At 42.0% G+C, this 532,621-nt stretch overlaps 8 protein-coding genes, 1 long non-coding RNA gene and 1 pseudogene across 24 annotated transcripts; 6 read left to right on the forward strand and 4 right to left on the reverse strand.

Annotated features, from left to right (window-relative positions):
- Positions 1-3,334: 3,334 nt before the first annotated feature.
- On the reverse strand, positions 3,335-14,024 carry LRRC42 (leucine rich repeat containing 42). Of its 2 annotated transcripts, XR_012160477.2 has the most exons (9): positions 13,836-14,024; positions 12,244-12,731; positions 10,630-10,761; positions 9,382-9,500; positions 6,042-6,130; positions 5,836-5,949; positions 5,570-5,721; positions 4,469-4,553; positions 3,735-3,825 (listed from the first exon to the last, which is right to left on the reverse strand). XR_012160477.2 is itself a non-coding variant. In XM_073357629.1 (8 exons), exons 2-8 carry the CDS (start codon positions 12,714-12,716, stop codon positions 3,566-3,568), a joined length of 1,272 nt encoding a protein of 423 aa, XP_073213730.1. In that variant the 5' UTR covers positions 12,717-12,731; positions 13,836-14,014; the 3' UTR covers positions 3,335-3,565. The 2 variants fall into 2 exon arrangements, 1 of the variants encoding a protein (XP_073213730.1); XM_073357629.1 differs by lacking the exon at positions 5,570-5,721 and having other exon boundaries at positions 3,335-3,825; positions 13,836-14,014.
- On the forward strand, positions 13,470-26,661 carry IFT25 (intraflagellar transport 25). Of its 4 annotated transcripts, none has more exons than XM_073357634.2 (6): positions 13,470-13,689; positions 16,786-16,897; positions 18,618-18,724; positions 19,526-19,594; positions 21,963-22,006; positions 22,440-26,661. In XM_073357634.2, exons 2-6 carry the CDS (start codon positions 16,800-16,802, stop codon positions 22,545-22,547), a joined length of 426 nt encoding a protein of 141 aa, XP_073213735.1. In that variant the 5' UTR covers positions 13,470-13,689; positions 16,786-16,799; the 3' UTR covers positions 22,548-26,661. The 4 variants fall into 4 exon arrangements, with proteins under 4 accessions (XP_073213735.1, XP_073213737.1, XP_073213733.1 ...); XM_073357632.1 differs by lacking the exon at positions 13,470-13,689 and adding an exon at positions 13,708-14,031; XM_073357636.1 differs by lacking the exons at positions 13,470-13,689; positions 22,440-26,661 and adding an exon at positions 13,702-14,031 and having other exon boundaries at positions 21,963-22,396.
- On the reverse strand, positions 22,440-36,636 carry DIO1 (iodothyronine deiodinase 1). 2 transcript variants are annotated; one of them, XM_073357630.2, is made up of 4 exons: positions 36,229-36,636; positions 33,924-34,067; positions 25,339-25,538; positions 22,440-24,381 (listed from the first exon to the last, which is right to left on the reverse strand). In XM_073357630.2, the coding sequence occupies exons 1-4, from the start codon at positions 36,557-36,559 to the stop codon at positions 24,316-24,318; spliced, it is 741 nt and encodes a 246-aa protein (XP_073213731.1). In that variant the 5' UTR covers positions 36,560-36,636; the 3' UTR covers positions 22,440-24,315. The 2 variants fall into 2 exon arrangements, with proteins under 2 accessions (XP_073213731.1, XP_073213732.1); XM_073357631.2 differs by lacking the exon at positions 33,924-34,067 and having other exon boundaries at positions 36,229-36,635.
- A 1,272-nt stretch (positions 36,637-37,908) lies between these two features.
- YIPF1 (Yip1 domain family member 1) lies at positions 37,909-48,161 on the forward strand. 6 transcript variants are annotated; one of them, XM_073357649.2, is made up of 11 exons: positions 37,909-38,082; positions 38,983-39,214; positions 41,815-42,207; positions 42,497-42,660; positions 43,206-43,286; positions 43,442-43,529; positions 43,661-43,777; positions 44,668-44,834; positions 45,537-45,674; positions 46,777-46,871; positions 47,899-48,161. In XM_073357649.2, exons 3-10 carry the CDS (start codon positions 42,048-42,050, stop codon positions 46,864-46,866), a joined length of 1,005 nt encoding a protein of 334 aa, XP_073213750.1. In that variant the 5' UTR covers positions 37,909-38,082; positions 38,983-39,214; positions 41,815-42,047; the 3' UTR covers positions 46,867-46,871; positions 47,899-48,161. The 6 variants fall into 6 exon arrangements, with proteins under 6 accessions (XP_073213750.1, XP_073213748.1, XP_073213751.1 ...); XM_073357647.2 differs by having other exon boundaries at positions 37,911-38,082; positions 45,537-45,719; XM_073357650.2 differs by lacking the exon at positions 43,661-43,777 and having other exon boundaries at positions 37,911-38,082; positions 45,537-45,719.
- Positions 48,162-52,439: 4,278 nt separating this feature from the next.
- NDC1 (NDC1 transmembrane nucleoporin) lies at positions 52,440-81,771 on the forward strand. Of its 6 annotated transcripts, none has more exons than XM_073357639.2 (19): positions 52,445-53,267; positions 54,079-54,603; positions 56,034-56,154; positions 61,021-61,122; positions 61,833-62,007; positions 63,810-63,948; positions 65,399-65,507; positions 66,175-66,226; positions 66,608-66,740; positions 70,650-70,742; positions 72,938-73,019; positions 74,360-74,518; positions 75,018-75,281; positions 75,425-75,543; positions 75,867-75,917; positions 77,515-77,578; positions 79,120-79,220; positions 80,178-80,338; positions 81,467-81,771. In XM_073357639.2, the coding sequence occupies exons 2-19, from the start codon at positions 54,475-54,477 to the stop codon at positions 81,528-81,530; spliced, it is 2,118 nt and encodes a 705-aa protein (XP_073213740.1). In that variant the 5' UTR covers positions 52,445-53,267; positions 54,079-54,474; the 3' UTR covers positions 81,531-81,771. The 6 variants fall into 6 exon arrangements, with proteins under 6 accessions (XP_073213745.1, XP_073213740.1, XP_073213743.1 ...); XM_073357638.2 differs by having other exon boundaries at positions 52,448-53,267; positions 75,015-75,281; XM_073357642.2 differs by lacking the exon at positions 70,650-70,742 and having other exon boundaries at positions 52,446-53,267; positions 75,015-75,281.
- A 21,471-nt stretch (positions 81,772-103,242) lies between these two features.
- On the forward strand, positions 103,243-362,384 carry GLIS1 (GLIS family zinc finger 1). The gene is made up of 11 exons (XM_073357637.1): positions 103,243-103,323; positions 104,187-104,576; positions 222,826-223,024; positions 230,813-231,917; positions 311,817-311,978; positions 316,187-316,297; positions 320,143-320,275; positions 331,599-331,749; positions 350,005-350,189; positions 357,795-357,962; positions 361,855-362,384. The coding sequence occupies exons 2-11, from the start codon at positions 104,225-104,227 to the stop codon at positions 361,989-361,991; spliced, it is 2,703 nt and encodes a 900-aa protein (XP_073213738.1). The 5' UTR covers positions 103,243-103,323; positions 104,187-104,224; the 3' UTR covers positions 361,992-362,384.
- Positions 362,385-422,144: 59,760 nt separating this feature from the next.
- On the reverse strand, positions 422,145-429,017 carry LOC140916264 (uncharacterized). Its single transcript, XM_073357645.1, has 3 exons — positions 428,426-429,017; positions 426,500-426,605; positions 422,145-423,467 (listed from the first exon to the last, which is right to left on the reverse strand). The coding sequence occupies exons 1-3, from the start codon at positions 428,690-428,692 to the stop codon at positions 422,710-422,712; spliced, it is 1,131 nt and encodes a 376-aa protein (XP_073213746.1). The 5' UTR covers positions 428,693-429,017; the 3' UTR covers positions 422,145-422,709.
- On the forward strand, positions 428,463-439,866 carry LOC140916266 (uncharacterized). Its single transcript, XR_012160478.2, has 2 exons — positions 428,463-429,035; positions 434,378-439,866. It is a non-coding gene; the product is annotated as an uncharacterized LOC140916266 (long non-coding RNA).
- Positions 439,867-440,086: 220 nt separating this feature from the next.
- On the reverse strand, positions 440,087-447,285 carry DMRTB1 (DMRT like family B with proline rich C-terminal 1). Its single transcript, XM_073358070.2, has 3 exons — positions 446,868-447,285; positions 444,755-444,987; positions 440,087-440,233 (listed from the first exon to the last, which is right to left on the reverse strand). Exons 1-3 carry the CDS (start codon positions 447,283-447,285, stop codon positions 440,087-440,089), a joined length of 798 nt encoding a protein of 265 aa, XP_073214171.1.
- Positions 447,286-462,215: 14,930 nt separating this feature from the next.
- LOC140916599 (solute carrier family 25 member 3 pseudogene) lies at positions 462,216-463,439 on the forward strand (annotated as a pseudogene).
- The last annotated feature ends 69,182 nt before the right edge of the window (positions 463,440-532,621 follow it).

Genomic DNA, 532,621 nt, shown 5'->3' on the forward strand with positions numbered 1-532,621 from the left:
TACAAAGCAGTAAAATCAAGTTTGTACGAAACTTTAGTTTGTACTGACTTCGCTAGTGCTTTTTATGTAGCCTGGTGTAAAACTAGGCAAATATCTAGATGAGTTGATCTACCCCCAGCAGACCTCTGTGTACTCTCAGAGGTACATGTACCCCTGGTTGAGAACCACTGATCTAGAGAATATGGGAAGGTGTGACAATAATAGTACCAGAAATCATTTCAGTCAATGCAGCAGGCAGCTAACTATCACCAAAGAATAACGCACATCAGTATAGAATGTTTCAAGCTCAGAGAATACTCTAACCTCAAACTGACCAGAATTATATATATATAGTTCATTCATTCACTGGTGAAGAGGAGCAGTTTTTTAGCAGTGCAAAACAATTACCCCACAACAGTTTAGAATATGAAATGACCCTAAATATATCATCACACTCATTTAATTCTTCCAAGAATTTGTGCATTAGCAGGATTGGCTTTGGGGGTTTATTTGGGTGGTTTTAGAACAGTGTTTCTCAACCTTTTTGATACCAAGAACCAGCTTGCGGCCTTCCTAAACTATCAGGGAGATCTCAGGGACCTGCACCTGTCCACAGACGGGTTGTTGTGAAACACTGCTTTAGTCCACAAAAGCTGAGGTAATATTAATGCTGTGCTGTGCAGTCATTTTTAAGAGTGAATTTAGCTTTCATGAAGGATATACCAGAATGTAGTTTTGTATAGAGGGATAAGATAGAAGACCAAAAGGCTGAGTAACTTTTCCCAGTGAGAGAACTTAGAACTCCATCACATAGTACTGTCTTCTTATATTCAGGGGGTGTTCACCTAAGCAATAACTACATCGCTTCTCCTCAGTTTCATCAGTAGTTGGCAGTGCACCAGAATTAGTGGGGTATACAGAGGTTCCTTGATGGTCAGATATCAATATCCATAGATCAAACACAGGAGCTGGCATTACACTGTGCTTACATCTGGATGCTTGTTTCCTCAAATATTTTTAACACTGCCTATAAAGAAACCTAAATAACTAGACGTACAAATGTCCCTTAGGATGACTAAATGTGACAGTGAGGACATGTGTGTCAGAATGGGAATTAGTATGTTACCTGCAGGGTCAAACCAAAGAGAGTAGGAGACTAAAGCTTCACTCCTTAAACTACAAGTTGTGTCTACGCTAGCAAACTCCACAAACTTAACTCACCACCCCTGAAAGCCATAGTAGGATTAGATGACATAGTGGTAGAAATGCTTGAACCCCATCTACACTATGATTTCCACTACTGGTGAGTTACAGCCATGACGTCTGTTAGTCCCAAAGAAGAGCAGAAGTGACAGGATGAGAAGAGTTAGTGATCAATATTGAGGCTGGGAACATAAAAAGTGCCTTGAAGCCTTGATTTTTAAAAAGAATTTAACCAACATTATTTTTAAAAACAACCCTGGGGGTTTTTTTGGTCAGACTTTACTCTATATTACCATAACAAATCTAAGTATAAGACTTTCAGTCTGTCTTCCATCTTATCATGCACATAGTTTCATCTGTTAGATCTTTAACCTAAATGCAGGGGGGTGCACAGAATTTGGAGGCTTAGAAGGGGACAAACCCTCCATGTCCAGTACTACCCTGTTCCAGCTTTGCCTATGTAAACAGTTGGGAACAGTCCTTAAAAGGGAGCAAGTAGTCTCAGGGCATTTATAAAAAAGCCCACATTGGCTTTAGGACCCAAGGCCAATTTCATGGGCTGCTTGGTGGTGAAGAATCAGGTGCTTTTGGTGGGTGGTTCCAGCCATTGTCTTTTTGAGAACAAGGCAGGATGGTAAATGTTGTCCAACATGGCATCCACTGTTAGTATCCCTAGTTTCTGGCAACATGTGATGGAGAAAGGCATAGGAGTATAAGTAGTACCTTTGCACAAGATGGAGAGACCTTCTTAGCATACATGCCTCAGGGTGGCACGTGACCAGGATTCATCACTGAATTTGGTCCCCTGGTTGGATCATTAGCTTCCCTGGCTTGGGCTGGGTACTGATGGGGAGTGTGATGGGAACGCTGATCCATACCCTGCAGAGAGACCCTGAGAAAGCCAGATGGTGCTGGGACTCTCTCCTGGATGGCACATGCATGTAAACCTACTTTGTTTTTACAATTGTTTTGCTTTGTAGTGACTTGAGTGCAAATATGTCAGTAGAACAACAAGCAGAGAATGTGGGAATACTGTATATTTCTGTCTTTTTAGCAGGTTGAAATAAAGACCCCCCCCAAACAAAGAAACTCTGCTTACAAATTCCAAGGATGCACTTCTTGAGTGTGTCTGGCTTGAAAACAGCTATTTGAAAGAATTACCAGAGGGATATCTAAGTGCTACTAGAAGAAACAAACTGAAGTAAAATTTTGGCGTTAATAATCATGCCACAATTTTCAGAAGTCATTAGTAATTCTGGGTGCCTCAACTTTTAGGTGCCTAACTTTAAGGTGTTAAGTTAGGCACCCACAATCACTACTGAAATTCTTAGCTTTAGTGTTTGTAGGACAGACAGACCTCAAGGTAACTAGAGTTAGGAGGTTCCACTCGATTTACGTAGAATAATTTAGAACTGTTTTAGATGCAGTAGATCAATTCAACATGTTTTCAACACTTCCCATAGCTACATCAATACTTTTCTATATAAACGTTTCTAGATAGTGATAATTGCATGCTTAAACATGTTTCAATCCACAAAAGTCTCTTAAATGACAAGTGTAAAGTGCCACTGATTGGTTTGTAAAAAGAGAACCTTAACTCTATAAACTCTACCGCTGTAACTCAGAGTAAAATGTAGAGTTTAATCTTGAAATGCACCAAACTGCAATATTTTCCCCATTTCCATGTTACAATTTTGATTCCAAAGTAATTGTCTGCCAGAAATTAGCTGTTACTTAACTTTATATCTCACCCCTCCCATAAATTTATTCTCTTTTCTTTGTTAGGCTCTATCCACAGCATTTTGGGTACAGCTCACAGGGTGAGGTGTATGTGCTACCTAGATAAGGATTTATACAATCAAATGACATTTTACAGACATAGATTAGTCAGACTCATACTTGCTACCATATTGATGACTTCAAACTCTGACGCCCACAATGCTTTCACACTAGCAAAAGGACCTGACTAACTAGAATCTCTCAACCCAAGTAAGTTTCAAGTTCTACAACTGGTGTTATGTAGAGTGCTACTGAGCAGAAGAGAGGCAGTCAGGCTAAGTGATAATGAGTTTCTGCCACTGGGGATGCTGTACGGAGCAAGACTTAAGGGGAACCATTTCCCTCAATGTGTTATGCATGTCACAGGCATTAGTTAAGGATGACAAAATTTATTTGAAAAAATTATTATGTATAGAAAATATACATTAGAATGATCATCTCTCCACCTCTTGGGTCTAGCACTCCCCTCTCCCAACACAAGTAGCTATAATTTGCTGCTATGCTACTGCTGTTTAAAAAATATCTGTCTCCTTTCTCCATACACAAATTCATATTGATACTTCTAACAACTTTACCACCAGGAAAAAAGGGAAATCTTTCTGAATCAATAGGTATTCAACAAGTCCCAATCTTCCATGGTCAGGCACGTGTGTGTCTGCTTTGAAGTTCGTTCTCTCTCTTGTTCAGTTAAACCTTTCTCTTTATTTTTCTTTAATTGGTGGCTAGCTGCAGCCTCCTTTTTCAATAAAGGGAAATGGCAATTTTGTACTTTATCCTTGTAGAACTGCAAGTTTTCAGAAGCTTTTGCTTTAGTCTGCACCAATGTGCTCTTGACTGGTTCTTCTATCCTGCATCTCTTTCCATCTACAAAAAAACCCAAAACACAGAGTTAAGCCTGCTCTCTAATTCAGTATGTGCTTGGCACAAAAGCTAGTCATCATTTGTTAAGCCATGTTTTAATACACCTACAAATCCTTAATATTTAGAAATGAAATCAATTTTTCAATATTTGGTTGTATTTAATCAATACAACACATAAGATTGTTTTATATTACTCATTTTTTGTTGGGAAATGTGCTAATCATATTACAAAGGGAGGATTTTGTGCTTAACTTAATCACTTTGTACAAAGTCAGATGACCAAGCTGAAAATGACCTGAGTCACCAGATTCCAGCTGCCTCAAGAACTAACCCAAAACCCACTGAGGCCAACAGACTCCCATTGGTTTCAACGCACTTGAGCTCAAGCTGTCAGTGAGTTGGATTTACCTAAGTCATATTCCATCACATAAAAAATATATATTCACTAAAAGCAAGGTCCATCACTTTTTAGATATTTTGTAACTTTAAAGATGTTGTATAAGTGAAAAACGCTCAGTTTCACAAGTGGCTGCAGGTGTACATTCAATATGCCACTATTTGGTTTTGTTTTTTTAAATAAGTTTAGTGTAAAAATAATGTACAAATTTAATGAACAAGTTATTCAGAACCTCACACAGTTACGTACAGAAGTGTTGAGCTGCTGTTCTGGACTTCAAGTTTTCCTTGGGCTTGACGGTTTTCATAGCTAACTGCTCCCACTGCAACACTGTCTGAAACATGATTTAAATTATTTTGAATGATTTTCTTAAAGGAAATCATCATCAGAAACAACTCTACACCTTACTCTTTAGCTTTTTTTATGCCTTATTACTCGTCAGAGATGACTTATACAGCAACACTAGTTTTCAGTAAAAACTTTTAGTATTAGCAACCTAAGTAAAATATTCCTTCCTCTAATTCTTACGAATACTATCTTATCAAACAGGAATTCTGATGTATATACGAAGCAAGATGAAGGACCGTGGAGAAACAGAAAAAACACCCGCAGCTAACATGTCCCCTTACAACACTTCCATTACAGTAGGAGTATCTATGGTTGTGATTCTCCTCTTACAAGCTGGAGCTTCTGTATGGGCAGCTTTAAGCTGCATTATAGAACACTGAGCCACGTTTGGATGGTATGGCACGCACACAAGTTGCACCAGTTTAACTAGACTGATTTAAAATCAATTTAATTAAACTAGTGCAACTTTCCTCCCACAGACATGGTATTAGACTTGGTCTACACTTAGAAGTCAGGTCAACATAGCTATCTCAGTCAGGGGTGTGAAAAAACTATACCCCAACAGATGTAGCTATGCCAGCCTAATCCCAGGGTAGACGCAGCTATGTCCATGAATGAATACTTCCATCAACATAGCTACCGTTGTTCAGGGAGGTAATGTTTCTATACCACCGCAAAATCCCTTCAGTTGCTGAAGGCTGTGTCTACGCTGTGCGGTTATGCTGGCATAGTTATCGGGATGTGGCTATGCCAATACAGTCTCTGTAGTATAGATATACCCCAGTCTGTTACAATGAAATCCCTGCAATTGCAATTTCCCTAACAGAAGGGTAAACAAAGTGTGCCATACCATCCAAATGTGGCTCAGAGTTCTATAATGCAGCTGAAAGCTGCCCATACAGAAGCTCCAGCATGCAATGCTTCATTTTGCTTCAAGTGATCTCACTGGGTGCACGCAGAGACTTCCCAGTCTGAGCACATTATTTGACAAAGTGAGAATACCTGCACTCTGCTTTATTCTCTGCAAATGTAGGTTTGATCCTGGCTGTCAGCAAACAGTCAATGCAACCTCTGGATACTTCCTCTGGCATGTAAGAATGCAGAACATGTTCATTCTCTAAGCTCTTTAACATCTGTTTTCTCAGAGTTAAGTACTAAAAAGATATAGAACCTCACTGGGTGAAATGACTTGTGACTGAAAAGGACAAATACTTCGGTTTTGTAGAAATTAAAACAGCAACAAACAAACAAACAAAAAATGAACATACCTGCTCTGCCCATCCCTCTGTTTTGCAGTTACTATGATCAAATTCTTTCAGAGGCACTTTTGAATGAACTAAGCTTATTTGGGTCTGGAGCCTCTGAATGACTGCCTTAACATCCTAGTGGAAAAAGAATATAAAGCAGATTGTGTAGAAAAGCATTTGATCATGCTATATATATGTAACAGACTTGGGTGGAAACTCTGTTTTACCTTGAGACCGGTTTCAGAAATATCCAAATAATTCAGCTTCTTGAAAGAAAAAAGGTACCCAATTCCCATATCAGTGATTTCAGGGTTACCTATAAAATCAAAAAAGATTAGATTAAGTTGCATGACTATAGAAGTGTGTCCTGCAAAATGGATTTTTTTTAAAGTATTAAGATGTAGGCATGGAAAAAAGACAATATAAATGTTATACTAGCAAGCAAGCAATTATTCCTCTGGTAAATATTTTATAAGCTATTCTGGCACATTTATATTAACATGCTCCATGTTTTGAAAGTTATTTGAAACTGATTTTTTTTCCTCTTCAGAGCAAAATTAAGCTTTCATAGATCGCTTCAATTAGGTTAAGCATTATAAATGAATAAGCCATACTTGTGCATATGTAAATACACATTTATTGCACATGAAAACTAATGTTCTTTTAATGTAAGGCTTCAAAGTCAAGCACCAAAAGATAGGAAATGCCAGTGTTGAGGCTGCCTGTGCAACCTTAATCCAGTCCCCTGGGGTGTATGCATTATGATCCAGTGTTTAATTACATGGTTGCATATTTTTCATTCAGCGCATGGAATGGAGGCTGCTCACTTAATGAGCAACTATTCCTAATATTTTCTTTTCTCCTTGTTCAATGTGTGGCCCTATACTTTATTTACTGCATAATATTCAAACCTATTCTGAAGACAGAATTATTTTTCTCATGAGCTTTCCTATGGCACTCATCACAATAGTATGAGTGCTTCACACATTTGTTAATGTTCACAACATCCCTGTGAGAAGAGGGGGAATTATTATCCCCATTTTACAAATGAAGTACTGAGGCACAGAAATTAAGGTCAAAAGTATCCATGCCTTTTGAGTGGCTAATTTGAAACAACTAGGACCTGATTTCTGAAACTATTTAGCATTATATAGCATTTACATAGTCAAAGCTCCCAGTGACTTCCGTTGTAGCTGTGAATGCTCAGCACTTGTGTAAGCCAGTCACAAGGGTCTCAGGTCAGGCACCCAGAGAATGAGGAACATGCAAGCAAGTAGTCACCTGTGAAAAGTCTGACTTTTAAATGACTTGCCCATTATCACACAGGGACAGAATCCAGTTCTCCAGCGCAGTATTCAACTACCTTAACTGAGAGACTGTCCCTTTCTCTTTCTGTAGTCTCCTGCCTCATTCACTACACATCTTCCAACTTTTGCAAATGAAGCAGGAATCTGACAGACATCAGTATCTTTCAAAATACAACCCTGACTCATCCCCAGAGTAGGTCCAGACCATGCACTGAATGAGGCAGGGGTGCTGTGAGGAAAAAAAAATAGTAAGTGCTCATGTAACTAAAGACTATCATACTGCATACTCACAAGGGGGCCAAATTAGGGTTACACAGACAGGAAACATCAGAATTAAGGCTAACTTTTGAGTGCTTGACTTTGCAACCTGAAGTGTTTTTTAAAGTAGCATTTTGTGTGCAATTTTTTTAGGTTTCCGAAAAAAGCAAAATGGAAAAAAAATTGAATCAGACAGCATCCTCCTTCATACTGCCTGGTCCAGTGGGGGACAGCATTGAGACCACAGGGAAGACAGGCTCCCTGATCTCACTTCAGGTGCTTAGACCCAGCATGGCACAAAGCTGCAATTGCAGGGAAGGTTCTACTCAGCTCCAGGTTGAAGCATGCTCAGTGCAGAAGCAATTGTAGGGAATTTAACTGCTAAATCTAAAAAAAGTGTTCAGTGAGCATGTGCACACTGTAATTTTTCAAAGGCTTATAACTTGGCCAAATTTGGGCAGATTTTCACATGGTCAGCAAAAGGCCCATCTCTCACCAAAGGCCCCTATCTTCCAAATTTCAGGTCTCTATCCAGAGCATGGAGGTGATAGAGCTTTTCAAAGCAAAGGCAGCCAGAATTTTTTTAACATGGGCAAAACAACATTTTTCCCTAGCCTTGTTCTTGGAAATGGCTGAATGAATCATTGTCCAGAAGAAATCAGCCTAAATCAGACACCGAGCATAGAATATTTCACCCCAAATGGATAAAGTATGGTAAAGTTATGAGCAACTGAGAACACATGATAGGAAGTGACAGGCAACCTTCATAACAGGGTGGTGCTGTGAGCCCCACCTATAATCAGTACCCTTTTTTAATGTCAAGTCCTGAAAATTTTCTTTTGATGTTGTATTTGAGACTAAGACTGTCACCTTAGTGCATGGCTATGCTTGCAGTTGTAGAGCGCTTTGAGTTAAACCAGCCTTCGGAGAGCACAGTAGGAAAAGCGCTGCAGTCTGTCCACACCGACAGCTTCAAGCGCACTGGTGTGGCCACATTTGCAGCACTTGCAGCATCATTGGGAGCAGTGCATTATGGGCAGCTATCCTAGCATGCAAGTGGCTGCAATGTGCTTTTCAAATGGGGGGGCGGCTGGAGTTAGACAGGGAGTGTGTTGTGTGTATGTGGGGGGAGAGTGGGTTTTTGGGGGTCTGAGAGCATGTCAGCATGCTGTCTTGTAAGTTCAGACAGCAGCAGACCCCCCCTGCCTCTCTCTCTCACACAGCATTCCACACTAATGGCTTGCTTTGTTTCAGAGCAGATAAGCAGCTGGCTGTCAGAAATGGAGCTTTCAAAGTGCATTTCCGCATTTCTACAGCCGATTCCAAACAATGACAAGAGTGGCCACTTGACTTTAGGAGAAGCAACACCTCATTCACACTGGTGCTGCGGCGCTCCAGCGAGGGCGCAACAAATGTTATTCCACTCGCCAAGGTGGAGTACCAGCAGCGCTGTAGCTGCGGAGTCAAAGTGTTCTACGTGCCTTGCCAGTGTGGACAGGTAGTGAGCTAGTGCGCCCGGGACTCCTTTATTGCGCTGTAACTTGCAAGTGTAGCCAAGCCATTAGTCTTGTTCTCCATGTAAAAAGTTTACCTGTCGAATAGTGACCATCCTAGCAGAAAGACTAGACAAAGGTTAGGTTCATGTCATGTAGTAGTAGTAGTAAAATACAAAACTTAGATTACAAATTTAGTACTGAGTCACTCAGCTTGGATATTGACGAGTTTGAGTTCCATTTTGGAATGCATAAATGTTCATTTAAATGCTGTATTTATGCCAATCAAGGGCCTGATTCTGCCTTCACTGACTTCAGTGCAGCAGGATAAGGCTATCGGTGCAACATGTGGCTTCTGGCAAGTTGTCGATGAAGTCCTTGTTTGGACTCCTGATATAGGGGCTAATTTTGAACAATTGTCTGCTTTCAATATTCACTAGGAGGAACCCTAGATGAGAAGTAATCATGTTTTTCTAAATTTAAATTATGAGGCACTTTGACACACTTACAAGACAAATCTAATACAGAGAGATTTTCAAGTCCCCTTTTCATCACTCGAACTGGCGCTGTCATTTTGCGAAGGCCTGCATCTGACAAACAATTATCCTTCAGGAGGAGCCGAGTTACACTAGGATAAGGAATGTAAAGTTAGTTTGTAAAGGAATAATTTCAAAGTTTTTAGTAAAATTATTAGCATTTCATGTGAAAAGTCTACAATCTTCCCCTAACACCTGCTCAATCTACCACTCGCTTGCTGATATTAAAAGGACCAATAAAACAAGAGGCCTCTTTGGTATTTTCCCTGTTGCCTCTGAAGGCTCTGCTGAAGCAATTACCTAACAAACTATTGCCAAAGTTTCACTGACACAGGAAACACTGGAACACAACAGCTTGCTGACACAAGCAATAAGATTCTTTGTAACTAGAAGTTAAGGACAATTAGGCTTGTCAATTTCAAACCCATTCAAAACTGGAGAAAGAAAATCCTTGCTTGACATATAGGAAAGGACAAAATTGGTAGGAGATACAAGGAAGTATTGCAAACAAGAATAAATGAAATCCCCAAAAATTTATAGATACACTTCCACAGCATCCTTTTAAAAACAACCTTGAATCAAACGCATGGAAGTCTTATGTAGTAACAACAGTTATTAATTCATAAACATAATTAACTTATCTAATAAAGTTCCACAATTTTCTACCTTTTAGATCTCTGGTAGCTTGAAAAGACTGTTATATAAACATTTTAGCAAACACATACTGGACAAAATACGTAAATTAGGAATATCTCATGCTGACATACTGATTCAGTTAAAACGATTATTTTGGTAAAGTTTTCTCCCAAAAAATCAATAAGCAAATTTAATAGGGAAAGTCTACAAGAGTTGAAAACTAAGTTTTGCAATATATATGAATATACTATATATTGAGTGTATAATATAAACAGAAAATGAAAAATATGCAAAACAATTGGTCTTTATATTAGATAGTAGAGTACTTTTATTTCAAACTTTCATAATTGTAGATCATGTCTAAAGACTCAATACATGCTTGGTATCATACAATTTGTGTTATTAGTTCTGATGGTTGCTTTTTTCACCTGAAGAAGAGAATTTATAAACAACTAAAAACCCCAATAAAAGTGTCTGTTGCCTGTAAAACTTTCCTTTAAAGAGACAGTGTGATTGTGATTCTGTGAATTTCTTGGTGATGGAAAAGAAAATGCTGGTCAGTTAAACATATAAATAAATTGGTACCTAGACAGAGCTTCTTTGGTGATATGTTCTAGCAATTCATGGTTATCTCCAAGTTTACAACAGGAAAGATCCAAGCAGGTCAGCTCCCTGAAAGACTTAATTTCTTCAAGTTTTTCAGAAATAACCAGATATCTGTAAAGAGCAGAAAGCTATCAACGTTTAGATGCATAAAGGTACAGTCCTAGAAGGTGCCTACTCATACTGGCATAATGCCAGCTGCCATGGGAAAAATGCCCCAAATGAGCATGCTCTCTTCATTATCTACCCAGGCTGCAGCCCATGTGGAACACATGCTCAAGTACTTACTCAGTGTCTTAGACCAACATTGTGGCTCTGATCTGACTCAAAAAATACTTTGCTCCATAACTAGTGACTTCAAATTGCAAAGACAGCTATTACAACTAGATCTCAAGCTATATCAGTCCAATTCTGGCAGCACTGCTTGCCAAATGGTAAAACTGATGTTTCATGGCCAAAAACAAAAGCCTTGACTAGAGAAATAAAGAAGACACAAAGATCCTTCAACAGAAGTCATCTTTCACTCATGAAAAGGGTAGTTCATGAGTAGACTGGCAAGAAATGTGATCATTCTGAGGATGAAGTGACACCTGGATCACCTGATGTTTTTTATTAAACCTTTCCTATATTGCTCATGCCACCTTTGGCATCCAAGCCTATATGCTTTGATTTATACTGATTCATATTTAAAGGACTGAAAAGACCATAAACTGTGTGAATGTACAAAAAAACCCCCAACAAATTGTTATAACATAGGAAGGTACTTCACCAGGGACAAGGTTTTAGAGGGGTATTATCCTATTTTAAGCCTTGTAGGGAAAAACTTTTCTTGTTGAGTTAGAACTTGTCCAGAGAAGAGGGGAGAGGGAGAACTTTCCTGGTCAAGGTGTATTTAATATGGAGGGCATGCAACACCTCTAGATACAAATAGTAATAAACTGTAATACTAGTCTTCTGACTTCAAAACCTGTGATATAATTACAAGGCTATCCTTTTCTCCCCCGTGCCTTAGGGGGTACTGGTACCCTTAAAATAAAATGCAATAGAAGACATGGAATAGCCCCCTAGGACTGCGTGCTGGAAAGTTTTGCTGGCTACACAAGTCCAAATAAATGTTTAAATACTTACAGAGAAGGATTTTTATTAGTTCAGACACAATTTAGTTGTTAACATAACACCCCTGTGAGGTACGTTAAGTTAGACAAGCTTGTCTCTCTCACCAGCAGAAGGTCCAATAAAAGATATTACCTCACCTATCTTGTCTCTCTAATACCTTGGGACTGACATGGCTAAAACTATCCTGCACCATACAAATGCCAAACGTTAGCATGTTAAAAATAAAGCTGCAGGTTTTATCCTTCAATTCCGGTTGTCGAATGTGTTCGTGTGGATTTGGAGGATTAACTGGCAGTATTATGGGTTCTGCATTACACATAAGAATTAAATCAAGCGCTATTTACCAACAATACTTTATGGAGTGAACAAATATAATTTAATAATCCAAATCAAGAAAATGTTTATATTTAAGTAAAAAAATGAAACACTTAAGCAACAACACTGGTGGAGACTCACATTTACATAACTGAATGCACTTACCTATTCTGTAAACATAATGAACAAAGCACCAGACTTCCATAAGCCTCAGTAAATTTTTGTAGTGCTCTAAGTCCTGTAACTGGTTCTGTAAACTTTTGCCTTGCTTCTGCAGCAGAAAAAAGCTTTTCAGCAATCTGCTCTGGAAAGCCAATCAACGAATCAATATGATCAACATTGTCAGAAATGTAACCCAACACTAGACCGAAGAGAGACTTGGCTGAGTACCGGAGATTGCCCTCCTTAGTATAAGTAAAGATGAAATGATCTGTTCTCTCTCTCCTTGCGCTGTCATCTTCTCTGTTCATACAAAGCTCCACAGAGAATCCTTTGGAAAACAGTCTAAAAGGCCTTGGTTTTGGAGTGGCATTTTTTACAGTTCCAGAACCCTGATTTACCATGTACAGGTGCCCATTTTCACGCACATATATTGGGCCTGTATCCAAAAGGCTTTCAGACTTGAGGCAGTAAGACATTCCCCTTGACAGTTTCTGCAAAAACAGAATGAGAGATGGATAAATAATTGAAACAAATGATACTATTTTGGAAAGATATCAATTCCAAGTTAATTTCCTTTGGTGCCCTAGGCAGCACATTATAGTGTACCCATACCGTACAGTGAAAGCTGCGTATGATACATATACACCTCAGCTGCCAGCAAAACAAATATGGGGACTAGAACTCAGGACTTTTGCTTCAGAATGACAGGTCTTTTCCACACACAAGTACTCCTTGATCAACAGTACTAACATGTTTAAGAGTAGCAGCCCGTGTCTGTCTGTATTCACAAAAAGAAAAGGAGTTCTTGTGGCACCTTCCAGACTAACAAATTTATTTGAGCATAAGCTTTTGTGAGCTACAGCTCATTACATTACAACTATTGCACACAAATAGTCCTGTACGTTGCACATGGGGCCTGCTCCTTAAAAGGATGACTGATTAGGACTGAGGCAAAGTGTGAGCGCGCCACAGAAGTTTGCCTCGTGCCCCATCTCCTTGCTCAACGCCGCAGGCCGGGCTGCGGGGTTTTCAGCTGCACTGCCATTACACCGGCTGGGCCTGCAAAGGGGGACACTTTGTCTGCAGGCACCATCGCCCGGCAGCGGCATGCCCAGGGGTCGGCGTCTGCCCCCTTCGGCGGCGCGGAGCAGCAGCAGCGCCTGGCTCTGCCTGACGCCGGGATGGGCTCGGCGCAGCCACCTGGCGGCCGCGGGCGGTCGGCGGCTGTTTTCTGGGATGCAACAGGCGCTGCCCGGCCCCAGTGGGGGCTCCTGCGCGGAACCTTTCCCCAGCCCGGCGTCTGCTGCCCCTCTGCACAGGGCCGTGCCGCAGGGCGCAGAGCCCGGCCCGCGCAGCCCTGGCCGCGCCCGGCTGGGCCCCCTCAGCCGCCCGGTGCCCACATCGGGCGCGGGGGGGCGTTCGGGCCGCTGGCCCCTTCCCCTTGCCGGGGTAGGTTCGTGCCCGCCCGCTCGCTCCTGGCGGGGCAGCGCCCCCTTCCCTGGGCCCGCCCCGCGGGGTCCGTCGCTCCGAGCCCGGGGCTCTCGCGGGCGCTGGGAAAGTTTCCCCGAGCCCCCCAGCCCGAACCCCCGGCCTACCTGCCCCCGCTCGGCGCGGCCGCTCGCAGGGCCGGGGCTCGACACAGGCCAGTCCCGCCCCGGGAGCGCCCCGGGGCCACAAAGGGGAGAGCGGGGACGCGCCGGGGGAGCTGAGCGAGGGGAGCGCGCGCGCGGGCACAGAGAGCCCGCGGGAGCCCCAGGCGGGAGCGCGCGGCGTCTCCGCCCGAGACAAGAGGCGAGTCCCTGGGCCAGGGCGGGGACCCAGGGGAGATAGGGGCTGGGGTGACAGGGTAATGGAGGGGCTGTGGGGAGAGAGCCCGGAGTATGGGGGTGTGGGAGGGGCCCCGGGCATGAAGAGGAGACTCTGGGATTTGGAGGGGATATGGAAAAAAGAAAAGGAGGACTTGTGGCACCTGAGAGACTAACCAATTTATTTGAGCATAAGCTTTTGTGAGCTACAGCTCACTTCATCGGATGCATCGGGGCATTGGGAGGGGGCTTGGATTTGGAGGGGACATGGGGAGGCGCTGAGGGGATGTGGGGCATTGGGAGGGGCTCTGGGATTTGGAGGGGACATGGGGAGGCGCTGAGGGGATGTGGGGTATTGGGAGGGGCTCTGGGATTTGATGGGGACATGGGAAGGCGCTGAGGGGATGTGGGGCATTGGGAGGGGCTCTGGGATTTGATGGGGACATGGGGAGGCGCTGAGGGGATGTGGGGTATTGGGAGGGGTTCTGGGATTTGATGGGGACATGGGGAGGCACTGAGGGGATGTGGGGTATTGGGAGGGGCTCTGGGATTGGGAGGGGACATGGGGAGGCGCTGAGGGGATGTGGGGTATTGGGAGGGGCTCTGGGATTGGGAGGGGACATGGGGAGGCGCTGAGGGGATGTGGGGTATTGGGAGGGGCTCTGGGATTTGGAGGGGACATGGGGAGGCGCTGAGGGGATGTGGGGTATTGGGAGGGGCTCTGGGATTTGATGGGGACATGGGGAGGCGCTGAGGGGATGTGGGGTATTGGGAGGGGCTCTGGGATTTGATGGGGACATGGGGAGGCGCTGAGGGGATGTGGGGCATTGGGAGGGGCTCTGGGATTTGATGGGGACATGGGGAGGCGCTGAGGGGATGTGGGGCATTGGGAGGGGCTCTGGGATTTGATGGGGACATGGGAAGGCGCTGAGGGGATGTGGGGCATTGGGAGGGGTTCTGGGATTTGATGGGGACATGGGAAGGCACTGAGGGGATGTGGGGCATTGGGAGGGGTTCTGGGATTGGGAGGGGACATGGAGAGGGGATGTGGGGTATTGGGAGGGGACATGAGGAGGCGCTGAGGGGATGTGGGGTATTGGGAGGGGGCTCTGGGATTGGGAGGGGACATGAGGAGGCGCTGAGGGGATATGGGGTATTGGGAGTGGGCTTGGATTTGGAGGGGACATGGGGAGGCGCTGAGGGGATGTGGGGCATTAGGAGGGGGCTTGGATTTGGAGGGGACATGGGGAGGCACTGAGTGGATGTGGGGCATTAGGAGGGGACTCTCGGATTTGATGCGGACATGGGGAGGTGCTGAGAGGATGTGGGGTATTGGGAGGGGTTCTGGGATTTGGAGGGGACATGAGGAGGTGCTGAGGGGATGTGAGGTATTGGGAGGGGTCTCTCAGATTTGATGGGGACATGGGGAGGCGCTGAGGGGATGTGGGGTATTGGGAGGTGGCTCTGGCATTTGGAGGGGACATGGGGAGGCGCTGAGGGATGCCAGGAGATGATGGAGGTTAGTATAATTGCCCTGTCCCTCATATTTTCCAAAGCTTGGACTAGTGTAAATTTAAATTAAGTGATGGACATCCCGTCCCATGGGAAATTATTCCAGAGTTGACCTCACCCCTTTAGGAAACCTTTTTTGTGATTCAGCCTAAATTATCATGTGCTCAGTTTCATCCCACTATTCTTAGACTCCTCCATTGACATCCCTAAATGATTCTTCTCCCTCTTTGTTTGTTACCTTTTCCCAACACTTGCAGGCGGTTATCCACCCTAGTCATTGTTCTATTAAATGTTCTTGAATAAGGCCTTCCAGTCTCCTAATTATTGTTGCCATTCCCTGAATTCCTTGCAAACTGTTTATAACTTTTTGGTGTTCAGCTCCCTATAACTGAATCCGTTATTTCTGTTGTCTCAGCAATGCGATATGGAGAAAATCTATCAGTTCTCTGTTCTGTGACATAATGCCTCTGTGTATTCAGCTCAAAATGACATTGACTTTTTTTAGATGTCTTATCACCCTGCCAGCTCACATATAATTCATTGTTCACTCTCATGACAAAGACCCAGGACCTGTACCCACATAGATCTCATTGCAGGATTAGGGTCCAAAATACCTACAATCAGGAAAGAAATAGGAAAACTGAAGAGATACCGAGGAAATAGGGGGAATACCAGAAGGGAAAAGGCATACTTTAACTTATAAAGATATTTATTGCAAGGCTTAACTATTTTTTGTAAAGTTCTCTGGGATTTCTATAGAAAGCACAAAGTACTATAATTATATATTATCATTTATTAGGAGTTTGGTTACTTTGGCAGCACTACAGCAAACACTCATGATTTTAAAAAGTATTTTTACTTAAATCCTTGTCACTATATTTCTTAATTAGAACGTAGGAGTTTTTGACTATGTAAAATGCATTTTCAGTCTTTTAATAAAGAATACAATTAGAAATGCAAGCAGCTACTCTTACTTTAGAACTGGAACTATTTGTGGGCAGCAGTGTGGTGTGAGGGGACTGTTTTGACTGTAACTCAAGAAATATCGGTGGTTGAATCATAGAGATCTTAAAAGAGACAGACTAGACTGTTGCTCATAAAGAGTGTAACATGGTTTCTCTGAATTCCTGTTAGGGACTGAATTTGGCTGCTAGGCAACAAGAGGACAGACACTTCCATTCAGTGATATTCTAAGAACGTTCTTTTGTTTTTTTTTAATCTCATGCAGGCTAACAAGAAAGGATGAAATCAACAGACCTGTGCCTTAGTTCTGCAGGGGCTGAAGTTGTTCTAGCCACATCAAGTGATGAAAAATACCCCCCTGAAAACATCATTGATGGGTAAGATTTGATTTTTGGTTCTTTATGTAAGTCAAGGTTGTTGGAGAAATAAAGTGCTTTGGTGTCATTAACATTCATTTGTTCTTTCACTGGATTTTATGCTATTATGTTTTTATATTACATTACATTAAAAGAACATTAAGGTGGCAAAGTGAAGCACTCAAAAGTGAGGAATTACCAAATTAAGGTTGCCAGTGCAACTTTACTTTGGTCCCTGTATGTATATGTATTATATGATACCGTATGTAATTACGTGACCACAAACTATTTTTCCACAGGACATGTGCCTTAATCAGTGCACAGGATGGACAGTACTCACTTAATGCACAGCTATTCAATATTTGTTTTTATCCCTGTTGTTCAGTTTGTGGCCCTATGCCTAATTTACTGCACATTATTCAAAGCCTCCTCTGAAGACGGAATTATTATGCAGCCCCATGCTCTGGGTGACCCTAAGCCTTAGGCTGCCAGATCCTGGGACTGGGCAACAGGGGATAGATCACTTGTTAATTGCCCTGTTCTGTTCATTGGCTACTGTTAGAAGATAGGCTACTGGGCTAGATGGACCATTGGTCTGACCCGTTATGGCCATTCTTATGTTCTTATTAATTTCCTTATGGATTTTTCTGTGGTGTTCACCACTATAGTATCTGAATGCTTCACAAATAGTCCTTAATTTTCACAACATCCCTGTGAGATGAGGGGGCATTATTATCATCCCCATTTTACAGCTAGGGAATTGAGGCACACAGACAGTAAGGTAAAAAATGTCCAATAATTGCGGGTGCCCAATAGGAGACACATGTGGCTTGATTTTTCAAAGTACTTAATATTTTATTGGACTTTATGTGTTCAAAGCACATCTTCCAGTGATTTCAGTTGCAGCTGTGAGTGCTCAGTCCCAGGATCTAAAGTTGGCACCTAGAAAATGAGGAATCACAGTTGCCATCTGTGAAAAGTTTGGTTTAAGTGACTTGACGAGCATCACCTAGGAAATCTATGACAGAGGTAGGGATAGAATCCGTTTCTCCAGGGCAGCATTCATCTGCCTTAAATATAAGACCATCCTTTCTATTCCTACAGTTTTCCACTGCATTCACTAGACACCTTCAACGTCTGCAACAAATGAAGCAGGGATCCTACAGACAACAGCCTCCTTCACTGCACAATCCTGATTCATTCCCAAAGCACCATCCATCTTGTGCACTGAATGAGGCAGGGGTTCTGCAGAAAAATAGTATGTAGTCATGTAATTAAGACTGTATCATAATGGGTGGGTCAGTCGTGGTGTAATGTGCAGGTATGAATTGTCTTTAACTGCCAGAATTTGTTGTTGTTATTGAGGGAATGGGAAATGCAGCAGAAAGGAGAAGGGAGGGAATGACAATGAAGCTAATCTAAATAGGATCTTTCTAGGTGAGAGTCACTCAAACCCAAATTTTAGACAGGCTGTTGAACTGAGTGGCCAATGAGAAGTCAGATTCAAGAATCTGGGAATATTCTGTGATGAACAGACTTGCAAGTAGTAAAGGAAATAGAGGCTGTTTGTAAGAGAAAGAGAAGATATGGTAAACATTGATATTGTAATGAATCTTCAGATGTATATTGTTCCTTTTCAAAGGAGCCTAAATAGAAATTACTTTGCAGATCTCATTCTTTCACAAATATATCGTACTTAATGTAACAAATAAAAAGTTGTGTTGCTTTTTTTTAACAACAGAAGTTCAGAAACATTTTGGACAACAACAGGAATGTTCCCCCAGGAATTCATTATTAGCTTTCATAAATGTGTAAAAATCAGCAAACTCACAATTCAGTGTTACTTAGGTAAGAACACAATGTATTTTCATGTTTTAATTTTCATAGTAGTATCACATTCTGCAGCTAATAGTTTAAAAAATAATACACAAGAATGTAGCTAAAACAGCAAACCAGTGATCCTTTGAGTCCAGTATGTTGCATGGCCCAATTGGGGAAGCAGGATATGCTGGAGAAAGATGAACATCTTTCCTAATAGTGCATCATATCATTATGATATATTGAGGAAGAGAATTATTTTTCCCGATTTGAGCTAGTGATTTATGCCTTGAAGCATGAGGATAAATTGACCTGATAATTTTAACCTAGCTAATGTAACTTTATTGTACTATTTCTCTTATAAATGATAATTAATAATTTGCTTCAAACACTTCAGTAAATTAATTATGTTTCATCAGAAAGTATATTCTCTTTATCTGTTTTGAATGTGTTGCTTTTTAATTTCATAGTATGAACTTCTATCTCCTTTGTTTACATTTTGTCAAATTTCTGTAATCATGTGAGAAAAGATATTATAAAAAAGAAAAAGAAGTATTGTGAACCCAGGAACTAGGAACTCAAGCTTTAGCTGATTTTGGGCAAATCACTTAAACTTTCTTCTTCAGTTTCCCCACCTGTAAAATGAGGATGATGATAAGATTACCTACATACCCAACAGGATACTGTTAACGAACTAACGTTGGCAAAATTCTTTGAAGATGAAAAGTCATACATGATGTTAAGTACTTTTGTTATTAGTAAAACAGTAACATGAAACTAGGTAGACTTCAGTGCTCAGTCTATGCTGATTTCTTTTTAAATATATTTTAGTGCGGAGTTTGAGGATTGAGAAAAGCTTATCTAAAGATCCAGTAGATTTTGAAGTGTGTACTGAAAAAGGTAAGTAATCAAATGTGGAGCAGCTCTGATTGGGTGGAAATTATGTTGGCCTTTATGTATTTGCTCATTGTCTTAATATTTCTATACCTTTAGAAGAATAAAGTTTATAACATTTGTTTGGTATACTGGAAAGGATTGTGATTGGCTGTTTTTATTACTATGGACATAATCCATAAAAAAATGAATATTCCATTAATGTTACCAGAGTGATATACTGGAAATCCACATTAAAATTATATGTGAAAAAACAGTGCGACTTGAAACAGTATAGCAATAGAACTGCCTTGTTGAGAGAGTTAAAACATTTTCCAGAGCACAACAATCTATATCAGGATAATGTTAAATTGGGTGCTGCTGTGTGCTCAGTAGGTATTTGAGGATAGGGGCAGAGGTTAATCTTTGTTTGCGAACTTTCACTCTTCTGTTAGTTTCTCTCAACCCCGAGTTTTGTAAATTTAGGTTTATATTTGAATGTTCATTATTTAAACTATCAGGAAACCCTGTTTTGTTGTTTAAAAAAAAAAAAGCATAAACTGTTATGCTATGGGCCTAATCCATACAAGTACTTTCCTTATGTGAGTGGTTCCATTGATTTCAATAGGGCCCTACCAAATTCATGGCCATGAAAAACATGTCACGGACCATGAAATATGGTCTCCCACTGTGAAATATGGTCTTTTGTGTGCTTTTTATCCTATATTATACAGATTTCATAGGGGAGACCAGCATTTCTCAAATTGAGGGTCTTGACCCAAAAGAGAGTTGCAGGGGGGTTGCAAGGTTATTTTAGGCGGGTCACAATATTGCCACCCTTACTTCTGCACTGCCTTTAGAGCTGGGCAGCTGGAGAGCAGCGTCTGTTGGTCAGATGCCCAGCTCTGAAGGCAGCACCCCGCCAACAGCAGCGCAGAAGTAAGGGTGGCAATACCATACCATGCCACCCTTATCTCTGCCTGCAGAGTGGGGCAGCCAGAGAGTGGTGGCTGTTGACTGAGGGCTCAGATCTGCAAGGAGCAGTGAAGTAAGGGTGGCAATACTATACCATGCCATCCTTACTTCTACGCTGCTGCTGGCGGCAGCTCTGCCTTTGGAGCTGGGCTCCTGGCCAGCAGCTGCCTCTGTCCAGCTGCCTAGCTCTGTAGGCAGCACCACAGCCACCAGCAGCGCAGAAGTTAAGGGTAGCAGTATCGCAACCCCCTTTACAATAACCTTGCAACCCCACCCCCAACAACTCCTTTTTGGGTCAGGACATCTACAATTACAACACCATGAAATTTCAAATTTAAATAGCTGAAATCATGAAATTTATCATTTTTAAAATCCTATGACCATAAAATTGACCAAAATGGACTGAATTTGGTAGGGCCCTATATATAAATGTTTGCAGGATTGGGCTCTGTGTTGGCTCCTTTGACATCAAGTGAGGATGGTGGCATAATGAAAACTAGAATAGCAGAAAGTTTAAAATGTTAGCTATATTTTATATCACAGAAATTGAGTCATATAGTTTTTGACATTTAATAAACCTTTGTCTAGAAAGACAAAGGCTTTGATCCTGCCAATGCTTATGAGCCCTAAAGTTAAGCATGTGCATAAGTGTTTGCTGGATTGAAGCCTTAGCCAGTCCACAAATAATAAAACACTGAAAGTATGATGATGATGAGCTGTTTAAACTGTGTAACCATATGCCACATGTAAGAAAAATGGAAAAAATTAAATCCTGTGATAAGATTAAGTGTTCATTCCTGTGTCTTTGAATTATATTTAGTGTACTGAGGATGTTACGAAGAACTGTGCCTAACAATATGGGGTCTTGATCTCAGTTTGGCCCTTTATATCCTATTCAAACAGGCATAACTTAATTCTAATCTCAGCTATGTCACTGATTCACTCTGTCACCTGAGGTGGGCTATTTAACCTCGCTCTCTGATTGTCCAGCTATAAAATAGGGCTATTTTATTATTTATGTATTTATTATTTGTATTACCTATATTCCATAAATGACAATTGTGAGGATTAATTGTTTGTACAGTACTTTGAAGATATAAATTACTATATATGTGCTAAAAGTACTACTTGTACATTTTATCTAATACTCAAAAATTAAAAGCATATTTGAGTAGTATAATGCAACACAGTTTTTTATATCTCATAGGAACATTTAAAAAACCAGTTTAATTGTTTGTATATTTAAATTGGAACATTACTAAAATGGTTTGTATTCTTTAATCAGCTTGTTAATAATTTTTGCATACAATGTAAACTCACAATCCTTAACTTCCAGGAACTTTCAAGTCCAGTAGAAACTTATCACAGCATTGTGTATATATATATTAACTCATTGTTTGATATAAAATTTATTTTCTAGATTTACAATACACAGAAGGGGCGCTTCAAACGGAAGAATTTTATGTGAGTACATTCAACATACAGCATTAGTGCCACATGTAATTGGGGTGGATAGACTAGTTAAAAATGCATTCAATTCGCGCAACTCAATACATGTTATTTTAGAGGTTTGGATACATCCCTAGGTCTTGGATATGTGCTTCTACATTATGGTATAAAAATCCATATAGCTAGAGCTCCTAACTTTGCTAAATATCTATCTGAAGAAGTGTGGTAATCTCTCTTGGTCCAGCTGTTGTCTTCAAAGTTTCATGAGTTCCAGGTATTCAAAGGAAAGAGAAGGGCTATTTTGGATTCCTCTAACCCAAGAAAGCTCTGAAAACTGACATGCAGAAATGTCTTGATCCTTCTGTTATATTTTAAATTTCTTTGCAGAAGCTTGTTGAACATTTATATTATTACAATGAAAATAATAAGCTCCTTTTCTCTTCTACAGCTTCCTGAATTCCAAGCTACCTACTTGCGATTCATCATCAAATCTGCCTTTGATCATTTTGTTTCAGTGCACACAGTGATGGCAGAAGGAGTAGCAGAAAATATTTAATATCAAATTTACACAATTGCCTCAAATATTTTGTAATGATATTTGTAGCATAAAGGATATATTTATTATTCAAACATTATATTAAAATGGATTTTTAAAATATGGCTCCAGTATGTTCCCCTCCCCCAGCAATTTAATGTGTAATGCAGTATAACCATTAACTCTGATAATACATTTGTAGTTTTCCAATGTAGAGTACAAATGAACAATTGCTTTTTGCTTAACCACTAACATACGATTGATTCCACTTCTGAATTGCAATATGTTGATATTAAAAGGCTGTTTAAGATACATTGTTTTAAAATGCCATTGAATATTTGTTTCTCTGTAAAATATTTCCCTCACAGAAAAAATAAAAGTGTGAAATATTCAAACTTGAGGTCATTCCCCCAACCCTAAAAGAAGTCCTTCCAAAATTCATTAACATCAGCTGAGGACCCTAGGTAAGAAAAGAGGATGATTATAACTTCTACTGAAATATTTAAATACCAAGCTGAAGCCACTCGAGATGGTTTAATATATTTTAATTGCTCCTATTTAGCTCATTGCCTCTATAAATATTTTCTCAAATCAGGTCACAGCTGCCTTTGCTTTATGCTATGACTGTCATAAACAAATATTAATAGAACCAATGCTGATGTACATTAATACAAATTGTTTCATTCATAAACCTGCTGGGGTGTGTGCAAGTGAACATTTAGAAAAACTGCCTGTAAATAGAAATTTTTTTTTTTAAACAGTGATCAATGTGCAATCATTTGTTTTGTTTGCTAATACACTACTCCAACATTCATCCAAGCCATTTGTATGGCTTTTAATTAGTAATATTTATTTTATAGATTTCAGTTTCAAAAAGTACTTCAGTGACTAGTTATAACACGTTGTACCATTGCTGTCTCAGTGATACTGAACATTATCTGAATCTGTTGGCACCAGGATGCATTACTAGTAAAGTTTCACTGATAAGGCCACGTTTCAAAACTCAAAAGGATTAATCTTGCAGTCCTAAAGCAGGCAAAAAACTCCCATTAATCTCAGTGGGAATTTTACCTTCATCAGAGCTGAAGGATTGGGCACTAAATTAGAGGTGCAGTCAGTGGAATAAAATATATTTTTTCTTGCCACTCACTATTTCATATTTTAATTACAAGAAATCTTGAGCTAATCAAGGTGTAGAGAATATAGACACAAGTTATTTTCTGTTATTTAATATTAAGTTTTATTATATCAGATGCTACCTAAACTAATTAAGAATGGGTGTATGAAAGCCATTACACATTTGGAGTAACATCAGGGATTTTTTTTAGAGACAAGTAATTTCACTATATGAAAAATTTTGGACCAAGGGTGTATGAACAGGGTAGTGATGAAACCTATAAAAGCACTTTTGATTTCTTTACTCCTGTTATTCTCTCTCTGTTTTGTTTTACTTGTATTTCCTGTATGCTGACCTGTAGCTGATGGGTACAGCTATGACTCCATATCTGGGCTAACATTCTTAGAGAGCTTTTCCATTAATTTCAAATGGTGTTGAATCAAGCCATATTGATGTCTGATTCTTGAATAAGGTGTAACTCATACTATATCCTTGTCTACCCATTTTCTTTTTCTCTTGGGTGAGTATATATTCTTTTTAACCTCTGATTTCTATAATTATTTTAAAATAAACAGCAGTAAAAATATATTTTAAAAAAGGCCAGAGCAAGTTGTTCAGTGACCACATTTTCCAGATGGACCACTTTATTTTTGGGGCTTCTGATTTGTTCACCTATTTTAGTTTTTCCAAGATTGCACGTATGTCCTGTGGATGGTAATTCCAAGGTCCCACTCCACCCTGTAAAGTAAATAAAATACAGGATTGTTCAGATATACTCTATGGGGGAGTCTCCAGTGGTGCATAGTTGGCACAGCCATCTCCTGCCACACTCACCCAAAAGCCCTGGTGCAGGAGCAGGAGTGACCTGAGCGTGTTGCATTGCAACTGTGTTCAACTGGTAGATGAACCCTTGAGACCCATTTCTAGCTGTGCATAGGTTAGAGCAGCTTGCAGCAGAGCCAGGTTAGAGCAGCCTGCACCAGAGCCAGCTAGATCATCAGGGAGCCTTAAGTGGCTGCCTAATGGCCACCCTTTCTTCCGCACCAAGCAGAAACGGTACAGTAGAGAGTCTGTCCTAAAGTCTTATGTACAAACTTTTAGATATATATCAGTATAGTAAATTACACAGTAAAATAAGGTTTTAACTAGAAAGTTTAATGCTGAAACTTGAAAGATAATCTAAATTAAATAGAAGTAGATTCTTGTAACAGGCATGGTCTCCAGCTACCAGATAATAATTAGCACTTTATATCTATAAATACTATACAAATATTAACTCAAACTTCAAAACAGCCTTGTGAGCTAGGTAAGTATTATTGTCCTCATTTTATACATGAGTAGACTTTTATGCAGAGGTTCAGGCCAGCCAACAAGTTGGGGAAACAGCTGGAGTTAGAATGTAGGGTTTCTTTGTTTCCAGCCCTATGCTCAGTAGGCTTTCACTTTGTCTCTTTAGGAAGGACAACATAAATACTGAGGCAGAGCCAAGACATACATAAAAAATATACATCAATGCCAAGACTTTTTTGTTGCTAATCATTATTCAATGAACAATGTGCTTAAAGATAACTAACGTTATTAGAAATGGAACACAATGAAAAATGTTAATCACTTGTCCATCAAATATGCTATGGGATATTACAGGGCTATTTTTAAAAGTTAAAACCACACTGTAATGTGTTCAGAGTTCATTACCTTATAGACAACCTTTCCTCCTTGCACCAGATAAAGTCTTTCTGGCAGAGCTGCGTATTTTGAACTGCTCAGGTTTTCCATAGTATCTAAAACCACTGGGCATAAAGGATTCTCTTTCAAAAGAAATTGTGCAGCCTTTTTTCGATCTTGAAGGTTTCGGTGATTTTTAATAACAATGTTGTTTTCAAAAGCCCATCCATCTTCCAAAAAAAAAAAGAGAGGGGAGAGTGATTATATATTGTGTGTGTACATGCCCCAAAAATCAATTTAATAGAACGTTATCAAGGTTGCAAAGTCAAGCACTCAGAAATGAAGAAATGCCAGAATTAGGATTGCCTGTGCAACCTTAATTCAGACCGCTCGAGCATATGTATTATGATACAGTTTTCATTTACATGATCACATACCATTGAGAGCACAGGAGACACCATCCCCCTGCTCTGCTTAGGTGCTCAAACCCAGCATGGGTCTCAGCAGCCCGGAGCTGCATTTGCAGGGAAAGTCTTGCTCAGCCCCAAGCTGGAACATGCCCACTTCAGAAAGGATCTTCAGAAATGTAGCTGCTGAAAATCTAAGAAGTCTCTATTCAGCATGTGCAAACTGTGATTTTTTTTTTTTTTTTTAAGGTTTATAACTTGGCCAAAGTTGGGTGGATTTTCACAGGGATTGCAAAAGGTATATCCCTCACACAAAAGCCACCCTTTGCCAAATTTCAAGTCTCTACTAAATCTGTCTAAAGGAAAGATTGCTGAATTTTTTAATAGGGGCAAAATATATATTTTTTTCCTAGCTTTGTTCTTGGAAACAGCTGAAGCATTTTTCTGAAATTTAAAAAAAACGCCAGCCTGAGAGAAGACACCCAGCATGGAAAATTTCAGCCCAAATAGATAGTTTGGCAAAGTTATGAGCAACTGAAAAATAGTTTATAAGGGGAAGTGTCAGAGAAACTCAACAGGCAGGGCTACTAGCCCTGCCTGTAATATTATGCACACTAATCTATATATGATATAATTCCAATAGCTAAGTTAATAACATGAGTAACCAAAGAAATTGCAAAACGTTTAAACTTACAGGAAGGCAGTTGTAGCAAAGAGGCGTGGCCTCCCTCAGAGACTGACAGCGAGGGAGGGTTACACATGCCTACTGAATGTATCAAGCCCTTCATAAAGGAGATGGTAAGTGGGAAACTTTGAGTTCTCATACCACTCTGCCATTGACTCTGGAGTAAGTCACTTTACCCTATTTTTCATAACTGTCAGCATAATTTTGGGAGGCTTCAATTTTTTGGAGCCCAGCTTGAGACCTACAGAACCAGATATTGATCAGAGCTTGAGCACTGACAACTCCCACTGAGATAAATGGGATTCTGTGAGTGCTCAGGACTTTTGAAAATGAGAGCATAGGGTTGTCAAGTTGGGTACTCAAGATAAGTGGACCCTTCCAAACATGCAGGCCTTCATTTATCTATGCCTCAGTTTCCCCGTCTATAAAATAGGGATGATAATATGCACCTTATATAGATATAGATATAAAAGTGAAACTCTCTCTGTCTCTCTCTCTGTGTATGTATGGTAGGCTTATAATGAAAGGTGGCGTCTGATTATCTTGAAGTTCTAGCTCTGTGAGTATCCGATATAACCACATAGGGATTTGTTAACCAGTGTAAAGTGTTAAATTATAACACCTGTGACAGAGGGAATTAATTTTTTTTCACATAACTTCTGAGTTAAAATAGATTTCAGAAGATTATTGCCCCCGTGACGCTGTAAGTACAATTTGAAATATGGTGTGTATATACAGGTTTCAGAGTAGCAGCCGTGTTAGTCTGTATCCGCAAAAAGAAAAGGAGTACTTGTGGTACCTTAGAGACTAACAAATTTATTTGAGCATAAGCTTTCATGAGCTACAGCTCACTTCATCAGATGCATGCAGTGGAAAATACAGTGGGGAGATTTTATATACACAGAGAACATGAAACAACGGGTGTTACCATACACACTGTAACAAGAGTGATCAGGTAAGGTGAGCTATTACCAGCAGGAGAGTGGTGGTGGTGGGGGGTACCTTTTGTAGTGATAATCAAGGTGGGCCATTTCCAGCAGTTGACAAGAACGTGTGAGGAACAGTGGGTGGGTGGTGGGGGAAATAGTTTTACTTTGTGTAATGACACATCCACTCCCAGTCTTTATTCAAGCCTAAGTTAATTGTATCCGGTTTGCAAATTAATTCCAATTCAGCAGTCTTCTGTTTCTGAAACTACAATTCATCAGTGATCTTCCTGAAAACACCATCCTAGCCACTATGGATGGCCCACCTTGATTATCATACACATTGTAAAGAGAGGGGTCACTTTGGATGGGCTATTACCAGCAGGAGAGTGAGTTTGTGGGGGGGGGGGGCGGAGGGTGAGAAAACCTGGATTTGTGCTGGAAATGGCCCAACTTGATTATCATACTCATTGTAAGGAGAGTGATCACTTTAGATAAGCTATTACCAGCAGGAGAGTGGGGTGGGAGGAGGTATTGTTTCATGGTCTCTGTGTATATAATGTCTTCTGCAGTTTCCACAGTATGCATCCGATGAAGTGAGCTGTAGCTCACGAAAGCTTATGCTCAAATAAATTGGTTAGTCTCTAAGGTGCCACAAGTACTCCTTTTCTTTTTGCGAATACAGACTAACACGGCTGTTACTCTGAAACCTGTCACTATGGATGTAGAAGCCCTCTACACCAACATTCCACACAAAGATGGACTACAAGCCGCCAGGAACAGTATCCCCCATAATGTCACAGCTAACCTCGTGGCTGAACTTTGTGGCTTTGTCCTCACCCATAACTATTTCACATTTGGGGACAATGTATACCTTCACATCAGTGGCACTGCTATGGGTACCCGCATGGCCCCACAGTATGCCAACATTTTTATGGCTGACATAGAACAACACTTCCTCAGCTCTCATCCCCTAACGCCCCTACTCTACTTGCAGTACATTGATGACATCTTCATCTGGACCCATGGAAAAGAAGCCCTTGAGGAATTCCACCATCATTTCAACAATCTCCATCCCACCCTCAACCTCAGCCTGGTCCAGTCCAAACAAGAGATCCACTTCCTGGACATTACGGTGCTAATAAGCGATGGTCACATAAACACCACCCTATACCGGAAACTTACTGACCACTATACTTACCTACATGCCTCCAACTTTCATCCAGACCACACCACACGATCCATTGTCTACAGCCAAGCTCTACGATACAACCGCATTTGCTCTAACCCCTCCGACAGAGACAAACACCTACAAGATCTCTATCAAGCATTCTTACAACTGCAATACCCACTTGCTGAAATGAAGAAACAGATTGACAGAGCCAGAAAAGTATCCAGAAGTTACCTACTACAGGACAGGCCCAACAAAGAAAATAACAGAACGCCACTAGCCGTCACCTTCAGCCCCCAACTAAAACCTCTCCAACGCATTATCAAGGACCTACAACCTATCCTGAAGGATGACCCATCACTCTCACAGATCTTGGGAGACAGGCCAGTCCTTGCTTACAGACAGTCCCCAAACCTGAAGCAAATACTCCCCAGCAACAACTCCCCAGTAACCACACACCACACAACAAAAACACCAACCCAGGAACCTATCCTTACAACAAAGCCCGTTGCCAACTGTGTCCACATATCTATTCAGGGGACACCATCATAGGGCCTAATCACATCAGCTACACTGTCAGAGGCTCATTCACCTGCACATCTACCAATGTGATATATGGCATCATGTGCCAGCAATGCCCCTCTGCCATGTACATTGGCCAAACGGGACAGTCTCTACATAAAAGAATAAATGGACACAAATCAGATGTCAAGAATTATAACATTCAAAAACCAGTTGGAGAACACTTCAATCTCTTTAGTCACTCGATTACAGACCTAAAAGTTGCAATTCTTGAACAAAAAAACTTCAAAAACAGACTCCAAGGAGAGACTGCTGAATTGGAATTAATTTGCAAACTGGATACAATTAACTTAGGCTTGAATAGAGACTGGGAGTGGATGTGTCATTACACAAGGTAAAACTATTTCCCCATGCTTATTTCCCCCCGACTCCCCCACCACTGTTCCTCACACGTTCTTGTCAACTGCTGGAAATGGCTCACCTTGATTATCACTAAAAAAGATTCTCCCCTTCCCCCGCTCTCCTGCTGGTAACAGCTCACCTTACCTGATCACTCTTGTTACAGTATGTATGGTAACACTCATTGTTTCATGTTCTCTGTGTATATAAAATCTCCCCACTGTATTTTCCACTGCATGCATCCAATGAAGTGAGCTGTAGCTCATGAAAGCTTATGCTCAGATAAATTTGTTAATCGGGCCACAAGTACTCCTTTTCTTTTTGGTGTTTATATAGTTTCCAACTGATAGCCATCAGTACACAGGAGTTCTAACAATTCCACTGACTGGCTGCTACTCACTGCTGTTTCTGGTCCTCTAGTAACAGATTTCAGATCTCTGGAAGTGGAGTATGTTACTTAGAAATTTTAAACTGATTTTGAAAATTAGTTAGTCTGTCTTTCTCATTAATATACAAACAATTGCTAACCCACACAAATCATTTTATTCCTTCAAATTGGTATGGTGTAAATACTATTTAAATATTTCAAATGTAAAATGGGTAACATAAGCAAGCTTTTTTAAAAACTAGAGAATAAGTCATTTTCAGCTGTTCCACAACTATTTAATAAGACATAGGAAGGTGGCACATTGTTAGAATGTTGGTAGAGTGGAGAGATTGTGTTCTGCAAGGCCTTCTCTAGCCTGGATAAATGGTATGGTTTTAGCTAAAACTGTAGCGTGGACAAAGCAATACATATTTTTAATTAATATGTGCTAAACTGCTTAAATTAAAGCCTAAAGTCTTCCCTTTCACACATGTTAAAAGCAGTATGCCTTGTCTATGACGGACTTCTAAAAACTAATGTGTTGACTTCCTAGTCTAGACAAGGCCCCAAATGTTTTTTTTAACAGTAATGGGAGATGTCAACGATTTTTCTGTTGACTGGGTATATGTCACCTCAGGACAGGATCCAGAGGTAAAATGTCTAGACATCATAAATGACTGCTTCTTGGAACAGTTTGTTATGGAACCAATAAGAGGAGAGGCCATTCTTCCTTTAGTTCTGAGTGGAGCACAGGATCTGGTCCAAGAGGTGAATACAGCTGAACTGCTTAGTAATAATGACCATAATATAATTAAATTTAACATCCTCACAGGGGGGAAATTGCCAAAGAAACCCATGACAGTAGCATTTAACTTCAAAAAGGGGAACCACACAAAAATTAGGAAGCTAGTTAAATGGAAGTTAAAAGGAACAGTCTCAGGGGGTGAAATGCCTATAAATTGCATGGAAACTATTTAAAAACATCACAAGAGAGGCTCAAACTAAATATAGAGCACTCCCTCCCAAAAGAACAGAGGACCAAAAAAATGCCACTCTGGCTAAACAGCAGAGTAAAAGACGTGGTTAGAGGCAAAAAGGCATCCTTTAAAATTTAGAAGTTAAATCCTACTGATTAAAATAGAAAAGACCATAAACTGGCAAGTCAAATGTAAAAGCATAATTAGGCAGGTCAAGAAAGAATTTGAAGAGCAACTAGCTAAAGACATAATAAAGTAAACAGCAGTAAGGCACCAGGACCAGATGGTAATCACCCAAGAGTTCTGAAAGAACTCAAATATGAAATTGCAGAACCACTAACTGTGGTCTGTACCATATAGCTTAAATCAGCATCTGTACCAGATGACTTGAGGGTAGCTAATGTGATGCTGATTATTAAAAAAGCTCCAGTGGTGATCCTGGCAATTACAGGCCATTAAGCCTAACTTCAGTACCAAGCAAATTGATTTAAACAATAGCAGAGAACAGAATTATCACACAGATAAACACAATATGTTGGGAATGAGTCAACACATTTTTTGTAGAGGGTAATCATGCCTCACTAATCTATTAGAATTCTTTGAGGGTGTTAACTAGCATGTGGACAAGAGTGAGCCAGTGAATATAGTGTACCTGGACTTTCAGAAAGCCTTTGACAAGGTCGCACATCAACGGCTCTTAAGCAAAGTAAGCAGTCCTGGGATAAGAGAGAAGGTCCTCTCATGGATCAATAACTGGTTAAAAGCCAGGAAACAAAGGGTAGGAATAAATGGTCATTTTTCAGGACGTCAACGTAAAGAGCGGAGTCCCCCAAGTATCTGTACAGGGACCAGTGTTGTTCAACATATCCAAAAATAATCTGGAAAAAGGGGTGAGCAGTGAGATAGAAAATTATTCAAGATAGGTAAATCCAAACCTGATTGCGAAGAGTTACAAAGGGATCTCACTAAACTGGATAGCTGGGCAACAAAATGGAAAATGAAATTCAATGTTGATAACTGCAAAATAATGCACATTCAAAAATGTAATTTCAACGACACATACATAATGATGGGATCTAAATTAGCTGTTCCCACTCAAGAAAGAGATCTTGGAGTCATTGTAGGTAGTTCTCTGAAAACAGCTGCTCAAGGTGCAGTGGCAGTCAAAAAAGCTAACAGAATGTTAGGACCATTAGTAAAGGGATAGATAATAAGACAGAAAATATCATAATGCCACTATATAAATCTGTGGTACACCCATACTGAATACTGTGGGCAGTTCTGGTCAAAAAAGATAAAATTGAAAAAGGTACAGAGAAGAGCAACAAAAATTATGAGTATGGAACAACTTCCATAAGAGAAGAGAGTAAAAATTCTGGGACTGTTCATCTTGGGAGAGACGACTAAGGGGGAATATGATAAGAAATCTATAGCATCATGAATGGTGTGGAGAAAGTGAATAAGGAAATGATTTACCTCTTCACATAGCACAAGAACTGGGGGTCATCTGATTAAATTAATATGCAGATGGTTTAAAACAAACACAAAGAAGTACTTCACACAATGCAGTCAACCTGTGCAACTAGTTGCCATTGGATGTTGTGAAAGCCAAAACTAAAACTGAGTTAAAAAAAGCATTAGGTAAGTTTATGGATGATAGGTCCATCAATGGCTATTATCTCATGCTCCAGGTGTCTCTATATTTCCAACTGCCAGAAGCTGGGACTGGACAACGGGATGGCTCACTTGAGATTGCCCTGTTCCCTTCTTTCCCTTTGAAGCATCTGGCACTGGCCACTGTTGGAAGACAGTATACTGGGCTAGATGGACTGCTGCTCTGATCCAGTATGGCTGTTCTGATGTGCTTATATGCAGTGATGAGCTGCCAGAACCTGAAGAACTGGTTCCTTCAGTCACTCCTGGTCTTTGGTGGCATTGAAGGGCCCGAGGCCGAAGTGCCGCCGAAGACCTGGAGTGACTGAAGGACCTGCTGCCGAAATACCACCGAAGGGCCACAGGGCCGCCGGGTGAGTAGAAATTCTCAGGGGAGCCTTCCCAGCTGAGAGCTCAGGCGGGACGGACAGGACAGTCCCACGGGCCGCAGTTTACCGAACCCCTTTAACAACCGGTTCTAAACCAGCTTCAAAATTTAACAACTGGTTCGCATGAACTGGTGCGAACTGGCTCTAGCTCACCACTGCTTATATGCAGACTAAGATCAGGGCCCAAATCTAGAAAAGACTTGCATGTGCTCAACTTTACACATGGGTATCTTCATTTTATTTTCAACTGAACAACTTATGTGTAAAGTTTAAACATGTGCACAAGTGATTGCAGGATAAGGGCCCAAAACTGGTTCTTCACATTGACACTGTTACTTTGAATTTCAGTAGATTTTTTCCATCCTGTCTGCAGTTTCATTCTTCTCTCAAATATACTTTATTATTGAGTCATAGAGTTTAAGGCCAGAAGGAAGGACCAGATCATCTACTCTGACCTCCTGTATATAAGTGGCCACCAACACCACCCAGCACCCGGACACTAAACCCAACAACTGAAATAAGACGAAAAATTTAGAGCCCAGAGGTGACTAAATTATGTGCCACAGGCAGAGAATAGGAGACATGCAAGTGCACCAGTGCCTCAAACCCCTGCAGTGGCTGGGAAATGATTAAGTGATAGATACCTAGATAATCCTGGCAAGTGACCCACACCCACATGTTGCAGAGAAGGCAACCCCTTCCCCCAAGGACACCGCCAGTCTGACCTGGTGGAAAAGTCCTTCCTGACCCCACATAGTGATCATTTAGACCCTGAGCTTGTGAGTAAGAGTTAGCCAGCTAAACCCTGAGAGAGAGAGAGACTGGTCGGTGCCCTGGCCATCCTCATCTAATGTTTCATCTCCAGCTTTGACCATCTCTGATGCTTTAGAGGCAGGAGATTTAAAAAAAAACACAGACTATACTGGGGGAAACATATTCCTTCCTGACCCCTGTGGGTGGCCAGCTGAATCCCTGAAGCATGAACTTTTAGGAATATAAAACATAAACCAGAAGTAAGCTCCAGAGCGGTTGAGCCCTTCCCCCTACCATGATTCGGACAGAAGGATCCATATCTTATGCTTCATCATACATTTAAATGTTTTGCTTTCTATACTGTACCTGTTGCATGAGCTTCTTCAATATAGATTATAAGGAAATCTGCTATGCAGTTAAAATCTTCAACAAGCTTGTTGAACTCGCTGAATTTGAAAAGAAATGAAGGTCAGGTGCAGCTTCCAAAATTCAGGACTAAAGGCCTGTTGTCTGTAACAGACATGAAACGATTTTTAAGTATCATGTTAATTGGGTGATGCGAGAAAGGACAGCGTTAGGGTTAAGGCCTGGGCTCAAATCTGGGCTCCATTCTTAGCCTTTGACACACCTCCTGTATTATCTTGGGCAAAGTCACTGATCACCTGATTTTTCAAAGGTGCTGAGCTCTTCTGAAAATCAGGCCGTTAGTTTCTCTGTACCTCAGTATCAGTATATAAAATAGGCATAGCAATGCTTTCCTTCTCCTACCCCGGCCCTATCCGGTTTATTCAGACCCCAATCCTACAATAAGTTTTATGAAGGCAGACTCCTATACCCACACAAAGTCTTGATGGAGTCAATGGGGCTCCATACAGGTGCAGGCATCTGCCTAAATGGAGTTCATTGCAGGATCCAAGCCTTAAACTGTAAGCATTTTGGGGTGGCGGAACTCTGTTTTACTAAATGTATGTACAGCAACTAGAACAATGGGCTCTCAATCTCAGCTGAGGTCTCTAAATGCTACTGTACAGCAAATTAGTATGAAGGTACTTTAAAATATATTATGCATGTTCCTTAACGAATAAACCCCATGAAGGTCCAAATTTTCAAACCTGAAGGCCTAAATTTAGGTTCTCAAATACATTTGTAGGCACCTAATTACAACTGTCTTGATTTTTCAGAAATGTTGTGATCTCACAGCTCCAGCTGATGTCAGGGGAAGGTAGAGATTCTGAAAATCAGTTCCTTTTTATTTAAATGTCTACATTTTGTTATAGGTGCATAGTTATAGACATCCAGATGGGAAAACTTTAACCATATTTTTGATAATGTATCCCAGGCTTTCATGCTTTTAATGTGATTCAGCAATTTTCTTGTCCAGGCAGAACTCTAATTATTTGTTGTTATTATTTATTAAATAACTTCTGTACAAGCCACAGAAGTAAATGTTTCCTGCCCCAGATTGCTTAGTGCTTAAGGGCCAGATCCCGCAAACACTTATGCATGGACCTAACAAAAAGCTTCTGCACAAATATTTACAAGAACACTTTCTTGTGTTTGCAGGACCTTGATTTAAGAGTGGTTTCAGAGTAGCAGCCATGTTAGTCTGTATTCGCAAAAAGAAAAGGAGTACTTGTGGCACCTTAGAGACTAGCAAATTTATTTGAGCATAAGCTTTCGTGAGCTACAGCTCACTTCATCGATGCATCTGATGAAGTGAGCTGTAACTCACGAAAGCTTATGCTCAAATAAATGTTAGTCTCTAAGGTGCCACAAGTACTCCTTTTGATTTAAGAGTGCTTCCAAGGACTTAAAAACATCTATTTTAGTCCAGAGTCATATAATGTAATCTGAAAGTGTGCATGATCTCCTTATTGGCTGTGCTTAATTTCAAAATCTGATGGTATCCTTTTATCCCACTCTGAAAAGGTCTAATCTTGGACCCACTTCCCAATACATTGCTCATATACCTTTCTGATTTTCAAACCATGCTATATCAATTTTGAAATTGTGTTTTTTGGGGGTTTTAAGCCCTGGTTAATATACTGGATACTAGAGCATGCAGGTTAATGATTAAGAATGTGTGCTACAAAGATCAAAAGTGGAGGACAAAGTACAAACCAAATTTTTCTCCCTCAGCATTATTTTGTAACAAACATCATCCATTTTCTGGACTTTAATCTGATTAATGATGGTGGTGTACAGGCTTTCTCCACTTGTGCATAACAGTATACAAAATATATTAAGTACATGGTTCTGGTTATATTTGCCTCTTCTTTCACCAGGACAAGTTATTGTATTGGTTTTCAGTAAATGCTTCCCCATAACATCCATGACAGCAGGCCACAAATTTAATAGCTGTATGCATTAGAAAACTGTAACAGTGCAGTAGCAAAGACAAACAAAGATTTTCTCTAAAACCACCAGAATGTGTACATGGTTGAGAAACTCCAGTGTTAGAATGTGATATATTCTTTTCTACTTAACAAATCCCTCTGAAGATAGTTACTTTTAATCTAAACTGCCTTGCAGATTCTGTAATTGAACCCTCTAACCATCACTTAGTCTCCCAATCGCCAGACATCATGTCTCAAACAGTTAGAATATAATGGTCTATTTAATTTACCATCCTAACTATGAGGACTCAACTTATTTGGATGATTGTACTGACCTTGCATGAAGTCCAGGATGTGATGCATTTCATCCCTGAAGTCTGCCACGGGGGTGTTGGGAGCATTATATCCTTCAAATGCTTCATCTTCCAGCTTTTTCCACTTCACTTTCAAAACAAAGAGTAAATATTTCAAGCTGAAGAAAGTCGGACCCCAATTCTCATAGCTGAACTTTGGATTGATGCCTATGCTGCTCTTTTGCCCCTGTTTTAGAATATATCTTTTCATCATTTCCGGGAACAATATCATCAGCATTTTACCAACAGCAACACACAGAGATACATACAAAAGAATCAAGGTCTTCTGTATAATGACCCTGATTCTGAACATTTTGTCTGAGGCAGACAGCCTGCTTCCAAAGGGAAACCGTGTAAGCGAGCGGGAGCAAAGGTAATGGAGGAGGGGAAATGAGGCTGCCGCTAAGACAATAGTGGCTGGAAAGTCGTCACGTGTCTGGCCACATTCTACCCTCTCACAGTCCCACACATGTCAGTGCACAGGGTGTGAATGAGAACAGAATATACTCCACTACTACATTGTGTATCTTGAAAATAAATCAGGATGTTAATTGCAATAAAGAATGTTTTATTACTGTTAATTGTATTAATGCACATTTAAGGCTTATTCCCAAATGGATTCATGCATTACAAATGAGAGGACTGACTTACATACTGGATGCTTTTCTGGCAGAATAAAGGTTATAATAACTTGGGACCCAATCCTGAAAATAAGCACTTGCTTTTACTCACATAGGTAATCCCACCGAAGTCACTGGGACTACTTGTGCTTAACGTTAAGTACATGAATAAATTTCCAGGTTTGGGGCCAGCTGCCTTAGCTCTTATAAAACAGTTTTCATTTTCAAAGCACTGTACAAACATTGGCTCATTAATTAATAAAGGCTCTGTATGTTCAGCAAACATTCTCTCATCCCTGATATTGTCATTAAAGACTTAACCCTTTCTTCTACGAACCCTTTCAACATAATTCCTGAAAGAAAGATGTATTTATATATGTCAGTGTGGTATAAAGAATTTATCAACATGAGGTATGCAGTTCACCCCAGTAGATCCTTGCATTCTGGAAACGCTACATAGATTTCCAAAAAAAAACAAAACAAAACTATTTTAAGCACGTTTTGAAGCTTACAAAAACATCAGGACTATTGCTTGAATCTCCCCTGCCCTGTTACTCCTTCCCTCCTGCCCCTACTCACCAAATAAATAAAATCAAATCCTGACTCTCTGACTTTACAAGTGAAGCGATCCCAGAAACATTCCCACCCCACCCCCCGCCTTTTTTTTTTTTTTTATTTTTAATCTGTAACAATTCTTAAAGGAGTTGTACTGCGTGAGCTGTGAAGCAGCAACGGGCTGAGGATTTGTACGTGTATGTAAAGGTGCTGTTGGCATGAGCTGGGGGGGGGAGGGGGCGGTGACTTGCCCAGCTCGTGCTGGTCACAGCTGCCGAGCACGTCATCAGGCACTGCCCGCGTAGCTGGGTGACGCAGGCTGCTCCCACTGATCCCCTCCCCAGGGCCTGCACTACCTCTTTAAGAAGGAGAGCGCGCGGAGAGCTGAGCTCCTGATTGGCCGGCGTTACCAACGGGGCTCAGGCCTGTGTCGGAGGAGAGGGCGGGGGGGGAAGGGAGTAGCTGAGCTCTTGATTGGCTGGCGCAGCCAAGGGGCTCCTGTCGCTGTCACAGGGCGGAGCGAGGGGCAGCCGTCAGTGTCTCGCTTCCGGCAACACAGCTCGGCCGCGGTGGCCTTGGGTCCTTCCGCTGATCTCCTCAACGCCCGGCCGAGCTCCTGGAGGCCGCCGCCGCCGCCTCACGAGCCGCTCGGCCCCGCCAGGTGAGAGCCCTGGCCCGGACCGGCTTCTTGCGGGCCGCGGAGAGCCTCCCCCGGCTGGCGCGTGCAGGGCAGGCCCGGGCCGGGGCGGGGGGGCAAAGGCCGGGCCCCGGGTCGGCGGGCTGGGCTGGGGGTCCAGGTGCTCCTCCCTTTCCCCTGTGCCCGGGTCCTTCCTCGCCTCCCCCGGCGGCTGCATTTCGGGGGGATGCTAGTAGGGGAGCTACCCCCGTCTCCTCCCCCCCCCGCCCTTTGTCTCCCGCACGGAGGAGCCGCTCCCCGGAGATGTTCCGGGATCCTTGCCAGACTCACCCCCACCTGACGTAGAGCGAACGGACAATACGTCCCCCGTGTGTGACGAGCCCAGGAGGGACTATGACCACTCCCGAGCCTCCCGTGGGAGCTGCCTGTCTGTCCCTGCAGCGCTGGCTGCTGCTTGTGGCTTAGGGCCAGCCTGAAGATGCAGGGACCCTTGGGAAGGATGGAAACTGCCCCCTGAGTGTCCCCCTCCAGCTGTTCAATAATTTCTACATTTCTTAGTTGAGCGTCTGCATACTACTCCAGAAATGAATTGCACTCTATAACACTCCTATGAGGTAGCTGAAATATATGTGCCCACCATGGAAATACACCTTTTCTGGGGTGAAACTGACTAACTGTGCACTGGAACATTGTACAACAGGTTAGGACAAGAAATGAAGAATATCACATTAATATTAACTACAGTAGGAGGAAAAGAAAGGAAACTGTAACTAGCCAAAGTGGTATTTGGACAGGATGTTAGGGATAAACCCTTACTCTGTGGTATTGGATCTTCATTACCACAAACATCAGAACTAGTTTTAAATCTCCTTATATGCCTGAATATAATGACATTGTAATATCTAAACTTCTATGTTTTTGCAGGAAATCTTAATACCCTACCTATACTATTCATGCTGAAGAGAGGGGGAAGCTACAAATACCTGTTTCATCAATGTAGTGAGAGAAAAACTGCATTTAAAAAATATTTTCAGTCACTTATTTTTCATTTTAGATGTTTAACTTTTGATCTGCTATTCAGATATTTTAAAGCTCTGAATACTCATTCTAGAGCCTAGTGAATGAATGGCGACTGTGGATGATTTAAAGTTTCAAGGTAAATTGTCAAATTACACTTGGGCCAAAACTTTCATGTTAAGAAAAATGAACAAGTGACAGTAATTGATTCTTTTAAAGTGCTTGCAGCCTTTGCTTTGGTTCCCTGTGAATGTGAGTTTAAGTAACACAAGTTTACACAAATAATGTCTTTAACTGTTTCACTCTTGCATAGCATCTTTTTAGATGAGCATCTCAAAGAACTTAGGCGATTAAATGTTATTTCTATCTTGACTGAAAACATTGGTTATACTCATGTAAATTCGGAGCTGAAGCTGAGCAGAACTGGCTCAGTGGGTGCAGAGATGAGAACGTTCTCACCTATACATAGGATCAGACCTTAAAATGGACATAGTGTCAAACTTATTTTTAAAGATAAAGTTATTTCTAAAGCAGATATCTTTGAGGACTAAGGCTGTCTAATCATAAATCAGTTCTGCACAGGCAGCTGCCTGCACCAGTGCAGGGCCCCACTTGACTGGTTGTGGATATAAAGATCTGTCCAGTGACTCTGACTGAAGGATGGGGAGCTAAGTCTGTGATATATAGTTAGCACACAGAAGGCAGACTAGTTGGAGAGAAGGCAGAGCACTCCATTAACTGAACAAGCACCCAGCTTAACCTGAGCTAGTTGATGCTTTAGGAAACCATTCACACTTGGCATGCCCACGCTAGTAACATGAACCCTAAGGCCTTGTCTACACTACAGAGTTTTGTGGACAAAAGTCAGTTTTCATCGACAAAACAGTGGAGGTTTATACACTACAGTGCTCCTTCCACCAACAAACTCTCTTGCTTTGCCAACAAAATAAAACCACCTCAGCAAGAGGTGTAGAAACAAAGTTGTCTTGACAAAGGCTATGTATACACCGCATATCTTACAATGGTGCGGCTCTGCCACTGCAGCTGCGCTGTTGTAAGGTGCGCTGTGTAGCCGCTTTTTATCTCTGGGAGAGCGCTCTCCCAGCGACAAAATAAAACCATCTGCACCGAGGGGTGATAGCTTTGTCGCCAGGAGCATGGCTCCACTGACGAAGCGCTGTCCACACCAGTGCTTTTCATCGTTAAAACTTTTGTTGTTCGGGGGGACGTGTTTTTTCACACCCCTGAGCGACAAAAGTTTTAACAATAAAATTGTCAGTGTAGTCACTGCGCTTGGTTATGTCACTGTAAATGGCCTCCAGGAGGTGTTCCACAGTGCCCATCCGGACTGCTCTGGTCAGCAGTTCAAACCCCACTGCCTTGTACCCAGATACACAAGTGTCTGCATCTCCCCCTTTAAAGGTCTGGGAATTTTTGAAATTCCACTTCCTGTTTGCTTGTCGTGGAGAGCTCACATCGCATATTCGCAGCTGACCATGGTGGCTCCACGCAGCAAACACTTTCCCGCTTGGAGCACACTTGAGTTGTTGGATCTGCTGGCGCTGTGGGGAGAGGAGGCTGTGCAGTCCCAGCTCCACTCAAGCCATAGGAACTTTGTGGCATGTTGGATAAGGGCTACAAACGAGACACACATCAGTGCCGTGCAAAGATAAAGGAGCTGAGGCAGATGTACCAAAAGGCAAGGGAATCAAACCGTTGCTCAGATGCTGCACTGAAGACCTGCTTCTATAGGGAGCTAGATGCCATCCTCGGCGGCGAACCCACCTGCATCACCAAGAGCCCCATGGACACTTCGGGGGGGCTGGAGACATCAGACTGGATTCAACCCTGAAAATGAAGTGGTGAACAAGGAGGTTGAGTTGGAGGATGAGATGTGAAAGGCGATGGGCTGTCCTGTACAGTGGCAGGCCAGGACCTCTTCTTGACCCAGGAGGGTTCGAGCCAGTCCCACCACTCCATCTCTGGCACACATGATGCAGGAAAGAGGAGCTCTGGTAAGTGATCTTTCTGAGTTGATGCTGCTCAGCTATATGAGGTATAGCTGTCCTTTGCTTTGTTGTATGCTAGAAGTGAGTTAAGGGATAGAAATATACACAACTAGCTGTGTCTGTGTGTGCTTCACATTCCCCTGTGCAGCTACGCAGTAGGGCGGATCCATGTGTTAATGCACACTAAGATTTCATGAGAATCCTCCAGCGAGATCTCTGGGAAACTTTCCTGGAGGTACTCACCAATCCTCTGCTGAAGGTTCCTTGGCAGAGCTGCTTTATTCCTTCCCCCATTGTAAGAAACTTTCCCACTTTAATTGTCAAACAGGCAACCAGCATAGGGACCAGGTCTGAAGCCGCATGCCTGCAGATTTACCCTTGCGTTCTTGCTTGCTTTCAGGAGTGAGATATTGGTTTCAGTGACCCCCCCACTCCTGTAGAAAATGGTGGCAGAATTTACAATTTTGTCCCTAGTCATTTGCAGTGATCCCCTTAAAAAAACACCTAGATCCTTTGCCCTATTTTTTGTCCCCCCTTTCACCCTCGCCCCGGCTGAACTCACCATGTTTAGGGTGTTCCCTTAGCTATGTTCTTGCCAAGGGACAGTGAGAAACTGATTTGTATTTTAAAAGAGGTGTATTTTACTATCATGATATGATGCTGTCATGATTCGATGCTGTGAGTGCACTAACAATCATGCTTCTGTGTATTGTTTCTTGTGCTTCTGTAGACGCCTTCAGGAGAACCCCCTATGCACTGGCAAAGTGGGTGAGGAGGAGCAAGAAAGACCCGTTTTGAGAGGTGCTCCAATCCTTAGACACCGAAAAACAAGAACACAGGGTGTCGAGAGAGACTGTAAATGAAAATTATATAATACGCAGGACAGGAGGGAGAGCCAGGAGCAATTTTAATCGGCCAGAAGTGGATGATAAAAGTGATGGAGGAGCAAACGGAAATGTTGAAATGCCTAATTACTCTGCAGGGGCTGTTGAAAAATGGTGTGAAACGCAATCAGAAGCCCATGGAATGATGGGACAGAAAAAACTGCATCATGGGCTGTTGAGCCCACACCCATGTTGCACTGCAATCCACTCTGTCTTCCCACAACTCCTAGCTGCAGAAGGTAGCGAATAGCACAGTGGGATAGGTACCCACAGTGTACTGCTCTCTCTCGATCTCTCTGTCAGTCCCTAGAGCATCAACTAGGGATGCGCGCCACTGACAGAAGGAGCGTTGTGTGAACATACACAAGCAATGTAATTATAGTGGTTTTGGATTGTTGGTGTAACTTGCATCAACTAAACTTCAGTGTAGACAAGGCCTAAGGATTGATGATATATCAGTCTTAAAATTAAGCTTTTTTTCTTTTTTAACCTTGAAAATCACCTTTGTTGTAATGTGCTTATTTTCAGAATTTGATGATGCAGCTAACTTGCTGGCAGGAAACCCAGATGCCACCACAATAAGTATTGATGAGCCTAGTGAAAACCCCAAGAATCAGTATGGCCTTCTGCAAGACTCTAGGAGAGAGGAGGATGATGAGTTACTGGGGACTGATGACTCAGATAAAACTGAGGTAATAATAACACATTTATAATGCCCCCATCAACATGAAGTATCTAAATACCTTTTACAACAGTCAACACTTTTATCAGGAAGGAGCAGGGAACTTCTTTGGTGGTTCTGTCAGTTCTGATGGAAGTACATACTTTAATTCCCACTTACACCTATTATAAGGTGGCGACTGGAAGAAGCTCAGATGTAGTTGACTTCAAGAGACTTGGTGGTAATACAGCATAAGGGGTGGGGTTGAGGTTTTTAGACTTGAAAGGCTAGTTGAACAAGACACTTAATTATTAATGGAAGTTATATTACTTGTAAACCTCCTAACCAAAAAGGAGGTAGGAATCTCAAAACTATTTGCACATCTAGAATATGCAACCCCATAGAAAATATCTTCTGCTGTTAACAAATACCAGAGAAAGAAAGAGAGAGAATAATGGGAAGTAAGAGAATTATTTCTAACTATGGTGTAAGTAATATTACTGGGCATTAAATGACTTACTAAGTAAATTGGATGATTGTAATAATTTCTATTGAATTATCTTTCCTATTTACAAGTTACTTGCAGGACAGAAGAAAAGTGCCCCCTTCTGGACATTTGAATACTACCAGACTTTCTTTGATGTGGATACATATCAGGTTTGTAATTGTTCTTCATATTAGTTCTTACTTCACACAAAGGGAATTACAGCGGTTTAACAGTTTTAACTGTGGACTAATATTTATAGATGCTTTATAGTTATTTCATAGTGCATTTTCTCGTTTTCAGTAACATGATTGTATTTTTTTCCTAGGTCCTAGATAGAATAAAAGGCTCGGTTTTCCCAATACCAGGAAAAAACTTTGTAAGACTATATATACGCAGCAATCCAGATCTTTATGGTGTGTACCAATTGTAACATTAACCTTATTTAATAGCTACATTACTGAAATTCATTCTTTTGTTAAAATTAGTACAAGGGTGGGGTGCAGTAGAACTACCTTGTTGTTAAATTGATTTGTTTCCATTTAAGGTCCATTTTGGATATGTGCCACATTAGTCTTTGCCATTGCTATTAGTGGTAATCTTTCAAATTTCTTCATCCATCTGGGTAAACCTGCATATCGGTATGTGCCTGAGTTCAGAAAAGGTGTGTAAGTAGTTCTCATTCTTGTTTCCTTATCTCTTAGGGTGTTTTTTTTTTGGTTTTTTTTTAAACAAATCTGTATGTAGAAGTCATAGCTTTGCTTTATCTTAACTTTTTGATAACGGTCTCTTTCCACTTCCAGAGAGATGCAAAAATAATTAAAGTTGTAGGTGTATAGACATCTCTTGATAGATAGTGTTCATGTAAGAAGTTAAATAGAATTTCAGCAGATCATACAGTAATAATCACTCAGTCCACTTAACAAAAGGCTTGAAGTTCCTACTTCATGATGGGATGCAAAATCAGTAAAGAAAGCTTAATCATTATGAGTTGCTCTAATGAAGTTAGAGAGTGGGTAAGCAATTGCCTGTCCTTTGGCTCTCATTTATATTGTGAAAGAGAATGCAATACCTATAAAAGAACACTTGTTTTTAAATGCATGACATATTTAAAGGTATATTGTCAATTTAAAATAAATGAATTAAAAGTAGCTTCAGATATTACACCTCCTGAGCTCTCCTCCCAGTTTTTGTGGTCCTTAATATTCTTTTTCTATTTTTTTAAGTGGGTTTTTCTTTCCATGGTTCCACACAAATGGCAAATTGAGTACCCACAGAAAATACTGAAACTGATGTCATTTTTATATAGTCAAAATAAAAACATTGAAAACAGAAAAAAAACCTTTCCCCTATAATCTTAAGCACTAATTTATAATAGTGGTAGACTTTTTAAAAAGAAAAAGAAGAACAAAAAAAAAAAAGACATAAATGCAAAAGTTGCCATTGTTCCTTAAAGTAATCTTAGTTGTTCCTAGTAGCACTTTAATTTGAAGCAAAAAATTCAATTAATGATGGTGTTTAGTGTTACTAAATCTCTTTAATGTCTCTTTACAGTGTCCATAGCTGCAACAGCTATCTATGCTTATGCTTGGCTGGTTCCTCTGGCTCTCTGGGGATTCCTTATGTGGAGAAATAGCAAAGTTATGAGCATCGTCTCCTACTCGTTTCTTGAGATAGTGTGTGTCTATGGCTATTCACTCTTTATTTATATTCCAACAGCTGTAAGTATGGCCTAAAGAGCATCATCCAATGTATTCTAAACATCTCAAGAATTTTTATTAAATGTTGTCTGAATGGAAAGTTTACGTGGCTATGTTGGCTGGTATATGTTTTTACCTTCCAAATGAAAAGATTGGCTGGAAAGTACATGACATTCATATGTGTATCCTGTGAGACATGAGTACTCTAACTCCTTAAATTATGTAACAGGCTGCCTATTGTGTATTTATGCCATTTATCTCTGTTAGATGGAATACTAGACCGGCTTATCTGTGTAATGTGTTCCTTCAGTGGCTGCAGCCTACAGGACATAGAGTTGGCAACCTAAAAAATGTCAACAGATTTTTACCACTTACACTAGAATTCTTCATTTTAGAGAATATCTCAGGGACTGGTAAATTCTTTCAAACCAGTGGAACTCTTATTGAAGTGCTCTCACTGTAATCTTTAGTTCTTATTTGTTACAGTTATTTCATTGGTTCCAGCTAGTAAACCTTGGTACTGATACAGCTAATGGAGAGTCTCCTCTTAGCTTGGGTGATAGAAGCCTTTATGTTTTGGTGCCAAATGAAGCGTGAATAGTACCTGCTAACAGTTCTGGTGAATGGATGTGATATATGGAGCTGTTATGCTATAAATAGTGACTTAAATAAATATATCTTGATATTTAATAAGGCCTTTTCTCTCTCTTTTTTTTTAAACAGATTTTGTGGATTATTCCACAAAAAGCTGTACGATGGATCTTGGTAATGTTTGCTCTGTGCCTTTCGGGGTCAGTTTTAGTAATGACATTTTGGCCTGCTGTTAGAGACGATAACCGAAGGATTGCACTGGCTACTATGGTGACTGTTGTACTACTTCATGCCCTGCTTGCTATTGGTTGTTTGGTATGATAATGTTCTTTCTTAGCATCTAAGATATATATTATTTGCATTAAATCAATCTGTACAATAACCGCTTTATATTAAAATCAAGGGGGTTTGTGGAGCTTTTTGTTTTAGCAGATCTCTTGATAATTGCAAAGCATAAACATAAGGATGTTGTTCTAAAAAAAACTCAATACATGTGACAAGCATGAATATTCAAACATAGCACAAAATGTTTTGTAGATCTCTCTCCTAGAGTTTCTACATAAAAGTAGCAATGATGGTTACATTTTTAGCATAAATTGTTCCTCATATAGCAGTCTTAAGTATCCCTTGCATTTATGACAGCAACCTTTTAAAGCATTAATCTGTATCATATGCAATTAACATCTAATTCAGGTAAGTATAAAGGTTATTCTTTTAAAGATGATAAAATGTTCAGTGTATATAGTGTTTTCTATTTATGTGTAAGATAAAAACTTGCTATCTCTGTAAACTAACTAGCTCCAGTAGAATAACAGGAAAACCTAGTGCTAAGTGTAATGAAGAGAACATAAACTACTACTAGTTTTGTTCCCCCTTTTGTACAAAGCTGAGGAGGCATCATCCAAACTTCAGGTTTGAAATAGCTAGATTCTTTGCACCACAGGTTCAAACCCAAGAAGGTCTGTTAAACCCTTTAGCCTTCCAAAGTACATAAATTCAGTACAATGCAAATTACAACGTATGGAGGTCATAATCCTGGCTCCAATGAAGTCAATAGGAGTTTTGCCATTGACTTCAGAGGGGCCAGGATTTCACCGGCAATCTCCAGCGGAAGTTCAGTGGGGCTTCTGTGTGGTGGGTATTTTTCTTTTCTTCTCCAACAGTAAAATTACAAGCAACCAAATAAACTGACATCAAGATCCTTCCACAGAAACCCTTTGAATTAACAATGTGTGACTTTTTGAAAAGAGCTAAAATTTGCCTAAATGCTAAAACTGTATCTGCGTAAAATATAACTTGTGAAAATGAACATGTCAAGGTGAAGTTGTGTCTTGTTTCTAACTCTCACTCCTACTCCCATCTAATAATGTAGGCATACTTTTTTGATGCTCCTGACCTGAATGTTCTTATACCTACTGCAGCTGCTCAAAATGGAACAATAGTAGCAACAAAGACTCAGTAAATAAGGTAAGAATCAAATCTAAATTTTCAGCTCTATAGTCACTTTTTTTCAAAAATCTTACCAATATTAGGAAGACAAATGTCTGGGGCCATTTTTGCTGAACTTGTGTTACTGCACATAAGTTGGAAAGAGTCTGTGGGTCTTATTAGAAATGTTGTGCTGATCAGTACACATATACCATTCAGTATTCAATAATTTCCCCTTTTAATATATATTATGGCTATCAAAATAACTCTTCCTTAGATGCTTTACCTTTTCTTGATGTTTACCCTCAGTAAACAAATATTACCAAAAAAAAATTCTACTTAATAAATATTTATTTCTGCTAAGAGTTTTAAGTTGGGGAAAAACTTTGTACTTGCTGAAGGGCTAATAGAGGTTATTTAAAAGTAAATACATATTGTGCAAACCAAATTATTTAAAAAAAAATAAAAAAATAAAAATTAAGGGATAATAAATTGTACCTTTGTTTCATTATCATTCAAATCAGAAGATAGGGGAATGTCTAACCTAACTTCTACATGATAGTTTTCACAGCACCAGCTTCTGTATATAGGGAGATTGATGTTCTTTCTGAACATGTTTCTCTTGGTATCTGAGGCATATGGACTGAATTCCTTGTGTGGGATGGTGTGAATTCTTGCTTCCTGATAGCCAGGGATACTGCCGATGCCATAGGAGCTGGTCCACGGAAGGCTGAAGACCAAAGGGGGCTGGGGGTGTGTGTGTGAAAATTAGTAGAGCATTATTAGTACTTATTGATTAGCCACTTGTTCTTAGACTTCTTTTCAGTGTAACCAGTTAATCCTAGCAAAGATCAGGCGCAATCTAATTACCCTTACTTACCATGATTATCGATAATGAATAAACTGAAGATTTTACGTTCCTCCAAAAAGTAATTTATCCCAGTGGCTAATTGAATTCTGCAATGGTACGGCAGAACCCTTTTTAGACACAAATGCATGTACACTCTTTAATCTCTTATCTGTGGAGAATTTTCATATTGATTGGTCCTACTTCTCTGTTTTTCAGATTACAATGCCTGTATTCCCCATCTGTACAGTAATTTTATTTTAGATATTTTTTCACTGAAGAAAATGGAAATTGCAAAAACTGAAAAAGGAAGAGCCAGTACAGTTACATGACTCATGGACATCTAAATGCTCATCAGAATGCTACTAGACTTCTAATACTGTTGATCTTATTCCTTGTACAGGGATTTTCTTTTTTCTTAATTTCTGCATACCTTGCACTCATTGCAGTGTATATCTCAGAATAAAATGCTCCTGAGGGTGGTCTTGAATTTTAGTTCTTTCACAGGTGAGAGATGTTTGTTAATGAACTTTTTTCTGAAGAGCTTGTACAATTTCACTTCTGTCAGTCTATTGGGATTTTTCATATTTCAGATAATTTCATTTTACAAGACTAAATTACAAACCAGGATGGAGGAGAGAATTTTGCTGAGTTAGTTTTAAATCACACTTTTTAAAAATGTACTTTGTTTTAAAAGATCATTTTAAGGTTGCACATCAAGCGTTTACTGCCAGACTTAAGGTTTCCCATGCAACCTTTATTTGGCCCCCTTGTGTGTATGCATTGATAGTATGTGATTGTGTAATTAGTGACAATTTTCCACAGGACCTCTGCCTCATTCAGTGAACTCGGCAAACGGTTACTTTCACTATTTATTTTTATCCCTCACATTTCATTATTTAATGCACACAATCCAAGCCCCACGTTGAATATAAAATTAATAATTTCATCATGGGGGTTTCTCTCACCATAGTGGGTATAGCTGTCTTTTGAGACTGAGGTGAAACTTCTGGTTTGAGGAGATATACCCATGATAAAAATAAGAATGTAGTTGCCGTGGCTCGAGGAGTTAGACACACCTGCAGGTGGCTATCATCTTGGAGGGGTAGCCGCTCATGCCACCGTGGCTGTATTTCTGTTCATAGTATACTAGCTTGATGAGAGCTGGCATCGGTATGTCTCTCAAGATGGAAATTATACCTCCAGATTGAAGTAGAGACATACCCACAGAATGCCTTGTATGCCTCTCTGAGATTAAGTGGTAATATTGTCCCTATTTTACAGATGCAGAGTTGAGCCAGATGCAGATGCAGAGTTGAGCCAGAGTATAAAGCCAGAATTGTCAAGTGTTCCCTATCTTCAGGTTCCCAATTTAAAACACCTAAGCTCTAATTTTTTCCTGAATACTTATTTTTATAGCAGTTCATGTGTTCAAAACACGTTTCTTGACTTCAGTTGCAATTATGAGCATTAAGCACTTCAGTAAATTTGGAACCAGGTAACTCAGGTTAGGCACTCAGATTTTTGAAGGTTTACAGCTTGGCCAAGTTTGGGAACTTTCACAACGACTGCAAAAAGCACACTTCTGGCATCAGCATGACCTCCCTTCCAAATTTCAAGTACCTGCTCTAAGGCATTAAAGTGTTTTAAACTTAAAGGGGAGGGGGCGCCCATACTCAACGTGAGAAACTTGAGTCTAAACAGTTTGGTAAGTTATAAGCTAGAGCTAGCTCAGATCTGTTCAGCAAATAGTGAATGTGCCAAAACACGTAGTTTCTAGGCAATCCAATTTATTTGTGAATTCAGCAATTATTTTTGACTGAATTTAAAAAAGAGAGGGAGGATGGAGACTTTTAAAAAGTTGAGTAGAAGTGACATTTCTTTCCAAAATGTCAATTCAAGTCAATCTGAATGAAATTTTCAGTTGTTGGTGAGGAAAAAAATGAAAACTCAGATTGAAACTTTTTGTTTTTCAGTTCAGCTACCACACTGAAAAATCCATTATAAACAACTACCAACGCTCGTAAATGGGTAATGGCAGGCAGCCTTGCCTATAGGTGACGCTACCAGCTTCACCTATAACGAACTCCAGAGGTTATTTAAAATGAGGGCTGTCAATTGCAATTAACTCACACTATTTAAATCAAAAAATTAATTGTGATTAAAAAAAATTAATCGCACTTAATAGAATACCCTTTATTTAAATATGTTTGGATGTTTTTCTACATTTTCAAATATATTGATATCTATTACAACACAGAATACGTGTACAGTACTCTATATTTTTATTACAAATATTTGCACTGTAAAAATGATAAACAAAAGAAATACTATTTTTCAACTCACCTCATACAAGTACTGTAGTGCAATCTATTGTGAAAGTGTAACTTACAAATGTAGATTTTGTGTTTTTTGTTGCATAACTGGACTCAAAAACAAAACAATGTAAAACTTTAGAGCCTGCAAGTCCACTCAGTCCTACTTCTTGTTCAGCCAATCACTAAGACAAAACAAGTTTATTTACATTTATGGGAGATACTGCTGCCTGCTTCTTATTTACAGTGTCACCTGAAAGTGAGAATAGGCATTCGCATTGCACTTTTGTAGCTGGTGTTGCAAGGTATTTACGTGCCAGATATGCTAAACATTCAGCCACTGTTCCAGAGGACATGCTTCCATGCTGAAGATGCTCGTTTAAAAAAAAAAAAAAAAGTGTTAATTAAATTTGTGACTGAACTCCTTGGGAGAGAATTGTATGTCTCCTATTCTGTTTTACCCGCATTCTGCCATATATTTCGTGTTATAGCAGTCTCAGATGATGACCTAGCACATGTGAAAGTGTTCTTAAAACAAACAGCAGATTTAGAATCATAGAATATCAGGGTTGGAAGGGACCCTAGAAGGTCATCTAGTCCAACCCCCTGCTCAAAGCAGGACCAATTCCCAGTTAAATCATCCCAGCCAGGGCTTTGTCAAGCCTGACCTTAAAAACCTCTAAGGAAGGAGATTCTACCACCTCCCTAGGTAACGCATTCCAGTGTTTCACCACCCTCTTAGTGAAAAAGTTTTTCCTAATATCCAATCTAAACCTCCCCCACTGCAACTTGAGACCATTACTCCTCGTTCTGTCATCTGCTACCATTGAGAACAGTCTAGAGCCATCCTCTTTGGAACCCCCTTTCAGGTAGTTGAAAGCAGCTATCAAATCCCCCCTCATTCTTCTCTTCTGCAGGCTAAACAATCCCAGCTCCCTCAGCCTCTCCTCATAACTCGTGTTCCAGTCCCCTAATCATCTTTGTTGCCCTTCGCTGGACTCTCTCCAATTTATCCACATCCTTCTTGAAGTGTGGGGCCCAAAACTGGACACAGTACTCCAGATGAGGCCTCACCAATGTCGAATAGAGGGGAACGATCACGTCCCTCGATCTGCTGGCTATGCCCCTACTTATACATCCCAAAATGCCATTGGCCTTCTTGGCAACAAGGGCACACTGCTGACTCATATCCAGCTTCTCATCCACTGTCACCCCTAGGTCCTTTTCCACAGAACTGCTGCCTAGCCATTCGGTCCCTAGTCTGTAGCTGTGCATTGGGTTCTTCCGTCCTAAGTGCAGGACCCTGCACTTATCCTTATTGAACCTCATCAGATTTCTTTTGGCCCAATCCTCCAATTTGTCTAGGTCTTTCTGTATCCTATCCCTCCCCTCCAGCGTATCTACCACTCCTCCCAGTTTAGTATCATCCGCAAATTTGCTGAGAGTACAATCCACACCATCCTCCAGATCATTTATGAAGATATTGAACAAAACCGGCCCCAGGACCGACCCTTGGGGTACTCCACTTGATACCGGCTGCCAACTAGATATGGAGCCATTGATCACTACCCGTTGAGCCCGACAATCTAGCCAGCTTTCTACCCACCTTGTAGTGCATTCATCCAGCCCATACTTCCTTAACTTGCTGACAAGAATACTGTGGGAGACCGTGTCAAAAGCTTTGCTAAAGTCAAGAAACAAAAGGCAAAGGAGGTACCAATGTGACATTTCTAAAAATAGTTACAGCACTCCACTTAAGGTTTAAGAATCTGAAGTGCTGTCCCAGATCTGAGAGGGAAGAGTGGAACATGCTTTCAGAAGTCTTTAAAAGAGCAATACTCTGATGGGGAAATTACAGAACCCAAACCACCAAAAAATAAAATCAACCTTCTGCTGGTGGCATCTGCCTCAGATGATGAAAATGAACATGTGTTGGTCCGCTCTGCTTTGGATCGTTATCAAGCAGAACCTGTCATCAGCTTGGACGCATGTCCTCTGGAATGGTGGTTGAAGCATGAAGGGACACATGAATCTTTAGCACATCTGGCACATAAATCTCTTGCGATGCTGGCTACAACAGTGCCATGCGAGTGCCTGTTCTCACTTTCAGGTGACATTGTAAACAAGAAGCGGGCAGTATTATCTCTTGCAAATTGTAACCAAACTTGTTTGTCTGAGTGATTGGCTGAAGATGGACTGAGTAGACATGTAGGCTCTAAAGTTTTACATTGTTTTATTTTTGAATGCAGTTAATTTTTTTACATCATTCTACATTTGTAAGTTCAACTTTCATGATAAAAAGATTGCACTACAGTACTTGTATTAGGTGAATTGAAAAATACTATTTTTTTTACAGTGCAAATATTTGTAATAAAAAATAAAGTGAGCACTGTACACTTTGTATTCTGTATTATAACTGAAATCAATGTATTTGAAAATGTAGAAAACATTCTAAATATATATAAATAAATAGTATTCTATTAGCAACAGTGCGATTAATCATGATTAGTTTTTTTTAATCGGTAGACAGCCGTATTTGAAATCTAATAATCCCATGTGTGTGGTAGCTTTATTATGTTTTGTCAACAACAGTATGGGTTAACCGACTAAGGACCAATTAAGGAGTTAAGAACCTCTGTTCTAACATCACCTCCTGTCAGTGTGGCCTTTGACAAAGGAAGATTTCTTATTCCTATATATACATTACAAGGATTTCTGTGTCTCAGTCTTTGTTTGGTTTTCCCCATTTCTGAAATGAGGCAGGTGTTCCGAGGAAGAATTAATATTAAAGTTGGTAAAGTGCTAAGTATTGCTCTAGATAAATTGTACCACTCCTTGTGTAATTCACATACTGCAATGTAAACACTTCCTCTTCTAATCATTAAATAGATACCCCTACAGCCTTAATTTAAATACTGTTGGATTTAAATTTGCAGTATTTTAAGTATAAGATACTGCTAGAATGATAGTTGCTTTCCTCATTGCATACATGCACTGGAATTAGCCATTAACTACAGAGGAAAAAATGGGCTCTCATAAAGTCATTCAAAAGTAATAGGTGCAGAATTGTTCAGATTTTTCTCTTTAAATTAAAAAAAAAACACGCCTTACCCATAATCTGTGATTAGATGTATGATGGGCCATAGGGGGCCCTGGCTTTCAGTGTTCCTTTTCCTTTACAGTGTTGTTTGATGCACACTTGAACAGAAAGATGCTCTGCTTACGTATTAGACTACAAAAATGCAAGTTGATGGGTGTTAGAAAAAGCAACAGGTGTGTAATGTACATTAAATGTTAATATAAAGCATCAGTTCACAACAGATAAATCTTGTTGGAAGAAGCCCCCCTACTCTGTTTTCCTAGAACAAAATACTGATTGCAAGTGTTGTGGTGTCCTCCATTTCCTTTACTAGTTTTGATTTTTAACAAGGTACAGGGGAAAAAATTAAAATGTTTCCAGGTAATAGTCTCTGCTTATTCTAAGAAAAGTATGTGCGCATGGGGAATTGGCTCCTAAATTCTGGGGTCTGCTACAGTTCCTTAGAATAACTCTACTGATTTCACTGAAGTTGCTTTAGATTTATGCTAGTCTGAGAAAAAAATCTGTCCCAAATGGTTTGTTCTGGATGTTTGATGAATACATCATTTATGCAACAAGATGTTTGTTCATATTATCAAGTTTAATGTCCAGCTGAAACTCCTAAGAGTCAAAACCACCTTGCCTAACAAGAGGTATTATGTTGGAGCTTAAATAACAACGTTAAATATAATTGGCATGTTGAAGCCACTGTCCTACTGTTGTTTGTGACAATTATGGGACGAGATCTCATTATGGGCGATCACAAGTCAGTTTCTGTGCTGTGTGAGCTTGAGATTTCATTTTTACTGAAGTGTTAGTGTTGTATATGTGCGGGTTTTTTTAAACAGCCGGCCCCTGTGGTTCCTCTTTCCGCTTCCCTCTGTCTTCACAAGTTTTGTTGTTGTTTTTTTTAAACCACAGCAGTGCAGTGCCTTCAAACGGCTCTGGTTGCTTAGGGTCATCCCATTACTCTTCTCACAACGTAGCCTCTTGTGTCCCCTTCAGCTGTGGAAAGAGCCCAGGGCGACGGTCAGTTCCTCGCCACACGAGCAGTATTGAGGAAGCGCCAGGGGCAGGAGTGAGTAATGAGCGCTGTGTGTGAGAACACACGGGCTAAAAGAAAGCTCTGCAGCCCGGGACTGCGCCAGGGCCCCCCACCCAAGTCACAGCCGGACTGGACTCGGTCTGGCGACCCGCGCTAACGCGGGTCACTCAGCGGGAGCTGGGCGCGAGGCACGCCGGGAGGCCCGGGACGGGTCGTGCCCGTACAGCGCAAGCTCGGCCGTTGCCCGATTCAGAGGCTGTAGTTTCAGCTCCCTTGCCCTCGTCACTTCCGGTTGTGGGGGCCCTGCGGGGGCTGGCCTTCGCAGCGCCTGATGGGTGGCTCCAACAGGCAGCGAGATGAGCAGCCCCGGAGGAGGAGGAAGTGGGGGCCTGAACGCTGGCGGCTTTGAATGGCGGCGGCAGCGGGGCTCGTGCTGCAGGGACTATGAGGGCAGGCGGCGGTGGGGAGCAGCAAGCGCTGCTCAGGCAGGTGAGGGCCGCGCCCCGCGCCGTTCTCAGGCCCCCGCCCTGCGGCAGCGTAGGGGCCCCAGGCCCGGTTGTCGGGGCAACCGCCTCAGGCCTCGCCCCTAGGAAGCGGAGTAGCGGTCCTGGGTCCCCTAGGCCGAGCGACGGTCCCCCCCGGGCTGTTCTGCGGGGTTGATCCTACGGGAGCTGGGTGGACCGTGGCCTGGCCTGATCCCGCGCGTCAGGGCCCCTACCCGGGGCTTGGCCGCCTGGGGCTGGTGCCCTGGACTGCACCGGGTGTGTGGAGCCCGCCCTGCGCACAGCGGGGACCTCCGGCCAGTGGCGGGTCTGGCCGAAAGCATCGCAGTGCCCGCCGCCTGCCTGGGTCGGTAGGGGGCGGCGGGACTCGATGCCGGTGCCCGGCTGGGTAATGCGGGCCTCGTAGGCGGCGGGGGGGTGCGCAGTGACTGGCCGCCCTTGGGCGGCGGGATCCGGAACGTGACTGAACCCCTGGGAGCTGCAATTCTGCAGGTGCCAAAGGGAGTTAAATGCCTGAATCCTGTTGCGTTTCAATGGCTCTTAAGCGCCAAACTCGGGTTCTTGGAGATCCCAGCCTGAAAATTAACTTCAGGACATAATGGGGACAATCAAAAGAGATCTTGCTTCAGGAACAATGAATCATGGGTCCTCATTCTTTTTTGCCATTTGCCACAAATGTTCGCTTTCACGTGTGCAGCAGGTCACAAGCAGCATTACCAGTTCTTGCCATTTTACTACAAACTTTGCTGGAGTTGACTGATTATGTGAGACTCTCATGGTATGTTATGCTACAAGTTGCACAGCTGCAGCACTGCAGTTATGCCACTGTAATGTAGGCATTTGCAGTAGAAATATAAGGGATTTTTTCATTACTGGAGTGTGTCCACCCCCACGAGCAGTGGTAGCTAGGTGGACAAAAGAATTCATGTATTGACCTAACTGCCTCTATAGAGGGGGTTAGTTTGATGTTATTACGTCATGAGGGTGCAATTTTTTTCCCAGCCCTGAGTGACATAGTTAGGTTGACCAAAGTTTTAGGTATAGACCAATCCTTGGTTTTCCTTTTTAAAAAAATCAAACTTGTATGTTTCTAACTCTCATGGTTGCAGGGAAAAGCTTGAAAACACGATGCAGTTGCCATAATAAAACACAATAAAAGTTCACAAACCAGAAGTCAACTAAAAAGAACCCCAATTTTATTATCTCTAAAATCTCATGAATTTTAGGTTAATCTCATGGTTTATTGGGACCAGCTGCATGCTTTTTGAATGCTTGGTGTGGACAATATTGCACAAGTATCTGACTTCTCTGATAAATTGGGTTATGTGGTGGTTTGGCTGGTATTTGGTTTACAGAGACAGTATTTAAGATTTGTACTGTACTCCTACTCATGTTTTCCTTTGTCTTTTTAGGTTTTGGGTTGGAGAGTGGCTGCTAGTATTGCCTGGTCAATACTACTACTACCTCTGTGTACGGCAGTCTTCATAAGTATTAGCAGCATTGACTTGTTTCATCCTGTACAATGGATTTCAAGTAGGTGTCCTTCCCTGCACGTGAAATGTTTAACCCTCTGTGCAATTGTTAAAGTATTCTATTTCTGCTTGCTGCTTATGCTCTGATTAAATTAAAAATAACTATATTGGCAACGGCACTGTGCTGAAAACTGAGTTTTGGAGGGCTTGCGTAGCCTGGGAATCACTTTATTTCAAGACTGAATCAAGTCCTTAATTTTTAAATTCACCACTCTTACTGAACTCTGTTTTCCAACTATTTTTCCCTGTGGAATCCTTTGTAAGTGAAAGTTCATCTCATAAATCACCCTCCACTGTCTGGTTTTCAAAGTGTTTAATTCTTTGAGTTATGTTGAGGTGCTCTGTAGAACCACTGGTGAACCAGAGTTTTGAGAATCAGTGCTCTAGGGATACTGGTTTACCTGCATTTGAGACCTTTCTAAATTTGTGGGAACTGATATGTAAATATGCTTTCCAATATATAACTTAACTCGGTGCTTAAATGATAAAGGCTGATACTTATCTTTATCAAAGGTTCAATGGTTTGTTAAAGTGTCTGAGGAAGGAGATAAATATATGCTACATATTAAATAGAGTGCAAAAGGAAAACGTATGTTTACAGGAGTGGTGTTGATGGTCTCTAGTAAACACCAACTGGAAATCCTAGTAGTTGTGACATTCAGGCTTTCAGGGAGCTGTCATCTTCTCCTACCCTTCCGAAAAAGGAATAAACAAACAAAAAGTAATTACCAAATAACTAATATTGTAAGCCTCTCTACACGACAAAAGTTTTGCCAACACAAGTTTTGGCATACACCCTTCACAGTTAGTATATTGCGTGTGTGTGTGCGCATACTTGACTCCTTGGGTTGGCGATGCAGGCACCCACTAGGAGTGCTTGTGTTGATGCACAGTGCAGTGCTGTATGGGTAGGTATCCCAGTATATAACCTGCCACTGTTCAGTGCACTGTCTTTTGGGTGGTTTTGGCAATGCATGGTGGGGCAGAATGGAGTCTCACAAGGGTGACTGGGAGAAATGTGGTCAAATACCCATAATTCAGTGTTATCCATCCCATAATATCTCTATCCTATAATTTTAGCATCTATTTTCAATTTCCTATGAACCTGCATGGCACTTGTCACTGTCGGCCATCTCTGACAGAAGCATGGAGCCTGCACAGCTCTGCACTATGGTCATGACCATTGCAAGCATAGGATGCATGATACTCCAGTATTTGCAGAGTGGCAAGAAGAACTGCGGGGAGCCTGATGATTTCCATGTGGTCAGTTTGCCTTGAGACATAGCAAGAACCAACTCAAGGTTCTTGGTAGCGTTCACCGAGCAGCTGCGGATGAGGAAGTGCCACTTCTGGGCCTGAGAAATAAGGACTGACTGGTGGGATTGGATTGCAGTGCAGGTCTGGGACATGAGCAGTGGCTGTAGAACTTTTGGATGCAAAAGGCCACGTGCCTGGATCTGTGTGCTGAGCTCTCCCCTCCACCCCGTCGTCCAACGCATGGACACCAAACTGGGAACTGCACGGATAGTGGAGAAGCGAGTAATGCTCACACTGTCAACTTGCAATGCTTTGGATTGCTACCAATCAGTGGGAAGTAATTCTGGAGTAGAAAAATCCACAGTGGGGGGCTATTGTCATGCAGAGCTACAGCATTCACAGAGCTACAAACAGGGACCTTCTCTTCTGTCCAGCAGATTACCGTTGGCAATGTTGAAATGGCAGTAGGCATAGGATCCAGCCTATCCCTGACTCATGAAGCCATTCACTGGCCACCTTGACAGCACCAAGGAAAGATTCAACTACAGGCTCAGCACATGCAGAATAAGAATTGAATGTGCTTTTGGTAGATTGAAAGGGTGCTGGCATTGTTTCCTCACCAGATTGGATTTCAGTGTGAAAAATATCCCAGTGGTTATAGCTGCCTGTTCTGTCCTGCATGATATTTGTGAAGCAAAGGCAGGAGCCGGGGGGGGATTATTGCATAGGTAGAAGGTTGAGGTGAACTGGCTGTCTGAGTTTGAACAGTCAGACGCAAGGGCTGTTAAATGAGCTCAGTGAGGAGCTGGGTAGCATAAGGCGGCTTTGAAAGACCGCTTCAGCAGCTAGCCATTGTAATGTGCTGTGGTGTACTGTGCTCAACCTGGTGCTGCAGCTTGGGGATCTGTCAGGATTTGTGCTTGCTGCACATCTGTGCATATATCACTGACAGTGCAGTTAATAATGTTGTGGTGTTTGCTGTACATTTTATGATGACAGGTCATTTATGATGACGACTGGCACTGATCCTATGGGTTGTGAGTATACAACAGCACTACTCTCACTGCCAGCAGGCATTATCCACCCTATGTTTTTAACTAATAAACATGAATAATTTTCAAAACAAGAGAGTTGTATTCAGTTACAAAAACAGCTACAAACAAAAAATCTGAAGAATTTAAAAGTAAATACATTTTAACGTAAAATCATTTAGAATCTCAATAAACAAACAAGAGCAGGGAACACTGTCAGTTGTAGCTACCCATACATCAACCATGGCTCTCCCAGGTCAGTGTATATGAAGCTGTGGTTGTCGATGCTTTTCCCCCAGTGTGGAGTGGTAGGGGTAGGCAGGCAGGCCTTGAGGCCATGGCGGGGAGGCATTGTGCTGCAGTTCTCCACTGACTGAAATGGCAGTTGAGCCTGGGATTGTTAAACTTGGAGACTGTACCTCTCAAGGCCTCAACAGCTACATCACCACGTAAAACACATAGAGGTACCATTGTCCGTATAGTAGGAATGGAAAATGAAACTTAGGATTCAGAATTCCCCCCTTCTTTTGCTCCCCTAGGTGTTTAAGTAAGACCTGCTTATTGGCACTCTTTTTTCGGAGTGCTTGTTCATGGCACCAGTCATGGTGAATATGACTCGCCAGGGGTGAGGGAAATAAGGAGGGAACTGCTTGGTTGCATGAAACTGAGTACAGAGCACTGGCACCCTTTTCCACAGGTGGTGGTGGTTGTTTTAGCTGATATCTCAGTCCTGAGGATAACAAAAGCAGAGAACACAACTGCTATTGGCATCCCGAAGCTTCCCAGGCCTGTATGCTGCTAGCCTCTTTATGGCAATGACTCTTGCTGAAGTCCTCACCAAATGGCATGGGAAAGTGTTCTACCACAGAGGAAGAAATAAGACTGCCAGCCCTAGAAACCTTTAGGAGAGGACTGCAGAGTACCTCCATGCAAGTTTCAATGAGAGCTCTCAGGAGATTCAAGGGACCTTCGTCTGTATGTAAACAAACTGCTCTGCATGGCCACCTTTGTCTCAGTCTGGAGGGGAATGAGAAGCAGATATCAGCTCTACGTCTTTGTTGTACCACTACCTTTTATAGTACAGGTAAATTAATGCAATGGTTTTCACCTTTTTTCACTTGTGGACCCTTAAAAAAAATTCCAAATGAAAGTATGGACCACTATGGAAATCTTAGACATAGTCTCACCCCACATTGAAAACCACTGAATTAATGAAAAGTCAGTAGCTGTGTCTTGCTAAGTTGGGGGTGCTATCAGTGTAATTGGAAAAAATTTTTCATGCTTATCTGAGGTTCCTTCCCCTGCTTTGTGCATGCCTGTGCTCAACTGCGGGGACTGGCTGGACTGCGGTGGAGTCAAAAACAGGACCTGACTCATGACACAGCCTGACCCCCCTGTTTGCCTTTCTCTCATATTCCTCATTCACCACCTCCTTCTCTCTGTTCATGGTAGAGGCCTGTGACTCTGGCGCCTTAGAGGCATCCATGGTGATGGTCAGGATAGTGTTGGGCTTTCTCCCAATGATGGTATGCAGCTCTTTGTAAAAGCAGCAGGTCTGCAGCTTCGCACTGGATCAATTGTTGACCTCCCTGGCCTTCTGGTATGCCCGCTCCAGTTCCTTGGCTTTCACGAGGCACTGTTGCTGGTCCTTGTCATACCCCTTTACCTGCCTCCCCCAAGCAATCTGCTTATAGATGTTGACATTTCTACAGCTGGATCAGAGCTGTGCCTACACATCCTCTTCTCCCTACAGACCCAGGAGATCGAATGTCTGCTGTCTACTCCAGGTCAGAGCACATCTGGAGCGTGTAGCCAGCATGGCTAGCGGGGCAGTTGTGCACAACAACGGAGAGCAGATAGGAGTGCTCACCAAGCTGGACAACCAGGGAAAAGGCATTTCAGGAATTCTCTGGGGTTTTAAAGGGAGGGCTGGGGGAGCTTTCAGTCTGTGACCCGTGGGCAGTGGAATTCACAGTTGTGGCTGGAGTGGTCTGTTGGGCATTGTGGGACAGCTGCTGGAGGATTGTTAGGGTCAACAGGTAATGCAGTGTGTACACTGATGGTATATTGAACCCAGTACATTGACCACGGCTCAACACCACTCGGGGGCTGGTGTTATGTCAGCACTTACATTTGTGGGAGATGGATTTAAGTACAGACACGTGTGCAACTAGGTCCATGTAAGCTGCCTTGCACCGACCTAACTTTGTGGTATAGACCAGGCCTTAATTTTCATAGTAAGGTTTGTCTAGGTATGGGTGCTATTGCTGAAAGGGGAATTTCTTCAGCTATGTTAGAAATACATGCATGTGTCCAAATTAAATTGCAAGATTCTGTATTTTCATGTATGACCAATCCAATTACTAAGATACACAACATGCTTCATTGAAGTATGATTGTTTATCTAGAACCACTGTGCAGCTGCACATTACAAAATACTACATTCTTAATGAAATAAGAACCTATTGATTGTGATTATGCATTATGTACCTAGATGCTCAGTATTAAACATTTGCTAGTATCATAGCTTTATACTGTACTATTGCACCTTATGAACAGTGTCTTCTCTTTCATTTTAGATTCATTCAATGATTGGTATACTTCCTATGTCATCTTTTGTATCCTTCTTATGTCATTGGTGATACTGATAATAAGCATCTTCAATGTTGAATTTTATGCAGGTGAGTTATGAAAATTGCTGTCAACAAGATATTTAACCTTTAGCTAAATGAGAGGACTGTCTTGAAGGATTTTGTTTTTATACTTTATGTATTGGCTTTATACAGTGCTGTATGGATTGATTGAAAGTGGAATGCCTTAAAGCTTATTTTAATTAGGTATCTAATGGTGGCATCAGTGTTAGACACTTCCTAATAGTCAAATTGACTTGCTCTGGTCAGAAACACTGAATAAAAAAACCCCTGATCCTCTTTAAAATAACTATTTTAATTTCAGGTTCTTCCATAAAATTTGGATTCTGTATGTAGCCTCAACAATCCACTTGCATTTGGGAAGTTAGATCACCAGCGGTGAATGTAGTAACGGAGCAGTGTCCCCTGGACAGGCTCCTCTTCCAATTCAAAATTCTGTACAAGCTTGTTCCAGTGCTATATATTTCCATGTATTCACCAGCCATTTTGCTCTGCCCCACTAATATAACTGCACTTTGGAGTAGGAAGGGGATCTGCTGTTATCCTTGTGCTACTTCATACGCCTGAAACTCTCCTCTGTGCCGCCGAGTTACTTTTCTCTATTTATATCAGCTTATGGTTGATTATAACTAAAGTGTTCTGTGGTGTCAAAGGTATCACATGCAAATGAAACGCAAACTATGAGTTTTATTTAGCAGTAGATGATAATCCTCCATGGTTTTTTTTTTTTTTATTTGCAGTTGTGCCTTCTATTCCCTGCTCTCGATTAGCACTGTTAGGAAAGATTATTCACCCACGGCAAGTTATCCATTCGGTTGTTCATGCTATAATGGGAATGCTGATGGCATGGTGTGCTGCAGTTATGACTAAGGGGAAGTTCCAGTTCCTTGCTTTACCCTGCACAGCTTCAGAAAGGTGACTTTTTTTGTTAATAGTGGAACCAAGTATTGTGCAAGTAGTACCGTTTTGTACTAAAATGAGTTCACTGGACGTTTCCTAGAGGAAATAACCCTTTAACTTCTAGCAAAAGATGAGCAATTGTGTGTCTGTTCTTAAACTTGCTTTAGTATGAGTACTGGAAGGAGAAGAGTACTTCAGTGAAGAATGACAAGTGATTAGTTTACAAACACTGCTGTGGATAATTTTTTTTTTTTTTAAAGTTTGACCAGAAGCCCTGACCCTCTAAGTTACTATGATTATTAATAGAAATGGACTATAGAATCATAAAAATGTAGGACTAGAAGGGATCTCAATCTTCTAGTCAGCCCCCTACGCTGGGGCTGGACCAGGAATACTTAGACATTCCCTGATGTGGCTTGTCTAACAGGTTCTTAAAAACCTCCAGTGAGGGGGATTCCACAACCTTAATTGGTATACATTACACAAAAGAGACACAGTAGTGTGAATTCATTGTTTCATTTACTATAGTACTATATATTCATATTTAAACGGTACGATGGGATTTGTGCAAGCCTGGGAGGGAGGGGGGAGAAGCGGAGCGGCATCAGAGGAGGAGGCGGAGCGGAGGTGAGCTGGGGGTGGGGGGGGGCAGCAGCAAGTAACCGGGGTGGGGGGGGGGGCAGAGGAACTGCTACCTACCCCAGTTCACCTCTGCTCCGCTTCTCCTCCCCCGAGCTCTCCGCTTCTCCCTCTCTCCCAGGCTTGCTGTGAATCAGCTGTTTGGCGCGGTGGGGGGGGCGGGAGAAGCGGAGCGGTGGCATGCTCCGAGGCAGAGGTGAGCTGAGGCGGGGAGCTGCCGGGGGGTGCTCTGCATCCACCAATTTTTCTCCATTGGTGCTCCAGCCCTGGAGCACTCAGAGTCGGCACCTATGGCGGCAGCATGTCTGGCTCCGACACTCTGCTCTGAGCAGCGTGTTAAGGGGACCGGGCCAGGGGGTTGGATAAGGGGCAGAGGGTCTCAGGGGGGCAGTTGGGACAGGGAGCCGGGGGGAGGGGGTTGGGGGTTGGATGGGTCGGGGTTCTGAGGGGCCAGTCAGGGGGTGGGAAGTAGGTGGGGGTTGGATAGGGGGCGGGGCCAGGCTGTTTGGGGAGGCACAGTCTTCCCTACCCAGCCCTCTATAGCAGGTTTGATATAATGAGGTTTCACATGTAACGCGGTAAGATTTTTTTGGCTCCCGAGGACCGTGTTACATCGGGGTAGAGGTGTATATAAAAAAATTTCACAGTAAAATGACCAAGTATTATTTTATCAGCTACAATTGGTTAATAATGTAGTAAAAACATCCTGGTCAGTTAATAACTTAGGTTAATAATTAAATCAGTGTTTTAATATCGTGCATTGCAAAGAGCTGCAGGAGACACATAAAGAGCTACTTGTGGCTCACAAGCCTCAGTCTGAGTGTCCGTGATCTAACCTAAATCTCCCTTGCTGCAGGTTCAATGCTGAAAAGGTCAAATGACCCTTCAGCTGTAAAATGACCTAAGAACCTGTCTCCTGTTCTATATGGCATCTTCAGAAGATCTTAGTCCCCCCCACCCCATGATAGACAAGTAGCAAGAACAGATAATAGGACTAGCAGCTCGGATAAAACTTGCTCTGGTATACATCCCTCGCTGATACTTGGGAATATTTTTCATTTACACCAATCAGATGAATAAAATCAAAGCTCTGCTTAACTAAAGTTAGAAGCTAAAATGAAGTCTAGAATAGTAATTTACAGTATTATATGTTGTTATAAATCATTTCTTTACTTTAGCCTAGATGGTGCTGTTCAACACATGTGCCTAAATGAGTATCACGTCTTCCTCCTGCTGTCTGGAGCTTTCATGGGCTACAATTATAGTCTCTTGTACCTTGTTAACAATATGAACTATTTGCCATTTCCAATCATACAGGTAAGAGGCTAAAAATCTTTGTAAAGATAAATATCTAATCAGCTCAAATGACAAAGGGTAAACTTGGAGGGTTGTTTATTTTTTTTGGTCTACTTCCAGTATCAAAACATATGTGGGTGCCAGTGGCCAAGCACTTGCATTCTTTTATTAAACCAAACAAGGCTTTTAGCTTAAATCCTAGCAATCCCTCCCCAGATCCCATAAAATCCTAATGTTAAAATAAACCAAAAATCTTACTGTTACAACCAAGTAAAATTTACACAGCCCTGAAGCATGGTAAATTCTGGCTCAGGTGGACCACTGTGGTAGTGAATTCCAGATGTGAGAATGCCCTGCCATTGAGTTTAACTCCAGGAACTTGCATCAGGAGTGGCCTGTGTATTCTAAGCCTCATGATGTAGGGGAAAAACAAGCTTTCAATGAATAGGTTACTAAACTAATTCAAACATAAATCATAACCGCTTGAATCACACTCAAGCAAAAAGTCAGCCATCAATCACTACGGTTACATGTGTATAGTGCTTGTGGGCTGCTGTATTCTGCACTAGCTGAAGCTACTGGGTGCTTTTGAAGGGTACCTGAAGAGGTAGACTCTTGCTACTGCTACTACCTCAGAATCTAGGAGCAGTAATGGATCCCAGTTGATTTCTAGACCAACGCTTGGTCTAAACACAGGTGTACTGGTTTAACTGAAGGTGTCTTAAACAGATTTAGTTAAACTAAACTGATACATGCCAGGTTTAAACTAAATTAAGAGTATCAACACCATGTTTTGTGCTGGTTTGTCAGTAAATTTACATGTGCTTCCTATAATAAAATCTGATATAGTTTTAGAAGCTTGCAGTTTCATATTGGCAACTCTCCTTTTCTGAGACTGTTTATCTAAATGAGAAGGTAAATCTTGCATACATTTTATTGGTGAGACTCTTTTCAGTTTCCAAAGGAAATATGTAATATGACTATCTGCCTCTATTTCATGGTTTTGAAGGATTGTCATAAACTTAAAAATCCTACTGTTGTCTGAATATTTTCCTGCTTTTTAGAATAGAACACCTGAGGCTCTGATTAAGAGAATAGAGAAGAAACATACTTTCCTCCATTCGCAATTTACTTTGTGCATTTGGCACAAATTAATTGTGTTTGTGTGTATGTATAGTCAATTTCCCTGTTTCTTCTGTGTGGTAAATTTTTTCTACTTGTGTTCCCCCCCCCCCCCCCCACAGAAACAGGGGAGGGAAAAAGACTGTACAATCACATTTTCTTTCTGATTTCAATTGCAGAAACTACAACCGGGGGACTCAGGAGTTATGGGCAACATCCGAAACTACTTCTAATTAATCTTTTAAAATTGACTAGACTTCAGGTTGATTGCATTTGTTTGAGGACTTTATCATACTTGATTTCCTTTGAATGCAGAGTGCTTCAACTAATCTATCTTTTTTTTTTTTAGCAATACAAGTACTTACGTTTCAGAAGATCTTTGCCCCTGCTGGTTAAACGTAGTTGTGTGGAATCACTGTACTTGGTTAGAAACATCTGTGTTGCATATTATTTTTTTGGTAAGAGTTCTGACACTTTTTTTTTCTTGTCCCTATATACTAAGAGAATTATTTAACCAATTAATATTTATTATTCAGCCCTAAACATAACTTGTCCAGGGTGCTTAGGTTTTTTTATTAGGTAAGTAAAATAAGCATTTTTCACCATTATGGTAAAGTGTAGATGAATGGCTTACTGGCTCAGCCACACAATCATGGCCATTTTGTATTCTAAGCCTAAAGGATATTGAAGTATTCCTCTTCCACTTGCCATATTTATATTCTATAGGTAATGACGGTACTTTGGAAATGCAAAGTATTCTAGATCATTTTCCACTGAAGATTCCAAAGTCTTGTACTGACATTTATCTTTGTAACAGCCCTGTGAAGTAGATGTGCATTAGCCCTGTTACAGAAGTCACTTGTATGAGACCCTTAGAGAAGCCATTAATAGACTGAGGGGTAGAGTCCACGTCTCCTGATTTAGTCAGGGGCTTTAATCCTAAAAGACATCCATTCTTTTTGTAGTCAGTCTCTGAAAAATATCACCTTTTTCCACTATACACATGTTGCCAGTCTTCATTTGTGTATAATCTACCTTCATTCTGACATGAAATTTCTTACTAGCCTTTTTTTGTACACTTCAAAGTTTGAGATCTATTTTACATGTCATTCTGTTACTGCTTAGGTTACATTCCAAGAGCATGGATAAGTACCACAATGGACCTTCATACAGATAGGTAAGTAGTACAAATGACTGCCTTTTAGAATACAAGAAGGGAATATTTTTCCCTCACATCACATACATGTATTCCGTATATATTCTCCTCCCAGTCTTTGTAGAATCTCTTTACTTATGACAATTCCTTGTTTAAAATGGCAAATGTTGGGAGTTTAACATCACTGTTAGTTGACTGAAGAGTTTTGGATCTTACAGAGCTATCAGTGCTAACAAGTAAAAAGAACTAAATGGGTTTTTGATAAAATGTTTGTCCAAGTAACTAAATTTCTCATAGTAAGCTTTAATCCTTAAATATTTTGTGTTGCAGTAGTCAATTATAAGCATTTTCCAATACTAAATGTGTTTGGAGAGATATATCCAAATTTTTTTTTACCCCCAGTAAACTTCATCCTCTTGACACACTTACTGGTCTTCTGGATCTATCCTTGCTCTACCATACCTGGTTATGTGGTATATTTCTTCTGATTACTTGGCACATTGCATGGCTACTCTTCAAAATCTATGCTACAGAGGTTAGTATTGGGTGACTGTTATATGGGGAAGACATCAATGTTGTGGGGGAAAAAATGCTTATGTTTAAAAGCAATATTCACTTAGAATAGTTTAAACCAGTGGTTCTCAAACATTACAGAGCAGGGCCCATGCTTTAATGCAGAGACTAGCTGATGGATATCTCCCATCCCCTCTTTGATTGTTTAAACCATTTTCCTTCCCCTTTCCAATAGCATAGAAAGGTTGTGGCGTCTATAGACAACTACAGTTTAAATGGAAAACTAATATTTGGAGAATATCTGTTTTTTATTGCAGTAGCTCAACTTGAAATGAGAGAGCATCATGTGCTCAGCCAACATTTGGTGAACTGTACCTTTTTAGAAACTTCAAACAAAGTCCCCAAAGTACATAACTCTGTAATGCAAACAATTTTGGTTTAACAGAATACAGGCTGAGCTATTGAAAGAGATTTCAAAGCATCTTGGGAATTAATAAATTTTTCTTCTCTTTTACTTAATTGTTAAGCATCAAATTAATATGGCTAAAAAGATTTATTTTAATATGACTCATAATGTATTTAAAGCTGAGACCATGATTCAATAAAAGAAACAGTGGAGTCCCAATGGTAAAGAATTGGAGTCTTATTCCTCATTGTCTAGTTTAGATATTTTTTTTGTAAGACAGCAGAGAATAAAAATCCCTCCCATCCCCCCATAACATTATTTTTTTTCGTAGACTTTGCTGAGCTGCAGCTTAGCAGGAAAAAAAAGGGCTGAGGTTTTAAAACCTAAAGCAATGTTTTCTTAAAATATGGGGCAGGCATCTCAGTTGTTCAGAGTGTCAGCTTTCATTCAAAATCTCTAGCTGGTATGAAGATGGAGAAAACCTTCAAAATGTGAGTCAACTATAACTGATGCAGTGATGGCTACCTCAATTTTCAGAGATCCTGGAACGATAGCTTTGAGGTTTGAACTGCCCTATTTCAATAGGTGCTAGCTCAAATGCTAATGATTAAATATCTACATTAATCATTTTACTAGTCATAAAATCATGTAAGACGAGAGGAGGTGTTGTTGTATTGTGAAAATGTAAAATATGAGCAGGCCTTTGACAACTTATGGCAGGGCTGAAAGGGGTTGCAGTTGGTTTCATGTTCCTGAATGGTAGTGTGACTTCCAAAAGTTTGGGAAATACTGACCTACAAACAAATTCAGAATGCAATGAAGTTTTTCTACAAACATGGGCAGGAAGTTTTAGCAATATCAGAGGAGATATGTACTCCCCTTTACTTTGAGAACACTGGGAGAATTTGGTCTTTATTTTTCAAAATATAAGTAACTTTTCTGTGATTAGAAGACTGTGCCAGGGTAATATCAGTAAGGCAAGCATGACAAAAATTGAAAGCCAAAGCAGTTTATTTTAATAAAAACAACTTCAGAGACTCAAATAGGAGGATTAAAGTTTATTAATGAAATACAAAGATTCAAATGAATTTATAGAAGTCCTCCCTCTCAAGTCCTTCAGGAAATCCAGGGATATGATTACTTCAGCTTTTAGTATAATTTAAAAATAATTACATTTTCCTATGCACCTTTGTAGAATCCTTAAGAATTCCACATAATTTATTGCTGCCCTGTTGAGAGTCTAAAACTGGCATTTTTAGTTTCTCTATTGGTCTGTTTTAAGTCCACCTTAATTTCCAAATTGGAACTTTCTGAAGAAAGTGTCCCATTTATTAAAGGCCTCAAAACTTGCCTCTAGACCCTGAGGTTTCCTTATAAAATATTTTTTGGCTATTCAACAGAAGAGATCACAGGGAAAGTTTGTTTACCCATAGAAGGTGATGTGGTGGGGTTTTTTTTAGGTTGTTCAGCTCACCAAAAGTAGTTGAATGTGGTGTAAGCTGGTAGGTCTCCTAGAGCAATTCGTATTCTGCTTGAAGTCATTTTATTAGCTGTTTGTTTTTTTAATGTGATAGAACTTAAAGTTTCTATTTAGAAATGGAGGGAAGAAAAAAAATGGTTTCAAGGATAGTCTGCTTTAAATCTGAAACTGCTCGGGAGTCTACGCCCAAACTGTACATCATATCATTTTAACTAAATGTAATGTGACTAGAAGTACATTGATGGATACTTGTAATGGAATTAAATCAGCTTTGTGTTGGGATTTAAACATTTCCCTTCAACGTTTGCAGTCTAAATGTTGTAGCATGAGAACCAGAAAGCCGGAAGTATCAAATGTGAGCATCAGAATGACAGCTAAATTAGATGATTTAAAACAAATAATTTTAACCTAAGGAGTTATAGAAATGTTAAAACTGACTGTGCCCCTTTAATGACCTTGACTCCTTAGGACACAGCTAACTATGTCTAACTTTGAGCTTGCTATTTGACCAATACAGTTTAGGTTGATCTGCCCTTCTGGTAATCGGTTGTGCATCACTTTGTGTTATGTTGTGGCTTTTTCGTAAGACATAGTAAAATATGGGATGGTGTCCCTAATGTTTAACCACAAGGATTATTTGAAGGGTATTAAGATAAATTGAGTGACTTGTCTGATTCTTGTCAGTTTAAAAATAGATATTGAAGTCCGTTTTTGCTGCATTAAAAACCACGGCTTGTTTAACAAGATGTCAAAGCTTTTGGGTATATAGTTTTGTAGCTTGTCAGGTTGGCAAATGACAAAAATTAACTTGACTGTGGTCTCTCACTAATGGTTTATTTCAGCGTTTGTTCTGCATAATATAACTAGTGATTTAGCAAAGCTTTTGACACGGTCTCCCACAGTGTTCTTGTCAGCAAGTTAAGGAAGTATGGGCTGGATGAATGCACTATAAGGTGGGTAGAAAGCTGGCTAGATTGTCGGGCTCAACGGGTAGTGATCAATGGCTCCATGTCTAGTTGGCAGCCGGTATCAAGTGGAGTGCCCCAAGGGTCGGTCCTGGGGCCGGTTTTGTTCAATATCTTCCTAAATGATCTGGAGGATGGTGTGGATTGCACTCTCAGCAAATTTGCGGATGATACTAAACTGGGAGGAGTGGTAGATACGCTGGAGGGGAGGGATAGGATACAGAAGGACCTAGAGAAATTGGAGGATTGGGCCAAAAGAAATCTGATGAGGTTCAATAAGGATAAGTGCAGGGTCCTGCACTTAGGATGGAAGAATCCAATGCACCGCTACAGACTAGGGACCGAATGGGTAGGCAGCAGTTCTGCGGAAAAGGACCTAGGGGTGACAGTGGACGAGAAGCTGGATCTGAGTCAGCAGTGTGCCCTTGTTGCCAAGAAGGCCAATGGCATTTTGGGATGTATAAGTAGGGGCATAGCGAGCAGATCGAGGGACGTGATCGTTCCCCTCTATTCGACATTGGTGAGGCCTCATCTGGAGTACTGTGTCCAGTTTTGGGCCCCACACTTCAAGAAGGATGTGGATAAATTGGAGAGAGTCCAGTGAAGGGCAACAAAAATTATTAGGGGTCTAGAACACATGACTTATGAGGAGAGGCTGAGGGAGCTGGGATTGTTTAGCCTGCAGAAGAGAAGAATGAGGGGGGATTTGATAGCTGCTTTCAACTACCTGAAAGGGGGTTCCAAAGAGGATGGCTCTAGACTGTTCTCAATGGTAGCAGATGACAGAACGAGGAGTAATGGTCTCAAGTTGCAGTGGGGGAGGTTTAGATTGTATATTAGGAAAAACTTTTTCACTAAGAGGGTGGTGAAACACTGGAATGCGTTACCTAGGGAGGTGGTAGAATCTCCTTCCTTAGAGGTTTTTAAGGTCAGGCTTGACAAAGCCCTGGCTGGGATGATTTAACTGGGAATTGGTCCTGCTTCGAGCAGGGGGTTGGACTAGATGACCTTCAGGGGTCCCTTCCAACCCTGATATTCTATGATTCTATGAACAAATTTAGTTGTTTTCTCTAATTTCAGGCACATCATTTTCCTGTTCAACCAACTTTTGCTGAGGAAACAGACCAATGCCTGCCTAAAATCTTAAACAGCAACCCTCCCCTTATTATAAAGGTATCTGAACTGCCACGTTGATATTATATGTGTATTCGCTAAGCCCTGGTCTATGCTACAGAATTAGGTTGACGTAAGCTGCCTTGCATTGACCTAACTCTGTAAGTATCTACACTAAAATGTAGCTCCCGCCGAGGTAACTCACCCACAATGCCAACTTAACTCCACTTCCACGAGAGGCATAGTTCTTAGGTCGATGCAATGTCAGCGTAAACATTGCATGGCTTACATCGACTGTTGCTGGCCTTCATAAGCCATCCCACAATGCCACACACTGACGGTTCAATCAGCGCAAGCGCTCCTTGTGAAGATGCACACCACTGACGCAATGACCGTAGTGTGGACGCATAAAAGTGATTGAATTACTGTGGTGGCTGTATGTCAACGTAACTTAGGTCAATATAGTTTTGTAATGTAGACATACCCTAAGACTCCCTGACTGCAGATAATGGGAGACTTAAGTATAATAATTTTGACTGCAGCAAATGTTCCTTTAAAAAATCAGCCTAATTCAGAACAGTCAGAAACATTGTGCAGTGCTTAAACTTCTGTCTGTAGATTTCATAGTGATACCTTATGTTTGTTTGCGGTACAGGATCAGTGTTTAAGCTGAAGGAAGATTAATTTAGGTAGAAGGAAGCAGTTTCTGGTATTTTATATCATGTAGTCAATTGTGTGTGTACAATACTGAACACTTCTGTTAAAACAGAGCATATATGAAATTCCATTCACTTTTTGTTAACTGCTTTTCAAGCTTGTATCTTTGTCAGGTGAATAGGCACTGTTCAGAATTACATGTATGAGATTAAATATATGCACATTTTTGTGTACTCAATGCTTCTGATGCTGCTGCATATCTCCTATTGTTTATCCCTGTTTCCTATCTTCAAGACCCAACATTTCCTTGGATTTCCTGTCCTCAGTAAAAATATATATTTCTTAAAAGGCAATAACACAAAATTAACATTATTCACAAATTGTAGTGGCAAACGTCCTGTGAATTTAACCACGATAAATGTAGAACTTTGCGTTCTGAAGTGACAAATATAGTGCTTGAACCAATTTGCTAAATTGGTTGCTTTTATTTTGAGGTGTGAAGTCTCAAATTGGTGTTTTACAAATGATCTAGCTGAGAATATTTCCTTGCACAGGCAAGTGCTGTAGTTAATGATTTCAGAGACTTATAGCTTATTTTAACACTACCGCTGAGATGCATTACAACTCCCAGTGTTTCCAGTTCTATTACATTTTGGAAGAGGGCTTGCAGAAGAGAAGTGACCATCAACAGAATTTAACATGTGCAAACCCTAGTTTGTAATGATTCCTGAAATTGTAATCTCATCTTTATTAAAAGTGTAATTTATAACTGCATTTTGTTTATATCTGCAGGATTTGAGAAATCACACCAGTGATATTCAGGCTTGGGAGCTGCAAGTGGCTCCTTAGTGTGTCTCCTGCTGCTTTTTGGAGCACATGATATTAAATCACTGTGTGATATAATTATTAATCAATCAGGATGCTTATGTAGTACGAATATAGAGTATTATAGTAAATGAAACAATGAATTCACACTACTGAGGCTCTTTTGGGTAATGTTGATTGCTAATTTGGCTCCTGAACCATTGAGGTCTGTGCATCACTGAATCACAATATTTTGGGGCATCTATTTGGTCCTTGATAAATGTTCAGAAAAGCACTGACACAATTTTTAAATAGCGTGACTAACTTGTTATGTAGCCGTGGCAGGCAATGAGAGAGAGAACGTACCTTAAAATGATGCTTTCGTTTCAATGTAAATTCCATGATTTCTGTCTTGTGTTTAACCACTAGAGCCAGAAATTGGTACTTTAGACTACTCAATGACAAATGAAAGGGCATAAAGTCTGCAGAGTTTCCTACAAAGTTCTGATTCACTCAACAGCCCCACTATGAAACTAATCTTTTTTCAGTGGTCAAAGTGAGGGAATCATTCTCCCATTGTTCAGCCTGATTTAAATGTTTTTTCAGTCATGTGGCTGAGTTTTGCCCACAGTTATGGTATCTGTGCACAAATCCCATTGACTTCATTAGGGATAGCATTTTTAGGAAGAATTCTGTGCTGAAATCCAAAAACAAAACCAGTAGATTTTGACTGAAGTGATTATAAATGGTCAACTTGTTTTTATAACTTATTAAAACATTTTCCTCCTTTGTAGTTCTTGGCCTTACAGGACTTGATGTTACTTTCCCAGTATTCTCCTGTGCGACGACAAGAGGTCTTCAGCCTCAGTCAGCCAGGTATTGGTAAAATTAATTCTCCATGGTTATAAACTTTTAAGAATTGTTCTAATCATAAGATTTTTTTTTAAATAATCTACTAATTTGAAGCATGCTTCATAAACCACGGGGACTTATATATAAAAAGACCCTGGCATCATTTTGAGGAGCCTTGATAGTGTTGTGTCCTCTACTAAACTCGCCAAATACTAGTGCCTGCTGTTTGTTTGTTAAATGATAACTGTGAGGTGGGTCCTAGAGCAGGGGTGGCCAACCTGAGCCTGAGATGGAGCCAGAATTTACCAATGTACATTGCCAAAGAGCCACAGTAATACGTCAGCAGCTCCCCACCCTGCTCCCAGCGCCTCCCACCTACTGGCAGCCCTGCCAATCAGCGCCTCCCCCTCCCTTCCCACACCTCTGTCAGCTGTTTTGTGGCATGCAGGAGGCTCGGGGGGACGGGGAGGAGTGAGGGCATGGCAGGCTCAGGAGGTGAGGCGGGAAGGGGTGGAATGGGGACAGGGTCTGTGGCAGAGCCAGGGGTTGAGCAGCGAGCACCCCCCAGCACATTGGAAAGTTGGCACTGATAGCTCCAGCCCCAGAGTCAGTGCCTGTACAAGGAGCCATGTATTAACTTCTGAAGAGCCGCATGGGGCTCTGGAGCCACAGGTTGGCCACCCCGACCTACAGTATCAAAAGCAGAGTGGTATTGGCATAACAGATCATAAGTTTAAACCAAATGATAGTATAACAGATGTGCATAAAAGCCTACTGTGAGGATGTAAGTGAGATGGAACCAAGCATAACAAATGAATCAACCCTGCAGCTGTGAAAGCAAACAGTTGCTGTGATATAAAATAAAGTGTATGAGACTCCTAACATACTAAGAGATGCTGTAGGAGGTCAATAAAAACTGTCTTGAGTCCATTGGGGAACTTTTGTTGCACCTCATCAGGCATTCTGGTGTTATGGACTAGCTTCAAATCTCTTTATTACCATAACTGACATCACTTTTTTGGTTGTCTTAAGTCTCAAACCTACTAAGCAACTAATGGGCCCAAATTCAGCCCTCCAACCTGCCCATGAAACTCTCATTGAGATTACTGGGAGCAGCAAGTGTGACTTGAAGGTAGAATTTGGGCAACTGTCTGTCGCGTATCTGGTCACTAAAAGCTCTCTCAGGGTGAAAATGCAGCATGGCTTTCCTAGGAATGTCATGTTTCAGATAATTCTCTAAGCTTGTACTAAAAGTAAAAGCAGAACATAAACACAACTATCAAAACAGGCTTGGTGGTACCTGTGACTTGAGTAGAGAGAGAACATCTGTTGTGCCTTCAAATAATTTTTCTGTGTTCTGGTAGGTGGGCATCCTCACAACTGGACAGCAATATCAAAAGAGTGCTTGAATCTTTTGAGTGACTTGACGCAGAAGCTGATTATGCAGCAGGAAGCTGCAGCTACAAATGGGAGAGTGAAACAGCCATCTACAGGAGAAGTAGGAAGATCTCTGAGATCTTCAGGTATCTTTGTATGGGAGAAGATTCACAATAGCTGTTGTGATGAGGTTTAAACCTGCATACCCCCAAAAGACATGCTGTTATGATTCAGCTAGTGTTGGTGTAGGAATGTGCAAATAACACTTTAAGGAGAGGCTAGACATGCTGTTTACCAAATTGTCTCAGAATAAGAACTGGAAGCACAAATATTGTATAGAAAATGTCAATCTGTATTGGTGTGTATTAAAAAAATATATATATATCCATGAAGGTCCCCCTTAGCTTTACAATTCTTAAATCCATAGATGAGATTGAATATAGACTAAAAAGTAAGGGTTCTGAATGTAATGGTGGTAATAGACTTCCAATGGAAACCGTATATCTTGCATTAAGAACTCTCACCAGAAATTGAGTGCTGAAATAGCTATGGGAATAGTAACCTTGGGGGAGACACTAGTAGAAAAATGGGTTGACATATGCCAGCTTGTATGTCTCCATGCAATGTGTTCTTTATCACCAGAAGCAGCTGTTACAGAAGAAATGGCCTTCCAGACACAGAGGTCTAATGTCGTTTCTAGAGCCCACGTGCCTTCCCTGGTTAAATCATCCCTCTTGCCTCTAAAGGCATCATCTACATCTGATCTTGGAAGCTCTTTTGGTTCACCTTTCAGTTCTCCTGCTCTAAATCGCAAGGCTGGAATTCTGGATTTAAACTCTCCTTGGCATGGATCAGTCCAAAGTCCTCATGTTATGAGAAGAGGACCAAAGCTGTGGACATCAAGTTCAGGTGGGGATCTTCGGTTTCAATCCTCTCTGTAGGTATAATTGAAATATTGTCTTGACTGCACAAATCCTTATCTTTGGAGTTAAATGATCGGTCTATGGGGAGGGTAGCTATTTTTCTCAAACTCGACTGGATTTCTCTTGTAGATCTGCAAATGACTGGCTCTCCTCAAGCGTCCTTCCCTGTGATCTCTGTTGCAAGAGTTGGTAATGAAGCAATTCAACCAAGCTTTATTTATACATGGCTCCAGAACAAGCAAGAGCAGGTGGAGTAAAAATTGCGTTACAAAAACAGAAGCTGGTTTTAACTGGTTTGTATGTAGCATGTAAGATTGGGGTTTTTTGGTTTGTTTTTTTTAAAGGGAAACTTCATCTTATTGTATGACCTTTCTCCTCAGATTATCTGACCTAATCTTAATTTTTTAAAAATTTTTTTAAAAACCATCCTAATTCTTCAAAACACTCTTCTCTGTGTAGAAAGTTTAGGGACTATAAGGTTGTGGAAGGGTTAAATTGCATATCAGAAAGGTTGCCTGTGTGTGTGTGTATATTTATTTTTTAATCTTCATTTTTTCGCTCTTTTACACAGGTTAGGAGTTTCTTGTCAAAACGAGTGCTGATAATGTATTTCTTCAGCAAGGTAAGGATGAATGTATGTTTTGTGACAGCATTTGATTGGGTACACCAGAAACACATAGGCAGAAGTGGGTTCTAATCCTGTATTAAGTGAACCCTCTAAATTTGGTAGTAACATTTCTAGAACATCTTTTATTCCAAGGTCTTACTGCATTTTACATACTGTTGTACTGAAGCCTCCAATATTGGAATCATGTGTGAAAGAACAGTAATGCTTCTATACAGGTAAACTGAGGTGCATAAATTGCAATTTCCCCAAAGTCCCACATAGCATCAGGGCCAAAATTAGAATTTAGGAATCCTGACTTCATATCACTACACTAACTGCTAGATAACAGTCTCTTGTTATACCACTTAAAACCAGACTTCTCAGGGGGTTGGTTCTTGTGATGTGGACAAACAACGGGAACTTTCCATAAATCCTTTCGTCAGATGGTCAACCTGCTAGAAACTTTTTTTTAAAATCTTAATATTGGCACAAAAGATTAAATAAAATAGATAGATAGAGCTCAGTATTTTTTAAACTGTAGATTTAGTTTAATTGACATACGTGATCCAATAATGTGATAAAATTATTCAAAGGATTTCCCTTAATTCTGATTTTAATCTTTCATAGACTTAAATGAGCATTACCATTGGGTCAGGTCATGTCCCCCCATGTCTCTGCACAGAGGGACCCTCTGCAAGCAGATCTCCTCTGCCTAGGATCAAGGGAGGGGTTCAGCTGCCTCATGGCAATTTTTATGCCTCCCAGTTCTGGCCCCACAGAGACCTCTTTGAAGTCTGGGGTAGAGACTGGGCTATATTGGGCCAGTCAGTGGAGCTATGGCATGTACATTGTCCCTCAAGCACAGGGCTTAATTTGTGCCAGGGCTGAGCCCCGGCATCTCTAGGGTTGGCAGTTCATAGCCCCGGCACCTCTGGGCTTGCTGTGTCTGTTAGGAAAGTAAAAAAACTGCTTCAGCCCCAGCACCTCTTTCATTACAAATTAAGCACTGCTCATGCCCCATTGAAGTTAGTCAGAACAGATTATATAGCCCTATTTTTTGTGAAGTCCCCACTCATGGTTTTCGTGGGCAACTGCAATCAGGAAACTGGGGGTACCACTCGGGAGGCAGAGCTAATGTGCCTGTACAGGGCTTTTAAATGGCCCTGGCCTCCCATGCATCTTCTGAGGGCTGCCTGTTTTACAGGTGGGTCCTGCAGCCTTTTCTGTCAGGGTGGAAGGAGGTACATAAATACAAGTAGCTTGCCAGATCCTGGGTTAGGTCTGCCCCGCATTTTGAAGCGTGGTTATTTTGTGCAGGCATGCAGATCCCATGGTGGACATCATCTGCAATGGAGATGAGCGCGGTATAACTATTTAGAGAAGGCAAGTCCCAGTTAAATGGTTCGGTATCTACAGTAGACGCCAATAAAACTCTATAGCAAATCTTTTTCGATGGGGACTACACTGTATAACTGTGTATACTGGGCATGCATTTATAGTCTTGTTAAAGAATGTATGGGGTTGTATTTGAAACAAACAACTTTGGCTGGGTGACTGGGGGGGGGGGGGGGGGACCTATATGCTTTTCTGAAATCTTATGCTTTCTCCTCAGCATCCAGAGGCCTTGATCCAGGCTGTCTTTTCTGATGCCCAAATGCACATTTGGGCATTAGAAGGTAAGCAACTTCCATTTGAATTTGTATTCGTTATTCTGGGTTTGTGGTACAATAGCAGTGGACATCATGAAAGGGCCCCAATTCCAGACTTGCTGTATCCATTACTATGTAAATGGATTTAAATAAAGCTCTTCTATTGTAAGTATAACCCACACTCACACCATGTGGCTGTTTGTCCACCTCTAGTGGCTGGACTATATAGATCGGACTCTGCTAGCTCAAAGCCAATAGCAGACTTGGATCTTTTAGCTCAAGCAGTCGATGTTCATGGTTTTAGATCCAAAAATCCTGGGTTTAATCCCCACAGTTGATACCCCTCTGGGGCAATAAGTTACTTCTGTTTTAGTGAAGCGTATGCAACATTGAACTTGTACTATAAGACCACAAAAGGAAACCCATTTTCAATTAAGGCGCACGCTGTCAGTACTTTTCCCTGTTCAGCACAGAAGCCAGCACTATACTGGTTCCCTGTTGGATAATCTCAGAGCAGTGTGAGATGCTGTGATACTAAACAATAACGTAATCTTAAGAACACAAGCATTCTCTATACAAACATCAGAAGACTGTGCCTGCCCCAAGAAATTACATTCTGAGTTAAGACAAACAATAGGTGGAAGTAATAGAGGGAGGTGGAGTGGAGAGAACAAAGGTAACAGCGATGAAAACGCATGGTTGCATCAGATAGCTATTTGCCCAGTTTGGAGAGTTTTTTAAATAGACACATGAGCAATAGATATTATAGCAATAATTCCTGCTGGCAATCTGCCTAGTCATGACCAACATAATTGACTGATTATTTATATTATGTTAGTACCTAGAAACCCCATTGTGCTAGGCTAGGCACTGTACAGCAAACTAAACACTGCAATCCCTGTGCTAGAAAACTGGCAATTTACATAAGACAGAATTCAAAAGACAAAGGGGACAAGGGTGAGTTCAGGGGGATAAGAACTATAAATTAAACATAGTTTGGCAGAAAAACAGATGTGACAGCTTGCCATTTACCTACCAGTGCCAGATGGAAGTGACTTGTGGGTATCCTGGCAGAGGTAAGTTTTGAGAAGGGATTTAAAAAAATAAAGTGGAAGTTTTACCAATATGTGGAGGAAGTATTGCCCATACAAAATGGGCAGTGTGGGTTAACTAACTGTTAATGGTTCCTAACGGGATAATGCTTAGTTAGAGCTATGGAGCTAGTTCTGGTGATCTCTAAGTGTAAGACTTGCAAGGTGATGGGGAAGGCAGCAAAGGTAGATGGGCAGCTAAGGCAACAAATCTGGGGATAGTTTATACCATGGAGCAAGTTAGAGCAGCCTCAGGACAGCTGTAACCTGCACCTGGCTGCACTATACTTCGAGGGATCTCCCCCACACTAGTGGAATCTTCAGATTGCAGATGCTGTAAGCTGCAGTGGGGGCCAGGATCTGGCCCATTAAATCCCTAGAATTGCAGCATGTTTGTTCCGTTTTTGGAGGCTAAATTAAGATTAGTTAGGTCTTAGTTATATTAGACTTAATATTAACTTCTTTCTTTGCTTGGAGGTCTATCTCGTTTGGTAGCAGCCTCATTTACTGAAGACAGATTTGGAGTTGTCCAAACTACACTGCCAGCTATTCTGAATACCTTACTGACTCTTCAGGAGGTGAGGATCCTTGACATCTCCTTAGTGCAACATTAGTTCAAGGGGGAAGTTTTCCTGTTCATTTTCCTGTGTCTCACTGTGGCACTGCTGACTGACTTTAAAATGAAACACTTCTGTCACCACTTAAAATGGCTTATCGTAATCTTCAGTTAAGCTAAACAAAGCACCAGAGTCCTTTTTTAGACTGAATAAATACCTCATTAGATCCTTCTTAACTGACATTGCACTTGGAAAGTTTTTTAAATAAATTATACAAAATGCTCAATTATAAACATTGTCTCATGGAAGTAACTATTATTATAGTGTCAACATAAGCGTTTAGGATTTAATCTTCAGCTTGATCACAGACATCCCTCACATGTAATGTACAGCATTTCAATTTCAGAGCCAGCAAATTTCAGGAGATCAAACCTGTTCCATGTTTCTCAGCAAATATTAAAGCATTACTCTAGAAGCAATTATCGTATCAGTACATGATGTATTTGGGAGTGTGTTAATCACACAGATGTCTCCAAGGTAATGTTATGTGCCATTTATTGTAATCACTGTTCTGTCTTAATGGCAGATTCTCAGAATTTTAGAGAGAATTAAAATTAGTCAGCCTAAGACATTCCAAAAACATGCAATGGAACTGCTTCCTTATTTCTAAAAGATTAGTCATGGCAAAGTTGGGAATTCTTCCTTTTACTTCATTGTTTGTACTATGTTCAGCATTCAAAGAATATAAAATGAGATTCTCCATTTATGGAAAGTCTGCTCCTGTATTTCCATTGGCCAAGATGCAGAAGGAATGCTGGGTCAAGCTGTCTCCAATCTTTTTTTACTCGTCAGTGGTGAAACTTCTGAATTTGCTATTTGTTAGTCTCTTCGCTTTACTTGGCACAACCACCTGTGCTGCTAGAGTTTGTTTGAAATGGATTCGGCAGAACAGTTCTTCTCATTCACTTGTCAATCCAGGTTGTAGATAAGCATTTCAAGCTGCCCCATGCTTCCAGCAAACCACCCAGGATTTCAGGAAGTCTGATGGATACCTCCTACAAAACGCTACGATTTGCGCTTAGAGCATCCCTGAAAACGGCGATATACCGGGTCACTACTACTTTTGGAGAACATCTAAAGTAAGGCCTTTGGTATTGGCAGCTTCCTGCTTGGTTCTGTTTAAATGAATGTATAACAGAGGCCATGTCTACACTAGCACTTACGTCGGCAAAACTTTTGTTGCTCGGGGGTGTGAAAAAACCACCCCCGAGCGACAAAAGTTTTGCCGTCCTAAGCACTCGCGTGCACAGTGCTGTGTTGGCAGGAGATGCTTTTCCACTGCCATAGCTTTCGCTGCTCATTGAGCTGGTTTTATTATGTCAACAGGAGAGCTCTCTCCCGTTAGCATAACATGGCTCCCCGAGAGCTCGTACAGCAGCACGCGGGTAGCAGTACAGCTGTGCTGCTCTAAGCTTGTAAGGGTAGGCATGGCCCAAGTGTACCTATGGAAAGGCAAGTCCCACCAATAGGGGGACCGTCACAGGACATCAAGTAACAATTTCAGCTGTTGAAAACACAAAGGGAATTTTCCGATTTCCCCCTCCTAATGGCGATGAATGTGTAGTATTCACATGGATAATCATCTGTAGAGTCCTGATAGCCCCCAAACATGGGGCTTTGACTGTCGGGCTCTGGCTGGCTGTGCTGTTCTTGTAAAACCAATAGGCAGCCTCATTCCTAATTTGTGGACATGCGAGTCGATGGAAGTTACATGAACTATGAGATCATCGTTCTTCTGTTGGCATTTGGCCACCGTGCTATTAACTTTGAAAGTAACACTAACACATGAGCAACAACTACTTTATAAGGGATTTTTCCTTTGCAGACTCCAGAGAGATCTATTTAAAATAGATTGTTTACATTGGGAGAAGAGTTGCATGAATTTGTTAAATACTTATAAGTGAATTACTGTTTAGGATCTTGTTTAAAAGAACAAATACCTTTCAGTAATAAAAACTATTTAATACTTTCATACATGAGAGCAGGTTTAAAAAGTATCTAACTCCAAATCTGAACTTGCTTGTCTTTGCCCTTAATATTTGAATGTAGGTTTTTATTATATAACACAGCTGGGTTTTCTAGATTTCTAATGGACTCCCAACTATTGATTTCAGCTTGTACTTAAAATGTTTTGACATGAGGCTTTGCTCTACAGTTGATGTAACATGTTAATGTACAATTAATTTTATGCTTGTATTTTGTTCTAGTGAAGTTCAAGTGTCTGCAGAGCATAAGAAAAGACTTCAGCAGTTCCTGGAGTTCAAAGAATAGTTAAGTAAATTAAATAGGTTACGTTGCTGATACTGCTACAGATGGACAGTACATGTTTAGCATTCTTGAACTGGAAGAAAGTGGGACTTATTAATCAGTCTTCCTGTCTTGTTTGGCGGCCTTTTCAAAAAGTGTATTTTAAATGTAAATCATGGAATTCAACTGTTAGCAGAATTACAAAAATCTTCTGTTTGGATCACTTTACTTGATCTTTTGTATAATAAAGCTCTTTTTTTAAAAATGTCTTTGTTTAAATATTCTTGGCAATTGAAGAAACCTCAGTTCTCATCTTGAGATTAGTACCCGCTTTTGAGGCGAACAGGGTTAATCTGTCACTTGTTTTACCAGGTATGTTTTGCCTGGAAGCTCATATTAAAGAATGAGGGGCAGATTTGCAAAGGTGCTTAGGCACTTAAAGATGCAGATATGCCCCTTGTAACACTTACACTAGGCACCTATGTGCATCTTTAGGCACCTGAATACCTTTGTAGATCTGGCCCTTAGCATTCTTTAGTGCAAGGAGTTAGTGCATTAAGTGATTCAAAAGTATGAACGTTGTGCTATAGGATATAGCTATTGTCTGATGGCAAAATAGCTGCAAAACAAAATGGTGTGCAGAAAGCCATATCTAAAGAACACAAGCAAGTACTGTTTACTTTATAAACTATATAGTTTGAGAAACGAGCAGCTTGGATATTAGTTTCAAGAGGGTGCAGAATTGTTACTGATGAGTGGTTTTTAAATTAAATTGGTCTACATAAAGACATGTAGAAAACATTAAAGTTAGTAAAGCTTGCCTAGTGAATTTCCAAATAGCAATTCTAAGGCTCTGTTGGATCATATTAAAGAAGTTCTGTATTAAAATCACAAATGAGTTTGATTCCCCATAGTTTAAATTCCAGGGTATTACTAATTAGGAGGTCTCCTGGTTTTTGGTGCTGTTTCTCTCCCTCTGTGTGAAACTTGCAAGCTGCTAATTGTGTTAGTACATTCTAAGACAGAGTCTGTTCTCAAAAAGAAAAGGAGTACTTATAGCACCTTAGAGACTAACCAATTTATTTGAGCATAAGCTTTCGTGAGCTACAGCTCGCTTCATCGGATGCATTCAGTGGCCACTTGATGACAGGTAGCAAGTAGTTCATTCTGCAGTGACCCATTAGGGTTTTATATTTAAAAAACGAACAGACTTGAGACATCTATGGTGCTCTTGGCATTTACTATAAACTGATAACCTCAGTTTAAGGACTTGATGTTTAAATCCCACGTAATTTAAGGTTTCCACTGAATTTAAGGTCTGCCTGGCATTTGGGCAGGATTTTTGTTGTTGCCTGTTTGGCTTTTTTGTAATTTGACTTACTCATTTTTCATTATTACACTGTACACCTCGGCCAAAATATGGTCTGGTAACTCAATGAGTTACATCTTAGTACTGACTTGTTCAAATGGTTTTGTTAAAAGTTTCAAACACTTAAAAAATCTGCACCTGTTGTCTTAGCAGTACAGTAGGAAGGTGCACATGAGGAAGAACTCCTGTGTACTATGAGTTGTAACCAGTTGTATTATGGCTGATACCAGGAGTCTTGAAATGCACACTTCTGTCTGAAACTAAATGTTTGAGGTTGGTCCCCCTTGTTTTGCAATGGAGATTTACACATCTTCCCCCAACTACTATTGAGTAGGATTTGCTGAATCCTGTGTGAACTAGCTGGAGAGGTACTTTACAAGGCAAGAACTGATTACTGTGTGATTTCTTTAAAAAGCTACAGCTCTCTGCTCAAAAGGATGGCTATTAAAAGTCACAGAAGAGTCCATGTCTCTCTTTTCATAGCTTTACCCTTGGTGGCATTGCCCTTCTTATAGGGTGACCAGATGTCCTGATTCTTATAAGGACAGTCCCGATTTTGGGGGCTTTTTCTTATATAGACACCTATTACCCCCTACCCGCGGTCCCGATTGTTCACACTTGCCCTCTGGTCACCCTACCTTCTTAAGCACATTCTTGATAGGGTTATGAGCATGAGATACTGTTAAGTGAGCTGTAGCTCACGAAAGCTTATGCTCAAATAAATTGGTTAGTCTCTACGGTGCCTCAAGTACTTCTTTTCTTTTTGCGAATACAGACTAACACGGCTGCTCCTCTGAAACCTGTTAAATACAGCGTTAGTTTTGTTTGTTTTGCTTTATCTCTAAATGGTATAAAATCCATATGCCTACTCTGTAACAAACGGAAGAGGGGACTACTATACAGCCCAAATGGACGTGGGGGAGACCAGATTTGCTTTAATGTTTGTTTTTTTTTTACTGCCTGATAATTACTACTTCCCTCAGAGCCTAATAGATCAACACTTACAGCCTTTTTACATACAATTGCCTCTAAATAAAAATAGCCTTTATTTGCAACCTGTGTCTGAAATGAAATTGGGATTCTTTGTCCTGTCCATCACTGCAGCCTCAGTCTGCAGTGTGGTTAGTGGAGGAGAAATTGCAAAACATTTCTACAGTTGGGTCTCAGCATTAGTTCAATTCATATAAGGCAAACTGCATTCAGCAAGTGGCAAGACCTGCTTCACTAAGCTGAGCTGTTGCTGTTTACTATGTTGTCTGTTGAAAGTGAAAGTAAATCCAACCAAGTGGGGTTGGTTGTGGTGAGAATTTTATGAACCCGTCACCTTTCTAAAAAAAGTTAACGGTAGCAGAATGTCTGAAATGAGCTGGGTGCAGCTTTAACTAGCTGCTGTTGAAGTGCACAGTTTTCTTTTAAAATAAAGGTTGAAGTTCTGGGCCTATTATAAGTAATCATTGAAGTGGGATTGTAAAATTAACTTTGCTATTTACAAACCTATGGACCTCTTACTTTCCAAAAAGAAAAGGAGGACTTGTGGCACCTTAGAGACTAACCAATTTATTTGAGCATGAGCTTTCGTGAGCTACAGCTCACTTAAACTTTGAAAAGGATCTGAATGAACAAAGTATCCACAGGGGATTAGTAGGCAAAGGTAGCTAAACTTTGAGATTTAGCCGGTTGGCCTGCCACTTTTCTCTCTGGAAAGCTGGTGCATGATTTCTCAACCTCTGCTCAAAGCCTAAATACATCCCTGAAATGAAGCGGTCTCGGCCTTCAGAGTAGTGTTCTTGGACAGAGACTGCATTGAGCAAGGCACAATGTCTGTAACCTACAAATAGCTTTTTGTGGAGCAGCCAGCTCCCAGCCGCTGAGAGGCATGCCTGGCTTCTAGGTCAGTGCCTCCTTCCATGATTAGCCCCTCAGACACAAACAGCTGCAGAGGCTATCAGCTGTCTTTCCCCTTCTGCCCTCTATTTTTCTCTACTTTTGATGTTTGTCTCTTTTTTTTTAACTTTTCAAGTCTCAACCTCTGACCAATGAATTTGTTTTTTCTTCCCCAGTTTATCAACAATTGTAAACTTCCCTAAAGTAACAGAGTATGCTGAGCAAAAGTGATGGGTCATACAACAACTTATATACAGCTCCCACAAGGTGTCAAAATGTCATTCATCACATCTATTATTTGCACAGTCTAATGGTTCTTAAGCACCATTCACTGGCTAATGTATTTGGTACATGGTGGTAATTCTGGGGAGAACTCAGTAGGATTTGGGGAGTTTATATAGCACCTTTCAAGCTGAAGGCAGTCAAAGGATGATGCAAATTATATCTAAGGATCACTTTCCACTGTAATTCAGCCATGCATAGGATAGCCAATGCTAAGCTAGCACAGTGTAATTTTATGGGGGTGTTTTGGAGAAGGTTAGCTTAATTTAATGGTCTGTGTACTTGGTGAACAGGACAGCAGATAACTCTTTTCAAATCTTTTTGTTTGCCAGCAGAGGTCACTGCTCCAAACATATTTAGGAAAATAGCTAGATTGCAGGCTGATCTGCTTTTTAGTGGTGCTAGGAAAGGACATACTGAAAACTATCATGCCAAGCTTTTTTTAAGGCCCCCATGCTGCAATGAGAATTGTGTAGGTGCATTCTTACAGCTGTGTAGAGCCCCATAGACTTCAGTAGGGCTGTTAGGGGCTTATTCCTTCACCCGCTTACTTCCCTGGTCCTTCTCGCATGAACAGAGAGCAACAATACCCGAAGTCCAAAGGTGCAAACAATTCAATGTTTATTGGGGTGAACTTCCAGCAAGCATGATTCCAGTTTCCTTCCTTAGTGTCCCCCTTCCCAGCTCTGACATTACAGAGCCTTACCTATGTCCATGTTCCCATTCCCACCCCCACCCTTAGCAAAACATGATTCCAATTCCACACCCCCACTCCCTGTTCCCAGACTATATAGTAAAACTTGAGTTCTGCTTAGCTATACCTTAACCAATCATTTTCCTGAAATTTAACTAACCAATCCTAACATGCTGTAACATGATTATTTAACCAATTATATCCCACCACCTTAATTAGTTTACACCCAGCAAAATTAATTATACAGCAGACAGAAACAATCACAGAACGAGACAGATTATACAGACAAACAATAGGGAAATCGGGACTACAGTGATAGGTTACCTTGCATAATGTTGTTCTATTTCCCCTTGTTTTTTCCAAACCCCCCCCCCCCCCACACACACACACAGACATTCTTGTTAAACCCTGGACTTGTGCTGGAAATGGCCCACCTTGATTATCATACACATTGTAAAGAGAGTGGTCACTTTAGATAAGCTATTACCAGCAGGAGAGTGGGGTGGGAGGAGGTATTTTTTCATGCTTTGTGTGTGTATAAAAAGATCTTCTACACTTTTCACAGTATGCATCTGATGAAGTGAGCTGTAGCTCACGAAAGCTTATGCTCAAATAAATTGGTTAGTCTCTAAGGTGCCACAAGTACTCCTTTTCTTTTTGCGAATACAGACTAACACGCTGTTACTCTGAAAGAAATGAGGATTTCACATCCCAGCTATTGATAAGTGAGTTCTTGCCAGACAAGATGCTATCAAACTAAGTTTCCTTTTACATCTTCTAGGCACTTCCCTTTCTCTGGAGGTGATAGGCATTATCAGGACAGGATTGTATTCCTAACAGCCTAATAGCACCGGATTTCAATGTGACTAGTTTGGAATGTTTGAGTAGCAGCCGTGTTAGTCTGTATTCGCAAAAAGAAAAGGAGTACTTGTGGCACCTTAGAGATTAACCAATTTATTTGAGCATAAGCTTTCGTGAGCTACAGCTCACTTCATCGGATGCATACTGTGGAAAGTGTAGAAGATTTTTTATATACACACAAAGCATGAAAAAATACCTCCTCCCACTCTCCTGCTGGTAATAGCTTATCTAAAGTGATCACTCTCCTTACAATGTGTATGATGATCAAGGTGGGCCATTTCCAGCACAAATCCAGGGTTTAACAAGAACGTTTGAGGGGGGGGGTAGGAAAAAACAAGGGGAAATAGGTTACCTTGCATAATGACTTAGCCAGTCTCTATTCAAGCCTAAGTTAATTGTATCCAATTTGCAAATGAATTCCAATTCAACAGTTTCTCGCTGGAGTCTGGATTTGAAGTTTTTTTTGTTGTAATATAGCAACTTCCATGTCTGTAATTGCGTGACCAGAGAGATTTCTGACTGGTTTATGAATGTGTTAATTCTTGACATCTGATTTGTGTCCATTTATTCTTTTACATAGAGACTGTCCAGTTTGACCAATGTACATGGCGGGGGCATTGCTGGCATATGATGGCATATATCACTTTGGTGGATGTGCAGGTGAACGAGCCTCTGATAGTGTGGCTGATGTTATTAGGTCCTGTGATGGTGTCCCCTGAATAGATATGTGGGCACAGTTGGCAACGGGCTTTGTTGCAAGGATAGGTTCCTGGGTTAGTGGTTCTGTTGTGTGGTATGTGGTTGCTGGTGAGTATTTGCTTCAGGTTGGGGGGCTGTCTGTAGGCAAGGACTGGCCTGTCTCCCAAGATTTGTGAGAGTGTTGGGTCATCCTTCAGGATAGGTTGTAGATCCTTAATAATGCGTTGGAGGGGTTTTAGTTGGGGGCTGAAGGTGACGGCTAGTGGCGTTCTGTTGTTTTCTTTGTTAGGCCTGTCCTGTAGTAGGTGACTTCTGGGAACTCTTCTGGCTCTATCAATCTGTTTCTTCACTTCTTCAGGTGGGTATTGTAGTTGTAAGAATGCTTGATAGAGATCTTGTAGGTGTTTGTCTCTGTCTGAGGGGTTGGAGCAAATGCAGTTGTATTGCAGAGCTTGGCTGCAGACGATGGATCGTGTGGTGTGGTCAGGGTGAAAGCTGGAGGCATGTAGGTAGGCATAGCGGTCAGTTGGTTTCCGGTATAAGGTAGTGTTTATGTGACCATCGTTTATTAGCACTGTAGTGTCCAGGAAGTGGATCTGTTGTGTGGACTGGACCAGGCTGAGGTTGAGGGTGGGATGGAAATTGTTGAAATCATGGCGGAATTCCTCAAGGGCTTCTTTTCCATGGGTCCAGATGATGAAGATGTCATCAATATAGCGCAAGTAGAGTAGGGGCTTTAGGGGACGAGAGCTGAGGAAGCGTTGTTCTAAGTAAGCCATAAAAATGTTGGCATACTGTGGGGCCATGCGGGTACCCAGAGCAGTGCTGCTGATCTGAAGGTATACATTGTCCCCAAATGTAAAATAGTTATGGGTAAGGACAAAGTCACAAAGTTCAGCCACCAGGTTAGCTGTGACATTATCGGGGATAGTGTTCTTGATGGCTTATAGTCCATCTTTGTGTGGAATGTTGGTGTAGAGGGCTTCTACATCCATAGTGGCCAGGATGGTGTTATCAGGAAGATCACCGATGGATTGTAGTTTCCTCAGGAAGTCAGTGGTGTCTCGAAGGTAGCTGGGAGTGCTAGTAGCGTAGGGCCTGAGGAGGGACAGGCCTAACAAAGACAATAACAGAACGCCACTAGCTGTCACCTTCAGCCCCCAACTAAAACCCCTCCAACGCATTATTAAGGATCTACAACCTATCCTGAAGGATGACCCAACACTCTCACAAATCTTGGGAGACAGGCCAGTCCTTGCCTACAGACAGCCCCCCAACCTGAAGCAAATACTCACCAGCAACCACATACCACACAACAGAACCACTAACCCAGGAACCTATCCTTGCAACAAAGCCCGTTGCCAACTGTGCCCACATATCTATTCAGGGGACACCATCACAGGACCTAATAACATCAGCCACACTATCAGAGGCTCGTTCACCTGCACATCCACCAAAGTGATATATGCCATCATATGCCAGCAATGCCCCCGCCATGTACATTGGTCAAACTGGACAGTCTCTATGTAAAAGAATAAATGGACACAAATCAGATGTCAAGAATTAACACATTCATAAACCAGTCAAATCTCTCTGGTCACGCAATTACAGACATGGAAGTTGCTATATTACAACAAAAAAAACTTCAAATCCAGACTCCAGCGAGAAACTGTTGAATTGGAATTCATTTGCAAATTGGATACAATTAACTTAGCCACTCCCAGTCTCTATTCAAGCCTATTTCCCCTTGTTTTTTCCTTACCCCCTCCCCCCCCAGACGTTCTTGTTAAACCCTGGATTTGTGCTGGAAATGGCCCACCTTGATTATCATACACATTGTAAGGAGAGTGATCACTTTAGATAAGCTATTACCAGCAGGAGAGTGGGAGGAGGTATTTTTTCATGCTTTGTGTGTATATAAAAAATCTTCTACACTTTCCACAGTATGCATCCGATGAAGTGAGCTGTAGCTCACAAAAGCTTATGCTCAAATAAATTGGTTAGTCTCTAAGTTGCCACAAGTACTCCTTTTCTTTTTAAGGTGCCACTAGTACTCCTTTAGTTTGGAATGTGAGGAAGTGACCATTTGCTTCCCAGTTTATGGGTGCTTCTGCTGCTTAGCCAAAGGCCTTAGCCTAAGAACAGGGCCTCAGACTGTCACAGTGAGAGAAGGCCCTTACACCGGCAGGCAGTGATTTTGATTCTTTCTTTTATACCTCTGTAATTAGCGAAGTGATCAGAATACACCTAAATTAGAGTACAGGTCTTTACAGACAGGCCTGAATATCTATATCCTAACAAGGGCTCGGAATAGGTGCAGGAGCATGCATACAAGAAATTATAGACCAATGAGTCTAACTTGGTTCTGTGTCTTTCCAGGTATCAAATTATTAAACCATCAGTTTGTAAGAACCTAAAGAATAATAGGCTTATAGGAAATAGCCAGCATGGTTTTGTCAAAAGTCAATCATGCCAAGCCAGCCTAACTTCCTATATGACAGGATTATTGGCTGGATAGATCACATTTACAGCTTCCTCCCCATCTGTCTTGATTTTAGTAAGGCTTTTGACATAGTCCCATGTGACATTCTCATAGGCAAACTAGGAATAGGTTGTCTAGATGAAATTACTATAAAATGCCTGCACAACTGGTTGAAAAACTGTACTCAAAGAGTAGTTATCAATGGCTTGCTGTCAAACTGGGGGGATGTTTTTGAAGTGGGCCTATAGGGGCATGTCCTGGGTCTGATACCATTTTAATATTAATTACTTGGACACTGGAATAGCGAGTACACTTATAAAATGTGCAGATGACGCCAAGTTGTGAGATTTTGCTAACCCTTTGGAGGACAGGATTAGTGTTCAGTGACCTTGACAGACTGGAGAATTGGTCTGAATTAAATAAGGTAAAATTCAATAAAGACAAGTGCAATGTACTTCACTTAGGAAGGAAAAATCAAATACACAATGAGGAATAACTGTTAGGCAGTAGGAAGTACTGCTAAGAGGATCTCATGCCATGAGTGGATCACAAATTGAATACCAGCCAACAAAGTGGTGCAGTTGCAAAAAATGCTAATGTTTTTGGTGGTATTAGCAGGAGTGTTGTGTGTAAGACACAGGAGGAAATTCTCCTGCTTTCATGAGCACTTCTGAAGCCTCAGTTGGTGTGTCCGTTTCTGAGCATCACACTTTAAGATAGATATGGACAAGCTGGAGAAAGTCCAGAAGAAAGTAATAAAAATAAGTTTAGAAAATCTGACCTATATTTAGTCTTGGGAAAAGACGATTGAGGGGGAACATAAGTCTTCATAGACGTTAAGGACTGTTTATAAAGAGGACTGTGATCACTTGTTCTCCATGTCCATTGATGGTAGGATAAGAAGTAATCAGCTTTATATGCCACAAAGGAGGTTTAGGTTCGATATAAGGAAAAATTTTCTAACAGGATAATGAAGTACTGGAATAGGTTTTTAAGGAAGGTTGTCATTTTAAGAACAGTTTGGACAGACACCTGTCAGGGATGGTCTAGGTTTACTTTGTCCTGCCTCAGCATAGTGAGCTGGACTAGATGACCTCATGAGGTCCCTTCCAACCCTTCGTTTCTGTGATTCTAGGATCTCGTTGCAGGATTGGGACCTGAGTCCATATCTTTACATGCACATAAGTGAACAAACTTCAACCCTGTTTGCCACACCACCTTTATATTAACAAGGTCGTTCTAGGAAGATCTGGCAGTGCTGCCTATGGTTAAAGTTACCTAACGCTTTTCCCAGTATAGGGCCCCATTTTTAGTTGGTTGTAACTTTGCCATACTAGAAGTTTGGGTTGAAGAGACCAGGTGGGTGAGGTAATACCCTTTATTGGACCAACTTTTGTTGGTGACCGAGACAAGCTTTTGAGCTTATACAGAGCTCTTCAGGTCTGGGAAATGTACTCAGTCTGTCTCTGGGAAATACCAGGTGGAACAGATTTAGCATAAGTAGTTAACACATTTCAAGGGACCATTCAAAATGAAGAGGCTCGTTAACAGCCCTCCAGTCATAGGGCGGAAAGGAAGTGGGGAAGAAGTAGTTGTGGGGGTAGTGAGTTACAGATTAGACACATGGATTTATGTCTTATTACAATATTCAGTCCATGATTTTTAGTGTCTAGCAAAGTTATGAAAAGTTCCCAGACTTGTCTTTTGTGCAGACTGTTGTGCAGGTTTTCTTTAAGGGCCCTGACTGATAGGTCAGCTATAGAGTGATTGAAGGTCATAGGGTAAAAATTGGGTAACCGGAAGGGGACACCAAGCAGAAAGCCCCCAACAACGTCCACTACTCCTCAAAGACGTTTAGGGAGTCAGTGGATGCTGTCCGAGGGCAATCTGCTCAGAGGTATGATTGGACAAGGGAACAGAAATGGGCCCCACAGTTGCAGAACATCTGTCCAACATCCTCCTCCTGATATGATGGGTGGCCATCTTGGCCAGTGCTAGGAGGAGGTTGATGGGAAGGTCCCATGATGTGATGGACCAATGGATGGGGTGTGCCCGGATCAGGAGGTGCAGGGAAAAGTGCAGCCGGAACCTCAGTCAGAGGTTCTGAAGGAGCCGGAAGAAGAGCTGCAACCTGACACGCTCTACATAGATGTGTGCCAGGGTCTCCCTCTTGCCACAAAAGGGGCAGGTGTCGGGAGTTTGTGAACCACGCTGGGTACATGCCCATGCTTGCAGTTCCATGAAGGAGCTGCCAACTAATGTCCCCAGTGGGCCATGGAACCTGGATGCATTAGAAGGTGTGGAGTGAATGAGGTTGGGAACTGCAGAAGGAGAAAAGGTGGACTTGTGGTTCAGGCAGTTGAATGGTGCCCTGGAGAACTGGATTCTATTCCTGTCTCTGCTGCAGAGTTTCTGTGTGATGCTGGGCAGCTCCCATAAACCAAACTTTTCACAGGTGGCCACTGTGTGTGCCTTGCAATTTAAAAGCTGGTGTCTGATCTGCAGAAGTGCTGAGTGCTCACAGCTGCACCCGAAGTCAGCGGGGGCTGTGCTTTGAACATGTTAAGTGCTGTACAGTACTAAGGCCGTGTCTACACTTACAATGGCATAGCTACGCTGTTGTAAGACATGCAGCGTAGCCACTCTGTCACCAGGAGAGAGCTCTTCTGATGACAAAATAAAACCAACCCCAACAAGGGACAGTAGCTTTGTCAGCGGGAGAGCGTCTCCCGCCCATGAAGCACCGTTCACACTGGTGCTTTTCGTTGTTAGAACTTCTGTCATCTGGGGGGGGGGGGGGGGAGGTGTGTTCACATCCCTGAGCGACAAGTTTTAACAAAAGTGCAGTATAGACATAGCCTTAGTATGCTGAAAACTCAGGTGCAATGTCTCAAGTTTTGCCCCTTAAACTTAGGGGACACCTTTGACAATTTTTGCTTTAATCTCTGTGCCTCAGGTCCCCATCTGTAAAATGGGGATACTGCTACCCCTCACCTCACAGGGGGTATTGTGAAGATAGATTAACTCACATTCGTGAAGCACTCTGATGGTATGGTGATGAGCGCCACAGAAATGCCCAGGAGGGGATTAACAATTCTGCATTTCCTGCATGCCATCCACACCCTGCACTGAATATGCTCAGTGTGTGGCCCTCATGCCAATGAGGAGAAAACAAAATATTAGAGTCACCCATTCGGTGAGCATCATTCATCCTGTCCACTGCATGAGGCAGACGTCCTGTGGAAAAATATGCTATTATTTAATTATGCAACCTTAATTCTAGCATTTCCTAACTTTTGAGGGTTTAACTATTTGCAGCTTCAATTTTCTTTTAAAGTAGGTAGTTGGTTTCGTTTTGCTTTTTTGTATGCATGATGGATCTACTGTGTGAAATGAATCTATAACTGCTTCCGAAATAACTAACACAGTTTTTGCATCCAAAGTACAGTAACCCTAAGTGAGTGTGTTAGGTAGAATAGTCCTATTTATCTGGAATCCTGTACAGTTATCTGCCAAATTTCCCATAAAAAGGACCGAAGGAATCGCACTGAGCCTTTGATCTTGGGAACCTGGCCACCTATTATGTTTTTGGTATCTAAAGTGGATTGGAGATTTTTCTTTTGTTTTTCCAAGTCCAGGATATACTGGCTACTAGTTCCATTTGAAAAGAGATTTGTTTTTTGTAAGATAAAAATCACACTGATCTGGGGGACTTCTTTCTTTCTTTATTAAACAAATCTGTAAATTATGAAGGAACGGCTGAGCACACCACTAGTTAATGGGTGGTCAGTTTGACCTTGCTGTCTTAATTTAGGAGGTCATTTGAAAACCATTATAAGAAAGGACTCATGGTTTTTGTGCTGCCTTAAAGGGACATTATCAGTCTTTAAAAATGAACCCATCTCCTCAGATATCCCCTTTGGTTAAGAATTTGTCTGGCTTTGTTTTTTGTACTATTTGTGTTTCAGTAAATTTAAAATAAAAACAAGCCTGGATTTGTGCATGACATTGTAAATTAATTTGTGTGTGTGAATTAATAGCACATTTGAAAACTGGGTTATTTATAACAGGGGTTTTCATCTCTCCTGCAAGGAATGTTTTTTTATTTTAAATAGAATCCTGATGGTAACATCTATCCACTGTAACAACTGTTAAAGCAGGGGGCGTTCTATGGCGTTTCAATCTCAAGCATATCCCTTTTAAAAATTCCAAAACCAACCTGCTGTTTTTCCTTACAGAAGCAAAAGCAGAGCTTTCAGTATGGAAACCAGTGAATAAATCATATCTGTGTGTTCGCTCTTCAGAGTCTATTTTAAAGGTGACTGTTTGTTTTAGTTCTCCTCCTCCAGAGAAAACCTACACGGAGACCTCAGAGCATGGCTCGCATCTAAATAGAGTATCTTGTGGAGATCCCCTGTTCTGTTTGCCTCAGACAACATCCCTGTGGCTACCATAGCAGTTGATTACTAGTGAAGGTGGTAATATAAGGAGAGTATTTTGGAGACAGTATTTTATCTGTTGATTCCAGTGGACTCCTGTGGATTTCAGGGATCAGATCCTAATAGGGCTGTCCATTGTGGGGTGGAGGGGAAAAATTAATTGCATCATCCCCTTTTCATCTTCATTTAATGTCCTTCCTCATCTATTTTTGTTGTTCCCTGTTCCTCTGCCCCCTTTCTGGTTCTTTCCCCTGCAGATGCTTCCTTGTTCCCTTCTCACATATTCTGATCTCAAGGAGCAGCTCCTGTTCCCTCCTAGAACAGCAGCTTGTATCAGAGACTGCTGTATTCCATCCTCCATTTTTACAGCTGCCCGTACAGGTGTTGAGGCTCTTCATTGCAAAGAAGAACCTGGATGCCTGTAGAACAGTGTTCTCAAACTGGGGGTTGGGACCCCTCAGGGGGTCACGAGGTTATCACATGGTGGGTTGTGAGCTGTCAGCATCCACCCCAAACCTTGCTTTGCCTCCAGCATTTATAATGGTGTTAAATATATTAAAAAGTGCTTTTCATTTATAAGGGAGGTTCGCACACAGAGGCTTGGTATGTGAAAGGGCACCAGTACAAAAGTCTGAGAATCACTGCTGTAGAAGCACCTGGAACCAGCATCATGGCATTGACCAGTGAGCCACAGAACAGTAACAGAACAGTTGCAGTAACCAAACTTGTTCGAACATCAATCTTTCTTCCCACCCCCATGAACGTTTTTTGTGTTGGGATCTGTGCTTTTCTATTGCCCTGGTCTACAGTGAAAGCATGATCAGCTAGCTGCACGCATATCACGGTTGTTGCAAGCATAGCTTCCCTGGTCAATGGGGTCAGGGATTTGTTTTTGGTCTCAGAACCAAGTTACATCACTGCCATGTTAAGAGCATGCAGACTTCTGAAATGCATCATAATGAAAGGATTTAATTGTTTGGTCTCGATCTAATCTGAATAGGAGCAGGGTTACTCACAATCTAGCCCTAAGGGAGTAGAGAGACAGCCCTGAGCAAGGGGTCATGCCTTTATTGCACCAACCCAGAAACAGATTCAGCAGGCTTTCTGGCAAACACCCCTCTGCATCACTCTTCCCTCTCTCTTTCCTTGTTGCTGCTGAGAGGTGCTAGTTTACTATTATAATAGCCAGTTACTACCTACCAGTAGCTGAACGCCTGTGCTGTGACACCAATGCTCAGGTGATGGGTCACTTGATCCATCTCCCTAATACAATCAATGAAACTGTTACATGCAAATTACCTGCAGAGTAAGGGCAGTGATTGGTTTAATTACCTCTGATCACAGTGGTCGAGGGTTCTTGGCATGACGTAGATACATGCCTTACTGTAGCAGCGTTCCAGATGGGTGTGATTTGTAAAGTCCAAATGGCTGAGAACTTAAAAATTGGACAGTAACAGACCACAAAACCCAGTGCTGATTCAACCGGGTGATATTCTAACAAAAAGAGCTCTCACCCATGCTAGTAGCGGCTTCCAGCGTGTCACAGTGACGTTTTAGGCTTCAGAGTGAGTCACAGACTGACAATCCTGCGAATTTATTAGAGAGGGTCCAAGCTGGGTCAGCTACTCTGCCACTGAGTAGGGGAGGCAAGGTTCTGTTCATTCCCCATCCCCATCCTCCCCCTTGGCCTCGGAAGGGAATAAGCAGACAAACAGCCCTACTCCTATGTGCCTGCACCTAAGAACCAGGTCACCCACACAGAGAGGTTTTTACCCCTTTCTGTGGCCACTTAGTCCAAATCACATTCTCGCTCCTACCAACTTAACTAAAGAGTTTTGGAAAGTAAAACTCAAATTCTATGCCAGACAGGGCCACACAGAACTTTACTGGGGGTTGGGGCAAACTCTGAAACTGAGTACCCCCCTCCATCCAGAAATATTACCACTGAGGTGAGGTCCCGGGAGGCAAATAGAGCAAGCCTGCCCTGTAGTCACATCACAGTGGGAGCTCCTATCCAGGGGGCTGAGCCTGCCTACTATGGGGTCACAGCACCACTCAGAGTTGGTCCAGCCGCCCCTCCATCATGAGGAAATCTGAGCACGTGGCATTGCAACCTGCCTGGAGCAAACTACCCCTTCCCCCCGACTTCTAGGCAGTTCTGACTATGGGCCAGCATTGCCTGTACTCTCAGGGAAAGGATGTCCTTCCCTTCTCTGCCACTCCAGGGACAATAATGGTGACTCCATCAGAGGTGGAGAGGAGGCAGAGAGGACAGGCCTGAGCCTGCAACCTTCATAAACGAGTAGCCAGTCACACTGAACTCAGCCCTTAGCGTCCAGACATGTGAACCCAAATGGCTGGTGGAAAAATCATCACTGAAATAACGGAGAGTGACAAGTGAGAGGGCCCAATGATTATCTTTCTTGAGGTGTATGAGGATGGGATTTGATGATCCAGATCAGGGACAGAGTGACAGTGTTGGGGTGAGAAAGCATTCACAACACAAGCCTTGCATCCAGCAAAGACATGGTGAACTAGTGCAGGAAAGAGTCTTACCAGTAGTAAATGCACTTGCTGCCCTTGCACTCCAGACCTAAAATATATTGTAATGTGCTTTTTGAAGCAGCCACTGGAGGATACTTGCACACTGTCTATAACATGCAGGTGAACTGGAGTTCTCTGCACAGGCCCTGATTACTTTATGGAGTGTGGTGAGAGCAGGTGTGAACAGGCCTTTGTCATGGCAGCCATTGGTGTTTGCACTTTGGGTCTGACTCTCCTCTCAGTCATGCTGGCCTCAGTGAAATTACTCTTGATTTACACCAGTGAGAGATCAGAATCAGGCCCAGCATCTGCAGGTTAGAGATCCCATCCTTATCCTTAAGGTGTCAGGCATTTCCTGCAGTGGCCCCTAGGTATGGGACTTGCTTTCCCCTTGAATCCAGCCAAGTCCATATCACACCTCTCTGGTAGAAAGAAGGGTCCTTTTAGACTGACATGTTGGCCCTATATTTATTACTTCTCTCCCCCGCCCCCCCCCTTTTTGCACTACATTTCCTCAGTTACTTTCACTGAAATGTTTTACTCTAGGGCACAGCTCAAGGAGCTCTGTGGGTTGAGGTAAGGGGTCCTTTAATTGATAATTACATTACTAAGTATGTGGCGGCCTCTGCTGGTATTTTATTAGTCATTTCACACTTTGCATAAGCCAGTTCACGCCACTGACTTTAGTGAAGTTGCATCCGCTTACACCAGGGCTGAATTTGGCCCAGTGACGTGCAATGTCATCACTGAACTGTCGAGAGAAAACAGTCTGACTACAAGAACAAATATGCTTAAACCACACAACGGCTGGATGTAAGTGGCCCAAAGCAGGAAATTCACAATGAGGTCAGTACTGTAGCAGCCTAAATGTTATATTTCCTTCTTTTCTTAGTTTAAAAAGATTCTTAACATCTAAAAAGAAAAATCAACATGAAAAGTTATAAAACATATCTGATGTTACCTGTGTTCCAGGAAAAAACAGAGAAACAAGGTGCATGAGGCAATATCTGTTATTGGACCAATTTTGGTTGGTGAGAAAACTCCCAGGAAAAATACATCGTTGGTCTGGACCTTAGCTAGTGTGAATTGGTGTAGCTATACCAATTTATACCAGCTGAGGATCTGACCCTGTGTATTTAAGCTTAACGTAAACATTAGGCCTTTCCTTTTCTAAGATCCAATATGATTTCCCGTTACGTTGTAGTATGACTGACTGGCATAGCGTTTCGTGCCACTAAGAACCTATTGAATTGGTGGCTGAGTGGTTGAACCTGCTATGTAGCTGTAAGCACAGAATACTAACATGTCTATCCCTGGAATGGATGGGTGCATGTGCGTGTGTACACACCCGTGTGAGATTGTGTGGCCCTTCGTGCACATGTATGTAAAGGTGCATACGTGCACTTGTATGTCACTCTGTGCCAGTACGGGTGTGTGGTGTGTAAGGGTGTGTGGTGTGCATGGGTGTGGTGTGTGCCAGTCCGGATGTGTGGTGTGTGGTGTGCATGGGTGTGGTGTGTGCCAGTCCGGGTGTGCGGTGTGCACGGGGGCAGTGTGTGCCAGTCCGAGTGTGCGGTGAGCACGGGGGCAGTGTGTGCCAGTCCGAGTGTGCGGTGCGCACAGGGGCAGGGTGTGCCAGTCCGGGTGTGTGGTGTGCGGTGTGCACGGGGACAGGGTGTGCCAGTCTGAGTGTGCGGTGTGCACGGGGGCAGGTGTGCCAGTCCGGGTGTGCGTGTGCACGGGGGCAGGGTGCGCCAGTCCGGGTGTGCAGTGTGCGGTGCGCACGGGGGCAGGGTGTGCCAGTCCGGGTGTGCCGTGAGCACGGGGGTAGTGTGTGCCAGTCCAGGTGTGCGGTGTGCACGGGGGCAGGGTGTGCCTGTCCGGGTGTGCGGTGTGCACGGGGGCAGGGTGTGCCAGTCCAGGTGTGTGGTGTGCACGGGGGCAGGGTGTGCCAGTCCGGGTGCGCGGAGTGCAAGGGGGCAGTGTGTGCCAGTCCGGGTGTGCGGTGTGCTCAGGGGCAGGGTGTGCCAGTCCGGGTGTGCGGTGTGCATGGGGGCAGTGTGTGCCAGTCCAGGTGTGCGGTGTGCACGGGGGCAGGGTGTGCCTGTCCGGGTGTGCGGTGTGCACGGGGGCAGGGTGTGCCAGTCCAGGTGTGTGGTGTGCACGGGGGCAGGGTGTGCCAGTCCGGGTGCGCGGAGTGCAAGGGGGCAGTGTGTGCCAGTCCGGGTGTGCGGTGTGCTCGGGGGCAGGGTGTGCCAGTCTGGGTGTGCGGTGTGCACGGGGGCAGTGTGTGCCAGTCCAGGTGTGCGGTGTGCACGGGGGCAGGGTGTGCCTGTCCGGGTGTGCAGTGTGCGGTGTGCACGGCGGCAGGGTGTGCCAGTCCGGGTGTGCGGTGTGCACGGGGGCAGGGTGTGCCAGTCCATGTGTGCGGTGTGCACGGGGGCAGTGTGTGCCAGTCCGGGTGTGCGGTGTGCTCGGGGGCAGAGTGTGCCAGTCCGGGTGTGTGGTGTGCAAGGGGCAGGGTGTGCCAGTCCGGGTGTGCGGTGTGCACGGGGGCAGTGTGTACCTGTCCGGGTGTGCGGTGCACACGGGGGCAGGGTGTGCCAGTCCGGGTGTGTGGTGTGCGGTGTGCATGGGGGCAGGGTGTGCCAGTCCGGGTGTGCGGTGTGCACAGGGGCAGGGTGTGCCAGTCCGGGTGTGCGGTGTCTGGTGTGCACGGGGGCAGTGTGTGCCTGTCCGGGTGTGCGGTGTGCACGGGGGCAGGGTGTGCAGTGGGCACGGGAGCAGGGTGTGCCAGTCCGGGTGTGCGGTGTGCACGGGGGCAGGGTGTGCCAGTCCGGGTGTGCGGTGTGCACAGGGGCAGGGTGTGCCAGTCAGGGTGTGCGGTGTCTGGTGTGCACGGGGGCAGTGTGTGCCTGTCCGGGTGTGCAGTGTGCACGGGGGCAGGGTGTGCGGTGTGCACGGGGGCAGGGTGTGCCAGTCCGGGTGTGCGGTGTGCACGGGGGCAGGGTGTGCCAGTCCGGGTGTGCGGTGTGCACGGGGGCAGGGTGTGCCAGTCCGGGTGTGCGGTGTCTGGTGTGCACGGGGGCAGTGTGTGCCTGTCCGGGTGTGCGGTGTGCACGGGGGCAGGGTGTGCCAGTCCGGGTGTGCGGTGTGCACAGGGGCAGGGTGTGCCAGTCCAGGTGTGCGGTGTCTGGTGTGCACGGGGGCAGTGTGTGCCTGTCCGGGTGTGCAGTGTGCACGGGGGCAGGGTGTGCGGTGTGCATGGGGGCAGGGTGTGCCAGTCCGGGTGTGCAGTGTGCACGGGGGCAGGGTGTGCCAGTCCGGGTGTGCGGTGTGCACGGGGGCAGGGTGTGCGGTGTGCACGGGGGCAGGGTGTGCCAGTCCGGGTGTGCGGTGTCTGGTGTGCATGGGGGCAGTGTGTGCCTGTCCAGGTGTGCGGTGTGCAGTGTGCACGGGGGCAGGGTGTGCGGTGTGCACGGGGGAGGGTGCGCCAGTGCGGGTGTGCGGTGTGCGGTGTGCACGGGGGCAGGGAGTGCGGTGTGCACGGGGGAGGGTGTGCGCTGTGCGGTGTGCACGGGGGCAGGGTGTGCCAGTCCGGGTGTGCGGTGTGCGGTGTGCACGGGGGCAGGGCGTGCCAGTCTGGGTGTGCGGTGTGCACGGGGCAGGGTGTGCGGTGTGCACGGGGGAGGGTGTGCGGTGTGCGGTGTGCACGGAGGCAGGGTGTGCCAGTCCGGGTGTGCGGTGTGCGGTGTGCACAGGGGCAGGGTGTGCCAGTCTGGGTGTGCGGTGTGCACGGGGGCAGGGTGTGCCAGTGTGGGTGTGCGGTGTGCGGTGTGCACGGGGGCAGGGTGTGCGGTGTGCACGGGGGCAGGGTGTGCCAGTCCGGGTGTGCGGTGTGCGGTGTGCACGGGGGCAGGGTGTGCCAGTCCAGGTGTGCGGTGTGCGGTGTGCACGGGGGCAGGGTGTGCCAGTCCGGGTGTGCGGTGTCTGGTGTGCATGGGGGCAGTGTGTGCCTGTCCGGGTGTGCGGTGTGCAGTGTGCACGGGGGCAGGGTGTGCGGTGTGCACGGGGGAGGGTGTGCCAGTGCGGGTGTGCGGTGTGCACGGGGGCAGGGAGTGCGGTGCGCACGGGGGAGGGTGTGCGGTGTGCGGTGTGCACGGGGGCAGGGTGTGCCAGTCCGGGTGTGCGGTGTGCGGTGTGCACGGGGGCAGGGTGTGCCAGTCTGGGTGTGCGGTGTGCACGGGGCAGGGTGTGCGGTGTGCACGGGGGAGGGTGTGCGGTGTGCGGTGTGCACGGGGGCGGGGTGTGCCAGTCTGGGTGTGCGGTGTGCACGGGGGCAGGGTGTGCGGTGTGCACGGGGGAGGGTGTGCGGTGTGCACGGGGGCAGGGTGTGCCAGTGTGGGTGTGCGGTGTGCACGGGGGCAGGGTGTGCGGTGTGCACGGGGGCAGGGTGTGCCAGTCCGGGTGTGCGGTGTGCACGGGGGCAGGGTGTGCCAGTCCGGGTGTGCGGTGGGCACGGGGGCAGGGTGTGCGGTGTGCGGTGGGCACGGGGGCAGGGTGTGCGGTGTGCGGTGTGCACGGGGGCAGGGTGTGCGGTGTGCGGTGGGCACGGGGGAGGGTGTGCGGTGTGCACGGGGGCAGGGTGTGCCAGTCCGGGTGTGCGGTGTGCGGTGTGCACGGGGGCAGGGTGTGCCAGTCCGGGTGTGCGGTGTGCGGTGTGCACGGGAGCAGGGTGTGCGGTGTGCGGTGTGCACGGCGGAGGGTGTGCGGTGTGCACGGGGGCAGGGTGTGCCAGTCCGGGTGTGCGGTGTGCGGTGTGCACGGGGGCAGGGTGTGCCAGTCCGGGTGTGCGGTGTGCACGGGGGCAGGGTGTGCGGTGTGCGGTGGGCACGGGGGAGGGTGTGCGGTGTGCACGGGGGCAGGGTGTGCCAGTCCGGGTGTGCGGTGTGCACGGGGGCAGGGTGTGCCAGTCCGGGTGTGCGGTGGGCACGGGGGAGGGTGTGCGGTGTGCACGGGGGCAGGGTGTGCCAGTCCAGGTGTGCGGTGTGCATGGGGGCAGGGTGTGCGGTGTGCGGTGTGCACGGGGGCAGGGTGTGCCAGTCCGGGTGTGCGGTGTGCGGTGTGCACGGGGGCAGGGTGTGCCAGTCCGGGTGTGCGGTGTGCGGTGTGCACGGGGGCAGGGTGTGCGGTGTGCGGTGGGCACGGGGGAGGGTGTGCGGTGTGCACGGGGGCAGGGTGTGCCAGTCCGGGTGTGCGGTGTGCGGTGTGCACGGGGGCAGGGTGTGCCAGTCCGGGTGTGCGGTGTGCGGTGTGCACGGGAGCTCGGTGTGCGGTGTGCGGTGTGCACGGCGGAGGGTGTGCGGTGTGCACGGGGGCAGGGTGTGCCAGTCCGGGTGTGCGGTGTGCACGGGGGCAGGGTGTGCCAGTCCGGGTGTGCGGTGGGCACGGGGGAGGGTGTGCGGTGTGCGGTGGGCACGGGGGAGGGTGTGCGGTGTGCACGGGGGCAGGGTGTGCCAGTCCGGGTGTGCGGTGTGCACGGGGGCAGGGTGTGCCAGTCCGGGTGTGCGGTGGGCACGGGGGAGGGTGTGCCAGTCCGGGTGTGCGGTGGGCACGGGGGAGGGTGTGCGGTGTGCGGTGGGCACGGGGGAGGGTGTGCGGTGTGCATGGGGGCAGGGTGTGCGGTGTGCGGTGGGCACGGGGGAGGGTGTGCGGTGTGCATGGGGGCAGGGTGTGCGGTGTGCGGTGGGCACGGGGGAGGGTGTGCGGTGTGCGGTGGGCACGGGGGAGGGTGTGCGGTGTGCACGGGGGCAGGGTGTGCCAGTCCGGGTGTGCGGTGTGCACGGGGGCAGGGTGTGCCAGTCCGGGTGTGCGGTGGGCACGGGGGAGGGTGTGCCAGTCCGGGTGTGCGGTGTGCACGGGGGCAGGGTGTGCCAGTCCGGGTGTGCGGTGTGCATGGGGGCAGGGTGTGCGGTGTGCGGTGGGCACGGGGGAGGGTGTGCCAGTCCGGGTGTGCGGTGGGCACGGGGGAGGGTGTGCCAGTCCGGGTGTGCGGTGTGCACGGGGGCAGGGTGTGCCAGTCCGGGTGTGCGGTGGGCACGGGGGAGGGTGTGCCAGTCCGGGTGTGCGGTGGGCACGGGGGCCCCGGTACCCCTGCGATACGTGTCCCGCTACCCACGGCCGGGGGGGGGGGCTGCGCCGCACGTGCCGGTACCTGCGCGCCCCGCCCACACCCGCGGGGCCGCCCCCGGGCCCCGGCCGCCGCCCCCGGGCTCACGCCGGCTCTCCAGCCTGTCAAGCCCCGAGCGCGGGGGGGCGGCCCAGCCCGCCCCCTCCCCGCCCTGACTGGCTCGGGGGCCGGGCGGGCTCCGGCGCGGCGGCAGGCCAATGGCCCGGGCTGCCGTCCGTCAGCCCGCCGGCCCCGGAGGGGCGGGGGCTCGGGCTCGGCGGCGCGGCGCGGGCGGCGCGGCGGGACCGGGCGAGCGGCGCGGTGGCGGCGGCAGTGGCAGCGGCGGCCGGGTGGAGGGAGCCCGCCGGCCCGTCCGCCCGTGTCCCCAGGCCAGGTAGGCGGGCGGGCGGGCGAGCGCGGGGGCCGCCGGAGGTGTGAGGGGCTGGGCGGTGTCGGGCGCACGCTGCCCGGGCAGGTCGCTGCTGTCCAGTGACATCCGCCTCTGCAGCTCCTGGCTCCCGGGCCGGGCCGGGCTGGGCCGGGGGAGCCGGGCGGGTGCCAGCCCCGCCGCGGCTCGGGCTCGCCTGGCCCCCCGGCGGGCTCCGCCTGGCCCAGGCGCTGAGGCAGCGCGTCCCCTCGGCAGCGGATTAGCACGTCGTGAAAGTCAAGGGCTCAGGAACACGCTGCCTCAACAGCCGCCTCGGGCTTATTGGCGCCCGCACGGCAGCTCTTGCGGTTGTCGGGGCGGTTGCTGTTTGAACGGTTCAGCTGGACGGAACCGGCCTGAACAAATCATTCAGAGTTTGGCTTTCCCTTTCCCTGAAACGACTGAAAGGACCAGCGGTGTCCCTGGGGAAATAAAACAACCAACCCGCCAAACCTACCGTCAGTTTTAAAAGCTAAACTCCCCGCTCTCTCCCAAACAGCCCCGGAGCCTTGAAAAGTGCCTTCCCATCCCTGTATATATGATTCTGCATGGGGAGAAAGGGCTGGCTTACCTGCCTTTTACAATAACTCAGGATTTGTTTGACTCGACACCAGGAAAGATCTCACTGAGATTGTATTCATTAACCCTTTAGGGTTTCCAGGTTTGTAGTAGCCTCTTCTTTTAAATGACCCACTGGCTAGAATATATGAAGGTACCTGGTGTTAGACCATAAGTTTGTAGGGTGTTTTTACCTGTTGTTTCCATTGCTTTAAGAGTTAAAGAGGGGCAGCTTCCATGCCATTTGACACTCCTTGTGCTGTTTTATGTAGGAGATAAGCAAGGACCCTTCCAGCAGAGGGACACAAATATGCACTATGGGGTTGCAGAGTTTCAGAAACCCAGTACCAGTGCAGCCTTCTTTGAAGCGATTGATAAATGCCAAGTAGTGCCTATGAAGGAACTGCCACAAGTGACTTGTTCGAACACTGGTAAAACATTTTTGAATTCTCAGATGTCCTTTAAAATAACTGTCAACAACAGCAGCGACAATACAGAACCACAGCAAAGTCCCCATGAAATGTCAGTACCTCTGTTAGATCTCATCCCCAAAAGACCAAGCATATTTGAGAGGCTTCCAATCCTTCAGCGGACACAGGAGTTCCGATGTCCTAAAAGCTCCAAAGAGTATTTCCAGCAACAGAAACATCAAAGCATGAAGGGTGAGTTATAAAATGCGTGAACGAAACAAACAAAACCCAACACCAATTCATCTGTATCAACCTTTTTCTTTCTGGTCTTCAGGATATTTTCTGAAATGTTTATATAATGCTGCAAATTTATTTTCTTTCCACCTTCTAAATGCGAGATAATGTAAACCAGACTTTGTCTGCAGATGGAGTACACAGAGTTCTTGATATGTTTCAAGAAAATCTTGAGACCAGCATCCTCTTTAATTTCCTTGAGCAGCCTCTCCGCAGTTTTGGAAAACACACAAGGGATGGTCATTTAAGCTGGGTCTGCTCACTGGGGTGAACTGGGATAGGTCGTCTTATTTCACCCTGTTCTTGTGGCTTAAGGTAAATGCCTAGTCTTATTAAATTGTTTGTTTGAATTTGTATGTTAGACACTGAGAAGGTGTGATTAACATGTGTGTAAGCAGTGAGTCCTCAGACCCAGGATTCCTGATGTCTGAGAGGGATTGTATAAAATCAATTTTTTTTTTTAGTTTAGAAATGCATCTTTTCATCCATCGTTCTTAAAGAAGTTAATAACTAATGACATTATATTTGGTTGGAAGTTGGTTATTTAAACCTGTCCACCTTTTGCTATTTGATTGTGTTAGCTTATCAAAGTTCAATTTTAAAATATTCCACTCTCTAGATAATCACTTGAGATACATATCTGGTTTCTGAGAGAGTACAAGCATCTCATCCATGTTATAATACACTTACCCAGACAGATGTGCACAGATTATTAGGGCAAAGGCAGTCTTTTCGATGATGTTCACAAGTTGATTTCTCTTTGTATAAAAACCTATGGAAATGTCCTCTATCTGGCTGGTGTAAGATACTTCCCACTAGGAATTGCATCTATTTCTTTCCTTTCTATTGAAAAGTAAAGTAGACTGTTCATACGTGGACTAGAAATGTTCTCTTTTGTGAGCTTTTACGTAGGGTAATGGGGCTGGCCACTATATTATTATTCTGAAGTGTCACTGACTCCAGTGAGCCTTAGTAGGGTGTCCATTTCTTCTAGCCTAAGGATGCATTCATTCATCTCAGTCTAATGCAAACTGGAGCAACAGATTATAAATAACCTTTATGTTCTCTAGAGCTTCGGCATTCCCCTTCTGATTAAAGATTTTCCCAAGTTCAGCAAGGGTGAAATTTGTGTCTACTGCACACAGCCCAAATGCATGGGATTTGCAACTTGGGGGGAGTGCACATGGGGGGAACGCACAGAGCTTTAGCACAGCTATGCTGAAGTTTCTACTACAGGCTGTGGAAAGGACTGCATCCTGCCAGTCCCTCCCCCCCCCATTTGGGGTGCCACCAGGAACACCTTTGCTGCTTTCTCAGCTTGCCTAAAAGCCCACCCATTTGTTGCCCCACAGCAAGCTGATGTGGAACTCCCCTCTGAGGGGCTCTCAGTCCCCATATGGTTTCCCTACACCCCCCTATCCCCATGTTGAATAGCAAAAGTTCCACTGTATGTTGGCTTCCCTGCAGCAGAAAGAAGTGGGTCTGGGGAGAGGGACACACATTCATCTTAACTGATCACACTATCTTCCCTTTCCTCTCCATTCATCACTGGAGTTTATTCCTGTTTGTAAAGCATCCAGTTTCTCCATTTAGGGTCCAAGCCTAAACATGCTTAAGCATGCAAGTAACCTGTACTACCCACGTGAGCAAAATTATCCACATACAGGATTGGGATTGGGCTCTTTGCCATGTCCACCTGGTGCATAATGCTGGCATATTGGATTTTTCCCATCTGAGTGGTTCAGCTATGCTGTTGGTTAAGACTTTTTAACACAGACCAGAAGCTGGGGACAGGGGAAATGAAATGTTGGGGTAGATTCTCATTGTTTTGAAGTGTCACTGACTCCAGTGAGCCTTAGTAGAGTGTCTATTTCTTCCGACAAACTACAGTGTGCATTCATTCATCTCAGTCAAATAGAAACTGAAGCAACAGATTATAAATAGTCTTCATGTTCTCTAAAGCTGCAGCGTTGTCCTTCTGATTAAAGATGCGCAGCTTGTGAAGTGACAGCAACTGCACACACACAGTTGTGCATTTTTCAAGTTCTCTTGCTGTGAGCCTCGTGCTCTTCCAGTAATAATATTGACATTTCTAAAGCACCCACCGGACACTCCATAAGCAGGGAGATTGCAGTGCTGCTGCACCAACAATTGACTGCTAATAACAAGAGCCACCTTATAAAATTAAATAATAGAATAATCAAATAATATACTAAATTGCCATCATTTGGCTTTTTTTAAAATTGCAATCTGTAAGCATCCAGACTTTGCCAATAGCCCTGCAAATAGGCTAACGGTTATAGGAAAAGACAGGTGTATGCGGACATGATGTAAGAAACAACCAAGAAATCAGAAGGGGGGGAAAAGGTCAAATGTACCCTGCAAAGGTTTTCAAGGGAGGAACTGGTGACAGTTTGATTTCAGACCATCGCACAGCGGGTCTTCTGCACTTCAGTACTGCATATGGAATAACTCCCTCTTCAGTCTGGGTTAGATTACAGAATACGCCTCCTGGTTTAGGTTTATCCCTTTTTGAAGGGTGGGAGCAGGGGGGAAGGACCCTCTTACCGTGAGCGTAAACCATTTTTATAGTTGTCTGTAAACATTTTGCCAAACATGGCTTTAATTTTTTTGTTTAAAATTTTTTTTTAAAAAAGATACTGCCCCATTAACAAAAAGCACAGCTTTAAGGCAATTGTAATGAGAAGGAGCAGCCTGCTGTTGCAATGTGCTCTCTGTTATTCCTCTGCTGTTGCGTGGTATTAAGTCTTGATCCTGCAAACACTTCCATACCTGGACAACTAGTCTAACTGAACTCAGAGCAACTGGCCATGTGCGTAAAGTTACTCAGGTGTGTAAGTGTTTGCAGCCTGGGGCTGTCTATATTTCAGCAAAAATACAGACTTTTTAAAAAGGGAGCTTCAAATTTGTCCCTTTCTGGCAATGATTTTTATTTTAAATGTGACATTTTGCCCAACCTCTCATTCGGTGTGATTGGCTGTGCTACGCACTAAGCCCTCCTTGTTTTACCTCTGATCTCAGTGGATTGCAAGCTGTAGTGTTTGCACCCAAACATTGTTCCCTTAGAGGCACTTGTGGTCCACTGGGCATAGAATAACTGTAATAAAAGGTATGACTAACTTTACAATATTTTCCCAGGGTTATGTGGTTTTGCTGTATTTAATTTTCTTTAATGCTATAATATGTGATTTGCAGGGTAGCACAGGGCAAAATAATAATCAGTTACACAAAAAATACTTGAGGTTCAGGTAGGGAAGAAAAATTGCGACAGAATACATCAGAATCCTGTCCAATATGTGTTTAAAAAAACCCAATTAAAAGCAGTTTTGATCATTACAATGAAATGCTCTTTTTTGCAGGTTCATGTGATATGTTGGATTCATGAGTCATCTGTGTTAACTCATGAAACGATACTTGTCCTGTCCTTTGTGCCGTTAGGGAAAATACTCCCAACTGCACAAACCTTTTCAGGAGCTACTTCAAACAGTTATTTAAATTAAGAGACAGTAAAGTAGTTTTAGCCTTCAGTATTTGGTCACTTCCTTGATGAGGGTCATAATTATATGATTATTTAAGTAAAGCCACAGATTAACATAATGCTCTATACTAGCAAACTTGCACATAAAAAAGAAAACAAGGGGCCAGGTCTTGCAATACCTTACTCATGTAAGTAAACTGATGACTACAGTGGGCTATCTTTCCTGGATAATTAAAGATTTGCAGGACTGGGACAAAAGGCATAAGATGGTGCAATATAACTAACCCAGTTATTATACAATATATTAGATATACTGACTGTTCTTATTGGGCCTGATCCTGTAACCCTCCCTCACATGAATGGTCATCATTTACCCAAATAGTTCCATTGAAGAGAATGAGATTACTTGCATGATTGAGAATTACTCATTTCAGTTTGGTGGGTTGCAGTTTTGGTCCCATTTTGAATGACAATCTCCATATTTACTCAGTTTCATATGTAGTACACAGGGTGTTCTTTCTCACCTCATTCTGATTCCCATACAAACCCAGCCCACTTCACATTTTGGGAGCATCGTAGTTTTGAATAATCTCTTACAATTAAATCTTATAAATCAAATAAATCTTTTTTTTTGTTTTGGGGTTTATGTGAATAATGTATAAAAAACATAACTTTCCTAATTTTATTTTATTTTTATTTTATTTTATTTTTCCCCCTTCTTCCTGGAATAAAGGGGAGAAACTGCAGCTGAAATCACATCTGCTTTAGGTCATTTTAGGTAAATCTTTTTTTTTTCTTAAATTAGCTAAAACTGTTACACATTTCCAAAAGAGAAAAATAAGTTTTCAGTTATTTTCTGCAGAAGGAAATTCCTTTGTGGTTTGTTTTTTGAGATTGGAAGTCACTGAATCGAATGTGCCCCTCTCATAGATTTCTAAATGCTATTGCACAGTTTAAAAGAAAAAAAAAGTGGATCTAATTGCATCCGGTATTTAGGATTGCATTTTTTATCTAGGGATGCTTAATGAAACACAGAATAATTGGCAAATAAATAACAAAAGAACCAACTACCAATATGTTACGTAAAGGCATATACAGCAACTATAATGTAAAAGTATAGAGCTTTCTGGTTTAGAAATAAATGAGCTGTTAGAAAGATGATAGTAGTAGATATCATTTAGCAATTATATATGATAATGAGCTGTAATTATTTCAGTCAGAAAAAAATGAGCCTGTTAATTAAAATGATACATTTTATAACCTCTTGTGTTCTACTTGAAGGAGCGGATTTAAATGATTAATAGTTACTTATTATGGCTTTAAAATTTTATATTGACACATGGAATGAAAACTAGGTTTACAATGTATTTTGTTAAATGGGGTGAGAGGATTGTATTTTATGGTAAACTAAAAGACAGTTAATTTAGGACTTCAGTTCTGCAGGTATGAGTTACTTTGCTCTTATGAGTCATCCTATTGACCTAATATTCAAACTGTTCTAAATTACTCAATTCTTAAATAGATCTGAATGGCTTTTCCCATTTTAGGGTCCAATCCTGCAAACACCTACACATGAGGTGTGTGCTGAATGATTTTTAGTAGATTTAAGACCATGTTATAGAACTGTTGAAAGATTATGTTTGTAAAACTGCTGAATTTAGAAAGAAATGTGCATGCAGATGTCTTTTGCAAGAATGCACAAGCTGTCCTGTCTTTACGCGTATTCAGTCGTAAACTCTGACAGTTATTCCATAGGCTGTGAGAATACTTAAAACGATTAAATGCACCCCTCTTTGACAAATTCAAATGGGAAATAAAGTGTAAATTTAAGAATGTGGGTAATTAACCATTGGAACAATTTACCCAGGGTTATGGTGGATTCTCTGTCACTTACAATTTTTAAATCAAGATTGGATGTTTTTGTAGAAGTTATGCTGTAGGAATTATTTTGGGAACGCTATGGCCTGTGTTATAAAGGAGGTCAGGCTAGATGATCACAATGGTGCCTTCTGGCCTTGGAAATTATGAATAGTACTTTTCTTCTACAGAAAGATTCACTTCCTTAACAATGAGCAAAGATGTGCAGTAGGTTGCTATTTAATTGTATAGGGTGAAATCCTGGCACCATTGAAGTCAATGGAAGGTTTGTTATTGACTTTGATGGGGGCGGGAGGGGGGGGTCAGTATTTCAGCCATAATAGTATTGTAGATATACCCTATGCTGTCAGGCGTGTTGAACAAGTATCAGCCCTTGCATTAAATATGTCGGTAAACTTGGAAGTGAAATAATCAGGGGAATGTGTCTGTCTGTGGCAGATTTAGGATATTGTAGGTTAACTTCCATATTTGATCAATATTACGATTACAAAATATTGTAGAAATGTGAATATACCTCTGTTTTAGAGCTTTTTTGAAACACACTTAAAGATGCTGACTGGGCAATTAGAGAGGGATTAGAGATGCAAACTGCTGCATTTCATACTCCACGTTTCTATCAGTACATGTCAACAGACCAGAGAAGTCACACAATCCGGCAGTCGTTTCACAGTGTACGGTAACTTCTTTTAATATAGGGCTGGTTTGTTTACTTTATTTGTCAGCCTCAAAACTTTATTTTCCAGCACACTGATGCAACTTATAAATAAAAAAAAAAAAAATTGGATCAAAAGCAGGGGTGGTGTTTGCTAATTCTCATACAGTGCAATCTTACCCTAGAAATCTGAAAACAAGAGCAAAGATGTGTTTCTGAATATGACACAGCTGTTACCTTGTATCCCGAAAATCCTGAACATTGGAATAAAGTGAACAAAATGACTGGTTGAAGCACTAAAATGGCAGGAGTCATTTTCAATGTGGCAAGTTAAAATCAAAGATCATGTCATCTAAATTCAAGTCCAATTCTACCTTTCAGTTTCAACTTTGAAGAATAGTTGCCAAGATTTTTTTTTCTTCACTGTACTTTAAAGCATTCAGTATGTGAAACCCCAGAGGGTATCTCCTGCTTTCTGTTTGCAGAATCCATGCTTCACTGGTAACCTGGCACAAGGCTTTTTTTTCTTTACTATGGTTAATTTAGGTTTATGAAATGATTATTCATCACTGATGATTATTGGGAAAAGTGATCTGCTATAGGAAATAGACCCACATTCTGACTTTTAGCTTTTCAAATTCTGCCTTTTAGAAGTTGGGAATTGCAAGAACTTGTATATTCAGATCGTCAAAAGTCATGAACTCGTTGTGTCTCTCCTTTAGATCATTGTATTTGTGTAAATATAATAATGTGAAGTATGTTTGGCCTTTTGTTTCACAGTGCCCGAATATTTTTTTTGGTGCTTTACACAATTAACTAATAAAAAGTATTGTAATAGAATAAATCTCATCGGCTTTGTCTTAAGGGTGAGCTAATGCAAAGCGTTTCAAATAGCATTGGACTCTCTTGTATTCAAGCTTTTCCAGTGAAGCAGGAGGAAGAATTTGTGAGTATGAGAATACATTAATCTTTCTGGAATAAGTAGAAAGCAAATATATTTTTTGTGTGGTGGTTTGCTTTTTTTGTGCACATTTAACCAGAGGAAAAAATGGTTTTAAGTAGACATAATCAGATACTGTAAAACACTTTTTAATACAGATCTCAATTGTTATTTTAAGCTTTTAAGGGGCTGAAGATTTAGTTTATTTTGGAACATTGCTGAACTGTGTGAAATGTGTCTCTGGGGGACCAGGTATTTTAATACCTAGTAGAAGTTTGCATAACAGTAGATGATGTATTTAGCCTGCCTTCCAATGCTGTAAATAAATTACACATGCTGCTTTAGACAGAGAGCATCCAATGTGTAAATCAAAGGCTAATTTTTTTAAATTAAGTAATATTTCGTAACTGAGATTTTTTTAAAAGATAAGAGTTAGATTATATGTGACAATACTCAAGCCAAGTAACTTCTCAGCACAACATGGAAGGCCTAAGATTATTTTAAATATGTGCCAGTGATTCATTGCTTTTTGATAATTTGATGTGGTTAAGTAGCTTAAATACTGAAGTCAACAACCCCTGAGGCAAAGAAAGATAATACACTTAGAATTCTATCTTAAAAATGAAATTTGATAGCTTTCACTTTCTAAGCCTGTCCAACTCTCAGTGCAGTAAAAGGAAAATAGCAGTAAACGTATTAATTTAGTTATGTACTTTTTCTTATTTACATGTATAACATAACATGCACTTTAGATAAGAAACAAAATAGTTTGAAACAAAAGAAACAAAATGCTGTTAAATACTTCATGCTTAACACAACCCCAATTCCCTTATAATAAGTTTAAATATTAATTCTGTGGAATGTCAGATGCCTAAAGCTAGACATTAGTGATCTGCAGTTTCAAATATCTAGGAGTGGGTTTATGAAACAGGATATTTAACTGGGAGAGATGACTAGCACATTTCAGAGTTATCAGAACACAGACAACAGCGCATGATGACTTTTTAAAAAAAAATCATAAAATAAAGAAAATTGTTTTAGGTGCACAGGGTTTGAAAAACTTAGATTTAATTATTACTGTGGACGAATAGCAGTGGTTTCTTACGCATTTAATTTCTAGATCTGCATGTTTTGATTTCTTCTCCTGCCGCTCTCCAGAGCAGCTGGCTTTGATTTAACCTGAATCCTACACTGAGGGCAAATGATCAGTCACTCACTTACAATTACTGTATGTAGAGCTCTTCACTGGAACATCTTCGAAGTGGAGCACTACACGAAAAAGAGTACCAAATGGGACTGGAATAATGTTTGAGGAAGGCAGCGCTCTGGGTTCAAAAGGCCTCAGTTCACCACAAAACAGATATCTCCACTTACACTTCTTTGTGCAAATCCTGCTCTTTCCCCATCTGTATCTGGTAAGGTGGGGCGGGGCGGGGCGTGGGGAATGTTTTCTGTGGATAAAAAGGAAATTGCCATTTTTATTTCCCAGTGTTTTCCTGAAAGGATTTCCAGCATGGGATTTTCGTAAACACTCAGGCCTGGTCTACACTACAGAGTTAGGTCAATGTAAACTTACATTGACCTAACTCTGTAAGCATCTATACTAAAATGTAACTCTCACCGGTGTAACTCACCCACTACACTGATTTAATAACTCCACCTCCGCAAGAGGCTTAGCGCATAGGTCCATGTAGTTAGGTTAAGGCAGTGTCCATGCAGACACTTCGTTGGTTACATCGACTGTTACTGGCTTTCAGAAGCTATCCCACAATGCCTCACAGTGACAGTTAAATTGGTGCAAGCACTGCTGGTGAGAATGCACACAGCTGACACAAGGAACGTAGTGTGGACATGCAAAAGCGATTTTAATTACGGCGGTGGCTGTACATCAACGTAACTTAGGTCAACTTAATTTTGTAGCGTAGACTTGCCCTCCATGCTGGCCTAACTGCTCCCACTGAAATCAAAGGCAATTCTACCATTGACTTCAATGGGAGCAGAGTTGGGCCAGCACTGAGTGCTTTTGAAAATTCCTCCCATATTCTCTTGAGAAACAGAGAGCATAATATACGGCCTGGTCCTGCTCCTATGTCCACTTTAGTGGCAACAGAAGCAGGCCTATATTGGGACTCTGGGGTAAGGCAATCAGCAACTCCATGTTAAACATTTTATTTCCTGGTTGGGCCTCACATGGTCCTCTCAGGCCTTTTCATCTGTGGATTGCAGGCTGCTAGAAGAGCCTATGCACATACATTCAATCTGCAGTCAATACCTGGACCTGGTGAGACCCAGAGCCAGGGAAGTCAGTGAAGGGGGAGAATGGGACAAGGGTCATGGCAGATGAAGTCAACTAGGCCAGAGTAAATAGATACCATAGTAGAGGAGTTTTAAGGGGTCCTGGGTTCTATCCGAGGCTCTGTCACTGAGTTGCTGGGGGACTTTGGGCAAGTCTATGTACACCTACCCTAGTTTCTCCATCCTGTAAGATGGGGTTAATGGCACTTGCCCTATTTGGTAGAGTGCTTTGAGTTCTAGATGAAAAATGCTATGTGAGTGCAAAAGGTTATCTACTATCATTATCCAAAATGTTTCCAGGAGGGCAAGAGCTCCTGGTCAGACACCCCCCCCTTGTGTTTCCTGTTACCATCCATCCAGCTCACTGCAGGAAGGAAGCTGAGGGGTAAAGGACATTCCTCATGTCTACTTCAATACCCAGTAGTTCAAGTTGTTAGAAATGGAGTTATAAAAGAATTATTGCAAAGTGGATTTAAAATGGATGGAGATGGCCACTGGAGTATTCTTCTTGTGTAGGGGAATTCTGCCCTCAGAGAAAGCTGGCAGCATTGACTCCACTCCACCGTCCCCTCTCTTCTAAAGGCTCAGGGGAGATCCAGCACACCTCAGCTCTGCTGGTGTAAGCTTCCCGAAGGACGGTATGCATGTGGTGTAATTCAGAGCTACCCCTCTGCAGCTCTAACTTGCACTGAAGTTGGACAGTTTGGGATGAGAGAGCTGCTATCAGTTCCCTGATGACCCCATTGCTTAGTCTGAGGAAGGTTTGAATGCAGCTGAGAATCTGTTCGACTTGTTTCCTAAATAAAACACAGCACTAATCATCTCTTTACCTAGATTCTTATACAACCTTGATTGCTGTAGTGTCAGTCTTCAGACTTGATTTACATTTAGTCAACAACTCAGAGGGACTAGTTCCACTTTTCCTGACTTTGGTGTAAATCTTGCATAATTCCATTGATATCATGTAGTTACTCCAGATTTACATCAGAAGTCAGTGAAATTAGTCGTGTAAATGATCAAGCCCAGACGATCTAATCTGCAAACATTCTTTTTGTGAATATAGAATGAAATTAGCTTGAACTGAGCAAATGATTTGCAGCATATAACTTATTTGAGAATGTTACCTTTTATTTTCCTTCTGCAAACTGTCAACAAGCAGCTCATGGGTTTGTCTTGAAAGTGAGTTACTTGAAAATAATTGCTGAATGGAGCTGTCATAGAACAAATTCTGAAATTCAGGTTATGTTGGTTGGTTTTGATTGAACACATTAATCACGTGATTCTTCGTCTCTTTAGTGCATGCTATCAGGGAGCTCTTAGACTGAGGTTACTTGTGTGAGATTGCTAGTTCAGAAATCATTCTTTCTGGATATTTACTTAAAATGTGCTGTTTCCACAAATATTTTTGCTAGTGTCCATTTTCGCTAGATGAGTCACAGAAAGCAAACACAAAGGGGCACAAACCTGGAAAGCCGATCCAAAGCTATTCATGAACAGTGTTTTGAAACATTAATTCAGCTCTAAAATAAGACTAAAGATGCAGCCACAAGCATTGTAATCCCAGCACTCCGAAGGCTCAGCGATGCCTCTCTGCAGATTAAGAGCCTTACTTTGGGAAAGTCAAGCTAAGAAAGTCTTGGGAATGTATTAGAACAGGATTTTGCAGACATTCACATATAAGGAAATGTGACCTACTGCTTCACTGTAACCCTACATGACTGTCTCAGGATAGGAGTAATGGTCTTTAGGGATCTTTACTTTCTGGAGGTGGGGAGTGTTAATTTTTATAGCAGTGTTCTGTACCAACTGCTGGAGGAGTTGCCGGGGGACCCACAAACCAAGAACACAAGTAGTTCAGCCATCACTGGAAGCAATAAAGGTGATTTTATATATAGTGTAGAGGCTTCACAGTAGGCAGATTGTCCTGAGAGGTCAGGGAGATGGCTTCACAATCTAAATAATATGAGACTCGAGAAAATTTGCCATGAAAAATAACTCCCAGTTTATAATCAGGTTGGATTCAGGGAAAACTGAATCATGGTACCAACTACAAGTGCTTAATTTGTGCCATGGCTGAGCCCTGACACTTCTAGGCTTGGCAGTGCATAGCCCCGGCATCTCTGGGCTTGCTGCGTCAGTCATGAATGTAAAAAATTGCTTGAGCCCCAGTACCTCTTTCCTAACAAATTAAGCACTGCCAACTACCATCAAAGAAAACCAACAAGAGAGGTTAGATGAGACCTCCACCGTTTTGATCAACCTACAAATGCAGTTTTAGCTTGTTGAGTAAACTAGTTGTACTTTAAAGCTAGACACTAGAAGGACTGTCATGTGAGCCGCCAAAGTGTTTCAGGCTCTGCAGCTCAAAGAAATACTATGTACATGGAGTAGCCACAAATTCTTCTGATGCACTATACCTCTGCTGCTATCAATCTAGGCTTCCTACTGCACCCATCACTGTGGAGCATGACAATGGATTTTCTATGCCGGTATTGTATATTTTAGTAAATGAGCCAGATTTCCAGTGCCCTGCTCTTCTCCCTGCTGGCTCCCCCTAAAGAAACACTTTCCCCATTGCCATCTTCCTGCCATTCCCTTTCTCCTCTGGTCTGCTACCTCATGGTATTATGAGGAGCCCTCAAAACCTTTCAGCATCCCAGTCTCCTACTATCTGACTCACTTAACAAACATCAGTGGCACCTCTTTCTCCCTCTTAAATGCAGTGTATGCACAAGGACATTGGAGGACGTGACCATATCTCTTTGTCAAGAAAACTCTGAGAAGGCCCACAATAGAAAACAGACAAACAAAAGTGACAGGAAAGTAGGAATGGGAGAGCCAGCAATGAACAGTTGGGCATAGGGATTATTGATCTTATGTACAAAACAGTTGGGATCTGTTTTATGGCATTCTGTAGACAAGCCTTTGTTAACCCAGGATTGCCTCTTGAGGATAGAAAATGCCAGCCATTGTTCTGAAGAAGGCAACAGCCTCACTGATATTTAATTAGGCTAGGACTGGAATTATTATTCTTTCTCAGAGCGTTCCATCTTCCAAATATTAAGAGGCACTGGAGGCACAGAAGCCTTCTAGCACCACTGCCCTGTGTGTCTTATTTGTGTCTCTGAGCTCCTAGATGAAACACAGACAGCGCCTGGTGAAGGTAAATCACACAGAAGCTTTACATCAGTGAAACCACTGAAGAAGATTTTGTAGCAGAATAGTCAAGATTTAACAAGGCAGCTATTTGCCAATGTGTAGAAGAATCGAAAGGATGATGTGAGCGGCTCTTAAACCTCAATAAGAAGGAAGGACTCTAAAAATCAAGCAGTGTATGATTAAGAAAAGGAAGTGAATGTGTGCATGGGTGCAGGAAGTATAGAATGTGGTGCATGAGTGATGAATCCAAGTGTGAATTGCTTTAGTAATATGCTACATTGAGAGAATTAGGGTGATTCAGAAAAGGTGGATGGTAAAAGCAACATTCATTCAGCAGTGTCGCCAACACTCTCTTTTGGGACCTGATGTTGGCCAGAGACCACCATCAGCTTGTCCCACCAGAAGGTGCATAAACTGCTGCTGCAGTAGATCTCCAGCAAACGCAGCACCTCATCCGGTCTCTGTCAAGGAGAAGCAGCACTGCTATCTAAGGCCATTTCTTGCAACTTTTCACGAGGCTTCCCCCGGTACAGGAGACTGTGCCATGGCCATTCCTATATCAACTTCTCTGGGACTGCCCAAAACCAGCACTCTGCAACAGCTCTTTGTTTACATTCTACAAGCCCTGATAACTTCCCACCACATCTCACAGCTTTTCTCTCCCTGTCTGTTGTTGTTGAGGGCCTCTTCCCACAGTCACCGCAAGAGGCTCTTTTCTGAGATGAGTCACAGCTCCTCCATGTCTCACTGCTGTCTCCATTACAGTGAGCCATACCCTGTATCACGCATTCAGGCAAAACTTCAGTGAGATTCTGTCAGCAAAGAGTTAAAGGATGGAAATGGAGTCAGTCCCAATCAACATTTGTGCCATGCAAAATAGATCTAATCAAACAGAACTGATATAGTTTTTTAACAAGATCACAGGAGTCGTAGATAAGGATAATTGTGCTGATATGTTCTATTTGGACATCTGTAAGGTATTTGGCGTAGTGCCACATGACATTCTGGCATTATACAAAATCAATATGGCACATATTGAGTGGATTAAAAGCTGACTAATAAATATCAAGACCTAGATGTTAATCGGGAATTATCAAGCAGCTGTGGTGTTTCTTGTGGGATTCTGCAGGGATCAGTTCTTGCTTGGCCCAAGGCCATTCAGTATTTTTATCAATGACATGGCAGAAAGTAGAAAATCATAGCTGATAAAGTTTGCACGTGACCCCACAATTAGTGGAATGGTAAATAATAATGAGAAAAGACCACTGATACAATGTGATCTGGATCACTTGCTTAGCTGGGAGCAGTCAAACAATGTGCATGTTCTTTGATTAGGAGGGAGAATGCAGGCCGTACTTGCTGGATGGGAGACTGTGTTCTGGAAAGCAGCGACTCTGAAAAGGACTCAAGGATCATTGTAGATAACCAGCTGACCGTGAATTCCCAGTATGATGTTGTGGAGGAAAGGAGTACCGTGATACTTGGATGTATTAATGGGAATAAGGAAACGATGTTAGCTCTGTATGCAGCATTGGTGAGACTTCTGCTGGAATACTGTGTCCAGGTCTGGTGTTTACACTTTAAAAAGAATTTTAAAAATTGGAGAAGGTTCTGAGAAGAGCTACAAGAACAATTTGTGGTCAAAGAAACCTGCCTTACAATGAGAGATTCAAGGAGCTAGTTTGTAAAGAAGGTTAAGGGGCAGTTTAATCACTGTCTGGAAGTGAGTATCCAGGAAGAAGATATCTGATACTTGAGGGCTCTTTCATTTATCAAAGGCATAACTAGATCCAATGGCTAGAAAATGAAGCCCGCAAAGTCCAAACTGGAAATGAGACACATTTTTGACTGTAAAGGAACTAACCACTGGCACAGATTACCAAAGGATGTGGTAAATTTGCCATCATTTACAGACTTTAAATAAAGATTGGATGTCTTTCTCAAAGATGCTATCTAGTTCAACCACAAATTATTTTGTTCAATGCAGGAATCACAAGGTAAAATGCTGTGTTACGCAGGAGGCCAGACTAGGTGGTCATAATGGTCCCTTCTGGATAATCTAGGATGTGTTGCAGGATTTGACCAATTAAGATGCCCCAGCACAAGGGTTGTAGACCTGGCTTGACATGGGTAACTGAGGATGGGTGAGGCTTTATTTTTTTGGAGGCAGGATTAGGGAGGTAAATAAATCAGCAGGCTGGAAACAGAATGTCCGCAGTAACTAAGATAAGGGGGAGTGCCAGGGAACCATTTACCATGGACAAAATAAGCCTGGCACGTAGGATGAAGTAGAGGTGATTGTGCAAGCACAGTGTGTGGACAGAGCATGCTGTACATGGATTGGTTCCTGCAGCGTTACCAAGCCAATCCAGAAACGTGTGATGCAGTACATAGTTAAGAATGCCTGTCTTGTTAGTGTTGGTAAAAATGTAAATAAAGTAAAGTTCTGCTGTGTAACTTCGGATGTGTAATGTGCCTTATACCCACCCCCTACTCTTCCGTCTGATCACCTTAATGTAGCTTTGCTGTATGACAGATAAAGGAACCTAAGTGATGACTGGGACTGCCTACAATGGCATGTGGCCCATCTGCGACTACTAGGAGCAAAAATCTTCAACAGCCAGAGGCGGGACACTGGATGGAGAGGGCTCTGAGTTACTACAGAGAATTCTTTGCCAGGTATCTGCCTGGTGGATCTTGCTCACATGCTCAGAGTCTAACTGATCACCATATTTGGGGCCAAGAAGGAATTTCCCCCCGGGTCAGATTGGCAGAAACCTTAGGGGTTTTTCCACCTTCCCCTGCAGCATACTTGCAGGTTTAAACTAGTGTGAATGTGAATTCTCTGTAACTTCAAGTCTTTTAAAACCATGATTTCAGGACTTCAGTAACTCAGCTTGAGGTTAAGGGGCTATTACAGGAGTGGGTGGGTGAGGTTCTTTGGCCTGCAGTGTGCAGGGGGTCAGACTAGATGATCACGAGGGTCCCTTCTGATCTTAAAGTCTGTGAGTCTATGACTTTGGAGTTGAACTGATTTCTTGGGTGCCAGAGAACTAGATAAAGTGTTCTCCCAGAACTGGATGAACTGTTCTAAATAAACTCATAGTTACTTTCATTTTGCAGAGCAAGCACTCTTGTAAGAGGGATCATCTCATGGGTCCTTCCCCTCTGCTTTCTCTGGCCAAACTCACTTCTGAAGTCAAAGGGGCTCTGCACATATTCAGGGCTTTGCCCGTGTGAATACAGTTGCAGATTCAGGGTCTAATTTTAGATATGAGGTGATGAATGATGGTGACGAAGTGTAGGGCAAGGATGGGCTCAGGAAAGTGGGGTTTCAGCACTAAGATCACACCGTTGCTCAGTATAGGAATGTGTGCATCTTGACGATTCTGTTAGTAATTAATTTGTAATTATTCTATTTTGCTACATAAATGTTTCTAACTATAACTGTGTAATCTGTCCTCCAAGGTGCCTTCTTTTATGAGTGACTGAGCCTCCATGCTGGTTTCTTGCTGGGCTTCTCTCTTATGCAGACGCCACCAGGAATCCCTACCAGCGCCGGATTTTGTGCAATCGTTTTGTGATGTGTCCCACTGTCCACCAGAGGCTGAGCTGAGACGAATTAAAACCTCATGCTGGGCTCGAAGCATGGACATATTGGAGAAAGCCACAGTTTTATCCTCTCATTGCCCCCTCTGACCAGAATATTGATACTTTTCATCTGTCTCTTCCCTTTCTTTGCTTTCAGAAACTAACACACAAGCCCTTCTTCCCAACCCAGAGATGGTGACATACTAACACAGTTATTACAGCAAACGTGGCCCTTTCTCTGGTATGATGTTTTCTTTCTGTGGGGAGACTGAAATACTAACTCACAAATAATATCTTTAGAAGTCTTATTAGTCACACATTTTTAAGACATTCCAAAATCATACCGCACTCCTTCTGAGCTTGTCTGTTGCTACCAATGATTCAAAGTTTGAAAACTCTCCTTTAGGTTTGATTTACATTTTGGTCGTAGGCACTTGTTATTCCTGGCACATGCAAATTCAGTTTCATTACAGAAAAATCTGTTTTACAGCCACGCGACTCAGATCTGCTGCGCTTCTAATAATTGATGGCTGGTTTCCTTATTTCCTGCATTGTAGAAAAATAAGGACCTTGTTAGGCCCAAATAAGCCTGTATAAAGTCACAGTGTGAAACAGTGGATTGAGGTTGTGCGGGACAGTTGTGGGCAGACTTTACAACGTCAAGTCACAGTCGATGGAGGCAGCCAAGGGAACGAACTGACACAAATTCAACTCAAATTTGGGTGAGCTCTTAGCTCCCTGGTCTTAGATTTATATCAGTGACACCTTTTCTTCCTGCTGGTGCCTAGGCCAGGAACAGATCTGTTTCTGTCCAGGTAATTAGCTGCTCTGAGTGCTCTGCGGTGTGGCTGTTGTGCCCCCTCATTTGCTGTTATGCTACCTAACGTTTATATTTACTATGTCTGCTCTCTTGCTCCAACAGGCCAAGTGTGTGCTTTGGAATAAAGGGCCTGCCATTGGGAGTGCTATAGACTGAGAGTAAATACTTACAGAGTATCTACAAGCGGACAAATTAATATCAGTCTGAACTGTCATCACGGGGTTTTTTGGGTGGTATCCGTGATTTATATTTTTGTGCTGGGCAAATGGCTGGCCTTTGATGCCTGCCACGAGGGTCTTTGGGATGTGCAACTTGGTTTGTAGACTGGGGTCTGTCTTTCATGGCAGAATCTGTGCTTGTATTTTTAGAAGGTCGCCAGTGAAATCGGATAATACCCACATTCATTGAAAACAATCCATCACTTTTAGCGAGTTGTAATGATGTTCAGGTAGGTGTCACCAGAAGGGGTAGCCCAACAAATGCCCACGGCCCCATCATCAGCACCATTCAGCAGGCCTTCTGACTTAGGTGTAATTCTGGGTTAGAGAGCTACTAGGTTAAAAAAAAATAATTAAAACAGCAGCATCATAAAGAAGGTTGGTTCTGAATATTTTGCCCATTTGGTCAGAACCCTACTTGAACTGCATTTCTTTTAGACAAAGTAGCTGAGTGAAGTAATTTAAAGACTTGATTCTCAACAGTGCTAAGCAGTTGAAGTCAGTGGGAACTACAGCACCTCTGAAAGTTAGGCCTTTAAATTCTCTCAACTGAATCCTGTGGCATTTAATGGTGCATAGTTTAGGCTTTTTGTGATCCTCTTTTTATGGCACACAACGTAGAGTTTACCTGTGGAACTCTTTGTCAGAGGATGTTGTGAAGGCCAAGACTATAACAGGATTCAAAAAAGAACTAGATAAATTCATGGAGGATAGGTCCATCAATGGCTATTAGCCAGGATGGGCAGGGATGGTGTCCCTAGCCTCTGTTTGCCAGAAGCTGGAAATGGGCGATAGGGGATGGATCACTTATTACCTGTTCTGTTCATTGCTTCTGGGGCACTTGGCATTGGCCACTGTCAGAAGACAGGATACTGGGCTAGATGGACCTTCGGTCTGACCCAGTATGGCCGGTCTTACGGCATTGTGTGTGTGCGTGTTGCAATGTTATTATTTAATTCCTTCCACCCTGAGCTGCAGCATACAATGCAACTCCTTTCCAGGCAGACGGTTGCTTAGAACACTATGCTGGGTCATAATCCGCTGCTCCACCAAGGAGTCAGTACCTCTCAGAGTAAAGTTAGGACTGGGGTGGGGGAGTTGCCCAAAGAAAATGCACCATGTTTATTAATTCTACACTTTCAAGGCCTGAAACTCTCACACACGGACTTCCCCAGAGGGGGAACAAAAATGACCTACTCTCTCTGAAAATCCGGCAAAACTGGGATGTTTTGTCAGTTTCCCTAGCTTTCCCACAGCTTTAGTAGTGGAGCTCCATTGGCTCCATTCCAGCTGATAGCAGCAGAGTCAGCATAAGATGTGTTAGATAGAGGGTCTAGGGGACTTAGGAATACTATAGCTCTACAGTCATGCAGTACTGATGAGTGGAGTTTTCTGGGGAAGAATAGCATCTTAAACTCTTGAAGCTAGAAAGTGAAGTGTGATATTTACGGGGTCTAGATGCAGCTGTGATTATCAATCACAGTTGTTAAAAATGATTTACCCCTCCATACAACAGGACCAGGTTGCTGGTCTTTAGCGAGGTTTGGTCTGTGGTATCTGAACATGGAGCTCAGAACTCTGGAATTCTCCCTGAAATGGACCCTCTGCACAGCATTGGTCAGCTATGTGACCTCTCGACTACAGTTTTCTCATTATATAAAATGTGGGTAATAAGACCTGCCTCATGGAGGGATGAAGTGCAGGACAGCATCTCAGCATTATTGTGGAAGACATTAGGCTGTGGAAATTGAGTTAAACTGCCTCACTGAGTGACCCCAATGCTAGCGTAGTTACAGTGGGGGAATCTCCAGGTAAGGAGAGACTTTGGCACTGTTGCTTCCTTTTGGCATTGTTGGCACCAGAGGCGGGCCCAGCAGTGAAGAAGCATGATGCCCTAGGGAAGAGTTTTGTAAAGCGTGTGGCAGTAGTGAGGGAGGGGACACTCGCTGAGACACGGGGTAGCTCTTCTTCCGCCACTCCCCAGGAGTGTCTGGCATTCATTGGCTGGCTGGGGGGAGAGGTACTGATTGATCAGCAGTCCTCAGTTCCCTGGATTTAACCTGCAGTGGGGGTCATGTGGAGTCTTTCGGCTCCGTTCCAGCATCCCATCCCTACCCACCCAAACTAGAGATGAGAAGCCAGCCTGACAGATGCCGCGGGTCTAGCTGATAGCCTGTTTGGAGGCCAGGAAGGATTTTTTTCTTCCATGGGCCAATTAGTGGAAGACTAGGGAGGGTTTTTTTTGTTTTTTTGCCTTCCTTGCAGCACCTTCAAACCACAATGGGTTAAGTAGGAATGTGCAGCCCTTGTAGGAACACGCTCGCAAGGGAGTGAGTGAAAGGAGAGCGCTACACCCATAGGCATAATGGGACATCATGGGTGCACGTGCCACACCCTTGCCCAAGTTGGTGGCTGAAGCTGTAGGGTGGAATTGGTGTGACTGGGGTGGGGAGAGGGAGTGTTGGGAACCTTCGGGTGGAGAAAGGGGAGTAGGAATTGGAGAAAGCAGCACCCCCTAGACACCATGCATTTCCACCAGGAATATGCAAGACCTCACTATCTGTACAAAGAGGTGAAAGAGGATATAGAGGAAAAATTAGAGAAATATTTGTTTAAGGGGGAAAAGTAAAAGCATTTTATTTTCTTCGCAAAACTTAACCCATTCAGAGTAGTTTCCCTGCCACCTCCTTCAATATTAATAACAATAACACCTTGTATTTCTACAGCATCTCTGTCAATGTGAAGAATCCTAAAGCACTGTATATACTTTATATAGGTTTGATGCTTCAACACCTGTCCAGAGATGCTGAGCAGTTCTCAACTGCTGCTAATATCAGTGGGAGCTGGGGAACTTTCAGGATTGAGCCTAAGTGCCAAACTCCCTTCAGTCCCTGCTGAAAGGCAGATGGTGCCAGAGGGCACCGACAGCACGTGGCTCAGCGAGGTGGGAGAGGATATCCTCAGTTGGTACAAACTCCTGATCTTATCTTTGACAAGTAGACAGGATTTTGAGAGCCTGATGCTAAGCGTCTAAAATCACTGTCTGTCTTCCCATTGACTTCAGTGGGCTTGGGATCAGGCCTTTGGTTTTCATGAGCCCTGAACCAAGACCCCAGATCCAAACACTCCTGAAGTCTGGAGAAGTTTGACTCTGGAATGAACTTTGTAATTTGATTTGCTTTAGCTTTTGAGGTCTTGCCCCAAAAATCCTGCACCATAAACAGCAAAGCACACAGCTTATATACATGGGAAGGAGGAGGGGCTGGACTGGCTTGCTGGAATTCAGAGCTGTGCTGGCAGAGTCTCCATATGCCAGCCTGATGCTCAGATCCACTAAACTATTCAGTGGCGGTGCTGGATACTAAAATTCAAAAACCTCTTGCATGGTATTGGGACTTGTTAGCAGTCAGCAGCAGCAGCAATCCCAGCCAGTGTACAAGTCAAGGTGGTTAATTTCCCCCCCTCTTTTAATAACAAAACATAACGGCTTCTCTGGGTTATGAGGGGTTTTTATAGCAGAGTTCCATGGTGGAGGAAACTGGTTTTCATTGTGCAGTTCGTGATATTGGTTTAAATCCAGGAACAGTGATGTTATTTAACAGGTGCCTTAAAGGCATAGTGCTTGTTTAATTACCATCTACATATCAACATTATGTAAATTGGAATTGCTTAGGTACGCAATTAATTGTGAACATTTTAAACATTTTTGAAGACATAAGACAATACCTAAGTTCCCATTTTAAGACTATCCAGGTCAAAGGACACACATGTTTTTATTTTCTTATTTGAGGTATAATGTGTTCAAGGCAGATTTATGGCACAACCTTTGTTTATTGACTTGTACTTTTCCACATGAAACTAATGGAACATGACAGATGATATTTATGAGGCATGTGTTTCTGATTAAATCATGTTGGACATTACAACCTGATAAAAGAGCAAATTTTAGAGGGCAGATTAATAGAAAAGGAGGCAGCATTGATTCGGAAGTTTGCACAGAACAAGACACAGTGGTCTTAGACTGAATATTTATAGGGAAAATATGTGGTTATAAAACTCTAGAAGCTGAATAGAAAAGGGCTAATAAGCTTTTGCTGTGTGAAAAGTTTGATTTTGTTTTTCCTCACTTTCCTTGCAATAGGCCATGACATGCCATTGGTTTTCAAGCAGAGCTCCTCAATGGGAAAATGCTAAAAACTGGTGGCCTGGTATGTTCCGATAGTTTGACAAGTGTCTATTGCTATGAATGTGTTCTGTATCATTCAAGATACCCAACTATCTAGTACATGCAAGCAGTATTTTAAGCAGCAAAAGACAGTAAAGAAAACATTCTAAATTCTGTGTACACTGATGCGGCTTGACGTATTCTCACCTCACTGGACAGGGCTTTGTGCAGGATTGCCCCGTTAGCATTAATGGGAATCACTCGGTGTAATATCACGTGCATCAGGATTGTAGTGTGCCCCATAGCATTTCCTGCACAGGTCAATTAAAGTATTTTGGAAATATAAGAAGTGGAAACAGCATTGAGTTGGTTTTAGTAGTATTGAATATTAAGCCTAAAGGGAAAGCAGATATCCACATTCTGCTTTCAGTTATGCTGGTGTAAATCTGGAATAATTTGATTGATTTCAGTCAAACTGGTGTAACTGAGAACAGAATTTGGCTTGGGGCTGCATTGCAGCATTTACACTGCTGACCTTTGGGCGCTTGTGGCTGAATCTGCAGAAGCCTGGATCCTTCAGAACTCTGCATCTTAAGTGATCTGGAAATGTGACTGCATAAGCATAGTGAGATGACTTTCAGTTCACCGCATGGTTTTTATTTTTTTAACCTCTGATCAGTTTAGCTGCTTTGTATCAGCACGTACTGTAAGTATAAGAAAAAGGTTAAATACACTATTTTCAATGACTAAATGCAGTCCTGTGCTGATGCATAGACTTCCCTTCCAGTTACCTTTTCATCTTAAATACGTGGGTTGTGTCACAGTAGAGGCTCTGCTTTTTTTCTGCCGTGGATGCAGCATCCATTCTGCATGTTAAAGCCAGAATAGTAAGTGTGTTTTAAAGTGAATACACATGTAATGTGAATATAGGTTTAAAATATCTGAATGAATGTAATGCTTAAATATCCTCTACCTATAGAAGATACACAAATTCCATGCTGACTCATGAGATGGTGTCACTTAGAAGACTGATGTTAGTGGATCAAGAAATGGATGTGAAGGGACAAAATAGTCCAAGGACATGACTACGCTAAGAAAATAGGGTGTTTTAAAAATAGTGTTATCTAATGTGATTTGATTTTTAACCAGACTTTTCACCTAGTGTAACCATGGCAAGTTGTGTTTAAAAATGTATTAGCTGGTCATGGTCAAACCCTAGGATTCCCCTTAACCCAAACGAATTATTTTTAAGAGAAATTCTTCCTATAATTAATCTCCTTTGAGTGGGCCACAGTGTTAGTGGAAAGTGCCATTGCACCTTTGGGTTATGCCAGAACACCCAGGTGAAGAGCCAGAACCTCAGCTGGAGGATACATCAGCTAAAGATAGGGCGCTCAAAATTCAAAGATGTCACAGGCCACATGTAGCCCAAGGGCCTTCTCCTGCTCCCATTGAAATCAATAGCAAAAATCTCTGGGTCAGGCTCCAGTTGAAGATTAACATCAGCCATTGATGACCAAACTTCAAATACTGTGAATGGCTGCTCTTACAAATAGCCATCTCCCCAGTGGCCAATAGGTTCTCACCTGTGGAATTTGGAACACTGCAGTTCCATGAGTCCAAACCAGGGAATGGGCCTGATCCCAAGTCCACTGAAGTCAATGGAAAGATTCCTAGTGGATTCACTGGGCTTTGGATCAGGCCCCTCGTAGAAAACATGTGGACATTAGTTTAGGGAATGGGGTTGTTGTGGGGTTGGTTTGTTTTTAATGTCCTCTGTCCTGCTATTCTGCATTATGACTTTCAGGACATCGTTCTTCAGCAGGAATTAAATTGGGGGTAGGGAATCTGAAGCAGGAATAGTCTTCCAAGTTCCACCCACAAACCAAGCCCTACCCACTTGAAATACCAAAATGAGACATTGCTCATGTTAGATTGGCAGCTCTTCGTAATACAATCATCAGCTCTGCTCTTGTGGCTTCACTCAGCATAGGATTCGTAATACAATCATCCCTGTAACAACTCAGGAAACAAGCCATTGCAGAGTTCTGTGAAAATCTCTGCTCAATGTGCTGTAGTGGCCAGAACAGCAAACAAGATATTAGGGAGTATAAAAATGGAATAGAAAATAGTACTGGAAATATTCTAATGCCATTGCATAAATCAGTGGTATGCCTGTACCTGGGATAACTGTGTTCAGCTCTGGTCTCCCCATCTCAAAAGGATTTAGCAGAAATGAGAAGGGCTTCAAAGCATGGTGCTAAAATTGATCAGAGGCATAGAAAGAAGTAAGCAGAGACAGAAAAGAATGGGACGATTTAGTTTACCAATTAAACAAAAGTAAGGGGTCATGACAGAGGTATATAAAACAATAAATGGCAGAGAGAAAGTAAGGAGCAGAGATCTGGACAATGCAACCCAGTGTAAAACTCAGGGTGGGATTGTTTCCAAACAACGGACTCAACTCTGAATTCTAAGGCTACGACCAGGTGAAATGATGTCTGTGCTTTGTTGTTGCACATGTTTTAGTGTTGATGCTGTAGTGGTTACAACTTTGGATCATCTTGGCAGGATTTTTCAGCAGTTTTTTTGCATAGACCCAACGAGGCCTGCGGCACATTTGGTTGTTGAGGAAGCACCACCCTTGGTCCCCACCAGCCCCTACCCTGGCCCTCTAGACCTTGTCATCGGCCTCCTGCTCTGTGAGCCCCCCCACCCTCAGTTGCCCCCTCTGCAGCCCTGGAGCTGGCTGTGTGACCTGCAGCCGGCTTGCCTCTGAACTGCGCCTAGGAAACAACTGTACATGCTTGTGCTCTATACCCCTCATTTCCTCACCCTCATGTCCCGCCCCAACACCAAGTGGCAGGACCTCCTATCACATGTGGAGGGTGAGGAGCCTCTGTGGGCCAGTCTGTATTCCACGCTGGTCCCCCAGCTCGCCGGGGATATTGGTTGGCGGCTCCTTCATGGAGCTTTGAGCACAGGGATGTACCTGGCATGGTTCACCTCCCTTCCCAACACTTGCCTCTTTTGTGGCATGAGGGAGACGTGGTGTCTCGAGTGCACCAGGTTGCAGCCCCCTTTCCGGCTCCTCCAGAACCTTCTCCTTAGATTCTGGCTGCACTTTTCCCCACACCTCCTGATGTCTGCACACTCTACCCATGGCCCCAAGAAGTTGCAAGACCTCCTTGTCAACCTCCTCCTGGCATTGACCAAGGTGGCAGTCCACCAAATCAGAAGGAGGATGCTGGACAGGGAGGTGCTCTGCGATTGTGAGGCATATTTTCGCTCCTCTTTCAGATCATGTATCTCTGTAGAGTTCCTCTGGGCTGCATCTGCTGACTCCCTGGATGCCTTTGAGTAGCAGAGGGCGCTGTCTGGGGTTCTCTGCTCAGTGTCCCCCTCTGGTTCCCTGGTTTTGACCCTGTGACCTCACTCCCATTCCTGTTTATCATTTGTTGCCCCCTGAACTCTTTTGACGTCTGGGTCCAGTGACTTTTCCCCTTAGGCTGTGTGTGTGTGGGGGCTTTATATGTGGGTACGTTTGTGCCCATCTGTCCCTGGTGGTTTAATAGGTGCACCGAGGACAGCCTCAGGAGTGGGGAGGGAAGGCAGCTGGCTTTAAAGGAGGTGCCTGCTCCTTTACCCACAGTGACAGGAACGTATATGGTGGGTGGATTGGACAGGACCAGTCTGGAGCAGGCTGCTTTTCCCATCTCCACCACACCTCTGCCTGAGCCTCCCCTCAGTCCTGTCTAGCACCATCCCATTGAGGACCTGACCCAAGTTTGGGTCCCCCTGCCTTAGTCTGACCTAGATGTGCCCTTGACACAGAATAATCAGAGCTCTGAATAGCGGTTTCTTCCTTTCTTTTTTTGCGTATGATTCCCATCCAGTCCCTCCTGACTAATTGCTCGGTCCTAGCACTAGAAGTGGCTGCTGCCATCACAGTAAGCAGGCTGCATATCATCTACTGCTGAGGGAAGCAAGATGGGCTGGGAAGGTCTCTGTTAATGACATGTAGTGACCCTGGGATGGAAGGAGTACTACTCCCTGAAGAGATCATTTAGGAAACCAGTGTAAGTGTTTTGAACTATTCACAACCACTTCAAAGACAAAGGCCAAAGTCCAGGGAGTCCCAGAAGGTGAGGGGGGAAGACCTCTGTGAGTAGATTTGTGAATTGAGGATACTCAGGTGTTATGCAAAAAGAAAAGGAGTACTTGTGGCACCTTAGAGACTAACCAATTTATTTGAGCATGAGCTTTCGTGCTCACGAAAGCTCATGCTCAAATAAATTGGTTAGTCTCTCAGGTGCCACAAGTACTCCTTTTCTTTCAGGTGTTATGGACAGGTTTCATTGCTGTAAGCCCACTTACACAGGGAAGTTTGTTTGACTTCAAAGCTAATTCAGAGCCTGCTCTTGTGGCTTCACTCAGCATAGGATCAGGCTACTGGATTGTAAGATCCTTGGGGCAGGAGCCCTGCTTTTTCCTTGTCTGTAATGTACTTATGGTGTGATACATAATGAATGGCAATTTTCAAGCCTTTGTTCTTGAGCAGAGTTGAAGTGTCACATAAAAATCAGCTGTCTGTGATGTTGTTGTAAACCGGAAACATCCCCAGTCCCCACCTCTCAGTGTTATTTGATCAAAGAAAAGCTGTGAGACCCATGAAATCCAAAGTTTTGTAGGAAGCTTGCGTTTAATCTACACTTCCAACATAAATAGCAAAACAAACACGTATCAGCTAACACTGATTAATTTTATGCCTGTGCTGGTGGCCAAGCACGAAAAGAACATCATGCCATATACAGTATTTAAAACACAGCCTTTTTATGAATCAAAGAGGGAAGCCATCCAAGCTCTTTTAGCAAGCTGGTGAGAAAATTGGCTATTTTTTCAGATTTAGAAGCCAGCTGGAAAAATTTAGCCAAAATTATCTGCCTCATAGTCCCAAGACAAATCATTTTCCTACTCATACAATTGTTCCTCATTAAACTAGTCAGGTTATGGGAGATTAAGCCATGAAGTTATAGCTCAGGGTTTTATAGAACATCTCACAGATTTAGTTCTGGCGATTGGTTTGACACTGACACAAGCTCCAAGTAGGGAGAATGACAGGAGGTCGTCAGAAATACAGTTTCACGGGGTGGAAAAGTGACCAAACACCATAAAATAAAACCAGACAAAAGTGTCTATATATTTTTCAAGACATTCTCCAGTCTGACAAATGTTTCCCCTAAGCAGGTCACTGTGTTCTGTACAATAATTTTTTGTAGAGGGGAGAAAGAAAAAGACGTCCTACATACCTTAGCATCTGTTACAGTAACCAGTAAAAGTTTTGAAACGAAGAAACAAACAATTCCCTTTCAGGAAGCAGCTCTGTTTTGTTCCGAGTCTCTGCTTTGTGTTCACTAGTGGACTCTGTGAGGGGAATAAAAAGAACAATGTTCACTTTTCTTTAATTGGAAAGAAGTTAATGAACCTGGACACTTCATAAGTGGCTGCGTAATTAGATGGATGTAAAATGTTCTCATGGCTTAAGTATTTGAAAATAATATTTTCCAGTGCTGGCTTTATTTTTAGAAAATATTCAGGAAAGAAGTGATTTCAGCTCTGGAATTGAAGGGCTTGAGCATGCAAACTCTTATTAAAGTGAGTAGTCTTTACATACCTGAACACTGACTTCAAAGGGACTACTCATCTGAGTATGCACTGTTTGTTAATAAGGGCTTAAAAACCAGGCCCGGAAGTATATTAGGAAACACAGATTAGGATTTTTGGGCCTATTAAGGGCCAAATTTGTGTATCTTTGCTCACATGAGTAGTGCTTACTCATGCAAGTAGACTGATTGGGTCAGATCTTTGGCAGATATAAATCAGTGTAGCTTCATTAATTTACACCAGTTAATTTAAGCAGTTCACGTGAGTGTGAAAAACCAGATCCCAGTTTAGCATTCGTATGTTGCTAGCCAGAATGATGTGTTTTGCCTCCTAACTCTAGTCAAATCTATTACAAATATCCTGTCTATAACATGGGTAGAATTTGTGAAAGGAGGCAAATGTCGTTTAGTGCATGGCTGGGTGTTTGATATGGGTTCTAGGTCTGATTCGGCCACTGACTCACTGTGCAATCTTGAGCAAGTCACTGGATGGATCTCTCTGTGCCTTGGTCTCCCCGTCTATGAAATGAGGATAGTAATCCTTTTCCACTTTTGTAAAGTGCTTTGAGATGGATGGAGGAACACATGGTCCATAAATATTGTAACCCACAAATCCTTGGAGCTCAGTTTTCTAGAAGAGCTGCAGAAAGCATGATTATACTTAGTGTGGAACTGATGAAGCTTTTAATTCAACAGCTTTGTAGTGAGACCAAAAGTATGTGCAGAAAATAAAAAAATGCTGGTGCCCAGGTTTGTTCATTCCTAACACTACCAATTCCTCCCCCACCTCCTCCTGCCCTTTGTTGTTGTTCTCCTTGGAATGAGATTTCTGAATGGACAGAATTGCTCTATGTCCACTGCAAGCTCATAGCAGGCAGAGTTAAGAGCCACAATAATTAGCATTGCCAGGATATGCATTTTTACAGAGGATGATAATTGTGGGGTGGACGGGTAGGTAATTGTTAGTAATAGGAAGTCATACCAGTCCAAGGACCTTTCTAAAGCAAAGCTAAGCTGGTAAACCCCCCTCCCTTCCCCACACACACGATTCAGGGAAATACTTTTAAAGTCTGCCAACACTAAAAATCTCCTTTTTTTCATTAACTTGCAGCCCTAGGGTCTGTATACTAACGCAATTCTTCTGCAACTGGGAGATGGGACTCGGTTTATAGTCTTTCATAACTGAGTAGTTAAACGTGCTCTAGAAAGGGTACGATGTCAAGTTTAAATAAAAGAAACATAGAACAAAGATGTTGATGATTCCCCCATTGACATAAAAAGGCCTTTACCATGTCAGAGAACCAGCTGTGCTAAATTAATTCAACAGTCTTTTTATTTATTTATTTGTTAAAGAAACAAATGTCTTGGGCAGATCCTGCCAGTCTTTGAATTCAGTGTGAGTTTTGCCTGAATAAAGGTGACAGGATTGGGTTCCTGTTTGGATTAGTTTGGTCTTAGTTTTTCCCTTGCCATCAGACTGCTAAGCAGAACCTAAAGACATTCGCAAGTACCCTCCTGTCTATTTCACAGGCAAATGCCCTCAAGATTTCTTCCATATTACTACTTGTACCCTTCTTGAACTGAGCTGAAGGTAGCTATCCTGTCATTCTTCCAATCCCTGCTCAAGACCCACAGCTGCCATGTCATCTGCACAAAATCCACCAACCACTGGTGACTAGTTTGGGGTTAAAAGAAAAAAAGGACATTTGCACCTACAAATCGTACATATTTTGGTGTTTGGTGTTTCCCTCTCCCCCTTCATTTGTAAATCTGTCTTAAATCCCAATCTTGCAAGTGCTTGTGCCTGTGAGTAACTTTACATATGTGAGTCATCACTATTACATTCAGTGAGATAACTTTTATGCATAAAGCATACTCACATGGTAATGCTAGTAGGATCAAGGCCTTAGATTGGAAGCTCTCTGGGGCAGGAGCCATATCTACCTCTGTGTTTATACAGCCCCTAACACATGGGGAACTGATCCTGATTGGGTTCCCTGTCTTCCAGCATAACATAAGTAACTAAAATAATGGGGAGTTCTGCTTTTAAAAAATGATGGCACAATATGGCCCCAGATCATTGTTAAAAGGGCTGTTTCATGGCTATTTTACCCCTTCCACATACATAGTTTGTGATCTGATTAGGAATCTGATTTTTATTTATTTTTTATGTATATATAATTTAAATATATAAATTTTTAAACAGTTGCAGATTCTTTAAGAATCTTTAAGGTGAGGTGAGGAATATGAACATCTTTGCAGAAGACTAAAGAGCTTGTTGGAGGGGAGGAATAAATACAAATAAACCAACATTAAAGGACTATTGCAAAATATTACAGGAATCTCCAGAACTGCTTACTTTGCAGTACTTACTGGGTGACGGGTACGGTGCTACTCAAATGATGAGCTGTGCCATACACTTTTCAAAGCCAAACTACTTATTAAAACAATGTTGAATTGGAACAATAGTGCAGTAAATGCAGCATACAAATAAAAGGTTAGCAGAAAGGTAACTTGATATATGAAACTGTAAAAGAGATTTCAGAATTAACGAGGGAGACAATATTTCTCCTGTAGAGACTTTAAGATTTTGGTTTAAGCAGTGCAACAGCAACATATTATTTATTTCTCATGTAGCTTTATTCTTAGGCCCATGGGACTGGACAGGAAGGAATTAGAGAGCCCTATATTACAATTTAATTGCTTGAAGGAAAATATTATTTTTTATTGTTAACCATTAGCTGCTTCTAGTTTTATTAAACTCACATATGTCCCTGCTGTAAGACCGATGTTTGCAACAGGCAATCTCGGCTCAGAAAAGTGTTCAATCTATATAAACCTGGCATAATGTTAAAAAGCAGAGTGCTGGGCCTATCCCTGTGGCAGTCCAGGTGTTGAAAGTTTAAGAGCAGAGCATTTTCTTCCCTTTAGACTAGAGCGCTGCAAAACTACCCCAATCTTTCCCTGGAGAAGAATTCATGTGCTAAAATCAATATTTTCACTGATTTGATGCAGGCTTAAGTTTCTCCCAAGCCACCAGGGAATGCTCCCTTTTATGTCGTTACAAGGGCAAGTTTCCAATATCTACGTAAAATCATGACTGTACCTAGACAGATATATCCCTATTTTCACCGACAAGGATTGCTATATTTGATGCAGGAACAACTTTTCAGGGGGAAGCGAGATACTTCAACTGGCAAAACTGTCTTTCATTTCTGAAAACTTAAAATTGAGGCAAAATCATAAGATGTGATGTGTGTCCATGAATTTAGTGCACAGGGAAGCTCTGCACTGACAGCACTGTAGACAAGTCATCCGTGTATGTTGAATAAGTCCGTTGTGGGCTGTGCAACCATTTCCCGCTCTTCTTTGCCAATACACATCAACACTGAGCTGGTGCTCTCACTGGTAGATGTGAGAAGATGGTTCAGATGCCACGGCCTATTCCATTTTTAGCTTTTCTGCTGAGACTGAAAACTAGATTAATGACTTTGTGTGATATGGCCACCGAGAATTGGACCAAGTCCATTGAACTCATTTCACAAAGGTCATCAAATAGCTATCAGGTGGGAGCAGCTATTCATGGATTTGTGGACCATTATGATTATCTAGTCTGACCTCCTGCATAACACAGGCTATCAAACTGCACCAAGTGATTTCTGCTTCAAGCCCATATTGGTCTCTGAACCAGCTGTTAGTCAAACTGCAGATCTAGGGGAAGAAGGCTCTATGGTCCACATAACCCCCCAGGCAACCTCGTTCCCCGAGGAGGGGCGGAAGTGTTTGCTTTCTTGGGCATCCGGTAAATGTGACTTCCCTCCACCCTCCCCACCACTGGTTTTGCCAACATTGAGAATTCTTTCACACAGTTGTAACTGAGACATAACATGGAAGAATGTGTATGTACCACAGAGGTGACGATTATGCTGTAGCTCAAAGGTGAAACAAGGTAGTCTTATAGCGGCTTTTGCCACGGTATGCATCCGATGAAGTGAGCTGTAGCTCACGAAAGCTCATGCTCAAATAAATTGGTTAGTCTCTAAGGTGCCACAAGTACTCCTTTTCTTTTTGCGAATACAGACTAACACGGTTGTTACTCTGAAACCTGTCATTTTGCTAACCTGTAATTAACTGGAGTCTCTTTAGACAAGGGACAATCTAATTTTACTTTCTGAAAGACCAAACAAATTAAGGGCCAGTTTATATTCCAGCACAAAGAGGAATACATACAATATATACAGTGAATGGAAAGACTCAGTGACTTCAGTGGAAGATGAATTAGGCTCATCATCCTATATATACTTGCATATAAATTGGCCCTTTAATTTTACCATCTGAAAGACAGCAAAAAAAGATTCTCCCTTGTATAAGCTGACTCCAGTTAATTAACTGACCTGTAGATAAACTGGCCGATTCATTGACAGTTAGCAACAGCTACATACAATTTCAGCAGTGAAATACTCACACACTCAAATGCAACTCACACTTAGAGTTGGGGTTAGAGTTATTTCAGCATCTGACTCGTTCTGGCAGCCCACCCTCTCTGTGGGCTCCTTGGCCCCTCATCTGTTGTTGCAGCCTGTGTGTTGCTGCATTTGGACCTTTTCATAAGTCAGGTGATTTGAAAATTTAGACTAGATCGTCACAGCTTATATATGGGTATATACAGCACTCAGGGTTTCGCTCCACCTAGGCAGCTTGCCTAGGTGAGAACTGATTATGAAGTTGTTTTGGAAATGCAATTCAAATGGGATTGGTCTTGTGGGGATACAAATATATGATCAGCCTTGAAAATGATTAGGGCTACAAGTGTGTATTTTTCTAAGATATACCTAACATGTCAATGCCAGGGCCAGCTCTGCTTTTCTGTGCTCTTGCAAATGTTCTGCATTGAAGGTGAAGTGGTTCCTATGAATGCTTCCATTGTTTCTCATGGACTCTGGGCAGTAAGTTTACTGGGAAAGTTTCCCACCATTTGATGCACTTTTTTTTTTTAAAGCCGGCTCCACTCTATTTTGAATGTAATTTTTAATCGAGTTTCCCCTTTTAACTTGTAATATAACGAGTCTTTAAATGTGTTACTATCCATCAAAGAGGGGTTTTTGGCAGGTTTTCCCAAAAAATGATCCTGCCAAAGCTACTCTTAATGGATGAAGCAACAATTACTTGTGGTGCTGTGAAAATACAAGTCTATACTGTATATGTTGTGGGGTGGGAGACCATGGTGTCTGTATCATAAGGGTCTGGAGGTTTTGAATAATGAATAGATCCATCGATACTGACTCTTCAGAACCAAATTTCTGGTCTTTGCTCCAATTTTGCATGCAACTGATTGAGCCTACAAACATGAGGGTTTGCTTTTCAGGAAGGATGGGCTTGTGGCTAATGCACTGGACTGGGAATTGGGGCACTGGGGTTCAATTTCCATCTCTGCCACAGACTTCCTCTGTGACTCTGGGCATATTACTTGAACTCCATGTGCTTTAGTTCCACACCTGTAAAATGGGGATGGTAATTCTTCCTTTCCTCTGTCTTGTCTATTTAGACTGTAAGCTCTTTTGGGGTAGGAACTGTCTCTTACTGTGCGTATGTACGTTGCCTAGCACAGTGGGGACTGATCTCAGTAGGGGCCATGAGGTGATACTGTAATAGAAATAACCATCATAATTTTTGGACATGCAAAGTGCCATTTACACATGCATATTGGGCGGGCTGGCTTTCAGCGTGTTGATCTGTGCATGCAAGTGGCTGATTGCACATCCACCTTTGTGTGCATAGTCTGTTGTATGGGCAAAATTAGGCCAGTAGAAATGGCAGCCATTAAAATGGTGTAGTTTGTTTTGGCCATTGTGAATATTTGCAGTAGGGAAAAGAGCAGCAGCAGCAGCAATCAGTAATTTGGAAGCAATGTGACACTTTGACGCAAGCTTGCTGTCAGACAAAATGAATGAGAAAATACTTTTCTTAAGGACCAGATTCTCCAATCCTTATTCAGATTGAGTAGTGCCTTCCTTTACAAGTACCCCTGCTGAATGCCTTTTAGCGGCTGTGGGTATGACTTTTGTTTACCTATGTATGGTTTGTAAGGCATATTGGGACGTGAGTGAAAGGCACTATGAGAAGCCAAGAAGTACCCCTTGATCTCCAGTGCTCTTTCCTACATCTTAAAAATCAAGGACATCTAAAATTTAGGGACTGGCTTGCTCTGGGCACAGGTCTGGGAACTCTACTCCTGCTTCTGACTCCCTCTGTACCCTTGGTCAAGTCACTTAACCTCTGGGCTGCCATTTTTCCCATCTGAAAAATGAGGTTAATATTTAACCTACTGTCTCACAGGGGGTTTGTGAAGATTGAGTAATGTGTATAGAGCACATTGAAGATGAAAAGTGCTAAGGATGTGCTGACTATTATTAATAACCACCTGCAATATCTCCTTGTTGTGTATGATTTTTTCTGCAAAGAGCTTTGGGTATATTAAAATAAACTCACAGCAAAATACGTATTCGATTCAAACATAGCAGGTAATGACAATATAGGTCCTGCTCCTACAGCGAACTCTGTAGAAAAGAGCACTATTTATTCTTGCAAATGAAAATGGGTTTGCAATATCATCTTAGACCTGGGTGGACATTTGTCAACATCACAGAATCATCAACTAACTCAACACAAATGAACAGTTCTGCTCCGTTGAGGCCTAGTGCTCAAATAGGAGAGGGCACTGGAGATGGGGTCAGGATTGAAGTGCATTGGCAGAAGGGTCTGAGTAACTCAAGAAGTGGGATAGCGGGTCAAGACAGAAAGGTGTCAGCAGAGCTGTTTTCAGAGTGAGCTCACAGAAACTTACACTCTTGCTCTGTCTAGCCAGTATAGCTATTCCTTCACTTCCACAAGCACTAAAATTCATGCGAAAACTTTAGAGGAAAAGAAAAAAGGGACAGTGAGAGGCACAGTTCCTCCCACTGTCCTGAGTGTACTTAATGATAAGCAATTCCATTCCCAGGTGACCTTCCCTGAATGAACCCCAGGTTTAAGTTACCAAAGTGAGAGGTCTGGATTTACACCAATAGCTACCGGGTTGCTGAGATGCCTCTGAAAACTGTCCTCTTCCTGCAAGAAGTATATCAAACATTACAGTCTAACAGAGAAAAGAAAAGGAGTACTAGTTGCACCTTGGAGACTATGCATCCAATGAAATGCATCTGATGAAGTGAGCTGTAGCTCACAAAAGCTTATGCCCAAATAAATTGGTTCGTCTCTAAGGTGCCACTAGTACTCCTTTTCTTTTTGCGAATACAGACTAACACGGTTGCTACTCTGAAACCAGTCTAATAGAGAGACGCTTCCACTCTGAGCGTAGATGACTTATGACAACCAGGTTCTTTAACGTCATTGAGGCTGCACCAGTGCTTGTGGAATCAAGGGATCATTTAGTCAACATTCAGGTGGCGGTAATAATTGCTCCTTTGGTTACAAAAACAAGGCTTGGAGTGTTTGAACACTTCTTTGCTCTGCCAGCCAATGGAGGGGCAGGGTAGAAGGTTGTCCTTTGTCTTCATCCACAGAAGGTTTTGTCCCTAGAGCGAGGCCTAACTGATTCAGATATAGGGAGTAGTTGCTAGCCTATAAGTAGGATGGGGAGTGCAGAATTTATGCACAATCTACCCTCCACAATTGCAGAAGAGTTGGGTAATTCATGTGACCATAGGGCAGCTTTCATTTTTGCTCAAGAGTTTGGCTACTAGGCTAAATTCTGTATGCTTGGAAGACAGCCATTTGACATCATGCTGACAGAGACACCTATGAAGAAGGAGATTAAACTTCTCTCAGTTATATTCATAAAAGAAGAGCCCGCCCCCCCTTTTTTTTTAAACAATGGATAATAAGATCTCTAGTTATGACTTCAGTCTCTGGCAATCTGAATGAGCAGCACAACAGTGTCCATTCATGAAAATCATATGAAAGTGTTTAACAAAAAAACCCAACAATCTTAAACCAGGCCTGCTGTGTAAACAGAAATTATACAGTGCCGGAGCGAGTTTTATTTACCTAACACAAGAAAGACCTTTTTAATCTACTGATGGAGCTTTGTCGCTCCTCAATTATCAGCTCAGCCCTTGTCTCTGGAATTCAAAGTGATCTCATGTTCAAACCCATTGGGTATCTTCTCCTCCTCTTCCTCCTGCTTTATAGTATGGTATGTGAGGAGCCAGCCCATAAGTTCACACGCTCCTGTAATGCAGGGGGTTGGAGATTAAAAACAACAACAACATTTTTCTGGACTGTTGCTTGATAATTTTATTCAGTGCTTAGGTACCAAAGTGATAGGTGTCTATATATAATCAGTTTAAATATCTAAGAATGATAGATGCACACATCAAACTTGGGAGAAACAAGCAGGCAATTTGTTTGTTAGGATTTCTTTCCACAGATAGAGCTTATGTCGATGGAAAGAACTCTTCTTTGTCTTTTTCATCCTATATCTCCCCCACGTAACTGACCCACTGTAATATGCATTACCTGCTTCCCCCCAAAATTGCAGATGAATATTTTTAGGTTATTCTTATTAAGGGGAAAAAATTAAAGCTGGCATTTTGAAAGTACATTTTTGGTATGGTCTTTTTAAGGGACATAGAAATTGCAGACTCCAAATCTAACTTAAAAGTGTGTATTTTCTTCTAGGAAATGACTTCGAGATTCCAGAACAGATAAGGTTTTTTTTAAAGCTTAAATTGAGCTATGATCAGCTAGGATCTACCTGACCCATAGACTCTAAACAAGAATGCTAACAGTTGCTTGCTAGTGAGGAAAGAGATTGTGAAATTGCAAGAGCACTTAAAAGCGTGGTGTAACTTTCAGGCCACGTAATGCCTTTGTTCAGTACTGACACCAGTGGGAATCCCATGCATGGCCCTGCGCCAGGTAAACGTGTGAAAGGCAAACTGAGGTGTTGTGTAATGTTTGTCATGAATACAGCAGAAAACTGATCTCATTGAGTTTCTTTCAGCGATGAGAGCATTTACCAGTGCATATAAAATAAACTAGTTTACTGATAGAAACCCAGGCCAAGACTGGTGCCAAGCAAATAGAGCATACAAGAACCTGAGTTGGATACATATGAAGCAAATACTGATTTACACCAGCTGAGGATCTGGTTCATTATGTGTTTTAATGAATTATTGATGATTTTTCATAGCGTGTGACATGCTATTGTATCCTCTTTACTGAACCACACTGAGTTACAAAGTCATTGGTATGTTATGGCAAGATTGCAACCAGAGCAAGTAACTTGAGAGCTAATTTTCTAACTTTCAAACCATGAGAAGCCCAGGTCTGAGTGTAACTTTCTATCCCATTTAGTCATGTAAGTATCCTGATTGCAAATGCAATCCTGACTGGTTTAAGGCCTAATTGGCCTTTTTTGCCCACAAATACCCAATTTGGGTTTGTAGTCGCCCACTCAAATGAGTAGGTGTCCAGGTGCACTTGCATTTTTGCGCACGGCCTTGGCTTTAATGTATTTTGAAAACCAGGCCTTGAATGTGATCTTGCTAGAGAAAGAGAGAGAGAGAGAGACTCATAAAGCAAGCATTATATAAGGAGGATTCTGATTGGCTGATAAGTGGTTCCTCTGTGCAGGCTCTGGCTCTGAAGGTGTCTGGTGTAATAACCACATGGGTCAGATCTCAGAAGTCAAATGGTACAGAAATAAAATGCAGTCGAAACATTTTGTAAAGCCGTAACACAAGTGTGATTACTCTGGATATGCAGCCTCTTGGGAGGGTGAAAGCACCTGACTTTGTACCCTGGATCGCACCTGATCTAGCTACATTCTTTACTGTAGGTTATTGTATACTCTCCAATTATGGTTAGGTATGTATAGACTGTGTCATTTGAGGCAGTTGTCTAACTTTTGTCTGCAGTATGTAATGACTTATATTATTTAAGACACACACAGGTTGTCTTACCCTGAATTATCTTGAGTTCATTTCCTTTGGAAAATAAGAAAAATCAGGGAGATGGGAGGATGATTTAAAGAAGACCAAGATCCTGTGAAATCATTTGAGCATGAAATGTTGAGTTTAAACAATGAAGTAGCTTCTTTTACTGTTCTATTTATCACTTTAATTGCTTAAAACATATTTCTTAGAAATAGTCAAAATACAGACTCAGACATATTTATATTTTATGCATCCCCACTGCTACATTTTTGGATGTAAAATGGATTGGCAAAACCCATGGTGATGTTTATATAGAAAACATAATATAATGAAAGTCTTACTGTGAATTCTATGTTGATACCATTTGTAATATATCAGAGGAGTCAATTACTTTATTCTGCTCTGTGCACAGTAACTGCTGTCATATTGCATGAAAACATTACTTATCTGTGCACTGTAAAGATGCCAACTATCTCTGGATTAAACTGTGCTGAGCTATGAAGTCAGACTCCTCATAAGGAGGAGGACTTGCAAATCTCAGGAATATATGTGTTGGTGATAAAACCAAAGGTTTCTGACAAGCTAATTTACAAAGTTTTTATTTATTTATGTATTTATTTATTTTATTTTTGCATTCTGAAATGGTGAACAGAACCAAAATCAGATCCTTAAGTTGTTAACGCTGAAGTTGCTCCTAGGGACACAAAGGGATCAGATACTATAGATCTCGAATATTTATTGTTTGGCAAACTGCAAAGGAATCAGTCTATCAGGATGTTATGAACTCTAGTTCTAGGGAGAGAAATATACTGTGTAGGTCACACACATTCTTATTTCTAAGAGTCTGGTCTTCTCTCAATACCTCCATTGGTGTTAGGAAACATTTGCTAAACAGGGCAGGGGACATTGGCTTGAGCCAGTTTTCAAATATGGATGCCTTTGGAGGATATCAAAATCCTAACTTTGGATACTCAAATTGGCTCTTAAATCAGAAATGTATGTTTCTACCTCCCGAGCATCCATATGCAGGATTTAGACAGTCTAGTAATAATGACAGGTTTCAGAGTAGCAGCCGCGTTAGTCTGTATTCGCAAAAAGAAAAGGAGGTCTTGTGGCACCTTAGAGACTAACAAATTTATTTGAGCATAAGCTTTTGTGAGCTACAGCTCACTGGCTAAGTCATTATGCAAGGTAGCCTATTTCCTCTTGTTTTTTCCTACCCCCCCCCCCAGATGCTCTGGTTTAACTTGGATTTAAACTTGGAGAGTGGTCAGTTTGGATGAGCTATTACCAGCAGGAGAGTGAGTTTGTGTGTGTATGGGGGTGGGGGGGATGTGAGAAAACCTGGATTTGTGCTGGAAATGGCCCACCTTAATTATGCACATTGTAGGGAGAATGGTCACTTTGGATGAGCTATTACCAGCAGGATAGTGAGTTTGTGTGTGTGGTTTTTGGGAGGGGGGTGAGGGGGTGAGAGAACCTGGATTTGTGCAGGAAATGGCCCAACTTTATTATCATGCATATTGTGTAAAGAGTTGTCACTTTGGATGGGCTATCACCAGCAGGAGAGTGAATTTGTGTGGTGGGGTGGAGGGTGAGAAAACCTGGATTTGTGCTGGAAATGGCCCACCTGATGATCACTTTAGATAAGCTATTACCAGCAGGACAGTGGGGTGGGAGGAGGTATTTTTTCAGATTCTCTGTGTATTAATAAAGTCTGCTGCAGTTTCCACGGCATGCATCCGATGAAGTGAGCTGTAGCTCACGAAAGCTCATGCTCAAATAAATTGGTTAGTCCCTAAGGTGCCACAAGTACTCCTTTTCTTTTTGCGAATACAGACTAACACGGCTGTTACTCTGAAACCTTTAAATGAATTCTTCTGCAACCTCTGTAAGCTGTAAGTCATCAATGTTGTCCATATGTACATCTAATATCCCAGCTGATCTGTGATTGTTCGATAGTGGATTGAAACCATGTTTCAATATGGCATAGAGCACTGAAACTATGCTTGCTTATAGCATTGGTAGCTGGTATCAATAAAATCACTTTTATCAGCTTCACCACTTTGGAAAACAGCTGATGTTCGGTTTGGCTAAATGAACTGAGATATTTTTGAACGGACTTCAAGGATCTTTCTTTAAGCTGATAGTTGGCTTGCAGCAGATGAAGCTGAGTAATCAGTCAATCATGGTTGATATCAGAACCATTCACCTGAAGCATATCTTGAACTTGCATTTCTAGTACATATGGAGTTATTACGAGAGTTTCAAAGCTTTTTGAATTATTTTGTAGCCATTCTGTTCAAATCTTGACTGAATTCTGGACACTGTAAAATCAATTACTTCAAAGTAGATGTAGTTATTAAATTCCTTTCCTGAATTTGGATAGGGGAGGTTAATGTGTACTTCATTTTTGTACCTAGTCAAAAGTAGTTTGCACTGTACAACAGTAGAGACAAAGGGTCTCCCTATGCTACTGCTGGAAACATGCCTTCCAGCTTGGGTAAATAGACATGTATTCTCTCCACTTGAGCTAGTACACTAAAAATGGCAGTGTGGACCCTACAGAATGGGCAGTGGCTTAGGCTAGCCCCCCACGCTTGGACCCAGGGTGTTGGTTGGGTCCAAGCTTAGGTGGTAAGCCTGCATCGCTGCCTGTGCCACAATGTCCATGCCGCTATTTTTAGCGCACTAGCTCGAACAGCACTAGGGCATGTCTGTGTGAGCTGGGAGGCCCGCTCCCACCTGTAGGGTAGACATACCCAATGTACACTGTTACTAGCTTCAGAATAATGGAGCCACTGACAATAGTCAAAACTGAATGAGCAGAAAGAATGGCCTTGTTATGCAGTGGGAAAGACTTATGTTGTGGTTGATGAAGTGTCTCTGAAATGCAAACAGTATCAGATAACTAGCACGTGGTTCCTGTTGCAGGGGGAAAGGAGTACTTGTGGCACCTTAGAGACTAACCAATTTATTTGAGCATGAGCTTTCGTGAGACTAACCAATTTATTTGAGCATGCTACTGCTCACGAAAGCTCATGCTCAAATAAATTGGTTAGTCTCTAAGGTGCCACAAGTACTCCTTTTCTTTTTGCGAATACAGACTAACACGGCTGTTACTCTGAAACCTGTTGCAGGGGATGGCAGAGATGGCTCAGTATTACAATCAGCAGAAGTTGATCTGCTTTTGTTGGAAGTGTGGTTGCCTCCCTCTAATCATCCATGTTTTAAGTGATTTCATTTTAGCACCTTGAAAATATATATTCTGTGTTTGTACTTCACTCAGTCACTGCTGACTTTGTGAAAATGACATAGGGTTGCTGAATTAAAAACCACACACAATACTCCCTGGCAAAGTGAAATGTGCAGCCGACCTCTTGTTTGTATATAGTCACTGCATTCTTTGTAGAAGTCTAGAATATGGCCGACTGAAGAAAGTTAACAGCCTACACCTGATCAGTTGATTACATTGGAAACGAATTGCTTTTATATTTTGCTATAATGGAACCCCAAGGTTCCTCTCTCGCTCAGAGAGTTTGACAAGGAAAAGACTACAAATAATATGGCATCTGGAGGCCCGTGGATTCTCAAGCATGATGGGAGTGAGATCAGACGATGTAAAGACAGCCAAAGAGTCATGGCCTCCAATGATGTCTGGATTTCTTGCTCCCTTTGTTAAAAGAGCACATAGAACTGGTGCAGGAGGCAGGGGAGAAGAAGAGAAGAGCCAGTCAGGAGACTCTGGGAGAGGCAGATGTCTGCACCTATTCCAAATCTCCAGAGGAAAAGAGGGGATCAGAAGTCCTTGTGCACAGAAAGAAAGAGGATCAGTAGCCTTTGTGGGGGAAGGAGGGAAACATCCAGCCTGGCTGCAGAAGGAGTGGGAGAAGCATGTAGGTGACCTTCTCCCGGGCCCACAGCATTCCTTTCACAAGGTGACCCTGCTTGTTGAGCTATTTCACACCCTAAGACTCCCAAATGGTGCATGCTAATCATAGATTCATAGACTTTAAGATCAGAAGGGACCATCATGGTCATCTAGTTTGACCTGCACATGGCAGGCCACAGAACCTCATCCACCCACCCCTGTAATAGACTCATAACCTCTGCCTGAGGTACTGAAGTCCTCAAATCATGGTTTAAATACTTACACTTATACTTATACTTATATAAGTATATATTTAAGTATAAGTATATACTTATACTTAAGTACTTAAAAGTTACAGAGAATCCACCATTTAATACTAGTTTAAACCTGCAACTGACCTGTGCCCCAAGCTGCAGAGGAAGGTGAATCTACCAATCTGACTGGGGGGGAAAATTCCTTCCTGACCTCAAATATGGTGATCAGTAAGACCCTGATCATGTGGGCAAGACCTACCAGGCAGACACCTGGGAAAGAATTCTCTGTAGTAACGTAGAGCCCTCCCCCTCTAGTGTCCTGTCTCCAGCAGTTGGGGATTTTTGCTACTGGCAGTTGCCAGTGGGCTACATGCCATCATAGTCCCCTCACACCTTCCCCTGCATAAACTTATCAAGCTCAGTCTTGAAACCAATTAGGTTTTTTGCCCCCACTGTTCCCCTTGGAAGGTTGTTACAGAACTTCACTCCTCTGTTGATTAGAAATCTTTGCCCAATTTTGAGCTTAAACTTGTTGGTGGCCAGTTTATATCCATTTGTTCTTGTGTCCACACTGGCACTTAATTTAAATAACTCCTCTTCCTCCCTCGTATTTATCCCTCTGGTGTATTTATAGAGAGCAATCATATCTCCCCTCAGCTGTCTTTTGGTTAGGCTAAAGAAGCCAAGCTCTTTGAGTCTCTCTTCATAAGGTAGGTTTTTCCATTCTTCGGATCATCCTAGTAGCTCTTCTCTGCACCTGTTCCAGTTTGAATTAATCTTTTTTAAACATGGGAGACCAGAACTGCACACAGTTTTCCAGATGAAGTCCCACCAGTGCTTGTATAATGCTAACACTTCCCTGTGTCTACTGGAAATTCCTCACCAGATGCATCCTAGGACTGCAATAGCCTTTTTCACAACCACATCACGTTGACGGCTCATAGTCATCCTGTGATCAGCCACTACACCCAGGTTGTTTCTCCTTCTCTGCACTTCCAACTGATAAGTCCCCAGCTTAAAGCAAAAATTCTGGTTGTTAGTCCCTAAATGCCATGACCTTGCACTTTGTACTATTAAATTTCATTGCATTTCTATTAAGAGTTAGCTCTTAATATCAGAGACCCTTGTGGCAGATCTATTTTTGTTTATCCTTTAATCCCTGCTCTTAGGAAATAATCAAAGAAACATTAGCATGAAATAACAAGCACAGTATCTAGAACCGTTAAAAGCTTGTGGGTTCAGTCATATTAATTTAAAAGGAAAATGAAATAATTTCAAAATCAGAATTTTAAAAAAATGTTATATTAATATAAAACCGTGAGCTTAAAAAAAAGGGTAGTGAGATTATGTTGTTCCCATACAGAACAGACAAAAGCAGCCAGAGTAGGTTAAGCTTGATTAAATATAACAATATATTGCTTAAGACTGTTATCTTAGAGTGTACGCAGCCTTAACAGCTATGTAAAAAAATGAAATATAATGTCTCTGAGGCAAAAGAGCAGACACTACGTAATTTCAAGGAGCACATGAGAAAGAAGTGGAGGACATGAAATGCTGCATAGCTCTCTAGTCGTACAGTAACTCAGACATATGGCACAAAATAAAGAGATCGCATTGTATTTTGCAAACACTTATTTCCCCCTCCCCACCACCCATAAAGGAATGCAAAGACGATGAGGAGACTATGTTAACCAGGGGTGTTGGAACAATTTGTATAGTGGGGGTGCTGAGAGCCATTGAACCAAACTGTAAACCCTTTGTGTAATGGAAACCACTTCAAGACAGGGGGTATGGCCGCACCTCTAGTTCCAGCACCTATGATATTAACTGTACTCTGTCATATCTGGGGCAAGCGATAGCAGCTCCCAGTATCTGTGCAGATCCATCCTTGATTCATGAGATGTCAGAAATGATAATGAGGAAAAGGGCAGGTATTCCAGTCATATTGGTCCAAGTCCTGCTCCTATTGACTTCAATGACCAGACTTTCCATTGAGTTTGACGGGGCTAGGACTTGGTTCAGTGTATCTGGGGGAAACTGGGAACAAATGGAAGGCATCCCATGAGACAGATGCAATGCATTTTACTTATAACTCCAGCTGGCAATAGAGCATGGAGAGTTGCCATGGAAATGCAGAAATTCTAAAGCTGAGAGACTGAGAGCCAAAGGAAAAGCACACCCTTGCTAAGTTTGTGTACCTGGGCCAATTTCTTTGCTATTAAAGGAAATGGGGGTTGAAGTTAATGGACTGGTATCAAGAGAGAATTTGGCCACGTAGACTAAGTATGAGTCCACTGGGACCTGTGCCATTGTCTTCAACATGAATAGGACTGGGTCCCATTGCAAAGCAATGATGGGTTGGATTAGAGTAGGCAACTGGGAGCCAGGGCACTGGTGCCTCAAATAACCCTTTATCAAAACAGGATTGCAAATGTCCTTGCTAACTAGTTGAATCATGTCCATATCACAGAAGGGGAAACTGAGGTATGGAGAAGTTAAGTGACTTGCTGAACATCACCCAAAGAATTAAGGGCCATTTGTATCTAAATAAAGACTACCAGCGGTCACACAGTGGCCTCGATTTCTATGCCCATCTCTACCACTCATTGAAAACAAGTAATTTACCACTCCATCTCTAATAGAGATGAAATAATTAGAGCAACTCTGAAAAATTTTTCTGCAGAAAAATCAAAACCCACAATATTTCAGTTTTGAAATGCTGCCATGATGCCTCCTGGCAGTTGTGGTTTGGTAGCTCATGCTCCCCTTCTTCCCTATAGGCCAGTTTCCTTGGTCAGACTGTACCTCCCATGATGCATCACAATCTCCCCTCTTGGTGAGAGAAGGGGGTGCACCATAGAAAGCTTATGCCCATGGTGAATCATGGAAGATGAAGTCCTGCTGGGGAGACGGGCCCTGAAAGGAAAATGAGGACATGAGGTAACTGACCTACAACTCCCATGAGACACTGGCAATATAGTCAAATCAAAATATTTAGGTTTTCCATGGAAAACTTCATTTCTCAGGTGTTTGTGTTTTTGACAAAAAATTGAACGTTTCTGTGGAAAGCAGATGCTTCTTGTGAAAAATTTAATTTAGTTGAAAACCCAGTTTTCTTTTGAAAAACAGTTTTGATAAGAAATTTTTCACCAGGCCCTAGTAATAATACTGTATGGAATGTTATGCAAATTAATTTAGCAACTAGTGTATTGAGATCCCTGAGTGAATGATGCTATGCAAAAAGCCATTATCACTTTTACATGTTGAAAGTAGCCTCAACCCCAATAAACCTTGCTCTAATTCTGGACATTGTCTGAAACAAATCAATGGAATGGAGCATGGGGTTAAAATTTTCAAAAGCGGGTAAGCCCCATTTTCAAAAGTGATTTAGGAGTCTAACTCTTATTGAATGGGACATTCCACTGACTTTCAATTAAATGTAAACTCCTAAGTGCCTGTCACTTTTGAAAATGGGACTTGAGCTCCTGAGTCACTTAGGTGCTTTCGAAAATTTTACCCATAGACTTTTGAAAATGTTACCCTTGAATACTACTCTGTAAAGAGGCATTAGGTCAGCCAGGACATTGGAAACAATTTCCAAAGTTTGATTTTCATGTAATAACACAGGGTCATTTGGGGGGGGTGGGGAAAAAAGAAAGCATCTGCATGGAGGAGGGAAGGAAAGTGACTAAGACACCTTGGCACATCCCTAATTCTGGATCATGCTGGGGCTGTTACTCGGTCATAATAGCTCCAGCAATGCCTGCTCCCTCTCTGTAAATCTCTGTAGTAATATTAAAGAAGACAATTTCCTGCCTTTCCAATATTTGGTTTGTTACCATTGCAGTGTTTTAATAATGCTTTCCCCCCATTCTAATAATTTGGCTGTGTTTTTAGCAGGCTAACAATGTTGTACAGTATTTGGAACCTTAAATTGATTTTAACTTTTTTTTAACTTGGAAATCTCTCTCTCTCTCTCTGACTTTCTGTTATCTTCCTTTCTCTCTTATAGATATGGAGGTGGTTAAGTGTGAATTCTAGAGACGATCACGAGCTACTTAGCAGCTTTATTTAGACATGTGGCAGTTCCTTTCTGTACTCACTTTAAAAAAGGCCTAAAATCTACATATGACATTTATCTAACAATATATCTAGATAGATCAAATACATTTTTTAGGTCTTTTTTTTATTGTGGCATAAAGAGAGTGTATAAAAGAGGTGCCATATGTATGGTAACTAAAGCCAAGTCTGCCACATTTTCTCTTCTACAATGTCAGTCTTTGTGATGTGCTGTGAAAAGGACTCCATGATGTTGTTACAAGGTTTGATTTTCTTGTTACATCCAAAACAAAGATGAGCCTAAACCAAAATACTATATCCAAACCTTCTGGACTTTCCAGGAGTTCAGGTCTGGATCCAGATTTGGATCTAAACTTGATGGCTCAAGTACATCTCTGATCCAAAGCAAATCCTCTCTACCATAGAAGCAAACCATAGAATGATTTGGGACTTGGGCAATGGTGGTCTGTGTTGTGGCTGGTAACTGAAGCAAGTTTCATGGCATGGCCCAAAGTCCACACACTGCACTGCAGGTATTTACAGGCTCGTTGCACAGTATTTGAAGATAGGCTAGGAAGTAGAGCAGGGGTGGGCAAATTACAGCCCGTGGGCCGCATCCGGCCCTTCATTTGTTTTAATCTGGCCCTTGAGCTCCTGATGGTGAGCGGGATCTGGAGCTTGCCCTGCGTAGGGCAGCCAGGGGACTCCGGACGCTGCCCCACCCCAAGCGCCACCACTGCAGCTCCCATTGGCTGGGAAACATGAGCATTCATGGCCCACCATACAATTTCCATACCCAGATGTGGCCCTCGGGCCAAAACATTTTCCCAGCCCTGAAGTAGAGTCTGGGGCACAATTCATTTTTTCCAGGTTCTTTAGCAAACATAAACTTAAAACATGACCTTTATGATAGAATGAGATAATTTTGAAAGGATTTCTAGTTTCTTAATGAGAAGCCAAGGTTTGATGGGAAAGGGGGGAATCATTAAAAACATAAGCAGTAAATAGCATTGGTTTTGTTCTGTGTTTGGTCCAGATATTTGTCCTAACATCTGGTTTCTCTATCACGTTTATCTTAAGTCTAAACGGGATTCTCTCAGTAAACAAATAGCAAATTCATCAGTATGACCTTCTTTAAAAGCCTTATAAGTTATTTTAAAGATCTTTTTGGAGTTTTATTTTAACTGAACAATAAGCTTCCATTCATAACTGAGGATGTCTGCCCGGGGTGTCAGTGACAGTGTTTTCCTTCAAGATTTCAATTTTCTTCTGTGAAATTGACCACAAAACAAAGGAAAAAAGCTTGAACACCTCTCAAATTAGATACACCAATAGGGATCGATCTAGAAAGTAAAAATAGATTATTGAAATTTTTTTCAGGTATTTCATACAGCTGTAAATACATCTTGATTCAATTTGTGCCAAGTGGTCGAAAAGCACTTTTGAATGGTTTGAAAATGTTTAATAGTCTTATGATGTGCAGTTGATTTACAGCCAAGCTATGCTGAACTTCAGCGGTGTGTCTGAAAGATTGAAGGTATGATATGGAAAAATATTGTCTTCCTTGTTACTCTGAGAAATCACTCCCTAATGGACTCTTCCAATATTTAGACTATTTTATTGCTTTGCCTTAAAGTAACCTTTAGCTGATGCCTATAATATGAGTACAGGTCCTGCACTAGCTCCTGGGGGGATCTTGTATATACATTGCATGCTCCCTAGTCTCTACAAACCCAGTGCTCTTCACTCTTGGTGAGCTTTGAATATGCTCTTATCATAAAGTTTAACACGAATTAACACATAGAAAATATAATAAAAATGGAAAGCAGAGGCCCATTGTTATATGAATGATAACTTACAATAATAGTAACATTGGAATTCTCCCAGACTGGATCAGACCAATGGTCCATTTTGTCCAGTATCCTTTCTCCAATACTATGTTATCAAATGCTTCAGAGGAAGAAACCCTGCAGTAGTCAGTAATGGGATAGTTTCCTTCTAACCACTAGTAGTTAGAGTTTGGTTTGCTCCCTGAATCTTGAGGTTTTATATCCCTCTCAACACTCTCATTTGTTTTTTAATATGTGCTGTTATGCTTCTGGATAGTCTTTTATAAATCTTGCTAAGCTCGTGGCTTCAGTGATATCTCATCAATGAGTTCCACAGGCTTTTTGTATGTCACGTGAAACAAGTATTTTGTTTTATCAGCTTTTAGTTTGCCACGTCTCAGTTTCATTAAACATCCCTTTGTTCTTTTTGTGAGTCAGGGTGAGCAGAAGTTCCCATTCTACCTTCTCTAGACCATTCAGTAGTTTATAGGCTTTGACCAGGTCCCCCTTATTTGGCCTCTCTAAGGTAAACAATCTCAGTCTCTTCAACCTCTTTTCATATGAGGTGTTTTCCAGGCCTCTAATCATTCTTGTCACCTGTCTCTGACCCCCTATCTTTTTTTATATGGGTGCCCAGAATTAACACACTGTTCTAAGTGAGGGCAAGCCATACATTTATGTGATAGAAGCTCTGTTATTTCCGTTTCTGTTCAGTTTTCTCTAGTGACCCTCTACTGAGCCGGTGGCATGGATGCATATTATCTGAGTGGACTACCTTTATCTATCAACAGGGGTGACTTTAGGGCCTCAACAAACCTGTGCCTAAGGGGCCAGTGACAGCTGTCAGGACAGGCAAGATAGTGTCTGCACTGTCAGAGGATGTGCAGAGATCATGCATGGATGTTACAAGGAGCAATTGTTCAAGGCTTAATACAAGTAACATGCAAAGATCATGCTTAGCTAAGGAGACTCTGTCATGTTTATTGCATGCATCCTTATTGCATCATCTGTGATTGCTGCATGAAACCATCTGAGGTGGAGGCTGTGGAAGAAGAGGGGAAAATATTATGTTATTCAGATATGAAAATCATCACATCTGTGGTCAGTTATTCATAACACAAATGTCAAACAGAAAGAAATTCAGATAAAACTAGGCACTTAAATCCATATTGAAGAATTTGAAAAAGAGCCTGGATTTTTTCAAAGGTGTTGAGATGTGTTGAAGTCAATGGGAGCCATGGATTCTAAGCACCACTGAAAATCAGGCATCATATTTAGGAGCCTAAATATGGATTTAGGTGCCAAACTTTAGGCACTCAACTCTGAAAATGTTGGTCTAGTTTTTATCTTTGTTGGCACTCACGCAGCATCCAATTTAGTTAGAGAAGAAAATCAAATGATTAAGGAGCAGCTATCAGCCGCTGACTTCCTTTTAAAAGAATTCTCTGGGACCCCTGCTATGCAGAGACAAGTCACAACAGGCCATTTTATAATTATTTTTAAGGATAGAGTTCTGACTTCCGAAGCTCTACATACAACCTGCTGCTCTCCACGGTCCACAGGCTTTTTGTGATAGAAAATACTCTCCCCATAGAGGATTTACTGGTATGAACATGAAATGTTCCACCAGCATTTCCCACTTTGGCTGCTCCTTACTGCTGCCATCTTTTCATCAGATGTGATAGACCTTCGTAGTGCACGAATTGAGAAGAGGTGAGCTGTCAAAGGTAGGATCCTCCAATAAGGCCCATTGAAGTAAATGGGTAGTCACCCATTCATTTCAGTGGACAGTGATCAGCACCATAGACTCTAGTTTCTTTTGAGAAGATTATTTTCTGCTCCAAAGCTCTTAGGATATGTCTACACTACAAAATTAAGTCAACCTAACTTACATTGGCATACAACCACCTCAGTAATTACATTGCTTGTGAGTGTCTACTTTTTACTCCATTTGTCAGCAGTGTATGCATCCTTATCAGGAGTGCTTGCACTGACTGAACTGTCAGTGTGGGTCATTGTGGGATGGCGTCTGAAAACTAGCTACAGTTGATGTAAGCAGAGTCTACACCGACACGGCGACGACCTAATTACATTGCCGTTGACTCTACACTGCTCACAGAGGTGGAGTTTTTAAGTTGATGTAGTGAGTGAGTTACATCGGCAGGAGCAAAATTTGAGTGTAGAAGCTTACAGAGTCGGTCGAAATAAGTTGCCTTGCATTGACCTGACTCTGTAGTGTAGACCAGGGCTTTGTTTGTTATACTGTGGTTAACCTGAAAGCAAACAAACAGAATTGTAATCCATCTGGGACTCCAACTCAATGACTCATAACATATGCCAGTAGCTTGTGCACCATGGACAGCTGCATCGCCCTGCAGATAGAGGTGCCATAGCAGTGAGACCGTGGATGTCTTCCCCTGGTCAGGGTAAAGGGCCTGTTGGTTTACTAGGTATGCAGGCGATGCCAGGAGTTGGTGTAGTCCAGTGGCACAGTCACCAGCCTTGGAGTTGGGAGAGTTGGGTTCTCTTCTTGGCTCTGTCGTTGACACTGGGGAAAAAGCATGTCACTTCAATCTGTCCCCATCTGTAAAATGGGGATGATAATATTTCCCTTCCGTTGTAAAAGCATTTTGAGATCTATGGATGAAAAGCATAATATAAAAGCTAAGTGTTATCATTGGCATCTAGGTGTCTTAAAAACATGGGGCATGTTTGGAATAGGAAATAAAAGCTTTGCTGTGTCGTAGATGGGAGCTGCCTCAGGATTCCTGTACCACACAATGGTTGCGTAAGTATTCCAGGGAGGCCCCATGCTTCCTTTCTGGTAGAGAAAGAGCCAATCTGCTCTGTGTGTGCTCCCTGCTGGCTCAGCAATGACGATGGTTGTGGAATATTCTGTTCACCTTCCTTCCCTTCTGGAAGAATAAAATGCTAGGCCTCTAATTCCTCTGCAGCAGGGTGTGAGTAACTTCCAGAGGCTTTGATGCAAGTTACTTGTATCCTGTGGCAGGAGAATAGGTCCCCATGGAGAATAGTTAGTTGCTGTGAAGGAGCTGGATGGGGCCCCGAGAGAAAATGGTGGTGAGGGATGAGGCTTTGGAAGCTATGAAATCTGAAAGCAGGGAAGGATAGAGTGAGGGTGAGAGGTGGATTGCATGGGCCTGTAGTAGGGGAGAAAGAGCAATGTACTTTTGGAGCATAGAGATGCAAGCTGAGCCTGAGAACCAGGAAGGGAAGCTGAAGCCAAAGAGCATCGCTGAGTGATCCAAACCCTGGGAGACCTGTCTACTCAGAGGAGCAGCAAGTCTGAAATGCATTGTATTTATTTATTTTCACGTCACAATCCATTTAAATAAAATAAAAGCGCGTTCTGATTACACTCTAAACAAGGATAGCTTCCCCTTCATTTTTGAGCTTGTTTTTGTCTGTGGTGCCAAGCAGAATTCTGGGAGACATTTTAGGGCAGTATGGAAATGAGCCTAGTTGGAGGATTTTCCCTCTTTGCTCATTCTCCCCCGCTTGCGGAAAGTGAGATTCAAGGAAAGGAGAGAATATTTGGATCCTTTGTAGCGGTTTATAATTTATGAAGCAGTTATGGTATATGGCACAGTACATTCAAGCCAGAGGCACTGAAATGGCCTACAGAATGTACTCTGAAGGAAACTGTGATGCCTGCAGAGGAGACTTTGTAGTATGGATGGAGTTAACTAAAGAGCAAAGATACTAGATAAGATAGCTCTTGGGAAGATGAGACTGTGAGCTGAGCTGAGTTGCAATGCATCTGACATCTCAACACAATACGAAGTGCTTTGGGTCGTAAAGTTCTTGAATCTGATTATAAGATGCCGGTACAATAAGAAACTAAGGATTTGTTCTTGTTTGCACTGGAGTCAGTGGGCGTAGGAAAAGAGCCTATATTTCTAGGTCAGGGCTAGTAGGGAAGCTTGCATTGTTGCTATTTCTGCTGTATTTGGTCTGTGGATGAACCGTCTTCAGACAAGTTAGTTAGTTACTAGGACCTGTCAGTCTCCAGGGTTCTGAATCCAGCACCTCTGAGCAGCAACAATTCGCACAACTGCCCTCCCTCTCTGATAAAATGTCTTAGACAGAGGACCTCAGTCACTGATCAGTGTGAAGTCTAAGAAACAAGAAGGAAAGGCAAGAATTTATGCTGTGAAAATGAGATGGATGCTATAGTTTTGTTGCATAAGGGCTGAGTAAATGTTTTATGATTAAGAGGCCAAGTGACAAGGACTGTATGTTCCCGGGGAGGTTGCTGTTCTTTATCCTCCGCAAAGATACAGCACAAGCAAGTGCACTCTTGCTTTTTAATTAGTGGCTTTTATTTTACCATTGCATCTTAACACCACTAGAGGGATTTTTCACTCATGAAGCTCATTCAGCGCTGGTCTTCATTTCTCCAAAGGCTGCTGTTAGCTGTAGCTGATGTACAGGAGGTTCGTTTAGACATGTGGCTCATGTAACCTGCTTCTTTTTTGCATGACTGTATAGTAATTTAACCTATAGTAATATGAAAACAAATTAGGGCCAACATTTTCAAAGGTGGATGCCTAAAGTTAGGCTCCTAAATCCATAGTTAGGCAAAATAAATGGCCTGATTTTCAAAGGGCTCAGCATCTTGGAAAATGAATTTACTTTTGTAGGCTCCTAAATGTGAATTTAGATGTCTGATTTCAGGCACCCATGTTTGAAAATTGTGACCTGTATTATTACACACACAAATACAAAGGACTTAAAGGCAAAAGGACTGGTCGGAGCCAAAGAAGCAGAAAGGCAACTACATTGTAAGTTTCTGCAAATGCCAGGGCAACTCGCTTGTGATCTTCAGTCTAGGTGAGTGCTAGAGTTATGTTATATTGTGCTGAATTAAATAATGGGTGTTGATCCACCATCCAAAGGGGCGGAGTAGAGTTAATCCAGCATCTTTTGCATTTACTCTATATATATATTAATTATATAAAGCAAAAATATACAGCGAGGAGTCAAAGCAAAGAAGTAAAGATGAAGAGGCTGAGTCAGGGAGAGCAGGAAATGAGAAAACATGCCAGAGTGACTGTCCACACCTGGGATGAGGCCACGGTGGCAGACGTTTTTTCAGAGATAAATTTCTTAACATGTGCTTGGGAAATCTCTCCCTAAGAGATTTAGGAGAACAAGTTCTGTTGATTGGCAGTGCAAATCAGTGGCGTGAGAGCAGAATTTGGCCATCTAAATGTACTATGAAACAGTGTTCCCTAGTTCAAGTTAATAAAAAAAAAAAAAAAAACCCCTACTGATTTCACCCATATTAAATTGTTTTTTTCTTTTTCTCCTTTGGAGGAAAATGAAGCGTGGGCGGGGGGAGGCAGAATCATCCGCTTGTTCAGAGTCAAAGTGAGCCCTTTTTTAAGATGGTCGCTGTGATTAGAAAAGAAAATTATTTTCCTTATCTGAAATCTCAAAAAAATTCCAGAATTTCATCCTGCAGCCTTTTTGAATCCCTTCTGTAACCCAATGTCCCCTGTAGGCAGAAAGATTGTGGTATTAGTAGAAAGCTTTGCTGTAAGACATCCCTGAGCATGCCAGCATGGAGTGTAATGCACACCAAGCCGCCTCGCTCGTGAAGAAAAACATGTTTACAGAAACTGAAATGACTTCTTTGCTGTTTACTTCTAAGGAGAATGGCCTTGGGAATGCTACGAAGGGATTCCAGCTTTCGAGCAGTGACTGAAAGAGAAGGGCACCACAGAGAGAGTAGAAAAAAAATCATTCTTCTTTTGAGACTCTGAGATGCCACATCAGGCAGAATGCCTGCTATATATAGAGGAATAGCCATGATCACTTAAACACAAGCTCATTCTTTAGGCTCAGAGAATGATACTGCTCATGGCATCATTCGAGCAAGAGGAAGACTTAGCAATGGGTACTTCATGCCTTGAGACAGTTGCAGTAAAACAATCTTTGGTTTCTGTGGCTCTAAGTGTTTCATAACTGAGTGGAAACTATGGAAAGATCTACAGGGCAGGAAAGACATGGAAAATGGCAGCCCCACCTCTGTATTGGCCCAGACTAGATTCCTCTGGTAGCAATGTTGGGTGAGTTTGGATTGTTTTGGGTTAAATCTCTTCCAAAGGTGATGTTTAGGTTAAAAATGCCTTGCAGCCATCGCCAGGGTTGGTCAACTGTGGGCCAGCAATTTGTAAGAAGTCTTCATGGAACAAGTGCCCAAATTCAGGACTTGGGATGAATAATATCTAGTTACAAAAGAGACGTTAGGTCACCGTTTGACTGACATTGTGTAGATAAGAGATATCCAGCGTGTTGGGGGGGGAGGGGCACTTAAGGACCATCCGGCTCTATATTGTGGTCCATGAGGTAACTGTGTTGACATTGTGACATTGTGTAGATCAGAGATATCCAGCGTGTTGGGGGGGGAGGGGCACTTAAGGACCATCCGGCTCTATATTGTGGTCCATGAGGTAACTGTGTTGAGAAGAAAACGTGCATTTTCTTATGAAGTGAAAATGTGTTTCCTGAGTTGCTCCCTATGATTTTTAAATGGAAATGTTTGAATTAGCCCTATTGCTATGGAGAGGAGGTGGGCAACTACCTCCCACTGGTTTGCCTGCAGCCACAGGAGTAGCTCTGAGGTGAGCCTCTATTCCTTGCTTGCTGCATGTATGTTTCACAGCTACCTCCACTGGCTGCAGCAGATGGAGGAGAGTGTAGGTCTGGCTGCCCATTGCCTGATTCCTTGCAGGAGCCCCAGGGAGAGCAAGACAGGTGCTTGCTTCGCTTTCCGTGAGCCTAGGGAAATAAAGCAGCGATTGTGGCCCCTTGGCTTTTATGAAATATTATTTATTTGTGTGGCGGTATCACCTCAGGGCTCTAGTCATGGACCAGGATGCCACTGTGGTAGGTGCTGTACAGACATGTATGTTCAGCCCTTAGGCTAAAAAGAGGGGGGGTCCTGATGTAGCTGATGTCTGTTCCATCCAGCGAGCTATCCTGCTGCTGGCTAATAATCCCAGAAGGCTCTCCAGGAACAGAGGATATGGCCAAATATATTATTCAGCATTACTGTGCGAGTCAGAAATTTGCTGTCACCTTTATATTTACATCCCCTTGGTCTGCTTAGTGGTATTTGGGGCTTGGTTCTCCTCTCACTTCGACTGGTTTTACACCAGTGTAACTCAATTGATTTCGGTGGCATTACTTCAGATTTAGACCAGCGTACATGAGATCAGAATGAGACCTTCCAACGTTGGTTGTGTCAGCTCTGTCTCTGCTAGCACTGGGAAATGGTGTGCACAGCACTGTCCAGGTAGCTCAGATGCTCTACAATACGTTGCAGAAGAGGTCGCATTTATTTATACTGATGTAGAGGCTAGGGCTGGTTGTTACAGGCGATATAGCCTCTGGTTGCAGGGGGAATAAGAGGAAATCAGCCATTCTTCTGTTGATTTATATTTCGGGAATCTGTTTTGGGGAGTTTATTGATTTCATTTTTCAGGGTTTATTTTAAAGATATGTGTAGATGTCCAAAACTCAGGGTTTTCGGGAGCTTTCTCTTTGACACTGTAACAAGATTTTTTTCATGTTCTTCCCACATTCTTGTCTGTTTCAAACTGCACTACGTAAAAGTGCAGTAGGGAACCTTTAGAGTATGTCTGCAGTGCAATTAAAAACCAATGGCTGGCCCGTGTCAGCTGACTCAAGGTCATGGGGCTTGGGCTAACAGGCTGTTGAATTGTTCCAGCCTGAGCCCGAGCATTTACACCAGAGTTATTCCCCACTTAGTAGTTCTGAATTCAATCTTTCCTTCCTCACTAAAGTACTTCGCACTTATCTTTGTTGAATTTAATCGTATTTCACACCAATTCTCCAATTTGTCAAGATCATTTTGAATTCTAATCCAGTCCTCCAAAATTCTTGCAACCCCTCTTGGCTTGGTGTCATCTGCAAATTTTATAAACATACTCTTCACTCCATTTTTCAAGTCATTAATGAAAATAGAGAATAGTACCAGACCCCCGTAGATGCACCCTCTCAATTTGACAGCAAACCATTGGTATGTACTCTTTGAGTTTAGTCTTTCAACCAGTTGTGCACCCACCTCATAATAATTTCTGCTGGACCACATTTCCCTAGTTTTCTTATGAGAATGTCATGTGGGACTGTGTCAAAAGCCTTACTAAAATCAAGCTATATCACATCTACTGCTTCCCCATATCCACTAGGCCAGGCTGAGTTGTTTGTCTTTGACCCCTACATCTTTTGCAGTCATTGCTTTCTAGGATTCTGTAGGAATTTGTCCCAATATGCATGATCTTGCAATATTGAAATACATATTGCTTGCACATAGCATATCAACCAATCCACATCATTCTGTATGACTATCTCCCTCATCATCATTTACCAATTTACTTTACCAATCTTTGTGTGATCGGAAAACTTTATCAGTTATGATTTTGTTTTCTTCCAGGCCATTATTAATAAAACAATATTAACAAGTATAGGGCCAAGAACCGAATCCTGCAGAAACCCACTAGAAACATACCTGCCTTGTGGTGATTACCTCTTTTACAATTTTATTTTTTACTTTTGATACCTATCAGTTATCCAGTTAATCAATTTAATGGGTGCTAAGTGCCATATTGATTTTGTATCCTTCTAATTCCTTAGTCAAAAAATATCATGGGGTAACAAGTCAAATGTCTTAGCAAAATCCATGTGTTTTACATCAATACTTTAACCTTCATCAATTAAAATTATAATCTGATCAAAAATTATATCAAGTTAGTTCGATAAGATCTATTTTCCACAAACCCATGCTAATTGATATTAATAATATTACCCTATTTTATTCTTTATTAATTGAGTCTTGTATCAGCCATTATTATTTTACCCAGAATCGATGTAAGGCTGACAGGCCTGTAATAACCAAAGTCATTCCATTTAACGCATTAAAATATTAGAATAGCATTAGCTTTCTTCTAGTCCTCTTGAATTTCCCCAGTATTCCAAGATTTATTTAAAAACAACATTCTCAGCCAGCTCTTTTAAAACTCTTGGATGTGTGTTATCTGGATCTGCTGATTTTAAAAATGTTTAACTTTAATAGCTGCTGTTTAACGTCCTCCTTAGTTACTGTTGGAATGGAAAGTATTTCATCATCATTGTGTGATTTGAATTCATCATCTGGGATTTTCCCAATGTAGTACAGAAATATTTATTGAATATTTCTGCCTTTTCTTGATTATTATCCACAACTCCACTATTTCCATCTAGTAATAGACTAATACTATTGTTAGGGTTCCTTTTGCTCCCAAGATACTTAAAAAACTCCTTCTAAATGTCCTTAATCCTGTTGGCCATAGATTTCTCCTTGTGTCTTTGCTTCCTTTAGCAATTTTCTTCAGTTTCTAGATTCTACTTCATATTCATTGCTATAAACTTAATATTTTTTCTTTTTGTTGATATATATACACTTTTATTGCTGCTTTCACTTCTCCTCTAAGGAGGCTGGTTTTTTATTTTTGTTTTTTACCAGTGTAGCCTTCTGTCTTGATTGCTGCTTTTGGGGCATCTAGTAAAATGTTCGTAAAGAGTTCCTTTATTATCATGATCATTTTTCTGTTTAAATTCTTCCTCCTAATTGTCTGGGCTCATAACTATTTTCAGCTTTGTGAAATTTGCCCTTTTAAAACACCATGTATATACATTTCTAGTTGTGACATCATTCTGTTTGCATATAACAGATGTAATCAAGTCATGATCGTTGCACTTAAACAGTCAGACTTTTTGTTCTGTGAACAATTCCTTTTTACCAGACAGGATATGGTCTAATAGATATTTCCACCATGTTGGATGCAACACTTTTTGAGTTAGGAAATTGTCATCTATAATTTTTAGAAATTTGGAGGATGTTTTAGTTCTTGCAGCATGAGTGCCCCAGCATATGTCACTCAAACTGAAGTCTACAATGATAATACAGTTTTTCCTCTACACATTACAGACAGGTGCATAAGGAGCTGGTCATCCTGTTCTCTGGTGTAATTTGGTGGTCTGTAGCAGACACCAACAAATAGCCCATCTTGTGCTGTGTCTGTTAGGACGTTGATCCATAAGTATTGGGATTCTTGTGTGGTGGTGGTCAAAATTCTAAGAAACAAAGTAGTGCTACATTGCAGCCTTACAGCAAGAGTATTGTGTGTTTTTTATCTAACTTCTCTCTCTGTGTGCTGTGAACATACGAGACAAACATTACAGACAAAATGAAGAACTGACTGGGGAGGATTCTAAGCAGAACTCACAACTTTATCTTCCTAGCTGATGGTGAAATAATTGCCCCTACAAGGCTTCTAGCAAGATGCCAGAGGAGAAGGTGCCCTGTCAAGCAATAGTAATGGAATGTGTTTGTGTTGTGAATGTCCAGTCAGAACTGAGTAAGTGTATTTTGATTAGGAGTCTAGCACACAAAATATGTATTTTTTTTACCAAGAATAAAAAAGAAGGTATGATTCATAAGAATATTAGACACCACTTACTGTAAGTATGTTTCCTTAAGGAGCTTACTCAAGGGAGTGTGCAGACTCCGTAGCTCTCTTTGTATTTGTTGGTAATATAGTTTAATTCAAATTTTTCTTCTTTCTGCATCTGCATAGCACTCAGTATATTTCCCCATTCAAAAATAAATAATAAAATTCTTCACATTTACAGCATTTTCCATCCAAAGCTCTCAAAGCGCTTATTAAGAATTCCTGAATTTTGCTTCACCCCTGTGAAGTAGGCAGGGAAACTAAGGCACAGAGAATCTAAGTGACTTGCCCAAGGCAACCCAGTGAGCAAGTGGCAGAGCCAGAAATAGCATCCAGATCTTTTGACTTCTATTCGTTAACCACAAAGGCTCAGGATGTGGTATATAGAAAGCTGTTGTATGGTGATCTCTGGCTGTACATTTTAACTTGGGTGAACAAGCAGCTTTTGAAAAAAACAACCTGGGCTTGTGACCTTATTGTGACCAAGTATAGATAGTGTTTTAGGTGGTTAACTAGGAGATTTACAATCTGAACTTTTGGGTGATCGTGAGAAAGACACTTAACCTCTGTGGGCCTCAGTTTTCCCCATCTGTAGTAATGAGGATAGCAATACCTAATAACACCAAGTTATGCTGAGGCCATATCATTTGGTTTTTAAAACCTTCCATTATCTTTTATAGATTATACTATATTTTAAATTGTTTAGCCAGTACCATAAGTGTCCTGGGGGTGTGAGGGTACTTTTAAAATGTAATTATGATTTATGGTTTAATATTACATTTTATTCAATATTTTGCAAATTGCTTTGAGATCCATATACAAAAGGTGCTACATCAATGCCAAGTATTATTAACAATGCAGTAGCAACTTAACATTCAAGTTGGCATGCACCTAAGAGCCATGTATAGTGGAAAAATACCTGGGCCAGATCTCCAGCTACACAGATTTACTCCAGCAGAGGATTTGACCCTTACTGCTTATTGTAGTAAAAGTAACCAAAAACTCCTGGAAATTGTTACTCTGCGGGACGGAAGCAAGTAAGGGAAAATAGTAATTTATCTGGTCATTGCTCTGCAATTGTAAGTGAAGCAAGTGAATGTATTTAAGGGTGGACTGAAAAGCTTGTCTTTTAAAGTATAGGTAGACTCAGCAATTTAAAGGCTGTATTCTGCTCCTGGTTACACAAGTGTAAAGCTAGGGAAAATCTGCTTAAGTCAATAACTTTACCTTTCCACTCATGCAACTGGGTGCATATGATTGCTCCAGGGCCTAAAATTCTTATGTAATCCAGAAATGGCTTGCAGAACTGCACCAGAGTTGGGGAGATACACACAGAGATGGGAAGTGTGTGTGTGTGGAGGGGGAGCAGGGGGAATCCTTCCCCAACTCCCCGGCAGTGGAGTAACTGTAGAACCATTAACTGGCTTCTGCTCAACCCTAATGACCGAAGTACTCCTACTCATGGCCCTGATGCAGCTTCACATGGAGGATGGGATTGTGGCAGGATCTGGGCCGTGGCAGATCTCTCGACTTAGCCTTGCCCCTCTCCCTCCCACATCCTCTGCATTTCTGCACATGGGGTGCACCTGGTTCACCCCCAACATCCAGACACCTTTCTACTCCTCACACAGAGGATTCACTCTGGTTCCCCTGCACAGGGACCCTCTACAGCTCTGCGTGGGAAGGTGCTGGATTTGTCTCTTTAGGATCTGTGGGTGAATGTGAAAATTGTAAATAAATAGTTGTTACAATAGAATAACTGAAAATCAATCAAGATTAGGAAGCCAGAGTAGCTCTACTGACTTCAACAGAGTGCCCAGCGCCAATCAGGATTGGGTCCTTCCTTCTTCACTAATCTGTCTATATGTTTAGAGTTCTTCATTTCCAGTTCCAGATGATGTCACTATCACCCAATATAGGCAGGGACTGTAGCTTAGTGCTCTTGCTGTATGCGTTAGAGTTTCAGCAGGGAAAATGCAAACCCTTGACTCAGCCTTTGGTTGGAAAGTGAGTTACGGTATCTTTTTAAAAGCATATGCAGGAGGAGTGTGTTTTCTTCTGAATAAAGCGAGTGATAGGAGATATTAATGCCACCTGACTTTGCAGAGCATCTTCCCCACAAGCTTTATCCCCAAATACTTTATAGGGTTATGTTACAGAGCTAGATTTTAAATAACAGCAGAGGCAGAGAGCGTAGTTAATTTGCAAATCTAGAGATAGAAAAGACCTAGTAGACCTTCCAGTCTTCTCCATGCCAATGCAGGATTGTTCCCTAGTGCAGATTTACTAGTGATTGACCCAGTTGAAGTTAATATGGGAGTGGTGGAGTTTCCACCACTTCCCTTAGGGAGACTATTCTGCAGCCAGATAGATTTCATTATCATCCTTTGCTTTCTTGTGTTCAGCCTAAATTCTCCCTTTCTTAATTTCATCCTGTTACACGGTTATAACCTCCCCCCTTCCTTAGAATTGCTGCTGTCCAGTGTTCTGCCTCCCATTGACTATCTGTGTCTCCCATGATTGCTCCCCAGGTCTATTAGCTTCCATGTTTCCGAGCTGAATCTCATTTAATTGTTTTCAGCCAGTTTTTCTAAGCTCTCTAAGCCCATTTGCTATTATTTCTCAGCCTTCCTGAAATAATTTTTCTTCCTGTATCCATTCTGAGGACAGGGCTGTCTGAGCCTCAGACTGCTTCAGTGATAGGAGGTGAGTGACTGGGTGACCAAGCCACAGAAACCTGTTCTGAATATTTCCCCAAAGAGTCACTGGGGGTGAGGGAGAGGGGAGAGAGTTAAAGATGAGAGAAAACTGGGACAAAGAGTGTGGGAGACAGATACACAGAGAAGAGAGGAGAGGAGAGGGGGAGTCATCTGGGGTCAAAAGTACAGCACACCAGTGTGTCACAGCAATGGCAACCTACTTCATGCTCAGAGGCCAGAGCTCTTTGTGGTAAGCAGATGTGTGACTCATGGGCTGTTCTGACTATCACAAAGTCTGCATTAGGCTCAGGCTGTCCCAGTGGGCTCTTTGGGAGTCCATCATATTGACACACAGCTGCAGGGCATCTGGGTGGAGGGGTGAGCTTCATCCCTCATTCCTGTGCCAGTGTGAGCTGTGGAGGCAGCGCTCTGGGACCTTGGGTCAGGGGAGGGCTGGGCAGAGAGTGCCTGCCATGGCTCTCAAGTGACTCCCATCAGCCAACCCAAAAGCAGAATGGAGTGTCACTGGAGGGAGCTGCAGTTGGAGGGATGGGTTATGGCTCTTCTGGGCCATGGAGGAGAATAGGGAGAAATGGAACTCCCCTAAGGATTCTCCAATCCTCCCAAAACATCTCAAGTTTGATTTTTCTGTTTGTGCTTGAAGGGCAATGACCATCAGTTTCTGAAAAGCCTCTCAACAGTTATAGCTCCACTTCTCTTTATCATAGGTACCAATGTATAAGAGGCAGCATGGTCCAGTGAAGAGAGCACTAGACTGGGAATCAGGAGATCTGGACCCTGTTTCTAATTCCGCCACTGACCTGCTTTGTGACCTTGGGCAAGTCACTTTCCTTCTCTGTGCTTCCATTTCCTCTCCCACCATCTGTCTTATCTAGTTAGATGGCAAGCTCTTCAGGGAAGGGATTGTCTCTCCTTAGGTGTCTGTACTGCACCTACCAAACTGGCTCTGATTGCAGTTTGGGCCATTAGGCTGTACTGTAATGTAATGTGTAAGCCAAATCATGCAATTGTTGAATGATTCCATTGCAGAACCAAACAACACAACATGTTTGGGGGTATAAATTGCTTTCCCACTACTTCTACCTACTATTCACAGCATGGCAATAAAAGGGTGAAAGAGTACTGACATTGTGCCAATATTCAATATGGGCAAGCAGTGATGACTGAGTAATTCTAGGCCGTTAGCCTGACATCAACCCCAGGCAAAATAATGGAAAAACTGATACAAGATTCAGTTAATTAAGAATTAAAGGATGGAAATATACTTAATGCCAGACAGTATGGTTTTATGGAACTTTGGTCTTGTCAAACAAACCAGATTTCATTGTTTGAAATTACAAGTTTTGTAAAAGGTAATTATAGATTAATATGCTTCAACATTTGTAAGGTGTTTGACTTAGTACCATATGACATTCTCATTAAAAAATTAGCACTATGCAATATCAGTAAAGCACACATTAAATGGTTTGAAGTCTGACTGACAGATCTCAAAGTGCAATTGTTAATGGGAGTGTTTCTAGTGGGATTCTGCAAGAATTGGTACCCAGATCTGATGCTATTCAACATTTTTAAAATATAAAATTACTGCTGATCATAGAATCATAGAACTGGAAGGGAACTAGAGTGGTCATCTAGTCCAGTCCCCTGCACTCAAGGCAGGACTAAGTATTATCTAGACCATCCCTGACAGGTGTTTGTCTAACCTGCTCTTAAAAATCTCCAGTGATGAAGATTCCACAACCGCCCTAGACAATTTATTCTAGTGCTTAACCACCCTGACAGTTAGGAAGTTTTTCCTAATGTCCAACCTAACCCTCCCTTGCTGCAATTTTAGCCCATTGCTTCTTGTCCTATCCTCAGAGGTTAAGAAAAACAATTTTTTTTCCTCCTCCTTGCAACAACCTTTTACATACTTGAAAACTGTTATCATGTCCCCTCTCAGTCTTCTCTTTTCCAGACTAAACAAACCCAATTTTTTCAGTTTTCCCTCATAGGTCATGTTTTCTAGATCTTTAATCATTTTTTTCTCTGGACTCTCTCCAATTTGTCCAAATCCTGCCTGAAATGTGGCTCCCAGATCTGGACACAATACTAGTAGAGCAGAAGAATTACTTCTCGCGTCCTGCTTACAACACTCCTGCTAATACATCCCAGAAGGATGTTCGCTTTTTTTGCAACAGCGTTACACTGTTGACTCATATTTAGCTTGTGGTCCACTATGACCCCCAGATCCCTTTCTGCAGTACTCTTTCCTAGGCAGTCATTTCCCATTTTGTATGTGTGCAACTGATTGTCCCTTCCTAAGTGAAGTACTCTGCATTTTTCCTTATTGAATTTCATCCTATTTACTTCAGACCATTTCTCCAGTTTGTCCAGATCATTTTGAATTTTAATCCTATCCTCCAAAGCACTTGCAACCCCTCCCAGCTTGGTATCGTCCTCAAACTTTATAAGTGTACTCTGTAGGCCATTTTCTAAATCGTTGATGAAGATCTTGAACAGAACCAGACCCAGAACTGATCCCGGATGGACCCTACTCGTTATGCCCTTTCACCTTGACTGTGAACCACTGATAACTACTCTCTGAGAATGGTTTTTCCAACCAGTTTTGCACCCACTTTATAGTAGCTCTATCGAGGTTGCATTTCCCTCATTTGTTTATGAGAACGTCATGCGAGACCATATCAGAAGCTTTACTTAAATCAAGATATACCATGTCTACCGCTTCCCCCCATCCACAAGGCTTGTTACCCTGTCAGAGAAAGCTATCAGGTTGGTTTGACACTATTTGTTTTTAACAAATCCATGCTGACTGTTACATATCACCTTATTATCTTCTAGATGTTTGCAAATTGATTGCTTAATTATTTGCTCCATTATCTTTCCAGGTACAGAAGTTATGCTGTCTGGTCTGTAATTCCTCGGGTTGTCCTTATTTCCTTTTTTATAGATGGGCACTATATTTGCCCTCTTCCAGTCTTCTGGAATCTCTCCCGTCTTCCATGACTTCTCAAAGATAATAGTTAATGGCTCAGATATCTCCTCAGTCAGCTCCTTGAGTATTCCAGAATGCATTTCATCAGGCTCTGGTGACTTGAAGACTTCTAATTTGTCCATGTAATTTTCAACTTGTTCTTTCCCTATTTCTGCCTCTTCTGTTCCTACCTTATTTTCACTGACATTCACTACGTTAGACATCCAATCACCACCAACCTTCTTGGAGAAAACCGAAACAAAGAAGTCATTAAGCACCTCTGCCATTTCCACATTTTATGTTGTTATTTCCCCCTCCCTCTCCCCCATTGAGTAAAGGGCCTATCCTGTACTTGGTCTTCCTCTTGCTTCTAATGTATTTGTGGAATGTTTCCTTGTTACCCTTTATGTCTCTAGCTATCAAATGTGCAACTGTGAAGCACAGATTGGTTGGTGGTGAATCACGATGAGGGTGGGGCAATGACAGAGAGTGATCTGGATTGCCTGGGTGCTTGGGCCCATTCAAGCAAAATGCATTTCAATAGAGCCAAATGCAAGGTCATACATCTAGGAACAAGAAATGCAGACCTATAGAATGGGGTACTCTACTGCAGAAGCAGTGTGTCACTCTGAAAAAGATTTAGGGGGTATAATGGACCAGCAACTCAAAATAAGCTGCCAGTGTGATGCTGTGGCAAAAAGGTTAATGTGATCCTTAGATGCATAAACAGAGGAGTGGTGAATAGGAGTAGGGGAGTGATTTGACTTCTGCATGCTGCATTAGTACACAGATACTGGAATACTGTGTTCAGTTCTAGTGCCCGTGTTTTTAAAAGGATGTTGAAAAATTGAAGAGGGTGCAGAAAAGTGCCATGAAAATGATTTGAGGACTGGAGAAAATGCCTGACAGTGAGAGCCTTAAAGAGCGCAGTCCATTTAGTTTATCAAAAAGAAGACTTAGAGGTGACTTGGATTATAGCGTACAAGGGTAACTGGGTAGAAATGTAATGACCTGCGATATACAAGAGGTCAGACCTTCTGTCCTTAAAGTATATGCAGTACTTACAGCAGTACATAAAGTTGTCATCTCCGAGTCGGAACCAGAATGATCTAGCAAGGATAAAAGACAGATATTAAGTTCCATTCCCGGTATCTTCATAACATCCACCGTCAGGCCTGTAAAAGCTGTAGCTTTCTGTATCATCTTCCAAAGGGCTTCATCCACGTTGCATTGAAGTCAGTGTGAGTTTTTCCATTGACTTATGTAGAAAAGAGATCGGGTCCACATGACATTGTTTTTGCTCACAGAACAATGCCCTTTAGATATCACGCTCTAGAACATTCACCTCTAGGGACCAAAATTGATTTGCATTAAGTGAATCGTCGCCTTTGTCATACACAAGCAAACCCTACAAGTATCATTTCAGATCAAGTACCCACCTTTCTCTGCTTGATTTTAGAATTACTGCTTGATTCTGATCTCATGCTGGTGTACCTCAGGAACCACTACAGTGAATCTCATGGAGCACCACCTGTGTAAATCTAAAGGGGAGGTCAGAATTGGACCCCTATTATTTTCTACATCCTAGCCATCACAAACATATTTTAATTGCTTCCTCATATTTTTGGATGTCAGTTTCTTCATTGACTTTCAGGGAGTTCTCCCTGGACTTTGAGCTTGAAGAATTGCGGGGAGGAGGGAGGGAGGAAGCTTGTCTGCCAGGCAGATTCCCCCCCCCCCCCCAAGCTCTCTTAGCTCTATTAAAAAATATCTGGAGATAAATAAAAAGAAGTATTCCTAGCCTGAGCACATGAGTTACGGTTACTCATAAAAATGCAAAAATCTGGTGCCTAACTTAGCTAAAGCTGACTTTGGGCAGTCTTCATTGAAGCACCATACTAGTCATTTACATAACCTCTGAGCTGCATTGTATCTCTCTCTTTGCTTAAAGAAAGTCTGCTAACTCCTCTCTGTATGCAGGATCTGAACCATCTGTGCTGCCACCTACTTCCCAATGACTCGTGGAAGAAGATACCGGATTTTGAAGGAGATTTATGTATTTGTTTGGCGAAAATTCTTTGTAGCCTTGAAATCATCAGGGTGTTTGTTTCTCCTGTGATGCACACATAACTCTTGTGAATGGCAATGGGATTTACAGGTGTACAGCGGCGTAGGAATGGGGCAGCCCTAGAGGGTCAGTACAGCATTTAAAGTGATTACCAAATTTCTGTTGGTTAGCACATTGCTATGTGCACAACACACATAATAGCCGGAGGGAGACAGACAGTACAACAAAGGCTAATGTGAATTACTCTACCTTTTTATATTGCTTTAACAGAAATGGGGTGTGTATACAATATGAAAGAGACAGAATAATTTGCTTGTAGAATCATAATCCATTATGATTACACATTTTAAGGAGATTTCTTCCCCATTCCCCATAGAATCCAACCTAGATTAGGCCAAAATCAGTTGTACCAGAGACACATTTGGCCTATTTTATTTTCCAGAGCGTATGGGCACACAAGAGAAAGGAGGAGGAGGATGGTCCATAGTTTAGGGCACTAGCCTATGACATGGGAGAGCAAAGTACCTAATATAGACAGAGAACACTGGGAGAGGTTGTTTGACTCTGTGTAGGAGAGGCAGCATACATCTGGACAAACCATTCATAGTGAACCTTGCAGCTGGACAGGTTAGCCCTTTTTTCTCTTGATGAATTGTCCATGACCAGGCTTTGATTGTTACTGCTTCATCTGAATTTCTTCTATAAGCGTTTTATGGGATCATATTTCAGTCTGTGGAGCTTGTTTGCAAACTAATTGGTTCAACTGTGTCTTCCACTACTTACTAGTCTTGGTAAGTCATGTGATACCATTTCTGATTCTTGACTGATTAGCAGAAACTTCATAAATGGGGGGGGCAAGTACCTCCCAGCTGACTAGCAAATAACCATCTTGGCCTTGCCCCCACAAGAATCTGTGTATCCACACTGAGAGAACTTGAAAAGCAATTCAGAGCTTCCTCTTCACCCAGCTCTAAGGCAGAGTGAGGGGCGGTGGGATACCTATCTGATCTACTTCTATGACACTCTGCTGGCCTGTCTGCCTGATGGCACATGAAGGCTCTCTGACTGCATCCTGTCATTTGAACTTTATGTTGGATGTTCAGCAAAGTGGCAACTGCTCATACTTTAGTGAATCAGGCTCCAAGTTACTCCAGCTGTGAACACATAGTCACTCATTTCAGAGTGAAGGGCTGATTCCTTTCGGCACTATCCATGTGGCAGTTTGGAGTGAGTCTCCATGAGATGCCAAAACTCCATCTGCATGTACCATGTGGTTACTTCCTTTTCTGATTGAGGCGTTCAGATCATACCCTGGCTTCCACAGCTGCTAAAGCACGGGAAGACTGGCACTCTGACCATGTGAAAATAAGAAAATTACAAGAATACTGATTGTATCTTTCACATCTGGCTTTCTGATACCATAAAATAATTATCACAGCAGCCTTGTTAATAACAGCAAACAAATTAATGCATGGTCAACTCCATTGCTAAATCGCACTAGCCATGAACTTACCATCCACCTAGAAGGGCATTTCTCCAATGTCAGAACCATCTATGGATTCCTTTAACCTATTTTTTAACCACATAAGGTTTAATTGTTGCAAATGGAATACTTGTTCTACAGAAGTCTCATAAATCTGCAGTCTGTCTTCCTGGTAATCAATCACAGACTGTGAATTGCATGAGGAAAAATCTATAAGATATGTTCTTCATGTCTAGTACGTTGGGTTATTTTCATGTCTTGTGGTTTGAATTTGGCCACTGTCATTTTAGAGGAATTTCCTGCCATCTGCGTTCAATTGAATTTTCTCACAGATTTGGGCTTGCTTGTAAATACTGGGATCTGGCAAAAGGAGAATCTTTGTTCTTCAGGGGCATTTTCAGAAACCGTTAACATGGTGTTGGCAATGTGCTCAGTTAGGAAAGAGGCAGAAGATGGAAAATGGTATAAATCCCCCCTCCCATCAATAGCTGATGATTTCTCTAGTGAGTGAAAGAACACCTAATACTTCCGTTAGTGATAGAGTTGTCTTTTCCCCTCTCCCCTAAGTTGGAGCTATCATGCTATTTTATATTTCACTCATTAGCCAGGTGTTGGTCTTGTATATGTGTGATGCAGTATTTGGGCAACAAACTGAACAGCCCAAGTGTTGCAACTAATTCCTAGGGGGGATGTCATTGTAATGTACCAAACAGGTCAGGAGTCTATTTACTACCATCTGTAATTTTGTGTATTGCCTGCTGGGTTTGCATTGCAAGTTAATATCCTAACAGTGAACATTAGTGCTAGTGGATTTGTGGAATCAGATGTTCCTTGAGAAACACTGGGGTTTTATTTCATTCTCAGTAGAAGGCGTTACCTAGCATTTCATAATGTTTTGCTCTAATCTCATCATCCTAACTGAATAGTGGAGGGCTCTGCATTTCTTTCTGAGAAAAGTGTATATAATCAAATTAAAAACAAAACTATGCAGCGCTGAGGATCAGGTTTAAACCAACAAAAGCAAAACAGTTCCAAGTGGAGGTTATTTACAGAGTCTTTAATTCATCTTAAAAAAAGGAAAGGAATACTTGTGGCACCTTAGAGACTAACAAATTTATTTGAGCCTAAGCTTTCGTGAGCTACAGCTCACTTCATCAGATGCATGCAGTGGAAAATACAGTGGGGCAATTTTATATACACAGAGAACATGAAACAATGGATGTTACCATACACACTGTGTAAGGAGAGTGATCAGGTAAGGTGAGCTATTACCAGCAGGAGAGAGAAAAAACCTTTTGTAATGATAATCAAGGGGTGGGCCATTTCCAGCAGTTGACAAGAACATGTGAGGAACAGTGGGGGGGGGGGAATAAACATGGGGAAATAGTTTTACTTTGTGTAATGACACATCCACTCCCAGTCTTTATTCAAGCCTAATTTAATTGTGTCCAGTTTGCAAATTAATTTCAATTCAGCAGTCTCTCATTGGAGTCTGTTTTTTGAAGTTTTTTTGTTGAAGAATTGCAACTTTTAGGTCTCTCGTTACAGTGTGTATGGTAACACCCATTGTTTCATGTTCTCGGTGTATATAAAATCTCCCCGCTGTATTTTCCACTGCATGCATCCGATGAAGTGAGCTGTAGCTCATGAAAGCTCATGCTCAAATAAATTTGTTAGTCTCTAAGGTGCCACAAGTACTCCTTTTCTTTTTGCAGATACAGTCTAACACGGCTGCTACTCTGAAACCTTTAATTCATCTGTTACTAGTCATTGCAGGCTTGGATGGGTTTGCCTGTGTGCTAAGCTATTGTGCCTCAACTCTGGGTATTCCTTTTGTTTTAATTCATTTTTTGGGAAGATTTTAATCTTGAGAGTTGTATACTGTTTGGATGTAAATCAGGTTAAAGTCTGAAAAGTAGCTCCATAAAAGTGGTCTTGTGCGTTCTAGATTTATTGTCTCTGATTCCATAACAGTTTGTTCATTTTACAGGTAGAAAGGTGTATTTTAATTGCCAGCTCCTCAAATTCGCTCTGAGCATTACACAGAATTCTTTCCATCTCCTACATCATTGCCAGGAGTGATGGTTTTGCAGGCCAAATTATGCCCTTGGTGACAGGTATACAGCTCCAGTGCCTTCCATACATTTCCACTGATACTGCTGATTGGAATTTAACCAAGGGTTCTGTTAATGATGCAGGAGGAGTAGAATTCTGCTTGTTCTCCTTTAATTCTGCAGATCTGAGAGGACTGAAAATTCCATCAAAACGTTGTTATGGTCAGTAAAGCTAGTAGATGCTCCTACTATTTAGTAAATGTCTCCACCCACAATGTGCAAGGAACTTTCCAGACATAAAAGAAGGCAGTCTGTACCCCAAAGAGCTCCCCACCTAAGCGCTGACTCTGAATTCATCCAGGGATCAGGTTTGTTGTATAAGAAGGGGCCATTTTTACATAGTCCCTCTTTGGAGTAGAACCACACTAGGAACTGTAATGTTAGCTTTCCATAGAAAATGTGACTGTTAAAGTATGTACTGGATGTGGTTTGGAAATGGTCCATTTGTGCAAGCTTTGCCTCCATTTGTCCTGAGAGAAGGACCTTGCAATAGCAACACACAACATTGTGGCCACATGGCTTGATTACTGTCACTTCCTCTCAGCAGGGCTTCCAGTAAGATCTCTCCGGCTGGTTCAGAATGCACCAGCACGTTCTCAAACTGGTTTGAGCCACTTGCATTCCTGAGCCTGGCTGCAGATAGAACGGTAGATGGAATTTAATTTGGCATAGTCAGTTTTTAAAGTTGTAGACAGTGTAAGGCCTGTGTGTAGGGCCACTGGCCTGTGTCCCCAGCCCAGGAAGGGTGAACGATGCACCCGAAATGCATTCAGGCCGTTTGTTCAAGGCAGTTTCATTCTTCAAATACAAAAGTCACAAAGTAACACAAACAAAGCTATTCCCCTAACCGACACAGGCTGCAGGAGCCCAGAAGCTTTTTCCCTTGCATCTCCTACCCTTCCTCCCCTATTTGCTTCAGGGCCTGCCACAGGACCTCACCACCTCCTTGAATCTTCTCCTTATCTGAGCTCTCTCTGCCCTTTACAGGAGTCACCTGGCCCCTTCCCAGATGGGTCCAATAATCAAATAGGACGGACTAGCCTCAGTCCCCTTGGCAGACCATGCTGTTACATCTAGGTTATATTGGAAATCTCTTCCGTGAACCTACTCCTGATTGGTATCTGCACATCACTGGAGTCCCACCAAAGCCAATTTACACCAGCTTGGGATCTAGCCTAGACTTTTTCCGGATCCCATTGTTATATCCCAGGTTGTCAGGCAACCGTGCGTCTGCTGTGGTGGAACTTCTGGTGTGGAATATACCCCTAATCCCCAACACATGTCTCTGCTCATCTCTCCCGAGTTTTCAAAAACATCCTGAGACTATTGTTTAAAGGATTTTGATTCTGACCGCTTTTGGTCCTACATTTATTATCTTTCCTCTTATGACTTCCCCCCTCATTCTTTATATATATTAGTTCTCCCCTCACCACATTTGTATTAGGTGTTTGACTTTTAATTTTAATTTATTTTTATTATGTTGTGCTGCATTACGAGTGTCTTGGCTGGGGGCTGGCTTTATAAATTGATGATTATTCCTTTCTTTTATGTTTAGTAGGGAATGACTGTCTCAGCAAGAATTACGTCCTTGATATTGTCAGCCTGTCCCATGATAAAACATCTGGAAACACACCTTCCAAAGCATTTCAAGCCATAATTTGCAAAGAGAGGCTCTTTTATTTAAGTAACGCTTCCAAGATTCTCTGGACCACCAGTTTAATTTGCTTGTTTACCAAACAAAGAGTTGCATTTTACACAAGCCAAATGAGCCTGGCACTGCAAATAGAAAACAGATTACATTCACTGCCATTAGTCACTCCCTCTTAAAGGGCAGCTTCTCCTGGAAAAGTGATTCTGTAAAAATGGCTTTGTGGGTTTCCATGTATATTCTCTCTCAGCGACTCCAAATCAAACGTACTGAATCTACAACTAAAAAGATGCTTTTTTTTTTTAAATAGCTGCCAATCCTGCAAGCTCAACCTGGGATCTGAAAACCAAGCTGGGTTCTTTCCTTTATGTGCTCACTTGCCCCTAATAAAGGCTTTGCAGGCCAAATTAGGCCTTCAGTTGTCTCCAGATTATGTCCTTAATTACATGTGTGCAAGACAATGGTCTCTGGTGTATGCTGTCAGGAAGATATGGAGCACTGTGTTCTTCACTGGGTTTGTCCAGATGTAAATGACAAGAACTTAGTAAGCAACTGTGCAGTCAGATCATATTCCTTCCCTATAGATCTGACCACATCACTATCCTCTTTGAATCCCTCCCTGGCTAACCCATATTTACCACATTAAGTTCAAGAGCTCCTTGCCCTTGTCTTCAAGATTGTCCATAACTCTGCCTGTCTCTACTTATCTGACTATATCTCTCATTATATTGTCCCCCCACTCCCTCCACCCTACCCCACCTCACCCCACCATATACTCCATTTGTATGCTTCATTTGCATGCTTCACTCTTTCTTCCTACACAGGCAATGTCCTCCTTGAGCTCATCTGCATGACCATTACATTTCTTGAATCCAAACCTCTCCTTCAGGCTCACAAAGCCAAGGGAAAAATTCATAGATTCCAAGGCCAGAAGGGACCATTGTGATCGAGTCTGACCTCCTGTATAGCTCAGGCCATGGAATTTCCCCAAAATAATTCCAATTGCCAGTGATAGAGAATCCCGCATGATCCTTGGTAAATTGTTCCAATGGTTAATTACCCTTACTGTTAAAAGTTTATGCCTTATTTCCAGTCTGAATTTGTCTAGCTTCAACTTTCAGCCGTTGGCTCTTGTTATACCTTTCTCTGCTACACTGAAAAGCCCATTGTTAAATATCTGTTCCCCATGTACATACTTATAGATCAAGTCACCCCTTTGTTAAGCTCTTTTAGTCTGTCACCGCAAGGCATGTTTTCTGATCCTTTATTCATTCTCATCGCTCTTCTCAGAACCCTCTCCATTTTTATCAACATTCTTCTTTAACTGTGGACACCAGGACTGGATGCAGTATGCCAACAGTGGTTGTACTAGTGTCAAACATAAAGGTAAAATAACCTCTTTACTCCTGCTTGAGATTCCCCTTTTTGTGCATCCGAGGATTGGATTAGCTCTTTTGGCCATAGCCTCGTACTGGGAGCTCATGTGTAGCTGATTATCCATCACAACCCCTCCAATCTTTTTTCAGAGTTACTGCTTCCCAAGATAAAGTCCCCCATCTTGTAAGAGTGACCTAACATTCTTTGACCAACTTAACCAAGACAATTATTTATTTTATTTCTTCAAAGAACAAACAAAAAGAATGCTCCTTTACATCACCCTTCTCCATTCTATCTCTCCCCAAGTAGCTGCATTGTCTTAATGATGTTACCCTCCTCCATCCTTCTCCACTTCCCTCCCTAATTTCTTGTTAGCCTCTCAGTGTGCAATGACTTCCATTAGCATGCAAGCTCCATGGGGCAGAGGATCATATCTCTTCATGTAAAGTGAGGCACCTAGCAGACTTACTATGGTAAGAAATAAATAATGATGACAATACACAAGGAGGAATAGATTCCAGTGCGCTCTCCTTTGACTGTAAAAATAAGTATTTGTCATTAAAATCAGCAGATCTGACTATGAATACACATGGAAAATGTGTGTTTGTGTGTTTGGAAAAAACCTGCAAATAAACAACTTCATGAGACAACTTTCTTCTTCTTTGACAGAGAGATGGTATAGTACTTTCCAGCACAGAAATTTATTACGCAGAGGTGATAGATGCTTCATAATTAAGGTTACAAGCAGGTTCCATGATAAAGCTCTATTTTAGCATGCCTGTAACCAGAGCTTGGAAATTTTTGCTTTGGCCTCAAAATTACTACATTAGAAGAATGTTTCTGCAAAGTTTAAGGAAAAATCATCAAATTATTTTTGAGGTACAGGTCATTGCAACACAACAACCTTATCTCTGACTCACAACGAATGCTGATATTCCAGATCTAACGTTATGTTGTGATGATGCATGATATGAGACTTGGTAAGAATAATGTATTTGTTTTGTGAGCAATGAAAGATTTACAAAGTCCATAACAATACATTTCCTGCTTTTATGTGCTTGAGGTTTGTTAATGATATGATAAATTAGTACATTGTTATTGCTTAGCAACCTTAATTGGTGCTTTATTTTTGGTTTTGGAGTGTGAGTGAATATCCATGTATGTACAATAGATACATATTCTATCTATGTATCTATGAGTATATTTATCTCTGTGTGTATCTGTGTGCCCACATAATATATCTATGTATCTATCTGCATGAGTGTATATTATCTTAGTACGTGAATGTGCAGATGTGCTACTGTTGCTTTTCTCCAAGGAGAAGCTCTTGAGGCCATGGACAAGCTGTTCACAGTGGAGTTACTGCCATTAGAGGTCAGACTGACCAAGTGGCTTGCCTCAACTTTCCACTAGAAACTTTATCATTATAGATACTGATGTGCTCCTATATATTATTCAGGAGTTACGTAAGGGAACAGTCAAGCTGGGTGCAGGTGTTTACACTGATTTATGGCCACATTTGTTTAAACCTCTGTGAAGTTTGTCCTATACATTTCTTTAATAAATAAAATATACTTATATAAAAAAGTATAGTAAATATCTTTAAATATGAAACAACAATCTACATGTTTAATTAAATTAATGTACCTCACACAAAAGCAGAGATTTCTTAGCTATGCTAATGCCCTCCACATGTGAAGCATGTAACTGTGAACTAAGACTAAAACTGCCTCTGGACATCTTCAAAGATTCCCATTAAAAACTAGGGGCTGGTTCCTCAGCTGGTGTAAATCAGCATTGCTGCATTGAGGTATGCCAGCTAAGATTGTAGTCCAAGGTACACAGGTTATGAGCCGGTATGCATGCGCTTACCCTTCACATCATTCACAGACCCCAAGCAAGTGACTAGTTGAGGACATCATAAAACGTACACTGCCCAGAAAATAAATATTGATGCATTGGGCAGGATCCTTAGCTAGTATAAAGCAGCATTGCTCCATTTAATCAATTTAAGCACTGCTCCATTTATGTCAATAGAAAATGTACACAAGCTGAAGATCTGGTACAGTATCCCCAACATAGAATGCAAAGAAATGCATGTTTCTTCACAATTCAAAAACCCTAATTTTGAAGCTAGCATATAACTCCTAGATATGAGGGAAAGCCTGAGGCTCTAGTCACAAGAGTGAAAAGGGCCTGTACTACTGTGCGTATCAGCAGTGCAGGATCACTGACTTTGGTCTTATCATTCCCTTTGAGATGTAACTTTTATGAAAAATTATAAACATGTCTTTGGAAGTGCATAGAATACAGAAGTTTCTGAACTTCTATGAAGCATCATTAAAAACATATGAGTGACATTTCATAATGAGATATATATAGCCTCCTATTTGTGGCTATTCCCTCACTATGTGGCTCTTGGTAAACAATTAGCTTAATTTAAACAGAAGACTTCTCCCCAAGTGGATCATATGTATAACCCATCATTTGTGGCATTATGCAGTCACTTTGGGGATATTATGAACACTGTTATGGCAGGTACCACTTGGTATCAGTATTAGAATAAGGAGAAGGTTTGGGGATAGAAAGAGGAGGGCTGCCTTCTTAAAACAATATAATAGCTTATAAGACAGCAGTTGTGCTTTTAGAAACCAGAGTTATAATGCAGAAAGTCAGGTTTGCACCACGGGCTCTCGTTAGGCTGGAAAAGGAAGGTGCCCATTTCATCTTTCCTAGTTAGGATCTAAGGCCCAGATTCAGGAAAGCACGTAAATTTGGGACTTCAGTGGGACTTAAGCGTGTGCTTAACATTTAGTATGTGATAAAGCTTTCCTGAATAGGGCCAATTTCAATCTTGAGCCAGATTGCATCAAATCTTAAGCAGCTGCGTGAAAGGGGATGTTGAAGGTGCAAGGAGTTTTCCCCCGGCTTGTGCAGGGGCTAGTCACTATCTCAAGCCTCGTCTACAATGGGGATTTGCCCCAATTTCAGCAGCAGTGGCCAGTCCCTGGAGTAGCTGCATTCATGCAAACCGCTAGGGTAGATGGGGTAAAACAACACAGGCCATGCTTTATAATGTTGTAGCCTGACCCCTGCTTGTCTCCAACCACCAATGACTGAAATTGTGGCAAATGCCCCATGTAGCCAAGCCCTCAGTCCTCGCGCCCATTAAGCACAAGGGCTGCTCCACGCTAATGCTGCTGGTGGTGCTAGGTCCCCAAAGGCAGGGAGAAGAGAGAGAGGAGCCACAGCCCCTACCACAACAGTTGATCCAGCATGGTTTTGGGGGAGCTTATCAGGCACTCTCTCAAAGGGAGTAGGAGGGACCACTCTGGCTCATATTCCACTGGTGCCTGCAGGAAAATATTGTGTGGGAGTCAGATACCCCCTCAGGTGGTGAACTTTACCATGTGGCAGTGGCTCACATGCATGCAGAAGATCTGCTTGGGAATGATGTGGTTAACAAAGTATTTGTTTAAGGGACAAGGGGGGGAAAACGAACATTAGTATTGTGGGGAGAGGGATTATATAAATTCCCAAAGCATTCACAGTCAGCTACTTAATCGTTTTCAGTGAATTAATTTCAAAATGGGAACCTTGTTTCCTTTATTTAATAGAACAAAACGACTTCCATATTCTTGCCTGTAACTAGCAAGGTTATATAGCATTCCGCAAACAGAGTAGGCATTAAAGTCCCCTCTCCTTATATGTGGAATGAATAATTTTGTGCAAAGTATTTATTATAAGCACACTATGCACTTAGATGTTTTACTATCGTGCTGACAGATCCAGCACAGAACTGGATTGTTAAGTAGTGAACACACCACACTTTTATACTGTGTAAAGATTTACCAACGTTTTGAAATGCTATAGGGTTCAAAGGAAAATGTTAGCTCATTTGGCTAAATTGTGGGTTCTACTTAAAATGTCTCTGGCTTTTAGTGTTTAAAGCAGAGTTGGAAGGTTATGGTGTGATTAAATGGATTGTTACAGTAATTAATAAAGGTGAACTGAAAAGTTTGGGGCTGGTGCATCCAAATGGCGGGGCAGTGTGGGGAGGCTGGTCACCTGCCAGCTCCTGGTATCTTACTACTGGCACCGTCTGGCTGTCACTGGGTCAGGTAATATAGTTCAAAATATTCTTGGGAGCCATGTCTGGAAAACTTTAAGCCTTCCCTGTTACTTGGGAGATACTGGGCCAAACTCAAAGGTGACATATAAGATGGTGTGAGACTCCCTCCCACTCACTGCAGCTCTCTTGGACCTGCCTCTACCCTGGAGTCAGTTGTTGTAATTTGCACCTGAAGGAGCCATACGATGGTGTAAATTAAAGTATCCCCTAGCCTACTTTAAATTATACTTGTTTATTCCTTCCTGTTAATTGTTGGGGTTTTTTTGCTTCACACCTCTTCTCAGTCCTGCATGGTGCTGAGCAGTCTGGCCCCAATTCAGCAAAGCACTTAAGCACATGCTTAACTTTAAGCATGAGAAGTCTCATTGCTTTTATGTGTTATATCAACTTAGTCTCCTGGAGACTCCCTTACACTCATTTAGACTTGCAGGCCAAATTCAGAGGTGATTTGTATGGAGTGGCAGGGAGTGTAAGTACCAGTTATAAATGGATGTGAGTCTAAAGAAGTCTAAGTCCAGAGGGAGTCTAAGTGAATGTGACATGCACATTGAGGGGTGCTGGAGAAGATTTAAGTTACACCAACAAAGACTTCCTATAGTCTCCCTTAGACTCACCTCAGAATTTGGCCCACTCTCATGCTGATGTGATCGCTGTAGAATGTTTTGGGCTTGGCAGTGCAGGCAGCTTGTTTCAGTTTGTATCTCATTGTGCTGGTGGTGGTGGTGACGGGAAAGGAAAGCCAAGTTTAATTTAGAAGAATTTAAAAGTACATTTCCAGTGTTTTCTAGCAGCTTAGATACCAGACTCCTTTCTGTTCATCACCCCCACTGTACTGGTTGATCCAGTGCAAACAGCCTGCCACCTATGCCTTCAAATCCGATTACAAGATTCATTTCTTCTCCCTGTAAGCTTCCCCTAATCCAATTTTCCTCCATCCCAGCTTCTCCCTAAAACTCTGTCCTCCTCCATCCCCACCATGTCACATCTACATCCTGTAAGCAGCAACTGTAAAAGTGTGAATGCATGTTGCAGGACATCCTGGTTATTCTGATCAAATCTGTACCAGTTTAGTTGATGGTGGTACAAGTGGATGGTCTAGATACTTGTCAGTGTGGGAGCCAAAGTATAAAAAGATACTGAAGAAAAAAGAAATCATGATATGAGACCAACATACGGCATGTTTATTGGTATGTTGGTAAGATTACTGAGAGTTCTTTGTGCATTCTCTTCTTCTAGGTGAAGCTGTGTGTCATTGAGAGAAGTTCATCTAGGGGAAAATGCCTGTGACTTTTCCTTTTGGGTTTGACCTGTTGCTGGAAAATATCTTCTAGTTTTGCTATGGGACAATTACATCTCTAGTCCTTAGCCAGACACTAAGGATCATGTTTTGTCTTCACTTACACCCATGCAACCTAATGAAGTCATTGCACAGGTGTAAATGAGGACAGAATTTGGCCTTCCTAATGGATTCAAAGTGTGTTTCCAGCTTGCTCTGAATAAAAGAATTTCCCTTTGCTCCCCTTCCTCACTAACTGCACTAATTTTGCATTCTCTTTCAAAGCTAGCCCCTGATTTTGCTTCTTTGTCATCACTGTGTACATAATATAGGGACAAAACAAGACAAAGCTTAGGTGTGCAGCCAAAACTTCTCTGAGCCCCACAGAGGTCTGTAAATGTGCAGCCAAAGCCTGGGAAGTGCTGAGCATCTGTGGCTCCCTTAGCCTTTGTTTTACAGGATGAGGCCTCTGGGCTAGAAGTCTCTTGAGACCAGGTCTTCTTATGAGACTTCTAGTGCTTCCTGGTTCTGGAGCTACTCTGACAAATGCTGGGAGTCAAGCTAATTAAAGGGAGGACAGCCAGCACCTCCTTGCAGGCAGCACTCAGCACTTTGAAATATTGGGCTCTTGGTCAGATTGGAAGTATTGTTTAGAGATGTCAGTGCTTCTGCTTCTCACCCCAGTCAGCAACCAAGGACCAGATCCCTAGCTGGTGTAAATGGATGTAGCTCCATTGACTGCGAGACTCATCCTATAAGGACAGAGGCATGGTAAAATTAGAGGGGGAAAGTAGGGGGAAAATAATCAATCTTTATGAGCCATAAGCAAAGGATCACTGAAGATGTCTGGTTGGTTGGGGGGGGTTTGGTGGCGAGTTGGGGGTTGGCCTTATACCCTAGCTCTTCCATCCATCCCTAAAAATTAGGGACCTACACAGGTATTAGGTATACACAGAAATATTTTTGAATATTTCAAAATGATAAAAATAAAATTCTCTGGCCCAGAACAGCCTGTTTTATTTTTTAGAAACTGACATAAACTGCAGATTACAGGCAGCCAATATGCACATCTGTTCTTATGTTGCACTGTAGGTTTATTTACCATCATACTTTGAATTGTTTACAGTTCATGAGAACAACAACAGTGCCATTTAATTGGATGTGTGGGTTTCCTTGTGCAGTCATGTTGTTTTTGATATTACAGGGGGCAAAAATCTGTAAAACATTGTTCAAATGGTGGATGGTGATTTTCAGCTTATTTTGAGTCATACACCTGATCTAACTTTAACTAAGTTTTAAATTTACAATACTTATGTCAAGAAGAAACTTGAAAATAAATCATGGTTTATGGTCTCAATAATATAGTCTCTGTTCCAACTGATATTTTATTTCTTCAACCCTTTGATTCTTTCCATCTGAAGGCAACAAAAATTTCCATCAGGACTATGCGGTTGTTTCTTTTCTTAGAACTTGAATACCTTCAGCCTGGCTTGAGTAACCAAGTCCTTGAAATTTACATAAATAAATCAAACCTATACTGTATGTCTTGTGATGTTCAGTGTCTTTATTATTTGATGATTAAAGATATTGCAATTTACTAATGAAGAGATGCATTTTGAAGAGCAAAGGTCAGGGCCAGATTTGAGGACTTCCATTGCCTGAAATGTCAAAAATAATTATAATCAAAGAATTTCACTTGCCATCATCAAAGCACTGTTCCTTTCATGATTCGAAAGAGCCATACTGCTGATGTTTATAATTATGGTACACCACCATCAAAATCTTTGCTCATCAAACTTCATTACAGTGATTTATTTGACATGCAGTAATACTTGTAATGCAGAACAGAAATGGAACTATTGATTTACCAGCAAATTCATTAAAATTGTGTAAGTATTATTGCTAATAGATACACCAGGAACATAAATTATTTTATTTCACTCATTGACTTTATAGTTTGTTTCGGTCTAACAATTCCATATAAAACAGTGCAGAAAGCTAACATTTCCCCCACATTAGAAAATACTGCTGAAACAACTTTATACTGACTTCAACAGCTTGAGCTGTTGCATTTCACTTATGGAAGTATTTTTGGTGGGTGCAGTCTTCACTTAGAGACATTTTTCTTTCCTGCAATGAAGTTCATAATATGGTGAGTGAAATAACAATATTGTATAATGGATATTTAATGGGTATTTTATAATATCAATAGGAAAAGACATTTTTCTGTCCTTCTTAGTCACTAATTTGATTGGATTGATCCAGAGAGAGCTGTGTGTTTGGACCATTTTTTTGATGTAAGAACTTCTTTAACTGCTTTTCTATTTTTCTTCTTCTTACTATTAGTACGGTATTATGGTAGCATCCAGAGGCCAAATATGGGTCCCATTGTGTCAGGCACAGTGCAAAAAGACAGTAAATGACAGTCGCTGCCCACAAATAGATGTTCATTCATTGTGTTTTCATTCTCCATCCCCTGCCTTTTGGTCTGTCGTGTCTTTTAGATTGTGAACCCTCTGTTGTCTGTTATGTATGTTTGTACAGCACCCAAGACAATGGTCCCCGCTCCCAGTTAGGGCTTCTGAGTGGTACCATAAGATAAATGTTTGCTCCTGCTAATCATAATGGGAAAGCTGTAAATTATGTGGATTTACTGTTATATTTAAGCTATAGATTTGAATCCAAATCCTCCTATCAGGTATGTTGGTGCAGCTCCAGTGACTTGAATGGACCTGCCCCAGTGTATCTGATGTAAGAATTTGGCCCCCAGAATTAAATAGTATTTTGGGAGCTGCCCAAATTGACTAGGTTCCTTTGTTTGGAAAACTGTGTAGAGTTTTTAGACAGGGCTTCCCATTGAGTATCTTGCTGCTTTCCTTGATTTTACTTTTCTGTTTCCTATAAGACAGCTCCATTTGATGCTTATTGTGGTGCTCCCAGATGCTGGGCTGATCTCAGGCCACACAGAATCTACTGCTGCCTGGGTTCTGTTGTTTGGTTTTCCTTGCCTAGCCTAGAGCATGATTTGTTTTTTACTTACTAAGTTTTTGTTGTTGTTCTTTCCTTTGGACTCTATTCAAGCAGCTATGAGTGATGTCCAAATGCCTATGACAGGTTCTCTGTGTAAACAAAAATTGCTTCTGTCCCCAGGGTCCACCCTCTATGATTGTATATCATTAAACATTGGCTGTTCTTATAAGGTATGTTGAAGAAAATGGACAATGATGTCTTGGAACATGAAGAGCTTATGTTTCTTTGTAGGCTTGGGTAAGCAGACTTCTCCTTTCCTCTATAAAACCTCTGAGTAATGGGCTTAACTTCTGGGGATTGATAGCATATGCCTTTTTGCTTCAGTCTATACCTGTAGAACAGCTACGAATCTCACTGAAACCATAGAATGAGAGTAGCCCAGGGTCATTTGAGACAATAACGCGAGTAGATAGAAATCATGAGCTGAATTACTAATTGGTCCTAAAACTGAACTTTTTTCCAAAAGAAACTGGAGTCAATTAGTGGGAGAGGAATTAGGAATACCAAAAGCTTCCTCCCCCCACCCCCAACTTCAAATCTGTTTTTTGTCAAGGGCTTTGAAAACAAATATCAAAAGAATCCTTTTCCATGTGCTTTACTTCTTATGGAAAATCCATGCCAGTAAGACATGCCCAGTGTCAGGTGTTTGCAATGCTGTTGTAGCCATGTTGGTTCCAGGATATGTGAGAGACAAGGTAGCTGAGATAATATCTTTTAATGGACCAACTTCTGTTCGTGGAAGAGACAGAGCCAAACTTTCATGTAGCACAGAGCTGTTCTTCATCTCTAGAGGCCATGAGTACACTACAAAGTTAAGTCAACTTATATTATGTCGACAATCCTCCACTGCTGTAATTAAACTGCTTTTGCGTGTCCACACAATGCTCCTTGTGATGGCAGACATGTCCATAATTGGTGCTCTTGCATCGACAGAGAGCCGTGCACCATGGGTACCTATGCCACTGTGCAACTTGCCACCATCTGCCACTGGGCATTCTGGGAAGAGTTCGCAGTGCCTCGTGGGGTGGGCTCAGCGTCGAATGATGTAGTGTTATCCATCCCATCATTCCATAGGCTCCCAACTACTTTGCACCACTTTTCAATACCCCTTGTACACTGTGCGCCCACCAGCTCTGTCTCAAACCATGGATTCTGCACTGCTCTCCAGTATTGTGATGAGCATTATGAGCACAACGTGGCTGATCCTGCAGCATTTCATGAGTTGCAAACCTGATAATAAATCTGTGGGGTCTTAACTGCTGTGTGCCATGGAAAGAAACAATTCAGGATTGCTTTTGGCATTCACAGAGCAGATACACATGGTGGACCATTGGTTCTGGGCGCGGGAAGCAAGCACTGAGTGGTGGGATCGCATCGTTATGCAGGTATGGGATGATGAGCAGTGGCTTTAGAACTTCCTGGAAAGCCACCTTCCTGGAACAGTATGTGGAGCTCACCTCTGCCCTCCAATGAGAGGACACCAGAATGAGAGCTGCTTAATGGTGGAGAAGCGAGTGGCGATCGCTGTGTGGAAGCTGATAACTCCAGACTGCCACCAATCAGTCTTGAATTAGTTTGGAGTTGGAAATTCCTTTGTGGGGGATGTAATGATACCAGTATGCAGGGCTATTAATCACCTCCTGCGACTAAGGACTGTGATTCTGGGCAATGTACAGGAAATAGTGGATGGCTTTGCAGCAATGGGATTCCCAAACTGCGGCAGGGCAATAGATGGCATGCATATCCCCATTTTGGCCCCAGACCACCTTGCAATTAAGTACCTCGACTGAAAGGGCTATTTTTCTATGGTCTTGCAAGCTTTGGTGGGTCACTGAAGTCGTTTCATTGACATCAACGTGGAGTGGTCAGGGAAGGTACAAGACACACTCATCTTAGGGAACACTGGGCTGTACAGAAAGCTGCAAGCAGAGACATTTGTTCCAGACCAGAACATTCCAATTGGGGATGTGGAGATGAAAATAGTGATCCTGGGAGATCCAGCCTACCCCTTGGTCCCATGGCTCGTGAAGTCCTACACTGGAAACCTTGACATCGGCAAGGGGCGCTTCCACAGGCTCAGCAGGTGCAGAATGACTGTCAAATGTGCATTTGGCTGATTAAATGGCAGCTGGCACTGCTTTTTTGGCAGGTTAGACCTCAGTGAGGAAAGTATTCCCAAGGTCATGACAGCCTGCTGTGCTCTGCATAACGTTTGTTAAGCTAAGGGGCAGAAGTTTCTACAGCGATGGAGTGTTGAGATGAATCGTCTGGCTGCTGATTTTAAGCTGTTAGAGAGGCTCGATGTGGGGCTATTCAAATCAGGGAGGCTTTGAAGGAGCATTTTGACAATGAGCCCCAATAATGTCTGTCGTGCATTTAGCCAGGCATTGTTTTCTTGGACCGTAGTATGAATGATTGCTGTGTGTGCATTAATTTTACAACGCAAATGCACCAATTGTCACTGTGTATGAATTTCAGTGGCAATCACCATTTGTAGGAGACAAGTAAAAATTCCTTATCTTTCTATAAGTATGTTTTTATTCAACAGTGATACAAACATGACTGTATTCTGCAAGGGACATGAAAATGAAGAGCACGTTTTCAAATGAGGCTCTCACAGTTTGGTATCTGTCCAGCTGACATTGTGATACATGTTCTTCAGGGTGGAGTGCTTAGGGTACTGAGACAGCCCGGGAACATGTGAGGAATGTGGGAGGGATTGTACAGAGGGCATGCCAGGCAGCTCTGTATGGGCTGCAGTGGGGGAATGAGCATCAATGTGTTCTGTCTGAAGTTCAGTCAGGGACTTAGCATGTCTGTTTGGTTCTGTAGCAGCTGTATCATCTGCTCCTGCCCCTGTTTCCTCTCCTGGCTATCCATACACAGTTTCTCATTGATAGCCTCTCTCTATGTTCTCTACTCGCAACTGGAAGCATCAGAAGATTGCAGCACCTCCTGAAACATGTCTTCCTTACTCCTCCTGTTTGGTCTCCTTATCTGACAGAGCTACTCAGCTGGTGTGCAAGAGGAGACCCTCGAGGGCACATCTGCAGAAGCTAAAGAAACAATAAACAGAGGCACTGTTGTGAGTGCACTCACCGCCTTGATTCAAAAAAGCTAGAAACACCACTGCTGGTTTTATGTCTCTTTACAACAATCTGTAACCCACTAACCCTTCTTTGTCTTATGACTGCAGAGGTGTCCAGTGACTTCATTTTGAATGGTTCCTTGCAACATGTGTTAACTCCTTAGTTTAACCATCGTTCCAGCTTTTATTTAGCAGTTGCACTCTGATTACCTTTCCCAGACATGAAGAAGAGCTCTGTGTAGCTCGAAAGCTTGTCTCTGTCTCTTCCATGAACAAAAGTCAGTCCATTAAAAGATATCATCTCACCCATCGTGTCTCTCTCCATGTTGGATGGGCACAGAGACCCAAACTCACATCTTGCTCCAGGTAAAGTTAAAGGAACTATGGGAGCCATTTCCCTGTCTGATGCTAGATCAGAACTTTGCCAATATACTTGGGCTGTGACAATTACAAGTAAGTATTACACTGGAATTTTGTTGAACGGATTCTGGAAGGCATGTAAAGCATCATGGATCAGGACGTTAACCAATCTCCACCTGAGCGAGCTAGGAAGAATCTTTCCCTAGGGGCAGGTTATTTTATAATTTCCCACTTCAGGATTTCAATGGGCAAAAATCATACCATACCTGACTGACCCCCCCGTCCCCCCCACTCTGCAGCTAACCTCCGCTGCTTACATTTAGACATCTCCATTCATATCCTCATCCAGACGCTGTCCTGGTTTCACCCAACTGCCCAGGCACCATAATGCAAGAGAGCCTGGCTTAAGGATGTAGGTAAGTGGGGTACTTCTGATCAGCTCCCACTCCTTTATAGTTCATTTGAAGAAACTAGATGTTCTTGAACTCACAACTGTTAAGCAGTTACACTTATGTAACTTAAATTTAACATTTTGAGAAGTTCCTGATCTGTACCTTTGCAAAATTTTCTGTCTTTCCTAGATTTCAGTTATCCTTTAGCTAAGAAACAAATGGGAATCTTCTCCCAGTGGGCTTCCCCTTGCTTCTGTAAAGCCAGGTATATCGGGAAATGAGTTTCCTGCAGCCTCCTGTGTTTGGAAACTGAAGAATTATTGGAATCCTTTCCAAGAGGCAAAAAACCATGAAGAATCCAGCTATCCCAAATCTGAATGGTTTAGGACAGCTATACGTGTTTTCTGAAAGAAATGGAATGAACTTCTTAGACCCTCTCAAGAAAAGAACATAAGAGATCACAATCTGTGCACAGTTATAGCTGTATGACCAACCTCCATTTATTTAAATATTTAGGGTCAGCAACTCAGCTGATGTAAATCAATGTACTCAACTGACTTCAAATTCAAATTGAAGTAGTTGGAATGCTGATGATTTACATTAGTTGAGGATCTGCCTTTTGATCACCCTCGAATATCATTTGACTTCATTGTGGTTTCATGAGTGTAACAGAAGGCAGAATTTGGTGCTGTCAGGTTATCACTGGGGACCTATATCCTAATAAGGCTAGAAGAAATGTCCCTGATGGTTCATCCAGTTGCTCTGAGAGTGAGGCATGAGGACAGTTGGACAGACTTTCCTTCCTTCTGAGAATTTTTAACAGATGTGTAGTTTCTAAGAATAACCCCTCCAAGCGTACAGCCATTTCTCCTGAGGTGCATAAATGTCATTGAATCTATTATTAATCAGATGGATATGATGGTTCAGCTAATTTTAAAGAGCCTACTGGTTGGAAACTGAGGGGTCCATGAGGTCAGGGGGTCTAAACCTCAGGGAATTACAATTTGCTTGTACCATATTTTTTTTTTCCAGTTTCATGGTGCACATCAGCCAAGCCAAATACACTGACAGTAATTCTCTTCCTCTCTGTATGGCTTTGGAATGCAATGCCTAGTGACGTCGCCTCATATTTCCCCCTCTTAGGCTCAAAGCTGCTGCTGCTCACAGATCAATATAGCTGCCTGTACATTATTTAATATTTTCCCTCCCCACACAAGGGAAGTCTTCCCTTGATGCTCTGTCAGGTTTCAGTTAATATGTAGACTTGAAACAAGCTCATTTCTTTAAGGAAAACGCAGGTACACATCCTCCATCTTCTTCCAGAACAATTGCATTGCCATCAGGAAAGCCCCTCTTTCCTCCTGGACTCAGCCAGAGGGAGTCAAGGTGGGAGGAAACAGCTTTCATAGTTAGCTCCTTCCCCCTAGATTGTGCGGGTGTGTTTCTGTAAAATCAGGTAATTCCATTATGCTCCTTCTCCCACAGAGAGGACAGGAGAGGCAGTTAATCTGAGCCCTGACTTCTTCATAGACTCAACAGCTGCCCTCCAGGCTGAGAGGAGGGTAAGGTGTCCTCTGGTTACAGCAAGTGTCTTCTCCAGGTTTTTCGATCAGTGAGCCCTAGCAATAGCCCCAGCAGAGAGCTTCTGAGAGAGCTACTTTCTCACCTACACGGAAGTCCCCCAGCTCTGAACACTTCTAAACCAGGCCTCTTCAAGGACAGTGTTTGGCTTGGGCCTGAAACTCTTGTCTGTCTTGAAAATGTAAGTGGCTGCCCTGAGGTTTGCTGTGATTTTACCTGTGTGCTTATGCCAGCTTCAGCTCTCCCAGCAGGCATTGCACAGAGTTTGTCCTGTAGTGGCTCCCCCTGGTGGCCAGTGCCAGGAGGAGACTTTCTCTCACTGCACTCTCAGTGCCACCCTGCATGTGCAGAGCCAGGGTGCACCCCAGGTGAGGCAGAGACAGAAGCAGGCAGCAGGGCCTTGCCAGCAGGAAGAAGGGGGAGATAACAGGGGGCTGAGGAGAATCAAGGGGAAAAGCCTGAGGGGATGGGGGCAGAATGAGGGGATAGAGGTTTGACAGAGACTAAGGCCCTGTTCCTTCTCCCCATACTCTGCCCAGTTCCCCCCTCTCTGAAGCATGTAAGGGGAGGCTGTTACCACTGTATGTGCACCAGTGTCCTACTCTCTCGTTCAGTTTGATAAAAGTGGGGTCTGATGATACCAAGTTTGAAAACCAAGCTCCACCGGTCCTTCCTCTCTCCCTCTCTTTCCTCACCTCTCTCTACAGCAGGGTATTCGTTAACGTATGGGGGAGAGGGGGAGACTCAGAGTACTGCAGGGAGTTAGCTTTCAGTGCCACTTGTGCTCCGTTAGGGGCTCCTCAAAATCTCCCCCTAATATTTAAAATTCATTGTAACAATTTTTCCTGGCAGGCTGCAGGCTCACAAGGTTCAGAGCTCAGGCTTAGTTCTAACACGCATCCCTATAGATACACTTCTCTGAAGCATGCATGAATTCTCCAGCTTCCCCCCTACAAAGACTTTGCAGTCCCACAGTACACTCTGTGCCTGTGGTTTAAGATGCTTTTTGTGGGGGCTTGAACTGGACCTGCCAGCAACTATCTACTGCATTGAAAGGAGAGTGAGTCAAAAACCAGCCATGCTCTGCAAATGGCTTCTATGTATAAGGTAATTATATAGCTCCTGTTATTGTACTAGCAGAGCATCTCATGCTCTTTTATGCATTTATCCTCACAACATCCCTGTGAGATAAAGTGCCATTATCTCTATTTCACTGATGGATAAAAGAGGCACAGTGAGAGACAATTACTTGCCCAAGGTCACACAGGAATTGAGCTCTGGTCTCTAAAGTCCTAGATAAATGCCTTAACCACTAGACTATCCTTCCCTGGTCCTTTACCCTACTGGTCCTTTACCCTGAAATGGATGCAGGTCACACAGTCACCTCTGGAGTGAAAACCCTGCTTTGTGGGAAGAGACCAGAACAACATCCGGCAGGCTTTCATCCCCATCGTAATCGAGGAGACCTAATGCATGATGGTAAGAGGCTTCTTGGGTAGAGATTGGTGGTATGAGGTGTTGCTGAGCCTGGGACAGGGGCCTTAAAGATTCAGCTAGGTGGGATCATTCTCAGAAAAGCAGCAAAATATATGGAAGATTATGCGGCAGTTAGTGAAAATAGCACCTGTCGCTCACACACATTTAGTTCAGAAGGGCAGCCACCCCTAGGGTGGAGCTGCTTTACAGAGCAAAAACACTCCACAGCTTAGGATGGGAAGTGAAAAAGGTGACTGAATTCAATTGCAACTGCAGGAATATTTTCGGTAAGCTGTAATTACCCTGGAGTTTTGCCAGGATACCATATTTAACACTTTTTCTTATGAAAAGTATCATGAGCTCTTTAAACACCTTGTATGGCCAGTGTCTTGGTTTTTCATTTCTTCCAAGAGTTTGTGCCTCTAGTAACACAGTGCTACTGATACCATCCTGGAGCACCTGGATTTTCCTGGGAAATTTCCCATCCAAACCCTAACCATGTCCAGTGTTGCTCACCTGGTAAGACTTGGCAAGATATGAAGCTGAAGGTCTGAGGAGTTCCATGGAAATTCTGGCTACATTAGCTTTGGCTAAGAGTTGGGTCTTTTTTGTAATCTTTTTAATACATTCAGGGAATGCCTGTCCCTTTTACTTGCATAAAGTATCTTTTTGAACGTTTACTGAAGACATTTTTTTAAAAAAAGCAACCTTGGTTTCTGCTGAATTTCAACTGTTATTAACAAAAACAATAAAAATCCCCAGCCCCATCCAAGGTAGGAAAAAGTTGGCAAGGGGCAATGCAAAGGAAAATATGCAGTTTGTGGCAGGAGGCACTTACCTTATTTATTTATTTATTTGTATTTATTTTTATTGTTGTTGTTGTTTATGTGGGAGTTCTTTGTTTTCCATTTGTTCCAATACAAAATAATTGTACAAAATAAAAGCCCTTTGTCCGGGAAGTAGTCCAGTTGCATGTGATTAGTTCCGTTTAAGTCAACAGGACTTTTCAGATGAGCAAGGGCTGCCTTTATTATCAATAGCATCTCTTTCACAAAATGCATGCCAGCACAATTTAGAGAGCTCACTAATGTAATTTCAGATATAAAAATAGTCGAGAGAGAGCATGAAATTTAAGAGACAATTTGGTTTGTATTTTATTAATATGAATCCGGTCTCACACATTTCAGTGTAGGTCTGCTGAAATCAAAGACACCCACTGCCACAAAACTGGTGCAAGGAAGTAGAGAATCAGGTCCATTATTTGTACTAGTCACGTGTCCGAAAACACGCTCAGTACTGTACACATTTGTGGGAGGATAGAGCCCAACCCAGGAAAAGCATATCTCCTATAGCCTATATATAAACTGTATAGATATATATAAACAATATATCAAAGTGTATCAGGTCTTTTAGGCAGGGACTCTCTCTCCTGGATGAGTATACATCTTGTAGCACAATGGAGCTCTGATCTTCAGCTGAGGCCTGTAGGTATTACTGTAACAGAATTAAATAATAAACATGATGGCAGGAGAAAGAGAAATAACATAGAAGCAAAAAGGTCAGGGTGACAATAATTGGCTTGTGTCTTGTTAGGCTTATATGCAAAACATTATTTTTGTCTATTAATTTGGGGTACTGTGGAAGAGATAATAGAAAAGACATTTACAGGTACAGCTAAATGTATCCTTGCAAGGAAAATGCACCCTTTTATAACTAGAAATGGTGTATTCATGCATGTGCACAGCCTTGTTGGCCAGCTGAGGAGAGAGATTACAGGGAGATGAAGTCATGTTGCTGGATGGTGTCCAGAATTCGATGATGGGTGGAAGTGCTAGAAGGAAAATAATAGCAGTTTAAATACACACTGTCGAGATAACAATCAAATCCTGAAGTCCTTACTCAGTATTTATTGAGTCTTTATTCACGTAAAATGCCCAGAGACTTCAAAGACAGTGTTGTACAAGGATCCAGGATTTAGCCCAGTATATTATAAAATATATTTTTCTTTATTAGTTACTAATCATTTAGATGATTAAATCTGAAAGAGTTTAACATTTAGGGCCTGATCCTGTAGTGCTTACTTGGGCAAAGTTCCCATTGAATGTCTAAGCCCCTAATTTATTTTTCATCATTTATGCTGCTTACTAATTTTTTGCAGATCACAGAGACTGGACAGTGAAACAGACTGGTCAGTGTCAACTAATTCCTGACCAGTTTCACTTCCTGGCTTCTCATGCACTAGCATAATGATGTGGTGTTGGGTTTCCAGCCCAGCAGGGGAACTTCTAAATCCCGCCCAAAAATGTTTCATATTTGGTTTGATAAAACCTTGTGTTTTCCAACAAATCCTAAACGTTTGACCTAAAATGATTGTTTGATGTTCCTTTGAATGAGGAAGAAGCTTTTTAGCAGGATAGGAGGCCCCCTAGAAGAGTGGAAAACCCAAACCGAATGAAAATGCTCAGGACAGGATTCTGCCCCCCTTCAGTAAGATTACTTGTATAGGAAGGTAGTGTTCAATAAGAGCAAGGGTAGTAGAATCTGTTTTTTTAAAGACCAAAAAGTGTATTTCAGGGCAACACAATGCATTAATTCTAGCAAAAACAAGTACTGCCTTTCGTGTTCTGAACAGGCAATAGTAGGTAGTAATGCTTTGAAGAATCTTATTTCACAAGTGCATCTTGCCTCATAGTTTGTCTCTTGTTTTATATGTAAGTTGTAAGCTGTTTGAGGCAGTGTTTACACAGCACCTACTGCAGTGGGGATCCAAGGCTATGACGGGGGCTTGTGGGCATTACTGTAATGCAAATCATAAACAGTTAAAACTAGTTTATATTTGGCATCCCATCTCTTTCTTTCACTTCACCATGTCAGTGTATTGCTATGATGAACTGCTCTGCATTCAGCACGGTGCAACTCAGAAAGCTGGCTCTGAAGTACCTTAGTGTCTTGAACTGAAATCCCATACTGACAGGCAATGCTGAATTTAGAGTGGTAGGCTATTAAAAATACAGGGTTACTAAGCAACACTGTTTATACAAGGCGCATTTCTTGTTCCTAGTTCTGCCCTAGACAGTTGTATCTATAAAATAGCTTAAACCATCATCATTTAGAGGTTTTGGTTTTATGACACGATTAGGGTGACCAGATGTCCCAATTTTATAGGGACAGTCCCGATTTTTGGAGTTTGTTTCTTACATAGGTACCTATTACCCTCACCCCCGTCCCAATTTTTCACACTTGCTATCTGGTCACCCTAGACATGATTCATTTTTATTCTAATGAAATCAAGTCTCTGCTGCCTTCCTTTTAGCCCAGTATTTTTGCATAATTTATGAGCAAGGCATAGTATTTTGTAATGGATGGATTGCTTTTGCCACTCCCTTTGTTTTACAAAACTTACTGTTCTATAAATATTAGGTTTTTGAATGGCACTTCACTTTGGTGGCCCATAAAATAACATAAATTGTCTCAAAAGGTAAGAACATTTGAAAGAAAATATTGGCATGAACACATACAAAACTCCAGCATAGACTTAAATATAATAATATTCTGAAGTGCAAGAGAACATTGCCTTACCCTAAAACTATGGAAAATACTCTTTTCCAAATAAAACAACTTGTACTTGTCTTTGTGGGGTATATATTCTCTCTCTCTTTTTTTCCTAGTTGATTTATGTAGTGACTTTTACAGGCTTCATGATAGTTAGCAGAATTACCAATTGTTTTCCATATGTATAAAGGTAATGCAGTGACTTTATCCATCACTGAAACACTATTATCTACAGAGTAGGAGGATACAGCAGCCAATGGGTATTGGATCAGGATCCAGATGAAGAGAATTAAATTGAAGTAGAAATTGCCTGTGTGGAACTTTGGGGAGAACTAAAGTGCCATGGGATCTGCTATGACCATAAATGGTCAAAGTTTGGTTATATATTGGACCTGAAAGACAGCGTTTCCAACAGGATAGTGCCTCTTTCTCTGTGATAGAGCATCTCCTCACGGCTGGCTCTGAATAAAGGGTGCCTCCTAAGGAATCATCCAAACCAACTCCTGCAGTGCATCATTGGATGTCTCCCATCTAAATGGTGACATGAAATAGGGGCCATATTTGGGTATATTCTCTTAAAGCATCTCTGCAACTAATAATGTTATTGAAAGTCCTGTATCGGCATTGGAACAAATCCTGAAGTCCTTATTCAGATTTTACTCAGGAAAAATTCTGATTAAAAGGGAAAAAATGTGCATGGAAGGGGAGGTGGGGGTGGCTTGAGTTAACAACCAAGGACAAGATTTGGGTGGGGGGAAGCTTCCCAAATATCTTGGAAGATTTTTCTAGCTAAAAGTCAAAATCAAGAGTCTTTTAAATTAATTATTTCTAACATACTATTAGACACAAAGATCCGTGCTCCTGGGGGTCGATGTAGAAAGAAATGATCAAATTATCCATTTCAGAAAAAATTGGACGAGCTAGAGCTGGGTGAAATTGTTTGACTGGCAAAAAATGCAGGATTGGCAACAAATATACAATATTTGTATATTTCATAAATTCATGTTCATTTTGCCAATTTTTTTCAATGGAAAGAAAACCTCAACAAATTTCTGAAAAACATTTAATTTTGACATATCTGAAGTGAATTGTTTTGATTAATTTATTCAAAATAACTGTTTTGAAATGTCCTTTTAATTTTATTTTTTAATGATGTTTAATTGTTAAAAAATGCTCAAAACAAAACATTTTTATTTGGGGTTGAACAAAACATGTAATTTGACCTGAAATGTTCGGGACTTTTTAAAATTAGGTTTTGATTTACTGAAAATTTTGAAAAAAAAATTTTCATGTTGACGTGAAACTAATTTTTTCACGTCAACATGAAAACAATTTTTTTGTAGTTTTCAGAATTGCAAGCGAAACGAAAAATCCATTATTCACCCAGCTCTCATATTAAACCAAACCTTCACTTAAGTCAGATTCAATTAAAAGAATCTGTTTTTTTATTACAAAAAATTTGGTTCAATTTTCTTTGTGCTAGTACAATATTAGCTTCCCAGGGTGTGATCCACAGCCCATTGAAGTCAATAAATGGAGTCCTGTTGATTTCAGTGGGCACTGGTTGGGTCCCTGCTGAGACCATTGACCCCAGCTGAGTCCTTTTGATTGTATTCTCACAGACACTGAGCTTGACTTGGATCTCAGTTGCACTGCTGTAAGTCAGGAGTAACATCACTAGGTCAGTGGTGTTACACAACTTTAAAGCTAGTGTAAGTGAGAACAGAAATGGGACCATTGTGTTCAAAAACATCTGAAAGAAAATGCTAACTCATCCGATGAAGTGAGCTGTAGCTCACGAAAGCTCATGCTCAAATAAATTGGTTAGTCTCTAAGGTGCCACAAGTACTCCTTTTCTTTTTGCTAACTCATCTAATTTCTCCCAGAACTGTGCAACTTCGAAAGAGGAGGCCTAATGAGTTTTCATGATTGTTCCTGAGTTTCCTTCATGCAAAAGTTGCAACTTCTCTGCAAATATCAGAAAGATGGTCTGAGAAAAATGGTCACAAGAGTTTTCCTTAAAACACCATAAAACTTAACAGCACAGATTTATATTTCGCTCAAGTTACTAGTTCCTTTTTATGGTACTAATCCCTTCAGCATGTCCTAAATCCATATAATATTCCTGAGTACTAATGTTTGCATTGGCACATTCACATATGTATGTGCAAATCCCAGTCTTCCCTCAACTGGCTGAACAACTTAGGAGACTGCCGTGACTCAGTTACTTCTTTTAAAGCCCAAGATGACTTCCCCGCCTACACCTGGTCTTCACTGAAGTCAATTTTAGGGCTGAAAACTGACTTAGTAGCGTTCCAGAGCAAGGTTTAGCCAAAACATATAAGGAATCTGTTAACATCAAAACAGAAAAGGTTTGAATGTATTGTGAAATATGATTTGTAATGTGGAGGAATCCAAGAGATGAAGGTTGTTTTACTCCACACATAATTTAAGCTCCTATCTAATATCCACCCTAAAACTCTTATGCTGGAATTTATCTCTTGACTTGTTCAACTTCACTGGGAGTTTTGACTGAGCAAAGAATGCAACACTGGACACTTAAGCCCACATCAGCAATCACATATGAGTAGGTGGTGGCTTCCCATGGAGCTCCTTTGACTTCAGTGGGATTCTGTCTAAGCACACAGGTTTGGAACGAGTGGCAGATTGGGGGCCATCCTGTGTAAGAGGATCACAACTTTTATATTAGAGGCAAGTTTTAACAAGACTTTACTATTCATATAAAAAATTGTAACCCTAATGCAAATCTTGGAAAACATTTCTGAGTTTTTTCTTCACATGCATCATCTTACATGTAAAGGAATAAGTCCAGGACAGCTGGCCAAATTACACAAAAGGTAGAAATGGCTGTTTATAAGCAAAATATGGTGCTTCCATATGTCCTCCTCCTTCTAGAACATGAGTTATTAGAAAAGTCAATTTGAAATGGACACTGACATACTCAAAACTGTATTCGTACATAAGCTAAATTATGACTTAACTGGCATCACAGAGATTTGGTGGGATGAATCTCATGAATGGAATATTGGTATAGAGAGGTATAACTTGTTCAGGAAGGACAAGCAGGGTAAAAAGGGAGGAGGTATTGCATTACACTTCAAAAATATGTACATATGCTGAGGTCCAGAAGGAGGTGAGAGAGAGACCAGTTTAAAGTCTCTGGGTAAAGATAAAAGAGGAAAAAAATAGGGGTGATGTCTTGGTAGGAGTCTACTACTGACCACCAAATCAAGAAGAGGAGGTGAATGAGGCATTTCTAGAACAAATAATAGAAATATCCAAACATAAGATCTGGTAGTAAGGGGAAACTATAACTACGTAGACATCTGTTGCAAAAGTAATATGGCAAATCACAAAATTTCCAATAAGTTCTGGTAATGTATGGAGGACAAATTTTTGTTTCAGAAAGTGGAGGAAGTAGTCAAGGGGACAGCCATTTTAGACTTGATTCTGATCAACAGGTAGGAATTGGTTGCAAATCTAAAGGTGGAAGGCAATTTGGGTGAAAGTGATCATAGAATCATAGAACATCAGGGTTAGGAGGGAATTCAGGAGGTCATCCAGTTCAACCCCCTGCTCAAAGCAGGACCAATCCCCAACTAAATCAAAGAAAGTAGTTTTTCACCCCAGGAGGGATTTGAACCCACAATCTCTAGTTTACAAAGCCAATGCCTTATCCCTATCCTAATCCATCATAGATTTCATGATCCTAAGGAAAAGAAGGAGTGAGAGCAGCAGAATCAGGACAACAGACTTCTCTGAGTTTGTTAAAGTCTGATTTTTAGAACTGGCAAGTGAGGTCCCCTGGGAAGAAAATATAAGGGATAAAGGAGTTCAGGAGAGCTGACAGTTTCTCAAGGAGACAACATTAAAGGCATAACTGAAAACTATCCCAATGTGAAGGGAAAATAGGATGAATAGTAAGAGGCCAATCTGGCTCCATCAGGAGCTCTTTAATTACCTGAAAATCTGCAAGGAATTCTACAGAAAGTAGAAACATGGATAAATTGCTAAGGAGGAGAACAAAAGAAAAGCACAAGCATGTAGGAGAAAATCAGAAAGGTTAAGGCACAACATGAGTTACATCTAACTCTTGACATAAAAGGCAACAAGAAGAGGATCTTTAAATACATTAGGAGCAAGAGAAGGACAAAAGGAAGTGTAGGTCCTCTGCTTAGTGGGAAAAGAGAGCTGATGACATCAGAAAGTAGGGATCTTTAATGCCTGTTTTGCTTCAGCCTTCACTAAAAAGGTTAATGGTGACCAGAAACTCAACACAATTAATATTCACAACAAGGGGGAAAGAACACAAGCCAAAATAGGGAAAGAACAGGTTAAAGAATATTTTGATAAGTTAGATGTATTCAAGTTGGCAGGGCCTCATAAAATTCATCCTAGAATACTTAAGGAACTAGCTGAAGCAATTATCCTTGAGAACTCATGGAGCCTGGGTGAGGTCCTTGAGGACTGGAGAAGGGCAAAAATGGCATCTAACTTTAAAGAGGGGAGCAAAGAGGACATGGGAAATTATTGCCCAGTCAGCTTAACTTTGATACCTGGCAAGATATTTGAACAAATTATTAAGTAATCAGTTTGTAAGCACCTAGAGCAGTGGTGGGCAACCTGCTGCCCATCAGGGTAATCCGCTGGTGGGCCGCGAGAGAGTTTGTTTACATTGACCATCCGCAGGCATGGCTGCCCGCAGCTCCCAGTGGCCGTGGTTCACCATTCCCGGCCAACGGGAGCTGCAGGAAGCAGTGCAGGCCACAGGGATGTGCTGACCACCGCTTCCCACAGCTCCCATTGGCCTTGTAAACAAACTGTCTGTCTTGCGGCCTGCCAGCGGATTACCCTGACAGGCCGCAGGTTGCCCACCACTGACGTGGAGGATAATAGAGCTATAAGAAATAGCTAGCATGGATTTGTCAAAAACAAATCATACCAAACCCACCTAATTTCCTTCTTTGTCAGGATTACTGGCCTCATGAATGGGGAGAAGCAGTAGATGTGATCTGTCTTGATTTTAGTAAGGCTTTTGACATTGTCTCACATGACATTTTCATGAGGAAACTAGATGAAATTACTATAAGAGTGGAGGCACAACTGGTTGAAAGATGTACTCAGAGTAGTTATCAATGGTTCACTGTCAAACTGGGATGGTGTATCTAGTAAGGTCCCACAGGAGTCAGTCCTGGGTCTGATACTGTTCAATATTTTCACTCATGGCTTGGATAATGGAGTGGAGAGTATGGTTATAAAATTTGTTGATGACAGCAAGCTGGAGGGGTTGCAGGGACTTTGGAGGACAGTATTGGAATTCAAAACAACCTTGACAAATTAGAAAATTGGTCTGAAATATGAAATTCAGTAAGGACTAGTGCAAAGTACTTCACTTAGGAAGAAAAAATCAAGTGCACAGCTATAAAATGGGGAATAACTGGCTCGGTGGGGTAGTACTGCTGAAAAAGATCTGGCGCATCACAAATTGAATATAAGCCAACAATGTGATGCAATTACTCAAAAGGGTCATATCATTCTGGGATGTATGTAAGATATGGGAGGTAATTGTCCCTCTCCACTCAACAGTGGTGAGGCCTTAGCTGGAGAACTATGTCCAATTCTGGGCACCACACTTTTGGAAAGACAATTGGAGAAAGTCCAGATGAGAGCAACAAAAATGATAAAAGCATAAAATCTGACCTATGAGTAAAGGTAACTTGATAACAATCTTCAAATACGTTAAGGGCTTTATAAAGAGGATGGTGATCAACTGTTCTGCATATCCACTGAAGATAGAACAAGAAGTAATGGGCTTAACCTGTAGCAAGGGAGATATAGATTAGATATTATGAAATCTTTCTAACTAGAAAGGTAGTTAAGTCCTGGAATAGGCTTCCAAGAAAGGTTGTGGAATCCCCATCATCTGTTTTTAAGAACAAGTTGGACAAATACCTGTCAGGGATGTACTCGGTTTATTTGGTCTTGCCGCCACAAAGGGAGTGGACTTGATGACCTTTCAAGATCCTTCCAGCCCTACATTTCTATGATTCTATTACAGATGTTCTAAAAATGAACATAAATAGCAATAGTTAGCAAATCTGTGTTTTTATACATTTAAAATGGATTGGTCTCAGGTGTTTACTGTGGACAATGATTCTTAAAGCTGGGTAATTGTATGTCTTAAATACAAAAATTAGTGGTCTTTTATCTGTCTTCAGTGTGAGCAAATAATGGGACATGAAACTTGCTCACACTTCAACTGCTAACCTGGTTATAGTACTATAAGTAACTAGGTATGACTTTGCTTTGCAAAAATAGTGTTGGTTTGTTTTTCTATATCTCTGAGATAATAAATATGAAAAAAATATTTATTAACTTCTTCTAGACTGGCCATATGATTTATGGCTTCAAAGCGTCTGCAGTTAATCTGTCAAAACTGACTTTAAACTTCATCTGTCTTCTCCTTTTGGCAGCTTTCTCTACCTTGAATTCAACTGTTTGACATGTATAGTACCAGAGTCACATTTTAAAAACATTTATAGTATGCTGCAAAAAAGTTCAGTTTGCACATCTGTTTTCAATATTCTGCATCTACAAAAGTGAAAACAACTTGAATGTTGGCATTGGAAATGGATTTTTTTTTCTTCTGTAGCTGTGAGGACTGCATTTAGGTAACTTCTAAAAGCAGAGGAATAATTACAGAAAATGCATTGTCACTGAAATAAAAATCTCATGTGATTATCACCAATTACAGTTGTCAGTGCTGGCCATCTGCTGGTCAGATGAGAATACTCTTTCTCATCTGGGGAGGGGAGCAGCCTCTGCTGAACCACTCCTCTCCCTTCTTCTGCCGGGTGGGCAGGGCCTTCACACAGCACCTTCCCCAACCTACTGGCCCCCTCAACTGACCTGGCCCACTAAGGGAGGGCTGATGCTGCTTGCTTCCCCCTGGAGCAAAAGGGAATGAGAATCCAGATTGTGACTCTTGTTTCGTTAGCAGTAATGATGCAGCAAGCAAGCACAGTTGTAGGAAAGAGGTCTTTACTGAACATGTGTAGAGGCTACTGCTGCGTGCTCAGGGGCTGGTGGTTGCCTGGTAAGCAACGTTGCCCCTTTTCGAGCTGAGCTGCTAGTCAAATTTTGGGATCCTGGGTTTGTTCCAGTTGGAAGTAGAAATTGATGGACTCTGGTATTTTCTTGCGTGTAGTTTTGTTTATTTACAAAGAACGTACAAAGTCCCATGTCTCGAAATGCAGAAGGAATCAAATATCAGGAAACCGCTTCTTTTGCTCCCATCACCAGGTACACTCTTTTCAGCCTGCACCGCTGCCACAAAACCTCTTCCCAGCTTTCTTCCAGAGTGGGCCACAGTGCTTTCAGCTGCTCCTTCAGGCTGTGTGGGTCTCTCTCTCATCAGTCTTATACAGTTTTGTACGTGTTTTCTCTCTCGCTCTGTTGCGCAGGAGTGTAAAAAAGTCACCCCCCTAACAGAGATAGGTAAGCCAACCTGAAGCCGCACTGTAAACACCAATAAGGGCAGATCTACACTGCAGACACTGCATAGGCACAGTTGCACCGATGCATCTGTGCTGCTGTAGCGCTTTGATGCAGACGCTTGAAGCTGACGGGAGAGAGTCTCCTGTTGGCTTAGGTACCTCTCTCCACAGGAGGTGGTAGCTATGTTTGCGGGAGAAGCTCTCCCATCGACATAGTGCTGTCTACGTGGAGGGGGTTAAAGTAGGGGTAACTACATTGCTCAGGGGCGTGGATTTTTCACATCCCTGAGCAACGTAGTTATACCAAAGTTTGTAGCGTAGACCTAGTGTAGGATGTCAGAGGAATTATTCCATCGACCTAGCTAGCACCTCACAAGGCAGTGGATTTACTACAGTGACAGAAAAAACTTGCTTTGAAGTGCAAGTGTGGTTGTGCGCACGCGCTGGGAGAGAGGTCTCCCAGCGCTCCTGGTAATCCACCTCCACGAGGGGATTAGCTCCCAGCGCTTGGAGCCTGGCTCCCAGTGCTCGGAGCCTGTTTACACTAGCGCTTTAAAGCACTGCTCCGACTTGCTGCGCTCAGGGGGGTGATTTTTCACACACCTGAGCCAGCAATTTAGAGCGCTATAAAATGTAACTGTAGCCAAGCCCGTAGTATAGTCATAGCCTGAGGTTTTGTTTTCGGTGTGGCCCTTTGTCTGTCTTAAATAGGGGACTCATTCACATTTGAACGAGGTTTTAACTCGATGTATAAGAAGGTTTCACCCAGCTCAAAACAGCAGCCTGGACCAAGCTTGCATACTGGAGCCAGACTAGGTCCTTCCTGAAATTTGACCCTCTTTCTCCTATTCCTCTTCTTATGCTACAGCTCTGAGTCACCAACTGGTTGCTAATCTGCTCTTTGTGGCAGCAAAGTTATGCACTGCCTCTTACTCAGGCCTTGTGGCAAAGGCACAATTGAGCCTTTAAATAATACAATTAATAATGATAATGTTTATGGCCCCCAAAGCATGCTAAGTACCTTAAAGACATGTAAAAAATTTGGACCTTGACTGAAGTGGTTCCCATCTAAGGCCAGATTCTATCCCCCTCACATAGACCAGTATCTCTGTCCACACGCAGTCCTGGAGATTTCAGCTGGGCTACTTACAGAGTAAGGTACACTGCTTGCAATGAGGAAGGACAGCAAAATCAGGCCCTGAACGAAGACATGGCAGGACAAGTAAAGACAAAACAAAAGGGGAGGAAATAAGGGGACTGTGACAAGGTGAAATGGCCTGGAAAGAGTTAAATACTGCCTGTTTGTCATGGGGGCAGCAGGGGATTGAAGGAAGGGTATAAGTCCTCTGGGGGCTGAGAGAGGCAAGGGGAATGGCTTTGGGGATTGTAGCCTGTTTTGCTCAGGGGTATCAATTTGGTTTGTGTTACTTCTTGAGTTTTTGTGTGTTTAAATAAGAAATTGTGCCCTGAGGCAAAGGCCTGAACCAGACTCAGGCATGGATAGCACCAGTCCTGTCCTGGGCTGGTACGAGAGCCCACCAGTTTACCGAGACAAGCATGGAAAAGGTAATAAAACAAGACCAAGAGTTTAGTGGAACCTTCAACAAGCACCTTGTTTGGGTTAGTTTTAAATGTCATTTTATTTACAGCTGAATGTCATTAGATAGTCTGGGGGCTGGGTCACATATAGGTGGGTTTGTGCGAGATAGCTGGGAGGAGAGGAGTCAAAGTTGCAAGAGGGTAGGAAGAAAGAAGGATGAAAAGGCAAGACAGTAGACACCCCATGTTCTGGGTGTCCCTAAACTTCTGACTGACTGGATGGATCACTAGATAAATTGCCCTTTTCTGTTCTCTCCCTCTGGGGCATCTGGCACTGGCCATTGTTGGAAGACAGGATATTGGTCTAGCTGGACCTTTGGTCTGACCTAGTATGGCCATTCTTATGCCCTTATGAGGTTGAGAGGAGTGTGGAAGACTCAAGGAGAGCAAGGCTGATAGCAGAGGGACCCTGGTGACTGGAGAGAAGAGGGAGGAGGTCAGAACAGCCCCTGAGCAGGATGTGAGGAATGTCCAGAGTCCAAGGTGTAAAAGTGGCCTCTGGAGGCTGGAGTGGGGGTGAGAAGGCCTGATTATACTGATGAATAACACAGGGAGCTGGGCTTTTAAGGCTGCTCCTGAAATCCGCCAGCTGTTGCTAGGTTGTGGGGGATGCCATTGGGACTTAATGTGTCTGAACAACTTCCAGTGGGGAGGACTGGTAAGCCTGGACTCACCTCCTGCTTCTGCAGCTGAGGAGCTCCAGTGGGACTGGGGTTTTAGCATCCCCTGAAATAATAATGCTATGAGATTCTTGGATGGAAGGGGCTACAGAAGTCCACAGTAGCTAACAGATCACTTGCATCTTAACTAACTAATTCAGTCACAGCATCCCTACTGGTCAGGGCACCCCAAACATTTTAAGCCCAATATGTTTAATTAAAAAAAGAGGAAAAACAATCTCCTTTTAAAATTTCAACCTGTCATCATTTCAGTTTGAAGATCTGCTCTTTCCTTCTGCGCTTCTGCAGTCCTTGAGCTCACGAGTGCCAACTTTGTGATCAAGCAATATCTCCAGACGTGGTCTGGCCTACCGTCTCTGTGCGTGGACATTTTATACGCTTTTGTCAAGGGCAGTAGAAGCAAGTTGCATGCTCCAATCAAGGTCGAATAAGGATGTTTTATGTACGTCAGGGGAGGGAGGAAAATAGAAGAGAAGAGCTACATAGACAAGTGCATTGTGGAGATAATGATCCCAGTTAGAGTCTGTGTGTTCTTATAAAAAATATCTTTGACAAACCCCAGCATCTGGTAGTTCAGCTGCGGGTTTCCGTTTTGTTTTTCTATTCCAGTGCTAACCTGTCGGCACACTATCATCCCCGTATACTGGATGTACCTGGCTGTACTAAGCATGCTGAGAGGTACCGAATGTCATAAAGAGAATGGAAACTCCAGGCTCAGCATCATGCACCTTTTAAAAATTATGCTTTAAGACCTTTTTGTATTAATGAAAATCTAGGCAATAATTACCCCCAACCCCATCAATTCACAGGAGAATTTAAGTGGATGACTTCTACTAACTCCCTCCCAGTAGCATTGTCTGCATCAGTCATTGAATTGCTGATGATTACGTTCCGTGAACAAAGGCATTGTGTTTTTAAGGTCTCTGAGCTCTATTGTTCCACCTAGTGGGAGTCATGAGCGCCCCTGGTGGTGTGGAAGCAGTAGCTGCTGAGCAACCATACTTTGGAGCTGTGGGGTTCTGTCGGTAGGTACAGGATAGAGGCTTATTTCCAACATGGAGAGGAAAGAAGGAACAGAGGGATACTATGGGGGTCTATAGATAGAAGATGCATACATGCCACATCCAAGAGATCACCTCCAAAAGACTGAGTGATAGAGAAGTCCAGTGAAGAAACATGAAATTCATGCAAATATCTGCTTGGGCTAATTTTGGCTTGTCTTCACGGATAAACGCTACGGGGTGGCACCTTTGCCCCCTTCACTTTAATGAGCCTATGAGGAGGGATATTGTACCCTGGATATTGAGCGGACAACATTAAATATTTCCTGTGATGTGGAATCAATCATAATGCTGTGTGGCAAGGAAAGTTTAGGAAACTCATTGGACCTTAAAGGGAAAAATAGAGACCAAAAAAGTGGTGACTTCTGTACTATTGGCCATAGACTGTAGCAGCAAGTCTGTGTGCACCTCCATCTAATATACAGGACCTGAAGAAAGGTTAGGAGAGATTCCTACCAAAGCCAGTAATTCTTTTCTTTTATATCTTGTTTATTTTATTTGCAGCTAACAAAAAGTGGGGCATAATTCTAGTCATTTGCTCTGTGTGTGTATAGTTAGAATTCCATTACACAGAAGCAAGATACATCTCTAGCCCCCGTTATTACAGAAGAGAAAATTCACTGAATAAATAAGATGCAGCCTCAAGCCCCGGGAAGTCCTCTGTGTTATTTACAGACTTTGACCTAACATCAGTGGGAGTCATGTACATGTCTCTGAGCCCAGAATTTGGCCCTATTGGTGCATAGAAGATGCCTGTACTTAGTTGAATCTCATGCACAAGATTGCAGTTCGTGCCCAGCCTCTTCTTTCCCTGCTAGTGTGTATTCCAGCAGGACAGTGACTGCAACTAACTCCCATTAGAAATAATGTGACACTCTTATTCCCACAGTATCTGAGGTGCAATTTTTAGAGCTGCATGGTTCTCTTCTCTCTTCTGGTCAATGTCAGCATCAGCTCAGATGAAAAATATGACAATAGAGAGAACCTCTGTTCTTTTTCATTTCCTCAGTTTTTTTCTTTTGGCGCTTCTAAGGGCTGCCTTTCTTTCACTCCCCACTGTCTCACTCTAATATTTCAGTCAGCATGTTCAGGAGCACACAAATTTCTGCATGGTGAATCCGTATTTCTGTGATCTGTATTCTGATAATTCTCTCAACAGTCAATTCTGAAGGGCTGCAGCTCGGCATGATGCTGAAACTTCACACAATTTACTTCTTACAGACTGCTCAGTTACAGGCTTGTTTATTTTTTAAATGGCTTCAATTAGTTATGTTCTGCCTTCTGTTGCCGGCCAGCCTCAGGGTTCAGATGTGCTCTTGCTAAAAGAAAACAAGGCAAACCAAAAAATGGCTTAATTAAAAAACCAGAAATCTCACATTCAGTGAATCTTTGCTGTGAATTGCTGAGGCCTTTTTGCGTGTGTGTGTGTGTTTTTTAAAAAGTCAGATGCTGAATTTTCTCACTTTAATGAGTGACCTGTGCAGCTATAGCCCCCACAAGCCTCCCCTGGTTGAGAAGGATGGTGCATAAGTTCTTTTTCGGGCTATGTGGACACATATGTTGACACAATGCATGTGCAAGGTGCCTTATGGCAACCCCCAACCTCTATGTCAGTGCACACTCTTGTGTTTTTAATGTCCATAGGGATGTATACCTGGCAGAGTATCTAGAAGATCCATAGAATAGAGAGAGAGTAAATGGACTAAGTTAAATATATGGGAATAGAGACCTGTGAGTGTAAGGAGAATTTAGTAAGCAAAGGGGAAAAAAAGGAGCCTGCATGTGAGCCACAGGAGACGTATGTTGGTTATTAGTGAATTAAATGACTTAAAGGAAAAACCAGTAAAAAATAGACTCATGCTTAATTCAAAGGAGTTGCATTAAATTACTATGAAAGCATATCCACACTAGAGAAAATTCAGCTGCTCTTCATCAAAAAATGTGTGAACTTCTGTATTGAGAGAACCATTCTGTAGTTCTTCTCATCTCTTGGGCCTGTCTAAGTACAGTCTGCTGTAAAAACCCAATGTTTCAAATTCAGAGTAATAAATAAAGACAAACTGAAGACAGAGATATGTGTGTGTGTGCTGTAGGGTTATGTTTTCTTGTATGTATTGATATGCACAATGAAATTGGTTCAAAGTGTTGGATTTGTTATGGTTCCCTTGGACAGTGGGAGCACAGGATTGCCCGTCGACCTGATTAGTAGGAGCAGAAAGCTGAAACCCAAACAGGCTGTCAGCAACTGCCAGTTATTATACAATGCAGTGAATGTTCCTGGCGTTTCAAATGTAATGGGCCAGCACCCAGATGGCGTGATGGGCTTCAGCTGTGGTTGAGAACTGTGAATCCATGCAGAGCAAGGTGGAAGTGACGGTATTATATAGTGTACCAGTAGAATGCTGTATTTCTCTGCTGTCTGAGCTGTGTATTTATAGGTATATGGAACTATAACAAGGACTGGATTATGACTGTCCAGAAAAGGAGAGAAGGTGGGGACCCTTCCCTCCACTTTTGTAGACAGCAGCCAGGATTCTGATGTTTGTCCTTCCTGCAAGTAAGATCCAGGGGCAGCGTAGCACAGTTGGTGGTGCAAGACATTGGAAAGGGGGCATGACGAGTTGGAGCAGGGTGTGACCATTGCCTCATTCTCCCTTCCCTATTGGGCCGGCACTGGGAAAAGCATACTCTGTACACCTCTAACCATCACTCCCCAAGAGGCATCCTGCCAGTGTCTGTAAGCAGAATGCCTCTAGCCACTGACATTGGTGTGGTACCCCACTACATCTTCCCCCCAGTATGGCTGTTGGATTGGGGTTCACTTACTCAGCAAATAGGTCTAACAAATACTTATTATGGCAAAACACTCAGAGAATAGTGATCAAATACCCACAAGTTGGAAGCTTATCTGGATGGTCTCATCACAGTAACCTCCAGCACCAGACAATACAGCTTCGACCCCCCTTTGTTACACAAACTTATTTATAACTTATCTTTTTTTATACATATGTAGTAGTCTCTCGTTTCCATGTTAACTCTCCTCACCCATCAGTACAGGTTTAGTGTTAGGCCAAACCACTCTTTTCTGGCTTTTTAGTTACCTTATCTTTTCTTGTTCTCACAACACGATCACGCTGTAGTTTCTTACACATGTGCAACACTAAACATGATTACTCTGCAATTTTTGTCATGTACCCAGTTCTATTTATGCTTTTGCTGTTAAACGTTATCAGGACAGACTCTTTAAAATTCACAGCAGGCATCTGTTAGGCCTAAATATGCCTCTGTTCCCAACAGTGACAATGGCTGTTAAAGACAATATCTAACTATAACTATGTAACTGTACAATAGAATAACCTAATTCCGTCCAGGGAATTTGTATTTGGGATACTGCAAAAGCTTAGTCTTTATTATTTCTCTGACGTCAACTGAAGTCACTAGGAGTTACTCCCATATGCAGAAATTGTCCCATATGTTGATGGTATATTTTATACCACAGGACTGGAAATGGAAGGTTATGGCTATTTCAAATCTTGTGGATTAATTAAGAGAGTATTTCCTGCCTTTAAAAGCCACAATAACTCTTTTTTGCAGTTCACATTTTCTTGTCTATTCTTAGACTTGGCTCTCTTGTATTCAGCTTAAGCAACAACATGAACTTGATCAGACAAAATGAGCCTATTCCTCCTTTCTTTTGTTTATGACTAGCTAATGGGACTTCTTTGCATGGACCAGCTGCTGGGGTGAGGAAGGAAAAAGCCACCTGGAGCCTAAACTAGTGCTAATGTTTACTGCATTAAAGGAAATGAAAGTAAACAACATTCATCTTGTTAACTGGGCACAAACACTACATCACACTAAATACATTCATATGACTGTGTCAGGAAAAAAAATGCATTTGTGGGGCCCTTCCCATCACTTTCCAGTGTTTCAGGGCCTGAAGATTATATAAGGCCTATCACTTTTAAATCTACTCTTCTGTTAGAGATCTCTATGCTACAGTTTTTTCCCCAACTAGCGGTACAGTCCGTACACACCACTGTTTTTTCTCTGTTCCCATTGCTCCCGGCCATTGCTTCCATATCTTGCTCATGATGCCAAAGTGTTTTTCAAAAGTAAACAGACAGCCACCTCCTCTGGTGTTTCTCCAGTCCCTTTGGAGTGCTAATCCCTCTAGCAGTCCCAGGCTAGTGCAGTCCTCATAGCTCCTTTTATAACAGATCTGTATAAAGGCAGGACATATATATGTGATGTGCATCTAGTTAGTCCATATAAAGACTCTTTTGGTGTACAAGAATATGCAGCTTTGTTTGTAAGTTTGTTGGTTCAATAAAGCTGTTGTTCACCTCAAAAAGTTTAACAGCCCCTTCCTCCTGGAGTTTTCCCTCTGTATGTACCCATCAGCTGATCAGATTCCGGCCCTTCACCATTTTATCACAAAGTATGTGGATTGCTACAGTGTCTGGATCATAACAAATTCCTAGCTGGATGAGAGAAAGTTAGGAGTGTGTCCCTTCTCCACTATATTGAAGACATTAGTTTGAGAGGCATTCTTCAGGCACATTAATGGCTACCTTCTGCTAAAGAGTTTCTCAGTGTTATTAGATTGTATTGGCATCAGGATTGTACATAGGGTTCCAACTTTCTAATCGCATAAAACAGAACACCCCTGCCCCACCCCTTCTCGGAGGCCCTGCCCCCACTCCACCCCCCCCGTCACTCACTCTCCCCCCACCCTCACTCACTTTCACCGTATTGGGGCAGGGGATTGGGGTACGGAGGGGGCTGCAGGCTCCAGCTGGAAATGTGGGCTCTGGAGTGGGGCCAGGGATGAGGGGTTTGAGGTGCAGGAGGGGGTGCAGGCTCTGGAGTGGGGATGGGGATGAGGGATTTGGGGTGAAGGAGGAGGCTCTGGGCTGAGGGAGGAGGTTGGGGTGCGGAGGGGGTGTAGGCTCCAGATGGGGGTGTAGGCTCTGGAGTGGGGATGAAGGGTTTGGGGTGAAGGAGGGGACTGGGGCAGGGGATTGGTCTGTGGGGAGGGAGCAGGTTCCGGGAGGGAGTTTAGGTGTGGGTGGGGACTACGGGCTGGGGCATGGGTTTGGGGTGCAGGAGGGGTTGAGGGGTTTGGGGTCCCGGCAGCACTTACCACAGCTCCCATTGCTCATGGTTCCCAGGGGGCAGCGCATGGAGCCTCCCTGGTCGCCCGTGAGTCTAGTGGTGGTAGGGACCTGGAGGCCACTTCCAGGAGCCATGCAGAGCTAGGGCAGGCAGAGAGGCTGCCTTAGCCCCGGGCTCCCACTACGCAGCTGACCGGACTTTTAACGGCCCGATTGGCGGTGCTGACTTTTCGACCAGGTGTTCTGGTCAAAAACTGGACACCTGGCAACCTTGATTTTGTACATGTTGTTAAGAGGCAGGGGAGCGCACTTAAAATGAGTACACTCTCAGCCACACTCCCGGAAAGTGCAAGATGAGAATAAAACTAATTGACAGCAGGGTTTTATTGCTGGTGGCCTCCAACTAAAAGGAATTGCTGTTCATTTATCAAGGACGTTGCAGGTATTATGGTTTTGTGCATTTCTTTTTTTATTTTAACGTACAAAATTGTATATGTATAAGGACCTGATCCTGCAAACATTCCAGCATGTTATTCCATTCACTTTAATGGCACGATGTGTGGGAGTAAACCTATGCAATACTTAAAAGTTTAGCTATGCCAGTAAAAGCCCTAGTGTGGGTGCAGTTATACTGATATACCAGTGTAACTGCATCTACACTAGAGTGTTTTAGCAATATAACTATGGCAGTAATAATTATACGGGCAAATCCCTCCTAGTGTATAAAAGGGCTAAGTGTTTGTTTACTATCATGCCTTCAACACAAAACTCGGGCACCTGGCAAATTATGTATGTGGCTCTCCATGCACAGGGTTGGGCGTCCCTACTGTCTAGGGTTATGTTTGCATCTTCTTAGAAATACTTGTATCAAAAACCTTGAGAATTACACTTCTATTCATTCATGCTCTTTTTATGTTTTTAAAAAAGAATTACACCAAGTTTCACTAGACAAAGCTTATACTCGCCATGTGCCTGTTAGCAAGGTTTAGGATTTCCTTTTTAATGAAAATCATGTTATGAGAGCTTAATTTTCCTAAAACATTTATTTTAACATTTTTCCCCCTGTTATTAAAATACAAACTGTGAAGAAGTAAAATACGATCACAGAAAAGGCCAAATGAGCTTCACCAGTGATATTATTGGGGTTGCCTTCACCAAAGACAGAGGTGAAGACCAGACCTATATTTTGTGTGGATTGGAAAAGACTCTCTACTAAGGGACCTAAGCGCATTCCTGAATAGGGATGGACTTCAGTGATTGCTTAAGTGCTTTCCTGAATCTGGGCTTTGCTCACCGAGTATAAATGGGTGTTATGAAGACTCATTTTGGTGTTGTGAATTAGCTAATGTTTGCAAAACCCTTTGAGGATAAAAAATATTAAGTATCATTACTGCATTTGTATGCTGTTGTTGTTTGTATGTATTGGACTCCATATCATGCCAGTACTAATAAAAGGGTTACCGATCTCTAGAAAATATTGGAATATTTTCAAGCTGTTTTAGTTTGGACCAATGTAAAATTAAATGCATTCTCTTTGCTACAGTAATGTTGTCCCACTTTTTTTACTCTTTCATCATATTATGTGTAATCTGTTAAAAGAAATCCCACAGAATGCGGGGGGGGGGGGGGAAGGACAAACCAAATAGTTTGATTTAAAGAAATAAATTGAACATGAAATAATAAATATAGATGTGGCCAACATTTGTGGTCCACATTTACAAAAAAAAAATATACATGGAATATATTTATCTTTCACAAGTTTTAATAGACTGATGCTGTATGAGTTATTTCAACAGGTATTTTCCCTTGATTTTTTGAGTTTGCTTGAGTTCCCCAGTCGTCTTGTATTCAGTCTCACAAATAAATCAGTAACTTGATATCTTTTCTCTTTTACTTTTATTATGCTAACTAGATATCTTTTTAATAAGATTACTAGTTTAATTGATAAAGGTAATAGTGTTGATGTTCTATATGTAGACTTCTGTCATTCATTTGATTTGGTACCATGTGACAACATGATGTTTTGACTAAAAAACTAGAATGATAAAATATTAACATGGCACACATTAAATGGATTAAAAACTGGCTAAGTGTCAAGTCTCAAAATGTAATTGTAAATGGGCTGAGGAATAGGGCTGAGTTTCTAATGGGGTCCCACAGATACGGGTTCTTATGTCTGTTCAACATTTTTGTCAATGACCTGGAACAAAACATAAAATCAGTACTGATAAAATTTACAGATAACACATAGATTGGAGGAACAGAACTGGGCATAAGCAAACTAGGCATTTTAATATGGCCAAATGTAATTGTATCCATCAAGGGACAAAGAATGTAGGCCCTGCTTACAAGATGAGGGGACTCTATCCTGGGAAGCAGTGATTCTGAAACAGACTTGGGGAAGAGGGGGGGAATGGTGGATAATTAGCTAATCATAAGCTCCCAGTGCTACGCTGTGGCCAAAATGTCTAACGCAATCCTTGGATGAATAAAAAGGAGAATATCAAGTTAGGAGTAAGGAGGTTATATTACTTCTGTATTTGGCACTGGTGCTACCATTTCTGGACTACAGTGTCCAGTTCTGGTATCCACAATTAAAGAAGGAGGTTGATAAATTGGGAAACTTAGCCCCAAATTCAAACTGGTTTTATCACTGATTCAGCTAAACTAGTGCAGGAACCATAGTTTAGAAAAGCTCCAAAGGCCTGAACTGTTTCCACAATCGTTTCGATTTTCCATGTTTTTTCAGCAACTTCAACTAAAATGATTGTAAAAATGGTTCTGAGCCACAGATCCCTGCTTACATGGTGGCTCCCACTAGTCTTAACACTACTTTAGCTTAATCAGTCCCAGAATTGGTCTGAATTTTTTTTTTTAAAATTTCCCCAGTGTAGATATGACCTTAGGTGACATTTCTCCCATCATGCCATGAACAGAGCCAGAGTAAAGAAGCTTTCTGTGGATTTTGTGGGAGCGATGGAGTACACTGTGTAACTCACAGTCAGGGCAAAAGCAGCTCTGCAGCCTTTCTGCAATAACTTTCAAAATTATGAGGTGTACAGGGGTCACACTGGCTTCTGCAGCTACACTGTAATTATGACCCCAATCCTGATACTAGACTTACCTACTTTGATGTGCTATTCCTAGCTGATGCAGAGCTCTGCTCTGCCAAACAGATGGTATATAGAGTACCTTTGCATCCCTTCTCCATGTTACCCAATTTTGGTGTGTTGGCACCCTGGCATTAGCAATTCTGTTGCACTGGGGGCCTTTCATGGTCTGTTCTATTACTGATGAATTTCACCTTTGAGTGAAAAGTCCAGTAGCTTTTTGGTCTTCCACAAAAAGAATGTGGGACCAATAATGGTGCCAATAATAGTGTTCCATTTTTCAGAGATGTCATAGGTGGATTCTGGATGTTGTATCCAAAAAAACTCCAGGGATGGATGGCAAAATATTTAAAAATAAAATGTAATTAAAGAGAATGAAGCAGCAAAAAAAAGCAAATGAGCTAGTTTAGCAGTCACCACAAAACCCACAATGCTCTGAGGATATCTAAGTATGTTTGGCAAATATTTCAAACCTATCTCTCTTTTGAATATGAGTCATTTAAATTATATGTCATTTCAGTTATTTGTTCATTGGCCTTAATTAGGTAAACTCTAAAGCACTGCAGCATATGTTTGTTGTTGAGCAATTATCCTTTCAATAAGACTTTACTCCCATCTGGCTGAAAGCCTAATGGTGAATTTTATCAACCAGAATGAAACCTCCATATACGCAGCCTAAATGAATAAGGAAAAGGTGCTCCCTGGGGAGGGAAAAGAGCTACTGCTATTTAGTTTTGTTGGTTTTAATACTTATTATTCTGGTTATTCAGGCAGGTTTACATGGGTTGGGAGGGGGGAGATATTCTATTTTTGAACATTTCTACATAAAATTCACACTGAAGAAGAAATTTAGGACTTAATCTTGCACATTGTGATTGATGAGAATAGTTTTTACATATATAAATTTCCCTTACTCATACGAGCAGTCCCTTTAAAGCCAGTGGGTCTGAATTTGATCTGATTTATGCTGGTATAAATCCAGAGCAACTCCACTGAAGCCATATGTTCAATGGAGTCCATTCCTCTGACATCAGTTACACCAGAATAAAAATGGGGACAAATCAGAATCTGAACCTATTTGATTATTCACATGGAAGGATTTGCAGGATTGAAGTTTTTTTATACTTCTGGATAAATCTTTTATATTTCCTTCTTAAGCATTTAAACTAAAAATACAAAACCAAACCTGGTAGACAGAAAAAAGAAAATGATGGATTCCACTTCCATGAGATCCTTCTGGAAACCAAGGCACCTTCTAGTTTCATTAGGTTTACTCTCTGTAAATTTGGATTCATTTTTAATATGGATTTATGGAATTATTATGGTTCTGCTGAAATGAGGGTAAACCTTTCATACAAGGTAGGGAATATGTGCTCTTTTTTCATCTGTCGTTGGTAAGTTACACAATGTAGGTTAAAGGTCCCCCTAATGCCAATGAAAGAGGAACTTCAGTTCCAGGCATGGAAAATATCTCAATCTCCTGTGTACCAGCCAGTGATGTTAAGATTGTACAAAAAAATCAGTTGTCAAAAGGCTAGGTTCTACTCTAAGTTACACTGGTGTAAATTAGACTAAATCTGTTTAAGGCCGTGAAGTTGTTTCTGTCTATGATGGTGTAACTGAGTGCAGAATCTGGCCAGCTATATTCAGAGGCAATTCCTCTCTAATTTTAGTTTGCTGCTGGAAGAAGGTGATACTTTTAATGTCATTACTTGTCTGCTGTTGTGTCAGCTGCCATATGGTTGGCATGTTTTTAAAGATGCCATTGTGCAAAGGTGACCCGATATGAGATTGTTAGACAGTCTGTTTGGAGCCCAGGTTAACAAATCTTCAAGGTACTTTGTGAAGATAAACATACGGCAGGTTGGCTGAAATTCTAACATGCATAATTCTGTGGATTTGGCTTTTGAGTACTCAGTTTCTTTCTGTGGGGCACGGGGGGGAAAGAGTTTCATGATTTGACAGCTATTGGAAAAAGATAATTGTTTTTGACAGCATGGGGATAGTGTTAATGTTATTCTAGAAAATCTCCCTCTTCAAACAAATCAATATCAGTGTTTTCTGATGTGTTGCTACAGGTTAGTACTGCTGAATTCTGGATGGAAGTTTCAAGTTTCTGTGTTCTGATAATATGATAAAATTGTTAAAATGCATGTTTAGAAAGTCCTTAATGAATTTCAGACTTGTAACATCCAGAGACTGAAAAAGAAAGAGAGGCTGCTCTTATTACTGGTCAGGTATAAATGAAAAAACATAAGAGACAATTGATCGTATCCAGGATATAAAGAACACATTCAATGGATATTCTGTAGCCAACATCTTACTTTCAGCTAGTGAAATAAGTAATGACCCATGGCTAAGATGTCAGGAACCAGGGCTAGGAGGTCATAGGAGGGATATATTTCCCAGCTCTGCCATTATATCTGGGAGGTGTAGCTTTTAAAGATGCATAGAAACTTCTTCCCAAGAAAAATTAACAGTATTTTAAAACACGCAATACATAGAACTGTATGCAAATTAACAACAGTTAGGGATCTGATTATGCCCTTGTTTTGGTGGTGCCTCATGAGAGTTGTAGTTTGGATGCTTCATGCTCCCATTCCCCTCCATAGTCCCTGGGCTACATCTCCCATGGTGCACCATGGCCTTCCCTCTTCCTGAGGCACAGTGGTGTATCATAAGAGATGTAGTCCAGCTGGAGAGTTCAGCCAGTAGAGCAGAATGGGCCAAGAGGCACCCAAACTACAATTCCCACAAGGTAACATAGCAGCATTTCCAAATCAAAACTGTTGGCCTAATGTTTTAGGATGGAACTTTTTGGTTTTCAGACAAAAAAAGAAAAGAAAACTATTCAGTTTTTGGATTTTTTTTTTTAAATGAAAAGTCAAAATTGTCCTCAGAAAGCAAATACTTTTTTCTCACACATACACACAGAGGCACAAAATTGAGTCAAAACCCCAATTTTCTGTTGAAAAATTGTTTTGATGGAAAATTTTCAGCCATGTCTAGTGCTGACAACTCTGATTTCAGTAAACTGGAGTAACACCACTGATGTAAGTGAAAGGAAAATCAGTCCTTACTTGACAACTCAGCCTTATGTAACATGAGTAGAGAGAGAAAATGAGTGACTTGTTTTTGTAGATATAGTGATAGCATAGTTTAGAAGTTTTAAAGCTGAATGGCAAATACTCTGTACAAAGGCTTATGTCCTTTTTTTGCTTTTTATCATGTCCAGAAAGTTCTTCTCCCATCATCTGGCAATTTTTTCCTTCGCTTGTTTCTTCCCTTAGCAATATCAGGAACGTCAAGCCTGGTGTTCCCTAATTGAAAGGACAGGGTTTGAATCTTTAACAAAGTTCTGATTTCCCCCAAAATGTAAGTTAGTCATTGAAGTGAAATAGGTATTTACAGAGTAAACAAAAAACGTAGTTTTAAACAGTGTGACTAAAAACCTTTTCTCCCTCTCAAGATCTCGGGTTTGATTTTCTTGACTCTTGCGTTACCATCTTTTTGTATTTTGCACTGAATGGATCCGATGAAGTGAGCTGTAGCTCACAAAAGCTTATGCTCAAATAAATTGGTTAGTCTCTAAGGTGCCACAAGTACTCCTTTTCTTTTTGCGAATACAGACTAACACAGCCGCTACTCTGAAACCCATCCTTTTTACTATTTCTCCACTTATTAGGGAGTCTTCCAGGCCAGAAAAGATCTGGATTTTCAAAGTTTATCTCCAAGATTTACCTATCTTCCATAATCATTGACTTCCCAGACTATCGCCTCTCTCATGTTCACTACAGCCCTGAACCTGATCCCATTTAAAGTCCACTGACAGCAACTCAGTGTCCTTCCTGATGGCACGGGGGTAACCATCTTCCTAGAGGGTAGCATAGCTTTTGTGCCATTGGAAACATGGGAAAGGAAAGCCATCTTTGTTAAACAGAGCTTCACAGTCAAAAGCTGTAGGGAAACATTTTAACAGAGCACAGCCTATGGCTTTGATCCAACAAAGAGAAATGGCAGCCATTTTGAAAAAGTGCAGAACTTCATATATACACTGTTAATTACCTTTACCTCATGAAAAGCTTTAAAAATGCTATATACCATGATATTCCTGATGCTATCACAACAGAGTCTAATAAGGTAAATGTGAATGTTGGAATGTATGTAAATATGAAAGAATGATATAAATTGTATATAAAGGTTGCATAGAGATAATTCCACTTAAGTATATGTATATGAGAGGAGAATCTGACTCATTTCAATGGGTTGTTCCTGATTATGCATACACACACAGACACACGCATACAGAGATGTATCTAAGTTTGCAGAATGGGTATTTTGCAAGTATTTCTTTGCCAGAAAGGCTTGTTTTAACATTTTCAAGAAATATATTCAGTTAGCAGCAATAACCCAAATTAGGCTGGTACATTAACTTCAGGAAAAATGTGCATTTGACATTTGATGTTCACATTCTTTTCATGCCCCAAAACGGCAATGGACGAGAAAATCAGGCCATTATGCTTGGAACTTTCTTCACAGTTCCAGGCTTGTGTGCCAACCTCTTAGAAGTGGTTACTTCAATTATACTATAGTCAGTGCATTATGAATACTGTTTCTTTTCCCATACCATTTTCAGTGACATTTTAAAGTGTGAATTGCCACATATGGAACTAAGCCATTTGTTCCATCTTATGAGTCAAAACCCTACATTGGGAAACTGGCATGTTACAGAAAGTGTGACCAAGGATATGTCTACACTGCGAGATGGGAGGGTCCCAGAGTTCAGGCTACTCTGCAATTAAATAGTCCTTCAGCCTGAACCACATAAGCCCAAATCAGCTGGCAAGGGCCAGGTGTGGGTGTCTAATTGCAATGTAGACATACCCTGAGACTTGATGGAGTCATGTTGCAGTCACACTTTCTGTAATGATACTGAAAATGGTTGTGTTTCATCTACAATAACACAAACCGTTTTCAACTCTAGTTCAGGAAGATCTGTTGCTGACAACCATTCTTTGCAATGGGTCAGTTTCCAAATGTAGATGGGGCTAATAAAAGGAAATGTTTTAAAATATTTTACTGTGGCACAAACACGTTTTCTGATCAAAGCTCCAGTCCTACTGTGCACAAGCAAGACTCCATTTGACTTTTCCTGCTGAAGGACTGCAGGATCAGGCCTTTGACTGCAAACTCCTGTTGGTGTTTTTTGGTCTGGTTTGTTTGCTTGTTCTTTTAAATTGAACTGATTTTGCCTTAAATGCATGTCTGTACTACACCTTCATCCATAACACAGTATGCAGCTCAATTGAGACAGCTTCAAGCAACACTTACGACGTTTCTTTATTGCCGCTCCATTCACTAACATGAAAAGATTCTGTCTGGACTGTTGATTTGGTATGGCAGATCAGAAAACTGGTCAATAGCAAATTAGTAGTAGTAGAATATCTGATGGGTTTTGTTGTCATTTTTGTTTATTAAGAGGAAAAATGTAAGTGAAAAGCAGCCAGAACTAGTACAAGTACTTTACCTGCCTCTAGTTCCTTTGATCTGAAGATCTCAAGACATGTTTCAAACATTCATTAAAAAAAACCCTCACAACACACTTTTGAAGTAGGTAAATAAATACAATTCTCCTCTCTGAAGTTAAAAAAAAAAAAAAGTCAGTTATCACCGTTGCTCTTCTAAACTGATTTTTGTATGTGTGATTTTAATTCCTTTCTCCTTGATTATATATGTGGTTCATATGGGAGATTCCCACACATGAGCCATTCTTTTTAGATGACAAATCTGAGGAACTGTCCCAGATTGAGGTGTCTGTGGAGGAGGTTTTGAAACAAATTTATAAATTAAACAGTAATAAGTCGCCAGGATCAGATGATATTCACCCAAGAGTTCTGAAAGTACTCAGATGAGAAATTGCAGAACTACTGACTGTGGTATGTAACCTACCACTTAAATCAGTCTTTGTACCAGGTGATTGGTGGATAGCTAATGTAACATCAATTTTTTATAAAGGCTTCAGAGGCAATCCTGGCAATCACAGGCCAGTAAGTCTAACTTCAGTACCAGGCAAACTGGATGAAACTATAGTAAAAGGACAGATTTTTTCAGACATATAGATGAACACAATACGTTGGGTTTTGTAAAGGGAAATCATGCCTCCCCAATCTATTAGAATTCTTTGAGAGGGTCAACAAGCATGTGGACAAGGGTGATCCAGGGGCTATAGCATACTTGGACTTTCAGAAAGCCTTTGGCAAGGTCCCTAACCCAAGACTTTTAAGCAAAGTAAGCAGTCATGGGATAAGAGGGATCCTCTCATAGATCAGTAACTGGTTAAAGACAGGAAACAAAGGGTAGGAATAAATGGTCAGTTTTCACAGTGGACAGAGGAAAATAGTGGGTTCCACAAAGATCTGTATTGGAACCAGTGTTGTTCAACATATTCATAAATAATCTGGAAAAGGGGGTAAACAGTGAGGTGGCAAAGTTTGCAGATGACACTAAATTATTCAAGATAGCTAAGTCCAAAGCTGACTGTGAAGCGTTACAAAGGGACTTCATAAAACTGAGTGACTGGGCAAGAAAATGGCAAATGAAATTCAATGTTTATAAATGCAAAGTAATGCAAATTGGAAAACATAATCCCAACTATACATCCAAAATGATGGGGTCTAAATTGGCTGTTACCATGCAAGAAAGAGATCTTGGAGTCGCTGTGGATAGTTCTGTGAAAACATCTGCTCAGTGTGCAGTGGCAGTCAAAAAAGCTAATAGAATATTAGGAACCATTAGGAAAGGGACAGATAATAAAACAGAAAATATCAATGCCACTATATAAATTATGGTACTCCCACACCTTGAATACTGTGTGCAGTTCTGGTTGTCCCATCTCAGAAAAGATATATTACAATTGGGAAAAGTATAAAGAAGAGCAACAAAAATGGCTGCAACCCTGTGCTCTGGGTATCCCTAAACCTTTGACTGCCAGAAGCTGGGACCGGATGACAGGGGATGGATCACTCTGTAATTGCCCTGTTCTGCTCATTCCCTCTGAAGTATCTGGCACCGGCCACTGTCAGAAGACGAGATACTGGGCTAGGTGGACCATTGATCTGACCAAGTATGGCCATACTTATGATCTAGTATTTTAAAGGCATGGCCCATGTGCAATAAGCATATCATGGTAAATATCTATAGTGATTTTTTTTTGTACCTCGCAGTTTAAGGCCCCTCCTATTCTGCAGATGTTTTCCCACATGCTTAACTTTTAGCTCATGAGTAGTCCCATTAAAGTCAGTGGAATTACTCACATACTTAAATTTAAGCGTGTGTGTTGGTGTTTTCAGGCTCAGGATCTAAGTCCTAGGCTATATCTTGCCATCTGCTTTTAAACACATCTGTCATTTTTGGATCTATGCATCTAATGTCCATGGATAGATTTGAAAATGTGTCCAGAATTCTTTTTCTTAAAATAATTGCTGTATCTTTGGTCCATTTCCCTCATCTTTTGGTGTAAGAGTGAAATTAAACATGTCCAGATCTAGCCAGAGCAGAATAAGAATATAGAAAAATAATCGATTATTTTGAAAATACGAATAAACTTAAACACATGACAAATATTTATTTTTTTCCCATTTGTCATCAGGAAATAAACTAGAATCTCCTCACTAATGCCCTGATCCTGTATATTCTAAGGGCGTGCTAGTACAGGAAAGTTTTGACAGTATAATTATACTGCTACAGTTCAAACAGTACAGTTAGACTGATATAACTCACTATGTGGACACTCTTATTCTCTTATTAAAGTAGCTTTTTTTTTTTTTTTTGGTTTAGCTTAAAAGTGACATAAGCTAAACCAAAATTTCTAAAGAAAGGCACTCAGGTCATGTTAAGTGTATCTACATGGGGAAGTTATGCTGCTGTTACGCTATCAGTTTTAAATCATACCTTAGTTTTCACATCTTATACCAGTATAACTTTCCTGTGTAGACCAAAAATACAAAAAATGAAGACTTCACTTAGACTGCAGAAGACCCTTGCATTAATATTGTCCTCATTAATTTTACTAATAGAAAAAAATCCAACAACCAATCCCACCAAAATAAATGAATAAACCCCAAAACAAAACTAACCAACTAAAAAATGTAGGAAACACTACCTCTTGCTGCCCCCCAAAAACGTAGAAGAAAAGGAAACTATTACATTTTTTTTAAAGCTAACATATGAAGTGAAAAACAGCCTCATCTTTAAAAAAAGGAACAAGAGCAATAAATTCTGGACACTAATTCCTTTGGAATTAGTTCTTGGTTCATTGTGAAACCCTTAACATTCTTTGCTGTTGCAATTATAATGCTTTCATGAGAGGAGCCAAAAGTGGGAACAACTGAGAATGATAACTGATATAGCAGCATCCGTGGGTAGAAGCTTATGGTTATTTTCTCTCACTCACTTTCTCTCTTTTTTAATTTATTTAACAGTGAATGGTGGATACAGCCATTGTAATTTGATCTCCGAGAAGAAGAACATGATGGACATGGAAATGACAAATAGCTCAGTACCTGTCTGTAGACAGAGTCTGCTCATCCACACAGGAAATCCACTTACCCGAGACTACCCATTATCTCGTGAGAGATTGCTACATGTCGGTCACCTGAATTTAACACACTCAGATACCAGGTATTGTTCCTGTTTTTGTAGCTTTATATACCTTTCCCTTTTGAAGCCCTTCATTGCTATAATCTTTTTTTCCCAGTAGCAACCTTTCAGGATCTGGACATGGGTTCTGCCCTCATTGGGCGTGCTTGAGTGGCCTGAAGTGAATGCCAGGGTTGGATGATCTCTTTGGCTTTTGCCTCATCTTCTCATTTCTTCTGGGGCAGCCATTTAATCTCCCCTTCCAATCAACTAATTCCATTACTCATTAGCGGCTGTCATTGATGGTACCTTACTGCTGGGCCTGAGGCATGGCCTTTCTGTGCAGATGCACTCATACTGCTCCATGAGCCTACCACTAGGTGATCACTCTAAAGGCAGTGACACCCTTCACTTTTGGGGTTTAAGTATGTCTCCTCTGTGAGTACGATCCCAGCATCCACTGAAATGAATGATAATTTGCCAGTGCCTTAATTGGAAAGAAAACTGCCTCCCCTCCCTTCTCACCACCCACGATGCTTCTAAGTTCCAACCAAGGAAAAAAGGATGGTAGAGTCACTCCCAAACTGGAGTCTTCCATATGGCAGTCTGGCATGCCACCATTAAACCTCCAGGAAGCGGGTGCCACTCTCTTTCTACAGTGTTTCCTTTAACAAACGGAGCTAAATGTTCCCACAGAGCACCATATCCTTGGTATTTGCTTTTAAGGCTACAATGTAAAAATCTGGGCTCTGGTTTTGATATATGCACAGTTCTTAGATTCTGTTCATGGCAGAGCCCTACTTAAACATTTGCTATAAATTAATTATACGAAAATGTAGAACTCTATTATTTTTTGTGTTGTTGTTACAAATTTAACATTACCAGATTTTAAACAAATACCCGAAACAGACATGCATTGTGAATAGAAGCCTGCTCTGAATTAAAATATGTCCATCTATTTTAATTACAATGGTTTCTGGAAAAGCTTATGATAAGAAATGATCTTGACCTTTTTGAAGAGATGCAGAAATAAAAAAAACTCAATAAAGTTGCAGGCTTTATCTTAAATATTTGGAATAATTGATGCTTTCTGCCTGGAACCATCAAACCCAAATTTCCATAGATCCAGCAAGAGGAAATTTTGACTGTGTAACTTAGTCATGGAAATCTGGCTGTTTTTGATTTTATTATACACATTTATGCATTGTTTTCCCTTTTTCTTTTACTAATGGGACAAGGATATCTGAATTTTCAGGAATAAAAGGCACATCAATGTGACAATCAAGTGGAGAGAACTTTAATGAAAAAAAGCAGATCATTTTCATGCCAAATAGCAAACATATTCTGCTGCTGGTATTAAAACTTTTATGCTTCTGCTGCATTTAACTCAGCTCCGTCCCAACCATTTTATGTCTCAGTGCTGTTCTTGCAATTATCAGGCTGTTTTTATTCTGTCGTTGAGGATAATTATGAAACAAAGATAATTTGGGCAGAAGAAAACAAAAAGAGAAGGAGAGGACCCTGCTTAGATCTTTTTGAAGCTTTTTCTAAAATCCATAATAGGGAAATGACAGATAAGTGTATACTGGGGATCACAGTACTACACTCAGAAATATGAACTCCTTCCATCTCTGTCTGAGGGAAGATTCCCAGCACAACATAGAGGATTGTATGCAACAGAATATGAGAGGGCTGCTATTACGATAAAGCAGCAGGTGATTGAGGTAATTCTCTTGTGTTTGTTTTACAACATGTTCTAAAATCGTCAGGTTTCAGCATTTCCTGAGTAACTGTTTGGAGAGCATCTTGAGGTACATTGTGGTTGCTTTCCATTCCTTCATGGGCTGTTTGCTCTCGGTTTGTATGTCCACCCTGTTTCCACAGTTTTGATTTGTACAGGATTTTCAGTGTAGTGTTCGTGCCCTGCTTGGCTCTGTGAGCATGACAGACATACAGTAACTAATCCTAGCACAGTGAATGCACCTGTCTTTCCTAACAGACACATTATATGGAGTCAAAGCTACTTCTTGGTATGAAAGCGAAAACAGACAGCATTTATTATTATTACTATTCATTATTTATACAGTAACATAGTGCATCCGACGAAGTGGGTATTCACCCACGAAAGCTTAAGGTCCAATATGTCTGTTAGTCGCATCCGACGAAGTGGGTATTCACCCACGAAAGCTTAAGGTCCAATATGTCTGTTAGTCGCATCCGACGAAGTGGGTATTCACCCACGAAAGCTTAAGGTCCAATATGTCTGTTAGTCGCATCCGACGAAGTGGGTATTCACCCACGAAAGCTTAAGGTCCAATATGTCTGTTAGTCTATAAGGTGCCACAGGACTCTTTGCCGCAGTGACATAGTTGTGGTTCTTTACAGACAAATACAAGAAGACAATGTCCTTACCCTGAAGAGTTAAAAATACAAGAGCCCAATATGCATCGTGCCGAGTGCTCTGGCTTTCAGTGAAGTCAGTGGGAGTTGAGGGTGCTCAGTGCCTTTCAGGACTGAGCCCTTTCTTGGACAATGCCTGGACAAAAGAGGGTGGGAATGGATGTAACAAAACGTACTCTGGACAGCACTGACTGTACTTTGCAGTGGTTGTTCTGACCAGCTCTGATGTCCAATGCATAAATAAGGGGAAATGCAAATTCTGACAAGGGTTCTGGGTTAATCTTTGAACGACTAATGTGTACAACCACAAAGAAAACCCAAACAAACGACGACACCTCCACCACGAGCTCAAAATGCCGCTAGGAATTCAGTGTTACGACTGGCTTCTGCTGTTTTTCCCATCACACTGAAATTCATTATCCCCATCAGCTCCCCCCATGGTTTTTTTTCCCTCAGGAACTGTATTCCAGTGATGACTGCATTAATCCACAGATAATACCCCCTTCTCTTCCATCCCAAGCTCAGTTAATAGCTTTTAAGTTATGCAACATAATTTCCACTACATAATATTTGTAAATGAGATGTGTGTGTTATACTGGAAAAGTCCTAATACCTTCTTCACCACAGTTGGCCTCCATGTACAGCTAATGTTGGCCATTTGTCAGATAATCCATTATCAGGCATGGAAAACTCTTCCCACATTGTGTTCTTGTTTTTCTGTGTAAAGGCAGCGGAGCAGACAAAAAGCAAATCATGCAAGGGCCCCGTAATTGTGTAGCAGAACAATATCCTCTAGCTTCTTAAAACTGTCAGTAATCAGAAAAGACTTGCTTGCAAGGGAAATTAAAGGCACGTACATTTGTTTAGCCAAAATCTTCAAATTATTTACTATGGGGCTATTTTACTCTGAGGCTGTTTTTAAACTAAAACACTTCTGGCAAAGTGCTACTGTCCTTGTTCTCTGGCTCCAATTACGGTGTATGGAAGTCTCTTTAGAAGTACGACTTCACTTGCCACCACAGGACTGTAACATACTGTACAAAGACCTTACTTCTTTGTACAGCGTGCTGTAACATCCTGTGCAATTGGATTGTTGCTTAGAGTGAACATTTTAAAGATGTCTCCAAACCTATATGTATTCTGCGGGGGAGGTCAATAGGAATTCCTCCACCTCCAAAATTCACCATCGCCCTCAATTCCTATTGTATATCCCCTGTATCAAAGCCACCCACTCTGCCCCGCCCCTATCCCCTGCATGTTGGCACAACCGTACTGTGTTCATTTTACTGTCCCTTCATCATCCCACCTTCATTTATTTGTTACATCCATGTTTGCAGCAAGTTATAGTTCCTGGACCAGTGGTTCTCAATCTGTTTACCATTGTGGGCCACATATGCAGCTCTCTGTGTTATGTGGGCCACATAACACAAATATACTGCCTGTATGGCCCTGAGAATGTCACATGGGCTGCAGCTGCGTGGTGATTGGGCTGCAGGTTGAGAACCACTGCCCTGGACTGTGAGATCTCTGGGGCAAGGACTGTCTTTTTATCTGTTAGCACAATGCCTAGCATAATGGAGCTCTAATCCCTGACTGAGCCATCTCAAGGCTATCTCAGTACAAATGATAAATAATAACATCGAAGGAGCTACCTAAAAAGCTGGTCTCCAGGAATCCTGTCCCTCCCGTGCCTGGTCAGTAGAACTGCACCAGTTCTGCTCCAGTTTGGGCCCCACAATGGCTGCGGCGGCAGGGGCCCAGAGTTTGCCCTAGAAGGGTGATGATAAAATTCTATAGTAAACGCAGAAAATTTGCACTAATGCAACTTTAAGGTTGAAAATGTCTACACCCAAAAGTTGGGAAATGAAAATAATGCAACTTCCTACAGCAATGTTAACTGACTAACGGGGGCATAATGTGTATAACATGGTGCATATATCTAGAAAGCTATAATTCTTATGAAGAATTCTGGTATGCAAATCTGCATTAGTAGCCAATATTTATATTTACATAAGCAGAACCTCTGTAACACAAAGCTGTGTGGATGAGAAATGTGAATTCATTCTTTCTTGATTGAAATCATTCACCCCAATACTTCCTTTTGTTTCTTTTTAGAAATCACACTCTTTTTTACTCTTTATACATTTCATACTCCGTGTGATACAATTGTCTTCATCACAGAAACTACAGTCCAGATTTTGAGTAAGGTTGAGTCCTGGAAACTCCCATTGATTTCACTGGAAGGTTTGGGAGCATAGTGCTTCTTGGGATCAGTACCTCTGTGCTGCAGGACCAATCACCATTATTTAGGTCACAAAAGGAAATTATCCCAATGCATAGGAAAGATAGAAAGCATGGTAAAAGACCACTCTGGCTTAACCAGATCTTGAACAAACTGAAACTCAAAAAGGAGTCCTACATAAAGTGGAAACTAGGTCAAATTATAAAGGATGAATATTAAAAAAAACAAAACAAAACACAAGCATATAGGGACAAAATTAGCAAGGCCAAGGCACAAAACAAGATTGAACTAGCTATGGAGATAACGGGTAACAAGGAAACATTTTACAGATACATTAGAAGCAAAGTGAAGAGTAAGGACAGGAGAGAAAGACAGTAACAGAAAACGCAGCAATGGCCAAAGCATTAAATGTATTTTTTGTTTCAGTTTTCACTAAAAAGGTTAGAATGGAGGACTAATGTAGTGAACATCAGTATAAATGGGATAGGATCTGAGGCTGCAATAGGGAAAGAACAAGGTAAGAATTATTCAGACAAGTTAGATGTCTTCAAGTTGATAGGGGCTGATAAAATACATCCTAGAATACTTAAGGAACTGGCTGCAGAGATATCTGAACTATTAGCCATTATCTTTGAGGACTCATAGAGGAAGGGAGAGATCCCAGAGGACTGGAAAACTGCAAATATGGTACATATCTATAAAAAGAGGAATAAGGACAGCCCAGGAAATTAAAAACCAGTCAGCTTGACTTTGGAAAGATAATGACGCAAATAATCAAACAATCAATTCGTAAGTACCGAGAAGATAAGAAGGTGACAATCAACATGGATTTGTCATGGACAAATCTTGTCAAACCAACCCAACATCCTTCTTTGATAAGGTGATAAGCCTTGTGGATGGGGGGAAGCAGTAGATGTGATATATCTCAACTTTTTACTAAGGCTATTGATACTGTCTCACATTATCTTCTCCTAAGCAACCTAAGAAAAGATAGCCTACTATAAGGTGGGTGTACAACTGATTGGAAACCATACTCAGAGAGTAGTTATCAGTGGTTCAAAATGAAGCTGGAAAGGGCATATTCAGTGGGGTGCCATGGGGATCTGACCTGGATCCAATTCTATTCAATATCTTTTATAATGATTTGGCTAATGGCATAGAGAGTATACTTAAGTTTGTGAATGATACCAAGCTGGGAGAGGTTGCAAGTGCTTTGGAGGACAGGTTTAGAATTCAAAATAATCTTGACAAACTGGAGAAATGGTCTGAAATAAACAGGATGAAATTCAATAAGGACAAATGCAAAGCACTACACTTAAGAATAATCCATTGTACAAATACAAAATGGTAAATGACTGCCTAGAAAGGAGTACTACAGAAAAGGATCTGGGGTAATAATGGATCACAGACTAAACAGGAGTCAACAATATAACACTGTTTCAAAAAAGCAAACATCATTCTGGGACATATTAGCCGGTGTGTTGTAAACAAGACACCAGAAGTAATTCATAGATTCATAGATATTGAGGTTAGAAGGGACCGTTATGATAGTCTAGTCTGACCTCCTGCACAACTCAGGCCACAGAATCTCACCCACCCACCCCTGCGAATATTGCCAGTACTGAATCTCAATGCACTGTAATCTTTCTGACAAATCTCTCCTCGTTGTGGGTAAGAAACGTTTTTGTGGGTGTGGTTTTTTTTTTTAAATTCATAGCAGTTGGAAAGCTGTCCATAGTTGGAATGTTAGAATAGCCCCAGCAAGAATGGATTAGGGAGCAGAATGCAGTTGAAATAGTCAAGTTGTAAGATAAATGAAATCTATTCCATGGTTCTGTGATTTACCCCATAAATATTTCCATTACATACGTGTACAGTAGCTGCATGTTTGACTCATCAGTAGCTATCTGGCTATACATGCTGCATATACAGGCATTGCTCACTCTACAATTTTTCCAATTTTGTTTTAAATGTGGTTTCCTTAAAAACTTGCTGAATAACCATAGTTGCCTCAGTGTTTGCAATATTACCCACAATCCTCTGTAGTGTGAAATTCACCCATGCGAAGAGGGCCAGCACAAGCCCTATATATTACATAAGCTGTAGGAATATCTAGGGAACAGCTGCTAATAGTGAGAAATAATACAGACACAGTTATATCAGCTATGATAAATATTTATAAGAGAGATAAAACTTTGTGCTTTAGGACATAAGCCAATCACTGATTGCCTGGAAGAAAATATTAGGAAAAAACTTCTCCTATAGGCAGGTTATTTAAAAATTGTCTGTTATGGACTCCTTTGCATGAGCCAATTTGTATTGCCCAGTGTTAGAACAGAACTAAATGGATCATGGATCTGATCTGATATGGCCATTCTTATGTTCCTAACCCTATTTAGTTACCTAAGGCATGGGTTCCTACCTTGGGGGTTGTGACTCTCAGTAGGATCTTGAACAAATGCCAGGGAGTCAGTGCTAACCTAGCCTCACATTACCAAATGGCAGAGGGGGCCTGGCTAGATCCCAGCTAGATAAAAATGGGGTGCTCTGCTAGGGAAAAGATTGAGAATCACTGATCTGAGGCAACTAGCAGGTTTTTTAAATTAATGATTATTGTAGATTGTAATAGTGCCCAGCAGTTCCAGTTATTTCTTTACATCCCCCTTTTTTCAGCTGATCAAATTTTTTCCTCAAACAAATGCCTTGTGAGTTGAAATGTTGTGAATTTTGTAATGGTGAATGTCTCTAGAGAGTGTGAACAAAATTAATGCCACCACTGTGAGCTATGTGAGAACTCCAAAACACTTTCCCTATGTGCTCTAACGAAAATGCTTGTGTTCAAAAAACTAAAAAATGGCTAAAGCTATCACACTTTTTGCTATGGTTTTGTCCAGTCTGTACATTGACCCTATAGATTATGATTGATGAGATGTCAGTAGTAGGGATGGGAAGGAGTTTGTGCAATGTGTAACCCACAGTGTAAAATTAATCCCATGTAAAATGATGCTACCTTTACAAGGCCACAGAGGAAACATTGCAGGTTTTTAAAAGTTAATTGTTGGAAGACACAGACAACGTGCAGTAGAGAATAAGTGGTTTCATTCTCCAGGGCGTAATAAATGTTGCATCTTGTACAAAAATCATAAATTCTCCCACAGTTGGTGATGTTTAATGAAACTGTATTACAGGTCTCCCAGGTTTCAGGACTCCATCGATTCTTCCACTTTGTGCATGAATGGAAGTCACCCAGCTCAGCACATTAAGCAAGAGTGCCCAGGTGATTATAAGGTTCTTTCGGAGGTTTCTGCACATAGAAGGACTACAGAGGGAATGGAGCTGCGAGCCTCTGGTAGTCTGCATCCTGAAATAGACCTAATGAATAATAGCTTTACAAATTCACTTTCATCATACTTGTTTAATAATGAACATAGCTCCTCCCTGGGTTCATTGTCATTTGGCAGCCCTCAACATTCAGCCAGGCTACAATCAAGCAACCTGAAGAAAAGATGCATCTCTGTTATGCCATCTTCAGCTGAAGGAATCGATATTACAGCTATTATCCGCACGTCGCAAACATCACTGGTCACCTGCGTGAATGGTCTGCGGACTAATTCGGCTGGCATTTCCTCTCATCCTTTGGAGGTCAGTCACCACAGTGCTCAGAAATCTTCTTGTCCTCAGTCTTGCTCTCAGCCTGGGAACCCTTGCAGTCTTCCCTCTCCTTCAGCATGCCTTGTACCTCTTTCCACTGATTGTGACAGAGATGACTGTGATCCGCTACAAATGCAGCAAATAGAGGAAAATGCAAGTCTTAACCTTATGATGAATGGTACTAGTATGCCTCAGCAAGATGCCTCACACAGCAGCCAGAAGGTGAGTTTCTTAAAACAAGAACCGGTCGATGATTATTCCTCTAACACAGATCTCTTTCGGCATCGTCAGGGGCTGCCGCCGCCGCCTTATCATTTACACCAGCAGCTAAGCCAGACTCAAGGGACGTTGCCTCATTTGCACGTCTCCATGTCTCCAAAGTCCCTTCAGCCCAGTGAAGGAGATGAACAAGAGGTCAGCAATGGTACACAGGTCTGTCGGTGGATTGACTGCAATGCCACTTATGACCAACAAGATGGACTGGTCAGACACCTAGAAAAAACACACATTGACCAAAGGAAGGGAGAGGACTTTACTTGCTTCTGGGCAGGCTGTGTCCGTCGGTATAAGCCTTTCAATGCTCGTTACAAATTGCTGATTCATATGAGGGTTCATTCTGGAGAAAAACCAAACAAGTGTATGGTAAGTCTGGAATCTGTTGTTTGAACAGAAACATGCTACTCTGCTCACTCACTGGCTCTCTCTCTTCAATATTATTCAAATATAATTATCATACTTTCCTGTAACTTGGTTTGTTCTAAGGAGATTTGGGGAAGGAACTTAATTTTAAAGGAAATGTTTGAGTAATAAATATTGTAGCTCTTGGAAAAGAGATTCAGTCCCCTTTATATGAAAGCTTAACTTTTAATACAATGGTTTATTTTTTTAATATTCATTAAAGCATTAATAAAATGATGATCAAAGCCAGCAGCAGTCATTTAACGTAAAATAAGGGTCACTGAGCCTCAGGTGACATTTTAAATAAAGAAACATAAAACACATCTAATTAAATTCTTTTCATTCCTCCTTCTCAACAATAACCCATGGAGTTAATAGTGCAACAGTTTGAGATGGTAGTTCAGAAAAGAAAAAGAATCATATTAAGGATTTAAAATGGTTAAAAAATCTGCATATCTTGAGATTTTCTAAGGTTGTTAGGGGTTGGATTTAGGGGGGTTGTTTTGTTTTTTGAACTAGGCAAAATAGAGTGTTCTGAAAAAATAAACCCCTTTGTTCTCCTCTGATCAAGCTATAGTAAACAACATCAACATTCCAAAAAGGAGGTCTTGAGAACAGCACTGTCTGCTCATCTGCATCCTATGACGATAATGTGGCCAAATTAAAATAGAAGTTAATGGCTTCCATGGAGCTTTCCATATGCAGGGAGCAGCGATAATATAAGACCTTGAATAGACTAGATAAAACTAAGCAAGTTTGACATGAGCTTCCAAACTGAGTCATGAGATTTTCAAAGCTTTCTTTGTGTACTGCTGTAAAAAAAAAAAAATCAAAGGAATAATTGCACCAGCAGGTGATGTTACTCAATTTACAAAATTCCCCCCCATTATTGTATTGGTAGCAAAATCTTATTGTGAGAAATACTCATAAGAACGTGAGGACAGGATGAAGTCCATTATGGCTTGTGTGTGTTTATATATCTATATATGTAATTTGGTGCTAGAAATCTCTCAAGGCCTTGTGTCAAGTATTAACGATTGGTTGGAGGAGAGGAAAAGTAATACGCAACATTTTTTGCGTTGCCACAGAATAATGCTATTATCACCTTAACAACTTTTCATTTGCCTTAGATATCTTAATAATGTTATCTTAATATTAGTATTCAATTCAATTAGTATTCCCGAAACCATGTATATGGAATAACAGTGGAAATAATGGAAATAGTGAGGCATCATTATTTAGTTGCTTGAGGTAAAATGGCACATTTTAAGAGTGACAACTGTATGTGTCTAATTTATCAAGCAGGAGTACCTATACAAATAATTACCTTTGGCCTCAGTTTCATAAGTAGCATCAACATCTCTTGTAAAAGCACTGAGGAATTTAAACTCTTTACAGTTATTTTTATTGCCGTAAATGTTAAAAGAGCAATGAAAACCCCTTTCTTATAAATAAAAATGTAATGAAACTGCTAAACCATCTGGATTTCTCAGTGGAACTGGCTTTTTAATCACTTACAAAGAAATGAAAACAATCTCTTCTCTTGATTTCTTTCAGGCTTTTTTAAAGAAAATGATAAAATGGGGAAACTTGGTTAGCTTTTCTATGATGATGAAAGACGCAGTAGAGAGTGCTAGATTTACTCAGGCAGGCGATGGAGACCCTTCTTCATTTTTGCTAAGATGCATATTTGACAGCTATTGTATAGCAGCTTTCTAATGTTACATTCCAGTCAGTGTTTGTATAGGACTCTGTGTATACCACAGAAGTTAGTTCATGTAACACTAAAAATTTTCCCCTTTCAGTCACTTTGTTAGTCTGCATTAAATAATAGGCTATTGACAACATCTCAAGAATTTAGTGTTGTGAAAGGCCCGACGAAAACCTGCATATTGGACATGCTGGAAATATGTATGTACTCTTGGCATGTAAATATATAAAGCTCTGTTTCATTACAGCTGACAGTGTAATCACTCCAGTACTCTGTGTGTCCCAGAGAGAATTAAGAGCATAACATCACACGAGCAGTTAACTCCTTCCATAACCAGAACAAAAATAGTGACTATCAGCAGGTAATAATAATTGAGACCTCGAGTCGTATGCTATAGTAAAACCGGACCTTTGAGGCACATTAAAAATGCATCTTTTCTGCAAGTCTAGCTTCCTGCTGTTGAAATTACTTGATCTAGCAATGCGAGATCTTAAGGCACAGACTCATCTCCTTAAAATTATTATCCTCAAATGGGGATCATTTGCCTGCTGAATTACATTCCATTTTTTAAAAAAGATTTCTTTGTATTTTCTTTGTGCTATGATGTTATGCCATTTTACATTATTGGTTATCTTTTGATGGGGTAATAGTTGTGCAGTTACCCCTGGAAATTAATAAGGCAATTCATTTTGCATCAATTGAGTTCTTAAGTTTTGTTTTGTTATGTTTAGTGGATTGCCCTGTTCAGTAACTTTGCATCTCTTGGTATTTGTAGTGGGGATTTTCTTTCATTGCTTACAATTACCCATTGTATACAATTTTACTTTGTTTTTGAGGGTGCTGATTTTCTTCTTTCTTTTGCCCGTTAAGATTGCTGGCCAAGTAGGTTTTGAGACTGTTTGGGGCAGTTAGCACAAATAGCGCTCAATCCATATAAATAAAAAGTTTTCTTCCATGTAAAATTATTAATTTCTTATGACAGGCTTTGCTACTATGCACTGTAATAGACAAAGGAATTTTGGAATTCAAGCCACTTGAGAACAGGAAATACATGAGACATTTTGATTGAAAAGTAAATGGTCCACTAAAACTGCAGTTAATCCTTTTATTATCTTTCCAACAGCAGTTTCCACAATATTTTCATGAGGTAAGCTTCCTCCAGTCCAACTGTAACACTCTCATCATTACAGCTGGTTTAAATTTAGCTAGCATGCTTCTTTCTCTACTACCAATGGTTGAAAGGCAAAACGACATCTGCCGTAGAGGAACTACTGAGATTTTGGGTACTTCTTGTGCTTTCTGTATTTTGTTGCCAAAACCTGTACTCTGAGTATTCTGCTTTCCTATTCAGTTAAATATTCTAATTAAGCTGTGTCTTCTCTTCACTATGTTCCTTGTGTTTGATTTTTCCTTGGGCTCTGCAAGTAGTCTAAAGGAAACTACCTAATCTCTCTGCAATATCCTGTTATGTTTCATACTTAACTCATGTTGTTTTAGTTTTATTAAATTTGGGGTTCATCTGCATTATAATCAAAAATATATCCAACAAAAATAATGATGCAATGTACTTAAGACTTTAACTTTTGAAGATTAATTTCATGCTTTTTTAGATTTGATGTCCCAGACAATTGGAATTTTGATTGTCTGAGACAGCAAAAATTAGCAAGCTTAAATGGTTTTCATTTAAAAAAAAATTCTCATAGCTGCATCTTTTGTAGTCTTTCAGTTCTACTAGCATTTTGGTGTATGGAATAATAGTGATCCCTAAATACTGTAGACTAACCATAAATCCCTGTTTGAGAATGTAAATATATGGCTGCTCGTTTAGTCTTTTTAGGCCTAAGATTGTTTGATTTGGATAAAACCACTACTGGGTAATCTCTTTCAGTCCCTCCTGCATGGTGGCAACTTCATAAAAAATAGACAACAAGGTTGCCATCGCTCTGTGTGTGTGTGTGTGTGTGTGTTTTCAAGGAACCCAATTTTCAAACTTGGGCAACTAAGAGTGAAGAGAAATAAGAAAATCTCTTTTCTACTTATGCAATTTATTTATGTTTATAGAAACTAGGCATCATGAATCGCTGTGCTCCTGTAAACCACCAGTGATAGGTGGCCTGTCTCTCAATCATTAATATCTCTAGTTCACTTATCTTAGAGAAGCGAACTATGTAGCCTTGTTTTCACTCTTCCTTTCTCTTGTCCAACCCTGTGGTGTCCTACACCTACTTGTCACATCTTGTTCCTTCTTTGATTGCAAGCTCTTTGGAGTAGACACTCTGTTTTATTTTATGTATGTACTGTATGCAGTGTACAAGGGGGGGACAAGCAGGGGCATGACCCTCACCCCCAATATTTGGCAGGGACACAGAATTCTTCCTTCCGCGGGGCCACAGCAGGGAGAGCGAGCTTCTCTGGCCCAGTGGCTATAGTGGGGATGCACAACATGCCCCACCAAAACTAGCGAAATTTTAAATTCCTGAGCACGCCCTTGGGCCTGGCTGGGGCCTTTGGTTGCAACTATTGTACCAAAAAAACCCCACAACTACTTATGTTGTTAATAAATAGCCCTTTTAATCTAAACATAGTAACTTGTTAATCAGTTCACATGGGTAGGTATTATAATGGCCTCATTACAAATAAGGAAACTGAGGCACAACGAAGTTAAGTGATTTGCCTAAGTGTACCTAAAGAATATGCATCGGGGCAGCATTAGAACTCAAGAGTTCCTGACCGCAGATCTTGTGCTCAGGCCAGTACATCACGTTAGCTAACCATCTACCTCTTTAAAATTGCTACCCGTGTTCTGGTTCTCTGTACAAAGAGCTATATAAATAAGTAACTGTACTACTATGCTTTCTCTCTGTATGTTGTGTGGGTGGTTTAGAATTCCACAGGCCTTTTAAATCTTTAAGCATCAATAGGGCCTGATACATTTGGTAACTAATCAGGGGTTTTAGCTTGATTACTATACCTATGCTGAGTGGGGCATTCTAAGCAGATTCATGCTGCTAGCAGCCAATGGGAAATCTATGATCTCAGTAGCTAGTGAGTAGTTGCCAACAGCAGCCAATGAGCAATCTATTTGGATCAAAATGCAGCAAGGTGTGTTGGGTACTGTAGCCTCTCTATAGGCTGTGGCTCCAGTCACGTATAGTATAGGGGACGATCCTTCATCAGCAGGGAAATTCTCTACTTGTGCATGCAATTACCTGATTTACACAACTATATGTGCATTGCTGTGTGTGTAGTTTAAGGAAACTCAGATCCACCTCCTTTCTGTAATTCAGTTCCTTCATCTGTAAAATGAAGCTAATGCTGACCTACCTTTAAAGAAGTGTTGTAAGGACTATTTTATTCATGTTTGTAATGCGTTTCCAGATCTCTGAATGGAGGGTGTTGTGGGAGCACAGAACAATAATGCACAGATGCCAGCGATAGTATTTTCAGAAATGCCAGTGTTGGCCTAACTTTGCTGCTATTAAAGTAATGGTAAAAAAACACTCATTCTACCCAAAAGTATAACCACGTTCCCAGAGGTCCTTTTTTTTAATTGAATCTGACATACACATCTCCCATACAGCACTTCCTGATGCTGTCTAGGAACTGGAGGGTTAAGAGCTTTGTGTGGTGAGGAGGAGGACAGCAAGTAAGTGGTTTGGTGATGATACTACGCATATTTGTTTATTTAAACCACTGCAGATTGTCTGACGTTACAGATAGTCTTGAATGCACTGAAAAACTGGTCAGCAGGATGGCACATGGAATTTAACTTTGCACGTAAGCAAGTCTGAACTTTTTATATGCTATAGGTGTTTGAGCTCTGAATTTGCAGAATTCTGTGAAGCAAATGGTTTAGAAGTGATTGTGTGTAGTTGGCTCAATGAGGGTGATTATTCAGTGATCAGAGGCAATTAAAAAGAAAATGAAATTCTTTGGTGCATTAAAGAGAGAGAAGAAGATAGCACAGACAATATTTTTATCCTAAAAGGCTTGGGACCTACCTACTTGAAGGACCACCTCTGTCCTCAAGCTGAACTGCCATAGGTACAGTCAGCAGAGATTCTTGTGCTGGATTCCTCTAGGCTTCTATGAAGGTCCTCAGCTTTGGAACCAGCTTCCCTCTTTGGGCCAAAATAATCCTAATTTGTTGACCTTCAGGGCATGCATGCATCTGTTTGATCAGGCTGATGCAGAGGGAGTGGTTTGATGAGGGTTCGATGTGTGTGGGATGGGATTTATGGGACCTCTACAAGACATTGAGTTTTGGTGGCTGTTATGAGGTTGGCTGCTAATTGTTATCTGTGTTCCTCTAATTTGTGTCGGGACACCTAGGGTTTTGGATAGGTGCCCCTCTCTTTACATTTGCATAAATCTACGTAAATCTAAAAAAATCAGTTCTTACTGCCACTGTTTAATGCCCTCTTTTAAAGGACTCTGTTCAACTTTGGTCATGCTACCTTCAGAAAGTGACATAGAAGATTGAAGAGATCAAGAGAAGGGTAATAAGGAAGGTTAGAGGTACAGCATGGGACTTTCATAAGAATTATTCCTTTCATAAGGAAGAAGACTCTATTTGCATGGGTCTTTATTTCAATTGACTTGATCAAATTATTCTGGGAGGGCATAGTTAACACATAAGTCACTCCATTCATTTGCTATCTATATGTCGGTCGGGCTGCGATGTTTATGCAGAACCAATCACCATGGCATGTAGGCAATACTATTGACTCTTCATGAGAGAACCGGAAAACATCTATGAAAATAAATTCAGTGGGTTTAGAATCACTAAAAGGAAATACCACTCTAATACAGTGTGTACTCAAACTGTGAAACTCATTGTCATAAGACATAGTCAAATCAGATATTGTACCTGGGTTTTTAAAGGGCTGCGTAACTTCCTTACCACTGATAAAGTTTGTAGTTATGTAATCTAAGAAAACAGGAGTAATGAAGTACAGTTGTGTAGGAGGTAACCTGATCACCTGCTAGGTTCAAGGTTGGAATTTTTACCTCTCTGTACCACATTGCACAATTGGCAAGGTATATATGAGGTAGGGGGAGGTCACTTTCCTCCAAAGCAGCAGGTCTTAGTCAGAAAACTAAATACTTCAGGATGCTGAAGAAGCCTAACCAATGGCCTGGTCCAGTGTGAGGATTTTAATGAAGAGGGATTTTAATGTTCTCCCCAGTTACTGTGTCATTTGTCACTCCCATGTCATATGCAAAAGTGAACTAGTCACTCCAGAACTCTCCTCCAACATTGACCAGATTCATTCAAGCTCATTTTCTGATAATATAGGGTAAACTATGCCCAGAATCAAATCTTAAAATATATTAGCTGCAGCCTGCCATCTCTGGCTGCCAAAGACCAAAATTCCAGGCAATGCTCTCAATCCTCCTTGGAAAATTTCTCCTAGGCTCTCTCTACCTCCCTTTACCCAACTGGCATGCAAAAATAACATCTCACTATCATTATCCACTTGTCACACACAACTCAGGGAACAGTGATGCTTTCTCATTGTAAGACACTCGGAATTATTTGCAGCTCTGCTATGGCCAGACTCTGGGTGATATTCCAAACAAAAATTAATTTGAAGCCCATTCTTAGCACAGATCCACAGACATCTTGAGGGGAGTCTCCTTTTGAAGATATCCTGGAACCAGCCTCCAACTCCCAAATCATTCCAGCTGCAATATCTCAATATCAGTTTCTTTGCAACCCAGATCAATGGATTGGACCAAATAGTCGCATCTGAGGATGCAAAAGTTGAAAGTCCTTCCCAATTCCAAGCAGCTGGTTTGAAATAACTTCTAAAGATTTTAGCCTAGCTCACTATTTCCCATGTTGCAAAAGTGTGACAAGATTTCTCTCTCTCTCTCTGCATCTCATCTGGGATTGAATTGCCCATCAGTTTCACTATATTGAATCTGCCCAGTGGTAAAGATCCAGTGATACAACCTAAACTAATCAGTTTTATTCTCCATCTAGTGATAAGTATTGCAAAGCAGTAAATATAATTGTGAGTTTTCTGTTCTCTGTAGGAAAGGCTTAATATTACAAAAATACCTAAAAGATATGTCCCAAAAGTGAGTGCCAAAAGTGTAATTTAGCTGAGTCTCCACACCATTTCAATAAGGCAGATTTTCTCCAGGAGGTCCAGTTAAGAAGGCTGTTCATAGTGGGCTGAACTGCAGTTGTTGAGCAGAGTGCAATAACCTTCAATCTGGAAGCAATGTGAGGATACTCGTATTATCAAAAATAATTTCACATACTCGTTTAGTCTTGCATCTGAATATTATTAATTTTATAATACAGAGGTTTGGTAGGCTTTAAAATTCTAAGCTCTAAAATAAAGCATTAGGGAATCTATTCCTGAGGTTACGTGCTTTGCTTTATTTGATTTCAAAGCATGTGCTCGATGGGAATTATTAAAAATGGCATGAGATTCTTCTGAAATTTCAGTGATTTAGCCTTTTTAAAAACCAATTAACCTCAAAGGGAAAAAAGTAGTTTGGATCACCCGACTGAGGGTTTGGTCAAATTAAAAAACAGTAAAATTAAATATTGTTAAAAAAATTGACAACAATATACTCATTAACATCTCTTATTAGGTCAGTACATTTTAATGCTGTGTATTATGAAATATGTCTTTTAATAATTATGCTAATCTGCATTTGCAGTCAGCACAAAGGCCTTATAGTGGAGTCTCAAGGGAGAAGGAGGAATTTAGTGCACATCAGAAACTTTATACAGTAATGTATACAGTTGGATCTCCACTCTAAAAAGAGATATTGTTATTTCAGGAAAAGCCAGCAATAGCTGGCCTTTTAACAATCTTATGAGAAATAAAAAGCAATGGTTGTCAGAGCATGATCTTTGTATCTGTGTACAGCTCGCTGTGGGGCCAATTTCAATACTCTTATAATGAGGAGTACTTTATTGGACAAGTAGTCTTGTAGATTTCAGTGGGGCCACTTGTCAGGTAAGCATGGGATTCACAAAGGTATTTAGGTGCCTAACTATGTCTTTGAATTCAAGGTGCTATTCAGCATGAGTAAATGTGTCAGAATCTGACCCTCTGTGACTTTTGGCAAAACACCTATTCCAAAGTTACCAAAAGCATCCATCAATTTTGGATAGCTCTTTTTGGAGGAGGGCTCAGATTGATAGTGCACCTGGATGCTAAGCACCAGTGAAATTCAGGTTCTAGATGTCTCAATGCATGTCTAGATGCATCCAGTAATTGAGTCACTGAAACTCAGTGGACACTTCTGGAAATTTTGGTATTAGCCTTTCTGTCCCTGAGATTCCCCCAATGTAAAATGGCACAGGGGTGTTGTGAGGACTAATGAATGCAAAGTATTTTTATTATTTCATGCATTGCATTAATGGGCCTAATAATAATAATAGATCAATAATAACACTTTATGCCTCAATAGCTCCTTTCATTTAAGGATCTCAAAGAGCTTTACAAACCATAATTAATCCTCACAATGGTGATAATTGTGACCACTTCACAGGTAGATAAACCCAGGCACAGATTCTGGGCTAAATTCTGCTCCCATTTACACAAGTATGAATCCAGAATTACTCTGAATTTACACCTGTTCAAATGAGATCAGAATGTGGCCCAAAGAGCTTCACCTACAGTTTGCTCAGAGTCACACTGAGCCCTTGACAGAAATGGGAAGAGAAAGAACTAGTTTCTCTTTAATTGTTTTCTGTTCCACCTATTTCTCAAGCCTGCTTTGGGAACTGATCCTGTAAACCCTTATTCACACAAGGAACCACATCCACTTCTGTAGCATTACTCATATAAGTAAGGTTTGCAGGATCAAGCTTTGGTTTGGCTTTTGAAGACAATACTGTAGCTAATAACTGATCTGACTCTGTATAATGTCTTCAGGACACCTGTGTTTTTTGTGTAGAAAGGTAACTCTCAAGGTGTCGAGGGCAGGTTTTTTGCTGAGATACATGGTAAATAGCTATACATTTACATCACAGACGTCTGTCATTGCCTGCCTTTTCTATTCACATCTCTCTGCTAGTCACTGAAACAAAGAACAATGTGAGTTTTATTTCTGAGACTGGACTGGCTGTCTACAGCAGTATGCCCTCTGGCTCTCATTTTTTTATTGTTGTGCATAGATAACATATGTGTGAAGAGATCCTACAGTCAGGTACAGCATAACTGCAATGTTAAATAATTGATCCTGATCTTTCGTTTGAAACTGCATCCAAGGCATTCAAAAGTGGGAAATGGAAAAAGCATGTTCTCATAATCCTGCTCAGTAAAGTTTGCACAACTGCTCTTTGTTTCATCATCCCAACAATAAATCTTTCATTTTTGCCAATTGAGAATGCCTACCAAATCTGCAAATGATTACTTCCCTGAATTGTGTTGGTATTCTTGCAATACATTTTTCTTAAATGGGTAATGATAAAATAGGAGTCCATCAAAAATATTTTATTGCCTGGCTGAGAGTCTTTTACGAAGCACTTTTGATTCAGGGACATTCTTCCAAGTGTTTCAGAACCAATGCTTACAACTTTCCTTTAACCCCTGCAATGAGGTCAGGCAAGCAAAAACATTTCCTGGGAATGTCAAAATCAAAGTTAGTCAATCAGTGACTGGTAGAACATCAGTCTTGGGTATCAATTTAACCAGCAGCCCCTGGACTGGGAGTGAGAGCATGTTGCTTCAACATGTATTTGTAAAGGGTATTTTGTTACTGTTAGATTATAAGGCTGATGAATGTCAGACTGGTGGGAACCTTGTAAAACTAATCTGCTATATCCATATTGTATTGATATCATTTCTGGGTGTGTGTGTGTTTGTGTGAAAGAGAAAGCGTGTGTGTATATATATATATACACACACACACACTCTCTTTCACACACATACATATATACATTCACACACACTAGAAATATACAATACCTATCTATACTTATGTATAAAATATGGTATTTGTATGTATAAGAGACGGAGGAAGAATTGTTGATGTCCTTACCAATGTCTTGGAAGACAGGAGCCTGAGATCCAGTCCTGGTTCTTACATTGACATGTTGTGTGGTTTTGAGCAGTTCACTTCTCTTCTGACTCAGTTTTCTCATCTGCAGAATGGGGATAACAGTATTTACATGCCTTATTGGGGCGTTGAGAGGACTGATTAATTAGTGTTTGTAATGGGAAGCATTATCCAAATGTTTGGTACTAGTAATCATTATTTTTGTTGTAGAGCTCTATTCTGATGTACTAAGATTACATTTTTCATGCAGTATGAAAGATGGGTGGGTTGTTCAAATAATGCCAAAGGAACACAGTCACATACCAGTGTCTAGACGTGATTCATTAAATGGTGCAGCTGAATGCAAATATGAAACACTTCGCTCTTAAATGGCACCTTGCAAGTGAGGAAGATGCATGGATTTTTCTCCCCATTGAACAAGATGGGAAAGCTGTGACTCAGAGAGGTTAAATGACTTCACACAAGATCACAAAGCAAGCCAGTGACAAAATAATGAATAGAACCCAAATCCCCAGATTGCTCTAACAGCTAAACATGCTTTTTCCGTAGAAAACAAGGGCCTTCTTGAATGACACAAGTCATAATACTTATACTCATAGGTGCTACCAATGAGTCTGCATCACAAAAGTTTGCATTTATAGGAAGCTGGCAGCAGACCTGTCTCAGTATTGTGTATCCTTGACAGTGCCACTTCTGATGTTTGAAAAGTTGCCTGCTTGCCTCTCTGCAATCAGTTCTCTCACCAGCCAAGACACAGGGCCTTTAAAATAAAGCAGGATGTCAGAAAATGTAAAAAACCTTTTTTACAGTCATTTTACAGATGGTGCCATAGAGTATCTATGATTGCAAGAGATTGGTAGGATTTAAAGATTTAAATCTATGTGTATTGACCACGTTCAGGGCTACAAACCTTCGTGCTTCAGGTCAAGAGCCAAACATAGGTCAAGAAATTTCCCCCAAGGGTAGGCTATGCTATAATATCCACCAGAGGTTTCTTGCATCTGCGCTGATGCTGCTGGTACTGGCCACCTTCAGTAGATGGGTCTCTGTAATGGTGTGAACTGAATGGACCACTGGTCAGATCTGCTATGGGAATTCCTATATTGCTAGTACTAGGATTGTAATATGATAGATCTTTATGAAAAACAGCTATTCTGTTGCCTCTTTTAAAACACGCATATTTGGATTGATATTTCTTTTTAATACTGTAAAAAGCCTATCCAGTGATCGAATAGCAGCCTTCAGGCTCTCATGTTTTAAACTGCTTGGAATTACAGGAGGTCTATTTCTTCATGGCAAATATCCATCTCCTAGGTTAGTATCTTTGACACTCATCTAAAGGATGGGAAATTTAAAAATGGTTGAGCAGATGGAGAGAGAGGCTTTTTAGGAATGATTAAGTATGTCTAGCTTACTCAAACAAGGACTAAGGGGGAAAACAAGGAAGGGGAGGAATTGTTTAGGAGGGTGCAGCGGATATAAGTAAGAGTAATAGGAAGAAGCTGACCAATGGGAAATTTGAAGTTGACCTTCAGTAAATATTTCCTAACTGGATCTACTAGAGTGTGGAATAATTTCCTAGTGAAATTAGTAGAAGCCCCATCATTTGAATCACTTAAAACTGGACTGGACAAAGCATTGAGAAATATATTGTAGCAAACCATCTTGAACTTTAACTGGGCTACATGACTTAATAGCTATCTTCCATTTCTGACTTACACTGTTCTATGAAAATCAGTGTCTGAATAATGAGGCACATGATAAAGATGTGCATGAATAATCTACAATGCAAAAAAAAAAAATCCATGGCTTCGCGTTTCAGAGCCCAGGTCACAGGGCTCGCACTACAGTGCTAAAAATAGCAGCGTAGATATTCCCGCTCAGGCTCTGAAATCTGGCAAGTGAGGTGGGTTTTAGAGCCTGAGCTGCAGTTGGGGCGGAACCTCTACTGTAGCGTGAGGCAGAGTGTGTAGAAGGATCTGAGACTCTCTGCCACAGACTTTTTTTTTTTTTTTTGCAGTGTAGACATACCCATAGAAACACAGCTTGAAAATCAAGAACCGGTGAGCATCTGTGCTCCAAGGGCAGCATTAGTTTATTTAATCCTCCTCATATTCCTTTGATGTCAATGGGAATTGAAGATGACTGGTGATAAGCACCACTCAGGAAGCACCCAGCATTGTGTAGGATGGGGCCCATATAATCGTGTCCATCCAAGGATCCCAGAGCATTTTACAAATGTTTTTTAATTTTCCAGTGTTTAGAAGGGCACTTTCAGAATAGAGCAAGTATGAAAAGTAGCAACTGTGGGATAGAAAAATCGGTTTACTAGGGTAGCCGCTTTCTATGTTTCCTTTTTTATTATCAGATTCAGCTTATATTGGGATAAGATTTTTCTCCTTCACAGCTTTTCCTTCTGCTGGATGCTAATGCAGCATCTGTTCTATGCTTTTGACCTTGCCAGCCATTGCCACAGAAAGGAATGTGATGTGACAAATGGACAATTTTGACTCTACTGCAGAGTCAAGGATGTAGAGAATGTAGGCTGGGTATAAAGACCTGAACTGTAAAGGCCTGGTCCAAACTCCCTCAGAATTCAGGGGTGTTCAAATGCAGGCATTGAGGCAATCAAAGATTCAGAGTGAGCTGAATCTTCCCAAAAATCTGGGGCATTTGGGTCTGATTTTTTGGGGGGTGGGTTGACCCATCTCTAGTTAGGAAGGAGCAGCTCCTCACTTAAACACCAATATCTGTGCTGATGAAGAGACAAGGCAAGAAAATTAATGAACAAAAGTGTAAGATAGTTGACTTTATATTTTACTTTGGCATGTTTGAGATTCTGTGGAATTTTCTGGTGTTCATGAAACTTGCAGCTTTCTAGTTCATCTTAGTAGCTGTAAAAATGACCTTAATATTTGCACCAGCAGTTCTGAATGAGCAGTTTCTTTTTTTTTGTAGATGCGGGCAATCTTATTAGGTATCTATATGATGGATTTGCGTGTGCAACGTGGAGTTTTTTGCACACAGAACTATAGGTGGAGTCCCACTTTGAACATTCTCTCCCATAGGATGTGGGCTTCGATACATACAAGTTATTCGTAAAGAAATACATCCTATGAATTTCTGAATGGCGTACACTGTTCTAGGAGAGAAATGGGTGTAGCAGTCCTCCTACAGACTTTCATTCCAATTATTTATAACAACCCTGAAGAACCTAATGTTATGTGTTGAACTTTTTTAGCTGCTCTGTTTTCAATGCTAATGAAGTATGGGCCAGTGGAGTTTTGCCAGCTTACACCAGCTGGCATTTGGCCCTATTTTTGCTGGTAGTAAAAGGTGTAGGGTAAAGAAAACATTTGAGAGTGGGTTTGTGGGAATCTGTGACAGTTGTCCTCTCTTTTCTGCTTTGGGAGAACAAAAGTCAAAATGAAGCCTGGCTGTTTCTATATTATGCTTAGTAAAACTGCTGAATTTTTCTAAGTGCATCCAATGGAAGGCAGTGGTAGACATAAAACTCTAGCCAGTTCATTGCATGTCTTTCCCTCAGTGGTACACTTTGTGACTTCACATTTAACAGATGTGTACAAATTAGAGCATGCCAGTTTGGAGGGGTTAGGTCAAAAACAAAATCCATCCAGATCTTAGCATATGAGTCTATGGTAACCTGGGAAATTTTCCTTTTATGAAGACGAAAATATATCTCAGTTTATAAAGTCAAAGGGACCAAAATATTTGCAGTAATTGTAAAGAGAGTCCTTAAAGACAAAGACCATATACTGTTGATTATCTACACAGAGGTGGAATTTGCATTAGTGTCATTGATATTAATTAGATTTCCATATATGGCTCTAAAACAGTAAATGGCTCTTAGACTTGAATGCTTGTGTATCCGTAAGTACATGGCAATCCTATTTTATTAGTGTGACCAGTCTTCTGTGTCTTAGCATTTCATCATGAATGTTCCTTAGTTGCAAAAGTTTGTGTCTCTATGTATGTTTTCATTATTGGGATGAATGTTATTTAAGTTCACACTAAACTAATTTACTTTGGAGTTTTCAGGCTCAGTTTTCCAGAGACAAATTGTAAAAGCATCTAAATGCAACTTAAACAAAACCATATTTTTTCATAAAAACATGGCACTGTATTACTCCAAATCTATGGTATTGTGCCTAGGAATTACTTAAAGTACAGAAATCCACTGTGCAAAATAGCCACCTTAGACATAACAGACTATTAAACCAGTATATTAAATTGTATGCTTTTGATGGCAATGTTGCACTGAAAATGTTGTAATTGTTTTAACTCTGTCTCTTCATGCATTCAAAGGCACTGTTGTTTATTTAAGAAAATAGTAAATATAGCATACTGGTGAATTTAGCTTAAGTGCAGTTACTAGTAAACAACTGCAGTGGGACTGTCTAATTACCAGGACTGATTGTAGCCAATTTTAATTAAACCTGTGAAAGATGAAGAACACAGAGAGCCCTTAATCCTGATTTCCAGTTTGTTCCCACATTTGTGCATGTATAATAGCTTTATTCATGGCCTGAGTCAGGGTCTGATAAATTTTGATAAATGTTTTGTAATGTCATAGAAGCAGACACAGCATTTACCTTTCAAATTGTTGCAGGCTTTTTTGTTTTTATTTTGTTTTTGGGGGGTGACATGGTGATTATCTCGATAAATGTATAGAAATATTTTCTAAAATAAGGGTAGATTTCTGTCCTCAGGCATGGAGGAGTGGATGCAGGGGGTAGCAAAGCAGCTGGAATCCCAAGGAGGAATTCTGGCTAATTCAGGCAGCCTGGGAGAAGGTGCAGCCTGCTCCCTGCTCTGCAAGACTGGTGCTATGTCCCTACCCCTCATCCTCTCTTGGATAATTAGTGCCTATGCGAGTGCTCTGAAGAAGAAGGGACCGTACTCCCCAATGGCATTCTGGCTGGCCCTTGTCTGCACAAGGAGGGTCTTGCTCCATCCAGAATCTAGCTTTAACTCTCTGCAAACTCCTAGAGCCAATTCCTCACTGCATTGAAATCCCCCTGCAAAACTCCCCTTGACCTCTAGGGTAGGAGAACTGGAACAACAGACTAACTACAAAAAGAAAAGGAGTACTTGTGGCACCTTAGAGACTAACAAATTTATTATGCTCAAATAAATTTGTTAGTCTCTAAGGTGCCACAAGTACTCCTTTTCTTTTTGCAGGTACAGACTAACATGGCTGCTACTCTGAAGACTAACTACAGTACAACTTTGACTAACCAAATCCCAGTTAATCAGCGTGTGGTTATTAGAGCTGGGTGGGAAATATTTCTCCCATCCCATGAGAATTTTCAACATTTTGAATTTTTTTCCCATCTCAAGCTGGGACAACATGTCAAAACCTTGAAAAATTCCAGTAATTGAAATTCAGAACATGTTCTAAGGTGGGGTGAGACAGTTTAGGAGGCTTTGAAGGGCAGGTTTGGTAGATATGTAACATGCATCTGATTGCATCGTCTGCTAGCTTTGCTTTCTTGGTGAATTCCCTGGTGATTGCATATTAAGTTATATACAGCACGAAACATTAGCATCACACAGAGCCCTGTGTTATAGGCAGTTATTTCCCACTGAGGCCAGTTTTCCTTTAATCTAAGCAGAAAACTCACGCATGGCTTTTTTGCCTAACACTGTATTTGTATTCCCCAATATGGACCATGTTTTGTGCCCTAGGGTATGTCTACACAGCCAAAAAAAGGACCCGTGACAGTGAGTCTCAGAGCCTTGGTCAACTGGCTTGGGCTTGCTCTGCTGGGCTAAAATTAGCAGTGTAGATATTCGTGCTCAAGCTGGAGCCCAGGCTCTGAAACTTGGTGAGCAGGAAGGGTCTTGGAGCCAGGGCTACAGCCCAAGCCAGAACATCTGCACTGCTATTTTTAGCTCCACAGCACAAGCCCACGATCCCGAGTCAGTTGACCCGGGTTCTGGGACTCTCTGCCATGGGTTTTATTTTATTTGCTGTCTAGATGTACCCTTAGTGGTTACTTCAAGAGAATGTGCAGAAAGCCAAAACAGGAGGGAAACCACAGGGAAAAGGACAGTCCGACCTAAATTCATAAGCGACATCAATTTAGGAGTAAAATCATGGGTGGTGACAGCAGCAGCTGCTGCCGCTACTTTGGGCTATGCTAGAAGATTCAGTTGCATGCCAGGGTGCTCCTGAGGGTATCAAAGTCAGGACTAAAGAGAGAGGTTGCAGCTAGGGTTGCCAACTTTCTAATTGCAGAAAACTGAACACCCTTGCCCCACCTCCTGCCCTCCCCTACCCCACCCTGAGGCCCTGCCCCTTCTCTGAGCCCTTCCCTCTATCGCTCACTCTCCCCCACCCTCACTTACTTTCACTGGGCTGGGGCAAAGGGTTGGGGTATGGGAGGGGGTGTGGGCTCTGGAGTGGCGCTGGGGATGAGGGGTTTGGGGTTCGGGGGGGGCTCCAGGCTGAGGCCAAAGGGTTTGGAATGCAAGAGCAGGCTCAGGGCTGGGGCAGGGGGTTGGGGTGCAGGAGGGGGCTCTGGGCTGGGGCAGGGGATTGAGGTGCAGGACAGGGTGCAGGCTCTGGCTGGGGATGTAGGCTCTGGGATGGGGCAGAGGATGAGGGGTTTGGGGTGCAGGAGGGGGCTGCAGGCTATGGCTGAGTGGTTTGTAGTGCAGGAGGGGGCTCAGGGCTGAGGCAGGGGTTTGGGGTGTGGGAGGGGGTGCGGGGTGCAGTCTCTGGGAGGGCGTTGGGTGCGGGAGGGGGTTCAGTCTCTGGGATGGAGTTTGGGTGCAGGAGGGAGTTCTGACCTGGGGCAGGAGGATTGGAGTGCAGGCTCCTGTCAGGCAGCGCTTACCTCAGGCAGCTCCTGGTCAGTGGTGCAGCAGGGCTAAGGCAGGTTTCCTGCTTGCCCTGGCTCCTTGCTCCTTCCAGAGGCAGGCAGCATGTCTGGCCCCTAGGTGGAGGCATGCGACCAGGCAGCTCTGTGTGATGCATGCTGCCTACACCTGCAGGCACCATCCCCTCAGCTCCCATTGGCCTCGGTTCCCAGCCAATAGGAGCTGCAGAGCTGGCAGTGGGGGTGGGGGCAGCACATGAAGCTTCCCTGATGGCCCCTGCACCTAGGAACCTTACATGCCATCCACTTCTGAGGAGCTGCGCAGAGCCAGAGCCTGCCTCAGCCCCGCTGCGCCACCGACCGGACTTTTAACGGCCCAGTCAGGAGTGCTAACTGGAGCCTCCAGAGTCCCTTTTCGACTGGGCGTTCCAATCGAAAACCGGACGCCTGGCAACCCAAGTCATAGCACTGGCAGGCAATGCAAGTCTGCAGATGGGTTCACCCATTTACCAATGGATTTTTGTTGGTTGCTGAAATCAGTAAAAGGTTGAAAATCCTGTTTTTACTCCTCCTTTGCAGTGTCCAATATCTTGAGGGAGCTGAGGACTTCAGCATGTTGCAGTAGAACACTAAGTACAGTAGGACCCTAGTGCAGGAAAGAGGATTTCTATTTTTAAGTGTTCAGGAGGCGCTTAACCACTGTGGTGATGGGGTTTGTACTTGGAAACAACATACATGAAGTATTCAGTACAAGAGAGAAGAGTAAGTTCATGTTTCAGGAAGCAGGCTCTATTTCTTCTCTAAGAAGGGAGACAGCAGCTGTGTAGGAGGCCTGTGACCCAGCTGCAATCCTGCCTATGTGTTTTATTTGGATATTTCTGATCTTGCTACCTTCTTGGTTGGCTTCGTTGGTTTGAATTGCAGAGCTGTCTCCAAGGTGGTGGTGGTTATTTTGGCAATGGGCTTCCTGCGTTCTGGATTTATTTCTTAATAGTAATTTTGAGTCCAAAGGACTTTACGTATTTGTTAACAAAGTAAATGTAGAGCCTAAAGCCTTCTCCCCTGGCTTTGGTCATATGGGAGGCCACTATTTTCTTAAATGTTGTTTAGATTTTCACTGATATCACTATTCATCTCTGCTTGTTGTTAGAGTACCAGTTCCAGTGAGGAACAGAGTTCAGATTGTGAGGAAAGATTTTTTTTTTTAAGTTCAAAAATCCCATCAAAGTTTTAGAAAAATAAATAAAAGGTGCATGCAGAAATAATGTAAAAAAACAAACACCAAATAGCCTGAAAACGGGGGGGGAAACGGAGGGGATATCAGCAGTTACATTATATTATTTAAGAATCCATTGTTTGGTCTTTGAAAGTGCTGCTCAACAACAGTGGTGAGTCCTTGAGTCATCCAGCATTTGAACATCCAAAAAAAGCCTTGTGGTTGTTCCATCGTTCTTTTCACACAATCCCAAATGGTACAATAATTAATGACAGTAATTTATTTTTTGCATAAAAGGCCTGATCCAAAACCTACCAAAGACCAGGGAAACATTCTCATTGATTTCAACAGGCTTGGGAGTAGACCCCTCTATTTTCAAACTTGTATGTATTCAATTAAAGAAAAATGTGTATGTAAACCACTGGTTACAAAGTTTGGAAAATCTTTCCAATCCTGTAGATTCAGTTTAAGAAACATTGTTGTAAAACTATCTAGGAACCTTGGGGGGGAAAGCAGGGGAGGGAAGGGCATGTTGTGCTGGCCGTATTAGGGTGAGGCGCCTGGCTGGGTTTACAGCCTCAGCCTACGTATGCAACGAAGTGTGTGACCCTTTAGTGTATATATGTCACATCTTTCAACCTGTTATGCTCATTACGTGTGTCCTGCTGAAGTCTGATGCTTTGCCGAAGTTGTGTGTAAATGTGTATACACAGAATCATAGAATTGTAGGACTGGAAGGGACGTTGAGAGGTCATCTGGTCTAGTCCCCTGCACTCATGGCAGGACTAAGTTATAATATAATTACATATAATATTAACTATTCTAACCATAATTGTATCTATAGATAGACATATATAGATAGATAATAAAATGTATTTGTAATATAGTGCCATAAATGGGCATAGTGTTTGTGTGTGGATGATTTACATATATAAGTAAGTTTCCTATAGTATACATAGCCAATATAAATAAATTCTTTGTCACGGTAGTGGTTTTTAATCTATATATTTGCCTTACAAACTAGTAGGTAATAATTTAATACAAAAGGTCCTTCCAAAAATGCAATTAATGTCTTTTGTTATACTTTCTCTGGGTTTAATAATCCCCTCTTCCAGATTTATATTGGTTTTTGGAAAGTAATGCTTATTAGAGTGTTTTTCCAAATTGGCCACAATAATCCACTGAAATCTGCCAACTGAATCATTGCTATGCTTGTGACATTGCCAGGATTGCCTGACAGTTATTATTGGGGTCAGAGGGGGAGGCGGGTAAAGGCTTCATAATATGTTACTGTTATTGATACCTCAGCTATGTTTCTTATACTTGGATTGAAATGTTTACAGAATTATATGTGAAAGAGCAGCATAGTTATGATGGAGGCATAGATTTACTGATTTCCGTAGGCAATTGTATTTTGTTTTGAGCATATTTAAAATCCTTTTTGCAGATCAAGGAAATACTTGATAATGTTCCACACGCAAACTCCCCACTTCCACCACCACTGGCAAGCATCATACCAGACCACTATTAAAAGCTGGCATTTGCTGGCTGTTAGACACATTGGCGTTTGAGACTATTAGTTTTCTTTTATATGTTGCATCGGAGAGACTTGCCATAACTGGGTAGCAACACTTGGCAAAAATTTATGTATGTTTTTAAAGCTTCTCCTGAACTTGCAAGTTCACTTACAGACTCTGATTCTGCAGCAGCTGAACGTGCAGAACTTTCATAAACATTCATGGGCAATCCACATGCTGAGCTGTTGCAGAACTGGGCCCTCGTCTAAGGTTAAGTCTGCGCTGCCCATGGTTTGGACTGCTGCGGCACCAGCAGTAATGAGCACCAGAGTGCTGTGCCATAACTCCCTGTGTAGATGCTGCATGCAGACACGAACTAAAGGGTTCCTAGTTCACTTTAGTGTAGTCCTCTTCAAACAGGACTCCGTTAATGCAAACTAGGAAACTTAGTTTGCGCCTGCAGCATCCACACGAGGGAGTTACAGTACAGCACTTTGGTGTGTACTGCTATTCACACCCCTATAGTCCGAACCCCGGGGCAGTGTAGACGTAGTCTAAGGGGCACACTTTCAGCAGGTCTCACTTGTCTGGCCTAAAGGTAAATAAAATAAGGCCACGGGCCAGATTTCAGTGGGAGTTAGATGTAGTGCTTAATTTGTGCCAGGGCTGACTGCTCGGCACCTCCAGGCTTGGCAGTTCATAGCTCCAACATCTCTGGGCTTGCTGCATCAGTTATGAAAATAAAAAAATTGCTTGAGCCCCAGCACCTCTTTCATTACAAGTTAAACACTGGTTAGGTGCCTTAATTCGTTTAAAAATCTGTCTTCAAGACTGTGTTCAGCAATTCCATGGTTGTGCCAGTGGGGGAGAGACATAATGGCAGCCTTTCCACTGAAGGCGCACCAGGATTATGCAAGGATAGTGCTACTGTTGGCACTGGCCTTACAAAGGAAACAGGATGGGCAGAAAGTGCCTTTCCTCTGTGACACTCTGGAGTGATTTGTCTCTCTTCCAGGCAAATGTCTCCTGACGGTTTCCCTGAGGCAGTGTGTCTATGCTCCTGCCCCAACAAAGATCTGTGCCTTAAAGGAACAATTGAGCACCTAACCCTACTGAGTTTTTGAACATGGAGTTTATTTTCTGCATTCATAAATATATTTTTTTTAAACATTCCAACTGACTAATGAGAATTACCTTTGATGTAAGAAATACCAGCATGCCATGCAGATGACTGACAAAATAACACACAGGAAAGCTGACATGTAGGCAAATGTTGTATGCACCTGTCACAATTCTGTATCTTCTGCCATCCCACTCAGATACATGGGTGACAATCACGTTGTTGACTAAATATCAAATCTAAAGCAAACGTAATTTATATGAAGGAGGAAGGCAAAACTTTTGTTTATTCCCCTGTATAATGCTGGGTTTGGTCAGACTCAAAATATCAGATCTAGGATCCACATGCAGCCAGTTTTATCACATAATATGTACCCATGGAAGCCACATTTTGGAAAAATAATTAGTGCTTTTAGGTGCCTCAATTTTTGGGTGTCCATCTTGAGACACCATACGGGGGCCTAGATTTTCAGAAAATACTGATCACACGCCCTGTGAATATCAGGACTTTTGACCAACACGAATAAGAAGCTTTCCTTTCTTAAAAGTGGCTTCTGTGATACAATATGTCCTTCATGCCTCTTGTGCCTGTCTACACTTTTTAATCCCAGCAAGCACTAGTATGGCTCTCCCTTCTTGTTTCAAAGGCACAAGTCATAAGAGCTTAGATATTATCATTTTGTGTCAAGTATTTTTATGTATTTATTTGCAACTCCATCTTTTTTATGATGAAAACTTGTTTTCCTTTTTATTTGTATATTGCAAACTAAATGATTGGATCATGTCAATTCCAGTATGATCAGAAAAAAGTTCTCAAACAAAGATCCGACATAACACCAGCTCTGGTTTTATATACATATAATTTCCAATTTAGTAAGCATTCGAATGCAAAATAATGATTTAAAGCAATAAATTTCCTCTGTGTTGTTTTTGGCACTAATAATTCCCCAACGACTGGCCAATGTGAAAGTCACATCCTTGTTGTGATACTTTCCTGATAGCCATTCCCCTCTGTGTCACTTTTCAAGTAAGGGTCTCTTTCATCTTTCTTAACATTTGAAAATGAAGTAACATATGTATGCAGTTAGCCCTTTATGCATCTATCTCTGCTGTGGCAAACTTGAGCTACAGACAAGGTATGAGGGATCAACACTGTTTACACTTGAACACTAAATACTTCAATTAGTACAAGTTAATCAGTCTGCCGAAACAGAACTCTTTAATTTTAATAGCCTTATAATTTGTAACAAGTTTTAGTGCTCTGATTGGAACAGAAGCATGTTTTAAATGTCGTTTATACCATTTCAAACTTAAACATAAATCTAATTTAGCTTTTAAGGGGATTTTGTGGTTTTCTAGGCATTATGAATTTTTTCTTTCTGCATTATGCAGGGTGCATTCTGTAGAAATCAAACCAAAATAAACCTGAGAAAAAGATTGATTCCTTTTCTAATGTTTTTTATTATTGCATCCCAGCTTTGGACAAGAGTTTGTATTGGTAGAGGAGGATACAACATTCTATTCAGGCTCAGCCTGCTAATTTATGCTGTATCATTATAAAAGTCATAATGATCCACAATAACTAGTAACAGGCATTGTAAGGAAAAGCTTTGTAATACAATGCCTCTGCCCCTTTTCACTCAGGGCTTTGTTGGTGGTCCAATCCTAATTCTTAAATGTATTAGATGATTCTCAGAGAAGAGGGTACTAACTCTTTTATTATAAGAGGATAGGCTGATATCAGGTGATCTTCTTCCTTATCAGTTACGTGTGTGGTGTTTGTTCTCAAAAGGAAATGGATTAGAAACAGTAGCTGTTATTTTTCAAACAAAGGAGACCCTGGACTATGAAGGGATAGTTTGTCAGTATTTGGGGCAAGAAATGTGAACTACAAAGTGCTATAGGCATAGGGATAACATTTACGATAGGGGAGAGTATATGCAGCAATATATGCCCGTGCAGATGGGTAATACTAGAGCCGGCTGAGTGGCAGCGGGCTGAGTCGCTCAGCCCACTACTGGTCTGGGGTCCCGGGTGCCAGCCCTGCTCAGCCCGCTGCTGGTCTGGGGTTCTGGCCCTGCCCACATAGAGTGGGTACCTACCTTCTCCCTGGTTCTAGCCCATTCTCTTCCTAGTTCAAAAAAAGAGCTAGCTAGTGCCATCCAACTTGACTTCTACCATTCAAAAATTATGATGATATTCCAATGCAATTAATTGGCAACCACTTGGAAACGGAACTCTTGGTCAGTGTCATTCGAGAGCTCATTCTGGGTATTCCTTTGATGTGAAATCACAGTGGTTGACATTAAAGAGTCAGCATTTGCCAGCAGTTACCACATAGAGGTAGGTGAGGTTTGACAGTTTTCCCTTTACTTAAATATAGAAAACAACTGTGGTAACTGTGGTATCTGTTGGCAGATATCAACTTTCTAACGCTGCCCGGTATAAGTGGCTACTGTTTGATTAACATTAACAAGAAACTGATTAATTTTTTAAATTTTAGAATAATCAGTTCACCTCCCGAATAACAAGTGTATCCTACTTAATTTTCATCCTCACACACCATATTTATTAAACTAATTTGCTGCCTAGATCAGGGGTGGGCAAACTACAGCCCATGGGCCGAATCTGGCCTGCAAGCCGTTTTAAGCCGGCCTGCGAGATGCACCACACGGCTTGGTCCCACTCCAGCCAGGGCGCTGGGTCGGGGGCCGCACCACATGGCTCGGCCCCACTCCAGCTGGGTTGGGGGCCGCACCAGGCGGCTCGGCCCCACTCCAGGGCTCTGGCCAGGGCGCAGGGTCGGGGGCTGCACCAGAAGCCATGGCATGGCCCCACTCTGGCTCCTACGCACTCCAATGGGAGCTGCAGGGGCAGTGACTGCGGATGGAGCAGCGTGCAGAGCCACCTGGCCGCACCTCCGCATAGGAGCTGGAGAAGGGACATGCCACTGCTTCCGGGAGCCGCTTGAAGTAAGCGCCGCTTGGAGCCTGCACCCCCTGAGCCTCTACCCACCCCCCAACCCCAGCCCACCCCGGCCTAGATCTATATCCTGTACATATTCCATCAATTCCAGTCTTGTATACAACTTCCATTAATGTTAACTAGAGTCAAATGTATATTGAGAGGCTAATGTATTAAAGTTGATATCTGCCCACAGTTACCACACTAGATATAAACAAACTTAAATAGTGTAATGTAAATCTTAAAATGAATTCTTTAAAAATCATTGCTAGAGTGCTCTGTACCAGATTTAGAAAAGTGACCTCTAGTCTTTCACCTGGAGATCTGTCTGCTTTTTTTCAGGGCTAAGAGTTTACCTGTGTTAAAAAATGAGATTTGTGCATGCAAACTTGACATGAGAGCAGAAAATGGGTTGAACTCGCTAGACTTCCAGATGTACAAATGATATTTGCAAGAACAAATCTGAGTTCTTTGACACGCACAAATTTAGAATAAAAAATGTCCATTCAAACAGAAGAGCAGAGGCCAAATTGAAGCTCCTTTGAAATTTTGTCCCTGTGAGCCAAATTCCATTCTTGGTTCCAATGATGTGAGCCTATGGAAGTCACTGCAGTTGCATTGCTGCTACTGAGAGCAGAATGTGGCCCATTATGCCAGTCCTACATTCTGCAATTGATTATATGGAGCAAAAGACACATACGGCATTAAGTTGTTTTAGCAACTAATATTTGACAATTTAAAAGGGTCCCTTTTAGGATGAGTTTTATGGAAAGTTGTTTCCATTAAAGTAACATCCAATTAAAACGTGTCATATAACCCACATCATAGTTGAGTGCAGATTTTCTGTTTTAACCGACATATGGCCTTATTTATTAAACTAAAAATCATCATGTTTTGATGATATATTCACATAATTTATGTGGAGAGCCACGAGGGAATGCTTTTACTGTGTAAGCTATTATTTTCTGTGATTCATTATATCCCTTTTAACCCATGAGCACAGGCAACTTCCCCCAACCCCCGCCGTTCTCTGCACTGGACAAAAGGAGCTGATGTCAAATTTAGGGAGAATAGGAATCTCATGCCATAAGTACAGTCAATATTTTGAAGTGTGGATCCATTTTGATTAATTTAAATAAACAACCTTTAAACAAATTCCAGAACCAGTATTGAAGGCAACCTGCACATTCACCAAGGATGAAATCCTGGCCTCATGCTGTTCGTGGCAGTTTTGCTATTGACTTTGACTAAACAAGAATTTCACCCCAGCGGTCCAGTCTTGTTCCCACTGAAGTCAGTGGGTGCAGGACCCGGCCACAAATGTGCGTACAATTGCAGGGGGATGAACTGTGTCATTTCCAGTTACCACAGAAATGCAACACTCTGAGGTACAAAAGATGTTTGTTGCAGGGGACACCTCTCAAAATGAGTGGGGGCATCCTCATTTCTTTCTGTTGTTCGTGTTCTGTGGGCTTTATCTTAGAGGGTTTGCTCTTGCTATCACAACTAGCTAGTCTTTGATGCTAAGGATACTTCAGGCTAACAATACTCTTTTATGGCTGCTGCATCAGATCTACTATTTCTTGTAAATACCAGCTTTTAGGTGAGGTTTGAATCCAGGACCTTTGTGAATTCTGCTTGCATGTTATTAACTCAGACAGCGGAGACACCTGAGAAGCAGAAATTCCTGCAAGGTGGGAACTCTGTATTAAAAGTTGCAATATGTTGCTTCTTTTCTTGCATCAAAACCTTTGCAGAGTCTGGTATTTCTCCACACTGCCGTTCGTTTCCCACCCCTCATAGTTCTCCACTGTTCTGCTCTAGTAAGATATTTCTTAGGCTAGAGCAACTCCTTTCCCCCGGGTTTGTTTAGTGTTTGCATGGGATGTGACACCAAATGCAATATTCTGTGATATGAATGTAATGCATCTGGGAAACCTTGCATCTGTTTTGGGATATTCCATGTTCATAGCTTTCTACATATCTCTTGCAAAAAACATGCAATCATATTAAAGATCACTTTCCAGATTCACAACATGACATTTGTGCTGTCTGTAAGTTATCCAAAACCTCCAGTGTAAAATAAATTATTTTCAAACTTCAGATGCCCTGCATTTATAAATATTTAAGAATGAACTGCCTCTTCACCAGAGACCGTTTTATGTAAATAGCTTGTAGGCACATAGGTTCCGATTCTGCAAACCACTTAAACCCAATCTCAAATCACATTGAAGTCAATTGGATTTAAGTTTATGGTCAAAATTCAGTATGTCTTTAAATGCTTTCCAAAATAGGGATAGACTTAAGCACATGCTTAAATGCTTCCCTGAACTGGGGCCTGAGAGAGTTGTTTTGTCTTATAAGTAACCATTAGCCCTCTGAGCTCTTGGCCCAGGTGCTGCAATGCAGCTGTAACATGCTAATCGAAAGAAGGGATTAAATTGATGAAACAGTGTCTGAGATCAAAGGGTGGCTGAACACCCTCCAATCACCATTTGAGTTGACTGTACTCTTTAATAGCTAATTCAGGAAGGTTAGACTCCCTGGGTGAAATTCACCCCATTGCAGAAGGCCCATATAAGGCCCTATGCCCAATGTAATCCTGTCAAGAGGGAATTTAATGGCATATAGAACCTTGTATGAGACTCTTTCCTTGGGGTGCATTTCATCCTATGAGCACATGCCTGCCTGGGTTCAGACTACTGGGCCGAGGAGCCTTGCTTGGCTGTGTGTCTCCTCCATAGCCTCTGAGCTCTGTATTTCAGCTGGACGTTTTCTTCTGTGGTTCCTTCATGTGCTTCCCAATCCCCAACCAGCTTTAAAGGGACCATACACACTGGAGCTCTGGCCTTAACCCATGTCTGACTCAGTAGGTAAATTTCAAACCTTTCTCATTAGAATATGTTCAAAATTCTTCAACACATTATTGCTATTTCAAAAAAAAATTCAACTCTGACTGCAGTGGCCACAACTGGATAAACACACAAACATTTCTGATGTAGAGTAACCCCGATGGGAGAATACTTGTGAATGTTTCTGCACAGCCTGAATTTAATGACAAAGTTCATATTTTAAAGTTAACCTGTTGATAAGAATAATAAATATTGAATCACATTATTCAGTCTCCATAAATCAGACAGATCTAAGGTATCAGTGTGGTTAATTCAAGCTGTATGCAGCACAGACTGCAAGTTTGACATTGGTGCTCACATTCTGTAACAGGGCCTGATTCTAGTCTCTCACTGGTGCAAATCAGCAGTACCTGCATAAAACAGAATCTGACAACAACTTGGAGCCTATGGGTTTGCAAAGCACTATTTTAAAAGTACTTACAGAGACATATTCAAACCTGTGGGCCCATTTCTTTTATGTACTGACATTGGAGAAAAGTGAAGAAAAAAGGACCTATTGGAGAGCAAAGGGCAAAATTCGCCTTGGGCTGAGGATCAGCATTTATGTGGTGCACAGCCATGTGAACAGCAGTGACTATCACCCAGAATAAGTTTTTGCACCTTTTTGTGGTTGTTGTGGCCATTTAAAAAATATTCAAGACAAAAAAGCACAAGATGTCATATGGGCACCAATGCAAGGGTATATATAGCAGATTGTGTTTATATTTGGACTCTTCTGGACATGTATTTCAGGCATAATTAAGCATTCAAACATGAAGCAATGGCAGCAGGTGGAAAGTCAGTTGTTACCTCTATGCTGTGTACCTGCCAGAGGTAACAACATGGTATTTTACATGCAGATTTTGGGGGCAATAGTAAAGCAGCGATTATGTGCTCGTGCAGTGGTATTATTCCAACATATTTCTAGTAAAAATCTAAACACTGTTCTAACAAGAGACATGGATCAATTTCTGGCTTTCCTAATGAGTATTCACCTAAATTGATGGGTTGTACATGGGCTTGGGAGGGTAGGATTTAGCACACATCATAAAAATTGGGACAATAGTATACTGATGGAATGTAAGTAAATCCTTTGTTCTACCACCAGTGAAATTATACCGCTATACTTGCGTGACAGTTTCAGAGCTCTGGCAAATGAGTGGTCGTGTTCAGTCATGCAGATTCAAGAGAATGAGTTCACGCTACATGCCTGCTTCTTAAACCAGTGAATGTGGGCATGTACATAGACAGGAGGACGCTTGTTATTTACAGTCTGAAATTTAAATATATCATGTACAGCCTGCACAATTGACATCAGTAGGAGTTTTGTCATTGACTTAAGTGAGAGCTGAATAGGTACCTCAGTGTGGACAATAACGCTGACATCTATATTTATAATATGCATGGATGTTGTGGCAAAAATAAAGGAGGCAGACATTAGGTTTGGCCTATACATTTCCCATGCTGAATATGGCCAGTGATCCATCCAGTATGGTAACCTGGCTTTGGCAGTGTCCATTCTTAATTTTTCAGAGGGAGGAATAAAACCTAGCTCGTTGTGGTGCATTATGGGAGAAACACCCTCTTCCTTTTGCTCTCTAATGGTTTCTAGAGTCATCATTCTTGATCCAAACTCAAAAAAAGAAAATGCCTATCCGCTTGCCAGAATCCTTTAACAATTCTGAAAACGACTAAATTTATTAGTTACAATTTTAAGTCCAATGGGACATAAACACATGATGATAATATTAATTTCTGAGAAATGTAAAAGTTCCAATCACATGTGACAGTTGTTGGCAGACCTCCTTTTTTTCTAAAGTAATTTGCTGTACTATGTACAGTTGGATGGTAGACCTAGCCAGGTTACTGAGAACTGTGCATTCTGGTCTTGATTATTGTTACTGAGATTAAATAGGCCCATAGCCAGGATGTTGCAGGATAATAACCCATGAGCAAAATAGGAGGGTATGGAATGGTGATATTTATTGCTTTGATTAATAGGGTTAGCAGTTACAGTATTCAGCAGAGGCTCATTTTCCTTAAGTGGATGACCATTTAAAGAATGAAGCTCGTGAATGAAGACTGCCTGTCATTTTAGAACAAGAAAAAGCATTATGAGTCAATGGCTAAGCTTCTGGGTAGCTCTAACACCAAAGCAACAAGCTGTAAAGAAAGCTGTGAATATGCTTGGTTTCTGTTTTCGTACGTTGGCTGGTTGTAGGTTTGTTTTGCAGGAAACCATCTGCCTTGGGCGGAGGAGTTGTTATTTTCCAAATTTTAAGAACACAGAAATATATTGTATATACTAGTCAGTTTCACTTTACCCCAAAGTCATTAAATCTGCATGGAAAGGAGTATTTCTTGCTAAGTCATCATCACCTTAGAAAGACACTCAGGTTCCTTCAATAGGAATAGTAAGGTAGGGAACCTGAAGTCTGTTTCTATTCTATAATTTGATTCCATAAGCATTGGAAGTTTCTCTGAGAAAAAGAGGTGTTTTTCAAATTAAAAATATCTAGGAGTTTCATCAGAGAAACTTGTGCATCCATCCAAGGGAGAGAAAACAAAAGCCAACATAGTAAATCATTCTGTAAAAGCTAGAGGTAACAGCTACAACTAACAAACATAAAACTGTTTTAAAGATTCTATTTTACTCTGACATGAAAGTGAGTGCCCGCTGGTGGGACTGTAATATCTCACCTTGAGATCACCAAAAACAACCATGTGAATGAGAATCTAATAGTTTATTTAAAAAAACTCTGAACAAACTGTTCCACTTTGTTATGGAATCAGTGCTAATTATCATTCCCCCCGGGGAAATCCAGCACCAACGAGCCCCTGTTCTTAAGGAAACTGATCATTATGAAGCCTGCTGCTGTTTATCTGCTGTTTGGCGGACAGGGGTTGCTTATTGACTTCACCTGATCCAGTATTGAAGATGATCTTTTGACAGCTTTATTGGCCCAGGCAGCCAAAAAGAGAATGAGTATGATTGTACTCACTGGCTGGGGAATTGCTCTAACCGCTGTACCTGGGGAACACTGTACAGAAGCATGTATAAAAGATGCATAGCCAGGGGGATTGGGGGAAGAGAGAAATAAGAGTCCCCTCTTCCCAACTTTGTCCATATTTGAGTTAAAAATGGTGCATTTGGTTGCCTGCCATGCAATAAAAATCCCACCCTACAGGACACTAGGATCAAAATTTTAACACCTGGGTACCAAAAGAAAGGCACCTGGATTTTTTCTGAGGTACCAAGCACTCATCGCCTCAGCACCTTTAAAAACCAGGCCAATTCTTTAGGTAGCTAAATATGGACTTAGGTGAACAAGTTGGCCTGGATTTGGTTGTAATTAAAGATCTACTGCATGCCATATGAGAAGCGTCAATGCAAACAGAATTGCTGGACGAAAACAAAAACAGAGAATGCAGTTATGTGTCAGTTAAAAAAACATAACTTGAATTTCAGCTCAAGTTCAGATGTGCGGTTTGTGGGTGGTTGAGCACATTTCTAAATACAATCCTTCTTTCCAAATTCTACTTTCTATGGAAAGACTGTTTGCCAGGTACAATAATTCTTTCCTCTGCTGCTGAGATGAGAGCATCTCACACAGAGCCCTGACCGCCTTACTGGAGTTAGGCAGCTACAAATTTGCATCTGATTAAATTTGAACAATATACATCTTCCTCCAGTTTTCTGTTTGCCAGTTCTATACTGACAATTTCTAGAGGGTATGGAAAGCACATGCTGCACATTTGGCTTCAGTGAGATGAATTATTTCTAGAGATCAGTGATATCACTAGGTCAGGGGTCGGCAACCTTTCAGAAGTTAAGAGCAAGAGATGTTAAGAGTAACAAGAAGGGTTTCTTCAGGTATGTTAGCAACAAGAAGAAAGTCAAGGAAATTGTGGGCCCCTTACTGAATGAGGGAGGCAACCTAGTGACAGAGGATGTGGAAAAAGCTAATGTACTCAATGCTTTTTTTGCCTCTGTCTTCACGAACAAGGTCAGCTCCCAGACTACTGCACTGGTCAGCACAGCATGGGAAGGAGGTGACCAGCCCTCTGTGGAGAAAGAAGTGGTTCGGGACTATTTAGAAAAGCTGGACAAGCACAAGTCCATGGGGCCGGATGCGCTGCATCTGAGAGTGCTAAAGGAGTTGGCAGATGTGGTTGCAGAGCCATTGGCCATTATCTTTGAAAACTCATGGCGATCGGGGGAGGTCCCGGACGAGTGGAAAAAGGCTAATGTAGTGCCCATCTTTAAAAAAAGGAAGAAGGAGGCTCCTGGGAACTAGAGGCCAGTCAGCCTCACCTCAGTCCCTGGAAAAATCATGGAGCAGGTCCTCAAGGAATCAATTCTGAAGCACTTAGAGGAGAGGAAAGTGATCGGGAACAGTCAGCATGGATTCACCAAGGGCATGTCATGCCTGATTAATCTAATTGCCTTCTATGACAAGATAACTGGGTCTGTGGATGAGGGGAAAGCAGTGGACGTGTTGTTCCTTGACTTTAGCAAAGCTTTTGACACGGTCTCCCACAGTATTCTTGTCAGCAAGTTAAAGAAGTATGGGCTGGATGAATGGACTATAAGGTGGATAGAAAACTGGCCAGATTGTCGGGCTCAACGGGCAGTGATCAATGGCTCCATGTCTAGTTGGCAGCCGGTATCAAGTGGAGTGCCCCAAGGGTCAGTTCTCGGGCGGGTTTTGTTCAATATCTTCATAAATGATCTGGAGGATGGTGTGGACTGCACCCTCTGCAGGTTTGCAGATGACACTATACTGGGAGGAGAGGTAGATACGCTGGAGGGTAGGGATAGGATACAGAGGGCCCTAGACAAATTAGAGGATTGGGCCAAAAGAAATCTGATGAGGTTCAACAAGGACAAGTGCAGAGTCCTGCACTTAGGATGGAAGAACCCCATGCACCGCTACAGACTAGGGACCTAATTGCTCGGCAGCAGTTCTGCAGAAAAGGACCTAGGGGTTACAGTGGATGAGAAGCTGGATATGAGTCAACAGTGTGCCATTGTTGCCAAGAAAGCCAATGGCATTTTGGGATGTATAAGTAGGGGCATTGCCAGCAGATCGAGGGACGTGATCGTTCCCCTCTATTCAACATCGGTGAGGCCTCATCTGGAGTACTGTGTCCAGTTTTGGGCCCCACACTACAAGAAGGATGTGGAAAAATTGGAAAGAGTCCAGCGAAGGGCAACAAAAATGATTAGGGGACTGGAACACATGACTTATGAGGAGAGGCTGAGGGAACTGGGATTGTTTAGTCTGAAGAAGAGAAGAATGAGGGGGAATTTAATAGCTGCTTTCAGCTACCTGAAAGGGGGTTCCAAAGAGGATGGATCTAGACTGGTCTCAGTGGTAACAGATGATAGAACGAGGAGTAATGGTCTCAAGTTGCAGTGGGGGAGGTTTCAGTTGGATATTAGGAAAAAAAATTTCACTAGGAGGGTGGTGAAGCACTGGAATGCGTTACCTGGGGAGGTGATGGAATCTCCTTCCTTAGAAGTTTTTAAGGTCAGGCTTGACAAAGCCCTGGCTGGGATGATTTAGTTGGGGATTGGTCCTGCTTTGAGCAGGGGGTTGGACTAGATGGCCTCCTGAGTTCCCTTCCAACCCTGATATTCTGTGATTCTAAGTGGTGTGCCGAGTTCTTCATTTATTCACTTTAATTTAAGGTTTCGCGTGCCAGTAATACATTTTTAACATTTTTTAGAAAGTCTCTCTCTATAAGTCTATATATTATATAACTAAACTATTGTTGTATGTAAACTAAACAAGGTTTTCAAACTGTTTAAGAAGCTTCATTTAAAATTAAATTAAAATGCTGATTTTACGCTGCCAGCCCGCTGCCAGCCTGGGGTTCCGTTCACCTAGGCCGGCAGCAGGCTGAGTGGGGCCTGCGGCTGGGACCCTGGCTGGCAAGGGGCTGGCAGCCAGAACCCCAGACCAGCAGCGGGCTGAGCGGAGCTGGCGGCTGGGACCTCAGACTGGCAGTGGGCTGAGCGGCTCAGCCCGCTGCCACTCAGCCTGCTGCCGGTCTGGGGTTCCGTCCGCCAGCTCCTGGCAGCCAGGGTCCTGGCTGCCAGCCCTGCTCGGCCCACTTCCAGTCTGGGATCCCAGCCCTGCCCACATAGAGTGGATACCTACCTTCTCCCTGGTTCTAGCCCATTCTCTTCCTCTCTCTCTGCACTGAGGTGAGGGTGGGAGTGCACTGAGCACAGGGCTGGGAGTGAAGGAGCAGGCTGGGGGTTGGGGTGTAGGGTCTGGCCAGGAGCTAGAATAGGGGAGGAGGCTCAGGGTTGGGGCAGGAGGTTTGGATGTGGAGTGCTTACCTGGGCAGCCCCCATTTGGTGCAAGGGTGCAGATAGGAATGTGAGGGGTGCAGGAGCTCCCATTTGGTGCTCAGGGTGTGGGTGAGAATGAGGGGGTGCAAGAGTCAGGGCATGGGGTGTGGGGGGGGGCTGGGTATGTGTGGGGGGTGCCAGGGTCAGGGCAGAGGGCTCGGGGTGTGTGAGGGGGGTGCAGGGGTCAGGGCAGAGGGCTGGGGGTGTGTGAGGGGGGTGCAGGGGTCAGGGCAGGGGGCTGAGGTGTGGGGGGGTGTAGGGGTCAGGGCAGAGGGCTGGGGGTGTGGGCTAGAGTCCTGGGGGTCCTCCCAGCCCCCTGCCCAGAGCAGCTCATGGCAGGGGGCTGAAGGGGACATGCCCTGATTCCAACCCCCTTCCCCAAGGCTCTGTCCCCACCTCGTCTCCGCCTCCTCCCCAGAGCAGCACGGCTCCGCTTCTCCCCCTCCTCGCAAGGGCCATCAGCTGATGGGCATCGGGGTGGGAGAGGAGGAGGGGCAGGAACCCAGCACGCTGGGGGAAGAGGCGGGGGAGGGGGGAGCTTGCCTGCCTTTGAGCAGCAGCCAGAAGGACCAAGCTTCTTCACCCTGCCTCCACAGGGGTGGGGTGGGGCAGCGCAGAGAAGAGCGGGCAGGGGCGGGCAGGATTTTGAATGGCACGCTGCTTCCTGCCGGGGCCCCAGCCTGGGTTCGGCAGCGGGCTGAGTGGGGCCGGCGGCTGGGCCCCAGCAGGCAGCAGCGTGCCATTAAAAATCGGCTCGCGTGCCGTCTTTGGCACGCGTGCCATAGGTTGCCGACACCTGCACTCGGTCCTTCAGGCATAGGCTATAATCAAGAGACAGGATTATACAAAAGAGAAGGATATGATCCCTCTCCTATTTATTCTTCATGTCCTTATTCGTCCTCCTTTATTGTATCCCATTTCATTCTCTCTCTCCTTTTAAATTGCTTATGAATATTTTCATTAATATTAATTGCCTTTTTCGTACCCACCTTTCCAGAGGCCTCTGGTTGGTTTGCCTTTGACTCACAATGCTGAATGAATTGTTCTTTGCTCAGAAGTTGCTCCTTCTGTTGGTCACTGTGAGACACTGCGTGTCAGCCTGAGGGAGGAAAGAGCTTTGCCCACATCTAGTACTTCAGGAAGCCATTTCGAGGCAGGCACTGCCATATCATAGTATCTCAGTTACTCAAGAGAAACCTAAAAGAAAGAGTCACTGGTTTGCTATGACACCTTTGTCATAAAAAAGAGAATAGGAGGTTCCAGGGGAATGGGTGAATAGACTCAATACAGAGAAATTCCTCAGCACCTTATCTGCTTAGCAAGGCAGTTTACTCTTTTCCATCTTTATTTCCCTCTCAACCCTGGAAACACAACTTTACTACATACGGCTGTAGCTAGGATAGTCCAAGGAGGGTTTCCCTGGCCATTGTAGACAGCGCACTGTGATTCGATCCTGCTGCTGAATCATCGTTCTATAGTCTGGCCCCTGCAAATTCCAGCAGTTTCGGAACATCGATTGGTCCTGTCGTCACTGCAAGGCTGAACATTGTTTTAATCATGCTGGTGGGCTGAGTTTTAACAGGAGCCCCATGTCTCCCCCACCTGGCAATTTTCATAGTGTAGATGAGAGCATAGACTGCCTGGCGGCCGGAATGATTGTCTCTAACTAGGGCTGTCAAATGTTTAAAAAAATTAATCACAATTAATCGCTCTGTTAAACAATAATAGAATACCATTTATTTAAATAATTTTGGATATTTTCTACATTTTCAAATATATTGATTTCAATTGCAACGCAGAATACAAAGTGTATAGTGCTCACTTTATTTTTATTACAAATATTTGCACTTTAAAAAACAAAAGTAATAGTATTTTTCAATATACCTAATACAAGTACTGTAGTGCTGTGTCTTTATCATGAAAGTTTAACTTACAAATGTAGAATTAGGTACAAAAAATAACTGCATTCAGAAATAAAACACTGTAAAACTTCAGAGCCTACAAGTCCACTCGCTCCTACTTCTTGTTCAGCCAATCGCTCAGACAAACAAGCTTGTTTACATTTGCACGAGATAATGCTGTCCGTTTCTTGTTTACAATATCACCTGAAAGTGAGAACAGGTGTTTAAATGGGGCTGTTGTAGCCAGCATCACAAGATATTTCTGTGCCAGATGCATTAAAGATTCACGTCCCTTCATGCTTCAACCACCATTCCAGGGGGCATGGTTCCATGCTGATAATGGGTTCTGCTCAGTAACCATCCAAAGCAGTGCATACCAATGCATGTTCATTTTCATTATCTGAGTCAGATGCCACCAGCAGAAGGTTGATTTTCTTTTTTGTTGGTTCGGGTTCTGTAGTTTCCACATCAGAGTGTTGCTTTTTTAAGACTTCTGAAAGCATGCGCTATACCTCGTCCCTCTCAGATTTTGGAAGGCACTTCAGATTCTTAAACCATGGGTCCAGTGATGTAGCTATCTTTAGAAATCTCACATTGGTACCTTCTTTGCGTTTTGTCAAATCTGCACTGAAAGTGTTCTTAAAAGAAATGTGCTGGACCATCATCCGAGACTGCTATAACATGAAATATATGTCAGAATGTACGTAAAACAGAGTAGGGGAAATTCAATTCTCCCCCCCAAGGAAAGAGAATTTAGTCACAAATTTAGTTAATGCGTTTTTTTAACGAGCGTCATCAGCATGGAAGTATGTCCTCTGGAATGGTGGCCGAAGAATGAAGGGGCATATGAATGTTTAGCGAAACTGGCAGGTAAATGCCTTGCAATGCTGGCTACTATAGTGCCATGTGAATGCCTGTTCTCACTTTCAGGTGACATTGTAAATAAGAAAGGGGCAGTATTATCTCCTATGACAGGGTCGGGCCAGATGGCTACAGGAGAGTGATAGAAGGCAGATATATTTGCCCCAGGTTAAGTAGGTCCCTTTTCCCTAGATAAGGTAACAGGGAAGGTTCCAGAACAATCAGGAACTTTCTGGAAACAATTAAGGCAGACAGGCTGATCAGAACACCTGCAGCCAATCAAGAAGCTGCTAGAATCAATTAAGGCAGGCTAATCAGGGCACCTGGGTTTAAAAAGGACCTCACTTCAGTTTGTGGCGTGTGTTTGAGGAGCTGGGAACAAGAGGCACTAGGAGCTCAGAGTGAGAAGGCATACTGCTGGAGAACTGAGGAGTACAAGCATTATTAGACACCAGGAGGAAGGTCCTATAGCGAGGATAAAGAAGGTGTTGGGAGGAGGGCATGGGGAAGTAGCTCAGGGAATTGTAGCTGTCAGCTGTTCCAGGAGGCACTCTAGACAGCTGCATGCCACAGGGCACTGGGCTGGAATCCGGAGTAGGGGGCAGACCCGGGTTCCCCCCAAACCTCCCAACTCCTGATCAGACACAGGAGGAGTTGACCTGGACTATGGGTTTACGAAAACGGCCAAACTGAGCACTATCGTGAATCTCCGAGGCAAGGAAATCCGCCAAAAAGCGCAAGACCCACCAAAGTAGAGGAGGAACTTTGTCACACTCCCATAAATGTAAACAAACTTGTTTTTCTTAGTGATTGGCTGAACAGGAAGTAGGACTGAGTGAACTTACAGGCTCTAAAGTTTTACATTGTTTTGTTTGTGAGTGCAGTTATGTAACAAAAAAAATCCGCATTTATAAGTTGCACTTTCACCATAAAGAGATTGCACTTCAGTACTTGTATGAAGTGAATTGAAAAATACTGTTTCTTTTGTTTGTCATTTACAGTGCAAATATTTGTAATAAAAAATAATAATATAAAATAAGCACTCTCTACTTTGTATACTGTGTTGTAATTGAAACAAAAATATTTGAAAATGTAGACAAACATCCTAAACTATTTAATAAATTTCAGTTGGTATTCTATTGTTTAACAGTGTGATTATAACAGCAATTAATAGCAATTAATTTTTTTGAGTTATTTGCGTGACTTAACTGCAATTAATCGACAGCCCTATCTCTAACACAGTGTGGTTAACACAGTGCTCAGGACAAAATCCCTGGCCACACTTGTCACATTCTAGGACACTGCTAGCAACAGACAGGTATAAACTGGGTTGTAGCTGGCATGATTCTGCTCCCAGGTGGACAAGGCCTTATTGCCTAGTGTTTGCAGTTCTGACTTATCTATTGAAGGGATGGGAAAGGAATCTTCCTCCTTTTAGTGATTACTAGGCCATAAAATGAGACTCATCTGTAGTTGTACAGGAGGCCAGTCACTTTGTTTCAACTTCCATCCACATAGGATTTATTACATGAATTGCCATGCGTATCATCTGAGTTTAACCTAACATCTGACACCAGAGAAGGCCCTCTGACTAGCTGAAAGCAGCAATGTGGTGGTCTCAGCCTAGTCGCTATTGAGCCTACACATGTGTCCACTTTCTGTGCCTACCACGCTTCAAACGGCTGCTGAAAGCAGATATGCTAGTAGGTGGGCCTAAGGTATTTTTCATAGTCCTGCATATGAAAACTCAGCTATGCCACTCTGGGGAAGGGCAGGGAGTGTGTCACCCAACTGGAGGTGCTCCCTGGGCAGGGGCAGTTGTTACCCCTGTATAACACAGCGCTCTAGGGAGCTGACCCCTGACAAAGCATACCTCAGTGACTACAGAAATCTTTTCTGTTTGTACGGCTCCCATCACGGTAGTATCTGCAGCCCCACCTCCTATTTTGGGTGTGCTGGAGGTGGTGGGCCCCTATGATGTCTCCCCACAAGCACGTTCCTGCTGGAGCAGCCCTAAATGAGCTCTAACAATGCCTTAGACAGCACTCTCAGTACTGCAGACTGAGGAGCGTATGAACACAGAAGTAGCCATTTTGTCAGGGCTCTTTTTTCCCTCCTTCGTGTTAGCCTATTTTATAAATTGGTCCCTGATCTGTGGGCTCCAGCACCGCTCTTCATCTCCATGGCTGACAGCTCTGTTTTAAGCTTACTGTGGGCTCCAGCCCCTTCAGATTTATTCCTTGACTGACTGACTGACTGACACACAGTTTGCTGCCCAGAAACAACCCTCCGCCTGGGTCAAGCTCAATGACCTGGAAGGAGGGAGCCCCAGGCCACTATCCTGGTTAAAGGAGACCCTCGGAATTTACAGAGTTTCTGAGGTCCAGCAGCTTGGAGACTCATTTGGACTGGATAGAATCCATGTAATATAGGAATGAGGGGTAGGTTCCCTCTACTCAAACTGGCTGTTGAGACACTAAAATTACTAGATAGCTTGATCAGACTTAGGCCAGCTGTTCTCTGAAGAGGAGGTGGAAGGAAACATGTTGAACAGATTATTAAGTTTGCCTGACAATGAGTTCTTGCTGAACGGTATATCAAAAAGTGAATACAGCTTTTAAATCTGGGACACATGGCCTGTGCCTTGATGCTCTCCAGGTTGACATTTAAACAGCATCACCACTGCTGAGTGTTTTTTAAAGCCCTACAGTCATTCTTGCTGCTAGAAAATATTGAGAAAAATCAAAGGGGTTTTCAAAGATTTGTAATACGCTGTTGTCTACACAACAGATTTTTAAAAGAGGTTTGAATTTCCTTTCAGTGACTAGAGAATAAAAGACAGACGCGGTGCTTGGCATATATGGTCGACCTGGGCTGCATTATGTGCAATAGGAGGCACTGTCTTTCTTCCTCCTTTTCATGCCTTTTAACACATGTGGGTTTTCCCTCTGCCTATAGTTTTGACTGGAAGTTTTTCTTTATGAAAAAGATGCTGAATCTCTTCCTTAAATATTAACATCCTTGCCAGGAGGAATGAGTCAGATTTCCTGTGCTGCAGTATTGAGGTGCACCGCCTGGCTGTTGTGGTTGCATAGCCTGACTGGTTTGGTTTCAGAGGGCCTGATTCTACAAGATCCTTAGCATCTCTTGAGCTCCTTCCACTCCTAAAGACTACAATGGGAATTTAAGACATTTGGCACCTCTCAACAGGCATTCAGAGCCACATAGGATCAGGCCCAGGACAATTTGCGAGCTTCTACTCCTGTTGGTGTTCGTCACCTTGATTCCCCACCTGGCAATGAGCTGTTGCCCCTATCCGCTACCCCCAGCCAGAGCTGTGGATGGAGGGGAGAGGAAAAGCTATTTGAACAATTGTTGAGAAATAGTTTTTTAAATCACCTTGCACAACGCTTCTGGATTCAGAACCTTAACAACTTCATAATAGCTTGTTAGTGGTGTTGTAAAACCCTAATACACAAGTTCATTCCACACAAAAACATAGCTGTAAGATTTCAGCTCCAGGTGCCAAAAAGCTAGCCCAGGCTGTTTAAAATGTGGTAAGCTGCAGCATGCTACACATGCTAATACCAGCCGCCTGCTTTTTACCTGTTCTGTGTGGTGCTATGCCACTGCCAGCCACTTACATAGCCCTCTAACCTGATTCACTTGAGGGGATGAGGCTGCCAAGCCAGATATTTACCTTGGGACCATAAGTTCTTATCCTGTAACATTTCATCAGTCACAGCTAAAGAAAAGATTTATGGACTTTGTAACCCTACAATTATTTAAGTAACTTGTTAGCCAAAAATAATGTAAAGACATACAGTGCTTGTTTCAAAAAAGTTTGTAATTAGGAGCCCATATTTTGGTCTGATTTACAATGTAAGCTTGGTATCCAATTAGCAATAATAGTGTTCTTTTAACTAAAACACGTATCATTCCAAAATTATGCAGACTTTCCAATTACCGTGCTATGATGAAATTATAGCTAGAGACTCATAAAGTTGTGCATAGTTTATAAATGCAATATATTCTTAACTACCTTGCCATACAGTATACTACCAGGGTTCATATGTTCTCTGTGTTATAGAGGCTTGTTAAAAAGTATGTATAAGATTATTGAAAAAAGTATGTCACAGCGTATTTATGTGCTTTCGATCATTATGGTTTGCTGTTACTTGACTGTACTTGGGGGCACTTCTGGTTAGATAAAAAATTATCAAGTGACTTAAAGTAACTTATCTAATTCTATACTCAGTTTAGAAACTTCTCTTCAATAAACCTTGTAAATTTAAACCAAAGTTTAAACAAATTGGTTACTGTTTGAGTTTATTTGAATTTGTCATTTATTCTTACGATCTTCACTTTGTTTTGCAAAAACATTATTTTTTTAAGTAATACTCTGTATAAAGCTGTTCAGTATAATGCACCACTAGCTATAAATGAGGCTCAATACTATACAAAGACTTGCCTCTAAGGCCTCCTGCTGCTCTCCTTAATGTCAATGGCTAAACTCCTGTCCTCTTCACTGGGACCAGGATTGGGCCTATAATTCTGAGAGTGGAAATTTAAAAATCTTCCATAGAAAGGTAGGTCCACCTTTCATTGCTGTCCATCTGGTGTGATGGACCACAGAGCTGCTCCATACTCAGCTCCTAATAACTCCCTTCTGGGCATAACACTCCAACCGTTTTGCAGACAGATTCTTGTACCCAAAACGGTGCCTTTTATGGACTAAGGGCCGTTCAGTACTTCAGAAGTGTTAGTAACACTTAATAAGATGACTAAGTAGACTTTGCTGCTGAGCTCTAGCCTTTTGGGACAGGGGCTTTGAAAAGTATTTATTACTATTTATTCGTCCTCAAAGTTCACTAAGGAGTATTGGCTGCAGCATGAAACTCCATTCTGCTGGCAGGAAAGCAGTCAAGTGAAACACGGGACTGATAATACAGAATAACGGTGAAGCCTGGGCCAATCCTGAAGAATATGAGCACTGTTAATTAGAAGTATAGGGTTTCTTGTTATTATTTATCGGGGAATTATTTACTTTAGACCATAAAAACACCCTTTTATTCCAAAGGTTCCTGAAAATTCCAAATAACTCTGGCCCATCACTACTTTACATAGTTATTAGGCTGTAATCAAAAGTGACAAAAGACAGGTATCTTCTAATCATCCCCTCACTCACACCAAAGAGACAGAGGAGCATGAGTTAAAGTTGGAGGGCCAAATTCTTTCCTGATCTAACTCCAGTGAACCAGGGATGCAGCCAGCTTGGCATGTTGTTGAATCCCTCCAGACACCTGTGGGCTTGTGGCCTAACCATACTCTTTTTATTCAAAAGTACATGTCACATTTAATTGTGTATGCAGTGTAATTTTGTAGCCGTGTCAGTCCGAGGATATTAGAGAGACAAGTTGAGTGAGGTAATATCTGTTATTGGACAATTGTGTTGGGGTGAGAGTCACCCAGAGCTCTTCAGGTCTGCCTAAACCAGAGTTCTGTGTGGCTTGAAGGCTTGTATTTCTCAACAGCAGATTCTGGTCCAATAAAAGATATTTCCTCACTCACCTTGTGTCTCTCATATTAATTCTGGAAAGATTTGAGACATACCTTATCTATTCATGAGACAGGGTTTATCCTGGATCCTCAGATGAATACATGCAAAGAAGGCCTTCTACAGTATATTTAGGTAAGATTAATAGCAAACAGTTAAAGATGGAAGTCAATCTTTGTTGCAATAAATGTTGTTGCATTAAGGAGATGGGGACAGATTATTGTCTAGTGGTTAGCAAAGGGCGTTACCAATTGTGATACCTAGGTTATAATACCAGCTCTGCCACTGACTTGCTATGTAGCCTTGGACAAATCATTTAACCACTCTATTCCTCTCTTTACTCATATGTAAAATGGGGATAGTGTTTACTTCGTTATCTCAGTGGTATCAAGAGGCTTAGTTAACTGATGTTTGTAAAACACTGAGACGCTTGGATGAAAGGCGCTATACAGATAAGGAGATTCCTTTTTGTGCTTTCTGTAACTTCTTGACATATCATAGTGTCACCTTTACTGGCAGTTTCTATTCTAATTTGTAGACTGATGACGAGCCGTAGGCAATACCAAATTTGTGCGCTTTTGTATCAGTGCCATCATCTGAGAAGCAAGGCAGCTCCCACCTAAAGCATGCTGAAGACTGCACAGTCCCCTGGCCCACTGCGAAGTTCAGGGAGGGATTGGGCCCTCCAGCCGTGCAGCTGTGGCTGAAGGGTACAATTTAGCACAAGGAGAATTAAAATCAGCTGTTTCTCAACTGTGTAAAGTACCATTCTGGCGGGACGAACATAGCCCCAATCCCTATTATGTTAGGTGTGTTTTGAAACGGAACAGCAATGTGAGTAGGTAGAGCAGCCTTAAAGCGAATCCCGTCTTTAAGACAGCAAAAATCTGCAGCTACCATGAAATCTGTTGTCACTCCAATTACAATTGTGAGTACCTCTCTCTCATTTGTTTCCTGTAAAATCAGACAGACTAGGTAAATATATATCTTTTTTAATGAAGCACAATATAGTTTTTAAATGGTTTATATCAAGTTGTTTCCAGTTTCTTATAAACTCCTGATTTCTAAATATCCCATTATTTGTTCCATATGTTCCACTGAAGTCATTGTGAACAGTACAGCAAAAAGTACATAAATAATCTGGTAATTTAACATAAGTTTGTGATTTTACTTAAGTTACTGCCAATCAAACATCATTAGTATATACTGAAAATCAAAGCAGAGCCAAGACTTGTAATTAAATAAAGGATGATGTACTGAGATGATGAGAAAACGGGGAATACTCATGAAGACTCTGGTGTGTACAATTGTCATTGTGTTTGTTGGCAGAGAGACAGCAGAAACTTCGAATAGAAGGTATTTTTCACGATGATGACTAGATCTTTGTCAAACAGGTTTGAGAGACGAATCTTGGCACTTGGTATTAATCCATTAGCAGTGTTTGGTTTTCGCTTATATTAAGTATGCAATGTAATAAAAAGAATAAAAACAGCTTACTTTGGTGGAGGAAGGGAAGAAAGTAAAACCATCCTCAAGGAGACTCCCGTGAATCTATTGCTACTGAAACTAAGGTGAAAAGGGCAATCTGGTGGAAATCCTCTCTGGTTTTGTAAGAGTCCCACAAAAGTTCATAAATAGAGCTGGTCAAAAAAGTATGTTTCACGGGAAAAAATTCATTTGTAAAAATTTTTAAATGAAATAATTCAGTTTTTTCTTATCCCCCCGCAATAACCCCAAAATATAAACATGGAAATTGAGCGTGTCAGTTTTTCATTTTTGTCACACACGCTCCCTTTTTTTTCCTTGTTCTCCCTTTTTTTCAGTGGGCAAAATGAGGGGAAAGGGTGGAAAAAAGGGGAGAAGCAAAATTTGAAAACTTGAAACCAAAAAACAGTTCAGCTTTTGGATCCAACAACAATTTTAAAAAACGGATTTGGGTTTTTTGTTGAAAAAATAGACAATTCGAATTCTTTTTTTAAAATCCCAAGAGAAGTTTTGGTTTTGGAAAAAAGGTTATTTTTATTCAAAAATGAATTTTTTTTACCAAGTAGTTCAGCCACTTCTGTTAGATGGGGCCAAGTTCTACCATACAGCGAACTAACCACTCTCCTGCAGCATTTGCTGGTGTCACTGTAGTTATGGGTCTTCCACTGTTTCTGTTCTAAGCCCCATTTTTCAGGGGGTTTATAACTTGCCTATAAAAAATTATTGCAGGCTGTAATTTGCCACACAAGCTTTTAGCCTGGGAGCAAATTCCTTCTCTTATTTAAACTAAATTTTTTTATTAATGTGTCTGTTTTCAGGTTATAGGAAGTAAAAAATAAGATAGAAATCCAGTTGTTTCAGTTGCTTTTTTTATACTCCTATAACCCCCAAACTGCTTTAAACATGTACTAGTGCCTTTGAGTGTGTCACAATATTAAAACTAGTTAAGAAATTCATGTTTGAACAGTGGCTGCTCTGCATAGTTAATAACCTACATTTAGCGACTTTCATCCCAAATGACCCCAAAGCAACTTCATACATAGAGAAATCTATTTGCTCACAACGGAAAGGGAGACATTGCTGAAGTGGAACAAAGCAGCTGCTCAACTAGTAGCATACAGTACTGTATATTGGGACTGAATTGAATTAGGCTAGCTCATTCAGGTTAGCACCTTTATTCTTGCAAAAGTTGCCCTAGGAGGTCCAGAGCCATATTTTCAGCCACTGCTCTCCCTATTGGTGGGAGCAAAATTTAAGTCACTGGTGTTAATGTGTCCCATTTGCGAGCTCAGACTTGGACATCTCATTAGCCTAAATTGCAGGCACAGTATTGTGCACAGAAAAGTGGAGATCAGGTGAAGGCTGGGCTTAGAATTTGGCCATTTCTAAGTGCAAGCGATTGGGATTTTGGTTTTGTAGCTCATCTGAATGACAGAACCTCTAGCATCACAGGGACCCTTAACACGATAGTAAAGTCTTGGTTCAGTACTGACTCAGAGGGAAGGGCACCAGCTATTGAAGTGCTAGCACTAATCCCTGCCACACCTCGCTTTGGCAACCACATACCACACAACAGAACCACTAACCCAGGAACCTATCCTTGCAACAAAGCCCGTTGCCAGCTGTGCCCACATATCTATTCAGGGGACACCATCATAGGGCCTAATCACATCCGCCAGAATATCAGAGGCTCGTTCACCTGCACGTCCACCAAAGTGATATATGCCATCATGTGCCAGCAATGCCCCTCTGCCATGTACATTGGTCAAACTGGACAGTCTCTACGTAAAAGAATAAATGGACACAAATCAGATGTCAAGAATTATAACATTCATAAACCAGTTGGAGAACACTTCAGTCTCTCTGGTCACTCGATTTCTGATCTAAAAGTGACTATTCTTCAACAAAAAAACTTTGAAAACAGACTCCAACCAGAGACTGCTGAACTGGAATTAATTTGCAAATTGGATACAATTAACTTAGGCTTGAATAGAGACTGGGAGTGGTTGAGTCATTATACAAAGTAAAACTAGTTCCCCATGTTTATTCCTCCCACCCACCCCCTACTGTTCCTCAGACGTTCTTGTTAACTCCTGGAAATGTGCTGGAAATGGCCCACCTTGATTATCATTTCAAAAGGTTTTCTCTCCCCTCACCCCACTCTCCTGCTGGTAATAGTTCATCTTAAGTGGTCACTCTCCTTACAATGTGTATGATAAACACCCATTTTTTCATGGTCTGTGTGTGTATAAATCTCCTCACTGTATTTTCCACTTTATGAATCCGATGAAGTGAACTGTAGCTCACGAAAGCTTATGCTCAAATAAATTGGTTAGTCTCTAAGGTGCCACAAGTACTCCTGTTCTTTTTGCGAATACAAACTAACACGGCTGCTACTCTGAAACCTTTGATATCTAGGCATTTCTAACACTCCTGCTGTCACCATGGTATGTAAATGTCTTCCTGAAACCATGTTGGCTGCTCCTTAGTTTGTGAAATCTGATGAAATTATAGATGGTCTGCTTAAAGGTGGTATTTCTTCCAAACTAACCCTATTACCTGATACAGTTTCAGTTTTATCAGAGATTTCACATGCTCTCAAAGACAAATTTTCATGTTTACTTTTTTAAGAACAAAAATGGAAAATAGCATTGTAAAGTAAGTTTTGCTCTGGTGTTTGTACATAAAGAAAATTCTGTGGCAAGCCTTTCTGGGCTGTGCTTAGCTCATGCTGTTGTACACAGGTTCTTCAGGGATCTTGGAACCATGTTACGCTCTTATCATAGGCAACGCAGCTAGCAACATCTATAGGTAAGGTTGCCTAACACTTTCCATTATAAAAACCTGTTTTCAGTTGTGTACAACTTTCATAAGTTTAACCCTTCAGGCTGAAATCTTCCATGCTACATTTGCCTCAGGCTGGTTATCCTCTCCCCCCACCCTCCCTTCAGCAAAAATGATTCAGCTATCTCTCAGACTGAGGTTAGGGGAAAATGTGTTGGTTTGCCCACATGACTGTTTTCTTGAGAACCTCTAGTGCAGTGGTGGGCAACCTGCAGCTTCCCACCGCTCCCACTGGCTGGGAATGGTGGCCACTGGGAGCTGCGGGCGGCTGAGCCTATGGACAGTCAATGTAAACACTGTCTCGCGGCCCACCAGCGGAGTACCCTGATGGGCTGCATGTGCGCTGCAGGTTGCCCACCATTGCTGTTGTGCCTCCATGGTTTGGAGCAGGGATTTGGAATTTGGCATGGGGGCCACCCTAGAGTCAGGGATGTGCCTTTTGCCTTCCCCATGAAAACTTGCCCTAATTTGGCCCAGATAAGAACATGTGAAATTCTCAGTTTGTACATGCCCAGTAGAGACCTGTTAGAATTTGGCAGCTAAATTATCTGAAGATTATGTGTGTACTGCTCCATTCCAGGGATGCAGAGCTGAATAGGACTTTCTGTGCAATTGTTTCTCCCGCCAACCAAGGGCCACTGTGCAGGAATTGAGCCCAGAGAAGAGCGCATGGTTGGAAAGGTGAATAGGAGATTGAAACAAAGAGTTGTGGGGGAGACTGGGACAAGGAGTCAAAGGAATAGGGGAACTGGGCTGATGAACTGGAGGGGAGAGGGACTGGGACATGAACCCGAGGGCAGATAGGGGGCAGACTGGGATGAAGACATGCTGGAAGAGCCAAGGGCAAAAGCTATCAGGCTGCAGGGGACAAGGGCAAAAGACTCTGTGTCCACCATAGTATTCTCCCCTCCGAACCTACAATAGAGAACCTAGATTCCCAAGTCTTAGCATTTTTCTGCTGTAAGCAAATATCTGTGCAATCTACTGGCAAAGTGTGCATCTCATCTCCCACAAGTGTTTGATGCACCCAGAGGATGACACCGTGCTACTCCTATTGCTTACTCCTTTAGGTCAAGTAGCTGAAGTCTGTGCCGTGGAGCTAAAGGTTCTAGTTCTAGTTATGAACTATGGAAAGCAATATGAATCCCCATGATGGAATTTCTGGTTTTCAGTTTTAAAATAAAAACCACAGGAAAATACATTAAAATAATATTAAGGTTGCAAAGTCAAACACACAAAAGTCAGGAAATGCCAGAATTAAGGTTGCTCATATTCAGCCCTCTTGTATGCTTTATGCTACAGCTGGTCTAATTTTTTTTCATCAAAATGTTTTTTTAACTAAAATTGGCTTTTTGGCTAAAATAAATATTTTCATGGAAAAATTTCATTTTGCTTGAAATTTTCTGGGGGGTCTTGACAAAAAACCTGAAACCAAAAAATTTTCAGTAAAATATTTGCTTTCCTATAAAAAATTTCAATTTTCAAAACCAAAACTGAAAATTCTGCTGAAAATGCTCCCCTTTTTGTTTGTTGCATTCACTTGTTATGTTGCACCTACAACTTAGATTGTAAGGTCTTTGGAGCAGGGACCTTGTCTTTTATATTCTATAAAGTATCTAGCCATTTTTAGGCATTGTAACAGAAAATAAAGTAAATAATAACACTAATTAATATAGGTTTCAGAGTAGTTGCCATGTTAGTCTGTATCCTTAAAAAGAAAAGGAGGACTTGTGGCACTTAGAGACTAACAGATTTATTTGAGCATAAGCTTTCATGAGCTACAGCTCACTTCATCGGATTAATATATAGAGTTAAGTGTGTCCAAGTTTGTGAGAAATGGTGTTTGCTATTAGATGTGAGAAAGCACCTGGCTTTCCCAGTATGTCTCTGCATTTCGTTTGGCTCTGAAATATAGCAAGTGTTTTTTCACAATCTAAGCCAATGTAAAAGTAATAGTATATGTGAAAAAATGCATTTTTGAAACAGCATTCAGAATGCTTTTTTAATATCTTTTGGCAGGATATGTAGCTGTGTTGGTCCCAGGATATTAGATAAACAAAGTGGATGAGGGAATATCTTTTATTGAACCAGCTTCTGTTGGGGAAAGAGACAAGATTTAGAGTTTACACAAAACTGTTCTTCAGATTTTATAATACCTGGCATCCATACTACTGTAATTTGAAATAGCAAAAAGAAAGATTGGCATTTAATTCGTTGTTTCACTGTTAGGGCCTTGCAGGTGGATTTATTAGACATTTGAAACCAACACACACTGTTGAAAGCCTGGTTACACCTTTACCTTCTGTAATGCAAACATTTGGCTCATACTCACAAGGTAACTCCTTGTGACAAGTTAGTCTGTTGTTTTCAGACTTGAATCCTGCATGTGAATTTTCACAAATACTTAAGTATTAAGGCAGAGCACCAGCTCTTCTATAGTTAAGATTGAGAGGTACTTTCTGTTTCAGGGACAGCACTCCTAAGTGCTCTAAAATCCACATGCCTACTCAGATTGTCTTGAATTTACAAAATCATAAGGTTCTTATCACTTTTTTCCCCCTGCACACCTGGAGCTGTACTGTGGCTCTGATTGTCCTCAAATTGATCATAGTCACTTGAAATTTATCTCAGCTAGTGCATGGTACCCACTGCCCCTTTGGGCAGGCAATATTGAAATGTTATTGAAGGAAGAGTTTGGCTGTCCAGAATGTTGTGTGCCAGACATTCACATGACACAAAGATTGAAATCCGCATGTGCAGCAAGTTTGAGCAAGAGGGCTTGAAGACACAGTAGCTTGGTGGATCAAAGGGACCTGCTGTCATTGAACTTGAGCTACAACTATACACAGTAAATTCAAACCCTACCTTTGGAAGAAGTCTGAAAATAATTGGTAGACACCTAGCTACCAGCCACCTCTATTAATGGTTGGTTATTTTACTTTTGGGAATTGTGCCATGCTAATTTGTACAGCTAGTTTGGAAGGGTATCTGACTATTTTCTGGAAGATAATAAATTACACGTGCTCTACAGAGATATCTGAGATGGCTGCTGGGCATGTTGCTACTTTTCCACCTTGGGGGGTTACTGTAGCAGAGCAGCAGCATGGATTCAGAAGTTAGCATTGATGAAGCAGAGGGAAGTTGAAAGTCAGCTAGGTTAATGTTACCCATCATAACACCCCCACACCACTTTCATATCCCACCTCACTGCTGACAATCCACAAGAGAAAAAAATGCCAGGGCACTGCTACTGATGCATGCTACGCAGCTCAGTGTTGCTATGACGCAAACTCATCCCTCAGGTACACATGCATCTGTTTCCTTTCATCACATACACAAGGTGAGGGGCAGGCAGAAGCACTTAGACTCTCCCTCCCTTTACCAGGGGCAAGGCCTGCCCCCAAATTGCCTCATATGACAATCACAGCTCTGCCAGGTTTCTCCACCATTCAATACAGCTATGCCTAACACAGTGAATATAGCTGAAGTGCCTGGGGGTGGATGTGCCAGATCTAGGGGGGGGCAGAGTTAAGGCTGCATTGGATGTATATCTTAACTCTTTTTTTCCTGGTTTTCAGAGGTTTGAGTTTTGCTAAACTTGACAGTCTGGAAGGGCATGAGATGCCCCTGGAAACCTTAGCTGCTCAATGACGTTTTTTGTCAGTGAGTATTAGAGGAATACATAATCCCGGCCGAGGGCGAAGCACAATCTTGTGATGTGGTATCTGGATGCACTCTCCCTGTAACTGCAGGGTGTGAACAAAGTGGAGAAACTTTAGCAGCAGTTTTTATTTAGCTCAGCAATATGCAATTTCTATTCATCTACCATATAAAATTCAATTACAAGAAAATAATGTGTTTATTTGAAAATGTATGTAACTTTACATCCAAATGATGTGCCTCTCCTACTAGGTCATCACTGTGGCCCTCCATATCACAAATGTTGGGTACTCCAGGAATATGATGCAAGTTTTGCTTTGCAAGTCATGCATGAAATGAATTTGCATGGAATTTAGGAAAGAACATGCAGTAAATCTCACTGTCTGGATTAGAAAAGCCTTAGTCCATATTACTATACATGTAAGTATACAATGCACATTATGACTTAAAATTTGAATTCTAGAATCCTTTTCTTCTCTTCTTACAAAGCTGTTATGAAGGTGCTTGTTTTCTCATGACAATATGACAAATACACATGTACTCATGAAAATGCCATCTTCTGAAATCCATATGAATTAGAATAATAATGATCTATAATAATAATAAACAAATACATTATTATTTGTAATAAAAACCTTTTATCTCACTGGATCCCAAAGTGCTTTACAAACATTAAATCAGGAATCAATTTGGCCTTCACTGGAATATAGGCATCTTTTAGTACTGCATGGCAGATTATCAGTTTCAGAGAAGTGACAAATATTATGTATATGTATGTAGGCAAAATTTAATTGCACAAACCAGAATTTGGGCAGGACACTGGCGCTAGCTGAAAAGTGCTGTGGTTCCTTTCATGGAGCAAATCCAGCTGTCCTTACTCCGAGAAAACTCCCACTGAGATGGACTGGATTTAATGACCACAACTAATCTGGATCTCCCTAACTTGCATTTATGTATGCATCATACTTTTCTAAAGCTAATCTGCCTTACTTGAAAATGGTCCATAATTTATACCTGTTCTGCTATTATTCCTCCATTGCGTAAAAGTAAAATAGAAACAAGCTCTTATTCAACTTGCTTTCTTGTTCCATATGTCCTGGTTGTCCAAATAAGTAAATGCATTCAGCTGAATCTGGCAACCATAGAGTAGCGATGAGTAGTAGCTATATGTTTTTGATCACTTCCCAAATAACAAAGTCATATGTTCAGTATTTAATTAAAAGCAGAAAATTCGATAACAATTAAAAAGCTGGAATGCAAAGCCTTAGGAATGGTGGCCAGCCTGATACTTTTAACACACCAATTGACAAGTCTTGCTTTACAGCTGCATCTGGGACCAGTCTTTGCATTTCCTTTATCTCTTTAATTCCTCTTGCATGGAATAAAACAAATGGTAAATGAAAAACAATGGCTTATTGTATTCATCTACAGACATGGTAATTCAAAATGATTGCTTCATAGTGGGCTACAGTCATAAATATGTGCATCTCTTTTTCTGTCTTTTACACATAAATCCACTAAATATTTATGTAGAAGTTATTAGGTCAGAAGGAAGTGAGATCAGCCAACTAGAGAGGCACTCAAGCTGCATGCATGTAATGGGCCAAATCCTTATCCCAGATCCTTTGTCACAGAACAGAGCGCCAGAATCTAAATTTTCATTTTAAAAAAAAATGTTTCTACCTCTCATGGTGGCAAAGATAACCTTGAAAATTTGAACCAGAAAGAAAGATCTGAGCGTTCCTAAGCCTCTAAAGCATAAATACCATCGGCTTCTAGATAGACCTGGAAGGTGATTTGATAGACCAATTAACTATGTTGTATGGTGTCAGATGGGATTTTCAATTTCAACCATAAACAGAACATCCTGTGACTGACAGAAGGGGAAATACTTCAAAACACTGCAAGAAAGATGCACTTTTAAAAACATAAAAATGCATCCTGTAATTTTTATATTTACAAAAATAATTTTCCAGACCTTGAGCCAAAAGCTAACAAGATTTTCCAGGTTGACTCGATTCTCTCACCTGAGTGACGCAGTAGAAAGCACTTAATATTGCTTCATTTTTTTAGATATCACATAAAATTTACATAATTTCTGCATTGCAGGTCCACTTAAAGGATAAAAGTATAAAAAGGAGTTGATTGATATTATAAATGATCCAGTGCTCTAAAACACAGAGACTTTAAGGTGCATGTGCTAAAAAGTACAAACTTTTCCAGTTACGAGTACTCTGTGCACAAACAGAATATAAAGTCCCACGCACAACAGTAGATCAAAGAACAGCAGTAACTTTATGTTTCAGTTGAGAACTGTTTCTGACAGATCACAGATACATAGCAATAAGTTCCTTCATGGCTAAATTACCAGTTATTGAATGGTGGCCAACAGCAAAAAGCAGGTCATAATGACATTTCTTTATTGTGCTGAATTACGTGTTTTCATTATCTTGTTTATTATCTCTATTATTATATTGCCATTTTGCTCATAGGTCATTTCCATAGTTTTGTAAGGGCACAAAAATTGGCTGCCATTATGCACAGGGTTCAGCACTTAACAATTTTTCATAACTCCCCAGCTGGCATAAAAAATGCTTTTTGACCTATTGTGCTGTTCGGCTTCTCCTCCCCACGTCCAAATTCGCCTTCCCAAATATTAGCATATATTTGGAGCTGACTTGTTATGTTTGGCATGGAAATCACTCAAATGTTTGTTTGTTGTCATTTTAAGATATCAGATGGAATGCCAGTGGGCTTGCATCTGGGACAGCTGTGTCGACGGTATACTTAAAAAAGCAATCACACTAGTTAAGGGGGGAAAGAGCAAATGTAATGGGAGTAAGAGACGGGTGCCGTTGTAACTCTGTTCAGAATGTGTGGATTTTGAGCATGTTGTGGTATTCTGTCAGTCGCAAGCTATTTGTAGCTGGATTTATGTACAAAAAGGATAGGAGAGCAGTTTTGATGGTTACCCATTCACCCTTGTCATATCCATGGCCAGAGGCATGATAACTCATCTGATTGAACCAAACAGAATTCATGTAACTTTTATGGTTCCACTATGAAAAGTGACTGTGTAAAACTGACATTGTGAGGCTCCATGTTTATGCTCTCTCAATGATTCTCCATTGAATGCTCTTGGTATATAAGCAAAAGGATGTTTTTTCTAGCTGCATGCCCTGCAATAAACTCATTGGAAGCTCTGAGAGCCAACCCAGTTTCTTTCTTCCTCATCACCTGTAATGAAGGTTCTGCAGGCTAAACTAGGGGTTCAGTTTCACCTGTGCAACCCCATTAACTTCAAATTATGATGCATTGACACTGATACATCTCTGTGGGCTCCAGTAGAGTTCTTCAGGAGTAAGTGATTGGCCCTGCAACTAATTCTTGATAAATTGTGAAACTAAAACCTCATTCTCTTAATGATGCCCAAGATGGAATGCAATCCAGCCCCCTCTCTCATAGCTCATGCGCTCTACATATCAAAGAGGAGTAAAAAGCAGCACAAGCTTATTGTAGTCACTGCAGCAAGTGACTGGGACTGAATATACACAGGGAGCAGTTCTGTTGGGCAATAAGATGCCATTTTTACATAGTTATTTTTCAGAGTGGAGCCACATGTTATGGCATCATTCAGAAAAAAGTGTGAGCTCCTTGGGTCTGGCCTGTTCTGAGGCTCATCTGACATAACCTTCTTGGTGGAATCCAGGAGCTGAATGATTCCCTGTACTAATCCTTCAGAAAATGTTTTCCTATTCTATTCTGTTCTATATAGGTTCTTATACCACGCTCATCACGGTAGCAATTGAGTGCCTTCCAGTAGTGCATGAAGCAACGCGACTAATATCTGTCACATGTAGTTTGTTCTCTCATCCTCTCCCCACGGAGAGAAGCATGTGGAATGAAAGGTCTTGTTTTTGTAGGATGTTGCTATGTATTTATGTTAGAGAAAGCAAGGTCAGAAAAATATGCCGTACACTTGAGGCAGATGGTAGTGAGGTTTGTGGTGGCCCTCCGTTTCTGGGGGAGTCCATTCCACAGTCTTGCACTGGCCCTAGAGAAAATTCCGTCCTTAACATAGACAAGCTTTACCCTTGCTGCAGAGAGTTCCATTGGGCCAGTTGTCAACCTGGCTCTTCATCCCGGAGCTTTAGGCTGTCTTGTAGATACTCTGGGTCCAGGCCATGGAGCACCTTGAAAACAAAGACAGAGAACTTGAAGTTGATTTAAAGTTCTTTGGGAAGCCAGTGTAGAGAGCAGAGGACAGGTATGATGTGCTCAGAGTAGCCTGTGTCAGTCAGGAAACGCACTGCAGTGTTTTGTACCAGCTGGCATTTCCTAGGCACTGAAGGCTTCATGCCTGGGTATATCACATTGCTATAGTCCAGCCAAGAGGTGATGAAAGCATGAATAACTGAAGCCAGGTCAACATCTGCTTGGATGAGATAGTCTCCTAAGCAACCAGAGATGACAGAATTACTCATGCACGCTGCTATGTAAGAGCATCCTCCCAGCCACTGTTATACATACAAATAGTTCTCATTTTTCCCCCAGAGACACAAGACCCTGCAGCCCATGATGCTTGATCAGATGATCTGGTTCATACAGGTTACAATGCAGAGTCTTAACTGATTTTCAAAAATGAATGGACAATAGGGAGAAAAGAGATGATGTTACCTTTGGGGGTTTGGGGTTGTTTGTTTTTTTTTACCCAACACAGTTAGAGGTGCTCCTCACTTCTGCCTGTATGAAAGGGCATTTCACACACTCTGTTGTTCACTAAAGTTTGGTGCCTGTGGCTTTGTGGTGTGAGTGCACAACATGTCTGTTTTAATCTGCTAGTGCAATCCTTTGTGGTTGAGTTTGTCCTCAGTGCTGTTGTTTGCCAGGGCTTGCTTTAACCCAGAGGGCCTGTGAGCTGTACTCTTATGTTTAAGGGCTGAGATTTTGACATGGTACATTTTGACAGAAAATCATGGATTAGTCATGGTAAAAATGTCAAATGTTATAGAGAACCTAATGAAATCATGAAAAGCTGGGGTACGTTTTGTACTAACAGACAGTGGGTACTCAGGTATGGGAATGTGTTTTGTACTAACCAGACGTCGCTTTGTATGTTAAAACTAATACATACATTTTTCTAAAAAGCATTTTGGGGGCACCTTAAAGGCTTAGACCTCAGTGTACAAAGAACTTCATATTTAGTGGGCACTATATGCCCCACTGGGTCCTCTGTATTTGCCCCTTTTCCCATGCCGTTCTGTGCTGTCGTGATTTCCTCATGGTGGCATACAAAGAGAGTGGGCAAGCCTTAGGGGAGCTTCCTTCAGACCCCACTGTTCAGATGATTATCTAAAACTTTTGAGGTCTTCTCCCTCTCCACACCATGTCTTTTTCCCATCTCCACCCTGTCTAACCAACTTCATCTCTTTTCCTCTTCATTCTCTCTATCTAATCTCTCCTAGTCTGATCCTCTGATCACAGTCCTCTTCCTACATTGGTACAGTCAGCTCTCTGGCTAACCTCTGATCTATGCCCACTGGTTGCTATTCTCTTCTCTATCTTTCAAAAACTTCTTTCTGCCCCATGACTGAACCCAGAGTCTGAGATATCACCAACAAGTCCTTAACTGGGAGATTCCACCAAATCCATAGTGCCATCTCCTCTGGTCTGGCATTGTCTGTGACATCTCATACCTGGTAAACCCAAAAGAGCATCCGCTGTCAAAGATCCGGCAAGCTATCAGCAAAGTAGAGGGGGAATTGTTGGTGGCAGAAGAGATATGGGGGAGGGGAAGATGGCTTGTCTGAATAAACTGAGCCTTCAGAAAAGTTTATCTTCAATTCAGAATGTTTATTTTTCCAAACCAGATTGTCTGTCTCATAATCCTTGCCACACAGTCTGGTGACCACATCCCGTCCACGTTGTTGCTGTTGATTAGCCTAATGGGCTTGTTTTGGAGCTTACGGGGAATGCTCCATTAAAACTTAGTAAAACAGGTTCAGCTTTTCATCCACCCCATACTCCCATTTACCTGCCAACTCACAGCTCGCATAATTTACTCAGACTTACTCATGTCCAAATGTTGTCTTAAGAGCTGAACCTGTCCTACCTACAGGTAACCTCATTAATCCCTCCTGGACTACTCACTCTCATCAGCCTCTTCATTTCCAAACAACTGCTCTCAGTCTTCCTCGTATGCCTTGTACTCAAGAATTAAACTCCTGTGGCTGGCCAGAACAAGTCAGGATCCGAGATCCAGGAACTAAAGTACTCAGTACCAGTTTGCATTTGTCCCATTCTGCTTTAGTCCTTCTTCTCTTTCATACCATCCAGCCATTTATCCTAGAGTTTTCTATAGGGCCCATTGCTACTGGGTCTAAGGCCCTGCTCCTCTAATTTACAAAGCACAGACGGACTTCTGCATCCACGTGGACCCCCACTGAAGTCAAGCAGTTGATTTTCAGAGGTACTGCTCCATTGACTTCAATAGGAGTGGAGGGTCCTCAGTATCTCTGAAAATCAGGCTAGCTTTAAGGCACTGATCCAAAGCCCATTTTAGTTAATGGAGATGCCCGTTGACTTCACTGGGCATTGGATCTAGCACTAAGTGCTTCCCAAGTACCATCTGCCAAGACATCACATAGTGAAGGCTCTCATACCACATGATGACCCTTTCCTTGCTTCCACATTTGTGTGACTGGGGGGATTCTTACATAGGAAGAGTGAACAGAGTGACCTCTCTGTATTTGTCTATTCATTTGTACCTGGAAGGTGTGAGTTGTTTCGGGGGGGCGGGGATTTCTGCTAAGGGAGAAAGGGGTATAAATGTTTTGAAAAAGATTGATAATAGCAGATGGGAAATGTCCTGATTATTTACTGAGTGTGAAGGTTTGTTTTTTGTTTAGAAGAACTCACTGTGGTCATGTAAATTAGCATTAAAACAAAGCAAGCTGAGCCCCTGAACTCATCTCTGAAAAAGTAAAACAAACTGGTCGTATTGCTTTTCTTGAAAGCATTTTGTTCAATGAGGTCACACACAAACAAATCCAACCTACAGGCCTGATTCTGTGACTCTTACTCCCATTGAGTATCACTTGCCCGAGAAGTATCTTTGAAGTAAATGGGAGTGAATAAGTACCTCTCAGCATGATGAGAGGTTGCAGAATTGGGCACAGTGTTTGTGCAAAAGCAAGCTTAAACTAATGGGAGAATCTGAAATGAAGCTACTGGGGGAATTGGATTGAAAAAAAATCTTTTGAATGTATTTAAAATTAAGAGGGAGATCTGGACATTGGCCACAGAGTGACATAGCCAGAGATTAATGACGAATGTATACATTTTATTCTCATCTTGATGTATGAGAAGTATGATTGTGAGTATATCTTTGCTTTTCTATAGCACTTTTCATCCAAACATCTCAGATTATGCTATACCCATTAATGACTGAAACCTAACAACAGCCCTGAGAGGTAGAGCGGTATTAATGTCCCCATTTTACAGAGGGTGAACTGAGGCACAAGTATGTTAAAGTTTAAGGCTCAGACTTTTAAAGCTATTTAGTTGTTGCTGCACTATATCACATTGCCTAACTGATCTAGGAACCTAAATCTCATTTACTAAATGGATTTAGGCACTTGGGAGTCTAAATTCTATTGCCGAGGGCAGCAATGCCTAAACAGCTTTAAAAATCTGTGCTTAAATATTTAAGGGCTTAATTAAAATTCACAAATACAAAGTTGTGCATACCCAGACTGGTGCCTGTACCTTGCATGTGAACTTCAAATAGTCTAATTCCTGCACCCATGCATGTAGTTTTTGCACCCGAAGACCCATTGGGATCACTTCAAACAGGCTCACAGGAGTCTGAAATTTTGCCTGTATAGGTGTGAGGCTATATAAAACGTGTGAGCAGGTGTTTATACCCGCAAAGCGCTGGAGCATGTGAATGCACGTCCAGTTTAGGTGAAGGACTGAGTTACTTTAAAGGAAATACAGGAGCAGGTGGGCCGCTTGGCATTTTCCCCAAGATAGCTTAAAGGAGATGTACCATATTGTAAGGAACCTGTTTTCATGATGTGTGGATACAACACTGATTCAATGTTTGTTTGTGTTATATTTCAGAGGGGTAGCCGTGTTAGTCTGTATCAGCAAAAACAACGAGGAGTCCTTGTGGCACCTGAGAGACTAACAAATTTATCTGGGCATAAGCTTTCGTGGGCTAGAACCCACTTCATCGGATGCATGGAGTGAAAATACAGGAGCAGGTATAAATCCATGAAAGGGTGGGGGGTTGCTTTACCAAGTGTTAGGTCAGTCTAATGAGTTAAATTAATTAACAGCAGGATACCAAGGGAGGAAGAATAACTTTTGAAGTGGTAAGAGATTGGCCCATTACCGACAGGAAGGTGTGAGTAACAGTAGGGAGAAATTAGTATTGGGGAAATTAAGTTTAGGTTTTGTAATGACCCAACCACTGCAAACTGGATACCATCAGATTTGGCCTGAATAGAGACTGGGAGTGGTTGGGTCATTATAAAATAAATAAATTTGTTAGTCTCTAAGGTGCAACAAGGACTCCTCATTGTTTGTGTTATGTGGTTGTATCTACCATTTAGAGGGTTTGATGGGAACATCACACTTATCAGCTATCTGGAGATTAAGTTTCTGGCATACATACATTGTGATATGGCCAATATTTGCAATTTGTCGCTGCTCTAGTACTCCTGCAAAATTGCTTTCAGTAAAACTGCAGTTTGGTTAAAGAAGACTCTTCTGTTATGTTTGGTGCTGTAGCGAGTCGGGTCCTGATTCTCCATTGCCTTGCACTTTGTGCAGTCATTTACACCAGTGCAGAGTGCGTGTAATACCCTTCAGAAACCGGAAGTGCTTTTACACCCACTTTGTACTCGCTGTGCACAGATTTAATTAATGACGCAAGGTGCAGGGCAACGGAGACTCCGGCCCAGTGAGTTTGGAGGTGAGCTAGAAAAAAGATAACTTGAATTCAGTAAGTGCTAAACTGACCTGAACAGGACGGAGAGAAATTTCTCTGAGCCTCTGCAGAATGCTACCAGGACAACAAGTGGCAGCATGTTCCCCCAGATCAAGTCCAGATGAAAAGCATTATCTCACCAGAATAAAGTGAGGGGATGCCACCCTTTCAAGCAGCATTAAATTGCCTTTTCCAAATTAAAGGATACATTGTACCAGATAGGCACAATTCTGAGTAGAGCATGCAGCAAATCTAGAGCACCCTGGAGCAATACAGCGAGGCACCATCCCTTGCCAGTATTCCTGGTGCATACACTACACCTGGCAAATTCCAAAGGGCTATGGTTCTCTTTTCAGTGCAGTGTGATAAGGGTAGGAGGAGGTAACTATTTATTAATTAGTATTATTATTTAGTTGTATTACCATAGTGCCTGGCAGTCCCAAGCAAGAGTGGGATCCCATCATGCTGGACACTGTACAAACATATAGGAAGAGATAGTCTGCCCAAAAGAGTTTACAGTCTAAATAGACAAAAGACAGAAGAAGGGTGGGAAGAGAAAACAAAGAGGTGAAGTGACTTTCCCAAGGTCACACAGCAGGTTAGTGTCAGAGAGGGGACAGAACATAGGTTTCAGATTCATAGATTCTAAGGCCAGAAGGGACCACTGTGATCATCTAGCCTGACCTCCTGTATGACACAGGCCAGCAAACTTCCCCAAAGTAAGTCCTAGAGCAGATCTGTTAGGAAAACATCTAATCTTAATTTAAAAATTGCTAGTGATAGAGAATCCATCACGACCCTTGGTAAGTTATTCCAATGGTTAATTATTCTCCCGGTTATCAATTTATGCCTTATTTCCAGTCTGAATTTGTCTAGCTTCAACATCCAGCCATTTGATCATGTTACACCTTTCTCAGCTAGACTGAGCAGCCCACTATTAAATATTTGTTCCCTAATCCGGTGCCCTGCCCACTAGACCACACTGCCTCTCACTTGGTTCATTTTCAGATCTGGCTGCTTCCACACATCCAGGTATCTTAGCTCCCATCTCCAGTGTGCTGACTGGAAAGTGGTGTTCTCATGTAGAGTGAACAGAGTTCCATCCAGGCATCAGCCGAGAGAGGAGAGTAGGGGTGCTGGCTATGGCACAGTCTGGAAACCGTGGTGCATTTGATGCATGTTCATATGGATTTACGTCTATTTGAAAGGAACACTGGAGACACTAATGGCCTTTATGTGGCAGGTGTTTCAAGAAATGTCATTTGCTCTGGCTATGGAAATCTGTTCTAGGCAGAGACATGGGTTAGTTTCCAAACCATCCTGTTTCAGAAGGCTCTGTGGATCAAGACCCTAAAACCAAACATTCAAAATGATAAACATGCTTGGGAGAAAGGTTCTCCCCAGATGCTCACCTCCTGATCTACCTCTGTGAACGGTGCCTCACAGTAGTGCAGAAATGCTTTTGTTAGAAAGAGGGTTTCCTTGGAGGAAAGATGCTGGCCGGTTCTATAACTGTCCCAAGCTAAAAGAAAGAGCAGCCCACACCCTTGCATTTCATCTAGACACCTAGATTAGGTGGGCAGGGAAGAGGGGGCTGAGCACAGGCCTTCACAGAGGATGGAAATCACAAGGCAGCCACAACTAATGATGGGTGAATCTCAGCATTATCATCATTTATGATTTGGTTATTGCTGGCAATGCGCTCAACACTGTCTATGGCACAAAACAAAGACAGTCCCAGGCACAAAGAGCTTACAAGAAACAAAGAGCCTAAATGAGGACCCAGATTTAGTCTTGCTGAGTGCAGAATGTCCTCAACCCCCATTGACATCTGTAGACCAGATCCAACAAGGTGCAGAACTCCCTCAGCTCTCATTGAGTGCAGTGAGAATGAAGGGCACTCAACTTGCAAGATAGGCCTAAAGGGAACTGAAGGTGTTTAGCGTCATCTCCCAGGAGGAGCTAAGTATCTTGTACGAGGGGCTTCATCCACAGGAAATAATCCAAGAACCAGCTATATCAGGGTACCACAGCACTTCTGAATCTGATCCTAGCAGAGCCAGAAAGTGCAGCGTCAACAAGCAAAAGTGAAAAATAATGATTTTTGTTACCGAGAATGTATAAAAGTCCATGGAAAAGTTCTGTTTTCGGGTCACTTCTTATTTGACCCAAGCTGGTTTGGCTCATCCTTGGCCTGGACCTCCTCAATTTGCACCTTTAACAAAAAACTGAGCGGCACATTTCAAGACACAATGTGCCGCCTGGTGCTGTTGCATAGATAATATCTGGCAATGTCAGTGTTCCAACAAGTACAATAGTAGGCATAAACAACTTAAAAAAACACACTCAAATCGTTGTTATCCTAGTCATAAGCTGAGCTGTTCAGCACATCACTCTCTGATTTTTATATTTAATTTTAGAAGCTGAAACTAAATGTTTTAATTTTATATTATTCTCAACATAATGCTAATTTGCTCCAGATGTCCACTCAGAGCTGAACGCTGCAATTTTGCATAGAAAGCATGTGCATCAGTGATTTATTCCAAAAAGCTTCTATTTTACTGCATTTCATTTTATTCTGAATGAAGTACTTAACAACATGTTTCTCTTTAACAATCTTACTTAATCATATGGATATAATTTTTTCAATTTACGTTTTCAGTTCTTTAGTGTGGTGGCCACAGGGTGTTTCTTAACCTAAGCAGATTAAATGCACATGTTGAAAGCTGCTTGTACTCAAGTTTGAAGCACTTGCATTTCAAAGTGCTTCATGTAAGGTACAGAAGTGATTGTGGTTTCCTGGTAGGTTAGGGGATGGAGGTATAAGTATCAGGAAAACCTTGTAGATCCTTTCTAAAAGTTGGATAATCAGGCATGACAATAACATAATTTTATTTCTTTTAGAAATGTGGTCTGTGGTGAATGTTTAAGACATTTTTTATTGGGGTTCAGGAAAAAAAAGATTTAATTTTCTTGTCATTTCTGGGCTACAGTTCAACATTTCAGTTTAAAACTGATTTCTGTTGAGTTCCATTTCCAGTTTTCCTTAAATATTGTCTTGGAAAGCTTCTTTTTAATTTTTTTTTAAGAGAGGTATATAAAGTATGAGGCGCTTCAGCGTGAAACCTTTGACATGGGAGCTCAGCACATATAGTTGTTCCTGTGTGGAGACTGCTGTTGCTGAAGTATGTGAAGAATGGCATCTGGCAGTGTTCTCTGGAACTGCGTCATACATGCAGTGCAGTTCAGAATAGGGAGTTCGCATGGACATGTGGTGCTGATCGGAACCTGAGAAACAAAGTCCTGGAGAGATTCCCTTGTTCTTAAAAAAAAAAAAAAAAAAAAAACAGAGCTAAACCTGACCATAGTGAAAGCTCACTACAGAAAGCTAGAATTATCCTTGTGCAGTGCATAGATGTATGTTCTAAGCATAGTACACTATTTTTCTAAGAAATCAAGAGGTAGCCTTTTTTCCTTTTAAAAATCCTTTCAGCGATCTAATCCCTTTCTCACTCAGGCTTTTATGTAGTCTATGACCATGGTATATGAATTTCCTGGGGCTATTTCTTTTGCAGGTCTAATATTCCCACCTGAATAACTTTCTTCCACTTATTTGTATTCATTTACATATGATTGTTTTATTTGTAAAAAATTGTAGCTTTTAGTTTTTCCCAAAATCCTCCCTGATATTTCACATTTGTATTTATTTATAATGTTGAATTGTTGACACAGCTGGTAGGGAGCTAAGTGCTGTGGTTTCACACAATAACATTTCAGGCAATATGTGTAGCACTTATTTTTTATACATACCGTTTGAAAGCCATATGATTCATCAGTATGTTTTATTGTTACCCATCCATGTGGGCTGCAATCTATTTCGAATTAGTGAAGTGACTTGCTAAACACCCTCTAAACAATAGTCTGTGGGAAAACATTAAGTGCTATTCAAGAAGAACATTTCTGTAGAGCCTTTCATCCAAAAGGATCCCACAGTGCAACAGAGAATGTAGGGATCACTCACTCACCACTGAAATGCAGTCACCTCTGTAGTGGAACATGACAGCTGTTCTGCACAGAGCTACTCTACACCACAGTTTGTAGAAAACAACTTCTCCACTTGAAATTGAAAAGGAATTTAGATAGGCAAAATGTAATTAAAGGTGTTTAGTACTCTGCCTCTTGTGAAAAATACCAGAGTGACTTTGGTGAGTGTAAGTTGGCAGGATCTGAATTTTATGTCTCATCTGCAAATGGCACTTCCAATAGCACAGTATCCCTCACACTAGGCTAGGGTTTTGGTCAGGTTTTGGCTCAGTGAGAAGAGTGCAACCTACTGATTCACCAACAGCCCTTCCTGCAATTTTTCCGGGTTCATTCTGCAGATCTCTTGTCCAAATAATGAATGTGGCCCATGTGGCTTAGCTTACGGGATCTGAGGAGAATACAGTCCAAAATAGCAAGGCTAAAATTAATATCTAAGAGTGGAAGGAGGGAAAGTTCCTGCCTGTGGAAGAGAGTCTGCGCCCACCCACAGGAGGATGAAGTACTCCTCTGGTATATGTTTCTCCCACTTTAGCCTGACCCCCACAGAAAACTATCTGCAGGAGGGGTGAAGCTGGAGTGGAACAGTGATGGAGGGAAGCATCTGGGTTTCTCTGGATTTTTCTCCACAAACTATATGGGGAAGGCAGAGCAAGTTAATACAGCCTGAGGCAAATCATACTGAATCCCTTGCTGCCCCACCTTTAGGGGTGACTCCAGGGACAGCCATGGTAGGGCTCTTGCAGAAGCTCTGCTGTCCAAGACGCAGTGGGGCCAAATGGCAGAGCAGAAATCAGGGCATCTGAGCAGATCCCCCAAGATCCCTTGGCTAAAGGGGAGGAACCCCAGCTTCATTTGCATATGTTCAGACTAGCCCCGACCTTGTTGTAATAATAAGCAGATAGCCCTAGGAGCTGTAGCTGTCCCCTAAATCAGTTATTAATGTGTAGGGAGGAACCGTAAAGAACTGAAAGTGGCCCAATCTTATGTTGAGAGTTAGCCATGCAATTCCTACCTGCTGTTCCTCACAGGAATTCAGCCAGTATTTGAAAGTTCATTTAGATCGGGGTGGGCACACTACGGCCTGGGGGCCACATCTGGCCTTCCAGACATTTCAATCCAGCCCTCAAGCTCCAGCTGGGGAGCAGAGTTAGGGGCCTGCCCCGCTCCCCGTGGCTCCCAAAAGTAGCAGCATGTCTCCCCCTCCGCCTCCTACTCATAGGGGTAGCCAGGGGGCTCTGCACACTGCCTCCGTCCCAACCGCCACCTCTCCAGCTCCCATTGGCTGGGAACCACAGCCAATGGGAGTTACAGAGGTGGCGCCTGCAGATGGGGCAGGTCGCAGAGCTTCCTGGCCGCGCCTCCACGTAAGAGCTGGGGGGAAATGCCACTGCTTGTGGGAGTTGCTTGAGGTAAGTGCCCCCCAGAGCCTGCACCCCTGCCCCCCTTCTGTGCCCCTGCCCCAGACCTGATCCCCCTTGCGCCCTCCGAACCCCTCAGTCCCAGCCCGGAGCACCCTCCTGCACCCCCAACCCCTCATCCCTAGCCCCACCCCAGAGCCTACACCCCCAGCCAGAACCCTCACCCCGCCGCACCCCAACCCCCAATTTCGTGAGCATTCATGGCCCGCCATACAATTTCCATACCCAGGTGTGACCCTTGGGTCAAAAAGTTTGCCCACCCCGATTTAGATATACAAATGTTGCAGATTGTTTGAGGGGAAACATTGAACTTTATTCTTATTTTATGATGTTAGAAATCACAGACTGAGAACAGAGCCCCCTTATTTGCAGAGAGAAATGAATTAGAACAGTGTATGGTAGGGACAGTGCCTTTTAAATACAGGAATGTAAATCTATCCACTTTTGTGAAACAGATTCTGTTTTGAAGGGAACCATTGAACTGTGTCGTACCATATGTAAAAATGCAGATTCATGAAAGAGCACTGTAGACAGGTAGAGCATTATTTTGCTGCTGAACTTCATATTTTCCTACAGGAAATTTAGTGATGACAAATTAAGGGACTAATAGAACTGGCAACAGCCAGAGACAGGGGTTCTGGAGCAATTTGTATAGTAAGGGTGCTGAGAGCCATTGAACCAAACTGTAAGCTTTGTATATGATGGAAACCATTTCAAATGAGGGAGTGCAGCAGCACCCCCAACCCCCTAGTTCCAGCATCTATGGCCGGAGATGATATAGCAGCCATTGTATAAGCTTTCTCCCATACTTCAGCCCATACATCACGATCTTGACCTGCAGCTCTATTACTAGTCCCCCCGTGGGCAGAGATTACTAATTGCATCAAATGTGTGTGATCGTGATCAAATGTAACAAAGGTTTTGAATTGAGCTCACCAAACTCATTTTCTTTTCTGGCCTGAGCAGCATTTGAACATAGGTTTTCAGAAGGGAAAAGGTATTAACCTATTGCCAGTGTGATAAGTAGCCAATTCCTGCTGAACTTGAAGAGATGTGTGAAGGACTCTCTTGTGCGGCACGTAATTGCTAAGGATCAATATAGAGTTACTTGCAGAAATCAGACCTGGGGGCAGGGTAGCAAGAGCTATAATAGTTAATGCTAAGAAGAGGAGATTTGGAAAGAATTTAAAACTTCACACTTCAAAGTTTAAGCCAGTCTCTGACTCCTAGGGGTTAAAGTAAGACCTTTGTGGGAGACAGATTATCATACATTTGCCGAGTGCAGGGTTTTTTGCACCCTCCTCTGAAGCATCTGGTGTGAGCCATTGTTAGAGACAGGAGACTGGACGACATACACCACAAGCCTGATCCAGTAAGTGAATTCTTATGGACTATTGGCATGTTCCTAATACAGTCTTATTTTATACAGAATAGTTGATGATGGCCTGTTCAAAAGGCAGACTGGACTGTATGCAGATCTCTCCATATTAGTTCATTCAAAGGAAAAAAGTTATGAAAAAAGAGGGGGAACATTGTGGTGGACTCTGCCATAAAAATATTAGTTATAAAATAAATTCAAATTATTTAAATAAAAACTGAGCTGAGGATCCAGTGCCAAACTATAATAATTTAATATATTTTACTCAACCTAAAAATGTGTTTATCTAAAGGCTGCACACAACCAGAGTCAGTTATTGGCAAACACTTCAAGTTTAGGCATTCACTCTTCCTCCCAACCCCTGCCCCAACCTCCTTTCACATTTTAAACTAGGAAAGGCAATTTCTCCTACATCCTCTTCTCCTACCCACATTGGAATGTTATCAGCTAAAAGTGCCCCAGTTCTGTGCTACATAGAAGGGATTAATTAATTGCAAAAGCTCCTGTGGATATCATAGCTTGGAAGGGAGTGTTCAACATGTTACATAAATAGGTCACTAAATCAGGGTGTGTAGTTTTTAATGAACCAAGATTAAAATTTGAAATAAATTTTCGGTGGCATCTTCAAAATATAAATGCCTTTTTCTTGTCTCTTTTATTCCTTTCCCTTTATTTTTGTCTTTCATCTCTCCTCCCTTCTATTCCATTAAGCTTTGCTGTACTATAATGTATTGCAGTGGACTTTTTTCAGTTATGTTTTTGATTATTTCCCGCTTGTTACTATAAAACTCCAGATGTTTTAAGATTTCATGGTTCTCTGGATATTTTTTCCTTTATTTTAATCTTCTTTTGTAACATGCCACACATGTGGTATTTTGGCCTTTTAGGATGCTATGCTATGCTAATCAGCCATGGTTGTTGGGGTTTGTTTTTCGAGGGTTTTTTTTTACCATTTTATCTTCTGTATATTGTCTTCTGTTGAAATGTCTTTATTTTGAGATATGGTAAACCATATACAGAGTATTTGATTTAGGTTTCTCTCATCCTGCTGTAGCATTCATTATACTGGCAAAATTATTTTTTAGACCCAATCTTGCAAACACACTTGTAAGTAAATTATTCGAGTCAATGAGACAACTCATATGAGTAAAGTACTTCATGTGCATAATTGTTTGCAGGATCAGGGCCCTTAAAGATGAAAAGCATGGTTTGTTTTGTTTGTTTGTTTAAAAATAAGATTAAAATGCTGTGCCAGATGAACAAAGTTTAGGCAACTAAACTAACAGAACTTAAATGAAGTCTCAGTATAGATGGATGTAAATATGTTGGATGTTAAGTGCAAACTTGAATGGAAATACTTTATTTTCCTTTAAGATTAATTAAAACAGTGACTTGCTCATATAGATGAACAGACTTCTGAAGTGCAGGCATTAACTATGTTATACTTTTTTGTTTAAAGAAAAAAATCTAAAGTGAGCTGAAGAATGACATTTTGTGTACTTTTAAACTTAGTAATTGTTGACTCAGGTTTGGATTTTTTAATCAAACTTGTTAATCATATTTTCCTTCCCAAAATGAGCAAATCTGTCTTTAAAAATTGGAACAGAAAAACAAACAAACAAAACCCTTGGATTCTGTGTTGTCCTTTAATGGCAGATAGCTTGCAAGCTTTTCACAAACCCATAATACCTTTCCAATATACTTTTGCTAGAGAAAAGAAGATTGTTGTCTTCTTGTTTGCTCATGGCATGGTTATCTGAATTTTTCATCCAGCACTTTTCAAAAAACATGCTCTATGCCAGGGTTTCTCAACTTTTTTCTTTCTGAGGGCCCCCCCAACATGCTCTTAAAACTCCACAGCCCACCTGTGCCACAATAGCTGGTTTTCTGCATATAAAAGCCAGGGCCAGGGGGTAGCAAGCAGGGCAATTGCCTGGGGCCCCATGCTACAGGGGCCCTCATTGAAGCTTCAGCTTCAGCCCCAGGTGGCAGAGGTCAGGGCCCTGAGCTTCAGCCTCATGCGGTGGGGCTTCGGCTTTCTGCCCTGGGCCCCAGCAAGTCTAATGCTGGCCCTGCTTGGAGGCCTGAAACCCCTGAAACCTGCTTGGGGGCCCCAGAGCCCTGGTTGAGAACCACTGCTTTATGCAGTGTTATTTTTTTACCAGCAAGCCAAAATACTGCATCCAAACCAACTGTAATGAAGTTTCAGAAAATTCTTTAGTTGCAGACAAAATCTTTTGGCAAAATGGGTGGCGGTCATGCAATTGACCGTAAGTCATCTTCAAGATGTTTATATCATCTTCATACATTTCAGCAAGTATTACACCATGGCACCTCTTTTCAACAAATGTTTATCCCGTAGCATATACTAGGAAGAGTCACCTACAAGGATTTCAGAGATAGCAGAGATGGCTTACACTAACAGAAGGGATTTTTCCATCCAAACTCCACCTCCCCAAATGACGGTAGCTACATCAATGGAAGCTACATCTGCTATGAAAATCAGAAGCTTGCTTCAGTATTTTTTGAGACAATTTGTATTTTGCTGGAAAATGTATCATAAACAAGATGAAAAAAGACCCTGGGATAATTAAACATTCAGTTCCTGGTGATCTAGTAGTACAGGAGGAATTAAGCCTATAAATAGTTCAGTGTGCATTCCTTTGGCAGAACAAGTTTCTCTTTCCTTTTCCTGACAGGGGAAAATTTAAAGTTCAGTAAATACAATTTTTAAAATGATACGTTTTATGTTAATTATCATTAAATTTTTTTGAGAACTCAAAAATGTGCTTAATGCTGCACAAAAACAGGTAAAGATGTAATGCTGTCCTGAAGAGCTTGTAGTCCTAAATCAACATGACACAAGTGAGGGTCATAAACCAACAAAAATGGCAAGAAGAAGGACGAGAATCACAATAATAAGATTATATGATTATCTAATAAGGCACGTATGTCCGTGATAAAAAAAATTCCTTTAAAAAAGAAGTATGTGACCAAGAGTCATCTTCAACTTGACATTGGTTATCCTTTTAAAACTCGTTGACATTGGTTATCCTTTTAAAACTCGTTTAGAAGTTTGTACAACAGCTGGATTTGTGTCTACATGGACTACAGATGTGCTGATCAGTTGTTGTGCATATATATTTCAGTGCCTAAATTTAGATATTTTATAAATTGGTTATTTTGTGATACTTTATAAATTGGTTGGAACAAAAGTTTCATGAAGCCCAGAAGAGTTTTCAGCCCGCTCCTTCTCCCATTAACCACAGCAAGAGCAGAATCTATCTGCATATCTAGGGTACTGATTAAGTACCTCTCATTGTAGTGTCGGGAAGGGTAAGCTGAAGAAGTAAGGTTTGCATTTGCTTCTGCAAGTGGCTTGGTCTGTGATCATACTTACCTTGGGAATGAGTTCCACACTCTTGATCTGGCTTCTGTGGAAGTTTTATCTTTTGTGCTGAAGAGTCTTAGTCTCTTGATTGTCATTGTCATAGTTCCAGTGCAGTATAGTTGTCAGGGAGGTCATAGTTGCCCAAGGAGAAGACACAGCCCTCTAGGAAGTTAGGGTTAGTCCCATGGAGGGATATGAACATCAGGACAGTGACCTCAAATTAGATTTTGCAGTCAGTGGGGACAATGAGCAGAGAATGGAGCTGTGGGGTGATGTGTGGTTCTTAGTAGATGAGCTGCTGAACTTTGAAGTCAATGGAATCTAATCATGTTTGTAAAGTAACTCATGTACGTAAGTGTTTGCAGGGTCAGGACCTTATACTGTGAGCAACTCCATGACTTTAAATGTCTCTGCTGGGCTAGTTCTATGTTCTTTCTGCACCCAGAACTCTCAGCAATGTCAGTGGGGCTTCTAAAAATGCATGGCTGGAGCTTGTAAAAGTTACAAAGATGAAATACAAGGGGCAGAAAACAAATCCTTGTTTTTAACTAAATGAAATATGTTCACTAAACACGTTTCCAAGACCTACAGTGTATTATGTTTTTTCAAAATGAGACCCATCCAATATTAAATGTAACATATCTAAACTGCCTAACCGTGTAAAGCAGAGCAAAATACGCAAAGCAAATGAATAGCTGCAGTTACTCTAAAACTAGACAAAATTAAAGATCAAATTGCATCTACCCACCATTTTATTTTTATAGTTTATGTTTTAATTTAAGGCTGCCTCAGTGTTAGTTACAAGGGAATTTCAATCTTCCCCTGCTGGACCCTTTCACATTTTCTTCTCGTGGGCACAAACAATGGTACAATAACAGTTGGCAAGAACCCCAATGCTGTTTTTACAAACTTTTTACACATAATAAAATGAGAACAAGTAAGGCTTCTCAAGGCACAAATGAAATATCATGTAGAGGGTTCATTTTGCAAGTGTAAATTGTTCAAAGCTTCACAGAAAAAAAATAAAAATTGGCAGCCCCTTCATTTATAACAAATATCTTCCACCATTGTGCTGCTGTAAAGAAAAAAAAACCCTGCCAATTTAAAATCATAAACTAGTTGTCTGAAATGAGCTTCTTAGGGGAAGTTGAGGGCCCAATTCTGCAGACACTTGATGCATGTGAGTCGCTCTGTTGAGATTGATAATTAGATTCCTTGCATGAGTAAAGTCATTTGTGTATTTTCAGGATTAGGTTCTTACAGTGTAGCTACTGTAGAGAATTTAAAGTTATTCTCATCACGAGTTAGCAAAAACCGTTTTAAAAGGAGACTATCTGGAATACTTTGTTACAGACTTGGCCCTAAATCTGCAAACAGGCACATGAGAAACCCCACTGACTTCAATAGGACAATTCACATGCATAAAGTTTACATGCATAAGTGTTTGCAGGATTGGGCTTTATATATGACATTAAGCTCAAAGTTATTTAAAACTTTCATGCTTTTAAAAAGAAAAGGAGTACTTGTGGCACCTTAGAGACTAACCAATTTATTTGAGCATAAGCTTTCGTGAGCTACAGCTCACTTCATCGGATGCATACCGTGGAAACTGCAGCAGACTTTATATATACACAGAGAATATGAAACAATACCTCCTCCCACCCCACTGTCCTGCTGGTAATAGCTTATCTAAAGTGATCATCAGGTGGGCCATTTCCAGCACAAATCCAGGTTTTCTCACCCTCCACCCCCCCACACAAATTCACTCTCCTGCTCTAGCACACAAATTCAGCAGGAGAGTGAATTTGTGTGGGGGGGTGGAGGGTGAGAAAACCTGGATTTGTGCTGGAAATGGCCCACCTGATGATCACTTTAGATAAGCTATTACCAGCAGGACAGTGGGGTGGGAGGAGGTATTGTTTCATATTCTCTGTGTATATATAAAGTCTGCTGCAGTTTCCACGGTATGCATCCGATGAAGTGAGCTGTAGCTCACGAAAGCTTATGCTCAAATAAATTGGTTAGTCTCTAAGGTGCCACAAGTACTCCTTTTCTTTTTGCGAATACAGACTAACACGGCTGTTACTCTGAAACATGCTTTTAAAGACTCACATAAATGTTTTTCCTCCGTCTGGATGGAATACACAGATTTAAAGGATTATTTTCCCATAACATATTTCAATAAATATTCATAATGTTTTGATACTTGGTAATCAATTGGGAAGAAAGAACATTTCATGATATTGAGAAGGACCTTAGATATTTTGACCAGACATAAGATTTCCTATTGATACTATTAAATGCTTTGGAATGAAATGTTTTGGGTTTTCCACCCGTAGGCTGTCTGAGATGTCAGCAGCCAATATGACCTGCTCTTTCCCTTTTAGGTCTATAAATAAAAGGCAGCTTGTTTAACTGATCTTGCAGCAGAGAGCAGAGGTGTATATTAATGAGCTTTTTCTAATAGCACACTGGACCTATTTAGCACTACAACTGTGAAGGCTTCTCTTTTTCAGTCATAACTCATTTCCGATTAAAATGTCAGTTATTGCTCCACCTCATGGTTTGAGCTATTTAGTTTATAGTTTGTTTCTTCTGATCTATACCACTGACAGACATTCTAGACATGGCTGTGATTAAATATGCTTATGGAAACGGCAAAAATTTGATAATATAAACCCTACTGGGAATGCACTGTTATTCTGCATGGGGACGTTTTCAGGTGCATTTAAGATTTAATATGGAAGCAAAGAAAAACATTTTAATCAATTATTGTTATTATATTAAATTATTTTTGTAAGGAAAATTGTGATATGCTTAGAGCACTATCACATAATTTGGTATTTTCATAAATACGCATTTTAAATTGATTACATTCCAGCAATTGCACTGTTGTGTGAGTTGTAGCATTAAATAAACTATTTAGTATTTGTGTTGGGGGAAATGACAGTTGATGAACAAATCTGATGACCTAAAAATAGTACAACTTATTTGCTTCTGGGGAAAGTTTCACATTCATGTACAGTATTAAAAACCAATTAGTTACACCATTTTATTCCTTGTACCTCAATGGCATCATTTTCTATTCATGTTTGTATTTATATAGGATTCTGGTTTCTAAAGCATACATTAATGATCTAAACCAAAAGTAGGTTCCAGAAGTATAATTATTATTTTTATTTGTAAACCTGTTTAAAGGCTTAGGTGGCTTTTACCGAAACAAAGGATTGTGGAGCATTTGTTACAATTATCCCTGGCATCAGATCTCAGTAAAAAAAAAAGCATAAGGTAGTAGGATTAAGTACTGACAGATTGATACCAGATGTCTGGGAGATACAATAAGCAGCCTGCTCAGTTGATCAAGTAGTTCATATGATCCCAGTGTTCTTTGGGAACTATACATTAATTCCTTGTAGTTGGATCTTAGAATCTATCAAGCATGACTGATTGCTCTTAGTGGCAGATATCTGGAGTGAGGCAAGGGTGCCCAGTTTTCTCCAGTAGAGGGTACACTGTATGGCAGAGGATTCGGGCTAAGGTGTTGCCTGGTGGCAGGAAAGGTACAAGTAAATAAATATCCTTGCTAAATTTAAGATAATGCAATATCAGTAGATAAAACTAATGGGACACAGATAGGGGCAGTGAAGTGGAAGTCTCGCTGCTGATGATACTGTTTCTTATAAGTATGTGTCAGTGGGAACCTAAAATAGAGGTTTTTGGTCAAACTAAGAGAGAAATGAATCCATATTTGTTTGGGTGTTTGTGCTGCTACAGTAGCTTAGACCACGTAGGGTGTGCTCCTACTCCTCCTAGGGCCTGGATTCATCAAAGTATGTTTCTATGTAACTACAAGTACAGTATGTGGATAGTCCCACAGAAGTCAGTGGGACTTCTCATACGTTTCAAGTTATGCAGGTGCTTAAGGATTTTGCTGGACTGGGACATTGGCCAGTGGAAGTTTTGCCACCAACATCAGTAGTTGCAGAATGGGACCCTTAACTAGTTTGCATTATTCAGAATATTTTGTACTTTGCATTTGACCATAGATATTGGAGCTAATTAACAATGCCCTAGAAATCACATTGTAGGTCAAGATCCTACACTGATTGATGCTCTCTATTTCATTCAAGAGTAAAGTGGCTTTAGTTTATACATATGGAGGCTTAACATGCTTTAACTTATGTGCTTTGACTACATACTTGTAGTTGATTTGCCGTAACTTTCCTGAATGTTCCTGTGCAGACCTGGTCTGAGGGGAGAATGGAGGGGTACAGTCCTGGGGACTGCAGTGCAGGGTTTGTAGACATGAGCTGCATTTTCAAAATGTTGCCTTTAAGGAGGGTGTTTTGGGAATGCCAGATTTGCCACTATTGCTTTATTTTTCAATGAATTTCAGCATATTTGTTGACTTGTAGCTTTGAAAAATTTGCAAGTCTCAGGTTGCTTATTTCTGAAGCTGTTTTCTGAACTTTTGCAGTATTTGTAGCGTTTTTTCCTTTTATTTATTTATTTTAATTTATTTTATTTATTTTGCCGTGGCTGAATGGAATCTGTCAAGGCTCCTCCCACCTCTCCAAACAACATCAAATGTTCCTAGAGGATCCCTGACCAAATAGAATTTCTGAAGTCATAGGTCACTTGTTTCCAGCTAGTTTTGAGGAGCATTCATGATTGCTGGTGGGGAGAAAGTTGGCAATGTTGATATATAACTTCTGATCTCAGTCTGAGAGTCTGTGTAGGGCCAGGTCTGCCATATAGACACAATAAGCAACTGCCTAGGGCAGCATAGTATTAAGGGTAGCAAAAGCTTAAGAGACCATTTAATGTATGAGTGACTGGGAGAGGCAGAAGCTTTACAGTTTGCCTAGAACAGAAAAACCCTTGCAGCAGGCCCTGGGCTTGTGTGTGTGTTTGTGTTAATTTGTCATATGCAGCGCTGCTTGTGCATCCAAGAACAAAATATCGTCCACAAAATAAAAGCCATTCTGGGAATGCAGATCACTTTGTCCACTGTATTTAAAGGATCAGCTGTCATCAGTCTGTGTCTGATGGCATGACCCTTTCTCTGTCAATAGCTAGAGCTGTCATTTTAAGGAACTGGGAGGCCACTGTTACCCTTGGCTGATTTTGGAAAAAATGTAGGGCTAGATTCAGAGCTGGCATCAGTAGGCACAAATCCATTTGGCTTCAGTCGAGTCACTGGTTTCTGCCAGCCCTGAATTTTCCCCCTAATATTTTACCCAGGCTTCATTAAACTGTTGTGTACTTTTTTTCTCTATTTGCTTTCCTGTCATTGCTGATTACCGAGATATTTGTGTGTAAATAGAAGCTTTCTCTCTGCTGTATAATTAGTCTGCTCCTCCTGTCCAGTTCATTCATTGATCCTGAAATCCAGTGTTTTCCTTTATTCTACAGAACTGTGGAATCAAACATCACAAATGAAGACTGTGCTTTACCAAGTTCCAACAGTAATAGAAAGAAGGGTGTCTTCCTTGTCACATACTCCAATTAATATGCCAGGACAATGATGCTAGACCAATCCTTTCACCACCTGTACCAAATCATACTGATCCATGAGCGGTACCCACTCATGTAGAATTTTGTTCCTAGGCACTAGGCTGAGACCACCATCAGATTGTAATGACTTCAGGTCACTGCTGATCTCAGCTACATTGAGCTGGACTCTGGGGGATGACCTAGAGGTGAAAAGCCCCATATCCCATTACCAATCCCCTGAGCCAGCCAACTACCTGAGCTCGGGCCACTGTTTTCTTTCTTTTTGCCTCCAATTTACAGTACTTTCTAGAACACAAGTGATCCAGCTCCCTGGGGATGCTGAAAGCAGCTGCTGGGTCGGCAGTTCAAAGCAATATTTTATGTAATCATTTCATATGTGACACAATAGTATTTAAATTACTTAGCCAAGCAGGTGCTGGAACATCTGCATATCTGGCTAGTTTCTAGTACAAGTTGTGATCATTTTGTAGTTGGGAATCACTTTCAGACCCATTCTGACAATGAACAAGGGAAATCTGGGATTTATTTCACACCCCGGCAGCAATGATTATCAACCTATCCCTGCTTCCACTGAAGTCAGTGGGAGCTTTGCTATTGACTTGAATTAGGATCAGGCCTTGCCTTTCTGTTAGTTAGTCACTCGTTGGAAGCCTGCAACACAATCCATGTGTATGTGTGAGAGAAACAAAGAATGTGCTGGAGTTTGGTCGGTTGCACTTGGATAACTAACGGAAACTCTCTTGGTGAAATCCTGATCCACCTGAAGATAATGACAATCCTTCCATAGACTTCAGTAGAGTGAGGAATTCACCCTCTCTCCTGTCTTTGATGTCTTTCATGCAAGTCTCTAGTAAACTAACATCACACCAGAAACTTAGTTTCTGTAAATGATCATTTTAAAATACACCTCACTTTTAAAAACTCCTCCATGCAGCTGAGTTCAAGGCTAACAGACTTTGTTTCTCAAATAAACTATTTGAGATCCCAAATGGTTGAGGGGCAACGTCCTCTCAGTGCAAGCAGGAGCACCCCTAGCCAGATGGAAAATGTGTTCCACACCCTTACCCCCCACCCACACTCCTGCAGCTGAGTCAAAACAAAAAACAAAAAAACCCCAAACCTCCCAGCCTCCCAATCAGAGCAAGGCAGGCGAGTCGGGGGGAGAATGGCAGAGCAGTTTGCTGCTCTTTGGAAGCTTGCACCTAGGGCAACTACCATGCTCACTTGCCCCCGTAGAACTGGCCCTGTATGCAAGGATGATGGAAAATGAGCAATGCAGTAAAACTGCAATGGAGAGTAAGCTGGGCAGGGAGTGGAACTCACCCGAGTGCAATACACAACACCTATCCCTAGGAAAACAGTAGAGATGGTTGAAAAAAAAATTCCCCACAGCAAATTTTAACTTTTTGGCAAAAGAATGAAAAATTGAAAAATTTCAGCCAAGAACTGAAAAATGTTGGCTGAAAAAGTTGGCCTGAAAACATTTCCATTCAGAACTGCTGCCATGGTGCTTCGTACGAATGTCAATTCTGGTGCCTCATGCACTCATCCTCCTTTGTGGGCCAGGCTTCCAGACTATATATCCCATGATGCAGCATAGCCACTCCTCTTGCTGAGCCACTGCAGTGTAACATGGAATTCCCTGTCTGCAGTGCATCATGGGAGCGGTATGATGTAAAAACCTGGCCCACAGAAGAGAATAGAGGAATGGGGCACTGCATCAACATTTTTATTTTTTGAACAAAAGTTTTCAGTTTTGGGGGTGTTCAGTTTTTCGATGAAAAGTCCAAATTTTCCACAGAAAGCAGATGCTCTTTGCAAAAAATTGCCATTTGTTGAAAACTCAATTTTCTTTGAAAAAAAAATTCAAGAGACGATTTTCAGCCAACCCTGGTAAACAAAAGAGCAGTGCATAATGATTTATTTATGTCAGGATTTTAAGGTTCTGACAATTCGATCTTATTAGCACATGTGATGATCTGAAATTACATTCGCGGATGTATTTGTAAGGCCTGATCCTGTAAGGTGTAAGTATCTTTAACTTCCATTAGCATTTCACAAGAGCAGGCTTCTACTAGTGTTACAGTAGTTACTAGCTGGAAAGGCATACAATAAATGTATGACATGCAGTATTTGAGGAGAAAGTACAGCTCCAGTTAATACAATCTTGGATGAGCTTAAATTTTTGCAAAATGCAACGAGCGGGTCTAATGTATCCTTGGTAGTCTCAGTTTACTTCTTGGAAATATCACTTACATTACAGGAACATGAACCAGATCCTCAGCTGGGGTAAATCTGTGTGGCTCCTTTGAAGTTTATGGAGTTTATACCACTTTACACCATCTGAGATTCTGGCCCATAGAATTTGCCATGCCAAATCAGATATTTGGCATCCAGTTTTATTTACTACAAGGAGGGGAGTTTCCTTCTGTTTTTTGTTGTGTAAAATAGGGACCAGGCAAAACATCTGGAAATATGAAATGTAACAGGCTTTTAAAAAACAGCTGCAGTCTTGAAGCAAAGTGAAACAGAGAAACGTATTTCAAAAGTGTGATTATATACTTCTAAGAGAGCAATGGGTAATGCTGCAAAAAATACAAGGTACCAGGGTACATTTGATTGATTCTAACCACATGTGTTGGGAGAGCATCTGAGTCTGTCTCTCTAATTTTTTGCATTGTGACAAAAAGATGCATATTAGGTTCAACATGTTTTATTCAGTAATACCAAGTGTGTGTGTGTGTGCGTAAGAAGCAAGCTGATGACCAGTTAGGAAATGCAATAAGACCACCTGGTTAATTCACCCCTTCCTGTTATGTATCATATACCAACAAATTCTATCATTGCATACTTCAAACTACAGATTAGCATCCATACTGGAAACTGATAAAAGAAACCATTCTAAATTAGTTTTGTAGTGCAGCGAAACAGTACCAGAACAGAAGCTATGATGCTTATGTTTAATCTTTAACTAGACTCCGTACTTCTTTCACACCAAACCATCTGTATTTCAGTCCAAGAGAGGGGCTGATATTTCAAGGGAAAAGAAATTATATATAGGATCACAAATATACCAGTTCATGTTAATAACATAAATTTTAGAAATGGACCTTGGAATCCTGTAGTATAATAGAAACAAAGCTAAACAGGAAAAGGTCTCATATTTTGGTAATGTCACTTGCAGTTAGGTGGTATGTTCCTTCAAAGATCTAACAACCCTTTCAATTTACTTCTGTTGGCTTTGGATCAGGCCCTCTACTTTGTCCATGGGAGTTGAAGGCACCCAGCAACTACTAAAAAAACACTTTGTACTGTGCAAAATCAGTTAAACTCACCCATATTATTTGTACAATCAAATTCTTTTTCTCTTTCAGATCTTAACATTTTTATAATAATAGAACTCTGAGTGTAATAATGATCATTCTTATTATGCATGTGTCTATAGAATCTGAATCAGTATCTGTTTCTCTGTATATACGCAGATACTAATTCACACATGCACTTGCGAAATTCTACTCACCCACTATCCAGTGTGGAGAGTGTCTGAGCTGGTGAGTTTTTATGATAATTTTGTAAGAGTGACATATCCTCATGAACACTAGTACTTTTACATCTGCAATTGCTAGCTATAGCTCTTAATACTGCTTGTCCACATCTGTATTGGCTCTTGACCTATAGGATTTGTAATAGATGCTACACAGCACTATAAACTACCACTTTAAGCTTTCTTAATGAAACCAGAACAGTAAAAGCCAGTGTTGCTCAGGTAACCAGCTATATCAATGTGGAGAATAGAGCAAGCAGTTGGGGTGCCAGGTGCAGGCAGGCTAGAGTTAGCAACAGGAGAGTTCATTTGAATGGATCAGGAGGTGGATCAAATCATCTTCTGTAGTCTGTTTTATACTATGCACTGTGCAGGATTTCAGTTCTCTGAAAACAGGTTCTTCTGTGCCACACAGATTCTCTCCGTCCTGTGTGTGGCAGCGGATTGTTATACCCCACAAAGTTTCTTGTGCCAACTCATTTTATACTCCTGGGGGCATTCTGTCCCAAAAAATTAAAAATACCATGCCAAAAAATTAAAAATTCTGCACACAATATTTTGAAATTCTGCAAATTTTATTTGTCAAAATAATGCTATGCAATCATGCCACTTTTAATTACTTTGGTAATTTATTTCAAAATACCTGTCAGCAAGTATGTCTGTAACAATACACGACACACACAAAAATTCCCCCAGGAGTAGAAAGTTAAAGAAATGCCTATGACAACGCAGTTCCTGTTTCTCTGCCCCCTATCCTTCTAGAGCCTAGCGGGGGGAGGGCAGACACCCACAACCTTTCCCACCAAGAGCCCACCTTCGGGACCCCCTCAGCCAATACACCTGCACCCCCTCCCCCTCAGAGTGCAGCCGCAGTGCCCCCCCAGCCCAGATACCTGCACCCCCTCCCTCCCAGAGCCCAGCCACAGGGCCCCCCTAGCCCAGACACCCGCCCCTCTCCCCTCCCCAGAGCCCAGGGATCCGGAGGGAGAGACAGCCTGATGCTGGCTCCCAGGCTTGAACGGAGTTTCCTGTGTGCCGCCTTCTCCTTCCCTCGGGGCATGCTGGGAACTGCAGCTGCCAGAAACCCTCTAGCTCCCTCTCCCTCCCACCAGCAGTGTCTTCTATGTGCAAGCTGGGCTCTGCAGAGTCCAGTGGCCTCTAGTGGTGACCAGCAGCACTGCAGCCCATTTCTGTGGAGGAAAAGAAATTCTGCGCGCACAATGTTAATTTCTGCAAAATTCTGCATTGTGCAGTGGTGCAGAATTCCCCCCAGAGTAATGTTAAAAACACTGTTAAGAGAACACTTCAAAAGCTGAATGCTTGTTCTTTCTTTAAACTTCCTTACCAAGACCATATCTTTAAGGTTCAGCACTGCACACTGAAAGTGTGAGATATTTATAATAATATAGTATTATCTATCCACACACCATGCCTTTCATGATAGATGAAATTAACAGCACAAAATGATGTGTTTCACCCATAAATTTCAGCAGATGTTTGAGTTTTGGTTGATTTATTACATGTCTAGCTTGGGTTTTAACTGTACTCGTGGCTGTCCATGGTTTATTTAATAATGCTTTACAGAGATGTTTTGTGGCTTTATTACAGTTTGAAGGGTGCAACAAGGCATTCTCTAGGCTTGAAAACCTTAAGATTCACCTGCGGAGTCATACTGGAGAGAAACCTTACCTATGTCAGCACCCTGGCTGCCAGAAAGCTTTCAGTAACTCCAGTGATCGGGCAAAGCACCAGCGCACACACCTGGATACTGTAAGCATTACCTTATTTCATATTATGGCTTGCACAGAGAGTTTAAACAGGCTTTGTACAGGATCTGCATTGAAACTGGCATATGGCAGCTTCCATTTCATGAAAATGTCTAAATAATAAGAAGTGAAGGAAGAGGTGCTTTGATTTTTAGCTGCATGTATTGATTTAAATAATGGAGGATTTTCATTTAACCATTGAGGGCAAAATTCTATTACCCTTACTCAAACCGAGGAATACCTTACTGTGGGAATACTCCTGGAGTAAGGTGTTGCTCACCTTGAGGAACTGCTTGTAGAGTAAGATACTGCTCTGTGTGAGTAAAGGGGGTAGAATCAAGGCTTGAAAAATTGTTGCTGTAAGAAATTCAATAGTTTTCTTGCTTATTTTGACAAAGTCTGATCTAAATGACCACAGGAACATGGCAAACACCTTAAGAGAAAATAAATTAATGGACTCAATTTTGTAAAAAAAAAAACCCGCCCCAAAAGGCAAGAATACATCAACCATGTGTGATGTGTTAATAATGCTAATGATTAACTAACTGCACTGAAAATGAACCATAAGTACCAAGTTCTTCTCGCATGTAGACATGGTAGACCTCAACTCTAATGTTCTGCTCTTAATGCATGCACAGCACATGGGACCTGCTCCAAACCCTACTGATGTTCGTGGGAGTCTTTCTCTTGACTTCTGTGATGGGCTTTGGATCAGGTCCTTGGAGAGCATGCAAGGAGGGCAGAATATCTTCTGTGTGATTCTCAGAAGAGGAGTTTTACCGAAGTGTATCTGCAGTGGGTGAACCTGTGGAAGAAGACACACAATGTGCCTTTCTCCTTGATCCATAATAAAAAGGCCATGTTAGCTGGCCCCTGTCGAGGATGTTTGGGGTTTCTGACATACGATCCATTCATCAGGGTTTTTTTTTTTAAGTAGCCATTCTAAAAATTTTAATTTGTGCTGAAGCTGCCCTAAATCCTGATACAATTAACTCGCCAATTTTACGGCAAAGGAAGCAAACAGACATCATAGGCCAATTAAGTCCCCAGCCTAGAGCTTGTGAAGAATAACAGCAAGAGTCTTTCCTTTGTCTTTTTCAAAGAGGTGAATGTATGATTTAACATTTGGCCGAGTGTTTATAGGGCAGAACTTTTGAGTTTAATTGATATTTACTCTTTAAGCAGCTACACATTTCAGACAGTGCAGCATTAAGGAATGCGTAATGTACATTATGCCTTGCAAAAACAAACAAGCAAGAGAAGCGAGTCAGTCACATTTTCCAAACCCAAGCACACTTACAATAACAATGTTTTATTTATTTGAAAGTCAACCTGAAATATTTGAATTTGTAATTAGTTCTAAAATGTGTCTTTTGAAACTGAATATACTGTATGGGATACACATTTTTGAAGTTTAACTGCTTGAAGTTAATATAAAAACATATATATAAGCTTGACTCACAAATGGAATATCATTTAGTAGAGCTTTTGTACAATTCTATAGTACACTGAACAAAATAACCCAGAGCTCTTGTGTCTGTTCATCTATGTGATATTGCAAAGAAATCTCTAAACTTAGCTCTCTCTTTTCTTCTCCTTTTCTCTCTGTTTCTTTAACCTCTGAAATGCTCATACATCAGCACAAAGGTACAGTAATCATTTTTGACTAACTTTCCAAAGTGTCTGGAACTGTTGTTCACATTTCCCTGCTATAGGTTCTTTGAAATTTTCATTATATTCATATTCTGATGAAACTAACGTTCATTTGCCTGCTTCATTTAAGACCTGTGGTTTTTATTTAGTGTGTTGCCTGTTTTAGAATGTCAGCGTAAACAATTAATGATGCATGTATTGTTTTACTGTAAAAACTGGAGCCCAAAGGACCCAGGGACCCCTTTAAAAACTGACTACATATCGAAGGACTGTGTGAATGTCCAAGCAAAAAAGATTAGGCTATTAAAGATGGGCATTTTTCTGATCTAGTTTCCCCATCGCTAATCACGGTACCATGGCTAGAAAAATATTCTGCTGGTTCTTCTATTAAGGAATTTATTAAAGGTTTCCATAGTCCTTCCTCACATGTCTGTTCTCTGTGTATTCTAAAGACTCTCAATAAATCAACTTTCCTATGTAAGTTTCTGAGTAGATATTGTGTTAGCCTTTAAGGCTTTGAGTTGGTGAATGATCCTATTATTCCTTTGGAAATTTCCTCCAGAGGATAAATAACTCTGTTCCTTATACCAGGAGGCACCTAGAAAGAAAAAGGATTTACATGGATGCTTATTTCATATGGAGTGCATTTGGTATTGATTTAAAACTCTGCATGTAGGTCAATCCATCATTTATCTTCTCAGAAAGGAGAATATGTAAATAATTACAGTGACCTGTTAGTTTGGGTTGGTTTGATTAAATAACTGAAATTACTAGGTCACATTTCCCACGGTGAAAGCAGAATTAGGGAAGTTATCTGTGCTGCAATTAGGAAGGGGTGTCATCACTCTTCCAGTGCTGCTGAAATTCATTTTATCTGTACTAAGCCATAGCTACTGGGCTTTATCCAAATGAAGTGTAGGGTTTTATCTAAGCAGAACCATAGCATGGGAATGCAGCTCCAGACTACAGACTGCAGAATCATGATTCCATCACTTTCCTCTGCGGATGACCCCTTCTGTGCAAACCAACGGTGCAAATGGCACCCTATATTGCCATTCTGCTGGGAGCCCCAATCCCACTTCTCCCTTGCTGCCTTTACATAAGACTTTAGTGGTGCAATTGGGCTTGTGTGCACTTTGCACTGCAGGTGAAAGTGACCATGTCGGAATGCTTTCTATGAAAAGAGAAGAGGTTCAAATGTGTGATGTCAGCCCTTGAAGGTGATCAAATCATAAAGGTGAGAGGCCAACCAAACTTTCTGGGAGGGCACTAAAAGAACTTACTGGCACATGTACTGAGGCCCCTCTGGTATAGTACATTGTCATGATGGGTGAGCAGGCAAGCAAGCTGCAAAAAGCCACAGGAAAAAAAAAGCAAAATTAGCCTCTGGTTAGAGGCTTTGTGAGGCTTGGCATGAGGCAATCATTTGTTACCACCTGATTGTGAGCAAGTACCTTGGGAATAACAAATTCATTTAGGATTTCCCTAACAGTTTAAAGGTTGCCTTTTGTTGTCAAGGCCCAGAGGTGGCACAGCCAAATAAAACATTTGGTCAGGCTTGCATTAGCTGGAAGCTTACCATGAGGGCCCTGCAGCTGTTCTGTTCTAATAGGAAGGAGCTTTGATACCCTCCAGATAGAGAGAAGTGTTCTTCCTACAGGTAGGAGAAGTATCTTTCTACCACGTGAAAGGAATCCATTGGAACTCATCAGCTAAACTAGGCTGTTCTTGCCGCTGGAAGATCTTCATGTTCTGCCATCTAGGAGAGGTAACCTCTGGCAGATACTATTCACAGTTGGAAAGGGCTTTCCCTGACAAGGTCAACAATGCTGGGTTTTTCTGTATTTGTTGATTTGCTGTAATGTTTGTGTTTAGTGTTGTTTGTATGAGTATAAATTGTGTAAATAAAGCATTTGTGTTATTTAAAACAGGAATGGGAATAATGTATGAAAGCACTCTGGTGTTAATGCCTTTAGCTTTTGCTTTGCAACATATGTGACACTGTCTGTGTAAAACCAGTAGGAAGTCAAAATAAGGAACCAAGTTTTTTCTTTTTTTTGTAATTATACTTAAAGATCTTTGCAATACTGTGTTACATACTGAGTGGATTGCATACAAAGTAAATACCTCTCCAAAGAGGCAAAAAGGTACTATTTTTGTACTTGCAAAAAGTGGAAATACTATAATGTTCTCAAAACCCAACAGTTTATTTCTCATTATGATTTAATTCTGTCCAGTAATCAATCCCCAAAAGTGTAAGAGTACAGATGTGTTAAGTGCTCTCAGGATTTGGACTGACTTCAGAATATGAGCTGTCATTGCTGTTCTGTGTGCGCCACAGCTGGCCCGCAGCCAGACTTGTTATACACAGAAGTATTTGCAAAACTAGAGGTTGCAAGCTGAGCAAACAGCTTGGGGTTTTACAATAAGTTTTCACATAAATTATAGTCTCTAGCTATTTTGTATTCTAATTGTTGAACTCAGGCTTCATATCATAAAGGTAGGTGCCTATAAAAGCTGAAATCCTTCCCTTTCTTTCTCTTTTCCATGCATTTACAGAAACCATATGCCTGTCAAATTCCCGGGTGCTCCAAACGCTACACGGATCCAAGTTCCCTGCGCAAGCATGTGAAAGCTCATTCTGCCAAAGAACAACAGGTGCGTAAGAAGGTAAGGCCATCGATCAAAACTGTGGCATGCTCAAATGAACACTTACTGAAATTTCATCAGTATGTTTGTATTTAATTGGTCTGTGATTTATGTTTTTTCAAATCAGGATTTCACTGTGTTGTTACTAGGTGAAAATTGAACTTCAGTTCAGTTTCCTGATGGTTTTTCACTGGTGCCAGTCAGACTACCATTTTCTTGTTGCAGTGATTTTTAATGCTATTTTTCTCCCCTTGCAGAGCCGTTTGCTCTGCACTATTAAATCAGGCCCTTCTTTCAAATTACCTCCTGTTCATCCTTCTGACCTATGACTCCAAATTCTGCTCTCATTCACACCCAAATCAAATGGGTCGCTTAGTTTAGCAGCTCATTTAAAATATGGATGAATCCCACACCTGAATAATTTATAAATGTCAGGAAAGATGTGGTATTTTAGTAGGTTAGAAAAAACACCCCCTATAGATCATAAGGCCTTTGTTTTAAACACGTTTATAGATCATTTCAAACCCACACTGCTCATTATGTATTTACTAGTATTCCATCCAGCCAAATATTTTATTAAAAAACCCATGGGTTTCTATGGGTTCAATCCTGAATTCATTGTTATTTTTGTTATTATTGGGATAGCACCTGAAGGTTCCAGGCAAAGATCAGGGCCCTATTAAAGTAAGGCATTGTTCTCTAGTTAATGAAAGGATGGCAGCTGCCCCAAATAGCTTACAGTCTAAGTATATGAGAGGAGATAACATGTGGATACAATAGATGAGGGGATGTGGGGGATTACAAGATAACAATGAGGCAATTGTGATTAGCATAATAAGCAGCAGTCACAGCACACCAGCAGCCTAGTCATTGTTCAGAATTTTGTAGGCATCATAGCAAGGTGAGGTTTAAGGATGATGGAACGGAAGAGAGGTGACAAGACTCAAGAGTGGATACAGGTAGGAAGCAGATAGTAGTGAAGAGCCTCAAAGGTGAGGACCAGAAGCTTGTACTTAATGGAGTGGAGTGCAGGAGCCAGTGGAGGGACTCAAAGAGAGAGGCGACAGTATCACAATGGAGGTTATTTTGACAGCAGAATTTGAAGGGACCATGGAGGAGCAAGATGGGTGTCAAGAAGACCAGAGAGAAAGTGGTTGCAGTACTCAGGACTGGAGATGATAAGGGACTAGATAAATGTTCATGATTTGGACAGAGAAAGGGCCAGAATTGGTCTTGGCATGGAGGAGGAAGAGGCAAAAGCTTTGGAAATGGCCTAGGTGTACATGTGTAGGAGAGGCCAGAGTCAGGGATGACTCGCAGGTTACAGGCCACAGTGATAGGGTGTCCTTATCTGGTAGAACTCCCAGTGAAGTTCTGAATTCAGCGTGGGTTTTTCCTTGACAAGGAGTGATACCCAAATGCTCTGGTCTCCCTCTTCTTGTGGAGCGGCTGGGAACAGACCAGTAACAACAAGAAGTAAAGGCAGTAGGGACAGGAGATGAAATAACAGCAGCAGCCCATGATACCACCAATAGCTCCCTACATGGGGTTTCAGATCTACAGTTCCAAGGGTTCTGGTGTAAGAGGTGATGAAGAAAGAAGGCAGTGGAGCCAGGAGGAAGATGGCTTTCTGTGGCATCATCCCCCATGACCCTCTTGGGCATTTGCAGTGCAAAATAGCCCTGTCAGCACTATATTGTATGGAAACACCCTCTTGCTCCATACCTGTCTCTCCTGTGGGAGTAGCTGAAGCTGACTGCTGGAGGGGTTCTGATCACAGATTGTGTCCGAGTGGCATGACTCTCATGTGTAGTCTTTCCTCTTCCCCTGGAATTCTGTGGTTTTGCCTCTAGCTCCTTTAGAGTGCTTTATGCGCACCATTTTTTATAGTGGCCTGTAAGAGCGCAGCAAGTTCTGAGACCCTGAATAGAGATACAGAGCTCTTCTACTGACTCACGCTGATGTGAGGACCCTGCAAAGAGAGGCAGTTATTTCTGCTGATTTACCCTGGCAGCCAGATCACATGGGACCTATTATCTCCAAATTCGAAGTATGAAAAGGTTTAAGAGCCCAGGAGTTTCCAATCTCCTCTTTGGATTTTCCCCATGAAGGAGGTGATTTCACTAGTAGTCAGAACTTCATGATTGGGCCATAGGGCCCCACCCTGCAAACACTTCTGTGCATCCTTAACTCTAGGTATGAGCGCAGTCCCTTTGACTCCAAGTATATAGGTAGGTGTTTATAGGATTGGGATCTATGTTTATACAGATCTTGGAGCCATTCAGAATTTTTATTAAGAAGACTTCTAAAGATAGCAGCAGATTTATAATGTATTTTGATCAGGCTTCTATGAAAATGAAGTAAGGCAGGTATCATCCATAAAGAACTAATAAGCAAAATAAATATTTCACTTAAACATATTGGAGGGGGGAAATGTGCAACTGAAAATATAGTTCAGTGTTTCTAAAACTGACTCCAGTCTCTTCCCATCTCCAATCTGAAACAGGAAAAATGAGCAAAGGGCTGTTTTTACTTGCTTCATGATTTGCAGTTTATGACTCAGCAAAGTCCATTGTTATCTGTGTTTGCTGATTTCTAAGTAGAAGTGACTTAGCCAAGAAAGAAAAATTAACAGGCTGCTCTGCCCACATGTCTGAGGCATCCAACCAATAAGCACAATCTTTGATTTTTTGAAAAATGCTCTGAGCAGAGATTTACATCAGAGGAGCCCTGAATATGTGGTCCATACCTTAGAGGAGGTTTGTTAGATCTTTCTCAATTTTTTCTTTTTTTTAGGAGAACAAAATCCAGGACGCTAGTGGTTAATTTAGTGGTAGTTAAAGTTTTATTGGCTTCAGCTGCAGATTGTTATCCAAAATGCTAGATATTTATCTTAAAAAAAACGAATGCCTGGGTAACAGAACCCTAAATAGGTTTGCCTGGGCCTTGCATTTAGAATAGTTAATCCCAGGGGAGATTAGTATGCAAAACTGTAAACTTCAAAACAATAACTATTAATGGCCACAGAATACGATGGCTGTTTGTGTAATTTGAGTACTATATTATGACAAACACTTGGCAACATAAGCATGTTTGAAGGAGAATTAGAAATGCTTTTCTTTCTTAATTCACCTCTCCTGCTGTTTTTAATATGATCGACATTGTGGTTTTCAGAGCATGCTTCAGACACTTTTGCCAGAGCATTAATTTACATGGAGACCAGCTGACATATTGCTGATACCTCTTACACATTACTGACAAAAAGAAAAGGAGTACTTGTGGCACCTTAGAGACTGTCCGATGAAGTGAGCTGTAGCTCACGAAAGCTTATGCTCAAATAAATTGGTTAGTCTCTAAGGTGCCACAAGTACTCCTTTTCTTTTTGCGAATACAGACTAACACGGCTGCTACTCTGAAACCTGACATTACTGACAGTGCCTTATTTCACCAGTTTTAATCTGATAAGGACAAACTCTTTTCTTTCCCTATCAAAAGTCTTTCCAAGTGTCACGGTTACAAAAACGATGCAAACCTTTTGCCAAAGAACCTAAAACACTACAGAGAGCTAGAAATACATAGTGAAATTATGCCATAAAATTGAAGAAACATAGGGTACTTTATGTTTCTGAACCAAAATGCTGTTGATGTAAGATTAGCATTTAACTTGTGTGCTTAAGAAAACCCAATGACCTCTAATTAGAAATACTTAATACCGGGTATATCCTCAATTACACTAAGTTCCTAAGAATGACATTCTGTTCCTTCCTTCTATTCGTAGACTATAACCAAACAGACATATGAATTCAATTAGCTACAGTTTGGTGTACTTTGAAATAAGATCTCTTTGTTTTATCCTCCTCTTCCAGCTACATTCATGTACTGATATTGAACAAGATGTACTAAGTGAATGCTTAGCTATACAGCAGCTCCACACATCTTCACAACACATTTTGGATGGGAAGTGTGGTAGATCTATAGGTCACCATGACCTAATAGCAGGTAAGAATAATTCCAATAAATATGGTGTTATATGTGTCATTTTAAGTAAGGATTATTAAAGATCTTGGGCCATTATGGAAAATCAGCCCATTATGTTTAAGATTGTAAAAACCAGAATGTAGGTTATAAATTAGGTGAAAAATGTATAGTGCATTATTTCACAGGTTACCAATGATAAATTTTTCAAAGATGCCAAGCACCATCACTCTCTTTAATTTTATCTGAAGTTCTGGGTCTTCAGCATCTTTGAAAATCATGCTCAATGTCTTTACGTTTGTGCTGGTCTCAGCAGTACACAATGCACAAGCTATGTTAAAACGCAGAAGGAGTCCTAACAAAAACAGAAATTCACAGATAAACTTACTGTTCTGCTCACAAACAGATATCCCACAGTAAATATATCTCTTTTTTGGCAGTGGAGATGTACGTGTTATCTGGAATGCAGGAGTTGCTTCCATTACAAAAATATCCCTGCTGCCTCTTCATGGGTGAGCTGCCAGAGGGATGAGGGTATGGCTTTGTGCATGCCCAACAGGGGAAATTTTACCAATGGAAACTTAGGTACCTACAGGGCTGGTCTGAGCAGAAGTTTTGGGAAAATCTACATTTTGGATTTAGCCCCCTAAAGTGGAAGTTCGTCACCTTGATCTAGTGCTTACTCTTTGTTTTTAAATGATGAAAACAGTTTAGCCCTGACACTTACACATTCCCCTTCCCAGCAGATCACAGTGGGCCCCTGGCCTCTGATTTTCACTGATCTCATATTGGATTCTTATGTCACTATTAAGTATGAAGGTGATAATGACTACTGCTATGATACATTATCTATGGAACTGATACCATTCTTCTTTTGATACTGCCACCAAATACTGTGGCAGTTAGTAGCATAGGACTTGCCAGATTGGATCAGACCTATGGTCCATCTAGTCCAGTATTCTGTCCCTGTAAATGGCCATCACCAGATGCGTCAGAGGAACATGCAAGACACCCTGCAATAGGCAAATGTTGAATAATCTTCCCCCATCCTACTTAGATTGTAAGTTCCTCAGGACCAGAACAGTCTCTTTGTTCTGTGTTGTACAGCATCTAGCACAATAGGGGCCTGGTCCAGAGGCTCCTGCTTCAATACAAATAATAATAATCCCTAATAATTAGAGATTGACTTAAACTTGAAACATGAGGTTTTATATCACTTTTTTGTTAACTTTATTATATTATAACTCTGGATGTTCTTCTTGTCCATGTGAATGTCCAGTCTTGCTTTGAATCTTAAGTTCTTGGCCTCAGCAACATCCTGTGGCAGTGAGTTCCACAGTCTACATGTTTTGTGAAAATATTTCTTTTTATCAATTTTGAATTTGCCAACGTTCAATTTCAGTAAATGCCACTTTTTTCCTGTTACAAGAGCGTGGGAACAAAAGCATCTTCCTTCTCTAGACCATTCACTTTATATACTGTTAACAGGTCCCCTTGTATTTGCCTCTTTTCTCAGGTAAACAGTCCCAATCTTTTTGATCTTTCTTCACAAGAGTTTTTCCAGGCCCCTAATCACTCTTGTCACCAGGCTCTGAATCCCCTATATATCCTTTTTGAAATGGGGTGACCAGTACTTCACAGAGCATTCCAGATGAGGCCAGTCCATTGATTTATATAATGGCATTATAATATTTTCCGTATTATTTTCCATCTTGTTCCTTATGCATCCTAGCATCTTGTTTGCTTTTTTTACCACAGATGCACATTAGAAATGGAAGAGATGTATTGCCTCATTTTGCATCCATCACCTTGAATGGTCTGGATAGATTTCAGAGGAACAGCCGTGTTAGTCTGTATTCGCAAAAAGAAAAGGAGTACTTGTGGCACCTTAGAGACTAACCAATTTATTTGAGCATGAGCTTTCGTGAGCTACAGCTCACTTCATCAGATGTTTACCGTGGAAACTGCAGCAGACTTTATATACACACAGAAATCATGAAACAATACCTCCTCCCACCCCACTGTCCTGCTGGTAATAGCTTATCTAAAGTGATCAACAGGTGGGCCATTTCCAGCACAAATCCAGGTTTTCTCACCCTCCACCCCCCCACACAAATTCACTCTCCTGCTGGTGCTAGCCCATCCAAAGTGACAGAGTCTCCAGAGAGAGGATGTAATAAACATTAATTTGCTGTTTTCATTCTGTATTTGCTTAAATAGCTATCCACATAAATACCAGTTATGGATAGACTGTCCATGGTCCTTGTAGGTGTGCACAGAGGGATGGGGGACCATGGACTCCAGGCATAAGAGCTGAGGCCAATTTCCAGTCTATGTAGTGGGGAGCATCGTGGGTTTCTCAAGTTGGGTTCCTAAAAGTGAGCCACTCAAAAGTAGAGGAGGTCACTTCTGAAAATGTGAGTCTAAGGCTTGGTCTATATTAGAAAACTTGCCCTGGTGTTAAAATCAATCTAGTTACATAGGTGCAAACCCTTAACACAAACATATTTAAACCAATTTAAATTAATATAGCATTAACTTAAGTCACTTTAAGCATGACTTAAACTGATTCAAGTGAAATTTAAACCAGTTTAATTGCATCTGTGTAAGATGTTTGCACTGGTGTCATTGATCGATTTTAAACTGATCTAGTTATATTGGTGCAAATTTTCTAATGTAGTTAAACCCTAAATGCCTTTGTTCACAGACAGACATGGAGTCCATGGTGAACTGGGGTTACAATACAAGAATTCCTGGCGCTGAGTCCCTCACACATCACAAGGGGTCCTAGTGTCCTTTGTGCGCTTTGTTAGAGCAACTCAGAGAAGCATCTGAATCTACAAAAGATCTTCAGCTTTTTACCAGTCCAGGTCTTCAAAAAATGATTGTATCCTGATTGACACCTTCTATAACCACTTTCAGCCTATTGTAAATTAAAATAGTGGAATTATAACTCCTTGAGAATAAGATGCAATGGGAAAGGATAGTGACCCTTAATGCTCAGGATGTTATTGAGATTCTGTGATGACATACAGAATGCTCTACAGTATTGTTATATTCCTTCATTCAGTGTGGCAGGAAGATGTAGGAACTATAGGAATGTGGAGGAATCATTTTAACTTTATCACCTGGGCTGTTCAAACTCATGAGGGCACCAGCAGCACCTCCAGGATTGGCTCCTTGGTCGGTCCCATTAGCTGAGAGCCCTGTGTGGATTTCCCCAGCCGCTTCAACTCTTCTATGAAGAAACTGAAGGATCATGTATATCTCCACAGGATGGACTACAGTGAATAGTCCCATGACCAGTCTAAGATCCCAAAAGTCCTCAGTAAAACAAAATGTATTAGAAAATAGGGAGAAAATTGAGCTCACAGATAAAAGGTTCAGAGACCATACCTAGCTTCTGAGCCTAAAGCCTGAGACACTCCTCCCACCACAACCTTGCCCAGCTTGCTCCACCCTCTGACATTACAGAAGAAAGATCAGAGAATAGGATGCTCATATTTCTCCAAGCTGTGAAAGCCTCATCCCTTTCTCCCTGACACAGACATTTCAAGTTAGCCCTGGTGTTTGATCCTCCAGAAGGCTGCTGCAGGCTCTCCCCTCACACTGTCAGGCTGTGCTGTTTTTTGGTGTATAAATGAAAGCTCAGCTCTTTTGGAAACCTGGCTTTAAGCATCTCTGAGTTATAGTATTAGAGGTAAAATTGCTCTAGTTCATGAATATCCTGTGTTTCTCAATAATACCAATCCGTTCCCAATATGATTTCTTGGCTGACTGTATCTAATCTGTCACTGGGGTATTTTTAAGATCTAGTTTTAGTAAATCTCTTCCTATACTTCCACCAGGTCACATTACTCCATATGAGAAAGAGACAGAGGAAATAAATCAAGGTGGAGAGACTGTTTTACAGTGAAACAGAAGTTACCTCATATTACCTGCCCCACTATTACAGTGGCAAAAATGATCCATCATCATTTTAGAGCATATATAATATAGCGCTGAACATTACAGAATCAAAGTGAAAGGATATTCACACAGTCGCCTATAGTTTGTAATGATATGTTCACTCTTTCAAATAAGCAACAGCAATATTTCAGGACAAGTCAGGCTTCAGCATGGTATATAGTATACCACATGGACAAATATATAATGTCCTTTTCATTCCACTTGAAAATGCTCATGTATTTTTTCAAAGAAACCACAATATTAATGTGCAGAGCCTTGGGCCTCTGGGATTACTTGAATTACTGTGGACTTTTTTTTTTTTCCAAGTTAAAGCTGCAGCATATTTTAAGTATGTCAGAGATGAAAGCCAACAATGCAGAAATGAAATGTTTAAAAAGTTCCCATCCCCTGTGTCCAACTTCAAAGCAGGCTTGTGCTTAGGCCAGTGGCAAATATTACAGGGAAAGAATGCTCTGTGGCATGAAGAGGAATCCACAGTACGCAGCTGCTCAGACCTCGTTCCTTTTTATTTCCATTGCTAGATTGCTTCACTGTTGCCTAATTTAAACCTCAAATATGCCACAGAAATCGTTGGAGGAAGAGCACTATGGTCAGAGACTGAGCATCGTCTACGGCAAGGGAAGCTTTACATGCTGCTTCTATCTTCATTCAAGTCCTATCTGGGCTTGCATTTTAATTATTGATTTTTGCTCTTACTTGGCACACGTCATGAAAAGGCACTAATCACAGATGCTCAGAGCACTGGTTTGGGAACAGATGTTAAGGCTAAAGGTTAAACCATTTAAAATTTTGATTGATGACATGTATTTATAAACTGAAGTAGCTAATGTGTTAAGAGGCCTGAGATGCACAGTCCCAAACTGTGTCCGTAATTTATAAGGCTTTCATGCAACTTTCTGCAGCTAGGAGATAGTTCTCCATTTAAAAAAAAAAACCTGGAAGAAAAATTTTACAAACATTGAGAAAAGACGAAATTGCAGCCTTTTGGGAGATTTGCCATGGTCACAGAGAGTTTTTCGTACATATAGATTTTCTAGGAGAGACAATGAAATTTTGCAGAATGTGGATCTGAGTCCGCTTCCATTAAGCGAAAAATTGACCTCAGAGGGAGCAGGATTGGGCCATTGTCAGATTATCATCAATTTACTGGGTGCTAGCCACGCATATTGGAAGACATAGTCCCTACCCTAAAGAGCTCACTTTCTTCCCTTCCTGCATAGAAAACCAGCTTCACCTGGAGGACTCTACCATGGCTGGAGGATGGAATTCATACCTCCAACCTGTTCAGGCTGCGCTATTCCCATTGGCATAGCCAGAGCTGGAATAGCAGCTGCTGCCCCATGCACCATTTTTTGCAATGTAAATACAGAGTCTGTATTTTCAGGCTTTATGGAGCCTCCATTCTCAGTGCACAAGAGGTGCCAGAGTTCCCCTCCCTTTTGCCCCTCTGGCCATACCCTACTTTGCAAGCAGATACCTGGTGCTACTCTGTGCAATACTGTACATATGCATTCTTCCCTGCCAGTGTGACACCTAAAATGCTATGTGTACTCCAAAGAATGCAGGACTTGCTCTTTCGGTCCTCATGCAGGCAGAGCTTCCAATGGGCGGTCTGCCTGAGGAAGCAATCACGATATCAAAATTAGAACAAATCTAAACTTGCAGCGTTTCTTGAAACTGAAGTGAAAATATGCAGTTCAAAGCACTCAATGGTTAAAAATGAATTCCATTGAGCAATGCTGATATTTCAGAATAAGACCTAACACTGTGAAGGAAATGAAGTTAATGTATTTTCTAAGTGGCCTTTCTTTGCAGTAATAAAATAAATAAAAATGTATTCACTTTAAATAAATAGAAGATTGGTTCACAATGACTCAACAGAAATGGCTGATTTCGTGTTGCAGCCTAACATGGAATCTACTAGTAAGTCGTCTATCCCTTTGTGTGTGCCACATGGGCCTAAATGTACTCCTAATTATAGGCAAAAACCCCATGCTAGCAAAGTGAACAGTAGTGTCAATTGAAAAGGAGTACTTGTGGCACCTTAGAGACTAACCAATTTATTTGAGCATGAGCTTTCGTGAGCTACAGCTCACTTCATGAGTAGTGTCAATTATTTCTCTGTATTTCAGCTTTCTTGGTCTTCACAACTCTACATAGTTCAAGAAATCAAGCCATATTTCTCTTTCCTACTCTACAAGTTCAGTGAATGTGCACAGGCCCAGGGATACCCTACAATCTTAAAACACATTTAATCTTTGCATCCTTGTTTTACTGGAGACTAGATAGTGACTTTGCATACTGAGAAGGATGGACACATGGGTGCACTGCCCCAGGAGCAACCCAGGGGTAAAATGGTGACTCAGAGTCACAGTGCCTTCCCTGGCCCCTCCCACATTGCTCTAGTGGGAAGTCATCTGTACTGGTTCATACCAATGAGAGATTAGTTACCCATATGGGACATCCCAGCTATACTGACTGGCATGTTGGGAGGGCACAGAATCAAAACTCCGCCCATTTCTTGCCCATCTCTGCATACTTCTCACCCACATGCATTAAGGGGGAAGAGCAGCTCCATGGAGCATGTTCAGTTCCCTAGACCACCCAGGGCAGCGAGGGTGTTATGTGTGTTATGTCCCTCTGCTTCTCTGTGGGGGCACATCAAAGTTTATGATTTGTTCTTAATTACTCTGGCCCCAGTCTTGGGAGGTGCTGCGCATCCTCCAAACACTCTGGCTTTTATCTATTTCATTGAATGTGATCTGAGGTCAGACCACACTTTTTAGGCTCAGGTCTTCTATTAGCACCCAGCCAATAAGGAAGAAAGTTATCCGTCCTTGAACCAGACCCAATAAAGAACTGAAATTATAGTCAATAGTTGAGACAATAAGACAGTCCATGAGAAAGCCATTAAACCTTAGAGACTCCAAGCTCCATCCAAGAATGTAGAATATTCATGCATGTTCACGAGCTGCTGCACAGATAAAGCTATCATTCACTTCATGTTTAATTTTTAAGTGAATTATTGATGGTGAAAGGTGCCAATCTAACAGCTGTGGAGAGAAAATGTCTATCTTTATTCCTGGAACAGGTACTGTATTTTGCTCTACACTGTCCCTCCAATTTATCTGAGTTCAATCTGTGTAAGAAGCACATCTAGATGTGATCTTCTGACTCAAAGTCTACATCTAATGATCATTTGACATAGCTTCAGACTGCCAACAAATGTGTAAACTGGTAGGAAGACTTTTGCAATGTGAAAATCAGTATGTTGTAAGGGGAGGGGATTTGAAACCCCCTCTAGGACAGTGACCAAATTCCTGCCTTTAACCTTCTGTATTGAAATAAGATTGCTGAGAAGGCGACAACAAATCAGTTCCAGCATCATCTGGAAGCATCTGAACTTTCCAGACCTTTTCAGTCTGGCTTTGGATGCTGAGACAGAGCTGATTTCATTGGCCTAGTTGATCATTTCCCCCTAGCAGTGGGCAAAGATCATGTGCCCAAGATTCATTTAGGTCTGTTTTTGACACTGTTGTTCATGGGGGTGTCAGGGCTTTTAACTCATCTGCAGACCCTGGCAAAGGTGGATGGAATCTTGCTTTATGGTTCTACGCTTTAATCTAAGAGAAACAAACAGACGATGATGATGAGCAGTTGCTCGTCAGAGAGCTCGCTCACAAATTCCATGTGGATCTGACTTCTTGCTTACCAATTTGACATCTGTGTAATGCCCATGGGAGAGGTTTGGATGTTGATACCATCAATACACAAATGACACTCAGCTCTCCATTTCCCAGCGTACTCAGCCTGATTGACTGGAATGTGCGCTTGGTGGGGAGGAGAGACCCTAAGGAAGGATCCAGTCCTCCCTACTGTCTGGTTATTCCCTCCTTCTTCCCTCATGTCTGTTTTTAGTTTGTCAGCCCTTCAGGGCAGGGATCATGTCTCTGTGTGTGTCTGTGGGGGATTTAGCACACTTGTGGGTGCTGTGAGAAATAATATACAAAAGCATATATCTTTCAGTGTACATTTATTGGGGGGGATTTTCAGATGTACTCAGCATTGACCTAACTGCTCCCATTCAAGTCAATAGGAGCTTTACCACTGACTTTAACGGGAGCAATTAAGCCAAAAATCATAACCCTAGACGAGATGATTTGTCCCATTTGACGGCAAAGCTCCCATTGAAGTCAGTGGGCACAGCATCAGAATCTTGTGTATTATGGAGTCATGGTAGCAAAAGAAAAAAGTTAATTGGCTATGAATGTAATTATCATGTATATGTAATAGCTACTTTTCAAGTCTCAATATCTCTGCTGCTATTTTTTTTAAATGTAATTCTTTCAAGTCTAATTTTGGCCTGGATATTTTTAAAGCATTCAAGGTCCTGTATAACACTTCAAACAGCTTTTGTTTTTTTCAAACAGAAAGTTTGTACAGTATTATAATTATTATATTGATCTTTCAAAAAGAGAAATTTACATCAGTTTATTCATATTAGAAAGTTAATCTTTCTAGCAACCCCAGAGATGCATACATGAATGTGGTTCTCCAAATTGTATGTAAAAGAAGAAATATATACAACTCTATAGTTAAAACAGCCACAGGTAATCCAATATCAGTTTAAAACTAAAAAGTACATATGGATAAGGTCACTGTAATTAAACAGAAACAAACCCAGTAAATTATTTATTTCCCTTCATATTTAAAATTTCAACTCATTCCTCAAATCATTTTCCAAATCATTAGAATCAGCATCACAAATGGCCCCAAACCTACACTTGCTGAACTGTAAACATGTGAGTCATTCCATTACCATGTTTGTGAGTCTTTACAGGATATGGGGCTTGAGTTTGCGAAAAATTTTACTTTCAATCTTCAATAAAATGAGCCAATTGATAAGAGTCATACAAAGTCTATATACCATTATAGTGTGAAACTAGTCACCAGCAAGGAGAAGATCATAAATATATGTTGTAATAAAATTGTCTGTGGTTAAATATAGGCAGATCATCTGTATGTTGATGACATAACTTGATAAAAAAACTTTAACTAACAGAGTGCACTATTGAACCTGCAAACATCTGACAGAGCAATAGAAACAGAGGTAGAGTTATCTGTTGTGGAAGATGCTGATGCATTCTGTTTAAGCAAAGAATAAATGAGAGTTGATATAAAGCTATTTTCTCCACGAGTGGAAATATGCTGTCATGTATTCCTAAGGTCTCTGTCACATAATAACATACATGCTATTAGTCAAATGGCTTTGCAAACGAGTCCTCTTCTTACAAACATGTGTAGTCCCCTTCAGCTCAGTGGTGCTACTCATAGGCCTGATCCAAAATCAAAGGAAGAGCTGCCATTGACTTCAATGAACTTTGGTCAAGGACTCGTATGTATGTGTTCAGAGGATCTGGGCCTATCTTTGTAAAAGGCAGGCAGCAAATCCATTAAATATTAAATATTGCCGCAATCCATTCCGTAGACCATGTGGGACCGCCTGATGTGCCACGTAAACTCATCATAACTTTAAAGAAAACATCACTTTGTCTCCGTGGCAACTTGCAAGTCGTCATACAATTTTTATTATTGGTATGCCTCATCGTGTAACACAGGCTGACAGCCCTGATATGTAATTTCCTCATTTTTGAGGGTATGATTTTCCTAAACGCTATCCTCATTCCATTTTTTAGTTTAATTCATTGAGATTCCATTTACTTCAAGCTGTGTTATTTTAAAATTGCTTCAGTATGTCTACCCTGCTTTACTAGAAAGTTAGTTGATTTATTTCCAAATTAAAGTGATTTCTAAATGAAATACTAAAACTCCGACGTTTTCCGCGGAGCAGAGAAAAAGCTTTGGGTTCTGGGACTCTCACTATGTGGAGTGATGTAGCATTATCAAGGAATTACATATTTCAATCAGCACCTGCTCGCCAGTCCTGCCACTTTTTCCCCAGGAGAGTAGTCCCATTTCCATCAATTGAACTGTTTGCTAGAGGAGTACTAGTCATGTGAGTAAGAGGCTGAAGGCTCAGGCACCCGGATTGGGAAATGGCCTTGGGCCAGCTCACTCCACCTGATGGGGTCCACCACATGCAGATTTCCCCCTCTGTAGACAACGAAGAGGCTTGTGTGTCTCTGCAGCACCAGAACTAGCCCCAGCCCTGTGGAGCCAGCTTTCCACAGTCCAGAGTCTGTGGGGAAAGGGCTGGAGTCAGGGCAGGCCAGGGAAATATGCATCTTCCCCCTGCTGACCTTGCATCCCGCTCCATGTCACTTACATGAAAATATGAAAAAGTTAAACAGATCCCAGAAGTCTGAACTTTCCCACAGGCACCTTCCCATGAGAGACCCTAAGGAAGCCACAGTCTGAGGGCATCAGTGGTAGCCTGACTTCATTGGCAGAGAGCCAGGAGGGCACTGCTGGGGTGCCAGAGTTGAAGTATGTGTACATGGTCTCTGCACAGATGGCATTTGCCTCGCACAGATGGCATTTGCCTCACACAGATCCCAAGGGCTCTGCCAGATTTAGTGGCAGGCCCTGAGCCTTTACCAAGGAGAGTCAAACCCTGGTCCCACCTCTGATAATGGCAGGATGCAGGGGAATCTCTGCCAGGAAATCTCTGGGTGATTTCTTCATCCAAAAGCTCCCCTGCCCTGTCCTCTCCCCCCCGGCCTCCAAAAAAAAAAAAGAAAAGAAAAACCCAAGCAAACTGTAGATCAGTGATTTGGCTACCAGCCTCCACATGAGACTTAGGACAGAGTGATCTCATCAGGTTTACACCATGGGCATCAGTAGAGTTACTTTGAATGTACAATGATGCTAGCTAAAGGAAAATTAGACACACAGAGTCTAAAATGAGTGGTCATAGGAAATACCACTGATTAGATTCCAATTTAGAAGAATAATGAAGGTGCTGTATTAATTAATTAATTAATCAAGGGCTTTTTGTTGTTCTCAATTAAGATAAAGGTCACTTCCATACTGAGAGGTGCTTTAGAAGTTGATAAACTTTTTTTTTTTTTTAGGTTTCAGAGTAGCAGCCGTGTTAGTCTGTATTTGCAAAAAGAAAAGGAGTACTTGTGGCACCTTAGAGACTAACCAATTTATTTGAGCATAAGCTTTCGTCTGCTACAGCTACAGTTGCACCTGATGAAGTGAGCTGAAGTGAGTTGCATCACGAAAGCTTACGCTCAAATAAATTTGTTAGTCTCTAAGGTGCCACAAGTCCTCCTTTTCTTTCTTTCTTTTTTTTTTAATAAAAAGAGGTTATTTTCAGTGGTAGGCATCTAATCTAATAGGATATGAAACAAACCTTCCTTCTTCAGGATGCTCATTTTAGTTTGCAAAATTACATTTGTTTGCCTCACAGGCATGTACACTGGTTCCAGTGCTAACCATAATGGACCATCACCAGGTCTCCTGCCACCTATTCACGACATACCCTCAAGACACCATCCACTGGAATCAACCCTTGCCAGTCCACACCATCATCTGTTACCTTTGGAGAGTACCAGGGAAGGGTATGTACTTTAAGCAAGCATGCATCACTCTACAAAGATGTACTTAATCCCGTGTCGTTGGGTTTATGTTAAACTCTGTTCAATGCATTGAGAAGGTTACTGAGTATGGTATGAATACTCAGAAAGGGTCTAGATTGAACAACTTCATTTCCTTGTTTTGAAAACAATTTTAGATTGTTCTTCATACTGTGTCGTTGCATTGAGATTTTATAATCATTTTATTTTTAAATATTCTTCCTTGGTGGCATGTTATAGCTTTGGCTATGTGCACAGGGCTCCTATTGACTTCACTGGGATACCCACTCCTATCTCAGCAGCCAGAGTACAGCCTGTAGAATCATAAGGCAGTGGCTGCCTGAGTGAGAACTATTTGTTTAAGGATTGCAGACTGTCTCTCTCTGGTACATAACTGCTGTGTTGAAGTGCTGAGAGTGGGACCCACTAAGTGAAATCTACATGAAGCCATTCATTGTATGTTGTATTAATAGATGATGTCTTCTTACAGTATCTTACCCCTTCTATACAAGGCTCTCAAAGCACTTTACAAACAGGAAGGAATTACTGTAAGCCTCACAACTCCCCTCTGAAGTAGGGGATCTGCCTCTCTGGCTAGATTCCTAGCTAGTGCTCTTATTGATCATATCTGAACAGCTCACAGAGTAATGAATTTTAATTCCAATGCGCCCCCATCATGGACAAGAGCACTCTCCCCATTTTACTGATGGGGAACTCAGACACACAGACTTGCCCAAGATCTTTAGCAGTGCCCAGCATTTAATGTAGATTTCTTCAGTCCCATTCCAGTGTAATTACCATCCCTCCTCAACCCCAATATGTAGCTGGGGAAACTGAAACCCAGAGAGATTACAAATTTAATTGTACCCTTAAGGTGTAGTCCTACAGTAGTGGCATGTGGCAAGGGAGCAGGCTCCCAAGGAGGAATTCCTCCTGGATCATTTGGGTAGTGCACACTGCAGTAAACCTAAACTTCTCCTCCCCTGCATCCAGCCCACTCTTCTGGCCAGTGCAAAGGATGGAGAAAGTACATTTGTCCTCCCCTTTTAGGCAGAGAGTGGCAGTACTCACCTCACATAGAGCCTGTACGTCGCAGCCACATTACAGCTGGCCCCAGTGCAGGGGCACATGGGAGTGGGAAGGGTCCTTGAGCACACACATGCCCCCACACCCTTTTGCACCAACAGAGGACCAGACCCCATCTGTCTCTAAAAGACATACCCAGTGTCATGTAGGATGCCTATGGGAGAGCCCAGCTCTCCTGCCTCCCTGTCCTGTGTTTTAACCACAAGACCATCCTCTCTAACCCCCCAAAAAACAGGAGTCAAACTTTTATTTTGCTCCACTCATTTATTTTCACTGTAACAGTTTCCATGCTGGTTTAAAAAGATGGATGGATCTGGTTCTAAGCTATGCACTGGGAAGCAAATTCTCACCTCTCTCTTGCCCAGGAGCAGACCCAGCATGATTCTACAGCATAGGCCTCGAGGCAGGGGTCTCCATTCAGGGGTCACAGATCCCCTACTAGTTGTGGAGCAGTTTCACGAGGGTTCGCCATACCCACAGGTGGAAGTGAGTGGACAGTAGGAATGGGGTGAGAAAAATCCACGATGAAGCAGATCCAAGGGCCATTTTTTTCCTCCTGTGGGAGGGGGACACATCAACCTAGAAGAGGAGAAGGATCTCTTCCTCCCACTCACCCCTATGTAAATCCTCAGGGCGCCGTCCAGTGACTGAGTGTGGGTGGTGGTTCTGGAAGTGCACCTTATGTGAAATTAGCACCAAAAATCCCAACGGAAAACAATATAACCAAACTAAGGAAGTATTTCACATGCCAGCTGCACAGGTGAGTTCTGAGTTTGTTTTTAAGACATTTTAACGTTTGAAACATATTTGCTCACCTCCATAACAATAATAAAACCAAAGACATGGCTAACGTGAGAGCATAATATAGCAGCATTTCAGACTCTATAGCTGAGCGCTCTGGACTGCATAGATTCACTCTTACTGATGCTTCTCTGTTGTCTTCATTCTAAGAAAATCAGTTCCCTTTGAGTTAAAAAAAAAAAAGCTGAGAGTCAAGTTTTTAATTGGAACCTTCTCCACAAGTTTTGATTGCTTAGTGAGTGCCAGGAGCGGATAACTATTCATTTGCTTTGGTCACAATTTGAGTTTCACATTGGAATGGTTTTCCATTTTTGCTGAATAAGCGTTTGTTCTTGTGTGAGAATTGTGTGCTGATTTATTATCTCCCAATGCTTATGTACTTAAGAAATGCAAAGTGGTTACAGAAACACTATAGTTAATTTCCTATGACGTAATATAAGGTTGAGACAATAACAGGGTTCTAACTATGAACCAGCCATCAGGAAACTAAGAATGGAACATATTCTTTGAATGTCTATTTCAAAACAAGGCATTTTGTTCGTTACACAGTGACTGGGGATGTTTCAGCATTTAAAATAGCATTTACTATATTCAAAGTAACCTGTTATTTTGGTCATTGTATTAGCTAGTCCATAAAATACATTTGCTATATTTTAATTGTTTTCACTTTCATTACATACTGAAATAAAGACAATATTTTAATAGCATTTACTTAAGATAGAAAATATAGTCTGAACTAATCAAAATCTCATACTTTACACAAAACCATACTAAATGAAAGTATTCATCAATTTAATCAACTAAACCACTTTATAATCTAATGCTTGGAGCTGCGGAATTATTGGGTCTGTCTTTGTCAGTTAATAGTTCTGTATCTTTATTCAGATAAAAACGTACACTGCATGGAGAGAAATAAACATTTAAAACTCTATATGAACTGCTTTTCAGTTTAGACATACATATAGCATTTTGCCTCATTCATCACCCATCTCTGCATCCATGTTTAGGTACATTTAAAGAATTTCTATACTGTGAATCAATGTGATGACAAGATTGGATTCCAGAGTCTTTGGAGTGGACCAGAATGATTACTATCAAAAACTGTAATTATTGAGTCATCAAATATGTGAGATGCCAAAAGCTACACGGGGCAGAGTACAAATAGTCTACTCAAGGTTGACAGAAGATTCAGAATTTGATTTAAAGGCTTTTAAAAAAACCAAAACAAAACACTAGGTTATACCATCCTTTGCCAAAGTCAATACCAAGTGTAGCACTTAGTTTTCCCAAATGGTTTGCGAAGACATTTAAATAGTTTGACAAAATTATCTAATTCACTTGAAAATGTTCTAACAGAATCTGACTTCATTACCAAATATATTTACACTGGCTTTATATGATATGTATGGAATTATTTTAAATTCTGGTATGAAGTGCACAGCTTGCTGGATCAAGTAATTTTACATTAATTTATACTAATATTAATTGAAGTAGAAGTGTCTGATTTAGGAATATTTTGGCACATAGAATGTAAGGGCTTGTAATGATCCAGGTTGTTTTTGTTTGTTTTTTAATTTCAGGTAATGAAGAGTTACTTTAATATTATTTATGGCAAATGCTATAAGTAATGTCAAAACTGTTTAACTTCAGCAGTTGCAAAGATAGTACATTTTAATTTGTAGCACCCTGAAGATAGAAAAACAACTCCTAGTATTAACCTTTGGCTTTCCTATATTGATGTTATGCCTGGTCTGGTCTATACTACAAAATTTGCATGAATATAACTAAACCAGTTTAAAAAATCCATCTAGTTAAATTTGTGGACACCCCAGTGTAGACCCACTTGAACTGGTTTAGCCTACTAATTTAGCTTGCACTGATAAGTTACCAACTTTAACCTTTGCTTATATTAATTTAGCTAAACTAGTCTGAGTGGGTTCCATCAGGAGTTTATACCAGTTTATACCAGTGTGTGTATTGATTTAATTAAACTGGTGCACTTTTCTAATATAAACAAGGTATCTGTTTTGCTATATCTGTATATATATATATATAGAGAGAGAGATATCCCCCTCTTTTGTAGAATATGCACAGAAATATATAAAGAAGGGTCCTGTTTATGAAATAATAGAGAATAGGGTGGTTTATGAAATACAGTTCTCTATACTTTTATTTTCAGATCACTAAACTATTGTAGAGTAGTAGTCATTCAGACTTTATGAGCCATTGGTATAAATTGGTACAACTATTGCAAGATCTTATTCACCCTGGAGATAATAAACACCACACAGTATAGTGTAATCTCCACAGCATTATGACATGGTTTTAAAAAGAAAAGTAGATAATCTTATAATTCTGCATACATTAACAGTCTAACAGCACCAATTATCGTGTAATTGTAAGCCTTGCTAACAGAAGGTCATGAGGTTTAGGCACTCTTGCTCAGGTCCATTACATTTTTTGCCCATGGATAGGCAAAACTGAATTTCCCTTCAGTATATGGAGTTGGAGCAAGGTTCCATTAAAGTCTTTGAACTCAATCATTTTGCATATGGCTATGTGACCTCGGTCACATGCATTGCATATAGCAAATAGCATTTACATTCCTGGAGGAAGTCAAGGGCTACTGACAAATAATGACAATTCTACCAATAAGGATGATTTATCCCTTAAGAAGGATTGAGACACTAATTGTTCACACTTCTGTAGCAATTTAGGTCATATCTGCCATGTAAAATCTATGGCTACTGAAGAATTAATGAGATGATGACATCACAAAAGTCTTAAAGCTGAGCAAATGATAGGGAATATTTTTAGTTAGATCATTTAAAATGCTAATTTATTTGTGCTTGCTAACAGCTGTTTAACCAGGGAAGACCAGACTTGATATTCCTGATATTTTTAAGGTAAAAATGTGCAGGAGAAAATACATTGCTATGACCACTTTACACCACTCTCGCAGTGTAAAGGATCTTCCTACCTTAGCGCCTCTTTACATTGCCGGAGTGGCATGAAGTGGGCATATTGCAAACAAGAATGAGGACTAAAGGGTTTCCTCCCCACAAAACCAGCAGTGGAAACACTCAGTCTACCCTCCACCAGCTCAGACTACCCTCCTGAGATGTGAGCCTTGTAAAATGTCCCCGTTTCTTTCCCCCACTTTGAGGTTGTGGTGGTAGCTTGAGGACTGGGGAAGAAGAATTGTATTAGTGGATAGCAGGAAAGTAAAGTTAATGTCTGTAGGGGTGAAAGCCTTGCAGGAGAGGGAGTGGGGTGGCTAGATAGGGCTCTCCTGTGTGGAATTTTTTGTTTTATCCTGGCTCTGTGGCAAGGAGGTGAGAGGAGAACAGGGATGGTTTTGTGAATGAAGGAGTTTAGAAGGGTTGTATCCTGTGAGGTGGGATCAGACACAGGCAGCGGCTTTAAGGGTTTCACTTTACAAGTAGTTGGTTTTCTGGAGTGTGATTGTAGTGTATGATAGAATTTAGCAAATTGGTTCCAAAAACAAAACAGAAAAGGATAATTCTTTAAAAAACTATTGCAGATCATTTTTATTTTAATAGTTCTTTCTTTCTTGCATGTTAAAGGGTCAACCCCTGTCGAAGGCAGTGAGATCACATGAGTAAAGCAAGTAAGATTTGGCCCATTATTAGAATAGTTGTGGGAAACAAACAAGCCTCTACTATTTAGAGGATGGAACTAAATACCAACACCTTTTTTATAATAGTTCCTGGGACCAGAAAAATGTATCCTTCATTGTTTGTGGATTCCACTGGGACTACTCCTCATTTATAATAGAATACACAAGTCAGTGTTTTATTCTCCTTTAAAAGCACTAAAACCCAATAACAAGAAACAGATATCTCTGAAAGCAGAAAACATTTTCAGTGGAGGTAGCCAAGAACCCATCATAATTTATCTCAGTGTTATGGATCTGAGCACGCAAAAGGGGCATCAGTACATCTGTCCAAAGAAAGAACAATGTACAGGTGCGGGACTGAGGTTTATGTAACAAAGAAAAACAGTAATTAAAAGCATCTGGATTCGAATCCCAAGTCATTTATCTCATTGTAGAAAATGTGAACAGAGTTCATTTATAATCATATCCAGATAGGCTTATCCTGGTTTTAGCAAAATTAGCATTAAAGTGGCCTCACTTCTGCAATATTTGGCTAAGAAAAATGTAGCATCTGATTGCTGATAGAGCACTGACGTTTTCCTGACTGTACCGAGATGTAGGTGAACATTTATTTAATATTACATTTTTCTAAAATAGGTGGATTGACATTTATGATGTCACTTCGATAGTGTCTTCCGTCTGAGTGTCTAAAAGCAAGCACTAACAAATAAAGATACCGGCCGCAGAGATGTGGTGTAAGTGATACAGTCTCAAATTAAGAAATAATAATGCTACAGGGAGAAAAGAGAGGTTACATGAGTTACTCAGGAAGCCTTTGACTGAGCGGTGATTAGAACCCAAGTTTTTTGACTTCCAGTCATGTGCTGTAACCATTAGTTAATGTTTTCTGTGATAGTCAGAGGAACAGAATATTTAGTCTCTGTAAACCTGATATTCTTGTAGCTTTTTAGCAAATTCAGTGGTTTAGTAGTAAGCCATACAAAGAGATTGCATGACAGCTTGTCCTGAAGTTAAAAATCATACAATCATGTGATTGCAGGGCTGGAAGGGACCTTGAGAGGTTATCCAATCCGGCCCTCTATGCTGAGCAACTAAGGGCCAGATTTTTAAAGATATTCAGGTGCCTAGTAGGGTTTTCAAGAGCCCACAATGGTTGGTATTCCTTAGCCTCTTTTTAAAGATATGTCATGGAGGTTAATTTACTTGCAAGTTCACACTGCATGTTCGTGACAAACCAGAGCCTCTGACTTCCAGTTTCCCACTCTCAATACAACCAGTGTCCCAACAACAAGAAAATGGAAACACGCTGGAATAACTTGCAATCCCAGAGTAGAGCCTCAGTCTATGTAAAATGTGCAACATGTTACAACCCAGTAATTTGTTTGCTCATCATTTGTGGGAAAGGATAATAAAATGCAATGATGCCCAGCAAGGTGAGCTACAATGAGGGATTTATTATAGGGGTGGAAAAGGATTCCATGCATTTCAGAGAACTAGCCAAAGACACCTGGCAGTGATTAGTGCAAGGTTCACCAAACTTCAGATAGTCTGTTGTTGTTGTTTTTTTTTTTTTTAAATGGTATAACTGTTTCCTGAGCATGTGCTGACAGAAATTCCCATAGGGCAAGACCCAGAACAGAAACATGTGGCAAGAGATTGGGTGCTATCCAAAGACCAGATTAGCAGAGCTTTACACATCATTTTTAATACATCGGAAGAGATGAAAACCAGTGTTAACTCCCCCCTTCCCCCCCAAAAAAAATATATCTCCTGATTCTGGAACTGAATTGCACATTCTCATAATATAAGTAACAAAATTGTTGAGCAGGCAAGGTTTTATGAATGAAAGAGTTGGAATGAGGAATTCTATGGTAGCACCTGGTTTCACTGAAATCTATCAGCTTTTGAAACTAAATATAACATTGTGCCTCTAACCAGAGCACTATACAGAATCTTTCCTTCAGACTAGTATGTGGTAGATACAATTATCAAAGTCAATATTTTGCAGTGTGGTATTAGACTGGACTTGAGAAGCAGCTTTGAAGTCTAGTCTAATTGCACAATATACACAAGAATTTATTTGAGATAAAGTACAGACATTTCACTCTGGATCTGATATGGTTCCCACTGAGCTCAATGGGAAAAGGATTGGGGCCTATTGTCTAGCAGAGGAATCTGCCAGTCAAGATTTTCTATTAAAAAACCCAACAGTGAGCCACTGTTCATATTGAAAACATCCATGCCTTCAATATTTCTATGCTGTGGTTAGATTTCATCCTCAATTATTATGATTCAAAAAGTATCCTAGGTTGAAGTGAATTTCATTGTTTTTCAGTTCCCTGCAAGTAGTTTCCTATTAAGCATATTGTGCTGTATTTTCAGTATTCAGGAACAGATTAGAAAGATTATCCAAGTAATGGACCATGAAGAAGGTTGCCTTAAAATGGCTAAAAATATAGCTTTATTATTTGCTGTTCTGTAGAATTTGTCCATGAAGAGTTTTTGAACACAGTGTGGCTAAAGCAAAATATAAAGGCCATTTCTTATTCAGGCTACCGCAATATGGTTAAATTCGGGGGGGTATATATCCCTGTCCTCTCAGAAGGTTTTGAAAAATCTATTTGGCTGTATATTTGGCTGTATATTTATTCTTGGTTCTGTACAGTTGAATAGGTTCTAGATAAACTCTTATGTAGTAATAACATTGAGACAAAGAGGTTTAGTGTAAATTGTGGGAATAATACAAAGTTGTATATGCACCCCCAGCTACCCAAATGGGGATAGGACAGGACAAATAATGCAAACATACCAAATACCATAGCTATATTTGATGCATATGAAGTGTCTAACAAAGGGATGTCTGTGAACTCATGAGACACCTAGAGACAGAGCCCTGTGCAGGGATATTTTTTTAATCCTGCTCCCGCATTGTTTGTTGAATTTTTATCCCGCTTCTGCTATTATGGCAATGTGGTGGTGCGACTGCCCCACACAGGCAGGGTTAAGGCTAGCCTTGGAGAGGCTGTCCAGAACCCAGCCAGTCAAGAAAGGGTTTATTGGGAGAGCCAAGCAGGAGAAGGCTTGCTGGAGTAGCCCATATATAAAGGGCTGCTCAGCAGAGCAAGGGGCAGTCTCTTCCTGGAGGGCAAAGGGGAAGGACTGTCTGCTGAGGAGTACCAGAGATACTTCAGGGCTGGGCCGGGTAGCGGAGCAATAGGTGAGCTCTTGGCTGACCATGGCCCGACTGAGACCCTGAAGCAAGGACAGGGAAGGTGCTAAGGCTACGGGGGAAGTGGCCCAGGGAATGTAGGCAGTGGGAATAGGAGGAGGGGCAATAACTGGCTGCCAGCTATAGATTTCCTGGGCCGGAACCCAGAGTAGCAGGCTGGCCTGGATCCCCCCACCTTTACCCCTACTTGCCAATGAGGAGAGTGGCCTAAATCCAGACTGCAGTTTGCCCCTGAAGCCAGGGGCTAGACGAGAGACTGTAGTTGGCCACTGAGGCAAGTGGAAGGACTAAGGACCACCTGTCCCACCAAAAGTGGGAAGACAGCGGGCTGGGGCACAGCTGGAGGGCCATGTCCCAAAGAGGACGCCGCAGTCTGGAAGCAATGCGGATCCAAATGGTGGAGGAAGTGGAAGTAACAGCAAGTGAATCACTGCTAGTAAAAGGCACCCTGGTGGTCAAAGAGAGCTAATTCCCAGCACAGCCAGCAGGAGTCACCGCAGCGGTGAGTCGGAACCACTATAGGCAGTGAGACCTGCAGGACCCCAGTCCTGCTGCAGGGCTTTACCTACACACTTCACTAAAGTGTATCTCATAGTTCAACCTGAACCGTATATCACAACAATCAAAAGTATATTCTGTGGAAACAAATTTAATTGAAAGTTCTGCAGCATTTTTAATGAGGATTTCTTTTTCTGTGAGATATTCATAGATGCATTTAACTTTACAAAACGAGAGAGCTATCATGTTGCCTAAAACTAGAAGGGATCTTAAGACACAAGATACCTTATGTAATTTCAAGCTCATGGAAAGGAATTAATTTGTTAATTTTCCTTTTAAGCAGACCTGAATTTACAGGTGATACAGAATATCTCTTCATGAACTACACTAGATGTGTTGTCTGAGTATGTGGTCCTTATATAATGCATTGGCTAAGTCCCCATGATCGTACCCTGAGATGGGTCTGCTACTTTTACTCAGAACTAAAGGAGTTAGGTCCAGATTTTTAAAGCTGATTAGTCATTGCTATGCGCAGCTGCCACCTAGCCAGTTATTCCTCATTTTTATTTCTGCATTTGCTTTTTTCTTCCGACGTGTAGTACTTCGCACTTATCTTTATTGAATTTCATCTTGTTGATTTCAGACTAATTCTCCAATTTCTCAAGGTCATCTTGAATTCTAATTCTTTCCCGTAAAGTGCTTGCAATCCCTCCCATCTTGGTATCATCTGCAGATTTTATAAGCATACTCTCCACTCCATTATCCAAGGCATTAAGGAAAATATTGATGACTACTGGACCCAGGACAGACCCCCAGGGCATCCTACGTCCTCCCAATTTGATGGCAAACTCTTGATAATGACTCTTTGAACACAGTCTTTCGACCAGTTGTGTATGCACTTTACAGTAATTTAACCTATACTGTATTTCCCTAATTTGCTTATGAGACGGTCATGTGGGACTGTGAAAAAAGTCTTACAAAATCAAGATATGTCATGTCTACAGCTTCCCCCCATCCACTAGGCCGGTAACCCAGTGAAAGAAGGAAATTAGGTTGGTTTGGCATGATTTCTTCTTGACATATCTATGGTGGCTGTTACTTAATCCTCTAGGTACTTACAAATTGATTGTCTAATTATTTGTTCTAGTATCTTTCTTGGGTATCATAGTTAGGCAGACTGGTCTATAATTTCCTGTGTCCTCTTTGTTCCTCTTTTTAAAGATAAGTACTATGTTTGCCCTTCTCCAGTCTCCTGGGACCTCACTTGTCCTTCATGAGTTCTCAAAGATAATCACTAATGGTTTTGAGATTGCTTCAGCTAGTTCTTAAGTATCCTGTTGTGAATTTCATCATACCTTCATGAATGAATATATCTAACTTATCTAAGTAATCTTTATCCTGTTCTTTCCCTGGTCTGGCTTGTGCTCCTTCCCTCTTGTTAATTGTGTGGAGCATCTGGTCACATTTATACTGGAGCAAAATAGGCAATGAACACCTTGGCCTTCTTGCTGTCATCCGTTATTAGCTCTCCCTCCCTGCTAAGTAAAGGACCTACACTTTCCTTTGTCTTTCTCTTGCTCCTAATGTATTTCTAGAACCTCTTATTGCCTTTCATGTCCCTTGGTAGGTGTAACTCATTTTGTGAGTTTGGCTTTCTGATTTTGTCCCTACATTTGTGCTATTCTGTTGTACTCCTTAGCAAATTGTCCACGTTTTCACTTTCTGAAGGATTCCTTTTTGATTTTCAGGTCATTAAAGAGCTCTGGTTGAAACCATAGTTGCCTCTTACTAGTCTTCCTGTCTTTCTTTCACTGGGATAGTTTGCTGTTGTTCCTTAAATATTGTTTCTTTGAGACACTGCCAGCGGTTCTGAGCTTGTTTCTCCCTTAAAATCTCCAAGATACAGCTTTGCTGTACAGCTAACTAAATACACACACAGTCCAGCAAACTGATAGAAATGTGTTTTTTAGCTTACCTGCTCCATAAGAGAAGACTGACATATCTGGAGAGAACACCCACATGGAAAGGGAGAAAATTAGGTATTTTACACAAAATGCATATAGCAAGAAAAGTGCTCCCACCCTCGCAGTGACTTTGTCATCACAGTCCTCAGTTTTAGGCTGTGAATTAAACTTTGGAGGGCGGGGGGGTTCCTGTTCTAAAAATATGTTCTGTTGGCACTTCATCTGCCTCTGGGTTGTTAAAAATAGGAGACTAGAAATGGTCTTATTCTCCCTTAGCCTGGGCTCCAGTTCTCATCTCTGCCCTAGTTCTCTTTCACCAAATTTCAGCCTCCTCAATTTCCCTGATTCAGACTCTCTTCTCTTAGTTCTCTCATCCTTAACTCATGTTTCCAGTGGTTCAGTTAGTTCATTTCCACAGTTTTGGTCTTGTCTACGGGCTGAATCTCTATAATTAAACCTGTTCCTGGTTGTCTTCTTCAAAGACCTCCTGCTCCTGATTGCCCTGAGCTTCATTGTGGATGATTGACTAGCTGCATGTTTATCCTTTGGATTTTGACTGTGATGGAATTAAAGAAGACAATGCTGGGTTTATTGTTTGGGTCATGGCACTCTGCTGTGGAAATAGAGTCTTTCATAGTTCACTGTTACGTGTGTCGCCTGCTCACAAACCACTCTATGATCCTTCTCAGCTCTACAGCCTGCAGACCTACCCTCCAGGCACAGACTTGGCTTCCATGCCTTGCCCACCCTCATCACATGCAGTGGAACTGTTGTGTTTCCGATGCATTTTGGCCCTTTCATGGCACCAGAGGGGGCCAAAGGATTTTATCCATAATGTGTACAATCATGTTAGTTCAAATCTGTAAATATGGAATGAAAGGTGCTACGTTAAAATGTAAGATTCTTATAATTGCATCCCTAAATTGTTGATTGCCTGTTGATGAATCTTTAGATGAGGAACACATTGGATGTGCAATATCAGATCAAATCTCTGGTCCATCAAATCTAGTATTGTGTCTCCACCTTTAGCTAATACTTGATGCTTCAGAGGGAGTGTTGGGGGGGGGGGGCAGATCATATTACCTGGTCAATTGTGCAATATCCTGAAAGGGGGTGGAATTCTTCCATGACCTCTTGAGGTGATCAGTTTGCATCCTGAAGCACAAGAGTTTACTACCCATTATTTAGCATGTATAGGAGTAAATGTAATCTTTGGACATAAAATTATTTAACCCCTCTTTAAATCTACCTGCAGTATTTGATTCTATGTCCTCTTGTAGTTATGAATTCCACAGACTGACTACATGCTGTGTGAAGAAATAGTTCATTTTGTTTTAAATTTACCTGCCATTTACTTTGCTAAGTGGCTTGTTCTCATTTTATGGGACTGTGTGGAAAGAAGGGACTAGATTCTTTATTGTACCATTAATAATCTTAAATACTACAAGTAAGTCTTCTTCTCCTTTGAAGGGTACATAATCCTAGTTTTTGTAGCCTCTCTTATAAGAAATCCCTGTTATGCTGCTCTGTGGCTCTTCTCCAGATGTTTTCACTCTCCGCTCTCTTTTTATGTTGAGGCAACCAAACCTGAATAAAATACTTCCAATTTTACCATACTTTGATATAACATCCTTATGTGCCCTGGATACTTTATGCATCCAAGCATACAATTTTCTTTTCCATTTGCCACTTCAATGAGCCATTAACAATAATTACAAAACCTCTTACCACCACCACCTTGTCTCAGTCCCTCAAAAAGATCATACAAGTTTAGAAGCTAGCAGCATCTGTAAGAAATTCAAAATATTTTTGCTAAACAGCTTACACTTATCCAAGTTTAATTTAGTTTGTCATCATGTTGTCCAATCTCCCAGCATACTCAAATGCATTCAGTGTCTCGGAATCCACTATGGGTTTTGACTGAGCAGAGCAACTTAGGTGTGATCATGAAACTAATTATTCACTTCTTCCTCTCAATCACTAGTAAAGGTATTAAATGGAATAGGCAGATAACAAATACTACAAGAAAATAGTAAAGCACTGAAGATACAGTTCCAGTTCCATGAAACTTATGGTTTTAGTGGAGAGACAATATAGACCAAAGAGTTACAGGATGACCAGAAGGAGGTTATCATAATGTGTTTCAGGGTTTGTTGTTCTGGCTTATTTTTTATTTAATGGTGTGTATCAGAATTTCTGATTTAGGTGGGTTACCATAAGTGCTCAGATACTATAGTGATGCGTAAGTATAAGCACCAATATCAAATAGAATCTATAGGCTCAGAGGATGGGGTTTTAAGGAAGAATTTGAATGGAGAGAGGGTGGTGGATTGGTGCACCAGGGATTACGGAAATTCAGACATCAGTATGGATGAAGGCACGAACACAAGAGTGGGAAATGGATAAAAAGGGAGTAGTTAGGTGGAAGACTTGGACAGAACATGAGTAGTAAGACATGAGAGCAGAGATGTAGAGAAAGGGGGGAGGGCAGATTAGTGCATTTTTACCATATATTAAAATCTGGTGAATTTGTTGATTATATCTGCAATGTCTGATTTCACTCACCTCTGTCCTGAAATACAGCCCCGCTATGTGAGCCAGAGTAAGCAGCGTTTTAAAAAGCATAATGGATCCATTAGGGACTGGGAAGAAGGCACCCTCTGCCTCCAGATGCAGGAGGAGGTTGTGAGTGGCTGTTCAATTGCTCTGTGGCTGCTCCCACAGTCCATAAGTTGTTATACAGTTCTGGGCTCCTGTGCCCGACATGGGATTGAGTCTGTGGGAATGAGGGCAGGTGATCTATGTAGCCCTGGATTTGCTGACCTGTCCTTTGCCCATCCTCAAAGCCACTCTTAATGCTACAGAAGAGAACATGGGGTGCACAGTCCTTTCACATGTCTTCTCAGCTTACCATAATAGGGTAACAGATCTGTGGTGGTTCTTGGACACTTATATCTTTGCCCATGAGAAGAGGTGGAGTGGGCAAAAGATTTTACCTTCTCTGAATATAAATATTCAATGTAGTCATGGGACCCAATTTTAGTGAATTAGGAAGGATCTGGGTTTTATTTAATATCTACATTAAAAGTATATAGTAAAAAGCCACAAGATGCCAAATTTGCAGAACTATACAAGCAAAAGGCAAACTAAAAAATGTGGTATATACATATTTATTATTAAAATCCAACCCAAAACAAATTGTGACTATAGTACAGTGTTAACAGGAAGTGTCCAAACTATTAGATCTTGAAGCCGATATGCCTGAGCTACTGCCTGGGAGTTTCTGATGCAAACAGCTGTCCATACTGAGGTCCTTCTTTAAGTAGTTTAGTGTTTCTTCTTCTATAGAGAAGCCATCTCTTTTAAAACTGTTTCCTGTAGCTAATGCATAGTTTATCTAATCTGTATCTGGAATGATTTCACCTGCACACCCATAGCAGTTGTGCCAAGGCAACATGGTTAGAAGACAAACACTCTAGAGAGAATTAGAAAAGGACACCAGAAGCTTGAAACTGAAAGCTAGGTCCATGAAAAAAATACTCTATCACACAGACATACACAGGATTGTGTTTTAGGGTTGATCTTGAATTCTGGGACACTGCAATTAATATTTTGTTAAGAAGAAAAATTCACCTATGGGTCACTTGTTCAAATTTAAACCTAGTCTTAGTGACAGAAAGTTATTCCTTGGCCTAAGGAAAACGAGCTAGAAGGATGCAGGGGATCTTCATTCAGCTAGATGCCCATATCAGAATGAACACCAATTAATACCCTTATTTGCTGTCTTACAATAATGGGGAAAGATTGCAGCATTGTGCCAAGTATTTGGTATTCTGCTAAAGCTGTTCAGACAGGGTGAAATCCACTTCACCCACATGTAACACAAGTTTAGAGAGGTGATTGCAGACCAGCCTGGGAAATTAAACCCCAGCCCACAACTCAGGACTTGAATGGGATTCACCTCAGGCTCCAGTTATATAGATTACTATACTAGGGCCACTGGATTGCATACACGAGTGGTTTTCAACCTGTGGGCTGCAAACCCCGGGGGATCCTCAGACTGGGTCTAAGGGGTCTGTGAAAGATTGTCATTACCATAGAACAGTGGCTTTCAACCTAGGGTCCATGAACCCCTGGGGGTCAGCAGACTATGTCTAAGATTTCCAAAGGAGGCCGCACCTCCATTTGAAATTTTGTAGGGGTCCACAAATGAAAAAAGGTTGAAAACTACTGGCATATACAGATGTTCTGTTCCTCCCCTCCCACCCCCTTCCCTGTGGAACCAACCATGGGCTATAGTGTGCAGACAGCTCTGCCTGGCTGCTCAACAGCCTCTCCCCCCAAGAGGCCTGTATGCAGGGGTGAAGTGGTGTTAAGTCACCACTTGGACAACGCCTCCCCACCCCCCTTTTAGTAAGCAGAGGATTTCAGTCTCTAACATTCAGTATCACAACCATTACAGTCACTTATAGAAAACGGGGGAAAAGTTAAGCATTTGTTTAAAAATATAATTACATTCCTCCCACACATTAAATATGTGAACAAGCTATAGAAAACAAAAGAGGTTAGAACAACTGTGTACTTCAAGATTTTCTGTGTCCCTTTAAGACTGAACATTTGGCTTGAAAAGCATCTTGACCCAGGCCATTTTAATAACTGCTTTATTTCTTGCCTTCCCTTTTTGCTTAGGGACATGCATGGTTTCGGTGACCCTGTTATGCACTTAATTTCCTTGTTTTTTACTTTAGTGTCTTTTTGCCTAGCTGTTGTTTTTTTTAATTCCCTTTCATAAGTTTTGTCACAATGGTACCTTTTGGCACCTTTACTGTTACTGGGTTGTTGAATGTAGTTATATTCTGATCACTATTATTTCATAGGTTAACTATATTTACTTCTTGAACCAGCTCTTACGTGTTATTTAGGACTAAGTCAAAAATAGTCTTACCTCTTGTGTGCTACTCAAAGGAGCAATTTTTATGGTGTTGAGAAATTGCTTTTCTAAGCCATGTATCATTGTGACATTTGAACAGTGTATGTGGGTAGTTGACGTCACCCATTTTTACAGTTTTATTAGAGTTGGTAGCATCTTCGATTTCCTGCAACAATGTGCAATCAATATCCTTTTCCTGGTCAGGTGTCAACAGGTAATCTACTAGTATATTTCTATACTTATGCCTTGGGCTAGCCATACAGATTCTACTGAGTGGTTCTTTCCATACAGAAGTTTTGTTTCATTACATTCTATGGAATCTATTAGATGTAATGCGGCTCCTCCCACCTCTATGACTTAATCTGTCCTTTGTTTTCATTTCAGCCCAAGACATATGAGGTTGGAGGGCAAAGAAAATACAGCATCTACACAGTACAATAAACTCTAGACAGTATCTGCATTCAAAAGATCAACATTTGAGGCTACCAATCTAGAACCAACTGGTCATTATTTCTACTGCTGCAATGAAAGCTCAAAAAAACCAGAGGTCTAAATGCCCCAACAAAACATTTAGATAATTATTGTTAATTTGTAGAATGATAATATAATTCTAATGGGGTTTGCACAGGAGGACCAGATTCTTGATTCTGCTCTCTGCAAAGCAGCAGGTCTCTGGCCATAAGTGGCCAGCAGATCGTTCCGCTGACAGAGGGGATAAAGCCAATTCCCGTGCTGGCCACCACCTCTGCCCACAATGGAGAGGACATGCTGGTGGAGAGGGGAAGCATGCTGAAGCTCCACTATGCTCTACCTATTGGTGTAAAGTTCCTTAGGTACCTTATGCCAGTGGTGTAAGGTAAAGCAGCTCCTAGGCTGGGGTGGCAATGCATGATTAGGGAGCCGCAACCAATTGTCTGACTAACCTCCTGTGCCAAGCACATCACGGGGAAGAGGTTTTACATCTGAGGTATAATCACTTCCCTGCCTTCCTCCGGGGCACTGCAGTAGCATACACATGTTTACCCAGGGCTGTGCTTTTGAAGGACAATCTAGACCGCTCTGTTTAAAACTATGCTGTTAGATGAGAAACCATTGAAAACAAGTATGCATCCTTGACTTGGCTGAACTTTTGGGTATAGATGTTTCGCCCCGTTTTGACTAGTAGTGCATTTAGACAATTCTGACTCAGGAGGGAACCTCCTGGGATGAAAGGAGCTCACCATTAGAGCTTGAGTTTCCTCGTATTTTAGAAAGAGATAAATTTAATATCAAAATTAAGAGAGAGCAGGGGTGAAGCCTCCTTGATAGAAACAAATTGAAACCTGAAACTTCTAAGCACTAACATTATAGTTAATGTTGGATGGTTTTCTAAGCACTGCTTTTATAGTATACAAGACTGCTGATGGTTGAGAAGGGCAATAATTTTATATTTTGTACAGTAGTACAATGATTTGCAAGGGTTCTGAGACACAATAAGGAATTACATGTTTAAAGAAAGTTTCCTCTTGCTTTTATTTTTTGTACAAATAGAACAAGGGGGAGGCACTAAAGATATTAATGAGGTTATCTATTAATTAGACATAATCATGAAGTGCAAAATTCTGCTATTATTTTACTCCCAGATAGATCTATTTGCATCCGTGGTGTAATGGAATTCAGAATTAGATCCTAAGAGATACCTTTTCGTTGTAATACGTGAGAATTTAATCAAGGAATACCTATTAGCATTAAATTAGTCTCTGCCTGTATTTTCAGATCCATTTGTCGGTTAATAAAGTTTTTAATTAAAACTGACTTTGCTTAATTCTGAAGTCAGACAGCTTGACTAATGGTGTCACTTGTGACCCCAGCAGTGTGAACAGCATGGGAAGCCAGTGTAAAAGATTGTAAATTAGTTTCTAATTTGCTTTACTTCTGGCATAAAACTGAAAGAAACATTTTATTGTTTGTTTTTTTAAAATATCATTTATGTCAACACAAATTGTAAATAAAGTTCTCTATATTAAATCACTATGGAAATGCTGCCTAGGGACTTTCAAGTGTTTTATTTTCTCATATTGTAATATAAGCTTCTTCTCTTTTCTTGTTCTAGGCTTGCTCCAAATATTCTTTCACCTCTTGTCAGTCCTCTGAAAACACTAGTTCCACCTTCCCTATTGCAGAAACATGGTTCATCATCTCCACACAGCCAGTCTCCAAATGGGCAACAGTTTTCAGGAATACCAAATAAACCATATGTTCAGTATCAAAACCAATCTGTACAAGAGGGACTGCAAGGTAACTATATTTTGAGTTTTCCCAGCTGCTGTATTCGTGTTTTAATTATTGCAGTATTTGGCAACACTGGCTGACAACATTTCCATGGAAGCTCCTGTTTTTTTTTCAGAGTAGCAGCCGTGTTAGTCTGTTGTTCGCAAAAAGGAGTACTTGTGGCACCTTAGAGGCTAACCAATTTATTTGAGCATAAGCTTTCGTGAGCTACAGCTCACTTCATCGGATGCATCCGATGAAGTGAGCTGTAGCTCACGAAAGCTTATGCTTAAATAAATTGGTTAGTCTCTAAGGTGCCACAAGTACTCCTTTCCTATTTTTTTTGAGTCCCATGGGGCTGGAGTTTTCATCAGTCAGATCAGTACATGCATTACCTACTTATAATGGGGACAAATTATAATCAGTAATAAAGCTGTGCATTCATATAGCACCTTTCATGAGAGGATCTCAAAGTATTTTGCAAGCACACATTAATTACATCCCAAAATACCTCTGATTTAAAGACACTTTAAAAGATTTAACTCTGGATCACCTTTGAAGCTGTAACTGTTTAGTCTATCAGTCTACGTAGTATTTAGGAAGCTTTAAAATGCATCGTTTATACAATAGACTATAATGGCACTTTCTGGCATTGTACCCATTTAGTATGGTTCGAGTACTACAGAGACAGGAGGTCTTGAGTTCTAATCCTAATTCTGTCACGATCTTGTGTAGTTTAGGCAAATTATTTATCCTCTGCATTTGAATTTCCCAGTCTTTAAAATGGGGATGATGCTTATTTTCCTACCCCAAAGTTGTCTTGTGGGGGATTGGTGTGTCTACAATGTTTTGAAGGTATACATTGACACTTAATATTATCACAGATTACTGTGGTAATGGAAGCTTGGATATTTAGATAACATGTTATATAATCCATATACTATATTGCTTACGTATGGTAAATATTCATCATATTACAGATGTGCAGGACAACTGTCTGGTTGCAAGTATAACCAAGCATATAAGTATACCCAGGCAGATAACCAGATTCTCAACTCTGTTCACAATTGTACCATTGTTTGAATAAGGCATTTTTCAGAAACGCACAGTTTCATGTACGATAAATGTAGCAAGTGGACAAAATGACTTGCCTGCTATTCTTTGAATGTTTTAAGGCCAAGTTTTTATAACGTTTGAAAAAACAAGATTCTGATATAAGCCCAATGGCAGGGTACATCTCTAATACATAGATATTTACCTCCCTTTCCCTCTTGGTCTCCAGGTAGTATTTTAACCTCTAGTCTGGGTCAAGTACCATAAATACTCTAAAATTGCTTGATTAGTTTTTGCTGTTTGGACTTTGTCTGAAAAGCAAAAGCATGTTATATTAAATGATTTGTGTCAAAGAAAAAAACTCACTAAACCTGATGCTCAACAGATTATTCAATTTTAAAATGACTAACTCTGAGAGGGGAAAAGTGATAGATTTATGATAGCATATAATCATATATGATTGTTATTATAATGAGCTAAATAACTACAAACCACAAGAGGACAGATTAGCAGCTCATTATAATGACAGAAACAAATGCATAGACAGAACAAGTTTTGAACCACGTAAATAAATTGACTTTATTCCTTAGAGAAAACCACATTTCCCATTTCAGCAAACCATTTCTTTCTGACTGCTGTGTTGTGTGGTTTTGAAAAAGGCAATAATTTTCCACTTTAACCAAATTTTGAATTATTATTATAATTTCATTATGAAAAAGTTCTAAAATCAATTCTGAGTAATAGCCTTTGAAACCAATTAATCTGTAATCCATACTTGGGCTTAAATTTACTTGATGTCTTTGTTTCAGTTCTTTAATGGCAGCTTTTTAAATGGGAATCTTTTAGTCAAGTTTGTTATATTTTTACTGTAAAAAAGGAAATTCTAAATATCATAATCTGTAAAACCAGTCAGTCTTTATAGAAGCACGTTAATGTTGAGAATTGCTATGGGTTGTCGCTATGGGTTGTCGATAATGAGAAGAATGATAAACCACCGTATTTGTGTCTTTAGCTAGTTACAGTAAAGTCACATGGAAATTATTATACACTGAAAGAATTTGGCAAGCAAACAGCATACTGCATTTATTTATATCTGACATGATTTCTTGTCAGAGATTTTATGGAATTTGAAGAGCTTGGATTTATTTGCACATACATTTAAATAACATGATGTATATGAGTTGTAGTTTAATAGACATATTCCAGTCATTTGCTCATTACATCATTCATTTAAAAAGCGCTTCGGGTTTTTTAGGTTATGGCTTGGGGAAATAGAGGCAAGCAATGTGTTTTCTGATGTGGTTAACTACAGCTATTTTGTCACAAATGATTTCAAAGCAAAATTGGAGCTAAATGTTATATTTGGAACGCAGTTTATTCCTTTATTAACTGTTATACTTCTACATTTACTGTACATAAAACATTTAACAGCAATCATTTAAACTGACAGGCATTTGGTAAATTCTTCAATTGGAACTTAACCTCAGAAAATTTGATTTAAATTAGATAAATAGAAGGAAAACCATTTGAAAAAATATCAGCAGAGCTCCCGTTGCCAAATGGGTACTACCCCTCTGCACGCTTAGAACAGGAAAATTTCTACGAAAAAATAATTCTTGCATGCTTCTTATTTTAGCTGCTTAAGAGATTTTTTTTTTAAGAATCTTTAAAAATGTTCCATGTTTAATTTGTGTTGAGCCATATATGGTTGTTAATTGAACCATAATTATAGGATTTAAGCCTCATCTTAGCTCCTAAATACTACTCTGTATTGTATTGAGAGACAGTTCCATGTAGAATTAAAGCTTTTCATAGAACTTATAGGAATCAAACTAAAATGGAATGAACGAAAAGAACCTTTCTTAGAAAAAAAATTTAAAAATTATATATTACATGAAGACCCTGTCTTAGTATTTCCAAAGCAATTAAAGTACAGTGCCCATAAACAGTAAGTTTCATTTCCTGAGGTTGCCTAAAATAGCCTTATTCAAAATCTCATTCATTTATGACGTGTCTTATTTGGCTACCGCACACACTGTTACGGAGGTTCCTTTGCCACTAGTACAGATGCAAAGGTAAACTAAGCGCTCATATTGTCCCAGTTGTCGTGCTACTGAAACCAACTCCTGGACTAGCAGATTTACTTTCAAACCAGTTTCGCTTTCCTCTGTGGTCTAATGACTGCTTTTTAGCAACACTTGACATTCACCCAACCTGGTGATTAACTTCCCTTTATTATCAGTATGAAAGATCACCAAGGGATTTGAGCCCCTAAAAATATTTGCTGGCCTTCTGAGCCGTTCCAGGTTGCTGATCTGGCCACTCAGAGGAAAGGATAGTTTGTTGCAAAAGCCAACCCATCTTGCTACCAAAAGAAGGTATCTCTCTTTATCAGAGAATTGCACAACTACCTGGCAGGAAGTGGCCCTACCATGTTGCAAAACCTGTCACCAGGGGGCATAGGGGAGTTCTCATCTGAGAAAGGGCCCTCAGAGGGGTAGTGGTGATGCTGAATGAAGTGAAGAAATATGAAACCGTTATTTCAGTCATCATGGGTGCAGGTGGGGGCTTCTGAAATCTTTAAAAAAAAAAAACCACCTGCCTCAGGGCAGAGATGAATGGATGTCAATGAGCTTCCTGCCTTCCGTATCTTCTAATTCCCAGGAGACTCTGTCTACCCGCTTGGGGCCACACATCCTATGGATGTTACTGCAGGTGGTTTGCCTGAGCTGATGAAGAGTGAGAAGGATTATTATACTGATAGTAATTTAACCCTTCTTTTTCTCACATCTCCCCTACACTGCTCAGAGACCCTTCTCAGTGAGACCAATCACACATTTTGAGAAACACTGATCTAGAGTATAGAAAAAGCCTGTCAAAATCGCACTCATGTCTAGACATAAAATTGACTTTGCTGTCCTGCATCATTTAGCATTTATCATATCCATGTTTAAGTGTCAGGAAAATCTGACTTTCTCGTAAATTAAATTGTGTATGTGCAAATCAAGTGCATTAGCTACAACTGTAGTTGCTTACAATTCCACAGGCTAGGATGAAGTCCCTTTGAATGAATATCAGCTCATTTTGTCATTCCCAGTAAAAATGCCACAAAATGAGTCATTTGTGATGTTATTCCAAAGATGATGATTCATCTTATAAACATACCTATAAGTAATAAAATTACTGCTTGTTAGCTGTACCTCTCAACTGAAGAATGACACGTTGTACAGAAAAAATCAGTGCATGAGGGGCATAGAAGGTGTTGCCTGATCAGCTGTCTTTCTGGAGAGCAAAGCTGTCTTGAGTGTCCTTTTTGGTAATTAAAAATCTCTGTCTCAGCTTCTCTAGTTGAAAAAGTTATTGGGACTCTGCCAGCTTAGACACACTCTAGAAGCTGCCTTGCCCCTTCTAATTTTCAGCCTTAAGGAATCAGATGTCTAGTCTTGATGCCCTGTTTGTCCATTTCTCCCACAACCATTTCTGTGCCTTTTACCATGTTGCTTCCTATGCCTGGAATACCTTCCCGTCTGGTCCTATCACTTTCCTTATTCAAGTCCCTCTTTAACACTTGTTTCTTCCACAGTGCCCTCAAGTGAGCAAACATTTCTGACAACTCTACTCATTTGAAAAGGATTAAAACCCCTACTACTGCCACCAATATTTGCATATTCCTAAACTGAGTAACTGCATGATCATATTGCTGTAACTTTTGTCCTTCCTTATTCCATCTCCTTTCTGCAGTTTTCTACACCCACCAGTCACATCACATATACAAGCTCTATAGAGAAGGGGCCAGGTCTTTTTCCTTGCATTTGTACTGTGAAGCATTTAACAAACACTGTAAAATCCAATAATCGAATATTAAGATTTTTTCATGACACTGCCTCGCCCTAGAATTGTCAAGCTACAGACACTTCACCAGTGCACATCAGGCTGCCTGTCTGAGGCACTGCTATACACCCAGCCAGTACAAAACATTGGTAGCTGCTTTTGGTAGCTATTTTCAGCACTCTTCATTTTACTGAGAGTGCTCTCTCTCTCTCTTCCCCCGCCCCCTATTTCTTAATGACCAATTATAGAGTACAACCTCAAGCAGTTCAAAAGAAACCTTATCCATAGATCTTGAAGAGCAGTGATGGATCCAGCTGCCAATGTAAAAGCTTGTCCAAAGTGAGTTTAATTCAGTTGTGTCATGTTGTTCTATTGGCTGATTTTCTAAATTACAGTGTCTTAGTCTTAGGGTCTAAAAAGATATTTAATTGGTTTAATAAAGCATGCTGGCTGAGCAAGATGAGAGAGACCATGATTATAGGGACATAGAATATACACATTGTGCCTTCCCTAGAAGTGATTTGTCTAGTAGGCAGCCTGGAAAGTCTGATTGCTCCAAGCTCATAAAGTGCTCATTTGAGCCAGTAATGCCTCATTTGAAGCCAAGTGTCTAATGGTTTCATTGCTCATCCCTAAAGTTATATAGTGATTTTAGAAGGTGTGCAGAGAGGATTTAACATTTTGTAAATGTAAAAATCAGGATAACTATTAACATCAGTCAATAAGCTACTGTACCTGAAGCTTCATCACAAGATAGTTTAGCAGCCTCTCATAAGAGCTCTTTGATTCTTTGAGCCAGTCTCTCCTAGCATTAAATAGAGGTGGCTGTTTACTCATGCCAGGGAAGGACACACATCGTTTAATATTCAACATTCCAAATTTCTAGGCCTTCTTGCCTACTGCAGAAAATACTTGTACCGTTGGTAAAATGTGCTTGGTATCTTCCTCTGGAACAGTCATCCCTTAGTACTTCAGTCATGAAATATCAAATTGTGACGAGGGACCATAGTTCTCCAGAAGTAGGACACCTGATGCTTGCAGGGTCAACCAAAAACCATGTAAAATAGTGAAACTTCCATACAAAACCTAGGTTTCACCCCAACTAGATGTGCTGCATCGTTATTAAAGAATTGAACCAGTTAGCCTGACGTATAACAGTCTGCGGTAACTGTCAGAATCCGTGCCGCCGAGTTTTGTGAACAGGAAGGAGTTTGTTACAGCCTGTGGATTGGCAATTGGTGTATTTGAGCAGTGTAAGGCATCCAGGTGCTTTGGTGATAAGCACCACTGTTACTTTTTAAACATACGAAATTAACCCCATGGTTGAAACAACAGGCTAGTTCTTCAGCTGGTCAGTGGAGCAGTGCAGATTTATAGCAGCTGCAGATCTGGCCTGACATCTTCCTTTGATAAAATTGGAGAGAAGTCATGTGACTTTCCTGGAAGAAAAGTTTCATTCTGCCTGAGTGTGGGCAGGAGAAAAAAAAATAGAAGAAAAAGTGCCATTGCCCTGTTCGGGGGAAACGGAGAAATTCCTATGACACTTACTGCTAAATGGAGAGAGAGAGAATAGGGATCCATTTACACTGGCTGCTAGGAGAAGTAAGGATTCAGATTAGAAAATAGTTAACATTAACAGTTTCATTAGTGTGAGGGATGTCCTGAGAACCCCTTAGTGCACAGCTTTGCCGACTGCTCCGAGCTCACATTGATGAGGCTGAGTCATCACCTTGTTCTTTCAGGACACTGGCACAAACCTGTAAGGAGTAAAACTCCACTCTCCATTTACAAGTACTTAGCGTGCTCTTTACTTCTAAGTGACTTTCTGCATGAGGCAGGATTTACCCCTAATTTTTGCAGGTTTCTGCTGGTGCAAGACAGCACAGGACCCCTGGTGGTAGAAAGCATGTGAGGCAAGAGATTCTAGGGAAGGAGGAGACACTAGTGGCCCCAAAATGAATTTTGCTGGCTGTGGAGGGAATGGGCCTTTTCAAAACATCCCCTCAGCAGCTTCCATTGGTGGGATTGCCAAGGGGCGCCAGCTGCAAGCTAAAGAGATCCTCCCCTGGCATAAAAGTCCATCAGAATGCAGGGTAGCACCTCTGGGCCAAACTCTTCTTGTCAGATATGGCCCACTGTGACTAGTGAAATTTTCTCATTTGAAACAAGATAGCACTTTGAAAAAGGAGAGGGTTGAAGCATTCTAAAAGGTATTTGTAAATACAGTTATCTCCTGCAATAAATAATTCATGCTGGATGGTAAAAGGCCTTTATTCAGTTACAAATCCAATAGTCTATATCAGTAAAATACTACATTATTTAACTCAGGTAAAGTTAACAGTAATTCATTATAGGCTCAATCCCACAGTGTGCTGAGCATCCTGGCCCTGATCCAGCAAAGCATTTAAGAACATGCTTAACTTTAACTAATGAGTAGCCCATTAACTTCAGTGGGGCAACTCATTCAGTTGCTCAAAGATAAGCATGTCCTTATGTGCTTTGCTGGATAGGGCCACAGTGCTCAGCACCTTGCAGAATCAAGACCAATATAGGTTTTATATTATATTATATTATTACACACAGTGTGTATAAATATGTAAGTAGAATAAAGGCTGTGGCTTGATCATTTTTCCATAGTTAAAACCCTAAGGATCTTAAAAACCCACAGTAGTAATGAAATGCTATGACATAAATGAAGCTAATATCATCACAGCAGTGTTAAACTGTGTATGCAATATCTGTTTTCAGGTTACCAAGGCAGCTTTCACTCAATACAAAACTGTTTCCATTACGGAGACTGCTACAGAACAGTGGAACAGTCTGTCAACAGTGATGTGCTAACAGGGGAATCCCATTGCTTTAATACTTTGAGACAGAATGGGTGTCACATACTCAATGCACCTTTAGCTTCAACAGGTAATTTATTCTGATTATGAAGAGTTATCCTTATGATTTTTTTTAGAAATAGAAAAAACACTTTGTCTTATTACTTAAAATGCAACATTTCATTAAACTCTTCTTTAAACAGTTAAACAGTTCTTTAGGAAAGTAGATTTGTTTTCTTTTATCCTCCAGTATTTCACCGACAGCCAAATTTTCCTCTTACTTGTGTGGGTAGACACAGTGACTTTAGTGAGCTTTTGGACAGCGCACTAAAAAAGGCAATTTTGCCCTGTTCCCTTGATATTTATTGTAAAGATTGTGTCAACATTTACACTACAAGCCCTACCTTCAGGTGTGTATAAGTCATTTCAGGCTGCAGTTCATCGTCAGGGTCTAAGTCTCGAAACTGGATTTTTGTATTCCCATGAAATTCTGTTAAACGTTACTGGCTTCGGGGACTTCTAGTTCACTTAAGAATAAAAAGTGGGATGTATTTTTTTTATACTGAGATGTACCAATTGGGAACTAGTGACTATGGGAATTTTGTTTGGAAAAGTGGCTAGTGCACATGCATACCTTTTTTCCCAGCCATATATTTGCATAATGGCAAAGGGCCTAGAGATGTACGAGAATCATTACAGTCTAGTGGATGAGCTCCCAGATAGAACTGCTCATGTTTCTGAGGGATTTTTTTCTATTTTTAAAAACCACAGTGAAAAACCAGGGAAGTAACAAAACCCAACATATTTTAAGCAATGCCATAGTAGTTAAATAGTACCAATTCCTCACTCTTCAGTTAGGCAAAACTCACTGATTCCAAAGATGGTTTTGCTGGAGGTCCTGATTCAGGAAAGCATCTCTGCTCAGGACATTCCTGAAAACATTTGCTTAAGTGCTTTCCTGGCCTGGCGTCCGAGTTAGGACTGCAAAATAAGAGCTGACATTCCTGCCCCATTGTGGGGAATCGCAGTTCAGTGTGTGTGTCGTGTTACATACTAAAAAGTACGTGCAGCAATCACTAGCAAAAGGGAAGAGTTAACGATGCCGTTTCAGCCTTAACTTTGATTTTTTGTGTGTGTGTTATTCATAAGTTTGATGTTAATAAAACAGTTGTAAAATGTTGAAATTTGATGTTCGGTTTAGACATTTAGAGAACAGACCAAATAAACTTTCCAAAAGAAATTGTTAGAGCAAAAAAAAAAAAAAAAATCATGTGGCAAAACACCAACTAGGACAACATTTGCTATTTTTTGTCTGGGGCTAACCTATTATGGTTTCTCTGCAATCAGTTTATTTTTAGAATGGTTACTGAGGTATACAAATACTTAGCATCTGAAACAAACAAATATATGGAATATATAAATCTTATCTCATCTTTCTGTGTAAAATAGAACCATTCGGGTTTGCAAGATTCATCAAGCCTGTGCTTTAATTTTTTCAGGGTTTTATAGCACCATTAATATTAATGGAGATCTCATCTCACAGGAATGCCGAATGTGACTGGCAAACAGCTGTTCCATGAATCACATTAACAGTCAATAAATTTTTTATTTTGTGTTCAGGGCTTTTGGATGGTTTACACTATCTGGAATCTAACAGTGATTTCTGGGGTGTGTGTTTATCTTGGTTTTTGTCCATTTATGGTTGTGTACCCCTTTGTATGTGGGCCCTGTCAGATAAAAAATTAACATAATATGCACCCTTACATAAGTTAATAGAATACTGTGCTCTGCAGTTAGGTTATATACACAGTGCTGACTAGACAAACAAACTGGGTTATTTTCTACTCTCATTTACTTCAGATTTACTCTGTGTATCAGAGAGCAGGATTTGATCCATAGATCAGTCAACCCTTGGTTAACTAATACAGTAAACTAATATAAATCACAAGGGGTTGCATAAGTATAAGTGAGTGCAGAATCTAATCTCTGATCTATTAAAAAACAAACACCCACCTAATTAATTCACTTGTAAGGACCTGATCCTACAGTCCTACTTAAGGCAAATCTCTTTGATATCAATGCGGGACCTGCCTACATAGGGCTACAGGATCAGGGGCCATTATTAATTATATTATGTAGAACCTAAAGGCCGCAACCAAGATTGGGGTCCCATTGTGCTCACTCCTATAAAAATACATAGTAAGAGACAGTCCCTACCCCGATGAACATGCAATCTAAATAAACCAGGGAAACAAAGCAGGAGAAATTAAATATCATTCTCATTTTGTCAATGGGAAACTGAAGCACAGAGAGATTAAGTAATTTGCCAAACCTCACCCAGGGAGACAGTGGCAAAACAGAAAACTGAACCCAAATCCCCAGAGTCCCAGTCCAGTGTATTAACCGCAAGAGCATCCTTCCTCACATACGTGTGCAATGGATATGGATGTGATTTGCTGTAAATATTAACATGTTTTCCATGTCATCCAGTCAGCCACAAGTGCCTCAATAACTGAAATACAGCTTTCCTTCATATGCATAATATTTGGTAATCTGTACTGAAGAAATACTGGTATGTCCTTGTTCTGAAGAACATACAATCCTTTATAAAGATATAACCAAACATAGACAATGCTGTCTGAGATGAGACAGAATGTGCGGAGTGCGGTGTGAGCATAACACAGCATCAGTGCTTCATGCAATAGGTGGGGTTTGAGACGTATTTGGAAGGAGGAAGCTTAGCGAGCTACTCAAGGCCCCACAGAAGAACACTGGGCTTTGGAGTGGATAAAGAAAACAAAGGGGTCAATGAAGAGGGAAGCTTGGGCACAGAAAGAAGAGCAGGTATCAGAGACATGGCAAGATTTGAAGAGGAGATCTTAGTCAAATATCACTTCAAACTGTTTCTGGGAATGGGATTTAAAGAAACCATTTTACACTATTAGGGAAACTATTCAGGTATGTTGGACTAAACTAAAATCCACTTACTATGTGTGTTCATAACTATTCTTGCTGCAGTCAGCATCAGGCACAAAGTGCATATACTGTTCCTTTTCAAACAAGTAGTATGGAGCGATGTGTATCATGTCAATGAGAGTTTGGCCTGATTAAGAATTGGGGACAAAATCCTGCCTTCACTCAAAGACATGCTAAGAGTAGGGCAGGAGAAGAGCAGTACCAGCAGAATGGAAGGTCCATTGGAGATTCTGCCAGCATCGGCAGCCAGAGGGCACCATGCTTCACAGCGCTCCTTACCAAAGGAACACCCTGTGCCCCTGATGCTGACTCCAGGGTGCACACAGGGGCTCCAGGAGCCTGACAACCCCCCAAATTGTAGAATGCAGGCCACACCCTGGGGAGCCAGCCGGTGCATTAGCCAGATTCCTCCAGGATCTCAAGAATGTATGGGGCACACATGAAACATTTCCATACCCACAAAGTCCCTTTAAAAGAGAAAAATATACAACACAATCTGTCTGCAGCACTTCCAGAATGCCATCTAGGATCTTTGTCCATCCATTGCTTTGACATCATGTCCTAGTAACAGTAATTCCTCCAGGGAGGCATACGCACCCACATCAGTAGCCAGATTATAAAGAAGCCTCATTAGGGTGACCAGACAGCAAATGTGAAAAATCTGGACAGGGGATGGGGGGTAATAGGAACCTATATAAGAAAAAGACCCAAAAATTGGGACTGTCCCTATAAAATTGGGACATCTGGTCACCCTAAGCCTCATTGTAAATAAACTTCACTACCACAATGGTACCTGTACAAAGCAGTGAATGGAAACTCATGCACAATGACACAAATTATGAGGTTAGTTTTCATATTGCCTAAGTGAGGCGTTGGCAGTGAAGTCTGCTGTCTGATTAATGTGAGGCTTCACTACATATCTCTGGGACTCAGACTTGTGCTTCCTGCTGCAGCCCTCAGATGTATTATGGTGCTAAATCATGCTCATATGCTTTTCCTGCTTTCAGGCTACGATGTAATTTCTGAAGCACAATGTGGGTCTGAAGAAGCAGTCACCAATGGAACTGACGAAAATGAATTTTTCCAAAATGGTGCTTTTGATCATTGTTTGAATCACATTCCTTCCATCTATACAGATACCTAAGAACAGCTTTATCCTTTGTTTCCTTTATTATTACTATAACTGTATACGTAGTAACAAAAATGCTCTCCCAGTACTTTTATGTAGTCTGTATCTCTATGTGCTCATTTAAATAAACACCTCACATTTACCAATCCATTTTATAAATGAATATACTGTATAAGAAAAATTATTGGAACCTGTTCCTTTGCTGTGGCACTTTGAATTTCATGCTTTAAGGGAATGAGGAGCATTTGAAACAACTTGTTTTATAATTTCTTACTAAGAATGTAAATGTAAGTTATGTAACTTGTAAAGATTTTTTTCTGAAATGTATGTTTTCAATTTGAGACTGTTGCTCCCTTTAATCGTTTTAGTTTCATTCATTGGACATTTTCTTGACTAAACGGACTTTTTTAATCACAGACCTCATGTATATAAAGCCTTCATTTGCTCAGCTGGTTTTATATTTTCAGTTTTACAAGAAAGCATTAAAAACTGGATACAAGTATACTGTTGTTTCTTACCTTCAGTCTGATAAACCCTGATCTATTCAAGAAACCCGCTCAGTTATTTAACCTAATAGAGATATTTACTTCTGAGATCGCTGTACGATCTAGGCCGGGGTGAGCAAACTTTTTGGCCTGAGGGCCACATCAGGGTATGGGAATTGAATGATGGGCCATGAATGCTCACGAAATTGGGGGTAGGAGTGTGGGAGGGGGTGAGGGCTCCGGGGTGGAGCCAGAAATGAGGAGTTCAGGGTGTGGGAGGGGGCTCTGGTGCGGGGGGGTGTGGGGGCTGAGGGCTCTGGGGAGGGGCTGGGGATGAAGGGTTTGGAGTGCAGGAGGAGGCTCCATGCTGGGTCCAAGGGGTTCGGAGGATGGGAGGTGGATCAGGGCTGTGACAGGGGATTGGGGTGCGGGACGGGCTCAGAGGTGCAGGCTCTGGACGATGCTTACCACAAGCAGCTCTCGGAAGCATGTCCCCCCTCCGGCACTGAGGCGCAGCCAAGTGGCTCTGCACGCTGCCTCATCCGCAGGCACCACCCATGCAGCTCCAATTGGCCAGGAACCACAGCCAATGGGAGCCTCCACCTACTTGCACCGTTAAACGATAGAATACCAAGAGAAATGTATTAAATATTTTTGGATGTTTTCCTACATTTTCAAATGTATTGATTTCTATTCCAACACAGAACACAAAGTTGTAAGTTACACTTTCACAATAGTGATTGCACGACAGTACTTGTCTGAGATGAACTGAAAAGTACTATTTCTTTTGTTTGGCCTTTTTACAGTGCAAATATTTGTAATCAAAAATAAAGTGAGCAGTGTACACGCTGTATTCCGTGTTGTAATTTAAATCAGTATATTTGAAAATGTAGAAAACACCCAAAAATATTTAAATAAATGGTATTCTGTTACCGTTTAAGTGCGATTAATCGTAATTAATTTTTAATTGCTTGACAGCCCTAATATATATATAATTCTCACAGCAAAATGTCTGACCAAGTATTATTATTTTATCAACTACAGTTGATTAATAACATAGTAAAAGCATCTTGATTGGTTAATAACTTAGATTGGTTAATAATTAAATCACAGAGTGATTTAATATCGTGCTGCAAAGAGCTGCACGATACACATTAAAGAGCCGCTTGTGTGCCTCGGTCTGAGTATCACTGCATGAGAGGCAACGGCACTGAATGATAAATAGAAGGAAAGAATTTAAAGACACAAGGGGAAGCCAAGAGGGTAGAAAATGTCCCTTTACTTGTTAGTTTTACAATATTCACTCAACAAACGGTTCCAACATATACTCGTTAAAAGGGCAATAGGGGGTAGTAGTTGGATGCTGCTGGTTTCCCCCTTGCTCCCACAGGCACTGTGAGGGAACAGAGAGGGGGTCAGGGCCACCAGGTCCTTGAGTGAGCTGGCACATGGGCATGCCAGACAATGAACCACTAAGTGCCACTCATTTCCAACCCACCTCCCCCACACAACTGTAGCTCATAGCCGAAAATATTCACCGATGTAAAACTGGCCAATGGCTATTTCTGAGGCTGGGTTTCCCCCCTCCCAGGCTATGTTCTTCATGTGGGTTTGGCTCCGCTCCTTTGGCTCCTGCGATATGGTCGAGGCGGGCTGGCTCGGAACCTCCTTGCTCACATGTGTGCCAGAGGGGACCTTGCAGCCAGCGCCAGCAGTTCATCTCTGTAGGCCATCCAGCTCATCAGCCAGTATTTCTGGCTTCCCCTGCTCCCTGGCTGCAAACTGAGCCTCCAGGCCCCAGCTGCCTGGAACAATGGAGGGAGGGACCATGCACTGTCATCTAACTAAGTCCCAGATGTGGAAAAAGCTGATGAACAAGAGGAAGCTTCAGGTTGGTCCCCACAGATCTGGGCGACAGAAAGCAAAATGTCGGGCACCTGACTGCAGAAAATCAGCAAATTTGACAGCAAAAAAAAAATGCTCAATTTGGTGGCATTTTGGAAAAAATACCATATTCTGGAGCTGCATAATTGACATCCACAAACCATTGAGATGAATGGGGCAATTCATAGGCAGGCATCCCTATACTGGTTTATATGCTGTTCACACGGCTGAGGTTTCCTCCACAGTCATCAGGTTAAATAATCATCATGCATACACTTTTTTTTTAATGAAAACAAAGCACAGGCCTGTGGCAAGGAGTGAATTCTGCAGCCACATTAGCTTGGAATATATATTAGCAACAAAGTCCCTCAAGAAGTAGGAGGGTACTGCTAAACCCAGAGGTTTCAGTCACCCTAGCCACTTGATGTATGTGTATGACCCATATGTCATGTTCGGATGCTCCAGAATGTACACACTGCACACAAAAAAAGTTTCTGACCTTGCTGGTGGTGGTGACAATGTTCCCAGTATGTTTTGCATGCAAAGTAATGGCGTCCCAAGTCTGCAACTAGCCTAACAATCGCTCTCAGGGAAGTATGCGTCCAAGTTCCTTACCACCATGTTGAGCTCAGCGTAACATCACGAAAGCCCAGTGCTGAGACTTTAAAAACGGCAGCATTAACTGTTTCATTGCTGATCAGTTTAACAGCTGGGGTAGAGAAGGGAGGGGGGGTGTTCCCCATAGAGGACAGAATTGGAAGTTGCCACAGAGAAAGAACTACAGAGTAAGGAAACTTCCTAACTGCCAGGGTGGTTACGCACTGGAATAAATTGCCTAGGAAGGCTGTGGCATCTCCATCATTGGGGATTTTTAAGAGCAGGTTAGACAAACGCCTGTCAGGGATGGTCTAGATAATACTTAGTCCTGCCTTGAGTGCAGGGGACTGGACTAGACGACCTCTCAAGGTCCCTTCCAGTTCTATGATTCTATGAGACAGAAGAGGGAGAGAACTGGTGAAAGGTGGCTGGTGAATGAAGCGCAACAAAGGCCAAGAATAACTGTGCTCCTGAAAGGGCGCATAGTAGCCTACCAAGAGCTGCTGAATGTGATGTCATACAGGTGTCAAAAAAAGCAGGAAACCTAGCACAAAAGACCATAGGAGCTGCACGCCTAACTTACGTACCAGGCCTGAAGAGCTACACAGCCTGCTACCGCAAGCCTTAGCAAGCTGCAGGAGCCACAATCCGTGCCACACAGGCTAGAAGCTGCCTTACGCCAGTTCTTATAATGGCCTCGGGGCTAACGTTTGCGTAATAGTTTCATGTCTTTGTGATCTTGGGAAAACTGAATCAACTTTGTGAGCCCATTCACAAGGTAGTTGTATATACATCACATTAGTTATTTGCGCTATCGTATTTAGCTACATACACATATTCCACCCTTTTGTAAACTGACATAAAGATAATCAAGTTTGTATTATATCATGAAGAACATCAAATACTTCATTGAAAAGCGCCTTGATTATCTGACTGGAGAACGCGACCTGGTTTTGGATAAGCAGGAGCTAACTGAGGGCCTAATAACTGAGGCTGTACCATAGTCCTGTGGCATAAAGCCTACTCAACTCCATGTCCTGGTATGTCTGCACTGTATTATTTTTTAAAAGCTAATACTGCCTAATAATAGCCAGGTGCTGAAACTGTACTGCCAACATTGTGACCGCCTCTAGAATATTGAGAGGCAGCGCTAAGGGTTTATACAGCTAGTCGCTATTCCTATAGGCCTACACTATTAGTTTGTTCTGTGTGCATTCTGGGCAGTAAAGTGCACTGTAAACATTCATAGTGCCACTTTGCAGGCCATGCTGCTTACAGATCACTATACAGTGGCACACTGCAAGAATCAAAGGTATCTGATGCTTGACATTAATGTCAATGCAGCTGTGATCCCTTGATGCCCTCTAGAAGCCTGTTTCTGTATTACAGTATGTACAGATTCATTACCTTGCTTGCAGACCACAGTGAACTTGAACTTGCATTCATCACAGTGGCCATTCATCCTGTAGCTCACAAAAGCTTATGCTCAAATAAATTGGTTAGTCTCTAAGGTGCCACAAGTCCTCCTTTTCTTTTTGCGGATACAGACTAACACGGCTGCTATGCTGAAAAAAGTCACATTTTTATGTCCTGAATATTTAATAGCTAAGTGATAATAAGGCTTTATATTATTTATGTGAATGGAGGAAAGGATTCAAATTCTACTCTTATGGAAGCAAGCTTTCAGGCTGGTGTTTGCTAAAAGAAATGCTCAGTCTGCACCTCATTGCACAGAACCATATTAAAACACTATCTCCCCTGTACACTACCCTCCATTGATAGCGTACTAGTTAATCAAGCTTTCTGATCCGCCCCCAGGAAGGGTAACACCACTGCACAAAAAAAGTGCTTGGCTTATCCTACAGTATGGCCTTCTGGGAGGTCGCTCCAAAATCACTGAAATTTTTTCCACTCTCCCCTATTATATTTCTTATTGGTATATTTCCCTGCAGCTGCCTAGTGAATCACAGAGCAGATCTGGATAGGTATGATGGCAGAATACAATATTTTCAGCCAGCAAATGGAAGTTCACTGCAGTTCCTTAAGCTGTGAATGATCTAAGATGATCTGGAACATACTGATCATGGGGCAACTCCATGAGTTTAGAAATAGAAAATCAGCAGACTATATAGCAGGCTAAACTCTGTCCCACTATTTCAGATGTAATAACGTCTCTGTAGCCAAACCGGGCAGTTTGCAGAACTTCTTGTATGTTTATAATCTTTACTGGTCTGATGCCTGTGACTAAGTTCCCTTTGCTGCCTTCTAGGCCACAATCATGAATACCTCTGGCTCCCAACCATGAGCTTCCAATACAACATGAAAGGAAAAATAGCTGGTAGTTTGCTTGGGTTCTGATGATCTGTTGTGAAAACTTGCATGGTTCTAGCACACAAGCGAATGTTTTGTACTAAAACTTGTTCCTCATTATACCTTTTACAAACAGAACATTTTCAAGGGCACATGTACCATGTAATGATCGTGTGCATCCTCTTAGCTGTAAATAGCATAAGTAATCTTTGAAAAAATACCAATATTGTATCAGATATTAAAAACATTCAGGGGCAAAAAAAATATAAACACAGTGCTTAGCTCTCCCTGGGCATTTAAAAGTGTGACAAATTGGAGTAAATTCAAACCAATAGCAAAATCCTGCCACCTGAGACCAACTCTACATATGCCAACATAAAAGCAATTTCCTAAAGTAGGAGCTCAGAGAGGGAGGTGCTAGCTTTTAAATAAGATTGCGATATTCTTCGTCCACTATTCTCGTCCTCTAAAACAATAATCTCATGGTTTAGCACAATTAGAATAACAGTATTTTAGGTGCCAAACTGAGCTCTTTTACCCAGCACTAGTACAAGTAAAAATTCCATTAAATTCAGTGAGAATTGTTTCTGTGATGGGGTGTCCCCCACAGAAGACAGGAAGGGGTTGAAGTGGCTGGGTGGGCCAATTAACTGCCTAGGCTGCACCTGGAAGAGGAGCCAGGGAACAAGGACTAATGAGAGCTGAAGTTCAGCTGGACAGGAACAGGAGGGGCTATATAAAGCCCAGTAGCTGAGACTAGAAGGGGGCTATAGGTAGGACAGACTACAGAATAGGAGTGCAGACTTTGACTGCTAGTTGTAGGTCATCTGGGCTAGAACCCGGTGTAGAGGGTGGGTCTGGCTTTCCCTAATAGACACTAGAGAAGAGCCACTATTAAGGGGCAGTGGGTCCTGAGAGACTTTGATGTGTGTGATTTCCCTGGAATGGGAAAACCACAGTGATCTGGCCATAGGGCCAAGCCACAAAATGAGAGCAGGCAAGTACTGAGAGCGCAAGACAGAGTGTAACCGCAGGATGGGGCATCAGCCTGGCAAAGCTAATCCCCAGATGTGTGCTCCAGGGGTGAGTAGCGCATCCTGTGACAGGACCAAAGATGCAACTAATAGCCAAGTCCCTACATCTTTAGTCCTAGCTCTGAAAAAGATCAGCAGTGGATACTTGCATGCTGTCACCAGAGTTCATCCTCTGGAAAACACAATTGCACTGTAACTAAATGCTGTACAATCTTCTTAATCCTATCATGGTGCTGGTTGAGAGTCTTTAGACCAGCTGTTCTCTGTTCACCTTTTGTATGAACCTGCAAACCATATGTATGGATATAATTGTGTTATTATCTTTTCATGCCTAGATAAGTGTTAGGAGTAAGGTCAAGGATCAGGGTCTATTCTGTTTGCTCTAACATAAAATGAACCAATTAACATTATTATCTTCTAATAAGATAGCTATACCCAAGGTAAAAGTCAACCAGACACTTTCTTATGTTCCTCCTGTTAATGGAAGCTATCCAGGTATTTGGACCCAAATCCACAAAGGTATTTAGGCATGTAACTCCCATTGATTTCAATGGGATTTAGGCACCTAATTACATCTGAGGTGCTGGTCTTGGAATCATCTTAGTTGTAAACATACATACAAGTGAAGCTCTGTTCTCAGTTTCATTATTCAGATGTAGTCCATCCAGTACAAAACAATATCCATTGGCTAACTAGTATAAATAGTTTGCAGTAACACTTTAGGCCAAAATTTTCAAAAATGCTTAGGAGCAGATTTTCAAACGTAGGAAGGCACTTGTGAAAGTCTCCTAGGTGCACAAGCAAGTTAAGCACCTAACTCTCATTGGAATCAATGCACCTGTCTGCATCTTTAGGCACTTAAGTACCTTTGCCCTAGGTGATTTTGTGTATCCAAATTGAGATCCCTTAAAGGGACTGGATCTTCAGAGGGCGAATGGTCGGCACTTCATTAAAATCAGATCTCTTTAAGGTGACCAGTTGGCACCTACAATTAATAGTCACTTTTTTAAGATCTTGGCCTTAAGTTATAAAGGAGTTGAGTCAGACCCTCTAAGCACAGGGATTCCATCACCCACCCCCAAAGTACGTACAACCAGGGGATCATATGGAGTGCTTGCACCACCACCCTCTTTACCCACAGCTCCTACAAAAGGGTTAAGAAGCTTTAATATGCAGCCAGGACTCCCTGTAAGCCCCACTCAGGAAAGCTGCCTCTGAGGCATTATAGGGCAAAAGCCACTGGGATATCTCCTCCTTGATTTAGAAGAAGGAGCTTCCCATTTGTAAATAAATGGTTTGGGTAAGAAACATAATAATACATAGAAGTTTATCAAGGGAATCACAACTAGATCTTGGATCAGAAATTGAGGAGACAAAATGCAAGGGACAAAAGAGTGGTTGTCTGTCTTAGCCAATGTTTTGCAATCTAGTTCAAAGCAGAGGGAACCAGCTTTTTTGCTGGAATGTCACTTATGAGAGACATAATTTGAAAGTGGATCTGGAGCATTCTTTCCAGAATGATTAATGCAGGTAGATCTGGGACAGTCGTTAATGCCTACCTGCTGGCATAATGGAAGGAAGAGGAAACGGAGCAACCAATAGTTTAAATACCAGCCGTCAACCAAGCTGCAAGAGGTGTGGGGTCAGCAGACACACAGAAAGATGCTCTCAAAAGGAAACCAGGGCAATGGCTTTAAGTCAAAATCAATAGAGACAAACCATTGTTCTACCACCTCTGACAGAATTAATGGCAAGAGAGCAGATAACCAGTCAATGTCTCAGTATGCTGAAGCATCTGGGTTTTCTTTTGCTATATTGTTACATCATAATAAAGCAAGTGTGTAAACTCAACCTCCTGCGTGAGGTAAAATGCTCACAAGTTCTACAGCTTTTGAAATAAGAACACAGGAGGATCTAAGAGTACCATATCCAAAGTCCAACAAAGCTTTAATACTGTCAGAGACAAAGAACAAGACAACTTGTATTAGCAAGATATTATTAAAATGACAGAGATATTGAAGGGAAATGCATTGCCAGTTTTTGAATGGTGGCTTATAAAGGGCAGTTTGCTTTTAATTTTTGGAAAAAAGATTCCTTTTTAAAAGGATAGCTGTCAAAAATACAACTCACCAAACATATTTTATCAATTATTTAAGAAGTACATCATGACAATCAGCTTAGGCGAAACCACACAATGATTCATATAGGTCTGGAGTATTTAAGAATAGCAGCTGTAGTGATTACTTCATTTAAGAATCTGTGTGATTCAGGTTTCCTGTAAACTAAAAGAATAGGTTCAAAGAAATACCTCAACTTCTTAATTTGTGATGGTGTGGTTTGGGAGGTTATCCATAAGAGATAAACTAGACAATAAAACAAGATAGTTACTTGTGTACTTCATTATTCTCCTTTATTATATTTAAACAGTGAAGTGTCTAATATATGTTTCTCCTTGAGACGCTTACTACTTGGCAAAAAGAAAAGGAGTACTTGTGGCACCTTAGAGACTAACCAATTTATTAGAGCATAAGCTTTCGTGAGCTACAGCTCACTTCATCAGATGCATATCGTGGAAACTGCAGCAGACTTTATATATACACAGAGAATATGAACCAATACCTCCTCCCACCCCACTGTCCTGCTGGTAATAGCTTATCTAAAGTGATCATCAGGTGGGCCATTTCCAGCACAAATCCAGGTTTTCTCACCCTCCACCCCCCCACACAAATTCACTCTCCTGCTGGTGATAGCCCATCCAAAGTGACAACTCTTTACACAATGTGCATGACAATCAAGTTGGGCTATTTCCTGCACAAATCCAGGTTTTCTCACATCCCCCCCACCCCCATACACACACAAACTCACTCTCCTGCTGGTAATAGCTCATCCAAACTGACCACTCTTCAAGTTAAAATCCAAGTTAAACCAGAACATCTGGGGGGGGGATAGGAAAAAACAAGAGTTGCTTTTGGTAACTCTCAGTGGGATCAGAGGGTAATGGCTTGTAGAAACTCGTGTTGGAGAGCTGCCGAGCAGCCTCTTGTTCATATTCCGACCTATTCATGATGACAACAGCACCTCCTTTGTCAGCCTTTTTGATTATGATGTCAGAGTTGTTTCTGAGGCTGTGGATGGCATTGCGTTCAAGAAACAGATTGATAGAGCCAGAAGAGTTCCCAGAAGTTACCTACTACAGGACAGGCCTAACAAAGAAAATAACAGAACGCCACTAGCCGTCACCTTCAGCCCCCAACTAAAACCCCTCCAACGCATTATTAAGGATCTACAACCTATCCTAAAGGATGACCCAACACTCTCACAAATCTTGGGAGACAGGCCAGTCCTTGCCTACAGACAGCCCCGCAACCTGAAGCAAATACTCACCAACAACCACATACCACACAACAGAACCACTAACCCAGGAACTTATCCTTGCAACAAAGCCCGTTGCCAATTGTGCCCACATATCTATTCAGGGGACACCATCACAGGGCCTAATAACATCAGCCACACTATCAGAGGCTCGTTCACCTGCACATCCACCAATGTGATATATGCCATCATGTGCCAGCAATGCCCCTCTGCCATGTACATTGGTCAAACTGGACAGTCTCTACGTAAAAGAATAAATGGACACAAATCAGATGTCAAGAATTATAACATTCATAAACCAGTCGGAGAACACTTCAATCTCTCTGGTCACGCAATCACAGACATGAAGGTCGCTATCTTAAAACAAAAAAACTTCAAATCCAGACTCCAGCGAGAAACTGCTGAATTGGAATTCATTTGCAAATTGGATACTATTAATTTAGGCTTAAATAGAGACTTGGAGTGGCTAAGTCATTATGCAAGGTAGCCTGTTTCCTCTTGTTTTTTCCTACCCCCCCCCCAGATGTTCTGGTTTAACTTGGATTTTAACTTGAAGAGTGGTCAGTTTGGATGAGCTATTACCAGCAGGAGAGTGAGTTTGTGTGTGTATGGGGGTGGGGGGGATGTGAGAAAACCTGGATTTGTGCAGGAAATAGCCCAACTTGATTGTCATGCACATTGTGTAAAGAGTTGTCACTTTGGATGGGCTATCACCAGCAGGAGAGTGAATTTGTGTGGGGGGGTGGAGGGTGAGAAAACCTGGATTTGTGCTGGAAATGGCCCACCTGATGATCACTTTAGATAAGCTATTACCAGCAGGACAGTGGGGTGGGAGGAGGTATTGGTTCATATTCTCTGTGTATATATAAAGCCTGCTGCAGTTTCCACGATATGCATCTGAGGAAGTGAGCTGTAGCTCACAAAAGCTTATGCTCTAATAAATTGGTTAGTCTCTAAGGTGCTACAAGTACTCCTTTTCTTTTTGCGAATACAGACTAACACGGCTGTTACTCTGAAACCTTACTACTTGGCAGCTTTCTCTTGGTGGTGCTGTAACCAGTAACTGCAAGTACATAATGATTGGAATTAGGCTTTATAATAGAACACTATTGCTCTATGGAATGAACGTGTGACTTGTGGTTTTATTGACTATCATGTTTTCAACCCAAGCAATACAATTTAAATAATAAATAAATATATGAAGGAGCAATGGTTTTCCCTCTGAAATTAAACCCTCCGTCATGATCTTTATATATGTATCTGTACAATACACATTAGGAATGGGCCCAAGAGATGTCATTCACCTCCAGATTACGTTGAGTATAGGAAATGATATTCAGGTTTGAAGCTTAACAATCTTGAATGGTACAAATCTTAGGAAACCTGCAGTTCTTGTGAAATTTCTACACTCTTGGGCTGCATCCAAACTAGATCCATTAAGTAGGTCCATTCCAATATTTTTTATCTGATCCAGATTTTTATTGTGCAGAGCCAATTCCCCCCTCATTTGTTAACTGTAGTACATCACAGGATACAAAAATGGTCCTCTTCTTAATGAATTATGGCAATGCACTTGCAAAATAGGATAAATGTGAAACTTTACAAATGTATGGGTACATCATAGAATGCCAGAACAACAACTGTTTGTCATCATTGTAATGATGCAACATTACACAGTAGTTCAGAAGATCAGTCAATCAGGTCTCACCTAAAAGGTATATCTAAAGACGTATGGCACAAAAGTTACCAGATATCATGCCCTAAAAATATAAATTTAATAAATAACTTTTAGTTTAGGGGAAAGATTTAGCTGTTGCCAATGGAATAGGATATTGTTTCTCTGAGTCCTTGTAACCATTTCAGCTATATTAGATTCAACTTCCTGCTGCCCAGTTGGTCCAACAATCAACATTTTCCACCCAAACTCTCCCAGATACAATCAACTGCAGAATGCATATTCAAAATGATGTGCAGTTTTAAGGAAGAGAGCATAAAGGGGACACTCCTTATGGCATTAGAGCAACCCAGAAGAGAGCTGCAGTCCAAGAATGTGCAAAGAAGGGACCTACAGCTGCACATGTGAGGGAGACATTGGAGAAACCACTGGGAGGTTCAACATGGGTCCAACCCCCACCTCTGTGTCTAGCTTCCTTCATATTCCTCTTGAAGGTCCTACCTTTCCCATTTACTGTCACAGGTCTCCTGGGATTCTGCTCTAATCCCTTTCTCAGTTTTAGCTCCTTGTCAACCAGGCTTTCTGGAGACATCCTCTGAGCTCCTACCCCGCCTAACTCTGGAAACATGCCCCTGCTTTATATCTTCTCAGGAATGGAGAATAACTAACCCAGTTTCCGAAGATAAACTTTGAATTCTGTATAACAACTTTTAAGGTAACTACCATAAATAACAAGGAACTACAGAGGGGGTTAATGAGAACTTACATGTTTTCTAGATATTAATAATGAATGATGGCAGCTCTGCAAGCAACATCAGGGAAAAAAAGAACTATGACTAAGTTATTCTTAAAATGATGACTAACAACATGGAAATAATTAGCTGTTGTAAAATTCTTTTAATCTAGATTGTATAAGGAACAATATAAAATGTCACTGTTACCATTTTAATAAAATCCATACAAGTAAAAATCAGTTATAAAATTATAACATTGTTATTAATAATTAAAAGAATTAGAGCAATAGAAGAACACCCAGAGAGCTGACAGCTGTATTCCATTTAATTTCAATGTTGGTAAAACGCTATGGGCCAAATTCAATACTAGTGTAAACTCTACAGAAGTCAGTGGAATTATACCGCAGATTAAAATTTAAACACACAGGGCTAGATTAAAGATATTAGAGCAGGGTGCAAGTATTGTAGAATCATTCTGAAGTCAAAGGGCTCTCGTTTGCAGAAGAGACCTGAAGGCTTCCCCTTAGATGGGAGCCTTAGATGGTAGCACAACTTTGCTTTACGGTCTGTCCAACTCCTCAAGGCTGCAAAATTAGTCAAACCATGATAGACATTTTTCTTCAAACATGTAGCTAAAAAGTAGAAAGCATTGCGGTAGCTGGAGTCCTGATGCAACTGAGGTTTCTAGCTGCTTTGCTTTGAGATTAACAGAGTTAATCCATACCCATGGTAGAAGTATTTTTATAGTGGATGACAAGCTAGGAAAAAAATTAAAGTAATTCTTCTGTGCCATCATGGAGTTTTGGCTGTAGCCAACAGCTCTCATTCAACAACTCACCCTACCCACACCCAACCCACCCAAGCTGATCAATATTTAAAAAATAACAGCACTTCTGGCCTTCTGCAACTTAGAAATTCCTTCCTCATTTACTAGAAAATGGTTCTTAATTTTCCAAACGTTTGCAAGTTTCAGGCTCAGAGTTAACTGGCAAACAGAATGAGGGCAAAGCACCTAGAAGAGCCCACATCTATAAAACACCCCCCTAGATCCCTGGCGCATACTCAGTACCTCTTCACATCCCAGGAGTGGCACTAATCTATTTCTGGCCATCTGCATGTATGTGTGACTGCACAAGTGGAGACCTCTTTAGAACAACAACTTCCTTGCTCCCAGTACCAGGCAAACCCAGTCCCTTTTCTAGAAGGTCCATTGGCAGTGGAACTAGTATAGTTGTCTAGCACAGAGGGTTGTGTATCTGGATATAAGGGGGCTTGTGCAGGCAATTTGTACTGACTGAGCAACAGTTCACAAGAGATGGGAAGAAACAGGGTATGGGCTGGCTGATGAAACAGTGAGAGAGTTAAGCTTCAGCGTCTATCATTGCAAAGCTCCCACAGTCTTTCCACTGCCAGGAGGGACTGTAAGAGGCCGCAGAGGTTCCTGCAACCATTAGGCCTGAGCAGCCTCAGGGGAGCAGCTCCCATTGCCTGGAAGGAGGATTTCTTCTCCTCATTCACCACTGCATTTATCCTGTGCATGGGCTTGCTACTCAGCCAAGGCACAGGACTAAGGATTTGTCCAGTACGTAGTTGCTGAATAGGGTGACCAGGTGTCCAGTTTCCGACCAGAACACCCAGTAGAAAGGGGATCCTGGCGGCTCCAGTCAGCACGGCCGACCGGGCCATTAAAAGTCTGGTCAGCGGTGCTGCAGCGCTAAGGCAGGTGAGTCCCTACCTCTCCTGGCTGGCACGGTGCTGTGCCCCAGAAGCAGCCAGCAGGTCCGGCTCCTAGGCAGGGCGGGCCGGGCCACGGGGCTCTGCACACTGCCCCCACACTGAGCACTGGCTCCGCATTCCCATTGGCTGGGAACCTACCAGTGCCTGGCCCCCCGCCTAGGAGTTGGACCTGCTGCTGGCTGCTTATGGGGTGTGCACACCTTCTGCGCTGTGCCCCAGAAGCAGCCTGCCCCAGCACCCCTGCCCACTGTGCCACTGACCAGGAGCTGCCAGAGGTAAGCCAGCGCCCCAACCTCCAGCCCCAACCCCCTGCTCCAGCCCTGAGCCCCTCCCCTGCCCCAGACCTCCCTCCCGCACCCTGAACCCCTCATCCTCAGCCCCAGCCCAAAGCCCTCACCCCCTCCTGCACCCCAACCCCTGCCTCAGCCTTCAGCCCCATCCTGAACTCTGAATCCCTCAGCTCCACCCCCCAGCCTGGAGCCCCCTCCTACACCTCAAACCCCTCATCCCCAGCCCTACCCCAGAGCCCGCACCCCCAGCCAGATCCCTCTTCCCTCCTGCATCTCAAGTCCCTGCCCCAACCCACAGCCCCCTCCTACACCCTGAACCCCTCATTTCTGGCCCCACCCCAGAGCCTGCACCCCCTCCCACACCTGAACCCCCTGCCCCAGCCCAATGGAAGTAAGGGTGGAGTAGAGCGAGTCACTGAGGGAGGGGGAATGTAGTGAGTGGGGGCATGGCCTCAGCAAAGAGGCAGGGCAGGGGCATGGCCTCAGAAAGGGGTGGGGCTAGGGTGTTCGGTTTTGTGCAACTAGAAAGTTGGCAACCCTATTGCTGAAGCAAGATTAGATTCTACTGGTACCAAGATAGATTCCTCATGAACCTTAGTTTAAATTAAATAGAATCCAAGGTGACATCTTCAAATTCTGAAGATGTTAGGGCCAGATTTGAAAGGCATGTAGGTACCTAAAGATGCAAATAGGGACCTAGCAGAATTTTCTGAAGTGCCTAGGTGTCTAACTCCCATTGGTTTCAATAGGAGCAAGGTGCCTGGACACCTTTGAAAATCCCAGAGGAGTCTATCTGAATATTTACGTCCTAAATTCTTTTCAAAATCTGGCCCTTATTGCATAATGATCTTCCTTTCCTAGCTCTTTAGGAGATGTGCCACACATCTTGCTAGAAATTCTCTATAGAACACAAATCTGTTAAAATTATAAACCTAACACTAGTTGGGAACAGACATTGGAAACTGCCAAGAAGTGCATGTATAGAAAACAGTGATTCTAGTCACTCACTCGATACCCGATATAGTTGGCAGGGGTGCAAAACTAAACAAATGCAGGTTTACATTTTACTATTTAAAGAATAAAATATTCAGCATGAGTTACGTTAACACCTGTCAGGATTTTGGTACATACTCAAATCCACATTTCTAATTTTACTGCTAAGTAATCCCAAACTTGGCAGCTACTAGGTAAAGCAAAACACCCAAATGAAACATCTGAAGTAAATTTTAGAATTCTGGAAGAGCCATTTCGGGTGTATGAATGGAGGTCATATGTATAAATGATTAGAAGCTTAAGGAAATATAAATCTTCTGCTTTTCTAAATTGAAAACATACACATTTCAGTAATATCCCCATAACAATTACTGGCTATGTTCTCCATTGTAAAAGTTTTTGATAAAATGTTCAATAACCCCATGGAATAACATTCTTATGCTAGCACAATTTATGGAGGGCAAAGTAATTAATTTAGTAAATTACAGCCATGCTGATAATATTCCCCGGCATTGTCCTGTACCACTCCAAAGAAGGGGCTCTGATTCTCCCTTCCAGCAGGTAAAGACAGCAGCACACTAAAATAAATAAAAGACTCCTGCCCTTATATTACAGGTTTCCTCTGTTCAGCATGTGGAGGCAAGTTGCACACTCACTATAGTTTTTTCTCTTAATTTTTGTAGAAACAAATTGGCCTGATAATCACTTTTAAATTTCAATTCCCTCATCTTGAACTGAACTGTGAAGCTGGTAATTTTCTCCCTCTGATTCCTGCTACAGTGAGCAGTCGGACCAGCTGCTTGCCTGTCTTGTGGAAGCAGAGAGAACAGAAACTGACAGCATGGATTTCACTAGAAAGCTGGAGAAAGACCTCCAAGCCAGAAGTCTTCACTCCTTTCAACACACTATGATTCCCTCTAGAAACTAGAGGGCCAAGAACTCTGAATTTAACTAACTCCACAGCCACCAGTTCTCATGTTGGGCACTCTGCCATATTCACCCCGATGTTTCCTAGGAAGCCTGTACAGAATGGGGCAGAAATTACTGCAGGGGACCATTACTGAGCTAGGGGTTAATGGGAGGTCTCATTCCTTGTTGGGAGTTTGTTGCTGGGAGCTGCAATGCCACTGATGACATGTTCTGTCTGGAAAGGACACAGCGATATGCAGTGCTGTGTTCCTGTACTTGCTTTGAAGGCAGTGGCAGTGTGACATGAGCTGCAAGTCTGTTTGCTCTCAGAAACAATGGATATTTTTGAATGTTTACGGAGCACAAGAACACTTCTCAAATCAAGTTTATACAGGAGCCTGAGGTTAATGAAAACTAGTCTTGCCAGCTCCAAAAGTTTTTTTTTTTTTTTAATGAATCATCCTTCAAAAAAGTCAGAGGCTATTGGTGGAAAATCATAAGATTTTTAAAAGATTAAATCAGATATTTAGTCCATCTTCTGATTTGCAATTACCTTCCCCAATGGTGGGGTTATTGCACAGTTGGCATTGCCAGCCGTCACAGATTTATCATGAGTGATACAAGGTCCTGCTTCAGGAGACCCTTTGCAGGTTGGTGTCCCAATGCATGAGGCACTGTACAAATACTTTGGACGTTCTTCATGGCAGGGACTTTTGTTTTTTTAAATGTTCTCAGTTACCTATCTGTGAAAATGAGTGAATGATAGTAACCCCCCACCAAAGGCAGTATGAGGACTATGAATCATGCTCTCTCCCTTGCAGTTTAATACAGCTGCCCTTAGGCTATAGGGCACTTCCTCCCTCTCCTCTTAGAATCATAGGCCTGGAAGGGACCTTGAGAGGTCATCTAGTCCAGTCCCCCTCTTGTTCACCAAAATCATATAAAGGCTAGAGCTTGTCACATGACATTATAAGACTGCCTGAAGCAGTGGCCAAAATAATGTTCCTCCTGATAAAATCCTGAGAGTTGGCAAAACTCTCATGAAATTATCACTTATTGAAAACACTTCACTCCCTTTCCCCCACGGATTGGTCATACCACATAGATTATGTGGTCTGACATAAAAGATACAATGAAGAAAAAAGATGGATGTGGGGAAAGGTTTCTTTAAGATGTAAAGGAAACAGGGTACGCCTTAAGACATTGCTAATTCTTTGAGTCCCTTGAAAATATGGTTTTATTTTTGAGAATTATTTTCAAGACCAAAAATAGTGGCCCAGAAGCTGCAGCATCACTGATCTGCACAGGGTGCAGGTCAGGGTGTGTGCACAAACGTGCTTCAAAACTTTCGTTTGCACCACTCTGATCTTGCTGCTCTGTGCCTGGCTAGTCCATGCCATAGGCTGCTCTAACTTACATCAGATGCAAACAGCCCCAAGGAGCTGAAAATACAGCCAGAGATGCAGGGAGTTTCAATCACTCCCCTTTTCCTGCAGCCACACCCCCCTTCTCCATTCTGTGCCAATAGCAGCAAGGGGGAATTGGGATATGCTGGTGGCATAGAGCCAGAGGATCGCGGTAACACAGGAATGATCTTCCCTGGACCACTTAAAATGGTGTTGGACCCAGATCGCACCAGCAATGTGGTTCAAAGCAGATTCACTGCACTGGAAAGTCTGGCCCAGTGTGTGAATTTTGCTGCTATGTATTTTCTGTTAAGAGTTGTTGAATGTGGTTACTTATGTGTCCAAGGGTATAAGGCATTTTTGAGTGTGATGTATTTAAATACTAAATTGCACCAGTGATTTATAGTGAGAAATGTCTTTTCCAAAGAGTTAGGATTCATATTTGGCAATCACTGGTGCTCTCACTGAAAGCACTGCTATTCATATGCGTTAAGTTTTCCATTGTCAAATGACTGCCTCAAATCTAGGTGAACTATCCAGTTAAATCAAGTGATAATATCATCCCAGATGGGCATACTTTAGGGCATTCCCAAATCATATGAATTATTTGTATTGCAGTAGCTTCTAGAGATACCTACCGGGGATCCTTTGTGCCCTTTTAATGAAAAGACAGGCCCTGCCCCAGAGAGTTTACAATCTTAATTAATTAAATTAAAGAGCCTTTTTCCTCTTGCCATTTCCAACATAGGTTTTAAGAGAGATTTTAAATCTGTATAGTAAGAATTAGATCGAACTCACTAGCTGTCTGGTGCTAATGCCCAGCTTTATGGTCTTTTGGAAATCTAGCAGCTTCATATATTCAGCTGGGCCCTCTGTTTCTTCCATGAAACTAATAAACTTTAGGAACTTTTGGAATAGGAACTTTTGGAACTATCTTTTGGAACTTTTCCAGATAGGTTTTTGCAGCAGAGGAAACAGAGAGAGTGCAACCCTCTAATGTATGTGATGTAATTCCAGATATAACAGATCTAACACACCCCAACACTAGGGCTGCAACCCACCACCTCAGACTGCTTCCTGGGTGACAGGCCGCTAAGGGACCAACTGTCACTGCAGCAGGGGAAGGAGAGACCCACTCCACCATCCAGGTCTACCTTGGGGGTGACAGCGCTCCCTAAGAGACCTATGTAGTAATTGTCAGGGCAGCCAGAGAAAACAGTGTCCAGACTGCTCCCACCTCCATCAGCTGGGATTGCATGTGGTCGGGGCAACAGGGCCCCTAAAAAAACTCAGCAAAATAACAATGCCACTGCAACAGGGAAGCAGGCACCAGGAGCCACTCCAGCACCGTGGGTCTTCCATTCACTAGTGCAGCTCAGGGTAAGATGCTGTCAACTTAGTGTATCTGTCTGTTTCCTTACAGCTTGTGCAAGCATTCAGTAGGTAAGACTTTTCAATATCCTGCATTAAGTATTTGGAAAGTAATTGTCTGACTATCATAACTCAGCTTCAGAACAATCCTGCTAAAAAGGGTTAGTATGAAAAATACAAGTTCACTAGAGAAGTTTGAAAAATCTCTGGTGGGAAGCTTTAAAGATGCCCTGTGTAGCATTAGATTGTAATCTGTGGTTACATTTTAATCTGTAAAATAAGATACCAAAAGTTATTTTGACTCTGACACTGGAATGCCAAAAAGTTTGATGTTATCATACATACAGTTGGCAAATAACATTTATGTAGCATTATCTAATCAACAGTCCAGTCAAAGGAATTGTCATGTATGCACTGAAAACATATACCTACTTAAGTGATATCTTGCATTTATGTATATGTAGGAAAAAGGAATATTTCATGCAGCTGATTCCCACATGCCATGTATATGTCTTTACAGTGAAATACAGGGTATATTGATGTAAGCCTGTACATCTGAGCAAAGGATACATGTCAAAATTACTAGACACAACAGGACAAAACAATCCACGTATAAGGCTACTCAAACATCTGCTTTCTCTTTTTAAGGGGCAATTCTTTGTTGGTAGCTGGACCACCCCCAGCACTGAGCTAGATTCTGCCACAAAACTCAAGGGCAATTTGTAGAGGTTGCTGGGCCTGTGATACTTACCCATTTTTTGCCTATTGCTAAATCATACCTGCCAGACAGAATTTATCCCTGGGGCTCAAAAAATCCTTCAGAGAGGAAAAGGGTGCTTCAGAAGTGCACCAGATGTTACTAAATGCCAAGTATTTTACCAAATGTCTGGTCTACTCTACAGGCCTATATCAGTATAATTAGGTTGCTCAGGGGTGTGAAAAATCCATACCCATGAGCGACGAAGTTATACTGACCTAACACCACCGCTCCCACCCCCACCCTCTTGCAGATGCTGCTATGTCGGCAGGAGAGTTTTTCCCACCAACATAGCTACCAACTCTCGGGGAGATGGATTAACTTCGCCAATGGCAGAGCTCTCTCCCATTGGCTTAGCGCATCCTCATTAAAGTGCTACATCAGCGCAGCTGCACCGATGCAGCGTTTTAAGTGTATACATCAGCGCAGCTGCACCGATGCAGCGTTTTAAGTGTGAACTTGCAAGAAGTGTTCCCAAGGTTAGATACATGTATTGTCATCCACAATGTCTTCACACACATGCATATTTTATGTATGTATGTTATTATGCCCCCAGTAGCTCAGTTCATTAGAAGATAACTCTTCAAGTAGAACTAACTTTGCAACATCTAAACTTACAACATGCTCCACCCTATCACCTGTCGCAAACACTTTTCACAAAGCAATTACTTCATATCTGACCTATCAGTCCTCCTCCTCAAAGGAAACACTTCCAAAGATGAGCCTGCGATCTTAAATTCATTACTCTGCTAGAGAGCAAAAATCATGGACTGAACAGTGACCCGGGATTTATGGTTTATTACAACAATCTTTAACCACTAACACCCTCTTTTTGTCCTGTGACTGCAGAGGTGTTAACAGGCCACTCTACTTTGAAAAGTCCCTTACAATATCTGCTAACTATTTATGCTAACCAATCTATTCCATCTTGCAAAGGCGCTGACTACCTGGGAGCACCTACGGAAAAATTAATGGGTGCTTAGCACCCACCAGCAGCCAAGCTTCCTCCCTCTCCCCAACGCCTCCTGCATACCGCAGAACAGCTGTTCAGGAGTGTGCAGAAGGTCCTGGGAGGGAGGGGGAAGAGCAGGGATGGGGTGCGCTTGGGAGAGGGGTCAGGAAGAGGCAGGGAGGGGGAGGAGCGGGGTCAGGAAGAGGTGGAGAAGGGGTGGAGTGGGAGCAGGGCTGGGGGCAGAGTGGGGGCGGGAAGGGGCAGGAGTGGGGGCTTGGAGGAAGGGGTGGAGTGAAACAGAAGAGAAAAAGCCAAGATGTATACTTGCCTGTGACTTTAAGCCCAACACCTCACTTGCATTGTGCCCTGCACGGCTCTGTTACATTTTGTTGTTGTTGTTTTTTCACTGCTGGTTTGATGAAAGTGTTCTTTGTAATTAGACAAGATTGGGTTTTTTTTAGTATATAATTTCAGTGGAAGAACATAAGAATGGCCATACCGGGTCAGACCAAATGTCCATCTAGCCCAGTATCCCGTCTTCCGACAGTGGCCAATGCCAGCTGCCCCAGAGGGAATGAACAGAACAGGTAATCATCAAGTGATCCATCCCCTCTCGCCCATTCCCAGCATCTGGCAAACAGGCTAGGGACACCATCTCTGGAAAGCTAATGTGGTCTTCATATGCATCAGGCGAGGTATTTCCAGTAGAGATAAGGAGGTTTTAGTACCATTATACAAGGCACTGGTGAGACCTCACCTGAAATACTGTGAGCAGTTCTGGTCTCCCATGTTTAAGAAGGATGAATTCAAATGAACAGGTATAGAGAAGGGCTACTAGGATGATCCGAGGAATGGAAAACCTGTCTTATGAAAGGAGACTCAAGGAGCTTGGCTTGTTTAGCCTAACTAAAAGAAGGTTGAGGGGAGATATGATTGCTCTCTATAAATATATCACAGGGATAAATACCGGAGAGGGAGAAGAATTATTTAAGCTCAGTACCAATGTGGACACAAGAACAAATGGATATAAACTGGTCATTGGGAAGTTCAGACTTGAAATTAGACGAAAGTTTCTAACCATCAGAGGAGTGAAGTTTTGGAATAGCCTTCCAAGGGAAGCAGTGGGGGCAAAAGACCTATCTGGCTTTAAGATTAAACTCGATAAGTTTATGGAGGAGATGGTATGATGGGATAACATGATTTTGACAATTAATTGATCTTTAAATATTCATGGTAAATAGTCCCAATGGCCTGTGATGGGATGTTAGATGGGGTGGGATCTGAGTTACTACAGAGAATTCTTTCCTGGGTATCTGGCTGGTGAATCTTGCCTATTTGCTCAGGGATTAGCTGATCACCATATTTGGTGTCGGGAAGGAATTTTCCTCCAGGGCAGATTGGAAGAGTCCCTGGAGGTTTTTCGCTGTCCTCTGTAGCATGGGGCACGGGTCACTTGCTGGAGGATTCTCTGCTCCTTGAAGTCTTTAAACCACGATTTCAGGACTTCAATAGCTCAGACATAGGTGAGAGGTTTTTCGCAGGAGTGGGTGGGTGAAATTCTGTGGCCTGCGTTGTGCAGGAGGTCAGACTAGATGATCATAATGGTCCCTTCTGACCTAAATATCTATGAGTGGGAGCAGGCCTGGGGCAGAAGGGGGAGACAAGCATCCTCTAGGTAGAGAGGAAGTCGGCACCTGTGCCACCTTGTGACACTGGGGGTTCTTTTCCCAGACCTGAAGAAGAGCTCTGGGTGGCTCAAAAGCTTGTCTGTCACCAAAAGAAGTTGGTCCAATAAAAGATATTACCTCACTCACCTTGTCTCTCTAACATGCTACAGAACTCAGGCCATGTCTACGCTAGACAGCTTACAGCAGCATAGCTATACCACTACAGCTGAGTTGCTGTAAGATCTCCCATGTAGCTGCTCTATGCCGATGGGAGAGAGCACTCTCGTTGACATAACTAAACCATCTCGAACAAATGGTGGTAGGTATGTCAGTGTTGTCCACACCAGTGCTTCTGTGTTTTTTTCACAACCACTGAACAACATAAGTTATGCCAACAAAAGTGCTACGTAGATATATCTTAAGTTATTAAGCTGTGATAGAGGATAGCAGGAAACTTGCAGATTTATCATTGCTGATTATCAATGTAACAGACCCTAAAATGTCAACAGTATTGATCACTTACAGATTTATTGTCTGCCTTTCATCCTCATTAGCAAAGGTGATTCTAGCCTTTGTGATCTAGACAGCTGTCAGAGAGAAAAAAGTGTTTGCATGCATAAACTTTTATTCTTCTTATAAAATATCATCACATATCAAGCATGTACTGTGAGCTTGGTGTATATACCAATACTTCACTGACTATTTAATTTTTGCAAGAACGTATCCACACATTTTGTCTTTTCTTTTCAGTGATGTGTGTGAATATGAGATATTCACCTTCCTAATTTAAACACCTGACCCCACACCACAGGTTTCGATTGATACTAGAATAATTTTTTAAGCTTCACTTTTTCCACAAGAGGGAGCTCTGGTTCTGGAATAATAATAAAAGTTCTTCCTGAGCAAGTTATCTGAGCACCCGTCTTTCTATCAATATTTGCAACAGTTTTACAGGTGTACTCGGTACAAACCTATTAGTTATGTATGCTTTGGTTTGTTATCTACAACAACAAAGAGATGAATTCTTAACCCAGCAATCCCGTATCAAAGACTTGACTGACTTGTTGATTATCAAAAAACTTGGTTTTGTCATAACCTTTCCCAGATGTTTGCAGAGTAGGTTTGCTGTTTATAACCGTTCTAGTGACAGTCATAAATGTCAAACGTTTGTTCTCAAGAAAAAAACGAACCAATTAAATCTGATGAGTCAAGAGAAAAGGAAAAGATCAGAAAATTTGACCAGTGAGAAAAAGGACAATGACAAATATAAGTGATTAATGTTTTGCTGACATGAAGACGTCCAAAAAGATGCCAAAGAAAGTAATCATTACACTCCTTCCTTACTTAAGCCTTCTCTAATGGAATCACATTTAAATCTTGCAATAGTCTCATGGGACTATGGGCTACAAAAATCGTCAGGTCTTTAAATGTTTTAGATGAACTGTCAGAACAGCATCTGTAGTCATGGAAGTTAAAATATTCGAGGCCTTACTGGAAAGATTCAGTCACAGTGACTCAGAAAATGGATCAAAAGATGCTCTGTCTACATGACTCCTGCTTTGGACTTTTTGTGATGATTCAAACTGGTGTAATGCAAAGGCCTTTGATTGCCCCATGTAGGCAATAATTGAGGATTTAGGGCCAACCTGTGCGCATAGCACTAACCAGTTAGACAAGATATAAAGGTCAGTTGCAAAGCATAACTTCTGAGCAGCAAACAGGAACTGCTAACAGAAAACATTGGGTGGGAAATCGGTGGGAGTGAGGATGCTTTCTTTCTCGGTGCATAATTCACCGTCAGTGATGAGGGAACAGTTATTGTAATCTGCAATGGTTGTGCCATGTTACTACTTGAACCTGAACAAAGAAGAGACTTTTTGTGTAAGACGTAAGTTGGTGGCCATGCTAGAAGAAAAGGTTTTTGGGCCTGAAGAACAATTAACCTTTGGTAGCATCAGAGTGCTAGGAACTGAGGTGAGAAGCTGTGAGAGGAAGCCAGTTCAGTGCATGACAACAAATGTTGTTGGTCCTACAAAACCCAGGAACTATACTACATGCTCTTGAATGCCATTTACTGCCATCTTGACCGTTCACATATATGCAAATAGAGCACTACTGTATGGCGGAGAGACTAAAGTCAGACAACCAACTGTAGGCATCCCCATCACCAATTCACAAGAGGAATCAGTCAGGAACAACAGGAGAGAATAGAAAATGGCTGGCAGTTTATGATCTCCAGAGGAAAGAGAACCAGGATGCTTCTTGAATGACTAGAAAAATCAGATGAAGCACTCAGCTTGGCAGCCAGAGAGAGAATGTCTATAAGGAATCAGCTAGATGAAGGGAACTGCTAGAAAAATACCTGAGATGAGAGCTGAACAGCCATCTTCAAGGGCCTCAAGCATGCCCAAGGGAAGATCTCCTACCATTCAAAAGCAGAAGACCATACTTATTGGGGACCACATGTTAAACAGAGTGGATGAAACATTCCAGAAGGGAAGCAGAATGGTACACAGTTTTCCTGAAGCTTAGGACCTCAGGGAAGGTTACCAGCTGTGTGCCTGAGTTTCCCCAATTGTAAAATGAGAATAATAATGCTGGCTACTTGTGTGAAGCACTTTTCTAGCTATGGATAACAAGCACTATTTAAGTGCTGTTATTACCATGATATCTCAGTGCTCAGCTCAAAAGTGTTTTCTCTGAGACATCCATCAGCCATGTGGGGAATATGTACTGGGATCTATGCTTCTCCTAGAGAGTGCTGAAAGACTGGTTGTTTTAAAATGGGTATTGCTCAGCCAACTACAGAGATTATATTAAATTTTAAACATTTTTGGAAACATTAGCAATATATAAAATCTTTCTGTTCATTAGCTGATATAACTTCTACAGTTTCTACTAACTTTATTTTATTATTTCCAAAATAATTTTATTTACTAATGCACAATTGTGTGTGTTAAGAAAACCACACTTTTAAATGACTGTGCTAAAAACTAGTGCAGCCGTAAGTTTGTAATTCATGAATATCTCAGAAATGTTTATATTACAAACTATCAAATACCATAGTTAACATAAATGTGCTTCAATATGTTATGTTATGTCAGCGGTGTTGGCTTTAAAGATCTGCCAAAGTAACTTTTTCATTTTTCTCCAACAAAATTACTCACTTATTTCCTTCCTAAGATTCATATTCAACATCTAACAGATTCCAATTGTTACAATTTGTGTTTGAAAAAAATCCAAGAGAGTGCATTCGTCATCTTGCTCAATTTAATTAAGAATATAGAAACCACATATCACAATCTAAATAAGAACTGTAAAATGGGGAACGTTTTGCCAAAGTGGTTCTTTTGATTAGAGAAAAATCATAAAAACAAAGGGCAATGTTCACTTGGCAAAAAATTTCAATTAAAGTTCTGAGACTCATATTGAGTCATTCCCCCCCACTCCCTGCATTAAAAAGTTTGGGGAAAAGATGAGCTGGCTGATCACATGTAATGAATCAGCTACCTGAATTAAATTCAGCTAGTTAGTTTAATCTAGTTAGTTTCCAATATTTTTTAGCCTCCAATAACCAAAAACAGTAGTTTCTCTTCATATCACTAATCTTTCTACATAACCTCCTAGAGAAAGTTTCTGCAATTATTACTGTCCCATTTCTAAGGCTACGTACACAAGATCTTCAGTCTCCATGAAATCTCCACCATGACGACCAGCAAGCTCCACAGTTACTGGTTTGCTGGAACACTACAAAAATTTCCACTAATTTTTATGTTTAAAATATAATAAACTTATAATAAATATGTCAGTGTGGCTTACATACCTATTGTGTAAATATAATGGGGTGTACTCCACACTCTGGCCCTGCAAGAGCTGAATTAGGCCAAGTGGGCCCAATCAGCCAATTAGGCTGCAAATGGGGAAGATTTGGGCTGTGTGGAGGGACCTGATTAGAAGGAAGCTCACCTGTGAGGGAACTGGTGGGGTTTCTATAAAGCGAGGAGGCTGGCAACAAAGGGAAGCCAGTAATTCTCATCCCCGAGGTAAGGGAGGAGGAGTATGGTAGGAAGGCGTCCAGGGTGAGAGCAGTAAGGTAGTGTAGATGCAGACCTTGAGCGTTCACTACGGGGCTCTGGACTGGAACCCAGTGTAGTGGGTAGGCCTAGGTTACCCTAGCAACCCCTGAAAAGGGGTATTGCTAAGGGCAGTGGATACGAAGACTTGTCTGAGTTACAGTTGGAGTGACATAATGAGGGCAGCGGGCATGAGGACTGCCTGACCCTGCTTGTGAAAAGAGACTTTGAAAATCCCTCTCTTTCTCCCCTCCCCTGGAAGGGGAACCTGCTCAGTGACCTGGCTGGTGGGCTGAGTCACAAAGAGGAATATGGAGTGACAGAGGGGCAGCATAGTGAGAAACAGATAGTGTTGGCCTGGCAGAGCTAATCCCCAGAACCACCAGGAGGTGGCACCAATCCCTAGAACCACCAGGTGAGTAGAGCACCCTGTCACAGTAAACCACACGCCTAAATTGCAGGCCTTATATTTTAATTCAAAGAAAATATCAGCTGTATAACAGTATCCATAGATGTGAAACTAGGGTGATCAGACAGCAAATGTGAAAAATTGGGACAGGGGATGGGGTGGGGGTAATAGGAGCCTATATAAAAAAAGACCCCAAAATTGGGACTGTCCCTATAAAATGGGGACATCTGGTCACCCTACGTGAAACATTTTGTCATTCAGTAATCTTAAACATCACATTCTCAGCTAGCATTATGCCAGGGTGGAACAGTTTGTATTTATTACTACTGGTATTGCCATAGCATCTAGAAAATCTAGCCCTATTGTGCGAGGCGTGGAACAAACACATAACAAAACTGTATAAAGACATATTACTGTCATTGACTTCTTGTGAAATCTGAATTAGTAAAATGTATTTAAACTGTAAAGTGTATTTCTATGTACCAAAGAAAATTCAGATTTATCATTTCTTCAGCTGTATGTGACCCTCTTGTTAGCTTATTTGGAAGCAAATAGAGCCCATCTCTGGTATGCAGATAGTTCGTGTGGAGGTTCGGGACCTCTGCAGGGGGTGTGTGGCGCAGGGGGTGTGTGGCACAGAGGGTTTTGTGAAGGTTCTCCACTGTGCGAAATTTCATAAACTGGGCTACTGTAACAGTTGTGGGGTTCCCCTCCTAGATATGCTGTTAATGACAGAACTCATTTGACTCTTAAGTTTAAAAAAAAAAAAGTGTGGGGGGGACAATGTGGGTGAGGAAACATCTTTTGTTGGGCCAACTTCTGTTGGTAAGAGAGACAAGCTTTCAAGACTTGTATCTCATATCCTGGAACTAACCAACCAACCCTGCTACAACAGTTGCAAACAATTTAAGCAAAAGAGGCAACCCTCTGCTTATAAACAAGTATGTCAGCTGATGCAAATTTCAACAAGTTCATTGCACTACAGCGAAGTGAAGCACACCTCAAAAATCTCTGTGGGGAGGGAGAGGGGGCATCTTTTTTTGTAATATTTTCATATAGCACCTAGCACAATGGGGGCCTGATCCGTAATTAGGGCCTAGAGGTGCTGCTTTAAAAAGTCTGACAGACTTGACTTTTTTTAAGTTGTGGCTCATCTCTGCTGCTTGATTTTTCCAGAGACAAGTTAAAGGCATTAGAACACTCAGAGAATAATAGAAACAGGCCAAATATTTATTGGCACAGCGGGGGTGCTATCACCTGCAAATTACTGACACAGTTCTCATTGTCTGACATGAAACCTTCTAATTCCAATATTAAGATGGTCAAAATATGCTTCCTACGTGAGCTCTAAAACACACATGCACAGTAATGATCTCAGGCATTCAGTTGTTTACAGAACTTTTTTTCTAGAACTATCCTCTAGGAAATGTCATCTCTATACTTAAGTTTTAGGATGGTTTTTTGTTTTTTTTAAATCCAAGTTCACTGAAAGATGGAGTAAGAGGCAGAATTAGACCATTCCTTACCTGCAACGTATCTGAGGAGGGTCAAGAGCATGAATTAATATTTCCATTGTCAACTGTCACTTACATTCACCAAACTGGCTCAAGATCTATGACCTAGTTCAGATAATAGCATATCTAAATTATGCTTTTTGCTAAAATAGCCACTAAAACCTTCCCCACTAAAATGGTAATAAATATATGGAACTGAAGCTCAGCATTGTTTATAGGCTGGAAGAACTCTCGTAGAGAACAAACTCACTAAACTGCAGAAACCTCTCTGGTCCATTCAGGGTTTTTTCAGAATGGAGGTGACATGATGTACTCTGAACACTGTGCCCCTCCTTTAGTTCCTTTTGAATATCACTGCAAATGTGTAACACAGGGTAGGGCTGCTGTCGTCATAGTAAATGTTTAATAAGTTAGTTTATATTTCAGAGAGCTCTGGAGTGGTATACAGGGGCTGACTCACTAATAGCACCTCCTGGTGACCAGGCATAGCATAACAGTTCTCCCCCTTCAGGTACCTCTGGCCAACAGTCACTACAGCAGTCTGCCTCTCCTTGGCCCTCCAACTGGGTCATTTTAAAGACTGTCCACTTCCAGGATAGTCAGCAAACGGGAAACAAGGTGAATTAACGCAAGTGAATGACTCTAAAGTTGGGCTAAAGCTGTCTTCCTTCAGAGGGCAGTCCTCATGCTATAGCATTAAACTGAGTTCCCAGGTAATATAGGGGAATGGTCCTCTCTCAGATGAGTCAGCATTTGGCCCTCACTTCCTTCAGGGAAGGGGCCATTGGGCAGCAGGCACCTGGGGCGCTCCTGCTTTCAGTCAGCCCTCTCTTCAAAAGCTGAGGAGTGAAAACCTGTTCTCCCTAGTCGGTCACCCACTGAGCTGTGTTCTTAAGCTCCTCCCTCAAAGCCTGCATCTTTCACAGGGGGGCAGAGTCACCTGAGCCCACATGAACTCAGGTTAGTGAGTTATGCAGTACTACACAGTATGGGGTTTGAATACACCATTACAGGTGGGTATGAAAGCAAATTTTGGCCCAGAATGGTTTTGTGAGGGTAGGTAATTCAATGTACACATTCCATCTTTAATGCTCCTAGATCTGTTTGCCATCACAACATTCTATAGGTCATCCATGAGGGATATTTTAAAAATAAATGTTGCATTACTTCTCCAAAAGAAACCATAATGGCATTTTGTAAATAACTTTTATCCACTGAGTATCTACTAGTGTTGCTATGCTATAATGTAGCATTTATTGTTTTACAGGTATTACTATTGTGGTGGAAAATACAGTAAAAACACACATACTGAAATCATTTTTATCTGAATTTATAGTAAACATTTGATCAATATAAAGCTTTTTTCAATTTCTAGTTTAAAAATTAGGATTTTTTTCTGAGCGATCATAAGTCTCATCCTCAAAGTAAAGTTCCTCACCCCCGTTTTTTCAGTGTTACCAGCTTTTTATTTTTACTTTTCAGAAGAATATTCATATAGCAGAATGTTTACCAACTTTTTGGTTCTCGCTGGAAATAATGAAAACACTTTAGTGCAAATTTTGCAGGCAATTAAAATGTAATGTAAATTCCAAAGGCTGAAATTCATATGTTTTGAAATAGTTAAGGACTTCCCTATGCAGGGGAAATTGACTGGAATTCCACAGTAGCTCCCCATGGGAACACTATTCTGGAATAAACTGACTTATTTTGGAATAATTTGTGCACTCCAAAGCAAAATAAGTATTCAGGAATAAAATCATAGCCACGGGACAGGTAAGAATAAATGAAGCCCAATGTGAAGGAGGAGGGTGTCTGTGGTAAAAGTCAATTCCAGGGACAGGGAGGTGAGGAAAAGGCTATGAAGTATGTGCACTGCAGACAGGTAACTATTGTTTGGGCAAAGCTGAGCATTTGAGGCAGGAGCACCTCTCTAGAAAGCAGAGGCCTTTGTGACTCACGCCACACAGTCAACCTTGCCAAAGGATGTTGTGAAGGTCAAGACTATAACCGGATTCAAAAAAGAACTAGAGAAATTCATGGAGGATAGGTCCATCAAAGGCTATTAGTCAGAATGGGCAGGGATGGTGTCCCTAGCCTGTTTGCCAGAAGCTGGGAATGGGCGATAGGGGATGGATCACTTGATTATCTGTTCTGTTCATTCCCTTTGGGGCACCTGGCATTGGCCACTGTTGAAAGACCGGATACTGGGCTAGATGGACCTTTGGTCTGACCCAGTATGACCGTTCTTATGTATCTGTATGGAGGTGCCAGCAGCACCATAGGCTGCCCTAGGCCGGGGGTTAGAATCTCTCACCACCAGCCATGCAGAGGCTCCCTGGAGGCAGGAAACTGGCACCAACTGCCACTGACCTCCACAGGGAATTTCAAGGAATCCCTGTTGAGGTTACAGGGACAAACCATCCCGATGAGTCGAAAGAATAGTAAATATGGCAGGCGACCAGCTTGGCTTAATGGTGAAATCCTAGCGGATCTTAAACATAAAAAAGAAGTTTACAAGAAGTGGAAGGTTGGACATATGACCAGGGAAGAGTATAAAAATATTGCTCGGGCATGTAGGAATGTTATCAGGAGGGCCAAATCGCACCTGGAGCTGCAGCTAGCCAGAGATGTCAAGAGTAACAAGAAGGGTTTCTTCAGGTATGTTGGCAACAAGAAGAAAGCCAAGGAATGTGTGGGCCCCTTACTGAATGAGGGAGGCAACCTAGTGACAGAGGATGTGGAAAAAGCTAATGTACTCAATGCTTTTTTTGCCTCTGTTTTCACTAACAAGGTCAGCTCCCAGACTGCTGCGCTGGGCATCACAAAATGCGGAAGAGATGGCCAGCCCTCTGTGGAGATAGAGGCGGTTAGGGACTATTTAGAAAAGCTGGACGTGCACAAGTCCATGGGGCCGGACGAGTTGCATCCGAGAGTGCTGAAGGAATTGGCGGCTGTGATTGCAGAGCCACTGGCCATTATCTTTGAAAACTCGTGGCGAACCGGGGAAGTCCCGGATGACTGGAAAAAGGCTAATGTAGTGCCAATCTTTAAAAAAGGGAAGAAGGAAGATCCTGGGAACTACAGGCCAGTCAGCCTCACCTCAGTCCCTGGAAAAATCATGGAGCAGGTCCTCAAAGAATCAATCCTGAAGCACTTGCATGAGAGGAAAGTGATCAGGAACAGCCAGCATGGATTCACCAAGGGAAGGTCATGCCTGACTAATCTAATCGCCTTTTATGATGAGATTACTGGTTCTGTGGATGAAGGGAAAGCAGTGGATGTATTGTTTCTTGACTTTAGCAAAGCTTTTGACACGGTCTCCCATAGTATTCTTGTCAGCAAGTTAAGGAAGTATGGGCTGGATGAATGCACTATAAGGTGGGTAGAAAGCTGGCTAAATTGTCGGGCTCAACGGGTAGTGATCAATGGCTCCATGTCTAGTTGGCAGCCGGTATCAAGTGGAGTGCCCCAAGGGTCGGTCCTGGGGCCGGTTTTATTCAATATCTTCATAAATGATCTGGAGGATGGTGTGGATTGCACTCTCAGCAAATTTGCGGATGATACTAAACTGGGAGGAGTGGTAGATACGCTGGAGGGGAGGGATAGGATACAGAAGGACCTAGACCAATTGGAAGATTGGGCCAAAAGGAATCTGATGAGGTTCAATAAGGATAAGTGCAGGGTCCTGCACTTAGGACGGAAGAACCCAATGCACAGCTACAGACTAGGGACCGAATGGCTAGGCAGCAGTTCTGCGGAAAAAGACCTAGGGGTGACAGTGGACGAGAAGCTGGATATGAGTCAGCAGTGTGCCCTTGTTGCCAAGAAGGCCAATGGCATTTTGGGATGTATAAGTAGGGGCATAGCGAGCAGATCGAGGGACGTGATCGTTCCCCTCTATTCGACATTGGTGAGGCCTCATCTGGAGTACTGTGTCCAGTTTTGGGCCCCACACTTCAAGAAGGATGTGGATAAATTGGAGAGAGTCCAGCGAAGGGCAACAAAAATGATTAGGGGACTGGAACACATGAGTTATGAGGAGAGGCTGAGGGAGCTGGGATTGTTTAGCCTGCAGAAGAGAAGAATGAGGGGGGATTTGATAGCTGCTTTCAACTACCTGAAAGGGGGTTCCAAAGAGGATGGCTCTAGACTGTTCTCAATGGTAGCAGATGACAGAACGAGGAGTAATGGTCTCAAGTTGCAGTGGGGGAGGTTTAGATTGGATATTAGGAAAAACTTTTTCACTAAGAGGGTGGTGAAACACTGGAATGCGTTACCTAGGGAGGTGGTAGAATCTCCTTCCTTAGAGGTTTTTAAGGTCAGGCTTGACAAAGCCCTGGCTGGGATGATTTAACTGGGAATTGGTCCTGCTTTGAGCAGGGGGTTGGACTAGATGACCTTCTGGGGTCCCTTCCAACCCTGATATTCTATGATTCTATGATTCCACAAGCAGGAGGAGCAAGGCAGAGTGTGTGAAACGGAGCCCTGGACACCAAGGGGCTGCTCAGTGGGAGGGGGAAGGCATAAGCCCAGTCCACCAGAAGCCATTGTGTGGGGGGGCAGTCCATTCAGCTTCCATTTTCAGACTGGTTTCAGAGTAACAGCCGTGTTAGTCTGTATTCGCAAAAAGAAAAGGAGTACTTGTGGCACCTTAGAGACTAACCAATTTATTAGAGCATAAGCTTTCGTGAGCTACAGCTCACTTCCTCAGATGCATATCGTGGAAACTGCAGCAGGCTTTATATATACACAGAGAATATGAAACAATACCTATTCCCACCCCACTGTCCTGCTGGTATGGGGGTGGGGGGGATGTGAGAAAACCTGGATTTGTGCAGGAAATAGCCCAACTTGATTGTCATGCACATTGTGTAAAGAGTTGTCACTTTGGATGGGCTATCACCAGCAGGAGAGTGAATTTGTGTGGGGGGGTGGAGGGTGAGAAAACCTGGATTTGTGCTGGAAATGGCCCACCTGATGATCACTTTAGATAAGCTATTACCAGCAGGACAGTGGGGTGGGAATAGGTATTGTTTCATATTCTCTGTGTATATATAAAGCCTGCTGCAGTTTCCACGATATGCATCTGAGGAAGTGAGCTGTAGCTCACGAAAGCTTATGCTCTAATAAATTGGTTAGTCTCTAAGGTGCCACAAGTACTCCTTTTCATTTTCAGACTGCCACCAACTCTTACAAAATTTAAAATTGTCTAAGAATTATCCCAATTTCCATCAGCTGAGTCCCATGCTATACAGGTCTAGTGAGACTGCACTTGGAATGCTCTGCTCTCAGTATGAGTAGGGGCATCATAATCTGGCCTCTGTATGGAATTATAAACACCAAGAAGTCACTGCTTTTAAAGTGATACAAAAGGCAATGACTAAAAATGAATGGGATGAAATTATGAAAGGGAAAAATGAGGATGAATGTTGAGGGGGGGAAAAATTCATTACAAGATGTGTGGTAGCATTAAGTTATGGACTGGTCTCATGAGGAAATCATGGAGGGGCCTTTACTTTGGACATTTAAAACTAGACTGAACAAAACATTTTAAAAATGCAACTTCTATGGCTCTGATATCCAAAAGCAACAGGGGTATTTTCAATCTATTTTTGCATGGTATTTTCCACTTGTTTTAGTGTGAATGAGTGAAACATCTGGAAAGTCTATTTAGATTACCTGTCCCGGTAGAAAAGCAGTAACTCTAACATAATTTAACAATGATGTGAAAATGTGCTAAAGTTTTGCTATTCCCACAAGAGGGAGCTCCAATTTTGGAATCTAAAGCAAAATTCTTCCTAATCAGTTTGCTTGAGCAATTGAACAGGTTTAGTTTCAGGTTGTTTGGGTGAAAACATATGTCCAAAATGAAAAATTGATCATTCTGTGGTTTCTAAAATCTCATGTTTCTCACTCATGAAAAGATGGTTAAGGGGAAAAACTTGATGATGCTTTAGAATGCTGAGGGGTGATTACATTCATATTTCTTTAGTTTTCTATTATATGTGATACTTTGTTTTACATTTATTTTATTTCTTTAGATGTATACAAGCTCTAACAGAACACCCAGGAGCAGTGCCAGCCTCTGCCTGGTCAGGGCAGCTGAGGTGGGCTAGACAGAAAATTGGGGAGGCTGCACTATAAATCTTGTGGGCACACATACTTATTTTATTAACAATGCACACACTTAAATGTGTGTCTATTATCCTCAAAAGGAGACTAAAAATATATACAGACCGACCAGTTTTAAATGTCCTCTGTGGCAGCTCACTGCTACAACATTTATTCACAGAAAATCAATATGGAAAAAACTAAGCAATAAATAAACTAATACTAATAAACAAATCCAAACTTCTGCAGGAAAATACTGTTTAAATACTATTACTTTAATCAGAGAATTACTGTATTCTATCTTAAAATTAGCCATTTGTGCACACGAAAATGAATCCACACACACACACACACTATTTAAAGCAACATAAACAAAAGTGCCACGCGAACACCTGTTCTCACTTTCAGGTGACATTGTAAATAAGAAGCGGGCAGCAGTATCTCCCATAAATGTAAACAAACTTGTTTGTCTTAGCCATTGGCTGAACAAGAAGTAGGACTGAGTGGACTTGTAGGCTCTAAAGTTTTACATTGTCTTATTTTTGAATGCAGTTTTTTTTTGTACATAATTCAACATTTATAAGTTCAACTTTCATGATAAAGAGATTGCACTACAGTACTTAGGTGAATTGAAAAACTTTTTTTACAGTGCAAATATTTGTGATAAAAATAAATATAAAGTGAGCACTATACACTTTGTATTCTGTGTTGTAATTGAAATCCATATCTTTGACAATGTAGAAAACATCCAAAAATATTAAATTTCCAATGATATTCTATTTTAACAGGGAGATTAATCACTATTCATTTTTTTAATTGCAGTTAATTTTTTTGAGTTAATCATGTGAGTTAACTGATTGATAGCCCTAATTAAAAGGTAACCTTGAAAAATATTATTCAGAGACTGAGGGTGTCACTTTAACTTCCTTCTCACTATTTTGCCTCCTTAAAATTTTTAGAAACTAATACAAATATTTAGACATTTCTGGGTCAGACTATGCTTCATCAAACAATGAAATAAATGATAAGGGATAAAAATGAGGAGAAAGGTGTTTGGGTGATGGAATTACACTGTTAGCCTTGATTATCCTCACAACAGCTTCTTAAGCAAAACCAGTTCAAAAATATTCATCAGTCTGACCAGGGACTTAGAAATGTCAAACTGAAATGTACAGGGATATATAGAGGCTTTCAAAATCAAAGAGCAATATGAGACAAGATCTTCTAGGTAGAGTTTACATATATGCTGGCGGATTAAACTTGACTGAAAATATAATTTTCATGTCTGGTTGGTTGGTTTTAGCTGAAGTTGTGTTGCAGTCACATTTTTACTGAACACTAACCAATGTATAAAGCCGTCAGTACCTAACCAAGTTTTGCTTGTACATGTGTTTAAATAGCTACAGCTGAATAATAAGACCTAGTCCTGCAAAATCTGGCTAGCACTGCTAGTTGCAATGACTTCAGATGAGTATCCCCACTGATTGTGTAAATTGATCCAAATCCCTAGTGAATAGCAATACTATTAGCATTCAATTTATTCAGTCTTTCTAAACAAGCTTCCACAACATGATGGCCCTCCAGGGATGATGCTTGCTGCAAATATCACTCTGACACATCACCTACATAATATAAGTAAGGGCATGGGGAAGTTCTTAGCTCTTATTAGCAACTGCACCTTGGGGCCTGATCTTGCAACATGCTAAGAGTGTCCTCAGCTCCTTGCAAGGTCAGGTCCTAAATACTGTATACTACAGGTAGATCTAAAACTAGACTTAAGGAAGTAGGGGGCATTCTGATCAGCAAATCTTGGGGATCTAATTGATAAGTTTGAGGACAAAACCTTTTCCTGAAAGGTTGATAGACATGTCTAAAGGATAACTATGCAGCATTCACTATTAGCTCTGTCTCAGTATCTAGTTCCCAGTGGATCAATTCCTAATGTGGAAGGGAGCAAAACCCCAGAAAAATCCTGCAGCTGGCCATATGGAAGAGCAATAGCCTATGCAGAAAGTGGAGAAGGCCAGAAGAGAGGGGAGAATCTGAGAAGAGCTACACTAAAGAATCTTCTCTTCACAGACTGTAAACAGCTGCAGGGAAAGTTGAAAACCAACCCTGGTTATATCTGCTCCAGGAAAATGGGGGAACCACAAGAGCAGTAATAAGAAAAGACAAGTGGAATTGATAGCTTTGTCTTCTGAGAATATTGTGCTCATTAGGCTAACTGGATCAACACCAAGCAATGCTAACAAAATGCACAGTGTGGATTCACATCAAGGAAGATATTATTCAAAAATGGTCATTTGAAGAGACCCTAATGTACTGAACTACTACTTAGGAGGGGAGGGGAGAGGACAGGAGGAAGTCAGCCATACAATCTTGCTCTGTAATCCGCTCATGAGCGAAGCATTATTAGGAGTGGCTAGTACTTGGGTGGGAGACACCCCACTCCCCAACACACACATACAAACCCCAGGAAGTATTTACAGAATACATGAGACACTTTCCTCTGTCAGCACTGCACTGATGACCACTTTGGTGCAAGGGGAAGTGGGAATCTTGCAGGTGAGAAATATAACCAAACTCCTGACCACTCAATACTAAAAGATTACTTCCTGGTGCTTTTAGAGAAAGGATGTTAATCCTGAGATCTTGGCCAACTTACACACACCATTTTGCTTACCTCCAAGTTGTCCCTATAGTTTTAATAGGAGTTACTTCTCATTCATCCTCCCATAGATTGCTGTGTACTGTATGTCACTGGTGATGAAATAACTAGGCTTGTATCCCAGAGGTGGTTAGGCTTTGGTGGGTGAGTGACCCCTCTGTATGTGATGGGTCAGACTCATGGGTATGCTCTGACTGGTTTGTGCCACTCAGGTAAAACTGCATTACTAAACTAGTTAAACTGGATTGAAGGCTGCTTTGCATCACTGGAGCACTCCAAAGCAGCTGCAGCACCGCCGTGAATCTGCCTCCATTCGTAAAATAGTTTGGGAAATGTGATTTTTGGGGTGGGGGGGTGTCTACCCCACACAAGGCCTGATGAGATAAAAAGGGCTAATTAACCCTGTGACAGGCTAAAACTGGGGGAGAGACTGGGCTGATAAGATCTAATGGCTCATGAACCCCAACTAGAGGAGGAGCCAGAATAGGCATAACGAGAAGAAGTTGGGAGTAAGAGGGATGTAGGGAGAATCACTGTAGTCTCTCCCTAGAGAGGAGGAGAGTTTGCAAGAGACAAGGTAACCCAGAAGATAGGAAGGAGCCCAGGGAAAGAGCAGCAAGGTCAGAGCTTGAGCAGACCATGGTTGCTGGGCCTCAGAGCCAGCACGGGGCATAGGCAGATGAAGTAATTGTTTAGCGCCCTGAGCAGCTCGGGGTGGTGGTGCTTCCCTTCCCTTCACTTTTTATAATAAGAACTTGCTTGTTTTAGTATTGGCGGGGGGAGTGCCCAAAATTATTCCTGTTTAGGGCCGCCAATGGGCTAGTACTGGCTCTGCTGGATGTAGGATCCCTGGCCTGGAACCCAGAGTACTGGGCAAGTCTGAGTTTCCCTACCAGCTACTGGAAAAGTGACCGACTGGACAATGGAGCAGAAGGCTGCCTGAGACAGTTTGTCCTGTAAGACTTGTCCTGTAAGGAACTATCGTGACCTGGCCAGATGGCCATGCCACAATGAGGGAGCGCCCTGAGCGATGACAGGAAGTAACCTGACAAAAAAATAACATGAGACCATGGGAAAAGAAAACAAAGGAAGGGCATCAGACTGGTCATGAGCTAATCCCCAGATGGGCCACAAGGAGGTGCCACAGTAGTGAGAAGTGACCCTACGTCAGGTGCTTTCTAGATAAGACACTCTATAATGTAAGATTTCTCATTAACCAGAGGCTGGTTCTGACGAAAAGACTGACATTTCAAGGAAGAGCAGAGACCTCACTGGAACAGTGTAGGCTTGGGATGACTGATCTAGATTAGACCTCACAGGGGCGAATGGATGAAAAGAGAAAACACATTGAATAGTTTTCAATTCTGAAGGTATCTTATTTAAAAAACAAAAAAAAATTAGCAGAATCTTCAGGGAACAGAGGGAAGACTTAAAGAATACACACATAATGCATCCAATGAAGTGAGCTGTAGCTCACGAAAGCTTATGCTCAAATATGTGCTCAAATAAATTGGTTAGTCTCTAAGGTGCCACAAGTACTCCTGTTCTTTTTGCGGATACAGACTAACACAGCTGCTACTTTGAAACACATAATTAGGGTGACCAATGTCCTCCTTTTTTTTTTAAAGGGACAGTCCCATATTTAAGCCCTCCTGCAAGTGTCCAACTCTTTGTTAAAAATGGACAAATTGTCTCGTATTTTGTCTCCCCTCTGCCTCCTCCCACTCCCCCCATCAATACGGGCGAGTCTACTCCTGGTGCTGGCAGGATCCCTGCTCGCCAGCTGCCTGCCCACCAGGGGTGAGTGGGAGGGTCCAGTGGCCAATAATGGAGCTGGGTGTGCAAGGCTGGCGGTGGGGTGAAGAGGCAGTGCGCGGGGCTGGCCGCTCCCCTGCTGGTCTGTCACCGCAGTCCCTGCTGCATGCTGGCTCTCGGCAAGCAGGGGTCAGTTCCTCGTTCCAGCTGCAGTAGGTGGTGAGTGCAGGCAGAACCAGGTGGCGGCCGGTTACATGTCGCCTCTGCTGCCCACCCATTAGCCCTTTACGTTCTCCCCCTCTCGCTGTCCTCTCCTGGCTTTGCCCCTTCATTTCCCCCCCGCCAAGCCCTTCTGCTCCTCCAGTGTGCATCCCATTCCCAGCACTGGGTGGAGAATCAGCCCCTGGTTGGAGTGCCCGGGTCACCAACAGCCTGGCTGGCAGGCTCCTTCCTTCCTTCTCCCACTGCCTCTGGCTGGCCTGGTGCCCCAGGAAAGCCCAAGACCCTCCAGCCCAGGGCGCTGTTGAGGAGGAGCCAAGCCCTCCCTATGCCAAAGCCCCACACAGCGCCTGCATGAGGAAGCCTCTATGCCCCTCAGCTAAGCTCTGGAGTGGTGGTGGTGGGGGAGCGATTTTCAGCCTGTTCACACCCTAACCCTGCAGGCTCCACAGCACCCTCAGGGGCCTTCACACCCTCTTCACCCATGCCTCCCAACCTGCCCACCCTGGGTCATGCTCCCAGGGCATGTGAGGCTGCCCTGAAGCCCCTGCAGTCAGGTTCCCTGGGCTCTTGTGCACAATACATCCTGAGGGCTTAACCCTGTCTTGCCTTTGCTGTAGCCGGGGGACAGGAGGCGGCTGGGTTATGTCAGTGGCCAGCATCAGCCTGGAGGTGTTAGCTACTTTTTGACACTGTGCAGGCAGGAAAGGACAAGCTGCTTCCGCCACGTGGGGGGGGTGGGAGATGAGCTCTTCAAAGACATGGGCCAGGTCATCCCTTCCCCCTCCGCCTTAGCTAGAAGCAGCTCCCATCCCTTCCCTCCTGCAAGGTGCTGAAAGGCTGCTGCTGGCCACATTCTGACATGAACCCTGGCAGAAATTTGGGGAGGGGGAGCATGTTACCCTACATGCCTTCCCCCATGAGTTGCCTTGGGAAGACATGGTACCAGGACAGGCAGGTCAGTCCTGGGGACCCAGCCAGGCATGGAGGGTGGGAGCGCTGGGTAGGGGGGGGTTGGGTTGGTTGGTCACCCCATCCCCACCCCGTGTGAGAGAGGTGTATGGGAGTGTCCCGTGTTCAGCATAAGGAAATATGGTCACCTTACATATAGTGGGAAGAAGTGTCTGAACAAATTCCGTGCTTGAAGCAGTTAACAAACTGTGATGTGGATGCTGGCTGCAGTGGCAATGTTACCAAGAGATTTTGGCAATGGGCACAGGGTTTAGAGCAGTCAATCTCTAGGTGCTATAACCACCCATCTCAAGTGCTGAGACGTGTCGGATCAAGACATCATTTTCTAAACCAGTCTCTGTGCAGCAGTCACTAAAAATGCAGTCAAGTATCAGCACAACACAAAGGAGTCCCAGCAACTCTCTCTTTCCTCTGGGCATGACTCCTTTTGTCTCAGTCATCATAGGATTGCCCATACTTTGGGATGATCCTCACTGGACCAATTAAACTGGCTTTAGGGCCAGATTGTGTTAGTGGAACAAACTCCCAAGTATTACATTTCTATGAACCATCTACCACTCTTGAGCCCCTTTAAGAAATCAAGGTGAAAACATTTGAAAAGTTAAGGAGCATTCAAATACAGGCTACCTTACATGATTCCTGTCCGTGATCTCAGTCAGGCCCCTGTTCCCTTCCTTATTTCTTTTCTTTTAATGTTTGGGTTTTTTTAAACAGCTACATTATAGTGCAGTAACTAGAAATCTAAAGAAAAGTGAATAAACACAAAGATCTGTGTTTAGGGATTTGGGGATATGCAAACCAGCGATCTTTGCAAAATGTAAATGGATGGAAAAATTCCTATCTGACACTATAGTCAACACCCCGAGTAAAAACTTCAGTTCTGTAGAGTATCCTCTGTACATCTGACTTCAGGCTCAGCATGAAGAATTAAGTTTGATGTGTTATTTTCTGTCAAGGACCTGGTTCAGTTGGCAGCAAACCACTGGCAGGATGGAGCAATCCTGCCAATCTCTCATATCTCCTCAGCTTTCTTCTCAGCTGTAGGTCCTCCTCAGTAGACAAACTAGAGATAATTTGTTTCATTTTAATTGCCACTCTTCTCTACCGCAGAATGCCTACTCTTTTTGAATCTATGGTACTGACACTATTGAGGAAGACTTCAGAGTAGCAGCCGCGTTAGTCTGTATCCACAAAAAGAAAAGGGGGACTTGTGGCACCTTAGAGACTAACCAATTTATTTGAGCATAAGCTTTCGTGAGCTACAGCTCACTTCATCGGATGCATCCTCAAATAAATTTTTGAGTCTCTAAGGTGCCACAAGTCCTCCTTTTCTTATTGAGGAAGGTGGTGAAATAAAGCCCTTTTGTGAAAGCTCACTAGTTTGTTGTTTTCCAGTCTGCCTGCACAAGGCAATTGATGGAAAATACTTTGCCTGCTGTTTACCTGTATGGGTTATTCAACCTGTTGCTGGCTCCCGCTTCATCCCCCCGCCCCCCACCGTAATATATACAAGGGGGCCAAACTTCACTACTTGTTGCACTGGAACACTTGTGTGAAAGTTTATACATATTCTTTATCATTGTGTAGTAGACGGGTTAGCTTTTCAAGATATAGGGTTTGGGGTGGGGCTCCAGGGAATGAGGGAGGGAAAGGATGGAAATGCTCCATCAGTTTTACTAATGCACTCTAAAGTGTCTGAATCTGAGGTGTCTGTGAACATCTTATTAAGGAATGTGACTAAAAGCACCTGGTCTGTCTCAAAAAATTGTTAGTTTCTTCTATGGGAAATGAAATTTTCTGTATGATATGGGTGTAAACAAAGTTCCATATTATCCTAACATGTCATTCACTATAATTCATTCTTCCAGATCAAGCTTAAATACTACTTGGAAAAACTACAGTGATATACATATGATATCTTAAAGACAGATCCTTTTATTACAATTTAGCAACAACTAAGTGGCTAGGGCTAGTGAATATGGTGTAATGAATGTAGCCCTTTACATGACATGCTGTATGTTGTAAGAGACTAGAGGATTAAAGCCCTGATTCAGCAACCCCCTGAAGCATACACTTTTTAAGCATGTGAGTAGTCTCGTTGAAGTTCAATGGTTTATGCAAGCCATCCAATAGGGTTACCTCAATAAGTCATGTTTCAGAGTAGCAGCCGTGTTAGTCTGTATCCGTGTTAGTCTTAAGCTTTCGTGAGCTACAGCTCACTTCATCGGATGTATGCAGTTGGGGGGGGGGGGGGGGGGGAACAACCAACCGCGATGAAGTGAGCTGTAATTCACGAAAGCTTATGCTCAAATAAATTTGTTAGTCTCTAAGGTGCCACAAGTACTCCTTTTCTTTTTGCTCAATAAGTCATGGGACTGTGATTGGTTCCAAAATGTGTCCTGCTCTGGCATGCCTCAGCGTTTGACATGAGTGGTTATGGCTGCTAGAGACTGATTGTCCAAGGCTGAAAACACAGACCTTTATCAACAGTCAGAAGATGGGAAGGTGAGCTGCAATTGTCGATGCCCAAGCTGGGTCATGCTTTCCTAGCATTCCTGACTGGGGCTATATAATATCCAAATAAGAGCGCGGCTTCTTTGTCTATCTGCCTAACATCCATCTTCGTCCTTCTGCAGCATTTCCAATGACTGACCATGAGTTTTAAAGGCTTGCCTCAGATCTGTGAGGAATAGCAGTAAGAAAATAACTTATTCCATTTACTTTGGCTGGCCAAGAGATCATGCCCTGTTCTATCAGCTGCAGACCTGATCACTGCATCTGTGATTTCCAGGTTTGATGACTGCTGTGCACTGTATATTGGAATGAAGCCAGAGACACTAGTGAAACTCCAAATACAGAATGTTCATGAACACCTCATCAGTCCATTGTTCCAGGCACTACACTGGCTACCAGTCAAATATTGAATCAAGTTTCATGTATTTGTCTTGATATTCAGATCTTTGTTGGGCTGAGCCTTCACTATCTTAGAGACTACCTCCTCCTTCATCTTTATGTCTATGAGGGTTCCTTTGTTTCTGAGGATCATAGCAGCCAAAGGCAAGGGTGACTATTGAGAACAGGAGTTTTTGTTGGTTTTTTGGTGCGGGTTTTTTTTTTTCTTGGCTACTGGCTATGATTGTGGAAAGGAGTTCCACAGTCAGAATAAGATGACCACAAAATTGACCGCCTTCAGGACAAAATGTAAGACCTACCTCTTTTCTATAGCATTCTTATAAAACACCACTACACAGCTCTGAATATTCTTGGAATGGGGAGAGAAGTGGTAAGAGAATTTCTAGGATATTCTCTCTTTTCTGCCAGTTTCTGGGAAAGATAGAACTCAGATGTGTGTAGACCACACATGAGGATTTCTGTAGTTCTGTAAGGCACTCAGCTATGATGGTGAGGTACACAATATAAATATCTAGTTATATTAGCTAGACAGGCAGAAACATTCAACAAGCAAACATTAGAACTTTAGTATTAAATGTCTCCCTACTTGTATGGTCTTTTTCAATGTGTAAGGAGGGCAGTTTGCATTAGGGAATATTTAATTACAGTGTTTTGATTGGGATATGTTACCTCTCAGCCCCCAAAATAATAAAGTAATCTCTCTTTTTAAATGAAAAACTCAGTAAAAATTCCATAAAGCAATGGGCCAAACTCATCCTTAGTGTAGCTTACTTCTGTGAAATTATACAAGGGATGAATTTGGCCCCTTGTAATAAGAGCAGATTATTTTGTTAAAAATATAACAAAATGGAATAAGAATGTTTTGTCAGTCTCCACTTATTGTTTCCATTTGAAGCATATATGAAATCTCAACAGACTCTTACTAGCCCATAGGCCTCTTGTTCTGTGTCTTACTAAAATTGTTTTGTGCAAATAGTCCTACTGGCTTCAATGGAAATACTTGTGAATTAACTTAGTAAAGATGGCAGAATCAAGATCCTATCTTTATAATTGTATTTTTATATTTATAGGCATATTTTTGCAAATCAAACTTCATAGGACATATAGCTGGGTGTTTTAGTACAAAGATTTGTTAAATTATGCAGCAATGAAGAAATCATGAAAGGGACTGAATGGAAGTTGAAAATTTTAACCTTTATTCCAAAAATTATCCACAATCCTACAGATTTAGTTTAGTTATCAGAAGCCTCTTTCTGAAAGGAAGCTGGAGTTATGACAGCGTAAGAAAAATAATTCTGCTGTCTCTGCAGATCGTTTTTCACAATATGCAGAATTGAAGTCATTCATTTTTTCTTTGCAATCAAAGCGTTTTTAAGGCATTAGTTCAGGTTAGTGTTTATAGGAGTTTCTAGAATATTAGACAAGATGACTTTACAGTCTAGCCTGGCTTACAGACACAAATGGGCTCTTAGCTCTCCTAATGAGTTGTGTAAGCACAACGCATTAAGAAGAGATTGCATGTCATATATTTCTCCTCCCCAGTGCAAAGCATTGTTTTTATATTTTACTGCAGCCATAACAACTTCATCTTCCTAAGGCAAAAAAAGCCATCCAATTACATTAAGTTTAACCAGGCAGAATAGGCTTTGTTCTGCATGCCATTGTGTTGTAGCAGTAAGTTAAGAGGTCAAAAATGTGTGTGAGAGAGGGAATTGTGAAAGAGCTGGAGCCTCATCTTGCACTTACTCATGTCAAGTAACCTTTAATCGTGTAAGTAGGACCACTGAATTGATAGCACTAGTCAGAGACATAGGGCAGTCTAATCTATAGGTCACCATCTAGGAGTCAATTGAACTCGGATCTGTTGCTGGCTCTATCTCTGACATGCTGTGTGACCTTACTCAAGTCTCTGTGACTAAGTTTCCCCTCCAACCCTTCGTCTGTCTTGTCTGTTTAAACTGTGTAAGCTCTTTGAGGCAGGGATTGTTTTCATCGTGTATGCCTACAATGCCTACCATAATGGTGTCCTGCTGTTGGCTGGGACCTGTAGGTACTATTTTAATACTGGTTTCAGAGTAACAGCCGTGTTAGTCTGTATTCGCAAAAAGAAAAGGAGTACTTGTGGCACCTTAGAGACTAACCAATTTATTAGAGCATAAGCTTTCGTGAGCTACAGCTCACTTCCTCAGATGCATATCATGGAAACTGCAGCAGGCTTTATATATACACTCTAAGCCTGCTGCAGTTTCCATGATATGCATCTGAGGAAGTGAGCTGTAGCTCACGAAAGCTTATGCTCTAATAAATTGGTTAGTCTCTAAGGTGCCACAAGTACTCCTTTTATTTTAATACTGTTATCTATTTGTATTTGTAACTGGGTTGGAGGGTGTACCTATTGCCTGGTCTGCCGGATGACAAATCCTGCCCACCACACACAGTTTAGGGGAAACTCAGGCAGGGACGCCTCATGTTGTGTCCTACTCCAGAACCCCCTTCTGTGGCTTTTTCCATGGGAGAGGACAAATAAGCCTTAAATCGGAAAGGGCATTTAAATAGTCTGCTACCGTTTGTGGTTACAACAGCTGAGGGAAATGCTGCAGCTGTAAAATTTATTTGTTTTGCCATTTTTCATATTAACAGTCTCTGGGGGTAAATATTCAAAAGCAGCTATGTGACTTAAGAATCTCAGTCCCTAGGCACCAACGCTAGAGCCACAGGGGATTTAGGTGCCTAATAGCTACTTTGGATGCTTAAGTCCAAAATTTAGATACTCAAAACTCCCACTCAGCTGCTACCCAATCTGTAGATGCCTAAATTTCTGGGGTGCCTACATTTGACAGGTGAACAGCTCAGTGCCAAGTCCCCTTCAGGATCCTCAAATGAGGCATTTCCCTGTTGCGGCCCCACAGGTGAGATAATCTGGTAGATGTTTCTCAGACACCTAACCCACAGGAATCACAGGCAAGGAGGAGAAGGTTGCATCCTTCCCATACCCAACAGGTCAGTGCTTAGAGCACTCACTTGGGATGGCAGAGACGTGTGCTCAGGTCCCTGCTCCAAATCAGGCAGAATGGGTTCTGGGTCACTGGGCTATGGGGCATGAGGGGGACCACAGCACTAGCTCCTCCTTGGCTGTGTTTTGTATCAGTTTAGCCATGCACTGACAACTGCCACTAGATCAGGCCACACAGGCAAGTTAAGCAGACAATTCAGAACTCCTACTTGGAGGATCCCACTGAGGCTTCAGTGCTGAGCAGCTCATTGCTGTCAGCACTTAGGTAGCTTTGTTCATGCCCTTTGTGGATCTAGCTTGTAGTATCTATAGCAGCATATTGCATTGCAGAGCATGATATTTCAGCGGCACATCTGAGTCGAATGGAGCCTTCAAGATATCCTTCTAATTCTGCCTGAACATGCATCCATTAGGTAACTTTACTTTATAGGACTTGGAAGCCTTAAAACCTGTTTTTAATCAAAATATAACTCCCCTCTGCTTCCTTTCCATAGTCTCCTCTCCTCATCTTGCTGCCTTTCATCCTTGCTTTTCTGCATCTGTCTGAGATGTCAGCTGCTTCTTAACTGCATGCAATTATTTTCAGATTGACTCTGCTGGGATTATGCAAGTGCTTAAAGTTCAACACATGCCTCAGTGCTGGGATGGATTGGGTCCAAAATGTTCAATGTATTGCAGGATCAAGCCATCAATGTTTCTGTGCCTCCGTTCTCTATCTGCAAAACTGGGATAATGCTTCCTTTCTTCCATTCTTTGTCATGTTTATTTTGACAATAAACTCATCAGAGCAGGGACTCTTCTTGTGTTGTGTTTTGATAGTGAAGCCCCATTGCACTAATGTAGCCTGTACATGCTACAGTAGTACAAATGAAGAATAATTCCAGTGTATGATTTTGGATCCAATCTTGCAAACTCTGTTTTGCTAATGCTCCTTACCAATGTGAATAGGGACCACCTGTATGAGTAATAGTCTACACTTGAATATTAAATAATCCCTTGATGTATACATGCTTATCTTCTGATTGGGCTAGGAATTGATTAGATTAAATATACACAGTCTATGTGCCAGATGCAAAATTTAATTAATTTTGCATCTGGCACATAAATAGCTTGCAATGCCGGATACAAAAGTGCCATGCGAATGCCTGTTCTCATTTTCAGGTGACACAGTAAATAAGAAATGGGCAGCAGCATCTCCCGTAAATGTAAACAATTTGTCTTAGCGATTGGCTGAACAAGAAGTAGAACCGAGTGGACTTGTAGGCTCTGAAGTTTTACATTGTTTTGTTTTTTGAGTGCAGTTATGTAACAAAAAAAATCTACCTTTGTAAGCTGCACTTTCATGATAGAGATTGTACTACAGTACTTGTATGGGATGAATTGAAAAATATTTCTTTTATCATTTTTATAGTGCAAATATTTGTAATACAAATAATATAAAGTGAGTACTGTACATTTTGTATTCTGTGTTGTAATTGAAAGCAATATGTTTGAAAATGTAGAAAAACATCCAAAATATTTAATAAATTTCTATTGTTTAACAGTGCAATTAAAACTGTGATTAATCATGGTTAATTTTTTTAGTTAATCGCATGAGTTAACTGTGATTATTCGACAGCCCTATTTATTTTATTAAAAACAAAACCCAAAGAGCATCATACCACAGAGACATCCACTCCCCCCTCTGAAATCAGATACACTTTTTTTATCACTATTGTGAATGGGTTCACCCTTCAGCTCCTGGAAACCTGGCTGGCAGTACTACACTACAGTACCTCCATCAAGTGTCTCTATTATTAATACTATAGGTACATCATCACATAGCAGTTGTCATGTAGAGCCCCCTTCCTGCTCCTTGGCTCAGCCTGGTATCCTGCTTGCTTCCTTCTCTGAGCTACCTAGCTGGAGAGCTAATCAGCCCATCAGGCTCCCTATCACCGCAAGTGATCCCTTCTACTCTTCCAAACTCCTCCTCTAAGTACATCCAGTGCCCTGTGTGTTCTAAGTGACCAGGGTGCTCACTTCCAAAGGACTCAATTCATAACTACTAATAGCATCCTGGCACAAATCCATAAGGAATCCATGCTTTTGGCCATTGTACAGTAATACATAATAACTTCAGTATCTCACATGCCCAAACCTGTTTGCATTGACTTGAGCAAGAACAGGATTGGGCCCCACATCTGTGATTTTACCCTTTTTCCAAAGCAGATGTTTCTGGATCAGTAACTGATCTGGAGCAGCTTCAACAAAACAATTTAATTGATTTGTAAAAGTAAATCAAACACATTAAAATTGGTGAAACAGTTCTGTTTCCAACTAGTGCCATTGGTAAGAGCTAAAGAAGGAAAGTCAGAAACACTCTTCTCCTCCCTCACCCCCCCGCCAAGATTGTGCAATCCTTACTCATATCATTGACCATATCCTTGCCCATAAGGGTAAGTGATCATGAATATGAGTAAAAAGAAAAGGAGTACTTGTGGCACCTTAGAGACTAACCAATTTATTTGAGCATAAGCTTTCGTGAGCTACAGCTCACTTCATCGGATGCATACTGTGGAAACTGCAGAAGACATTATATACACAGAGACCATGAAACAATACCTCCTCCCACCCCACCCTCCTGCTGGTAATAGCTTATCTAAAGTGATCACTCTCCTTACAATGTGTATGATAATCAAGTGGGGCCATTTCCAGCACAAATCCAGGTTTTCTCACCCTCCGCCCCCGCACACACAAACTCACTCTCCTGCTGGTAATAGCCCATCCAAAGTGACCACTCTCTTTACAATGTGTATGATAATCAAGGTGGGCCATTTCCAGCACAAATCCAGGTTTTCTCACCCCCCCCCCTTTTTTTCCAAAAACCACACACACAAACTCACTCTCCTGCTGGTAATAGCTTATCCAAAGTGACCACTCTCCTTACAATGTGTATGAAAATCAAGGTGGGCCATTTCCAGCACAAATCCAGGTTTTCTCACCCCCCCCCCCCCACACACACAAACTCACTCTCCTGCTGGTAATAGCTCATCCAAACTGACCATTCTCCTTACAATGTGTATGATAATCAAGTTGGGCCATTTCCAGCATAAATCCAAGTTTAACCAGAATGTCTGGGGGGGGGGGGTAGGAAAAAACAAGGGGAAATAGGCTACCTTGCATAATGACTTAGCCATTCCCAGTCTCTATTTAAGCCTAAATTAATAGTATCCAATTTGCAAATGAATTCCAATTCAGAAGTTTCTCGCTGGAGTCTGGATTTGAAGTTTTTTTGTTTTAAGATAGCGACCTTCATGTCTGTAATTGCGTGACCAGAGAGATTGAAGTGTTCTCCGACTGGTTTATGAATGTTATAATTCTTGACATCTGATTTGTGTCCATTTATTCTTTTACGTAGAGACTGTCCAGTTTGACCAATGTACATGACAGAGGGGCATTGCTGGCACATGATGGCATATATCACATGGGTGGATGTGCAGGTGAATGAGCCTCTGATAGTGTGGCTGATGTTATTAGGCCCTGTGATGGTGTCCCCTGAATAGATATGTGGGCACAGTTGGCAACAGGCTTTGTTGCAAGGATAGGTTCCTGGGTTAGTGGTTCTGTTGTGTGGTATGTGGTTGTTGGTGAGTATTTGCTTCAGGCTGGGGGGCTGTCTGTAAGCAAGGACTGGCCTGTCTCCCAAGATTTGTGAGAGTGTTGGGTCATCCTTTAGGATAGGTTGTAGATCCTTAATAATGCGTTGGAGGGGTTTTAGTTGGGGGCTGAAGGTGACGGCTAGTGGCGTTCTGTTATTTTCTTTGTTAGGACTGTCCTTTAGTAGGTGACTTCTGGGAACTCTTCTGGCTCTATCAATCTGTTTCTTCACTTCCGCAGGTGGGTATTGTAGTTGTAAGAATGCTTGATAGAGATCTTGTAGGTGTTTGTCTCTGTCTGAGGGGTTGGAGCAAATGCGGTTGTATCGCAGAGCTTGGCTGTAGACGATGGATCGTGTGGTGTGGTCAGGGTGAAAGCTGGAGGCATGTAGGTAGGAATAGCGGTCAGTAGGTTTCCGGTATAGGGTGGTGTTTATGTGACCATTGTTTATTAGCACTGTAGTGTCCAGGAGGTGGATCAGTGGAAGTGGATCAGTCCAGGAAGTGGAACAGGCAGTCAGTTAAAGGGCAATCATTTAAAATTACACCACCATAGTGGATTCAGTTCACTTCACACGCTAGCTTGTTCCAAATACATCCTAAACTTGAATTTCTGCCCAAGCTCTTTTTAAACTTCAGTGATGATCAAAACAGATTGTGAGCCATCCACTCATTATCTCAAGTAAATATTATTTCAGCCAATATGACCACTGAAATGGACAGCTTTTTCTGTCAGAGCTGGCTTCAACTACTACATACACTTAACAAGTTAAATCCAGGCCTTAAAAGAGCTTAGCAAAGTTATGTATGTCAAAGTCGTCCTACTACAATGCACATTTCTACTGTAGTTAGAGAATTAACAATGAAAGCACTTTTCAGTCTTCTGAATGAGATTTTGGGACATTTAATAAGTCTTGGCTCAGGACCGACACTTCAAGAACTGTAAAATTCCAGCAATGTTGACATTGGATGACAAATTAGATGTTCCTTAATATACTATGTCACTCCATTCAGTTTTCTAATTGGCACAGATTGCAGCTGAAATCTGAACCAAAGTATACAGGTTTAACTGGCACCTGTTTTGTCCTTACTATTATGTGGCGTATAGCTTTTCATAAATACTTATTTAACAGTGCAATAGACTAATTTCCCCAATGAAAATACACTTTAATTTTTAAAATATAATTCTTTGTTCTTAACTTCCTGGGTAGATATATACAGCCAGTTTGAACTATAATTGATGGAAAGCTACATTTCTTTAGTGTCCAGCCAATGACCAAAACCAACTGATCAATCTGTATTAACAATACATGATGTCCTTACTCTTCAAACTCTGCCAGCCTCACTGGAACTATTGAAATCCTGTAGCTTATTTGCAATACTATATTTGTTCAGTGCAAAGATTTTTCAAAGACATTTATGATTTTTCCTGGGAAAACATTTTACAATTTGCTTTGGGGAGGTGGAGTTTCAAGGTTCTAATTACTACCTTATTTAACTCTGAAGAGAAGATGCAAAATTAGCAAAACTTCTTGCAAAAACTTATTCTGAGCATGGTTCTGATCTCTCTCTCCATTTGATTTCAATGGAGTTACTCCAGACTGTGTTCTCATCTAAACCAGTTTGTCAATCCTGTTTTTGTTTTTAACTTTACAACTTAAGTGTAGCACTGAAGGAAAGATTAGTTTTTCATTTATTGTATGCATTACATTAGCAGCAGTGGTGTAGTGAAAAGTGTCACTATGACAAGCTATCACTTTAAGGGTAAGAGGATTCCTGGTGCTGCTTCCAGGCTAGGGGATTCTGTAGGGAATCATGTGATCAGCGCTTCCTCAGGAGTCTAGGCTGGCTCTTTGCAGACCAGGTAAGGTGAGTTGAGTTGTGCCTCTCTGCCTTAAGTAGCAGCCTCCTTTGTCTCACTCTGGTTTAGGCTCTTGCATATTAGAGTTCTGGATTCTAAGAAATAGAGCAGTATTACATTGCAGCCTTCCAGAAAGATAAACACACAAAATACTCCAACTTGTCTTTGTGTAGGCCATGAATATAATAAAAAGCCCCAAACAGAGTGGAGCCTGCATTGTGCTAGGTCGGGGTGGGCAAAGTTTTTGGCCCAAGGGCCACATCTGAGTATGGAAATTGTATGGTGGGCCATGAATGCTCATGGTTCCCAGCCAATGGGAGCTTCGGGGGCAGCATTTGGGGCAGGGCAGCGTGTGGCGCCCCCTGGCTGCCCCTACGCATAGGAGTCAGAGGGGGAACATGCTGCTGCTTCTGGGAGCCGCCTGGAGCCATGGCACGTGCTGAGCAAGGCAAGCTCCAGACCCCGCTCCCTGTCAGGAGCTTGAGGGCCAGATTAAAACATCTGAAGGGCTGGATGCGGCCCCCGGGCCATAGTTTGCCCACCCCTGTGCTAGGTAATGTACAGGCATAGGGCTAGATTGTCACCGTTTATTCAGCTGAACAGGGGAGTAAACCCCTGTAAGCCTCTGCTCCACCTGTTTAGAGCGAATGTCTGGTTATGGTGTGTAAAGCAGGGGCTTCTAACCCATTACTTGCCACTACAGTGCTGCAATCAAGTGCGTGAATAAAGGGAGGGGAGTTGTAGGAGCCCTAGATTCATCCCCAAGCCCCTTACTCTCATTGAACTCAATGAGATTTAGGCGCATAGGCCCAGATCCTCAAAGGTAAGTGCAGTTGAGGATCTGAACCTTGTTGCTTTTGAAAATCCCACGAAGCATTTATCTGCATTTTTAGGCATCTAAATACTTTTAAAAATCTGGGCCTTAGGGCTTGATCCAAAGTCCATTGAAGGCAAAGGAGGGGATCTTCCCATTGATTCCAAGCCCACTGAAGTCAGACCTGTTATGTAAGGAATGAAATAAAACCAAACCAAACAAATCATTTTCCTATGAGAATACAAAGCATGGATTGCTGGGAGAAGAACTTGGTCTGGATTGGCTAAATACATATATTCTTTTTTGCCCTTTGATAGGTACACTCAGAGCAGTGGTTCTCAACAAGGGGTATGCGTACTCCTGGGGTACCCAGAAGTCTTCCTGGGGGTACATCAACTCATCTAGTTCAGTGTTTCTCAACCCCCAGGGTGGGTTGCAGGACAGGTTTAGAGGTGTCACAAGTGCAGGACCAGCATTAGGAGATGGCAACCATGTCACAAGGGGCCCCATAAAGCTAAATTACGTGCTTCCATGCTGGGCAGTGGGCTTCAGCCCCTTGCAGCAGGGCTCGGGCTTCAGGGGTACAGTAGCCTGGAAAAGTTGAGAACCACTGACTCGGAGGACTCCTATCTATCATACTAGATCTAATGACTACACTAACCTTCTACCAGTTGTTAGTCAGTATTAAATAGACATCCTGGGAAGTATGGTGGTAATCATACACCAGAGGTAGACACAAATCGTATGAGCCCAAACAACTTCTCAGCTCTACGCTCCAGGCCACGTTCTGTTCTCACTCACCTCTGTGTAGATCAAGTGTAACCCATTGAAATCAATGGAGTTACACTAATGCGAGGGGAGAATCAGGCCCTCTTGTTTCAAAACAGTTTTCAAGCAAACACTAAACACATCCTGATCAGCCTCTGGGGTGCAAAATGAAATCACATGACTTGCTTTTTGTACATACAAAGGTCACTTCCTTTGAAAGAGAAGCACTTAACACTACAGTTATTTTCTCCGAGGCTGATTGGAATTGTGGGTATTTTCTCAACCTTCTTGGAACGCCACAACTATTAAAGACCTACCCACAAGGATCACTGTTGTCAGGATTACGTCCATATTTAAATTTAAAAACCTCTGTGCAAGGATTTCCTAACTAGCTGTGAAAATTTATGCCAAATTAATGAAACCTATAGTATCCAAGCTCTTAACACAGAGACTCTTTGGGGGAATTTCTTAACTGTGTGTTTTTATTTATATAAGAACAAAACTGTTTTGGTTTCACTTTCTGAATTGAAATTTTGTTCCATAACCCTAACTAAAATACACTGGGTATGATTAAAAAAATCAGCATTTACCCAGACCTACCACCCCCTGGGACCAGACATATTGCAGTAGGCCTGGGCATTGACAAAGGGTGGAAAACAATTATCTTCCGTAACTAGAATAATCTATTGCAACACTAGGTAGATATAGCAACAGAAGTAAAGGGTATCAGCAGTTTCTCTCTTAATTTCTTTGGTCTTCTTGATTTGATTTACAACTGTAATACTGCCTAACCACTATTTTCTGTGTGCATGTATGTTAATTTCCTCAAGTCTTCCTCATGCAAGAATATTACATGAGTGGTAATGTTGTCTAGTAATTAGAGCTATGTCTGGGCATGAGTTCCATTCACAGCTCAGCCATTGACTCATTGTATAGTCTTAAAACAAATTACTTAACCTCTCTGTTCTTCAGATTATTCATCTATACAACTAGTGTGACAATACTCACTTACCTATTGGTTGTATTGTGACAGTCAGTTAGAATTTGTAAAGCATTTTGAGATCCACAAATAACATTTTGCACATTATGGCAACTTTCATTATTATTCAAATTTCTCATTTGCATTCTTGAAGAATTACATGATCTAACTCACCGGTTTCTCCTATATACAAATAAATAATAGTTGAATTCATTTTCACTTTACTAAAGTGAACATTTAAACTTTCAAACTTTGACTATAGTCTAATTTCATTATTTTTTATCATAATAACTTGGGCTTCTGGGTAATTGGAACAATTAGGGTGATTAATTGCATGTTTGCAATAAAAACAGAAGACTAGGAGGGTTGCATTACAGGCTAAATATTTTCAGAAAACTCTGTCAGCTGGTAGACATAACAAATGTGATCAGCCCAGTGTGCAATATGAAGCTGAGTAAGTTGCTGCTAACGGGTTTGCTCTGAAACTTAAATCTCCTTAAAAGAAGCCAAAGTGTTTAAAAAAATAAATAAAGTCTGAGTGCATAGGGAGAAAAGAAATATTGACATGTGAGGCCACTATACTTCTAACATAAAGAAACATTGTTTTCCCTCTAGTCTTTTTTTTTTATTGTGTAAATAAAAAGTGCAAAGCACCTGAGAAATCACACAATAAGGCAAAGTGCATTAGGGAAGGTCACTAGCTTTAGCTTGAAGTAGTTATGTTGGAAGGAAAATCAATAAAGCACCAACAGGATACCCACAAATATTTACATATTTCTTAATGGCACTAAATTTACCTGCCTGTCCCAATAATCCAAGCACAGGAGTGAGAGAGAGAAAGTTTGGAGCAGTAGGACTTGACCCAAGGTCTCCAGCCCCCTAGAAGGGTGCCCTAACCATTGGACTAAAGAGTTATTCTCGCTCGTGTGCTCTCTGACCCAATCATGCTTTCATTATTTATCTACAGTGAAGAGCCTCAACAGACTGAAGGAACCCCACATCCTAATATCCCATATCTTAGTGGTTAGAGCCTGCTTATGGAAGTGGGAGGCTCTGCACAGAGCACAGGGAATTGGACCTAGGTCTCCCACATCCCAGGTGAGTGCTTTAACTCCTGGGATACGTGTTACAAGGGAGGCGTAGTAGCAGCAGCACCTCCTCTGGCCGTTTTTTGCAGGGAGCAAGGCAGGCGCCTAACTCATTCCCAGGGCAGATGGGCTGCTGAAGCACTTTAGTGAAAACACTCCTATGCCCACAGCAGAGTTTCTCCCGTTGGCATAATTAATCCACCTCCTTGAGAGGTGGTAGCTATGTCAATGGGAGAAGCTCTCCTGTTGACCTAGCGCTCGTCTATGTGGGGGGCTACGTTGGTATAACTACATTGCTCAGGGGGGTGAAAAATCCACATCCCTGAGCAACGTAGTTAAACTGATGATGGGTCTGTAGCGTACACCTGGCTTAAGTGTAGCAGTGCCTACATTGGTTTGTGGAGTCCATCCTGGGAATTTATAACAGAAGAGGGAATCACCTCAGCCATGGCTTGCTGCACCTCTTCCTCTAGTCCTAGGAGAGCCCTGGCTGAGGGAAAGGTGTACGGGACACTGTGTGACTGTGGAGGGAGCTGCAGCCCAAGGGCAGGGGGGAGAGAAGCTAGAAGATGCCAGTATCTTTGGGGAGAATGACACGTTTATTAGTTGTAGACTCCAATTGTTTAGAAACACGGCAATAAAACCTTTTATAAACAAAATAATGTTCCTATAGGTTGGCTACAAGAATCGTGCTAGGTCAGACTACTATGGGAGACTGGACTGATAGGCTACCAAGACTGAGATCTGACAAGGGTTTTGAACCACTTGTCACACATTTCTCAGTGGTTTTTTTTGTGTTTTCCAACCTGTGAACTAGAAGGTTAGTCTAGGAGAATGCTGGGTTCACCAGGAGCTCAGGTGCAGTTGGACATTTCAAGAAAGTTGTATGTTCTGAGTATTTTTTTAGACTGAATTATCTGCGTCGTGTAAAAAAAACCTTATGTAGAAGTTACCAGCTTGAAAGACAGTGTTGTTTAGTGGATTAAGATGAGGGCTAGGAGTTCTGAGATCTGGGCTGTAGTCTTTATTCTTCCATTGATTTGCTCTCTGGCTTCTGGCAAATCATCTAACTGCTCTGTGCCTCAGTTTCCCCATCTCAAAAATTAGGAATAAAATAGTTACTATCTCACAGGATTGTTGCAAGCACTAATTTAGGTAATATTTTAATGTAAAGAATTAAGTGCTATTGTTTATGGTCCTATAATTTGCATACAAAAGAGTATGAAACTGATAGTGGCTTACTACTAAAACTGTTTCAAAAGCCCAAGGCAAAACCTACTACTGATATGATGCCATAACAGCTTGCACACTAAATGGGCTCATGCAGAAGATTTTCAAAAGCTCTGCAAAAAATACAAAGAGGGATGTGGAATGTGACAACATGGAGGTATAAAGGAAGTCAAACTACTCTGTATAATGCCCTTGAAAGCAATTCAGTTATTCCAAAACAGTAGTTTTCAACCTCTCTTCATTTGCAGATCCCTAAACAATTTTGAATGAAGGTGTGGAGCCCTTTGGAAATCTTAGACATAATCTATGGACTCCCAGGGGTGCACGGAACACTTGTTGAAAACTACTGTTCCAAAACAACAACTTACTGCAGAAGTGGCTGCTAAGTTACTGCTGATATAAGTAGTAGTACCATGCCCTCAGCAGAAGTCTGAATCTTTGTACACAATAACATTACTGGTTTTTAGACTCTGATCAAGCAAAACATTTTAGCATACAAATAATCCCATTGAAGTCAATGGGCCTGCTCATGGGCTTCTGAGTTAAGGACATGATTAATTGGTTTGCTGGATTGAGACCTTGGTGATTTCTAAGCATATTAGTGCCATCTGCAAAGGGCAGGAGTGCATGAGTTCCATGTCAAATTGAAAAAGGTTTAAAAAAAATAGCTCACTGCATATTTACAAATGCCTTTGCCCCGTTTCATACGCTACCATGTTTACCGCAGGGCTATGGAGCTGTCCTAGAAAGATATCCCTGGTTTATTAGCAGCTCTACTGCCAGTTACTACAGACCACAAATATTCTTTCCTGCCTGGATGGCATGTTATGTGTGTTAACTTAGTTAATTCTTGTAGAAGATTTCTACAGATCCATGCCCTTGTGTACATTTACTGCAAAGCATATGGCCCTTATCAATTGTGATCCTAATCTTCATCAGATTACTTGAATTTTGAAAGGTTTTGTGTTCCATTTCTATGATGGGGAACTTTGTATTGTAACATAAGCATCAAGGTCATGGGTCACAAGAACAGTGTTTTCTTTCCAGTCAGCCTGAAACTGACACATTAGATTTATGTTTTGTTCTATTTGTTTTAAGTTGATTACATTTTTAACTCCATTCAGTGGGCTTGGAAAATTTGACAAAACACTCCTGAACTTTTAATCAACTTAAACTTACTTAATGGATGAACACTTCAGTAAAAAAAAAACCCTGAATGTTTATCAAACAGCATGTACACAAAGCACGGCTCTACCAGTGCCTCTTTACGCTGCTTAGTAAGCTGTCTAGGTTCCAGCCTAATTGAACAGTGACTTTGAGAATGGTGGGCTAAAATCTGTGATCCTTAACTGAGAGAAAGTGCTCTGTCAATGGAAGTTTTGTAAGATTAAGAATAAAGGGTAAATTTTTTCAATCCTTAATTTTACTCCAATGTTTTAGATGAATCTTTCATGATAAAGATCAGGACATAATATTTCACTTTTGAAAAAATATTTTGTAAGGATACAAACCTAGCTGCATAACTATGAAAGAAGTTAAGAGAATACTTATTATTAGACATTATTAATCTAAACGGTGTGCTTTTGGGAGCAGGGACTGTCCTTTAGTATACAAGTACACTGCCCACCACTATGCGGCCTGCATCCTGATAGGAGTCTCTGAGCACGAATGATAAATGAGTACAAGGTGCAGACTGTATAATACCAAGTAGTCAAAATCTTATCTCCTCTTTTTGAAAACAAATGGAATTGCTTTCAATTTCAGATGTACTAAGTAACTTGTCTGAACCCAGGAATGGCCTTCTCACATATTTATGAGTTCTTGGATTCACAATATTTCAGAGGGTGCTGCTACTCGCATTTATCTTCTCGGTTGCATTAGATAACAATTGGTGCTCTGGGTCACATTGCCAACCAAGCTATGATTACAACTAGAGTTTCACTGTGTATTGTGCAAGTATTCAGAATTTTCTGCATATCCACATCTGGTGATGTTGGTTGTTTTTTAAGATTCTTATTATTAACTGATATTGTGGTAGCACACAGGAATCCCAGTCATAGCTCAGGGCCCCACTGTGCTAGGCACTGTATAAACACATCAAAGAGATGGTCCCTCCCCACAGAGTTTACTGTCTCTATGACAGCTGTCAAATATTGAAGTTGTCCACAAAATTTTCATGGTAACGCTATCAGCTATTTGCTCCAGCCCAAAGCTTTTGTCATTCCTGGATTCATGTAAAGAATGATTACCTCCATATTTTTCTGCCTTTTAATGCGGGAGCTAAATATTCCCTCTTCATATCCATGGGAGTTTTGGCAGAGTTAGAATCAGGGCCAATAAATGTAAAATTATCAGCACCTAATAAGATACATCATAGTCAAACATTTTGAGCCTGATCCTGTAAACCCTATGTGTGCATAAATCCTATTGAAATCAATAGGACTTCAGATAGGACTGACAGGGCACCACTGAAATCTGTTAACATATTTGAGTGTGTTTGTAAGTGGCATAATATAATGTATTTGAATGATGGTGTAAAACTGGGCCATTTGTATCCAATATAGGCCCTCATATTTTTGTTGGGTTCTTGTGTTCTATTAGCTATCCTGCTGAAAAAAAGATAACTTCCTGATCTTTGAGTGAGATCTTGGCAAAATAAACCTTTGAATTTTGCTGCTTTGCTCAGGGGCTGGTTACTGTTCAAATACAAGATTTCTCATTACATATGGGAAGGATCTGTTCCCCTAGAGAGAACCCCTGTTCTTACCACAGAATTAATCCACCATTTTGACACAAAATGGGGAGCAGAATTTGGGGAGGTCATGAAAGGGGTGTGCAGAGGCCACTGCCACAGGAACCCCATCTGAGATTTTCCTTTGGGGTAGACAACCAGCTATTACGTTATTCCTGAAGTCCTTTGGCCCTGCTTAGTAGGGTGAATAGCAGATTGACTCTATTCCCACTATGTGGCTTAGTGGGAGGATTCACTAGATTCCCTGGTGTCAAGACAAACTGCTCAGGCAGGGCACTGGGGAGAGGAACTTGGCCCTAATGTTGTTCTCATTAAACACTCATATAACTTATTTTTGTGGGTTAATTTAAAATTAATGTAAAACATCACAGCCCTGGAAACCAAAGCTCTTGTGGTCCTTGTCTTCACAAGGGAAATCATGCCTGTTTTTCCACCAGCAGTGCAGCTCCAGTAATGATGGGGTGGGGGTGGGGTGGGGGGACGACCAATCTTTCTAGTGTAGATGCACTCAACTGTGCATAGAACAGGAATAACCCAGTCAATACATGGGCAAGCTTCTCCCTCAAGCTACACTGCAAAAAGCTCATTTTCTTATTAATTGAATGAGATTCTCACATGTGTAATGCTTGAATCCCCTTCCTTAAAAATCCATTTGGATACAAGTCATTTTTTAAACAGAGCTCCCTAGTACCTGCTAGCGGAAGTTCTAGTTAATCAATGGCATAATGTGGCCCTGTGGGAGGAGTGAGTATGAATATCTGAAGCGATTGGCAAGCCTTTTCCTCTCCCCAAGGGCACATCACCCTGTAGCATACTCCCTCCAGTTTGGGACCAAATTCTGCTTGTGAATATCTATTAGGCTGCTATTAGGATGTTAGAGATTTCATCTGTGTGCATAGCAGCTGAGGATGTGGCCCAGAATCTGTCTTGTACAGTCAAGCCAGAGAGTGTACATATTAAATATGATTACATTATTTTGTTTGCTTGAATATTCTGTGAGGTATGCTGAAAACAGAGCAAGTGCTGAATTTTTTTTTTGTATGCATTTTAGGGTTTGATTCACTGGTTATTTAAGCTCACTAAAAATCAATGGGACTCTTTTCAATGGACTTTAGTCCTGGCTTATACCACTGTGACAACTGAATGATACCCTAAATTCTGGAACAATGATGTAACACTGTGCCCTTGTATCATAATACATCAACAAATTAAGCCTTTACAAACTAAGCCCATTTTATTCAAATAAACTGGTTTTCCATTTCCACAAAATGAAATCTTATCACTTTTATTCAGTATACAAAACACACCCATTTACACTGTCTTGCAAAATACATGCACTAACAAGTAATTTTTAAAAAGCCAAAATATTACCCCAATAAGTTTAGCTTAAAATTATAAAATCTACAGTAGTTCTATATATTTTGATATTTTAAATAAAGAAATTAAAACTACGACTATTTTATATACAAACATACATTGTTAGAATAACAGACTCTTAAAAGAATATTACATAGATTCAGAGTGCTGACTGCGAGTAAAGTAAAGAAAAAACATAATATCTTCAACATTGAGCCTGACCTTGCTACTCTCACAAGTAGTCCCATTTGGACTCCAACTAAAGATTGGATGATTGACTTCATTGGGAGCATGATGATCAGACTCAAGTCAATGGGCCTACTCATGTGAGAAAGGGTTAGAGAATCAGGCACTCAGTTGATACACTGAGTCAGTAAGATTTTGTCATTGAATTCCAAAGAAGTAGAACTGGGCTCTGAATACCTGTTTAGACTTTTAACAAGGATTCCACTGAAAATGACAAACTCTGATTTTTAATTTTCATTTCTGAATAACACTCTTGGGATATTCTAGCTAAGTGTTTGAGGTTCTCCTTTGCCACAGAACACTTATATTTCACATGTTGGCTCACATGCTGTTTTTCTGGTATGGAAGGATCATTTTGTAAGATAAAACCTTCTGAGCCAATGCCCTGCTTCTGGTTGGTCACAAAATGTTCTTTACCATTTTCAAAACTTGATTGTGTTTTTATTGCCTTCAATCTCAAATTGCTCTGAAAGGATCCAAGTTCTTTGGATAAAATATTGGCCTGAGCCAGCTCCTTACACACTTGTGCATATTTCTCTGCATTCTTTGAAAAGGTATATTTCTGTAAAAGGTTACTTTCGATTTGACCTGATGTAAAAGTAGTTACATTTGGCAGGAAAAAATCTCTAGTCTGATAAAGCATAGTGCTTGAATGTATCAAAGGAAACCAAACATTTATCAAATTGTGGTTAAAATATGTTGAGTCACAAAGCTGGCTGTGTCCAATCCTAAATGGGTTTGTTTCTGTGCCTGGTAAAAAGTCTTCATTTGGTCTTTGTAGACTTTGAGCTACAGCTAATTCCTTTAGTTCTCTCTGCCTAAGTTCTCTCTCCAGCATTATGCATTCCAGCTCTTTATCTGCAAATGTTCTTCGTTTTCGCATTCTCTCACTCAGGTTAGAAAAGAGGACTTGGGTTTCCTGTGAAGGAGGTTTATACCCTAGGAGAACAAATGAAAAGCTTCCATTAGTACTCTTATCATTATCATCAATTATTTGTACATTACTGTAGTGTACTGTAGGTCCTAGCTAAGATCAGGGCCCCTTTGTGTTAGATGCTGTGCAGACATGTAGTAACAGACATCCCTGGACCCTGCCTGGAAGAGTTTACGGTCTAACTGGACAAGTCAGACAAAGGATGAGAGGGAAAATGCAGAGAAGGAAAGTAACTTGCCCAGGTTCCTAATTCCTAGTCCAGTGCTCTGTCTGGTACACCATGCTGTCCCATAGACTAAGAACTTATCTTAATGGACTAATTGTTTTAGTGCCTCCTAGAAATATTTGTTGAAAGGTTTTTATTAATTTAAAAAACAGTCACATAGATTTGACTTCATTCTTACATGGATCGTGTAAGAGATAACTTGTCTAACCCTCTCACTAGTCTGGACTATCAAAGATGAAAATTAGAAAGTAGAAACATATTTTTGATCATTAGCAGTCATAGAATCATAGAAATTAGGGTTGGAAGAGACCTCAGGAGGTCATCTAGTACAACCCCCTGCTCAAAGCAGGACCAACCCCAACTAAATCATCCCAACCAGGGCTTTGTCAAGCTGGGCCTTAAAAACCTCTAAGGATGGAGATTCCACCACCTCCCGAGGTAACCCATTCTAGTGCTTCACCACAGTCCTAGTGAAATAGTTTTTCCTAATATCCAATGTAGACCTCCCCCACTGCAATTTGAGACCATTGCTTCTTGTTCTGTCATCTGCCACCACTGAGAACAGCCTAGCTCCATCCTCTTTGGAACCCCCCCCTTCAGGTAGTTGAAGGCTGCTATCAAATCCCCCCTCACTCTTCTCTTCTGCAGACTAAATAACCCCAGTTCCCTCAGCCTCTCCTCATAAGTCATGATCCTTGTCCTCTATTTGCAAAACATTTACTAGCAAGGTTAGGATTTTATGTTTAAGTGGAACTACACCTTTGCATTACGATTAAAATTTAAATAACTATTCAGTGCTATAAAATGTACAAGGGGCTTTACAAACATAGGGCCTCAGCATTCTCACTCAGGTCAATGCAGGTAACATAGCTTCTTGCCTGTGGCCCTATTACGTCCATCACTGACAATATCTTAGGAACATAGCAATTATTGTAACAGATCAGACCAGTGCTCTGTATAGTCTAGTATCCTGTCTTTTACAGTGCCCAGGACCATCTGCTTCAGAAGACACTTATAGAATAACATACCCAAAAGGGAAAGTTTCTTCCTAAGTCAAAATGAAAAAATAATGAATTTTTCAGTTCAGGGGCTCAATGAATCCCCCAAAGAAATCCAATCCAATTCAAATCAAAACAATTTAATTTTTTTCATTAAATCAAAAACTCAGATTGTTTTGAATTAACGAAAACTTTTCCCCCCAAGTTTTTTCGTTTCAATTCAACTATTTCAGGTGTCTTCCCTTTTTTTCGTGGTGTATTGTTGTTGGGTTTCTTTTTTAAATGCTATTTCAAATCAGAGTTGAAACAAAACATTTCTACTTTTTCAAAATGAAATGTTGACTTGTTCCAAAAAAATAAATAATTAAATATAATACAACCAAAACTGTCAATTTGATAGTTTTGGGCCCTGAAAAAACCCACATTTTTCTATGAAAGATTTTTTTGAGAATTTCAGCCAGCTCTATGCCTAATCCCCATTCAATTCACACACTTTAAGACTAAAAGGGACCATTATGATATTCTAATTTGACCTGCATAACACAGGCCATAGAATTTCACCTCATTAATTCCTTCATCAAGCCAAGTACAATGTGGTTGAACTAGGGCATATCTTTTTAGATACATTCAGTCTTGATTTAAAGATTTCAAATGACTGAATCCATGACACCCCTTGCTAGTCTTTTCTAATGTTCGATTGCCCATACTGTCAAAATTTTGCACTTTTGTCCTTGTCTACACATATCTGCACCCGTTTAAACTGGACAGGGCACTTGTTTTGGTTTAATAGTAACATGTTTAATTTTAGCTTAAATCTGTTCCTCAACTGAAATATGGGGATGTACTCTACCTTGAGACAGAGAGCATCCTTCTTGGAAATTCCAAAGGCCAACTGTTAGAGAGGCTATTTTGGGATGGCTATAGGGTGACCAGATGACAAGAACAAAATATTGGGACACATGGGGGGGCAGCCACAGGCTCACACCCGCCTGCCCCCTCCCAGGGCCAGCTCTAGGTTTTTTGCCACCCCAAGGTTTAAAAAAAAAAAAAAAAAAAAAAAAGCCGGAGTGCTGCCAAAGCAAAATATCGGGACAAATGCCGACCCAACCATACATCGGTCGGGACGTGGGACAAACAACTATCGGGAAGTCTGGTCACCCTAGATGGACAGTGTCACAAAAGGAGAATGTAGAAGTGTAATGCAACCATTGATGACAATGGGGCTGGTGGGTGTTCAGCACTTGAAAACCTGGCTACTTGTTTAGGTAGCTAAATACAGATTTACTGTAGGAGCCTAACTAGTGTACTATACTCATATGTTCAGTAGGTCATCTGGCTTTCACATTTGCAGGAGTAGTGAAGAAATACAACAGAATTTAATCAAATATCAAACTACAGATTATTTAACTGGGGACACAGCAGCCATGTAATTTTTTAAAATTTTTGTGAGTTGTATCATTAAGGGCCAGATTGCTGAGTATCTATCTTACACTACAGGCCGCCTCTCTGAAGTAGGGTACTACTCTACATGAGTAAGTATCACAATCTAGTCCTAAATAAGTGTGCTAAAATTAAAATCAACATATCCCTGTCATATTGATTTAGTGTAAATAAAACAGATATAGAAAGGACTTTGTGTTGATGTGCATTTGTTTAAAAAAAAAAAAAAAATCCTGATTCAGCAACATGCTTAACTACATGTCTAACTTTAAACACAAGAGCAGTCCTGTGGAATTCAATGGGACTACTCAGATGCTTCAAGTTAGGCATAAGTATCTTGCCAAGTTGAGGCCATAGATAGACAGATCCTTACCTGCCAGTATGCTTTTGGCCCAGGTGCTGGTATTCTTGGGATAGTGCTGATAGTTTAATCTGCAACTGGTTGATAGCAGAGAATGTTCATCTTCATCTTTCTTAACCTGTGCCGAGTCATGGAAAGAGAAAATAAGATAAACCATGCAATCCATTTTAGGCCATGTCTATACTTTGGGTGCCACAGCGACATGGCTATGCCATTGTAGCTATACTGCACACCCCCTAATGCAGACTACAGCAATGGAAGGGGTTTTTCCATGGCTGTAGGAACTACAGTACCATTAGTGATTGTAGCTAGGTTGAGGGAAACATTCTTCCATCAACCTAGCTGTGCCTACAGCAGAGGCTAGATTGGGCTAGCTACTTCAGTCTGTAGTGTGGATTTTTCACACCCCTGAGCATCATAGCCATATTGAACTAAGTTTTAAGTGTTGATTGAGGGCTTATGTTTTCATTACTAAGATACTACTAAAGTCAGTATAGCAAGAATACTGAAAGTATTTTGAAGTGCAGGGGAAAACATCACTCCAAATGATGAAAAAAATATTAGGATCCTATTTTGTGAATACTGAGTATGCATTCAACCTTGTTAAATGTAATGCTCGTTAGAGATCGGTTTGGAAACTTAATCTAGCTACCTGAATAAACACTCGTTCTGTTGCCAATTTAAGAAAGGGAAATAACTTTTGTCCATTACTCCATCTTCCTTTACCCCACTAAGGAATTACAACAGGATTCTGCAAATAAAAAGCAGACTTGCTACTGCACCATGATTTCATCCAACAGGAGATTGTTCAGAACATCACAATCTACATTTCCTTTTCCTAGAGGATTGCCAGTTCTTTTGGAAAACGCTCGTCAGGCTGGCCTATTGGTACTTACCTCAGTCCTTTAATATTAGGATAATTACAGAGGAACTGAGACTTCAACCCTGAATTGTTTGGGGCTGCAGTCTAATTCTACAGAAATAATGCATTAACAGTACTATTTTTATATACACACAGCAGCATTAAAGGGTCCTGATCCTACAGTTCATACTGAATACCCTGAGACGAGGTGGGTGAGGTAATATCTTTTATTGGACCAACTTCTGTTGATAATAGAGACAAGCTTTTGAGCTTAACCCAGAGCTCCATTTTCTTGAAGCCTAAGTAAAGCAATTTCATAGTAAGAAATACCTACACCAAGATGTTTAAGAACAAAAGTCTAAGGGAAAGATAATGATACTTTGTAAAGTCCTTTGTGATCTACGGATGAAAAGTGCTATGTAAGAACTAAGTATTTCATAATACATTTAGGTTCTGACATCCATATTTGGGCATCTAAGTACCTGGATCCGTTATCAAGAGTGCTGAACACCCACTGACGTCAGTGGAGTTGGTGGGTGTTTGGCACTTGAAAACCTGGCTACGTGTTCAGGTAGCTAAATACGGATTTATGGTAGGAGCTGAAGTAGTGTATTATATGTTGAGCATTTATCCAGTTTTCAAATTTGCAGGAACATTTAACAAATCCAATAAAATGTTAATTAACCTCTATCATCCTAAAATGTAGTAAAGCTTCCGCCAGGGCCCCCAGGGCAAGGCTGTACAAAACCGAACCAAGCAGGGGCCAGGGGTACAGCTACTGCTAATGCAATGCTAACTCTTACCCAGTGCGTTTCATCCAGCGAACTCAAACCCCTTTACACAGGAGGGCAGCACCATTATCTATCCCCATTTTACAGAGAGGGAAACTGAGGCACACCGGGCCCGTGGCTAAGCCAGGAACAGAACCCAGCTCGCCTGAGTCCTTTAACAGAACAACTCTCAATACCACATTTACCTCACCAGGTGGGAGACTTACCCCCCCCCTCCCGGACACTACCCCTCCCCCCGCCACTGCAGCCCTGCCTCGGCGGCGCGCGGGGCCGCCCCGGGCTCACCTGGCCGGCGCGCTGCTGCCGCCGCAGAGCCACCTGCGCGGCCGTCACGCGCTGCCGCTCCAGCACCAGGCGGCAGGCGGCGCAGGCGCAGTCCCGCCACCGGCACAGCCGCTTGTGGCCCTTCAGGCCGGACACCACGCCGTGGTTCCTGCAGCGCGCGCACTTGGGCACCCGGCACGAGCGCCGGCCCGCGGCCGCGAGCGGGGGGGGCGGCGGCGGCGCCGGGGAGCCGCTGCGCCGCCCTTTCTCCAGCTCCCCGGGCGGCATCCGGCTCGCCGCGGCAGCCCCAGCCGGCGGAGCGCAGGGGCGGCGAGTCCCCTGCCCGGGCTGGCCCAGGCACTAACTTCAGCGGGATGGGGCGTCCCCTCTACAGCCGGGCCGGCATTGGCGCCGCCTGCTCCTTGAGCTTCCCGCGGCTCCGGCCATGCCCCCAGCTCAGCCCAGCCTTTAATGACGGGCCAGGCGGGCCCGCGCTAGGCCTTGACGTCAGCGGCCTCCCCCTCCGAGGCAAGGGGGGCGGGCGGCAGTGCCTCCCTCGGGGCAGGGAGCCCTCAGCCCGGCCCCTTGGCAGGCACCTGCAGCCCCCCCTCCGCTGCCTTAGCCGCGCCAGGTAGGTGAGCTGGTCGCATGTATTGGACCAACTTCTGTGGGTGAGCAAGACCAGCTTTGCAGCTGCCCAGAGCGCTGCTTCAGGTCTGGGAAACTACCTCAGAGGGTCACTGCGCAATACAAGATTTGAGCAAATTGTTTCGCAAAAGTAGGGCCCATTGGTTCTAGTCATGGGGTGGTGGGGGGGGGGAAGAGAGGGGAGGGGAAAAGGTAACTGGGGGTGGGGGTTGTTAGTGGGTTTATAGATCGTTGCAATAAGAGGTAAGCCCAGTGTTTCTATTCAGTCCATGGTTTGTAGTGTCTAGCACAGTTTCTTTAAACTCCCAGGCCCGTCTCTTGAAAGTGTTGTGCAGGTTGTCTTTGAAGGTGAGGACTGATTGGTCTGATACAGAGTGATGGCTGTGTGAAAAGTGTTCTCCCACAGGCGATGTGGTGTTTTTATCACATTTCCCTTCTTTGTCAACTCCCCAGAGTACATTGACAGCTCCAAGATTCAGCTCTTTCCTGCTTGGAAAGAGGAAGGGCTCAGTTCTTAACTGTCTTCCAAAACCTAGGAATCCCCTCCTGTTGGAACACAGGCTCCCTGCCCTCTGTAGGTGCCACAGCACACTTGATTTTTATTACCACCTGCCTGCTGTTACAGTATAAATCAGCAGTATTAGGATTGAGTAAAATAGGCTGATTTGTTCCTTCTTTCCAAGAATATGAGCAACTATTTTTATAGTTTTTTAGACAAAGGCATTGGAGTGTAATAGTAAACTCCCTGATGAGAACCTAGAAGTTCAGAACAGTTAGTTAAAATCCAAATAAAGTTAGAAACTTGGGCAAAGCAGGAGCATTCTAAGCAACTTCCCCCCCCCCCCCCCCTTCTCCAACAAATGTCTCCTTCAGCTGGCCACCTAACAGAACAAATCTGTCTAGATGAAAGGCTGGCTTGTGGTCAGCCTAGCTGAGAGTCTGAAATGTAGTACATTCAGCGGTGTTTTGAGATTGATCAAGCTGTGCGTCTATGTTTGCATTGTTGAAGAAGAGATCTGTGTAGATCAAAAGCTTGTCTCTTTCACCAACAGAAATTGGTTCTATAAAGGATATTGCCTCTCCCACCTTGTCATCTGAGACTTAGATCTTTTTAATTCCTCAGTCATCTTTCAGCTGGCCAGATCCAGCTGCACACACATCTTTACACGTTACATTTTGCTGTGTGTGAGAGAGGTGTGGTGTGAGCACAGAAGTGGGAGCCAGTTGTCCAGTTTTTAACTCCAGGCGTGACAGTGTCTCCATGTGTGATGTGCAAATCATTTAATCCCCATGCTTCCATTTTTCTATGGGCCAATGGAGATTATACATTTAACATGGGGGGCTGTGAGAATTAATAGCCCGTGTTTTAAAAAGTAACTAGTAATTTTCAGTGCCACAATTTTTTAGGTTTCAGAGTGGTAGCCGTGTTAGTCTGTATCAGCAAAAAGAACGAGGAGTACTTGTGGCACTTTAGAGACTAACAAATTTGTTTGAGCATATCTGTTAGTCTCTAAGGTGCCACAAGTACTCCCCGTTCTTTTTACAATTTTTTAGGTTTCCAATTTGAAACACCGTTTGAAGGGGGTCTGATTTTCAGAACGTGGATGCTTAGCAATTTCTGTTTATGGTACTATAATGTCACATACCCTACACGAGAAAGATCTGCTAAAATTTCAAGATGGACTTTCAGGGCTGTCTAAATTACACTAGAGACTGCAGGCCAGCTCAGGATTGGAAATGCACAAAGCTGCTTTAAAGCTACCAGAGCCCCCCACCTCCACTCCCTGGGTTATGAGCTCTGAGGTGCCCCTCTTAAAGGATGGAGAGGAGTTATTTGATGTAATGCACTGGTGTAACTAGGAGCAGTGGGATAGAATTAAGAAAAGAAAAAGAAAAAGAGCTTGAGTATATCAGAAAAAGGCTCCTGACTATGAGTTTGTAATGGGGAATATCGTCTCCTGAGTTCCAACAGATATGCTGGAAGTCCCAACACATGGGATTTTTAAAACTATACAGAACAAAACACTGAACAATATACAGGAAACAAACCTGCATTGGTAAGCAGATGGATTGGATGACTAGTAGGGTAAATAGGTCTTTTCCATCTCTAACTTTTATGAAAGTATGCTGCACTATGACTTGTGACAGGTTTCAGAGTAACACCCGTGTTAGTCTGTATTCGCAAAAAGAAAAGGAGTACTTGTGGCACCTTAGAGACTAACCAATTTATTTGAGCATAAGCTTTCGTGAGCCACAGCTCAAGTGAGCTGTGGCTCACGAAAGCTTATGCTCAAATAAATTGGTTAGTCTCTAAGGTGCCACAAGTACTCCTTTTCTTTTTATGACTTGTGACTTTCCCCAAAGTTAAACAAAATGTCCCTTGTTGCTCATTTTCTTACACAGTATGCTGTCATATACTAACATATCTGCTGTCAAGACCCATCTGTGCCATATTTTGCAATTTACTTTATGTACATATATGATTTTCCCCCTCCCACATCCCTACTTATAATATCCCTTTTGGACAGGCACAGTCATTTGTTTTCTTATAGCCCTTGGCACTAAGGCTGTGCTCACCTGGAGAGAGCCAGACTGGAAGTTAAGACTAAGAACAGGAAGGATTTTTTACTCTGAAGGAGTAGTGTAGTAGGGTAATAATACTGTCATTAAATCAAAATGGCACCAGTGATAAAGAATCTAAGTCAGAAAGTTTAAGGAAGTTGAAATTATTCTCACTGGAAAACGACTCCAAGATGTCCTAAGAAGCAAATTCTGCTCTCAGTCTACCCAATTATAACCAGAATAACTCCAGAATTTGGAGACTATCCAAGCATATTTAGTTACACTGGGGTAACTAAGATAAGAAGGTGGCATGATTCCCCCATTTAAATTTTCAAAACAAGAACCTTTGTGCTTTCTGCCATGCTGCACTTCACACCCCATAAATATTTAAAACCCTGCTTCACTACTCTGGTACCCAAGCGAGCTAGATTAAAAATAGCTTGGGTATGTCTACTAAACTGCAGTCACACCCTGTGTTTGCAGTGTGTAGACATACCCATAGTCCCACTGAAACCAGTATAGTTGCTTGTGTGAGTCATGTGCTCAGCCAGGTGAGGGAGAGTTCCACCGTGTGGCCTTATGTGATGAAATCATTGCTCTAATGAAGGACTATGGTGAACTAAGATGTTTAGTGATGCTCTGATTTTAAGAAAAGATTCCACAAGACCTTCCCTTAAGTTTGGATCCCTCTCAAAACATTTTGGCAGACACAACACTGGCATAGCTCTGTGACTAATGCTAACATTGCAGTAGTTAAAATACTTTCTGAAAAATAGGAAAACCAGAGAGATTTGCCTATGAAGAATGATTTAATTAAAGTTTTCGGTGTTCCAAAGTAGGTATTTTTCAGTCATTATAAATAGTTCAGTCATTTAAATTATTTTTTTAAAGGGGAGGTAGAAATTTTTCCAGCAAACTGTTGACTTCATTGGTCAGCAATTAAATAGTTCTTCAGTTAGCTGGATTACTGTTCAAAATTAACTACTCATTAATGTGGAAAAAACAGGTATATTCTTCCTGGGCTTTCTATAGTCTGCATCTAATTCCAAGAAGAGGAAGAAACCTACATTCTGAGTCTATTTTTTCTTTAAATTGGAAAGAGTTAATGTTCCCCCATTCTAGGCACTGTCATCTGAAAGCATGCCGTAGTCCAGAAGCAAAACTGACACTGCAGAATGTTAACATCTTGCAGTCTACTCTTAATACATGGCACTTAAACAGTGATAAATGATTTTTACATATGTTTGCTGAATGCAAATACTATTCCCCTTTTTGGAAACCGTTAGGTTGTTTTTCTTACCCCAAAGCTCCTACAGAAAATGCAGAAGCAAATTTACGATATTCTGAGCTTTTGGACAATGTCACAGACACCTTTGTACAAAACTTGGAGCCCAGTCTTGCATAGCTTAAACTCATATCAATTGCCTTTATACTCTTACAAGTTGTTCCAGAGAAAGCAATGGGACTACTTGTGTGAGTAAGGTTTGAAGCATCAAGGCTGTAATTTTAACTTATCTCCCACAGTATGTAAACAATCATTAGCATTTCATTCATTACAGAATGACAGTGGTTTGTAGCAGAGAATGAAACATGTCAAATGTTAAGAGCCACATCTTCAAAAGTGCAGGTACAGAAATGTGCACACAATGGAAGATTTGATCCTAAAAATGCATAGAAACATAATGATCCTGAAAGTGTGTTTCATGCCCGCAATTCCCACTGCGGTCCATGGTAGCTTTGCTTGCGGAAGGATTGCAGGTGCTGTGCCATAGATTAAAAAAATTTAAGTTCTGTTAACTTGACCAGCATTTGTGCAGTTTCAGCTCCAACATAAACCAATAAAAATCATAGAATTATTTGGATTGGAAGGGCCTTCTAGTGATTTGTCTTGTCCAAACCATTCCATCCTGCTGAAACTGGTTTCATTATTCCTAGCAGTGGATTAATTTTAAAAAAAAAATCAGAAGAAAACTTGTTTATATTAAATTTGGAATTGCAGTGATTTGGCGAGGAACCTTTTAAACCTACTGTGTTAAAATACCAATTACAATGAGCTTTTCTTTCTTTGGTTAAAAGAGGGTCAGGTGAGGGTAAAATGGAAGGCAGAACCAATGCCATGACATCTCCAGATAATTCCCATTGTCAGCTAAAGAGTCATTCACTGTGGATCTCTTACCAATTTACCCTGATTTTTAGTATAATAGTGAGCACAAAGGAAATGCTGAATAAATTTCCTGAAAGTGTGGAAAAACTAAATGTGTTTTCTCAGATAACACAAAAGCAATTGGTAGGATTGTGTACAAATGTTTCCTAAATAAAATATGTGTGTTAAGTAGTTCTCCTTTGGGATGAGACTAAGCATGAGAAATGTCAGCACCAGGAGGTAAGCTTTCCAAAAATTAAGTGGTTTAGAACGAAAGAGTCTTGTCAACAAATAACCTCACTGTGAATGAATGGAAGGGAATAAAAATAAAGGTAAATAAGAGCATAGTACCACTCCCACAGATACACCTGTGTAAACTCCCATGGACTCAATAGAAGCAGGTTCAAGCCCCATGTGGCAAGATTGCTAACATATCCAGAATGTGTATTGGGTCATATTTTATGTGCAGGTATATGGGTGCAATCTCCATTGATTTCAGTGGAAATAGCACCCTACTAAGTGCCAGGAGAATTTGGCCCATTTTATTTAAAAATTTTTTATCTACCATACACTTAACTGTCTCTCCAACTGAGACTGTCTCTATTGACTTTCTTCTCCAGCCTCCTGTCTGGTGATGAGATCACTATGAGTCTGGTGGGGAGCCATTCTGAGCAGTCCAACCTGCATGGCTGTGACCTGGAATGAGCTACAGCAGATACTGGGAAAAATTAATGGAAATTCTTCTCTTCTTGGACTACTTGGAGGAAGCTCTAATCAACAGCTTCCCAAATCATGGTCAGCAGGACACTTGCTGTTGGTCTACAGAAAGCTGGCTGGTCACATAAATGGCTTAGTTCCTTTTTAGATTTTTTTTCTAATGGAAATTTATCTAAGGGCCTGATTCAAAGTCTACTGAAGTCAAATGAATGATTCAAGCTGACTTCATTGTGATTTAGATCAGGGCTAAGTGTTTTTTTTCAGGCTTGGAGTTCAAAAGCCAGGATGGTGCTACATTTCTGAAAGACAAGAGTTTGCTCATATTAATGCCTCATTATACCTGTTCCATAGTACCACAGGGGGTGGGGGCGGGGAAATCATTCTGTGTGATTTCCCCCACCCAAATGAAGCAAAGAAGAGTAGGCAGCCATGACAAAAGTTTCTCCTTGACAAGCGTACCAGAGCCAGTGTTGTAAATCTCCAGTGACAGTGCTTTGCAGTCATTGAATGAAATGTGCTGCAGTCTATCTTGCTTCTGTGTTTTAAAGAGTGAAATACAACATGGAGGGTGGATTATGAAAAATATTTGTAACAATGCTTAAAACTGTATTCTACACTGTTTGTATGTTGTCACTCCTTAATATAGCCTTTAATCTTAATGTAAAAACTATAGATGACCTTGTTTTATGGGTGTTATTGGCAATTCTAATCAGATGGCCTGATTTTCAAAAGAACTCAGCTCTCATGTAGATTCTTAAAAGAAATGTCCAGATTTTCAGAAGTCCTCAGCATGCAGCAGTTCCAGTTGTTGTGCTGGGTACTCAGATCTTTTGAAAATCTGGCCAATATTGTGCAGTACAGCAAGTTATTCATTATAGGAAAACAAGTTTTTACCTTTTCCTCTTGGCAATTCAAAATAATGCTGTCTCCATTTGTAGCTCCCCAAACACCTTCCATGAGTGCTATAAACCATTTGAACTGTTATTTTACTACATTTTTAAAAAGTAAAGTGATTTTGCAGTTGAATTTAGTTCCTTTAAAGCTCTCATTTAGCAAAAGATTGTTAGCACATATACCAAACAGAAGAAATGGAAGACTGTTTATCTTGCCTTCTTATTTTTCACTTCTATAATAGCATTCAAAGACTGCAGAAGCAACATTTCCAAGACTAAATAGCATTGTAGGCTGGTTTGTTATATAGAATTGTTCTTTGGAACGTTTAAAAGTTGCCTAGAGTAATTATTTATAAATGTACAAGGTTCAAAACTTAAGTACAGAACAAAACATTTTAATGTATCGTGTTTAATTATGCAAAATCAATTCAAACACTAACAACTGATCTACTCACTACAAAACACATTTTCTTGAGAAAGTACAGAAAGAGGAATGCTCCATTCACTATTATTCAAACATTATTGTCCATCGATGATGATACGTTCTGGTTTAGCTGATTTATTATTGAAACTGGTGTTTTGCCCTAGTTACTTTATAACTAGTTGGCTAGCTGATCTCTCCACATTTTATGTAGTTCACCGTGCAATTCCAATCCATTTATATTGGGCAACCCATACACCCCCTTAAATCAAATCTGGTGGCCAGCTTCCACTGTGTGGGCTCCCAGCATAGTGTGTTTCCCTGGAACTGATGTACAGGGTGTCTCGGGCACACAAAATCCTGGAGGTTGAGCGACCAGACTTTACTATGTGCCATCATGCTCACAATTTAAAGTGAATGTGCCCTGTAAAGGCAGCAGGGCCTCGAGTTCATCTGGAAGGTGATGAGGGGGCCCTGGATATCAGTATAGAAGATCAGACCCTCCCCAAAACTATTTCCACTGCCTCACTGACAAGTCCCCCTAACCTATTACGCTTCCAAAGCCCACCTGAACTCCAGTGTATCAAGCCCTGACTCTGCTACATGTATCAGCTGCCAAAACCTTCCTCTCCCCATCACCCAATTTTCAGGCACTAAATCTCATCACTTAACTGTTCCACAATATTCAGAACCAGCTTTTTGTGGTAGCAAACAGATCTACAAACAATGTCCCTTTGAACAATGCCTTAAACATAAAAGGGCTAGATTGAGCCTTTATGCTCAGCCCCCAACCATGGGGTGTCACTAAGGGCTAGTCTCCTGCACTGCGTCTGGTGAAGGTGCTCTGTGCTGACGGGAGAGAGCTCTCCCATCAGCATAATAAAACCACCTCCGCGAGCAGCAGTAGTGATGTCGGCAGGAGAAGTTCTCCTGCGACACAGCCCTGTCTACGCTGGCACTTACATCGGTATAATGTACAGTTGCTCAGGGGAATGGCTTATTCACACCCCTGAGCAACATAAGTTTATACCAACATAACCTGTAGTGTAGACAAGCCCCAAGAGAAGCCTCAGGGAAGGAACTGTACCTTGAAGTCACAATTCCTCCCCTCATCTCCACTTGCTCCAGAAGGGAGTAATTTACTGTAACCCTGGGAAAGCTTTGCCAGTTGGTAAGGTAGGAGCCAGTGGAGCAATGGCAGCCCTGGGGCTGTACGCAGCAAGGGAGCCAGAACTGTGTTTATAGTAGCCCTAATGCAACTGTGAAGTGATGTAGGGGACTTCCCTCTTCTGCCCTGTGTGGTTGCATTAGGGCTAGTGTCAATCTAGCCCAAGATTAACTAATGATATTCTCTCTGAGAGAGAGTGCTGCATGCTCCGCAGCTGTTCCCTAGTACACGTACATACATTTAGTGTTTAGAATACGTGGCATGGTCTCCATTGGTTTCTTCCTGAGGAGATGGCTGGCTGCATTCACAGATCACCCCAGAATCCCGGCTATCAGTGGTGCCAGCTAAAACAAAAGCAGAATATAACACTGTATTGCTTTTTAAAATTGCACTTAAATTGACATTACATCCAATAGAACTCAAAATTTTTAGCTGTGAATGCTCAATATAAAATAACTTTAGTTAATCCAAACCAGTTTTTCCCTCAACCAAGTCAAAGGCACTTGAGATCATGAGGACTATGACTGTCTAGGTCATGGTTCATATTTCAAACACCAGCTGATTTTGCTGCAGCCAGGTCTAAAGAAGTGCAGCGAGACTGTTTTAAAATGGCAAAGGGCATGAATTTCCCTCTTGGCAAGTATTTTAGGAATTTAAGCGCATATGAAAACAGGATTGTAATGCGAGCTGTTTTACAGCCTTGATGACAGTGAGCCTTATCGCATGCCTACTATATACACTTTTTCAATTCTGAAGGTGCAAAAGCCTTGACTGAATAAACAGAACATGAAACAGAAGGAAATAAGTAGGAGACCTCAGTCCTTAATTCATAATGTTGACTTGCTAGTTTGTATTTAAAGCTTTCTCCTTTTCCCACATAAGACAATTCTTTCTTCGGCTGTGGCTTCACTAGAGAGCTTATAGCAGCGCAGTTGTAAACTCTCTAGTGTAGCTGCTCTAAGAAGAAGGGAGAGAGCACTTCCATCAACTTAATTAATCCATCCCCAATAAGTGGCTCTTCCGCCAACACAGCACTGTTCTTTAAAGAAAAAAAAACCTGTTAACGGCTTCTGCCCTCAGATACTACTCAGCACGAGCATTGGTGGGCAAATTGGGAAAGTTAGCAAGAGTTACAGCGTAGTATCTCTTATGTCAAAAGAATTACTGTGATATTAAATTTTATAATAACATAGTATATATTACAAGTCACCATTATAAAACCTGACTTAGGAATGAATACAGACTGTGGTCATTTAGCTGGAAGGCCTATGATTCAAGACTTTCCAGCAGCTGTTGTTAGCCGAGGAGAAGCCTTTTCTGCTATGATGTTTGTAGCTCCCTTTGTCTTGGAATTTCCATCAGGCCAGAGGCTCAGTGGCATATTTTTTTCCTGCCATACTTTTCTGTATCAATTTTCTCCTAATTACTTTGCCAAAGACTACAGGAGGAGCCCCTGTCACCTTGACTGCCCCAGTTTGACCTGAGTCCAGCAGATCCCTTTGGACAAATGATCTAACAAAGTAAGTTTGAACTTGACAAGATCCCTATGGGTCTGTCTGCTCTGATTTTCAGAGGGTTTTGCACTTTGTTTCTTCACTATTTATTAGTCTTTCACCGGATTTGAAACCAGAACAAAATGCATCTTGAAAAATGGGATCAAACACTGTTTAGTTTCACTGTAGCCCCTTTTCACTGTAGCCCCTCTCATTCTGTATCTTCTGCTGAAATGCTATTTTGTAACCTACAGAAATAATCCCTCACTGATTCACCGTTGATAGTCCTACTCCCCCTGAAGCTGAAGTACAATGTGGCTGAGTCAATTTTCCCTATATCCCTCACCCTGAAAGAAAAAGCCACAAAGAAGTGCTAAATGAGGACACTGGCCCTTTAAGATAAATACCAGGAAGTCCTGTACTTAGAATCAAATTCTACTGTCAGGTACATGTTGGGGTGTCCCACTGATTTCAATGTGAGCTCCAGGCAGGTAGCTGAGTGCAGAATTTCTGACTATTCAGGCTGGCTTCTAACTGGAACTCTAGGAAAGTTTGATTCAAGAGCTGACCTTTATGGCTTAGGCTATCCCTGAAACTGGCCTGAGCCGGAATTTCTAATCCAACAAATACCCCCAAACCCAGGAAAAGTTTGAAACCAAACCTCGCTCTCTGGGTCCATCTCTGTCTCTAATGATTGATTCAAATGAAATAATGTTGACGATTACAGTAAAAATCCTCACAAACTCTCAACTGTCCCACATGCTATGACTAGCCACAATCACTATTATTTGATGCAATGAAGATGATGTACTCTTCTGTTTACTCCTCACCTCTACTCAAGAGATACTGGACTTTTCCCAATAGGTGTAAGAAAGGGATATTATTTGTAAATCATCTGTCACAAGAACACGGCATTTAATCAGATTCTCATTTTTCTCTAATAAGCCAAGCATTGAAATATAGAAGTGCACATACAAATATTTTGAACTAGAGCTTGACATAACCCAAGTGCTTCATTCTATTGATACTGGTGATTTATTCTTTGAGCAGTTCTTCCCTCTTGTGGCCACAAATGGCTGTATTTGGATAGAAACCTTGTCCGAAATTTAAAAAAATCATTACAGACATACCTGCCATGCCCCAAATGTGGGATGCAACATGTGACAAAGACCCAAACTGAGGAATATAAAAAATTATTCAAGCAGAAAATGTAAATTGCTGTGGGATATAGCCCTTTGGTGTGCACAACTTTCTGTGATCTCAGTTTCTGAAGAAATTATTGTGACTGATGTACATCATTTTCAACTACAACGGTGAGAGGCCACTGTATTTGTGTGGAATGTATACCACTTTGGGATGAAAATTAGAGCCATTGGAGAGGTTTTATTACAGATAATAAAGGTCAAATTCTGCTGTCCTTCCAGGCACAAAATTCCTGTTGATTTTAGTGGGCCATGATATAGTCAGTAAGGGAGGTACAAATGCCCAGAATTTACCAACCAAAAATGAAAACAATATAGTTGAGAGCTTTTGTTGTATTTTACATACCAATTAGCAGGACACATCAGACATTTTACCATATAAAACAGCTCCCTGAGATCTGATATGCTTCATGCATAATATCGCTCACCTTGCACTTACTTACCAGATGGTTCCTTGGGTGTTTCAGCCAGAAGTGGAAGGGGTGGTGGAATGTAGTGAATCCCTGGCAGAAAGCCCGGAGGTATAAACTGAGGAAGGGTAGGGTAGTAACCTTGTTGGAAATCTCCACCTGCATCTTGCATCTGCACGAACACATAAAGCTCCTTCAGTCCAGATATTGCCTTAACCACCCTATCAAACCACCACCCTCACTTCCAGACCACATGCAGTGAAATCAGTGGCATTACATATGATATGTTAAAATGAAAGGCCATAATTTACTTCACTGGTCAGTATTTTTCTGTTTGTTTTTCTATTGTTAAAACCCTGCTACAGGGGAAATCACAGAATTCTTATTCAGGCAAAACTTCATTGAAGGCAGCCTACCTGTCGAATATAAGTTTTACACCAGCAATGGAATATGAGTGTCTGAGTAAAGACTTAATGATTTGTCCCAAATACACCTGCAGCATAGAACACAACAAATGCAGGAAACGCTTGTTATTAATGAGACACTGAATTAAAATCCATATTTCCAGGTACTACCCTGGCTCCATAACTAAAAAACAGCAGCTGCTGGTGACTTATTTCCTGGTTTGTATTAGGGATCCTTAATGCCAAATGGGTCGTATGAAAATGTATGAAAAGTCAGTCATTACTGTGCACATGCAGGAGCCACTTTTAATCCGCAGTTCAGTTGTTTCCTGTTTTGTTTTTTGTTTTGATGTCCTCATAAAAGTGAGCATCTGTTAGCAATGGCTGGAGACTGGCACAGTAACACATGGAAGTAGGTACTTATATGCATGCATAATTGGATTCAAGAAAGACAAAGTGGGTCCAGTATCTTGTACTGGACCAACGTCTGTTGATGGAAGAGACAGGCCTGCTCTACACTAGAAAAGTAGGTCAATTTCACTATGTCGGTCAGGGGATGTGAAAAATCCACACCCCTGAGCAGTGTCGTTAAGCCAACCTGCATCCATGGGTAGACAGCATAAGGTGAATGAAAAATTCTTCTCTCAACCTAGCTACCACCTGTCAGAGAGATGGATTACTTACACTGAAGGGAAAACCCCGCCCTTTGACATAGACACTGATTCTCAAGCAGCAGTTTTCAGGGGTGCAACCAAGGACTGGGCTTCACCTGCCAGGGCTTGGACTTGGGGAGGGAGTGCCACTGCCACCCCTCGACTCATCTCAGAGGGCACCCAGCCTGTCTGGGTTGGGGGTGGGGCGCAAATCAAAAATTGCAGTGTCACTGCTGAAGAGAGATCTCCCCCTGCCATCAGACGGGTCTGCCTAGCAGCCAGTGACTCCATGAACAGGCAGCAGCTAGCCAAGGAGACATACCACTTCTCTGCTCTGTTACATCAGCACTTCAGGGAGCAGGGCCAAATGGAAGGCAGAAATTTGGGAGCACGCCTCTACACGTTCCCTCTGGTTGTTGGTCCGCAGGTTTGTCTATAAAAGCTTAAAAGTTTCTGGGTAAAAAAAGGTTGTGAACCCCTGGCGTAGGCAGCATCTACACTGAAGCGCTACAGCAGCACAGCCGTGCCATTGTAGCCTTTTAAGTGTAGATAAGCCCAGAGACAAGCCTTTGAGCTACAGCAGGCTCTTCAGGGCTGGGAAAGGTAATCAGAGCGTCAAAGCTAAATACAAGGCGGAGCAGATTGTTAAGCGAGGGGTTAACACATGTTGCAAGGGACCATTCAAAATGGAGTAGGCTATTAACACCTCTGCAGTAATATGACACAGATGGGTTAGTAGGTTACAGATGGTTATAATGAGACATAAAACCAGTATTTCTATGGAGTCCAAGATTCTTAGGCCTTGACTACAGTACCACTTATGTTGGCAAAATTTGTGTCGCTTGGGGATGTGACTGTTCCATCTCCCTGTGCGACATAATTATGCCAGCATATGTGGTAGTGTGCTTCGTGCTGTGTCGGCGGGCGATCTATTCCTACTCACATAGCTACCGTCGCTCATTGCGGGTGGTTTAATTATGCCGATGGGAGAGCTCTCTCCTGTCGGCATAGAGCGGCTACAAGAGATCTTACAGTGGCACAGCTGCATTGGTATGGTTGTGCTGCTGTAAGCTCTGTAGTGTAGACATATCTTAAGGGTCTAGCAAAGTTCTGAATTTAAGCTCCCAGGCTAATCTTTTGAAGGTAATGTGCATGTTTCCTTTGAGGACAATTCTGAAGGTATGTCTATGTTGCAATTAAACACCGGTGGCTGGCCCACGTCAGCTGACTCAGGTTCATGGGGTCGGGCTCAGGCTATGGGGCTGTTTAATTGCTGTGTAGACATTCAGGTTGCAGCCTGGGTTCTGGGCCTCCCGAGATTCCCTTCCCCGCTGACCCATTCCTCACCAGCTTCCCCCTCCAGCTGACCTCTGAGTAGGCTGTTCAAAAATGTTCTGTTGAAACTGTTTTTTGATGGAAAATTAATTTTCAGTAGAACACATTGTTTCAGGTAAAGTGTCTCCTTTCTGCAAAAAAATTCAATTTTTGTTGAGAAACCAATGCTCCAAACCAAATGCCCCAAACCAGAAATATTTTAATTACATATGCTGCTATAGCGCCTCATAAGCAAATGTACTGCAATTCCCATGTCCCCATTCTCCTCTCAGGGCAGTGCTCCTTGGGACTACACCTCCCATGATGCACCAAGGTAGTGCATCCCCCTACAGGGGAGACCAGAGTCATTGTGAGAGATGTTGTTCAACCAGGGAGCCCAGCCTATAGATGAGAGTGGGAATATGGAGCACCTGAAATACAAATCCCATGAGACACCACAACAGCATTTCTGAATCAAAATATTTCAGTTTTTATTGAAATTTGTTTTTGAATTTTTGCCAAAAAATCAAATGTCTGTTATGAAATTAGACAAAAGCTAATTTCTTTCCATTTTTGTTGAAATTTTCTGCTGATTTTTTTTTTTAACCTGGCCTCTACTCCCACCTTCCAGAGCAGCAGAGGGAAGAGCAGAAAGCTCACTATTTAGCATCACATTTCCCTCTACTGTGCCATAACTGGTTGGCAAAGTTTTCACACACACTGTTGCTCTCAAAGCAACCCCTCAGTCTCACACAGAAGCAAGATTCATAGGCTCTGCTGGGAATCGAGTTAAACCCTCTTTGAAGGATTTGGTGGAGGAATAAAAGAAAAATGAAGGGGAACCAGAGAGATTTCCTCCCTTTCCAAAAGAAAGATACAAAAAATTAATACAGAAAAATATGAAAGTACAGGCTTTTTATCATATACTGGTATTTGTGAAAAGCTATTGATAATAATAGTGATCTCCTTTGTAAAGCACTTTGAGCTCTACTAATGAAAAGCACTATAGGTATAAATAGTTATTACTATTATTCTTACCTGTGTGATTAACAATGCATAACTGTTTTAGATTGGTGGGAAAATGCATATACTTTTCACCATTTATGCTGTTAATTTTTTAAAAAAAGAATTAAATTTTTTTTGCAATTCTCTCACTTGGGAGACCCTAAGTCGATTAGTCCATTTCACTTTTCATGTTTCTTGTCAGTGCCACTTTCTGATTCCCACGCAGTAGCACACTGCTGCACATTTGGCTTGCAAACATGCAGGGGGACACAGTTTATTTAAATCCAAACAAAACACTGCTTTAACTGGTTTTTTTTTTGTTTTTTTAAATTTGCTAATCCCATTTCTGTTAATTGTTAAAATATTTTTATTTTAAAAAAACAACAACCAAAAAGGCTGCTTGGCAGTGTCTCAGATGTCAGGTTTTTGCCACAGTGACCTAAGATACCATACATATGGCGATAGCAAGAAACATTTAAACACGGATCTACAATTTTAGGGTCAGATTCATCCCTGTCTCATGCAGTGGCAGAAGAGAAGTTATTCTTGCTGCTCCTATTTTGCTGTTGCTAGAGGCTAAGACATAGGCTAGGGCAGCTATAGAGATCCCCTAAATTGCTCCTGCCTGTCATAGCCCCAGGGGGTTGCAGCAGATGGGAATCACAGTCATAGGTGCCGACTCCATGGGTGCTCCCGGGGGTGGGATGGAGTGGGGGTGGGGCCTGGGGCGGAGCAGGGGTCGAGCACTCCCCCTCCCCTGGGGAACTGAGGAACTCGGTGCCTATGATCGGAGTAGTACTGCCTTCTCCCGTACCGGATCTGCCCTCTCCCAATTCTGGTCAGCTCCTGATCTGTCCCACTCTGGATCTTTCCTATGCCATAACTTCCACCAGGCAGCCAGTTGTCCTGGGGGGGCAGTCCCTGCTATATTAAGAGGATTTCACTGGGGAACCCAGGAGACGTTTTGTGATAGCTATGCTGACACAAACTGGTGACATTTTATTGGTTCATTTTCCCTCCGAATCTTTATCCTTCAAGGCTTCTGCACACACAAATGCCACCGAAGTCGACAAGAACTGTGAGCACAGAGGGCTTGCAGAATCTGGCCCACAACTTTGAACCCATTTGATTTTTCTAGGTTCAGGTCAGACCTTTAACATTATTATTTGTGCCTGTTTTGATCAGCTTATGTATCAAGATACCACTGAAGTAATTAGTGGCCAGGCTAACTTGTCATGGCTACTCTAATGGCAAGATAGCATCCTACAATACAAAGAGCAATGTGTTCAGCAGCAATTAAAAGAAACCACTACTTACTGACAGAGGAGCAGCACTCCCTGGTCCATGGTTGCTAGGGACATGTCTGAAACCTCTTTGAAGGGGGATCCCCGGAGACACTGGTGCTCCTCTGCAGCTGGGCTGATTGATGGCAAAGCCCATGGGGAATGGGTGGTATGAGTACATACCAGAGTACCCAGGATACAGTTTTGGAGGTTCTCTCTCCAGGTATTCTGGGCTGACAACACATTCTTGAGGCAAAGCAGGATGGGCTATGAAACAAGCAGCGAGGAAAAATAAAAACAAGCAAAAATATCACTGCAAACAGTTTGAAGGTAAATAGAAATAGAGAGTCATGGTGCCAAAATCTGTCCTCAGCCAGTGCAATGGAAGGCAGAATCTGACCCTTAGGTTTTACATTCACTTCTTATTCAATTTCTTTTTTTTTAAATTAGAAAATTAGGATTGGGGAGGAAAGAAGGGAGCTCAACGGTGATGGAAGACGGGTTAATACAGCTTTGGGAGAGCAAAGTCTGCCTTATGCATCCTGAACCAAGTTGTCAGCAAACTACTGATTGCAGAATCTCTAATACTTCTGCTGCCGTAACAGGTATGACAAACAGCTAGCTTTCTAGTTTCCTGTGGCAACAGTTAGAAAATAATCACCTTTTAGACTTGTAAATCAAGTATTAAAATTTAATACTGAAATCAATGAGAGGGAATAAAGAGCTCTGTACCCTGTGATAGCTGTCATTTCTACAGAGTTGTTTGCAGTTGGTCCCAGGATATGAGAAAGACAAGGTAGGTGAGGTAATATCTTTTATTGGACCAACTTCTGTAGGTGGAAGAGACAAGTTTTTGAGCTTCACAGAGCTCTTTCTTGACCTCGGGTCACCTGCAGAGCTGTGAGGCTTGAAGCTCCACCAACAGAAGTTGCTCCAATAAAAGATATTTACCTCACCCACTTGGTTTCATTTCTACAGAGTTAATTTTCAAAGAACCACTGTATTTTGCTATTAAAAAAAATCTTGTTCACAAAGTGATATTCCAAAGTAGTGGAATCCCCATCATCTATGACTAGACTATATCTGGGTCTCAAGGCCTCATCCATTCAAATCCCTCCTGAAAGCCCACTTCTCCTGTGAGGCCCATACACATAAAAAATAATCGTTGGTAGATGAGGCAGGGCTGGAACTATCTGAAGCGATTCCTTCCTCCCCATCTCCCAGAGCATCTGGTCTTTCTTGCCTTGTCTCCTAGATTGTTAGCTCTCCAGGGTCCCAGTCGAATGACTAATGTGGTCAGTGGGAGTCTTAATAAATAATAATAATGGATTAGACAAGGCACACACTACATACTCTACTGTGTATAGAACAATGTCAGAAGTGATGGACTAAATGATCATAGGAATTTTCCATCTCTACATTCTGTTTTCTGTTCTTAAATACAAAATAAACTAACTGATTCCAGCCAAATGTAGTCTGTGCTACATAAATCCAGCCCAGGAGCTTTCCTTATCTTTTTTTATGTTGCCACCATAAAATGCCTGCTCTAAACAACTCCAGCAGAAACTCCCCAATTTATCTGTACTTTCTGTTTTTCTGTGTTTTTTTTTCTTTTTCTTTTGCTGGAGGGCATGTTTGTAAATGTAAAAATAATAACAGCTCAGAAGAAAGTGCTCAGGGTGCTCTACTGAATAATCAGGATCTTGTCACAGACTCATTTCCCTCTTAAACAAGGACTAGTAGCACGAATCTATCTTTGCAACAAGGAAACAAGCTGAGGAGCTGCCTACAGTGGTTCCTACAGCTACAAAGTCCATGAGCACAGCTTGGAAACTTTGCAAAACCAACAATAAGTGCAGCACTGCATACAAAACACACTTGCCTGAAAACATGTCCCCGGAACGGGGAAGTAGAGTGAGAGCAGCTTCAACAGCCCTGGGGAACAGGACACCTGGGACCTAAAGATTTCTGAGGCACTAGACAGGCATGGACGATGGATGGACAGACACTGACCCAACAGTACCCACTGATAGATGGACAGACACTGAATGATGGACACAGACAGACAGATGGACACAGAGATAGAAGTTAATCATCTTGAGTGGAGGCCTAAGGAACAGACACCCCAATGCTGAGCTGGTCCCTACCAAAGTCCCCGAAGAGTGGGGAGCTGGGAGCAGGTAGTGCCCTGCGGGTCCTGGTTCTGCTGCTTGCTGCTGGGGTGGTCTTGGCTCCTTCACACCCGGCCACGTGGCTGCTGTGTTCAGAGGTGTTGGGGCCAACTGCAGGAACCTTCCGACCTTTCCCATGAACCGGGGTGCAGGCCACAGGCGGAGACGTCTCTCTGGGTGGGGCATCCGGGTCCTGCCCCTGCATCGCCTTCTGAGCTGCCATGATCTTCTGGCGCTCTGTGATGAGCGCACACTTGTCGCAGGGGCAGAGCTTCCAGCGGCAGTGGCCCGTATGGCCCTTGACTGGCACCACAAAGCCATGGTTCCGGCAGCGGGAGCACTTGGGGGTGCGCAGAGCTGCCTTCTCTGCCATCGCTGCCGCCTCGGCCTGCATGGCACCCCCAGCCAGGCAGGCGCCTAAAGCTCCATGTGCAGCAGAACTTGAAGAAGCTCAGCACAGGGGCAGGGCGGGGCAGAGCCTTGGTGTGCCCACAACCACTAGCTACAATGTCACAACAGCCTGCTGGCCTTTCTGCAAGGAGGAGCAGTTGAGCTCTGCTCCCAGTTAGTGGTAGTGTGCATAGATCTCAGAGCTGCTGGGACAGCAGCAGGTGAGGGAAGAGCAATGCTCCAAGGATCTGGGCAAGAACAGTTCTGCACTTTCTGGCAGCTGGCATCCCCAGCACTGTGGGGCCCAGAGCTACTCTGAGATAGAGCCCTCCATTCCAGCAGGGCTAAGTGGGCAGATCTCCTGCTGGGGATGGAAGTAAGCACTGTGCTGGGGTTGTGAGTGCAGCATGTTGACTTTCGTCCCTTTTCTATGCACTTGCAGGTCCAAGATGTAACAGTGAATCAGTGTGGTTTTGAAAAGAAGACATACAGGGCCAAGTTTGCAAAACCATGACTCCTGATTCTGCACAAGCAACCGTTTGTGGGCACATCCCTTGCATTTGCATGTGCAGATTGGAGAGTAACACACCTGATTTACACATGCAAAAGCAGTGGTTGCAAAAGGGTATTTTTGGCCATAAAAGCGGAATTTACTTGGAGTCCTTTTAGGGTTGCCAGTATTGGTAGGACATATTCCTGGAGGTTTTCGTCACATGACACAATCTTTAATTAAAAATGAATCTTTAATTCCTGGAAACTCCAGGACAGTCCTGGGGGGTTGGCAACTCTGGGTCCTTTCTGCCTTTCATTTAAAAGGCAATCTTCCCTTTTTGATACCCACAGTTACCATCATATTTTGCATGCATCTTATTATACTGGAATCATTATTTCAGTTCCTTTTTGCAAACTCAAATGTATTTTTCTTGAACAGGAGAGAGAGTCTCACTCCTTCAGTAGAAAAAATACTGATTTCCCATTCTGTTTTTTACAATGTTCATCTAATCCAGCGTATCATGACGAGAGCAGAAAGCATGTCTAATTCCTCCAGCCATCTATCTCTCTTTGTAATAATGCTCTAGTTTCAATATTGCTTGTAAAACTACCCGTGTTGTTACTGTTCCACTGGGTTAGCACTAGTATACAGTAGCCCATTTTCAGGGCAAAGCTAAACCCCAGGCAATGGAAGGGAGAATACAGCAAATCTTTTTCAGATGAGAAGAGTTAACCTTGTGACCTTGTGGTGAGTCAGTGGCCTCTACATTTCCTTCATTAAAAGAAAAAACTGTTTAAAGTAAAGCAACAGTTAACCATAAAATAGTCCTTCATTTACGCATCAGCTTCAAGAGCATTGTCACAAGGTGAAGTATGTATTCTTGCTGCTTTGTGAGAGTTTTAATAAGCAATAGAATATGTTTCAAAGTGACACAGATCCTTCCTTGCAGGGCTTGTATGCACCTCCCACTCCCTCTGGGTGGAAATCGTAACAAAAGCTGTTGACTTTGAAACTAGTCTCCTGTCAGACGCTTAGGAGCTTTTGAAAATGTCATCCTAAATGACTTTCATGTGTGAGTTCCACTGGATCTTCCGACTTAGCTTAGGGAAAATTTTCAAGAGTGCTCAAATGACTTAGACGCCTAAGTCCCATTGAAATCTGAGAGTTAGGTGCCTAACTTGCTTAGGCACTTTTGAAAAGACAGCTATTGAAACTTTTAGGTGCCCAACTAGCTTTGAAAATCTGGCCTCAAAAAGTATGTCTACACTGCAATAAAACATAGGTTTGTCAGGCATCCAGTTTTTGACCGGAACGCCCGATCAAAAAGGGACCCTGTCGGAACTGGTCCGCACTGCTGACTGGGCCTTTAAAAGTCTGGTTGGCCGCCTGCAGGAGGGCAGGCAGGGTGCCTGCCCGCCTCTGCGTGGCTCCCAGGAAGCTGTCAGCATCTCCCGCTGGCTCCTAGGTAGAGGGGAGGCCAAGGGGGCGCTGTCCCCGCCCCGAGCTCCAGCTGCGCAGCTCCTATTGGCCGGGAACCCCAGCCAGTGGGAGCTGCTGGGGCACCACCTGCAGGCAGGGACAGAACACTGAGCCACCTGGCTGTGCCTCCACCTAGGAGCCAGAGGGAGATGTCACTGCTTCTGGAGCCGCCTGAGGTAAGCACCGCCTGCACCCTGTGCCCCATCCTGCACCCAAACTCCCTCCCAGACTCCGCACCCCCTCCAACATCCCAACCCCCTCCCACAGCCCCCTCCCACATCCTGAACTCCTAATTTCTGGCCTTACCCTGGAGTTCGCACCCCCAGCCCAGAGCCCATACCCTCTCCCACACTCCAACCCTGTGCCCCAGCCTGGAGCCCCCTGCCACACTCCAAACCCCTCAGCCCAGAGGCCCTTCCTGCACCGCAAGCCCCTCATCTCCAGCCCCACCCTAGAGCTCGCACCCCACCACCAGAGGCAACACCTCCTCTCGCACCCCAACATCTTGCCCCAGTCCTGTAAAAGTGGGCGAGGATGGGGGAGAGCGAGTGACAGAGGAAGGGGGGATGGAGTGAGCAGGAGGCAGTGGCCTCGGAGAAGGGGCAGGACAAGGGTGTTTGGTTTTCTGCAAATAGAAAGTTGGCAACCCTAATAAAATACCCACGTCTAGCCCATGTCAGTTGACACAGGCTCACAGGGCTCAGGCTTCAGAGTTATAAAATTGCAGTGTAGACATTTGGGCTTGGGTTGGAGCTCAGGGTCTGGGACCTCATGAGAGGGGAAGGTCTCAGAGCCAGGCTCCAGCCCGAGCCCAAATGTCCACACTGCAATTGTATAGCCCTGCAACCCAAGCTCCACAAGCCTGTGTTAGCTGATACAGGCCAGCCATAGGTGTTCTATTGCAGTGTAGAAATACCCAAAGTCACTTTGTCTACACTGCAGCCATAAGCCCTGGGTTAGTAGAACTTGCATTAGCAGACCCTGATTTTGTTAACCTAGGGCTTAAGTGTCTACACTCACTTGTAAACCCAGGTTAGGGATTGTTGAACCCTAGGACCCAAACTGGGGCTCCAGCACCTACACTGCATTATGAGGGCCCGAGTCCAACCACCAATATCCTAGACTTCCTAGCACCTTCCCAAAATGTGGCTACTCTATGTGGGAAAATTTAATAGTTCACCAAAGTTAACTATCTAGAGGGCAAAGAAAGTTGGCCTGTGGGATGCTTTTGGTGGACTCCCAGAGCACAATTTCAGGGGGGTTGCAACTACACTGCAAAGTGACAGGGCTTGAACCCTGGGTTCTAGCTTGACTCAGGCCCGGACCCTCCATCTCTGTGGGGTCCTGCGACCCTGGGTCCAAGTCTTGGGTTAGCACGATTTGTGTTTAGACCGAAGAGGGGTTAGGCTTGAGCTTGAGTTCAAACCCTGGGCTGACATAGCCTTTTAGACATTTTTGAAATTTTTACCCTTAGGTCCCAGTTTGGGCGAGAACTGAAGCACACGGTTAACTTGACTTCAATAGGATTTAAGCACATGCGCAAGTGATGTCCTGAAGTACTGTTTTCCTGAATCAGGGCCTTAGAAAGATGGAGGATATTTCTTTAATTATTCTTAACATTAATTCTACTCTATAGCAGTTTTTTGGCAGATTCCATATCATCCGTCTCAGTGTTGTTGCCGTATGTTGTGTACATATGCAGATTTACGTGTAAAGTTAAAAAAAAAAGTATGTATCTTGCCTTAGATACATAATACATCCAAATTCATTGGGATACTAAAAAAGTAGAGGATATTGGTGGGTTATGTACATTTGCTATGATAAATGTTCTCTCAGTCACATAATATTAATATTCAGGATATTTAATCAAGCATATTTATTTATTTCTCTTATCCCTCAAGACAAGCTGTGGACATTAATAGTTTCTACATAAATAAAACCAGACTTTCGAAAGCTTTGAACATTTTTCATTTAAGTATAGAGGAGTTATTATACATTCCATATAATTTGTTTCAAACATGGCAAAACTCTGTAAAGGGGTGAGTTTTTTATTTTCCTTGTGAGATGAATATTCACTTCTGCAGACAATTTGAGGAATCCTGCTATTCCCAATCTGCTATAATTTTATATATACATTTTAATTAGATACCCTATCACACAGAATTAACAAAACTACCAGACAGAGAAGATACACACCCAATTTGTCACAAATCTGAATATAATGCAGAAATCCATGTGAAAAAGGTGAGCTGGATTTGGCATAAAGACTATTATATGTTTGTTGGAAAAACAGTAAAGCACAATAAAAAAATCCTGTTTTCCCCAGAACTGGCTTTTAGATTTACTTCGATATGTGGAGTAAAATATATAAGAACCATAGTACACAGTATATACAGTTAGCATTTTGTAGTAATATAGAGTTTGCTAGAATGATTATTTTGCCAAAAATAAAGAGGAGGCAATCTAGAAGTTTCACAGTATTGAAATCAATAGCAATAATGTCTGTATTTCCCTCTGACTTCTGTACTGTGTAGAGTATAAAGCATGGTTTTGGTACACAGATAATTCTGTATGGAGATCTATGGGCAAAACACAAAGAACAAAAACAATGCTCTTGCCAAAAGAAAGGAACAAATCAGGAAGTTGGTTATCATCAAATTAAATGGCAAAAACAGTGGGTTTTTTGCCCTCTCTGACTTTCCTGCTAATATTATATGATGTAAGTGTATTTTTGGCATGCAAGTTGTTGTGCTTAGCTTTGGGATTTCTGAAGTCTGCAGCACTTCTCAGAGCTATAATAATGTTATAACAAGATGTATTTAGCAGATGAACATTTGTAGCACATTGCCTTTTTTCTTTAAAAACTGTTTTGGTAATATTACTAACATGCAAAAAAACCAAGTGAAAGCAACTCATTCTTGCACAACCCTTGGTTCTATACTGAAAACATTCGCAGACTCGTTTCGCTGTAAATGAGCACATTTTTCTATTAAGGCCAATTAAGTATACCTTTTAAATAGTTAAGAGATTCCTTATTCCTCTTCTTCTGTATGGCAAGAGAGGTGATTAGCAACGTTCAAATAACCAAGTACAGCTCAGTGAGCCAATGTGTCGCTTCAGAAGTGTCTTGTTTTAAGTCTGAGATGACACCAGCAATCAGTCAAAGCAGGCACTGATTTACAATGTGTTCCAGTTTGCAACTGGTGTCCACGGTCACATTGTGTCTCATCTTCCAGAAGTGCAAGAAATGACAGCATCTGCGATGTGATGTTCTGAAAAGATGCAGTGCAGACCATTATTTCCAGGGTAGGTTGAAGCCTGGAAGTTCTTTCTGTGGTATAAGCAATCAGGTGTTTGTTTGGCAGGGCCATTCCTAGCTATTCTTGTCCTATGCAGCCCCCCCATGAGGGGGGGCAGGCCTCTGCGGGAGGGCTCCAGGCCTCCGCCGGGGGCGGGGGGCTGGCTTGGGGGACAAGGGGTAACCACCCCCCAGCACTCACTGGCAGCGCAGCTGGAGCAGAAGCGTGGCCCTGGGGAAAGAACCGGAGCAGGGGCTGGAGCAGCACAAAGCTGCGCAGGGCACCAGAAAATTTGGTGCCCCAAATTTCCTGGTGCCCTACACAGCTGCGTACTTTGCGTATGGGTAAGGGCGACCCTGTTGTTTGGGACATTAGCATTATTCCATTGTGCTTCAGGATTGAATTAAGATGCTTTAAGAGCTTTTGTCTGATCCGAAAAAAGGCTAGCAGGATTTCATGTGTCTTTAGAAGGTTCCAGAGATCCTAATTAATTGGTAAGTTCCAGGTTGGTCATTGTTTGATTGTACTCATGTTTCTGTGTGCGTCCCTCTGGATTTTGGGTGGGGGTATGTGTGCCAGAGTGGGCAATCATTGGATGGGCGTTGATTATAACGTTCCAGTTATAATTCTCATTCTAGTATTGAGCTGCATGTCCAGAGATTTGGTATGTGAGCTGCCTACCTAGACTGCTGTGAAATATTCAGTGGCTGAGTATACCATTGTTTGAGTCAAGGTTCGAAGAGTGTGCTCATATGCACCCCATGTTCCTGTGAGTTTCCAATTCGGCCAGTCTTTATTTTTATCTTTTTACATGTCTTTTCCAGATGACCTTTACGAGTCAGGCGTCTGCCCAAAGTCACACACAAGTATTTCAGATAGGGCTCATTTTGGATCCATTGATTGAAAAAGGTGATATTAAGTGGCTCTTTGGCAGCTTTGTTGTTTAGGTAAAAGGCTATTACCAAAGTCTTTGAAGCACTGGGATGGAGCTTCCAGCACTGAAAATATTCCACCACTATCTTGAGGTCAGTTGAGAGGATGTCGCTGATCGTGGTGAGGTGTTTGCTTGTACCCACAAGAGCGATGTCACTGGCATATATTAATGTATGCAAAATTCTGCCAGGTAAGTTACTGTTCTAGATGTTGAATAGTGAAGGAGTCAATGTGGATACTTGAGATAGACAATCACTGAGGGTGCATGCTTTGCTGATCTGCCAGTTCAAAAGGACGTGGTATCTACGGTTGCTCAACACTGTGGCTAGGAATTGCATAGTGCTGCGGCATCTGATGAGCCTTGATGCCTTGAGCAACAGCCCATGTCTCCATTCCAGGTTGAAGGTGATGGATAAATCTATCAGAAGATATGCAGAAGTTGAAGACAAGGTACACTGTATCATCCGAGTCCAGAAAACTTTGACTACCTCACCTTCTTATCCAAGCTGTCACAAAACACATTAATAGAATATCAAGGTTGGAAGGGACCTCAGGAGGTCATCTAGTCCAACCCTCTGCTCAAAGCAGGACCAATCCCCAATTTTTGCCCCAGATCCCTAAATGGCCCCCTCAAGGATTGAACTCGCAACTCTGGGTTTAGCAGGCCAATGCTCAAACCACTGAGCTATCCCTCCCCCCATTCCTTAGAACAATTGCAAGGCCTGTACTCCTTGCGGGCAGCTGGAAACAGAAGCACTCTTAAAAGAGTGTGAAAAGAGTGGTGAACCAGATATCATGAAAGAACTAATAGTCATTGAACTCTGCCCACCTGAAGAGATGGAATGAGACAGTGAAGGGTCCTGACTTCACACATACCAGTTACAAAGTCTAGGCATGTTTCTGTAAGCTTGATGCTGCTAACCCAGTAAAACACTGTCAACCAAAAGTGATGGCTAATGCTGTTGCCTCATACCTTCTCTGTAATTCAAAGACGAAAACTGACAAGCTGACTAGATGGAAGATTCAGAAAGAGCTCCTTCTAAATGTCTGACACAGCCCCACCCCTTTATTGTTATCTTCCCCATATACTATAGAAAAAATAAACAAGGCTCCCATGGCCACTAAAAGCAAAAGAGCGGCTGGTAAGGACAGCATTTATCCTGAATTCCTCAAGGATTTGGGGCCAAAGGGACAAGCCATGACTAGTAGACCTATTCGCTAACGTACATTTGATAGGGAAGATTCCAAAAAGCTGGTGTGAGGTGATATTCGTTTCCCTCCTCAAATGTGAGAAACCATCAAATGATGCCCGATATCACTCCTCTCCACAACTTACAGGTGAATGAAGAGGGTTTTACTGGCCCATTTCATCCCTATCTTTGAAGCCATACTGAGAAAGGAACGGGCCGGTTTCAGACTGGGGCAAAGTTGCCGCGATCAGGCTCTCACCATTACTAGTCATATTGAAGCTGGCTTCCAGCGGAAGTTAAGAGGTAAAGATAAAATCCTGTTTTTAAAATTTCTGTTTGTATGTTGGATGCCTCCGCTATGTCTTGCAATAAGACATTGATGGTGCTATAGTAGCAGCTTTATTATTAGCTATTCTTAATATTCATCATATATTACAGTCAATTAATCCTTTGTTTACAGCTATTAGATATGGTATAATTGAGGTAATGACATAAGAATACATATGGCTGCCCAAGCAAAGATTTTTGAAGTGTACTCGCCCTCCTGTACACCTTTGAGATGCTCACCACCACTCTTGCCATATCCTGCGCCTCGCTGCTATCCATCCTAACTCAAGTACCTTGACTCCCAGGCTCCCTGATGGGCTGGTAGATGGTCTCCTACCATCACTGATTGCTAGTGTCTTTGCTGGCTTCCTGTGCTGGTAGATAAGCTTCTGGGCTAATTTCCTGATCTCCTTACTGGACGGCAGACAGGTCTTTCAGCCTCCCTTCTGGACCAACACCCTGGCTGAAAGAATGAATGCTCTAAACCAGCAAGGAACATCAGAGCTGCTCTTCCTGTCCTGTTACTAGAAGGCAAGGCTTATTCAGATCCATTCCACTATCACTGGGTTACATGGTTCTCCCCTTTACAGATAGGAGCTGTAATGCCTTCTTCTTGGCTCTGTTAATAAAATGAGTCATCTCTGATGGGATCCCTGGACTTAGGTTCCCAAGCACTTGATTGGTCAGTTGCTACTTGACTGCATTGAAGATTCTCTTTTCATAAGTGATGTGATATGGAATATAGGGTGAGGGAGCAGAACATTTTAGGAAAGGAAAATATGAATACGCCAAACAGCAAGGTATTCTCAGCACAATAGTGTTTCATCAAATAGATATTTTTCACTAAATCAGTGATTCATTTATGAATCATGATATTCAGGTTCAATGTGGATTTTCTTTGGTGGTTATCATTTCTTACAATTCTTTAAGGACTAATCAGATCTATGTTTTTTCCAGCTGTTAGCTACATACATACATAACCTCCCTTTTCATTTTTTTATTATACATTTGATACAGTTCAATATGAGAGAATGCGCCACAGACACCATAGCATTGTATCAGAATAAATGCAAACATTATAATGACATTTACAATTGAGGATGATTTCTCCTTCTGTGGGTAAATCATCTACCTCTCTACTCCAGATCTATCTTTTTTGCAGACTAATATCTCAGTCTGTTTCTCTGACATCTTCTTGTGGATATCTAGCCATCAGCTCAAGCTCAACGTAGCTAAAACTGAGCTCGTAATCTTTCTGCCAAACCCTCTCCACTACCTCCTTTCTTGATCACCGTGGACAACATCACCATCCTGCCTGTCACTCAAGCCTATAACCTGGGCATCATCTTTGACTCAGATGCCTCTAGGTCCCCACATCCAGGCTGTCTCTAAAACTTTATTCTTTCTGCATTACATCTCTAAGATACTGCCTTTCCTATCCAGTCAAACCGCGAAACCTCTCCTCTGGGCTCTTGCCATTTCACATCATAATTACTGCAATAACCTTCTCCCTGGCCTTGACAAATGCAATCTTGCTCCACTGATATCCATTCAGAATGCTGCTACAAAGATCATTTTCCTAGCCGTGGCTTTGACCATGTCACCTCTCTCTTTGCATCCACTGGCACCCCCTTCTCTAGCACATCAAACATAAGCTTCTATGTTCACTTTCAGTCTTTTACAACTTATCCCATACTTATCACCGCTTAGTCATTATTGAGATGTCAACTGCTGCCTCCAGTTGGCCAATCATGCCAGCCTCCTGGCCCACTTGTTAAATTTTCAGACAAGTACCTTTGTGCTTTCTCCCATGTTGCCCGTCATGATTTGGAGACACTCCCCGTAAACATCCATAAAGCTACCTCATTATCATCTTTCAGATCTCTCCTTAACACTCTCCTTTTCCATAATGCCTACATAAACATGAAATAGTCAGGCTGCTGGTGTGCTGAGATCACTGCCTATCATGCTGACCAATGCTGTCTCCTTGTTGCCTTGTAAAGGAAGTATTTCTTCACACAATGCACAGTCAACCTGTGGAACTCTTTGCCACAGGATGTTGTGAAGGCCAAGACTATAACAGGGTTCAAAAAAGAACTAGATACGTTCATGGACTATAGGTCCATCAATGGCTATTAACCAGGATGGGCAGGAATGGTGTCCCTAGCCTCTGTTTGCCAAAAGCTGGGAATGGGCGACAGGGGATGGATCACTTGATGATTACCTATTCATTCCCTCTGCGGCACCTGGAATTGGTCACTGTTGGGAGACAGGATACTGGGCTAGATGGACCTTTGGTCTGACCCAGAATGGCCATACTTATGTACTTCCATCTATCTCTATCCATCAGTTATCTCTCATTTTGTACTTAAATTTTAAGCTCTTTGGGGAAGGGTCCATCTTTTCGTTTTGTGGAGCACCTAGCACAATGGGGTCCTGGTCCATGATAGGTCTTCTAAGCATTATGGTAATAGAAATAAATAATAACAGTATTTATGCTCCTCAGTGCTTTGGAGCATCTTCCCAGTAAAGAATCTTACAGGTTCCTTGAGTGCTCATGCTACATCCCTTAATATAGCTACAATATACAAATACTGATACAAGATAAAAACGATCCTGTCTTCAGTGGCGTTACTCTAATTTACACCAGCTGAGGATCTTGCCCAGGCATTTTAATACAAATTCCTTCAGAAAGGCAACATTAGCAGACATTGACATAAAGAGAAATTGCAATTTTGGAATACATCACTCTCTTTTTGCTTCAGATTATACACAGCAATGACATCTGCTCAAAGCCATCCTAATTTAGATGTGTCAGAAATTTGGTAGGATTTAGCCTTGATTCCAAAACACTGCCTGACAATCAATCTTCTGCCCTGAAAAATAAACACACTTTTAATCCAGAGTCCTCATTCTCCTTCCTCTCAGCGATAGTTCTTGTCAACTTACATTAGACAAGAATACCACAAAATAAAATTTAAATACCTCCAAACACCACAAAGGCACTTCATGCAGAAACAACAGTACTTGCGGCATCAAGCAGGCTGGCCATCTAGATTCATCTGTGCTTAGCACCTATCTAGTGAAACTGTCATATCACCTTGTCAGCAGGCCCACAGCAATGGTTATAGATGGGTCAGTGGGTAGGCAGCTGAAAGACTACTATGAACATCAAATGTATTTGCTGAGGGCAGGATTCCAAGCTGGGAAACTGTTGTACGTCCAGTACTTGTACACATAAAAACGTAAGAACAGCCATCCTGGATCAGACGAACACTCCATCTAGCCTAGTATCCTGTCTTCTGACAGTGGCCAATGCAGGGTGCCTCCATGGGAATTGGCAGAACAGGCAATCATCCAGTGATCCATCCACTGTCATCCGCTCCCAGCTCCCATCCCTGACCATCCTGGCTAATAGCAATTGATGGACCTATCCTCCGTGAACTTACATAGTTCTTTTTTTAACATACTTATGGCATGTACATTGATATGTGATTATCTCTCTATCTCAGAGCTGAATCAGTTTTGAAAATATCTGAAACTTCTTACATAGTATAAAGTAAAGTAATTTAGAAACTAGCTCAGACTTTCACCTAAGAAACACTTGGGCAAGAGAGAGAAATTATAGCAAAGTCTCCCTCCCGCTCCTTACCCACTCCAGTTTGAGCACTTCAGATATATTCTATATTAAACCAGCTAAAAAACACAAAATGGCCAAATAGCAGCAAACTGATCATGTGGAGCACCACGCACATTCTCGGTACTTAGTAAATAATAAGCTAGACAGAGCACATCCAAGACTCTAGGAAACAATCTGAGAGGGGGACGGACTAATTAATGATCAGAGGTATTTTCCATCTCTGATGTCTATTTTCTATATTTAAATACAAAGCACATTTTAACACCAACTGATTCCAGTCAAGTCTAGTCTGTGCTGCATGAATCCAACCCAGGAGTTTTCTTCTCCCTTTCATGTTGCCAACATAAAATGCCTGCTCTAGACAACTACAGCAGAAACTTCCCAATTTATTTGCATTTGTTGGGGTATTTTTGTGTTGTTTTTTGCTGGAGGGGGTGTCTGTAAATTTTAAAATAATAAAATAGCTCAGGAGAAAGTGCCCAAGTGCTGTATTGGGTAATCAGAGCTCTGCTCCCATCACAGACTCATTTCCCGCCTGAACATCTTTGCAACAATGAAATGTGCTGATGAGCTACCTTGACTGGATGTTGCAGCTACAAAGTCCATGAGCATGATGTAGAAATTGAAAAAGAAAAATAACTGCGGCACTGAACATAAAATGCACTCACCTGACAATGTGGCCCCCTCTCCCCTAGGGCCACTGGTAGACCAACAGTGAGTGAGAGATACTGGTATGGACCAGTAGCAAATTATCATAACCCTGGAGGCAAAAGGGAAGCCAAGGAGGATACATCTACTTGCTACCCCCAGCTCTGTATATGATTGAAAAATCACAGTTTAGCCCATTGTAACCAGTGGGACTACTTGCAGAGAAAGGTGCTATGCATCGTAACGGTTACAGAATCAGGTCTTGGATTATTGTCTTAGAACCTGTTACAAAAAGTGACTTTGAATCATAGAAGTTTAGTTTGACCATCTCCAAAAAATAAAAACAAAAGATTGAAAATCATGTCAGAATCACCCCAGGAGCTGTGGGACCCAACTGTCACAAAAGGTTGCCAGTTGCTACAGGGCTGTGCTGTTGGAGAGCTTGACCTACACAGCAGTGACTCCCCCAGAAATCCCCCTCTCTAGCTTTGTCCCTTCAACAGTGGAGCTGTCTCTCAGGGCAATGAATAAGACCAGCTCCTCTGAAGCACTAGTGCTTTGGGCAGCTGTATAAGCCATCCCCACCACCCATCAATACAGCAGCAGAAAGAAATGAAAAGGTAGCAAGCTGCCTAGCAGCAGTACTCAGACTCTTCACACATCTCGTAGAGTTAAGTCACAAATTTAACCTATCTGTGTGAAAAGCTTTTATACTCATGCTTCATTTCCTCTCTATTTATATTCATATTAAAAATCAGGAAATGAAATACAAGGTCAGTAGTGATCAGAAGTCATTGCCTCCTGCTGGATGTTTGGTGATTTATGTGTAATGGTCTCAATCCAATTTCTAGTGAACATCTGCCTACCTTACAAAACCAACCAACCAACCAAAAACCTTACCAATTAGTTCTAATTTGCATCTGGACAGAGACCAAGAAACCAATGGTCATAAGGAGTAAATTCTTTGAGTCCAGGAGTGGTTCTTCCAGGGCAGGCATGAGGCACACTAAATCTTCTCCAGTTCTCTTTGCATCCCCAAACTGCCAGTAAAGTCAGTGAAGTTCTGGGTGTGTAAGGAATTCAAGCCCATAAATAAAGCATAGCAGAGAAGCTTACATTGAAGATATTGTATTCTAAGATCTCCTTGGTAGGGAGTATTTCTTATTCTGTGTTTGTATAGCACCTAGCACAATGGCCCTTGATCCTCTGGCCCTGCTGTAAAACAAATAATAATAAAAAAGAACAGTAACAGAAATTAAATATAAATATCGACTGCTACATAATATTAAGGGTCTGAATTGTTCTCATAAAGGCAAGCAAACTCAAAGTTGATTCTGCAGGTCAGATCGTTAGCTGCATCAGAGCTCAGAGCTGAAAGAGGTGGGGAGCACAAGTGACTGTTACCCACCTTTGTGCTCCTTTGATCCTTGAGACCAATTCTTCCCCCTGTAAAACTTAGGGCAGCTTCAGAGCTGCTCTAAATTACACCTGGCTGCAAAAAAGACTGTTTTACAGCCAGGGACTGCTCAAATGCAGCAGGGTTCCAGTCTTCACCTCTTCGATAGCTCTGACATGCCCCTCATTCTGGGGTAGTGAGAGGGTGGCATAGAGTTTGTACTGTGGCCCTATACAAACAGTGGGGGTTCCTCTACACCAGGGGAACTCTGACTGTTTTGAGTTGCCAAAACAGCATTGCCAAGAGCTGGGATCTGGCCCCTCCATTCTCGGCCCATCCTGTTGGGAGGGGACCACAATGCTCTGGTCAGTTTTTCGGTATATATTTCTTCATCCTTTTTATATAAAAAACAAAAACAAAAAAACTTTTTTAAGCTGAAAAAATTAATTAAACCCTTGAAATGTTGAATGGATTTCTATTATATCTGTAAAGCTCAGGATATTAACTAGAGTATCAAGGTGAAGTGAGGCTGTTCTGCTCTTACTGAAGTTCTGAAGTAATCAATACAATAACCCCAAATGAGTTTGTGTATTTAATGGATGTTGTACAATTGGATGTAAAAGGCACAGCATGCTGCATGATAAGTTATGGCCAAGCAATATGGTTGGCAAAGTGATGGTTAAAAAATGGCTGTGATTGACCACAGCCTGTGACTGATCCCGTAGGAATGGTCTGGTGGGACCTGTCATTTCTATAGACTTGGGGCTCCAGATCAGGATGGATTGCTATACATTGGGACCTGCTGATTCCATGGGCCTGGACACTAGGATCTCAAATGGACCACAGCAGCTGGGAGTTGTCTCACATACTGATGCTGGGTCCCACTGTTGTAGAAGAGTGTTACAGCTGAAGTCCCAGAAATTTGGAGATTTTTTTTATGGAAAACCCTTGTTCGCATATTTGCAAGTGATATTCATCACTTTATTTCCACAAAAATCCCCCACCCTCACTCCACCAACCATTTCTGCCTGCGCCTCCCCTTGCGTTTTCCCTGTAGCCCTCAATTTGGGTCTCCGCCGTTTGCCGTTTCGGTGATACCAACAGGTTCTCCTCTCCCCACTCAACTCTCTCCCTGTCCACCACTTCTCTCTAGTTCCCTACATCTGCTCTCAAGTTTTCTCCTGTCCTCCCCATCTCCCCTGCCACACTATGCTCCCTGATGCCGCCTGGAGCATGAGTCCCCTACCCACCCAGGGCCATAGAGATATGGCTAGAGTGGCTGCCGACACACTGTCACCCTGTCCGTCGTTCTGGCGCTCTACCCATGCTTGTGGTGGCCGGCTGGGCTACACTCTAGGCAGAGTCTCTATGGTTAGAATCCTGAGGCCTCCGAAGGGCACTGGCAGTTGGAAGGAGCCTGAGGCAGGAGGCCACGACAACAGCCCCAGAGACGCGCAGCACCCTCCCCCCCCCGCCCCCGCCACATCACACCAGAGGAGACGGCAGCAGGGCCCCTCCACACCCCAGAGATGGCCCAGCCCCCAGGGGACCCAGAGGGGTGCAGGCCCCAGAGCAGCTGGGAGATGGGCAGCGGCCCGGCCTCCCCTGCTCAGCATCCAGCCTGGCTGCGGGCAGCCGTCTTCCCCACACTCTGCAGCCTGGGGAGGGGTGACAGCAGTGCCGCCCTCCCTCAGCACAGTGACCTGAGCAGCCAGGAGGAGGTGCATCTAGGGGCCCCAGAGAGGAGCAACAGCAGCACTGCCCCTCGTCGTGAGCGCCAGTTCCGGCTATGGGCGGCCGCCTTGCCTGCCCTCTGGGGTGAGGAGGAATACAGCTGCGAGCATGGCTCTGCGAAGTATCTGGCCCTGTGCGGCCTGGGTGGCGTGGTGAGCTGCGGCCTGACCCACACGGCTGTGGTGCCGCTGGACCTGGTGAAGTGCCGCATGCAGGCAGAGCCCAGTCGCTACCGGGGCATGCTGCAGGGCTTTGCTCTCACCGTGGAAGAGGAGGGGATGCGTGGCCTGGCCAAGGGATGGGCCCCCACCTGCGTGGGCTACTCCATGCAGGGCCTCTGCAAGTTTGGCTTATATGAAGTCTTCAAGCTGCGCTATGCTGACATGTTGGGACCTGAGCGAGCCTACCTGTGGCGGACCAGCCTCTATCTGGCCGCCTCAGCCAGTGCTGAGTTCTTTGCTGACATTGCTCTGTCCCCCATGGAGGCAGCCAAGGTGCGAATCCAGACGCAGCCAGGTTACGGCAACACATTACGGGTGGTTCTCCCCAAGATGTACCTTGAGGAGGGGCTCTGGGCCTTCTACAAGGGGGTGGCTCCGCTCTGGATGCGCCAGATCCCCTACACCATGATGAAGTTTGCCTGTTTTGAGCGCACCTTGGAAGCCCTCTATGCCTATGTGGTGCCCAAACCGCGCAGTGAGTGCTCCAAGGCTGAGCAGCTTGGCGTCACCTTTGTTGCTGGCTATGTAGCTGGTATCTTCTGTGCTATAGTCTCCCACCCAGCTGACTCTGTGGTGTCTGTGCTCAACAAGGAAAAGGGCAGCAGCGCTGTGGAAGTCCTCAAGAAGCTGGGCTTCATAGGCGTGTGGAAGGGCCTCTTTCCCCGCATCCTCATGATTGGCACCCTCACAGCCCTGCAGTGGTTCATTTATGATTCAGTCAAGGTCTATTTCAGGCTCCCTCGGCCCCCACCACCAGAGATGCCTGCATCACTGAAAGAGGGGTTTTTCTTTAAGTAGATTCAGCCCATAGATGCTGCATTGTGAGTTAAGATCCTGCTGCATTGTACTGTTTCATTTGTGACTCTGTGGATCTGTTTCAGGCTCCTGGACCAACTCCCATCTCAAAAAGCTACCTCTCCAGATAGAGACTGAGGGGAGTGGTTAGCCTTTTCCCACAGACCTTGCAGTTACACTGTCACTTCACTATATAGTTCATTCTGCCAATTTCAGGTTCCAACCATCATCGTAGATGCTCCCATCTCTGGACTTTCGCCTAGACATGAATTTACATTTGACAGCTCTGTTAAAGGTCTATTTCTGCAAAGGCTTAAATCTATCAGTATGTGGCTCTTAATGCCTGTGTTTATTTTGTTTGCTGTGGATAGTGACTCTGAAAACTTTGAAACACAACAGAGTCATATTCCCCTGTTATAGAGAAAATTGACATGTATTTTAAATGGGTGCTTATTTTACACTTATATACAATATTTAGTGGAACCAAAACATTAAAAATGGCTATGAATAATATAAGTTAATATGTTCAGAATAGAATAATTTACAGTATCCCTAGACAAAAGTGTTTACCCACGTTGTTTATTGGAATTGCATATTTGCAATGTTGTTTATGGAATGTTATATTTTGTAAAGGTTAGAATATTAATGACAGTTATTTATGTGTGTTTGATATAAAACTGCTGAGATGTTTGAAGGAGTATTTGTTAATGGTTGATTACACAAAGGTAATTAGAAAATTAGAAATTAGAAAAACTGGGCATAAAATAGAGTTAATCCTGCTTACCTCTCATTTACATACCTTATTTTTAATAAATAATTTGGGATAGAAAAATAAGTATAATATGCCCTAATTTGGTGCCATTTCTATCTATTATGTGGCAAACACCCTCCTTTATTTAAACATAGATCAAATTGATGTATGCTGTGGGTTTTCTTCAATAAAAGGGATATGGGCATGGTGTAACTTAAATGAGATATGGCCTGCAAGTCACTCATTTATGCAAGAATGCCAGACATAATATACATCTGAACATAATTTTCCCAAGAATGTTATTTATTAAATGTTTAGAAATGTTATGTGGAAATTTAAATAGTTAATAAAGCAAATAAAAATGCTTTTTGTCCTGTCGGAAATCATTATTTATAGAAGTGTTTTAGTCACTGTGGAAATATAGAATCTTTATGGAATTGCTGCTATTATAGTAAGACAGTAAAGTAACTGTAGTACACAGGTCATGTGCTGTGGGCATTTACAGTTGTTTGAATGGAATGACTAAGACAATTCTGCAACACTTCTAAATAAATGTAAAAATATAGTGTTCTGTTCTTGGGGCCTAATCCAAAGTCCAGTGAAATCAGCTGAAAGATTCTGATTGACTTCCCTGGGCTTTGGATCAGTTTCCTGGAGAATTAAAATAGCCACAAGAAATGGCCAAGAAATATATTACCAGAAATATACATTTCTTTTACCCTTTTGAAATGCTTGCATGTATATACTACATTACACAAAATATCAAATGGCCCACAACAAGCTGCTGTTCTACATCTTGAATTCACTGACGTGCAAAAAGGGTTAAAAATCTGAACATATATATTACATGCCAGTGGTTCTCAACCAGGAGTCCGTGGCCCTCTGGGGGGCTGCCAGGAGGTTTCTGGGGGTTTGCCAAGTAGGGCCACCGTTAGACTTACTGGGGCCCAGGGCTGAAAGCCAAAGCCCCACCACGTGGGCCTGAAGCCCTGGACCCTGAGCCCCACCATGTGGGGGCTGAAGCTAAAGCCTGAGCAATGTAGCTTTGCCGGGGCTCCTGTGGCATGGGGCCCCAGGCAATTGCCCTTAACACTGGCCATGGCTTTTATATACAGAAAACCAGTTGTGGCACAGGTGGGCTGTGGAGGTTTTAGAAGCATGCTGGGGGGGCCCCCAGAAAGAAAAAGGTTGAGAACCCCTGTTATATGCCATCTTTCAGGTAAGCAGTTGTAAAGAATAAGCAATGACAGAGCTGAAAGAATCAGTTCTTTAGCTTGATGTCAGAAAAAATCCAAAGACACCTTCTAATTTCAATACATGTAATTTTGGAAGCACAGAGAAATGTACATTAACTCCCATTTATGTTTTGCAATTGAAGCTGAAAACATATGAGTTTTACAATGACACTAAGCTTAATTAAAGTTCATTGACATCCCAGCAATTATATTGAAATTAGCAATTGTTTAAGGAGCACAGTAATTGATAGACAAGACACTAACATCCCAGTCCCATGGAGATGTGGGAGAAGTATTAATTTAAAGGTACATGTCTACATGCATCCGACAAAGTGGGTATTCACCCACAAAAGCTTATGCTCCAATATGTCTGTTAGTCTATAAGGTGCCACAGGACTCTTTGCTGCTTTTACAGATCCAGACTAACACGGCTACCCCTCTGATACATTTAAAAGTAGTGAGAACTGTACTCTCATCAAATATGTAAGCAGCTATCACTTTCCATTCATCTTGTTCCTCTCACCATTGTTGCTGTTATACATCTTTTTCCAAAGATGATATTAAAGCGGAAGAGGGAAAAGAAGGTGCATTTGAATTGTCACCAATGGGTCCTGCGTAGCATAGTAAACTTGGGAATTCCCAAGTTTGCACCCTGTTGCTGGCCTTGAGACACAACACAAACTGGAAGCCAGTTATACGTAAGTGCCAAACCATTTCAATCCTCTCTGTACTAATTCACTTTTAAGTGAAAAAGCATCTATAATTAAGCAGTAATTCTAACAAATTATATATTTTAGGCTCCTGATATGTTGTCTATAATGTTTTGTAAATGAGATACTGCACAAATCTCATGAATTAAGTTGGTCAACCAGTAAATGTTTTAGAGTCCTACTCATTTGATTAGCAGGCTGGAGAAAGATGACCATGTTTTTAAAAACTCAGCCCAAACATTCTCTTGATTTTTGGGGGGGGTGTCAAAATACAAATTGTTTTTAAAAATTGTAACTATATTTTACATATTTTAAGTTTAAAATGAAATGAATATTTCCCTTCTTGGACCCCAGGTCCCCATCCTGCACCACGTGTAGTCATTTACACCAGTGCAAGCTGAGTGCAAAATGGATGTAAAATGTAGCAAATCAGAATGCTAATAATTTACACCCACTTTGCACTGATGTCATTGCACAAGGTACAAGGCAATGGTGAATTGGGCCTGTACAGTCCAGAGCACTAGATGCATTTGGATACCACCTACCAGTTGTACTGCTGCCAGCTGCTATAGGTATGCCTACCCTGCAGTCACAGGGTGTGACTGAAGTGTAGACATTCTAGCTGCCCGAGTAATTATCCAGGGTTCCAGGCAGGTTTGTATGGCCTGCAGTGAAGCCTCTGTTGTTGTGGCTTCACAGTTCTGGTACTCAAGCTAGGTAGATTAATGCTAGCCCAGATATGTCTACGCTAACTGCCATCACACCCTCACTTTAGTTTATGAGCTACTGTTCATTACATTACATTAGCACTTTTCTGCTTCCAGGAACTATAGAGACAAGTCCACAAAGACTCAATGCCAGAAGCCATGACAACAAATTATTACTCTTCCCTCATGTGCATATATTTTGGTAACTCATTAGTAGGGTTTATTGCCACCCTCCCTGGGCCATCTGGCCAAACAGAAGATGCATATCCACATACACACTGTACAATCTTCAGTTCTTCCACAATAAAACATGATTAGCAACTAGAGAATAACTATAAAGGCGAGAAGATATTATGTTCCCAATTGATCTGAGTGAGGCTGTTTATGTGGGCATGACAGGCAGGATTTTGTTTGAAGCCCATTATATGTTCTTTTCTCCACACTTCAAAACAATCAATGACAATAAAGAATCTATTTCCTCTAGAATTGATTTGTAAAATTACCCAATATCTTGGGAAAAGTATAAAGAAACTATAGCATGAAGTACATACAAGTAATATTTTGTAGCAAAATATAGTTAAAGGAATGATTATCTTGCCAAAACAAAGAGAAACCAAACTGGACGATTTATGTTATTGAAATCAATAGCAATAAAGTCTGTCCTTCCTTTTGGCTTTTGTACAGTTTATAGTGCTGTTGGCAAAATAAGTCAACAAATCAGGAGATGTTTTTCTCTGACTTTCCTTCTAACAATTTATGATGTGAATGTATTTTTAGCATGTAAATTGTTCTGCTAAGATTTTGAATTATTATGATAAAAAATGTGCTTACAAAAGCCTGCAACTAATTCTTGGAGCCCTTACAATGTTATAATGCAATGCAGTTAAGTGGTGAGCATTTGCAGGATATTACATTCGCTTTTTACAAAATGCTTGTGTTCTAGTCCTGAAATTTCAGTTATTAACATTCTAAAACACAAGTGAAAAGTGCTTGTCCCCGCAGAATTCTTGTTTTATACCTATGCTCGTGAGTGGTCTTGATTTTATATAAACAAAACCCCTCTTCCATTAATCAAAAATATTCTCTAAATATTAGGAGATTAAATCTGATACTAAACCCCTGTCTTTAGAATTTGTAGTTATATTTTGGATGTCCATTCTAACATTGTCTCAGTAAATCAGCAGTTCTATAGTTGATACTAGCTGTTCTTTGTATTAATCATATATGATTATACATGTTTTAGATCGAATATAGCTGAAGCAATGACATAACAATGCACAAGGCTGCCCAAAAGTGAACTTTGAAGTGGGCTCCTCCTCCTATGCAAATTTTGAAATATTTCCCAGCTACCCTTTACTAAGTCCTCCCCTCTCCCACCCCCCATCCAAAACAGCTATCCCATCTTGACTGTTTGGCTTCCTACTGGGCTGGTTTCTTGGCTCCTGGCTAGAACTCCTTGGTCCCTATTCCGTGCTTTACTGTGACCCCTTTACATGATGTAAAGAATGGAAATGGCCCCTGGGGACTACTGTATTGAATAAAATGCATCAGACAGAGTTGCCAGAGTAGTTTTAAGCCAGCCCTCTCCCAGCTCCTGGCATAGCTACCCTAATGCTGCTCTAACTAACACCAGGGGCCAGACAGGCCACAAACAGCCTTTGAATATAGGAGGAACAAAGTAGGCCTATTCCCTTCATTGTTATGATGAGTGTGGGTTCAGTGGAACTCAGAATCAGGGCCTATCATGTCTAATTTGGTGCAAACTTAAGTTAATACAGACCAAGCTTTTACAAAACACCATGCTTCCATGATTAAAAAGAAATCCAACTGAAATAATTAACAAAAATACAATTCACTAGAAACTGACCCTAAACACATCTGGAATTAGTCTATTTTCAGAATACAAGATGCAAGAATGCAAAAAAACAACATCTCAATAGTGAAAAGTTAATTAGATTTTAAAATATTTTTCCATTTTAATAACTATTGTTAGTAACATAGAAAACTGAATTGTTAACAATATTTTGCGGTCTAATTCTGTTCTCGCTCCTGTAAATCACAAACAACTCCAGAGTAACTCTACCGAAGTTAATAGAGTTATACAGGCACAGGTGAAATTAAAATCAAACTCATTGTTTGTAGCCTGATATGTCCCCTTAATTTAGGAGGTCTTGATCTAAAAATATAAAATTAGATGTATGTCAATAAGAATGGATCTCTAACAGTTTAATATAGTATGTACAAATGACTAAAAATCAACAGGAGTGTTGTGCAGATGAATGAAACAGGCTAGTTTATTATATGTTACATTTCTCTACTGCATATTTTTATCTTTAATTAAAAAATGTCTGGTAAGATAGTTACCAGCAGGATTTATTTTCATAATAAAGTTCCTTTGTTAAGTCACAATTTTATTAACAATGAAATGTATTAGCTTTTGCCACAATAAATAAGAAATTGCAATGCTTTTGAACTTTTGCAATTCTATATATGAGCTGTAATGTGAAAGGTCAAGGTATATTTGTGCTATGCATGCATATAATAGTGCTATAATAACATGGCTGCTGTCAGATTATGAATTGTTTAGAAATACAATTGGAACTGAAAAATAACTGGATTTGGGGAATGAAAATGGCTGAACAGAAAACACTAAAATTAAATGACTGGTTGGATTCACTGGCTTGATTCTACTCTCACACCATCTACCACTGATGAAATGCTATTGACTTTGGAGGAGTTATTCCTGATTTACACCAATGTGAGTGTAGAATCAGGATGTCTTTTGCTCTTTACACAAGTGAACTATGAAAGAACCCACAGTCACAGTGGGATCCAGATACTTGTGTTTACTAATTATATACAATATGCAAGGCCTTGCTATATACTACATACATTACTTTGCTTCCAGTATATATCTTTGTCTGGACAGGCAATCTTCAACCAAGTGGAAAGCATGGATCAACTACCTCAGACAAAACTTAGCAATGAAGTTGATAGCAACACACCACTCACAGAGCACCCAAGCTTTGAAGAAAAGTAAACCACAGCAACTGAGTTGGTCAATAATTAAAATATAGGGCCTGATTCTGATCTTATTTACACCAGTTTTATAGTGTGTCATTCTATTGGGACAGATTCTGCTATGAATTACACCAATGTAAGTCCACAACAGTTCCACTAAACTTACTGAAGTTACTCTGGATTTACATCAGTGTAACTGACAGCAGAATCCAGCCTACTAGAATTGTACCAGAGTAATTTTAAATTAAAGGCGAATCAGGCACACAGATATGCATGTTCCATACTTTTATTTTTCCACTGAATGACTGATAGAGGCATAACTGCAGTGCCCATAAAATTAAAAGACAAGGTAATGGAAGTTGTCAGGGTATATATAAAAGCCACATTTTCATACCTGGGTGCCTAAAACTAGTAATCTAATTCTATATTTAGATACCAAAATGACCTGGTTTTAAAAGTGCTGAGCATCCAGAAACGTAGCTGTTTTCTGAAAACCAGGCCTCTTGGATGCCTAAGTATGGTTTTAGATGCCTAAGTTTAGTTGCAAAATTTTAGACAAAATATTCTGAAGAAACCTACATGAACAGTTGACTCCTCTTCTTAACAACCTTTTATGTCACTTCCCTGTGCTGCTGCTCCTTCTCTTAGGCCTGCCTGGTGTGCATTGCAATGCACTGGATGGAAGTGTGGCTCCGCCTAGTCCCCTAGGGCCACTGCGGCTGCTGTTTTTGCCTCCATCTCCCTGTGTTGTTCTTTACATTAAAAGTAGGGGTTCTCAAACGTCTTTGCACCACAACCCCCTTCTAACAACAAAAATTACTACAGGACCCCAGGAGGGGGGACCAAAGCATAAGGCTGTCCAAGCTCTGCCACCGCAGGGGCAAGGGGGCAAAGCCAAAGCCCCATCTCCCCAGGCTTGGGGCCTGTAACCTGAGCCCTGCCACCCAGAGCTGAAGCCCTCAGGCTTGGGCTTTGGCCCCGGGCACCAGCAAGTCTAAGCCCAGCCCTGGCGACCCCATTAACACAGGGTCCCAACCCACAGTTTGAGAACCGCTACATTAAAGCAATGAGAGCCTGGATCAATCCATATTATTTTTTTTAAAGATAACAGAACCACAGCAGAAACCACAGTCTGCAGCTTGCTCTGGCCCTACAGTCCAGGGCCCTGCCTTAGTTCCAGTACGGCAACTTCCACCTTCTCTGTATGTATATATATATCTTCTTACTATATGTTCCATTCTATGCATCTGATGAAGTGGGCTGTACCCCACGAAAGCTTATGCTCTAATAAATTTGTTAGTCTCTAAGGTGCCACAAGTACTCCTGTTCATTATGCAGGGTGACCCTTCTGACTTCTGCAGTCACAATCTACTCCTCTCAGCAGCTGCTCTATATGCTGCCGGCTCTCAGGCCTCATAGAGCAGCAGTTAGGCTGCTAAGCAGGAAAAAGGGAGCAACCGCAAGCTGAGGAGAGAGCCCCCCACCAAATAATCCTTAGTAACCCAGGCACCCACCAGGTGCTTCCTGCACCTTCTCTGGAGATAGGACTCAGGGGGCTGAGTCTCCCCTACCAGCTGCTTCCAGTGAATGTGTAGTGTGAGAAGGGAAATAGCTCCAGCCTCCCACTCGCTCCCAGTACTCTGCAGGGGTTTGTGCCTCCCTGCCCCTTACTTTGTCCAGGTTGGGTGGGAGAGGGGACAATCGGTGACCACCTCTCCTGTGAGAAACGTTCCACATAGAGCTGCTGCTAAGGGGAATTGTGAGGTATGCAGGCACTGCCTCAGAAGTGAGACATGGTCCTTCGGCTGGGGGAAGAGATGGGATTTGTTTGGGGAGACACTGAAATTTTGGGGGGAACACTGAATTCACTGAGGGAAGGAAGCACATCATGGATAAACTGGGGGAGGGGGAATAAATGAATTGTGGGCGGGGCTTTGTGATGGGGTATTTAAACCCTATAGTGTAGTAGCCATGAAGGAGTTAATAGGCAGAACAGTTACCTTTCCAGATGAGATGAAATGGCTGACCAGCAACAGCTGAGAGACATGGCTGCTCCTAGAAAGAAAAGCCTCTGAGCAAGAGAATAGTGTAGAGGAACAGAGCTCTACACCCAGGGAGCCTTCCAGAAAAGGGAACTTAATGAGAGACCTCCCAGATAGCTGGAGGAGGCCTACCCTGCAAGGGGTTGTGTGCTGCTAGGGAGCCTAAGGGGGCTCTGTATGAGCCTGAAAGTTGGAAGCGGCCCAGGAAAGCATAGTGACTCTATGGGAGTAGACCCGAGCTGCTTAATATGGGGTCTCTGACTTAGAACCCAGAGGAGAGGGAGGGCCTGGGTTCCCTGGCCTACTGAACCCTATCCCTACACCAGGAAGGGGAGGTTTGAGAAAACAAACCAACCCAGACATGAATGGGGACAAGGACTATCAAGCCCAGGGTGGGGCCGGAGGCTTGAAACAGAGTCATTAGACTTTTACTTTACTGGACTCTGTATTACCTCGGAAGGGGTGGGACTACAAGTGACCTGGCTGGAGGGCTGAGTTGTGAGAAGGGGCAGGCTGCTGTAGGGACTGAAGTGATTAGTGATGGTGGGTACCCCACAGCTGAAGAGTCTGCTACACCATACTTGGCCAAGAAGGGGTGCACTGGCTGGTGAGTGACCCCTCTACAGGCAAAGAATAGGAGGATTGAGGGAGCTGCTGGTCTCCTCCCTGAGCCTTGCCTCTTCCCTGGGGTGACTGCTCAATGCAGCTGAGGAAAGAGAGTGTCTCAGCAGCAGCAGCCATGGGTGGGAGAGTAGAGCCCAGCAAAGGGAATGCTGTACAGTGAGAAGAGCAGTCCAGTTCTGTGAAGGGACAGGAGAACTGCTGTAGCCTGAGCAAGTGAACCCCAGCTCCAGGGCTGCCCCACTCCCATGCCATGGAGGAGTAGCTGTCATGTGTGGGAGAAGGGATCAGGAGAACTGAAGGGATCCCAGGCCTTATTGGGTGAAGTGGCTATGGAAAGGAGGCTAGCTATTTTATTTTATTTTTCCCCAGTTGATTTCCCTCGGTTCTAGTCTGGTGGCTCCCTGGCTTCTAGAGGCAGCTGGGTCTGAAAAGTAGCAGCAAAAGGGGGGGGGAAAGGCACTGTTCTGAATACACCTAACCCTCCCTGGCTGAACACTGGCACGGATTCAGGCTTCCTAGAGCCTGAACCATCTACAAACCTTCCCTGAGGCAGGGATTTCTTTGGGCTTTTTTGCCTGACTTAAAGATTTTGAGGTCATGGATCCCATATCAGCCCTACTGAAAATACAGGAGCAGGGGGAACTAGGCCAAGCAGCCTAGAGGCAGCAATGGGAAGCTGCCTAATCTGTAGACTATAGCCCCTACAGATGTTCACAGCCAGATTCTCCAGCACAGCAACCCAAGTGGTTGTTCCAGATGACAGCACCCTTCTATGCACTAATTGCTGTTTGCTGTGTTTGGTTTGGCAGCTAGTGTTTTACTCATTTTACAGCTACTTCTCTGCAGTCCACCTCTTTCATTGTCCATTAACATGCATCACAAAACTTTGCTATTGTTACGGCAACGTGAAACTGAAAGGGCTTTTCAGTAAACAGTGATGTTAACTCTAGAATTTCAAATCAATCTAGGCACTTACGGCATTGAAACATCTAGCTAGGTCTGCTTAGGTCTTATTTCTTTATCTCATGCATTTGTGTTTTGCTTCTCTTGTAACGCCTGGTGGCAGTTTTCTTGTAGACAGTAATATCTGAAAAGATTAATTAGCAAAACATTGTGGATTAAGTAGCTGTTTCCTATTTGGGGCAGAACCGTAGCAAAACTCAATAAAAAAACAAGAGCCCACACTGATAGATCTGTTACTGATGCTTCTATTCTTAGTGAACTGTAAAATCAGCTCTTAATGCTTTGTAATGCATCGTACATATTAAAGAAAAGCATTAATAAGGAAAAAAATTAAATGTACAATAAACCTGGGACATGATCTCAAAAGCACAATGTCAAAGAATGCAGCCAGTAAAAGCTTATTGAAGATACTACTTTATCAGAGATGGTTCTTGGTCTAATGACTTGTCTGACAGCACAATCTCACTGTGACCTCTTATTGTTTTACATGATTTTTAAATGTCTGTCTGACTGGTTTAAGGGTTGTTGGTTATTACAATTTGACCTTGCGTTTCCCTGATGCCCTCAAAATGCAGAAGAGTGTGGGGTGGACTTTATAAATATCTATTAATCAATAGCCATCAAAGACCTCTGGTGGGAGGATAGAAAGAGTTTCCTGTGAAGAGCAGTCTGTAAAGACTTCTGTTTTACCACCTCTTACAACTGAGACTTATGGTGGGCTTTAGGATCACCGTTTTCCTCTTTTATATTCTTATCACTCTCCTCATGGGTCTGCAGGTGGGCTTTAGGATCACCGTTTTCCTCTTTTATATTCTTATCACTCTCCTCATGGGTCTGCAGGTGTATGGGCCAGAGGGCATCTGCCTCATCTCCCATCTGGCATCCTGAACAGAATCTGAGGATCGAGGACAAGAGATCTGATGGGGTCATCTTGCTGACATGTGTAAGTTGCACTTATGTATTGCATGGTTCTCTTACTCCTGGTATGTAAAATGGTGTGTTTTGTGACTTTGTATGTCACATTCTCAGTGTTGCCAGTGGACTGTGTGTAATATTAGTGTCAGTTGGGAGATCTCTGCAAGCCACAGGCACCATTCATAGACCTCCAAGTTTCTTGATGAGTCATAGCCTCAGCAGAGCACCCCAAGGCATCCTTGCAGCTGTACCAGTAGAGTGTTGCAGCTGTTATTTCAGTTTTGGGCTACAGTGGCACACAGCCCTCACTATGGATTGCTGAATCTCCTGCATTATTCTGTGAGTTGTCTAGACTGGAGAAAGCCTGGGATATTTGAATGCCTTGGTTGCTACAAGGCTCATAGAGGCCATAGCAGCTGGGATTACGGTTGCCAACTTTCTAATTGCACAAAACTGAACACCCCTGCCCCTTCATCAAGGCCCCTGTCCCCTGCTCACTCCATCTCCCCTCCCTCTGTCGCTGGCTCTCCCCCACTCTCACTCGCTTTCACCCAGCTGGGGCAGGGGGTTGGGATGTGGGAGGGGGTGAGGTCTCTGGGTGTGGGCTCTGGGGTGGGGCTAGAAATGATGGGTTTGGGGTGCAGGAGCAGGCTCAGGGCTGGGACAGAGGGGGCTGTGGGGTAGGGGGGGTTGTGGGGTGTGGGCTCCAGAAAGGAGTTTGGGTGCATGAGAGGGTGTGGGGTCCTGGTGGCTCTTACCACGGCTTCCAGGAAGTGGCTGCCAGCCCCTAGGCAGAGGCATGGCCAGGAAGCTCCATGTGCTGCCCTTGTGCCTTCAGGCGCTGCCCCCGTAGCACCCATTGGTTGTGGCTCCTGGCCAATGGGAGCTGCAGAGCCGGCACTCGGGCAGGGGCAGCATGCAGAGCCTCCCTGGCTGCCCATGCACCTAGGGGACACAGAGTCGTGGTGGCTGCTTCCAGGAGCTGCCTGGAGCTAAGGCAGGCAGGGAGCCTGCCTTAGCCCCGGGCCCCCGCTATGCCGCCAACCGGACTTTTAACGGACCCATTGGCGGTGCCAACCGGAACTGCCAGGGTCCCTTTTCGACCAGGTGTTCTGGTTGAAAACCGGACGCTTGGCAACCCTAAGCGGTTCAGGTTGGGGTTCAGGTTAGGGCAGCTGTCAAATCTCTTCTGATTAGCAATGGCTGCTGAACTAGTCCCTGGCAGTCACAGGCTGGAGGGAGGTTTGAGCTGTCTCTTCTTTGTCCTTGCACTGGCACAGGGAGAATGCAGCCCCAGACTGCAACATGCACTTCCTGAGCAGTTAGGTTTGACAGGCATCCAGTTTTCAACAGGAATGCCTGGTCAAAAAGGGACCTCGGTAGCTCCGGTTGGCACCGGTGACCGGGCTGTTAAAAATCCGGTTTGCGGCGCAGTGTGGGTCTCGGGCTAGGGCAGGCCCCACCCCAGAGCTTGTACCCCAGGCCAGGCCCTCTCCTGCGCCCGGCCCCAGCCCAGTGAAAGTGGGTGAGGGTGGGGAAGAGTGAGTAATGGATGGAGCAAGTGGGAGCGGGGCCTCCGAAAAGGGATGGGGCATGGGCAGGGCCTTGGAGAAGGGGCTGGGTAGGGTTGTTCTGTTTTGTGTGATGAGAAAGTTGGCAACCCTATGAGCAGTCTGTAAGGAGTCAGTCAGAAGAGCTTTGTTACATCCTTGTTATTCCCTGGTCAAACTTTCAGTCCTTTTCCCTCTCCTACTTCCATACAAGTTCAATTTCTTCTATGTAAGTAGTTCCTCATTCACCTTTTTAAAATGATCCTATTATCTATAAAGAGAGTTGGTATCAAATCCTGCTGTGTGGTCAAGATGTTTTAAGTGGCCTATGCTTTCTAAAACATAAAGGGATGAATCATTTTTATAGAGGTGATAATGGGCCAAATTGTGATGCCCTTACTCTGTCATCATCTTCCTTTCCAGATGCAAACAGATGGACATCAGGAATGCATTCGATGAAGTGAGCTGTAGCTCACAAAAGCTTACGCTCAAATAAATTTGTTAATCGCTAAGGTGCCACAAGTCCTCCTTTTCTTACTCTGAGTGACACCTTACTCCTCAAGCAGTCCCACTGAGATCACGTAGTCTCTGAGGAGTAAGCTACTATTCAGTTTGATTAAAGGTATTTGAATCTGGCTGAAAGTGATTTGGGTCTTAGCAGAAAGAAGACCTGCATTCAGTTTCTAAAGAGGTGGGGTTGGGGTGTGTGTGCATGCATGCCGTATTATTTTCATTGTGGTATGTTAGATGTGTGAACCAGTTGTGTCTGTTAGAATCATAGAATATCAGGGTTGGAAGGGACCTCAGGAGATAGGCCTTGTCTATCTTTTTGCTCCATTGTAGCTACACTGGTGTTACTGTACCCAGGCGAAAAGCTAGTGTCCACGTACTGCCCAGGTATAAAAAGTGACTTGCATCAATGTGGATACCATGAGTTGAAACAGAGCTAAATTACAGTGGGGCAAGTTACTTTTTATACCAGTGCAGCATGTCTGCATTCAGAGTATGTATACACAAGATCTGTGGTCCAGTTTTAAATTGAGTTACTAACAGTTAATTCAAGTTAATAGGCACAATTGTAAATGCTAATCTAGACACTCAGCAAATGTTTGTGGTTTACTCTATGGTTCAGTTTATGGTTGCAAGTGATTAATGTAATGGAGATGCAACCTACAGAAAAATATATTTGGGATTAGTGGAAAGATACCAGTTATGGACCTGATCTAAGGTTCATTGAAGTCAATGGGAGTTACTTAGAATGACGTATTCTAGAGGGCAAATGCTTTCCAAAGAATAACAGTACAAAAGTCGCGATTCTTTGTTTCTAACAAGTTATATCACTCTTGTGTCAGTAGGTGGGGCTCCGAGGTAAATAATTCTAGTCCTGAATCACTAGTCAGCTAAATATACAGCTGTTTAGAGAGTACAAGAGTAAATTATATCCTTAAATAATCACTAGGGATTTATGAACCTTATTCTTAAAAAATTATATTCTATCGGCATAACGTTAGCGATGGGTCTCTTGTATCTAGTCCACCCCTGCAGGTATGTAGAGTACATTTTCCTAGTGTTTTAAATAACCCAAGTGCTGTTGCTTCCACCAATTCCTTTGAGAGGCTATTCAACAGCTTATGACATCTCATGATCAGAAATCTGTTCCTAATAATTTTCCCTTTCTTAATTTCATACTATTACTCCTAGTTATAATCCTTGTCCCACCATAAATGGTTCCTCTCCATCCTTATTGTTTCTGCTCTTCAGATATTTGTAGGTTATTGTGCCTGCCCTTACTCATTTTTTTCAGACTAAGGTATACAGTATATTTAGGTCTTTAATCTTTCTTCATAACTCAGTCCCTCCAGCATTGTGATGCTTTTTGTTATTCTTCAGATCATCCCCTCCACTTTTTCTTGTTTGGTAACTATCCCCACGAATATATTTTAAATGATTGTTTAAAATTTGGGAAGAGGGGAATACTGAGTTTGATAGAGGGAAGGGGTTGGAATAAAATCCAAATAACTCCAAAATTAGCACCAAGAATTTTCCTAAAAACCAGAAGCTCATGTAGTAGTTTCAGAATTCTGCTGGAACCGTTAGCCTTTAAAGCACATGCAGTCTTAATGTAATCTACCAAAAAGAAGAGACGGAAGCTTATGAGAGTTCTTTAACATATCAGAAGATAATGGCGTACTGTGGCCAGAGACAAGATGTCCAAGGAAGACTAGGTGATTTTTAATAAAAATGGCTGATGGGATAAGAATAATAACTTGTTTTGGAAAATTATACCTTGGAAATAACTGTTCAGATAGATGAGAACTAATTAGAAGTCCCAAAATAAGAAAAGGATCCCCTATGAGTTTTCTTTTCGTGATGTTTGTAATATCCTTTTGTGTGAATTGTAAGGGGTTATTCTGTAGTAGCTACTCCTGGGCAGATTCTGCGCACAAAATTTTAAATTCTGCAAATTTTGTCAAAATAACCCTGCATGATCACATTAGTTTCAATTATTTTGGTTACTTTATTTCAAAATACCTGTCAGCAAGTATGTGTGTAACAATACAGATGAACAAAATATTCCCCCAGGAGTAGAGTTAAAGAAACCCCTATGACAGCCCAGTTCCTGCTTCTCTGCCCTGCCCCCCCCCAACAGAGCCCAGCCAGGAGGCCAGCCATGGGGGGCACCCCAGCCCAGACACTCTCACCCTCCACCCAGAGGCTAGCTGCGCGTGGCTCCCCCTCCCCCCCAAGCCCGGATACTTCTAGACCCTATCCTTCTAGAACCCAGGAAACCAGAGGGAGAAACTTCCCGATGCTGGGTCCCAGGCTTGCACAGTTCTCTGCATGCCACCGCCTCCTTCTTTCAGGACATGCGGGGAGCTGCAGGTTCTGGGAACCCTCCAGTTCCTTCCCCCTCCCCCCCGCAGTGTCTGTTTGTGAGCTGGGCTCTGCCAGGCCCAGTGGCCCCTAGTGGTGGCCAACATCTCTGCAGCCAATTTCTGGGGTAGGTGGGAGGGAGGGGAGAAAATTCTGTATGCTCAGTGTTAACTTCTGCAAAATTCTTCATTGTACAGTGATGCAGAATTCCCCCAGGAGTAGCTAATATGCTGCTAGGCCCATCTGTTTACCCAGACTTTTGGGGAGAAAGGGCATAAGGGCTAAATTTGTGGAAGAGCTGGGGAATTGTTGAGGTCCAATTTCATCTTGAGGTTATATCTTGGCTTATTATGGGGAGAAGCTGCTGATTTTGTCTTGTCTGCTGAACTGATGCAATACCCATGAAGTCAATGCAACTATACTGACTTAGACCAGTGGAGTGTCTGGCCACGTATTGTGTGTGTACACTAACGTGACTAGAACTGAGAAATAGGTGCTCTTTTATACTTTGGTTTTGTTTTTTTTTAATTTAAACAGGGATAATGGGCTTTCAGATAGATGTTAACAAACTATTAAAGGTGAGAACAAGGTGAGCCAGGCTGTGTGACCCAATGGCTGGGATGCTGGAATGGGGTTTAGGTGACCTCAGGTCCATTCACACCTTTGCTGCTGAGTCTCTGTGTGGCCATGAACAAGTCACTTCCTTGTTATGCCTCAAGTTTGCCTTTCTATAAGATCAGGGTAATGTAACCTAGCTTTGTGAGCTCTGTAAATGGATGTGCGAAGTATTTTATGGGTAGCAGGGTTAATTATAAATGGTACTTTAGGAGCTGTTAGGGGCCTGAATTCTGATCCAACAAACAAAGATGAGATAAAAAGGCTTTTCTCACAGGAAGCATGCCATGGTTTGTGGGGATGGAATGTTCCTCACACAGGCTCCTACTTAGTGGGTCGGCAGCCACTACTGCAGGTGATGGGAAGGAGTAGCACATCTGGATCTCTGTGCTCTGAGAGGACATGTTGCCCTAAAGATCTGATCCAATGCCTGCTGGAGAACTATAGTGGGAATCCTTCCATAGCCTTCAGTGGCTCTTGGACCAGGCTGGATGCATGGAGGATTGGTTGCACTCCTTGCTGCAGAGATTTGGCACCATGATCGCTGATGGGCAGGGGTTGCAGCATCTCCCTGGGGAGTCTCTACTGCTTTGATCTCCCTTCAGCTTCTGGGCCAAGTTAGTGGACCTCTAAATGTACAAGAAACTTGCACACAAAGTTCCAATGGGTGCCATTGGCTTTGAGCCCATCCAATATCCATGGACTGCCAGACTACAGCAGGCTACATTAGTCAATGGCAAAACTCCCATTGATATCTATGGGAGCAAGAGCAGGCTCCTTACAAAGTAAATTCATTAACTGGAAAGCAAGCTGTCTCCTAATTGTACTGCCATGTATTGTTTTGATTTAATTTAAAACAGCCTTTCTCTATGTAACTAATCTCTAGGATCTCCTGTAATTCTGATGCTGGTAGCAGAAACTTAAATAGGCATTGCAATTGGCTGTTGTTGTAGCAGAAATCCCTTGTACAGCAGCACAGTATCACCACTAAAACTTGCTCCTCGGGTACCCTGAAGGAGTGCTGGATCTGCTAGGAATAATGCAAAACATATATTTTGGTTTTCTTCAGTTAAAAAGATTAAAGTGCAATAGCAACCTCAGTGCATAGCATTGACTGGGGACTGAATGACTATCTCTGGAGCTATAGGTCCTCCGCTTCAGTCAACTACTGGCCCAGCTGGTTTTCGATTTTCCCCAGAAAGTACTGTGGGTCTTGATTGTTATCGCTCAGTTATTAAGTGTAGCATCTGAAATTCAGGCATAAGGGCTTTTCAATTAAACTACTTAACTGAAATACATTTAGTGGCTGGAATTTCCATCTGTCCAAGTCCTTTGATCTTTTGTTAAAGAAGGGGAAAAATAGATACAGACAACTAATTACGTTTATGCAGAGGAATTATTGATGCTTGGTAGGAAAACCCTGTGAAACTCTGTCAAAAGAGAAAAATTAATAATAAATTAAATTTCCAGTTGTACTAGGTTATCTACAGATCTGCCAGAATTAACCCTAAGATCAGAGAAAGTTAATCCGAGAGACAGCTACTTGGAACCCGAGGGAGGGGGGGAGAGAGAGAAAGATGGGGGGGGGAATATATATATTGTCTCTGTAAAGTGTTTCCTTGCATTCTTGTGAGTTGACTCTTGACTGCCTGCAATAGAACAGTTGGATGAGAGTGATGTCAAAAAGTTTCACAACAAAGGGGATAAAACAGTTGATATACTGACCAGGCATCTGTGACTTGTCCCTTTACTCCTGGCAAAAACACCTGAGCAGTACATACCTATTATAACCAATAGCATAGGAGAATCCTAGAATATTAGGGTTGGAAGAGACCTCAGGAGGTCATCTAGTCCAATCCCCTCCTCAGAGCAGGACCAACACCAACTAAATCATCTCAGCCAAGGTTTTGTCAAGCTGGGCCTTAAAAACCTCTAAGGATGGAGATTCCACCGTCTCCCTAGGTAACCCATTCCAGTGAAATAGTGTTTCCTAATATCCAACCTAGACCTTCCCCACTGCAACTTGGGACCATTGCTTCTTGTTCTGTCATCTGCCACCACTGAGAACAACACCCTAGCTCCCTCCTCTTTGGTAATAGAAGGGTGCTATCAAATCCCCCCTCACTCTTCTCTTCTGCTGACAAAAGAAGTGGCTGAGGGAACTGGGGTTATTTAAAGTCACGTGTCCCAGTCCCCTAATCATTTTCGTTGCCCTCCACTGGACTCTCTCCAATTTGTCCACATCCCTTTTATAGTGGGGGGACCGAAACTGGATGCAGTACTGCAGGTGTGGCCTCAGCAGTGCCAAATAGAGGGGAATAATCACTTCCCTTGATCTGTTGGCAATGCCCCTACTACTACAGCCCAATATGCCATTGGTCTTCTTGGCAACAAGGGCACACTGCTGACTCATATCCAGCTTCTTGTCCACTGTAATCCCCAGGTCCTTTTCTGCAGAACTGCTGCTGAGCCAGTAAGTCCCCAGCCTGTAGCGGTGCATGGGATTCTTCCTTCCTAAGTGCAGAGCTCTGCACTTGTCCTTGTTGAACCTCATCAGATTTCTTTTGGCACAATCCTCTAATTTGTCTAGGTCACTCTGGACCCTATCCCTACCCTCCATTGTATCTACCTCTCCCCCCAGTTTAGTGTCATCTGTGAACTTGCTGAGGGTGCAATTAATCCCATCATCCAGGTCATTAATAAAGATGTTGAACAAAACCAGCCCCAGGACCAACCCCTGGGGCACTCCGCTTGATACCAGCTGCCAACTAGACATCGAGCCATTGATCACTACCCGTTGAGCCTGACAATCTAGCCAGCTTTCTATCTACCTTATAGTTTATTCATCCAATCCATACCTTTTTAGCTTGCTGGCAAGAATTCTGTGGGAGACTGTATCAAAAGAATCCTGGGATGTGCATTTTTGTCATTACAGCACCCGCTCCCAGGCCAAATTTTATTCAGAATTTTAAACAAGCTGTTCCAGGCAGCAATGTCAAAAAGCAACCTTGGCATCTATAGATGCAACCAGAGTGTTTTTGGGGGAGAAAGGAATTACATTAAGATAGTGTATCAGCCGGAGGACCTCCCAAATAATACACGTAGACAGATTTAGGGTTAACCTGAGGAAAAGGGGTATTGAGCATAGATGCTAGAGGGCAAAGTTGTGCTGGCTCTGGAAGAAAATTCCAGTTTGTCCCATATCTTTTCCTCTGTGTCTTACAACAAAGAATCCACATAGAGACTTAAAGCTTCCACAACCAGAAAGCAAAGGATGCAAAAAGAACAATCAGTCCAACCCAGTATAAAGGAATCATCCCATCCATTTAATACTCAGTCTGTTGCATCCCTTGGCTGGAAGTTGTGGAAGCTTTGATCAGTTCCCCTGCTATCATCATCCAGTATCTAATGTTTGGAAAGAGTCCAATGGAATTAGGCTAATTTTCTCACTTTCCTATGAGTTATTTCCCAGTTCCTGTTTTCCTCTCTTAAAGTGCTTGCTGGCCTAAGCTTTAGCCAGAATGTCAAGGCAAACGTTAGTGGTCTGAGAAGACCCATAGTCCTTGGAGATTTTTTGTGTGTGGGTAAAGGGCTGTTAAAGAAATGTTATACACAGTGCAATGAATGCTTCAGGAAATGCTCCACTTCAGAGCAAAGCATCAAAAAGGGGCAGGATGGGCTCTGTTACTTTAAATGCATGTGGGTTTTAGCTCACAAAAACTTATGTCCAAATAAATTTGTTAGTCTCTCAGGTGCCACAAGGACTCCTCATTGTTTTTGCTGATACAGACTAACACGGCTACCACTCTGAAACTTGTTTACTAGAGAAACCATTCATTTAATCTACCTTAAATCTCTTTGGGCTAAAGAGATGCCTTATGTTTAGAGATAGCAGGGCAGATTCTCAGCTGGTGGAAATCAGCATAGCTTCACTGACTTCACCTGAAGACATGGCCTGACAGTGCAACCCCTTCAGCCCTGTGCCAGGCAAGGAAGTACAGGCACTACTCCAGGGGTCAAAAAGGGGAGGAGGTCTGGCCAGCCCTCTTCTGGGATTGTGGAACTCTGCCAACAGTGATGGTTTTCTCATTTTTTCATTTTAACTGTAAGTGTATTTGAAATTGGTTCAATAAAAGATACCATATTATCTGCCTTATTCACAAAATAACTATGAACGTTGTACAAGGCTGCTGCCCCGATCATGAATCTCCATCCCATTTCACAGTGCAAAGAACTGAGTAAAATTTTACAATTCTGGCAAAAAAAAAAAAAAAAAACCTGCATGAAGCAAAAAGAAACAGCTCCAAGAATTTTTGTCCGGCTCTAGCTTGGTGGAGTAATTATTATGAAACAGCTAGTCAGTAGCTTTGTTCTTTTGGGGTCATGACAACAAGTAGAGGGATAAAGCCAGACAGACTCTGCTGCTATAAATCAGTAGTATAAAATCCATGATTTAAAAAACACCTCCCCGAATTGGCTCCCTAGGTAGGAATCTGGTTGTAAAAGCTGATTTGCTTACATTCATAATCAGAGAAATGTCATTCAAGCTGTGTTCTAACTGGGTGATATTTTACTTCAAATGTACCAAAGACCAAGTAAGCATTTTGCATGCAGCTAAGCTATAGAGAATGAATACTCCATATAAAAATGCTTTATGCAGTGCCCAAGGGGGAAAAAATGCTGATGTACTGCTTCTTTCTTTAAAGAATCCAGCTGGGTGATTTACAGGACCTCCCTAAAATAGAGCTCTACAAAGACGAGAGCACAGCAATTGTAAATCTGGGTGGCAGTAAAGGAGATCCGATACTGGAAAAATTGGCGCCTCGTCTAATTTTGTGGTGTGTCAGTCACAGTGGACTAAGTCCTCATTGGGCTTCCTCCAGAGGTGGAATTGGCCCAATAACTTTATTTAGAAGGACTTGCATGAGAGACCTCTGAAGTGGTGAGAAATATAACCCATCCCCAAGGTCTAAATATGGGAATGGAGGCTCCTCTGACTCGCTATTCACTTAATGATTTAGTGGATCTTTCCTAGGAAGCTTTGTGGCCAATCTGTATCCCAAAGCCTGCATTTCTAGTGTTAGGATTTACGCCTACCACGCCCTGCAAAGGGGGAGGGGGGAGAAAGAACTAATACAATCCCTCCCTCCCCTCAATAATGTAAAGAAAATTCATGGTTCATAATCCTAGCAGAATAGATGTTTAGCCCCAACCTTCCTATGAGGTGACAATAAACTGCATTATTTTTAAGAAACAGCATTCCCATTATGTATAAATCCATTAGAGATTTCCATATAGCCTCTGTTAGGTCCTCTTTCTTTCTCATTCTCTGGGACTTGCATGCAAACCATTCTGCTTCAACCAGAGCAGACTTTTCTTTCCAGCGTCTTAATCTAACAATCTTCATGTCATTAGCTCAATTATCAACCAAATATTCCACCATCAGCCCAACTGGGCTATATCTCTATACTTTAAGATTGAAAAAGAATGAGTGAGGAAAACCCTTTGTCTGTCAAGAGACGCCTTTGTTTCCAGGTATTTTAGAGTATCTCACTTATGAGACCTGTTGACATGAATTCTGATGACTTATCTTCTGTGGAAGACAGTTTGATATTAGATCCATGGTTCTTGTTGACTTGACTTTCATGTATGGTGGGGAACATTGGGGGAAAAACAGGAAGATGAAATAATTACACATTCTGAAATAAGTGAAAACAGACCTCCCCAAGAAGCAACTTTAAGTGCCTTGGAGAGTCTGCAGCAAATTTCCACACCAACAATGTGCTCACTTCCACAAGCTTTATCTTCTCATGCTGTCAATTCACTCTAGTCCCATAGATATAAGCAGTTTCAGATTCACAAACTTTGTATATGCACCAACCATTCCATATAGCGCTGTGTAGCAGATGGCCACACACATGGAGCAGGTGTGAGACCTGCAAACTGAACCTCAAGGAAAAGGCAGATTACCCTTTTCCAAGAAAAGAATGCTAGAGAATGCTCATGGTACTGAACAGAGAAAAAAAAAAAATTGCAGTGCCCTGATCAGTGATTGCCAAGCCCTGGTTGTCACAGAAATGCATGCAACCCTTGCTAGGAGATAGTTGGTCTTTGCCCCCCTCTAGTGGTTGACTGACTCAGAGATGTAGCTTGTAAATCTGCTACTGCTTATACACTTTCTAGGCCCAAGGACAGATTTTCAAGGACGTTTAGATGCCTAAAGATTCTGGTAGACCCCTAGTGGAATTTTCAAAAGTGCCTAAGCAGGTTAGTAGGTGCCAAACTCCCATTGAAATCAAGCAAGCTTAACCTGCTTAGGTGTGTGTTTAAAAATTCCACTCTGTATTTATCTGCCTCCTTAGGTGCCTAAATACCTTTTGAAAATGTGGCTCTTAGTCCTTTGGCTCAAATAATAGAGGCTCTTGCTTTAAGCAGTACAAGTCCTAAGTTGGCCTAAGTGGGATCAGTTATACCAAGCTGATAAATGTAGTCATCAGGAAATATATTGTACACACAGACATGCATATATAGTTCCAGAATCACCTCTGCTGCTTTGTGCAAAGCAGCCTTAAACCAGCCTAACTAACCAGGTAAACCAGCCTAACTAACCAGGTAAATTCAGTTTATGGCTGCTGTGTGTCACCAGAGCAGCACAAAGTAGCCCATGTACTGGAGAATCCAGCCTATAAACTGCATGCTGTGTGCGTGCAAGCAAATTGATATTATTATGCTCTCCTGTGTGGTTCTGGGGGAGAAAATCTCTCCCTGAGAGATGGCCTTTCACAAATTTCCTACGAATTATTCCATTTTCTATCCCGCAATAATGGAAGATAGCAGTTCAGCTCCCAAACCCCACAGATCCCTGAAGAGCCAAGGGTCCCTTGGAGATGCTAGTTCCAGAGCCCCCTGCCTTCCATCCTTCTGTCTCCCAGTTCTCCTGGCAGTGGAGCTCCAGAGAAGTCCCTGCACTAACAGCTGCCCAGAATCCCCTCCTATTAACGTAGGTGGGGTTTTGTCCTGGAAAGTCAAAATTTTGGTCTGGTCTGCACCTTCAACCCAGTTATTTTTTTTTATACTCTGAAACACGGCTGCAGTCATCTGATACTGACTTGCTTGTCTGTCTTGTACCTAAACATGGTACAGTGGGTGAGAGAGGAACATAGTTTCAGCCGTGACCACCTTGTCTCTGTATGTGTAGGATGCTGCTGGTTTATCATAACTCCTTAAGGCAAATCCAATTATCTTACTTTCAATTGTTAGCTCAACTTTGCAGGCTATTATTAAACTATTGTACCTCTCTCCTAAAGCATCCAGAGGTATCTTGGCATAAGGTGTTCTATAAAGGGAGCTTGTTACTTTCCAGTGCAAAGTGGAGTCAGAAAAATCTGTTTTCCACCCCACCCCCACTTTCAGCTTGCTTGATATATGGTAGATTGCTTATCTGAACAAGTGTACGATGAAAGAGAACGAGCCATGGTCCCTGGCACTGAGGACATGGATGACCTTCAGTTTTGCAGATAATGCACTATCGAGTGCATCAAGAGCAGAGGTTTTGCAGCAGAAAGAATGTGTCACACAAGAGTAAAGTGTATCAACTGGGCCAGAACTCAAATAAGATGAGTGACTGACTGTGACGGTCCAGTAGTTATCGTTTCAAAAAAACAAAACAAAAACACCACCTTGTATGTACCTGTGCAGTGCTTTAACCATTGGTGGAAGGTATACCAAAGAGATAAAACATTATCACTGGGAAAACAGAGAGACCACTCTGAGTGAGTGTGTGTGCGTGCACACACGTGCATATGCCAGGAAATGGGAGTGGAGCAATTTGCCCACAGCACATTATAATTATTTGTTATTTTACAACACTCAAGAAAAACTATGCTGGCTATCTTGTGATCCAGGAATCAGTTCTTCTTATCTGTATCTTAAGAAATTGAAGGAGGAGAGGGAAGTGACATTGCAAACCAGCTCAGAGAGGTCTGTAGGAATGTTTTGTAATAATAGTCGAAGAGCCAAATTGCTTTCAGTTAGGCCATTTACCTACTGAAATCAATGATGTTGCACTGGTGTAAGTGAGAGCAAAATTTTGCGCATAAACTTGCTTGTGCTACGAAGAAACCTCTCACATTGCAAAGGAAAAGCTACTTGTCAAGAATGGCTTCATTAGAATAAAGGATGCAAATTAGGAAAATGTGGGTGCCTGAATCAGGGTGTCCAATTCTTGATTGTGTTGCCCTAATATCTATTTTAAGAATCTGAGTGCCAGTTTAAGCACCTAGATGTGGAATCAGCTGCCCAGACATAGGCCTCTGACAATTGGGTTCATACACCAGGACAAGCTCTATGTGTGAAGTCCGTCAACATGTCTCAGTAACAGACTCAAAGGGCCAGGGCAGAGTTTTCCCATGAAAGGACCGAGGGCAAGTTGTGAGGGTAACCTGTGCTGTGTTGCCCGCTGTACACACAGATGTATTAGAATTTTATTTTTATTCAAAAGCTAGTTCATGTATTCGTCAGAGGAATGGATGCCAAAAAACCTGGACTATAACAATCAGTTACGTTTTAGGCTGCCTCCCTATACCCTAAACTGTGCTGTGTCACACGTGCTGAGGAAGACAGACAGGTATTTGGTAATCCAGATCCCTTCAGGTGTAGCTGTTATGAGGGGATAACTGAATTTCTGCTGACCTGTACTAACGAGCCCTCCATTGCCTGGCAGGGTTTCTCTGCTGAATGTGACAGGAATATTTGTGTTTCCTCTAAGATGTTGTTTAAGGCTCCCCACAATTCAGAACAGTTGTGCTAAACAAAGAGAGAGGTTTGTGCAAAATGCAAGGGAATACTAGGATAAGTGAAAACAAAACTGACTGGACTGGTAGTGGGGAATATAAATAAATACTAGTGTTCCAGTGTGAGCTTTACTAAGGCCTTGATCGAAAGCCTGCTGAAGTCAGCGGGAGTCCGTCCATTGAATCCAATGGACTTTCAATTGGGCCCAAAGCAAGAACATTCAGATTTAAGGTCAGTGATGCTTCTTTTTACAACTTATTTTGTTTAGGCACTACAGGGCTCTGAGAACTGTGTGTGAGTCTCTGTCATCATACAGTAATACCTAGGCAGAATGGGATGAGTGGCACTCCTGGCTCTAATTTTTTTTGCTTTTGTTGGTGTAAAGTTTGTCTTGCTCTCATCCATTTTACACTGATGTAACTCCATTGATTTCTGTGGAGCTACTCCTGATTTATATCAGAGTAAGGGCATGTCTACATGGCAAGTTACTGTACTGAAAGCCAGGATGTACAGCGCATCAATTTGCCACACAGTAACATCCTATATGTACACCGCTACAGCACAATGAATATCCCTGGGGTGTACTGTAGCTATGTCAACATGGGACGTTTGTGCATGGCAACATGGTGTGCTGTACATCCTATCTTGAAGCACAGTAACTTGCTGTGTAGATAAGCTTAGAATCAGATTCTGGGGGACAGTGAGAGGGAAAGAGGTCTCTTTATTAGGAGATAGAAATTAATGTTCTATTTTAAATTTGTGCAGAGGATTGAATGTATTTTTGAGAAGAGTAAGACCTATTTGAGCAGTCTTTGTCTAACAGGGTAGTGCATTAAAATAGTAAGTAAAGTGAAATGACATTAAAGTAGGTGGAAGCGCTGGAATAGTAATTAAAATAGATCCTTCAATAAATAAATTTACAGTGTATAGGGTGTTTTTTATTATTATTATTTTTACACTTTATATTGGGAACGCTAAGATCCAGAGTGGCAGTGGCTGAGTACCTCCTTTTTCAGCTAGGGGCAGTACCGGATTTACCATGGCACCGAGCCCATGGTCCAAAGGAGCCCCGGTCCAGCCCTCTCTTCTCCGCCCCACCCTCTGTGGGGGCAGAAGCTTAGTGCTGCCAGCCCCTGCTGCAGCAGGGCAAGCTCAGCCAGCAGCCAAGCTCCTCCCCCACCTCTTCCCTGAGCATGCTATGTTCCCTCCTCCCCCCACCCCCTGGCCACCAATCAGCTGTTTGCTGGGAGGGGGAGGGGGAGGAGCAGAGCCTCAGCATGCTTGCTGCTCTGGGGAGGGGGAGGAGAAGAGGCAGGGCCTTGGGGAAGGGGCTGGAATTGGGGCATACCCCCTGCCCACCCTGACCCCTGCACCCCCCCCACATCCCTACCCCCATCCTGAGCACCAAACAGGAGCTCCTGCGTGCGCACACACACACCCCCACCATTCCCACCTGCACCAAACAGGAGCTTCCCCAGGTAAGTGCTCCGCACCCCAACCTCCTGCCCCAACCCTGAGCCCCCTCCCTCACCGTAGCTCCTGGCCAGACCCCGCACCCCAATGTTTTTTAGAAATATTTGGAAAGATCATTAAGTGGTCCATCAAGACCCTCTGCGATTTTTAAGTGGTCTGTGGAAAAATAAGTTTGTTCTTGTAGTCTGTCAAGGTACCTCACTTTATTTTAGTTTAGTTGCTATTACTTATAGGAGGAGGAGGATGAAGGAAAAAAGAATGAAAAACGCGGGCGGGGGGAGATAAGAGAGAATGTTCTTTTTCTTGGCTAGGTCCCAAGGAGCGGCCCCCAAAATGAAGCTGAGCACAGGGCCGGGGGGCCCCACTAACTCTAAATCCACCACTGGCCATCACGTCACCTGGGCTGGGGATACTGTGTCAGCTGATCCCCACAGTCTCCAAACTACCTGGGCAGTACAGCAGACATGGCCCTGCCCGTTAGCTCCTCTCCACTCCCTAGCCCGCCCACCCACCCCTTGCTTCCCACGGCTTAAGGCTTAGCCCTCTCACTTCTAAAAATGATTGCTTGCCCCTCTTTCCCCCCCCCCGCCCCCCAGCTTTTTTGCATCCCTGTTGCCAGGTTTCCAGTTTTAGACTGGAAACTCCAGTAGAAAATGGGACCTGGGTGTCTGGTTAGCAGTGCTGACTGGAAACTAAGTCTGGTTATAGGAGTAACCACATTAGCCTCTACTCCTCCCACTCCCAACACCCACCTCAGAGGGCTGGAAGAGAACCTGTCCTGCTGCTTCTGGATGTCATGGAGTGTGAGGGAGTCAGGGTCCTGCACCCCCCACTTCCTGCGATTCACTGTGACTCTCAGCCAGCCAGTAAAACAGAAGGTTTATTAGACGACAGGAACACAGTCAAAGCAGAGCTTGTAGGTATGGAAAACAGGACCCCTCAGTGAGGTCTGTCTTGTGGGGTAGGGAGCCCAGACACCAGTGCTGGACCTCTTTCCGGTTCCCCAGCCAGCTCCAAACTGCAATCCACTCCAGCTCCTCCTCTGTCCTTTGTCTCTTTCGCGGGCCAGGTGGCCACCTGATCTTTGTTCTCCAACACCTTCAGTTGGCACCTTGCATTGGAAGGGCCCAGGCCATCGGTTGCCAGGAGACAGGGTGTCAACCATTTTCTGTGCAGACAGCATCACACCTGTCTAGGGCTCTGCAACAATCACACACCCTTATCCCACCACCTAGATACTTAAGAAATGCATGGGGAAACTGAGGCACCCACACAGTATTCAGAGAAAACATTAAGAACATTCCCACTTTGTCACACTGGAGGAGAGGCAGCTCAGTGCAGAGAGAGACGAAGAGAATGGGCTAGAACCAGGGAGGAGGTAGGTACCCGCTCTATGTTGGCAGGGGCTGGGGTGGGGGGGTCCTGTTTACCCCCTTCCCCAGCCCTGCTGCACTTGCAGTTTTCCCCTGGCCCCTCCCTTGCTCCAGGGACCAACCCTAGCTCCTGCCCCACTGTGCTTTTGCCCTCAGCCCCTTTTACAATCATTCCCCGGGGGGCCCATAAATATGTTTGGAGCCAGGCCCACAAAAAGTTAATCCGGCTCTGGCTAGGGGCGTAAATCCTGCACTTACAAAAGATGGACTGACTGGAAGTCTGTTGTATTTATTCCATCTCTACTTACTGTGATCCGAACTGGTAAATTGATACATGCACTGGTCTGTGGGTAGACACTTCTCCTGTAGACTATACCAGCGGTGCCCAAACTTACCCTCCAAACTGCATATGACAGTCTTCAGATGTTCAAGAGTTGGGGTGCACCTGCCAAGGCTTGGGGCTTCAACCCTGTGGGAAGGGGAGTCCCAAGCCTGGTAGGCAGAGAATGGGTTGGGGAGTGTGGGGGGGCTTTGCCAGCTGTACTTCAACTGTAAAAGAGACGCATGAGGCTCACAAGCCATAGTTTGGCCACCCCTGGGTTATACTATTGTTAAATAAAGAATTAAGTATGAATGTCTGTGGCAGAAGAACCCAACCGCCTGATTATATTTTCCCAAGTATATTTATGTGCCAAGAATAAGTTTTCTTTCACTGAAGATATGGTACTATTATGAATAAAGCAAAACCCACATAGGAGTGTTAAGTGAGTACTTACTGGAACAGAAATCCAGCAGTTAGGTCACCTGGGTTCTATTGTTTACCTGCTGTATGACCTTGGGTAAATCTCTTAGCTCTTTTGTGTCTCAAGTTTACATGTCTATAAAATGGAGATAAGACTATTTAATTGTTTCACAGGGGTGCTGTACAGCTTAATTGTATACATTTTTTTACACAGAGAGAGAGAGAGATGCAGAGAGAATTGGAGATTTCCTTCCAGCTGTGATCTTCTGATGAACTGATAAATTGATCAATGAGGAGTAAAACAACACCTGTAAGATGCAAAGCTGTATATGCTACAATGCGTCTGTTATGATGTCATTTGAAGCTGGATTTGGTTGCATTTTGCACAATGGGACCTGAAACAGTTGTTGACATTCTGTCGTAATTGCTCTTTATTTCAGCAGTAGCTATTAAACATTCTGACTTTTTTTTTTTTTTTAACAAGCAGTATTTTTGTGGGGTAAAAGAATCCATCAAAAGTGTGAGCGATGAGGAAGGAAGATGATCTTGTGGGTACGACACAAGAGTGGGACTCAGGAAAGCTGGGTCTGTTCAAAGGCGCCAGAACAGAGGGGGCCATGGCCCCTGCCCACCCACCCCACTTTTAAAAGTGGGAGGGTATGCTCTTCCATTCTACCTGCTGTAAGGGCAAGTGATGGGAAGGGGGCTCAGGGGGAAGGGGCGGCGCTGTGGCGGGCCCTCAGAAGGAAGGGGTGGCGCAGGGGTGGAGCTTCAGGGGAAAGGGGCGACATGGGGGTGGGACCATGGTTTGGGTGCTTTCCTCCCCCCCACGCCCTTTCAAGGCGCTTCCGCCACTCCTGGGTCCAGTTCCTACTTCTGCTACAGACTTCTTGTGTGACCTGGAGCAAATCACCTCAGTCCAAAATGTGGAATCTTTACACACAGCAGTAGCCCTGTTCACTCCATTTTGCCTCCATTCCCCATCTGTAAAATGGAGCTAATACTTCCTTTTATCTGCCTCATTTATTTAGATCCTAAATTCTTCAATTTAGGGACTGCCTCTTACTATATGTATGTACACTGCGGGCCCTGATATCAACTGAGGCCTCTAGATGTTACTGTAATAATAAGTGACCAGCTTATTTTAGCATCTTTGTGAAAGTGTGACTTCATCCCATCCCAAGGCAGGAGCTATAATAGGTACTTTGAAAACTTTTATGATACAAATTAGAGACAAGAAGAAACATGGGTTTTCTTTTGACAGAAACCCTGATTTTCATCTCTCACATAAGGGGCAAGTTTAACAGAGCAGAAAGTATCCTCATACATACGTGTACGGTAAGCACATGCTCCTTGCCTGTGCTTACTCGACTGTTGGAATCTGTTAGAATTCAGATGCCAGGATAACAGAAAGGGTCTACTTTCATTAAGGCTGATTTGCAGTCTGGAGAGTTACCAGGGATCCATCTCTACTCCTCGAAGTTAGTTCCCTGTTTTACTAGGGCCATTTCATTCTCTGCTTCAGGTTTCTATTATCTATGGTGTTTGAGCTCTCCAGGGGTGTGTTTATATATTGGTCATCTTAATTAACATCATGTTGGCAACTAAGGCTGAATTTGCAAATGTGATTGCGACAAGGTTGCCTTCAAAACCCCTTATTAACATGCAGAGGCCAGTTGATGCAAGCAAATATAGGGCTATTGCATTTCTGTAATGTGCACACGCGTTTCTAAAATGGTCTGTTTTCTTCACTTATGAAATTTTGATCACGAGTACTGAACTGATGATTTTGAATATAAGTTAGAAGACCCCTAAATCTATCCAACTTTAGTTATGTGAAAGCCAAATAAATCTCCTATTTTAAAATACTATTTGTCTGACATTTTAAAAATTAAAGTCTGCTTCCAGTTAGTCCTTCATGATAACTACTGCCTTTCAGGGGATGTAAAAACACAATTAAAATAACAGAATCCTTTAGGTCTGAAAAGTAATTGCCTGGGCTCAAGCAAGCATCTGTAAATGAAAATGAAGCTTTTAACGCTTTAGACATAGTTGAGATGAACCAAATGGGACATAAGAGTAACTGCTTAGACAGGAATTTTAATCTGCACAGGGAGTAAACTATCAGGTAGATTGTTTGGGCTGACCAGATATAGATACAGAAGCAGAGGGAGATGGGGTTTACTGACCCCAACCAGGGGTTGGGAGGAAAAAATTCAATACTCCCTTCCTGAGAAGGGAAAATTCCACAGGTGTGTCCCCCAGCCACAGGATTTGTCAGGGTATGCAGGATGAGCCAGCTGTGATGAATATCAGTTGTCCCCAGCATGCTATTAGCCTGTTGTGCTCAAAGAGATTCCAAATATCAGGCATACGAAGCCAGATACACCTTTCTGGGGGATGGGGTCAGAAAGGAGTGAAATGTTAGTTGGAAACAAGAATCAAAGCCATCCTGTTTGATAAAGTTAATTTAGGAGCCAGGCTGAGGGAAGCCTGAGTGAGCTCAGTTCAAGCTACTGCCTGTGAGGTTTGTGGCTGGCTGTTTGCTTGGTTTGGTGATTCTCTGAAAAGCCTGGCTACACCAGTCAACTAGATCTGAAGACACTGAAGTAAGTCATACAGGTGACTGTAGCTCATCTTACCTGTCATTCACTATATATAAAGGGCCCAATACTTGTAGCTTCACTGAGATCAATGATACCACACCAGATACCCCAGCAGATCTGCCCTGAAATACATATACTTCCATCAGCTAAGGTAGTGTTTCCCAAACTTGGGACGCCGCTTGTTCAGCGAAAGCCCCTGTGGGCCGGGCCGGTTTGTTTATGGTACCGGCAGCCGCTTCCCGCAGCTCCCATTGGCCTGCAGCGGCGAACTGCGGCCAGCGGGACCTGCGATCGGCCAAACCCGTGGACGCGGCCAGTAAACAAACCAGCTCGGCCCACCAGGGGCTCTCCCTGAACAAGTGGCGCCCCTAGTTTGGGAAACCCTGAACTAAGGTGTTACAAAAACAACTAAATCAAAGTAATCTTAACATTGAGAAAACCCATCAGATGGCAAAGGAGGATATCTGCTTTTTCTAAATGGGGAAAAATGCTTTGATACATAATAGAAATGCTATACTAAACCAATGAACTTCTTAACCCTCACTTCTTTTCAGATGTACACAGAGTCTTATCAAAGAGATATAGAACATCAAGCCTTGCATTGGTTCCCTTTTATTGGTTCCCTTTTCCCAGTACCTGAAATAGGCAGCTTCCCTCTGCACCGTCTGTCATAAATGTGAGGGATCAGTAGTTTTTATTTTTATTATATATATGTTGGCACCTATGATTAGGGGCTTTCCAAACCACTTCTGGCCCCAAGAGCTTACATAGGTTAGATGGACCATTGGTCTGACCCAGTATGGCCGTTCTTATTCTGAACAGTTTAGGCCAGGATTATCAAAAGTAACTAGTGAATTTAGGTGCTTCAGATTTTGGGAGCCCAATTTGAGACCACTTAAAGGGGCCTGATTTTTACAAAGCACTGAGCATCTATAGTAGCTGAAGTTGGCCATTAAATATTGAGGCATCCAAAATCACTAGTCATCTCAATAATCTTGGCCACAGCTCTAAGGCTGATGTATATGCTGCCACAGACCTTTATTGCTAAGTGAGCAGTATGTATTCTGTGTTCTGAGACCTCCAGCACCCCTTTCATACTTATTTTAACATTCAATCATGAAGTTCTAGCAAAAGGAATCCTCTTTTGGATACCACAGGAATCTGGTCATATGCACATAAGAGTAGTTGACCAATCAATCAGTGATCAACATCTGTCTATCAAGACTCTTGACATGACAAGTAGTTATAAATCATATGGGATGGATTACAATTAATGCTAACTTGCTTATCTTCACTGTCATCCCAAATCTTCATCAGATTTATGAGTGGCTGTTAGTACCAATTATACTGTAGAGTGCCTCTCTGACTTCACATCATCATTTTATCCACATGAGCACCCACAGGAAGCTGAACAAAATGTTCTTGAAAAGGATTCTTCTTCACTGGCCACTTATTGGTGCATGTATTAGACCTGAGTGTCCTCTCAGTTACAGCTGTGTAAAAAAAAAAAAAAGAGGAACTCCATTAGCTCAATGGAGTTGTTGAGATGTAAAATTAGTTTGATATCTGAATCAGGCTGACTGTACCTTAAAGAACAGATGTGTATTTTCCCTGTATATCTGTTCAGACTTCACATCCTGATGATCAGTTAAATAATGAGATTTTATGCTCTGCAATCAAGAACACATTGCACAGCTTTATTATCAAATAAGTTCTTTTTTGGTGTGATGTCAGGTTTTTCATCGTACGAGTTCTTTCTTCTGACTTGCATCAGACTTCACCTAAACTTCTCACAACTCAACATGCAACAATTAAAAATACTTTTGCAATTTAAATGCAAATCATTTGTGGGGTGGGCTGGTAATATGGCTGGGTTCTAATGCTATTTGTAGGGCTTCAGTGCTGTCTAATTTTCCAGTATTTTATGACAATATATTTCCTATTTTATTCTACTTTCGCTGTGTGGTTAGAGAGGAAATTTTAATCCTTTAAGAAGACAATTTACTCACCCCTCTTCAGAGAGCCCAGCATAAGATCTGTGTAGCACTTAAGCCCTATTTAGGACTTAAGAAGAATGTAATTGGTGCATAGACTTTGTGCTGGCCTGCTGAAGAGAGGTGAATTTCACTCAGTATGCTTATGTGTATCTATCTGATGATCATCTTTGAAGATAATAAAAATAAGAATTATAAGCATATACAGGACTATTTGAAAAAAGACACTGAGAGACTTTGTAATGGAAAAACATTTGTCTTTGCACTGGAAGTGTTTAGTGCTTTATTTTTATGATACAGGTCTCATCATCTACTAAACATATTCTTTATTCCCTCTCTTTGCATTCAGCAAAGCAGCTTCATCATTCAGAGTTTCCTTTGAGCTTATTCCTGCTCTTGATCAGATTGTGTGGTGGTTGTATACTGTTATCACCATCATTATAAATGAATTAATTGGCAGTCATGATCCTGCATTCCTTGCAGCCCCAGCTTTCAGAGTTCAGTGAGGTTGTAAGGGGGCATGTAGAACTGGGCCTACTGATTGGATAAGGTAGAAGAAGGAATACACACCAACAAGCAGCAAAACTGAGCTGTTGATCAACCAACCTGGTTTTATTCCTTTGTCACAGTGAAAGTGTTGGCCAAACAGAGATATTGGTGACAGGTTTGCTTCCTGGTGTTCAGACAAAGCAAAGTTCTGTCTGTGTCCAGAAAACCTTGCTACTTTGATCTAAATACCAGCAAGGTCTCTTGGTTCACCATCCCGTGTGTGTGGTGGTTTTTTTTTTGTTTGTTTGTTTTTAACATTCTATTCACCTAGGGTAGAGTTCACCCCTGTGCAGATGACCAGCTCAAGGCGTGTGCACCTTTTAAGTTTTATTTGAGCCTTATTTTGGTGGGAATTGGGTGGGGGTTGAGCCAAATTATGGTCATCTGCACCAGAGTGAGTGACTTCTAGAGCACCTACCATAATGCAAATTTATAATTCACTGAGTAGTTACATTCGCCTTTTGTTGCTACCTGGGCCCCGGTACCTTTCACCTATCTCCAGAGAAGAAGAAAATCAAATTCTGTAGCCCTTACTCCTGCAAAACTCCCACTGACTGATTTTGATTTGGAGAATTTTTCTGCGTGTGCAGTGGTAAAAATCCAAAACTAATTTAAAACAGAAAAATGTGAGAGTGTGGACTCCCATTGTTGGCATGATATTTTATAAAATTGCTCAATATGTTTTTCATTTTCAGATGGCTCCCATTGAAACCATCTCTAAATGAAAACAGATAGGGGGGGAAACAATAAGTAGGTAGATGTGTATAGTAACATTTTGGCTTCTAATTCTTTGTCATGCTTGCTAAAAGATTAGCTGCTATTAACATTTACTGTACTATTGCATCCTCTTCCTCTCATCTCTGCTGAAAACAGATTTCGTTTAGAGACCGCATAAAATCCTAAGTAGAAACCCTTTGATAAAATAAAGCAGAAATTGTGATATATAAAGTGAAAGATGCACGTAGGAGGACCCTTAAACATATTTCCTCATCATAACAAATGTTTACAGATAATAGTTTTCCAGGTCATTGACGTCTACTGTGACAAAATGCTCTGTCGCTCAGAACGAGACTGGAAAGAAACACTGTAGCAGAGAGGAGTTGCTCAACAAGGCAGGGACAGAATGGGCCTAGCCTGTCAAAGACAACAAAGAAACCTGTTCGTGATTTAGTTTAATACTTTATCAGGAAGGTGTTGCAAAAGACAGAGGAAAGTCCCCACTCTGTTCCGCTTCCCTGCGCCTTATTCTGCAGATATTTCTCTTCAAATTTATATGGAATTTTAGTTCTGTGTTTTGAAAGCACAACAGGGTGGCTTGGTTTTTGTTTTTGTTTTGTTTTTTTTACAGGGGAAAATTAAAACGTGCTGGGAAATTTCATGTAGTTGGCAACTATCACGTTCTGTGTGAAATCCAGACCAGTGAGGGGGGTGTCACCACTTGCCCTGTAACCCCAACTGCTTTAAATGCTCCCTACCTGGGATGCTCATGGTCAACAGCAAGCATGCACTTTGTGTCTGTATGCTGTCCAGTACTCCGATGTCAGCAGTTTGCCTTTTGCAGCAACAGAGTCACTCGCTGGTTTCTACCAGCTTTGGTTACATCTGGGCAAGATGACTCTAACACACACACACACTCCTGAATTTTTCCATATCCATATGTTCTGCAATGTCCATGCTTTCCTGGACTATGCAGAGGAATAATAAGGTTTGTTTGCTCCTTTAAAGAATTAGTAGCTGTAGTAGTTGAAATGGTTACAAGCAAATCAAAATGGAAAAAATGCTTTCTAGTGAGTAGGATTTACCCTGAACCAGGATGGTAGTTTTCTTAAGATTCTTACCACAACTCCTTCCACCAAGATGGCTGACGTCCCACTTGGACAGGATCTCCTACAAAGTCCAGTGTGCTCAGTTCCTTTGTCTTCTTAAGTGAAAGATAACGCTGGGTTCTTTATCCCTTTCTTTTTATAGTCCAGTGACCTTTTCAGATATATTCTTCTAAAGGTTACCCACCAAAATAAAGTTCAATCAAGATATTTGGAAGGAGCCATGAAGTCTGGTGGTGAAGAAGTTCCATGCAGGTTTCTTCCCCTATTGGTGTTTGCTGTAATGCGAATTGATCTGTTCCTGCCCCTTCCGTTTCTAAAGAACGGCTACTTGACCTGTGATTGCCAGTCAACTCTGATGACACCTGGTTGGAGGTCTCGGTTCATCCTTTGTCTGGGAGAAACCTGTTTACCCGCTCCTCAGACTTGTTTGGTAAATACATGTTAGTTTCACATTTCCTTCACATTTGCATGGTTCCCTGGATGATCACTGTACATACGCTATGCCTGGCCAGATTGTTAATGATCAGTGTGGTGTTAGTTTTCAAATGATACATGACACACATCAGATACAGTTTGACACTAATGAATTAGAGACAGTCTAGATGAAATTCACTATTAGATACCAATAAGCCCTTTGCCTTCTTGCAGTGGGAAGCTATTAGGGTCACAACATCCTTTTTCCATTATATTGTCTTTATGCACACATGTCTGGATGTGTTTTGTTTGAGGAAGAGAGGAAAGTGAGCAAGGATGAGCCCTGACTTCATGTAGCATCCTTAACGAAAATAGCATATCTTCCCCATAATAATTCTTTGCGCAGCTAAAGTCCCTTTCATCCGGGATTTTCAGTGTCCTTCACAAATATTTCATAAGTAAAGAATTATTCTGCCCAAAATCCCTGTGAGGTAGGGAAATCTTACCACCTTTTTGTAAAGGGAAAGAGTGATGCACAGACTGATTAAGGCACTTGCCCATGTTTCTAAAACCAGGCTGGTGTGCTTTGTCTCCTCCCTTTTCTCATCCATCAACTTCCCTCACCTCCAACTCCCACCCTAAAACATGATTTTCTATAAAGCCTTTCAGTAATTATCTCTCCTAGATACCTCCACTGTTTTGAGCTTCTACCTTCACCTGGTTTGGGTCTGTCTGTATCAGAACTGTAAGTGCTTTGGGGCAGTAATTGTGGGTGTTTTTACAAGAATGGACAATGGCCAAGCAGAATGTCAGCACTCAACATGAAATAATAAAACGGTCAGTGAGAGATCTTGGAAAAGAGCCCAGAAGCTCTAACTTCCTGTTCCTGCTATAACCTGAAAACCACTATCTCTCCCCCCCTCCCATTTTGAAATACTGGGGACCTGCAGTTACATGTTTTGCTTTTCACATATAACTAACTCGTGCATCCAAAATTTTGTATTTTCAGTGCTGTTAGCCAGTTTCCTCTTTTTTATCTGTTTAGTTTGGGACCATTGATGTAAGAGATGATTGAGTCCTTTCGTGAGGAGCAGAATAGAAAAGATCATAAAAGCAGCTGCTATATTCTCATGAACATCTTTCAAGAGCTCAAGCTGTTTTAGTCTCCTGGGTATTTCTAAGGCAGGAGGGGGAATAAAACAAAACTGTCAGCACACGCAAAGTTCTGCACACACAGAGTCTGCTCTATTACGTCCTAAATGATGTAATAGAGCAGACAATAGAAGCCATGGAGATCTAATCTAAGAGCAAAATCTAATCGGCGTCCTTCAGTCTGCACATCTGCTTGGAATCAAGACTATTTGCCATTCATAGCCTCTCCACCATCCTAATTCTGGGCATGGCAATTAATAATAATGCTGATGTGCAACAGTATGTAATTTACACCTCTAAATAAAGGATCAACTTTTGTTGCTGCAGATTTATGTAAAACGATACAGTTCTGTATCGAAAGTTCTTCATCTCAAATGCAAAATTAAAAAGACTGTTTTATTTCTTGTTGTAACATGCATATCCTCATTCTTTTATCACTGCAGAATGAGAGCAGTTTTCACCTATCCTACAACTTCAAGAGCACATCTTCATGTGGTGTTAATGTAAGATTTCATTGAGAATTTTATGGGAGAGCCATTTGTATGCAATGTGCAGCAGACATGCTTTAAGAGCTGCCACATCACCAGCATACAAATGTCAAAGTTGTATAAAATGGGATTTGTTATCTGTGTGGTCATGCATGGGTAATCCTTGAGAGGCTACATATTGGAAAAGAGAGAGAGAGAGATTACCTTTTTAATTAAAGACCAGCATCTTGCATAACCTACTGCATAAAACAAGACCACTAGCATTTTCCTGCCCTCCAGTTGCAGTGTTGATCTAGGCCATCTTCCCAAGGTGGCAAAAATTTTGCACGTAAAGAAACCATATAAACTGGTGAATGGCAGCTGATTTGAGGCCTGATCCTGCCTCCATTGAAACTTTTCAGAGTAAAATATTTCACACCTTTTATCCCTGGAATGCAGGGATGTACTGAGGGCATTTGCAATGCTTTTGTTTGCCTTTTCGTTGGAAAGAACACCATAGCAATGACAGAAGAGGAAGGTCAGCTGGGATACAGAGAATAGCTGAGTGACAATGTGATGGGCACCTTACAAGCATCAGAGAGAGATTGATACACTGTTACAAACAGATGGCTGATGAACATGCTGTGCATTTTCAACATATTCCTCTATTGACATCACAAATTGCACCGTTAGCAGAAATTGCAATGTGATCATTTGCTATGCTGTAGTCTGTATGCTGCATGTTTTATCTCCATTTGTTGGTGGGGAGGACCCCAAAAAGCAAACAAAAATCCACAACCTAGGTTTAGTATATTTTCTACTCTGTAGAATATATCTATTGCAGTCTCGTGAATCATGTACATGAGTTATAAAATGACAATTAAAACATAAGTAATTGATACAGTATCAGCTCAAAATATAACCTTCGAAACAACCACAAAAAGAAATGTTCATGTTATACACAACTAATGTGGTTGCTTCCAAAAAGTTTTTGTAGCCACAGAGACAGGAGAGCCCAGCCTTAAAATGAGCCATCCACTGTCTGTTACTCTATTTATTTGAGCATGAATTCAGCCAGAAAATCCATCATCATGTGCTCAAGTGTCTCTGCTAAATGTGAGCAAAAATGAACTATGATATTTATTATTAGACTGAAAGAAGGTATCTTGCTTCTGAATCAGAAGAGAGGAAAGATTATATCTATGGGTACAGAAGAGGGCTGTGAATCAGGAGTTCTGAGTTCAATTTTGAGCCACTTCCCATGGGAATATGTTTGACCTTAGAGAGGATGCACCCAAGTTGTAATGCCCTTGGAGCCTAGCATTTTCAGTGCCTCTGAAAATCAAGCCGTGTTTAAAGGTAGGCACCCAAAATAATAATAGAGGTCACTTTTGAAAGTGTGGGCTTGATTCTGGTCACATATAGGCTTTTTAAAGAAGGCAAACATTGGGGCTAATACTTTGAGATTTTTCAGATAAGAATGGAATCCAAGCTATCACTTGGAAATGAAGGAATCTTTTAATAGTGTCGTGAGTAGAAGGTATACTGTACTTTTCTCTTATCCTCCAGAAGGATGACACAAACTTTAGAATACTCACTGTCCCACTCTCTGGAGTCACTCACAACCCTGAGTGCCTACCAAAGGCCAGACGGTCATAAGCAGGGCAGACACCCCAAACTGGTGGTATTTTCTGTAATTAGTTTTCACCAACCCCGTACCAAATGTGAACTCCCAAAGTACTATGATAGTCTTATAATGGAATCACAGACAGTCCCCTAAGACGCTTTCTATCTTGCCATTGTGGCAAGCTGAACTACGTGATAAATGGTCACTTACACCAAAAATCACAAAATATTCCAGTTACGGTCAGTCCCAAGAGACCAGTCACTCACCCAGGTTGATTTCTATCCTAGATCTCTCACCAAAGACAACACTGGTAGCCAATTCTATAGTAAACTAACTAAAGGTGTATTAGCTAAGATAAAGGAATGAGAGTTACTGAGAGATTAAAGCAGGTAAAAATATATGGACAGCTGAGTCATAGGCTATAATTTCAAAAGGTAGCAGGAGTGTTGTAAGCAAGACACATGAAGTAATTCTTCCACTCTACTCTGCGCTGATTAGGCCTTAACTGGAGTAATGTGTCCAGTTCTTGGCACCATATTTCAGGAGAGATGTGGACAAATTGGAGAGAGTCCAGAGAAGAGCAACAAAAATGATTAAAGAGCTAGAAAACATGACATATGAGGGAAGATTGAAAAAATTGGGTTTGTTTAGTCTGGAAAAGAGAACACTGAGAGGGGACATAACAGTTTTCAAGTACGTAAAAGGTTGTTACCGGAGGAGGGAGAAAAATTGTTTTTCTTAACCTCTGAGGGTAGGACAAGAAGCAATGGGCTTAAATTGCAGGAAGGGAGGTTTAGGTTGGACATTAGGAAAAACTTCCTAACTGTCAGGGTGGTTAGCACTGGAATAAATTGCCTACAGGGGTTATGGAATCTCCATCATTGGAGATTTTTAAGAGCAGGTTGGACAAACACCTGTCAGGAATGGTCTAGATAATATTTAGTCCTGCCATGAGTGCAGGGGACTGGACTAGATGACCTCTCGAGGTCCCTTCCATTCCTATGATTCTATATAGTAATCTGCCAATTTCCCAAAAATCTTTTAGTGCTGCCCAGAGTAACTCTGGGGATCTTGGTCTTCTTGTTCAGTTATTCTGCCCTGTTAGAATCTAAATAGTCCAGTAATGAAGATTTTTTTTTCCTTTTGTCCATACTTATGGCTTCTTCTCACAGAAAAACAAGTTGACAGTTTGGCTACCCACGTCGGCTCCTTCTTGATGATGGAGAGAGGGGAATGCATTTTGAGTCTTTGATCATCACACACACTGACCACTTGCTTTGAAATGTGCAGGAATTTGCACCTTCCTGTTATAGTCCTTCATTTGCATGACACAAGGCTTCTTTCTGTTTGATGCGCAACTTAGATATAGGGTATATACAATGTAAATGTTTGCTACTATGTTCTAACAGAATACAGATAAGTGAAAACTATGCATGCAACATTCGATTAGTTTTCATGAGGTGTAAGCACCAAACACTTTCAACAACCGCTTTGATCTATACCAGTGGTTCTCTACCAGGGGTCTGGGGCCCCCTAGGAAGCCTCGAGCAGGTTTCAGTGGGGGCCTCCAAGCAGGGCCAACATTAGACTTGCTAGGGCCGAGGGCAGAAAGCTGAAGCCCCACTGCATGGGTCTGAAGCCCAGCTCCCTGCTCCCTGCCACCTGGGGCTGAAGCCGAAGCCTGACCAGTGTAGCTTCGTAGAGGCCCCAGGCAATTGCCCTGCTTGCAACCCTCTAATGCCGGGCCTGGCTTTTATATGCAGAAAACCAGTTATTGTGGCCCAGGTGGGCCAGGGGCTGGCCCTCAGAAAGAAAAAGGTTGAGAACCTCTGATCTATATATACACAAGTGCATCGGCCTGGTTTCCAGTTGTGAGTTTGTCGGTTTTTGGCTGATGCCTATGGCCTAGGCCAGAGCTGGGACTAGTGTTATACACTCACTCCTGAAAGGAAGTTGACCTCTGTTAGTGCACGGTGATATATGCATACTCCCCATTGATTTGTTTGTTAGACTGCTATGGGAAAACCATAAACATCTGAACTCTACTCATCCAGTTTTCTCTCTTCCTTGTTCCCATAATACCCCATCTATTATTATTTATTTAGATGGAGCTGGACGTGTGCATGATACTTCATACTGTCCTGTTGGAAATCTGCATTCCCAGAGATGTCATTTCCCACAGGTGGGTCCTTAACGTTGTGTCTAAAGCAGCAGTTCTCAAATTACGGGGCAGGCCTCCCAGGGAGGTGTGAACTGTGTGCTCCTTAAGAGTTCTGGCTGTCAGCCCTCGGTGACTGGGGCTCATGCAGAAGGGCTGTGGGGATAAAAAGAACAGCTGGAGCCCTGCCTCCCAGGCTCAGGCTTTCCTTCTCCGCCCTTCCCCCAATCCCTCACCAGGAGGCAGCATGGGATCTGGCTCTCCTTTCCCTGACTCCCTGACTCCCCCACTAGAAGGCAGCCCGTGCTTCCCCCTCACTCCAATCCCTAACCTGGAGGCGACAAGACTCCGGCGGTCTGCCCTGGGGTGAGCCATGAGAATTCCTCCCAACCACTTTTTCCTGCTTTATGTCACACATCTTGGGAACCATGTTCCCTTCTTTCCTGGATGGAATTGTCTCCAGAGCCCATCAATTTTGGAGTCTTGATTGGATGGAAGGGATGCTGTTCATTGAAGCAAACCATCTGTCTGCCACCACCTCAGGGACTGAGCATGCTGCCTGCACTGTTCTGCCTGTCTTTGCTGTCCTGAAGAATGGGAGATTGGGAGGATGACATCAGAGATGTCCAATACAAGATAAAGAACAGGAGTACTTGTGGCACCTTAGAGACTAACAAATTTATTTGAGCATAAGCTTTTGTGGGCTACAGCCCACTTCATTGGATGCATAGAATGGAACATATAGTAAGAATATATATATATTGTCACGGTTCCTCCCCCACTCTGAACTCTAGGGTACAGATGTGGGGACCTGCATGAAAAACCTCCTAAGCTTATCTTTACCAGCTTAGGTCAAAACTTCCCCAAGGTACAAAATATTACCCCCGTTATCCTTGGACTGGCCGCTACCACCACCAAACTAATACTGGTTACTGGGGAAGAGCTGTTTGGACGCGTCCTTCCCCTCAAAATACTTCCCAAAACCTTGCACCCCCCCTTTCCTGGGAAATGTTGGATAAAAAGCCTCACCAATTTGCATAGGTGACCACAGACCCAAACCCTTGGATCTGAGAACAATGAAAAAGCATTCAGTGTTTTACAAGAAGACTTTTAATAAAAAATAGAAGTAAATAGAAATAAAGAAATCCCCCCTGTAAAATCAGGATGGTAGATATCTTACAGGGTAATTAGATTCAAAAACATAGAGAACCCCTCTAGGCAAAACCTTAAGTTACAAAAAAGATACACAGACAGAAATAGTTATTCTATTCAGCACAATTCTTTTCTCAGCCATTTAAAGAAATCATAATCTAACACATACCTAGCTAGATTACTTACTAAAAGTTCTAAGACTCCATTCCTGTTCTGTCCCCGGCCAAGACGACTACAGACAGACACAGACCCTTTGTTTCTCTCCCTCCTCCCAGCTTTTGAAAGTATCTTGTCTCCTCATTGGTCATTTTGGTCAGGTGCCAGCGAGGTTACCTTTAGCTTCTTAACCCTTTACAGGTGAGAGGAGCTTTCCCCTGGCCAGGAGGGATTTCAAAGGGGTTTACCCTTCCCTTTATATTTATGACACGCCCCCCAAATCTCAGCTAGGGTGAAACACTGGCTGGGATTTCTTCCTGGAGCTCTAGGAAAACAGAGTTAATAAGACACATGCATCTCTAAATATACTACCAAGTACATAAAGACTAACAATATTTTCCACATCTCAAGGACGATTTTAACCAGTTGATTCTGGGAAACTTTCACGGGAGAGTGCATCAGCCACTTTGTTAGAAGCTCCTGAGATGTGTTGGATGTCGAAATCAAAATCTTGGAGAGCTAAACTCCACCGAAGAAGTTTTTTGTTAGTTTCTTTGACGGTGTGAAGCCACTTTAGTGCAGCATGGTCGGTTTGCAGGTGGAAACGCCGTCCCCAAACATATGGGCGTAGCTTTTCCAGAGCGTAGACAATGGCATAACATTCTTTTTCAGTGACTGACCAGTTGCTTTCCCTCTCAGACAGTTTTTTGCTGAGAAACACTACAGGGTGGAATTCTTGATCAGGTCCTTTCTGCATTAAAACTGCTCCCACACCACGCTCGGATGCATCTGTGGTTACTAGGAACGGTTTGTCAAAGTCTGGGGCCCTTAGTACAGGGTCAGACATGAGTGTCGCTTTAAGCTTGTTAAAGGCCTTCTGACACTTTCCGGTCCACTGAACAGCATTTGGCTGTTTCTTTTTGGTTAGGTCTGTCAGTGGGGCAGCGATTTGGCTGTAGTGCGGTACAAATCGTCTGTAATAACCGGCCAAGCCTAAGAAGGATTGAACCTGTTTCTTTGACTTTGGGACAGGCCACTTTTGGATAGCATCCACTTTGGCCTGTAGGGGGCTGATAGTTCCTTGACCCACCTGGTGTCCAAGGTAAGTCACTCTGTTTAGGCCTATTTGACACTTCTTAGCCTTAACAGTTAGTCCTGCCTCCCTTATGCGCTCAAGGACTTTTTGTAGATGTTCCAGGTGGTCTGCCCAGGAATCCGAAAATATGGCCACATCGTCAAGGTAGGCGACTGCATATTCTCCTAATCCCGCTAGGAGACCATCTACAAGTCTTTGGAAAGTGGCGGGTGCATTTTGCAGCCCGAAAGGGAGTACATTAAATTCATACAGCCCGAGATGTGTGATGAAGGCTGACCTTTCCTTGGCAGATTCATCTAGCGGTACCTGCCAGTACCCCTTGGTTAAGTCCAAGGTAGAGATGAACTGGGCCCGTCCCAGTTTCTCTAATAGTTCATCAGTGCGTGGCATTGGATAGTTGTCTGGGCGAGTTACAGCATTTAGCTTACGGTAGTCCACGCAAAAACGTATTTCCCCATCTGGTTTGGGAACTAGAACCACTGGAGATGCCCATGCACTTTCAGAGGGGCGGATTACACCCATCTGTAACATATCCTGGATCTCCCGTTCTATAGCAGTTTTAGCTTGAGGAGACACCCGGTAAGGTTGGACCCTAATTGGGTGAGCATTACCTGTGTCAATGGAGTGGTATGCCCGTTCAGTCAGTCCTGGGGTGGCTGAGAACGTTGGCGCGTAGCTAGTGCACAGCTCCTGGATCTGCTGTCGCTGCATACGCCCAAGGGTCATGGAGAGGTTCACCTCTTCCACACCACCAGCACATTTCCCTTCGTAGTAAACACCTTCAGGCCACTCAGCGTCGTCTCCTCCCTGGGCTGTAAACTGACAAACCTTTAATTCTCTGGAATAAAAGGGCTTTAGAGAATTAATATGGTACACCTTAGGCTTTCGATTGGAGGTGGGGAATGCTATGAGATAATTAACAGCTCCCAGGCGCTCCTGGACCGTGAATGGCCCTTCCCACGATGCTTCCATTTTATGGGCCTGGAGCGCCTTTAAGACCATGACCTGGTCTCCTACTTTGAAGGAACGCTCTCTGGCATGTTTATCATACCAGGCTTTTTGCTCTTTTTGAGCATCCTGTAAGTTTTCTCTAGCAAGGGCTACAGAGGTTCGGAGGGTGTTTTGTAGGTTGGTTACAAAGTCCAGAATGTTAGTTCCTGGAGAAGGTGGAAATCCCTCCCATTGCTGCTTCACCAACTGCAATGGCCCCTTAACCTCACGGCCATATACAAGTTCAAATGGGGAAAACCCTAAACTGGGATGTGGTACAGCTCTGTAGGCAAAGAGCAACTGCTGCAACACTAGGTCCCAATCATTGGAGTGCTCATTTACGAATTTACGTATCATGGCCCCCAAAGTTCCATTAAACTTCTCCACCATGCCATTTGTTTGATGATGGTAAGGAGTGGCAACCAAGTGATTTACCCCATGAGCTTCCCAAAGGTTTTTCATAGTTCCTGCCAGGAAATTAGTCCCTGCGTCTGTGAGGATGTCGGAGGGCCAACCTACCCTGGCAAAAATGTCTGCTAGTGCCTGACACACACTTTTAGCCCTGGTGTTGCTTAGAGCTACTGCTTCCGGCCATCGGGTGGCAAAATCCATGAAAGTCAGTATGTACTGCTTTCCTCTGGGTGTCTTTTTCGGAAAAGGACCCAGAATATCCACAGCTACTCGCTGAAATGGAACTTCAATGATGGGGAGTGGCTGGAGAGGGGCTTTGACCTGGTCTTGGGGTTTCCCCACTCTTTGGCACACCTCACAAGACTGGACATAGGTAGAAACATCCTTGCCCATTCCCTCCCAGTGGAATGACCCCCCCAAACGGTCTTTGGTCCTGTTCACCCCAGCATGGCCACTAGGGTGATCATGGGCTAAGCTCAAGAGCTTGGCCCGGTATTTAGTTGGAACTACCAACTGTCTCTGAGGATGCCAGTCTTCCTGGTGTCCCCCAGAAAGAGTTTCCTTGTATAAAAGTCCCCTTTCTACAACAAACCTGGATCGATTAGAAGAGCTGAGAGGCGGTGGGTTGCTCCGTGCCGCCGTCCACGCTCTCTGGAGGCTTTCATCTGCTTCCTGTTCGGTCTGGAACTGTTCCCTTGATGCTGGAGACATCAGTTCCTCATTGGATTGGGGACATAGGCTTGGTCCCTCTGGAAGCGATATAGGGGATGGAGCTGTTTCTGTTGACTGTGAACCGCTCTCCGCTGGTGCACTATGTTGGGATTCAGGCTCCGGCTGAGCCTCTTGTGTAGGGTTATCGGCTGCTGCCAGTTCAGGTTCGGTGGGGCCCTCTGATGTTGAGGTTGCAAGTACTGGATTCAGTGCTGGCACGGGGTCTGGTGTTGGTTGTTTGGCTGGTTCCGGTTCTGGGACTGGTTCCGTCTGGGTCTCTGGGACTGGATCCACTACTGCTGTTGCAGACATTGGCCTGGGGTCCGGGTCCATCACCTCTGACTGGGCCCTGATAGAAGTTTCCGGAACAGAGCTAGGCCTCACGGCTTGTTTAGCCTGGCTGCGGGTGACCGTTCCCACCCTCTTGGCCTGCTTCACGTGATTGGCCAAGTCTTCCCCCAACAGCATGGGGATGGGATAATCATCATAGACTGCAAAAGTCCACATTCCTGACCAGCCCTTGTACTGGACAGGCAACTTGGCTGTAGGCAAATTGAAAGAGTTGGACTTGAAGGGTTGAATCATCACTTGGATCTCTGGGTTGATTAAATTGGGGTCCACTAAGGAAGCATGGATAGCTGACACTTGTGCTCCGGTGTCCCTCCACGCGGTGACCTTCTTCCCGCCCACACTCACAGTTTCCCTCCGCTCCAAGGGTATCTGGGAGGTATCTGGGCCTGTGGACCTCTGGTGTGATTCCGGTGCAATGAACTGTAATCTGTTGGGGTTCTTGGGGCAGTTGGCCTTTACATGCCCCAGCTCGTTACATTTAAAACATCGTCCAGCTGACGGGTCACCGGGGCGAGGTGGGTTGCTGGAGAACGGGGTGGTGGGACGATAAGGGGTCTGGAGGGTTCTTTGGGAGGTAGGTGGGGCTTTGGGCGGTCCCCGGTAATAGGGTGTGGTCTGGGGTGGTCCCTTCTGGTCTCCGCTCCAACTGCGACCAGTTTTCTTCTTCTCTGCCACCTCCACCCATCTGGCTCCAATCTCTCCTGCCTCGATTACAGTTTTGGGTTTCCCATCTAGGATGTATCTTTCTATTTCCTCAGGAACAGCCTCTAAGAATTGTTCCATTTGCATTAGGAAGGGCAAATTTACTGGAGATTCAACACTTGCTCCTGATATCCAGGCATCCCAATGTTTCACAATGTGGTAGGCATGTCGGGTAAATGACATGTCTGGTTTCCACCTTAGGGCTCGGAACCTCCGACGAGACTGCTCGGGTGTTATCCCCATTCTGACTCTCGCCTTGGATTTAAACAGTTCATACTTGTTCATATGTTCTTTAGGCATTTCAGCTGCCACCTCAGCTAAGGGTCCACTGAGCTGCGGCCTCAGCTCTACCATGTATTGGTCAGTAGAGATGTTGTACCCAAGGCAGGCCCTTTCGAAGTTTTCTAAGAAGGCCTCAGTATCATCACCTGCCTTGTAGGTGGGGAACTTTCTGGGATGGGAAGTGGTACCTGGAGAAGGATTGCTAGGGTTTGTTGGTATATTCTGCTGGGCCTTTATCCTCTCCATCTCCTCCACATGCTTCCTTGCCTCCATTTCCCTCTTGTGGGCAGCCTCCTGTACCTCCTTCTCCAGCCGCATGAGTTCTATCTGTCTTTCATGTTCCCTTTGTTTTTCCTCAGCCTGAAATTTGGCTAATTCCAGCTGTAGTCGAGCCGAGGATGTGGCCATTCTAACCTCTCTGTTTTTAACTAACTTTACACCCGAGGTTTAGAAATAAACAAACAAAACTTGGCTGTAAAATGTTGCTGTGCTGGAATAGAATACCTATTCTCTGATAGTGATTGTCAGCCTACAGAAAAAGACAATTCCCTTGTCTCTGCTCTGGGCCCAAATTAAAGCAAAAAACCTCCAACTACTTGGAAACCTGCTTACCCAGCCCAAAGAAAAAAAAAATTTCTTTTCAAACCTGTGCTCCTTGTAAAACAAAAAAAAATCAAAATCCTAAAAAAAACCCTGCCACTTTTGTCTCCAGGCAAATGGGTAGAGCACACACCCCCTATTTACTTTTAGGAAGAAAAGAAAAAAAAAACCTCTGGGTTGGAAGACTGTGAATTTCCCTGCAGGAGTTAAGTACCCTGCCTCCAGGCAAAGAAAACCTGCAATTCACAAGATAATCCCCTTTTGTCTCTGCTTGGCCACAAAGCAGAGAGAAACCAAGCTGCTTTCAGTTTCAAAGCTGCTTTCTGGACTTCCTAAAAATTCCTTTTTAAAATCTGTATTTCTAGTTCAAAAAATCTCAACTGGATCTCAAAATGATTTCAGGTTAATCCCACCACTGTGCCACCATGTCACGGTTCCTCCCCCACTCTGAACTCTAGGGTACAGATGTGGGGACCTGCATGAAAAACCTCCTAAGCTTATCTTTACCAGCTTAGGTCAAAACTTCCCCAAGGTACAAAATATTACCCCCGTTATCCTTGGACTGGCCGCTACCACCACCAAACTAATACTGGTTACTGGGGAAGAGCTGTTTGGACGCGTCCTTCCCCCCAAAATACTTCCCAAAACCTTGCACCCCCCCTTTCCTGGGAAATGTTGGATAAAAAGCCTCACCAATTTGCATAGGTGACCACAGACCCAAACCCTTGGATCTGAGAACAATGAAAAAGCATTCAGTGTTTTACAAGAAGACTTTTAATAAAAAATAGAAGTAAATAGAAATAAAGAAATCCCCCCTGTAAAATCAGGATGGTAGATATCTTACAGGGTAATTAGATTCAAAAACATAGAGAACCCCTCTAGGCAAAACCTTAAGTTACAAAAAAGATACACAGACAGAAATAGTTATTCTATTCAGCACAATTCTTTTCTCAGCCATTTAAAGAAATCATAATCTAACACATACCTAGCTAGATTACTTACTAAAAGTTCTAAGACTCCATTCCTGTTCTGTCCCCGGCCAAGACGACTACAGACAGACACAGACCCTTTGTTTCTCTCCCTCCTCCCAGCTTTTGAAAGTATCTTGTCTCCTCATTGGTCATTTTGGTCAGGTGCCAGCGAGGTTACCTTTAGCTTCTTAACCCTTTACAGGTGAGAGGAGCTTTCCCCTGGCCAGGAGGGATTTCAAAGGGGTTTACCCTTCCCTTTATATTTATGACATATATATATATACAGAGAACATGTAAAAGTGGAGTAAGAGGCTAATTAATTAAGATGAGCTATTATCAGCAGGAGAAAATAAACTTTTGTAGTGATAATCAAGATGGCCCATTTAGACAGTTGACAAGAAGGTGTGAGGATACTTAACCTGGGGAAATAGATTCAATATCTGTAATGACCCAGCCACTCCCAGTCTCTAGTCAAATGCAAGTTAATGGTATCTAGTTTGCATATTAATTTAAGCTCAGCAGTTTCTCATTGGAGTCTGTTTTTGAAGCTTTTCTGTTGCAAAATTGCCACCCTTAAATCTGTTACTGAGTGGCCAGAGAGGTTGAAGTGTTCTCCTACCGGTTTTTGAATGTTATGATTCCTGATGTCAGATTTGTGTCCATTTATTCTTTTGCGTAGAGACTGTCCGTTTTGGCCAATGTACACTGCAGAGTGGCATTGCTGGCACAGATACAAGATAGTTACAGAATATTATGGTTTATATAATAGACCTGAAATTGCTCTTTAACTCAAGCAATTCTCATACAGACCAATTGAAAACAGGTGTTGATCCCAGTTCAGAGGTACCCGTGGTAACCAACCTTTATGGAAAAATACAGATTTCCATATGTCAGATGTGACCTGACCTTCAAATGAGCAAATTGCAAACATTACAAGTTTTATATAAAAGAATGTAAGCATTAATGAAGTGGCTTCAGCTTTCACGTCTATAGTATTATTGATTACCTAAGCATCATCTGGGAGGGGAGGACATTTTTAGAACTAATGAATAAACAAAAAGAAAAGGAGGACTTGTGGCACCTTAGAGACTAACAAATTTATTTGAGCATAAGCTTTTGTGAGCTACAGCTCACTTCATCGGATGCATTCAGTGGAAAATACAGTGGGGAGATTTATATACACAGAGAACATGAAACAATGGGTGTTACCATACACACTGTAACAAAAGTGATCAGGTAAGGTGAGCTATTACCAGCAGGAGAGTGGGGGGAGGGAACCTTTTATAGTGATAATCAAGGTGGGCCATTTCCAGCAGTTGACAAGAACGTCTGAGGAAGAGTGGGGGGGGAATAAACATGGGGAAATAGTTTTACTTTGTGTAATGACCCATCCACTCCCAGTCTCTATTCAAGCCTAAGTTAATTGTATCCAGTTTGCAAATTAATTCCAATACAGCAGTCTCTCATTGGAGTCTGTTTCTGAAGTTTTTTTGTTGAAGTATTGCCACTCTTAGGTCTGTAATCGAGTGACCAGAGAGACTGAAGTGTTTTCCATCTGGTTTTTGAATGTTATAATTCTTGATGTCTGATTTGTGTCCATTTATTCTTTTACGTAGAGACTGTCCAGTTTGACCAACGTACATGGCAGAGGGGCATTGCTGGCACATGATGGCATATATCACATTGGTAGATGTGCACGTGAATGAGCCTCTGATATTGTGGCTAATGTGATTAGGCCCTATGATGGTGTTCCCTGAATAGATATGTGGACACAGTTGGCAAAGGGGTTTGTTGCAAGGATAGGTTCCTGGGTTAGTGGTTCTGTTGTGTGGTGTGTGGTTGCTGGTGAGTATTTGCTTCAGATTGGGGGGCTGTCTGTAAGCAAGGACTGGCCTGTCTCCCAAGATCTGTGAGAGTGATGGGTCGTCTTTCAGGATAGGTTGTAGATCCTTGATGCGTTGGAGAGGTTTTAGTTGGGGGCTGAAGGTGATGTCTAGTGGTGTTCTGTTATTTTCTTTGTTGGGCCTGTCCTGTAGTAGGTGACTTCTGTGTGCTCTTCTGGCTCTTGTAGCTCACCTTACCTGATCACTTTTGTTACAGTGTGTATGGTAACACCCATTGTTTCATGTTCTCTGTGTATATAAATCTCCCCACTGTATTTTCCACTGAATGCATCCGATGAAGTGAGCTGTAGCTCATGAAAGCTGATGCTCAAATAAATTTGTTAGTCTCTAAGGTGCCACAAGTCCCCCTTTTCTTTTTGCAAATACAGACTAACACGGCTGCTACTCTGAAACCAATGAATAAACAATTATTTTGGAATATTGACCTTCCACAGGTGAGGTGCAGTATGGCTCTGAACATTAAAAGCCTACTAGAGAAATCAAAACCCGAACATAAGAGCTTTACAGGAGTCAATGATCTGCAACACTGCCTATGCTTAAGCAATGATTTCACCCATGTGGCCACAGACCATGCAGGAGGTCTGCACCCTGGTTGGGAACTTCATGGGTGGTCCCAGGGGCGTCTGCTGGTGCAGGGTCCTCGGCAGTGTGATTCTGATAGCGAGCTGGAAGGTGGAGGACCATGGAGCTAGTGATCTCCCAAGATCTGAGTCATATCTCAAGCTGTCCATGGGGGTCTTCTCTTTCCATTGTCTAAAGATCATGATTCATGCAATATATCGCATGGCTATGGCCTGCACATATATGATGTTTGCGTGAATGGATGATGGACTGATAGCCAGACAGAGCTGCCTGCTCTGTGGGTGCACGAGGTCCCTAACACTAGTGCCTGTGGCACACTTGTTTGCCCTTGGAGAGCTCTGACTTTTTCATGTGGTGATGTTTACTCTTTCATTTTTTTAATCAAAGAGAGCAGCTGGTGGCCAATAAAGGGAGGTTTTTATCTTAATAATCGATCCCTAACTCATAAATGTGAAGCTTCCCAGCCTCCTGCTGACATTGCCTGTAGGGTTTTCATTGTCTGTTTAAAAATGGAATGACGTAATTTAATTGTAAAAGTGGTAGAGAGATCATTCTCATGTCACAAGAACATACTATTGCTTGGGCTTGTTTAGAAGATGTAGAATTACCATATTGTCACCGTGAGGGATGTAATCATTCTGTTTACCCCAGTCTGTTACCAACACTCCATTATCAGCCTGTGATTGAATTCATGCTTGTGAGAAATATGTCATCTCGTAGGCGGCAGTATGTAACATTTAAATTAATGTGATTTTTATGCTTATTTCCCCACCACCACAAAAATAGTAATTTTTTGGCTAAAATATATTACATATATGTGGTAACTGAAGATAACTTTCATTTCACCAAAATTGTAAGCCTCCTATCTACATGACCGGCTCACAGAAGAAATTGACAATTGCTGTATACTGTTAGCCCTAATGTGCCTTTAAGGGTTGAAATCCAATAAAAATGACTCTGGTGGAAAGGTCAAATTTGGGATTACTTTCTGTATTCAGCTGCCCATAATGACTGATGTGTCCAGTACCTAATTTCCAGAGTCTAGCTCTGCAGGAATATGGAAATTAGGTATGTGGTCTGCTATTACTTAATTCAAATAATAAAAATAAATATTAAGTTACAGCCTAGAGGCTCGGGATGAGATCAGGACCTTATTGTACTAGGTCATCTACAAACACCTGGTAAGAAACAGTACTTTGGGGTGTACACACACTACGAGTGTATTTTTGCTTGGAACAGTGACTGTGTCAATGAGAGTTGTTGGGTTTTTTTCCTCCTAGTCTGGGAATCACTGAGAGAAGAACAGAAAAGGGCTTGAAGGCTGTAGGATCAAAGCAGAATGGCTCACTTAGGTCACATGACAGAAAGTATAAAACCAAATCACTTGTTGGCTGGATCGCTCTTGTGAGGAAGTCTCCCTCTGTCTTCATTTTAACACACGTACCCCTAAATATCTGACAGCTGAGTGCTTTCAATTGTACTTCAGAAACACTCTGCTCAGTAAACATGGATGACATTTGTGTTATTTGGTTAAGTTATTTTGCTTGTTCCATCCCTAAAGAGACCTAATCATCTGAGCATGTAAATAGGAAGTTGGGTGAATCTTCTGCAGTGGTCAAAGCTATAGGGGACATATGTCTTTAATATTAGTGTTGCATTCTCTCTCTCTCTCTAACAAACAAGTCATTTGTCTTCCTTGCTTTACTTCTTGAAACTTAAGTTAGAGACACATAGGCGAAGGATAGTATCTCTGATTGCCCCTAATCCTCCTCCCTGGAAACTGGTGGAAGGAGGGAAAGGTTCCTGTATGGCAGTAATAAAGTGAAAGAAAGAAAACTGTTTAAAAGACAAAAAGGAGAGATGTTAAACAGGTACATCTGGAGGTACAATAGCTATAGACTCTCTTTTGTGGCTTTGTGCACTTAACGTGCATTGGCAGGACTGTCTTCTAGTCGATGTTAATATCTGTGTTGAGATAAGAGAGGGTTTTTTCCCCTTGTATAGGCTACTGCGGCATTCTAAAGCCCCAGGCAGAAAGGTGTCTATTTAAATATGTCAGAAGCCTGCCCCAGACAACTGTGCTCAACATGCCCTTGACCATTTATGTCAGTGTGGCCCATGCAAAAACACAATTCTATGTGCCAGCCATGTACAATATTTGTTTGGTGTTTTTTAAAACTGAATGATACACATGTTGTTACTAATTTATTTGTGACATAGCAGCTGTTTTATCCTCTCATCTCTTATACATCTCTAATTTTTCAGAACCCATCCCAAACAGTGTATAGGGCCACAGAGCCAGCTTACATCTGCATACAAACTGACATTTCCCCCACCTCTTGGAATGTTCACAGATATTGCAAGTATTTTTCAATGAAAACTAATCACTCTGACATGCATAACCCAATTCTTTGGTCGTTACTTATAATTCAGGCAAAATGCCTATTGTCTTCAGTTGGAGTTTTGCATGGACAGTTAGATCAGGCCCAGAAACATGCTGCAAAACCAAGTGAAAATACAATTTAAGACATGGCAAAACACTAAAAATGACTAAAAGACATCATCACGCTGATCGTTCTCCCTCTCTCACTCACACACAGCCAGATTCACCTCAGGTGTAACTCCATACCCTTTACTGGAGTTGCAAGAGGAATAAATTTGATGCTCTTGCTCTCTTAATTAGCTAGACCTTGCATATATGTCTTACACTTCTAGTTTACCTCTGCATGGAGAAAGGCGGTACCTTTGTGTGGTAAACCTGGCACTGATTTCCTAAGTAAGCTGTTGTAGGCATTGTGACACCTGCAGTTAGAATATTCTGTTATTAAGGGCTGGCTAAGATTGACAGCTAGGGGTGACTAATACTTTATAGGGTCATCTACAGTAATTATAGAAATTTTCATAGAACAATATCCTCTTCTGAGAGGTGCATCTGTAATTTGTTTATACCTCATTAATGAGGTACTTGTTTTCATAAGAGTGGCTTATTGAAAATGCATTGCAACATACAGATCCAATATGTTATGGCTCTGTCTGTATTTTTTATGAATTTTTGAGCCTTTAAGCCCTTTGTGTCTTAAACATATCTGTGCTACATGAATAACATCACAATGATAATGGAATAATTTTCTGTCACTTTCCAAAGACAAGCATATTTGTCATCATTACAGACCCATCTAACTTCATAGTACTGCAGTCATCGGATAACTTTCATGCTGCATTATTTATAGATTCATAGATTCATAGATATTTAGGTCAGAAGGGACCATTATGATCATCTAGTCTGACCTCCTGCACAATGCAGGCCACAGAATTTCACCCACCACTCCTAAAAAAGACCTCACACCTATATCTGTGCTATTGAAGTCCTCAAATTGTAGTTTGAAGACCTCAAGGAGCAGAGAATCCTCCAGCAAGTGACCCGTGCCCCATGCTACAGAGGAAGGCGAAAAACCTCCAGGGCCTTCCAATCTGCCCTGGAGGAAAATTCCTTCCCGACCCCAAATATGGCGATCAGCTAAACCCTGAGCATATGGGCAAGATTCATCAGCCAGATACTACAGAAAATTCTTTCCCGGGTAACTTGGATCTTACCCCATCTAAAAACCCATCACAGGCCATTGGGCCTATTTACCATGAATATTTAATTACCAAAACCATGTTATCCCATCATACCATCTCCTCCATAAACTTATCGAGTTTAATCTTAAAGCAAGATAGATCTTTTGCCCCCACTACTTCCCTCGGAAGGCTATTCCAAAACTTCACTCCTCTGATGGTTAGAAACCTTCGTCTAATTTCTAATCTAAATTTCCTAGTGGCCAGTTTATATCCATTTGTTCTTGTGTCCACATTGGTATTGAGTTTAAATAATTCCTCTCCCTCTCTGGTATTTATCCCTCTGATATATTTATAGAGAGCAATCATATCTCCCCTCAACCTTCTTTTAGTTAGGCTAAACAAGCCAAGCTCCCTGAGTCTCCTTTCATTAAACAAGTTTTCCATTCCTCGGATCATCCTAGTAGCCCTTCTCTGTACCTGTTCCAGTTTGAATTCATCCTTCTTAAACATGGGAGACCAGAACTGAACACAGTATTCCAGGTGAGGTCTCACCAGTGCCTTATATAACGGTACTAAAACCTCCTTATCCCTACTGGAAATACCTCTCCTGATGCATCCCAAGACGACATTAGCTTTTTTCACAGCCATATCACATTGGCAGCTCATAGTCAACCTATGATCAACCAATACTCCAAGGTCCTTTTCCTCCTCCGTTACTTCTAGTTGATGCGTCCCTAGCTTATAACTAAAATTCTTGTTATTAATCCCTAAATGCATGACCTTACACTTCTCACTATTAAATTTCATCCTATTCCTATTACTCCAGTTTACAAGGTCATCCAGATCCTCCTGTAGGGTATCCCTGTCCTTCTCTAAATTAGCAATACCTCCCAGCTTTGTATCATCTGCAAACTTTATTAGCACACTCCCACTTTTTGTGCCCAGGTCAGTAATAAAAAGATTAAATAAGATTGGTCCCAAAACTGATCCTTGAGGAACTCCACTGGTAACCTCCCTCCAACTTGACAGTTCACCTTTCAGTAGGACCCGTTGTAGTCTCCCCTTTAACCAATTCCCTATCCACCTTTCAATTTTCCTATTGATGCCCATCTTATCCAATTTAACTAATAATTCCCCATGTGGCACAGTATCAAACGCCTTACTAAAATCTAAATAAATTAGATCCACTGCGTTTCCTTTATCTAAAAAATCTGTTACTCTCTCAAAGAAGGAAATCAGGTTGGTTTGGCACGATCTACCTTTTGTAAAACCATGTTGTATTTTGTCCCATTTACCATTGACTTCAATGTCCTTAACTACCTTCTCCTTCAAAATTTTTTCCAAGACCTTGCATACTACAGATGTCAAACTAACAGGCCTATAATTACTTGGATCACTTTTTTTCCCTTTCTTAAAAATAGGAACTATGTTAGCAATTCTCCAATCATATGGTACAACCCCTGAATTTACAGATTCATTAAAAATTCTTGCTAATGGGCTTGCAATTTCTTGTGCCAATTCTTTTAATATTCTTGGATGAAGATTATCTGGGCCCCCCGATTTAGCCCCATTAAGCTGTTTGAGTTTCGCTTCTACCTCAGATATGGTGATGTCCATTTATGGTGGAACTTAACTTTTATTTTTCCCACTTCCTTCCAGATGCATCTATAAAGATTTTAGGCACATTATCCTTTTCTTTCTTATATTCATGTCATGGTATGTTGTTTTTTTTCTTTGAGGCCTTCACTTTGTTCAGTATAATTTCTTCTTAATATCTGAGAGTAAAATTTATCTACATCCTGACACAAGTTTTTTCATTAGTGTAGCTGAATGAGGTTTATACTTGAGCTTTCGGAATTTTTCTTACAGAATGTTCTTCTGTTGGAAAATGCTGATTCATCCAAAGCAAAATATTTTGCAAAAATGTGTGATTTTTGACAACATTTTGTTTTTTGGGAGGGCTGAACAGAATGTTGCATTCCGACAAGGTCAAAGTATTCTGTTTCAGCCTTTTCCAAATGGAATATCTGAATTTTCCATTACAAAATACAATTTTTAGAAGATTTAATTAAAAGTTATCATAGAGTATCAAATTTTGAAAGTCAAAATTGAAAGGAACTGTTTTGTTTTTATCAGAACAAAACATTTTGATCATCCTGAAAGGATTATTTTTTCGGACATTTGTTTCACTGGAAACATCTATCCTGTTTTGGTTTTGTTTCAGAATGGAAAAAAGCAAAACTGCAGTATTTCCCACAAAATGAAAAATCTGGTTTCCTCCCTTCTCGTGTTTATATAGATAGTTACAGTAGAAATCCCCAGTCATGCAAGTCACTTTGCATTGGCAGACCTCTGCACTTAAATGGAATAACATAAAGGATCAGAGACTAAGATTGAATAATATCATACCAAAGCTATGACTACTTCATTGGACTTCATATTTGTCACTGTTGTACCCCTTGGCCATGGTGGAAGTGCAAAGAGAAAGTAGGGGATAGAATTCAGGTCCTCTGGCTCTGAAATTACAAGAGCCCCATCACTTCAGCTGAAAGAGAATCTTGCTTAGTTGCTAGGGTCTATGACGAACCATTGAAAGAGTTCTGATGGTATCCAGTAGAGTGTAGTGAAGCACCCACACACACATGCACACGCACAGACACACACAGAGTTCTTCACTGTAATATCTCTATGTTTTTAGTACTTGTATATAACCATGTATTGTCGTTTTTCCTCTGCCTGTGGCTCCTAAAAATGCAAAGTATATAAACAACAATAGAAACCCTGAGCAACAAGCAAAATACTTGTGAGCAAATAAAGCAGTGTGTTTGTCAAAGGGACCATAGAGTATATCTACCTAGAGGGCCATACAATATCTCTAATTGAGGGACTGGTACTCAGTCTGAAGATGGCTAGGTCAACATGAAAGAAGACCTAGTACCCATCTGCGACCCTAGGCATGTACTCGGCGTGGCTAGCCCGTCCTTCTGCTCACTCTGCTGGGTCTGCACTCTGTATTTAGTGCATTAACTCGATGAGCACTAACGCAAGTATGTCTCTTTGAGCTGGGAATCACACCCCCAGCTCAAAGTGTAGACATACCCTCAGCATGGCTTGGAAGGGCAGGAGCCCCAGGGCCATTCTAGGATACGCTGGCTGTTTGCAGACCCCAAAGGGCCACTCTCAGATGGAGAATAGCTGGAGTGCAGTAATACTCCCACCTGCTCCTGCAGGCCCCTGACATGTCTCATGTAACCCTTCTGCCCGTCAGAGTTGGCAGCAACAAGGGCCGGGTTCAATATCTAGGGGTTCCATTCCAATAACACAATGCAAACCGGCTCGAGCCCCCACCCAGTGACCTGGGACAAATATATACCACCCCCGCTGGGCGCCTCCAAGAGGCGATACTTCCCCTCTCGCAAGCACATAGTCTGAGTGTAGCAAAAGTCTTTTAATAACAGAGAGAAACAATGTGGCATTATGTTGGGGAAACACCACCAACAGGATTCATAACACAACCCATGAGCAAAAAAAAAACCCACCCCAGGCAAATTGGGGCATGCCCTTTTCCCTTTGGTTCTTGAGTCCAGCAACCCCAAATCACCCAAAGTCCCAAAAGTCCAATGCCCCAAAAGTCTCTGTCCCTGGTCAGGGCAGCCCCAGAGTTCGAAAGTTTGTCTGCAGAGCTTTACCTCCCAACCTGGGTGGAAATGGGACGGGGGTAAGAGGCACCTTACATGATCTGAAGCTGACCGCCCCATAGCTCCATAGCGGCGCTCCGCTCCGCCAGCCGCCCCACAAACTCCTTCGCTCAGCTGCGCTCCGCTCCGCCAGCCGCCCCACAAACTCCTTCGCTCAGCTGCGCTCCGCTCCGCCAGCCGCCCCACAAACTCCTTCGCTCAGCTGCGCTCCGCTCCGCCAGCCGCCCCACGAACTCCTTCGCTCAGCTCCACGGCCCACAAGCAGCTCCTGCCATCCACACACTGCTCCGCGTCGAACTGCTTCACCAGCTGTCCCGCAAACTGCTCAACAATATATCTTCAAGCTCCCCCACTACTTAACACAACACTCAGTGATTTCAGCTCTTAGGTGAATTCAGCTTGTAGTAGGGGAGCCCCAGTGCTGATGCACTGTCAGCCCAAAGTGAGCTCAGCAGCCTATAACTAGACTTCTAATGAAATCAAAATTAGCTCTGATATTCCACAGTGGAGAGAGGAGGAAGTGCAATTAGCATGTAAGGCCCTCACCAAGGGGCCCATGCCACCAAGTATTACTACTTGTCCCCAGCCTCTCTCCATTCACACAGTTTTGGAACCCATGACTCTTGCCTAGCGAGTGCTACTTAGTTGATGGTGAATCCCTCCATCATAACAAAAGGCCACGTACAGTTCCAAGCACAGTTCCCATAATCAGGGTAATAACAATTTATTCTTCCTGCCCCAATAACAGAGACACTGGGGATCCCACAGCAGCCAAAGTGACCATTTGGGCAGCTATGGTCTCATTCTAGGCGTGGTGGGTGTGCCTATGCAAATGAGATCGGCCCCTGAAGCTCTTTTCCACAACTTGCCACACCTCACCACCAGATGTCAGGGTGGAGCTCATCCTGACACTGCTTACACTCCTATACAGGGAGTGAGGATTGGGAATTTGTGTAGGAGCAGGTTATTCCTGCTCTATGCCAGGTGGGCACTAGGAACATCTAGCTGGGGAGGTACAACAGTTTTCTCTGTCCTTTTCTCTGTTAGAACACTATAAAGGGAGAGACTGCATGAGTGGATCTGGTTGTATATTTTAGATCAAATCTAAATCCACACAAGCTCTGGACACAAACAAGGGACTGATCTTTCATATACTTGGGTTTAGGATTCAACAAAAGCTTACCTCCAGTGTCAAATTATGTTTTATTCAACACTTGCAAACAAAAACATCAATGACCATTGGTCTCGGCTGATCAGGAATGTTAAGGCACTGAAAGCGATTACAGTACTGACAGGAAAGGTATATGCGTGCTACAAAAATCAGCCACTAAAAGGCAACTATATGTGGAACTAATTTCTAATCGCACAAGTGGAATACAATAAAGCCAAAGTATGTGAGTGGAAGAGTAAGATATGGAAATTGCTTGCTTGGCCCAGCACTAAGAAAAAGTGTGAAGGAGCCCATTCAGAAGACATGTCGTGAACACTTGTAAGAGACTGTACTTCTTACTCAAGATGTGTTAATGCATTCCTAGAATTGTATAGCAATCTATATACAGGAGAGAATGTACTTGGTTCATAATACAAATTACATTTCATGACTAGATAATACAAACTTGCAAACCTCTCCCATGGTGGCAGCACTGTTGAGAGAATGTCCTTATTCACTGAGAAGTAGGGGAGGTGATTATTGCACCATGGTGTAGTATGGTGTACCTATAACAGGTCACTGTCCTTCCCCTGTGGCTTTGCCTTCTGGGGAGGAAGCAAATAAGACATAGGAAAGTCTATGAAATTCATGAATGGTGAGAGCACCCTAAAAATGCGATTGGACCTGGAGTGTGTCTGAGTGGCCTTGCAAGGTACTCGGTACAGGAACAAGGATCTAGGAGAGGAGAATCATAGCTAGTATTTGCTTATTTTATTTAAAATTAGTATATGTCAATCTTAAAGCTAATCAGTAATTAGCTCTTAATAATAAAAGCAACAGGAATAGGAATTTTCACTTAATTCAATAAACCATTGGCTGGACATCTGTGAACCCAGCTGCCAGAGATTTTCTCCTACTCTATGCAATGTCATACTTTAATTATCTCCCTTTATTATGACAAGCTTCCGTATGATAGTATGCCTGGATTCCAAAAGAAAATCCCCTACTGTGCAGCTTATATGAAGCCAATTCCTTGCTGTACATAAGTGCAAAGAAAATGTTGGCCAGTGCTCCAGCTATGCAGACATTGCAGGTAATCTAAGAAACTGTGGCAGTAGTGCAAACTGACAATAATCCCAACAGGTCCATCTCAGATAACGTTCACAAGCCAACATTTCTCTTAGGCTGTAGTCATCAAGTGGAAATGATCCTGTTTTGCAGTACTGGAGGAAATGATAGTTTTGTGTATCCTGGATATTTGTATGTGTTCTGTCAGCATTGCATGCTGCAAGAAAATATGTTTTAAAACAATAAGAGGTTGCTGTGTAATATGGAAGGTTATGGTGAGACATTGTGCAGGTTTAAGTAAGTGATCATAGATCACTTGAGCTGTTCAGAGGTTCTACTCAAAGGAGAACAACATTTACTGAGCCCCACCTCTGCTTCATGAGAGATGTCTCTTCTACCAGATAATCTGCTTCTGAAATATTCTGAATATAGGGATTTGTAGGTTTTAAAAAACTGGTGTGGATTATAAAGCAGTCCACATAGCTGAACTAAAGAAGCTTCTGATCTCATCCTACTGTGTGCATACACTATGTTGTTCATATCCAATGTCCATGCGGCTCTGTCATTGGATTGGACAGTGTGGACCAACCTTATCATTGTTAATTCAAACCGAAACCAACCCTTTAAATTATGGCACTATTTAAACAGCTCCCAGTTCAGGAGAGTCTGTACAAACAACTCCAGCACTTGCGAAGTTTTACAAAGAAATTCTGTCTTGGAATGAAATGGAGTGAGCTAAGTAGATTGCTAGAAGTGTGTTATATAGCAAGTTATTTCTTGTGTGAAAACTCTTCTGAGCCTCTGCAGCTCATGAGTTATGAGCTATCAAACTTTCAGATAAACCCCCATAGCCCACTGACAACCAAATGATATCGTGCATTTGCTCTTTAAATTTGTCTCCCATGACAGAACAAACCAGCCATTTTTTCACTATTTTATTACTCTTTTTTGTTAGTCTTTTACCTCATAGCTACTGCTTGGTTTCAGAGAAGCTATAAAAATCTGGTGGTTTGATTAACTCTGTTACAAGTATTGTAGCTAAAGGTATGCTGTGGTTTTTAGGTTTAGATTGAGAAATACCATCAGACTTAGAAGGACAAAACAAATCCAGTATATTAAGAAACACCGACGGAAGTAAGGTGGCTGCTCTCACTGAAATAGCAGTAATATGGTACTCAGCTTAAATGGACATTCTCACAGATGTGAGAACAAAAAAGAACATGTGCACAAAAATGTTGGTGGATAAGTGGCTTAAAGCACCGGCAGCCAAAAGCTGCTTTCACAGGTGACTAGAATGTGGAGGAGTCTGACAAGAATAGCATGTGTGCAAATGATTAATATTTGAAAGAATCAGCACCAGCTTTCAAATGGGTTCATGCAAGAGGGGGGAAGTGGATTCTTTGCTGTTCTCTAAGAATTCATGTGCAACTATATTTAATTATCACTTGCAAGTGTGCATTAGTAATTAATACCTGATACACTGAACCACATAAGGCCATATAAATTAGGATATTAACTAGTAGTAAACCAGATTACATTTAGATTTAAATTTCTTGTTTAGTTACCCTGAAGAATATATGAAATGGCAGCCATTAGAGAGTTCATAAGAGCTTGCTAAGGAAGAAAGAAAAGAGGGATAAAGGAAGGAGGAAAAAAAGAAAGGAAGGATGGGTATTTTTCATGGTCTGCATACTACTATGCTGCAGGTTAATATAATCAAATAGAGCCTATATCCTAGCTAGTATTTTAAAGTCCAAACTTTTTATGCTTGGCATTCAGGTTTTTGGTTGTACTTCTGATACTTGTCAAATCGGTGAGTCGGTGTTGTCATGTTTGTGAGCAAAAAGAATTATTTGCCTTAAACACCCCACCATGAAAAGGCTGATGGCCTGATTTAAGTCAGTTGTGGATCTGGGCCCATGTTAGTTGAATCACCTGCTTCAGTCAGCATGTTACTCTCCCTGATATAAGGGAGATAGGAAAGGATTCTCTGGGGAGAGAAGACTGAGTAGTCAAGTTTGGGGAGAAGATCTGAGTTGGCTGCTATGTTATCTTATTGTTACTAAGGGCAAGACCCCAGTTTTGATTCTACACAATGTTTGAAAATTGTCTTATAGCATGTTGGTTACACAGCTATATTCTTATCCTTGTTTTTGTAAATGAAACCTTCTGTTTAAAAAATACAGCCATCTCCTTAAATTTACATCAGTATAAAAAAGCATTGTTTGCTAAATTCATAGTCTGGCTCCAATTTGGATGCGCTAGTGAAGTCCAGTAATCTGTATTTCATATTCTACCTGTATTAGTATAGGATATAGCTGTTTCTTTATTAGGTCCAAAATAAAAATCTTTCTCTTAATGTCAAAAAGGTAATTCTGAACTAATTGTTTTAAAACAATATAGAAAGCACAGTGCAAGTGTTTAAATTATGGTCTGGCAGTCACGGTGCTAGTCTGGGGCTTTAGTGACCTGGTTTCAATTCTTTGATATGCTACAGACTTCTTGGGATGGTGTCCCTAGCCTCTGTTTGCAAGAAGTTGGGAATGGGCGACATGGGATAGATCACTTGTTGATTACCCGTTCTGTTCATTCCCTCTGAAGCACCTGGCCACTGTTAGAAGACAGGATACTGGGCTAGATAGACCTTTGGTCTGACCCAGTATGGCCATTCTTATGTTGTTTTGACCCATGGGCAAGTTATTTAGTTTTTCTCCATTTCAGTTCCCTGTCTGTAGAATGGGCTTCCCTACCTTACAGGGATGTTATGAAGATAAATACATAAAAGATTGTGAATTATTGAGATTTTTTGGTGGTGGGGAGGGGCATATAATTAGTTAACACCCTATTCTCCAGGTTTATGAAGTTGACCTTTTCAAAAGTCCCTGCAGTGGGATTACATTGGAGACCAAAACATAGAAGAGGGATTGCGGAGCCATGTCTCTGCTCTGCATATGGTGTATGTCTGTATCTTGTACAGGGGCAACTGAATCCAGATCTAGTTTTCAGAATGTAATCAGGAATGTGATATCAATCTGGATTATAGATTAAAAAGTAGCACAAAGAGCATATATGTGAACCATAAATGGTCATTATTGCATGCGGTACTATAAAGCCTGTGATGTCAAATGTGTTTCAAAAGGAGATAGACACACATTTAGTAGAAAACAATATAACTGAGCACTAAGGAGACAAAGTAAGTTTATTGATTTAAATTGACATCCTGACTTCTGTCCATCCCCAAATAATATTATGCTGATCAGAGTTGGTTGATTAGTATGTGCTAAATAATGTAATTGCTAATTTTTGCTGTTATTTTGAAAATAAATTATTTGTTGAATAAATATTTTCAATCAGTTCTAATGTTAATCATCATTTCTCTTTGCAGGAAAAGTCTGTATATGCATAACAATAGGTATCCCTCCACTTGCAGCTTCCTGGAGGCAGAACCTGACCTGTCAGTCAAGGCAGGTTAGAAGTGGCCACACCCATGAAGATTTCCTTCCCTACTCCTCAGTTCATTCTCATTACAACAGACACAGAAAGGCACTAGCAGAGCTCCCCCTTTGATTCTACAACAAAATAACATGTTGGGCTACCCTATTTAGCCATGTAGGAGCCAGGAGGGTTTGACAGGAGTTTTTCCACCTCCACTCTCTGGCTGTAACCCTCCCCCTAAAGCTGGAGAAGGCAAAACCCAAACAGAAGGGTTGCAGGCAGGCTTTTCCAGACTCTCACAAGCCAACCCAACTCTAAAAGGGATGTTTCTTCCTATTATTTGGTTTATTGCATTTTACTGAATTGTCTTTTAGTCTAAGGGCTCTTCAGATAGCTTGCTTGAAATCCCCTCTTCTAATGCTGAGGTAACTGCATGCACCAGCTTCCAGTGAATTGGTAAGCTTCTCAGGTAGCTGCACCACACAGGCACCCCAAGGCACAAGGATGCCGGCAGGAAAGGGTGCAAAATCTTCTGGGCTGCCAACCCCAGCTCCTGGTGAGGGCCACCATGCCCCATTGACTAGACTACCATCCTCAGCCCCTGCTGAGGGCCACCATGTATCACCAATCATCCACAGCTCCTGCTATGGGTCAGCATGCTCATCGCTTCTTCACCCTCCTCCAAGCAACAAAATGTAGAAGGACAAGAAGAACAGCCCAAATTTGGAACAACAAGGAAGTGGTAAGGGGAATCTTGGCCCACCATTGACTTCTGTCTATCCCTTCTTTTCACTTTATCAAGCTGTGGGTCTGTTCTCATGTAACTACCAAGTTGATAGTGGGAATCAGTGAGAGAAGATGGCCATGCGCACACTGGGATTCCATAGGACAAAATGGCTGCACGCTCACACTGAATCACAAGGGTGCAGCCATTTTGTCTCATTGAATCCCAGACAAAATGGCTGTTCTCTGGGATTTGGTGACACAAAATGGGTGACTCATGTGGTCACTCTCTATGGCATGGGTTCTCAAGCTGGAGGGAACAAACAGGTGGCAGGGATTGCAACCACCAGCCTAAGTAAGAGGGGTACTGGATAGAAGGGAGGAGGATCCCTGTATGGAAAATATTCTGAATCACTGTACTATGGGACTTAGAGAGTCAAAATATCTGCTGATTGTGAAGTCGTCTTCTGTTCCTCTCCTAACCATAGGCTAATGGAGCATCTGTAAAGTTCAAAGAGCTCACTTATGAATCATCTCAAAAGAGCATGCAGCCGGTGGGGTTCTCCTTTCAGATATCCTCATCAGAGATACCCGGTGACCTTAGGACATGGAGATCACTTATTTTCTGCCCCACAACAAAGGGAAAGATCATGTGGTCAGGGTATGCTCCTTATCCTAGTTCTCAGAGGGCCATTTCTTTCTCTTCCCCTCTGACTCTAAGAAGTTGAGAGAGGAAAAAATGGATTACATAAGGACAACTACAGATTCTGACTTCAAGTCACTCCTTCACAAAGGAAATTTCTAAGGTTCTGGTTTCCAGTAAAACAAAGTCACAGAACTCTCTCATTCTGTAGTTGTTCAGATTTCAAATCTGTGAAGTGCAAGAGCACTTGTCTAAAAGGGACAAGAAAACTCCCCAGAACTGCAGCCTGAGTTTGATTTATTATAATAATAATAATAAAGACACCTCATGGTACTACTGATAAGAGCTAGCCAACATAAATCAGACTAAATCTGTATCCTGTTTTCTCTTCTCTTTAGGTAAAGTAAGCACCTGACCAACTTCTTCTGAATAACAGATCAACACTAAAAATAATGGATGGATGACACAGCAATTCAGCTTGATTTTGCTAGAATTTTCAAAATCCAGCACCCCTTTCCACAAATCTGGTATGTGACATTCCAATAGAAATACATTTTTTAAAGTTCCTGCTTCCAGTATCTTGTCCTGTCGTCCATTGGGACCTAGGGGTGGAGTGGAGGGAGGAAGCCACTGTTACTATACTGTGGATACTAAGATAATATACTGTTTATTCTACAATCCTTATCACCATAGTATCTGAGCATCTTCCCAGGACATTAACCAATATGACTAAAATTCGTCATGTGTGGTTTGCTCTCTCTCTCTCGTCTTCTACCTGGTGGGAAAATTGTCTGTGCAGTGTAGTGTTTTGATAAGGTTTGGTTTAAATATGGCTGCCGTCTTAAGTTTACATGATGGTAACCCTTCTGTCTGACCAATGGAAGTTCTGATAAATACCAAAAGGTGGGTTAGTGCTCTTTGACCATTAGAACTGTAGCCTTGACATGAAGCCTTGAAGGTAAGAGTGAGTAAAAGAAGAAGCCCTCATGACTCTCATAATGATGCAGAAGATTGCCCCTGGTTAGGAGGTTGGGAACAAGGTATTTTTTGTGTATTAAAAAGACAATTCTTCTTAGAATTTTTAATAACAACAAAGTTTGGATTCATTTAGCTGTTATCTAGAGCTCAGAAGAGCAATTGGTTTGTTGCTAATAAAACTTCTAATTGTACTTGTTCAGCATAAGAAACGCTAGTTAGCAAGCTGTTTAAAATTCCTGTAATTAAGGAGGGAACTGGAATAAATTTCAGTTGGTGGAACTACTTCATATCTCAATCCAGTAGGAAACCAACAATTGTACAAAGATACCAGTTCCAGGATGAAATATATTTGTATGCTGGTTTTTTCCATTTTAAAGGTGTACTTAGCATCTCTCAGGGCAAAGCCCCTCAGTTATATAATCCCTTTTATTATTTTTGGTCCTGATATACAGTATTTATTTATTTTAGTTTTCCTTGTCATTTTCTATATGTGCATGTTACGTTCATGGTCTTGTCTGAGTACTCACTGTTAGTAGCTAACTTATCAGCTGAAAATTCTTTGCTATAATGATAAAATATGAACAATGAGAGCATGGCCTGGTGGATAATCTTACTGACGTAGGGACATTTTAGTTGTCAGTATTTGCCTTAAAAATAAAATTTTCTGTTTTACTCTGTGACCTGGTTGATTATATTGTCACTTCATTGTTCTTCTAAACATTACAATAAAAGCATTCAAAGACATCTTAATATGTACAACAAACAAGGGCTTGCTCCTTTTCTCATTGAAATCAATACTGTTAGAGTTTTGTCTAGTTTATGTGGGACCAGGGTTAAGCCCTAAGCTTTGGTACTGAATACCTGAATCTTTGAGGGTCTGAGTGCTCTCATCTGCTAGGACTGGACTCTGATACTCCAAACAGGTCAGCCAGTTTGGAATCATAGAATCATAGAATCATAGAATATCAGGGTTGGAAGGGACCCCAGAAGGTCATCTAGTCCAACCCCCTGCTCAAAGCAGGACCAATTCCCAGTTAAATCATCCCAGCCAGGGCTTTGTCAAGCCTGACCTTAAAAACCTCTAAGGAAGGAGATTCTACCACCTCCCTAGGTAACGCATTCCAGTGTTTCACCACCCTCTTAGTGAAAAAGTTTTTCCTAATATCCAATCTAAACCTCCCCCACTGCAACTTGAGACCATTACTCCTCGTTCTGTCATCTGCTACCATTGAGAACAGTCTAGAGCCATCCTCTTTGGAACCCCCTTTCAGGTAGTTGAAAGCAGCTATCAAATCCCCCCTCATTCTTCTCTTCCGCAGACTAAACAATCCCAGCTCCCTCAGCCTCTCCTCATAACTCATGTGTTCCAGTCCCCTAATCATTTTTGTTGCCCTTCGCTGGACTCTCTCCAATTTATCCACATCCTTCTTGAAGTGTGGGGCCCAAAACTGGACACAGTACTCCAGATGAGGCCTCACCAATGTCGAATAGAGGGGAACGATCACGTCCCTCGATCTGCTCGCTATGCCCCTACTTATACATCCCAAAATGCCATTGGCCTTCTTGGCAACAAGGGCACACTGCTGACTCATATCCAGCTTCTCGTCCACTGTCACCCCTAGGTCCTTTTCCGCAGAACTGCTGCCTAGCCATTCGGTCCCTAGTCTGTAGCTGTGCATTGGGTTCTTCCGTCCTAAGTGCAGGACCCTGCACTTATCCTTATTGAACCTCATCAGATTCCTTTTGGCCCAATCTTCCAATTGGTCTAGGTCCTTCTGTATCCTATCCCTCCCCTCCAGCGTATCTACCACTCCTCCCAGTTTAGTATCATCCGCAAATTTGCTGAGAGTGCAATCCACACCATCCTCCAGATCATTTATGAAGATATTGAATAAAACCGGCCCCAGGACCGACCCTTGGGGCACTCCACTTGATACCGGCTGCCAACTAGACATGGAGCCATTGATCACTACCCGTTGAGCCCGACAATCTAGCCAGCTTTCTACCCACCTTATAGTGCATTCATCCAGCTCATACTTCCTTAACTTGCTGACAAGAATACTATGGGAGACCGTGTCAAAAGCTTTGCTAAAGTCAAGAAACAATACATCCACTGCTTTCCCTTCATCCACAGAACCAGTAATCTCATCATAAAAGGCGATTAGATTAGTCAGGCATGACCTTCCCTTGGTGAATCCATGCTGGCTGTTCCTGATCACTTTCCTCTCATGCAAGTGCTTCAGGATTGATTCTTTGAGGACCTGCTCCATGATTTTTCCAGGGACTGAGGTGAGGCTGACTGGCCTGTAGTTCCCAGGATCTTCCTTCTTCCCTTTTTTAAAGATTGGCACTACATTAGCCTTTTTCCAGTCATCCGGGACTTCCCCGGTTCGCCACGAGTTTTCAAAGATAATGGCCAGTGGCTCTGCAATCACAGCCGCCAATTCCTTCAGCACTCTCGGATGCAACTCGTCCGGCCCCATGGACTTGTGCACGTCCAGCTTTTCTAAATAGTCCCTAACCGCCTCTATCTCCACAGAGGGCTGGCCATCTCTTCCGCATTTTGTGATGCCCAGCGCAGCAGTCTGGGAGCTGACCTTGTTAGTGAAAACAGAGGCAAAAAAAGCATTGAGTACATTAGCTTTTTCCACATCCTCGGTCACTAGGTTGCCTCCCTCATTCAGTAAGGGGCCCACACATTCCTTGGCTTTCTTCTTGTTGCCAACATACCTGAAGAAACCCTTCTTGTTACTCTTGACATCTCTGGCTAGCTGCAGCTCCAGGTGCGATTTGGCCCTCCTGATAACATTCCTACATGCCCGAGCAATATTTCTATACTC

This window comes from Lepidochelys kempii, chromosome 8 (assembly GCF_965140285.1).
Source record: "Lepidochelys kempii isolate rLepKem1 chromosome 8, rLepKem1.hap1, whole genome shotgun sequence".
NCBI lineage: Eukaryota > Metazoa > Chordata > Testudines > Cheloniidae > Lepidochelys > Lepidochelys kempii.

Coding starts and splice junctions, on each gene's coding strand:
- LRRC42 (XM_073357629.1), bottom strand. CDS start 12,716: ATGTCTTACTGCCTCAAGTCTGAAAGCCTTTTGGATACAGGCCCAATA. Junction 6,131..9,381: donor CTCTGTATTAGATTTGTCTT/GTAAGTGTGTCA, acceptor TTGATTTTATAG/GTAACCCTGAAATCACTGAT. Junction 5,950..6,041: donor TTTCTGAAACCGGTCTCAAG/GTAAAACAGAGT, acceptor TTTTTCCACTAG/GATGTTAAGGCAGTCATTCA.
- IFT25 (XM_073357634.2), top strand. CDS start 16,800: ATGAAATCAACAGACCTGTGCCTTAGTTCTGCAGGGGCTGAAGTTGTT. Junction 16,898..18,617: donor CCTGAAAACATCATTGATGG/GTAAGATTTGAT, acceptor TTTTAACAACAG/AAGTTCAGAAACATTTTGGA. Junction 19,595..21,962: donor TGAAGTGTGTACTGAAAAAG/GTAAGTAATCAA, acceptor TTTATTTTCTAG/ATTTACAATACACAGAAGGG.
- DIO1 (XM_073357631.2), bottom strand. CDS start 36,559: ATGTTCAGAATCAGGGTCATTATACAGAAGACCTTGATTCTTTTGTAT. Junction 25,539..36,228: donor CATCCTGGACTTCATGCAAG/GTCAGTACAATC, acceptor TTTTTTTGGAAG/ATGGATGGGCTTTTGAAAAC. Junction 24,382..25,338: donor GAGGAAAGGTTGTCTATAAG/GTAATGAACTCT, acceptor TTTACTTTACAG/GGTGGAGTGGGACCTTGGAA.
- YIPF1 (XM_073357647.2), top strand. CDS start 42,048: ATGCCTAATTACTCTGCAGGGGCTGTTGAAAAATGGTGTGAAACGCAA. Junction 43,287..43,441: donor TTGATGTGGATACATATCAG/GTTTGTAATTGT, acceptor TTTTTTTCCTAG/GTCCTAGATAGAATAAAAGG. Junction 43,530..43,660: donor CAGCAATCCAGATCTTTATG/GTGTGTACCAAT, acceptor TTTCCATTTAAG/GTCCATTTTGGATATGTGCC.
- NDC1 (XM_073357638.2), top strand. CDS start 54,475: ATGAGCAGCCCCGGAGGAGGAGGAAGTGGGGGCCTGAACGCTGGCGGC. Junction 70,743..72,937: donor ACCCTCCCCTTATTATAAAG/GTATCTGAACTG, acceptor CCTCCTTTGTAG/TTCTTGGCCTTACAGGACTT. Junction 75,282..75,424: donor GCTGTGGACATCAAGTTCAG/GTGGGGATCTTC, acceptor TTTCTCTTGTAG/ATCTGCAAATGACTGGCTCT.
- GLIS1 (XM_073357637.1), top strand. CDS start 104,225: ATGCACTATGGGGTTGCAGAGTTTCAGAAACCCAGTACCAGTGCAGCC. Junction 223,025..230,812: donor TTAACACACTCAGATACCAG/GTATTGTTCCTG, acceptor ACTGTATTACAG/GTCTCCCAGGTTTCAGGACT. Junction 350,190..357,794: donor TGTACAAGAGGGACTGCAAG/GTAACTATATTT, acceptor ATCTGTTTTCAG/GTTACCAAGGCAGCTTTCAC.
- LOC140916264 (XM_073357645.1), bottom strand. CDS start 428,692: ATGCCGCCCGGGGAGCTGGAGAAAGGGCGGCGCAGCGGCTCCCCGGCG. Junction 426,606..428,425: donor GGCAGCAGCGCGCCGGCCAG/GTGAGCCCGGGG, acceptor GACTCGGCACAG/GTTAAGAAAGATGAAGATGA. Junction 423,468..426,499: donor GGCCAAAAGCATACTGGCAG/GTAAGGATCTGT, acceptor TTGTTCTCCTAG/GGTATAAACCTCCTTCACAG.
- DMRTB1 (XM_073358070.2), bottom strand. CDS start 447,285: ATGCAGGCCGAGGCGGCAGCGATGGCAGAGAAGGCAGCTCTGCGCACC. Junction 444,988..446,867: donor CCCACTCTTCGGGGACTTTG/GTAGGGACCAGC, acceptor CTTGTTTCATAG/CCCATCCTGCTTTGCCTCAA. Junction 440,234..444,754: donor GGAGTGCTGCTCCTCTGTCA/GTAAGTAGTGGT, acceptor GTGTTCGTGCAG/ATGCAAGATGCAGGTGGAGA.